This window comes from Linepithema humile, chromosome 1, assembly GCF_040581485.1.
Source record: "Linepithema humile isolate Giens D197 chromosome 1, Lhum_UNIL_v1.0, whole genome shotgun sequence".
Classification (NCBI taxonomy): Eukaryota; Metazoa; Arthropoda; class Insecta; order Hymenoptera; family Formicidae; genus Linepithema; species Linepithema humile.
Genome location: NC_090128.1, coordinates 32,168,573 through 32,636,718, shown reverse-complemented (window position 1 = coordinate 32,636,718; position 468,146 = coordinate 32,168,573). Strand labels below are relative to the sequence as shown.

Here is a 468,146-nt window from a genome sequence, read left to right as displayed (position 1 = left end):
GCCGGTATTCATAGTCCGTTCTTATATTTAAGATTGTCTTAAGCACGGACTTATATTCGCTCTCTTCGTCACACATAGATTGTGTCTGACGAAGAGAGCGAATATAAGTTCGTGCTTAAGACGATCTTGAATATAAGAACGGACTATGAATACCGCCCTTTGTGTCCAATATTTTCGGGACCAATCTTGACTTCTATGATTATGCCGTTGTTCTTCAGAATGCAAACTTAAGTGATTTCCTACAGATTCAGATGTAGACAAAACATTTGCATCGCAGATAATACATTGAGAAAATGATTCGTTTGAATACTTGAAATATATCCATAGCCAATTTAGTTTTCTTTCTTCTTCGCATTTCCAAATATTACTATGACATTTTTCTATATGTTTTTTGAAGTTTGAAGTATCTATACAACTAAATTTATTTCCGCAAAACATGCACTGTGCATTAAAATTCGGCATTTCTACATAATATTCCCACAGATTCTTTTTAGTTACAATAGTTAATGACTTAGACGTTGTGATCGTCCGAACTGATGATACGCGTTCTGATGAACCAACTGTGTCATGTGTTTTTTGCGTATTTTTCAATTTGTCCGAATGTCTCCTTTTTATATGACGATTCAAATTATTACATATAGTAAAAGTTAAGTTTTTGTGACAAATATTACACTCTACCTCAAAATCACTTCTTTGTGTCCAATATTTCTGTGGCCAATCTTGACGCATGTAATTCTGCCGTTGTTCATCAGAATGCAAACTTAAGTGATTTCCTACAGATTCAGATGTAGATAAAACATTTGCATTGCAGATAATGCATTGTGAATATAATTCGTTTAAATATTTAAAATATATGCATTGTTCATTTAATTTTCTCTCTTTTTCGTATTTCCGAACATTGCTATGACATTTTGCTAGATGCTTAATGAAGCTAAAAGAATTTATATAACTATATTTATTTTAGCAAAACATGCATCACAAATTCTTTGTGTCCAATATTTTCGGGACCAATTTTGACGTCTATGATTATGCCGTTGTTCTTCAGAATGCAAACTTAAATGATTTTCTACAGATTCAGATGTAGACAAAACATTTGCGTCGCAGATAATACATTGTGAATATAATTTGTTTGAATACTTGAAATTAATCCATGACTATTTTAGTTTTCTTTCTTTTTCGTATTTCCAAATTTTTCGATGCTTTCTTGCTATATGTGTTTTGAAGTTTGTATTTCTTATATAATTATATTCATTCTCGCAAAACTTGCACTGTGCTTGAAAATTCGGCAGTTTTATATAATATTGCCATATAGACTCTTTATTTTTACAACTTGCTGACATTATATCCATCTGAAATGGCTTAGCACGTCTAACTGAATATGATTCAAAAACCTTTCTGTTAAAAAATATAAAAAGGACGAAAGAAGGCGTATAATTTTCTATGTGAATGAAAATATTGATACGTCGGCCAAATCTAACTAACAATTTGCAAAACACGCGGTAACATCTTATGTCAAGTATGTAAGGTAATAACAGAGAAAGAATGTTACAGCATAATCTACATTTACACGAATATACGATTGTGTGAGAAATAATGCACAAACAATATTGCGTATGTAGCAAATAAATTATTAATTATTGGTTTAAGTTTTCTATTACATAATTCTATTCTTATTTGCTCAATAATAACAGTTTTTAATGCTTTACATTTAATCTTAAAACCTACCATTACAACGATTATTATTCAATATTTTATATGTTTGAATACGTTTGTTAAAACGCAATTTAATCGAGTTATTCGTCTACGTACAAAAATAATTTTGGATTCTTAGTAATGTGAGATACAGGATGGTTCAAAATAACTTGATGTCCTTGCAATGCCATATTCTTGAGCGAGTTCTGAGACGATTTTTCTTTTTACAAAATTTTGTTTGAAGCTTAGTTTTCGAGTTATAATTAAAATAGGAAAATAAAGTGAAGAAAATAGGTAGCAACTTACGAGTCCGTTGCAACGGACAGGTAGGGACGGTGCAATGCGTCATGAGACGATAGTAAACACTTGACAGTCTCATTATACGTTGCGCGTCCTTGCCTGCCCGTTGTACCGAACTCGTAAATTGCTACCTATTTTCAATTATGATTCGAAAACTAAGCTTCGGACAAAATTTTGTAAAAAGAAAAATCGTCTCAGAATTTGGTTCAGAATATGGCATTGCAAGAACATCAGGTTATTTTGAATCACCCTGCATATTGAGTGAAGGAAAGATTATGATAGGTTTCATGAGAGAAATCTCTTTTGAGTGTAATTTAACTGACCTTCTCAAGATGTGAACTATTAAAATATGCAACTAACAAGTAATTTTATTAAATGAGTCATATCAGCGCGCACTATTTGCGCTATTTACTTTTTAGTTACAAAGAATAATTTATTATAAAAAGATCTACGTCATTTGATTTTTCTTTTAAACGTAATAGACCACTAATCTAAATTACAAAACTACGTTACAGATTTGCTACATAAAATAATTTAGATTTAAAAATAATTATTGCAAGCTTTGAAGTTTCTATTCTTTAAAGCAAATTTTTAATGAAACATTTATGTAATTAATAATAACATTTTTAAACATTTAAAAATATTTGAAATAATAACCAAAATTAAATTACGTTAGGAATAATTAATAGTTATAATAACTAAAAATATTGTAACAATTATTTCAAATACGCTAAGTATCTAAAACATTTCATAAATATAATGTTACTCAATTGATGCAAAATGCCACGGGACTTACGCAAGAATGAACAATTCCTACAATATCCTACGTTTAAATAATAAAATGACATATTTTTTTATGATGAATTTATTTGTACATAATGATAAATGCCTCATGTATTACATAAAGATTTCTTGAAATAATTGTAACATTTTAAATAATTTTAAAATTTTAACATTTTTCAATTGATCTATTTGACCAACAATTAATATAATACATTTTAGAGATTTTTACAGATGTTATAATAATTAGTTTTATATAAAGTACAAAAAAGAACGAAAGTATATAAAAAAAAGATTATAAACATGAGAAAAAATATATAAAAAATTATATCAAAATTAAGTATTTTTAATAAAATAATAGTTTAAATTGTCGGTATTTTTCTCTTTACGGAGAAGTCAATGATTATTTCTTTAATTCGATTATTTCATTAAATCGTTTCAGAAAATAAAATTAAGAATAAAATACATAAATTTAGAACATACATACATAATGGAATTATAATTATAATTATAGTTATAATTTAATGTAATAATTATATTTATAATTTATATAATAATGTTTTTTATAAGACCTACATTTATAATCATATTCATAATTTTATAGACATAAAACAAATAATCATTCGTCATGGCTATATATGCTACTATTCTTGTATATATCTTTTAGTGACCTAAAATCGTCAAAATTAAAACTACCATTGTTGCAGATAGTAATACTATATAGACGCTGTTACCATCGATCCCATTGTCAACTTTTCAGAGGAAGAGAAATCTATATAGACAATTGTAATATTTACATAAAAATAAAAAATAAATTGTCTGGTTTTTGGTGATCATTATATCATATATTTTTAGTGAATTAAACACAATTTGAAATAAATAAAAACTTAATTATATTTACTAATAACAATAAAACTTACTGGCATTCTTTTATTCAGCTTAGTTGACTTGCCAAAAGATGTTCATCTTCAACATGATCATTAAAATGAGTTCTAACAGCAACAGTTATGCTTCTATGACAATTATTACACTCTACTTTGAAATCATGACTGGTCAAAATTAAAACTACCATTGTTGCAGATAGTAATACTATATAGACGCCGCTAACATCGATCCCATGTCAACTTTCAGAGGAAAAGAAATCTATATAGACAATTATAATATTCACATATAAATAAAAAATAAATTGTCTGATTTTTGGTGGAATTATTATATCATATATTTTTAATAAATTAAGTGCAATTTGGAATAAATAAAAAATTAAATATACTAATTAACAATAAAACTTACTGCCATTCTTTTATTCAACTTAGTTAGCTTGCCAAATAATGTTCGTCTTTAATATGGTCATTGAAATAAGTTCTGACAGCAACAAATGTGCTTCTGTGACAAATATTACACTCTACTTCGAAATCATGACTCTTACGTATGTACGTACTTCCACAAAAGCAATCCTGAAAAATGTTGTTTTTTAAATGCGAGCGTAAGTGATCTCCTAAACTTCCAGATAAAAATAAAACGTTCCTGTCATAAATAATGCATTTCAAGCAAATGAGTTGAAATATTTAAAATATATTCTTTGTGATTCATGTAAACTTACCAGAGTTTAAAAATACCAATATTTCTTCAAAATTAAAAATCTATTAGTGACATGCACACTGTTCCGTTTCAAGTTATAGAAAGCGTTCTAACAAATCAACTGTGTCGTGTGTCCTTGCGAATGTTTCAATTCAATGTTCCATTTTTATATGATAATCCAAATAACTTGGAAGAGAAAGAGATAATTTGTTGTTACAAATATCACACTCTACCTTAAAATTACTTCTTAGGGTCCAATATTTTTGTGGCCAATCTTGAAGTATATAATTCTGCAGTTGTTCATCAGAATGCAAACTTAAGTGATTTACTACAGATTCAGATGTAGTCAAAACATTTGCATCGCAAATAATACATTGCGAATATAATTCATTTAAATACTTGAAATATATCCATAGCAAATTTAGTTTTCTCTCTTCTTCACATTTCCAAATACTACTATGACATTTTGCTATATGTATTTTAAAGTCAGTAAAATTTATATAACTATATATATTTTTGCAAAACATGCACTGTGCATTAAAATCCGGCAGTTCTACATAATAGTCCCACAGATTCTTTTTAGTTACAATAGTTAATGACATAGACGTTGTGTCCGTTTGAAGTGATAAAACACGTTCTGGCAAACCAACTGTGTCATGTGTTTCTTTTGTCTTTTTCAATTTGTCCGAATGTCTCCTTCTTATATGAAGATCCAAATAATTACGTATAGAAAGAGTTAAGTTCTTGTGACAAATTTTACATTTTATCTCAAAATTACTTCTTTGTGTCCAATATTTTCGAGACCAATCTTGACTTCTATGATTATGCCGTTGTTCTTCAGGATGCAAACTTAAATGATTTTCTACAGATTCAGATGTAGACAAAACATTTGCGTCGCAGATAATACATTGTGAATATAATTTGTTTGAATACTTAAAATATATCCATTGCTTATTTAATTTTCTTTCTTCTTCGCATTTCCAAATGTTGTTATGATATTTTGCTATATGTGTTTTAAAGTCAGTAGAATTTATATAACTATATATATTTTTGCAAAACATGCACTGTGCATTAAAATCCGGCAGTTCTACATAATAGTCCCACAGATTCTTTTTAGTTACAATAGTTAATGACATAGACGTTGTGTCCGTTTGAAGTGATGAAACGCGTTCTAGCGAACCAACTGTGTCATGTGTTTCTTGCGTATTTTTCAATTTGTCCAAATGTCTCCTTCTTATATGAAGATCCAAATAATTACATATAGAAAGAGATAAGTTCTTGTAACAAATATTACACTCTACCTCAAAATCACTTCTTTGTGTCCAATATTTTCGGGTCCAATCTTGACGTCTATGATTATGTTGTTCTTCAGAATGCAAACTTAAATGATTTTCTACAGATTCAGATGTAGACAAAACATTTGCGTCGCAGATAATACATTGTGAATATAATTTGTTTGAATACTTGAAATATATCCATGGCCATTTTCCTTTTCTCTCTTTTTCGTATTTCCAAATTTTTCGATGCTTTCTTGCTATATGTGTTTCGAAGTTTGTGTTTTTTATATAATTATATTCATTTTTGCAAAACTGACACTGTGCCTGAAAATTCGGCAGTTTTTTATAATATTGCCATATAGACTTTTTAGTTTCACAGCTTGCTGACATTATGTCCATCTGAAATGATTGACCGCGTGTAACTGAATATGATACGAGAACCTCTCTGTCGAAAAATATAAAAGAGGACGAAGGCGTATTATTTTCCATTTGAATGTAAATATCGATACGTCGGCCAAATCTAACTAATAATTTTCACAACACGCGGTGACATCTCATGGCAAGATGTAAGATGATAACAGCGAAAGGATATCCTGTGTAGAAAATTATTAAGGATTTTCTTAAAAAACTGGATGCTCCGATAAGTACATATTAAGAATACACTAAAACCGGTTGCTTTACTATTAGATGATTTGGGCTTTATTAGAGTTTCATGAGGACGCCTTAACTGCATATATACATATTTTAATAGGGCTAACTTACTAGGACCCAAAAAGTATTTCTTAAGGATACAATATTTGAGAAAAATAAGGATTCAATATATTATATATGGTTAATATAGTTTTTTATATTTTATTTTTTATGTATAAAAATTGATTTTTAATAATTTTTTAATGTAATGTAAAAGTAGAACAAAATTTCTATAATAAATTGTTTCAGTGCACTTATAGTAATACTTGATTTTAATAAAATCTCGAGTATTAAGCCTTATAATATAATTAAAATATATTAATAATTCCTTTTGAGATAAGCATTATTGAATCCTTATTTTTCTCAAGTATTGTATCCTTAAGAAATACTTTTATAATATAAGATGGCTCTTCTGATATATGCAATTACATCGTAATAATACGTAATAATCATTATTACGATCGTAAAAGTTAATTAGTACCAGTGCTAGATAGTCATGCAAAGATCTATTAGCATTCAGTTGTTTTTGCAAAAGTAATATAAACATTAATTCATCTTGGAGTTTGAATTAATATTTATATTGATTTTAGAAATGCGATTAAATATTATATAGATGCATTTTTGTACTATCTAACGCTATTAACCCTTATGACTTTTATGAAAAAATATTTTGATCAGAATTCGATAGATCTTTGTCAAAATAAAATAAAATTTTGACAAATTAAGATATTTTAATCAGGAATCGATATATTTTCTTTCTTAAAAGGGCCTTATAAACCATTTGTTACATTTCCTTTTTGGTTTTTTTTATTTTATCTTAATAGGGCGCGATTAATATTAAAACCAATTAGCTAAGGTCTTATAAAAGCCTTATAAAACTTTCTACACGGGGCATTGTATTTTATATATACACAAATATACGATTATGTGAGAAATAATGCTCAAATAATATTGCTTATGTAACAAATAAATTATTAATTATTGGTTTAAGTTTTGTATTACAACATTCCATTCTTATTTGCTTAATAACAACAGTTTTTAATGCCATAAATTTAATATTATATACTAGTATTGAAAATAATATTAATTAATATTCTATATGTTCGAATTTTTTTGTTAAAACGCAATTTGATCGAGTTATTTGTCTGCGTACAAAAGTAATTTCGGCAATGCTTAATACTGTAGGATTGAGTGAAGACAATGATTATGATAGATTTCATGAGAGAAATCACTTTTAAATGCAATTTAACTGACCTTTTCAAGATATGAACTGTCAAAGTATGCAACTAACAAATAATTTTATTAAATCAGTCACATCAGCGCGCACTATTGCACTATTTACTTTTTTAGGTACAAAGAACTATTTGCTCCAACTAAGAATTGTTTGTTATAAATAGTTCAATGTCGTTTGCTTTTTATTTTAAATATAATAAACTACTAGTTCACTTAAATTACAAAATTTCGTTACAGATTTCCTACGTAAAATAATATATATTTAACATTAATTATCATATAAGGCTCTGGTGACTGTTAAATCAAATTAAATCAATAAGGAGCGTAAAGAGCCACAATGCTAGATTTTCGTGCAAAAGTTACGATATATTCGTTAAAAATGTTTACAAACGTTTCAGCTTGCCATCAGGCCTTCTTCAATGTACAAAATAAGATACAATAATATATAAAATTCGCTCGCAATGCTTAAATAATTAAAAGATGTAAAAGACGGTTTTGCAATCCTTTATCAACCATATTGTAGCTTGTTAATAAATTAGAAAGGACTGCAATAAGTGCAAAGAATACAAAAAACAGTTAAAATAAATACAATAAAATGAAGGTAAACATAAGAAAAGAGATAAACGTACTTGTATTAATTGCATGATAAAGAAGCGCTCGCCCAAGTAGAAGGAACGAGGTGAAAAAGTTAAGACCAGATGTCTTTACATGTTGAACTTGAATATCTTACAATTAGTGAATATATATTATGTAATAAATAATAACATCTTTGAACTTTTAAAAATATTTGAAATAAAATCAAAATTAAATTACGTTAGGAATTATTAATAATTATAAGAACTATAAATATATTGATAATTTTCATAAATACGCTAAGTATCTGTAACATTTTAAAAGTATAATGTTACACAAATAATGCAAAATGCCACGTGACTGACGAAAAAATAAAAAATTCCTATAATATCTTATTTCCATATAATAAAATGACACACTTCTTTATGATGAATTTATTTGTACATTATGATGAATTTCTCATGTAATACATAAACATTTTTTGAACACATTTTAACATTTTTCAATTGATCTATTTCACCGATAACTAATATAATACATTTCGGAGATTTTTACAGAAGTTACAATAATTTGTTTTATATAAAGTAAAAAAAAATAACGAAAGTATATAAAAAAATATGAACATGAGTAAAAATATATAAAAAATTATAAAAAATTAAATATTTAAAAAACATTATAGTATAAATTGGCGGTATTTCTCTCTTTACAGAAAAATCAATGACTATTTCATTAAATTGATTCAATAAATAAAATTAAGAATATAGTTTATAAATTTAAAACATACATATTGTAATTTATAATTACAGTTATAATTTATAAAAATGTTGTTTTCTATAAAACAGATTTATAATTATATTCATAATTTTATAAACATAAAAGAAATTATTACACGTCAAAGCTATATATGTCACTTTTCTTATATATATCATTTAGTGATATAAAATCGTCAAAATTAAAGCTACCATTATTGCAAGTAGTGATACTATCTAGACGCCGATAATAAAGTTCCCATTGTCAACTTTCGGGGAAGGACAAATCTATATAGACAATTGTTATATTTACATATTAATAAAAAATTAATTGTGTGGTTTTTGACGTGATCATTATATTGAATATTTTCATAAATTACACGCGATTTGAAATAAATAAAAAATTAATTACACCTACTAATAACAATTAAACTTATTGCCATTTTTTTACACAGTTTAGTTGGCTAGCCAAATGATGTTCATCTTGAATATGGTCATTGAAATGTGTTCTGACAGCAACAAATATGCTTCTGTGACAAATATTACACTCCACTTCAAGATCATGACTTTTGGTATATACGTACTGCCACATAAGCAATTCTGGAAAATACGTTTCTTTATAACGCAAGCGTAAGTTATCTCCTAAACTTCCAAACAAAAATAAAACGTTCCTGTCATAAATAATGCATTTCACGCCAATGAGCTGAAATATTTAAAATATGTTCTTTATGATGCGTGTAAACTTACCAGAGTTTAAAAATACCAATTTTCTTAAAAATTAAAAATTTATTAGTGACATGCACACTGTTCCGTTTCAAGTTATAACAAGCGTTCTAACGAATCAACTGTGTCGTGTGACCTTGCGAATTTTTCAATTCAATGTTCCATTTTTATATGATAATCCAGATGACTTGGAAGAGAAAGAGATAATTTGTTGTTACAAATATTACACTCTACCTCAAAATCATTTCTTAGGGTCCAATATTTTTGTGGCCAATCTTGAAGTATATAATTTTGCAGTTGTTCATCAGAATGCAAACTTAAGTGATTTACTACAGATTCAGATGTAGTCAAAACATTTGCATCGCAGATAATACATTGCGAATATAATTCATTTAAATACTTGAAATATATCCATAGCAAATTTAGTTTTCTCTCTTCTTCACATTTCCAAATACTACTATGACATTTTGCTATATGTATTTTAAAGTCAGTAAAATTTATATAACTATATATATTTTTGCAAAACATGCACTGTGCATTAAAATCCGGCAGTTCTACATAATAGTCCCACAGATTCTTTTTAGTTACAATAGTTAATGACATAGACGTTGTGTCCGTTTGAAATGATGAAACGCGTTCTGAGGAACGAACTGTGTCATGTGTTTCTTGCGTATCTTTCAATTTATCCGAATGTCTCCTTCTTATATGAAGATCCAAATAATTACATATAAAAAGAGTTAAGTTCTTGTGACAAATTTTACATTCTACCTCAAAATCAGTTCTTTGTGTCCAATATTTTCGGGACCAATTTTGATATCTCTGACTCGGCCGTTGTTCTTCAGAATGCAAACTTAAATGATTTTTGAAAGATTCAGATGTAGACAAAACATTTGCATCGCAGATAATACATTGTGAATATAATTCGTTTAAATACTTAAAATTTATCCATTGCTTATTTAATTTTCTTTTTTTTTCGCATTTCCAAATGTTGCTATGATATTTTGCTATATGTGTTTTAAAGTGAGTATCATTTATATAAATATATATATTTTCGCAAAACATGCACTGTGCATTAAAATTCGGCAGTTTTACATAATAATCCCATAGATTCTTTTTAGTTACAATAGTTAATGACATAGACGTTGTGTCCGTTTGAAGTGATAAAACGCGTTCTAGCGAACCAACTGTGTCATGTGTTTCTTTCGTATTTTTTAATTTGTCGGAATGTTTCTCTTTTATATGATAATTCAAAATACTTGCAGCAGAAAGAGATAATTGTTTGTTACAAATATTACATTCTACCTCAAAATCACTTCTTTGCGTCCAATATTTTCGGGACCAATGTTGACGTCTATGATTATGCCGTTGTTCTTCAGAATGCAAACTTAAGTGATTTTCTACAGATTCTGATGTAGACAAAATATTTGCATCGCAGATAATACATTGTGAATATAATTCGTTTGAATACTTAAAATATATCCATTGCTTATTAAGTTTTCTTTTTTTTTCGCATTTCCAAATATTACTATGACATTTTGCTATATGGGTTATAAAGTTAATAAAATTTATATAATTATATATATTTTCGCAAAACATGCACTGTGCATAAAAATTGGACAGTTCTACATAATATTCCCACAGATTCTTTTTTGTTACAACAGTTAATGACATAGTCGTTGTGTCCGTTTGAAGTGATAAAACACGTTCTGGCGAACCAACTGTGTCATGTGTTTCTTTCGTCTTTTTCAATTTGTCCGAATGTCTCCTTCTTATATGAAGATCCAAATTATTACGTATAGAAAGAGTTAAGTTCTTGTGACAAATATTACACTCTATCTCAAAATCACTTCTTTGTGTCCAATATTTTCGGGACCAATCTTGACGTCTATGATTATGCCGTTGTTCTTCAGAATGCAAACTTAAATGATTTTCTACAAATTCTGATGTAGACAAAACATTTGCATCGCAGATAATACATTGTGAATATAATTTGTTTGAATACTTGAAATTTATCCATGGCCATTTTAGTTTTCTCTCTTCTTCGTATTTCCAAATTTTTCGATGCTTTCTTGCTATATGTGTTTCGAAGTTTGTGTTTTTTATATAATTATATTCATTATTGCAAAACTGACACTGTGCCTGAAAATTCGGCAGTTTTTTATAATATTGCCATATAGACTTTTTAGTTTCACAGCTTGCTGACATTATGTCCATCTGAAATGATTGACCGCGTGTAACTGAATATGATACGAGAACCTCTCTGTCGAAAAATATAAAAGAGGACGAAGGCGTATTATTTTCCATTTGAATGTAAATATCGATACGTCGGCCAAATCTAACTAATAATTTTCACAACACGCGGTGACATCTCATGGCAAGATGTAAGATGATAACAGCGAAAGGATATCCTGTGTAGAAAATTATTAAGGATTTTCTTAAAAAACTGGATGCTCCGATAAGTACATATTAAGAATACACTAAAACCGGTTGCTTTACTATTAGATGATTTGGGCTTTATTAGAGTTTCATGAGGACGCCTTAACTGCATATATACATATTTTAATAAGGCTAACTTACTAGGACCCAAAAAGTATTTCTTAAGGATACAATATTTGAGAAAAATAAGAATTCAATAATGCTTATTAGGATTTTAAAAGGAATTATTAATATATTTTAATTATATTATAAGACTTAATACTCGAGATTTTATTAAAATCAAGTATTACTATAAGTGCACTGAAACAATTTATTATAGAAATTTTGTTCTATTTTTACATTACATTAGAAAATTATTAAAAATCAATTTTTATACATAAAAAATGAAATATAAAAAATGATATTAACCATATATAATATACTCATAAAAGAAAGTGTTTAAATTTAAAATATTAAAGTGTTTTATTTCTTGTCTTCATTTTTGAAACGCTCAAAAGTGTTTAATTTTTAAATGGACATGCGAAACGTTAAAAAGTGTTTAATTTTGAAAAGTGTTTTATTCGGAAACATATAAAGATGTTGTCGAATAAAACACTTTTTCGAATTTTAAAGTTTTAAAAAAAGCGCCAAAAACCGTTTATTTAATTTATTTAATTAATTTAATGTTTTAATTTAATTTTTTAACATATATAATGAAAAGGCTCATATGGTAACAATCAAGTAATATAATAGAAGTGCATTTAAGAGCCGTCGCAGGATGTTGGTGCAAAATTTTTAATTTTTCTTAAAGAAATTGATTAATTAGTCTACATGAGACTGCTAAATTGTACACCGATCTCAGATCGAGATACTTAAAGTGTACGAAAATTTGCATTATGTCCTACAGAATTGTTTATTTCCTAATCTATTGAAAGATAAATGTTAGAAGCGTGAGGTCTGAGTAGTTTAGTGGTCAGAACATTCGCCCGGCAAGCGGAAGACCCGGGTTCAATTTTCGGGTCCTTTAGCCACTCGCGCCTTGATATTTTTTCTTTCTTCCTTTTTTTGCAATAATTCCTATTAGTACATTACGATTCTTCATATGTGCGGACAAGGTACTTAAATTTTCGTACACTTTAAGTATCTCGTTCTGAGATCGGTGTACAATTTAACTGTCTCATGTAGACTGATTAATCAATTTCTTTAAAAAAAATTAAAGATTTTGCACTAACATCCTGCGGCGGCTCTTAAATGCTCTTCTATTATATTACTTAATTTTTCAAGTTTACAAACAACACATGAGATCCAAAATTTGGAAAACTTTTGATTATTGTATATAATTATATTGTATATTGTATATATATTGTATATAATTGTATATAATTTTGTTCAACAATTCTTTATCAAAGAAATCCAGCACCGTCTTGTAATTTGTTGGATAATGGCAGTCCCACGCATAATAACATTTCAACAAACAAAGAGTGGATTTGGCAGCAGTTGGATTGTCAATTTTTATTTTTATAATATTATCGGCACAAATAAAATTTGCTAAGTTTCCCTCTTTTTCGAAAAATTTTACTATTATGTCATAATGATAAAATCTTCAAACTTCAATTCTGGTCGTCCTTAGCAACGTCTCTCAATGCACTTCACAGTTCATCAGAATATAACGTCTTGAAAAAAACGTTTTACTTTAATAAACGTTTAATTTCAGTAAGGTGTTGTGTTTTTCGGCGTGTGGAGAAAGTAAACGTTTAATTATCATAGTAAAACACCTTTTTCCGTTTGAAGAAAAACAATAAACATTTTTGAACGTTTTCGAATATTTTAAACACCAGGTTATTTAGATTTAAAGCACTAAAATGTTTAAATTTGGAAAATCTTTCATTATTAAATGCTTGTTTTGAAAAAAAGTCTTAAATCAAAACGTATCCTCCAATTTACTTTTTAGAGTGTAATATAAGATGGCTCTTCTGATATATGCAATTACATCGTAATAATACGTAATAATCATAATTACGATCGTAAAAGTTAACTAGTACCAGTGCTAGATAGTCATGCGAAAATCTATTAGCATTCAGTTGCTTTTGCAAAAGTAATATAAACATTAATCCATCTTGAAGTTTGAATTAATATTTATATTGATTTTATAAATGCGATTGAATATTTATATAGATGCATTTTTGTACTATCTAACGCTATAAACTCTTATGACTTTTATGAAAAAATATTTTGATCAGGATTCGATAGATCTTCCTCAAAATAAAATAAAATTTTGACAAATTAAAATATTTTAATCGGGACTCGATATATTTTCCTTCTTAAAAGAGCCTTGTAAACCATGTGTTACATTTCCTTTTAGGTTCTTTTCATTTTACCTTAATAGGGCGCGATTAATATTAAAACCAATTAGCTAAAGCCTTATAAAAACCTTATAAAATTTTCTACACGGGGCATTGTATTCTATATATACTCGAATATACGATTATGTGAGAAATAATGCTCAAATAATATTGCCTATGTAACAAATAAATTATTAATTATTGGTTCAAGTTTCGTATTACAGCATTCCAATCTTATTTGCTTAATAACAACAGTTTTTAATGCCATAAATTTAATATTATAAACTAGTATTAAAAGTAATATTAATATTATTTAATATTCTATATGTTCAAATTTTTTTGTTAAAACGCAATTTGATCGAGTTATCAGTCTGCGAACAAAAGTAATTTTGACGTTGCTTAATACTGTAGGATTGAGTGAAGACAATAATTATGATAGATTTTATGAGAGAAATCACTTTTAAATGCCATTTAACTGACCTTCTCAAGATATGAACTGTTAAAGTATGCAACTAACAAATAATTTTATTAAATCAGTCACATCAGCGCGCACTATTGCACCATTTACTTTTTTAGGTACAAAGAACTATTTACTCCAACTAAAAATTGTTTGTTATAAAAGGATCAATGTCGTTTGCTTTTTATTTTAAATATAATAGACTACTAGTTTACTTAAATTACAAAATTACGTTACAGATTTTTTACGCAAAATAATATGTATTTAAAAAATAATTATTACATGCATTGAAATTTTTATTCTTTAAAGCAAATTTTTAATAAAACAATAATACAATTAATAATAACATCTTTAAACATTTAAAAATATTTGAAATAATAATAAAAATTAAATTACGTTAGGAAAAATTAATAATTATAAGAACTATAAATATTGTAACAATTATCTCAAATACATTAAGTATCTGTAACATTTCATAAGTATAATGTTACACAATTAATGCAAAATGCCACAAGACTGACGCAGAAATAAACAATTCCTACATAATTCTATCTTCAAATAAAAGAATGACATACTCTCTTATGATGAATTTATTTGTACATTGTGATGAATGATTCATGTATTACATAAACATTTCTTCAAATACATTTTAACATTTTTCAATTCATTTATTTCACCAATAATTAATAAAATACATTTCGGAGACTTTTACAGAAGTTACAATAATTCGTTTCATATAAAGTAAAAATAAAGTAAAAATAAAATGAAGTAAAAATAACGAAAGTGCATAAAACAATTTCAGCATGTGTGAAAATGTATAAGAAATTAAATAAAAATTTGAAAAAAAATATATTATAAATTGTCGGAATTTTTCTCTTTACAAAGAAATCAATAATTCTTTCATTAAATTGTTTCAGTAAATAAAATTAAGAATATAGTTTATAAATTAAAAACATATATATCGTAATTTATAATTATAGTTATAATTTATAAAAATGTTGTTTCCTATAAAACTTAGATTTATAATCATATTCATAATTTTAAAAACATAAAACAAATTATTATACGTCAGGGCTATATATGTCACTTTTCTTGTATATATCTTTTAGTGATATAAAATCGTCAAAATTAAAACTACCATTATTGCAACTAGTGATACTATTTAGACGCCGATAAAGTTCCCATTGTCAACTTTCGGGGAAGGACAAATCTATATAGACAATTGTAATATACAAATAAAAAATAAATTGATTTTTGGCGTCATAATTATATTGTATATTTTTAGTAAATTAAACGCAATTTGAAATAGATAAAAAATTAATTATACTTACTAATAACAATAAAACTTACTGCCATTTTTTTATTCAGCTTAGTTGACTTGCCAAATGATGTTCATCTTCAACATGATCATTAAAATGAGTTCTAACAGCAACAGTTATGCTTCTATGACAATTATTACACTCTACTTTGAAATCATGACTTTTGATATATACGTACTCCCATATTAGCAATTCTGAAAAATATGTTTTTTTTTTAATGCCAAAGTAAATAATCGTCTAAACCTTTAAATAAAAATAAAACGTTCTTATCATAAATATGCATTTCACGTCAATAAGTTGAAATATTTGAAATGTATTCTTAATAATCCATGCAAACTTACCAAAGTTTAAAAATGCCGATTGTTCTTCAAGGTTAAAAACCTTTCAGTGACATACCCACTGTTCCGTTTCAAGTGATGAAATGCGTTCTGATGAATCAACTGTGTCGTCTGTTCTTCCGTATTTTTCAATTCAATGTTCCATTTTTATATGATAATCCAAATGACTTGAAAGAGAAAGATATAATTTGTTGTTACAAATAACACACTCTACCTCAAAATTACTTCTAAGGGTCCAATATTTCTGTGGCCAATCTTGAAGTATATAATTCTGCAGTTGTTGTTCAGAATGCAAACGTAAGTAATTTATTACAAATTCAGATGTAGACAAAACATTTGCATCGCAGATAATACATTGCGAATATAATTCATTTTAATACTTGAAATATATCCATAGCCAATTTAGTTTTCTCTCTTCTTCGCATTTCCAAATATTGCTATGACATTTTGCTATATGTATTTTAAAGTCAGTAGAATTTATATAACTATATATATTTTCGCAAAGCACGCACTGTGCATAAAAATCCGGCAGTTCTATATAATATTCCCACAGATTTTTTTTAGTTACAATGATTAATGACATAGACGTTTTGTTCGTTTGAAGTGATAAAACACGTTCTGGCGAACCAATTGTGTCATGTGTTTCTTTCGTCTTTTTCAATTTGTTCGAATGTTTCGCTTTTATATGATAATTCAACGTCCATGCAATAGAAAGAGATAATTTCTTGAAACAAATATTACATTCTACCTCAAAATCACTTCTTTGTGTCCAATATTTTCGAGACCAATTTTGATATCTCTGACTCGGCCGTTGTTCTTCAGAATGCAAACTTAAGTGATTTCCAACAGATTCAGATGTGGACAAAACATTTGCATCGCAGATAATACATTGTGAATATAATTTGTCTGAATACTTGAAAAATATCCATTGCTTATTTAGTTTTCTTTCTTCTTCGCATTTCCAAATGTTACTATGACATTTTGCTACATGCGTTTTAACGTTTTTGTAATATGTATAACCACATTTAATTTCGCAAAACATGCATTGTGCTTTAAGATCCGGCAGTTTTACATAATATTCCCACAGATTTTTTTTAGTTACAATAGTTAATGACGTAGACGTTGTGTTCGTCCGAACTGATAATACGCGTTCTGATGAAGCAACTGTGTCATGTGTTTTTTGCGTATTTTTTAATTTGTTCGAATGTCTTCTCTTTATATGAAGATCCAAATAATCACGTATAGGAAGAGTTAAGTTCTTATGACAAATATTACACTCTATCTCAAAATCACTTCTTTGTGTCCAATATTTTCGGGACCAATCTTGACGTCTTTGATTATGCCGTTGTTCTTCAGAATGCAAACTTAAGTGATTTTCTACAGATTCAAATGTAGACAAAACATTTGCGTCGCAGATAATACATTGTGAATATAATTTGTTTGAATACTTGAAATTTATCCATTGCCATTTTAGTTTTCTCTTTTCTTCGTATTTCCAAATTTTTCGATGCTTTCTTGCTATATGTGTGTTGAAGTTTTTATTTTGTATATAATTATATTCATTTTCGCAAAACTTACACTGTGCTTGAAAATTCAGCAGTTTTATATAATATTGCCATATGTGCTTTTTAGTTACAATCATTGCTGACATTATGTTTATTTGATATGATTGAACGCGGTTAACTGAATATAATACAAGAACCTTTCTGCCGAAAAATATAAAAGAGGACGAAAGAAGGCGTATAATTTTTCACGTGAATGTAAATATTGATACGTCGGACAACATCTAACTAATAATTCTCAAAAGACGTGGTAACATCTCATATCAAGTGTGTAAGGTAATAACAGCGATAGAAGGTTACAGCGCATTCTGTATATACACGAATATACGATTGTGTGAAAAATAATGCACAAACAATATTGCCTATGTAGCAATAAATTATTAATTATTGGTTTAAATGTCTTATTACATCATTCTATTCTTATTTGCTCAATAATAACAGTTTTTAATGCTTTAAATTTAATCTTAAATACTACTATTAAAATGAATATTATTTAATATTCTATATGTTTGAATATTTTTGTTAAAACGCAATTTGAGTTATTCGTCTGCGTACAAATGTAATTTTGACGTTTATTTATAATGTAGGATATATTGAGTAAAGGCAAGGATTAAAATAGGTTTCATGAGGAAAATATCTTTTAAATGTAATTTAACTGACCTTCTCAAGATATGAACTGTTAATGTATGCAAGTAACAAATAATTTTATTAAACTAGACACACCAGCGTGCATTATTCGCGCCTTTTACTTTTTTAAGTACAAAGAACTATTTACTACACCCAAGAATTGTTTATTATAAAAGGATCAATGTCGTTTGGTTTCTCTTTTATTCAAATGTAATTTAACTACCAATCTTCTCAAGATATGAACCGTCAAGGTATTCAATGACAACCGCTCGAAATAACACACAATGCACATCGGGATAATCAATTAGTATCGTGGAAAAAAGGCAACAATAAAAATTTTTCATGTTTTTTTTAAAAATAGGAATTATAATTCAAATAAATGCTCGATATACTTGATATTGAATATTGAAAATGTAGTTTGCACAATTGTATTATTACAATTAAATAGTATTATTACAAGTAAATAATAGCGAGACGCAGTATGCTTAAGTGGAACTATTTGATTGATTAGTTTTTTGCAGCTACACATCTTGCACTTTCTTTCCTTTCTTTCTCTCTTTTTCTAACGCTTGATTATCTATTTCGTTTTGAACATATAAAAACTGTAACATAATAACTGTATCTTACCAAATAGAATTATTATCAAAAACTAAGGTTGATATTTTATTATTTTATGTCCTCATTTGTATCGACAAAACAGTTTTCTTTTCGTCTCTTTTATTATGTCATAAAGCACATTGATCGCTTTTATTTGGTTTCTATGTCAACCATTCCGCTGTGCGAAAGTAGCTATGTTGCATTCATTAGAACCGGTGTATTACGTCGCATTGCTGTTTACGCCAGCATGTGTATTATTAATGTTTTATCATAATAATTTCTCAAAATAGATATTTAACCATGATTTCCATTTTTCCACAGTTTATCTAAAAAATTCAAACTGTTCGTATCGGAAAACTTTGCTTTGCTTGTCTTACAGCTATTATATAATTTATTCGTTATCTATTATCTGTTCTCTAATGGTGCGAAAGAAGCTACATCGTCCAGAAATGCATACAACATACCTCTTAAAACCTGGACAAACTCTCGAAAATACTCGAAATGTGAGTACTTTTATATTATTCAAATGTGTTGAGCTTGTAAAACTCAATATAAAGATCGAATTTCTTGCGTCTTATTTGATGAAAAATTTAAACGTGCTTTTCGCAGACGTCCGAAAGAAATCGGGCATTAATATTGCCGAAGAACACTTTTCAGCGGTTTGTGGATTATACTACTGAAGAAGACAGGATAGCAGCAGAGCAAGAAAAGATGGCTGCGAAAATTGCAGCACTAAAAAAAGCAACTTATGAGAAAAGTAAAACATGGGATACTAAAATTGAAGTATGTTCGATTATTAATACAATAGAGTCAAATTTTGCAATTGTATATAAAAAATATTTTATTTCAAAGCAATACATACAATTATTGAACAAAACAAAAATAAAATATATTTATTTTTTATATAATTTCTAAAAGAATAAGATTAATAAATTTTTAGATAGGCATTTGTAAAATTTTTTCAAAGCTTATCCGACAGTTGAGACGAGAATGATTTGATAACAGAATATTAAGGCGAGGCGAAAGGAAGAATTATTGTCGAAGAGACAAAAGGCTGAGGAAGAGAGGAAGATGTTCGTGAAGGAAACAGCGGAGAAAAAGGCAATGGAGCGTGCGGAAGTGGTGCAACAGGCAAGAAAGTTGCTTCTACAGAAGAAACCTATGTGTCGGCAAATTAATCGCTCTCTCTTCGCCTCCGAGGTATTTTCTCACGAAACCAGTGTATACATAATTTCTAAGTCAGACCCACCATCAATTAAATTTAAAGTAAATAACCCAACCGTGATCTCATCAGTGTCTCAGAGAGCTGGATGAGCAAGTGGCGTTTCAAAAGACCATTAGAGAGATGGATAAAGAGCAGGATGCGGAATATGCTAATACGATTAAGACAAACGTTGCGAAATACGAAGAACAGAAGAAGCAGGAAGCAGAAGAACGAGCAAAGAAGATAAAGGATTACAAAACGGAATTACAGAAACAGTAAATTAATATTAATAAGAATATTAACATAAAAATGTGAGAATATGTGATTATAAATATTTATAGGAATAATAATGCGTAATATAAATATAGATATATTATTAATATATTTAAATTATTAAGATAATATTGTTGAGATAACTTTGTATTGATCAGGATCGAAGAGAACGAACGGAACAACAAGCTAAAAGTAAAAGAGGAATTGGAGACTGAAAAACAAAATCAAAGAAATATGACACGAAATATGCAACTTATGAAGGAGAAGGAAATGCAAGATGTATGCACTGAAATCCACCGAATATATTCTATCTTTATAAATTGTAACATATATTTTGTTTATAGATATTGAACAAAAAGAAGAAACTACAGCAATTTTTTAAGGAAGCGATAGAGGAGAAAAAACGATTCGAGCTGGAATTGAAGAATGACGAAGAATTCGAAGATCGAGCGTTGGAGATCTATCGGAAGGCTAAAGATCGAATACAGGAAATTCATAAATCAACAGTACTGCGAGAAAAGGAAGAAAAAATACGCCAAGCGCAGATTATAGGTTTGACGATGTTTCTGAAACAAATTTTGGTTACAGATTTACGTTTGAATAAATTCACAATAACTTTTTTTCAGCGGAACAATGTGGCGTGGTTGAGCATTCTTATGAGATTAAAGAGCGAGAAATATTTGAGAAAGCTGTGAAAGAGAAAGAAGAGATTGAAGCGGAAAAACAGAAAGCACAAAAGGAACGAGAGGAAACAATGCGTGCTCTCATGGAAGAGTATAAGCTTCAAGATGCAGCTGCAAGGATCAAACAAAGACAGGAAAAGAAGGATTTGAAAGCTTGGGAGATGATGCAGAGATTTAAGAAAGATGAGTATGACAAGCAAACCAATTTGGAGGAGCGTAAACGGCAATGGCAACAGAAACTGGAGTACGGAAAAGAACTGCGGAAAGATGCTGTAAGAATAGATTCTATTTCAAATAATTAAAGCTGGATATTTTTCAATACATATAATTTAATAAATAATACAAAATTATTTTGCATATTTTTAGATAAATTAAATTTTCCAGAATAACTACTTTTTTTATATTGGACCACACTTTTTTGACAACATTATTTTGTAGTTTCTACTTAAAACGTAATTTCTCAACTATTTTTTGTTTTGTATTTCAGATTTTGTAAACTTTTATAATATTTCTCTCAATTTGCATGTATAAAAAATTATTAATAAATTTTTTCACATTATCAGGAGGAGAAACAGATTGAAAGACAACGTGAAAAAGATTTCGAAATCGAAGCTATGAAAACCACAATCGAGAAGACTAATCAGAGGATTCTTCTTTACGCTGATGAAGTTTTAGAAGAATCGAAAGGCGTGAGGCCGCTTTATCCGATTATTAAAGCCATAAAAGTGCGTTTGAATACTTTTAACGTAAGAGTTTGCAATCTAGATATGCTAACAATTGTAAATATTGTCTCTGTTTGTAGAAGTGTAAAGAGGAAATGGGGTTAACACCATTAAGAAACGTCGAAGAGACTGTCAGAGTAGAGCGGCCGAAGAGAAAACACGGAGTCCGTCGTGTTGGCACAAAACCTGTTCCGGCCGAACAAATATATTACTTGTAGTAGCTGTCCGTAATTATTACGCGGTTTATATTTGTTCGTACACATTCTATCATTTGTCAAAATAATGTATTCAAATCACTTTCGCATTGTATCAACCTATCGTCCGTTTCTATCGTAACTCATATAAAGATCTTGTACGAACAAAGATAGCAATATTGCAAACAATTAATCAACTCGCGAAAGTTTGAGCACTCTCACAGTTTTTTATTGTTGCGATATATATACATCTAATATAAAATAGTTTCTTATAGAAACAGTGCACAACGTATATCAAATTCTTGTACTGGTAGAATAAATCAATTAAAAAATAGCAATTGATTTATTACTATATCTCTATTTTCTTACTTTCTTACTTATTTCAAAAAATTTATGAATAGAATAATAAATGCAATAATTAATCAATGTACTCTAATACTAATTAAAATCGATTTAAGAATCGATATTTTAATTTCATACCGCAAAACATTACGTTTTAACGGTTAACTTCCACAAAAATTAATAATTTATAAAAGTTTCGATACACGTGTATTTTATTGTTCTAGAAATATTTTTAATTTAACAAATAAAAATAAGAGCAAAAAATATTTTATTTATCTAACGTATGCCGAGTGATATAAAGAGTTGTTGAAAATGTTAAGAAAAAATGGAGAGCTGCAGGAGAAGAAGTTACAACCTATACCGCCGACAATCAATTTCTTACTTGGTGGACTTTCCGGGTAATTCGAACGATATCTTAAACTAAAAAAAAAATATACCGTCTTAAATATCTGCTTCAGAATGGCAGCAACTTGTGTGGTTCATCCGATGGACGTAATCAAGAATAGGATGCAAGTGCTCAAGGGCAAAGCATCGATTCTGGACACAATCAGCATCACATACAGCAAGGAAGGCATCTTGGCATTTTACAATGGATTGACAGCCGGTCTAGTGAGACAGGCCACGTACACGACCGTGCGACTCGGAATCTACAATCAGATGCATGAATTTTGGAGGTGAATCTCAACGACGTTGACAAAATGAAGAAATTTCAGAAAAGTGACTAAAAATATTCGGACAACGCAAAAATCTCAACAATGTGTGTGTCTGAGAGATATTTAAAAGACTGGAAAATATTTCTCTGAAATATCTTTGTGATAACTTCTAAATAGATATATCGGTCAAATAACTAAAGCAATTAAAGTAATTAAGGACGCTTGGCTGTAGTTTGAACAGAAATTGATTGTATTTGATGTACATTCTTAGACAAAACTACGTCGGTCCTCCTGCCTTTGCTATTCTGATGCTTATGGCTGGAAGTGCCGGTGCTATTGGAGCGTTTGTTGGGACACCAGCCGACCTTGCCCTCGTAAGAATGACAACAGATGGTAGATTACCCGTGGGTAGGTAATAAGATATGAAATTTATACATTGTAAATTGCATTCTCCCCAATTAATTAAGAATTAACTGATATGTCGTTCCATTAATATTTATAATATTTAGAGCAGCGGAGAAATTACAAAAACGTGTTTGACGCGTTCGTCAGGATCGTCAGAGAGGAGGGAATGTTCGCTTTATGGAGAGGAAGCTTGCCTACCGTAGGAAGAGCTATTGTTGTTAACATTTCGCAACTGGCGACTTACAGTCAAGTGAAGCTTTTGATTAAATCACGAAGTATGTGTAAGATTTCAGTATCTGTAACTTATGCGTACGTAATTTCTCCGAACATATTTTAACGCAAAAAAACTTTGGAAAAATTGCAAAGCTCTAAAGCGCGCGCATGTTCTTAGATATTTTTAGATGACATGCATATGTTACTTGGGAAATTATTCGTCAATTATTCTCGTAGCGAATGTCAAGGAGGGCATACTCTTGCACTTTTACGCATCGATGATATCAGGATTCCTCACCGCCTTTAATTCTATGCCCTTTGATGTCACCAAAACCAGGTTATCAGATTGATTTTAATATTTAAGATTTTTAAATTAATATTAACTTTCGTCAAAAGAATTCAGCAGGATTGCTATATGTCAACAGAATACAAAACATGAAGATCACTGGAAAACTTCCAGGTATGACCGCAGTTATGATGTCAATAGCAAAAAACGAGGGAATAGGATCTCTTTGGAAGGGCTTCTGGCCGACTTATTGCAGAATAGGTCCGCACACAGTACTGACTCTTATTATTAACGAGCAATTAATGAACTTATATAGATCATACATTCAATAATCAGTCAAATAATAAAAAAAATTTATCCGAATCAAAATTTATCTATAAATTTTATTTTCATAATTATCAAATAATCAACAAAGTTTGTGCGCTTTTACGTAAAGTTTATTATCAGCAAAACCACACAAACTTTAATGGCTGTTTGATATTATACTCGTAAGTTATACATAAATGTATAAAATTTCATATTTTAAAAATATATTTTTTAAGGAAATATTGTCTTGTACTAATGTAATTAAATTTTAGTTGCTAACAATAGCTTTATGCAATAGTTTGCCTATTTTTTTTTTTTTAATTTTAATATTGTAATATGCACTTAAGAAAATATTTGACATCACAAGTGTAAATTTTATTATCGAGAAAAAATTTTTAAATATATTTTATGAAGCTGATCGACACATACCATAGTGATTACAGTGTTAGGCGCTGCTCGGGAATAATACGGAAGGAAACCGCGCCATAGCGATGTTAAACCTTCCGTTTTAGTAATGTTAATGATTGTAGCGACAACGGTAGGTGATCTTGTGAATTGTTTCAAGTTTTGAATTCTGAAGGGATCACACATATTTAAAGATAAATCTCAATCATTTCATTTTTGATATTATTGTTTTACCTAGTTTTAGCAACGTCTATCGGAATCGAAGCAAAACATGTGACTATACCGGACATCATGGCAGCAGCAAATTGCAGTTGTATATCATTTTTTATGTATGCTGTCGTATTAAAAATATATGATATTTAATTATTATTAAAATTGTAATTAAATCATAGATACTAAGTCATTATTTATATTCTTCTCTTAATTTATCGAAATAATAAATCTAGCATTGCAAAATTTAACAACCTGTGTCTTCCAGCAACATCTTCGCTCTGGTATATGTACCTAGCTGTGTTCCATTGACGACCGCTGCCCTGCCCATCGTGGGCACTGCTCCTCGCCATAATCTGGTGAACCCCTCAGTCTTCCATACATTGACAATACCATGGATTGCATTCTTGTAATTTCTTTGTTTTTCTAACAATTAATTTTGCATCAAGCATACTATACGCTTGCAAGACATTTGTTTTTTTTTTTTTTTACTTTCTATTGCCCAAAAGCACTGAGAAATAAATATTAGTGGAAAAAAATATCTGTTGGCAGATATATGTATATTAGTGGACAAAAAATACCTGCTGGTAGATGTATATCAGCCACCATGCGAATCAATACCAGATCCGTAGGAGTACCAACAAAAGAGCCCATTACGCCAGCTACCATTCCGAGGCTAATCATCGTTGCATAATTTAAACGACCAAAATGTTGTCTATGGAAAGAAATTTTGTTGATATTGAAGACATGTAGATATTGAACGATTTGCATAATATAAATGAGGAAAAGTCAAAAAATAAAAAAGCTTTTTGATTTCCAAATTAATTGAAAATGTTTCTTTACTTTTTGACTTTTTTTGTATATTTAGCACAATTTAGCACTGCAAATTACGATTAATTTTTAAACATATGCTATTACTCTGCGATATCGAACAACGTGGTGTAAATTCCAAGTCTGCTAGTGGTGTAAGTCAGCTGACGAAGAAGACCCGCGCTCAGTCCTGTGTAAAAACCAAAAACTCCGCTCGTCCTGAATGTTTGGAGTACTGTGTTGCGTAAAGTATTTCGTGACACTTGCATGCGTATTTTAAGAACGTCCATAGGATGCGTTGGTACCTGAGCTGCCACTCTATTATTAGCCGAAATATGATTACAATCAATTTTAACCTAAAATATTTTTTTGAACATTTGCATCAAATAAATTATAAAATTTTTTTTACCCTGATATGGCACCGATTACAAAGTTGACGAATGGTGGCACTTTAGCGTCCGTGATCGATGCCGACATTAATGCATTCTCTTAACTAATATCTTGTAACGTTGTTTTTACAAAATATTTTAAAATATAATAATGCCACGGTAACCTGCTAACCATTTTCATATTTCTCCCGGATGTAGTAGCATGGTATCGATTCCAAAAATCCTTATTGTCGGCTTGGAGAATAATATAGACAATATTAAAAAATAATGATAAATAATTAATTTGTAAACAATAAGTTTAGTAATTATTAAGAAGAATAGAATTATTAAAAACTCATTTACAGTACGTGTATTCACTCACAACTCGTAATTTGATTGCGAGATTCAGTAATCGATATAGTAGAATCGATTCATCGACAGAGCGACTGCGTATCGATACGTCAGCTAAATGCCAGTGTGGAACTTTTTTCTGTCCATGAGTTGTGTACGAGTCTGACTGATATCAGTAATTTTGTAAGTGCATTTTGTCTTAGTGGTTGCAGACGCGGAATGCGACGTCTCAAGTGATACGAAGACGTGATTGCAAACACCGCTAGAAAAAGGGGCCGGCGATTCCGCTGAATCTATATATATTAAATGACATGCGGAGGTTATTAGTTTGTCACGACGTTTACACTTATATGTCGGCAAAATAACGTTCTATTATTATAACATGAACACTACATCAGAATACAATTGTGCATATAATGAAATAATTAGAACATTTGCAATTGCGCATGATTATCCATGTCAATTCCTTCTCGTGCTAAGCTACTGTCAAACTAAACGTCAACTGTATACTTTTGATTGTGTCACTTTCAAAATTAGGATAATTTTTGTGTTTACATTGCCATCAGAAATTCCAAGAATACTTTTAAGTTAACAAAATGTCAATTGCTTAATATTCTCTTGTGTTACTTTCATCGCATATTGATACATACATGTCTGTAAAAATAATGACATAACGTTGTGACAAAAAGAATAGATTTTATAAGTCGACATAGGAAGTCACTGTCTTTTACTTTCAGGTAATCGATAGAGGCAATGGGTACGACGCCGAGTCGCTATGAAGATCTCTCCAAAAATGTGCACCTGGAAAAATTCTGTGGGAAGCAGAGTATACCTGCGAATGATCCATTCTGGGAAACATTTCTATCATACAATATGCGACCACCCATTACAAGAAACGATCAAATAGAACTCGACTCTCGATTAGACTTATCGTGTCAACAGTTGCTTGTCAATAATTTGACTACAGGCAACTTTGGTACTCTGATACAAGTAGCTCTCTCATTCATTAATGAGCTCCTTGCACCTATTCAAAAGTAAGTCCATGTTGCTTCATTACAATATATATATTGTAATTATGTGATGGGATTCAAATCGTCTCAAGATATCTTGAGTTAAAAGCTGAAAATCGAAGAAGTCTCAAAACATCTTGCAAAACTGATTGAAAATCTTAAAAAATCTTGAATGCTATAATACATGTGTATATACATATATGTATATGTGTATGTTATGTGTTATATTATTCAAAATATTTAACACATTTAAGAGATTCAAGACTTTCAAGACTTTTTCAATTATAACAGTCTTGCAAGATCTTTTTATTCTTGGTCATTCTTGACTTGTTTAGAAATTTGCAAGTAAGAATCTTGAAATCTCATCATTAATTGTAATATCATATTAAATAATGTAATATGTATATTAAAAACTCTTGTCTTGTCTCTAAAGAACATATGTGACATTTAAATTGTATAACTTTACAAATTATATCGGCACTTACAGTGTAATATCAGCATGGCAGACATACAATTCTTTGTTTGCTGTGAGATGCATTTTGAAGTATCTTATTGAGACAGTGGGTGAGGAAGAAATGCTGAAACACATTGAGGCACCGCAAACAACAGCGACAAATGAAGCATTATCTTCTTTTAGATTGGAAGAATTCGTTGAAACATTGATAGAACTTATTACAGATGTACCTTTGTGGTGAGTGAAGGCAATACACGCATACAAGATTAATATATTTGTATCCATAAATTTTTTTAAATATTTTATATATATATATATACTATACATATATGTAGAAATATACCTATATTCTTTACAGCGACTTTACGTACCTTGTTCACTTGGAAGCAATTAATTGTTTACTCGTGTTGCTTTCGGTACAGTTGTTCTCACAAACTGCAGCCGAATACAGTACTGTGTATAGAATAGCAATGCACGCGCATTCAAGTCAGCATGCGCCTGCTGTAGTGTGCACACTGTTGCACAATTTTATCCAACAAGAACACGCTCCTCCGGGATTGCTGACGCAGCAACCTGGAGGTAGTATTGTATTCAGTATCGCTGGTAAATATAATAATATCACAAAACGTGAGCGGTCTGTTTTACAAGCGTTAATATGAAGCATTGTTTCAGCCGGACTGTGGAACGTAATAAGAATGGGCATAGGCAGTGGTTCGAAAAATATACAGATTGCACATAATGGCGCCGCTGAGGATGAAGAAAGAAAGCGCAACACGGAAACTCCGCTCGCTAGTCAATCTCTATTACTTTTATTGGTTCTGACGAATCATTGTACCGCTACAGAAAACCCATATAGAAATGCGCTTTTCTCTTTTATAGATATGCAAGGTGAGCATCGATCTTATTTAATTTAATTATTATTAATATCGTTGACAAATTATGTTAGATGTTGATTATAAAGGATTATAGTACGTATATATCACAGATTAGATAAATAATGATAATATATATTTTTACAGAAGATTATACTACGTCGCAAACGAAAGCAAGCGAAACTTTCAAATTTAATTTAAGCAAATTATATAATACTATTTGTAAGATACCAAATACAGACGAAGTCACGCTCCTCCTCTACATGCTGTTACACAGGAACTCGAGTGTAAAGCAGGACATAATGAGAAGACCTGACATACAGTTATTGGTAAGTGACTTAAAGGTAACTCAAAGAACATTTTTTTTTTTAGTAATTATACTTAAACATTAAAATGTTTGTTTATAGGTAACTCCAATATTACAAATATTATATCACGCACCAAACAATACGTCGCATCATATTTACATGTCTCTTATTATCCTTCTAATTTTAAGCGAAGATGAAACATTTAACAAAAGAATACATGAAATTGTAAGTTTTAAGACTTTATGTAATGCAATATAATGATTATAGTAACGATTAATAATTACAATATATCTTATTTTTCTTTTAAGATGCTCAAGGGTATAACATGGTATACTGAAAGATCCATAAGTGAAATATCGTTAGGCGGTCTTTTAATTCTTGTTGTAATTCGCACGATTCAATATAATATGTTTAAAATGCGGGTAAGTGTGATATTGTTTTTTACCTTGTGTATTGATTATTGAGTAGAGCTACGTATCTGCAAATTTATATTTTTTTTATTAGGACAAATATCTTCATACGAACTGTCTAGCAGCCTTGGCAAATATGTCTGCTCAATTCACATCGTTACATCCTTACGTCAGTCAGCGATTGCTAAGTCTATTTGAAACTCTTGCAAAAAAGCATGCACGGCTAGAAGCAAAGATTAGAACACAAGCACAAGCGACTTCTGCTAATAATACCAATGTTAATGTTAATTTATCTGATAACGTGACTAATGGAAACGCAACCGGTACCAATCAGTTCGCTAATGCAGATTTGGTAAATTTTTAATTATATAAATATATTGATTTGTTTTCAGCATTTATCAAGTAAAATATATTATTCCAGATTCAAGATTTAACCATACTTGAGGAAGTTCTGCGAATGGTGCTCGAAATTATAAATAGTTGTTTAACTCATAGACTTGCGCATAATCCGAACTTAATTTACACTCTTCTCTACAAGAAAGATGTCTTTCAACCGTTTAGAATGCATTCTGCTTTTCAAGATATAGTGCAAAATATTGATTCTGTAAGTTTTTATTTTTAAATAGTAAATAGAATACACGCACAATTTTATAGTTCAATATTTATAGACTTTAAGAATCGATAAGAATAATGATTGAACGTTTTTAAAATGTGATTTTTAGGTAATTAATTTTTTCTCTTATAAATTGGAACAAAAAGACCAATCGCAAATCGGTGTTAGTCAAGTATTAGCCACTATACAACAAGGAACTTCAGAATGGCCACGCGATCGTTTAAGAGTACGTAAAATTTGTTATGATCTATTTGAATTGTAAAAATGTTAATGTATTAATTAATGTATGTGTATAACTACATATATTTCCCGTTTATAGAAATTTCCTGAATTGAAATTTAAATATGTAGAAGAAGAACAACCAGAAGAATTCTTCATTCCTTATGTATGGAATGTCGTTTGTCAAGGGGCGTTATTACATTGGAATGCCGAACACATCAAATTGTTTTCTCCCAACAATGGCGAGCCAACAATCATCGTTTGCTGATATTGAGAAGAGGGGTGTATCCTACTATAAATATTCAAAGCGACAATGTAGGATAACATTTGAGACCATATGTTTATAACAAAGTTATAAAAAGCAGAAGTAATATTTCAGTTTCGATAGTGAAGGAAAATGGAAGTTTTAAGAACTGAAGTGAAAAGACAAGTGTATACAACAAAGAGGATATAGTATTTATTAATAACTATTGCATGAAGTAAGTCCCTTGTAATTAGAACATTCTTTGATTAGACTTTTCTATCTGGTCATATCACTTCTATGTATTATTGTTTAAATATTTATTATAGAATCGAGAACAAAAATATTTAAATGTTACTTTCTTATATTTTCATATTACACTTTATTTAATAAGATATAAGAGATATAAGAGATATATGTAGACGATCTTATATTTTTGAAAATTAGACTAACTTTTTTGTAGCTTTATGTTATTAATATACATGACATAATATATATTATATATCATTTATATCTTAATGTATATTATATAATCAATAATATATATTATGCCAAACTAAGTGCAATTATTGCACGTCGGTGGGACTGGTTAAAATTATTGCGATATTTTGCAATAATTTACGTTATTACTCTAATTTTATGTTGTTGAAGATACTTACTGATATGCATGAAAAAAATTACAATTCCTTAATAATATGATTTCTGAATGCCTGTACTTTTCAAAATTCCTTGCAGTATCATCTTCCTACCATCTTAGAACGATTTTCTTCAAAGAATGTAATCTTAAAGATAAATACATATACCGTTTTAAGGTACAAATGTAGAAACATGTAAAATTATCAAGATTTAGTGAGTTACCTCTCATAGCCTAATCATCGAGAGATAATGCAATATTATCTTATCGCACACACATGAGTAATGTCGAGTTATTAACATGTAATAGCAAATTCGGGAAATTGCCGCGGTGAGTTTAAGCATCACGTGTGTTACCCGTTTACATCGAGATTAATCTATTAAATACAAGTAGAAAATTTCTAAAAACATAAATTTATATATTATAATTAGAAGTTGAAATTTCCAGTGAAATTTGATTTTAATGGGCAAAACAGCTCAAACAAAGCGGAGAGCGAAAGTAACAATACAATTTTGTCGATTAGATATCGCATTTGCATGTATATTTATAAATAATTATCAAGATGCAAAAAGAAATATTGAGTTGCCACTTGTCTAATTGAAAGCATCGCAGCATAATATTAGTTCTACAATCGTTCGCGTTGTATATGTGCAAATAATTTTTATTTAATATGTATATCAAATAAAAAAAATTCTGACATTTATAAACACTTGATTTCGTTTCCTCGAATGCTCATTCAATATACACGTAGTGTAGTTACGCGGAAATGAAAGGGTCACGGATTATGGGACGGATGTGAAGGCAATGTAGGCGAGAATAAAAATAATTCAATGTCCATTTTTAACCGGCAGACCATTCCAAAATCCCATATCGCACAAGTGTAAGAATAATCTATTAAAAATATTCAAGATATATTTGATCTCGTTAAAATGTAAATCGTCATTCTCAAATCCGCGACGAAACTTGTGAACTACGGTGTCCTGCCGGTTACACAATGGTCAATTCGCACGTCGAATGTACATCTTTATTAAACAAATACAGTTGACGTCTTAATGTTATTTATAATGTCGTTATAGATAGTATTTCATTTTTCCTAGCCTGTGCAGCGTGTATATGCGGCCGCGCGTGATCTTGTGTCGTGTACATGTGTATAGTTATGCTATTGCTAATACTCCATTTTTTGTCTCTTGAACGATCTTTCAGTTTGCAGAGTTAACAAGGTAATTTGACGTTTCTGTGCGTCGCGGTGCAGACGCGCCGAGTAACTCAGTGTGTCACATTAAAATTAAAGACTCGTTTAAGTCATAAACATTGCCTTTAGCCATACGTCACGTTACGGCTTGAAATGTGTGTGCTTAGCATACAGATAGTATTTTTTTTATTTATTTATCCATAATAATTAAATTCCTTAACTGTACTATATTACTTAATCTTATTAGTTAACACACAATCAATCTGCGATGGGAGGGAATTTAGTCGGCACGTAATGATATTCCATTACTGCCTAGCTAATCAGTAATTGATTATTTCACTCATTACACCGTCGCCGTGCAATTTATCGTTTACTTTTTATTGTTAACGTTTGTAACGTTATTACGCGCCATTTCTTTGTGTTCTCTCCTTTTTTTTTCTTTAGAGCGTCGTTATATAACGAGAAATAATAACGAAGTTCTGGAGTGATTGCTCGATAATGAGAAATATAATATACTTTTCATTATACCCGTTTAATATACTGGCTTAGTCGCGCTTTCCAATATCAGAAATATGAGAGAACGAATCGCTCGCGAAAATATATATTCCGATCTCGGTTAACGAGCTTCGTACTTTCCATTTGGATTTGTTTCGCCGAAATCAATCAGTTACATCAATTACAATCGAACTGTTCGCGTAATTGCGTAACGTGCATCAATCAAAAATTCAAACAAATTTCATTAGCGAACGTTCCGGAGCTATCAGAGGGAAAATTTTTACCGCACCGCTAAATCTCTCGCTCTGTCTCTGAATAGCTGTAAGATGAATGTCTATCTTTTTACATTTCCATTCGCTGGCTCCAAAAGAGAAGACAAGCTCTGAAAGCGGGGGATCAGACGAATGGCACGAGCGTTCGCTCCGCGAAGCGTTATAATTTCTCGTTTTATACGCGCGCGTCTATACATGCACGGTTTCACATGTCGTCGCATCGAGATACGTCGGTGTGTCTGTGTAAAAGTCGATACGCGTCGGTGATGTGTAATATGCGCCCCGAAGAGAATGCCCCTCGCTTCGTCGGACAGACGAGTGGGGTTTTCCTTCGGAGATTCGGAAAATGTGATCCGGCGTGTGTTGCAGCCCCCGGCGGCTTTTCCGAGCGCTCTCCCATTCTTCTCGTAAAATCCAAAATATTCCTCTGACCGTTTTTAGGCAAAACGGCACGCGTATATGTAAGTGTATATAAGTGAGACGAGGGATGGGATAGGGAGAGTATGTATATTTATATACGTAAATATACATACGTACACCGGGGCGATACCTGTGCATATGTATACGTACACGCTCTAGCTGCCTACAAAATACACAATAATACATTACAAATTCTCATTACCTTTTTCCCTTCTCTTTCCTGCTCCCTTCTTTATATCATCATTTGCAAACAGCTTAGATATATTTTTTTTATGTATATATATTATATAATAGTATCATCTAGTTGGTTTTGTTCTGCATAGTTTTTTTTCCGTTTCCCATTAATCAATAATTAAGTACATCTCTAGAGTAGGTGCGCGCACCCGATTAGACTCGCGTGTTCCAAATCGCGTCTTTTCCGTCTTGTTGATTTCTTGATTATTGATCGAAAGAGACTTTTAATTTCCCAATGCTTCGCTCGGAATATCAAAAAGTGCCAGCAAACAGCTGATTGGGATATCCCTTATAAAGCAGTGTTTATTGATTGAATAAATTACGCCGCACTTGAATTTCAAATATCTCATCTTTTATATATAATTTAAATGTCATCTTTTTTCAAAACTTTATTTTGTTATATATGGGTGTTAATTTCAAAATCAGAATCAAAATGTTTATTCGAGGAATATATTTTTTAGATATTAAAGCAAGACTCATAAAGTATATTTTTTCTAGATGCTAAAACAACTCATAAACTCTGTGAGAATAACTTTTCAAATAAAAAATACAAAAATAGACGACAATGTCGAGATCAACGAAAAACTGTTTAAATAAGGGATCCCTCACGTGATTATCGAGCAGAATTACTTTTTGCAAGAGACCTTTTTCATTTCAACTTTTACGGGCTCTTTTGAGATCTCATCATATTCGACATCGTAATGCATTTAAAGATGTCATTACGATACCGTAATATACGATGATCGAGTATTGTTACAATGTATCGCGTGTATGACGATCAAACGAAATAGGAAATTCCATATGTCCCAAACTGTATAATTCACCATGCACTTACGAACGCTTGTGTGTTCGTAGATTAACGCATATATTAACGTGTGTGTGTACATTTACGTAAGCTAATTTAGACACACTCATAAAGGCCAGATCCTTTCTTCGACTCCGTTCGATTTTCCGGACACTTCCACATGGAGTGTTTAGTTGATTTCATTGATACTTTCCTGTCCTATGTGACGATGCAATTACGTCGTATAATTATGATCTTTATAAAATACGAGATTACATTACGATAAGATTCGCGCTTGCAATATAATAAATCGGCGTTAGGAAAAACGCTAAAAAGGAAAAACGGTACAAAAGCAAGCGTACACACCGGCATTTTACGTATATGTATAAGTGTATATGCGATCTGGTATTATCAGGAACAGATAAACGATCGACGATTTGTATATTTTTCTCTCTCTGTTTCAGAGTCATCGACCTCCGCTTTCTCGTTTAAGAACAATCCGAATTCTTCGCAAAGTATCTGCTTTCGCGCGAATCGGAGAAATGCGTAAGTGAGGGTATATCGTTCTAATCGGAACGGAGATAAGTTGAAAAAGAAAAAAATAAATCTATCCCTTGAGACGAGAAAGAAATTGCGTATTTTCTTTTTCTCTTTATACGGGCAAAGTGACGTATGTTTTCGCAACCGCGGATCGCCGTTGCGGGATGTTCGCTCATTGATGAAAGTTTTTTTCCCAAAAAACGTGTACCGACGAATACCTTATAAAAATGATATGATATGCTCGTTGGAAAAATAAATTGTTCATAGTTCTTTTTTTTTTTACTTCTCCCTATATGAATATAGATATATCCGTACGCGAGTTCTCCGGTACTAGGTGCCTCCGCCGAACGATTCGGTATAATTTCTAGATTTACGCAAAAACAGACATACACACACACACATACACACACACGGGGGGGAGGATCCGTTCATTACTTTGCGGCGAGTTGACGATACCGAATGCGCAGTCGTCGTGTCACCATTTCGACGAAAGAGAAAGAGAGAGAGTGCGAGAGAGAGTTAACGTACCCTGCGATGGGATCATTGCACGTATGGCGACGCGTTCTCCGACACGAGACCATCGACAGGCATTGTGCCGCGCCGATAGACTCGTGACGGCCCGCCGGACGACGGCGCGTCGCACCGAGCGGAAACGCTCCGCGAGCCGCCGGCGTGAGCGCGACGTCGCCCGGATGAACGCGTCCAATTCTTAACTCCTAACAGCCGTTTAACGATAAACGTCTAAAATACAATCGGAACTTTTCGCAATAGCGCATTTCGAGTACGCGGTGACGAGTCGAGATCGCATCAAAACAGCGATTGCAAAAGTTTACGATGGGAGCCGTCGCGCGGAGACAACGTGAAACTTTTACCGTTTATCGTATTCGAAAACTGCGCTATCGCGAAAGACTCTCGATAACGATACGTGAAAATACGGAACCCATCGACGTCGACGGGACACTGACGAAAAAACGCGGCCTGAGATACTCTATTAAAATATACGTACGAGCAGAGAATTCAACGTCAACTACTGCTGCTTAAAAAGGCACGTAAAAATCAGTTTTCTCTGTGAAAAGAGCGATTGCACAATACAACGCGTCTAGTGTCGGGGAAAAAAGCGAGAGAAGCACGCTCGATGGCTCCTCCAGCCGCTGCGCATTATTTTAGAATAATCGTCTGCTAGTTTGCGAGACAAACTCTCACCACAGAATAATGAATGGACGCCGTACATATGTGTATGTAGAGTATGTGCGTGTCGCGCGCACATAATCACTCACGGGCAGCCTGCTGCTTAATCCGTGAACACTTGTGGGAAAATCAGAGAAACTTCGGACAAAGGGAAAATGATCCACGTTAGAAGCCGATTCTTCACGTGTCAGATAACTTCAATTATAATTAGAAATGAATATTTATACCGGGCAAAATTACGTAACATATGAAGCATCCGCTCGCGTGTAGATTGTTCTCTTGCCAAATGTTGAATTTTTTTCCGAGTGTTCACAGACTAATGGGTCCCCGAGTATGCGTCGCTTTACGGCCGCTTCCGCATGTGTACGCGCGCACACACATATACGGATATGATGCTGTACCGATTATGTTAACGTCGAAGCACTATCATATAATGCGCGGCAATGTCCTTACTAACGTTTCCTTTTTTTTTTTTTTTTTTTAAATTTTTATCTTCTCTGTAGATCGACCAGGAAGAAACATCATACAAAAAAAAAAAAAAGGATCGAAGGCGAAACATCTCGACTTAAAAGTAGAAATGGAAAAATGGGCAAGTATCGTGTGGCCCAGGCTCAGCCCGTGCTATACCGAAGCAAGCAGCTTTTATCTACCACGCGCATTTTAGCCGCTGATTTCGTTTACATCAGCTCGTGTCCGTGAACGCTTTTGATCGAAATACGAAAGACACAATTATTGCGAGAGAATTTTATTCATGAGATCAAATGCGTGTGGGCCTTAGAGAATAACAGAGTTTAGCCGAGAAGACGAGGAAGAATAAGAGTCGGCTCAGCACTGTATTGCATTTAAAAACTATGCTACTGGGCCATCCTGCCTATAATTACAATAATAATAATAATAATATTAATAATAATAATAATAGTAATAGTAATAGTAATAATAATAACGAAAACAACTATCGATAAAGTAGCTATGATCGTAGCGTTAGTACAATAAAATAGCGATAACCGTAGAATAGAGTAAAAAGGAGGAGAGATAATTAGGAGTATAAAAGAAAAAAGTCCCCTTGTCCTAAATACTACCAATGATGAGTCAAGAATATAAATTAATAACTGTCGTGAATACTCCGTCGTCGGAAATATTCCCGGCGATGTTTAAGTATCTCTTGCGTGTGTATTTTTCGATTCTACCAAACATCAACGACGTGTGTTCGTAGGTAGAAAGAGTTTCAACTACTCGGTAAAGCGTCCCGCACTCTTACAGCTTTTCCTTGGCGCTCAAGACGAGTACTAACTGAATGCCGTTTTGTCGTTTCCTCTTTATTGTTTGTTTTTTTACTTTATTAATTATACCGACGTCGTCTACAAAGGGAAGGGGGACGGATGTAATACGATAACGCTCTCGCGCGATACATTTAGAGATAATAATCGTTTAGAGAATCGATCGAGCGGTGTGCGGAGCAGCTTAAGAATGTTAAAATTTTAATACACTATATTCTAAGATTCGAAAGTGTAGTAAATATTCTAATCTCTTAACGACGCGTCGTGATATCTGATGCGCGAGGAGGGAACCTCCTCGAGAAGTCGATCTGTCCGGTGCAAATCGCGTTCGACCAGAGACATCCGTAGACAATGATCCGAAACTCTATAGAACGAGCTCGCGAAACCGATGATAGCTTCTTCGCGGCATGCTTCCGAAACGTGTCCGTAATACGGGCGTATCGCGCGCATCCCGAGGAGAACGGTTATACGACGGAGCAATTTTGCGGAAGAAAGCGGCACGCGGCCAGTACTCCTCTCAATGCCACGCGAAGAAAAGGGGGATGTGTGAATGCTCAGTGTAGAGATAGTAATGTAATTTAAACGTCACGATGATCCCACTCCAGATCGTGCGGCGCATTGTGACTGCGATGTCGATCGTTGCTGAGGTCGCAGTCGTTCTCGCAGTCGGAGCTATCGAGATCGTCGTCCCGGAACGAGCCATCCTCGGAGTCGGAGCTGCCGGAGTCGTCCACGTCTTCGTCCCGCGGGCTCTGGTGGGGCTGTTCCTGCTCCGTCAACCTGTCCATCGGGTTCACGGTGATGGCGAGAGCCGAGTCGTCCCAGGCCATCTCGGTCTCGGCGGCGAGCTCGTCGCCGGCGGATCGTCGTCGCTTGGCCGCTCCGCGGACCCGCGCGGCGCCCACCACCGCCATTAGCAGCAAGAAGCCGATGCAGGCGGCGGCAACGATTGTCACGGCGTGGCTGTGGCCGGCGCTGGTGCTTTTGCTGCCTTCGCGAAGCGCGGCTGTGGCGTATTCGTCCGACACGTCGGCGTGGTGCTGCGAAAGCTGCGCGTGACCCGGTGCCGGCTCGATAATTCTGGCAATGGGCGGTTCACCGGGCGTCGTGTGCGGCGCGACGGTCGTCTTCTCCTTGGGATGGATCACGGCCAACGTCTGAACGTACTCGTTGCTGGCAAACCGACCGCTCAGTTCGGAGCAGGTAAGTTTGAAGACGCGATCGAGATAGTAAGCCGGCTTGCGGTTCGTATACATGATGAGACGGATGAGTTGCTGGTAGTTGTAGGGCGAGTCTGCGCCCGAGAGAACAACGCCGTCCCGGTCGACGCGGGCGGAGATGTCATGGAACGCCAATAGGGCGTCGCCGGGTAATCCCAGACTTTCGTGATCCGGATTGAGACTCGGATAAACGCTGACGGCGCAGGCGTCTAAACGAGCGGCTGAGCCGGCGGTGACGCGGGCGTCCGGAAACACGCGCACTCCCAGCCGGAAATCTGCGTATTCCCTGGCCACGTAACCGGTGCCGTTGACGGTGATGCCTGGTCTCGGTGGCGGTAGTACGGTGACGTAAGATTGCACAGTCGGCACCGGCAGAGGCGTGTTCTCACTGCCCTCGCAGACAATCGTCGTGTCGAGGCGGAAGTTACGGCGACCGGGCGTCGGGAAACGCCGGGTGTTGGAATAGCCGATGCGACGCAACAGTGTCTCCACGTTTGTGCGATTATCGCCGTCGATACGCACTTCGGTCATGTCGGAATTAGTCAGCAATTGAGTACCTGGTTGCAACAGGTCCATGGGCGGCACGTGGATGCCTTCCTGGCAGCGTCGTAGACACGAAAGCACTTCCGATTTCTCGTTTCGGCCGACCAGAACGGACAGACCGGCGAGGTAGCCGCGGAAGTGGTGTTTGGTCTTGTTCTCGGAGCCTTGCCAGCACGCGCCGACCACCAGGGTGGTGTTGACGCCCTTGGCCGGGTGTAAAGGCCAGTCGTCGATGACTTCGGGGTTCTTTTCGTCGGCGCGCCACTCCTCGCCGTCGACGAGCAGATTGACACGCGGGAAATCCACCTGGATCGCATAGTGATGCCATTTGTCATCGCACACCTGGCCGAGCTTCCAGCGCCATTCGGCGGCGCGGAAGATATTGGGATCGCCCTCAGAGAAGTCGCGTCGCAGCAGCAAAATCAATCTGCAGTTCCTTATGAACAGGGCGTAATGGTGTCTATTCATCTCTGTAATTGAAACGGCGTGGCGTTAGTTGCACCTTTCGCGACGTCGCCGCGCGTAATAAAGTGTCGAAACGCGCAACGGCATTAGAGGCGAAAAGAGAGAGAGAGAGAGAAATTTAATGCGAAAGGCGAGAGAGAGAGCTTGTAAAAGGACGAGAGAGGACGTTTATAACGGAGGATTACACGTCGTCTATGGAGACCGGTCGGTATTTAGAAAGATTTGTATTTCAAACCGGGTAGAGATAGGGTAGAATATTCGAGTTTAACTCTGCTCGCGCGGCAGAGCGAGCGCAACGACCTATATAATAAATGCGCGCGCGCGCGCGCGACCTGATTTCTTGCCAAAATTCATTCCGCGCAAGGATTAAGCCGCTTTGTTCGAAACTTGACGATAATACCCGGCGTTTCCGACCGGGAGTGAACGTGTATATTTTAACGCCTGAGCACGCGCACTCTCGGCCGCGCGTAATGTATTCTACTAACAACGATTATATTAACGAACACCGACGTGGAAACGACTGGTGTTCTTATCACGTGCCTAAAATGATTATTGTCTCTCTCAGATATTGGGAAATGGGAATTATAAAGTTTAGCTCTTTCCCCTGCCTCCTTACTGCAGAGTTGAGTATGGTAATTATAACAATATGGTAATCGTCAAGTACAATGTAACCGATGGTACAAAATTACTCTTTGAAATTTCGAAATTTTATAATGTCAGAGAATTATCTTTGTCATGAGAGAATTATTCTAATTAAATTATTACATTATCATAATTACTCTTATATTTTAATATAAGTTCATAAAATGTGTAATAAATCCAGAAAAGCCACATATTATAACGCGCGGAGCAGAATTAATATCATAATTAATCTCATTAATTATTTAACATTAATTACGTGAAAACTTACTGTGATCGTCAGCAGCGCATAAAATATGCTCCTTAACATGCGGATCCTGCCGCGGACGCGGTCGATGTTTGACCCAGACGCCGATGGTGAACTTCTGCGCCAGGCTGTGCTCCAGCACGTCGTTCGGCACGATCGCGGCCGAGTCCACGCCGTCGAACTCGAAGATCTCATCGGCCTCTCTGCCTTCATCCCTGGAGAGAGACGCCGTCCAGGAGGTCGTGGGTCCCGGTGTGGGCAGCAGGTCCACACTGTCCCGCGAGGCGCCGCATAACTTTCGCTGGCTGCGAACTCCGTAAGTGTCGCGGTCGCAACCTTTGCCGATGTGATCAGTGGCCAAAGTTAAGGTGGCGCGTACGTTGCGCAGAATGCAGGGGGCGTCGCAGAGATCGAGCCGCGCCGACGGTAGCAGAGGCTGCGAGCCTACTCCGGCGGCGTAGTCGACTCTCTCGGGGATACCCCGCCATCCGGGAGCGCATACGCGATTCACCTTGACCGTCACCATTGCCGGCGCCGACTGCTTCATGCCGCAGTCATAAGCGACCACGCTGAGAATGTAGTTATGCGAGCGCTCGTAGTCGAGGGGCTCGGTGTTGCGAATCGCGCCCTCGTTATCGATGATAAACGGCTGATCGGCAGTGAGGATCTCGTACTTGCAAACGTCGCCAAACTTCGGCGTGCAGTCCCGATCGGACGCCTCGACGCGGACCACTTCCTCGTAGAGGCGTCCCTCGTCCACGGTGCTGACGTAGGCCGGCTGCAGGAATTGCGGCGCGTACTCGTTGACGTCAACCACCGTAATATGAACCGTGGCACTGGAAATGAAATCGAAACGTGCATATGTATAGATCTCTTTCTGTCCTTTCTTACGGAGATAGCAATGCGTCGCAGTAACGTGCATGCTGCGTGACAAAGCCTAGAGCGCTAGATCCTTCAAATTCCTACGTGCTTCTCTCCGTTTATAAAGTTTTATTTTTATTTTTGCCTCATTGCACGTTTATTTTTAAAAATCTGCAAAGCTATATAATTTTCGAACAAACTCTGCGTTGAATTAAAATTGAAACTTTACAGTACAAACGCATCATCCTATAATGATCAGATTTTATTTATTTAAAAGCATAATTTCAGGATATAAAATTACAACTGAAAATTCACGCTACAATTCCACGAATCTATAAAAAATTTGAAACAGTTTATTATAAAAACTATTTTAATGATTTTCGAATTAAATTTTCAAATACTATAAACTGTTTCGCTATACATATACGCTTCATTAATTCGAAAAATCATTTTACATCATCTTTGTAATAGATTTCAACGTAATGATTTCTCGAATCAATGAAACTCTATACACTACAAAGCGGCGCGATGCCCACGCAGGAAACCATGTGTTTCAATGGTTGATCTAACAGTAAAATGCATTTATTCCATATGCCCGTCGGGGAGAGATTTAAAAGAATTACAGCCGAGCAAACGCTGTCGATATACTTAATATAAAACATTTATATGACAGTGTCGGCTTTGGAGCGGTATCGGAAATTTAATATGTGGCGTATAACGGAAAAGTCAATAAAGCGATACCGCAGAGACCGGTACGTACGGAGCGAAAGGATTGAATTTCGAGACTCAAAATTGTTTCATTGCCGAAAACACGTGCTCAAATAGTGCGACCGTGTTCGAGTTACATTCGGAATCTATTCGCGTTTGAAATTTTAGACGCGGCGGAATCAATGCGACGAAAATTTCTGCCTCTAAACGGAACAATATATAATCGGATAACGTGTCGCGCACGATAGCGACCTCGCTTAACTCTTCCTTATTAATGTCATAATAATACGTCGGATGGGTGGATACGTGGATATATCCTAATTAGAAATTACGACATGCATTATCGGCGCGGATAACGATTTCGACCACGCGATGGACCGGCCGATCGATATCGTGTAATTTCCATAACCGCCGCCGAAGTAAAATTTCGTTCAGAGACGCGTCATTTCCGACACATGAAAAATTCACCGCGAAATCTTTTATATAAAAGCATCGTGCATTGTGCACATATATACACACGAGATGTTTCACTATTGATCTGCCATTCGTTGGCGGCGATTCGGCGAGGTGAGAGAGAGATTCCGAGACGGTTGGGAACGAGGCGGACTAGTCGCGGCACTAGCTCTTCACAGTAAATTACCTTTGTGAAATTGACTTTCTGTTTACTCTAATTGTGCCGAAACGCCGCAACATTTATTATACCTGCTAAATAAATTATTACCAAACAACCTGTTTTTGCCAAGTGAAATTACAGATTTAATTTCATTGGTTATAATTAACTTTTGAATTTATAACATGATTTTTATATGTAATACAAATACAAATTACAAGTCCAATTACAATTGCAAATTTTTGCAATTGTCTGTGTAACAAAAATCAAAATCACCTGTTTCAACCATGTTTCATATTTCTACCTCTCTATACGTCATAATTTCCACCTTTCGCTTTGCTCGTATTTCATCGCATGTTACGATCGCGAATGCAGTAATGTTTTATTTCAAGAGACATGTGTAATATTTGTCGAGGCGAGAGATCGAGAGTGAACGCGAAAGCGGACGCGAGGGAATAGACGGCAGTTATCGCTTCAAGCGGGCGTAAAATCGCACAACCCCGTAATGAGAAAATTCGTGCACTCAAAGAGTCGGGAGTTATTTCCTCATTTAGTCGATACATTTAGCGAGGCGTACACGGTGCGCCAACGTGAGCTAGAAAAATTGGCATTGTATAAGACGCGACGCGCGATCCGATGACCCACATTCGCAAGATGACTTATTATGACTTTAACTGCAGATAAACACGGGGTAAGATGATACGTTTTCGATACAGTGCGATTTATGGAGTACGCCTCGTTCCAACTTGTTAAACATCAAAGATTAACGTGCAGCGATATAATGTGACAATAATGTCTAATAATAACATGTATAATGATGTACAAAATTTGTGTTTATATCATTAAACGTATATGCAATTTAAATTATAAACATAACAGAAATGCAGAAATTGATATAAAATATTTAACCTCTTTAGTTTGAAATATAATGGGATGATATTGTTATGCATTTCCTTGTATAATACAATCATGAATGGATTTCGTGGAATTTTTCTTTTAACATTAATACATCATGTGTCATCATTAAGAATGCAGGAATTCAGCATGTTATATGTTCAGAATTTAGAAAAAGTGAACTATATCTTAATAATTATATCTATGTATCATCTTATAATCTCTCTTATCTCTGAATACCTTTTAATGGAAGTTTCCTTCCACTTATCTGAGTGTGCACAGCAAAAAAAAAAAAGATAACTGCCTTGTATGAAGAGAAGATCCGAGGTAGAAGTGTAAATTTCTAGTTAGCTTATCTGAGTGCCGGGGGCATCACACGATAGAGAGAACTTCTTTCAGCGCCGAAGCAGTTGCGTGCTAAACCGAGCCGACTCTAGCGATTATAAACTCAGGTATAACTGCACCATACCGTTCATGCCGCTCTACTTTCGTTAAGTTTACTTTATTTCACAGAGTTTCCTTGAATAAACGCGTTTTACATTCGCGCGCTATTCGCGCCGTATAAAAATTCACGCAACTGCTTCAGAATGAATGTTGAGTAATGTTGATCCTTCACACACACACACACACACACACGCACCCATGTATACGCAGAACTCACTTTTCGGATTGCGCTCCGTTGCAGCCGACTGCGGCGATATCGAACTTGTAATTACGGCGCTTCTCGCAATTCAGGACCCGGAACGCTCGCAACTCGGCCATGCCTTTCTCCTTCAGGACGATCTCGAACGGCGCCTCGCCGTGATGCTTGTTCGCGATGCGGAAAGAGCAGACCTTCGTTCCCAGGGCGCGAATCTGCGGCGTGACCTCGACCAGAGTTTCATTCTCCTTGACCAGACCGTGATATCCGCTCTCGAGGCTCTCCAAATCCAGCCGTGGAGCTGCAAAAATACACATACATGAGATTAGTGACTAATCAGCACCGTCGACATCCCCTCGTTCCGCGTTCGAAATGAAAAAGGACCGCCTCTGGCGTTTCCGGTTTCGCTATTTCTAACGGAGTTGTGACAACCAAAGTTTCTCGCGTTTCTCGCGCTGGAACTTTCGGCTCGCTTTACGGTTTCGTTTTTCGTCGAGAAGACGAATAGCACGATTTCGCCAACTTTATCTCGAGAGACGGATGGCATCCGGAGCGGACCCCTCGTTAAACGCACGGAACGAAATCGGCATTAAGGTCAGTTCGCGCACGAATCTGCATATAATTGCATAAGCATATCATATTTCAGCCAATAAAATGCATTGCGTGTCCTGCTATGTAGTTGCGCTGATTATACGAGGCACTTCATCGCTCGAAAGGACACGTCAAACAGCTCTCGCGCTATATTTCTGCTGATGTAAATCTCTCGCAGATGTAGATTTCCAGCTTTCAGCAGGGCATTAAAAATTGAAAAATCACTTTAACATCGACTGGAAAATTTTGATTAACGTGCGTTGCAGAAAATATTGGTAAAATTCACCGTCGTATATAACAGCGAACTCTTTAATTAAAATGCTGAAAAATATTCGAGGTCCGCGCGGGCACGGAAAGAAAGGGAAGAATTTGAAATTCGATGGGGAAAATGGGTTAAGTGAAACAAAAGGGGCAGCAGCTCGTTAACTGGTTGTCAACTTCTTCAACGTACGAATAATGAGAAAAGCGTTAAACAACTGTAGCGTACGGACGAAGAGGAACGTTCGTTCTCGTTCGCGTCCGCAACGGTGGCTCATAATTACTCCCGTTAATTACTAACGCTGGCATTTTGAGCCAGTAGTCAACAACTAATATCCGCATTTCCCCGCATAACTTCTCGGCGACACGGTGTGACCTAGAACCACCGGATTACATTTAAAGGACAGATCCTGCGTCCGAATTGCAGTAGATTTTTCCTTGACAGAAATCCAAAGAAGCGGCGACAGTTTTAAAAATTGCAAATTAAACAAAAATTAAGAAATCAGAGCAGATAATAATTGTTTTACAATCATCATTTGACTTTCATGTATTTTCATTTCAATACAATTTTAATTTGAGAGATTTGTTAAAATTTCTAGTACTATAATCTGATATTTTTGTGAAAAAGAAAAATCAATTCTATATACATATTTTCCACAAAAGATCTATCTCTAAAATATTACATATAGGACTCGAAATATCTTGGAAAGGAATTTCCAGGGAAATTATTGCGACATTTATAGCGAAAATGGGAGAGCGAAAATTCGATTTGATGAAGTTCGCTCCGCTAAACCGACGAATTATCTGTTAACATCAGATTTCCATATTTTCGCGACTATAATTCGAAGGTAATGCGCGCATATTTTAAACGAGCGCCGAGTAATTATTTATGAGCGGTCGCTTTCGATCGCAGCATGAAAGTCAATTATGAAACGTATGCATAATGCGCTTTTACGATTATCTTGCAATTATAAGCGACATCGAACGTGTCAAAGCTGACATTTTACTTTATAAGAATCTGCCTACGGAATAAAATTATATATATCGCGCGTTCTTATAGTCATTATACAATATTTTACTGATAATACGAGTTTTGTACTGTCAATGTAAAAAACGATTTCTATGTCAAGGATGGCATGTAACATGTACAAACGATCCTCAGCAATTGATTATTATTCATTAGTGTAAAATAATAATTTATAATGAAAATAATTACAAAACGCAGGATTGCATAAAATATTTTTCTCATTAAAAAAACATCAGATTAAAATATTGTACAATAACCTAAATAAGCTACGAGCAAAAGCTGAGAAAAAAGCTTATACAGTAGATGATATCATTTAATTAATAATCGCGTCTCTCTTGCTGCGACGCTTGAAACCTGGTTGTCGCAATAGAATGCTCGTTTCAATAGATGGGATACCTAAATTTCACCAACTGATTATCATCGCGATCCGTTAATTAACTGTTTGTAAGCGAAATATACTTTGACGTACGCTATTCTATCAGAATATGAGGGCCGCTAAAATGCAATTCAATTAACGCGACACGCAAACGCGTTATATGGGACGCAGGGTTGCTGCGAGCTTCGAAAACTTTAAATATTGTGAATCACAATATCGCGGCACGTCGCTCGTGGAAGCGGCCCTTCTTCTAATCTTAGCGACGTGTGATCAGGAATAATTAACGATCGCGCTCTACGCGGGATGCATCCAAATATTTTTAACGCGCGTAACATGATCTGTCTCTCTCTCTTGAGACGATGGGTATATTAGATTCACATCACTTTACTTTCGTCAGGCTTTACCCGAAATCAGTCTAATTTTACCGCGACGGAGCTCCTCTTACACTAACGTGATTCACATCCCGTTTGTTATTCCGACAGGCATGACTAACACCGTCATTCGGTGAATGATCGTAATCCGAGCGATTGTTAGAGGGGTCCGAGTCCCCGTTCACGCGAAAAGTATATTTAATTAAAGAGGATAAAATTACATCAAGTTTTTGGAATATTTTGTCGTGCGCGTTAGACATAAATTTAGTGTGAAATATTAAATGCTGATAATTCTATGATTAAAATAACGCAAAAAGTTAGCGGTGTATATTTATACTTTAAAATGCAATTTGACAGTTATAATAATATTCCATATAACAATATGAAAAGTTAATATTTTTGTTCCAAGGTAAATATAAGAAAATAAAATGTAAAATGAAATATAAGATAAAAACAGATACAAATATAGGGAAAGAGAAAATAAACTATTATTGAAAAAGTATATCATGTGTACAATATGTAATATTTTATATTGTAATATAAAAAGATCGATCAATATTTTTCATCTAAGTAATATTATGTCGTCTATCATCGCGCATTGTTTGGTCTATCACCTCACATATTAACGTCATCCATCTTTTTGTTTATATCAGGTGCAGACGCGAGCCTGCAAAAAGCTGCAGTCGATCACTCTCCACGAAAAAAGGGAACCACATTAAGCGCAAACAAACAAAAAAAGAAACAGCGTCATTACATTTCTTTTCAACGATAGGCAACCTTGCATCGCGTCGAGACGCATCTGTATTTCGATCATTTTATTGCTGTGCCGCTTACGAATACGCGAATAAATTTCAGCGGTATCGCGAGATTTTGCATAACCCGGTTATTCTTGGCATTCGACGAATTTAGGCGGAATTGTTAACGCGAAATGCGAAACTGCAATCTTAGAATGGCATGGTATTTTATGCAAAATTAACTATTCGAGATAATTATTTCGGTACTGCATTAAGTCGGAAATATCAATGCAAAGTGATCCTTGATTTCCTCAATTTTGTAGACTTTTATACGAAAAACTGATTATTTGGAGCATTAGATATTTTGGATATATTCCACTGTGTCGACGATAAGAATTCAAGGCATTAACAACACTCCAAATTAATGCTATCACGAATTACTTTTAACGAAAACGCGGAAGATCTGAAAGAAGTCAAGGACTTCACTCCGAATATGTCCAGCGTCCCGACAGCTTTTTCATTACGTCACGCCAAAGGCCCTGTAAAACTCGTCGGTGGACATCAACAGATCCAAACGCAGTCGGTCCAAGCACGTTTGGGTCCTACCGACGGACTCCCCCACATTTTTCTCGGCCTCCTTCCATACTTAAAATTTCTCGCATTCCCGTCTCGAAGATGAAAGAAAAAACACTCTCGACGGCGGCAGGGGGTTAATAGCCGTCTTTCTTTTTCCTCGCCCGTTTCGCACGGCGGCGGCGGCGTCGGCGGCGTATCGACCGGGTTGGGCGCAGTGCGACCACGCTCAACTACGCTCGTCGTGCCGTGCAAACGCGAGAGACGTCGGAGCACAGGCATGCACGATCGAATGAAAACGCCATAACAGTTTCGGCGGGCCGCAGGTGCGACGAAACGACCGTCTGATCGCACCTGCGATGTGCCGTCGCAATCACCGCCGCGCCATCGTTCTCGATGACGGAAAAAGCAAACCGCCTCAATGCACGCAATATGCGACGAGCCGAGAGATCAGCGGAACGCGCTGCGTGTACGTATATACACACGCCTGGACGCTTGTCGCGCGAATCAGGTAAATGACGAATGTAGGGCACGGCACGGCGCGGCGCGAGACAGAAGACAAATAGAGAGAGAGCGAGAAAGAGAAGGAAAGCAGTAGACACGGGAGAAAGAGATATTTGAAATCACCTCCATGATCGTTTCCGTAAGAACTCGATGGTGGTGTCGACTCGAAGACCGCCGCGAAGCTCGCGTGGGTGAACCCGACGCAGAGGCACACCAGCAGGCCGCAGAACAGCATGCTCATCGTCGTCGTCTTCGTCCTCGCCTGCGGCAGCATATTTCCACCGCTGCGAATCACCATCCCGTCGCCCGACGTAATCGTCGTCCTCGCTGTTGTCGCGGTCGTCACGGGATCGTACTGCTTGTATCCGCGTGCGCGGCGTCGACTCTATATGCACACCTTATTCTCTACCGCGTCCCTTTGCGTCTTGTCACACTCCCGAAACTTCGGCGCTCTCTCGCCGCGCAATGTACTGTCGTCTGTCACTCGCGTGCGCACTCGATGAACACTACTACGCTTTTTAAAGGAGCATCGCCGCCTGACTCTGCACAGAACGGACTATCTCTCGCGCGCCACTCACACAATCGTGGAGTCAATATTTGAGCGGAATATCGATTCGCTGCCCGAGTCGGGAGGGAGAAAGAGAGATAGAGAGAGAAAGAGAGAAAAAGAGAAATATCAGTGCCGATTCTAGCCGCGTGCCCTGGCGCGGCGCTGCTGCCAGCACGCGATATCTTTAAACTCTGTTCACATTCGGAAGAAACTTTAAGATGCATTTACAGACCTGCATTTTTAGCCGCAGCAGGCGGTATTTTTTAAATGGACTACGGGCACGCGTACACACATTGTATAACATCATGTTTAGAAAATTGTTGGAAAGGTTGCAGCATAATTAATAAAGTTTTGATAGTAATATACTCGGATTTATGACATTAATACCATTTATTAACAGTTTTAAATATCACAAAAATGTCACCGCTGATACCGCTAACTTAATAAACTAAATCAATTAATGATTGAATACTTTATTATTTTGGATGTCCAACACATGAAAAATATAGATTTGATAAGAATAAAAATTTGAGTTAAAAGAAATATTTTGATATTCATAATATATTATAATATATTATTAAAATTTGTTTTTAATTTCCGGTTTTCCATCACTAGCTAGCAATACTGTATGATTATTTCTGTTATGCTCATTAATGAAAAAAATTGATTTAATTTTGAATAAATCAGTAAATTCCAATCTATTTTTTATCGGTGCCATCTTTTGAAATTCATCACTGGTGATATCCGATTTATCAATAACCTGCTTCTCCAATAAGCTAACTTCCTTTGGATACATTGTATCTCCGGGCAAAATAAATATCAATCCATCCTTCACACGTGTACACACCTATAAATATATTTATTATCTAATATTTTGCAATCATTTTTTTAAATTCTATGTAGAAAGATATATTTCACTTACCGGAAAATATTTTTGCACACCTTTTTTATTGCGTTTCATAGCCAGATCCAGCACAGTGTCTACATTCTTTATTTTATTTAACGTCGCAATTTCATAGCATTGCGGTGGTGGTAACTTAATGCTCGCCAAGGAAGAGAAGAAGTTTTCTGGCGTTACCCACTAAATTTGTTTTTAGCGATTAGTTCTTACGTAAGATACGCGTCATTATAAAAAATTATTGTCAAATATCTCACTTTTAAATCCTCTATTTCACTTGTTTCATACTCGGTATAAGGAATGGATGGCATACAAGCTAAGTAAAAGACAGTGTCAAAACGTTGTTTAGGTTCATACATCGTCGGCGACAACCAATTGTTCCATTCATATAATGCCCATAAATCCGGATAACATTCCAACTTTTCACAAAGTGTAAAAAATTCTGTGGCATTGTTGTGGACCTTATTTTGCCATGTTTGCAATTCATCTTTGGAGACTAAAAATTACATTATGGATTATATTCATTAAGAATTGAGATATTATATTGAGATTATAATTATAAAAAGTTTAATGCAATAATAACTTTACATATGTTCAAAGAAATAAGCTTACAATTTTAAATTCGTACAATTTAAAAGAAAACAGAGAAAGAGGAGAAATAGATTCTATTTTTAATCACCTATAACCGCTAGTTTTCCGTAAAAAAATTCAAGTCAAAGATGTAGAAAATATATTTGTGCAATAATCATGTAATTCGCGATTTAGTTATATCTATGTTATTATATCTAATTTCTTACTTGGCATATATTGAGCCCAATTAGAAGATATATGGCTGTCTTTTTTGTGTTTGCACATCAAAATTCCGCATTCCTCGAAAGTTTCGCGAATTGCTGTAATACGTAACGAGATCTCTTTGGGCAGCTCATTCTCTTTCGATCGAAAGATCGACGGTCTCTCCGCATTCTTTGGAATTAAAGATGCAAAACCATTGTCGAAACCAAAGGCGGCAAAAAAATCGTGCCATTTCATATCAGAATCAGCTGGATGTACGGTGCCACCCGGAAAGACGTATGATGAAGGAAAGGCATGCGATTTTTGATGACGTTTTAGAAATAGTAGATTGTAATTGTGCTGAAATCATGAATTTTCTATGTTCAAATAAATCGAGGGAAAATGCTTTTTGACAGATTCGCAATCGATCGTGTAAACCATACAATATATTATCCATTAATAACATATTGTATAGTTTATATATATATATATATATATATCGATTGGGTTTAATAAATGGAAATATTTATTGAAATACTGAAATAAATTGAAATAAATGAAAGATTTAAGCAAAAAGTTATACTCAATAATAAAATGTAAATTAGAAATGTTAAAATATATTCAGTTATGCATATGATTGGTTAGTGTAAGATATGTTGATTCTATACATAGTAGATATAATCCAAACTTTTTATCTTAACTTTTTTCTGAATCATTCTACAGCTATGCCACGAAATAAAGTGAAAAATGTTGATTGTACACAAGCTTTTTTCTTATGTTAGATGGAACGTAAAAAAAAAAAAACAAATATATATATATATATATATATATATATATATATGTATTATTTAATTCTCTATGTACTTACAATTGCAGGTGACACTGTGTGATTGTATTTTTCTCCATGTCGTGCTGCTAATATCAAACTCGCTGATTCTCGCCAAGCTTTCATCTTCGGAATTTTTCACACGCGATAGAAAGTATCGGCGACGAACTACTAATGGAAAAATGGAAAAATTTACTACTTGCCGAGATCTTTTACGGCTTATGACTAACTCGGCTAGCACGTGGTTTATTGGAGATTAGTTTTTAATTTTGTCAATTTATTATAAGAATTATCTTAAGAGGGTTTGAAATAAATATTTGACGAAATTAATCTATTTAAATTTTTACATTGTTAAATTGTTTAAACATTACATTGTTACGTAACACTCGTTTAGATATAAGTTTCGAAATTATGTAATCAACAAAAATTGAAAAAATAACTGGCCTTATAAGTCGCATAATAAATATATACTTTTATTTTCATTTTACAATAACAATACGATTCTACGACAATAAACGCACTTAGATGCGTGCTTTCGCTTGAGAACAAATTCTATTGGGAATCTGAATAGTTCCAGTTTGTGCAAGTCAATAACACATACACACGTAACTACGTTTTCTCCTTCGTGTTATTTTCCGTATTCTTCCCGGTTGTTGCGAGCATTAATTCGTATAACTGACACACTTGCTCGTCCCGCAGTTTCTCTAGATCCTCCTCCTTCAGATATTTCCCGAGTGGTTGTCCCGTGTGAGGACCCTTTAGCCCAAGCTGTTCAGCGAGAGAAACTGCGTAGTTCTGAGGGATTAATTAATTTTCGTCAATTACGCGTCGAGTTTTTGTAAAGCATGAATTATCTATGTGTCATAGATAACTTGTCAGCGCTGACGACATCAAACATAACCTGCAATTTCACTCGACGATCGACCACGCGTTTTTACTCACAGTCCATTCGTGGAGAAAGATGATCGCCTCGCTCTCCACGCATTTCTTGTGTCTTCTAAATTCATCGCGTACATAATTATTGCCTAACGGCTGAATTTCAGTCGGTAAACCACGGTGTAACCTTAAAATTGTCTTGTAAAGTAACCTAACGCGCTGCACATGTGTTCGAGAGGCCATGACTCATGGACATGATTGCACTTTTAGATATGATGACTTTTTGTTAAATAAACGCTTATCAATTTTATTGTTAGCCGTTTGATCTAATTGCGATCATCGTTATCTTGATTATCTCGTCTCAGCCATCGTGAGTATTCTGTATAGATTTTTGATATGAATAATTTCATGCTCTTTCTAAGAAAATTTTAATCAGCGGTAAATCTTCATTCTAAGAATCGATTTCAATTAACCAAATTATTGACTTTACAATTATCTGACTTGATGAAATTATATCTAGCAGAAATAATCGTACGTTGTAATGATTAATGATTTAGTCAATTAAACCGAATTTAAATATTTATAGAAGTTTAAAATCGATTTATGAATAATTTTTAAAATTTACTTAAAATTCTTTTTTTATTGTAAAACATTTAAATAGCATTACACGTGGCATTAACTTGACAGACAAAATAGCATATTGATGTATTATGTATGTATTCACAGGATGTGATAATATTGATAAATATTTTTGTAATATGTATTTTTTATTGGATGATACAATTTATTGGAAGTCGTTAAGCAATTTAAGTCCTTTTTATTTAAAAAAATATATTTTTTCTATAGAATATACATACAATATTTATATGTATTATACACACACATACATATATATATATATATATATATATATATATATATATACACATATACACATTAAATGCACAGAATAGTTCTTATTTAAAAGTGTTTAGAAGTTCTTAAATGCAAATATTTGAAAATGATTACATGACGAAAATATATGATATATAATAAGCGAATTATTGAAATTAATATCTATCTTAATTTATGCAAATTAAATATTCAATTTCAATTTCAAACGATATGAATTTTTGTGGTGAATTAGAGAATATCACTGGCTCTTAATTGGCATATCGTTAGTAGTATTCCTGAATTCTTGCTTAAATTAGTTATCCTCTGGAGGCCTGGTGTCTTGAATTTCCTATGGAATAAAATATTAAATTTGTGCTCATATAAATTTTTTATTTATATGAACAATCGATAATTAATTATTAATAATTTATTCCATAATAATTTATGAAATATGAAAACATAAGTTAATAGATACATTTTTTTATTGGCATAAATTAATTTTAAAAATTTTTCCACGGAAAAAAAGCTTTCGGGATATAAGTAGATAAATTTCTGATTTCTTACCCGATTCCTTTTTTCTCCATATTTGGACCAGAATGTGACCTTACACATAGACTTTTGTCCAGTTTGCTTATTGAAGACTGAGCATGTTGAGAACGGTGGCGAGTACAAGTGTAAGGAGACTGCAGGATTTGTCGCGCTCGGGTTTTCAACACGATGCAAACCCATCGAATCTTAAATGAAAATAAAAAAGATTGTACGTCAAAATTATATAAAAGAATTATATTACTCACAATTAATTTTATCTACAATTAAAATTTCGATATTTAAAATCTTTTGCCAAAAGGGTCAGTCTTAATGCATGCGCAATGAAGTAAATTGTAAAAAATTATAAAATAAAAAAAGGTTATAAAAGTTATTATCCATTAAATATGAAATGATGTATAAAACTTCTTACATATACATAATTTTAACAAATCATACCATTGATATAACAGATCTCATTCGTTTCAAGCGTATTCCTCTCAAGTTCTTTGAGCTCTTCCACATTTTCTTCTGCTTCAAAATTTGTGGGCCACGCATATCTCGTCTAAACAGCAATACATGTTATTATTGATTTTATATTGCAATATCCAGCTATATGATTAAATAAATTTCGATATGGTTCCAAAAATAGATATTATTTTTGAACGCTACTAAAAATAATTGTTTTCGTACCTCGCACAGTTTCCCTTGGAGGATTTTCATCACGCAGTGCGCATTAGCGTGATCATGTATAGCTGATCCATGACCTTCTCTCCAACATAGCACCATGAGATTGAACCTGCCATTCCCTTCGTCAACTAAATTCCTTGTATACCTGCGTACAAAGCAATATATTTTACACGTGGCATTTTCTCTTTAAGGATTTCTTTTATCTAATACTGTCTGACTCACACCCTCTGTTGTTCTTTCTGAATTCTATAGCTATTCATCGATCTTTTGAAAATCTCGAAACTATCGAAAATATTTTACACGTATTAAATAAATTCAGACACTTATTAAATAACATGATTAAATAGATTTAATTATTGATAATTGAAATAATAATAATCGATTTTGCTTCATTAAATTGACATGAATAATAAAATTAATTCATCTTAATTTAAGATATTATCTATCAAGTTAAATATTAATTAATGACATGACGGATTTAATAAAAGCGCATATATATTACGAATACTAATATATATTACGAAATCTCTTGCATCAGTTATAACGTTGGTACAAGTTTAGTAAAATAATTCACACATGCACCAATTAATATGTTTAGCTATAAGAAAAAAGAAACTAAAAGTTTAAGTTTATTTCATTTAAGAGTCATTGCCTTTCGAAAAATATTAGTTATACGATTTAAGCTGAATTACTACTAAAATGAAGAAAAACTACGTTCTATGAGTTTTTAATTATTATAAAGATTACGATTTTAGATCGTTATACAATTGAAGTACTTTTGCTGATTGTGAGTAAAATCGGGAAAACTCATATTTCTAACAAAAACAATGTAATTAAACTTAATTTTCGATTCTTTTATCTTGCTAATACAGCATTATAATAAATTTGTAGTGTGTATTTTGGTATTTGCCAACAACAGAACTTATCATCCTAAAAGACAGCACATTATTCACCGGGCATTAATATAAATTGAGCGCCAGGCACGATTTATGAATCAGTGATCTATAATTTCCGTATGCAACAAAGCGAATATAATTTAAAAGTTTCGATGTTTGATGCTTCACGCAGATGTGCATTTTTGCTTGTTTTTTTTTTACGGATATTTCGCCGGTGTACCAATGTTCTGAATCGCACAGAATTCGAACACGGAAAAGGGAAATGCATGGAATGTGTATATAACTGACTGACTATTCATCGGTTGATCGTTTTTATATGTTTATATATTGCTGCTTTAATTCAATATTGAGTGAAATAATTTTAAACGTAATGAGATTCAAAGATATTATAAATTAAATTATATTATATTATAAATTTACATTTTATATGTTGAATAATAAAAATTGACTTCAAATATAAAATCAAATTTCATTTTCAAATTTATTGATCAATTATTTACACTTTATTAATTTCTGATTTATCATTATTTTAGTAATGCATTATTTAACATTATAATTATATGAATTATTAAAATATATCTTCAAATCTTATCTCATAATATCTCACCGTAAAATTAGAATAGTGATCCACTGGACAATACGTCCAATATTAACACGGTTTGCCGATTTTCTTGTGAGCGTTTTCTACCGTGAATAGAATATTGGAAAAAATTTTGCGCTAAAAATTATTTTGTCGTTTGCCGCATCACATGAGTTTAAAAATAAAATAAAATTTTTGATTTGTGAAAAATAACGTTCTACTTTTTATTTATTTTTATCAAAATATTATACTTTTCTGTTTTTATATTACTAGTGTATAATTAATTTTTTAAATATATTTTAGTACATCAATAGTATATTATGGATTATATTTCATAATTCGAATTGCAACTTTACCTAACTCTAATTTTCGTGAAAAGCACTGAACAATACGGTATCTCGTTGAAATATGACGGTTGTTATGCTGAAAATGATTCATCTTCTACGAGCGGTTTTCGCTAGAGTGATTTCGGTAGAAGGGATATTTGCCTGCCACTCGGGTATTACGTTCTACTTTGTGTTGACAGCAAAACCGGTAAACGTGCCGCCGTAGTTCTCGTACTTTCCCGAGTCACGTGGAGATCTCGGCTGCTGCACACCGTAATTCCACCTATGTCCAAGGTGCTCGTTATCTCACGAACTCGTAAACTCATTTTCATTCCAATTTGCGGTCACTCGCCTAATCAAGATCCGTCAAGATAGTACCAATGTAGAAGTTTGTCGTCGACAATTAGTGATGTGCTAAAGTACATGTCGCTTTTGTGGGGTATGTATATATCTGTGATAGTGTAATATATGTATAATTAACCTGATACGGTAAATATTATATAACAATTAAAAGTTCATGAATTTCGCGAATTTCGAATTTCTCGAATCGTCTAATGATTACACGAAATAATGTAATTTTTATGTTTAATTAAACGCGCGTTTAATCCCCGAAAATATGAGTTGCATCACGCAGTTTGTTGCAATGTGTTTACGGCGATATCATTGTAACGCCTAATAATTCTTGAATATTCTGTCGCTCTTATCGCGCGAAATAAAGACACATCCGGAGATCGTGAGTAATAAATTAGTTAATCTGGTTACGAGAGTCATAATATATGCCGGCAAAACTAAAACCACATATACGCACAGATTAAAGGGTTATGCGAGTTTTCCTTCAGTTTGTAATTTATCTGTATGTATATATAATATATCTCAAACAACTCCGTGAGGTCACTAAAGAACTTGTTAATTAGTTAATTGCAAGCAATTTCACTTGAAGCATTCAAGTATTTTAATCACTTCGAAGACTTTCCATTTTCTCAGATATTTCCCGACATTGTTTATATTTCAACGCTTCTTTATAAACAAGACAGTATTTTTTCTTAGATTTGCGTCCACATGTTATGTTATCTACATATTTTTTACGTCAATAATGAGATCGTAAGACAATTTGAGCAATACGACTGAATACGATCGAGGGCGTATCTATGATGTATTTTTTCGTCCGACAATCATTAACTAGGGATCATCCGCTTCAAACAGGAACGTTAGCGGCGTTACGGGTCACTTCAATATAAGATTACTAAATTCTTTCCACGTTTTGCGCGAAGCATCGGAGAATGAGTTAGGAGGATGTGCGAGCGCGAGAACCGCCCGATAACCCATCCTGAACTCCGCTCTGCTCCGCTCGTGTTAATTTCGTTTCACAATTCTGTATGACGTTTATATGCGTTCTATTTTCACAACACACCTCGAATATATGGAGATCGATGAAAATATTTAGTCTCATCATTTAATTATTACGTATCAGCATGCATCTTTCACTGACGCATTTCCAGAGAATGTTTCTATTTTGGCATATCCTTAATTAACCATTACTTACATTTTAATGTTGTGTACAATAACACCGTAGTCAAATCGATAAATAACCAAAACATGTATATATATATATGTAGTAATTTCGTAAATTATTGAATTATGCTGCTATCTTTGATCAGATGTGTAAAATCTTATCAAATTGCAAATCTTGAAAACAGTATGATCTCATTCTTTTGTATACAACGTATTGGATGTTATTAAAGACTTTTTAACTCTTTCTGCGGAAAATATTTAATTAATTTAGGACATTTTTAATTGTGTGTATAATTGTATGTTATTGTCAAGTGTTTTCAATTTTATTTGTCTATATGTTGATAATTTATATATTTAATTATTTCATTATCTTAGGATTTCTAAATATATGCCCAATTGTTGTTTTCGAAGGAGAAACTCAGATTATTCTAAAATCTAAATGTAAAATTGGAAAGTCGAAAGATCAGAAAGAAAGAAAAGAAGAAAGAAAATAATAAAACATTTATATTGATATTCTATATATAGGTACTAGTAATCGTAACTCGTAAGATATTTCTTACATAATTTTATCTATTAATGAATATATAATAAAACACGTAAAATATATTTTATTAAATACTAAACACGCGTTATAAACATAATATATAAGTGAATGAATATCGATACCTGTATCTATCGAATTTGGCAAATTTCTTCCACTCTTGAGGATTGCTTTTGTAGTTCATCATCAGGTCTTGTACGTGATCGATATCCACGCGATCCGTTTTGAAAGCCTCGTGCAGCGCATCTATAAGTTCCTGGAGGGTGGAAACTTTCTCTTCTCGAAGTTTTTCCCCGTTTTCAGTGAGACACGACAATTTTGCACGAGTTACATTGGACAATTGATCCTGCTTGTTGCAAATCTCCATTTTTCAGCCACGGAGTATCGACACTTCGCGATTCGGTTCTCTATTCAACTGGCGAAAGTTTCTTTCAATTTCAACGAAACCACGAGGTACGATCAAAACAAGTAATATTTAATGTCAGAAAACTGAGAGCGTGCTACCTGATGTCTTCACTCGGCTATAGCCAGTACCGGTCTAATACAAGGCGGATACAGCATCTTGCATACAGTGTAAGGTGCTCCCTACTCCAACCGATCGTCAGAGCCACATTAAGATTTTGTGAATCTTTTGCTTTGTGACGTATTTTCTAATTATTTTCTATTAGAATATATTCTGCATTATTTGAAAGAAGTCATAAAAATGTAATAGTAATGATAAAATAAACATAATAAATTTAATTCTAATTTTTCTTATATACAAGAATAATTTTTTTTTCTTATTTTAGAACCGTACGTCACTCTATAATAATAATTTTTTATATTTAATTGCACGTTTTATCTCGTTAATATTCTTATAGTTTAGGAATATTTAAAATAATATATTTCTAAAAAATACTTTTAAAAAATGTATTACATTACATTTAAAAAATATCATAATACACTTCAAATAAAAAGAATAATATTTTTTGCTATGACAGGACCGTAGTTCGATTAATGTAAATTGCATTTTCGCTGTTGTTAATATATGTAATAATATCATTTATTTTAAATTGATATAAAAATTATAATTCTATTATTAATGTTTTATAATTACAAAGTAAATAAGTAACTTGATAGATAATAAATATTTTACATTGCTCAGGCTGTCAAATATCCGACAAATGATGATATCATTTTATTAATCAAACTTTGATGTTAATTATTATCGCATTATGTGACAATTATTAGAATGGTGTTAATTTGTTTTTCATTTTCGAATTTCGGGACTATATATTTTGTATCATATGTGAATTGCGTGCGCGTAAATATATATGAGAAACGTGTTGGGGAATTCTTATCTTATGACCTGAAAAAACGTAAATCTCTTGGTTAGTAGTAATCTGTATCATGTCAGAATATATTACGAAATTTAAACTGCACAAAAACATTTGAATCATTTTAAAATATTACACAATATAGAATGTTACACAATATTAATATCATACATAGAATATAGATTATCAGCAATTTATTTGTTGAAATATTTTGCACGAGTTACATTGGATAATTGATTCTGCTTGTTGCAAATCTCCATTTTTCATACATAGAATATAGACTATCAGCAATTTATTTGTTGAAATATTCTGTAGATAATAAATTGAGTATATTGTAGTAACTTGCAAGATCTAAAATTTCGATGAAAACATGTTTATGTCTCTTTCGATCAAATTTAAATGACTACTTGTGAGGAACTTCTTCTAGAATGCTTATATAAATTTAAATATAATGCTTATATAAATATAAATATAATATAAATATAATTGTAAGAGCAAGCATCGATGCTCAACGACAATAGAATCGTCTGCTGTAGAATTTTATTGCGAGCAGTACGAATTCCCGAAAAACCGTCTAAAGCGATTGATATTCAATCGCAAAACATATTGGCAACGATTTCCTTACGCGCGGTCCGATTCCTTTTAAATATTTTCTATTTAAGATCACAATATCAATAACTTCCAATAATAGTTTCCAGATAGCAAATTATTGTTAATCATAACATTAGCAATTTGAATATGAGAGAAATATATTAAGAAATTTTTACCGTGCAATTTTTACTAATTGTTTTGTTATCTGCAAAACCGAACACTATTTGCATTAGGAAAATACCATGCATCTGTTAAAACGGCATGAGAATAAAATTGAGAAATAGCAATCAAGATGTAAGCAGAAAATGCCAAATAATTTGTTAACGTTACATTGATTATTTATAATATATTCAGATATTTCTATCACTTTTCTTTTTTCATTGTAAACATATTTTAGAATCTCGAATTTACATGTGATATACCACTATATATTTGCTCGACGGTTTATTGATTGCGAGTGCAACTAAATAAACATCATTTACCTATTCGTATTTGCTTCTCGGATTGGTGTAATCCCTTCTCGCCTTCGCTTTCGTTCCGTATTATTTGTGAATCACTGCACCTGCACGGCCTCGGTTACCGGGCTACCTCACCGTAATGCAGCTACAGCAAAGAATGCAATAAAAAAGCAACAACGGAAAGTACGAGGGTCGGTACGGATATGTACGGACTTCATTGACAAGATAAAGCATCGTTAATATTCCGCTTTTAAATTACTCGCAAAAATCTCCCTCGTTCAAACAATATTAATAGCTAGTTTGAATACCAATAACACGACGTAAAAAAGTCTAATAAAATATAGTATTATATAATTTAATTTACTTACGTGCAAGGCAAACTCTTACAATAATAACACTTTGCTAACGGCCTCTTATAGTGTCTTAAAGGTCTGCTTTTTCTACATCTGCATGGTGACAATTTACAGACACAACCAATACGTCGACTTGGAATAATGTTTGTATGCTCATCCCTGGGGCTCGAAATACATCCGCAGTTATTCGGTGATTTGGTTTTAGGCGATTTCATTTTGTGTGATTTGCGTTTAGATGATTTGTCTATTTCAGGACACCTAATTAAAAATAGACATAAGAATTCCGCAAAGATTTAACGTGCTAATTAAGAAAAGCTGTAATAATTATTTATTATTGGAAATCATTGCTGGTGACAGATTTATTAAAAATATTTTTTTTAAATCCGAAAAATAAAACCGCAAAACATGAGAAAATAAAGAAAAGTAACTGTGAAAAGTAACACGAGTGAAAAAGTTGGCTAAACTTCTTTTAAAGCTCAAATAGTAAACTACAGAAACTGGAACTTTGTTGGACTCTTTATGGGATCAAAGACGCCTTACCTTAGAAATTCTCGGAGATCAACTTTTTCGATATTTGACTTTTTTCTATTTATCAAGATAAATTACGACACCAGAAAAATCTTTAGTGTTTTAGATAATCTTTAAGAAGGTTTCTTTAGGTGATCTTTTGACAACTACATACCTGAGGTAATCTTCGGCTCTCTTTTCTTTCTTTCTCTCATCTTGATCAACTCGCAACCCGCAGCAGCAGGGATTCTTCCAGCATCGTGTGCAGCATACAGACTCGCTCATCTTTTGCTGCAGTTCGTTCATCACGTCCAAGAAGATATTTAGCCGCTGATAAGGCAGCTCTTCAGGAGGCTGTCGTTTCGGCTTCTCACGGCAACGACATCCTTCGATGGAATCCGACCGTAAGTCTTTGAAATTTCTCGCGAAGTAGTACCTGATTTCCTTTCTCGGTTTCCAACTAGTGACCCGTATTGTTTGATTTTCATCCGGTTTTCTGGAAATCTGTTCACGATCGCAATCGTAACACTTGCAAATATCTGACGGCAATTCGGAACGCGTGCACTTTCCGATCGGTGCTCTGCATATGCATTTGTCTTGGGGATTATCGCAATACAGGCAAATCATTGCTTTCTTGCGACTGCAACCTTTCTTGATTATGTGGCATGCCAAAGCGGATGTGGTGCAATAATGATCTCTCGGTCTGCAACAGTTAATGCAATTTGCTGGTAGCTTACATCTGTCGAAATATTTCAGGAAATAAATCAAGGAAACGTTTAAAGAAATATGGATTTATATTAATTTATATATCAGTTACTAATTATAAAAAATATTTGCAAACTTTTAATTAATGAATATTTCTAATTTCACATTAGGGCAAGAAAATCGCACACACAGAAGATATTTTGAGAAAATATAAAATTGTATTTATTTCTGAAATTATTAATTAAAATATATTTCTAAATTTCTAATTAATGTGTATTCCTAATTTCTCTCTGTAAGAATATTTTATTGTGCCTTACTTGCATTTATCAACTATTTGAGGACAAGTGCTACGCGTTGTACAGCGTCTACATTTGCATTCTTCGTGAGGCTGGCAACGGAACGCAGTTCTTTTACACTCACATTCTTCCTTTGTTCCGCAACAATCTGTGTATATCCGTGAGCTGATTTTCGAAGATGATATACTACGAAATTTCGGTTTGTCAATTTTCACGCAACTTTTCAAATACTGTGCCGACGTGCAAGTGCATTGTGCTGTCAGTGAGCGGCAACGTGCACAGCAATCTTCCTTCTGTTTAAGTTCATTGTTCTTGCAAAGATAATTTTCGGGAGTGCTATTGCATTTTATGCATCTGGTAATTAAGCACGAATGGTCGTTTGTTGGAAAATCAGAAGGTCCATATTTGTAAGAAAGAATCTTTTTCGATTCATCTTCTAATTCCTTTCGGCAGGTTACGTAGGGCTTTACGCATTTGTCAAAACAGAAATCACATTTACAAGGGATGGATTTTTGTATTTCTTCTTTTATTTTTTCTCGCGGGTAAGGTGCATAAATTTGTGTTGTTTCGTTTACAATATCTTTTGAAACTATCTTTTCGTCTGCAACATCCTTCAGATTGTCAACAATAGCCTGTGGAGTGTCTTTGATCTCGGAAACACTTATTTGAGTCGTGACTATTTCTTCTGCTTTTACTTTTTCCGTAATTTCTGTAGGAATAGATACCTGTGGACATTCTTTCTCCTTTCTCCTTTCTTCTTGATCAACGTGTCCGTTTACAATAATTTCAGCAGGAACAGATTCTATTTCAGATTCTTGAAGTTTAGAATTAGCTGCTATCACAATCGATGGAGGATGTAATTTTTTTGTCGCGATAATACGCAGTAATTTAGGTCTTGAATGCATTGTTTGATCCATTGCGGAAATATCTACTTTTTCGTGTTTTTCAGGATCTATAACGTCAGTTCCTGGTGCGGTTGGTTTTGGTTTCACGGAACTTACAGCTATTGTCATTTTTTCTATAAATAAAATTCATACATTATAAACAGCTTTCACGATTTAAAAATCCGATAATATGCCAAACGGCCCAAGAGCTATCACTAGATATTGTATGCCAACAATTATATTTACAACATTGTTTTTGAAATACACATAGTTTCGGTAGATTATTCAATCATCCTTAGTATACAAAAATTTGATATTCTTAATACAATTAATTAACTATATAAAACGCAAAAATTGTCAAAGATAAAAACGTTAACGTTTCGTATATTATAGAATTAATGCAATATACTTTAAAACAGGTAATGACAATTTTTATTCATGCCGTCATATTAAAATATTGTTATTATATGCTACTTATTTATATTTTTATTTAAATATTGTAATTCAGAAAAAAATGTTGTAAAAGTTTTATGAAAGAAATTATAAAATCTTTGTAATAAAGTTTAATTAATTATTGAATTTTATTTTTTATTTGTTATTTAATTTATTTAATAATATATTGTCACTCTTATTCCAAAATCACGAATGTGCAATTTTGTTGCTTAGAGTTATCGCTATTTGAAAATTTAATTTGCTCCGAAAAATTACATTCTTGTTTTATTGTAGTAATTCTTTCAATTTATTCAAGCATTGACTTACTGTTGCTATCGCGTTCGCATTTCTGGCATAGAATCTTCGTCCAAAATTAGATTAAAAAATAATATTAGTGAAAAATTGAAAAATTAGCACATTTGTGGTTTTGATATAAAAGGGAAGATATCACATCTATGTCAAATTACCTTTTTTTCCGAACGGAGATTTTGTTAGTGTAGTCAGTTTTTTGTTAATTTCTGGCTGATTTTTTTTATTTATTTTATCTTCAATTTTAGAAACAATTTTTGCTTTTCCAATATCCTTTTCGATATCATCAATGATTAATTTTTCCGATTCTACTTTTTCTGTCTTTATTCTATCTTTAAGTAGCGCTTTATCACGTCTAATTACATTAATCACTTTTTTGAGCGATTGATGTAAAAGTGAATCTCTCGTTTTTCCTTCTATCAATTGTGTTTCTTTTGAAATATCTTGCGTCTCCTCTTTATCCTGCGACTTTTCTTGTGTTTTTTCCTCTGATTGATCATTTTTACTTGACGCTAAATCTTGCGTTCCGAGATTCCTCAATATCTTACCTGTTTGCTGAGAATAATTTTTTATTTGTCGATTGGACGACGATTGCATTCTTATCATTCTTTGTTGATCCGAAAGATTCTTCAATATTTCTTTCACATTGCGATTTGGGCGATTATAAAATTCCGCGCGTGGTAACGTAGAATAAATATTTTTTGATAATGGTTCAGGATTCCTTGTTGATTCCACAGTAGTTGGTACTTCCGGTTGATCATTCAAAACAGTTTCTTTCATTTCTTTTTCTTGCTTTACATCTTTGACAAACTTTTGTCCCGTAAAATTATTATGAGCGACATTGTCATACTTATTATCTGGTTGTACTACTCCTTTGGCATATCGAACATTCTCCTCTCGGTTATTTAACTTCGAACTACTTGTATTTTCCTCCACAAGTTTATCTTTCGCATCGTTTAAGAACACTCTTTTAACATTGTCTTGGTTAGTAAAGTTCGAGTAAGGAATCTTCTTACAAATTGTTTCCTCGGGGGCTTCTTTCGAGTCTGGAGGCGCCGCCTTGCAAACTGTTACTTCTTCCGCAGGTTCTTTCGGTTCGCCAAACATCGTCCTGCGAACTGCGATATCTCTTAGAGGCTCCTTAGCAGCCAACTCCTCGCGAACTCTCGTTACTTTCGGTTCTTTCGAATTTCCAAACGTTGTTGCGCATACAGTTGCGCTTCTGGGACATTCCGTGGAATCTTCGAACGTGTATTTATACGTTTGCGTTTCCTCGAAACGTTTTCCAACGGTGGTATCAGGCGATGTTTTGCATACAGTTGTGTTTTCGTTCAATTTGCAAGACGACATTCGAGAAGTATATATTTTTTCCGGACATTTGGCGTCGTCGCAAACATTTTCGGGAAGTTTTTTCTCGACGTTCATGCAGTGATCTTCTACAACGCTTTTGCACGCTTGCGTCTTCTTTAAATGTTTTTCACTGGCGAAACCGAACAACGTCCCGCATGCAGTTGCACTTTCGACTAATTTCTTGGAAGCTGTTTGATAAACAAATGCTTTTCCCGAACACTTTGCGTCATCGCGCACATTTTTGGGAAGTCTCTTCTCGATGTTCGTGCAGCGATCTTCTTCTTCCTCCGTGATGCAACTGCATGTGGACCACTGCCGAGCCACGTACTTTCTTTGACAACTTTCGGGAGGTTGCTGCGACAGCTTATATCCTATCTGTCTCTTCCAGATATTGTTACGATTTAGTACCGAGGCCTGCGGTTTTCCATTTCGATATTTGCAACTATCTGCGAAACATTCTTTGGGAACTTTAGCATACGTCACGCAATCTGTGTAAATCGATTTCGGTAACCACCTGCTACCATCGATCGCATCGCACTGGGCATATTCGCTGTCATTTCCGTATACGTCACTCCGATTGTTATTTTTGCGATAATTCCTTCGCTCTACATTGGTGCAAAGCGCGTTTGACAAGGAGACGTCGCTATCATTCAACCTGGCTCTTGTTTCCGAAGGATAAATGGTGGTCCAAGACTGCGGGCGCCTAGAATTGTTATATACGTTGAAACTGGAGCACTGAACTACGGAATCCGATGATTCCTGCCGAAGATCCGTGCTGAAGTTTCCATCCTCGCAACAGCGGCTGTCTCCAATCGAGATAGCGTCCTTGCAAACTGCGTCGTCGTCGTCGGCTTTGACGCCCATCTGTTCCTTGCTGGATTCGCTCGGCTCATTTCTACAAATCCTGCGCAATGTTCTATCGTTGCGAATGATGTTGTTTTCACTGCTATTGTTGTTCCTCTTTTCGTGGATAAAATTAGGTGATTGCTGCAATTTTTTCCGCTTTTCTCGTATGCTGTTTATTAGCTTGCATGACGATGCGCTGCTGGCACTGGCGCATCTTGAGTTTGATCGTTCGGTGATTGCATCAGAGCTTGTGTTCGTATAGGACTGAGGCTTTTTTGTTTTATTTATAAATATTAAATTAGAATTAATTATAAGACAAATATTAATAATTATTTTATACATAGAGAAATCTCACAACTCGTGATATTAATTTAAACATGACAAATTTTCAGTGAATTTTAGAACCAATTTTATTTCTTACCTGAAATAGACATTAATACTTTCTAAATTATAAATGATTGAAAGAGAGAAGAGATTTTTGCAAACTAAGCTTGAAGAAGTTAAAAAATGAAGAGGTCAAATAAAAATCCTAGATTCTTAAGTCAATTTTAAATAGATTTTAATTAAATAAAATTTTAATTAAAAATATAATTGCAAAAAATATGATATGGAAGATTGAAAATTATCTATAAATTAACGATTTTTTTCAATTTTCTTGCTAAAAAGTTGATTCTAAAAATTTGTCACAGATTTTATTAAATTCAAAGTTAATAATAAAAAAACTTTAAAGATAATGTGTGAGATATCTTGCATATAATTTATGATATATAAAAAGATAATTATAATATATTTGATTATTGTGTGTCTATATATGATAAGACAATTTAGTATAATTTTTTATTAATACTTATTGCTTCTGATTTATTTATTATTTGTGTTAATTTATTAATAAATATTTTTAAAATTTTATAATAATAATGATGAATATAGTAAAAATATTTTTAGAGTATTACAATATTTCATTCTTTTTTTCGTTACTTTTGATAAAAGAAAATAATTTAATTTACCTGACCATTTTTATTAGCCTCTGAACAAATATAAATATTGACGTTTCCGGTCATTCTGCGATTGTCAGCGGTCACTGGTTTATACACTGGTTTATTCGTTGGTTCCGAATGCTTTTTACTCTGTTTTTTATTATTAACTTTGTTTTTCACAGGTAATAACAACGCGTTCTCGGGATATGGATTTAAATTGTCATACACAGATAAAGCATTAAATTGTTGTGAAGCATGGTATGCTCTTTGTCGATTTGTGTAAGCATTGAGCATTTTTTTGCGATGGGCGATTTCATCCGCTACGCGGGATCGATACACACGAGACTTTCTTTCAGGTTTCTTCGAACATGGCACAATCATCTTTTTCTCCTCCTATTTCAAAGGAGTTTGTTTATTAATTTTTTTCTCGCTCATTAATTAATTTTTTTAGCGCAAGCAATAAGTTACAAAAATTTTAATTTATTTGTTTTTGCTTGGATTTATATTGCGTAAAAAATATGAAACAGTTACGGTATGACAAATTCTAAAATTGCATTGTGGATACTTGCATCCTAGGTACCATTGAACACTGTTTCACGATGGTTTGCACGGCGTCTTTAATAGAATTGTTGATCTCTTTGATAGAATTATTTATCTCTTTGTTGATCATCTCGCTCAGCTTTGCTGGACTGATTTCTTTGTCGCATGGGAGCAATTCCTTTTGCGCTGATATATTCGCACAAGTTTCTTTTTTGATCTTTCCCTTTTCGCATGTTTCTGAGGTGCACGCGGTATTCGCCTCCGGCGTTCTCTTGTCATTCTTATCCTTCTTTCTTCCCAATTCTTGTACCTTTATGATACCTTCTCTCTTTTCTTCAACCACACCAAGAATTGATGCTTTCAAAGCTTCTTTCCTTTCTTCTCCCAGTCTCGCTACTGGTTTCAATTGATCGGTGAAGACCGATGCATCGATCGTCAATGAGAGGGGAAAGTTTGTGGTCTTCACGTCGTGAGAGGCACAAGCAACATTTGTATTGTGCAAAAGTGTCCCTTGTGCGGGAGGTATCGTACATATATCTTGACTTAAGATCTTTAAATCTTCTGTCGTTTGAGGATCTACTGCTTTTTCATTCGTTTCGATTTTTGTCGTTAATCGTGTTTGACTTGACAAACTGCGTAACCCCATTATCATTTCTCATGATGCATATTTTCTTCGGCTTAACTGCTATTTAAATATATAACGTACAATTATTTCTACTCTATTATTTTTTTTTCCAATTTTGAAAAATACTAGACACTTTCACAGAACCGCGATCATTCATACTTGGAAATTTGACCTACGTGATTAAGTGTCACTATCGCGTACTGACATTGAATAACAGTATCTTACAACGAGAGAGAAAAAAAAATGGAATATCGAAACAAGCTATTTTCCTCCTTTTTATAGCATATCGGGCACCGCTTACCGCACTATTCAATCTTCGATATGGATTTTTCATTAAACCCCGGAATCTCACAATTTAATTATTTCATGAAAAATATTCAACATGGTCAGCACAAAAGATAGGAAAAATTGGAAATAGTATTCCCATTTGATTTCTGGAAATAAAACATTTTTTTTAATTATTAAAAGTCCTTAATTTGGCGTTATTAAAAAAACGCAATTTAAAAAAAAGATGTATTGTATCAATTCATAAGGGTTTCGATTTTTTTTGTTATTTTCTAATTTAACGGTATTTACAGAAAATAAATTGACCGATACGTTATTTACGTAGTTCGTTGATCGCATTTTTTACAATAATCTTTCATAATTTACGAGTGTTTGCAATGTATGTAAAAACCGTACGATTGTCCACTTTCTTTAAGGGCTGCATGAGTAGATCAATTTGTATGTTCAGTAACCTTGACGCATACCAATTGATTGAGCCAGAATTAATTAATCAATTGTTTGTCTGTAGTTTGAAATTTGATAAGAAATCTGTTGTTTGCTTCTGACTCGGATAGTCGTAGCAGTTGTTTTCAGCAGATACATCAGCAAGCTGCACATCGCTCGGTTATACACTTGAAATATTACTCTTGTGCATTACGAATGCGAGAAACAAATTCTTTAATAAAATATAAAATCTTTTACAAAGGCATATTTGTGCACGAGATCCGTATTTATTTATATTTATTTTATAATGCACTTTGCAAGAAGCATTTGACTATGTTATAAATTATTATCTGTTATTAAACCTTTTTTCATATTTCACAGAATGCTTTATTTTTATAATAAAGCTCTTTTATTAAATTTAGATTCTGTAAAACTTATTGATATTTGAAATAAAATTGCAAATTGATTTAATTGACCTTAATTGTTATAAAATATTTCTAAACAATAATAAAGTTTATAAAATTTCTTTATTAATACACTATAATACATTTATGTAATATCATTATTCTCCGTTTCATCAGCTGAAGTCGAAATATAAGATTGATGATGTTTGCAAGGATGTCCATAAATCGATGATGTTTCGCTAAGGGATTCGCTTTGAAATCTTCCTTTTGTTTTGTAGGTTGCATTGCGCTCTCTTTCCTGTTTATTATACGTAGGCTGAATACAAAAATTAATTAAACTATTATAATTACATTTTATTAGAGCACAAAATATTTATATGGCAAACAGTTGAAAAGTAAATTAATTTCAAACCTCTCTATGTTGCCAATATAAAGTAATTTGAACATTCTATAGTTAATAACGATAATACGCGCATATATAATCTGCTTTAACTTTCCTAATCCTAAACTTTCCTAATTTCTCGCGAATAACGCTTACGACTAAAGTTTGATTTACCTTAAACGTGTTGACAACTTTGTCAAATGCTGTAACTTCTCTACGATTTTCGTTTTTCGGAGGAAACAATTGTCTCAGGTCTTTGTGCTTGTCTGCGCGCTGCGATAATGATATTAGAGACTTTTCAGTCCCAATCACCTTGTTCCGAAATTCGCATACCACATCTTTAAAAGCTTGCGTTTCTTGATATGGAAGGGTATTCCCCTCAGTTAGCTTCGTGGAAACCTTGAAATATATCATATCAAGAATGAAAGATACGATATATCTCTTTAACCTTTCATTTATATTCTCACGGTGTGGGTGGCCACATGTACAATCACATTAAGATTATTTAATCTCTCCAATGATAAAAAATAACAAATTTAATATTTATAATTAAAAGAATGAAATAATACATTTTTTATTTAATTATTAAGTAAGAAGAGCGCAGTTGACAATGGTTAATTAATTTTTAACATTCTTAGAACTTTTCAGACTACTTTTTTTGCATATTTTTAAAGAATACAAAAACAGACAAGTTTTTTAAGTGTACGAATTTTAAATTAAATTCCTATATTAAAAATTAATTAATCTCTCTCATCGGCAATTGCATTTGTAGCTTTTATTAATCTATAATTCTGAATGATTGAATATCAGAAAAGTTTTTATTTGTTCGGATAATACGGCTATGCTATTTATATTAAATATAAAATGCAAATAATAAAATATTAGAATTTATTTTATTTTTAAATCAATTGGAAATATAAAAAGCAATGTTTTTACCGAAGTCTGTCCGCTGATAGATTCATGATCATCGCATAGAATAGAAGCACCACAGGATGCCCGATTTCTCGATTTGGCACTTAATAGAGAATTCTTCGTTCGAAAAGCGTTCAAAGCCATCCATCTTCTAGCTTCTCGTTCCTGTATTAATCTCATTCTATCATGCTCCTTCAGTTCTTCTATTAACCCCGGCGTTTGATAAGCAGGTAGATACTTTTTCAGCATAGGTATTTCTAGTCTTGTTTCACGCACATTAACATCGTATTTCTTTTTTCTTATTTGCTGTAGCTCTTTTCCTAAACTATAATAGTTACGAAAAAGTTTATAATTTTTATTTCAAAATTCGTAACATTTGTATTAATATCTTTGTACTCCATTGTTATTTATTTACATTAAATTATTCTGTTTAATTTAATATTATTACTAATAATATTTCATTGAATCTTTTTTCAGTACCTTATTTTTGTAGGATAAGATTGAACATCTGCATCATGTAAAACTTCAGTCATATAAGTATTCTTAATTTCTCCGTCACATCTGTAAGGATCGCGCGTGATGCGCTCGTCACATGGATTCAGATATTTCCGTTGATCCCAGTAATTAGAACTGCAGCAGTGAATAATTTGTTCAGGTGCTTTAAAACGCTGAACATTGCAAGACCAGACTTCTGGCTCGTTTGTAAACTTCAAAGCGCAAGCACCGTCTTGTCTTCGTTGAATAACTTCTCTGTCGCGAAGATTGCACTGAGTTTGACGGTTTTCATTTAATCCAGTGATTGATCTAAATGCGGGAGCAAATCTTCTTCTTCGAACATCATCAATCCGATTTGTATAAGAACCTTCTTCTTGTCGCGCACTGTGGAAACAGTAATGTAAAAAAGAATTATACATATAAAATGTTTTACAAACATTACCAAGAATATTCCTGAGTTTGTACATCGTGATCACGAGTCCTTTGCTGTTCTTTCTTTCTGCGATATTGCTTTTCTTTGATTAACGTTGCCTTATTACAAAGTTTTCTTTGCGGTGGACTAGTATCGGACTCACTGTGATAGTTAATTATAAGATACTTTAGAAAGTCATTAAATTATAATATAGTTATGTGTTAACAAATTAAATAGTTTTTATTAAAAACATTGTTTTTTCTACTCTACAATCAGCTTTACAACATTTAGATCCAAAACTGAAAAATCTATGCAACTTCTAAAAATTAACTTTAAATATTATTTCTTTATCTTATACCTTTTCTGATAACGGTTACATTTATTGATCCACTTTTCCCATCCTCTCTCTTCTTTTCTTTTTCTTTCTCTCTCCAAATTAGTTGCTTCAGAAATTCTGGCACTGGTATGAGGTGTCCTATCACTTTTCTTGTGCATTTTAAACTTTCGAATATTTGTCTGAATACTTTTCTCAGGTATTTCTTTAGATTTTCTAATTTTGCGCGCTCTGATGTGCCTATCTTTCTGCAGCATTTCAATGCCCTTTTTAAATTCTATGGATTCCGCCACCTTTCCATCGTCGATACGTGTTTCCGCTATTTCCGGTTGCTTCGTTAATTTTTCCTCGGTGGATTTTTCACGCCTTCTCGCTTGGTACGTGACGCCGTGCAACTCCAAACTAGCTAACGGGTCGTATAATTCAGTTTTATCACTTGCTCTTAAAGTCGATGTTGCCGCGTTTTCTTTCGCTTCCAATTTTTTAGATTGTTCTTTATTAATAGAGTATTTCTTCATATTCTTTTCCTCAGTGACATTTAACTTCAGAATTCCTTCATTGTTTTTTGTTAATGATTTCCTTCGATCATCTCCGATTGCAATTTTTTCTAAGGTTTTTTGTCGATCTGCTTCAATATCCGTCAATGTTTTTTTCGCAGAGACGATTTCCCCCGTCTCTTTTTCTGGAAATCAGGCAAGTACTCTATTTGATTGAATATTTTGCTCTTCCTCTCATGTAAAATATATAACAGCAGACTACTACCTTGATCGGATCTTCTCCAATTGACAGTTTGCAATCCTCTGTCTATTTCCGACATTTCCTCCGGTTCAAATATTTTGTCACTCTGTTCGGTGATGACATTTCTATCCGATTGGCAAATTTGGCTATCTTCTTTAACAACACAAGAGATTTGCGATGTACAAGAGCAGGAAATCTAGATAAATCCATTTTTTTATTAAAAATATGTTATATATTTTAATTTTTTAAAATAAATTTTATAATTGTAAGCAATTAATAATTAGGGAATTAAAACTGTTATAGAAATAAATAAAAAACTAAAAAAAATGTACATGATTGTCACTAGCAATGTTCCACTTGTCCGTCCTTTGACTGACGACAGATGTTTTGGTATCTAATAAAATATGGATGCGATCTTTCGAACACTTCCACTTTGGTTGCGAATCTTTGATCTCGTCCTCTTCGAAGTACGACGTATTCTTTGCAATCGGCTGCAAATATCTATAACATGACTTGCATGTTGTAACATAAATGTAACACGACTAGATTTGTGTATGACGACTTTATCTCTATATGATGTAACTGTTTTTAAAAAAACAAAGTATTTAAAAAATTTTTAAATTAAAATTTATAATAGAAAAGAATAATATTATTCAAACAATTTTTGTGCTTTTATATACTTTTAATGATTAATTTTATATCGATTACAAGATAAGTATAATTATAAATATTGCACACAAAATTAGTATTTTATGAAAAGAAATTTAAAATATCTTATTAAAGAGATACTTAATGAAAATAACCTAATATGTACTTTTATTTACAGTAATAATTTTTTAACCATAAAAAATTTTTCTTGTAAGATTTATGACAAATGTCAAACACTACAACATTTTATCTTTTATCACGAAACGCGTTTTTTAAAAGTTTGCTACGATTTTTTTCGAACTACGTGTATTAAAACTAAACCTGTATTTTTTACGCTAATGCTACTGTCGATGGTAAACGTTATTTTTCACAAAATGTAAGGTTGAGTTTAGATCACTCGAACAAAAATTGTAACAAAAGTTAAAAAACGTGTTGTAATAAGTAAAATGTTGTAATTTTTGATACTTGTTATAAATTTTACAAAAAAATTTTTTTATCGAGCCGCTGCTATGTAGAAAGTGTTTTTTTCGAGCTTAGAAGTATAAAGATAAAAATTTTTAGAGCACAAGTGTAAAAGTACAAGTTTTAAGCTTTAAAATGCTTTTTTAATTTTTTGTTTGCGATAATTTTTTGCTGAATTTCAATGATTTAAAAATAGCTTAATTTTGTGCGTTTGAAAAAATGTTCTTTATTTTTTGTGCAATAATGTATTAATTAGTAAAAATTTTTGCATTAAATCAACTGTATATACCTTGGTAATTTTTTCATTGCAAATTTCTTCTCGTGAGGATATTTCAGTTTTGCCTCAGCTCTGGCACGAGAATCTGGTTGACGGCAAATCGTCCTGCGTCGTGCACGATGCGAGTCATAATTCCTGCTATAAACATTAGCCTCGGAATCGTCATGATCTGGCGAGATTCGTAAACAATCTACTTGCCGATCTAGATGTGTCTTCAATAGTGCGCTTTGTTCATTTTTTTCGTCAGAAGAGGACGAAGAAGCAGAAGAAGAGTCTTCACGTTTCGCATCCTTTTTCATCGTACGGATTCGTCGATATGTACGAATAGGCGAGGCAAATTGATTTCCAGGAAGCATTCGAACTATTCTGTCTATGAGAGACGGTTTTCTCGTTCTCCATTCACCGTCGCTATTGGCCTTCTAAAAGAAAACGAAAATTCAATGTAAACGATCGGCGCGGAAATAATTACCTAAAAATAAAGTAGATACGTCAGGCGAGTGAAGTAGCGGAAAGTTATTTCGCTGCGTACCGTTGCCTTTCCGAGCCAAGGAATTTTCATGAGTGCTGCAAGGATTCTTCTTACGTGGCTCCGTTTCTTTTCTATGGCGGCGCCGTCCTTCAACAGTAATTCCTTGGAGCCGTCGTCCACCTCGATGTGAATTACCTCTTCCTCATCTAACTCCTCCGTCGGCCAGGACTCGGTGTCCGCTATGGACGTGGACGAGCTAGTATCGTCTTTGCGCGGGGAAGAATGGGATTTTCTTTTCAATCTGGTACGAAGTCTCCTACGAGCTCTCACGACGAAGCAAGACGTCGGATCCTCGCTGCTCGAGGTAATCTCCCTTGCCAATGAGTCGTTAAAAATCTGAATCAGATATTTCCTACTTTTGCAGTGATCGATATTGATTATTGAGGTCGGCTTGCTTTTTCTTTATTAGCGTAATTAAAATCTGAGCCTCTCCAAGCCTCTTAATTAAAGCGCCTCAAAGAAGATTTATTTTCTGTTTTTATTTAATGATAGATGTTATGTATAGAACATCTCTGAATTAGTTAACTGAAGTATATGCAATTATACTTTTTTATTAATTTGAAAAGAATTTGTTATCTGCTTTCTTAAAGTCAATATTGCAGAAAGTTTTTTATTCTTGAAAGTAAATCAAGATTTTTTTGATAAACAAAGGCAATATCTCACTTGAATCGTAACGTCTTCTCTTATTTTCTGCGCTTCGACATCTTTAAAGGGTGCTTTACAATGCTTGATTTCTCTCGTAATGATTTCCCGTGATGATTCATCCTGATAAGCTGCCACATGAATCAATTATTATTTTTGTCGCTAAGCTTAGGCGATTTGCGAAATAAATTACAAATTTAAGATATGCATTTGTAATGTAGAACAAAAGAAATTGTTGATGCACGTACTGTAACTATAAATCGAGTCGGAACTACTTTTATCAATATCATCATCCGTCTGCACAGCTTCATCTTTTTTTTTCACATCTATTCTTTCGACCTCTTCCTCTACCTTTTCCTCGAGTATTTTTTCCTCTTGCATTTTTCTTTCCTCTAACTCTTCCTCTGGCGTTCTTTCTTCCGGCATTTTTTCTTCCAATATTATTACTTCTGGTATTATTTCTTCCGCTATTTTTTCTACCTTTATTTCGTCTTCGGGTTCCTCTTTTACAACCGGTTTTTCTTTTCTAATTGTAGGTTCTAATTTTTCCATTGTAATTAATTGATCGTCCGACGAATCTCTAATTTAATTAAAAATAATTCATTTTTTTAATTGTAATAAAACAAATCATTTTTTAAGAATATTTCAATAAAAAGAAATTATATTATTTTTTAATATTTCAAAATAAAAATAAGAATAGTTTTAAATCTATATATTGTATAGATATTAGAATAATTTAAAAATGACTAATATCTTAATGCTTGTACAACCTTTATTCTCGTGTCTCGTAATATAATTTACAATCAAAACTTACCTTTCCTCACTCATATCGGACAAATCACCATATTCGATGGGCGATCGGCAAATCGTGCAGAGATTCTGCAAGTCTTCGAAGCATCGAATACAGAACAAACCGACACAACCAGGCGTGGCGCATTTAATGTGCGGTTCCTGATCAGGGCGTTCCGGAGCACCGCACAGAAGACACATGTTCTGCTTGCGAGGGAACAACTTGTTCAGAAACGGGCAGATCGCCAGGCATCGTTCTCTGAACGTGACTTTCTCGATCCTCTCGCCTTCAGTCATACCGAACTTGCGGCGCAACTGGCGCCGTGCGAATTTCAGAAAACTTCCTCTTGATCTGTACGAGTTCACCGAGTGGGTCACCGTTGACTAAACTCGATTTGTATGTACGTTGCGCAAGGTAAACGCGACCAAAGTAAGTGACAAGTTGCGCAATTAAGCAACCGTGGCAGAAGTCTCGGATTTATTTAAATGTGTTTATTTTCAAGCGTTTTTAAGAAAACTTTCTATATTTTTCACGCGCGGAAAAATTTCACCGGAATTTAATGCTTAATTAAGTATTAAAATGTATATTTAATGTAATTAACAAATTTTTTGAACTTTTCGATGATACTTTATGCAGGAAGCAGCATAAAATCCATCTCAGATAGAAAGTGCATATCTGATGCTAGTGCGTCAGTTAGTTCATTACTTAATTGAGAAGGCCCATTACCTAATTATGTGATTATACAGCCAAGCAGCTCTCTGCCTGGCTCTTTCCGGATGATATTTGCACATCACAACGTGTCGCAGTCGCAATCCGTAAGGCTCGAATATCGCCATAATCCAGCAGAAGACGATCAGTGTCGCGATCTGCGTGTACCTATCCAGATCCGGCGGTATAGGATCCGGCAGGCAGGGCATCAGATCGATCTCCGTATCCTTCGCGTGCGGCGTGAAGGCTTTCACGATGCTCCGGTACAGGTCGGCGAGATAGCCGTTGCCAGACACATAGACGCCCACGGAATTGGGTCGTTGGACCTAGAGAGATCGATATATACATGTTTCAGCAATATTACCTCTTTCATCGTGATTATTCCACGCGGTATATATCCGGCCGCTGACCGCCAATATTCCCACACACCGCGCGAATAACACAATCATGTTCTAAGCTAACGGAACATCCACTGCGATATCTCAATCTTTCAGATACACCTCAACTGTAATTCAATTCTTCAGATAAATTTGCAAATTTAGTTTTTACCATTGTCAAAAAAATTCTATCATTTACCATTGATCATAAAAAGTATGTAAGTAATTATTTAAAAACTTGACGTCTACGGGCAGCGTTCTAAGAATCGTAAGTAAAAATTTCGAGGCGCAAATTATTTTTCTTCATTATGTCGAGATACCTTCATTTCGATGCGTCCGTGATGTCTAATAGTGCTAAGGATCCAATAAAGACTATAATCCGCCACCATATGAATGCAGATCTTGAACGTTGTTAAACCCAGAAAGACGACGGATTTGGCGAGCTTCACTTTTTCAATCTTTATCAGCGTGACAGACGTTAGTGGGATGTATTGATTTCTTTCGCGTGGGTTTAACGGCAGAATGGTCTCCTTATCTTGACGTGTTCTTATGAGATCGATAGTGCGCAGATCGTCGGTCAGATATTGATTGTCGAAACGTTCGCTCGTTAGCCATTTGTGTCGATAATGCATGACTCTGGAAAATTCGATTCACCAAATGCTAGGCAGTACGTTATTAAAGTGGCAGTCTTAAATTTCACCTTAGCAGCATGAAGAAAATGAAGAAAGTGGTCATAAAGCTCATCCAATCGAAAACGGCTAAAAACTTATCGGTCCTCGAGCGCACCTCCGTAATAATGCTAGTCGATACATCTTCAAGGGTTTTAGTTTGGTTTGCCTCAAAGTGAAAAGAATGCGAGAATTTCACTTTAACGTAGAACATCGCTTTTATATGGCGAGTGAACCTTTTGATTTCTACATAAATGAGAAATATTGCACTTTACTTCCAAACAGGGAGTTTAACGAGATTACATTGATAAATTTAGTGACGTAATTTTATGATGTAAAATTTATGAGAAAATACTTAAAAAATTTTTCAAAGTTATAAATTTTGAAAATTTTGAAATTTGCAAAATTTCTTAAGATCTACGATATTGTAAATTTTTAAACGAGAACGGTACAGAGCTCAGCTTCGACGTACTCTTTCGTACAGCGTCGACTATAGTGTCAGCGGCGTAAGACACGAGCATGCAGATAAAGTCTAAGGGCTTCACTATGTAACACAAGGCGCCGACGATGTACGCCAAATTGCAAATCCCTCCGAAAAGAGGACCAAGCTTTGCCTTACAGTCAGCCACCGCGCCGTCGAAGACTCTCTGACATCTATCAAACGGTGTGCCCAGCTTTTTGTTGCACATATTTACAATACTGCCGAGCCATTGAAAAACTGATGTGATCACTCTCACTGAAAGATACGTCTTTAAAGTATCAAGTTCTGAAGAATCGATTATTCATGAAATCGAAGAACACGTTGACTCACGTATACTAAGAACGAGTCGTTTGATTGCCACGAGGGTCCGTCTAATCTTCTTCACAACTACTTTCACCGTCTTTATCACTTTCGATATCGCGTCTTTCAGAGCGTAGAACGGTTGTTTTATTAAATCAACCACGCTCTTCACGGCTTGCTTTAACTGCTCCTGCCGATGTATTTATGTGTGCGATTTACAATAATAACGACAGCTCGAAATAGCAGCAAATTGAAAGATAATATAATTAATTTCACGAATTAGAGAATTTACAACATGGATAAGTTACAGAGTCAATAACTCAAACATTCAAGCATTATCGATCGAACAAGCAGTGTAACAATGTATAGAATCAAGAACGTACGGATTCAAGGACATATCAATCTGCAAACATGTAGACATAAATGGAGTACTTACCTGTAAGAGCTTACCTGTCCACAGACTAAAGATTCCGAGAGAACACCGATGTTGTGCAAAATATTCTTTGTCGGTCCGGCGAGAGTTAAAATAAAGGCATAGGCCATCAAGGCCTGTCTGCCACGTTTAGAAAAGAATTGCGGCAACAATAAAAATACGGCACACCTGCGTAAGTGTTCGTAAACATTTTTTTAACAAAGAATGTGAAATTGATACGATAAAAACTTGAGATATGATTTTCATTTTTCCAGAATAGATTTCTCAAGATTTTTAATGCGCAACAATCTACTTAATTTGCATGAATGTCAGAATTTACGCAAAATTACCTTACGTGATAAGAAAACGCCAGCCCAAGCGCAAGAATTACTCCGAGTACCGAGCACAACATCGTGGCGGATGAGAGAGCAAAATTCAATTGAAACACAAAAAACACGAAGAACATATACGTAAGAAATATACCGCCTAAAAATCCAAACATGCTCTTCAGAATGTAATTCTCAAATGTGCCGTCTGTGCGAATAAGTCTCGCCTTTTTATAAATCCAAGTATGTCTTGCAGAGAAAATTATTCGACTCCAGAAATCTTTAACTCTCCTTCTGCATCTATGGAAACAGTTTAATTATAAAGAATAAAATGCTATAATAAAAAAGTAAAGTTTGTGCATTGCAAATATAAGGATGCTCTTAAACTTATCATATTTACATTCTTTTTCTAATAAATATAACATAATGCACATGAAAATTTAGAAAAATTGATATCGATTCTGAAAATTGATGGTGAACTCACTTTAGTCGCTTTCGTCGGAGACGTTGCTTCAAAGTGAGACGTGGCTTGGCACCTTCGGAGATCTCAATCGATCTTAATTTTTCATCTTCATAGCTCAACCTAGCCTTGTCAAGCTTCTTAGCTTTTAGCACCAATTGAAAAAACGCCATGATCTTATTCACTTACATTATTTAATTTTTTATGCTATTTAATACTGAATTTTTCATATATTTTTTATAAATTATATATTAATTATTAGCTTATATATTAATATAATTTTATTATAAGTAGAAACGTCACTGAACGTCATGATTTCGATATAAACTGAAGTATCGATTGTTCGCTGTTTTTATATTTTATTTTGATACTAAAAATCGATTATTTCTCATTTTCTTGGGATAATTCTTATATTATAATTATTTATTTTATAATGTTACAGAAATTACTATATAAAATTGTTTTGTTATATTATTTTATCTGTTTTGAGAAATCTTGACATTTATGCTATAAATTTTCAAATTTTTGCTAAAATTCTACACACAAAAGATTTTTTTGAAGGAATGTGTGTAATTCTTGTAGCGTTATTTGATAAAGCAGAGAGCGAGAGAGAGAGAGAGAGAAAGAGAGAGAGTCCCAAAGAGTTTCGTTATCAGCAAATAATTACAAATACCGGCGTCGGCAGCTTAACTGGCGATGATAAAAACTAAGTAGTACTTTATCAGTATACAATTAGGCAGTTACCTATGGCTAACTATTATCCATTGAGCAGTGTTTTATTTGTTGCCTGAAACGTTCTCTAACATTCCGCTCTACATGCGATATCGCTAGTGTTGGTCTTCGATCCTTTTAAGAGGACACGTGATGCCAGCAGTGCGCGTTAGAGCGAGATGTTCGATGTCGTTCGCACACCGTTGACGATGGTGGGCGTCGAGGTCGCCGGAGAGGGGTCGGCAATCCAAACCCGATAAGCCAGCTGGCGACGGTCGGCAGTGTCGCCGTTTACGTGAAGGTGTAACCTTCGCGAGAACCCGCTCTCGCCCGGTGGAGTCCGTGCCGGATCGCTTCCTGGAAGGTCGCAGCAGCCTGTTCTGAAAAATAAATCGCAAGCGCGAACTGGTATATAACATATCGCGGTGCAGAAAATCGAGACTCCCGCCAACTCACGAGGAGCACGCCGAAGAGAAGGAAATAAAGCGAAGGAACGAAAGAGAAGAAAAAAAGAAAAATAAACAACATGCCGTGAATCTGCCCCCTCCCCCTCCCCCTCCCCCCCTCGCGTGTGACAATGTGTACGATTCGACAAAGTCGACGGTGCTCATAGCGTGTGCGACTTTCGATCGCACGCGACTGATGTCGTAGACTTTTCGTCGCGTGTAAATTGTGTCGCGTCCGTGTGTGGCGTTGGTACCCTGTTGACCCAGCTTCTAACTGATCCAGGTACCGAACGCCAGGACCAAACACGATGACTACGAGGGAGCTCTACGTCAAGGTACGTTCATCAGGATATTTCTGGTACTAGAAATGCGCATCCCCGAGGAAGATGTCAGGGCTTTCCTGACGCAAATTCTCACGTAGTTTTGAAACCCCCCCGAGAGGAATCGACGTTTCACTTCAAGGGGATGTTCCGATTTAACTCAACGCGGAGCGCGATCGGAGAATTCTTTTATTCGTTCTGTATCGAATCTTCCAATCATTAAAAGATTATTTTTAATTAAAAATACGAGATATTAAAGAGACGTGTGTGAGAGAGGGAGAGAGAAAGAAGAGGAGAGGAGAGGATTACTCCATTTTTACAATTGTGAAAAAAATTCAAAATAAATGTGAAACGTAATTTTAGCTTCAAGTGCTTTAAATGAGTAAAAAGTTAATTCGGAATCTAGTAGTTCCTAAATTAAAGATGAAATCACTGTTTAAGATTTAATGTTAACCGAACGTGTTGTGTGTTATGATTTAAATGCAGAATTACTTGGACTATTCCGCTCATGTGTAGGACCTTGTAATCTCGTTTGATGTGATTCAACTGCATAAATCAATCAGGAACCGCGTTGAAAATGTCATACGATAGAAATTCCAGTTATGATATCGGCAGTGTGAATTTATGATTTGCGCGTGCGAAACCGTAATCCTACTGTTTTTTTTTTACTCGTACCTTGCAGCGTGCAAACCTTTGACATTTTGGAGTGAACGTATCTCGAAGTGTTATCAGGTATAGGAATAATTTTATTATTCAAGAGAGTTGTCATATACATATATCACAAATTTAGCATATTTGTTTATACATATACAGATGTTCCTTTGCGGATTATTTTTATTTTATAAGACTGGACTGAAAAGAAAAGTCTGTATCTCGCTATCATTTTATTTTCATTTGAATGACGGACGTTTCCAGTGTATTTAATTATGCTGACTATTATTCTCATCCACAAAGAGAATCTTTCTTTCGCTCTCTTCTCAGTGAATAAGTATTCTGCATTTTGATATAGAGCAATTCTGTCTTCATGAAAAACATTTGTTGAAAAATATGTCACTCTTTGTCTCAACTTGCTTTAGCGATTCTAATGGTTTTGATACAATTTAAACAAACAGATTCTTAAATCTGTAATTCGCACATAGCATTAAAGTCAAATTAAAGTCAAGCTTTACACGTTTTCGTGTGAGAATCAACAACACTGAATCAACAACCTGACATTGTATCTAAAGCGTTCTCGATTAAGTTTCATACGTTTCATTGTCAGTCTATATATATATTTTATAATTTAAGCGGTTTTTCTTCCGAAATTATTAACAACAAACAGATACTGATACTAACAATTTTTTCTCCAACAATCATTACATTTATTGCGATTTAACACTACAAAAATTTATAATCGGTGCATTGTTTTTAAAATACAGCATAATCTAAGAAAATTTACTTTTTATTTTCTTGTTTTTCTTTTAAGTAAAGATTAATAGAAGATTTTGTTTTAGATTATTTATAAGCTTTTGTAGACTTTTATTGACTGATCGAATTTTACGTCAGCGATGAAAGTAAATATTTTGCTTCCTGCATTACTAATGAAACTGACACGGGAGGTTAGAGCAATTCTCGGGCCTTCGGGACTTCTTTTCAAAATTGAAATCAATAACTACTAGCGGGAGAGCCTCCGTCGCCGGAGACCTAATTCTGCTTTATACCAGGTGGCACGACCAACTGTAAAAGCAGTAGTTTGTGTTTGAATCATCGCGATAATGCTTTTCGATAAGAATACAACGTACAATTATGGTAACTCTCAATATGTTTCAAGATATGTATATGCTTTAACTTCTTATATCAAAGAGAAGATGACTTGCTCTTAAAGCAATCTTTCATTTACGAGTCTTATGCAATTATTACAATTTTTTCACAAGTACGCTATCTTATAAGGCGGATCGAATTTTTTCTTTTGTTGTCGAAATTTTTTTTAATGCAAGATTTGTGACAAATTATTTTTTAGTTACATTAAAATATAAACTATTTATTTATTCATTTATTACATAAAAATATTACATAAGCATTATATAAGTAAATTGTTATTACATAAAAAGTGCTAAAATTGAAATAAATTAAATAGATAATTGAAACTAGTACAAAATAATTGACTCTCTTTGATAGAGTAATTGCGCCACATCTTTGGCCTATAATTCACAATCAGCTGTTAATGACAATTCGCCAATATGACAATAGTCGCACTTCCCGCACATTCGTGAATTACTGAGGCTGTTCCTTTAATATGTCACGGTCTCGCATCATCTGAATTGTTTGACGGAAAAATGATTGCAATAAATGCAGAAATTAATGTTGCTAAATGTAGAATAAATGACAATTTAAAAGTTTTACTATACTGAAATGCATTTTGATTAATCTTTCTGCGGTAATTATCTGTAAATCGGCGAGGAAATTATAAAAGGCAAAAGTATTATAGTGTACCTGAAGATTTATTACACGAGATGCCATCGAGTAATGAAGATCGAGATTAGAAAGCGGCAGTACGCTGCAGAGGCCTCTACCTTTGATTTATGCTATTCCCTTTAAGCCTGTGACGCTTCTCTCCGACGTTGGTGGTTGATTTATCGGTGTAGCCAGATGAGCGGCGAGGGTTGTCCGAGGTCGGGCGTCATGGTTTTTGTTATAACAGATTCCTCGTTCTTCACGGAGATTTGGGAAAAAGCGGTAGAAATAACGTCGACGCGGACGTTGTTCTTCGGTATATTTTTGCATCGATCTTGCTGATTTGAGTGGCGTTACGATTATGCGGGTCTTCGGAAACTTTTAAACCGTTAGGTATCGATCGCGGTATTCACGATAAAAACGAATATCTACCTGCAAAATAGAAAGAATTCTTTATTAATTAAGAAAATAATGATGGAAAATATGTTTTGCGTTTTGAAAAAAAATGTATTTTCTGTTTCTATAAAACAGAGAAAGAAAATCTTAGTATTTTAAGATAATGAGATACGAAGATTAAAGATATTCTAAAACTGTCGAATGTTTTTTTCAGATTCTGGCTAGTTTGGAATCTATTTTTTCTTATTGTTTATTATAATTAAGCTTAAAACTTTGATGTTTTTGTTAAACTTTAATTAATTTTGATATTATTTGACTCTCTGAAACTTAATCCACGAAAAACATTTTTTTTTAATTGCATATAACTTGAAAATGATTGATGTTTTGATACTTTCGTTAAAAAAATTTGACAAAAGAATTAAAATATATTCGGTGGTTTTGGAACACACTCTGTATATTTTTTTGTACTAACTTGGATATGAATATGCAAGATAATATACGGTGAATAGGGTTAGCGCAGGTTTAACCGCGACAGGGAGCAAAATTTCCACTTGTCAGAACATGAAACTTCGTAGAACCTTGATTTCTGACCCGAGAAATCTTGAGTACAATGACAGGGAGCGTGTGCAATTTTCTCGACGATTGTTTCAGCGTGAATCTTCTTTTTAAAGGGTTGTCCGGACTATTCAAAGACTATTCAAAGACTAAGCAAAGTGTATCTGCGACCGTGAGGAATCTCTCGAGTCTTACTGCGACGATAGTAAAGAGTGCAACGAGATCGCCTGGCGTCGAGACGTTTTGCTTTTCTGTTTCGCGAGAGAAAGGGATCTGCCGTTGGCCATAAGCTAGTTCGCAAATCGCGTTCCTCGAACTGATCACCCGACTAGCTATACCCAACGATTCTAGCTCACCTCTTAACATGAGAGCGCCTTCGTGACTCTCCACAGAGATACTAGATGACCCAAAATCGATTTTTACTTAAGAATGTAGACGCTGTACAATACTCGTCAAAAGTTGTTAAAATTTCAAAACAATTTATCTTTCAAGCTCAATTGAAGCATCAAATTGATTTAAATTATGTAAAAAGTTTTGATACTGCAGACTAACATTTAAATTCAGTATTTTTTCTAATTGACAGAAAACTTGAATATGAATACTCATTGAAATCAATTGCAAAAAAATAGAATAACGAATTTAAGTAAAAATAGAATAATGAATGTAAGTAAAATTTCACACGAATATTTACTTGACATTTTTAAATATTTATAAAAACTTTGGCGTACTTCTTATCAAACTTGCCAACGAGTGCTGCGATATGCAATATTCCACAAGAACTAACGCAAGCATTAACTTTTCAACTAAGAGAATTGTATCCAAGTCTTGCGCAGATATTCAGAAGAAATAATAAAACGATCTATGAAATTAAAAATATTTTTTTTAATCTCTTGAAGCGTCGTTAAATCTTGTTTTATAAAGATTGATGTATTACAAAGATTGCATTCTCACGGTCGCGGCCTTTCCTTCGCGGAAATTTAATGACTAAATATGTCTTTGTTGATTGGGACCGATTAATGAAGTCTTAATATGATATACGACGCGAGTGCGATAACTTTTTACATTGTATATACACTTTATGACGTCACGATCTATCAAGTTTCATTTTACACCGAAAAAAACTTGTCAGTATCTATTGCTGGAATGGAAGATATTTATCGCTGAAAATTAAAACATTGCAAAATACTTCATTTAATTCTAATTGAGCTTGTCTGTGATTGATTAGATATTTGTATTATTGTCGATATCATTGTGTGTATGCGGCGCTTATGTTGCATTGCGCGAATGTTGCTCGGCACCCTTTCTCTTAGGAGACCATTCTCCTTGTATTGATTACACGGCGGTGCGAACAGAAAGAACTTTAGTGTTTCGGGATCATCAAACCAAACTCTCTAATTTGTGCCAATTGCAACTGCGCACTGTTCTACTATCGATCATTGAGATTAACGCGTTTCGTCGCGTTGCCCGCCCGATAAGAGAAATTCACCATAATCGAGCGCGAATTCGTACGAGAAGTATTTCTTTTTCCCGCGAAGAGGTGTTTCTTGTGTTAAATAAAGCGTCACGTTTGGTCCTTGTGGCTGTTTCTCTCGATCCGCGAGATGAAAGCTTGCGGCGATATCCCACGAAAGCACTCGGCTTTACGAACACGCTCGCGCGCGCATAACTAGCAGCCGCACTCCTGAAGCGGAAAGTTGCGTTCTCACGGTTGCGACCTTTCCTTCGTGGAAATTCAATGACTAAATCTGTCTTTGTTTATCGGGATTGATTAATAAAATCTCAATAAGACATGACGCGAGTGCGATATTTATATTTGATATTATTGTTCATGATATCACGATTTATCAAATTTCATTTCATACCGAAGAAACTCTTATCACTGTTTCAAATTAAATGAAATCAAATGCATTAAAGCGTTTAATAATGTATTAACGATTTCTTGCAGCGTTTTATGCATGGATAGTCGGAATTAAGCGTGCAGTATCTTGTGACGTAAACCGTCGCATAGGATATATTTTAATTCCTGATTATAACTCATGCAATTTCGCGTGCACCAACGGAATGAAAAAAGAAAGTCATATAGCGCATATATTTATAATTTGATGTATTGCAATTTAATTTATAATTATATTTTAATTAGTATATTTTATTAGACATTTTATAATTATTATATTTTAATTAGTATATTTTAATAGACATTTTATAATTATTATATTTTAATTAGTATATTTTATTAGACATTTTATAATTATTATAATCCTTAATTATTTATGTTTATAATTGAGAGATACGAAGTGATATTCTGAAAAAATATTGTAAGGTGGGAATATAATTGTGTGGTTTTACTCTAATAAATAAATAATAATTTTCTATGTCAGGATAAGATGTATTTTAAAACTAACAAAATATATATGTATCGGAAAGAAAAGAGCAAACAGTTATTAGTGATAATTTCACGACTGATCAGCTTCGCTATTTGCAAACGACTTTGACTCTATTCTCATCGTCCATCTCTGTATTGTTTTTTTCACGAAATTACTCGGTCATGCTTGGACGCTTTAACGGGTCTCGTGTTATTTCTGTTATTCTTATGGTTTTATACCAAGTAGCTTACTATTTCTATATTTTATAGTGTATTAGAGATGCAAAAGACATGAGAATAAGCAATCGATCTTACTACTATATCGTTGATGACAATGACAGAGATGGATTCGAAGTTGTTTATCTCGTTCGTTAATAGACCTTGAGTTTTTTTATAACTGTTTCATACTTATGCTTTGTTTTTGCTTGACAGAATTACGTAATTCGGTTTTTCGTCTATTTTTAAGTTCTATTTTTTTTTAAATTTTTCAAAAATTGCTGTCGTTTTATGAATGTTGATGTTTGCGGATTGAACATATAATGAGTAGTTCAATTAGCTTTTTGCTAAAGAAATTCATGTCAGCGTGAATCATACTTTCTGGGACGGCCTCGTAGTGATAAGATTGTGACGCCCCTCTGATTGCTTTTACCTAAGTTTAAAACTACAAACGTGCGCGACGTGAACTTCAATTGCGAAACATCGACGGATTTCTCACTGCCATGTGCTGTGCGCGAACATCTCGAATCACTTATCTGATCAAATCTGACATAAAAGCGATAAAGAAAATGTGCATTGGAAGCAGAATAATTTATTGGTCGGACAAGCACTGACTTTTGCTACGCTGATATTTAGTAAAATCTGACACTTGTGATTCTATATTTTAGAAATGTATTATTTTTTTTATATTCAATTATTTATTAATACTAATAAACTGGTAAAAGTGTGATTATTTGTGTTCTGATCGTGAGTCTATACACAAATTTAATTTAATAGCGAGATTTCTCGGTAGTATTGTGGTTTCGTTGCTTATCATGTTACGTAGTATGGGAAGTGTCTTTTATAAACTACGTCGTATGTTTTTTTTTCTCATTTTTTGTCACATTGTTTCCTTATTCCGCGACGATATTGTTTTCTCATACTTTCCACTTTATTGCAACGACTTTTAGTAAACATAATATAAACAAAGCGATGCCTTCAGCTTAAATTTAATTACACCAACAGATTATTCATAACATTAAAAAGTTTTAATTAAAGTTTTAATTAACATTATATGCAAAATGTTACTTTAAAGTTGTTGTAACATTCCGATATTGAAAAAAGGCATGTAAAAATATTCTCGAGATAACGACAGCGATAAAAAAGCCTCACATGCGTGTGAGGCTCTCGAGCAAGTTTAACGGAAGCCTTAGGTCGGTGGTGAAGCTTGGCTCGACAACACGAGGGAAGGCTCCGTTGCTCGGTCAAAGGCGTCGGAACTGCTCAATGCATTTGCGTGACTTGCATTGAGTTTTGAAGAAAATACATTGCCAACATTTGATAGTCTTAGTGAAAATTGGAGCACTATCGATTGATGAAATTGCGAGCTGCGACAAAAGCGCGCGCTGCGATGAAAGCACGTTCTTTATCTATCTGCATATGTTTTATTTCTCTTTCTTGAGGAGGAAATAATTTATAATAAAATGTGAAGAAAAAAGTAACTGTATTCTTGAAATAAGAATTTTTTCTTTAATTGTAAATATTTTTTATATTGTCTTGAGAGAAAACATAAATCATTTCTCTATTCACGCTCTTATTTTCTTATATTTTAAATTCATTTTTAATCATTCATCATTATTGTGTTAGTCTAATCGTATATGGAACGTATATATTGACACAGCTGGCACATTGCGGTAGAAGGATAACGCAGTAAGTCAGTAGGCTCGCTTACGTTGCATCGCGAATTACGTAATTGTGTGCAAAATGCGCCGTAACTTTCTAAGGTGCGAACCCACGGATCACTTTTGTCTTCTGGACGTCTCTTCAATTGGGGGACCATGTGGGAACCCGGTAGAGAACCTCAGGTGTTTTGCTCCCCTTTCCGTGAGTCCACAATAGCAATTCCCGTTGTTGTTGCTGTTGCTGCTGCGTGCCGCGGATGTATAACATAGAAAGCATGGGAACAATTTCCTCGGTATGTCGCAACGAAACCAGAGAGCTAACCAACACGTACATTAATCGTTATAAAACCTTGAGCAATACGGAGATTCGCATAATCCGGACAAATGTGTTTTCTCGGATAGAGTCGCGAGGAAAAAGTAATTACAAAATGAGAACGAGATAAAAATAATTAACTTTCCATCTACCTGATCTAGCTAAAAATGTTTGTAGCTATACAAGAATTTATATTAGTAATAACACTGTTACATTCGCTGAAACCTGTATGTGAAGTCTTAGACTGTTCAAAAATACCTTGTGACTGATTGTTTATACTTTTATCTCTCTATTGCTTCTTCTCTTCGTGAACTCTTTCTGAAGTTCTGCTTTAGTGAAAGTTTCTTATGCAATTAGCTAATATACTATAATCAGCTTCTTAGAGAAGAAAAATCTTTGCACCATCGAAAGATTTATATTCATAACACTTTGATCGCCTAAATTATAATATAAATTTTGAAATGTATTTTTCTGTGTTTTTTTCATGTGTTTATTATATTTTATCATTTTACAATCAATATACTCTAAAAATCTTTTATGATCCAATTGAATGAAAGAAAAATCATATTCATATAAAAGAAATATTATTATCTCTTTAGATTATTATCTCATTAGATTATTATCTCTTTATATTACAAAGATTACTTATTGATTCCGTAATCAAGCGAAATGATTCACGCAAGCTCTATCATTTTATGATATAAATTGTTCTTAAAAAATCTCCGTTTTAGGAATAACATTGATACTGCATCGTCATTGATATTCCAATTTCGATAGCATAAGCATAAATATGTAATATGCTGCGATGTTTATCAACGTGACATGTTACACATTTTACAAGAATGCTTCGCATAAATACGAATATCTATATGCAACGTCGTACGTTTTATGAGTCAGGAAAGAAGAAACGTGTTAATGAAGACGAACTAAGCGATAAGAGGTTTAATTATACTCGCGCGAATTCGTGACAGTTGTGCTTTACCTGACCACATTTTTCTTTCTTTTCCGCCTGGTGAAACGGTATCTTGCGTAATTAATATCGCACACATTCACGGCTTACACTATGGGAGTGAAGTTCAGGGTCGCATATTTGCCGCCTTTCTAAATGCAGTTAATTGGCGTGCATGAAACGTTGATGAAATTATTATATGCGAAATGCATATTTTTAACGAGAAGGGAAAAAAATTGTCGCTCCTCTTGCGCAAAGATTTTCGCACGGTGTCGAAGCGATGTGATCGACACGACCGATTACCACCTTAATTAATAACAGCAATTAAAAGAGGGTAAAGCTCGTTATTATTGAAAATGCAACGTGGTGTGAATTCATGCATCCTGTCTGTCATTTTGCATGTTATTTTAGATGATCAGTATAAATTGCGATTGCGCATTGAAATTGCTTTAAACTGTGAAATTTAATTCCAAATTGCAATTTTTTATTGTAACAATCTCTGTGGCTTAAAGTTATCTGTGAATCTTAATTTTTTTTTTAATATAAAACGATTATTAACGTAACATACTAGACACTTGTGTAAAACATTTAATTACATTATGTTGACAACACTTTTTATGTAGAAATTGGATAATAGCAACAAGTGATTTTTATCTCGAGATAATTGTAAAAAAAAAAGAGCAGTCGATGTACGCGATAAATTATTGTGACTGCAAAGTTCAACGATTATGATTACGGGTCGTCGAAGTTATTCGTGGAATAATTCGGAATGTAGGACAGCGAAAGAGAAGTCGCGACTTTGCCAGAAAAACCATTTTACCGTTGCTTGACATTCTCTAAAATAGCACATTTGTAGTACAATCAAGTGATCCGGGCAATGCGTGAAATATGGTATTGTAGGGATCCTCGAAATGAATATGTAAGTTGGGTTTGGCGGAAACACCGTTATTCGGTTACGAAAGTCGCTCACGCTCATTCACAGAGAATATCAATCACGCGGAACTGTTTTCAATATTTATCTAAAAAAACCCAGAAGTCTACATGACATTATAAAATTACAATATTTTAATTTCTAAATTTTTTTACCGTTCTTATATTTGATTTAAATTTTAATTAATATAGAAAGAATATTAATATTTTGTTGCATTATATTCTAATATAATATAAATAATACCGATGATTTAATATAAATAAGTAAATAAAAAAATGGATTCGAACTTTGCGGCGGAGTCTCTTCGTGATGCAGGATGATTGTGTCTTGCACAGTTTATTATGTGGCCAACTTTGCGAAGAAATGGAAGGAATTATTGACTGGCTATTCTCTGATTAGAGAACACGTGCGCAATTAATGATAGACATTATATTAAATGCTAATGTTGAATCACTGTGAACACGGTGATTTCTACGGTGAAACGGTGCGTCTGCTACCGTACGTAAATGGTTATACGATAACATTGAAATAACGGCGAATTGGAGCATTCGACCAAATCGATACATTCTTATTGGCGACCTCGCGCACCGTTTGTGCACTCCAAAAGAAAAACTGGATCGTCTTTGCAATGCTTGAAAAGTAACTCGATTAATTTTTCATCAGCGCGTAGTATAAATAAATGCAATCAACCTCTGATCTTGTCTTCAGTGAACATTTGCAATGGAAATTTTATTCTGATTTTCGATGAAGTTTTTCGAAACAAATCCGTGCATTCTTTTAGTAAAAAGTATACTTTCAGCATCAATATTTTTTTCATGCGTATCGACTTTTTAAATAATTTTATAAACTCAGCGCAATTTTACATTAGTGAACGGGGATGCGCTCTAATTTTAGATCAACACAATAAAACCGATGGAACTTTGTTAACGCAAAAAATATGCCGATCGATTGTAGGGCGGCCGAGTATGGGTGCCGCATCCGGAGAAGGTGTGGGAGGGCGCCGTGCTCCTGGAGAACTACAAACAGAATCAGCCGACGTTGAGGGTGCACACGGAGGAGTCCAACCAGACGAGGACATTGGAAATCAAATCAGACGTGGATCTCCCGCCGCTCCGTAATCCCGACATCCTGATAGGGGAGAACAATCTCACGTCGTTGTCGTTTCTTCACGAGCCGGCCGTGCTTTACAATCTCCAGATTCGCTTCCAACGGCATTCCATCTACACCTATTGTGGCATCGTTTTGGTAGCCTTCAATCCGTACAACGAACTACCTATCTACGGTAATGACACGATATGGGCCTACAGGGGTCAGGCGATGGGCGACCTGGAACCCCACATATTCGCCGTGGCCGAGGAAGCCTACACGAAATTGGAGAGGTGACTAATCTTTTGTTGATATTTATCTATGGCTTACGCAATCGATGTGACTTTATACTTAATTAAAAGGCAAATCAGACGGTCTTCTCGTTGGATTCGAAATAGCAGGCTAATAAGTAATCGCTGAATCGAACAAACGATACGAAATAATAAAGTGATTTTAATGTAATATTGTATTTATATAAAATTGCGTATTATTAAATGCATGCTTTATAACTTACGATTTTAATTTTAATAAACTGATTCTGCAATTTGGAATCAATTTTCTTAGCTCTTGAAGAAGCTTAACATTTATTGCAACTTTTCAATTTTTCACAAATATTTTTGTAACATTAAGTTTCAAATTAAAATTCTATTAAAGGAAAATCCACTTGAAACAATTAAAAATATAATTCCGTTGTTTATTTAATCTCAGCTTGTATAATTCACAAACAATTCATTTATTTCGCTTAGATAAAGAAAAAATGAAGATATGTTTTAATTGAATAAATTTAATTAGATTAGTTTAAATTTAATTATATTTATTTAAACAAAGTTTGATCTCTTTCAATTTAGGGAGAATCATGACCAGTCGATTATCGTCTCCGGCGAGTCGGGCGCCGGCAAAACAGTCTCCGCGAAGTACACCATGCGATATTTTGCGACCGTCGGCGGTTCAGCAACGGAAACGCAGATCGAGAAGAAGGTTCTCGCCTCTTCGCCTATCATGGAGGCGATCGGCAACGCAAAGACCACCAGGAATGACAACTCTTCCCGATTTGGAAAATTCATCGAGATCCAGTTCAATAAAAACTACCATATCACCGGCGCTAGTATGAGAACGTACCTTTTGGAGAAATCGCGGGTGGTCTTCCAGATGAACGAGGAGCGCAATTACCACATATTCTATCAGATGTGCTCGGCGGCGCGACGTCTTCCGCAGCTTCACCTCTCCGACCAGGACGAGTTTCACTACCTGAATCAAGGGAACAATCCGAGAATTGACGGCGTAGATGACCTCGAGTACTTCGAGGAAACAATCAGCGCACTGACGATGCTTGGCTTCACGAGCAGGCAGCAAGACGACATGCTACGCATACTGGCGGCTATATTGCATCTGGGTAACGTGGATATAAAAAGCTGCGTGATGAAGAATGCGCAGGATAACGAGGTGGACACCGAGTCGTGTTACATCTCATCGTCAGATCGCCATTTACTGATAATATCCGAATTGCTGGGCGTCGAGGTGAACGCGATGCGGAAGTGGCTATGTCATCGCAAGATCGTGTCGACGCGCGAGGTCTTCCTGAAGCCGATGAACGTGGAGCAGGCGATTGGCGCGCGAGACGCCCTGGCCAAACATATCTACGCCGAACTATTCAACTGGATCGTCACCGGCATCAATGGCTCCTTGCAAACGCTCGCCAAAGCGCAGTGCTTCATTGGCGTGCTGGACATCTACGGCTTCGAGACGTTCGAGCTGAACTCGTTCGAGCAGTTTTGCATCAATTATGCGAACGAGAAGCTACAGCAGCAGTTCAATCAGCATGTGTTCAAGCTGGAGCAGGAGGAGTACCTGAAAGAAGATATTGAGTGGACGTTTATCGATTTCTACGACAATCAGCCGTGCATCGATCTGATCGAGACGAAGCTCGGCATCTTGGATCTTCTCGACGAGGAGTGCCGGATGCCGAAGGGCTCGGATGCCTCCTGGGCGGAGAAGCTGTACGCCAAGTGCGGTAAGTCGAAGCACTTTGAGAAACCGCGGTTCGGCACCACGGCCTTCCTCATTCACCATTTCGCCGATCTCGTGCAGTACGAGACTATGGGCTTCCTAGAGAAGAATCGCGACACTGTGATGGAGGAACAAGTGGACGTGCTGCGGAGTAGCGGAAACAAGTTGCTGAGAAAGTTGTTCTGCGACGAAGACCCGAAGCTGGCGGTGCCACACACCAGGGTGAAGGTATCCATGCAAAAAAGCGTGCCCGCGAATGCGTCCAATAAGCAGAACAAGAAAACGGTCGGCTCACAGTTTCGCGACTCGCTCAACATGCTGATGGCGACGCTGAACGCCACGACGCCGCATTACGTACGTTGCATCAAGCCGAACGACGCGAAGGAGGCGTTCGACTACAGTCCGGTGCGGGCGGTGCAACAGCTGCGCGCCTGCGGCGTTCTGGAGACCATACGGATCTCCGCCGCAGGCTTCCCGAGTCAGCGTACGTACGGCGACTTCTTCCAGAGGTACCGTTGCCTGTGTAGATTCAAGGAAATACGGCGGGATGATCTGAAGGAGACTTGCCGGCGCATTCTGGCCCGGTACATCAAAGACGAAGACAAGTTCAAGTTTGGCAAGACTAAGGTGCTCTTCCGGGCCGGTCAAGTGGCGTATTTGGAAAAATTACGGGCGGAGAAGCAGCGAGACGCCTGTATAATGATCCAGAAAACTGTACGCGGTATGATCCATCACAATAGGTACAGGAAGATACGCAGATCGATACTCGGTCTTCAGCGATACGGCAGGGGTTACATCGCACGGCAGAAGGCCGAAGCTGTGAGGCGAGAGAGGGCTGCAGTAAAGATTCAGGCATGGATAAAGGGCTGGGTGCAGAGGCAATGGTACTTACAGGTAGGATCAAAGTTTAATGTATTATTGTTATTTTTTCAAATAATAATAAGAACTGTTGCAGATGTTACTTATGATATGTTTAATTCTACATTTTCACTTGCAGGTGAAGCGAGCGATCCTCGGCATACAGACATATGGTAGGGGTAACATGGCGCGCACTAGATACAGGATAATGAGAGACAACGCCGCGGCGATAACGATTCAGAGATTCGCTCGAGGATGTCTTGTGAGAATGGCGTGCAAGAAGAGGCTCAGAAACATAATCATCGTGCAATCATGCATCAGGAAGCGACAGGCGAAGAAGATCTTCAGGCAGCTGAAGGCTGAAGCGAGGAGCGTAGAGCATGTCAAGTCGCTCAACAAAGGATTAGAAATGAAGATCATTAGATTGCAGCAAAAGATGGACGAAATGGTACTTGATGTTTTATTTGGCTCAAGCTTAGGTCTATAACTTGAAACATGTTTTTTTTTATTTTTTTATTTTTTTTTTTTTTTAAGAAACAAATGAAAAAAATACATCAATCAAAGTATTGGCCATCGTCAGATGTGACTTTTTCCCATCTTTCTGGCAATAAGCGAATCCCACGGCGAAAGAACGACTCATTTTTAGAGGCTATCCAGTCAGAGACCCATTTTTCGACGCTTTCATAAGAGTTGAAGTGTTCCTCAGCAAGTGCGTGTGCCATCGACCGAAACAAGTGATAGTCGGAAGGGGAACAGTCTGGTGAATAAGCCGCATGGGGTAGCACTTACCAGTAAAGTGCTTCCAATGTTTCCTAGACAGCCTTAGTGACGTTAGGTCGAGGTTGTCATGAAGCAAAATCACTTTATGCTGTCTTGTCTCATATTCTGGTCGTTTTTCGCGCAATGCTCGGCTCAAACGGATTATTTGTTGTTGGTAGAGATCCCCTGTGACTGTTTGACCAGGTTTCAGTATCTCATAATATACCACACTCTTCTGGTCCCACCAAATACAGAGCATAGCCTTCTTCCCATGAATATTGCGTTTTGGCGTCGATGTCGATGGTTGGCCTGGGTCGCAAATGGTTTTTCGGCGTTTGGGGTTATCGAAATAGATCCACTTTTCATCGCCAGTCACAATTTGATGCAAAAATCTCTTTCTTTTTTGCCTGGCAAGCAGCATTTCTGAGATGGTTTTTCGCCTTTCGACGTCTCTTTCTTTCAGTTCATATGGCACTTCCTTCCTTGTATACCTTTCCCATGGCTTTTAAACGCTTGGAAATGGCTGCTTGAGTAACATCCAACGTTTCTGCAAGTTGATTTTGTGTTTGACATGGATCTTCATCCACCAATGTTTGCAGTTCTGTATCTTCGAATTTTTTTTGCTGGCTTGGACGTTTTTTTATCATTCGTGTCAAAATCACCAAGTTTGAATCGTTGAAACCATTCATTGCAAGCTGTTTTTGATAGAGCAAGTTCCCTATAAGCTTCAATAAGCATTCGATGAGATTCAGCAGCAATTTTCTTCAAATTGAAACAAAAGCAAAGCTTCGCGCAAATGATGCTTATTTGGTTGAAATTCAGACATTTTCTTCGCAGTAAAAAACTATGTTGTTGTCACAAACACAAACTTTTATATACTGAATATTATTGACAGATGTGAAAACTATAAATGATGCCTTGTTCAGCCATTACAGTTGACGATTGTCAAAGTTACAGCTATTTATTGCTAGAAAACGGGTTTCAAGTTATAGACCTAAGCCTTATAAATTATTATAATTTTTTAATAGTATTTAGAATCTTTTATCATAATATTTGATAGACCTAGCATTTTAGAGTTTACATTTTTTTTACTGCAATGCATTAGAATCTTATATTTTAAATAAAGAAATGATCTAGAATGTTAATCAGCTGATACTGAAAGGTTGATTATTATAAAGAAATGTTTTAAGTTTTTACATTAATTAAATAATTAATTAATTTCTTTTATTGCCAATATTTGATAACTATATAGATGTAATTATTAACGTAAAAATCATTGAATTAAATGTGATGAAACAAAAATTTTAAATTTTATCTTAATTAGTTATATTTTTTTATATTTGATATTTTTAAAAGGCTAAATATTGCGTATATGTAGCGCAATATTATGTTTTAATATCTTAAAAAATCGCATTTTAAAAATACGCAAATTGTTTCAGGCAAAAGTAAATCAACACATGAAGATCTTTCAAAACGAGAATGTAGACCTGAAGTGCAAATTGGAAGGTTTGAAATCCGTGGATGTTGAGAATAAGAAATTGAACGCAGTAGTGCAGTACAAAGACAAGGAATTGAAAACAATGCAGGAAATTCTACAAAAGGAGAAAGACGAGAAGATGGATATATTACATGATAAAGAGAGAATTATTCTACAGAAGGACGAGGAAAACAAGAAGCTACAAGAGGAGAATAATAGATTGCGAAAAGAGCTCTCAATAGCGACCGCGAAGTTGAAGAGTAACCAACGCGGTGCCGAGGAAAATTTGAAATATCGACTTGAACAAGAGAAAGATCTCCTTCGACTGGAACAGGATCAGGATCGCGGAGCCTATCAGCGGCTACTCAAGGAATATCACGATTTGGAACAACACGCAGAGATCTTGGAACAGAAGCTGGCGTCGCAGGGACTGCCTGGACACTCGCGCTCCTTGAGCAACGCTTCCAGCGGCAGTGGCCACATCGTGTCCACGGAGCTTCAGCAAGATGATCAAAATGTCGTAAGTCGAGAAAGATATAAATATTATTGAATAAATAAAAAATATTGTTCATATAGAAAAATTAAAAGTTCATTAAAAGATTCATGAAAGCAGTTGTAATTCTAATAGATTAGAAGTACAATTCTTATTTCTTGATTTCTTGTTGCAGGATTTCGGTTATGGTTCTGTCAGATCTACAGCCTCTTCATCGACACCTTACTCGCGAGTCGAAACGATAGACTGGAATCAACAGCAGTCGGATAGTCCACCGGATAGAGAAGTTCAGTCGAACAAGTCGCCCTCGGAAGTAAATGGACCCGCACACGCACCCGTGGACATTGGTCTTGTTCTGAAGCTACAACAGAAACTGAAGGATGTCGAGAAAGAGAAAGGCAGACTGATCAGGATGGTCGAAGATCTGGAGCGCGATAGTAATGAAGAGTCCAATAGAACACAAGATTCGTTCAGGGTAAATAAAAGATTTTTATGTATTTTTTTATATTTTCTATGTAATTTCTATAAATTTTTTTTGTGTTTGAGATCATTTGAAAATATTTGTGAAAATATCACCTGTCGATTTTTGTGCGACGTGAGTCATGCAAAGCTGAGTCACACAAGCAGATGATAAGTGCTTTTTATTCAGTTCACTGTACTCTGTTGTCTTATCGCTATTATCACTAGATCAATGACAAGACCGATACAATGTGATTTGCTTGCAGCTCCAAGAACTAGAAATGGAGAATGCGCAGCTTAAGAAAAATTTGAGCTCGTTGAGGAAGACCGTGTCGTCGGCCAGTCCATCGTCCGCGCAGAAAAATCTCATGAGTAATTTACTATTGCAATTTATTATTTATTTTCGGTATTTTATCTTAATAAGCACTGGCTATACTGATTTCAGCGTAAGTTAATCAAATTAAATATTTTTCAGCATGATATAGATAAACACAAACTATATTTCTAATTTTTCTTTTTTGCTTTTTATCCTGTGCTAAACTTCTCTGATTTTTATTTTATAGTTCTCTAAATACTGCTTTCAATTGCTGTCTTCAGTATTAGTTTTAATGTTAAGCCTCAGCAATTATAACTGATATTTATTATAGTATATTATATTCTGTGCTTCTTATATACAGGATGATTCAAAACAACCTGATGTCCTCGCAATACCATATTCTTGAGCGAATTCTGAGACGATTTTTCTTTTTACAAAATTTTGTCCGGAGCTTAGTTTTCGAGTTGTAATTGAAAAGAGTTTGCCACTTGCGAGTCCGATACAACGGGCTGGCAGGGACAGTGCAATGCGTCATGAGATGATAGTCAACACTTGACTCATTATACGTTGCATGTCCTTGCCTGCCCGTTGTAGCGGACTCGTAAGTTGCTACCTATTTTCAATTATAATTCGAAAACTGAGCTTCGGACAAAATTTTGTAAAAGGAAAAATCGTCTCATAATTCGCTCAAAAATATGACATTGCAAGGACATCAGGTTGTTTTGAATCACTCTGTTTATTGTTATAAAGTTATCGATTTTTTAATTATCAATGTTATCTAATCTGCACGATAATCTTTCCACATTTTTTAAATGCTAAAAAATATTTCAAACATGTGAAAATCTTAAATTTCATAAAAATTTGAGACATGAATATAACGGTACAAAAATTATACGATTAAAAAGTTATAATTTTGTGAGGTATTTTAGATTGATTATTTATTTTTATGTGATTGTATAATTAAATTCTTTTCCTTTTTTATTATATAAGCTGCTATTTTCTAAAATCACTAATGCTGAATAAATATGCATAAAATGAAAAGCACAATAGGAATAAGAGACACAGAATAACATTAATTCAATGGGATTGCAGTACAATTCGAGGCGTTGCAAGAAGAATTGGAAAGGAGAAGAGAGGAGTGCATTCAACTGCATAGCGTGCTGGCCGATCATACACGCAGGATGAAGAACTTAGGCTCCAATTATGGTCGCGACGTTGATATCATAAACGAGGATGGCGAATTGGTACTCGCCTTTGAAGCGCAGAAGAAGATTAATAGGTAATATGAATTAAAATGCTTAACGAGACAAGTGCTACTATCAACAAAGTGCCATGTTTAACAACAATCTTTTGTGCATGCACTTCGATTTTCAGTAAACTTAAGACAAAGGCACCGAATGGAGAGTGAGTTGAGCAGATTCACGTGCGATCTATTTAAATGTTGTTGAACTGTTCAATCAAAAAAAAAAAAATTTTTATACAATTTCATAAATGTCTTGATATCATAAATGTCTTGATTTCATAAATGTCTTGAAGCATCAAGCAGTTTGAATTCACTCATTAATAGAAGTAAAACATTAGATTACCAGTATTAGGAATTACGTCAGTTTTCCACAGATCCCTAATGATTCGTTCGTTCTGGTCATCATCTCTCCAATCATAGTTTGATCGTTTCATAACTGCATTAGTAATAGGCATGATGTTATGCTTAGTTTTATTGAACAATTAACTATCTCTCTCTCTCTCTCTTAAGATTGAACAATTCAAGAGATTTCTCGTGATTATCAATAAGTGAAAAACCTGGGTGTTTTGTTTCCAAGGCAACTTGAGGATGAGCTGCAGGCGAAAGAAAGAGGTTGGCGATCGCAGAGAGACGAATGGCGAAGCGAGATAGACAGACTGCAGGAAGAAATAGAGAAGCAACAGAAGCTACTTTCTATTAATTTGAGTAAATCACCGCAGACCCAGGCGGAACTTTACATGCAACACGAGGTTGCTAGGCTAGCATCCGAAAATTTGGTATACATATTTTTATTGCTAATGTAATTTTCGTAAAATTCAATAATTATTAGTACAAAAAGAAATGTATATATACGAATATCTGATGTATGTGTTATAGGATCTTCAAGAAAAGTATGATAAAATAGCAGAAGAATGTAGACGCTACAAAAAGCAATGCAGAATTCTGGCAAAACGATTGAAGGATGCTGGCTGTAAGTATAATAACTATTTAAAGAGAGACGTTAAGCAGTTAGAATCAGTTGGTTTAGTGTTATAAATTACTTTATCTTAACGCTTTCAAAGATGAAGGAGAGGAGCGTCCTTATGTACTAAGAGGCGCCGGTGAGTGCGTGGTCTTGTCAGGTGTCGTCAATCATCTCATTGAACTATTTGAAAAATAGTTTTATATAAAGAAACAAGTTTTTAATTAAAAAGAAATACAAATTATTTTATAAAATAGAGAGTTATATATATAAGTTAAAATATACAAACTTTTTGGATGGTTCGTTACATCACGCAGACCATAACTCACCATCGCTTACATGTTGTGTCAAGCACGTGGCACAGTTTGACGTTTCCAGAAAAAATTTCAAGAAGTGCGTGAAAATTGCGCAGAATATAAGAATATTCTATTTTGCAGTGCCCAACGCGGTGGAAAACACAAACGGCTCCACCGTTGTTTCCAGTACTTGCGATGATGGAAGTAATATGCCTGCCATTCGCAAGAAAGAAAGAGATTATGAGGGAATGTTTGAGTTTAGGAAAGAAGAGATCAACATAATTATACGTCACCTTGTTATTGGTGAGTTTTAAATACTGCTTCTTGTATCATGTAAGAAGAAGTCAAACTGAAGCAGCGAATATTATGAATATATTTATTGAAAATATCAAATTCATCGATTATTCTTCGAGTTTCTTGTATTATTTTCTAAATTCTCATATCCACGCATATCTTTTCGTTTATGTTTCAAATTAATTTTCTGTGTAGAATTTAATTTGAAATTTCTAAGACTTATAATAGTTAAATAATTTTAAGCAAAACACGAGATTTACAAATCTACACATATTTAATATACTTTTCAGAATTGAAACCCCGAATAGCGGTGACGTTGCTGCCGGGCTTACCTGCCTATATTATCTTCATGTGCATCAGACATACTGATTATATCAACGATGACGACAAGGTGCGGTCGCTGTTAACAGAGTACTTAAACGCTCTTAAGCGCGTGTTGAAGAAACGCGACGATTTCGACTCCAGAGTACTCTGGCTGAGCAACACCTTGCGGCTGTTGCACAACATGAAACAATACTCTGGCGACAAACCATTCCAAATTGAAAACACGCCTAGACAGAACGAGCAATGTCTAAGGAACTTCGATCTGAGCGAGTACCGCAATGTGTTGAGTAACACAGCACACTGGATCTTTAACAACCTTGTCACGAATCTCAAAGAGAGAATCCAGGCGCTGACGGTGCCGGCCTTGCTAGAGCACGAGGCCATAGCCGTTCCGACCGACAAGTCTGGGCGGCCCAGGTCGTCATCCATGGGCGGCGAACCAGACTCCACACAGCAGAAACTGGACAAACTCCTCGGCGAGCTGACGTCGGTGCACAAGACCTTGCAGTATCACGGCGTGGATCCCGAGGTCGTGATGCAACTCTTCAAACAACTGTTTTACTTCATGTGCGCCAGCGCTCTAAATAATCTACTGCTAAGGAACGAGCTCTGTCGATGGACGAAGGGCATGCAAATAAGGTAAGATTATATTTTTGATTTTGCTTTTATTTGCTACTTAAAAAAATAAATAATTTTATACGAATAATTGAGTCGCAAAAGTATATGAATAAAAGAAAAGCAGATAGAAATTTATGATTGCACAAATTCTTGATCCTCAAAATCAAGAATATTTTATAATTCCCCGCTTATTGACAACTCTGACATTATGTCCTTATTTATTATACATAAATCCGGTCAAATAATAAGATCCTTATTCGAATTGCTTTTCAACTACACGCGCGGTATATTTCTTAAAATTATAATATTCTGTTTATTATTTAAGGTACAATATGAGTCATTTGGAGCAATGGAGCAGAGATCGACGATTAGAAACCGCATCAGAAGCACTGCAGCCCATCATACAAGCGTCGCAGCTTCTACAAGCGCGTAAGACGGACGAAGATGTTAATTCCGTCTGCGAAATGTGCAACAAGCTGACGGCTAACCAAATTGTGAAAATCCTAAATCTATACACACCCGCCGACGACTATGAGAGTCGCGTTCCTGTTTCATTTATTAAGAAAGTGCAGGACAAGCTGAAGGAGCGCGGCGAGAACAACGAACAAGTAAGTTTCAAGATAAACGTCCAGAAAAACACTATAATTGAGAAAATTCTATGTACGTAACACGTGGACCTTTTATTTTCAGCTGTTAATGGATCTAAAGCATTCCTATGCTGTAAGATTTCCGTTCAATCCATCAGATATTAGACTGGAAGACATCGAGATACCTGAGGTGCTTCGTTTACCCATGCTCAAAAAGGTGTAATAATCTCGATCATGGTAATCCTGATCCCCGCTCCATTGTATCAATTTTTAGTTAAAAATATCACTCGCGAATAACTGAAACTCGCCTAGCCCACTTGTTCGTACGAAAGTTAGCGGTATCGAGAATTCGGCTAAGTTAGGCGTAGACGCATCGAGAACGACTCATGGATATCACGTTTTATATAAGTTTCTTTTTTACTCGGGTAATTTGTAGATTTCACAATACGTCCTTATTCCGAATCGCACTCGCATTCAAAGTCAATTCTGTTGCGTAGATGAGTGATCGGATCCCGGTAAGTGAGAGAGAAACGATATTTTCGTTATTGTTATTGTACAGTGTTGCACGTTGAAATATAAAGGAGGCCTGAATACGAAGTTCTTACAAGGATTTTATATTTGAGATGTTTTATATTAATTAATATCAGAGTATCACTAATTTTAGAAAAGTAATAAGTAAATATAGCATTTGCTATACGTTGAATCGTCCACTTTGAATGAATTCTCCAACATTTTAAGTTATCGATATATTTATTATGAACGATACTAAAGAACGAGACTGAAGAAATGTAGTTTTAGAGATGCTATACACATTTTCGAATGTATTTAATTAGTTTTTTAATCGAAAGTTGTGAGTTTTCAAAAATACAAGTTAATTAATCTGGGAATTACATTCTTGTTCAATAAAGCAATTTCCAGAATACTTCAGAATGTAATATAATATATGAAAACAGTAATAATGTAACTCTTACATCCTTGTAAGAATTTCGTAAATTGAAAACTTGTTGAAGATGTAATTAATATATAAAAAGGAAACGCGCGTGAAAGAAAAGATATAATGTTATATTGGAATAGATTGTATATTTTGTGATACGAGAGAAAAGGAGAGAGCTATTATAAAGTTGGGTCTGATAATCGGACCGATAAAAGAATGAGAAAAAAAATGATGGTGACCGAAAGAAATCGGAGTATATATTATTGTTACATTCTAATTTATAAATATGTACTACATGCAATTGTATTTTGTGCCATTTTACAAGTAGATCGTAACGACATCCATTTATTACTTCGTTTGGTCTGCCATTGGTTTCGTGCATTACGAACACATTTCACAAAATGGTGTCTAAAGAGAGAAAGAATCCCTTTTCTCAAGAATGTTATAGACAGAATATATTTACACAATACACACCTGACTCGATGTGACATATTTATTTGTTCCTATAGTGAAAATAAAGCCGTTTGTGACAGTTCTCATCAATTTCTAACGGGTTTTCTTGCGCGAAAAGCGACATTGAAGTAGTCTTTTCATTGTATAAGTTATGTAAAAAAATCATTAGCAAAAAATTAGTTTCTGATTGTAATAATTGCATGCTTTATGTGCAATAAAAGTTTTTAATAGGTTCTTCAAGAAGATGGGTACCAGAAAACAAATACATTTGGATCAGATATTAAGCAAATATTATTCGCATACTAGTATACAAAAATCAGATAACATTGTATTACAATATCTTTTTATTATGTTAATTATAAGATTATAATAAATGGATGAAAACCAATGTTTAATTCAAAATTGGATTTCTTACAAATTGTGAATGCATAGCATATAGAAGCGCAATATAAATAAGAATACTATTTTTAGATGCATTCGCATTTTTCATCAATTTGTTACCTTATATATTATATAATAAAAAGATATTGTTAGCAGTGCTGTCAGTACTCGGATAGGTGAGTATTACCCGGGTCAATACCGAGTATTCGAAATATAATAATTACGTACATGTATTGCATTGTTAATTTTGTATTATAAATGAGTTGTATTATAAATTTTTGTTATTTTTTACGTGTGATACAATTATATGCGGTAATTTTGTATTAACAATGCAACATATGTATGCAATTATTATATTTCGAATATCCAAGACAATCGAATACTCAGATCTAAATGACAGCACTAATTGTTAGCACAATAAAATGTAGAATTATATATAAATATTAATAAGCAAGTGTAGCTTGCTTACGACATGTCACCAATGTCGCTCGGTGAACGTATATCGTCGATTTTCAAGATCATCTTGACTAGCTGGGTAGCCAACATGATCTGTTGCGTCTTGCTCGTCAGGGTTTCCATGACGTTCTGCGCCATCATATCTGCAACAAAATTTTGGAATAATTTCAACATATGTACAAGAGATACGATATGTATTGAAATCGATACGTACTTGCTGTGCCTCGGTTTAGGCAGTCAATACCGAGAGTGGGATTCTTCTCGGACAATTGGCGAGCCTTGACTTCCGCTATTGTGTCAACTGAAGAAAGGCCGGTATTTTCTGCTAGCGCCATAGGGACGCTTTCCAATGCTTCGGCAAAAGCACGGAAGGCGTATTGTTCCAGTGTGCCGATTTTATCAGCTTGCGCCGTGCATTCCAACGCGCAGGATATTTCTGGCGCGCCTCCACCGTACAGGATCTTCTTATCCTTGACTACATTGCGCACGGTACACAATGCGTCATGGATCGATCGCTTTGCCTCCTCAATGATCTGTACAAATTAAAGTCACGCGTATTCCATTATATTGTAATAAACCTTTGGAATTACTTGAAGAACGTAAATGCGAATGTTGCATTGCAAAAGATTTAGTCCGATAAAAGAATCGAACAGTACTTATAATTGCAATGCACTATTATTGCAAGGTGTCTGGTCAGTTATGTACATTAAAAATACTACTGAAATTCTCCTTGCGCGGAAATTATTTTTATCATAATTATTGTTGTACCATTTTGTTGCCACCGCGGATGAAGATCGTCACGGCGCGAGAATTCTTGCATTCCTCGATGACCAACATTCGGTCTTTTGTTGTGCCGAACGTTAATTCCCTGACGACACCAGCATGACCAAGCTTCTCCGGCGTTAACTCTTCGAAGCGAGGTACAATGCGTCCACCGGTTGCAATGGCGATTAGCTGGGAAGAAAATTTAATTCCTTCATAAACATATCTCGGATATAAAACACACAATACATGGCAAATGCTTGTGATTTCTTCAGATCTCATAATCTTTGGGTCATTGGAGCCACCGCGAGAGCCAGATCATTGACTAGCCAATTTTGAAAATATATATTTCTATTTTCCTCGTGAGCCAATATACATTAACTTGCGAAAAAACTTACAATACCGCCAAAATTGAAACAAGCCAGTTCTCCGAACTCTCACACCTCCTCCAGCGCTTTTTTTCATCATTAGAAAAAGTAATAATAAAACAATAAAATTAAATAAAATTAATAAAAAATTGGATTGAAACAAAGTTATGAAAATAACACTCACTTCGATTTCTGGGCCGCCAACCCATCTCACAGCCGGTAAACTGTTCTGCAGCAGCAGATGATTGGCTTCATCGTCAAAGCCCCATTGACAAATAGCCAGTGTCGTACCGGCATCCTTTATCTGTTTTATCATTTCCGTGAACTTCTCACGTTCGTAATCACGCAACGCTCTGTAATCATCGACCGATGTGACGTCCAACTTATGCTTGGTTTTGGGTTTTGGTGGCTCGAACGGACACGTAAGGATCGCCAGTTTCACATCCTCTAACCTCTGTAATATTGTGCGCATAAAAATTTAGTAACACTAACATTTGTTCATCATGAAATAAAAATCTAACTTGGACCATTTTGTCAACTTTACCTTTGGCATTTGAGGATGGCTGAAGTCCTTATCTACGACGACACCGCGTACCAAAACAGTATCTTCTAATCTACCACCGACTTTTCCTTCTATTTTGATCAATTCAAAGTTAACATCGCGAGTCTCAGGATCCATAACAGCCAGTACAGCTTGTACAGCAATTTCAGCCATCTGTCTGTGATACTTGTTAACGCTGTAAAATAAATCAAATATATAAGTAAAAACGGATTGTGAACAGCGTTTTCGAAAAAAACAAAATTGTTTTATTACATTTTTGAACCAAGTGAGGTCATAGCAATATCAATGTAAGGCTCCAAATTTTCTGGGGTTCCTTCAAAATCATACGTTATTGTCTTCAGATGGTCTGTAGCGCATTCAGCTGCTAATTCAAAACCATCAGCTATTCTGATTGGATGAATTCCTTTATCCAAAAGTTGTTCAGCTTGTTCCAAAAGCGCACCAGCTAGTACAACTACTCCAGTAGTACCATCACCAATTTCATCATCTTGAGATTTTGATAATTGGACCATCAGTTTGGCAATTTCATGGTCTACATCCATATTCTTCAGAATTGTAGCACCGTCATTGGTAACAGTGATATCTCCATCAGAGCTTACCATCAATTTGTCTAATCCTTTCGGTCCCAAAGATGTTCTAAGGATATTGGCTACATTGCGTGCTGCCATAATATGTGACTGCAATCAAAGTATTTCTTATGTAAAAAACAATTTTAACTTCTTATATATATTTAATTATATATCTTGTTTTTCATTTAATATATAAAATTAAATTTATCGATTTTATATAGTAAATTAAATTTATAAACTTAAAAATTTTTTTTTGAAATTTAAGTTAAAATATATAAAATCTAAAATCTTTATATTTATACAAGTAAAATCAATAATTTTATAGCGTTAACTCTTAAAGTGAACACATGGATCATTCGTGTCCACACACACAAGCCGTTTCTAACTTATCGATTTTCGAAAGAACCAAAATTTAATTAATTTTTTTTAAAATTTTTTCTTAAACTTTATGGTATAAAATCTTACTTTAGATTTTAAAGAATATGTTAACATTTTTTCAGAATTTTCCAGAATTTTGATCTTTTAGTGAAAAAATTAGCCAAGTGACCCATGTATTCAGTATTGCAGTGCCAAAAAAACGTGTTTACTTTAAGTGTTAATTTTTGTTTCTCATGATTTCAACAGAAACTGGATTACCTTATATGGTCACAAAAGATCACAGGATTACAAATACTTACAGGTATTATCCGCTTAAAATATTTATAGACTTTTATTCAAATCTCTATCTATATTATTTAAACTAAAAAAACAAAATTTCGAGAAATGAAAGAAAACTTGTTTTACAGAATTTAGCTGGAATTTTTCCTCTATTCATTGTTAAACTCTTGAAGCCGCCATTACTATTCTCACGTGGTTGATTTTTAATCGCAAAATCATCGAAAATATATCAGCAGAAGCGTTGATGTACATTAATCGTGACACAAGATTTATGAAGCAATCACCAAGAAAAAACGGGAAATATGATTCGAAATCTTTCATAACGATCTTACCTTGATCGCTTCGTGGCCGACGAGGCGTTGCTGTTTTTCTTGATTGCGAAGGATGAGGAACGGCCGGCCGTACTCATCAAATGCCACCGTTCCAGGTATCGCCGTCATTTTGAGAATGTATGATCAAAACAAACTGTTAGATCAATTATTGTTTCAAATCAAATCTTCAGTTTTCATGCAGCTTCTCCAGAATGTTCCACCGTTGTATCGTTGTTCTAACCACTCCAAACAGAACTGAACGCTATGACGACCGGAACGGAAAGACGCAGGCGCGCTAAATTCGTAGACTCGAGTCAGCTTGAGCCAATGTATACGAATATCTAGATGTAATACTTGATGAAAAATTCGACTTGTAAGTTCTGGGCATTGATCATGTAATTTTTCCCTAGGAATGGAAACGTGAAAAGTGAAAACTTTTATGTGAATTCGACAATTCTATTCGTCGAATTCACATAAATTTTTACTTTTCACATTTCCGCTCCTAAGAAAAAATTACATAATCAAATCCCTGGAAGTTTTAATCAATGGTATCCAGTAAGAAGTGTTATTTTCTAGGGGCAAATAATTTTATACAAGAAAGTTCTGAACACGTGTTGAATAGAACAAGAATTGTATATACGTAGTTCTTCTAGCAATGCATTCGAAGGACTGCGCTCAGTTGACGCGCGATTGTCTTTGAGAGTGGTTATGTTCGGAATCGCACTATGCATTTTTTTAGCTGTCACCGCGTCGCCGTGCGCGGCAGAGGAGAATGGTTCAAGAAAGATACCTTTCACAAGAGAGAAAGTACGTAATACATAATGCAGCATCTCTCATTACGTGCTCCTCTGCAGAAGAGGAAAGTTTTCTCGTTGTTTTTACCACTTGTCATCGCTGTCTTTCTCTTTAACTTATTGTCACGCTTCACTGACGCTTTTGAGTGTCATTATTACATTACATAATTACAGTATTATCATACACCCGGCTCGTTGACAAACGAACAAATCGCTACGCTTTCCGGCCTTACGAACATTACTCACATGAACGAAGTCTTAGACAACATATGCGTGGTGAGGATCGTTGGAACTCCTGAGCACGCAAGAGTGAGAGAGGTAAGGAGCAAGTAGGACAAAGTATCGCATTCAATTTCCCCGTTACAGAATTCGAAGAACTGATAATTTTAATGAGCTTGACAATGAACGGGACAGTATTTCCTGAATAATATTAACAATTTTAAGTTAAGTAAAGTATTTTAAACAACAAAACAGAAGTAAACTGAAAAGTTCAGTATATTGATCATTTATTTATATGATTTTTTAAATTAGTAAAAAAAAGTTATACTAAAAGTTCAGTTAAGAAAAGTTAATATACATATTTTTAATTATGTTATGAATTTAAATACATTTGCATTATTTTTATAAAATTCATATATTTATATAGTTATAATACAAGTAAAGATTAAAAGTGAAACTAATTTTCAATTTAAAAGTAAAATATGACATTTATAATATAGTTGAACATAAACATTATTGGATAAGGAAAGACTTAAAAAAAACTTCTATTATGATAATAAAAAATGTAATGTTCAAATGTCAGTTATAATCTATGATGTCACATCTAATCTAAGAATAACGCAAAAATGTATATCTTTATTGCAGTATATCAAGACTTCAATAAAAGATCTGGGTTGGACGATAGAATCAGATGTATTCCATGCTAATACGCCTATATTTGGTTCATTAGAGTTTGAAAACATAATAGCAAAATTGAATCCTAATGCAAAGAGATATTTAGCCTTAGCTTGCCATTTTGATTCAAAGTATACGAGAGAGAGGAATTTTGTTGGAGCCACAGACAGTGCTGTACCATGCACTCAACTGATTAATCTAGCTACTGTTATGAATAGATACTTACCTAAACAAGTGAGTCATGTACAGAATATAAGATAGATAGACATTATAAGATAGATAACTTGGAATCTTCATTAAATCATGTTTACATTTTCCAGGGAGATGTCAGTTTAATGCTCATTTTCTTTGATGGAGAAGAAGCATTTGAAGAATGGGGTCCAAATGATTCTATTTATGGTGCCAAGCATTTAGCCAATAAATGGCATAATAATAAGACTGCTCATGGCATTGGAAATTATATTTCTGAATTGGATAGAATAGTATGTACTTTGCTACTTTAAAGATGGATATATTACAAGAAATATTGATATTTCATATATAGTGTCTTAATTTAAGAAATATGGTACTATAATATCAAAATTATGAATGTTGTATAATAACTATGATATTCATTATTTGTGTTACAGGATATGTTGGTCCTTCTTGATTTACTAGGTGCACCCGATCCAAATTTCTACAATTATTTTAGGAATACAGAGAAATGGTACTCTTTATTAGTTAGCATTGAAAAGAAATTAGCTCAGATGAGAAAATTGGAATCGTATTCACTTGGTAAGCCAGAACAAAGGTATTTCCAACCGTATTCATTCGAATCTCATATCGAAGACGATCACATTCCGTTTTTAAGAAAAGGTAAGTGATGAATTATTTGACATATGAAAATTATTTTATGCATTCCATCTATTGTAAATTCTGTTTTTTCAGATGTGCCAATCTTACATATAATACCAAGTCCTTTTCCACCCTTTTGGCATGAACCAGGCGACAATCGACACAATATCGATTTAACAACTACAGAAAATATTAACAAGATTCTCAGGATATTTGTATCTTTTTATTTACAATTATCGACTATTTAACAAAAAAAATTATCATAAAGCGGATCAATTGAAATAAATGTTGAAAAATGACCGAATGAACAGAAATCTCTAATGATATGTATATATACTATGCATATATGTCTATAACATTATAAAACATAATATATATATATCTATTGAAGTTATAAAATATGTTTTTAATTTTAAATAGCTGAAATGTTTGAAAAATATTTTTCGTAAAACTATCCACATACCTTTTGTCAATTTTACATTGCGTCAGTTTTGCTATATAAATTTTTCTTATTGAAAAATATATATTTGTATAACTGTATTATATGTACACGTTAATTTATTATAAAAATGCGGCTGTATAGTACTATAAATAAGGCAAATTGTATATTTGTATAAATAATTAACAGATTTAAAATTATATTTTGTATATATACTCTGTTTCGAGCATGCTCTGCAAAATATACGTTTTGTATCTACAAATTGTATCTACTAATTTCCTCATAAATTCTAAAAAAATTTATTTAATACATTTAAGTCTCTGTCTAGTGTATTTCTCCAATGCGATACAATTTATAATCGTGCGTATTTTTTTTTACAAATCAAATATTAAAGAGCAATTTTGGAGTCGCGAAATTGTCGTGCAGGAAATTGCGGAAACTCGACTGCGTGACGTCCTGCTACATGCTTGGAATAAATATAATGTAAGCGTGTGTTTTATATTCACACCAATGTATGAATAAGTATCTGATATAGTTAAAAGTAATTAGCACTTGTACGTCACATTGAAAATTTAATATTAATGAAACACTGAATGTTATATATTTTATCTTAACACATTATTTCAGAGTGCTTGAAACAATTTTTATTACGATAATATGACATCATCATGATAAAAAGATATATGCATTTGCATTCTTTGTCTTATAAAAAGTTCCTCCGAATGTCATACATCGAATACCTTTTATCGCTTGTACGTGATGATTAATCATTGAAACATCGAAACATGGAGCGTTAGTAGATAAATGTCACGCAGTGACCATAAGTGAAGAGAATCAAAATAATTGTACGATTTCGTTAGCCACGGTTGGTAGTGGCGACTAGCGGCTCGAGGTCATTGTTCGTTCGGGCGCGCCCGCCGAGTGTTGTGCACTCGAGCGATGCCGAGCAGCGGCCGAGTGTAGCCGAACGTACGCGGCTCGAACTTCGGGCGAACTGGTAGGAAAAGCCGACGTGACACGACGTCGAGAGACGCGACGGCAAACGACGTGGAGTGATCGCGCGTCTCCGTGTGCTCGTGCGTTTTTCGATGGTTTTGTGTTTCATTGTGCATCGCACATCTCACACGGCGCTGCGAAGAATTTCGCGCCACCATCGTACCCGGATCGTCGTACTGACGCGCGATCCAGCGTCCCGTACCGAGATACTCCGGTGAGCGGAGTGTATTCGTAAGCGGTGATACGGTGAAGCGGCTGCCTGACACATCGCGATCTCTCGAGCGTATCGAGTCGCCGTGGGTGAAAGAGCGAAAGGAAGAGCGAGAGCGACTGCGACGGCAGTGTGGAATAGGAAAGGTGATACGGGAGGATTCGCCGCGACGTGAAGGAGACACAAGGGACCACTGACGTGTGCGGGCGGTGTATCGAAAAGAGAAAGAGAGAAAGCGCGCGCGCGCGCTACCAAGAAATACAGCGTACCAATCGAATAAATAACGGCGGCAGCGTAACCGCGCGGCCACCGGCATTCAACGACGTTCATTCAAGAATGCATTAATTACACGCGGTCGACAGTTAACCAACCGTGCGTTGTGGGTCTTGTCCCTGTGACGTGTTTGCGGAGGGATTCTCGAGAGAGAAGAGAGAGAGAGAGAGAAAGAAAGAGAGCGTATACAACGGCCGAGCCGGGCTAACGGCAAGTCGTGATGCTGAAGTTCATTAGGGGGAAGGGCCAGCAGCCTACGGCCGAGCGGCAGAGGTTGCAGAAGGACCTCTTCGCTTTTCGAAAGGTAAGAAAGAAAGCGAGAGTGAGAGGTAAAGAAGAGAGAGAGAGAGAGAGAGAGAGAGAGAGAGAGAGAGAGAGAGAGAGAGAGAGAGAGATTCTCGCACCCGGCAAAAAGATTCGTTCGCCCACACCCGGCGTGAAACGCACGTATGGGTGCGGATGAGTGTCCGAGGCTGTGTTGCCAGTTCAGTTTGATCAAAATGATTCCGAGCTGGCCATTCAACAGTTGGCCATTTTTGAATGAATCGCTCATATGATCACTCGCAGAATTTTTCAAATGACTCCTTCGAAGAGAACGTTGTTTTAAAATCTTATCAAGAATCACGTGTGCTTATCTGAAAAAAACGTTATCTATGATACAGATTTATTTTTGTTTTCCGATTTTGATCAAATAATTTTTTTTAAGCATTTTAAAAATATTTCCTATTTTTTCATACTTTTGTCAATCATTTAAATTTGTAGCTCTAAACTTTTACTACAACATTACTTCTACAGTTGTTAAAATTGTAAAAGAAACCCGGCAATCAGATATATGCATCTGCACAGTCAGCGTTTTATCGGTGCAACTTTAAAAATACAAAAAGTTGTAGCGAGTGCAAAGAATAAGATTACTCGTTTTATTTTAACAATCGTGAGAAGTGTTCGTGTAGCGTAAATTTTGCATTTTTGGCAATTTTGACCAGCGAACACAGCGGTGAGTCTCACGGCGCAGACAGGTTCGAGCGATTCGTTTCGCCGGGAATATCAAGTTACCGCCTGTACCAATGGTATCTTTTTATCGTCTGCCTGTTCTCCGCTCATTGCTCGTATACACGAGGTTTATTTCTCCGTTTCTGCGCAATAATTTCGATAATGCGGCACGAACTCGACATTCAAGTGCGAACGTACTTGCAACTAGTTTCCGCGATTGATTTACAATCCTTCAGTCAGTTTTTACTTGCAGTGTTTGCGCGAGTTCCTCAGTGCAGATTTTCTAGTCCGTTATACACAGCTTGCCATAACGGTTTGTTTATCAGTTTATCATCAGCTTTATGCTTTATGACACTCGAGAATTGCGCACAAAGTGTGATATACAGGATAAAACTTATCAAATTTTAGCTTAACAAGAAAGTTGCAGAAAATCTGTATTTGTCATGCTTTATTATTAGATTGCAATAATACATACAGATTGCGATATCTGTAATAATTCAGTTTAAAATTAAAATTTTATCAAACAAAATATGCTTTAAATTAAAAGATAAAAAATAACGTTCTATTCATTTATGACTCTGAAATTCGATTTGCGAAATATTGTTTATTTTCAATTAATTTTCGTTCACAAAAATTCTCTGAATTTCATGGAAAATAACGCTGCAAGTCTATTTTGTATCAATTCTACAATGTTTTTGTATTATCGTACTGCGTAATGGGACTATTTCGTGTCTGCATTATTACGTTGTTTGAATAAGCGTCATCGTTGTCGTAGCAACAAAGTGTCGTTTTGGCCGAAATTTGGCAGTCAAATAGAAGAGATAAGAGTTACATAAAAGGAATAGAAAATATAAAAAGTAGTACTTAATATAATTGACGCAATTAATAATTATTGCATGCGAGCAATTATTGCATTTTTCTTGTTTGAATTTTCAGTTTTTATATATATAATTCGTCTTAAAAACGTTTTTTTTTTTTTTTTAATATATTGCTACACATAGAAAACTTTTAATGAATTATTAACGTCTTATTCTTATTGTGCAAAATAATTCTACTTTGCGGTATACGATGAATTATTCTGCAAAGGCATTTTACATTTCAACTACAAATCCTTAACTGTAAAACGCATCTTCCGCTATGTGCAGACTTGTCGAAAGTCTCATAAAAGTCTGAAAATATATTTTGTATCACTTTCTGACGCCGATTATCTTGTCGAGATAAACGTGCGTTTATTCTGACGAAACATTGATCGGCGAATAACGATGTATTTGCGAAACTTCACTCAATAATGTTGCGAATGGTTAATCATGTGCAAAAGTATTTGCTTATCCGACCAGACATTGCATTGGTTCGTTAATTTGCGTTGTTTATTCGCGAACGTTGTTCGATTCAACCGCAAATATTCGTGCATTGATCGTGAACGGATGCGTGTTTAGTAGGCGGCTACGCTTCAAAGCCAGCAATATTATCTGACGTATTGGAACGTGTTTGGTTATTTATGAAATGCCACGAATTTCTGTCGCAAGCCAAGAAAGCAATGTAAAACATCGAAGAGATATTAATCAAAATTATAATATAAAATTTTAGTTAATTTTTTAAGTATTACAAAAAAACCAAGTTTTATAACTAAATTATTTTAAGAAATAAAGCAGCTATTTTCATAAATTTTTTTTCATTTTGTTGAAAAGAAAAAAATAATTATACAATTATACGCAGAAGACATTTTATTTGTCGCAGGAATAAGACATTTATCATTTGATCTAAAATTTATATCTTGATCTGTGTACTTTGTACGTACTTTTGTTATTAATAGCTAAGGTAATTATTTAAATTTCCATTCTATAATTACAACTACCATTAAGAGAAACAGTAACGTGTCGCGTCATTCAACTTCGATTAAATCGATTTCATGTAAAAAGCTGGAAAAAAAACATTTTTCTTTCCTTCATTGACAGTACAATAAACCTAGGACAGTCTTTATCCTCACATATTATGTTAATTAAAAGTAAGTAGTGTATATTTTGCTGTTAAAAATAAAACTAGTATAATTGCGCAGCACAGAACAAACTGTAAGAAGCAATTTTTTTGTAGGAACATTATTTAAATAATTCTAATCTCTTTTACCATTAAAATATTAAGATTTTTTTTTCAGTTTTAATTAAATCAAAAGTTATAAATATAGAATTAAAAATCGCAAAAATCATAGCTACTATATTGTATCAATCTCTTAATTCACCTAAATAAAATCGTCAACATCATTAAAATTCTTTTGATAAAAAGCAAAATATTTAAATATTTAAATATTTTGCTTTTTATTAAAATATTTAACGAAAGAATTAGTCAAAAATTTGATTTAATTTTTCTTAAGAGGAATTTGCTTCTACTTAACATGTTGCCTGTGGATAACATATTTCAGAAGCGACAAAAGAATGGCCATTAGCAGATACCGTTAGGTAACGATGAAGCAGACAACATTTGGCTGACAATAACCGTTCAAATGTTGCGCAATCGTGCTCTTTGTTGAACACGGCAGTGCATTTTTTTTTTATCGTGCTCTATTAGACGCACGATCGAACATGCCGCAGGATCAACGTATTTCACTAGATATACGATACACAAAAACTTCTGCGACGGATAATTTCCTGCCAATGGGTCCGTGTAATCTGCAGGAAACGTTGAATCCTCTTATCAGACGCGCAAGCGTTGGGAACGGCTTTTCAAGCGAGTTACATAGAGCTAACAAGTCAATATTGCACCTTTAGTGGAAAACAACATTACATGATCGTTGTTGAGTTAAAAAAATTAATAAACACTTCGTAAAGATAAGTTATATATTATTGAAGAAAAAGTGAAAAAGGCTACTTTTTTAATATTTACGGAATGAATAATAATGAATTGTAATATTCTAATCGGATCAAAATTTTGATTAAACAATCTATGATCTGCGATAGCGAAGTTGCGATAGAATTCTACTTACAATTCTGTCGCAAATTATAGATTATTTAAAGCAAGCTGTAGAAGTTTCAAAGTCGAGGTGCTTAAACTTTACTAATTTATGAATTCATAAAAGGTATTGGTACTTAATTTTTTATTAGAAGCGTTAAATGAGTATGCTAAGTTTTTCAGCAATAAAAATAACGCAATTATTTTTTATGCTGTTGTGTGATATGCATGTAATTTCAAAATCTTTAAAAAAATTTTTTTTTAATCTTTTTTTCTCTTTACTTATGTATTATTCACTGCATACATCGGTGCTTATGAAGTATAAATAGCGCATCTAATATATTGAAACAAGTAAAACAAAAGTATTGATACTTTGTAGCATTTCCAGCGTATATGTTTGACGCATCTGCGCGACGTGGTGACGCCGTAGTGTATTGTTAGTGTATTATCACGAAACCTTATAGCGATTTAATTCCCCGCACTGTGGATTCTCGAAAGAAGTTGCACAAAGTACACAAAGTGAAAATGTGCAAGTGAAAATTCAGGTCGCAGCAGAGCGACGGCGAACTCGTCGATAAACACAGTTTACACAGCTCGTAATGAGTCAGTATTTGCTGTTATTATTATTGATTTTCTTTGGATAATAATTGTGAGTTATAGTATTAAGAAAGTAGCATTTTGTATTTAGACTTATGTCATGGCAACATACAGAACCAACACAAAAAGTTTTTTTATTTTATGCATAACTATTTTATGGTTATTTTATGACTGTTTTATTCTATATTAAGTGATATTTACTGCAAGAAAAAGGAATATAGCACAAATTTTGTTAATATTAATAATAATTTGATAGGCATGCGATTAAATGTATGAATTGCTATATTATTGTTGCCGTGAGGAAAAAAAATAGTCCGAATATTAACACGCCGTGCCCCAATCAACAAGTTAATACGATACGATTCTTTGAGTACTCGACATATCTTGCCTACGCTTAATTTCTCGATAGCTCTCAAGCCCGAACAAGAAACTTCGATATATCGCGAAGAGAGATAGCGGATGATTCTATCGGCATTACGGCAAACAAACTACGATAAGATTTCTGAGTCGTCCTTTTCCTTTCATTAAACCGATATTGTATTTATCATACGATAAGTTTACGGAATGTTTTAATATTTAAATGCGTAACTTTTTAAATTAAAAGTAAATAATTCCGAGGAAAAGTTGACGAAAAATAATAAATAAAGGTAAAATCAGTTTTTTAAAAATAAGTTTGATGTATAAATGCATTACTACGAATCTACAACGATGGGCATTTGACGGTTCAATGACGTCGCGAAGCAAATACAGTTCAATTACCTTGGATGTTTGTCTGTATGTTCTTTTTCTGAGCATGCAAATGATTGGAATAGCGCTCGAGAGCAGCGGCACAAATAGTGTCCATTCATCGGTGTACGCTCGCGTTATTTAAGAAGAGAGAAAGAGAAAGAAAGAAGAGAGAAAGAGAAAGAGAAAACATCGTAGAAAGAGTACCGCTAAAAAGAAGAAATATCATTTTGCAAACGAGAAGAAACGTTTGCCAACAGTTCGCGTATTTTGCATGTTGCGGACGTGACGATCGTGAATCGTATTCCCATTTCACATTCAAGTTCGCAAATAGCTTGTCAATATCTCGCGACCGGTAGACAAAGTTGTTCCCACGTCTCCACTTATGAGTTGTATGTATGTATGTCGACATGCGGTGTTTAACTCTTGTATCGAAACGCCAAGGATAATGCCTATATGAAGTTAGCCCCCCATTTTTCGATTTTGAATATTTTTTTAGTTGTTCTAGGTTGTTCTACGTTTGTTCTATATTGTTCCAAAGTTATGAACAAAAAAATCGAAAAACATGACGGGAAAAGCAAAAAAACGATTTATTTTTGTGGCCACCCATTTTTTTTTAAATTCAAATTTTTTTGCTGTTCTGGGTTGTTCTAATTGTTCTAAACATTGTTCTAAAATATTAATCCCCCTAAAAAAGAATTTAAAAAGATATAGCAAAAAATAGCATTAAGCGTCCAAATAGTATTTTTACATTTATCGCTATTATTATATTATGTTTTGACACCAAATTACATATTTAAGCTAAAAACGAATAGAACAACCCAGAACAACTCTCAGTTTCACCAGAACAAACATATAAAAGGCACTTTACTCTTGAAGGTAGAGAATTATTTTGTCTTTTTCGACCGATAATGTTACATCAGCGACACTAAAACCTAGAACAATGAGAAATAGACACAGAACAATCCGGAACAACTCTCAGTTTTGTCAGAACAAACGTTTAAAGAGCACTTTACTCTTGAAGGTAGAGGATTATTTTGTCTTTTTCGACCGATAATGTTACACCAGCGACACTAAAACCTGGAACAATGAGAAATAGACACAGAACAATCCGGAACAACTCTCAGTTTTGTCAGAACAAACGTTTAAAGAGCACTTTACTCTTGAAGGTAGAGAATTATTTTGTCTTTTTCGACCGATAATGTTACACCAGCGACACTAAAACCTGGAACAATGAGAAATAGACACAGAACAATCCGGAACAACTCTCAGTTTTGTCAGAACAAACGTTTAAAGAGCACTTTACTCTTGAAGGTAGAGAATTATTTTGTCTTTTTCGACCGAGAATGTTACACCAGCGACACTAAAACCTGGAACAATGAGAAATAGACACAGAACAATCCGGAACAACTCTCAGTTTTGTCAGAACAAACGTTTAAAGAGCACTTTACTCTTGAAGGTAGAGAATTATTTTGTCTTTTTCGACCGATAATGTTACATCAGCGACACTAAAACCTAGAACAATGAGAAATAGACACAGAACAATCCGGAACAACTCTCAGTTTTGTCAGAACAAACGTTTAAAGAGCACTTTACTCTTGAAAATAGAGAATTATTTTGTCTTTTTCGACCGATAATGTTACATCAGCGATTAGTGTCGATTAGTGTTTTTTTTGAATTTTTTTATTTTTTTAAATATAAGAGTAAAGTGCTCCTTATACGTTTGTTCTGACAAAACTGAGAGTTGTTCCGGATTGTTCTGTGTCTATTTCTCATTGTTCTAGGTTTTAGTGTCGCTGATGTAACATTATCGGTCAAAAAAGACAAAATAATTCTCTACCTTCAAGAGTAAAGTGCTCTTTAAACGTTTGTTCTGACAAAACTGAGAGTTATTCCGGATTGTTCTGTGTCTATTTCTCATTGTTCTAGGTTTTAGTGTCGCTGATGTAACATTATCGGTCGAAAAAGACAAAATAATTCTCTACCTTCAAGAGTAAAGTGCCTTTTATATGTTTGTTCTGGTGAAACTGAGAGTTGTTCTGGGTTGTTCTATTCGTTTTTAGCTTAAATATGTAATTTGGTGTCAAAACATAATATAATAATAGCGATAAATGTAAAAATACTATTTGGACGCTTAATGCTATTTTTTGCTATATCTTTTTAAATTCTTTTTTAGGGGGATTAATATTTTAGAACAATGTTTAGAACAATTAGAACAATCCAGAACAGCAAAAAAATTTGAATTTAAAAAAAAATGGGTGGCCACAAAAATAAATCGTTTTTTTGCTTTTCCCGTCATGTTTTTCGATTTTTTTGTTCATAACTTTGGAACAATATAGAACAAACGTAGAACAACCTGGAACAACTAAAAAAATATTCAAAATCGAAAAATGGGGGGCTAACTTCATATAGGCAAGGATAATTTGATATATTTAAAGTTATGAAAATAAAATTTGAATTATTTCTCCTCAAATCTTTTAATTTTCTCTGAATACTTTACGTGTCAGAAAATATTGAATACATTTTTCTCACAATAAAACTTTTATTTTTTTTCTTTGTAATTTTTATAGCAGATTAATTTATAAAGATTTTAAACTTTGAGATTTTAAATTTGAGTCTATGAGGCTGTAGATACTTGAAAGAAACTAAGAAAAATGCTTCTTTGTTATATATACGAGCACCAAGATTTCGTCTTAATTCTTGTTAGGACGTATTTCTCGTAAAGATCGTGCTTGGTTGGCGATGCTTGCAGGTAGTGACACCTTTTCTTATGGAAATAGTTCTGAAGCCAAGGTCTCTGCAGGCTGTTCTAATCGCAATATTGTCGATCGGCAAGTCGAAGACAAGATCTTCGAGAAAACCGTCTTTAGAAAACGAATATTTACCAAGGAACGTTGGAAACTTGGAAACTCCCAGGTAGAAAAATGTTTCCTGTTCTGTGAATTTCTCCCACTTGTTCACGGATTACAGATTGTGACATCATATATTCAGTAAATTTGTGATCGATTTTTCCTCGGCAATCTTGCTTACGTGAAATCCTTATGTAGATTTGTATAAAATTTTTCTTTATTAATTTATAAATTATAATCTCGGTTTATTTGCAACCACATCTTTCCAAATATAAATATATATAATGTTTTAGACAAATTATGTATATTGAAAATGCCAAGTAAGATAAAATGCCAATAGCATCATTTGCCTTTAATTTTAATAAACTTTATCGAATTTTTTTTGGAAATGCTTTCTTTGTGTAACATTTTTGAGAATTATAATAGATTTTTTAGAAAAGAAATTGTATAAAGGAGTATTATCTGTTACATTCTTAACGTTTCGATACACACACATTATGTATCTTAGCAAATAACTTAATTAAGACACTGGAAAATGAAGGTTGCATGTATCAATAAGAAATTTTCATTAATTAACTGCATTCCATGCGATCAGTTAGCGGCAAGTTTTTTTTACCTTCTACGCTTATAACTGTTGGTGTCTTAATATTTAATTGAGGCGCAATCTTCTTTTCCAGAAGAAGAAAAAAACTCTTCGCATGATTATGTGGCTTATTTATTGCGTATTAATGCTAGTTAAGAATTCCAGATGTAATTTCCAGATGTAACTGTACCGCGCCACACAAGATTAAATAAGCAATTTCAAATGACACAAAAAATACGTTCAGAATCTCAAGCAATTATGTTTGAAGTGGCGAAAGTCCTGATACACTTTGCATATACATATATTCGTGCATCTACGTTTTAGTGAAAACGTATTAAGAATTTAGAGCTCTAAGATGCTTGTACTTCGTGATTCTTGCGCGAGTTATAATCGGCCGTGGGAAGAGACGGAAATAAACGGGAAGAGCGTGATCCACGCGAAAGCATTTAGCAGCACCGCGTAACAATATTTCATTGGCACCGCGTCGAGTCGGAACTTTATTAACCGCTGACTGCTTTTTGAAGACACGTTTACCGCAGTCGGGAGCATATATCGCGTGCGCTTTATATGCTGACGTACGCGTGTAGGTACGAACGCGCTTGATAAACCACGCTCGATTAACGGACACTGTCAAAATCTGACTCATCGCGAGAGAGCCGCGCGCTGACTAACTAGTCGCTACTTTTGCCCAAACTAATATTAATACCGTTAATATCCGTGCCAGGACGCTGTAACCGTTCTAAATTGTATTTCGAACGGAATAAATAGTCAAAGTAGACGTAAATAGAGAAAATAGACGGAGAATATAGTCACGGGATTTTGAAAGAAAATAAAAACTCCGAAGAAACATACTAATAGGATAATGAGCATTAATTGGATAATTGTATTGAATAGATGGAAATGGCTTTAAATCAACGTTTACACGATTAATGCGTAAAGCAGCCGCTTATTCTTCAAATTATCTCAATTAGCTTCGTAATGATACATTTCGTTTGATCGTGGCATTCATAACAATACTTCATAATTACGTAGATTTGATACGTAAAGTGATAATCGCGAAGAAAAAAGTCGGAAGAATCTGTACATCGGATAATTGATTGAAATTTAGCATCACTAATGGTTCACTTTCTTATTTCGTTGCAGACGGTGCAGCATGGTTTCCCGAACAAGCCGACCGCTCTCGCCTGGGATCCGAGTCTGCGGCTGATGATCATCGGCACGGCATCCGGCGCCATCAAGGTGTATCCTTTTGCTTTTCTTGCTCCTTGCCTTCGTCTATCTCGCTTTCTTTCCGTTTGGTATTTATAATCTGGTCTCGAGGCGAAACCGCTCGATGACGTCCGTATCGATCTATTAATCCTCGTAAAGCTTCATTCCTCAAGAAGGGAAAGGTGTGAGAAGTTTTGATTCATTGTTAAAATAACACACGTATGTATTATTCGTTATAAAAATTTAATTGTTATCAGTTTTATCGTCTGTTTCTTTTGCCGATAAAATTTTTCTTTAAGCGCGTATTATTGCCATTGATATCAGTCGGTTGTAAATGATATTTTTATGTTCTTATTGCTGCAATAGGAAAATCTGTTTCGTTGCGCCCGCGAACGATCGCTTAACAAAGGCTCCATAAATCAGCTGCAATGTATTTTATAAACTTGCTTACTGCGGCCAGAGTATTATTGGAGGCAGAGAGGATTATTGTAGGAACGTTAAATCATGTTTAGAGCATACGGCACACGGCGCTTATATATAACAGTTTTGCATTATGCGAGTGCAGTTATTTCTAATTGAAAGATTCAATCGCATCAGCGGTCTCTTTAATTTACTTTTCAGTGACTTACAAAATTTTATCTAACTTTATATTTCTCAAGTTCTTGGAAAACTAGGTCAGATCGCTGTCGCATTGTACTATTCAATTAAAAACAACTGCGTTTGCATAATGCAGAGTACAATCGAGATATTGATTGTTCGTGAAAGAAGTGCCTACGTAGTGTAGCTATGTTCGATTGAAATGTTCGATTTCAGAAGTATATTGACACTCTGATCAATGTTATTTCTTGTTCACTTCAGGAACAAGATCTTTCATAATTGTTTTACGATTAAAATTGCTGACAGTTGAATGATGAACATTTGGAGTTTTCGGTTAATAAATTCACTAAAAAGAGAGTCAGCGTGAATTTTGTTCGCGTAATATCGTGTTGCTCTCGTTTTCTGTCCTTCATGCGCGTGTAACGTGGTGAATTATCGATCCAACAAAAAGCTCATTTGCAATATTAATTGCAAGCTGCCCCAAGTCATATTATAGTTAAAATTTATCATCTTTTTGAAGTGATATGAATATAAATATGAAATAATGAATATTTAATGATAAATATGAATCGTCACGGCTTATCAATCGTTAAGTTAAATGAATCATACTGAATACCAAGTTTAGACTGTCTTTTTGATTTTTGTTTATAAAAGTATCGCGTTTTTTTAAATAATCTAGAGCTATATATAAATTTAAATGGTTTTGATTTTTGTCATCATGCTTAACTTGTAATTCAAAAAATTTTATCCTCTTTAAAAGTGTATGTGAGCAATTCATGAAGTTTTATGAATTCTTTTATCGCTTAATCGCTTCTTTTAACGACCTTTTTCTTAATAATATTGTATACACTATATGTGCATATTAACTTAATTTTTTAAAATGCTAATGACTTGTATTAAATCAAGGACATAGGGCAAAGGGCATGGTGACGATCATGGTGTTTCATGGAAATTACGCGTTTTTTTATTTCGTTGATGGTATTAAGCGGATTGTTAGATGTGACGAAACGATCAACACGTCAGCGAGTCGGCAATTTAATGCCGGTTTAATGCCGTAACTGTACGCGCACAGTCGACAGATGCTTTCAAGGACTACGTAATCGCCAGATAATCGTTATTATTTCGCAATAGGTATACGTATACTGATTATCTGCGCGACACACCTCGTCGTCGCATCGGGAGAATCTCCGGCTACGCGCAATCCGCGAGTACGGTACGCGATATCACGTTTTAATCCGACGTACAAGTGCACGCGTGCGGCTATATTTGAACCTTAATCACGAGCCTCTTGAACATTTTCTATAACTCGAGGCGGCTCAAAATGACGATACTTTATCTTTCCGCTTTTATCAAGGCAGTCTTCTACCTAACCGCTTAACTACGTGAAGAATTTTCTAAAAGATTATTGGAAAAATGGGCACAAAATTTCTGAATAAAGCGAGCAAGTCTTGTTCAAGAAAGCTATTGCCTTCGTAGAAAATATTGATCGAAACTAAAAAGTAGGTGACACCTCGTGCTAAATAAAATGCGCAATGCGAAACGGATGACAATTTTTTTATTCCGCTCGAATAAATATTTTTCCAAAAATTAAATTTACATTAAAGGGATAATCCACATAAAAATTAATTTTTTTAATTAAGATCAATTTTTCTAAATTTTTTAAAAAACAAATTAAATCAATGTTGGATTAAATCTTACAGTTGATTTTTAAAATTAGTAAATCAAACGCAAGTTAATTTTTTTCATAATTATTTGAAGTAGCGCGATTATGCAACTGTGTTCCATCATATGGCATCATTGACCAGCTCAATGGCATAAGTTATCGCATGATCCATCTAGAAACTTACTGCAAAATCCTTACTGCAGACTTATGCAGTTTATGCTTACGTATATTCAACAACCGCTTCCTCGAATGTAATCTTCACTGTCAGCATATTAAGTCGGTCAGATTCCAAATTCGGTGTCCGAACTCGTTTTATCACGTGCTTGGCGCGTGTCACATTTTCTGTGTCAGCGTGTTTTATATATTTATACAAATATTGTATATTATACGATCTTCTTTTGTTGGTATTCCTTAACTCAATCATCAGTTTTGGAAGGCCAGGCGTGGAATTTTACGGGCAACATTCTGTCGAAAGCGGTGAGAATGCCGTCACGAAGATCGTCGCACTGCCGAACGAGGTAAGATAATTAATGCCTTAATTATGACTGCTTTACTAGCTCCTTTCATTAGTAATTAATAATAAAAGCCTATTATATAGTGAATTGTCTGCATTCTTCCTTTGTCGAAAATTTCACAAAAGACGTGATTACGGTGCAAAATAAATTGCCACTTTTGGCATTCTATACTGGAAAATTAAATTTCAAATCTATTTGGAAGTATAAATTTGCAGTGTGACCAAATACATATAAAATTTATTCAACATCGATCTACTCAAGTTATATAACATTCGTACATATTGATCGTATTTATTTTTTGATTCAACAGATTTTAGCTAATTTAAGGAAATATATTCTTGATATCGATGAATAAAATAGTTTGTGATTCAAATTCGGAAAAATATTAAAATGTAAAATGTTTATAATATCAGGGAGATCATTTGTCCATTTAATGCATTTTTTATATTATTATTAGTGCAATTATGTGTCATGTTTTCTTTTTTTATTTTTACATTTGTATCTGCCCTCTTTTTTTATATGTGTTCTCTGTGTTCCACTTTACGTAGAAACTAACGTAGGCGCTAACTTTATGATAGTTAAGATCACACGCATCGCGGCGAGTAACGCGATACCGTGTTCCGCTTATACGGTTGCCGGCGGGTTGCATAATCCTGTACACTGTACAATGTGCTCACGCACGCGTGTACGGGATAAGCAATACACGGGTGCAACGACATTACAACGGTGCGTCGCAATTAATGCCACGGAATGCAATTAAACCGTGGCGTAAAATACAGGCGAAAAATTTTCTTCGCACTTCCGATTATTCAGATGTTTACCAGCGTGTGAACATTACGAGCGAGTTTGTAAACGATGCTGAGGTAAATATTGGATAGACCTGTTAAACGCACAAGTATAGATTTTTTGTGTAATGGAAAAATTGGTATATTTTTCGTATAAAGTATCAGTATTAATAAATTAATCTTGAATGATTTTGCATTTATAGAAAGATAATTTTAGAGCTTATAAGACTTAGTTATAATTTACAATTTGAGATATCGTTATAAATACATACTTATGTATTATCTTAGGTTGTAAATTAATTTAACGTATTTTAAAATTTATGATCCCTCATTGCGGCATTAAATTATATGATTGCAGTAAAAAAACAAGAACATTAATTAATAAAATTATTTTAATATATTTCTGATTAAGCATATTTTTCAATGTTTGAGGGATTTTTTAAATAAAAATTGATTATGCGTTTAAGAAGTTGTACTCAAGAGTCTAAGTTTCAAAAACTTGTTTAAATGGCAATTTATCGGAAAGTTAATAATAATTTATCAATGACTTGTTGATAACTTTTATTGAAAGCATATATCATTTTTCGCAGTATCGGAATCGCAGTATTAGAATCAGGTGTGGCCCGTTAATTGAATCGCATCTTTGTCCATACGATTGCACAATGATGTAAGCATGAACGTTTCGTTATCACGATAAGCAGTTTCGAGCAAATCTCGGGACTGATAAGATAGGAGCTGGCCTATGATAGAGATTTAACATTAGTTTTTGTCAAATTTCAGGTTTAACTTTTTCTTTGCTTTGGAAAATTTTTTAAAATTAAAATTTTAAAATAAATTGAGCTTTTCCGTATGTAATAATCAGAAACTTTACGTCAAACGGGAAAAATAACTGTTTGTAATACGATAAATAATCTCAATCTCAGGAATATTTACTCGTTCCAGAAAAAAAAGCTGTTAGATTGCAATATCGTAATATCAATAAAAGCAAATAACATGCAATATAATCTTTGATAAATGCGTTTAGAAAAGAGTAATATTTATTATTAAAAACTGTTATTAAAAACTGTTATTAAAAACTGTTATTAAAAACTGAGAAACAATTTTTTTTAATTATATAGATATATCTGTATTAAATTTGTTCAAATTAAATTGAAATACATATTCAAATTTAATAATTAATTTAAATATACACAAATTAATTACAATTATCACAATAATTAATTTAGATATAAATTTATTTCTTTGGATTTATTAATTACTTTGTATAAAAATTTCGCGTTAAATTTGTTTATCAAAATAGGGAATATAAATCTGTGAGTCACGTATGATTCAATATTCTAAATATAGCTATTGCTATCGAACATTCGTTTTTCACAAGCCACTAAATTTTTGGCGATTATAGACAAGCTTAGGCACCGAGTGCAAGTGAATTCGTTCGACCTTGCGTTCCCTGTGAGTTTTCACTTGATGCATTGCGAATGACGGCCATTGAATAAGAAGAATACGAAAGTTGACTCGTGAGAAGTCAAAGAATTGCGCAAGTATTTTGCTCGTATAATAATGATAATAGGAAAGGCCAGCAGCCGTCGTTAATCTTTATTGCGAGACGTTTTATTACTTCCTCTATATCAGGAGCTGATTTTTTAACGAGATAAAAACCGTTATTAAAACTTTTTGTTGAAGAAATATTAAGTAAGAATAAGATTTTATACGGGAAGAGCAAAAAAGTTTCGGGACATTTCTAACAGAAAAAAGATCCTCAAGAATTATATATAAAAAATATTTTTAAAAATATTTTATATATTGAAATGGATGCAACATGTGCGATATAACGCTACTTCATTCCGAGAGAAATTTTATGACTAATTTGGCGCGTCGTAACGTAAATTACAGGGTCGCGTGGTGTCCTTGTGCGACGACAATTCGCTGCATTTATGGGAAATCAATGAAAGTTCCGTGGTGGAAACAAAGTCGCTGTCGTTGGAGGGCAAATTGAAGAAGATCTCGGCGATGTGTCTCGAATCTAGCGGGGAACATCTGTTGCTGGGAACGGAAGGCGGCAATATTTATTTGCTAAATCTGAAAACTTTCGTCATGCCGGACAATATTATCTATCAGGATGTGGTGATGCAAAAGTAAGTGATTGGATTAGATATCATATGTTGTTTCCGAATTTGACCCAAATTTTTATTATCTTCTATATTTTGAATTGAATGTTAAAAAAATTGTGAAAAGCTTTGTCTATCATCAATTTTGTATAAAAAATTACCTACATTGTTTTAATTCTGTACAGGATAAACCACACTATACAAAATTTAAAAAGTTGAAAATAGCTTTAAAATTTTTAAGTAAATTATAATATTAATAAAAAAATATTACAATTATTTTAGTAGAATTAAAGTATTTTCTTTAATTACCTAAGACAAAGAAAGAGTCATTCCGCCAAAATTATGAAATTATTTTTGTTGCACAGCGTTCCAGAAGATTACAAGAAAAATCCAGGAGCCGTTGAAGCCATCGCTGAACAGCCAGGACATCCGGATAACATTTTGATCGGTTATAATCGAGGTTTGATGGTGCTGTGGAATAAAGCCACTCCGGGAGCTCAACAGGTAAGCGTATCTGTTTATACATCTACACGATTACTCTTTGGCAAATGCAATACTCACGCTTTATATGCTTCTCTCAAAACAATACACTGCTGTTTAACTCTGCTAGCCCGTTTACCTCCGATACACAATTTAATTCGAATGTATCTCTATATGCTTTAATATATTTTAATTGGATAAAATTTAATCTGTTTTTTTTTTTTAATTTTAAATACATATATAAAAGTGACATATATAAAAGACACATATAAAAGACTTGAAGATTATTACATTAAAACTAAAGATGGTATTAATTACTTTTTATCAAACTATATTTTTAATGCATATTCTTCTCTCTGTTTGAATGTTTTACTTTTTTTGTAGCCTGGAAGGTTCTTCTATTTAGAAAAATACATTTGAAATAAGTGATGAAATAATTTTCATTTTTCTAAAATAATAAAATATTAATTTTAAGAAATAAAGATGAGGATTAAAATGGAGTCGAATGGAACAGCAGAGTTAATTGTGAGATAGTATCGCTCGTTCTGATTGTCGTTTGTGTCTTTGGTGGTCTTTGGTGGAACGTGTACGCGCAGCTGATGGGTTTGTTTTCGCGTGCGCAGACATTCGTCTCCACGCAACAGCTGGAATCGGTCCACTGGATCTCCGAGAATCGCTTTGTCTCGTCACACAACGATGGTTCCTATTCATTTTGGAGCCCGGGCAGCGACGCCGTGCCGGAGCCGACGACGCTTTACGGACCGTTCCCATGCAAGGCCGTGAGCAAGATCCTCGTGTATCCCACCGCAGAGTAAGTCACTTAGAAGTCGAACGATATTTCTCTCATCGTTTTGCTCCACTTAACTGAACAAAACTTTGCGTTTTCCGTAGACAAGGCGAGCTTGTTCTATTCTCCGGCGGTATGCAACGCGCCAGCTACGGAGACCGGCACACAATCACCGTCATGACCAAGAATAAACATTTAGTCTTCGATTTCACCTCTAAGGTCATCGACTTTTTCACCGTGTTTCCTAAAGAGGAAGAGGAGAACAATGAGAACCCTATCGGCCCGGAAGTACTCATAGTGTTAGCCGAAGAAGAAGTGGTAGCTATCGATTTGACCAATCCCGATTGGAAGATGATGCCTCTGCCCTATTTAGTATCACTTCATGCGAGTGCGGTGAGTGTTCTGATATAAAAGCATCAGAAAACAACTAAGGTGTATAATAGATACAAGGTATAAATACAATTCTTTCTATATATCGTAGGTCACATGTTCTCAACATGTGCCCAGTGTTCCCGAAGAACTTTGGGAGGCAATTGTAGAAGCCGGCAAAGCCCAAACGGAGCATCTTTATTCGGACAAGCCGTGGCCTATTGACGGTGGCAATATTCTTTGCCAGAAACCGGCAAACCCCGACAAACCCAAGAGCAGAGAACTGCTGCTCACCGGGCACGAGGATGGCACCGTGAGATTCTGGAACGCGTCCGACGTTGCTCTTACATCTTTGTACAAATATAATTCGTCGATTCTGTTCACCGGCGAGCATCTGGACGTTCTCGAGCAGCCACCCGAGGACGATGAGGACGAGTGGCCGCCATTCAAGAAGGTGGGAATCTTTGATCCGTACTCTGACGATCCGCGACTTGCCGTGAAGAAGGTTCTGCTTTGCCCGTTGTCGTCCACTCTAGTGATCGCTGGTACAGCTGGTCACGTTATCACTGCCATCATCTCTTCGGAACCGGTTAATAAAGAAATAAAGGCCGTTACGATGAACATCGTCAACGATCGCGATGGATTTGTGTGGAAGGGCCACGATCATCTGCCGCCAAGAACGACGAGTATATCGTTCGCGGCCGGATTTCAACCGCAGAGCCTCCTTCAGCTGTATCCACCGGCCGCTGCCACGGCGTTAGCGTTGCACAGCGAATGGGGACTGCTCGCCGCCGGCACAGCGCATGGACTCGCGGTCTTCGATTACACTAGAGCGAAGGCCGTTAGCGTCAAATGTACGCTCAATCCAAACGGTACGTGAAATATTGGATTAATATGGAATAGTTTCGAACATAGGAAATGTAATTTTATGTATTGATATAAATTTTCTATTCCATTTTTATTTTAAGTTGTGTAGTGGATTATTTCAATTAGTATATCATGTATAAAAATATTCTAATATTTTACAGATCTTTCCGGTTCCGGCGACACGCCCATCTCTCGGCGAAAGTCGTTCAAGAAATCTCTTAGGGAATCTTTTAGGAGATTGAGAAAGGGACGCTCGCAACGTCGAACAAACGCCAGTAGTCCTACGCGAAATACCGCACCTGAAAAGAAGAAAGAGAAGTAAGTTTCACAATTCAATTAAAATAGAGGAAGATATGTAATTATTAATCTTTTAGTCCCAGTGTTGCTTCTTCACCGAGTGGCGATTTATCACCGCCGGTGGAATTGAAACCAGTGGAAAGACAGGTCGAAGCGAGACCTGTGGACGACGCTTTAGGATCTATGGTTCGATGCTTATACTTCGCCAGAAGTTACATTATTAGCCGTTAGTATCTTGTGATAAATATAAAGTCAGTAGCGTCGCAGCAAAAAATGACTTCAAATGTTTGTTTGCAGTACAAAACACAACACCTACACTTTGGGCGGGCACCAACAACGGCACAGTTTACGTCTTCACGCTGGCTGTACCGGCCGGCGTAAGAAGAACGGAAGAAGATGTCAACTGCACACTGGGCAAGGAGATACAACTGAAGCATCGAGCGCCTGTGATCGCGATCACAATTTTAGACGGATCCAGTGTGCCACTGCCAGAACCCTACGAAGCCGAGAAGGGCGTGACACCCGGGCCTGACATGACTTCCCCGCACAGAGTTGTAATCGCCAGCGAGGAACAGTTTAAAATTTTCAATCTTCCGTCCCTGAAGCCGTACTGCAAATACAAATTGACCGCTCACGAGGGATCCAGAGTGCGCAAAACGGGCTTCGCCAAGTTCTCGTGTTCGATCGAGCCGGCGGGTGTTCACGAAGAAACTTGCTTGCTCTGTCTGACGAATCTTGGTGATTGTTTAGTGCTGAGTATACCGGAACTGAGGAGACAGTTGAACGCTGCTGCAATCAAAAGGGAGGACATTAAGTCAGTATTTTTTTATATCTTGCATTTGATCTGTAAATTATGACCTTTAAGCTGACATTTCCCTTTTTTTCTTCAGCGGTATTTCTTCCTTAACGTTTACGAAAGCCGGAGAAGCGCTATATCTTCACTCGAGTTCGGAACTCCAACGAATTTCTCTATCAGCCGCGAAAATGACGAAGGCGCATTGCGCGCTCAATTTACCGCCGCACGCCAGAACATACACGGAAAATTCTAACGAGGTCGCGCAGGAGCAAGGTATTGTGGAAGGCGCGCCCGAAACCGAAGGAGAGACACAGGGAAGTCAGACACCGACAGCGGCAAACAGAATTATCACGGAAAACGGTGTAGTAAATGCCAGTGAGTATGCTGACTTTATGTACTTATGTAACTTTTTACACATATAATCCAAAGAGACAAATACATTTTTTTTACAATAGAATATACATCACCGGCTTCTGTGTTAGCGCGATTGCTACATATGTGTTAACCGCTTGATATATTATCACTTGCATATACTTGTGCTTGGCCACATGTTGTGATCCTAATGAAAACTCATCCATTACCGCTATTTGTGTATCACGTGTCAATAAATGAGAGATATTAGAGACGTTGTTGTTCGTAGTGTCGTTTAGTGTCGATTGTTGAACGCATGTCTTTTAGCTGGCGAAGAAGAGTCTCCAAAGGAGCCGTCGCTGCAACCGGCTACGAGTAGTATAGACGTAAACGGGGAAGATGATCGTCAGGATTTAAGTTCTATCGGCGACATTACGATCGACAGTGTTAAAGATCATTTGCTGTAAGTTCAGTTCATATCATTTAATGTTTTATTTAATTACGCTTAAAATTTGCTCATATGCGATACATTTTATTTTCTTTCAATTGTTAGTTTAATAATAGACCGTAATTTTTCGTTGTATCATTATAACATGTCTATAGTTTGATTTATATAATTAAATATATTGCATGGCTTTGTAATTTATTTCGCCGGGCGCGTTGACTAATGCGTACTCGACTTGCCATTTTTTTTGGCAGTAACAGTTCACTTTTTAGAAACGCGACGTCTTCCGAAGATCTCCACAATCGTTTGGCAGGATTGAAAATGGAGGTGACTTCACGAACTTCCGAGATATCCACGCAAAATCAATCGTTGGTGGTGAAAACGACCACTGTGGTTACACAAACTACGAATAGCACGACTGCAAACGGTGAAGTCGAAACGAATCAAGCGAACGAAACGCAGCACGTAAACAGTGAGTGAACTTGCAATCGATCTAGATTAAAATGATCTAACGAGGTCTAAAGTTATTAAAATTAAATTATTTTGATTACTAGAACGTCAGCTTGACAATTTCTAAAGAGATTAAGAATTTTTAGATGTATTTATAATTTAAAGTGTTTAAAGCGTGATTAATCGAATATTGGTTGCCAAATTTTACTAATTTTTTAAGCTCGTTAACTGACAGACTTGATGAATTATGATTTTCGCATTATCTTAAATTGTATATCTATTTTTATTTTCGTCTTTTTTAATGTTTCGACATGTTTTGTTCTACTTTTATGTTATTTGTATTGTTTTTTTTTTTTTTTATTGTTTTGGTTGTGGCATTTTTGTTTTATTGCGCAGGCACTACGGTAGAGCGAGAGATACTCAGCGGTATCGAGACAACAACGACACACGCTACAATCACTCTTCCCCCGAACGTCGAGGTCAGCAACGGCACTGAATCATATTATAATTAATTGGTGTCGGTCGTTACCTCGATACTAATCCCGTATTGACCCTACCGTTAGTACCCTGTCGTGTGCTATTAACAAATGGATCTCCCGCTACTAAGTGCATCAGCTTTTAATTTGTTTAATTTTATTTATTCGTTTCCCGCTGCTTCTCTCATGCGATATTCATTAACGGATTGATTAACTATACTGAAATAGATATAAGGCTTTTAATTACTAACTGTTTTTTAGACGCAACTACTGTTGCAACGACTGTTTAAAATGCAAATGCAACAATTTCTCGATAAACAAATTTTTAAATATTACAGATTAGTGCCGCGGATTTGGCTAACTTGGAAGTCACCACGACTACAGTGACCACTACTACAGAAAGATCCAAGGCGCCGTTGGCTAGACCAGAAGAGGTCGGTTCGTAGGCCTGTTTCCATATCGTTTCTCCATGCTGTCCATGCATCGATTACGAGCTCTGTATATACGGAGCCGTTAATAATTAGTTACTTTTACTTATTAGATAAACGTGTACACAGCGGCGATATAGCTAGGATTTATATATCGTAGATTTTTTAAGAAATCTAGATTTCTATATGCAACATTTTTTAGCATTAATCACACGAGCGACAAGTGATTAATTTTTAACATGATCCTTACGCATTTTATCGACATTTATCATTCGATTCTATCTGAAAGTATTTCGCACGAATAACTTTTGGAATTGGCAGAGAATCAATGATTTTTAACGAAAAAATAGGCCTACAAAGTACTTTATTTATTACATAAAGATATAAATTTTAATTGCGATTTTCTTTATACAAAATTTTTAAGATTTTAATTATTAATTATTAATTCATAAATTGAAATAAGGAACTTCAAGCAAAAGTACCGCATTAAAACATTGTTTTATAATGAGCTTAACAGATTTTTACCACAAGGATTGATTTATCATTTTATACGGTCGAGTTTAATGTTTGTTAATTTAATGACCAGCCTGGTGCATGTCAGTATAATCGTAGATTTTTAAAAAGATTATAGTGTTTACTAAGAAATAGGAACGATAATGATCAAACATCACAAATTGTGAACTATGGCAGCCTTAAAACTGTTACTTTATATATTTTTAATTATTAAAGACACGCGACTTAAGCCATCTGCAGTATTTGAGGTGTTTCGAGCGTTTCGTGAGTGTTTCGCGGACGGAAGTGCAGCCTGTGGTGCGATATAGAGATGCTTTGAGCAACAAAAAACATAGCTACTTAAGTAGAATTATATATTTTACGAACAAGAATAAGGAGATTAAGTGGCAAATTTAATGAAGGAATGTCTGTCGGATGGCCATGACAGGGAGAACGCGTTGAAAATATATTTTTTATCAATGTTGCTTAATCGTTAAGTTTCCTCTCTCTTCGCTTTATCGAAGAATGGCATAACCGAATTTTCGAAAAGATCCTCGAATACTCGGAAACGTTTGACTACAATACCGACATAGTTACTTTATTGTTGCATTTATTTGCAATCTTTTTTTTTTAGACAGGATAATTGCATGGATAGTCTAGCGACGGACGATTGCTACAAAATGTGTTTCTACTTTAGGAAATGATACTTTAGGAATTCTTATGAATATATTGCTGCGTATATCGTTTTTACATCGCACTGTCAGTAAGACTAATATTAACAAAAAAAACTTGTTTTTTTGGAAAAAATTTTAAAAGTTTATTGTTTTTTAAGTAAATCACAATAAATGGAAACTGCTTTTATGTTTTTCTATAAAAAAAAGTTTTTTTTTACATTTATAGTAGTAAAAATAATTATGAGAATAATGAATATATGATGAATATATATATATATATATATAATGAATATATGATGAATATATATATATATATTGATGAATATATATATATTCATTATTCTCATAATTATTTTTACTACTATAAATGTATAATAAATACTATATATAACATACTTCCAGTTACGATAACTTTGCTGATAGTGCGACATTGACATATTTCACAGCTTGTTTTCTTGCTACGTGGGAATACCGATTATACTGAATATCTTATAATTTTGATCTCAGTAGAATTCTCATGGGAATAATAGCTTGCACTATCTGAAAATTGTATTTTCTCTCAACATCTTGCGCTGATAATCTTACGATATTGCATAAAAGCAAATCCCAGCGAATCCGAAGTGCAACAGACTGAGAGGGAGGTTTCGTGTTCTCCTTACTAATCGCACTTTTTGCATTAACTTTTTTTCTAATAATACAAAAGATAAAAATTTCAATCAACGAATTTTAATTTTAAATATGTTGTATTGGCGATAATACTGATTATATCCTTGATGCGATGTGGGATCTTTGTAGATAAGTTTTAATCTCTTTTAGTTTGATAATTACATTTATTCACGATTTATTGATTTTATTTTATATTCTGAAGCATAATGTATTGTCATGCCTCGTTTTAAAAGAAAACAAAAAAGAAACATTTACATGATGCGAAGGAGATTTCAACTTACTAAACGCTAATTATTATTAAGCGTTATTGATAGTCCTTTATTTTATTGAATCGACGAGTTTGCTGAGAAACGTGCACTTATAAAACATTGTACATTGTTTTCTACTTTGATAAAGTAATGTATAGTGTACACAAAATGAAATCGATGAAACACTGCCCCTGAAACTTTCCTATCCGACACTGTTAAATATCAATTGTAACATGTCTTATATATTGAACGCCTATTACAAAGAAATATATAAGTAATTATTGATGTATTTTCTATTTCAAACCGTGCTATATTCATTTTCCTTCGTCATTTTCCACAATTGCCAATTTTAAATAATACAAATATTCGCGGCTTGCATCTGGTAAGTAACGTACTGCTTCAAATGACGTATTGTGTACATTAGCCAATAAAAGAATGTATTTTCTTGGGACAAATATGGCGTTAGACAAAGTTTCTAGAGAATGCATTCTTTTATTGGATATCAGACATCGGCAGTGAATCATCATGCGCACCTTGCTTCGGACCGCACAGCGCGAACGTTCGGATTGCTAATCACTCAATGCAACAAGGTGATAATAATAGGCTATAAATAATTTGTCCATGGATCTGTTGCGACACGAAATGCATTTCGTGCATCAAGAGGTAAGAAATTTGCTACATAAATTTGTTATTTTTAAAAGCGCAGCGTGCGGTAGATTTCTTATACGGTCGTATGCCTAACATGGCCTAAGTACGGGTTTTAGATATTCATGGATTCTTTAATGAATTTGATGCAGCCTAAAATAAAATTTGCAACAGGTGGAGCAACCTGCAATATTCTAGTTAGTAAGTACAATTATTTATTCATTATCTCAGATATGTATGTACATAATTGACACATACGCGTACACAATTACAAACGTGTAATAAAGTGTCTATAAATAACATAATAACCTGCCTATAATTTTATAATGTGATTTGGTCAAAATGTTTTTGCGTTTTATTTAATATACAATTTGTTGATCTAATAAGTAGTAACTAGCATCTTTTAAATAATTCAATTCTATATATTTACAATGTAAAATATACAATATTATAAATTTACTTTTATTAACACAGATATTTTAATTATGCACAATACGTGTGCACAATTTATATTGCACTTATTAAATTTTAGAAAATCAAGCCATAATTAGTAAGCATTTACAAGCGGCTAAAATGTCTAAAAAACGTTGCAGAGCTTGATACATATTTTCAATAGTTCGAAGCAGTTACAAGGCACGCAAAAGGCATATAAAAGTCATTGTTTTATAAAAGAGATATTTTTTATACTTTGAACTCACAAAGCCTTGATTGTGCGTATATTGCTGTGGCAATTTCTATAAAATGTTGATATGGAATATCGTGATCTTATAATATATTATTAAATAAAGTTCTTACATATTTTAACAAGAATTTATAAATTGAACAAGACTTATAAATTCATGAATTTTATCGTTTATCTTTTGAAGTATAGAAAATTATAAGTAGTATTATAAATTACATTTTAAACAAATCTTTCCTACAAGAATTTTTAAAATGTGATTATTGTGTGAAGTTGCACAAAATATGTATGTGTATAAATAAAAATATAAAATAAAATAAATATATTTGCAAGAAGTAAAAAGAATATTTTAGCAATTAAAAATTATACAACGGTGCACTTTTTTTCACGTTTAAAATTGATAGTACATGATGATGAAATCATGTTTTGTCATATGTCTTTCTTATCATCTTTTAAACTGTCTGGGCAAGAGGAAGATTTTCTAATTGACTTCAAATCAATATTCGAATTGTTAACATGTTCTTCTACTTTTCGATATTCTATTTGTTTCTTTTTCAGCAACGATCCTCCTGTAAAACCTAAAGAAAAAGATTTCCATTATTACATTGATAATTGTGTGCAATTAATTCAATGTTTAATTGGATATAACTTTATATATTATATTTATTGATATTTTCGTATTATAGGATTTACCTAAAATACCACAACTCAGAGCAGCAAGGCCACCAATTTTCATGCCAGCTAGCAAACCTATTGGTCCTCCAATGCATGTGCCTATCATAGCGCCTGCTATAGGGTAAGCAGCAACTTTATATTTTGAAGCCTGTTGTATGTATTTTGCACCTTTGTCCACATTTATCTGAGTTTCTTCAATATTTTCTTCGATATTATCCACCATTTCTTTCTGATCCTGTTTATAAAAAGATTTTCAGATATGTACAATGGTAATAAAGCTTATAAAATACTTCAAAAACTGATATACATATAAAGGAAAATTTAAAAAAATCTCTTTTACATTATATTTCCATATTATATAATGTATCAAAAATAAAATTATAAACTTACATGTACAACTTTATTGAATTCAACAAAAAGCTCATGTAATTGTTGTATTTCTCCTTGCAAATGGTTCCAGATAAACAGACATGTTTGCTGACGCTGCAAATCTTCCTGTTCTGCTTGCAACTGAACCTGGTTATCTTCAGGTAAGTCATTTGATTTTTGGTTTTCATTTTTAGATGGTATAAGTGTCGTTGAAAAATTTAGTTCCATTTCTGTAAATAACATTTATATCCATATTGAATTTTTAATCGAGAATTTTGCGTTTACCAGAGTTGAGAGGAAATGTTATGTATTATATTATGTATCTTACCTAAATATTCTTTAATTGCATTCATGATACTTTTTCTTGCATTTGTCGTCAATTTGTCAAATTTATCAATATCAACATCGAGAACTTGTGATCTGAGAGTGTCCATTTGATATAATAATTCCTTTAGTTGTTTGATAATCCGAGAGACATTTATATGCTCCTTTTTTACCCGATCCCAATCATGCTGATCTTGATACTGCACAAATATAAATTATTTTTGTGAAATATTTTCAAAATATGAGAAAGATACAAAAATTTGTAAGTGCTTACCTTTTTAATATTGTTCTTGTGTTGCTTTAACAAATCTACATGGTGTGGAATAGCAACGTTGAAATTATTAATTTGGATTTCCAAACGTCTAATAGGCTGTTTAATTGTGAGAGTCTCTGATAAGGCTGACATACTTTTAGCAATGTTCTTGAGTAATCAATTATAATTATATATTTTCTATTTCTATGATAAAAAAGCTTTAGTCAGTCGTAAAAAACAGTCTCAAAGTTCACTCTTTGGATTCAAATTTTGCTGTAATTTTTATATCAGTAGATTGTCAAAATTAGTTAACAATATGGTAATGCCATATTATTATTTCACTGAATTTGCGCACATTCTTTGTCCAAAATAAACGATCAGCTGTTGATGTGCCTGATCATCAGACCCTGATGTAAACATGCGCACAAAGGTGTAAAAAAAAACAAATCCTGTCGCCATCTATAGTCAATTTGCACATTTAAATTACCAACAAGTTTCATAGTGTCACCGTAAGAGGGTAGGTAATGTACTTTTAAGTGTGTATGTTTTAAAAACATTTAATATCTCACATATTTGCTCATTAAATATATAATCTATTCATCTTTATTTATAGATATATATATATATATATATATATATATATATATATATATATATAATACATCAATATTATATACTGTGTATATTTTTAAAAAGTATGATATAATAATAAGTAAAAATTATTTTTTATGATTAACGTAGTGCAGAAAATAGCTAAAAAAGTACTGCGCATACGCGGCTGTAAAAATTTGTTGGCAACATTAATTGCAATTTCGCGCGCTTTATCGCTAAAGTGAACGAGAAATATCTTCGCGATTACATGGGGATAAATATCAATAGTACCGAATAAAGTAACACGTCGTTCTAAAAGTAAGTAATCAATATGCGATAATGAATAGTGACCGAATGACAATCCGCAGTTCGAAATAGAATGTTCGATGTTTTGTTAATAACATAACCTCCATTACATTATGTTCCGAGCTTTGTCGATGAAGTCGCAGCGAAGTATTGTCGTAATTTCCGCAATTGTGTGCGTAGATAAATATCGGGAATGAATAGAGCGTCGTATGGGCGTTCTAATCGCGTTAATCGTGTGCGCGATAATGACCGCTGAATTACAATTGTAGTGTCGGTCGAAATCGTGCGTTTGATGTTTCGTCGATAACACAATTGGTGTCCACTATAATATATCCAAAATAATTATCGCGCGTTTTGCATCATTTTCTCGCCACATTGTGCACTGTGTAATCGAGCAATAAAAGTGTCATCGAACTATCGTACGGACAAATTAATTCAGGTACGTATACAATTATTAGAATATGAATGTTACTGTGATAATTAAACGAGCATTTATGTCAATATAGTTGCGTAATTAATTTACAATGTACTTTTAACGTGGCGAACGAAACCCTTCATAAATGCAGCTACACGATTCTAAAATCGAGATTGTTTAATGTAAATTTTATGTTTAGATATTTAAACGATCGTATAATGAAATAATTACATGCAATAATTACATAAAATAATTACATTAGACACACAATCTGATTACGAGATTCATTGTCATTCCGCCGCATATTTCGATACTTTATATATCGGAATGTGAAATTGTCTTTGATATTTTATGCATCTCTTTAAATTTTAGAAAATAGTATCGTACGCGAGATGCACAATCTATCTCCAGATACTCGCGATAGAGTATCAGGAAGGAGGCCGCGAAAAAATGCATGAGTTTCGCGAAAGTAGTTCATACGTCGATTTACCGTGCATTAGCTTTGACATATAATCCATTTCAGCGGATTGAAGATTCGACGTGAACAGCACTCTTGAAAAGCTCGCGTTCTTTTATTTTGCATCTGCCGAAAGTTATAGGCAGCACGCGCGCGACATATATACATACCGGGTGATCAATTATGCGCCAGCCCGCGCGATTCCAATGCTCGCGCGTCCGTGAGATCCCGATGAGTTTTACAAGGGTCGCCGAATGTACAATTTGGTATAAAGCCGGTGAGGCTTTTGGTAATGAAAAACCGATTGCGACCAAATAGGCTCCGGGCTGCTGGTGACGTGTAATCGAGTCTTCTCTTCTGCCGCTTCGTCGTACCCATCCCGCCCTGTCCCTTTTTGTCCCCCTTCTCTCACCTCCCCCTGCCCCTCATCGTTCCTATCCATCCATCTCACCCTTCCTCTATCCCTTGATTCCTCCCGTCCCTCGTGCTTCTTCCTCTTCTCGTGATTCCTCCGGCTTCCATTAGCCGCCATACGTCGTCTGTACACAGAGATCTGTTTTGTCCTGCTTTCGCGCGACCTTTTATTTCAAACTACCGCATTCAAATTACCGCCGGCTATCTGGATATTCGATCCTTTGACCTTTTGTCGCTGGACGTTTAGGAGCGCTTTTAACATCGCCCAGGATTTCCTCCGTTTCCTCTCTGTCCCCTCTGTTAGACTGTGGAGAGATTTTTTTTTTTACTTTGATTAAGTTTAATTATTTAATGACTATACCTGCCTTTTATGAATGGAATTTTATTCCGAAATATTTGATATTCTATCGCATATTTCTGGAAATAAATTGTGCATTTTACATATGATATCGCTTATTAAAATTTAAAAAGAGAGAATTACTCGTTTTTAGTGCTTATTTTTTTTACTAATACCGTATTTTTTGTAACATTATACCTGACAGTGTGTTACTTTTCATAGTTTATTTAGATCGGTGATTTTAGTGAAATAAAAACAATACAAAAATAAAATAGAAAATAATAAAAAATTGTAACAGTAGTTTTCGATTTATCATCAACAATTCTACGGTACATTTTAATCCCGCCGCTTTAAGTATTTTTTTTCGATTTATTTTTATTTCTTTAACTTGCATATGGATTATTTGTGATGCATACATTGCTAAAACATAAGAAAAATCTTTACATTGTTTTTATTAATGATATAAAAATTTATTATGCCGTCTTGTTTATCAATTATATTAAAATATAAATTACTGTAAAATTGCATATTAAAACGCAAACAAATTGTTATATAATTTTGCATAAAAAAGAAATTAAGATGTAGACGAAGTCGATTAAGACGAAGTAAGATGTTAAGTTTCTGGACATATCTATTCGAATTGACAAAGTCGGTTTGTGCATATCCAAGACATGTGAAATTAATTATACCTGATATCCGTGCTGGCTTTGTCTCCTCTCGTTTGTTAATTAGGGAATCCGAATCCGGAGTCTCTAAGGCGGAGGTTAGGTATAAATTCGGAAGTAGCATTATCTCGTAACAAAGTCACGTGCCTGGCATTCGAATGCAGTTGTATAGCTAGGAATGGTTGGAACCTATTTCCGTTTATTTGCTTGATCCTGCTTTTCCAAATATTTGCACAAAGTTTACATTTTTTTCATTATTAGCCAAGTGCAGAAATCTATACATACATGCAACTTGCAATTTTATAATTAAAGTTTATTCCAGTATAATAATAAATTTTAATCAATTTGATCTTAATTTATTTTTACGGACATTTTTGCAGAAATATAACGCACACTTGATTATCTGAACAAATTTATAGTTAAAAATTAACTTGAAAAGTATGAATGTAACATATCAATGTGTGAAACGTATCGATGTGTGTGGATACAGACTTATATCCTTCGCTACCTTTGGATCCGTTCCTAGTTAGAAACCTGCACCGATCTGATTGCAGACTACACACTGCATTCTAATGGGCAGCGCCTCCTTTTTCCTGTGTACACAGAGGCGTTGGCGTTACCTTCATCTTTTCTCCTCGATTCCACGTACATTCTCTGTTGCTAATTACTTTACCGAGAGTTCAATAGCATTGGTCGTGAACTGTGGAAACATTTCAATAGTTTTAGCTTCTCGTAACTTTATTCCGCACTTGTCTATGATAGAATGCAGATACATACTACAGATTTCAGAAGTATATAGAGTGCATCGTAGTAAATTGCACCGAATTTGCGTAATTGTTCGGTATCTCATGATATATATTATAAAGAGAAAAATACTCGAGAAATCGTAAGATACAATAATAATAGCAATTTATTAATTTTATAGAGATAGATATATATTAAAGCATACGCGAAATTATTTCGTACTGCCGGCGACAGCTTCACGAATAATTTAGTACACGGTACAGCTACATGGTGAGGCGTTAATGACGCGACATCCGGCTGGAGAGTAATAGCCCGTCCGAATTAATTCTCTCGGCTGTGCTTTTAGTAAAGTGGATTTTATTGCCGTCTTGCTCTCGCGGACGAAGTCGCCAAATTTTAGCTGCGTAACAGCGCCGTAGTTAAACATTGACCGTTTAACTAATTCTTGCCGCATACGTTCTACGCGGTAACGTTTTACCGACACATTCGTACGTATTCAAATATTTCTCAGTACGTGCCAGTATAATTTTACACTGCGTAACCGCGTCGATATTGCGGTCGTCGAATCGAATTCGCGTCCCGTTACATATACATGTTACCAATTAATTAAATAGAAATTTTTTTTATACCAAAACGCTCTGCGAAATGGCCGTAGGACAAGTTCGATAGTCCGTCATCACGAATTATCAATATCGAAAATTGTGTTCAATTTTTCGGCGCAGAAACTTCTAGCATTTCCGGTAACGAGTTTACCATTTTGGTACGAACGGCGATATTGTAAAATCCAACGTAGCAACGACCCGTGTTATCACTTGTGCCATTTGCACAAATTTCGCCATCTAAAATGGATTTTGCCTTCCATACGTGGAATTTGTGGAATAAAGCGTAGATGGTTTCACAGTTTATGAAATTTTTGATTGCAACGTTATCCCATCGATTATCGCATTGCCAGAGCATCACCTATACCGTGTTATTTTTTAATTCTCGAACTAATTTCTTTAGCGTTGCCCTATCACCATGGAATGCAATTGGCGCAATATATTTCGCGTTATATTTTACGATAAACTGTCCGGCTGTAAATGACGTTTCGTGTTGGAAACATTCTCCTTTTTTCACAATCGGATATGAATATTAACAAATATTGCCGATAGTAGATTTCTTTTCGGGACGAAGTCTTTCGTGCGATTTTCACCAAGCAAGACGGTTTCAACCGATACAGATTTAATGTTGTTTGCGACATGCGACTGATAGGCGCTTATTGAATATAGGGGTTGTATCGGCGGACAGCACCAATACTTTATGCGGGCGTTATTGAAATATTGCTATGAGAAGAAATATAACCGCGCGCGTTCTTCTAAATCTTCCTAATACCGAGCAAGATAATACTACTGTGAATTGTAAATCGGTTTTTGCTATGATTTATCATAATTTATTATTTAATAAAATTTTTCGATATTTGTGTTAAATGATTAATTATTTTATCTAGCTTTGGAAATAGAAATATATCTGTTTCCTATAGATTGTTGGTGATTAAATGCCTTGTTGGCAATATATTTTGTTATTGAAGAATATTGTATGCTGGAATAAAAGTTTCTTTTTGTCTATTCTCTCTTCTTAAAAATTATTACATAGAATATAATTTACATTTGAGAAATTGTAAATTAAAATACTTTTGTTTTGTTGAGTAGAAATTATCAGTACAATTTTACGCTTTATGATTTATTAAACATGTTAAATTATTATTAGAATATTGTGCATATATTTCCCTGATACTGACAGAATAGAACATAATTTGTCACATGCAGAATATAATAAGTAATTAATTATTTAAAAAATCGTGATATAAAATATAACTTTTTTTATAAAATATATAAAAACCACCATTTGTAATGTAAACTATATGATCATTAATTGTGTTAATGTTATTAAAAATTATACAATATCTATTTTTGCAAATTAACGTTTTAATATGTTCTAAAAATAATAAGAGTTTGATTTTTTGATTTTAGATAATTTTTCTCTAATTTTTCGTAAATTAAATATTTTTTCGGAATTAATTTAACACTTTTAGAAGAATTCTAAATAATATGAATTCTAAATAATATGAATATTCTAAGAATTATGAGTTTGGAGAATTATATTAAAATCAATGCTTATTGAAATGAAAATGTTATTGCGAATTTTCATATATTTAACATTTAATTCTCTAGGATTTTTAAAGAAAACTTTTTACTCTTTTTATCAGAAACTCTAGAACTTTTCAGGCAAAAACTAGAACTATTTATTATATTCTAAAAATAGGATGCTAATTTTACAGAGATCATATACACGATTTCGTTGGCTGCATCTGTCATAGTGCGAAATCGTTTATGAGTTGAAAAGAAATTGCTTTCCGCTGCTATCAAGTCCGTTCCTATATGCTTTATGCAGCACGCGCAACAAGCAAACAGCGAGGCATGACGGCCATAACATCGTTTTCGCGAAATTAAATTTAGCTGAACGGATGATTGTTGCGCGCTCGTTAGAAATTGTTTGCATGCGTGTCACGTACATGCTTTGCAACAATTTTTAATTATACATCAGTTAGCGACGATTTTATAAAATCTTTATCGTAAACAGCGGTCTATTTGATCGTCACATTTTTTATTTTTGCGACACTGTGGATGTTGTGTTACGTTAATTGTTGTATTGGAAAGAGTTGCTGCGTGTAACAATTTGTAGATTGTATTTTGTTTTTTGTAAATATTGAGTAAATATTCAAATATTAGCGAACGGCATCGTTGTAGCAATAAATAGGCGTCGTAAAGAGTTTAACAATGCCGTGTCGAGAAAGTTTCCCTATAAAAACTTTATGGAATCGTTAATTGCGCTTATTTTAGAGCAGTAAAAGGGAGAAAAGCCATGAGTAATTCATGAATTGAAATCAATGATCTTCATTGAGATCAGAAGCTTTCCAAGTATATTCATAGTTTGTTTAATACGTTTATTCTAACAATGAGTAAAATTTCTAAAGTGGAAATTGAAGCGTTTACAGATGGGAATTATAAATTATTATTTTATTGCAGTAATTAGAATAATAATAATTTTTTTTACAGTATTTGAATGCAAATTTTTCTCGATCGCATTTTTGAATTAATCGAATTTTTCATTAAGTTAGATTTAATTTACCTCAATTTTTTTGGATTGGCAACATTGAGAACAAAATATCAGATAAGCAAAAAAATTTGCGTGATTCTTTATATTACATTTAATATAAAAAATCGCACAAATTTTTTTGGTTGCCTAATAAAATAATTAATATTAAAAAAATATATAAATTGTCGGATAAAATAATTCAATAAATCATCATATATCAATCATTTATCAATAATCATTAATTTAAGATCTAAAAATTAGAATATAATTAGAATATAATTTTATCCTGTTGCAGTGTAAATGTATTTTTGTTTTACAGGTAATCTTTTGTGCCAGTGAATCGACAAAGTCGTTTTATTGTGATATAATATAGCGTGCGTCGCGAGTGTTGTTAATACCGGGAGTGCAGTGATAGTTTCGCGCGATTTTCGTATTTAGATATGTCGCGAGCAATGCGAGCAATCTGTGATCGCGTGTGAGTGCCATGAAGAAGCAGGACCTCTCAGAAGAGGAGGAGGCCAGGAGGTATCATGCAACGGCGGAGCAACTCTACGGTAAATAATTTATTTTAAAAATTGGAACTTTTCTTTTTTAGCGATGGTGAAGGAATTACTTTAATATAAGTGTGGAGAGTTGTCTTTCGTAGATAGTTCCGAAACAAGCACTCATCAATAATAGTGAGCATAGATACGTTTGTATTATGTGCTTAGCTGGATAAAAAAATTTATCCCTGAGATTTGTAATCCCTACCTTTTTCTCAAAACGGATAAACTTTCAGAAAAAGAGGCGGAAATAATTAAAGCATGTCATTGCGAAATCGTTTTATCTTGATGACGCGCGTAAAATGCGTTTTTCTCTAAAAGTCTCACAATCAGTATGATTGATTTACGCGCCGATTTTATAACCTCGCACGAACGCAACAGAAATCGAGCATGGCAAAAAATGAGTGGTCGTTTAAAAAAGTAGGCAACACAACATTGATCCATGGTGTAATCTATGAAAGATTCGTTGTATGCAATAGGAAAATAAATCAACATTGTGGCGACACGGTGTTTTCTACTGTAAACAAATCTCGGAAACAAAACGTACATGTATACAATTTTGTGAAATGCAGGAAATTTTATCTTAAGAGCTGCTATTTCGCTAATTTTTTCGATTTAATTATCTTACTATTTAAAATTCCAAAAAAGCATGAAAAATAAATTTTTGCAACAGGTTATTAATTAAATTCTTGATAAAATATATTGCAAATTTCTCTAAATTTTACTATACGTGTTCAAAATATTTCAGAAATTAGCAAAGTATGGCAATTGAATCAATAATATTACATCAGAATATTACATTAGAATTTTATTTCTCATAAAGAAACAAAGCTTTTATATAATTATAAAAATAAATTTTCTTATTTTATTTTATTTTTACTCTTATATCAGTGATTGAGATATTATGTTTTGTACATGTGAAAAGGAGAATAAAAGAACACTATGATATGTATTGAATTACATCCTACGTAAAAAATGTTCATAAATATTTGTTTTACGTAGCGTTATATTCATACTGCTTTAAATTACCGGATATTATTACCGTTTTCTTAATAATCTCTCACGATTCGCATTGCCTGCCGCGTAAACGATTAAAAAAACATTTATTCAAGCGTTGTCGGTAGATTATTGGAACGCCGCGACAGAATAATATCCGCTCGCTGCCGAGAGCACTTAGCTAGGCCGATCTTGCGCTGTTTATCGTGCTTCAAAAACAAATCCACGATAAAAATAGTCGGTCCGATCGGCTACGTAAAACTGAAACGCGTATCGGGGAACTGTCCGTAACAGCGGAAAATTCTCGTCGATGTTGCATCGGATGAACGAGATCCATGATCGATTATACACGATGCCCGTATTGCGAGATCATCGGAGTTCGAGAATCGTAGCGTGATTTTCTCCGAGTGAAATTAAGGCCTCGATACATTGCATGTGACTCGCGGATTTATCAGGAACTGGCGTGTCACGCCTGTGACGCTGTTAACGTCAACAAAATTAATTGAACAGCGAGAGAAGATAGAAAGAGGCAGAAATTACCAAATCGATAAGTCTGGCTTCCGTATTTTACTTTCTTCTCCATCTTTTTTTATTCAGAAGTTTATTTATCCAAACTAGAAATGTAGTTTCTTCATTTTTTTTTTTAATATCAAGAAAATATAATAAAATATTTTAATACTTTTGAAAGTAGTTATGATAATTTCTAAATACAATAAATAAAAAGAAATAATCATATAATTATAGATGTTGGATAGAATAATGAATATTTTATCGAGACGATTCTTCGATCATGAGATCTATTTATGTTAATTTATTTTAATAAATGCGCATTTATTCTCTTGCTAAATCAATGCAGTTATGAGCTGTGCTCTTGTATTTTGCTTTATCGATTTCTCCTCATGTACTCTCTGCGGAATCGTCTAGCTTATCAATGATAAGACAATTGCATTGAGTAAATAACAGTATGTAGCACGGCGTGTACGTTGACGGGGACGGGGATAGGTGGTGGTGTGGTCGCTCTGATGGTGTCTTGGAGATTCGATTACATGCTGCTTGCATCCAGACGTCGTATCAGTAACAGAGAGAGATAGTGACTGTGTTCCAATGTACGTTGAGATAACATCTCTTTATTGAAATATTTATGTAAACCATCTTTTCATCCAGAAAGGAGAATAGTTTTGAAAAATTTAATATTGAAATCTAAGAGCAAAAATATATTTTTGCAGTGTATCATATTGCTTGCAACGCAACATTCATCAAATTCTTGACAATCAACTCCGTATCAGGGGGGAGTAACACCGGTAGCGATATAACCGCAGTGCAAAAATATAGAATAAAAAATGCAATATATTTTGCCAGCATCCTATTTTTCGATCAGTCTCTCCACATCTGCTGTGGTGACAGATATAGTGATTTTTTTTTTTTTTTTCGATAAATGATGGGGCTACTTCCTCGCAAATACTTTTCTCTCTTAATCGGTCGGGAGGAAAGTAGCGAAAAGTTTCACTACTGCGCAGTGCGAAACGGGATTTTTCCATATATGTTAAGTGCCAGGTGGCGTCGCCGCTCGTTTTGTCTACAGAGAAACACGACAAGTCGGGAAAAATCCGAAGGGGGGCCGGTGCCCGATACTGGTAAGTTTCTTTCCGGGCGTCGAGCTAGCGCTGCTTCCTGTAAAAGGACGAGCGCTGCGCAACGAGGGAAGAGGACGCGAGAGGTAGCAGCCCCGACCGCGCGCGCGGCTTGTGAAATTATTTCCTCCGCGAACCGAGAAACTTTTATCCAATATCCACGGCAGCATCTGGCATCAAACGGCTCTGCGCGCGTGTCTCTATGGGGTTTCGGAAAATGTTCACTAACACAGAGTGAGAAAGGGAGGGTTAGGAGAGGATTGAGAGAGGGTAAACTGCATACCCCATTGGCCTCTAATTGAATCTTAAGGCGTCCACACGAATTCTGGACCTTGGCATGCGATGTGAAAGGCCACTTTGCACTTTGAGATAAATCTATGAATCCCATTATAACTAATCGATAATTATCATAGTCGTCACAGTTTTCTCGATCGCGGAAGACGAGTTTAATTCACCAAAGAGTGTTAGAAAGATAAAATTATTAAAAAATGTTTTAATTATTAGAGGATTTTGTTGGGAAGTCTTTAATAAAAAGTAGACATGCGCAAATAAAAACATAAAATAAAATATTTTTTACACTAATATCTAAAAGTTGTAAATTTCACATTTTTTACATGGAAGCAATTATAAAGATGAAAGTCCGACTAGCGTAGGTTTTATTCATAAAGTGTTATGTGGATATTCTATTCTATTTGAAATGGGAAAGTAATTATTTCCGGATTTGATATCTCTTGCGTCATCTGAAATATTGGAAATAAAAGTGAAGGTGACCTTCTTTCCGTTACCAGTGGAATATTTATTTTCCGTCTGATAATAGATTTTTCGCCCTTTACATATAGCAATATACATATACGTCCGAATATGCCGACCTAGTTCAGCTTGCGGAATTGTTGGCTCGCTTGCCGTGTAGGACAGTCGATTTATCTTTGATTAAAAAAAGTTAACCGAACTTTCTGATAGGTTTGATGCAACTGAATGGTCAATTTGTTTGATTTCCATTGTCGATACGTAGTTGCCATACCATGTTTATTGCTATATATGTAATTCTCTTTCTCTCGTTTTCTTGATACAGTTTTGCATGTTTAGCGATATTTTGTTACGATCACTTGTGCACACTTTCATAAATGTGTCATCATATAAGTTTATGTATTATAAATTTAATATCGAGAGAGATATATTTTGCAAATTTCAGGTAAAAAATCTAGGTAATAAATCTTGCAGATTGCATGTCATCGTAAAAAAGTGGAAAGACTCTCGTGTCAATCGTTTGTCGTACATACATGATGTATATAGTAATAATATTGTTTATAGCATAATAAGCACTTGTCGTTTTTATGACATATTAAGAATTATTGTCAATTTTTACAATAAGGCCATGCGAGAGTCTTTTATGATGCACTACACCGCAAAAAGAGTGATGTCATTCTAAATTTTTACTGCCGTTTTCTACGAGGGCGTATATAGGAAAAACGACAATATTGCATTAAATTTTGCGACTGTCATAGAAAGTAGTGGGATCAAATGGAATGGCACTTTGTCGTGCATCTTAATTGGCTCCTCCTCGCTTCTAACGAAGTAGTAGGATTTAATTTATGTAGCGAGGGAACGCGCGCGAATGGAACAATGCTTTAAACTCATAATGACACTCCGCTTGCACTCGCAACTACGTTTCTTATGGGCAATAATTCATAGACAGACTTTTAGGAAGTAACACGAAACACATTTTAAATTGAAACACGATGTAAAATTCAGTTAATCTCTTAGCTGCAAGCTTACGAATTTAACATACATTGCATTAAGGCGCACGCAACAGGGCGGCCGCTTTAAGCCCTTAAGTTTTTCCGCACGCTACCAGCCGCAATCTGCGGACGAAGGGACCTTTTTGCCGCGACGCCCTTAACAGCAAACGACAAAAAAGGTCTGTTCGTATCACGTAATAATATCGCGCCCGCCTCACTTCTCGCCATTGGCCCTGTCCCTTTTGTCCCTCGATGAAACTGCGGTAGCCCGAAGGTACGCGGCACAATATGAAGCTTTATTTCTTCTTCATATATATATATATGAAGAGGAGCCGCGCGCGAGCTTTATTAGCTCGTCGTGTATTTTGGTGCGTTGCCCTCCGTCAACCCACTTTAGCGGCGAATCGAGAAGGACGAGGGACGAGTTCTTTCCTTCTTTTTTTTTATATGAAACAAAAATTGCAGTGTCGATTTTTATTCCACGGTAGTCGTCCGCGCACGAGATAGATGAACGAAAAAACAATATCGTATTGTTGCCAAAACGGACGTAGCCGGTCCTACGGATACATACATGTCCCTAAAATAGCATTTCCTCAGTTTCAAAAGAATGAATTATTGCCGGAAATTGTTATAGCCGCAACATTCGTGAGTCGTGTGATGGAGAAACTCATTCCTAACTACGCACAGTCGCGCGTTATTTTCACATAACAAAGAAAATGTTTTTCTCGAAATTATTCAATAATAACTCTGGTTGTTTGTGTGGATTTATTTTTTACGAATCGCGTATGCTTTAAATGATATTTTAATCCTGAAAGTGATTACACTGCATTACTACTGTTTTAGTGAAAATTCTTTATTAAAAAGACCGTTGTTGTTAAATTAATATTTATTTTGATGCGCGAATGGGATTATTTTGTCATCTGTTTACATGTGATTCTGATATCCTATGCGATCCGCGCCCTGTAGTCAGATCCTATCTATTTCACAAGCTTCTCATCTTGAATGTACGTGGGTAGGATTTGGCTTGTCGTCCTATCACTTGGCCGAATCCTTCGAGCTAGTTACATAGAGAAACGGGATATATATGCTGAATACGTCTTGCAATGCCTACCAATTGGAATTTGCCATCTGTTGGTGCCTATGCTGTTTCAATATATGCGGCGTATTGATTTTCCACCATATAGTATCTAAAATGTAATAGCGAAGAATTAGTAAAACTTGATTAATTTAATCGAGATATAGAGATATTTCTATAATGTGTTTATTTTATATTTATTGTTCTGTTTATTGATATTGTATTTAATACATATAATTATACGAGTTTTGCTAGGATAGCAATTGCTAATTTCAATGCCAATTGTTTGTTGGTTAAAATCAATATTATTCTAGTTTAAGTAACTTGAAATGTAATTTTGTAACATATCATAATCTCATTATTGTAACAAATTAAATGGCAAATTTCAGTAATGTGATATTAATAATTAATATATTATTCACATGAATAATAACTTTTTGGATCATTATTGATCGAAATTGATCCGCAATTTAGAAGGCTTTTTTCGCGACGTACTTTTGCTAGAAGAAATTACGTAATTTTTGCACGTAGTGATACTTGTCGATTATTTCTCATACGGTCGAGGATTCCTCGATAAAAAACCTGATAAGTAAGGCAACGGGAAACTGAGGACGCCGTTATAAATCCTGTCGCACGGTAGAAGCCGTAAAGGTACGAAGAATGGAGAAACAGAGAGCCAGCGGAGGAAAGAAAAGGGCCAAGGTAGGGAAGGGTAGGGCGAAGGGGAGAGAAAGAGCCGAGATAAATGCGGAAGCGAGTTCGCCGTAAAACCGGTCGAGAAATAAAAAGGTCGTTCCTCGGCTCGTGGCCCAGATCGTTTTGCAATGGGGATTACCTACGGCACGTCATATAAAATGGCCGAAGCCATCCCTCACGCGTATTTCCAACGTACCCTGAAATCGTTCCTTACCTCGAAGAACGAGAGAAAGATGTGACTCCGCCTACTCAGATCCTACGGCGGTATTATCTGGTAAACGACTAAATGCCCTAATAAAGTTATCATCGACGACGCTATTTAATTTAGCGCATGCGAGACATTTACGAATTTACTCGATTGTGTACACTCTATTAATTAATTGGAGAAATGGATAATGTATATAATTGTCGACGCTAATCACGAATACCTTCCATGGCTGTTATTCTCGTTAATTACGCAATTAGATTTTTATTGGGATTGCGGCGCTATATGTACATTTTATTGAAATCGAAGCAATTTAGTTTCAATTGCGACAATGTAATCAGTGGTTTATTTACTAATAATGCTATGATAAAACAGTTATTGCGCAGTTAAAGCAATTACTAATTAATATCTAGTAATAGCGAGCATTGTGCGCGCGGATTGAAAACGATTCCCCGTAGTTGAAATCTATCCAACTTTAATTTGGAGAAAAGTGAAAATGTTCTTTCAGAAATATATTATACATGAAGAATTGATTTGTTATTTATATCTAACTATTTTATCTATTTGACAGACACAGAAAAAATATATTTCCACATCAAAATATTAATGACATCAAATAAAATTATGTAAATATTTGTGAATTACGATTTTTTTAGAAAAAAATCTGAAAAAAAAATTATTTAACAAAACGCTCTTAAGCAACAAATGCATATTCTACAATATTGATTTGTATTTATTAGTTTGTATTTAGTGGTATATGTAATTTACACTAATTTGATAAACGAGTCTTCCTCGAACACCAAACGCGGTATAACACTATAAGGCAGAATGCACACCAGGACGTAAACGCGAACTATTGCTTTCCAGATTAGGCTTGGATGCACGTTCGCCTCCTTAGTGTCAAACTACCTAATCTAATGCAGCGGCGGTTTCCTTAGAGGATTCATGAAACTGAAGTTCACCTTACCGCTCCGGTAATTATTGCCTGTGGCAATATAAAGCGGAGCACGTATTGTTACGGTTATAGACTGCGTCTATGCATATTAGCCGTGACGTATCGCAGAAGTCGCGTTGATACGGTGCCTGCTAAGTTTGAAAGCATTTCGCTGTTTTGTACGATTTAATGTCATTAATGCGCAGATGATATATGACTCGCACCCGAATTAATGATCACCGAAAACTCAGACTTTCGAAATGTTTAAATCAATCATGCGTATATTGGGATTGCATAGATAATTTCGACATTGGTGGCGTTACATTATGTTGGATAAAGTTACGCACACATTATTACAATACTTTGTCTATTTACTAATTTTAATTATTAATATTGAACGAATTATTTTCTACTGTAGTATATGTTTGATTAATAAATATTTTATGGCCTGTTTCAGATGGAGGATCATTTTCCAGTCTTCTTTCTTCGGTATCTTATTGGAAGTTAACTTATCCGCCGCCAGCGTATACGGTAAGTTTTCTGCAATCTTGGCTAATAATCTCTGACAGTCTAATATGCTACTGCATTGCCATTGTAAGCTGTAAAATGTTACATAGTGGGATGCAGCATTGCGTTTTATAATGCTGTATTTAACAAATTATTTTACTTCGAAATTTGTATAGTTATGGCCAAAGTATTCGGTCATAAATAATGTTTTCTTACGCCTTAAATGCACAATTAGTATTTTATTCCAGCCATTTTATCAAATTTGATGCTTTTAGTGAATCTAATAAAAATTGCATATTGATCATTAGAAATCAATTATAGACTTTACGCAATCGATGGAAAGTTTTATCTTTACATATTTGAATTTTTTCCTTTGAGTTAGATACTTTTTATTCTATTTAGAAAATGATGTACGATGGATTACCGTCTACTCGGTTCGTATTTGATGATCGATATTGGTTTTATGCTTGTAATACTTCGTAATGCGCATATCAACGTTTGTAAACGATGGCGCGACACTACATGGCAAATTTATTATGCAATAATTCATAATTGGTCCCAGTAAAACATTCACATGTCAGAACGATTATAAATATCGCTTTGCATGCTTCATGCATATGCATTATCCTCTTAAGTATAATATAGATGTTTAGAACTATAAATAAAACTGCATCATCAAATTTGCTGAAATATAACTAGTTTCTAATTAGCAAGGTATTGTGTACTGATCTCTCTCATCGTATGTTTCAAATTTTTTGCTTTTATGCTTATTTAAACCTATACATTTTATTTTTATATAAATATGAGAATGTCCCAGAAAAATCGGATATTTTTTTAACGATAAATTTTTGGGCTAATTTGAAGTTTATTTTTTCTTGGCAAAGATATCGGGAAAGATCATCATTTAATCATCGACTTTTTAATTTTATTAAGTAATGGAAACTTTTTAAAAATATCTTTACCTAAAAACAAGTTGAAGAATGTAGATTTATTATATCCATTCGATATTCTGAAATGTAGCAAAAATTTCTGCAAAAAGTTTGTTTCCTTAATTATCTGTAACTCGAAAATTATTTACTCGAAATTTCTGCTAAAAGAATCAATTCTAAAAATCTGTCATTAAGAAAACACATTGAGTTTTTTTAAGATTTTATATGAATTTATTATATTAAGGATTTTACATAAACTGATTACTCCATTTGACCGCGTTTCGATGTATTGCGAATGCGAGAGAGAAATATAATTGGCGTTGAGGGGAATGTGATTGTATTATAATTTCATATATAATTGTATATAATTTCAATTGCAATTGGCAAGCTTTAGAACGCTTTATCCCGTTGTTGATCCACGTACTTACCGCAAACGCGCAATACTTTCTGCGAATGCCGCGGTAAAGCTAGCGCGTCCTTCCATCGACCGATACGATAAGCGTGAGGTAAGTGGCGCTCTCCGTAGAAGCTTCGAAATTAATTCCAGGGAAGAACCCCTTCGTCGTTGCTCGTCCTTACCGCGCTCGCCCCGCAGCCTTCCGCAAACACACGAGGGTGGTCTGACGGATATAGCCCGGGCTAAACTAACCTGGTCTAACCCAACCTAACGCAAAGCACCGAGGTTGTCCCTCTCACCGCGTGCAAGGTGCAGCCTACCGTCTATCTGAAGCTGCCACGAACCACCAGGAACGAGATATCAGCCGGGGAACAATTCCAATCAATTTGAGGCGGATGTATTCGTCCGACCCCGGCCCCCACCAATCCCCTCGCACTGGTTGCTCGCGAGCCGACCGATATGACGAGAGCGAGTACATCCAAGAGGCCCCCACAAGGTATACGTACTGTATACATATAATCGACCACGAATCGGGATGCCATCGGAACAATCGGATTTGTCGTTGGTCGCACGGCCTCGTGGAAGATCCCTCGGATAGTTAACCGTTTTGTTGACCGCAGAAGTACGAGGGGTATAGACATATGCACGGTCCGACGGTAGGTTGGGAAGCTGCCGGATTAAGTTGGAAACTTTGGTAGGACTTTGAGTGTTTTCGTATTCAAAGACGGTATTGGCCCAGATATGAGATTCTGATATCTCATATTTTCAATTTATTGCCGTCTGGATATTCCGCTTAGCATCAACAATTGCGTCTTTTACATGCCGTTCGATTCGTATCTTACGTTTACAATAATTATTTGAAACAATTTAAATCTTGTAGTTCTTTACTCTAATTGGAAAAGCATTGACGTTTCTCCCGTGTCTCTCATTATATATTTATATAATTTATTTAATATGGATTAGTTTTTCAATTAATTATTTTTGTATTACGAGTAGGAATATAAATTAGCAATTTGATTATAAACTTTCTTTCGATATTATTCGGATTATAATTGTAAAATAAAGTAATATTAAAAAGAAATAAAGTTCATGTAGCTATTACATTTGATGTAGGTGAGATTTTACCATGCAAGCGATAGACAAGTATTATTTGAGTCATTTGTCGGTGAATGAAACGCTTGTCGACCGCGCGGGTGTAAGACAGGTTGAGGAAACGATATGCGCATACACGCTCGTAAATCACGATGTTTAACGTCCATCTGGTTGGTGCCGTTAAAGTAGTCGCGTACTGGGCGATAAAATATTTACGTCCCGCGTCGCGGAGTCGCAGCGTTATCGCGGTGAGCTTTCCAAATTGACGTTCGATCCGAGCGGGATCGAGCAAAAAGTTAGCATCGTTTGCGAGTCACCGCGCGTATCCCTATGTTTCTCGATGCGCTCGTGCCAAGCCGCCGCAGACACGCGCACCGACGGCATTTTCGCACCACCGCGCTGAAGTTTTCATGCTGCAACGGCTTTTTCCCGGAACCTCGAAATCTTGTACACCGTGCAGCTGTATGCGTTACGATAGCCACGTGCTGCACACCAGTGCAGAGGCAGTCTTTAATTCAAGGAAACACGTGCCCGGTGTGTAAAGCCCGAGACCATTATGCGGCTTGTGAAGTACGAGGGAGCAGCGAAGAGGGAAAGGAAGGATTGTAGCGCGGCACTTGCCACCGAGTAAAATTCTACGCCGACGACGGCGACGGTGACGGTGTACTCGGTTCCGATCCGATCGCGCAATGACTTCGATTTTCGATACTCGGGGCTTCTTTGTACGCCGCGTTGGAATAAGAGCCGACTGTGAATTTACAAATATACGAGTGGTAGCGAGTAAGAAGAAAGGATTACGGGTCAAACGGGAGCGGAGGTCTCGGAGATAGAGAAGAACGTTAGGTATAAGCCAAGAGGGGACTTAAATAATCAATCGCTCCCACGGAAGGCTGTTGGTCGTAGGTAAAAGCCTATAGGGCCGGTCCTTGGACCAAGTGTTTGCGCACGCTTTCCACCTTTCCTTCGCTTCGTTTTCTCTCTCCTTTCTTCGAGATCGTCCCTCTTTCTGCTCTTTAATACCATTCCCTTTCTCTATCTCGGTCCGACACCTACCACTAGACGCGTCTTCGCCGCGTTCACATTCTACTTCAGAAGAGCGCTGCGCGCACACAGACAGACCTCCGAAGTTGAGTTTTATGGGCGAGAAGGTCGACTTACTTGGTTTATGAGAGTGACCCTACCACCTACTATCTTTCGTGAATTCTACTCGATCGTCGTGGCCGACAGGATCCACGAAGGACGAGGACCTAGTTTCTTAACGGTTTGGTGGTTTTATTGAATTTTCTTCGAAAAATTCGATAATCTGCTTTTCGTTCATGCTCGCGTTTGCTTCTTCTCTTTTATTGAACGTGCGAAAATCTATATGCGCTCACACACACACACACACACACACACACACACACGCGCGCGCGCGCGCGCGCACAAGAAGTATCGATATCCGTCGTTTTTATGCTTAGTGAGCAAAAATCAATTTTTACTTACTGCTACTATAATTATTCGTATTTTTGAAGCGTAGGTGGATTTTTATACTATACTTTTTAAAAATTTCTTTATAAATAAATTAACTTAAGAAAATTATTGCTGATAATTGCGTTAAATTTCACGATCAAAATACAAAATTATTGTTGTTACAATTATTATTGTACGCTTTGTCAGATTTACACGGCTTGAAGAATCCTCTCTGGTGTAAAAAGTTCAAGGGTGAGCTTTTAAGATCTGCTTAATGTTTGGTTAATGCGGCACAGAACTGTCTCTACTGTCGCAATTAGGAATCAGCAGTGGATGCTGCGCGGCACTAAATGCCATTTGTGTTATGCGCGCGAATTGGACACGGTTCTAAACCGGCGATTAGAGATTTCAATTCGTACGCTACGTTCGCGCCGTTCGTTAGGAACGGAATTAACGCGCGCGACGTAATCGCGAGGAGGGCGAAAGGCTCGTCCGGCGGGACAACGAAAGGGACAAAGATGCCGCCGGAGGATGGGTTAATTCTGCGCGTGGGTTAATTTGGAAAACGTGCTTCCTGGATTGTTGCTATGGAAATGAGAACGTTCGTCCTCACGTTTCCCTTATTCTCCGAGTACGACTTAATCTCGAAGAGGAAGAGAAAGAGAGAGAGACAGAGAGAAACGTAGATCGCGGTGGTGGCGGTGAGAGGAGGATGACAATAAAGCGTGCAAGCGTAGCGCGCGGAGGCAATAGCAAAGATCTGTGAGAAACGAAGGGCGTGATGGAAGGGTGAGGAGGCAAACCGAATGGAAGAGCAAGGAGTTTAGGAGAGGAAACAACTGCTATCCGGACTAGATGATACAGAAGAGGAGGACGAGAAACGAGGGAATAACGTCACGTACACTGCGCGCTAAGAGCACGTTCTTCACCCGTTCCGGGTTGCTCTGGGTGTATTAATCCTCGCGCGAGAAAAAGAAGCTCTCCTGTAGTTTTCGCGCTCGGATCTCGCACAGCGGAACGTAGCGCAGACTTTTGATAATCTTCGATGCGGTGTTATTGCTGCGCCGGCGAATAAAGTAATATTTCCGCTAACGCTCGTAACGCCATGTACCCTTCAATTACGCCCGTAGAATTTTTATTAGCACGTTCGTGTCTACATTACGCAATGATGCCACCGCCACTTCCTCGCGCATCTTGCGCCTATTTAAGCTTAAATATGACGATCGCGTATTCCCGGGTAGATTTTCTTCATTCGGAGACATCTTGAAAAACGTAGCTGTCAAATACACGGTAGAATCAATCTTTTTTTAAACGCGTCCTTCGCGTAATTATATATAAAGCCTCAAAATGAATAATTGCTATTATTAAAGTAAAGTGAATACGTGAAATAAATGTATTAATGAATATAATTTGGCTGAATTTAACCAAAAATCTTCACAATCGAGTGATCTTTGTTTGTCATTGATTCACAAAGATGCCGACTAACACATTGTACGTTATCGAATTTAATCTACTCGGTTATCGCTCACTAGGTGATAATACCGTATTTTTCGGAATGTAAAATCTCCACGCATTTTTATCTTATCATTATGATATATGGAGCAACTGCGCTTTTATGATGACTGTACGACGGACTGTACGACGAGAATTAAATTGTTGCACGTTTATCGCGATTTATCTGCATGCGCAAAAAAATTCAGGTGAACATCGGTACGAAACTGCCGCGGTCGAGATCACGCTTGTTATATATAGGTATCTATGTGCAGTGTATCAGCCACTAAAAACTGCGGTACTTGATGTTTACACGCGGATCAGACCGGATTCGCTGTATTGCCGCACTTATGCAGTCTTATTTACGTGCGTTGTACGATACGCTATCCCGTTATCCCGTGCGTGATATACCACGAGACGAGGGGTGCGTTTCCTCGCATAATTCTTACCGTTTAGAGTGACAAATAGCCGCGCGGCGTCCTGCGTGTCCGGACGACGATAAGATGGGCCGAAATTTAAGGGGAAACTCATGGCGCCGTCTTAAAGGTTAGACATAAAGAATTGCGCGCGGAATTAGCATTGTAAAATAAATTTATACGCATAACTTTTAATGGGCTATCTTAGTAGCTTATTTGTATAATTGAGTCCATTTGGCTAATAAGACGCGTGATATAAATAAATTATTCTAATAAAAAGAAGAATTATTTATTACTGATATTTATTACTTACATTTATTACTTGCTTACTATTATTCATTTTTTTTTAGAAAAGAGAGCAGATATAAATTTTTTAAATACGTTTAATTTTTTATCAAAGAAATTGGTAATCCCGATATTCTATTCTAACACATATATCTTCTATACGTAACTCTATACGTTATTATTTTCATATTTGTCCATCATATTGGGCGTCAAATATTTAAGTTTATAATTCAAAATAAAATAAATCTAGATTTGTTTTTGCCTTTTTTATCAACGCATTCGACGAGATACGCCAAAGTATATTTCTGGAATCGAGAGTGACGTAAACCCGAGATGGCTTTTCTATCCTGCAACGGAGCTTATCGCCAATATTATTGCCTCCCGAAACGTCGTGAATACACTGTGTAAATAAATATCAGTACGCGACGGTAAAAAATACTTCTCGACCCGGCCATAAAGCCGATCGCTCGTCGGTCAGAACTGATCGTAAATGCAATAGAACTGCAGCAGCGACCGCTTCAAATTTGATAGAGAAAGTTTGTCATACGTCACCTTCGCATAGCGTGTGCGAGCGCTGAATTTTGAGATCGCGTTTCGGTTATCTTTTCGTGAATCATAATTACCACCGGACTAACAAGAAGAGAATCGAGATAAAACTTAACTGCTAATGTATGTATAATATAATCGCTCCGCTAGAGCTCCGCTAATCATAATTCTAATAACCTGCGTTAAACGGCGCACGCGTGCAGGATACTTAAGGAGCTGAATTTATTCGACGTATCGATTATGTAAATACTCTTTTTTTTTCATTAATATTCTTCGCTGTCATCAATATTCTACACGTCATTAGCATTTTTTTTCTATATTGATTCGGAACATCGATATGGACGTCGCACGACTGCGGATTGCGAAATGTATTATTCCACGTTGTCATACGCGGTCGAATGTTTAATCAAGATGTTAAAAAAACAGACGAGCAATTGAATTCATCACTAATACATCGCAAACCAACGGCAAAGGTTTATACAGCGCGGCTCGGCATTTGTTATGAAAACCGGACCGATGAGTTTATTAATAGATGATCAGCTTCCTACGTTTCAGGGGGAAAATCTATTAACAGTCGCGCAGCGCTAATGCATTCTCGTCGTTTATATGCATTCCGCGCTATTAGCGAGGTTTATCCTGCATCGTGCATTAAAACGCGTTGAATAACCTTGAAGATAAATCGTTTTCGCGTCTGTGTGCGGATATGCGTCTCCAATTTCGCGTGTAATTCTGCTTCTCGCGTTCAAATCACTTACTAGTTACGCACTTAGCCGTGCGAGTAATCTGATTTGTTGTACTCCGGCTACAGCGAACTCTGCGAACAAGCACTCGTTACCCGATGCTGATGATCATAGATTACTGGCTGAGCACACTCGCGTCGATTTCAGTTTGCGCGCACGGGCCATCGAAAAGCACTTTATATATCGCCGTCTTCCTCCCTCTCTCTCTTTCTCTTTCTCTCTCTCTCTCGCGCTACGTACACATGTGCGAATACGTGTCCGCCGACTGAGTTTGGAATTTCAACGCTCTCGTAACCTACTCTACAAATACTACAGAGCGACCCGTTGGAGGAGAGATAAAGCGATTGTTACCTTGTGTATGCTAAATAATCGTGTTGCCTCGTACGCGTCAATCAAACATCCAATCGGCGTCAAAGGTGTCGCGCAAAAGTTAAACGCGATTCGTTTAACGAATAAACAATCGTATCGCGCAAAAAGCGGAACGCGATCGGCCGGCGCGAAATCGCTTTATCCGCCGGCGCGGCGGTCGCGCGCAACGCGAATTTATCGCGCGTTCTTCACGGTGGAACACGCGCGATATAATTTCCTTCGCGCGCGCGAAAATATTGGCGCCCCGCGTTAGCGCGTCTGGCGCTGACTTCCGGCGTGACGTTAAATAAATTATCGATCTGTGATCGCAAAATTATATGAGGTAATCATTAATGGGCTTGCAATAGCACGTTGCTCGCAATCACGTACGAGTTTCATTGTTTACGGAGCACAATCATCGCGCGGCATTAATTAATGCGTCGACGGCATACATACACGATTAGCATTATTAATGCAGAATGGCTGTGCATGGTGCGCAATAAACGATTGTCTAGGTCGTAATGCAGGATTCCCGAATCGCGCAATACAAACTTTATCGTCGTGCGTTATGGCCGTGCGGTATATATGGGACGGGAGTCGCGACGCCAGCGAAAATTTAGGGATTTACATAGAGCGCGCAAAAACTACCTGCGCCTCACCCGCGTGGGAGTCAAAGCGCAGTCAAAGAAGGTTAATTAATCGAGCTGCTTTTTGCATCGCCGTACAGTTATATATTGCGGGAAATCCATTCGCGACACTGCATTAGGGCGATTATTCACGAGAGATACGGGTCCGGCGCGTGTGTAATCTCTTCCGTAACCAACGATAAAAAGAGTTTTGCGCGAGAACATATTTCATGTTAATATCGTTATATTCATAGCAGCGGCACGATGATGCAAATAAACTATTAATAGATGTCTTGAAAGTTAAAAAACTTTCCAGCTATAAATTTCTCTTAATTTATAGCATCCCAAGTTTGATTGATCGCGTTGCGTTTTCGCGTGAGATGAAGAAAATTATGGCATGTGTGTAAATCTACGTTTACCTGTCAACGTCGCACGTGCGACATCGATAAATTATTAATGCCTTTAGCTGTCCGGGTTCTACAGATTTAGAGGTTACGAAAGAAGAGAAGAATTTCCGACAATCAATCAACGAATACTAATATAATCACTGATGCCATACCTTAGCCGATCTAAAGATTCCTACCTTCTGACGGGAAGGCCGTTCATTTTTTTTTTCACATCGAAACCGTTCCAATAATCTCATTAATTTCCATTACGGATATTGCAATGGCTTTATGCTCGTGTCGTTGCAACTCTCTCGCTCTCCCTTCCCTCTGGCAGTTTAACTCTTGTCGAATTAATCGTGAAAAAGGTATCTCTTCCGTATCCTCCCCCCGCATTCTCCTATCGCTGTTCTTTCTCTTCCTTCATCATTATCTCACTCATTTCCTGTTCTCTTCGTCTGCGCTTTTTCACGGTCCCGTATCTCGTCGCGCGTCGAATAAGCGGAGAAATATAATGTAGGTACAATGTTTTTTAATTTAATTAACGCGCCTCCGCTTCGTGTCATCCTGCGAGCCTGTTGCCCACCTCGCGCGCCACCGTACGTTACGAACGATTATCGTGTCTCATAAAGAGATTAACGCTTGGAGCTTTTTTTCTCCCGCTTCCGCGTAACATGCCTCCGATACGCAGGCGTCCCGTCTCGTATAATGGAAAATATTGAATCGTGAAGAAGAGCGAGCGCGTTGGGGAGATCACGATAAACCACGAGTCTATTTAAAACTTTAGTTAATAATTGACGGCACAGAAGGCTATTTTTACCAGTTATGAATGAGAAGACGTTTCATACTCTAGCAATGTAGTTTTCATTTTTTTTAACTTATTTATTTAGGAATATTTGGTTTTCGATTGCTGTTGAAATTGTGTGAGACGAAATATTAATAGTGGCGCAAATTTTACGATTAAACGTTTCATGAAAATGATCGGGGAGATCTTTCTCCTCCTCTTGCGAACGGTTGTTATATAGCTTCTAAATTAATTTTATTATTATGTATTAACCATCAACTCCATTACACATCCAATATTTGGTTATTCGCAGTGCGTAGATCATCATTGCCGGGTGAAACGCTAAATTTTGATTCGATGCAGTCAATTGCATTACTAATCGCAGTTTGATCGCAATAATTCGCATGCTATTTAGTAACTCTTTACAACACACACACACACACACACACACACACACACACACACACACACACGCGCGCGCGCGCGCGCGCGCGCGCGCGTATGTGCGACAGGCGGTGATGCAAACGGGCTTAAAGCGTGGTCGGTTGATAATTCGTCTGCGATATTCTCCGTTTGTCGTAGCTCACCGGCGAAGAATGAAATTTCGTGCATCACTCTGGCCCACTTTATTACTCATTTACATGCACGAGGGCGAAACGATGCGAGCGTCGCGTGAGCGCGCACGGCGACGTAGTGGTTACGTGCAAAGGGGTCCCTCAACCGGGGGAGGGTCGACCATCGGGGGGTAACGGCAGTCATTTTTAACCCTTTATGCAGGGAGGGTCGAGATTAAAGGGCAGATTTGCCGCTCGATTTGCCGGGAGAGTCTCTATCGACTACAACGAGGACGAGGAGGACCACTTCCAGTTCATCGGTGAACAAATTTCGAGCTTTTCCCTCTTCACGATGAAACCGGAATCTGAAAAGGGAATACGATCGTTGCCTCACTCGGGGTAAGAGCTAATGAGGACAGAGAGCATCGTGTTTGAAGCTCTTAACGTTTCTTCTGCCATATATAAGTATAAAGTTTGATAATAGATGCAAGCAAGGATATTCGAGAGCTGGATATTCGAGATCTTTGATGCTCGTGACGAGATAATTAATATTGATATATACAAATAAACCTAATAATAAAAGAAATTATATTGTTACAAAATTATTGGAAAAAATATTAGAATGTGAACGGCACGGAATATATTCTTTGTGGAAAATATATATATTATAACAAATAATGATTTTCCAGTTAGAGTGAGAACTAAACTACATCTTAAAAAATGAAGTACGAAATAGTGCTTAGAAAAAGAATAGAAAATGCCAGAGTGCAACGTGTCGAGGGTTTTAGCCGGTAAGAAGATTGGCAGCCAAAGCTCGGTCATCGACTTTTAAGGGTAAATACGTAAATCTGCAGCTTGGTAGTCTGGGATGGTTGGGTAGGCAATGAGACTGGCAACGGGATAGACAAAAGTGGATAGAAGATTCTTAACGGAGGAACCTTGACTCAAGGAAACGAGCTCTCCGCAATTTGATTGGCTCCGTGCGGCATCGTGCATATTAAGTCGGCGTTATTTGAATGTCAAAAGTGCCTTAGTTGGTGATTCCGTTTCTGGCTGGATATACGTGCGAGGGGCATTCGAGAGAAGAGAACGGGGGAATATTCTGAAATAACGCTTCAAAGGTGAATGCAATTTCGGAAGGTAGAAGTTTCGTCGTATTCGATTGCTTGTCACGAATGTAAGGATTGCGATGTTTGTTTGCAAAGTGTAGAATCATTTCCAAACTCGTATAATTTGGAAAATGTTACAAATATATGAAAAGTAGATAGCGAAAGCGATAAATTTCTGATAGAATTATTCTTCGTTGAGCTCTTAAATTCAACCGGCGATATCAAAATTTTATCGCATCGTATCTTCCGGTGGGTTTGCGGTACTTTTCATTCCGCGATTCGTCGAAACGTTAGGAATGTTTTTTAATAAGTAGGTCATGATGATTGAAAATGTCGCGCATGTTCTACGATGAGGAATGTTCAATCCCATACTACATGTCATTCCGTGGTGGGGAATCAGCGAGCCACTTCGGAAATAGAAATCTCATCTATTGGAAACCAGCCGCGCACCGCAGGATACTATATCTCCCCACTCCGGGATTAATTAAGGCACTCTCCGCTGGTACCACAGGTACCACAGGCACTCCTGGTAGGCAAATCAATCGATCAGGTCTACCACCTTGCCACCTCATCCCAGAACCAATCAATTCACGCTCCGGAGCGGTTTTCTATTCTGAGCGATCCTTGATTAAGAATCATCTCTCCGCCATTAACCGGCTTCTTCCGGGAAAACGGTGCTGTCCGTCGCTATCAACGCGTAAATGGCTTGAGTACACTCGACGGCAAGAAAGAATTCAAGTACCATTAAATAAACAACGTGCGCCTAACGTCGGCGGGACATTGCTCTCTGAGATACATTTGCAACATTAAGCGCCTCAAGATACTCGTTATAACGTTTCGGTAGCACCTCGGCTTCTTTAGATCCTCTTCCAGACGACACTTTTGGTCGAATAAACTACGGCTTTACGTAAACACTGCTTTAAAGCTGCCATTCGCATTTATGTCCAGAAGCACGTCTCTCTTCACGCGTGCACGTAAACACGTAGTACTACGTTGCAGCAAAGGACGGGCAATCGGAGTTAGGACGGAAGGACGAGGAAGGCAGAAGGCGACAATGTCGCCGGAGCTTCACGGCGCGGCCACAAATTCCTTACTCTCGGTACGGTTTAAGGCTTAAGGGTTTCCATGGTGAAAGGGCGAGGAGTTACCGTCCCGAGATCGTGACCCATGGTTATCATGCCAGTAGAACCATGGCTGTAGAAACGTTATTATGACACATCGCCGGGGCAAGCGGCGCTCTCCAGGTTTTTGCCTTTCGTCGGGGGCAGAAATTGCGGAGGATTTAGTTTTTCGTACCCGCGCTAAATTTAGATTTATTACCGTTATACGTTCGCGAGCAAGCGCGAACACAGTGTTTACGTCTGTTTACGGTGTGCATTAACCTGCCGGCTGTTTGGATTACTGTCAAGCAATTCTTATCTATTCCGCTCTAATTACAATGCTATATTAAATTTTTATAAAACGCACGTGCTTCGAGATTGTTGCAAAAATTGTAGAAAGGATAAGAATCCGGTGTAATTATCATTATTAATGCTATATATAATTGTGTTTTTCAAATGTTTATCTTTTATCGCGCATTGCAAGAATTCTTGATTTTAAATTGAATTAAAAATTGATATGTTAAGCACAAATGCAATTGCAATATTGAATATAGCGCTTGCCGCTCTCGGTGACAGTTATCTAATTATATCTTTAATATCCTGAAAGGGGCAGTTTTCCCAATATTGCTTTCCGATTAATTCCGGCTGTCTAAGTTACCCCATTTTTTCATCTCCTCTAACGAACTCAATATCGACTGATGGTTTTCGTTAGTCCTCGTTCGACACACGCCTACCGGAGAGTAAAAAAAAAAAAAAAAAAAGGAAAGAACAAGAAGGGAACGGGAGAAGATCGATAAATAATCCTTATCGCGCGGACTTATGACTTACGAATGAATTACCCAGTCACCCTTCGGAGTTATCTGTCCCATATATCATCGGAGACATTCTTGGTTCGCCCGGTAGATGCTGCTATGCGCGGTCCTGCAGCCGTTTTCCCCATCATCCCTCGCTATTTATCAGGCAGGTTCCTTCGTCGCGACGCGCTCCGAGAAGTTCGTTAACTTTTTCCTTCGACGCGTCACGTGCCCACGGACGAGGGTGTGCGAGAGGGTATTAATAAAAACGTGTCGCGTCTCCATCCGGGCACCGATGTAACCCCCTCCTTCTCCCTCCCTTCCCACCGTATCTCGCCCTGTCGCTACTTCCCCATCCTGATCTGCCGCTACACCCCTTACCTGTACCTGTTCTCCAACCACTGCTTCTTTTTTCCACGGCAACGCGGAGCGATAGCAGAAAAAAAATTTCGATATCCTGGCGGGGAGTACAAATTACTCGGACCGGTAATGAAATGTAAATAACTTATCGGCGACGCGAGCAATTTGTCACGTATATCGTAATTGCGTTGGATGAGCGAAATACACGAGATGCGCGTTGCGTTACCGTGATTACGTTTCTGTGGCAAATTTCGATTAGTTCGGGATGTATTTGCGTCTTCCTTCGGACGAATAGATGCGATATGGAAATGGATTTTTTTTTCACATGTACGTTTAACCGTTTGACAATAAAGTGAGTAGAAATTAATTTTGCAAATTGGATTGCATTGAAAAACTTTTTTCTCTTTAAATTCTTTAAGTAATTTTTTTTTTAATTGCATTGAATGTTTTTATTTCAATTTTTTTTTCCAAAAAGCAATATTTGGACTATGGCAAAATGCAATTAATATGAAAAATAAAATCGTATTTTCAAGTGCTAAGCTGATCGTTGCTAAATCGATTAAAAGGATGACGTTTCGGACGGATGGCTAATGTTCAGAATTAGTAAAATATATGAAATGAAATGAACAGAGAGTGTCGGCATCTTAAAAATATGTTACGATGTGCGCATTAACAGTTCCGTAAGATAAATCATTTAGCTTTCATTCCGTTTGGTAAAACGCCGAGCATCAGGATAAAGAGAGCATTGTGTTCGAATAATTTGATAAAAGTTTGTGTCGGCGCCTCACGATTGGCGACTGGGCCGAGGAATGCTAACGTTAATTATAAATCCCAACGGTGTAACGATAACGAGGACAGAGTGAGTGAGAGAGAAACGGATAGACGCGGAGCGAACGTGCTGGAGGGAGCGCGAGAGTTGGCGGGAGGAAAAAAAGACGAAAGTCCGTGGGAATAGTTCCAAATGGGAGCCATTAATTTTACTCATCCGCCTCGCGGCAACTCGGCGCGTAATAACGAACGTGAAACGATATGAGAAAAGTTGAGATACCTGTCCGCCCATGCCAGCCCTTCCCTATCCGCGCCGTCCGACGCGCCGCAAACCCCATCCCTCGAGTGGTTAATGCAAAATCGCGTTTACGGAGCAATTTGTTTTTTTCTTTTTCTTTTTTTTCAGCGCGGTCGCTGTACAACCGCGGTCGCGAATTTATGATATTCTAAGTGCTTCCCCCCTTCGCCATGCCTTTCGTTCGGGCCGACGACGGCGGCGGGCCTGCCTGGTTTACGCCGCTGTTTACCGTTAATCACGAGGTATCTCATTAATTTTTTAATGTCCCGTCGGAAAGTGCGAAAGTACATTTATCTCCAAATTTTCTGATTCTGAATATTTTAAATAGCTTTTATTTAGCGATCCGTTAGCCGCTCTTGTGTCTACCTAGAAGACTTCGTATACGCACAACAGCGTTGCATTGTGTCGGTGACTGAATCTTCATTAAGCGCATTTTCGCGGTCAACGCGATTAATGTTCTGATAAAGTTCTTGATTGGTGACCCACTAATCAGATATAATTAACATCTATTGAAGATCTTAACGATCCAAAGTTGCCCGGTTTTACCAGCATTTATAAGTCGTTAGTAAATGTGTAAGAAGCTTAGTAACGGAGGACAAAGTCTCGTTTTATGGCTTCGTGTACTTTTAGTGGCAAGAGTATGTCTTCAAGGATACCGCTATCAAAGTTCGTAATCGTTGCTACGCCAGCATAAAAGGCGGAAAATTTTCTAAGGATTCAATGTGGCTCCAAAAACCTCGTTCAAGTAACACAGTATACCAAGTTTGAAGTCGTGAATGTGAGCGGTGGCTTTCGGGATGTTCGCGCCACTTATTCGGTTAGTCAATTTGTGTAATGAAGCAGCGAGACCGCACCCGCCGAGGACCAATTACTATGCGAAAAGGTCACGGAGCCATACTTGGTCCTTACTTAAAACCGCATCGAGCCATCATCTTGCGCAGCGAGAAATCGCCGATAACGTAATTGCGTCATTCGAGGACGCGAGAACAGGACTAGTCGATGTTTCATCGAGGGCGTTGTTATGGCAGCAAATGTTGCCACGGATACTGCTGGACAAAGGCAAAGCTCCACGGGGTGGACCTTTTCTCGATTTGAAAGGAAGGACTTTCGAAGTCCTTCAGACGAGACGTCAAGTGCCTGTCGGACACGTAGGACTCACGTTTGTGACAAACAGTGCAGATTTAATCGGTCGGAAGTTGTTAAAATGTTTTGTAGTGTAAGTGTGAATCATAAACTTTTGTATAGGTTGCGCGCACTTTTTATATTTGATTATACTTTTCGTGAATTAAATTTTTACGTTTTTACGAACAGCATGTATAAAATTAGACGTTGATTGAGTTAATTCACTTACGCATATATGTGTATCGAATACGAGTAGAATCGTAACAAAACGCTCGAAGTATTCCGCTAAGCGATTGTTAATTCATTATTGCTATAATTGCGATCATACATAACTAGTCAAACTATTGTGACGGTAATTGTTCTTGGGGATATAAATTTGCGGCGCTGCAATGTTAGTTCGTGTATGTTGAAATAGAAACGACACGCGACGATCTGAGAATGTAGAAGCTTATACGCATGACGGAGGGGAGGAGGAAGGGCAGCTTTCGAATGCAAGTATTGTGCATTTTATCAATGACTTCCGAGATATATTGTCCCTTGGATGAGTGACGTTGCATTGTGCGCTGCGCCAGCGGGGAAGTTGCTGATTGAAAATCGTATGCACGTAGCGCGCCTTACCCGCGGAGGCCGCGGCGAATGAACGCGCGAGAAAATGCACTTCTATTGATTCTAACAAAATTGAACTCCGTGAAAGCACTTGGTGTTAAACCGCGCGACCGGGTCGTATTATGCAAACGATTTGAGATAAGAACGCGGCAAGTCGAGATAAACAGGAAAATTGCCGCGGTCCTAATTAACTCGGAATTGAACGGTATCTCTCTCATCCCGCCTTGCAGTTGATAGAGTTAACGGAACCGTAATCGGCGGGTCTTTGTATACGGGCGCGGATGTAACTCCTCGAAAATGGTAAGGATGCATTTTTCTCAGCGGGATGTTTCTCGGAGCCTTAAGTTGTAGACTTATCCGGTAACAGCTACCCTTTGTTCGGGTCGAGTGCCCTTTGGCTAAGGAGAAACGACGAGAAGTTGTCGGCGACAGGCTGCTGCTTGTTATTGACAATATCGGACGAGTCATTTTAAACTTAGTCTCTTACAGTTAATATAAAATTAATTAGAAGTCTGTGAGTAGTATACACAGAATTAATTGTACGTCGCGAAAAGAATCTTCCGGAGGTCTTCGCCGAACTTTAATGTCACTACATCTCCATATTCAACTCGTGTAATCGTCATTAATAATTTACATATAACGATTCCCCTCAAAGCTCCAAAATGGATAATCGCGCATTCGTGCATTTTGAACGAATTGTGAATATTCAGAGTGAATTGCACCTTGTGCATTTCCCTCCTTTAATCTGAAGCTGCATTGGCTCTCTAATAATTTTTGGCCGACATCGGGTCGCCGTGAATAACAAACACGCTTAATGAGAAGGCGAGATTAGAACCGTACTATCTCTATCGATCGCCGCATTGTCGTGGGGTGAATTTCGAATTCAGCTCAGAGGTGCCAAACGGTTTCGTATTCACCCCACGATGCGCCGCGAGTGTGGGAGGTAGAAGGACAGCTCGAGATGGAGAATGTTGAAAAAGGGTGGGACAGACGCGACGCGGGGGGATGGATAGTTAGATGGAAGCGTCGAAACCTCTGACAAACACGATGTTTGCGACGCAAATATTTCCGCCATGCGGACTCTTTGAGTCGGCTGCCGTTAATGCAGAACGATCGGTGCGCGAAATTTGAATTCAAAGTTGAGATATACGTCGGCACGGCTTTTATTCGATTTGCATCGGAACGCAAGCGTACGAAACATCTCGCGATTCCCGTGTGACTTGAATCGTAGGCGTGACCTGGTATCGCGAGAATCTAAAATACAAAGAAAGAAGTACACGTGAGACTCTATTCGATTTGTTTCAAAGAAGTCATGCAATTACGGTTTGATGTATCTGACTTACGTTCGAATCGCTAAATATTTGGACAAGTGCACATTTTGCTAAAATGTGCACTTCCTCGTTTTTTAAGTTTAATTTGGAATATGTGCTTAAATACATACGTTAACTTGCTCCGTGAAACGTTTAATTCTTCTGAAATAACATTCCAAATTTAAGAAACAAACGACTCGCGTCTGTAGTCGTGTACATTTTATGCCTTTGAGACAGCCGGAGGTAAATTTTTGTCAATCCAACCTTTTCGTGTTGTTTGATGCATAAGTTGAGCGTTACGTTCGAGGGCGCAAACAGCAATCTGTCGTCGCAGGGGACTATCGCGCACGTACGACGTAAATGATTTGTAAAATAATATCGTGCCGGCTCTCGTATCGGTCACGGGTCCCTCATCTCGCTTCTTAGGAGGAGTAAAACGCGACCGGGCCGCTCCGTAAACGCGCGAGAATGTCGAAAAAGGGGTTGACGAGTGTTTCCCTAGTGAGCTAAAGCCGACGACGATGTCTGCTCAGGGCTGGCACCGCCGTCCCCTACTTTCCATTCTTCCCTTGTTGTTCCATTCCCCGGAAGATCAGCGGCGGGCTTATTGCCTCATGAATATGTATAGGAGAGATCGCTCTCAGGGCTGTAGCGCGCGGTGGATGCCCGGTCGTTAGACGCACCAACGAATACTGGCTCGGGAACGTGGCGCAAGGCGAGTCTCGAGGGGATGGGAATGACCGCGAACGAGGCACCGAGGAATTAACGAGTCACCGGTCGGCTGAAATTATACGCAGGGATAAACAGAGGGTTCTGGAAACAGGTGGAAGCGCCGGCGAAAGGCTCGGCGCTCCGGAATGCAGATCGTGAAAACAGCCGCGCGGTAAGCAAAACTAACTACGGGCTTGCACGGTCTTCTTGTTTCCCTTTTTTTTATTTTTTAGCGGCGAAGTAATCAGCCGAAGAGGTATTTTGACGGCGGCGGAAATACATGGGTACGCTGTCGTTGGGGTATTTAGCGTTAATTACGGGCACTAGGCTATTTAAATCATCACCGTCTTGCATTAATTCTATGTTTGTACAATGTGACATTTATCATTATTTTAATTCTTGAATTATCGTGAGAAAAAGTATTCTGTTTATATATTTTGTAATTATTAATTGTAGATAGTGTTACATAAATTTTTTAGAGCGCGCAATATGTTCTTATTGAGATAAAAAGACACAGTGCTTTAATAATTCAAGACAGCTGGACAAATATACAAAGAATCGAAAACGATGTAGTAAACTAAAGTTGACGTTGATTTATCAAACGGGATCGAGAGTCACGTCGGAGCATCGTGTATTCTACATTTTTTTATTTACTCTTTTCATTAGAATATTGAGGAGGAAACGATTCTTCTATGTTGTGTCTTATAAAATGCGTCCGATACAGGAAACTCAACAATGGGCGCTGAGACGCTCGCGACAATCATTAAACGTCTGGGAGATACTTTACAGGAAACTATCGAAATGAAGTACCGACACCATTCGTCGATGCTTCAGTCGATGGAAAAAGTTCGATATGATTTCAGTAGTTATTCCTTTTCACGTCAGAACGAGACTTTCAGCAATTTATAGTCGTTTCATTTGTTCAAAGGAAATCGTTGCAATATGTATATTTGATGCAGAGATAAACAGCATCTCGTTATTTTTTCAGAAATTAATTTAAACTTTTAAAACAAAACGCTAATTTTTTAATATCTTGTTAATCTTTAAATGCTAATAAATATCTAATATTAATAAGTTATTTTTGAACCTATTTTGTATTTTTTGTTGCACATCTGTAAATAATAATTAATTGGAAAATGTGCTAATTTAGCAGATGTTACCAAATGAATTAAAATTATTTTAATATTGTAACTTGTTTTTATGCACATAGTTTAGATGAAAATTCCTTCTTAGTATTTATTTATTAATGTGTTAGAGATATTTATTAATATTGTAAAACCTGCTCAGTAATATTAGTGAAATAATCATTTTCACATTTTATATGTTTTATTTGCCTATCGTTTTGAATAATTGAGATTGATGAACGAAGACATGGAATTGACGTCATAAGAATGCCGAACTAGCTATTTCACGTTTATACATTAGCTCGGTAGTCTGGAGAAAGAACGTCGATACCGTCCGTTATCGTTTATTGCTTCGGAAACGAACTTGAATGCCGCCTCTCTATGTTCTCAGCTATTCTTCGATAGATACTTTAAACTTCCGAATAAGCTTCCAAATAACTTCCTCCAGACGAACTCTCGTGGAGATGAACTCTTTGTAAAGCTGTCACAGGACTCTTCGTTCTCGTCAAGTGGTATCAGGGTTATTTTCGAAAATCAAGAATCGATCTGCTGCAGATGCGATTTTATTCGCATGATATCTTGATTTTGTTACTAATATTTGTCGTTGTTGTATCAAGATTTTTGATAATACTCTATAAATTTGAAATTATTTTGTTACAGCAATAATGACTGTAAACAACTGATTTTTTACGACTTAAGTTTTTAGAATGGATATAAATTAAACAGTTTAATTAAAGAATATATTATCAAATATTGATGCCGTACGGTTAAAATCATGGATGAATTTCATAGATTATTGACGCACGCGCGATTAAATATTCGTTCAATTAAAGAATGCAAATATTTGAAGAAATATTTATCTATTTATCGCAACGAGATAAATAGATAAATACGGTTTAAGTGAATTTTGACAATACAATATATTATGTACATTGTGCGGCTACAAGAAAAAGAAATACACGAAATTGTGGCAATACAAAGTGATGCGTGTAATCACAGCGTCGTTGAGAAATGATCGAGTAGTAGGAACATCTGGTGCTTTGAAGCGGAAAAAGGGCAAATCTTTTCTCATTTTTCTCATCCCTATCTGGGACGGTGCACTTTCCAGTTAGAGTTTTCTGTGAAAATTGTAGATTTTTCAGTTTCTTTTCGCATAAGATACATATAGATTTTTGAGAAATATAAGAATAATTAAGCGGATGCACACAAGAAGTTCGCGACTTTCGCGATGCAACTTTGCAGCGACTTCCTTGAATTTCGCGTCTGCATTTGTGTCCTACATATTACGCAAACAGTTTTCTGAGCGGAACCGGTAATGGAGAACTTCACGATGGACTCGCTCTTAAGCTTCTGAGTTTTTGCTCGGCAAAGTCGCCGCACTTCAGTCGCGTCTTATCGCGCCGGCAGCAACTACTTCAACTCGGAGATGAAGTGGGTCAACGAGTGAGAATTTTCAAAATTTTCTTCTACGCTCCTCTTCTGTCTTATTTGTCACCGTTAGATTTTAAAAGCCCTCAATCGCGCCGTCATAGTTTTCGAGTTATCGCAAGCCGGATGTTGGTGCAAACGCGCGGACGGCTGATTTCGCATTTTCCGCACGCGGAACTACTTGGATGACCCGTTCGGAATTTTCAAAATGGTCTGGCAGCCGGGTTGTTTGCATCTCGTTTGCACCTGGCAAAGAAGAAAGTTTCGAAAATTCTCGGCGGGCACCCGCTTCGCTCCAGATCCGAAGAAGTTTTTTCGATAACTCGAAAATTATGGGCGCCCAATGGTCGTTTCTTCACATCTGGCCGACGGAAACGACGTGTAAAGCCAACTTTCGTAGAATCGAAGATTTTAGACAGAAGTCGAGCCGTTATATGTTTTCACAAAAGCTAACCGAATCGGTGTGAATACATAATGTATACATACTCTATACGTGTATATGCATATAATAAAATAAATTTTCTGAAAATGAGATTGTTTTGATAAAGAGTTAATTTTGAGATTAATTTTTTATAAATAATTTACAAGGACGATTACAGTCTTAAAAATGTCACCTTTTGCAGCAAATGTTTGTATAAAAGTTTTTCTATGTTAGATAATCAACTTTTAGTTTGTTGAAATTTATTTTCTTCGATATTTAATACGTGCAATTTATAGTTGCGTATATTGTAAGAAAAGAAAGCTATAGGGTTAACAATACAGATTGGTATATGTAATCACGATCCGTTGAAAAATAGCTAAGCGGCAGAAGCATATGGCGCTCCGAATCGAAGAACACAGCTTTTCTCTACCTTTCTTTTTGATTTCCTCGTCAGCTGGCGCGGAGTATAATAATATTTTTGGTTCGAAGGTCGTTACTTCTTAAATCGTGTGCCCGAACATTTCTGATATCTCAAGAAATACGCTCGCTCTTCGCCGACTTCAAAGTACTCCGCGGAATAAGGAGTAAAATATTTCAGAAATCTAAAATATACTGATATATGAACATTACATTTTATATAGATCAAATAATTGCTTTTTAAATATAGTTTGTTTGACAAACATAGATTTATTGAGAATATTTTGCGAATTAAATCTTGGATTAAAATTTTATTCAAGTTTAGTTGAAATTAATTAAGAAATAATATTTATCTCTAAAATTTATTTAGTAAAAAAAAAAATTGCTTAATTTTTAATGTGACATAATTCTGTAATGTAACATGTCTATTTTTGTTGAAGGATATAAGCTTAAAAAGCAATTTAAAATCAAGAAATGATATGCAACTTCTGACATGATACTATTTAAAACACTTCTTATCTGAAAACTGACCTTCTCCAGCATATCTTTTCTCATTCCTCATACGTTTGACAAGTGGCCGCGACTAACATAGTCGAACCTCGTTATGTAATTTGTCGCTTATAAAAAAAAGACATGAATCCGTGGATAGTAAGTGCAAAACGATGCGCGTAATCACGGCAACGTTGAGAAATGGTCGACTAGCAGTAGCATCTGGCGGGGTGAGATGGGGAGGGGGGGGGGGGGAAATGCTTCTTCCTCTGGTTTTCTTGTTGATTTCCTCGTCGTCCCGCGTGAACAAGAATAATGCTCTCGGCCTGGTACTGGACTCGGTACCAGATGCCGGCTCACGAAGATCGATACACGCTGTTGTTATTGCGTCCGGAAACGGGTATCGTTTATCCGCGAAGAAGAGGGGCGGAGGGGAGGGGGGCGGGTGGCTCCCATTTCGAGTCTCGAGATTTGAGATTACCGACGTAACCGATCTGAGATGGCGACGTTGTCCGTAGAAAGGATAAATTCTCCAGCGCGATGCGATACGGTTAAATTCGAAGATCAGTCGTTCCGCGATCTTTCATCTCATTGTCAGCATTTTTTGCCGCGACGAAGATAGAAATCGCGTATGTGATATGCGACGCTACGAAGCTTTTCCTTTCTGTTATCTCTCGCTTACATTAAATACGATCTCACAAAACTTGAATTGTCAATCGGCAATTTGACAATCAAAGTCGACATTTTCGTTTTATTGCTTGCAGTGTAATTAACGCGCAAGTGAGATGTGTGTCAAAGTTAATTTTCTGAAGTATCTCAAATTATTTTTCGATATTGAAGCACAAATTTCTGATGGTCATAAGTTGAGATATTCGTGTTGTATATTTTGACAATAAAATCCTCCTCTACGTAGCGGGATAGGTCTCTGGAAGTCGTCTTCCGGAATCTCCGGGATTTCGAAATATCCTGATATTCCGCCCGATGTCTCGCGGAAGAGATTGGTTCAGAGACGGTACGCAGAAGCCAATGTGATTGTACGTGGATACAGAAGGGATTGCGGCAGGTCACGTCGCGCTTCACTTAAAACAAGTAAAGGCCGTGGCAAAACCGTAGGACGGAGCCACTGGGTAAACGGATAAACCTAAGCCGAAGGATCTCTGTCCTCGTCCATGATGCGTCTGGCCTATACGTGCTCGACGTTCAGGACATACTTGCAACGAAAAATGGTCGCCGTTTTCTATGAAATATTCTCTTTTACAATTGTGATACGTGTACAAAAACTTTTAATATAGCGCTTTGCTGTCTTAGAAGAAAATTAATGGATTGTTCACATAACACGTACACGGCGTGACAATACCTTCCGCAAATAACCGATCGATACCGTGGCAGTCGTTATAAAAAATATTTTTTAGTTAATAAAGTAGAAAATTTCAATTTTTTTGATGTTTCGATTAAAATTCTAAATAATTTTATTCCCGAGAATATATAAATTGCAACCTGCAGAACGCAGGTTTGTTGTACTCTGGCTCGCTACAGATGGACTTCGTAAATGATTGAATCGCGTATTCATCTGAGCATTCGCCCCCGAATAAACGTGCTCAGGACTGTGAATCGGACTCAAATGAATCGCCGCCGAGCCGTTCGATCTGATCCGCTCACTGTCGGTACGTCAAAGTGAGCATGTGATCAGATTGCAACTGCAATATTTTTTTATTCATGGTTCTGTTTTGATTCAATGCTCACGCGAATTCAAAAAACGAGACTCGAATGAGCACCACACGAGCACTGATCCGCTCGGATGCTTTTGCAAGCTTTGTTCGTTTTCTATCATTATGCTCGAAATTTTCTTGTATTGCGATCTCAATCATTTTCCACAAATGTTATGGAGAATTCTTTATTGTCGCGATTTCAACAAGTTTTTGTAAACCTCAAATTAAATGCTCGTTAAAACAGTGTACAAACAGCATATAATTCTTTTTGCTCAGCCGAAGTCAATCGATAATGCCCGGACAATTCAAAGTCTCTATTGATTGCCTCGCGTAAACGTATCATCGAAACATTATAATATTCCTGCATATATTTCACTTCGAGTAGCAAGTACTTATAATATTATCGTAGTTTACAAATATTTTCATTATATGCAAATATTAGAGATATGCACGCATACGTTTATATTATCACTTGTTTTTTTTTGCGACTTTGCGTACTTTTCTTGCTCCCACTCCAAGAGATGGAATCAATTAGATCATTGTAATCGCTTGTTATATTGTGGTCTTACATGTGCTAGCGACACAGTTGGTTCGCACCGAACCATCGATATGATGCGATTGCTTTGACCCACCACTCATTTAATTGCAGCAGTTACGCAATTAAACGTTTTCTCAAGTGTGTTTTACGGCGAATTATTTTTTTTGGCGGCTACGAAGAAAAGGCAGAAGAGAGAAGATATATACGTAAGTACACATCATTGTTGATGTTGTTAATCGAAATGCCATTTCCACAAATTTACAGCTAAATTTAACGTCGACTGCGATTGTAGACGTTCATGATTACGTTTTTTACGTGCTTGAAATTATTTTTGGCTCGGTAGTTATTAGTGGCATGTCAACCGCGAGCTACGTCGTACTTGCAGACAGGCAATTATGAATCGTTGGCTTGGTAAAACCGCGGTCGTTACCGGCGCTGGATCCGGCATGGGCGAAGCAATTACATGTGCTCTTCTGCGAAACGGAGTAAACGTGGGTGCTCTGGATATCCGGAAAGAAAGATTGACGGAGCTCGATGAGAAATGTAAGCGAAATCGTACTTCGGGTAAACTATTTCCCATATGCTGCGACGTAACTGTCGAGTGTGAAATTAATAAGGCATTCTCGACGATCGAGACGTTGGGCAATGTGGACATCATGGTCAATTGTGCTGGCATCATTGATTATTCGCGCATAATTGGTACGTTACGTTTGTGCTAAATAAGTATTATATTTACACGCTTTTATTTACAACAGGCCTAAAATCCTTTTTTCGCGATAAACTGCAAAACTATTTCGGTAAATTTAATCAAATTTGTCTTGTCAAACTACATTTAACTATCTGAGATAATAAACGATACGTTTTATCTCAAAATTACGCAATTAATCGGTTTGAAAATAATTTGTAATAAATTGTATGTTTATGCACGAGATAGCTATCATTAAAAAAAAATAAGAGTATGACGTGTCTTAATACGATATCTTTGTACGTTTATTGTTTTAGACTTTTTTTTTGGAAAAGTTCTGAAATTGATTAAATTCTCGCGTAATTGAATTTCTAATCCAGTTTCAATAGCGGAGTGCTATTAAAATCGCTCAAACACAGAGAAGTCTTTTAGCGTGGAAGATATTATCGCGGAAAAAGAAGGGGGCTCTTATACTTTTATATGCACAATGTGCAGTTTGCGATGGCAGGTGTCTTGTGCTTTTATCGATAGTGGAAAGCTTTAGTTTTTCTTATCGTTGACGCACTTTGAACAATTCCATAAACTTACACTTGCAGAAAGTGATAGGAAAATGTTCGAAAAGCTGCTAAATACTAATGTGCTCGCGTATGCTGTGACTATGAACAAGGCCGTGAGCTCGATGCGCAAGCGAAACGTCGAAGGGCACATTTTCAATATCACCAGGTATTGTTATTTATTTGAGTCGTTCATTAACTACATTGACGAGTTCCATGACAACTTTTCGAATAAATAAGTTATTTGCGAAACGAGCGCTTTTTTTCTACACTAAAGAGAAAGGAGAGAATTAAAAAATAAAAATATTTACTAATAATTTAATGAGATAATTTGACACAAACAGTTTTGATGTGTAGTGTTTTAGCTCACTTGAATCCTATACAAGGTATGTCAGATAAAGATGGTTGCAACGGATATAATTTGTATCCTGCTAGTAAGTACGCCGCTCGCATTATGACTACCGCAGTACGACGAGAGATAGCAGCCGTTCAGGCTCCTATTCGAGTTACAGTAAGTTGCGATCATTCGAATCCATTTTCACTTTTTACCTGGTTTGCTACAGTTATGAACGACAAGAGTTTGTATTTGTTATATTTATATTTAACAATTGTTATCAATACTAAATATACATCTGTTATTCTATCTGAATAATAAAATTTAATTTATATACATGTGTATTAATAATTATGCGTGATATATGTACATAAAAAATTGAAGATTCCTACGACTTTTAATTACTTGTCTTTTCAGAACATCAGCCCTGGTGCAGTGAGAACTAACATAATTAAGGACATGGAAGAATTTCATGATTTGTTCGATAGAATACGGTGTATTGAACCAGAAGATGTGGCGAATGCGCTCGTTTATGTTCTTGGAACACGACCAGAAGTTCAGGTTTAAATTATTGCTAACACATTTTCTTTCCACAATATAAAAGTATAGCAAAACCATTGTGCGCGTTGTGTAATTTTCAGATTACGGAGCTTACCATCCAACCTACCTTGGAAATAATATGAACATTTTCAACAAGATGCCCATCTTAGCGCATCAACAACTTTACGAGAAACTTGTGTTAATAATGGAGTAAGAAACTTAGGATCGTGAACTAAGTTTACGCATACGTTTTGGATTGCATGGAAATAAAATTTTCACATCTAATTTGTTCATAATATTCTTTCCTCTTAACGCAGTACTTGTGTGGATATACTTTTTAATATATATAAGTACAATGACATTGCAGAAATATTTTTGCACAATGTAAGATAAGTTATTATCTACTTGGTGCATTCTGTTATCAGAAAACAAATTCATATATGAGTATCGGGTTTATCACGCAATGCCACGTGCTTGTGTGCCTTGTATTCGTGTCGCTTTAAAAAGACATACTCGAAATTGAAATTTGTGACAAATTTTGCTTATCGCGTCGCAACGTTATCGGCAATATGTTCATGTGTAATCGTTCCATTCAAATTTCGACGAAATGGCTGCTATATGCAACCGGCGGTTACACTCTACTTGGCGCATGACAAATACAGCGATGTCATTTGGCATTTACGCGAATAATCGAAACGCACGTTTCCTATATATCGCCGGGCGCTCGTGCGTATGCGTGCTTCTAAACACGAACTTCCGACGATGATAACAGCTCACATTGTACCGAGCTCAACTGTCAACCGGGGAGGCATTCGAGTGCGAGCGATAGTTAAGGTGTCAAACAACTTCTGTCGCGTTTCGAGCAGTTCGAGGGAGGGAAACGCGTCGCGTTATCAGTCGCGAGAGGAAAATCGATTTACTCGACATGAATCGAATGTTTCTGTTAAAATCTAAGTGTATTTCAAATTTCAGCTTTGCGATTAAATCTCTTGCAGCATTATAGAGAGATCTATGACACTCATTGAAAGGCTGCCTAAGATGCAGTGCATTCTAAATCTTGTCGCTCTCTCTCTCTCTTTTATAATTCTGCGATAAAATATTATATTGATAATATTAAACTCATATATAATTGAAATGTATAATGTGCAATCTAATATTTCGTTGAAAGACGTTTGAAAACTGTGTTGACATTTCGATTTTTGTTTATTTTTTATATAGCGATGCTTAATAATCTATATTTGATATTAATTGATATTAAAATAATGGAATTGTTATTCCGTTGTATAAAGTTTTAAATTAAATTTTTTTAGCATAAAAAATGAGATACCGGTTGTTTAAGTTATGCTTAAATTGTGCGCTTTTACCTTGCTTGCCACGGTACAATTAATAACACGGAGTCATGCAAAGAATCCGTCGTTTATATTCTTCGTTTTTAGGTGCTCTTAGCTGTTACATTAAGGAAAGGTGGGGATAAGAAGCAAGACGTAAAGCGCGGAAGGACGGCGGGGCGATGATCGATAGAGACGTACTCGGCGCTTCATAGGGCTGTCTGTATGGGCCGGTATTTAGGAATTTATATTAAAATATGTAAATCTATCGGCGCGGGCATATTTGAAAACAGATAAATTATGCCGGCCGTGTATTGCGTTCCCGCGGTAAAATATCGACAGCGTGCGGGAAGGGGTTGAGGCTGACAGCGGAAGCGGAGTTCCTCGCATAATGGCACGTTCTGTCGACCAGCAGAAATGCGATTTATGACGATCATTGTGTAACGATCATAAATTATTTCATTATTTACGTAGGGCGCTTACGCAGCCGGCAGCAGCGGCCGCGCCAATGTTTTTCCGCGCTTTTCGCATCTTCCTCAAATAGTAACACACCTGATGCTTCAAAATTCTGCCGCTTGGTCAGTCTACATTCTATTGTCAGACATTTGTTCGCATGACATAAATTAGAAGCTAAACCAATTGGAAATTACGAGATTTGTTTTAATTAATGTGGAGATTTTAAATATTCACTTTTTTTTGTTGTTGTAAAACCTGACTCGATTCTGCATTCATTACGCGTATGCTATTGCATTGTATTGCCTCCGAAACTTCGACTAGTTGCCTGAATTCCTGAATTTACAAGAGCTACTAAATGTTAAGGAACAAACATTCTGATTTAACTTCCTTAAATGCATCCGTAACTGTTTCCGACAGGGTACACACTCATCTTCTCTTCTCTACTGATACTTCCGTACGCTAACAATTGTTTGACCGCATTTCTCTCTCTCTCTCTCTCTCTCCCTCTATTCTTGCATTTCAATAAGTCTTAGTGTACAATATTTCGAGTACATTCTCCATGAATCTAAACAATTGATGAATATACACGCACGACTGTTTTCTCGGATATCTCGTGTACACAACATTTTCTACCTTTTTATTTATTGACTAAAGATCTAAAAGATAAATTTTTACTGTAAGAGGCTATGGATGTCTTTGGATTCGATTCGAATATAAGTATAAGAATAAATTATTCATGCGAGATACAGCTTGCAAGTACTTGCAAATTCAACATATAATTCATGCATAGTTTGTATGCATTGTGTTTCTATTTGACGACGCGATGACGGTGTATCTACTTTTAAGAAAAGAAAGAACCGATATACAGAAATTAAAATAATTCCGTAGTAGCTGATTTGAAAGAAGATAATTTAAGTTCTTGTACAACAAACTAAAGAAATATACCTATTTTTCCGAAATTTATTTAACACAAACTAAGGTTTTGTGATTGGGGACTAAAACATTGAGTTGATTGCGGGGTTTCGACTTACATTATTAAAACGGGTACGCGAAGTGGAAGGCGGAACGTGGCACGCAGCTGGATACAACGACAACGAGGAGCCGGTCGGGTCGCTAAGGGTTCGCGAGACGGGTTCGGGGTGCCTGGATAGGTTCGTTAGCGGAACACTGGCAGTGCAAACATGCCCGCTTAAACCGGCTGCGTACGTGCGCCAATGCGGTGTCAGATTTGGAGTGGTTCGCGGTGACGGCGTGCACGTGACGTGTCGGAACGAAACGCGCGGCGCCGCGCGCCTTCGCCAGCAACGGAGAGGACGATCGTTCGGTATTGGCCCGTGCCGCGGTACCGTACGCTGGACTGAATATCGAACGAGCTCGTCTGTTGACTTATTAAAAGCTGGCTGAAATTGGAGCGAAGGTAGAAAATTTGATTCTCGGGATTTCGGCCGATTTCCGCGTTCACCGCGCTGATGCGGTAGTGACCTCAATTATTCCACCGCGAATGAAAGCCATTTTCCCGGAGTAACTATATTGCGCGGTTTTGAGTGCATTCGGGCATATTTCTGATAGAGATAGGCGACAGTGAAATTTTCACGTTGGTGAGTCACTAGTTCAAGGTTTTGGATGTCGTAGACGGAAGAAAATAAGAAGTCGGGGCAGATTGAAATACTCTGTTTTCAAAAATCTCACATAAATATACAATATTTTTTATATCTGATCGAATAAAGTGTGATATTTGAAAAGATATGTTCTACTTTACGTATATTTTATAATCGTATACGATGCATTTTAATATCATGCGTGTAAGCTGGAACATCGCAACTGCATACGGTCACGACGCGTATCCTGCTCGGCGATTGGTTTAAGTAATAATCTAAACCGTGCGCGTTATCTCGTCGGTCGTTTCGCCAACCCTCCGAAATCTGCACGCGACCTCGGCCGCCGCCTCCTTCCTTACCACCGCCGCCACCACTGTCGTATACCCCCTTCTCGCTTAATCCGCAGTTGCGAAACTGCGAAGCGGAGAAGTTACGGAATAGTTTCCTCTCTCGCTCGGCGAGTATGAATTTAATCGTGCCGGCGTTTCGAGTCCGCGCGATGCACGCCAAATTCGACGCGATTCGCGCGCATAATGCGACACTGAAGCAAGAACCAAGGCGGGGCCATTTGTATAATGCGGATAATAAGTCGGAGAGCGACAACCGGCGGTTTTAACTCGCGCCCTGTCGGAACTTTGATTTTCCGCGCCGTATTACAAGGGGCGTATCCCGGGAATGAATATTACGGAATATTACGGACGGCGCTTCCTTGTCGAGCGCGCGCGAGAATCTTTCGCCTGTAAATCCACTCATTCCATCCCGTCCGCATCCCGGGGACATTCATGAGGGAAAAAGATGCGCATAATGTTATCAACGCATTCCCGACATGGTCGCGCGTAGTTTAATCCACTGCGACGCTGATCCCTACGGTACACGATGAATTCCGTCCTTCGCCGTGGCGGTTGCGAGTAATATTGAGAGAGAACGAGGCTAAAACGAGAAGTCTGAAGGATTATTTGAATAATGTAGATAAGCTTACCCCGCTTGTTGAAAATACGGAAACAAGAAAGATCGCGATTTCGCTCGGTGGGAGAAAATGCGCGCGCGAGCGCGCCGCGGTTTTAGTTTGTTAAGAAAATACTGTTTATCGTGGAAACAAGGGATTTGCCAATTTGTCGAAATATTAAATGGAGAGGATTTGCTTTGCGAAATATGTTACTTTAATTAACGTATAATGAACGTTTGTATTGTTAAATATGTGTTTCTGTGCGCCGTCTGTGTATAGTCAAATTTTTGTTAAGAAAATATAGTTATCGAATTCAAAAGCTTGATTGTGTCGTATAACAAATTTTATTAAATGCTCTATATATGCGTATTTGTACGCGCGTATTTATTTGTATATTTTATATTATCACTTTGCTGTCAAAAGCGCATTTATTTGCAGCACAAAATGAATATACGATAATATTGAACGTAAATCTCCGAATATGAACAGTTCGATGGACCCGTGGAATTGAAAAGAACCATTAATAATGACGATACGCTGTGTCAATTATTCCGTATTTGTATACTTCGGGAAGCTTCGTTGCTTAAGCGAACAGCCGCGCGTGCCGTTTTCGAAGTCGATGAATAAACCGGCGACATTAAGCATTAGGCAGCGTCAAATCTATCGAGCGCAGTATATTCACGACGCGCATTGTGGAAATCAGTATTATCTCGTTTCATTTGCGAATAGCGCAGGCAGAAATTGCATTGTTAGTCAGCAAGCAGCGGTTTATATACTCTCTTATGCAGTAACGAAGATTATTCGAATTAATACTATGCGAACGAATGGCTGATTGGATGATCTGTTCACGCGGATTCGTACGATTTAATTCTGGCGATAATTTCTGAGAATAATTCAGGCATTCCATATCGCATAAATAAGCGACGTGTTTCAATCATGCGGTCATTATTCCGATTGTGATAAAGTGATAGAGTCAAATTTAATAAAAATTCGTTAATTACGTTATCGTCTTATCGTTGACCACGCTATGTAATATTTATATATGTATAGTGATTTTGTCTATTATTTTAATTAGTTTTGTGATCAAAATAACTTGATGAATCTCTTATAATTTTTCACGATAAATTCAGAAATATTATATGGACTTATAAATTGTGATCAGATCTCATTTTATATGCAGTTTCTTCGTCACTCACGTGGAAAACTTGTGCTTCTCGCAATCACTTTTGCTTCTTGTAACATATTTTGCGCTTTGAATTTCTTGTTTAATTTATCCCTAAGTTACAAATAAATAAATAATTACAGATAGGTAATTTTTCTTTTATGTGTTATGAGACATCAAATTCCAAATTACTATACAACTACATTATTATTATTCATCATTGACTATTTAATCGTTTACATGTTACGTATTTGAATGCAAGAATAATCGGCGGCAACTCTAAACGATATCCCATGAAAGGAAAGCTACAGCGCGGAACGTAAATTGCCATATAAGAAATATAACTGTGCAGGTAAAGCATCCGCAATTAAATGGAAACAAAGCGAACGCATAAGCCCGTACCTTCAGATTGCCTATGATAACGCTCCATCAACATGTTTAAACGAAGAGGGTTATTACCAGCGAGCTATCGTTATTGCCGCAAACGACTCGCTGTGCCCTCCCGCTTACTTCATATTCAGTCGTTCGCGTAGGTGGACGACAACGAGAGATGACACCGTTAACGACACCGCGCGAGCGTCTTCTCCATAGGGTGCGCTTAACTCCCGGCACTCGCTGCCGTCGGAATCGTTGTTACGACGAGGAGAGTCCGCGCGGCGTAACGACGCCGGTTTAAACGATATATCAAGTCGCCGGTTGCGCGGCGCGTGTGTCGGGGCATTATCGTCGTCATTATGGCCATTATCGCGGAACGATAGCATCCATCCCGCTCCTTCCCACGTTTTCACGTGTTCAGTCGCCATCAGGCCTCGACTCGGTCGCGAAAATCAAGTTATGCCGAGCGCTTTGTTGATGAATCGCGACGTATGGCGTCTGGACAAGTCTGTCTGTCTGTTTCTACTTGATACGATCCATCTCTTGGGAAACAGCCTTGCGGTTTTCTTATTGATCGATTCAAAACGTTGCTATTCCATTGTTTTTGCATAAATGTTTTTTTGCTTTTTGGATTATTTTAAAAAAGTTGTGTCTTATGTATCTTTGCATATAAAGTCGAATAGGCACGTTAGCATTTTTCAATCAATTAATATTTCTTAATTATTTATATATTTTACTAAAAAATTTTTTTACAAATTTAATTAAATTTAATTGTTAGTCCAAGTTGTTAGTGCGTTATGAATCAGAAAGGGTTTACATTTATCTAGAGGACCGTTTGCTTCTGTGAATAAATGAAAGCTTCGTTTCGCTTTGCATGCAGCACTGTATATTGATCCTTAATCACATCTGGAGAGTATTTTCCGAGTACAAATTATACACGTATACGTATCGTAGCGTTGCTATTCTTCGTTTTCTCATTACCGAAGCGTGTATCCTTATAGAAAAGACGTCCTTGCGAACTTGGAGAAAAGATCTCGGGCTCCCCGGAGGTTGAATGAGGTTGACATATTGAAAAGGGACGATGCTCTTTCTCGTAAACCAAACGAACGCTCGATCTCTGTCGACTTAACGAGACAACGAGCGTCGTGTTATCTTTTGCGAACGATGTAAGCGCGTTTGCCTCTGAATTGACTCTTTTCGACGTTTGCGAAGAACTTTTCCCTCGGTCGAAGTAGCGTAAATGATTAATTTGTCGCTTTGCTCGAATTTTCTATGAATTCCTAAAATTTTTATATTTATATGTTTCTTTATATGTATAGAAGTTTCTAAAGAAAGAAGATCTTTTTTATGAATTGCATAAAAATTTATTCTATCTGTGATTTGTTAATATTTAACAATTTTTATTCCATACCTCGATATTTTATTTTATAAATTTTGATTTAATTTTTATCAAATCTTTGAGAGATCCTCAATGTAGCTGCAAGTTTAAACATAACATGCTTTAAATGCAGAAGGAATCGCATTCGCTCAAGAGCGATCGCTCGAAACGACATTGAATTGCTTTGGAATCTTCAGGTTTCTAAACAGGAATATTAATGTCGATTTAGTCCAAATTCGTGTCCTGCCATTGCGTTCCGCCGCCGGCAGTTTAAACGCGGAATGCGATCGGAAATTTCGGCATACGTGTGAGGACGAGAACGAGGCGCTCGAGACGAAGCTTTCGCGGCTCGCCTGCTGACTCTGCCGCGCGTCTTATCCGCACAGCAATCCAAACTTCGCTAAGTCAATAGCGGCGACCCTCCACGGATGAGAGGCTTCTGCGTCGTGCTCTTCGATTAGTTTCGTTCCAGAGTCCCGGTACTACCGCTGCGGGAACTTACGAGTCGTCACGACCGAGTGGTTTGTCTTTCTTCGACTTCACCGACGGCTTCCCTTCCTTTACTTCGCCCTTTTATACCTCCCCTCGTCGCTGTGCCCGTTCACGAAGAAAATAAAAAGATCTTGCCTCTGTCGGTGGTTAAAAACATCGTAATGGCGAAAAGTGCTCCGTCGCGGTGCATCGACATTGTTGCTAGATTTTGCGGCGGATCGTGACATTTGTCCCTTACAGTCCATGGAACTCGCGTGCACAGTATATATATACGTTTTCTATTTATTCAGACATACTTTTATTTATTCATATATATGTAGGGACTTGGTAGAAACGACAGCGAAATAATTAATAAAAGTATAAGTATATTTTAGAATAATTACAAGGATGTGTTCACTAGCCGACGGACGAACGAGAACTCTCTCCGTGGCTCGCATCGGCGGTCAGCCTCATGTTTTTCGCTAAGTCATTTAGCTCGTCTTTCGTATCGAGAGGCGTTTATTGTTTATCAACTGCCTTATATCCCCTACTGAAAAAAATCACGTGATAAAATCAAGTGATAAAATTACATAACAAAATCACGTAATTAATGACTAAGTAAATCACGTAATGAAATGTTCCAAATCAGTACATGATTTTTGAAAATTACATGGTTTGAAAAATCACGTAATGTTAGAAAATCATGTGATTTTATAGCAATCATATTTTAAAGAGCTGAATGATAGAAATAGAAAAACGAAAAAATATACAATTTTGATTTAGATATGTTTATTAATTTTGCATGTAGTAATGGAATTACATTATGTAGTCTCGATAAATGTAGCAATAAAATTACATTGTGATATCTTAATTATATGAAAACATTTTTTTTTAATAAAACATTTTGCATATAAAAACTAAAAACATACAAAAAATTCAGGCGTTTAAGCCAGAATTGCGTGTATTCTCTATTGAAAATACCCGTTAAATTGTTTAATTGCATAATTAATAACGTTATTTTCAAGAGTTTTCATCAGTTTTCATCAGTTAAATCGCATAACGAAATCATGTAATTTTATCACGAAGAATTTAGAAACATTTTATTAAATAACAAAAAGGCCTCCCCGCGTCCTGTGAGCAGGAACTCTAAAGGCCGTATTAGATTACGCATTGAAAATTTAGATTAAAGATTGAAGATTGGGAATTTGATCAATCGGGAAGAAGCAAACAAATATTGCTTCTTCTTGATTAGTCCCAATCTTCAATCTTTAATCTTAATCTTCAATCCGCAATCTGATACGGGCTAAAGGCATTTTTAATGTATTCGCGAGAATGTAGCGATGTGTGCTTTCCGCACTTATAAACTCAATATTTTTATCTTGTCACGCACATCCTCGTAACGTATTTTTTGTTTTACTACGTAACTAGTTTTTGTTTTACGTTTTTGTACGTCGTTTTGATAAAAACAATAATTCTTTTGGAACTTATTTTTTTATTTTGGGAACTTAAAATTTAAGAAATATATAATGTGTGTTATTAATTAATAATATTATTAAAGAAGATTAATTAAAATTTAAGTATTTAAGAAACATACAACTTAAATATAAGTTGAAAATTATTAAAATTATTTTAAATCTGTATTTATAAGTTAATTCAATAACGATAATTATTAGAATAATTTCTAAAACAATAACAAAAATTTTAATTCCTTTTTTTTTAGATTAAAATGATGCACTTGAGGTACGGTATCTCAATACCGTATATAACATGGAAAGAAATAAAGAAGTTGAAAAGACCTTCTTTATTTGTTAGACAATTGAGCCGAGCACTTTGGGGAGTGCACAAATTGATGAATAGAGCTGTGTTGTTGGAAAGAAGTAAAAATAGATTGCCCAACCGATCCCCAAGAAAGCCACTAACACCGGTAAAAAAAGCTGTTTTAAAAAGTATGTATAACAGAAAAAATAATCACTTTGTAAAGAATTAGTTATTATTGGATTATTTTATTAATATCACTATTAAAGCTAAATCATTTTATGATGTTATAAACAAATGGCGATAATTTAAGTAACAGATTACATGTTTGGAGGCCTTTTTGTTATTTTTATGCAATTAAACAATTTAACGGGTATTTTCAATAGAGAATACACGCAATTCTGGCTTAAACGCCTGAATTTTTTGTATGTTTTTAGTTTTTATATGCAAAATGTTTTATTAAAAAAAAATGTTTTCATATAATTAAGATATCACAATGTAATTTTATTGCTACATTTATCGAGACTACATAATGTAATTCCATTACTACATGCAAAATTAATAAACATATCTAAATCAAAATTGTATATTTTTTCGTTTTTCTATTTCTATCATTCAGCTCTTTAAAATATGATTGCTATAAAATCACATGATTTTCTAACATTACGTGATTTTTCAAACCATGTAATTTTCAAAAATCATGTACTGATTTGGAACATTTCATTACGTGATTTACTTAGTCATTAATTACGTGATTTTGTTATGTAATTTTATCACTTGATTTTATCACGTGATATTTTTCAGTAGGGTCGGCTAATGTTTTGAAACGCCGATGTCTCGCTCGACCTAACCGTCTCGTTTTCTAACATTCGCAAATGTGATATTTTACTTCTACATATAAAAGTTGAAGCTTGTAGCATCAGTCTTGGCAATCAAAAGTACGATTGTATAATAATAATCCCCTTTAGACAATTCAGCGTCGTCTTTCAAAGGTCTCAGTCGAAGTTGTAAAGTTTGTTTTACTCGGCTACCCTCTACACGTTTGATGATTAAAGACGTGACGTGACTGAAGCGACTAGATGCATGAAAGAACAAAAGGGAATACATGGTCTACATAGAAGATGCAAGTTTCTTAAGGGGATGCTGGAGTTACCGGCCGGACATTATATTTTTTCGAACAAGAATATCTTTTTATTGGTTGCATAGAATTGTAAATCCTTTTGCAGGAGTAAAGTGTACACAAAAGCGGAATTCGGGCTGCTCGACTTTATTTGGAAAAAAAGAATTAATAACAAAATTTGTTTCTATTTATTAATTTCTATTCTGCTCTTAGGATAACATATTGTATAGAGCTATCTATTTTCGTTTTTTATAAAAGTTTAACAGTTTTAAGACGCTGAATAAGAGCAGCCCGAATTGCGGACTGCAGAATAGAATGTTATGGAACCATTAAAATTGGGCTGAAAAGTCTAATGTAAAAAATATTCTTGTCCGACTATTTTTACATACGTGTGCGTCCAATATCGGTATAACAGATGAAAAAATAACAGAAGATTAGTTCCAGGATAATATCAGAGAGGCGCTATACAATAATATACGAATATATACACGCACCACACATACGCATACACAATACATTCATACTTAGATTATGACTTATGCCGATAATATCACTCTAATTTTTAGTTCCATCGAAATGATGACGCTTTTGCGTCGGAGTTCGTCAGGCACTCCAGCATCCTCTTAAGCGCGGAATGCCGAATGTCTTTTGAGATTTCTTGCGCGTGAGATAAAGGAGGAAAGTCGATGCAACGAAGTTAGTCGTGTAAGGGGTTTGTAGACCGAACTCCTTCACACCGCTGATTGCAGTCCGCGTCACAAAGACCCACGACGAGAGATAAATGCTGTTGGCTGTCTCTTTACAGGTCCCTACTCATTAACGGCGACGATAAGTTTAACGACTCCGCCTCGGTGTTTCTTCAGCCAAGTCTTTAAGAACTGCACACGTAATTTCAAATGCCTGCCGGAGCTTTTACAACAAAGTCGTTGTAAAAGAGCTTTGTAAAAGAAGTTCCACGCAGCGAGACGTTTTATAATTGCTTGTGTTGGATATTCAAGTCGATCTCTCGCGAAATTCATTTATTTTATTTTTCACGAACCAACCGTGAAAATATTAAGAGATTACGTTCCACTGCTATAAACTTGGGGTTTGATAAAAATAAATATATTGTTATATTATGATAAATCTGATGCATTATCAGCGTTATAGATCGTATTAAGCGATAACAATTTGTCATACTTTATTTTTATTGAATAATTTTAGCTCTTTATTAAGCATTGTAGATGGGCAAATTACTTTTTCGCAGTTTGAATACAATTTGGCTAGTATGTTGGCATACTAATGGCTTTCTTTCTAAAATTTCGTCATTTATTTCGTCATGCGATTAATGTGTTTAATCTTTGTCAATGATACTGACCAGCAATCGTTAGGCTGTTTGTATAAGAAGGAAATTGGACTTTAATTCATTAGCGGGTACGTTAAACCGTTTTTGCTGAAACTCTGTTATCTACTCACGCTATCCGGATTTAATTGCATATGATTAAGCGGCGCTTTATCCCCTTTTGCGCATCGGATGTGTTTATGCACTTGTAACAACGTTTAATCTCATTACGATGTTAAAAGTGGCGCGTGTTTTACGTTCGCTAAACGATACTGACTCCGCAGTCAGTGCGGTAATTGGAAAGCGATGATTTAACCAGTAATTCAATCACGCTTCAAAGGTTGGAATATCTGTTATTTTATTGTGCCGAGAAAAAGAGAGTTAAGCTTTATAGTGATTTGCATGCGCGATCAATGAGCGTTTCGTGGAGTTATTCTACCTGTGCAAAATTAGTAAATCCATAGAATCGCATATTTATTTTCCACAAATTGAACATATTTTGCTCACAATTAGAGTTTATTAATTACTCGATGAAGCATGTGATAATTTTAACAGTAATATAATACGTGTGCTAAATTTATTATGTAGAATAATATACCAGTAAAAGACATGTTTGGTATTATTAAATAATGTAATATAATAATGCCAAAGTTATATAGTTGATAAAAAATTGTATATATATATTTGACAGCCGTAATTGATTAAATAGTTGAAACATTATAACATTTAAATAGTTCAAAATTATAAATTCATTACAATATACCTTGTGTGTTAAATAAAAATTATTAAATAAATAGTGCAATGCAATTCTTGATAGAAACTCAAATTAAGACAAATCAATAGTCGTATTTTTTTTCTTTTTTTTTTTTTACCAAAAACTTTTCTGCATCTCATGTAAATTGAGCGATTGCCAGATTACGCGGAAGAGAAGAGCAAAGCGACAAAGGTACCATCTCTTTCCCCCCCCCCCCCCCTATACACCTTTGCTGTATTCGGATATAGCAATAAGAAAACTTTTGCGGACGGAGCGGCGCGCATATGTCGGGGGAACAAAAGCTATGCATAGATTTACATCGCGGACGCCGCGCTTCGATTCACCCCGTGGCAAGGAGCTTTATGGTCGTCCCGGTACTCCCGGAGGCTCAACCGCACCGATTTGTCGGAACTGTACGTCGGGAAACCGTCGAATCTTCGGGGACGCGCGAATTATTATTCGGGAACATCGATCGTTTCGACGGTTGCACTACCTGCCTGGTCAAACTTTAAAAATCAAAAAAGGTTCTCTATCTTTGAAATGCAAAAACGGAAAATATAGTAAAGCTACAATAAAATGAAAAATTCATCTATTATAAATCGCAAATTATTAATGACATGCAAATAAAAAAAAATGTGAATAAAAATAGAGACGTTTAAATATGCTTGGTACAATTTGAACATAAAGTTTTTCTAAAAAATATATGATGTGTAGGAAATATTCAACTTGAATATGTACATAATTCTAAAATTTATAACGATTTATATCTAAAAGAAAATACTTGTTGAAATAATATATATTTGCATTTGCGTTTTTTATTGTGTATAATTAGTTATTATTACTTTAAACTTAATTGACTTTTTGGATTGTTGTGAAAATAACTAATTTATCGTATCCATTCAAGGTACTTAAAAGATTGAGCTGTGTGCTTCGAATCACGAGTTTTTCTTCGTGCATTCAGAGACTATCGCAGAAACCTTATTGAAATGCAAATTTTGTTACAGATGTCTATAGTTGTGCAGTATCACACCGACGCACTGTAGCTACAGTGCGCATATTTCGCAGCCACAGTGATACTGCGAAAGTTCCGCGTGGCACAGTTACGCAGGCATTTGTCGACAATCATCTATCTGTGGCATTCAGTCACGCAAGCCTACTGTTTTCTGCTGTTTCGCATCATCGCGCCGATTTTTGTATCGATTTTACGCCGTGACAGGTGTATTTTTCGAATTCTTGCGCAAAAACCGCATAGCCTCGCTTCGTTCTATGCAACATGACTTCGTTAAAACGAAACACCGTCCGATTGTATCGAGTCGAATTTTCGTTCATGAGAACGCGTTGAATTTTTTTTTCTGACTCACTTTGATCTCCTCCGATGCTATCGCGTGTAGGCCATGTGTTTTAGATTACGAGCAAATTCGATATCGTTTCCATTTGCGCCATTTAACCGCGATTATTGTTATTCGATATCTCAGCGTATAATTGAAATATTATGTTCGGTGCTTCGTATGCATGATCGCGTAAATATGTGTACGCCAATGTTTGTCCGTTGTTGTGGTCTTTGACTACGCTCGACGTGCATTGATCGGAAGAGAAGACGTAATAATGCATCCGTGAACATAGAGAGAGAAAAAAAAACACTCGTTCGGCATTGTGGTATGGAACAACACAGCGTCCGATAATGATACACTGAAAGCGATGCTCTGTTTGGAAAGACAGTTTCCACGCTTATTTTTGCCTCAGCGTGAAAACCGTTTGCAAAACATTCGCGGGGGAAGAACGAGCTCGCGCGTCGATGGCGAAAGAACGAGCGAGGAAAATAATTTATTCCGGGCGAGAGCGAGAGCGCTCGTCTTCGGCTCGCTCGTAGGCGGCGTTGTGGCGTGCGATCTTAAATGAAAATGATTTCCCTGGGGAGAGGAAAAGCTGGGAAGGGCCACGCGAATGAACAGACCGAGGAAGGGAGAACGTCTTAGGTTAACCCCCAGGCCCCGAAAGAACCGCATCCACTTTGCTGTTCATCTCTCTTTGAAAATACGGGAGCAATATAAACTCTTACGAATTAATGCTATTCTACTTGCGGTTACCGCGAAACGAACTCACGCCCTCCCCCTCTCCCCCCCTCGTCTCTTGATGGAAGATTCTGATGGACGTTGGCTTCAAGTCTCATCTTAAAGAAATTGCTTCTGTAGCTCGTCTATGGACTCGAAATAATTCAGACAACAAAGGCAATGCTAATCATCACGCAACAAAAGAACATTTCAGATATACACAATTTGCTTTCTATGACGTGTCATTTTTTTTGCAATTGTATTAAATACAATAGATTTTGAAAGTTACGCTTTGTAAAAAAAGAGAAAAGATAATGTGAAAAACTTCAATTTTAATAATGAAACATTGATGATAGTAATAAATTTTGATAATAAAAAAGTCAGTGGTATAAAATAATTAACGTCTAAAATGCATGATTGCGTTACATAGCTTAATGTTTAAAGCGCTTTATTTGACGGATGGAATCACACATAGGTTACCAGTGGAAAACTTTCCGATCCTCGCGGCTAAGCCGAGATAGGGAACGTTTCCCGACGATGTACCGAAAATTCAGACTGATTCGTCTCTGCCACTGAAGTGAGAGAGAGAGAGAAAGAGAGGAAAATGGCGAGAAGAAGCGAGAGGGAGACTGAGAAGAGACAGAGAAGAGAGGGATACGGGGAAGTTTGCGGAGTAAGCGGGTGAGTGACGGGGTAGGTAGTGCCGGTAGAAGGTGTGGTGGAGGGGAAGGAAAGGGAGAGCGGAGGAGCTGCCTCTCTCGGGGCCTATTTGTAAATCAGTTCCCGGTTGCTGGATCCTGATAAACGTCCTCGTTACGGGAAAACGTGCCGGCGACGCGATTATTTAACATCGCGACGCCAGCAAGCAAGCGACCGGCCTCCCTCCCGCCCCTCGAAACATTTGTCTCTCGGTGCCCCTTCGCGCCTCGTCCACACCCGGAACACCGGAGGATGCACCGGATGCCGCCCCCGTCGCTATATATGCGGCCCTATCTAAATTGCAAATATTCCGCCGCGAAATCACGATCGAGAGCGAAGACGGGCGAAGACGCGGCTACGATGGCGCAAAGTGTTTCGCTCGAGAAAGATGTAAAGTTTGATGGAGCGCGCTTGAATGAATACCAAATTAAGGTATCGTTAAATCGTTCGGCGAAATTGCCGGTTGCGTGTGTCGGGAGAGAACGAGCGGGGAAAGAGTACGGGGTGTCGATAATAATAATAATAATAATAGTAATGAAAGGTGGAGGCACGGCGGGACCAGCAGTGCGGTAGATAATGCAACCGTGCTTTAAATAAACGGTGAAACCGACAGCGGTGGGAAATTGCATTAAGCGCGGATTTGGATGACATCACGTAATAAAAATCAATCTGCACGTCAATCTGTGCAATTTGACGTAGATTAATATGGATGATATTAGAAATGTATTCTCACGATTTATTCTCGATAATATAATTATTATTTCATTAATGTTATGATTCAAAAGAATTATAAAAACCCCGTCTTGTAAATATTATTTTGACTTATGTATGAAAAAAAGATTTAAATGTCTCTCGCTTATGTATTAAAGAAGATTAAAATGTTTGTAGATGCAGATAGCAATGGCAATTATATTGCAAGGCAAATATTTGTATACATACATTCTCGTAGTCGAAGATTCTGTCGAGCTAGTCCTAAATACACACGTCGCGAAAGAATCGGCTGTCGTTTCACGTTTCGGCTGTAAAATTTCAAGTCTATCTGTACACCATCAAAAGTTGCACGCAGTTAAACGCTGGCTCTCTCGTGTCGACTCCAAACAGTTCTATAATTTTGCGACCTCTAACATAAATGCGAATATAAATCACAACACAATTATATCCGAGACTCTGGAAACTCGCATTTATTCGTCGGAAATGCTCTTTGGAGTTTTTAACATTTGCCCGACTTTTATACCTTTACAAGCTGCTTATATGTCGCGTTTGCAGATGGTTCGTCGAGAAGAGGCTCTGTTACGCATGTAAAGTACGCGATGTTAGCCCGTAATGGTCACGAGATGGGCTTTCCTCTCCGCATTGCCATAAAAAATCCGCGGATTATCTGACTGTACTTGGGTCTGTCGCGTCTTACGTTCGAGCACTTCCTCCTCGAAATTTTGGCAGCATCCATATTTACCCGTTAGCTCGGCGCGGCACTAAAAGTGCACCGTTTCAGGAAGAAGATCGATCGAGGGGAACACCAACATTGTCGCCGTCGCGGACCTCGTAATGGAATGTTGTTGACGTGACGTTGACGACGACGTTGAAGGATCGAAGGAGAAATTTTCCTCCTCCGGTCCGAGCGACGTCGCTGTCGATCAAGCAATTAGCCTTCCTACTCTCGCACCCTCTCTACAAACTCGTTTTGAATAGATTGTAATTATCATTAAAAAGATGCGCAAGTAATATGAATATTTTTATACTCGAAGTTAATATGAAAATGACTTTACAGAAATTAAAATACTTTGCTATAAAATTAGTAACTTAAAATGATTGATATAGCACATCTTTTTTTTTATAATTAAAAGTTATTGTCATGAATTTATGTTTTATATTACATTTTAAGGTTTTAATCCTGTAATTTATTTGTTAATAATGTGGATCGAATGTGTAGTATAATCAAATTTGTATATTATATTTTTCTCTTCGTCTAACGTAATTTAAAGATTTGAAATATGTACATTTTAGTCCAAAGATTTTGTATATGTAGAAGAAGATTGCTACGTGGAAATATAAAAATTGCATATCATACACTTTACATCATCTTATTGTATGTATGTTCTGCTAAGAAAAGATTATAAGTAAATAGCAGCAATTCGTCACTGACAGCTTCTGCAGAATTTGTCTGTAATGTATCTGACGGTGGCAATAAAGTAATCTTGTGCGAACGTCATTCCGTGTTTTTCTTGAAAACTTATCTGGTAGACAGCGACGTTGAAAGATCTCGAGAAGAGGTGATGCAATTTTGTTTGGGAATATTGATTATCATATTAAAGAATTGCAATATGATATTAAAGATCGTGCGATTTTGTCGATTGTTTGACAAGAACTGATAGCTTTAGGACATTCGATCAACTTCACTCGTAATTGTCAAATGATAAATGAGAGAAGTTTTACTTTTTCTTAGACATTCAATACTACCGTTATACTCAACTATGATTAATGTCTGCTCGATCTTTATGTCAAGTTGTTCACAGAAAAATTCAAGTACTTTGGCTTGAAATACAAAAGAAGACTGGTGAATATTTTGTCAATATTCGCATAATCGATATGATTTGAATAATATTTTATCCATTTTTGAAATATTTTTGTGAAATCATAAATTAATTGTGCATGTTTCATTTCATATATGTATTTTATCACAACTTCACCGTTCTAATAATTACGTATAATTTTGTGTTTTTCAGAATGACGACGACCGCGTGCATCGATTGCGACGAATCAAAGGCCGTTAGCAGACTCGGTAAGTACGTTAAAATCCATAAATCACAATCGTGGAGTGCTCGACGGATTATTATATCGCCATTGTTGAATAATAGTGACGTGATCGCATTAGTTGAAAGCAAAGGGACAATGTGAAGCGTTATTTGACAATGGCTCAGTGGTTGTTGGCGTTCTCGGAAAAAGTGATGGAAATTGGCGCGAATGCGTAAGTGTCAACATAGGGCAATTTGCTCGGCGGATCAACTAAAAATTCTACGCTTTGCAGCATTGAAATTTCATTCAATAGCGGAGATACAATACTTCGTGTTTGAGCAAGCTTTAACAACACGCGTTCCAACCGCGCCGCTCCGACGAATTTACGTTCAGTATTTACAGCGCAGAAAATATTTGCGGAAATGTTTATTATCGACCTGTAATAACTTTAATAACGCAGATATTTACGAGGTTTTATTATCGATTTCTGCTGTTGCAACATGCTATTGCAATGTACTATTAAATATCGCGGCCAAAGATCTTCCTCACGGCCGATAATCAAAAATACGTAACGGTTAAAAACACGCGCGGTAGCAGTTTAATATTCAAAAATAACTTCACTCTTGCATTTAATCACGAAATAATTTTATTCTTGAATTTCGGAAATAAAGTATTAATTGATTAAGCACGTCCACGAGAGAAAAAACTTTAAGAAAGATTAATAAAGTCTTCTATTGAAGAAAACGTTCGCGTTCGCGAGAATCGATATTCGGAGCAAGTCGGTCGTGCGAGATAAAATGGTTACTTTAGTAACTATGAAAGGGTGAAAAGGCGCGGAAGAGAGGCAAAGGAGATTCGGGGCACCATGAGCGCCGAGGTGCTCTATGCAATTATTCGGTTCATTTAATTCTCGGAACGCCGACTGAGTAATGCTCGCGTTGCAGCGAGAACGACGGTGACGACGTGAAGGTGTGTTGGTGTGTGTGTGTGTGTGTGTCTCGTACTCTGCTGTAAGTAAATTCCTGCTGCACGAAAGTGGGAGGAAAGGGGAAAGGAGTATCGAGAGTATCTCGCGCACGATAGTAGCTTCGGGTAGCACTCGATAGCGTTTGAAAGCACGTAGGTAAGCATTTATCTCGAAATATCCTATTTATCTTGGTGCGGAGGACGCAGCCCGCGTCCCTTATTTCGGCAATTTGGTCACGTCTGACCAGTCCAGCGTTTCGACGAAAACCTGTAATTTCGATTTCTTCCCAAGATTCTACCCTCCTTTCTGTCAGCTTCTTCTTTTCCTCGCGATCACCATCTTATCCTCCCTTTCCCCCTTTGATCCTCTCTGCCGCACGACAGGCTCTCTGTGCGTCTACCATTTTCCCTCCGCCGTCCGCCGTTTCTCGCGCGCCAGCCATCTTTTCTTCCGTGGCTTCTTCCGCGTTGCACCCCGCGCGCGCGATGCACTGAATTTAAAAACTTGCGTACATACGACGACGACGACGACGACGACGACGTCGACGACGCTTGAACCGGCAAATAAAAGTCGGCAGCACGAGGTAGGAGGTGGATGCGCCGGCGGCTTCCACGTACAGGCAAATCGATTTAGCCCTTGACGAGCCCTGTTACTCTTTGCTCTTTCCCTCGACTTCAATCGCCCGCGTTCTCTATGTACACTCGCGAAGATAAACGGGCACGGAATTGCGCGATCTTCCGGTTGTGTTGGCCCGGGAAACTTGGAAAAGAAGATGATTTCGTTTGTATCGCAATCGGGGAATCGAGTTATAAAACTCGTATATTTCTCGGCTGCTTGCCATTTAAATTGTTTAACACGATTTGATGCAATCGAAAGTATCGGATCAGCGCTCTGGCATTGATTGTCTAATTTTTTTCTCTCTCGATTTTAACCACTCGCATGGAAAGTATGCGTACCATTTATTCTTGTGCAGATAAATACAGGTGTTAATATATAGTTACTTGTTATAACTGTAGAAAAATTAATAATAACTCTAGAACATAACAATTTTACAAAGTTTTATATTGCATTGAATTTCGCACAAAAATTTATTAGCCGATATCATTCGTACTAGTGTCACATCCAATTGTGCGTTATTTGCCATAGGCTAAACGATTTCGGGCGGTATCGTGCGCAATTTTACAATATTACAAAGGAGTGGAACGCAAAGCTTTGTGAAAAAAATTAAACGCTGTTGCTTTGATCAAGCAATTTGCACAGATGATCTCGGACCTGTCACTGGCCTGTTACACTTGAAAGGGTCATCTGGATAACATCGATTGCGCGATACGAGTGTAACAATTTAACTAGCAATGCGTGCGTCGTGTGTGTAACGCGTTACGTGCGAATCTATAGTCCATGCAGAAGAGTTTCGACAGCGGCCGAATCAATATTTACGCGTTTGACGTGTTATACGCACCGTATGCCGGCAGGCGTGTACGGATTTCAACGAAGTCATCCATTGTGTGAAAACCAAGCTGGATAACTTCACTTCGCGATGGCACTCGCGCGCTCTACGTCGATCATATTTCATTACGTCAGTTTCCCCTCGCCTCTCTTCGTCTCGCCAACCAGTTTTCGGTGTTATTGACCGTCTACGCGCGTGTACCGAACATCCGCGGAAGTTATGCCTCGCGGCGTCGCGAAGTTTCGAGTAGTACGAATCAATGTTTCGAACGTCCATTACCTGAGACTGTAACGTCTTACCATATACATACGAGTTGATAATACCCGATCAACTTTGTTGGCGGAGGAATAAAAAGGAGAGTCGTTGAAAAACGAATACGCGTACAGATGATAAAACATTGTACGAAATCTTATGTACGAATATATATTTCGTCCGAAAATTTTATCAATCTTTATATATCTACGTATATGAATTTATACGCGTATAAATTATTAATGTTTTGAAAAATATGCAGTTGAAATCTGCGTTTTATTATGCAAATATGTAGCTTTAATTCCATTGAAATCTAAATATCTTGCAAAATGTGTAGTAAATTGTGTGTGGCTTTTTTACGGCATGATTTCTATTTATAAATGCATTTTATATTACGCGAAGCAAAATCGTTAAATTCAATGCTCGTGTTCGAAATATTTTGTGGCATGGATACTAATTCTAAACTTCGTATAAAATTTACGAAAATTTTATATGCAGCTTTAAATTAATTTTATATTATGATATTATGCTTCAGCTATAGAGAGCGCGCATATCGCGTCGTCGTAAACAACCAAACAATTCCCTACGCGCGTCAAGAATTTCGATTCTAGGTCACGACGATGGTGACTGTTTTGATTTTTTGTGACCTACGCTGGCGTGTGCGCGGCGTACGCGCGCTATGTTTGTTCGCTATTACCTAGCTATCATTAGCACGGCGGCACACGAAGAGAGCGGACGACAGAGAAAATTACTCCGTATCGTTTCGTTATTACGTTTCCAATTGTGAACGCGACAAATATTAAAGGATTATCCTTTACGTATTTACTAAATTATAATTTGCGCGATTAATAACTTCCCGCGATTGAAGATTCGGGTATTTTATTCCGCAGATAAATATCTTGAATTTTAACTCGCTTATTTAATTAAGTAGTAAATATTTAACTAGATATTTGTAATACAAAATAATAAAATGATATAAATATGTGTTGCATGCTAATCAGCTTTTGAGCATTAAAGATTCGGATATTTCATTCCGCGAATATTTATTTTTAATTTTAACTTGAATATTTTACTCATTTACGTAGTAAATGTTTAATTATTTGTAATATAATATAGGAAAATGCTATTAACGTTTCTAAATGCGAACGTGTTTTATTTTGCAATTGCTGAAAGAGCGAATAGCTTACAAAAATAATTTAGATGTAACATAGTCGGTTACATTAACTGCGCATTTTCGATTTCCTTCCGTCGTTATTGCCTGCTACGAGTATCGAACGATTCATAAGTCCATGCAATCGTGCTTTCTGAGATATTTCTTTGTCACTTTATGACAAAATTCGCGTCGGGAGTGTCGAACAAAGTCGTCGTGCGATAATTTCGCGAGTGTTGTGCTATGGAGCAGCCATCGATGGACCGCTGAGAGGAGGAGGAGGTCCGGGGGGCAACAAGCATCGGCGGAGCAACTTTAAAGGTAAATAATTTATCATTGATTTATTATTTGTTATTTGCTCGAGATATATTAATTGCTTATTTTGCAACGGTAGCGTTTTCCACCATTGTATAATACACTTTATATGTATAAGATTTGAGACATTTAGAATATTTAAATCGATTTTTTGGTAATTATGCAATTTTTTATCAAATATCCGATTAAAGAGTCGAGAAGAATTTAATATGCGCGGTAATAATTTGTAGAATAATAATTATTTTAGCTACTGCTATAATTTATGGTTTATTAATTATGTTTTTATGTTACAGATCATTATATGTATAATACAACAACTCCGCTTTTGCGCATCGTGTATTGGTGAGTCAAAATAAAATTATTTATATGATCCAATATTGTCCAAATAAAATCTAAATTAACATTTTTTGCCGCTTTAATGTCAACAGCGACAGCTTTAATACATATTTTATTTGGACGACTCGTATATTTTAATATTGAAGTAATGAATCTATGAATGTAATGTCAGATATATGCTCTCGGATTAAATAGTTCCCGGATTAAAATGATCTAAACCCGATTCTATATATTTTAATCAACAAAAATAACTGCGTTTATGTACGTATATTACGCGTTTATAGAAACCACAATATTCTACAGATCAATCAATATTTTTAAAGCAATATTTTGGAACTTTGTTCCGACTTGTTCGATATTTTGTGGATGAGGCAATTAGCCATATCAAACAACTTGACGTGTTTCGGGGCAGTACCGATCCTTCGGTCCAACAGACCACCGGTCAACAGCGGCCAGAATTTGTTGTAACAGTGACGAGGGTCAACGTAGTTAAATAATCGACGTGAAACAAGTGCCGTCGACGCTTTATACTTAGTTTGCCATTGTTTATAATTGTTTTCAACCTACGGCGTTACGGCAAAAAGTACAAGCAAGGCTTAAAGCAGCTTATTGTGCGTGAATTCAAACAGAAGCCCGCGAACGACTAAGTTTTTAACTCCAAAGTTTTTCGTAGAACGCTTGCTTGTATCTATTTACTAGTACCACTACACGCATGCGTTTTAGACATGCAACTACAAAAGCATATCCATTTCCCGACATTGCCATTGCGGATGCACGATATACGAATATTATCTTATTATTCTTGTTGCTGTAGCATTCATAAATGTTTAACGAATATTATTATTTTATTCTGTGAACAGCTCGTGGACTTTTAAAGCAATTACAATTTTTGATATTTTATTCAATTATATACATTGCAGATTGTTCTAAATTTATAATATGACAGATTTGTGCAGTGTAATTGCGCATATAATTAAGTGATTAAATTCATAATATGCATAATTATAACTCATTTTTAACAAGAACTTATCTTGCAACGACGAATCCGTTAATCTTTTCTTATCAAAATTTGCTTTTACGCGTTGAATTTCAAAAGAATACTTACGATTATCTTCCGCGCAAAATGCGCAGTAAACGATGAAACGTGCTGAAGGAGAGCGTATAATAAAATCGTCTGTCAAGTAGGAGATAAATTCTGACCGATGCGGCAACGCCGCCAATCAACGATACTGTCGATCAATCATCGAGTTTGGGTAGTCATTAATTAAAAGCGGAATTTGCACGAATGAACCGGCAATGAACACTTGACCGGTCGAGCAGTCTCGCGGAACACCATCCCCGATCGGTTTGAAGTGATTCTCCACCCCCCATCCGACCTTCCCCTTCCGCGTACGAACGAGAGGGTCGTTCGAGGGTAGTTAGAAGGGTATCCGGAGGAAGGGGTTGAAATTCACCTAGCATCACGGGGCACCTCCATGACGGCCCCCCTTTCGGGAGTAGAGCGGTCCGAAAACGTGGTGTCCATCAGTCCTGCAATTTCGATGGCGGCTCACGGCCCTGTAATTTGATCAATTAACGCCGGCTCCGATGCACCGGAGGGGAGGGAGGGATAGCGGTGGCTAGGTTGTGGAAGGGTGATTGCATCGGCTGGCCGTGGAATACCTGGCCGCCGCGGAATGATGTGGTTCCACTAACCCGCGATTACGATCGGTGATCGCGACCTGATCGCGCGCGTCGGCAATCTCGAGAACCCCCCCCCCTCCCCCTCCTCTCCCCTCCTCCCTCTTTCCATCCCGCAAGCGGCGAAGAATTGTTATTTAAGAGATTAAGCGGAGAATCATCGTGTACCTCGTTAGGGAAGCACGAAGGTGGTGGAGAGTTGCTAGGAAACGCGAACGGGACGCGAAGCGGGTGCGTCGAATCCGATTTGAGGGTTGCACGTTGCGCGCGTAGTAATTACTTAAGCGCGTTGCAGTGTAGGAAATCGGCGCGCCATGTATACGTGGAAATTGCATTTCGCAGTACGTCACGCGAAAATTCTTTACGTCGGCATATGTCAATTTTGCGAGCGAAGCGGGTATTGTACTTGAAAGTGTACTCCGGATACACGATTGACTAATGGATCGACTGATTCATAAAACTCGGGCTTTGCGGTTTAATGCTTGCATGATTTAATCCGTCCGGCGTCACGGTAGATAGCGAGGCACTATTGACATTTGTCACGGCCCGAATTCTGCCTTTATTCGTTTGATATCAATGTTTTGGTATATATCGAATATTGAAGTTCTCATATTCAATAAATGTTAATTTGAATCGCTTATATCGATGCTTACGCAACGTGATCATGCCGCAATTAATTTACCAACAAGCTACACTCATTCAATTAATTATTTGAGACGTACTATATACTTTGCTGCATTATTCAGTTAGAAATGGCGAATAACACACATTGTCAATATTTTGCTGAAAATAAATTAACTTCGTCATCGTCTCTCGATAGATTTCGTTACAGATTGTTCGATATTAGAGTTATAGAGTTAAAATTTAAAGTTTTCGTATAGTATATTTAATTCAAAATATTGAGACTTGTGAATTTACGGTTAGTAAACCAAATGTAGATCAATTAGAAATCTCATCTGCTTGTTTGAAAGCAATCAAGCTTGAGCTACGAGCGATAATCCAAGGTTAGATTGAGCGTGATGCAAGGTAATGCAAGTGATCTGTAACGTTCTGGTTTGGGTATTGCGCACAACGCGCATATTACTGTCTCGTCGTTAGCAGGACCTATATGACGTCATTAGAACGAAGTGCTGTTTAGCGGGCAGTTAACACATAATTATAACGTGCAAGCGCACCACAATGGTTTATTTATGGCAATGTCGCTTGTTACTTGTGTGTATGAACCTACATGTGATTTCCGCTTACACCTATTAGCGATTTACGTAAATGGCTTCGTGCTTTGCAAGCTTGTAGTACGCGGCTGAAAGACGTACTACACGCAAATAACATTATGCATATATTGAAAAGTCTCTAACATAAGATACAAAAGTAAATAGTAAAAACATTAAAAAAAGTTTTGCTCCAGAAAAAATTGGATTAAATAAAATTACTTATTTTGAACAAGTGTTAAAATTATCAAATGCAATACATGTAATGATTGTTAGGCACGTACTTAAAAAGAAACATTATCAAATATCACAGATGTTCTCAAATATATATATATATATATATATATATATATATATATTCTGCTCTGTTCTTTAATTTTTATCGTATAGAAATTTTCGCTTTTCTTTCGGACAATTTCAGTGTTTCAGTTTATTATTTTTCGCGAAAACACATGCTGTAGGGACATAGTTGTGATACTAGCTATTGTCGACGATGATCGCACTTGGCGTGTTTCAATGCCGAAAGAATCCGATCGCGCCGACGTCGAGCGAAACGCCGTTAAATTATCGTTTACGATATTAGCCGCCGCATTATCACTTGGCGTTTCTCGCGCTTCGTCGCACAGATCGAAAACCGATAACCGGTCTGGATATAGCGGCGCGGTGCTATTCAGCGCCACGACGCCTAGCGTCGCCGCCGGATTAAAGGAGCTGTCCGCGTCTCCCTCCCGTCCATCCCCTCGCAGCAGCTTACCGATCTCTTCTCGCGATTTTGCGCCGCCTCTTGGTAAATGCATCCGATGCTACTGGCGCGTCTCAAGCGTCTCGATATTATAAAACCATTAACATCGCGGATAACGAGCTACAGCGGCGGCGAGACAGCGCCGAATATTACGGTTCTTGTCACGTCTGTTTGCGCCCAACTGCGCGCGGATATTCTTGGAAATATTTATGCCGTGGACACGTGAAATTCGCCACGAAGAGATCCGGATTCGCTGGATTATTCACTGATATCGTATGCAGAGGCGCATGTTTTTGCCGCTGCCAGTCGCTCCAGCATTTTCAAGAAGCGACGTTTACATCGATTTCGATTTTTTTTTGCGGAATGGATAATATTGGAGTAGAATGAACTATTTGATCAAGCTAATGCTTCTGTGTAGTGTAAGGTTGCTTGTCTTTTCCAACTTATAACTTGCGAAATAAAAGGCTTTTGATAATTAAGATGCGCCATTGAACAACGTGATAAATAATGAAAAACTACGAATGCGGGAAATTATGGAGACACGCACAACTCAAATTACCAGAGAGAGAGTACGTCCGGTACTATCTGTCTGTGATGTAAATGGTCCTTTATTCGTTTCTTACACTGCAGTGCGCGAGGACCGGTGCGAGGTAGGTACTATCTAAATTAAAAATACATGAGATCCCGTCTCGTGCTTGCCGGTGACTTTTTCTACTCCGCGGGAGCGTCTTAATTACTAACCGAAGCTGCGAGAGCGACGAAGAGAATACAGAGTACCCACGAAGAAAAGAGAGACTCGATAAGTGCTACCAGAAAAGAGCGAAGTCGCGGAGGGGGTCGTCGGGGATGAAGAAGAGAGAGAGAGAGAAAGAGAGAGAGAGTAGGGATGTCTCGAGTAGGGCCTTTCTGCGAAAGGAGGGCGCTTTTTCAAGGGGTGAAAAAGAGTGGCAGTACACTCTGGGAGAGGAACACGCCGGCAGTTTGCTGCGGCTGCCGCTAGCGAAGGGAACGCGGAAGTGTTAATTAACTACTCATTCCGTCGCCGTCAGGGACATTCGAGAGGGAAGAAGGCTCAACTTAAGTTGGCCACTCCGCAATCATTTTGCCGCTCGTTGAAACGCTCATAAGATAGCGTGTTGATGATACACCAGTGGAAGGGAAGGGCACAGCGAAGTTTTTAAAGTTAAGCACCAACGGCGCGTACGCGCAACTTCCGCCGTCGGTTCCTCTTACGCTTTCCTTCCGCGGAAGTGCTCCCTCGAGCGCGATGTAGCGTACATGGGCTCGGGAAAACGCGATGCGGCTTTCCCGCGAATTACTGACGAGTTCAAGCGTGCTGCGTTAAATTAAAGCGCAAACTAGTTGCACGGCCCATTTCATCATCTTTCGTGCTACACTTGAATCGGCCGCTTAAGAAAAGCGGCAAAATAATAAAAAAATAATTTATTTATTTATTTTTTTTTTAAATGAAGGTATAAGCTCAAGCACATTTTATTGCATAAATTAGAACTATGATTTTTATAGTAGTGAAAATCTATTCTATAATAATCATATAATTTATTTACTTGAATATTCTAAAACTTATTAATTTAATAGTTACATTATTTCTCATTTTTTATTGTAAAATAAGTATGAAAATATAGAATAATATTAGTATACAATAAATACTGCGTAATTTATGTAATATATGAGACAGAATTGATCGTGTAATCACAAGGGACGAAGCGTAAAGCCGGAACAGAGAAGGTCCGTTGAAACAATCAGGAGAGGATTGAGAGATAATCGTAGATTACCGTAGAACTACTGAACCGGCACAACGAATTGGTGCGTCCCCCGTATTTCATCTCTCCTGGTTTAATCGATCGTACACCTACGAGCTCGCCGAATAATTCCTGTCGCAAGCAGAATAGGTAAACCTGGAATTTATTACGTGTCCGTTGCACCCCTACTCGCGAGAAGTCGGGAATCGGGGTTTCAGCCGCTCTGCGAAACCGGCGCGCGATCACCCAATGGTCGAATAACAAAATGAGAACTTTTAACTCTGGTGATAGACTGAAAAAGGTGCGCCATCGGCTCAATTCTTGCATTTTAATGCGGAAATTTTGTTGCTCTCTCAATAATTGTAGATTTTACCACCTTTGATATGCAAATTTTTTATCTTCTATAAATATTTTTCTAGTATTTTCGACGCGTCAGTCGCTATGTTTGCACAACGTCGAAAAACAGAATGTGCGCGCGTGTGCGTGTCCTAATATCGGAAAACGCGGTAATAAAATCGCGAAATATCGCGCGCGCATGACATAATTAAAATTTACATTGGGTATAAATTTACTAATTAACGACGACCGACGAAACGCTGATAGATATGTGTGCGAAGTTACGTATTAATTTACATTCCGAAGAGGCGCATTTCAAAGGGTTTGCGTTCCCATGAAAGCTTGGTGCAAATTAATTACATAATTGTAGAGAAATGATTTAATGAGTTGCTCGCACATAGCGCGGTAAGTCGGTGGATTCTGATTTCATGGAACTCACGTAACGATCGATACGGCGGTGCACGAAAATCCACTAAGGATCGAGACTATTGCCTGGCACGTAACCGACGGTATTTGCACCAGAACTCATAGTTTCGTCTCCTTTTGCTAACGAACCGCCATGGCAAGAGGCTCGAGTTGTAATCCCGACACCGTGAAACGGGTTTCCCTGCGGCACCTTAATACAACCGGGGCAATCTTTTTGTTTCTCTTACTGATTAGTGATTTGACGACGATTGTGCTTCGAATACGTCATTAAAGCAAGATCTGAATTTGAAATTACACGAGGTAAATTTTATAAATAATAAAATTTCTTTAAATCTTGTCAATGTTTTCCCCACCCGCACGTTGTATATTCTTTCATTTTATTATAAAAATTTATAAATATTATGGATGGATCCTTGAAATAACATAAATTCCAACTTCTATGCATTGTTTATTATTATAGTTGGATATAATACTCATTGCATGTTACATAGACATCAAAAAATATCTTGTATAAAAAACAAGATATAAGATGAAAATTTATTTTGTAATATTTTTTTATCCTTGAAGAGAAATTATTATTTTTTAAATGTGTTTTAAAAAATCTGTTATAATAATGCTTGCAAATGGTTGCAATTGCGTAATCTTTTTGCTTGCTCTTGTAATTTTTGCCGTAAACTTTACATATTACGTGACCGTATCGATTACGTAACTTTTTGAAACCTGCGGAACGTAATGTCAACGTTCTTCGGCGATAAGAGAAGGCAAGGAGGCGGGTTGTCGCTAACGATCCAATACAAAGCCGTAACTAGAGTGGATGTCACCCCTGCCGCTGTAGTACACCTCTCGGCCCTTTCGTGAAAGGGAGGTTCGGTAAGAGGCGAGACTGAACGAGGAAGGGAGAGAGAGAGAGAGAGAGAGAGAGAGAGAGAGAGAGAGAGAGAGAGAGAGAGAGAGAGAGAGAGACACACACACACACACACACACACACACACACACACACCGGTTCGCCACCCACAATTCCGCTTGCGGGCACTGTAATTTGCTGTATGCATGCATCCAGAGATGGATAGACACGGCCGGGCAGCCGAGCAGGTCCGGGAGATCTATGGATTTATGCAAATGCAGGCAGTTAGAGTCCCGAGCAGCCTCCGTCGTTGAATAATGCGTTGATAAGATAGGAGACCAGCGCTCATATGCCGCTACCTACCCTACCATCCGCCATTGATTTGTCACCCTTCTGCTCCGAGATCCACCTTCACAATCTCTCCCCGACCTCCTTACCTTCGCGACGGAGCCCCTCCGTGGTCTGTGCAGCCTTTACTAGCGATCATTAGCAATTCCGCGTGAAGAACTTGCGTCTTTACATACTGCTGCACGACGTTCTTGTCCTTCTAATTGCGATATTATTAGTTAAACGAATATTTCAAAAAAATTCCTTCTTTTTTTTATTTTAATCATCATTCTTCCCCCGCGCGTTATTTTTAAACGCTGTCTGTATTACAGACTGGAAAAATATTGGCATTTTGCAGTGACATAACTGAACGGAATAGTGATTGGAGATGGGGAAATGCCGATCCAATTTTGTCATTATTACTGGAAGTTTCTCAATTTGTCGTAATCTGCAAAATTCATAAAATATCTTCATGGCTGGATGAAAACTAAATCAATAACTGCAGCAGAAAGACATTTGCTTTTAGTTTATTATTGAAATTTAATCTCTTTTTTTTTTGGCTTGTTTTATATCCTTTTTTCCGATTCCTTTTTCAATTTTGTATTAATAATTGCTATAATGGATATTTATCCAAGTTTCTGATATAATCAATTTAATATGTCAATTTATTCTTATTAATTTGTATTTATTTTTTGCCTTTGATATATTTTATCACAAATTATGATGCTTATAATAAATACAATGCTTAAATATAACTTAAATTAATTCTCTCTAATTTTTGCTCATTTTTAACGATATTTGTAGAATAGAATTTTTTATTATTCTGATATTGAGTCTAATATTCTTATTTACAACGTAAAGTTTCAAATTACGTTGTAATGAAGTAACAGTGAAGAACCAATTAAAAATACTAACATATCCAATATATGACATTGTGTTTCCATCACAAGTCGGATTTTTAGGAAAATGTGCGGACCAAACGAGATGGGGGTCGGAAAACGATAACAACGATAAATAAGCGAACATTGCATGCCGGTTCGTATCTACCCTCCGCCAAAATCTACGCTAGCCGGTGTCATGTCACGAACGGCAAACATTGCTATGAAATTATGATTTTGAACCACGCAAATTACGCTATACATAGATATGGACATATTGATTAAAAATACAGTCAATTGGCGCAAAGGTTTGAACCTCTATATTACGTATTGATTCTCACTCTCTCTCTGATCTCGTTTATTATTAATTAGTTTGATCATTTTAACAAATATAATACAATTATCTTTTGCAAGTCTTATGACAATTTCTGTAGTTATACTAAATTGATTAGTGAACATTTATATTGTATGTTTATTATTTGATAAAAGAATATACGATGTAAAAAATGTACAAAAATTTTATAATTACAACTTACTCATACATAGAGAAAATTTTATATCAAAAATTACTATGTATGGCAGTAACCGCGGATCGAAAATTTTTACTATGTATTTTCACATGTGAAAAACATAGTAAAAGTTTTTATAATTCCTTCATGGTCCGCAGCTATTACCATACATAGTAATTTTGGATATAAAATTTTCTCCGTGTACATATAAATCACTTTTGTATAATAATTAATTTTCTGCCGATGTATGCGTCTAGTTTTAATCATTTTTATTCATATCAATTGTACCAGTATTTTATTGATACCAGTATCAATTTATTTTTACTAATTGTAAGTAATCTCTCTTGAAAGATAATATGTAGAAAATTTTTATCTTGTCCACTCTTCATGATCATCCATTATGATTATCGCGAAACACTAATTTATTATTCAAACATGGTCAAGACCGTTCCCGCATTGTAATATTCAAGGAGTTTTTCTTCACGAGAGATTCTAGATTAAATCACTTTTAACGATCCGGTCATAATTCGCGAAGAGCGCGGAACGTGCATCGTACATCGTGTGCATCGTATTTCAATTACGCAATCCACTGACGCCATAAGATGAACCAAGATTCCCGAGCTAAGCGTGCGTATCATCCGTGATGAATGCAACCCGTTGGAAGCTGTAAAGCTACGTTCACACTTTATCACACATACGATGATACGTGGCTATACGTAACACTGTCACGCGCTTACAGTGTGATATTGATAACAGAACTTTTGTTTATGTGTGCATTATTATTGTTATTCAACTCGTGTTGTGAGTGTGCTGGGATACCTGAATTTAGATGTGAACGCGGTTTAATACTTACGCAAATGTGTGGCTTGCAATTGCGACGTCAATGTACGAACGCAAACGCATGCAATGTTGCATGTATGGTTGCTGAAGGTGCCGTGTAGTGTTTCGATACGAACGTTCGTTGGTTGGATAAAAGGGGTTAAGCTAAGTGGCAAATAAAGGGTAGCGATGACATTCGAGAGGTCTCTCGTTTTTCTTGGTACCCTCCTGGCTCGTCAAGGTGGAGAGATCCCTCTATAGGTTTTTGGAAATGGAGGGTCGTCGCAAAAGGATACTTCGCGCGGCAGAAACGTTTTCATTGGGCGCGATGATGACGGGGGATGAAACAGAACGTATATGTACGCGTAAGAAATAAAATAAAACTCTTTTGACTAGCATGCAGTGTGCCGGAAATTTGGACTCTCCCTCGATTTCCGCCGCGTTCACAGAGTATTCGCCTGACTATATCCGCGAAACTTGTAATACTAGTCCGATGGTAGTTGATTTTCCTTTGCGATCGAATTCTGAATTATTTAGGCTTTGAGGATTAATCGTTTGCGAAAATGTTTTGCGAAACGTTCGCGTATATTGCGCTAAAAGATATTTTTACATGTAAATTCAAAGGGAATCAAAGTTCTGTTTTGCGTATAAAATATCTTTTTTAATATTTATTTAATTACTTGTTTGAATATTTGTTTAATTATTTCATTTTATCATAAATTTTTTGTAATTTATAATACGCTTCCGATTCTTTGTAAAACCGAAAGTTTCCACCTCGTTTGATAGGATTATTTATTAGGATGTAAAATATCGAGTAAGTATGATGAATGTTTTATCTTGATATTACATCCGACTCCAATTTCGATTCTATCATTGATCAGGTCCCGCATTCCACGGCACGGACCAACTTAATCCGGCGTTAGACTATCCTCGAAATCCTCCTTGTCTCGCGGTCGGCGCTTTAACTTTCGAGTGGCGCATCCGGTAGTGTGCGCCGCTGTTTGCAGGCGATCGGGAAATGCAGGTCGGATAATTCGGCGCGATTGGCCCTTGTAAAGCCGGGTCTGCGAGCTCGGATCCAATTAACGGCGGTGGTTTGTTGCCGAGCGTACAGTTGATTGAACTGGCGAGTCGGCCGAGGACATCCGCCCTACCTCGCGTTCCCCGTGCCCTCTTTACGATATATACTTTACGTGTGCCAGTGGTAAACGTCGGCTGCCACGGTACGTACTTAACCGGCAAAGGCCGTAAAGTACTCGAAAACTAGGAGAGCACACGACCACCGGGCGCTCTCTCGTGATTCTCCATCCTTCTTCCTCCTCACGTCTTCTTCCTTTCGCTTCTTTTGTGATCCCACCCTTCTTCAGGGCTAAACCCAATCCACCTTCGGCGGGACGTTAATTCTGTCTCGTTGTCGGTAGGATGGTTTCGATTCCGCGATGTTGCTGATTGCGTGCTTTCCACGCCGACCTCTGTATAGTTCGTGATGGGTGGTTCTCGGTTTTTTTTCCCCGTGTAATCCTGATAGAGATGATTTGGTAAGATTGATACGATTTAGTTGCCGCGGCAATTTCGCGTTGCGATATATGAAATGCGAAAAAGTTTGAAATTTATATAAATGTTTTTAAATTTGAAAACGACTTTATGGCGAACAATGTTAGGCAAATGAACGCGATTCAATAATTTCGAGGTTTTTCATGATTTTTAATGGTTTCTGAATTTGTTGCAAAGAATTATAATGTAGTTAAAAATTAACGCTACTTTTTAAGGAACATCAGAGTAAATGCACCTTTTCAGCAGATACATAAAATTTTTAAATTATTAAGCAAGTTATTAAATTATTAAGTACCGTCAAGCAAATGATGGCCAAAATCAAACATAGTCGAAGTATTGGCAAAAGCGTCAACGAGAATCGCGAAAGTTAACTTTAATGGAAAAAAAAAAATAAAGTGTCTTAGTTCCGTCGGGCTGCTCGAAGCTCTCGAAGTTATGTCAAATATAGACAAAATGGAGGAATGGCGAATAGCACGAACACGACAACGATATTGAAAATATCTGGCTGAATTGGAAATCAATACATGGTCGAGAGACAGACAGACAGACGGATGGAGGTGATAGTACTTTCGTGCGTTTCCGGGGTTCAAATCACATATTTCGTCAAAAGTGTCGGTCGACTTGCGTCGACGGGGACGCGGCGGGGTAAGGCGATCGGAAACGGACTGCCACTCTCTTCCATCGTTTTTCGTCTAATAACCAACTGCTCCATAATGCATGAGACAAAAATGCTGAAGTTTCTCCGGTTGTTCGAGGGTCATTTCTCTCGTCTATGATCTCGGCGTGTAGGTGAATATCAGCGGTTCGTTCGCGCGATCTCACCTTTGCGATCGATTGCTTCATTCGAGTCGGCATTACGTTCATCCGCGGCAATTTACATAGAAATATTCGCGCCGATTCGACTTAAGTGCGACACGATTTTCAAATAGAAATTTGAACTTTTCACGGAACCTGACGCGAACAGGGAGTGAAATTTCACAACTTGAGCACCGGATGAAATGATATTTTGTGACTAAACTTACGCCTGTTCACAACCATTCACAATTCGAATGAAAAGAAATGAAATTTTTTTCCCCTGTTTCTTTGAAAGATTCGTATACACGAGTGGATTTTTTTTTCTCTTGCGTTCCTTTTGCTTGCTTGGTCATTCATTCTGAACTTAATTCGATTCCGAGAGCGAGGGTAAACAATACTTGAGGAACTGTGCGTTTGAACGTTCAAATTTGTGCTGTTTTTCTCTCTCACCGGCATTGTCTGCACTCTCACGGCGCCTTGTGCTTCATTGTTAACTATTCCTATCCGTTTGCTCTTGAAACGGTAGCCTTTCAGATCTTAATGAAGGTCTCTTTTATCTTTCTCTCTTGCCTCCTAGCATCGAACGATGGTTGAGTTGTTGCGCTGTGCTATCTTCTTTTTTTTCTATAAAGTAACGTTTGGTACGCTTTTCTCGCGTTTTCGCAATCCTTGCGGACGTTGCAAACCAGCGTCGGCGACTAATCATGACGTATCTAATTGCGTTGGTCAGCAATCGGATAAGCGCCTTACGGTAATGCGCTTACCACGTGAGATTTCGACACGGCCTACGGCGCGACGACCATTATAGAAATTATAGCGCCGTGTTTGCCGAACAGGTGGTCACGTATGAAAGCCACCGCAAGCATTGGAAATGCAACGGCGTACCGGTGAAAATCTCGTTGTGAGGATCAGAATTGAGGACGCTAACTTTCCTTCGCACACGTATAAATGGTAATTACGCGATTTCTTTGACGTTTCTGTTTTCATTAAATTTTAGTTTAAAATTATTATATGAATAATATATCACTGTTAATATTTGTACGGGATGATAGAATTCGTATGAGATGAAAAGGACGTTGCGCAAATATTTTATATTTTCTTTACATATAACTTATGTAAATTTGTAAAAGATAAATATTGCAGCCGGTGATTTGCATAATTTGTGTGTCACAACTGTATCGCGAGATCCGAGTGATGCGGATATCAAAAGGCCAAATGAATGAGTTATGAGCCTGTACGGCACAGGTATTACAATGCTCGCACTTAATTGGCACGCAGATAATATGACGGTTCAACCAAGTGAATTATGGTTCCGAGTACTCGTACAATCGCGCATATGTAAATGCGTCCGTACTCGCCGCTGTTGGCAGGAGGTGGTGAATGATTGTTATCGGGAAAGCCCGCGCGTACGTTTTGCCACTCTCGTGTGCGAATCCGTGTTTTTCTCTTTTTCTCTCTCCCTCCTCCCTCCCCCCTCCTCCCCCTCTCTGTCTCTTACTCTTGTAGCGGATTACAACGGCCGTGGAATATAATTTCGTAAAATGGCCCTATCTCGAATCGATATCTGAGAGATGGATGCTCGACCATGTACTTATCTCCAAACTTGTGTTTGCTCGCGGCTTAACTACTCGGCGGAAGTCGGAAGAGAGCGTTTAACCCTCATCGCGCTATGATACATTCGTCGTGCCAGTTCTGTCCATAAAGCGTAACTCGCGTGGAACACTCTTGCCGATGGCATCGGAACTTTCCAACTGTGGGCTTCATCCACTCTCCATCTGGCTTACGTATTCATATTTGTAATGAATTTCATGTGTAACTTGATTGTATGCTGACCCTTTATGACGTGCCGTTACTGCCTGCGAATTGTATTAGACCGAAGTTTCAGTTACATCCTTCGCTGTAAATAATAGTGCCTTGCCGAAATTATGAAATATGTTTATAATCGAATATATTCGGGTTCAAATTACGTAATTTAATGTTCATGAATAATTCATCGGTCAAGATTATTCTTTATTTTAATTATTATCAGATAGCATGTGTGTCGGTATTTGCATATTACATTATTATTCAACACAGAATACTATAAGCATTCATCCGTCCGCTTTATTGAGAATTTTATCATATTTATTTTATTCGCTGCAATTGCAATTATTCAAATTATACTAGCGACGGCTCGCGACTTCGAGTTTTGGGCAGGGTTTATGCCAGCTTTTGCCATTCATCAATTCTGGGGGGGAGGGGGATTGTTTTGTTGTAGCTCGAAGGCGTTTCTTTTGACGAAAGTTTTTAGAGATTCAAAAACTGGTTTATAGCGCAAACTTTAATACGCCGCCGCCAACGATTCTGAATCCGCGATTCGGCAGCGTTACCGATCATGGATTGCATGCAGCGACGGACGCACGTACGCCCGTCCATGCCGAGAGCGCATGTATATTCACTACGCTAAGCATACCGTATGACAGAGTATACAATCTACACGAGTTCTTTCGTACGTTTATCTACGTACGTTTTGCCGAAAGGGGAAACGTGCACCGCAGTCCGCTGCATACATGAAAATGCAAACGTGTCTAGCCACGGTAGAGTGCATCGAGTTTTAAAGCACGATGTGCGCTTTGTCGACTTCTCGCTGCACGCTGCATGCGTTTTTCTACGCTTCCCCCCATTGCTGCTTTCTTATCCGGCGGTCTCCCGTGCTTTCTTTTCTTTTGTCTACGACGCACCGTACCGCGCACAATGCATCGCTTGCAACGCTCATTCCCCGCGCGACGGTATATACGCGAATCGAATGAGCAGTGATGTATATCCGTTCGCAAAGTTTGCTCAAATTTACGTTACTTCCGCCTGCATTCATAGCTTTTGCCTATTTTCCAATACTCCATATTTTTTATGTCCCTGTATTACACATGCAAATTGACATACCGCCGAAGTTATGCAAAGTGCTGCGTGCGCGGGATTAGAATCGTGCCGATTCGGAACAGTTCGTTAAGGGACGTCTAATTGAAACGTATGCAAATTGCTGAGGGTGCCGCGAGTCTAGTACTTGGAATAAGTACTTTCTGCCATTTGACCTTCCGACGTTCTCGCTTTTGCCGCCAAGTTTTAACCGGGCTTTTAATGCCTACACTTTCCGACCGTTGTATTCATAATTCGAGAAACAATCTGCCAAGTGCGTAATTCGATGAAGTAGTTACACAATCGTGATGGTTTCTTGTAAAAATATTAATTGCATCAATTAAAGAACACTTTTAATTTAGAAATACTCTTTAACGCATTCGAAATTATTAGTTTAATCTTCCAAAATTCCATTATCTTTTGTCGCTTCAATAATTTTCAACGATTTTAAATTATATATTACATATTCAATATTGGCCGCAAAGCAGATAATTTTCAGTTGTGTATGACATTAAAATATAACAAGTTTTTATTTATTAAATACATTGACATATATTGTAATTAATTAAAATAATTCTGGAATATTCTTGCAGCGATTGAATACTTTTTATTTCTTTCTTTTATTTTTATTAGTGAGTTTATGGCAACTAAAAGCAACATGCACTATACCGATATCGTTTTCTCATTGAACCCAGCGTAGCGATACTTGTATGTCTCTCTCTTTCTCTTTCTCTCGTCCCTTCGAGTTGGCTTCGACGGCAAGAGAATCTCACGAAGCAAAAATACGCTGTGTCATGCGGCCGATAGAAATGCGTTTCTTCGTCGAGTCGGTCTCGCCCGATGTACGTCTCTTCGGATAAGCGCGAGCCGCGAAAACTCGCGACGGTTTTATCGCGCCCGGCCGTCCTCGATTTTAATCCGTCCCGTCGCGTTATCGTTATCGCTCTCAATTTGGAACGTTGCGTCGTGCCGCGGCCCGCTATCGCCGTCTTTTCCTCTCTGCGGAAAGCGCTTCCCCTGCCCTTCACTCTTTTTTTCTCGCGTGATGCGGAAGGGCGAGCCAAACAGCGCGAGGTATCGATCGGGAGCAGCTTCTTCAACTTCCGGTTGTCACGGCGATGTGCCGTCAGTCGGGCGAGAGGGATGACAAGAAAGAAAAACGCGGTGGTGAGAGGATGCGGGGGGGTTGAAGCGAGAGTTGAAGGGCTAAGAGAGCGTAAATGTGGGTAGGCAAGAAGAAAAGAAACGATCGCGGAGCGTCTTGGACGAGTGGGCACGTTTTGCCAAACCCATCCCCAACCCCTGCTGCACCCCGACGACCGCATCCACCAACTTCTCACGTCCGTTCAACCCTTTTTAGCACTCGCGGCGACCGCTCCACTTCCATCTCGAGGGGCCGCGCGAACGCGTACTCGCCACGTCGTTACAGCGGTATATAAGTTTTGAGATTTATATCGGTTTATGTTGGATTAAGGCTTTTCTCCGGAGTTGTGCGACGTGGCCACTTTCGTTCACAATTGTCGCGCGCCCGTTGCAACATAATTTTCCGATGTGGTCCGCTTTACTCGCCGTCGCAGCTCTCGAACGTCGGCAATTGTAGTAAAACAGATTAATTACTTTAACACGAGAGAGTTTCAACGTGTCTATGAAAAACCATTTCGCTAATATAAATTTTAGTACAATATAAGTGCGCGTAGCAAGGATCGCTGACTTTTCATTTGCATAATGGAATAGTAGAATTCGCACGATAAATTGGAGCTGTTTCATTTGTCGATTGAGATATTCCGCACGGTTCTCGAAAGATATTTATAGAATTCTTTCTGCTACGATCCTTTATATTTAAATGATAAAAGTTAAATACATTATGAACAATTATTTGTAAGGATCAATTTTTTATTTACAAGATTACTTACCGTTTTTCTGCATTTTTTTTACTTTTTACAGAGTATTCACAAAGTAAATTATGCAAGAAGATATACCATTAAAATTTTACAAAGAATTTGTACTGCAAAACTAGTTGATTGTTTTCGCAAGTATATTTGAATCATGAATATTATAAGTATTATATATACGAATCCCTTTCACAAAGATCGGAATTTTTAATTTGAATAAAATTATTTTATCACTTATTTTCCGAAAATATTCTAAATGGAGAAACGATTTTAAATTTCTTTTATACGACTTATAAAGCTGTGCGATATCTAATCACATGGAAAAGAACGATAGCAAACTGGGACAAACATTGATTTGATTCTGACCTCTTGATTAAATTCGGTGTCAGATTCAGGCAAATAAGCCCTTCCGGAATTTAAACTGACCCGTCATGTGGTCTTTCTTTGCTTTGGTCCTGCCATCTCTTCTTTGTTCATTCATCCACGCTTTCTCATTTTTCCTTTGTTTTCGGATCTGAGAAGCACATATATCCGCTGACTTTTCCGATAATTGAGAATGTTTCGGCGAATTCTACCATATAATAATCTTTTGTCGGCACACGTCACGAGAATTTGCGGACCAAATGTGAATCGATTCTTTTTTTTTTTTACAAAAGAACTTTGCAAATCAGCAGTTTTACTATCAAACACAAATACAAAGTAGAATTTATATCGTAACGTTATATAGCGCGTATGTTAAAAAAGATTTAGAATTGCAATTTGATTGCAAAAGCTTTTGCGATGGCATTTTAACGCGCTACATTTTTCTCGTGATAGAAGGTTCCAAGTGTAATTCGTGCAAAACGAAAGCGCCGCTCCGTCTGCCGATTTCGCGCCGACTTTTTTCGTTTTTCCTCTCCCGGAGTTGGAATGACGCACGACACTCTTTGATTTCTCGCCCGACACGTTTCACGTCTTTTCCACTTTCTCTGTTCCGTTCTCTCTCTCGCTATCTCGCTTGGCGATAACCAGCGCCGCCTTTCACGTAATGACGGGCGAGTAAAACAATCATTAATCTGATCTGCCCCTCTCTTTCGCGTTTGTCCCTTTCGTTCGTTTTGTGGGCGCGCAGGGACGAACATTAATTATCGGAAAAAGGTACGGCAAAAACATTGAGCTCACGTGAGCTTACATCTCGCCGCAGCAAGCTCGAAAGTCCGGCGTAAAGCGAGAAAAACCTGCTTTTCCAACAGTCATTTGGAATCCTCTCCGTATACGCGTATGTAGTTCAGGTATCGATCCGATCGATTGTAACGATAATCCCGAACCATGTAACGCGCGCATATATGTACCGCGCGCGGACGCGCAATCGTTTCGTCGATAGGCGTTCTATTAATTTTAATTCGCGAACGAAATCCGCGAATGCGCGCGGCGTCGTTACATTGGAATTCTTTGGGCCGCCCGCTGCGAGAAAATATTTAATTCGTTTTACGCGCACAATGGGATGCGGAGTGCAGCGTATACAAGCGATATCGAATTCCACTAGCGCGGCGGTTCCGGAGGAAGATCTATTTTTAGACGCGAGGCGAGCGAAACCGCGTTTTTCTCGCATTCCCGACCGCCTCCTCCCTTCCGCGTCCCTCCGCCGCGCTCGGTTCCCTGTACTAACGCGGAGATGCATCGCGATCGGTGCTCGTTTTTTAGAGATATCTTAGACTCGATAACGGAAAACCTTGTTACACTCTCAACGTTCGACCGTATATCTAGTCCCCGTTTCTCTGCTCCACAACTCAGACGTGTCACCGGGGGGCTAACGACAATTCCCGTATTCTTCGACCGTTCGACAATGCGTCCTCCGCACTTATTCAAGCTTTTCTGATCGATTTTCGCCGGGATCGCACAAAAGCCAGCCTCGTAAATTCCCGGTCGACAAGCGAGCGGCGCGATGAGTTTTCGATAAGCCTCATTCTGTAATTTCAATCGTCGTACATACGAATTAATTACGCCGCGCGTAATTTTTGACGTACATGAAATGAATGGTTCGCGAAATTTAGTTCCGCTGTAATGCATTACTATATTAAACGGCACGTCATATGCGAAATTCTACGCGTTACATAAACGAATTATTTTAAACAATTTTGCCTACAAGTTGGTGGAATTGTTAACAAAATCAAATGCTTTATTACACATTTTACACGTACTTTTGTTCAAAAAATCTGAGTATTAATGAATCTATGCCAGTTTTTTTATATATTTTATATTACTAACTTTTTCTATACATACATATACTCTATCACTATATTATAGATATCATCCGCAATGCGGAAAACTATTTGTCGCATATCAATCTCTGAGAAAAATTAACTTTTATTCTAAGTCTTATCAATGTACAAACTTTTATAGTTTTGGAAGACTAATTGTAAGATGTAAGTTATCTTTACAGATAAAATTTTTTTTTTATTATATTCGAATTATGAAAAATGTGACGAGTTCACGGACCTTAACATATCTTTCCGACAGTATCACATTTTTAATAGCTCTATTTGATGTGATTGTATAACAAAGCCAGCATTGTTACGACTTTCAACTCTTTTTCACTAATTTGAGTGATTTTTCTCTTATTAACGCGACGCTGTACCGGCCGTCGTCGATCGCATTCTCTCGTCTCGGTGCGCCGAAGGTGTTTAAGCTGAACGGCGCTCAACTTTTAAATTATTACTCGGTTACCGAGGTTTTATTGCGCCAATAATAAAAGCGGGCGATATCGTGACCTGCTCCGTTGGCCTTTCCGCCTTTCTCCCCTCGCGTTCTTCTCCAATATGTGTGTGATGTTTTGTTATAGCAGTGAAATATAGTGGTTACTTATACTCGGCATGTCGCCCACATCTACCCACGTCTTTAACGCTCGCACTGAAACACGTACGAGACCGCCGTGCAATACGGGATTTTGTTGTACCGCGATCTCATATGATAAAGAACCGTTAACATTTTCATTTTCCACGTTTACCTTGTTTTTTTCCCTTTCTTATCGCTGTGTTATTTTACACCGTGTAACATCCTTGTGAATAGGCGTTATGTGTCCTTTTATGTGGAACGAAGGAAGTAGCTGTGACGCGCGTACATGGAGAAAACTTTATATAAAAAATTACTGTGTACGCGGCTACTGCCATATCGTAGTAATTTTTGATATAAAATTTTCTCCCTGTAAGGGCGATTCTCATTATTTCGGTTTACGGGTGGTAATGAATTGTTTTATAGTAAGTTGTCGGATGACGATTGTAGCGTTTGATGAGAAAACAACGCGCTCTCGCGTCCTTTATTACGCGTCCAAATATATCTTACATAACGCTATATTGTACACGGATTAAATGTGATACCGTAAAACGATACAAAATAATTCTAATTCTAACATTCATAATAATTTCTAATCTTTGCATTATCGAGTGATGAAAAATGTATTATGTATTATTCTATTTTATATATAAATTTCTATATGATATATTATATATAATATAATATAATTAATATATATTATATATTATTACATTATAATACATTGTAATAAGTATATATTATATTAAACAAATATAAAGCTACAAACAAAAAGATAACAACGTACAAAAGAACTGTGCATATGTTACATCACATTGATATAAGTGTTATTACTACGTTGAATGTACTTTCTCCGCATATTTGTTTGTCGAAACAATTACACAATTTACGTATAGACACTCATATCTGCATGACAAATGTATTCAATTATCTTTCTAAAGACAGAGAGAATTCTGTCGTAGCTTTAAGACTATGTATTACAATTAATATTGTGTATGTGTGTGTATTGCAGTTTGAAAAAATATTATTATGATTTTAATCACATGCAATCACAAGATGATCTTTGCTATTAATGATAAAACTAGATATTAGCGAAATGAGTAAGATTATTTGGATCTAGTGAATTAGCTTAATGACGCACTAATCACTTAATACATTTTTATTATTAGATATTCTGCATTCTGTTAAGAGTATAATACGAGTATAATACGAATCTTTACTTTTTTTACTTATTAAATTGTTGAATTACCATTATAAAGCCAATCAACGTAATTATGAACACGCCTGCTGCCCAGATTATCCTACAACAAGTAAAAATCGCTAAAACAAAAAAAAATTTATTATAGCATTGGAGTCAAATTGATATCTTTTTATATGTAACTTTCTAAATTCAATATTTAATGCATCAATAAGATTTGTCTTGTAACTATTATATCAAAAGTAATCGTCAAAAATATCTTATTTGAATGTAACAGAATTGTTTATGTTACATAATTATTGAAGTAATGATTAATTTTTCAAAAGTTTTAAAATTGAATAAAATATTCTTTTTAGTTGCTTTCCAAAAATGAAGTTAATATCGTTATTGTTTATCTTTTACGTTTAAATGTCAATATCTAACTGATGTTTATAATTCACCTGAACTTACGCTTCTCTCCTCTCGAGCCTGTTACTGTCACTGTATTGGTGAGAGCACTTGTGCTCGTAGTTTGAATTTGTTGATTCGGTACTGTCGTGTACATTGTGTCGTAAGCTGGCTGGACATGCGAATAAAAATTATTCGATTGCGGATGTGGATAACTAGGCATCTGCGAATATTCTTGATTGTATGATGTTATGTGGTCAGCCGAATTGTGTCTCGGTTGTTGCATCGCCTCTGCGTATGACGGCGGTGCCGAATTGTGCGGCGAATGTATAGTATAAATATTTGATCCGTGATGCATGATTGCTGAATTATCACGTCAAGATATAGCTTCAGAATCTGAAAAGAAAAGAAAATATATCAATATCCTCTTGAAAGAAAAAAATAGATACTTAAAGTACATTGGATTAATAGTGCGATCAGTATAATGCGCGAATATATGTAATATAATAGTAAAAATACTTATAATTTTATTTAGAGAGAATTTTATTTACACGCATATTTGATATATGACCAAGATTTCTAATATAATATCATAATAACTATATAAATACATTTTGTTTAATTGCATCAAAGTGCGTAAGATCACGTTTAAATTAAAAGTTTTATAAATTTTAAAATTGATAGAGGTGCGTTTTTATGTAATTATCGATAAATTTAAAATTATATATGTGTTATACTTTAATTTATTATTTAGAATTATTAATATACGTATCCCATTTATTCTCTTATTAAAATATGTTTCTTTGAAACGAATGGCTTTTTCTTCAAACATATTATCGTTAATAATATTGAACATATTCAGTGTGGTTGTGAATAAAAAAGTACTTAGAATATTTCTTGCGATAGTATATTTAATTGAGATATTTCAATGCCAAAACTCTCTCTCTCTCTCTCTCTCTCTCTCTCTCTCTCTCTCTCTCTCTCTGTGATTATCTTTATATAGATATATTATATGTATATAGCAGATATGTATCATTAATTTTTTGTTATTATTTCCTGTTTATATTGATATCATTAACTGGAAGCATTATATTTTGTTACAATGAAATGTATGTATCTCATCGATAATCTGTGATGATTTAATTTTGTCTATCATGCAAATTTGATTTCTGTCATAGAGTTCTAAATTAGATCTTAAATATAATTAAATGAAGAAATGAAATAAGGCTTTTTTGGCCAAAGATTTAATTTACAGAAAGTGTTACTGGAGATGAAAACAGTAATACAGATTAAAAATTTTGTATTCAAATTTTCTACAAAAATTTTTCACAAAGATTTAATAGCGATATATACACAGGTTATATGCAGTTATTTTTTATTTTTATTTATCTTATTGAGATTATATACTCCAAATTTTATTTATCTTTTATCTTGGAATTCATTTTTCACATTACGAAAAATTGATAACTCATTGACGATAACATGTTTCAGGAAAAAAATTGTCCGTTTGAAAGAAACAAATTTTATAATTGATAAGGAATGAAAAAAATGTATATATAGGTACTAATTTCAAATAATACTTGTTTTGTAATTTATTTAACTTTTGATATAACTCTGATTTCATATATCTTATGTGGATGAGTGATAACGAATGAAACACATATAAATATAAATATAGAAAATTTTGTTTTTATACCTTATATATTGTTGATTTTTATAAAGACGATAACGTTACTGATTCTTTGTAATGTGCAAACTTATGTAGCCAGGCATATATATTTCATACATTGCCTGCAAAACCACAATAATTACGAAAATTTTACACTTTTACATATTTTGGCTTTTTTACAATTTAATTATTTTTTCAATGTTGCACGTCCTCAAAATGTTTGAGTAAAAGTCAAGTGCTTGTTAGTGGTTTCAGTTAGCAAGGCGATTACATATCAACGTTCTAAAGATAACTTAAGCGTCATATTCATTATCAGCCTTTACGGACAAATCACTTTTTTCTTGCGCAATTTTAAATTTTATTCAACAAATACTATTTGTCAATACAATTGATACAAACATTGCTTTAATATCAATTTTTCGAATTGTTTACAATTTACTATTATGTAATTCACCAATTTACAAGTTTTTATAAAGGTTTCAAAATATTTAAACACGTGCACATATTTATTAAATATACGATTATTTATAATCAATCAATATTATGCACATAACAGTTTAAATAGCTTGTGTGAAATAGGTGAAAATAAAATTTTTCTATTTACCAGTTATTAAAATATACACAAATATATATGGAATTAGTTATTAAGCGAGAAAACTCATACAAAATTTAGATAGTTTTAATTTAAAACAAATTGTATCACAGCATCTAATCTCCAATTTCCAAACAAAAAAACACAGTTCTTAGTTATCAATGATATAGCTTTGTGCTATTGATGAGTTGTCACTGTCAAGCACCACGCACGTGTCAGTCTGTGAGCAGTTGTATTAACGTTATTACCAGCAGTTACCAGTATTATCACTCCCACTTCTGAAAGAAATATTGAAAGAGCGGGAAGTTTAACTGCGTGTCAGCAATATTCCGTATAATTGAGAGAAATTAAGTTATGTCCTAACTTGTAGTATTATATCAATCTATAATTTGCATAGCAAAATATTAAACAATGTAAGACCAGAAATTAATGTTGAAAACATATTTATATTTTTAATATGTTACTATTTTCATATACGTCCCAATTGTTTGCCTTAAAAAAATTATTTTAATTTATGCAATTTTATATTTACATCAAATGATCGAAGACAAATCTTGGTAATGTCAATCTTCGTATACATTAAGTTAGAAGCTCCGTTCGTCATTGTCGTAGGATGATTTAAAAGTTGAAGTCTTGTTTGCTAATTCATTTGCGGTTGCTGTGACTTTTTTTAGCGACGACGCGTCCTTGTCATCCTTTTCAGCTTCTATCGCCTTGTGCAGAGCATGTGCGAGTTTTGGATGTTGTATTAGGAAATACACAATTCCAATAATTACGCCAGTAATAATGAGAATTACTACTCCAATGATACAGTATGTTATACAGGTTTCTGAAAAACAACAAAAAAATTATGTTAGATAGAATATATTGCAATGTGCATGTATATATAAAGTAATGTACAATACATAATGAGCTGTATTATGGCGCATTACAATATATTCTGTCTAATTGTAAGTTATGAATAGCAATTATATATATATATAGAATTGCTATTCATAATTAAATCCACGTGAGAGTTACATAAAAGGATTATTCTTTATCGATATTTCCGCATACTGACCAATGCGGGTATCTTTTGCTTCAGCTGATGTATTTTTCTCGTTAATCTTGCTGTCGTCGTTATTTTCGTTAATGCTATAACCTACAATATCATTCAAGGCCAGTTTATAAGATGGGTTATAAGCTGCTTGAGTTACGTAAGGATTATCACAAGATTGTCCAGAAGACGATGGATAGACGAAATCGATGGGTGTTGGCTGTTGTAGTAGAAAAAGCTCTGTGCTTCCTTCGTCACATTCATTTTTCTGCATTATCTTTTTTGAATATACTTGTTCTTTTGGCGACGAAGTCATCTCTGCATATAATCAGACATGCGTGTGCATTTTCCAATATGATAGAAAAAAAATATAGAGGCATTGTACATTTATGTAAAATCATATTTAAAAAAATTTTTTATTTTTACTATTTTCATTATTGTATTGATTTTTCTTTTATATTTATTGATACAAAGCAATTAGCGGCAATTAGCAAAATAATTTATGTATTATTGTGATGAAGGAAGAAGATGATTAAATGAAATTTTGTTAGATAAAATAAAAGAGATGGAAAGAATAAGTTGCCACATGTTGGAATCAAACAAGCATTATTATTAAAGCCGTATTCATTTTTTGAACCTGGTTTGCCTTGAACATTGGTTTGCCTTGCCGTCTCTATAGCGGAAATTTATTTTCATTTCATCAAATCGCTATCCGATCGAGTCATACTCTCACGTAAAGCATCGCGATGTCGATATCGGGGAAAAAAGTCTCGCGAGCGATATGTGATGCGTTCGTATTTTATCGAGTGTCGACTTTCGGCTTTAAAGCTTCGCGTACGCGATAGCTGCTGCGACGCTACGCGAGGGAACCGTGTTTATGGATTAGTCGGAGCCAAGTGATCTCAGTGATTCTCAATCGGTGCGGCAATAACACGAGTATATCCCGTTGCCAAAAAGTTCACGCGTACGAGACGCATGTGGCGCGAGAGAATCGAAAAGGTCGGCGGATAGAAAGAAGAGCAGGTCGCGAGAGGGGAAAAATGGGTCGGCGCCGGGGTTTAATCAATGGTTTCGGCGCCATCCGGGCGTGTCTGTGAAAAAAAAATGCACGGGCCGTTTGTATAACGATGCAAAATTCGAATTGTCATTCGATTCATAGTAGTGCGTTCGTCGAACGCACCCTCTCTCATCCCCGTCACGATTTCTTGCCGATACACGTTGCGTCGCTACATTTCGTCTCCCATTCGTCGTCCCTTCCGCTCACGCACGTCGTTTTATCGCTCGTCTCTACTTTTCCCAGCTTTTTGTTTCTTTCTTTCGAATGACGTCGTTGTGGCGCGCCACCCCGCGAGTCACCCTGGCGCCGAATGTGACACTCGTCGCTCACACTCGTCAATGTTTGGAAGAACGATGAAAAAAAAGTTACGTACGTGATGTCGTGTCATCAACCGAATTTAACTTCTACCTATGCCGGCAAATAAAAGTGTACGAAAAAGGCCGAATGTATGTGCTTGATCATTTGTCGTGACGAAAGAATTGATGACAAGCATAGGAATTGCGTTATGTCTGAAGTACTTCCGATTTAACTTAACAAATTACTGCGACTAATTGCCATTTTATTCGCCGTGAATAATACTTCAAAATTAAAGTATCAGATATACTTCGGATTGATTTCGTACAAGAGAGTAATTTAAAGAAAAATGAATATTTTTGCTAATAACTATTGTTGAAAAGGTCTTATATAATATAATTTCTATTAATGGATAAATGAGTATATTTAAAATAATAAGAATATCAATAAAATAATAATGCATGTGCTTATTAATATCAATTATAGCAAACTACATTCTTTTTATAAAACTTTATAACATTAATGACTCACATATTACAGACGTCAATACCAATTGAATTATTAAGAACTTATAAAAACCAGGCATATTTGAATAATTATTTTCTCATAGTCATCTATGTTAATGTACTTTATAAACATTTGTTTTAAATGATTCTGTTTTTTATTAAAAAATATCATGAATAATAAAACATTTTTTATGAATTTTGCTATAATTTATAAGTGGAGGCAAAATAATTAAATTCACATTTTGTCATGGCGATTTACGTGACACGGAAAATGTCATATGTAACTCCCGTATGTGTAACACGGTAATATACGATCTTAAAACGTCAGAGATTGTGCTTCCGTGAGACTTCGGCGTCTAACGTGTCGCACCGGAAAATGTACTCAGACAGGCTGTCGAACGCTAAGGCACTGAATTCATGCCACATAATTTCCGGGTGTGAAGGTGGTTTCTGTCAGCGAGGAAGCAAAATGGCAATGTGACATCCACGGTAATTCGCTACAGCCATATCATCGTGTACACAACGTTGTCGTGATATCGAACGTACAATTAATGACAAATTTTCTCAAAAGAAAGAGAAGCTAGGCAAACACAATAAAATAGCTAGACATTATAGCTATAAGGCGTTGAGATTATAATCAAGGTTTTAAAAAAAGAGTGTAAAGTTGAATGATCACAGTTTGCGAGATCAAGAACATCGTAATAATAGTTTGCCGCCTGCTTTTTTTAAAACTTTTTATACAACAAATTACGTCACAACAAATTATTCTTCGTTAAGAAAGAGTCTTCATTTCCTTTCAATTGCAAACATTACTCGTAAGATTAGACTCTAAATTAAAAATATTGTTTGAAGAATAAATAAATCTTATATTCATATAATAATAATATATATTATATATATTATTAAATTATCTAGTAAATGTGCATACACTGACCTTCTGCATTGTAGATACTTATATTCTTCTTACATCTCTTTATGAAGTTAAATTTATGCATTATGAATCATTCTTTACATATTTATCTTTACTATGTACGTGTCATTAATATTAAATGATCAGTGATTGTATCTTGGACATGCGCAATGCAATAGCGAAGAATTCCGATCTGTGCAAGCAACTTATACCGCTCAGCTATTCTTGTTTTAGATATCAATTTTTTTGGTATTGAAGTATCGTGCTTCTTAAACTGTTTCATAATATAAATACATTACAAATTATAAAAAAATAATATAATTTGGATTAATAACACAATTTAGTAAAGTATTTTGTTAAAATAAAACAACATATAAAAATTGCGATTGCACAAGTGAGCAATGAATGGAATATAGTAATGCCAACATTTGTTATTGAATTAGCGTTATGTTTTCTTCGTGTTAGCCTGTTTTTATGAAATGCAAAATAGGAAATTCACATTTTAGCAGTCACAGTCGCTTCAATATATTATTTTTAATGCTATTTGAGAATTTTTTTACCACGAAAATAGTGAGGTCACGTTTCAGCAGTCACGGTCGTTTAACTCTTGCGATTCGTTATTTAAATCATAATTTCAAAACACGTCTTTCCATCTGTTTTACGTGTACTATGAAATACATGCAAATCAGAGCGTTCACGGACGCGCAAATTCCATCAAGCTCTTCCGCGTTTATCTCGCGGGATGTTTGCGCATGGAAAGCCGTCATCTGCCAACTTAGCGATTTCTACTTGCTGCTACGCGGTTAGATTCGCCGATCCATAAAACTGAAATACCATCAAGGCTAGAATCGAGAATGCACAGAACAGGCATGAACAAACGCTGTTGCCGGGTTTTGTCCAGTAAAAACACATTTCACATCCAGCCACATGTAATAATTGGATTCAGTGATATTAACGAATGTACGACAATTAAATGCTATTGTAGAATGTACAGATTTATATTTGTAATTTTTGCATTTATTTTATATAAATATAAAGTTTTTTTTTTTTTTAACACTGAAACTTCAACTTGAGTCAGTCCAAAGACGCGAAGTCACGATAAGCACAATTCATAAAGAAAATTTATGAATTCTTGCGTCTGATTGCTGATAATTGCCGAAGAACACTTAATCGCATGCATCGAGATCAATGAATAATGTTTTTTTTTATATTTGACGTCACGAGCGAAGAGTAATGAGCGCGACTTTGAAAGGATGAATATGTACAACACTGGCCGTTACTTCGTTCTTACAAATAAGACACACATATGGAGTCGTTTCATTAGACTAGTCTGATGAAGGTCGCATAAATAACCGCACATGCGCAAGCATCTACGCGAACCACTTTGAACGCCTCACAGAACGATGAGAATAGTGACGCAACAGTCGTAAAGAACTATTGATAGGCTACTTTATACTGATGGTGGTGGTTATGGAATCAAAACATTTTTTGGATTAACTATTGCTTTATCATAAACGTAAGATTATCTAACTTTACCATAAACCGATACTATTTTACCATAAAACTTTCTACATATTATATGTTTTACATAAAAAAATTTTTTTTAAAATGCTTGAAAAGCCGTATAAGTTAATTATCATTATTATTAGTTATAAATGTCAAGCAAATTGAAAAAAATTTGTTTTTGAGAGAAATTGTTTATTTATTGTAAAAATTGGTGGTGGCGGTATGATGATATCACGATGCTGAACAGTTGAAAGCACAGAGAACGTCAATCGGAGTTTTTCCCGGATTGCTATGGATTTCGCCGGGATCAGTTTCTGGAATTGCAAAATTGTACAAATGTGTATTTAATTTAATATCAACTACGGTTCCTCGCTGAAAAAATAAATATATCACGTATAACGAATACGTCTGCGGATATTAGAAAAAACATCCTTCTGATCGATATGGGCGCATGTGATCGCGCGATTTTAAATTTGTGTATCTAAATATTGATGTATACGCATCATGGAAAAATATTTAGAAACTGGATAAAACATGCACGAATTATTAATGGAAAGGTAATCTAAAGTATCTACATATTCAGCAATGCGTAAAATATATTACACCGTCATATCATGACTTTCGTTTATATGCGTTACACAATTAGAGCACAGCTGTTCTGGAAATCCGGTTAACTTTTTCTCGGTCGATGATGCAATATTTTTTTTTTGATAATTAACATACATTATTTTTAGAAACTATGGTTAATGATTCAGCTTTGAGCATTTCTTGTTGTATATTATACTACGCAGCGAAGTGTTAACATCAGATTTAATTTAATATATTAGCAGGAGACAAAGCGTATCTTTCAGCCACTGACGATCACAACTGTAACTGTAAGTTGATTGGTGTGCTCATTTCTTGCATTACCCGCATTCTCTCTTCTTAGAACTTTGCTCTTTTACTTAATTGTAGCGCGACCCACATTTTACGAGCTTAGCGCGGTAGCTTCTTGATTAGTAAGAACCTTTTTTGTCTGCATAAATATTAAGATTATAATCATGATATTTTTATAATGTAACAAAACTGACTAATTGTAAATTAAAATAAGTCTTATCTCTCAAATACTTTAATTGTTTTTTGAGTAAAGAGTATTTGAGAATAATTAGTGCATTGCAAAATATAAATAATCATCAAAAAAGCATAAACAATTTTAATTTTTTACGTTTTTTATATTATAATATAAACATGAAGTTTATATAAGTATAAATATGAATAAGTATAAATTAACACATATAATTTCTATTTTTTGTTAGTTTAATGATGTCATTGAGGTCTTGAGAATATTTTAAGAAATGTCGACTTGTTTATCTCTATTTTTTTTTTATGGCCTTCTTGCATGAACTTTGCACTTATCACGCTTTTTGTTACGTGCTCGAACTCGTATACAATTTTCAGTTTCAATATTTTTCGGATAAAATTCACGTACCGGTGGCGTCGGCGTTTCCTGACATTATCCAGGAACAAATGGACTTTTAAATTGCAGCCACGGGTCCCACCTGTAGTCGGCGCGCGACTGTTGCAATGGCCGCCGATAACAGATGCAACGACGCGCTCGTGCCGGTTCGCGACAAATTCATGCCATTATATCTTTGTGTTTGCTTCGACGCGCACACCGCACGTATCTCGCACTTTGCTCTCGCCGTAATTACGGTACCACGACGCTTAATTCTCGTCGAAAGCTACTGGCAATGGGCATACTCCCACAAAGTAATCACCACAATTGATCCTCCGTTATCTGCATATTTTTGAGCTAATCAGCAAAATTACGTACAAAAGTAGATTTAGCAGCAAAAAAACTTCAAATATAACCGTTTAATATTTAAAATTTTTCATTAAAATTACACTGGCCGACATGGTTTTTGCTGTTTAAATATAATATACCATTTTCGATGTATTTTTTCACGCTGAACACAAATCTTGTCACGAAATTGTTCTATTACGTCAGGTTTTTGAGAAAAAGTGAAGTTAAAAGTGTCAAAATTGACGTTTTTTGGCATATTTATGATTTTTTCGCTAATAAAGTAAATTTTATTTTTTATTTTTGTTTACGTCATCTTAAAGTACCAACTTTTATCTTTAAACTCGATTTTTTGAAACTCCGTACGATTTTTTTTCGCTGAGTTAACCTCTCCACTGTCAGACGAAGATGAACATTTTGTGCCAAAAATGTAGTTGGAAAACAAAATTTCAGAACTGGATGATGATTTTTCAATATGAAGAGTTTTGAGGTCACTGAATTCGAATCTGAAATAAGATTTTCAAAATTTAAAATAGCCGATCCAATATAATGGACCAAAATTTGTAAAAATACAAACACAGCGGAGAGGTTAACACATTTCTTCACTTAACAGCGGAGAGGTTAATTCGGCGAAAAAAAATCGTATGGAGTGTAAAAAAAATCGAGTTTAAAGGTAAAAGTTGCCACTTTAAGATAGCGTGAACGAAAGTAAAAAATAAAATTTACTTTACCAGCGAAAAAATTATAAAAATGTTAAAAAACGTCACTTTTGACATTTTTAACCACACTTTTCTCAAAAACCTGAAGTGATAGAACAATTTTGTGGCCGGATTTGTGTTCAACGTAAAAAAATACATCGAAAATGGTATATTATATTTAAACAGCAGACAAAAAGTCTAAAAATATCGACCTGTGTTATTTATTATAGTTATCGCGGTTTTTTGAAAATACTATCACATTTATATAAAATTCTAAAAAGTTGGCAAAATTTTTTTGGTGAGGACAGAGTAAAATAACATGTTAATTTTATTGTACTGTTTTATTATAACATAAAAAGTAACATCCAAAATAATTTTTTAGTTTGGAATCAACCAATTGGGTAGATTTTATGTTGTTTTATTCTAGTTTTTACACATTCTATTCAAGAAAAAATTTTTGTCAAAATTTATCAATAAAAGAATAATTTTTTTGTATAACGATGTTTATATGTACTTATTTAGGAATTACATTATCGTATTTCTTGCGGCTGTGTCGACACTGCTATCATTTAAATTATTAATTGTCCGGCCGGGCTCGTTGTGAGAAGACGCTCTTTCGCCAGTTAGAAAACTTCAAGATCCACACAAACGGGAACAACAGCCAACGACAGAGTTCCGAAGAAGTTTCGTCGTCTCAGAAAGCGCCGCGACAAATTCGTCCCGCGGCCGCGTTTTCGTATTTACTTCGTGCACCGCTCTTTGTCCCCGCGTAATTACGTTCCGCGGGAGCTTAACGCCCGACAATTACTCGGCGGTCGTCGTTAATTTCCCTCGAAATAAAAGGCGACGACCACTACGGCGGTGACGTCGCCATGAAGCGCAATACCGGGTGGCAGTCGAGCGACGATACCAATCTTGCGATTTCCATCAAAAACAAAGACGATCCGTTCTCGCCGGGCTGCCATGGGTAACAGCTCCTCAGAAGCAAGAGAAGGTTTGTCTATGTCGCGACCCGCCGACACGACCACTAGCTCAAATTCCCCGCGGCTGATTATTTTCCGAGCGCCCAAGTCGTGTCGAAGTTAGCGAGCGTCGCGGAATTGCCTGCTTTTATCGCGGGAGACAGTTCATCCACTCTTAAGCCAAATCTAATCTGCCCGTACAGTCCGGAACGTCGGGTTTGTGTACCTGGGCCGCAACTTCGCAAAATTGCTACAGAATGTGCGAGTGCAGGCTTCCGTTTCTCGCCCTTTGTAGCTAAACAGTTTGTTCGTTCGTTCGTTTGTTCGTTTCGCGACGGTTGTAGCGCTCGCCCGTACCAAGAGCGCTGCAAAGTTGTTAGTTGCGAAGAATGGAAATCGATGATGAGGGATTTTGGCGCAGAACGCACCGCGACGACAATCCATTTCTAAGCGAAAAAATAGATTTATTTGTCCCGTGGTTTTATTTGTTGCGGATCTAGTAATACGCTTCAGAAACGCCGCTAAACGAGAAAATCTTCAGTTTTAAATAAACTCTATGCTAAAAAGAGCTTTATGCTCAAACAACTCCATTTTGATAAAATTGATAAAATTAATAAACCTGTTTATTTTAGCTGATGAATTATATACTCTTTACTAGCAAATGTATATTAGAGCATTTTCAAAACGACCTGAGATAATATTTTTAATTACAAAGTGTACGCTTTTGCGAAGTACCTAATTGGTTAATTTACGGAGCGTATAGCTCCTTCCTCTAGTCGACTCGTCATCGTTTCCGGTTTATGTTCCCCGAATATGGTCGGTTCATCGTGTATGCGCGCAGGCACGACGTCAAACTTTAATAGGTACGTTCTGCGCGCTGGACGGTCGCAGGACACGCCGCACGTATACACGTGAGAAGTTATATATACGGTGCGTAGGGAAAGAAGGGAGGATACGAATGAGCCACGAGAGCAGTTTCATGCAGGCGAAGTAGTCGTAGCGTCTCGGTAGTAACCTACCTTTATGACCGACATTCCTGGAAAGTGCGTTTTCCCTCTTTCCCGCTGCACTACCACCCACGTCCCGTAAAGGCGAGAGAGATCGTTTTGGAAGTCACCCTGAGATTAAGGGCTACCTTCATAATCATAATTTTAATGACACACTGTATGATAAACCGTCGGCGATATAGGCTGACTTGTGCTTAATAACAAGGGCTCTTCGGTGGTTTACGGCTTTCGTTACTTTTGAACACATCTCTATTAGCTACTGTAATTATTATAATTAATATTACTCCGTTATGGTGTTATCACGCGGTTTATTTTAGTCGAATTTTCATGCTGCTTATAAAGTTGCTACGTTCTTTATAACAATGACAAGTTGGATTTTTTTGGTCAATGGAAATTGTCCTTACTTGACTCGCGACAGAAAATTCACGCTACGTTCAATTATCTGCAATGGGTCAGTTATTCACCGTTGCCACCTTAGCATATTGCGAAAGTGTGATGTCACATTCCGTAGTCGACGGTTTACGACGCGACTGTGTCTCCGGAAATAAAACGTACGAGAATAGCACCTGGTCTCAAGAAATTGTCGCGTCGTTCACCGGCATAGGTCGAGTCTTATCGAATCCGCGAGAAATCACGGCAGGCTCATTCCGACGATCGTAAAACGACCAGGTCGACGAACGAGCGTTGTGTAAATTCCGGTGGAATCGTTTTGCTGGTGGAGGACACGCAAAACACGTAATCGCAGATAACACGTATCCGCGAAGTGTGCACCGTTCGTATCGCGCGAACCGCATGCCAGGCACGATTCGCGAAATAAGCTTTTATGAATACTATCGCTATCTCGTGTCAACGTGAGATCAAATTACGCATGCTGTGCTGGAAATAAAAACACGTCCCGATTGCATTCCACCTTATGTCAAAGTCAACTGTGAATATTCGGTTAAGTATTCAAGGTGTGTTATTCATCGTAAGCATAATTGTCTGATTATAAGATATGATGACAATACTAAGGCGATATAAAGACATATCTGCTATATTTTGTCATATAAATTTAATGGAATATTCCAAAGAATGCAAACGCTAGTACGACGCGATAAATACATTTAAATTAAGTCTAACTAAAGTAAGCACAAAAAAGTCATTTCAATATTCTGAGAAGTGACTGTTTATGTGTTGCTTACTTATTTATCGTTCACGATAATTATTGAATCAATTGTCAATTTACGTCAAATAGGTAATTGCCAGTGATTTAAATATTATTGATCACATTTCTAAGTTTTCTTCCGGGTATTTGATGTTAATTGGTGATTATGACGCAGAGTAACTCTATTATATGTAAATTATTGTAAAGACTTGAAATTTTGTAAAAATTTTATTTTTAAATGTTTTATTTTGTTGTCACGCGCTACGCATGTTTCAGAATATAACTGTTTTTAATTGCATCAACATCTTGATCAGTATATAATTTATTGCACGAAAGGCTTTACAGCGACGCAAAGTTTGCAGCGTCCGTTGCTCGTTTATTTATGCAATACTATTTGTATAATAGGAGTTTTCATTACGGAGTTTACATTAAGGTCATTCGCTAAACCGGCCATTAACCTTAACCTATTTCTTATTCAACCTTAACACGAATTAAACTTATTCAGTGATTTCATGTTGTTTGGTACACGAATAAGTAACAAATTGAAAATTATATTTTGCAATATAAAGTTTCATCATTATCATTGATTGTTTATCATATTACGTAAAGTTAATTACTGTACTGAGAATGACAATAGTGATAATCGATTTACAAACATACGCGATTCATGTTGAATGTTTAACATTGAATTTGACAATTTAGCTATTTATTCAACTTTTGACGGTATGACTTAATTATTGTTATTGAAACTTGTGTGTGTCTGTTAGGACTACTTAAACACAAATGGACTTTCTAATTTATCGATCTTTGATCCGTGAGATCATTCAGTCCTTTTACACGAAAGCTAACGTGCTTATAACCTTCAACGCCTACGGTCATTGGAAATTTTTCGCGGTCATCGGGAGTTCTCCGCGATCTTACGGAATCAGTACGGCTAGTCACGTGTTTGCCCCCTCATCGTGTCCGTATCACTCACCGATTGGTCTGTGGATTGTAGTTTCGCTGCGTGTTGTGTGCGCCGTTCGTTCAGTTGTCTCAAACGCCATCATCGCGACGCGTCTCCTTATTATCGGTTTCCGATCGGCATACGTGCGTGCGTACATGCGTGAGTGTACACATTCGCACGACAAGTGTATCGTCGTGATTGTCAGTCGTATCACGGACGCACGCAAAACTCGCGACGTTCTCGTCGTTCAGTCGTCGCTCGAACCGCATAGTATAGAGAAATGTTGAAGAACGCTGGAAAAGGTATGCGCGCACGATAGATTTACCGTAAAATTTTTATCTAGTGCATTTTGTCGGGTACGTTTGATATTTTGACGTCCGAGAGAAGCAAACCGGTTCGCCGTGTTCGCGATTTGTCTCGATTGCGTAAATTTCGATTTTCGTAATTTTTACGATCTTCGCATGTAACAGTCGAATCTTGAGTGACATCGTGTGTGCGATATTGTGCAATAAGATTCCGTAGAATTGTTAAAAGTTACTGTTTTTACTGTGGAGTTTTTTAAAACGTCTGGCTTATGAGAGAAATATTGTTAAATATAAGGTGAAGTAGTGAGAAGATTCTGCACATCAAATATGAGAAATTTTATTATATAAACTATCTGTGTTATATTATATATTCCCGTTTAAAAGATATTAAAATTTATTTTCTAGTTTTCACATTGTTTATTTTGACGGTGTCAATTTTATGCTCTGATATCTAGAAAGAGAATTTTCATTGAATCAATCTAATAATTCTTTGCTAACCAATAGATATACATCAAAACATTTTTATGCAAATGTTACGTATGCAAATATACCGTTCTTGTCTTATACTAGAAATCAATATTATTTAATCGCGAGTAGATTGCATTACGAATCGCACAAAATGGAAAGCGGCCGGTGCGTTTGGTGAAACGCGCATTTAAAGTGGACGCATATGCTTGACGCAACGCGAGGCGCGGGAATTCGGCACACGTTACTACTTACGAGTGTGCACGGTGCACGGTAATAGAAAGTGTTTCTTCAGCGCCACTGCGCTTTAGCGGTGTGAAGGTAATACATCGGTTGCTGACTCCCAAGGACTTGATATCTACATGTAACGTTCAATAACCGGCGTCAGCGTTTAAATACCAAAAAGTCGCAATTTGAAAACTTTTGTATTACTTACTATACTTTTTTTCGTATTTATTAGCCGTTTATCGTTGTAAAAAATTATTGTATAATTTCGCGCTAAATATATTCTTTATCTCATTGTCAGAGTAGTCTGATGGCAAACCATGTAATGCGTACGGAAAGAACTTTTACTGAAGGATCTAAAAATTGTACTAAATACAGATCTGAAAATTTTGCTGAATGATCAAAATTTATCAATATAAAAATTTATTAGTCTTTTTCATATTACTGTAGAAAGTTTCGAGCGTTGATAATTTTTAAGTGCTATTGATAAATTTTAAATGTAATTTAGTTCAATGAAATTTATTTTCAGTATCTGTATCTGACCTAATTTTTAAATTTTTGAGCAAAAGTATTCTTTTCGTGTACCAAAAGCGCTACGAAATGATTGTCAAAAACATTCTCTCTCTCTTTCTCCTTTTCTCTCTCTTTTCTTTGCGCGTTCATAATCAAGCAATGATGCGGATGATAAATATGATGATAAAAATTTCAGAAAAAAATTAATGTTTTTTTTTTTAAGTTTACGTATTCAAATTATCTTAATGTGTATATATGAATTTCAAAACAAAAATTTAGCAATAGAAGCTCTTGTGTTGCGTATTTACTAAATCGTCTAATTGTCCTTCGTGAATGAAAGTAGTTTCAAGGCATTTGGTGGTTATACATGCAATGTATGTGCTCATGCAACGGATATACAAAGTTATACTCGTACGATATCAAATACTAAGATCGCATAATAAACTTACGACTAGTCGTATCCGTCTAAAACAAGGAAGTCGTGCATCGACTGGAACAAAAAGAATATAAAACTGAATTATGGTTGTCGTAGTGTTGTTGTTTGTATCATGTTTCACGAGATTATGACTTACGTCACACACGCATTTGTAATCAGAAAAATATTTGAGCCATCAATAATTTAAATTTTGTCGACGTAATGCTGTGCTATTGGTGTATGTCGTAAGTTAAAGTTAATCTTGTAATTTACATATAGCGTGCATGCGATTATCTTTCGAGCGGCCCGTGTTTTACATTTTGTCGCGTGAGACTTACAAAAGATAGCTTTAAAAATATTTAAAAACAGCTATAAATATCTAAAAAAAATATCTATAAACAGCATTAAAAAAAATTCTTTAGCAAATTAGAAAAATATATTATTTGATATAATTTTTATTCACGACAGTGTTTGTTCAAACTGATGAGCATAAATTAACATATAAAAATCTTTCTATAGGTTTCTTTAGCCGAATGCTGTACTCTACGATTGCTGTGTCTTAATCGATTCATAAAATTTTACATTTTGTCGTGAGATTTACAAATGATAGCATTAAAAATATTTAAAAATATCTATAAATAGCATTAAAAAAAGTCCTTTAGCAAACTAGAAAAATATATTATTCAATACAGTGCTTACTCGCGTCTGTGTTTGTCCAAACTGATTAGCATAAATAAACATTTAAAAATCTTTGTATAGGCTGTCTTTAGTTGAGTGCTGTACTCTACGAATGCTGTGTCTAAATCGATTGACAAAATTTATTATGCGACTTATAAGATTATTTTTGCAATTATTTTACATTCTATATGAGTATAGTATTCATTTTTTAAACAGTAAAACTTAATGATGTAAGCAATATAAATTTTTGTTTGGGTATGTTCAGTTTTATTTCAGCAAACTTTCATTCACTTTGGAACAATTGAATAGAGATTAGAAAAATGTCGTGAAAGATGCGTATGTTTTGATTTAAATTGCAGATGTCCCGGCAAGTCCGGAAACTGAGCAATTGTTAGCGGATACACACCATGACACGTCAAATCCATGCATGAGACTACAATCTGGCACGCGATGTCAAGGTGACATCTCGTCGTCAAGGCTGATGTCTCAGGATAAATTTCCGAGATTAGATCGTAACACACAGATCGGAGAAGCCTCAAGCGATCTGATTGCCGTGATAGCGTCGCCTTCGATTATCGTAAACGATAATCAAGATAATGACGATCCGCCGCCTTACACTGCAATTCCGCCGCCTTACAGCGCAGTCACGCCGCCAAATCACGTCGGCTGGCCATATGGACTTTTTTCATTCAGCGATTTGTACTCCCCGGATAGGGAAACTTGCAGAGTGGAAATTCCTTTGACACCTTTTCAAGCTTCCCTTCCAGCTACGGCTTTCCATCTCGAGGAGATTGACGGCCAGCACGCGTCACACCCGATGCCCTTAACGCCTTACAGGTTCAAATTCGATTCCTACATGCCGAGAGCAAAATCGCTCTCAGACAATGAGATTGCGGAGAAAGTCGACGATACGAAATCACGAAGTGAGCATCTCGTTGAAACAATTTTTTATACCACGCATCTTTCAGTGAAATCTATTTACTATATAATTCTAAAATTTTACACAATTAAAATACGTATAATTTTTTTTGTCTTTATTTTGTCAGCATTTTCGTCGTATCTCCGTAGCATCAATTTGTATAACTTCAAAATGCATACGACGATGCGCGTAGAAGAAACAGAAACTGAACAACAAACTGTTATTTTGTCTACGCTACTGCTTATATTAAAATATAAGTAGATATCTTTTGGATTTTAATTCTTGCACTGATAATAAACAAGAGGCATAATTTTTAAATGATGCTTTAACTTTATCGTAGTTCAAGCACAAGTTCAATTACATCATCGATAGATTAAGTTTAATTTAAATATAATTAACAATATCTATTTGAAATTATTTAGCATCATGTCTGTTAAAAATTGCTGAAAGATGGACAAAGGAGAATCTAAGATAAATAACTTTTAACAGGATATGGTGCTATCCTTGCTGCAGCGGCTGTCATCATCTTTCTCATGGCTTTGTCCTTGATGGTTCGCTTTGTCATGGAGAGGACTTGGCGAAAATAGCGTATCGATAGGACCAGTAATTATTTTGGGAATGCTCACCAATAAATTATGACTTATTTGAATGATTATTAATTAACAGATCTGTGATTAGACTTTAGCATAATGTAGTTTTTATGCAAGACAGATTTTTTAGATATTATATTATTTTGACATTTACTTGAACATTTATTCTGCATTTATTTGAATTTATTTTATTATTACTTATATTTATAAGATAATAATTTTTTATTGCATTTATCTATAATTTATCTGTTGATCCATAATTCTTTTATAATTGATTTGTCAATTCATTTTCTAATATTATAGTTTTAATATTCATAGCACAATTAGTTATCTCTTCAAGATAATTTAACGATTACAGTTGAATTATTTTTATTCAAATTTCAGCGATGCCATATTAATTTATATATAAATATTATAATAAAATATGACTTATCTTTTTCATAAATTAAGGAAATAAGCGAATATCATTTTTTTTATGAATGTGTATCGTACGATTGTTAATCTCACTCTATTTTAATATTAGAGAAGGCAAGTAGCAAAGATTATCACAGTTAATCCAGCTTTGTAAAATTAATAGTTCTTTTGTCTTTTATTGCGTAGTAACATGCACGCTATTTATTAGAAGATAAAAGATGTAAACATAAGCATATCGTCATACTTATTTTAAATAATTGAAAATGCATTGATTGATTGTGCGCAACGAATGATTTTACTATATCAAAATGCGTAGAAGTATCAAGAATAATAGTATTTTTAAAATAAAGAATGCATGTTAAATGCGATAGAATATATGTGTTACGTTATTAATAATATCAAGTATTTTTTTATATGTTCGCTACGTATTTTGTATCATATTAAATATGTCACTAAATATTGAGAGCATTTTAACAGCCGTCATAATGCTTGACAGTGTTAATTAAGAATAATATGGGCCTCTCTTCGGCGTTTGTCAGAATGCTATTATAATTCTAATTATGCTTAACAGTTTTGTTAAACCGTTGTTATTCTGATAATGTCAATTTTGAGCTTGCATTTGAAATGGTGTCCACATCCCTCATTGTCAGACTAATTTCCGAGCAATGCGCCGCGGGGGAAATTAAGTGGTAAAATAATTCACTAATAAAATGCAGTATTTTTTTTACTTGCGGAGAAAATTATCCATATATATGCGTGGTTATAGAAGAGCTCTCGATTAATTAGTGGGTGGCCACTGGAATATTTTTCAGATCTTTTATCAATATGAAAAGCATAATTTTCTATGCATATTGATTTCAGACGTATATTATTCGAAGTGGGCAATTAATATTTTTTGAAAGTAAAATTTCTGTTGTTTAAAAAAAGAATTACTGATATTATTATGAATTTTTAAATTTATCTCTTTCTGTCTCTCACGTTTTCTATTTATTAATCTAATTTATAAATCTTTAATTAATTGAAATGACATTGGCAACGTTGTAGGAAGTTCATAATTATTTGTCAAGCCTGTTATCCATTTAGCGTAGAAACTTCGACGCTTATTGGCCCGATGGGACGCCGATGACGAAGTAGTGGAAGACCGGGTCGAAGGAGTAGACAACGTCGTGGTGGAGAAGTAGGTAGTTGAGCAATAAAGTTAAGAAAGGGAAGGGTAAATGGCGGCGCTCATCGTGTACTGATTAAAAATACAGACTTGTATCTCTTGAGAATAGGTGATCAGAAAAGTCTGGATATATCCTGTGAGACGTGAAAGTTGCTAGCTAAATTCTCAGGATGAGAGTGAGGTAAAGCCGGTAAGATCATAAGTAAACTTTTAGTGTAATCAAAGTTCCGAACAATAGATACGTATTCGAAGGTATCGGAAAATATCCGCGAATATATTTTTAACGTATTTCACGCGTCTGTAAAACTAAAAGACACAGCTGTGTTTACGCAAAATTGTCGGACATATGTTTTGCCGAAACCTTCATTAATTTGAGCATTTGCAATTTAAATTGAGGTTCTTCTTTCGGCCAGCACTTAAATATGTAAACGACCCCACACGCATCTCGATGTACGTTAAGACGAAAAATTGCACGCGCATACAATTTTTCCAACGCTTTGAAGTACGGGTTTCTTGTTGAGAATATATGACAATAAAAGGGCCTCATAAAACAAAAGGGCGAGGTCGATTTTCCTCGGCCAGTGGTTTGCGCAAAAGCCGAAGAGGATCAAAGATGATAGAAGCTTAATGCAAGAGAAGAGAAGCCTCAAGGACGAAAAGCAACGCAGGCTATAAAGCCAGACAAGTTAGCGACCAGAGCAGCGTGGAAAACGAAGGGTTGGAGGACTGATGAAAAATACAAAAATTTCCTCCCTTGAAAGGGTAAAAGGGGATGGCGGCGGGTTCGTGCCAGGAAAACGACGTCAGGATACTCGAAGCCGGGAGGTCCGCGAACGAGGGTAAGGTGTTTGTCAACGGTTGCCGGTAGTTAATTACTTTACATGAAAGGAACTTCCAGCCGTTTCGCCACTCGAGGCAAGCTCGGTCCCCGCGTGCCATCAACCTCGTCTCCCACTCTCCCTCTCTCCTTCCCTCCCTCTTTTCCTCTCCGCTTCTTCTTTACGGACCTGAGTGCTATTCCGCCGCGCCCCTCATCTTCCTGTCACCTGTAAGAGTTTACGAGTATCTAATCCGGCAGACGGGTCGTACTTGCTCTGCAAACGAGGCTCCCTTCACCATTCTCGTAGACCTCGATAAAGGGGGTGGTGGCACGCGGAAATCTTCGTTGAGAAATGTAGCACGTCACGCTTCGTTTGATCTCGATTATTACGAAAAGAAAATAGTGCGCGTTGCGACTTTTAATGACATAACTAGAAATTTTTTATTAGAACATGTAACCACTCGTTAGGTTGTTTTGATGCATTTCTGACGTTTTTTTACAATGTTCAGAGGTTGACAATTATTTTCTTCATGCGTTTGTATCTCAAGCTCCACTCACAATCAGTAATGAGAAATTCAGAAATACATGATATGCAAAATGCTCTATTTGATCAAAGTCTAATGATAAATGTTTTATTTCAACTTGTGAAATTGGATTTTTATTAATGAAAATGTTAAAAACTACAAATTTCATATATTTAAATTAGAAAATGTATACACAAGTAGTATACTTTAATCAATACGTATTGCACAGATAATCAAATCATACCAAACCATGTTTTTCTTTGTCATGTGTCTTGAGCTATTTTATAAAAGCGCACTGAATATTAACATTTTATCTGAGAAATGTACAAAAATAATACACATATTTTAGGGGCATATGTTGAAATATTTTTGTGAAGAACGAGACGACAAAATAAAAGATTAAAAAAAAAGAACGAAAGAACCAGAGTCTTCTCTAAGCATTACCGTGATTGCACGTGCGAAGCAGAGTTCATAAACTATTACTGCACTCCCTCCGGCAACCGTATGCCGCGCATCACCTTTAAGATTTCACCTTCTTGGATTTACATATATACTCCTTGATCATAGCATACATACATATGTTTGCGTTTGTCGATAAATGCTTGCGTCTCATCTATTAAAATTATCCTCCTACAGGATTTATTTCGCTTCTCGGATCAAATCTGCGTTTGTAAGATGAAAGGGACGAGATATACAATTACGTGCAGCACTTCTTATGAAAGCGTTTCCAGCGTTGTCTTACGTGTATACGTAACCGACTTTCTACATCTTGTACGCGGAAGTTAACAGGTTTTCTCGAGATTGAAAGCAATGGCCAAGTTTCCTAAACACAATTGATTATTTTACAATATTTTACAATGATTTTTATTTGCGAGCGTTATATGTATATGTTTAAAATTAATAAAAATTAATACAAATTTTTGTAATATGGTAAAAAAAATATATCGTCGGTTTGATTGAAAAATTATATTAACATTAATCGATAATTTGAACTATGTAAATAATTTTTAATTTTTAACATAATATATTTTTTAGAGAATTTCTCTAATAATAATTAAATTATAAAAAGATATCTTTTGTCAGTTACTATTGTTTCAGTATTAATTTGCTTTTACGTACTTTACGTAAAATATTTTAATATTATGTAAGGCAACCAAAAATAATAATTATATAATATAATATAATTTACAAAAGATTCTTAGATGATAGTATTTTAAGAATGAATATCGCGATATATACAATGTGCGTATATGTTTTCAAAGAGTAAAGCATTGTTGCGGTTTCTTACTCGCTCTCGCAATAGAAATAGTAGCGCAGCGTGGAAGCGCGAGATATATCATTCATATACACCCGAATCTCATATCGGCTTCTGATCCTCCGGCTATGATGGCTTTTGAAGGGCCACTTCCTTCCCGCGCCTCATCCCCCGCGCCCTCAGCCGGGACCGCTCTGTTTATTGTTACGTCGCATTTATGCATGAACCCTCGCGATTCCATTGTCACGAACACATGACGAACTACGTTCGGGCGGGAGGGCGCGCTTCGTGCTTTCGGGGCGGAAGTCGGTGGCGGCGTAAATGGAAGGTGGGGTTATTGGGCCAAAGCGGAAATCGATGACACGGCTCTGTCTTGCTGGCAGCGCGCGACCTTCCCGTCGGCTCTCGAAAGCCAGATTACCGTTTCTCTCGTGTTTTTAATTACACGCTCGTTGCCCAAACGTTCAGCGGGTTATTTAACTCGTTCCCTCTTACTCGTTGCTCGCACTTTCGGTATCAAACACGTCCCTTGCAATAAACTGTTCTACGAAAACAAACCGAGTACAGGATTGAGCAATACAAATAAACATCCCTCTTTTATTTACTGTTATGGAATTTTTGTTATAATTAAGAAATTTGTAATTACAATTTTCTGCAAAGTTTTATTAATATTTTGTAGGATAAATAATTAAAAATATTATTTAACCAACGTATGGGTCAGCAATATTTGATTGACAGGAATTGAAGAAGTGACATTGGCCAACTATTTATCAGAATTACATCTGGAGACTGTAATCTCCTGTGGAGGGCGGATCAGAAGGTCGGATTCTGTGCAAGGTCGGAAACGCGAGTTAGATCATTGATGCCTGCGGGGAGGGTTAAATGGGTGAGGAAGCTCTTCGACGAGGTCGTTCCGGCCGAGTCTGATGCGTCTTGACTCGAATCCCGACGTTATCGCGACAATTGAATGGGTCGGGCCCTCCTTGCTTTGGCGCTCTTGCTGCGCGGTCACGATAAGCCTTAGAAACAGCCTTTAATGGTTTCCCTTGCGATTGCTGGTATCTATATCCGCGATTCAAGTCTCTGTCGTCCTTACCGCACCTCTTCCCATTTCGTCGTCGCTGCTACTACTTTTGCACGCATCTACCAGCTCGGCAAGGAACCGTCGATGGTTCTTTCTGCAATGTGATTTTATATCGTATAATGTTACGAGCGTGTTTTCAAATCGCATGACGACGCTCGAGATAGTAGATGTATCTTATTATTCTTGATGAAGTCTGGCATTTTTATGGATCTTTATTAATTTTTTTTTATTTTTTACTGGCTGATATAATCCACAATTTATTTAAAATATCTTGTGCAAAATTAAAAAAAGAGAGTATTAATATTTACAAAGAACAACAACATTATTTTTTTCTGTCAAAGAGAAACATTTTTAGTTTTTTAAGATTATATTGTTTGAAAAAATAACTTTTTAAATTTATAACATTTGTGTTCCGGTGAACATTTTGTCGTTTTCATTAAAAAGTCACGTTTATCGGATATAACTTTACTCAAACGCGTTATAGCGCGCTTATATCGCCACCCCATATTGCACGTGATCTGCACAATCGGATTAGAATTCGGTGCAGGAGACCTCGATCGGCAAACTAAACTGAGTTAAGCTCAGTATTAGAAGCCAAGCCTCGTTTATTAATTCAAACCGAAGTTAACCGCCTGTGTTTCTCCTCGCGAACTCGAGGAAAACCGCTGGTGTGCGACGTTACACTGGGAAGGCTACTACATGGTTATACCGAAGTTAATCCTTGCAAACACGATGCTACCATCAATATCGATAACGTGTACACGGCATACTCTCTGAGGGGATCTTGAGTAATTATCGCATCTTTAAGAATTATTCAATGGGAAACGTCTGGAATAACAGATTAAAAAATAAGTTAATAAAGTTCAAAACTTTGATGTGGAAATATTTCAACTCAAAGAAGTTGTTCAACATCAAGATTTTTAATTACGCCAAACACATTAGATACAATTAATTTATAGATAATTTGATAAAACGGTACTCGGGCGAAATAAATTAAAAAAATATTTCAGTATAATGTTAAAGAACAAGTAATTTCTGTTCCGAGTTGTGAAGAAAAGTTTTTCTGGTACTCGAAGGATTATTCAAGATATATGTAGTCGATATGTAGTACCAAACTTTGATGCGCGCGTGATTCGTGTCCGCTCGACTGTGTTCTTATCGCGCGACGTTTCTTTCTGTGGCATATGCCAGTAATTCCAGTGAAAGAGTTTCCATTCGATCGCACACTTTCTAAACAAGATTTTGCGAGATCATACGCCCAGGGAATACCGTCGCAGTCCGGAATCAACCTCGTTACTGGAACTTCCTCGTCCGACGGACGATGCACGGCGGTCCCGGGACTGCGGGTCGAAGGAGGCTCGCAAGAGTGCAGCCTTAACTCCGTTGATTCGGCGGTAGATGAAGGGGAAAAGGGGACGAGACCGAGCCTGCGGGCGGTTGGTTTTTGGAGTGATAGACCGCGGGATGAAGTGTGCAGGCGTGTAACGCCAGCGGAAAGGGAGTTTGCATAGCGGAAGTGCCCTCCAATCGATTCATCGAAAACACCTAACCCTCTTGGGTGCCTCCTCGACATCTCTCGCGGGGGAGGATTTGTAGAGAGGCCTGTGAACTGTCTCTCCGCGCGATCGCGATGAAGGCGGCGGAACAGGAGAGGAGATCGCGCGGAATGCCAGACGCATCGCCAATAGAAAATACCGCCCTCCCGTCCGACCACTTTTCCTCCCCCCTTTTCTGCGCCCCGCATCTACGAACACGTCCTACGAATAACACGCGGAGGAAAAGGAAATAGGAGAAATGAAATTGCTCCGTGCACTCGCAACCGTCCGTCTCGTTCCGCGCCCCCGCCCGCTCGCGCCGGCGAGTATTGAATATTCAAAACTTTCCTCGCGGAAGAAACTTTCGTATCCTCTTTGGCGATGCGCGCCGGCAGGGTCTGGCTCGGTTTCTTCCACGATTTGTGGCTTGCCGCGGTAGTTTGGCGAGGCGATTTTCCCGCTGAGGATCCCCCGATTTTTCAAGGCATCCGCAATCCCCGGCGAGATAACGCAACCGACGCTCCATTTGCGGAAGCGACATTGCCAGCTTGGAAATAGGAAATTGAGGTCTTTATTGTGTTTTTAGTTTTTTAAAATTATTCCGAGCATCACATTTATTACGATTGTCACTTTTAATTAATTTACCGTACCGCGCTGTTTACCTCGCGATTCGTCATTTTATCTTTATCGCGCTTCATACATCTATAAAAAGCTCAGTAGACATTGTATTCTCTCGAATGTGGTTAACTTGGAGCATAAAAGCCTGAGCGCATCACTATCAAACTTTGATCAATTAAACGACGTCGCTCGAAGCGACATTCAAGCGATTCTCCGTAATTAGAGCAACGTTAATTTTCAATCATAACTTTGCGCGCGTCTTTCATCGAAACTTTGTGCCACTGCCGTCCAAGGAGCCGTAATATTTTTATAATACTTCGCAAATTATTTCCCGGGACCATCCGCCGGCCGTTATTAGTTAATGGAAAAGGTGGACGCGGAAAAAGGAGGACTCTGCTGTGCTGAAATGTGATTAAGTCTTTTTCGCGCGGCGTGAGAGAGATAATTCTCCCTTTCCCGCTCTCTTGGCCCTTTCTCATTTCACTTCGGTCACAATATTGACCTCTTCCATCTGCTCCAGGCGCAAGACTGATCTAATTATTCCGCGGCCGGGATCGCGCTGGGATATTGAAAGGAAATATAGCGTAAGAGCGAGCGTTTAAAGCAAGATAATGGCTGACCAAAAGACTAATGACGAGCTGCCGGGCATTAGCTTGAAATGAAGGAAGGAATGCAGGGGTGTTTTGAATTCAGCAACGATGATGACAGCGACGTCTGATAAAGTTAATTAAAAAAATATTATCAGAAATATTTTTTTTAATTACGTACTTTATCGAAACAAAGTCTTATTACAAATGTTATATACATTTTTTTATACAATTATTAACTTTAAAAAATTGATTTAAGATATTTTTCAATACACATTTCGTGTAGAATTTGTTTTTTTTTTTCTACGAAAAAAATTGTGTCAATAAACAGTATTTTTGTAACTATATCTGACGGATTCCTTCAACTTGGAAATCTTTCATCGGTGTGAAAAAAGTTGAAGTTAAAAGTTTGTGTAATGGAAAACTCGATACACTATCTGGAAAAGAGTTGAAGTCCTATCTGTCGGCACGTCCGTTGCGATGCTACATTACGATGTTGTATCCGATATACACAGCTCTCGATTGACTCGTCTCGCGAATTCGCGGCGAAATCGATTAGCAAACAGTCGACGAGCGTGGAATGTCGCTAAGCATATATGGAGGCAGTTCTGGTGATAATGTAATTTCAGCGCTGTAATAGCACCGCGGAATATATTTGGCGCGTATACATCGGGAACGTCAAATGCGTCGTCTTTACATAGACAGCTGCTCGCAATACTGCAGTGCGCATAATTAAATTGCACACGTCTCGTAATAACACGATGCAAATATCGCACAGACGGTTTTCGATTACGAATTAAAATATCGTCGACGTAATGCCTCTAGGTATAAATTATGCGACGGAATTATTTCGTGATGCGACGCGGTTTGTGTCTTAAGTTCGTACAGCCATCATCGCGCGTTAACGTTGAGGAGAAACTTCCCGTCGCGGTCGTTTGAAGCACTCTGTCACAATACGTGACGTGTCGTAAATTTATCGCAATCGAATTACACACAAGCAAGACATCAAACAATCATCTGGCCATTAATTTCATGCGTAAGCGCCTTATTCGCGGTTCTGGTGTCTTCAAGCGAATTATATGAGTTAGCACGGTGTTGCGACCGTCCGTTTCGTATCGCGTTTACGTCTACGGGAAATCTACTTTGCGCCCAAGCGAAAAGCCGGCCCGAAGCGATGCGTAAATGTACGTGCAACTAATTGTAAGGACTCTGTCAGACGTCACGGCGCACAGTGGGGCCAAACGACATTTCGTGTTTCAAAAAAGGCTACAGTCTCGAAATGTTAACCGATTTCGATGCTTTTTTTTTTAAATGAAAGCTAACAAAATTTGCAATAACTTTGTGGAGGTAGATTTTTATTTTTTGTTTTTTTTTTATTATTAAATTACACATAAAACAATTAAATTTGTAAAATATAATGACTGAACAGCAAGTAACTCTTCAACAGTAAATATTTTCTGTAACTTAACATCGGGCACTGATATAGTTGAAATTAAACATTCAAATCCTGATTTAGGAACCATAAAGTTTGACCTAACTTCACAAAATGTTACCTTAACAAATAAAATTGATATGATAAAAATAATATAAAATTTTAATAAATTAGTAAATTAGTGAATTAATTAAAAGTAACACTAAATTATTATTATAAATTCGTAACGAATGGAAGCATTTTCCAATTCCAATAGATGCGGAAGCTCAAAACTTGTTGCTTGACGAACAATAGTTATTTAATAAGTACGAATTTATAATAATAATTTAGTGTTACTTTTAATTAATTCACTAATTTACTAATTTATTAAAATTTTATATTATTTTTATCATATCAATTTTATTTGTTAAGGTAACATTTTGTGAAGTTAGGTCAAACTTTATGGTTCCTAAATCAGGATTTGAATGTTTAATTTCAACTATATCAGTGCCCGATGTTAAGTTACAGAAAATATTTACTGTTGAAGAGTTACTTGCTGTTCAGTCATTATATTTTACAAATTTAATTGTTTTATGTGTAATTTAATAATAAAAAAAAACAAAAAACAAAAATCTACCTCCACAAAGTTATTGCAAATTTTGTTAGCTTTCATTTAAAAAAAAAAGCATCGAAATCGGTTAACATTTCGAGACTGTAGCCTTTTTTGAAACACGAAATGTCGTTTGGCCCCACTGTGCGGCGGCGGGATGCCCCCGCAGGAATCGCTTCGCTCGTGCGAGACTGTACGAAACGATGCCGCGAGCCAGGCGCTGTCTACGGACGATATTTACTCGTATTCGGGGCGGCTCGTCACTTAGGAACACATTCCTTCCATCAAAGAGACGCGCGTCTGCTCGATGCATTATGTTAACACAGAGATGTGGCGGTACGCAGGTATCTCGATGCGGTGTCGCGTTTACATAGGCGCGCGCGCGGCAATCGGCACGGACCGACCGACGCTTTCGTCTCGCCCGAGGTATGCCTGTATAATTACTCTTCGCGTCAGAACGCCTCTGTTACTCTCTCCGTCGCTCTCTCTCTCTCTCTCTCTCTCTCTCTCTCTCTCTCTCTCTCTCTCTCTCTCTCTCTCTCTCTCTCTCTCTCTCTCTCTCTTTTTCTCCCTCGCTCCCTCCCTCCTTTTCTCTCTCTCTCTCTCTCTCTCTCTCTCTTTCCCACAGTCTCTCTTCGACGCGCTTGCAACCGCGATCCCGCAAACTGCTTAATCAACTGCGCTCTGATCGCGCGAAATGAGCGACGTCGCGACGTCGGAAATGTTGGCTTTGCGCGATGGATGTTTTCGTTATGTCTACGGAATACACGGACATCGAGGCACAACGCAGTGACTTTGACTTGCCGTCATTATGCTTCTTCGCGATAGCGAGGGCTTACGTTAATTATCTAATGTTACATGTCTGTGTGCAAAATGTAAGAAAATACAATAGTTTAATTTTCAAGTGCACGAACATATTTGTATTTCCTTAGAAAATTTGCTGTAGTATTTTACAGTCCAATTTCTCTCCCGAGTGTAAACATACCAAAATGATGCTGTGCTAAGTTAAACGTTTCATCCTCATCAATTCAGGATTCGTAATGAACACACTTATCTCGCTCTAAATGTTTGAGTTACATAGTGCTCGCATTCCTCGGCAGAAACGTCGAGATTATTTAAACTTCCCCGGCACATGCGGCGGTATGCATATAAGCAGTCGACTCGCAAATTGAGTAGGTTGTGACTTCTGACGGCGAAATACGTTTGTTCGGATGAGCGGTGCACCCTGGTTACGCGACCCCAGCCGGGGTCGCGTCCCTCGCCCCTCGTCTCGCCACCATTGCGACGGGCGCCTTTGCCTCGGCGAGCGTCTTCTCAGACTCTCACGGAAGTCGAGGCAGCTGGGCGCGAAATACGATAAACTCTTGCGAATCCCCGCGAGTGACGGCGTCGAAAAATATTTACTCCCCGAACGCGCCCGTCGGGCGTCCCACACCTCCCGCCGACGTAAGCCTTTGCCGCACCGACCCATCCCGAACTCCTTTCGACCGCCTTTCCCAACTCACTCCCGAAAAGGCTCCTATCCTTCCGCCTTCCTCTTCGGTTCGGCAAGAACTCGTTTATTCGCGGGCCAAAGGTATTTACATAAATCAGCCAAGCAATCTCTTTTTATATTTCGCGAAAGTATGGCGTGAATATACACGACGGCCCGTATGTACGTAAATATTCGTGTATGCAGCCCTTCCAGCATCGTCGGCCTTTTCCACCTACGCGTTTCCTCCTCCTTATCCCCGAATGTCTCGAAAGACGTCGATGCGTCCGTGTGTATATTGTACCGCACATACGCGCGCTTTCCGGATGTAATTTTTGTCATTTCTGACAGATAAGCGGGTCACCGTAAAATTTCTTTTTACTTTTTTCGCACTTACGGAAACTCATGAGTTTCTCATGAAGGGTGAATACGAGATATGGTCTGATGCTTTTGTCCCTACGCGAATTTTACATACGAGCGTTTTATGCTCTTTCGAGAGTCCCCTCGCGCGATGATGGAACGACATTGTTGTCAATGAATTCACGGCTAGTTTATGTGAATCATTATGATCGAAAGGGATGACGTGTTTTACAAATTTCACTGGTGCGACGGTGTATGTATAATACATGTTCCGGTACGATTACTAGCCTTCCGTGAAATTATTCTTTTTTATCAATAATTGAGAATATTTTAGAATTTATCTTAGAATCGAACTTAATTTTAATAATCATACAAAATATTTAAATGAGATTCATTGAGATATGATAATTATAAAATTATTTGTGTCAGAAGCTTATTTTAAGTTGTCAAACAGAAATATGTCACTTGTTGCAAAATTAAAAAACATAAAAAAATCTGTATTTTATTATAATTTATGATACTTTTATATTATATTAATCTAATCAAAAGATATTTTGGATAACACAGATTTCTATTAGCTACTTTTAAAATTATTTTACTTATCTGTTTGCAAAATTTTTGTCACATTTCTAAAATAAAAGATGTACAACAGATATATAATTATCATTTAATATATTCATGGCGGGGGGTCCTATCGCATAATTCACTGTTAAGAGGATGCTGGAGTTCTGTTTTACCACATGAATGCTGTATTTTTCCTGACTTTTTTCTAACAAATACAGCTTTTTTCTGCCTGCATAGAATTAAAAATCCTTTTGCAGGATTAAAGAGCACACAAAAAGGGAATTTGCGTTGGTCGAAAAAATTCGGAAAAATAAAGTTATTTATAACATTAATTTTTATTGACATACTCTTAGGATAACATGTCTTTTAGAGCTATCAATTTTAGCTTTTTATAAAAGTTTAACGATTTTAATACACCGAATAAGAGCAGCGCGAATTGCGCACTGCATAATAAAATGTTATGGAACCATTAAAATTGAGCTGAAAAGTCTAATGTAAAAAATATTCTTGTCCGACTATTTTTACATACGTGTGCGTCCAATATCGGTATAACAGATGAAAAAATAACAGAAGATTAGTTCCAGGATAATATCAGAGAGGCGCTATACAATAATATGCGAATATATACACGCACCACACATACGCATACACAATACATTCATACTTAGATTATGATTTATGCCGATAATATCACTCTCATTTTTAGTTTCATCGAAATGATGGCGCTTTCGCGTCGGAGTTCGTCAGGCACTCCAGCATCCTCTTAATATTTTCAAAATCACATCCGCCCGCACGAGTATCATATAAGCTGTGAGAGGGACAAAATGCTTACGGTTAATAAAATCGAGTTCGAGTGTGATAGGGTGAATTCACGGCTGGCTTTGATGTTGCTTCAGTTGGTGGCAGCATGATTCCGAATGAGGATCCGGGTCGATGTTCGTTGAAATATTAATTAATTGACGAAAGACAAACGTAGGCGCGGTTGTCGTTCGATTATTTTCAGTCTGGTTGACCCACGAGGGAAAACTAGACAGCCATAAGAGATATGAAAAAGAATATTATATATAGAGATAGTAGTATTACACGATAATTAATCAAACGAAATTCGCAAGGCGCGCGAAATTGTTTTTTTTTTGTGTTTCTTTTTCGGCACTCCGAAAAAATTTAACGTGCGATTCCTCTTAGTGATTAATTATTCTAAATCTTCTTGCACTAATATTAAATGACTTCTGTCATTGAAATTCTTTCGAAATATTTTTCCTAAGGAACAAAATGTATAAAACATATTTTAAATAAGAACTAGTTCTCTTAATAAACCAAAATTCTTTTTCTTTAGAAATTAATACTATAACTTTAAAAAAATGTTTTTAAATAAATACATAAATAATAAAAATGTAGAATATCTAGACGCGAATATACTAAAGAATGTATAATTTTATTTTTATATAGAATAAGAATTTTATAATGCAAAACATGTTTTAAGCTTTTTAAATAAAAGTTAAAAACGGATAAATATCTGTCGAAAAAATGTCTAAGTAACTAAGAATGTGCCTTTTGAACAAAGGCGTACTTTTAGCATTTTTTGGAACATAGGAATTCCTATCTTACTTTTATATCCAGCTGACTTGTGCTTCACTTCTTATTTCTTACCTCTTACATTTTTCGCTCGAAGTCGGCAAAGTATTTCGCCTGTATCGATACTTTTTGCTCGTCGCACAAAAGTCAAAGAGGGTTTCAAAGACGACTTGGGAGAAAAGAAGAGGGAGGTTTTGGTGTGGCAAAGACGCTACTTGTTTCGAGAGCTAGTTTACGTTAAAAGAGCTAAAGGTGGTAGTTGACAGCCAATGGCAAACGATACGTACACTTGTATCAGTTAGTTGCAATGAGGGTCTTCGGTGATACTCAGTTATCGGTAGTATCGATTTCTTATCTCACATACACAAGTTGTTTGCCTTTATGCATCCGATCTATCTTAATTCCTGTAAATACTCTCTGACATCCAATTTGACTATGATAAAAAATCAGTCGAATGTAAAATATATGCTTATAAGCTGACAATCCTCTTTGCCGTGCCGCGGGTTTGAGAAGAATCGATGGATAAAGCAGAACCGAGCACTCGCATAGATAACATTGCGCCAACAAACTGAATTTGCGCTGATTCGCACGTCTTAACCGCGATTCCGATCTAGATCTTCGATATCTCGTAGATGAAGAATCCCAAAATCGTCTTAGATGTTTGATAAGCAGCTAGTTATTATCCGGAATGCGATTTTCACGTCCAGTATCCAAATCGTTTCAGCCGCGGACCGATGGCGCAAAGCCGGATTATCCGCCGTCTGGGTGGATCGCTCTGAGGATGCTACTCTCTGTTGACGTTCGGATCAAATTTATATAGACCGTGACGAGTCTCACAGCCAATTCCGAGAATATTCAACGGGGCTTGCTTTAACTTTCGGATTGTGTTTTGGAAATGAGAGCAGCGAATAACATAGTGTTCAATATTTGGAATTATTTGGGAGACACAAACACCCACAATCGAGTTGTTTAGTATTTCAACACTTGGTTACAACTGCGGAACTTATAAATAATACTGGAATGAGAATAATGAATTCTATTTTTTTAGTAGAAATTAATGCTTTTAAATATTTCTTAAGGAAACTGTTGAGATCCTAGTTTAAAATTTAGAAACAACTTTTGTAAAAGTCAGCTTTACGCTAATTAAGAAAGCGATTATCGTGCAACAGGGGATTAACGAATTTCGAACCTGGGAAAACCTGGGAGATAATCAAGCAAAACGGTATTCAGTCGCCTTTCCAACTCAAATAAAGTTAAAGTCCTCAAGCGAGTCGCAGATGCGCTTCTTCTTCTTCCGTCTATATCTTTAGCTGCGTTGTCTTCTTCAATGAAAGTCTGCCCGATGGAAAGACGGAGGAACGAACGAAACTGAATAATCGCGTTACGACTTCAGCGTTAGGAGTTCGGAACGATCTAGATGTTTGCAGGATTTATTGAGGCGATGTACATCGATGAGAATGACTACCATACCTCATTGTAACAATTTAGATTGATGGAATATTAAATTTTGAGTTTCTTTCAACGCAGACATCATTAACGTTCATTGCATTATTCATTTTGATAAAAATGTAAAACACATATTTTTTATCATAACAAATTATTAAGTCAATATTTTTCTACTAGTGATAGAGTTTTTAGCAATCAAACTTCAAAAAGTATTCAAAAAGAAGGGAAAATAATGCTTCTGAATAAACTTAATAATTGGTTGTAAATTGATATCATGTGATGGATAAATAAAGATCGCGGGTTGAGAAGAAGAAAACAATTTTGGACAGTATTTTTCTTCCTCAGAAATGAGATCTCTCTCTGCGACAAAACTTTTTACAATCCATAAGCCTGAACCTATCGTCGGGCTCCTTAAATTCGTTTGTCTTCATGAAAGCGCGTTTCTTTTATTGCCGCTCCTGTCTTAGCCGCTCTCCCTACTGGTTTCTAACCCTTCGCTCAAGACTCTCATCTGTCTCCCTTTTCACGGTTGCACTGCGGCAAAATGAAGACGCCGATTCGAGCGGGCCGACGCCACACGAATGCCGCAGATTACCGTGAAAAATGGCCGACCAAAATTGCCTCGTGTCTTCTTAATGCTTCTCACGCTAATTACCTCAGAGTGGTCCTGCTCTTTCATTGTTCTCGCTGTTTTTACGTCGGCGGGGGCTCAGGAAGAACCCGGGGTTCTTTTTATGATTTAATTTCGAGCGATACACCTTTTCTCGGTGGGAAGAAATTTTCCGGCTGCCACGTATTGTTTCGCCCGCAATAAAGAAGAGCGCGAATATAAGAATCCGACAACAACGGAGTAGATTCTTAAGTGAAATTAGTATAACACGAAGCTGAGTTAATCTCTCGTGCGTTATTCATCGTGCACTCGCGGAGCGTGGATTAAATCCAACGTCTCTTATCTCGCCTTAAATGCAATCATCGCGCTTGACTCTTTTGCATTTATATTTAAAAAGAAAGAACGTAATATTAGAAACTAAAGACATGGCGTACGTAAAGGAAAGTACTTATGTTTATAATAATGAAATTTTCCTTTCTTTTACCTTTGCTATACGATTTGCTTTATTTTCACTTCCTCATCACGAAATCTCAAAACTTTCCGATTCGCCGGATTATCGCGGAACGTTACGTCATTCCCGCCATGTTTCAGCACAATGATTACACCACGGACGTTTGGCTCTTGAAGCTCTCCGAGCAGCAGGATCCATTCCGCTTTCGCATGCACGCACAGCGGGTCTGCATTATTGCGGCTTATCCGGTATTACGCTTATGTGACGCCAGTAACATCGCAGCCTTAAGCGTGCACGATGTATCGAACACGGAATTACCCCATGAATTCGCCCCATCTCCCTCTCTCCACTCCCATGGAAATTCTGTACACAATGCTCCGAAGGCCTCCATCTACCATCCTACCGTCACTCTTGCCGGTAACTTCATATCAAGACGTAGATAAATATTTTTTTATTATATTTCATCGGCTGTTTATCGAGATGCTACCTCCTCAAATATCTTCTGCTTTCATCGGCACTTATTCCATTGCAATCCGTATTTTTTCTACTCGTGTTTGTTTGATATAAGAATTTCTTTGAGATAACATTTGTTATTCCCGACTTGTGATAGTTTTGGAACTTATGCTCATACATAGTCGATAAATGTATCACGAAACTCTCTTTCCCACAATCTCTTTCCTAATCAATCTTGTGTTGTTTTCAATCAAGTGCTCTACACGTTATTTCACATTTAGTTACTTGTTTCTCTATTCGATTTTTATTTTTACTTTTTTGCCTTATTATTATTTGCTGTTTTACTAAGTGTTAAGTCCTGGGTCTTCTCTCGAAAATTTTTTATTAAAATAGACGTACCAACCCTCTCCCCCTCCCCCCTTTCTTTTCCCCTGACAGACCGAAGAAACTTGAAGACGATGTCACGATATTTCGCTGACTTTTATCGTCGCATTCTAGTGCTCGTTCCAAGAAGCACGCATGAAATTCATTTATTCACTCGGAGTCGTTGAGAAGGGTCACTTGGAGACGTGATCGAGTTGATGTGTTTATTAGAATCATTATTCGCCGCATGAAAAGCAATCGAAGAGAATCATTGAAATATTGAAAATGTATTTGATTTCCTTTCGTATAGTCTATTTAAAATACCAATACGTTTAAAAACCCGAAAAAATTTGATTAATTTAATAAGCACATATGGCAATTGAAATTAACATGCATTTTTGTTATCGAATATTGAGTATTGAAAATTTTCAATCTAAAATATTAATGCAGTCTATTCTATTTAGCTTTTTTTGTGCTGCTGTTTCAAATTTATTTATTCATTTTTTTTTTTAATTTACTTCTCTATTAATTAAAAGAACAAATTTGATGTTAGAGTCTAAAAAAAGTAGAATAAAATTTCATAGAATTTTTCAGTTTCAAAAAATTATAATAGATATTAGATCTTTTCAGATAAAAATTGTGTGGAGAATTAATATGCTTTTTATCTTTTATCAGTCTGATATAACTGTTAAAAAAATGAATAGTTTTTTTATTAATGATATTTTGAAATAAAATCAGTCAAAACGTTGTTTTATTTTATATTATATGAATTTTATATTCTGACGGTGTTATTATTTCAGATAATTTCCAAATTTTGTTTACTTTCGGCAACATATAAATGTTAATTACATTCTTGCGCATCTTTAACGCAATGAAAAGTCTTTCATTGATATTTTTGTCGTCAAGCACTGGGTGTGTCTTACACACTTCAAAAACTCGATGCATGTGATGCTTATTAATCAGCAAACACTGAGTTGAATCTCATATCGTTATCGACAACAGTCGTTGTCTGCATCTCAGTAACTGGTTAATGATATAATCTCGTTATGTAACGACGTGATGCGCTTGCGAATTCGAACGGACCGACGTAGACAGCAACTCTGCTGATTGCGAACATACTTCTCGCATTCTAACAGCACTCCGTACTTTCTCCGACGTTCTCTTGGCAACTCACCCCCCCGTTTTTTATCTTTCTCTTACCCCGTCGTCTTTCTTCTCACATATCCTCGCGTTCGCCAGTCGACACACGTGTGTTGGACGGTAAAGCCTGCTTCATAACAGACTTTTTCTCTCTAGTTCAGTTTCTTACAGAAATAAGCTATCGTTTTCCAAAATTATACAATAATTTTTTAACATCAGATTTAATTATATATAAAAAAAAAATATGAATTTTTTTTTAAATTTGTAACAAATAGTTTAACATATTAAATAGTAATTTATGAAATAATTATAATGTTCTGCGTTTTGCATATTGAAATAATATAAAATATTATTTTACTTTATTTTTAAGATTTCTATATATCTAAAAACAACTGCATTTAAATGTTGTTATTTAGAATCCCTGAAGTTGTAAATTTTTTGCTGTCGTTTTTTATCAGTAATTAGCTGCGCTAAGCATTATCAAAAATATGCTGTGTAATTCAGAGAGTTCTTTCCAAAGAACAGACGCGCATTCTTAATTGCTGACTTTGCGACTGAGGATACCGTGCTCTTTTTTTAGGACTTTGAAGAAGCGCTTTTCATTGTTTGAGCGCGCATCTTTCGTGAGTTTAATGAGTCTCACGGTCGTCGTATTTCTCGGATGCATCTCAAGCAGCGGAGGAAGCTACCGTAAGAAAAAAAATTGATTGTTTATTATTGGACTTTTACGATCTCTTAATTGCAATTTCGTGACGCGGATTCGCAACGATAGTTTATCATCAATCGCGTTATTAATCGCTACAACGTAGCGTCGTAATCTAGGAAAGATCGGAAACAATTGTTTCGCGGTTGAACGTGTACGCGCAACAAGTCGCGTCCGATAAGTCATAGCCAGAGAGCGGGAGAGTGTCTATGTCGTTCCCGGTAATAAACATATCTGTATCGAGATATCGTGCACGTACGTGTGAACGACTACGACCACACCCGCGTTGGAGAGCGTGTGATATAGAATTTCCAATATTGGATACACACACGCGCTGTGTGTGAAGGCGGATGATAGCTATCGCGACATCTTCGTCATGCGATCGATGGTGCAATAATTGGCATCTTTTGTCTTTCAAGGCGTGTAAATTGTGCGCGTGTTTCACTTACGATTAATATATTACCAATTAATTAATTAATTGTTAGTAAAGAAGTGGAGTTTTTGTAGTGGTACCATTTTTCTGTCTAAATAATTTTTGTTTGTATTATCTTATGTTCTCGCAAAACTTTGTGGCTGATTATAAGCGCTCCCTCTTCATTGGACTATTTTATAGAGTCGACGTGATAAAATATACAAATATTTGCATTTGGAGTGAATGTTCATACGGCCATTTTCCGAACGAAAACTCGCGTACTTCTTGTGTTTGTTCACTTGAGAACGGGTGGACGGAAACGAGGGATAATGAGATCAGCAAGTGAGACGAGGAGGCAGGCAGGATACCAAGATCCAGGGTGAACAAAAAGAGCGGGAAAAATGATACTTTTCATGCCGGAAAATAAAATGAGTCATTCAATGAAGTAGTCGTCGTGTCGGCGTAATGAGTCGAGGTAAAAGCGGGGTTAGAGACTGCAGTCCCGCGCCTTCTTCCCTTCGTCCCTCTCCTCGTGTAGTGGCCGTTCTGCTCTCAGACTTTCTTTCTTTCTCCACATCTAGCAAATAGATGGGATAAACTGCGCTCTTGGCACTTGACTTTTAAACCTGCTAGGCGGATCTGTCCAACTATACTTACTTTTAAATGTCTTCCCTGTCTGGAGTGGGATTTCAGCAGCGACGACGACGATCACGGCGCTCGTTCACGACGCCGCGCTGACGATGCGGGTAACGACGTGACGCGACGTCTCATGGATTAGGCCGTTTGAAATTTACGAGCTGTCGATTATATGACACCCGTGCAATCACGTCGGATGGACAATACGTTTCTGCGAACGATCTGTAAATTCGTCGCGATTTCTGCGATTATACGGCAGATAATGTTTTCTCATAGAGTAAGGATTGCAGACGGGAAAGAGATAAGGCAATTTAGCAACAGAACAGTAAAGACGTGTACTCTATTCTTTCGGGAGTATCTTTATAATTAGACAAAACACAAATAAGAAACATATAGCAAAACACAAATGCTGTAAGAAATATATTGCATCATAAGAAACGATGAGCTCTGAATTGAAAGATTTATGTGATTAATTTATGTGATTCACCCGTGAATACGCTTATACATGTATGAAACCAGCGAGAATTGGCGAATGTACGCGTGACGAGATAACTTTATCCAGCGGGCCGATTCGCGATTCGCAACACGTTACCGTGACGTGATGGACGCTTAAAGAACTTCATTGTTCCGCGCGCTTGGTCCACGGGCAAGGTAGGATTTAATAATGTTGAGAGTCAAGCTAGACGTTGTGTACACATCGGGATTGGTACATACAGCTTTCGGGCGTCTTCAATATCTGAGCAGCTACGGCATTGTCTAGGGCGGCGACGCGGCCCCGCTCACTGTGCTTTATAACTGCCTCGTCTGATGACGATGACGAGCATTATGCAACGGATAATGGCCCTACTGGCTGCCGTACGCGTCCAAAGAAAGCACGCTTCGCAGGCAACCTCGTTTTCCCATTTATTTGGAACTCGCAAAAATTTGTTTTTGTTTCATGGCGCGTTTTTCGTCTATCATATCTATAGAATCGTCGAATCGATTTTTGAACATTTCTTTGTAATTAATAGAAGATTTGAAATTAATGTGTTTTATCGCAGAATATTTACGATGATGTCTCTAATGATTTTTAACAAGTTGGCATAGAAATGTGTAACTTTTATTTGCGTGTACCGCTAAAAGTAAAAAAAAAAAAATTATGGTAATTAATATAATCAATTTTATAGACTGCGATTAATTATAATCATTGCGTAAATGGCAATTGAAAGTATTATTAAGTTAGAACGTACGTAAAAAAATGGTTTATTTTTTCCAGTCGATTTTTGCGAGCATCATAATTTCTCCGGTTTGGGATTTTGCCTGAGCTAAGTCGGACATGTGATTTTTAGGCGTATAGTATAACGGCAATATTTGATAAAAAAAAAAAAAAAATGAGAAAGCGCGACAGATGGGCGAAGGAATGCTCATGTCCTCGTCGTTCTCGACGCTATGGCATTCAGGAGCCGAGAGTCGGCCGGGCCGACGAGTACAAGTCCTATTCCAATTCCAGCAAGTTAATTGGAATTGTTTGCTGCAGACACCGCGAGCCGCTTGCCCTCGCGCCCTTCTGAATCCTATACTTCGAACCAGCACCTTCCTTTGTCCCCGGTCTTCTCCCTGGCTGCTGCCATCCTGACTTCAGCACGCAACTCACACTAGCGCGACATCGCCGCGTTCATGCAGTTTCTGACATCTTGAGAGGAATTAATTTCTATCATCCATGAACTTGGTAAACTCGCTCGAGGTCTTCCGTAAAAGTGCTTGCCGCTGTTTTTACAACTCCTCGAACGATCTTACTGTTGGAAAAAGGCGTAACATCTTTGTCGTATTTGTGATAAAAACCGTTCGATTGGTTATAGCACGATAAACGATCTATAATTATTATCGCGTGTAATCATATTTTTACAAACAAAACTTGGTTCGGAAATTGATGCTTATGCACCTACTATCTATTACCGTTTTGATAATAATCGCTAAAAAATATCGTTATCACAAATATGGATTTCACGTAATCGATAAGATATAACATTTTAGCCTCAAAATGGATTATGTATATTTAAACAGATACTTATATTACATCCTCTTAAAATATCGCGATTGTAGAATTGATTCTTCTAGTCCTCAGAACAGATATCACACTTATCCGCTGAAACCCGGTGATGAATTATTCGTTCATATTAGGCAAATGACACGAATTGGCGATTCTGAATAAAAAAAAGGAAGCAATGAATTCTGCATATATCGCCCGCTTTTGCACTTCCTATTTCAAAATTTATAGTACTAGTGCTATCGCGTTCTTATAAATGTAATCTTATTAATAAAATTAAAATAGAAGTGAAATCGATTTATGTGTCGTTTAGTATACTTGCAATTATAATAACAAGTACATATTGTTTTATTCTATTTTTTAAATTTAGTAAATATAAATTTTTCAAGAATTTCAAAGCAAATATGCTTTTTCTATATTCAGAAAATATGTCGGTAAAATATTGTTTTTTTATATTTTATGGTACAATATAGAAATCTTAAAGCTAATATATGTAGGTAGATCGGTAGAACACGATGGAAAATGATTGTTTTTTTTAGCACTCATTTATTTCATTATTCATGTAGTGAGAAGCAAATGATATAAGTAATTCATTTATGAGCCAATGAATTTATTGTTAATTATAAAGAAGTAATTATTGAATTTGAAAACTCTTATATTTCGTTATTACATCAGCGTGTAATAGTGTTTAGGTTGCAAGTCATAAATGTTCAGAATGATGCGAGCATCATATCAGGGAATTTAATACCAAATATTCTAGAGGCAAGTTTTGTCAATCCCTCGAGTTCCAATCCCTTTTCTCTGGTCTTCATGAGGGCATCTTTGTAAGTTGGATGGTTGTACAAATTTGTGACGATTTCCTGCATCTCCGGGGAAGACATTTTTGCAATGAACTCAGCGAAGACCTCGGAGTTCATCATCTTTTCCTTGTAAAGAGCGTCGATTTTGTCCAAAGGTAATACAGCATACAAATCCTCGAGCATTCCCTTCATTCCATCGCCGATTTTTTGCAGTCCAGCTTTGTGTGTCAGGAGGCTTTCTATTTTAGGAGGCACATACTCCTCCATACCGATGGACCTGTGGAACTGCTGAATAGCTTCGATGACGTTGACACCAGCTTTTTGCACAAATACTACTAACGCTTGATGTTCTTTAAGCGCTTCGATAGAGCGTATTAAAGTATGAAACTCGGGTGTGAACATGTATATGTAAGCGTTTTTAACTTGTTCGTCTTCGTTTATATATTGCAGTATTATATCAAGGAATTGCTGCACCGGAACTAGCGCCAGAAAGTCCATCAGCTCTTCTTGTACCGTTTTAGGAGGCCTGTCCGGTACAGTGATGCCGAGAACGAGATACATGATATTCGCTACAACTCGCGTGTTCACTCCGCTCCTTTTGAGGCCCGCCAGAACCAATTGGACGGACTTTTTGTAGTAAAATTTATTAACAAATCGCTGGAAGTTGTCGGATTTGAGTTCGTTGATGAAATTGACGAAGGCTTTTGAGTGACGCATCTTGTTCACGTACGTGGAAATGAAGTCGTCATAATTGAACAGAGCCTTGATGTCTTTGAAAAATCCGGCGAGTCCACCAGTCCTCTTCGTGGTAATAGAGTACGTATCAGCAGGTGGTACGAGTTCCTTTATATTAAGAGCTCTGTTAACCTCGTTTATCACTTCGTAGATTTTGACACCCTCCTTCTGCATATAATTGAGAAGATTCAAAAGTTCAGGAACAGACTGGAATTCTATCCACAGATTTCTGATTAAAGATGGATCTTTTCGGAGATAGTCAGCAATAGCTTTTACTTCATGATCGTGTTCTATGTAATCCACAATGACTTCGGCAATTTCTGTTACGGGGATCAAATCCAAAAAGTCTTGGATATCTTCGTGAAGGGGACCTTTGCCGAAATCGGGAAATTGGTGGGCTTGGCCCAGGCCAAAGATGGCCAGGACGGTGACTAGCGCAAATACAAGTTTCATCTGTAAATATAACATATTTACATGTGCCAAATTAGTATAAATTAGATAAATATAAATATGATATATCAAAAAAGTATTATTTTGTAAAATATATTTTTTTATTCTTTATTTTTCGATTTTTCCTCTATTTGCCATTGATTTGTACAGAATATTTACAAATATATTGTAACCTGAATGAAAAAGATAATAATCATACTTAACTGAATTAAATTATATTGTATATTGCCTATATATTGTTTATTCTTTGCTTATTTTTTTAATAGACTTTAAGAGACAATAAAAATAATTTTTAAGCAAACTTATAAAAGCATACAAAGAAACTTTTTTTACTCACCGTGATGGCTGAATGTGCATTGAGGTCTATAAAACATTTCAGCTGATTTATATACTAGTAGCATCACGCTATATGAAGAGATAGATAATTTGATAAGATCACAATTATAGATTGAGAGATATTGATTTACGAAAAAGTTAAGAATCATTTATTCAATCAATTCAATCTTTACGATTATCTTATTAATGTGACACATATTTATTTCAATTATAATATTATCAATGTGTTATAAATATAGTGACGTAATTTGTGCAAATCTGATTTATTATTACTGATGAATTTATAGTAACATATGGTAAATTTTGATTTGAATAATTTCTAACAATAAGTATAACAGATAAAATGTTAATATCATTTCTTATTATTCAACATGTACAGGTAGAATTCTACATCATCAAATAATGATTTATCAATATGATAAGTAAAATAATAAGGTTTTGATAATAAGTTGTATTGTCATTTATTCATTTATTCATTTATTTTGTCAAATATCTTCAAATTTCTAGGCATAGAGAAGACATGTAAATTCATTATTTACTTTATCTATATGCATCTTGTCTTTAAAGTAATGCATTTTTATGCATTACTTTTAAATTTTATTTTTAATAAATTTTTTGTTTCTTATATAGCTTTTTTATATGCACAATAGCAAGTTTTATATATTTTACTTTCTTAATTAATTAATTATTTAAAAAAATTTTAAATTAATTACTTTTAAAGCTTAACGAAAAGCCAAACTTAATAAGAAATTCTAAACATAACTGTGAAAATCTATAAAAAGAATGTTAGAAAGAAAGGTACTAGTAAGTTCTAGAATCTTGACCAATTTTTCTTTAATTACAAATTACTTTTAACTAGTTGTCTTATCTCGTAGATTTGTTCGATTTTGAAAGTCTGATAATTATGTTATCTATTAATCTGTATTTTTAAATCATTAATTACAATTTATTTTTAAAATAATATTCTTTATTTATTTATATAATTGTTAGTTATGCAACAATTATTTTAAAAAATACAAAAATGTAAATTCTATTATCAAAAATATTATTTTAATTTACAAAAATAATTTAATTTATTTGCAACAATATCATATTTTTTGTTATTAGAAAGGATATAAAATTACAAAATGTCAAATAGCTATTTATAAAAATAATAACGTGAAAAATTTTGATAATAAAATGCAGTAATTTGTCGCTTATACTAAATAACAAGAATATTTTTACTATAAATTTTACTATTTTAAATTACTTTTTATATTAAAAGTATACAATAAAACTTGCTTAAGTACATGTAACACTAGATTAAATGATAAAAGTTTTATAGAAATTAAATTTAGCGATATACAATATTTTAAGTAAAAAAATACATATAAATAGAAGAGACAAACAATTACGATATTTCATTTTGATATGGTTGTTATGTTTATCTTATCAACTTAACATTACATTTTTTCAACAACAGTATTTGATCACAATCTTATCTAATTTTTTAAAGTGGTTTTTTTAAAAATCGTGATGTTCTCGGTATATAAGTTCTCGGTATACGCACAATTACGTACTGATGTCAGTGCTTTCAGCTATCACAGTAAGTAAAAGAGAAAGTAGATTTTTTTGAAAATTAATTTTATTAAATAATTTATACAAAACTGTTGCTCGTGATTTCAATTATAGTTTTTATGATTAATCTAGAACAAATTGTTTCCTAATAAAAATGTGATTAAATTAATTAAATAATATTTTTCATAATAACAGAGAATATCTTAGTTAAAATAATCATTATGTTACTCTTTTGTCATTTATGTTAAATTACAAATAAATTGTAAAACCGATATATTTTTTTATATATAATATTATATACATTAAAAAATATATTACAATATTTAATAATCGTTTTTTATATAAGAGTATGTTATGTGTACAGATGAAATTTATATTGGCGTTGTTTGCCGTCTTGGCCATTATCGGTCTAGGCAAAGCTCATCAGTTTCCAGATTTCGGTAAAGGTCCTCTTCATGAGGACATCCAAGACCTTTTCGATTTAATTCCTGCATCACAAATTCAAGAAGTTGTGCTAGATTACATGGAAAACGATCCTGAAGTACAAGAAGCTGTCAACTATCTTTTAACTTCGACTATACTTCAAGAATTGCTAGAGGGTGTCGAGGCCATTCCCGAATTTATCAATTTGTTGAACTATTTGCAAAAGGAAGGTATCGAAATTTACGAAGTAATAAATGAACTTAACAGATATCTCGGAATCAAGGAACTCGAACCACCTTCACGTTCGGCTTCCGGTATCCTGAGGACTGGTGGAATTTCTGGACTTTTTGAAGACATCAAAGCATTATTTAATTACGAAGCTATCATTCGCATCTACGTTCGGAAACTGAAAACCTCTTCAGCTTTCACCGGCTTGATCAGTCAGCTCCAGTCTAAAAACTTCCAGCAACTGGTTAACAAACTTTACGACATTAAGGCTTACGAGACCCTTCTGAATGGCCTCAAGAGCAGCGGAGTGAACACGCAAATTGTGTCGGATGTCCAGTATATTGTTCTCGGTGTCATTACACCGAACGATCCAGATCTTTCTCACGCTGAGCGCGCAATGGGGGATGAGCTTCAGCACTTTGGAATCTTATTCCGAAAGAAATATTTGTTGCAGTAGTGTCAAAACAGACGGAAATTTATAGAACACTTTTTTGTACAGCCTTACACTCGAATTCCATATCTTGCACAACGTCGAAGGTCTAAAGAATATCAAATCGTAATGTATCCAGAGAAGAATTAAATGTTATCAATTATATTCAGTTTTTATATAATCGGTCATTGATATAAATCAACTAAAATTTTGTGCTATCTACAATAGACAGCATTTTTTAATCTAAAGTTGGTGTACAAAAAATCGGCGAAGAAAAGCGATATAGAGATCTTTATACTACCGTTGAATAAAATTGATGCTTTCTACAAGAAGAAGCTGCAGAATTCCAAAGTCTTCGCTGATTTTATCGTGGAGTTAAAGTCCTCGAACTTGCAGAAAAATCACCGTTCTGTATGCCAATAAGACTTGTAAGAAGTTCATCACGAGAATCGGAGAACATGGATTGGAACTTCAAAAAGTGACAAAATTTATTAGTAGAATATTTGATTTTAAATTCTCATATTAGAATCGGATTTATATTTTTATATTTATGTAATGTAAAATTATTACATATTTGTATGTAATTTTTATGTATGGATATTTTTTGTAATTTGATGACCAATTGCAATTTGATATTTTTGCCGTTGCACGTTGATGTAATAATGAAACATAACCCAATAAACACGAATTGATATAAGATACGTATAATAATCCATAGAACTATACGTACTATACGGTGTAAGAAACGTATGAAATAAATCTATATAATCAGTGGACATGTCCGCAATCCATCCCATTTTATCTACGTATATATAAATGGATTTATAAACATATTTATGAAACGTATTTTTAACGTATTTATAAACGTATTTATATAAACATGCTATACAGTATAAGAAACGTATAAATTAAACGTGTATAATTGATGGACATGTCCCTAACTAATCCCATTTTATATATGTATTTATAAACGTATTTATAAACGTAAGGTTAACATTTTACACACACACACATTCGCGCGTGCGTGTATGTGTAGGCTAATAAAATTTAAAAATTACATTAATAAAGTATATAATTTGTTATAAGAAGATTTATTATAAGAATACTATAAAAATAAGAAATTCACATACAGTTTTAATATGAATTATAAAAAGTAGGTTGGTTTTCTTATTAAATAGATTAAAAAATGATGATTAATTTTCTATTAAATAAAATATGAAAAATACATAAGAGATCATGAAAATAATTAAATATTTTTCTTAGTAATAGAATAACTTAACCGATTATTTGCTAACTTCAACCAGTCCTTTACAGCGCTTTCAATAATCTTATCTCCCGTATATGGCCCACTTATCTCATTGAAGGCTAGTTTGGCACTTGCTAAGAAAATGATAAATATATTTACATATTTTTTATTTAATTGGATAAGAAACTTTTGTTGAGAAAATTAATAATAGTTATATATATACCGTAAATAACGCTCATAAGTCTTTTTCCTTTAAAAGCAATCTTTTTCCGTCCAGCCCAATTAAAGTGCGTTGCTAATTTGTTCGTTAATAGAAATCGTAACATGCTCATCACACAACAACGTTGATTTTCACCACCGATTGACACTAGTCTTGTACGCTGTAATGAAAAGAAGAAATAAATAAATATATATATATATATATATATATATATATATATACTTTATAATTTTTAATATAAAATATATATGTGATTATACAAGAAAAGTTAATATGCATTTAATATATATTGTAATATATATTTTATAGCAAAGTTCTCCAACCTTCGTAGACAAAAAGCGAAGTCGCGAATATATAATTATTAAAACACAACTGTCCACAATGCACATGTTCATGGCACATGTTCATTTTTAAACATTTCCTAAACGTATATAAAACATATATGAAACGCGCGTATCATTTCTAGGTTAGAGATCCTTGATTTATAATTTATAGCATTTCTATTGTGTATATTTATATAAAATAATTACTTTATTGGGTACTTACATTTATTGCAATTGATACTAGTTTGGGCAGACTTAATTGTTATTTCAACGGACCACATAAACTAGACAAGAGCGAATTACGGCTGGTATAACTGAGAGTTAAGTTGCCGTGATGATAAAACAAATGCGACACTATTGAAAGCTAGAAAGAAACACACCCATAAACAAAAGTCACTCAGCGCAAGCGCATAGGAACGTGATTCACGCGGAACCGTGTTCCCGCGTCTTCGCTCGTTTTTTATTATAACTGCTTTTTTTACTATATATATATATATTTACTATATATATATACAGTAAAAATTGTAATAAATGAACGGGATAAAGGGAATTTTTTAACAATTAGTATTGCGCGTATAAAAATCGTTTATTATTATACTTAATCTATTATATTAAATTATTAAGTATTAAAACCGTTTAAAGAAAATATATTTATTGCAATTTTTTTATGTATTCTATTATACAATGTAAGAAATATATTTATTATTTGTAGAGCTAGATTAATTTGAAATGTTAAAAAAATATATAATAATTACGCTTTTTAACGTATAGTATTATATGTTAAAAGAATCGTTATTATATACTTATACTAATAAAAAATGTTTTAAAATCGTATATTTATTACAATTTTTTAACGTATATTATTGAGCAGTATAAGAACCGTTTATGACTTACATCTATACTAATTGAAAACGTTTAAGAAATGTTTATATTACGAATTTTTAAACGTATACTATTATACGGTATAAGAATCGTTTATCATTTATACCTATACCAATTCTAAACTGTTGATATGTATATTATACTATATTTATACCAATAAGTGTTTATTGGGAAGAATCTTTGCGTTCAATAATTATTTTTTGATAATCTATATATTTTATTTTATAATAAACTAATAATTTTATTTGTTTCTTTTTCTGTGATGTAAATAAAATAATGAAGAATTAAATATGAATTAAATGTAAAAATCAAGCACTTTTTATAAATATCTCTTATTTACCTCTTGTCTTAATTCTTATCTGTAGAAATATTGTAATATAAGATAGATATTAGCGAGAGGTATATTTTGATCGAAGAAATAAATAGAACGTTTATCATACATGCAAACGCGAGACTCGTTGAAGCGTCCGGGCATGAGTGGTTTTCATGCAAAAGGCAATACAGAGACGGACGACGAGAACAGAGCCGGAGTCATCTACGAACAATGCAACTGACCGGTCATGAAATTATTCTTGATAACTGTTCGCTTTTTATACTTACATATTTTGTTAGTTTTATTAAATGTATTTTATTCTGACACAAAAATTATTATTTATTTATTTAGGAAAACCATACATTTACTGTTTTATTTTCCGTCTTTTAAACTGTAACATAGTAGATTTTCCACAACTCGATAACTTTTCTTTTCAATTACTTTTCTTTCACATGTACTTTCGTAAAAGTAGCTTTCTGCTTCTTGACGTTACAACAGAATAACTTTCAGCGAATTTACTGACAGTGTATTTACTACAGAAAGGTTTAGATAAGAGAGAAAGAAAATATGTTTTATTACTATATTTCCTAATTATAAGATTTGTTAACAACTTTGTTAACAAATCTTATAATTTTGCAAAATCTATGGATGATCAAATATTAATTAGTATTTAAATATTCAAACTTACTTTGATAAAATACGGGACAAAGGGAAAAGATATTTACATGAAGAAAGAAATATAATAATGTTTAAGCTTCTTATTTATTGTATCATAAGTATTACATAGCCGAGTGGTCTATAATACAATATTTACAAGATTGTGTTTTTTAAAAAATTGCTATTTATATATTTAATACTAAGAAAAGAAAGAAATATTTACTTTTCAATGTAGCGCGTTGACGTCCATCTTAGAACAAACACTCGTCAGGAGAGGGAATAAAGACGCCGAGGAGACGCTCTATCAAGTTCTTGACGAGTATGAGATCAATGCCGGCATTCTTAGCGTGTTTCAGGAGATCCAGGAATGCCGTGTTACAGTAAACCTGATTTATGATTTTTTGGAAATTTTCGGACTGCAGTTGCTTTATGAAATTGATGAATACCGGAGAGTTTTGCATTTTTTCTTCGTAAAGCGCGTCGATCTTATCATTAGGTAGGATGGCTAAGATGTCATCGACATATCCACGAATTCCACCGGTAATCTGTTTCCCGGCGAAGTTGCGGGTGAAAGGTAGGATTCCGAGCCAGCTGTTTAATTTGTCCACCATCTGGTAAATGTCAAGACCGGCGTTATAGATATATTCCATCAAATCTTTCACCTCGGGCAAATTTTCGACTTCTTTTACTAGCTGTTTGAACTCTTCACTCTTGAAGTACTCGATCATAGCCTTAAACTCTGCATCTTCATTATAGTATTGTACAGTTATTGCAGCTATTTCATCTTGAGGCATAATATCCAAAAAGTCCTGGAGCTCCTTTGCAAGCTCGCCTCTGCCGACGTTAGGGAATCTGTATGCGGTGGTTGTTGCCACGAGGGCCAACAGTGCCAATGCGAATTTCATCTGCGAAAGTAAATTTTGCTTATTGTTAGATTATTGACGCATTTGAATGTACATTGCACTTATACTTTGCATTATTATATTATAGCACACAGATTGCGATATGATTCTGATAAGCTAGTGAACTGGCTACAAAATCGCAAATGGAACTAGCTACATATCGCAAACTGATTTTTTCAACCATATTACGTTTTCACTTTCTAGTGTTAAATATGTAAATAGTACTTTTATGTTTTAATGAAAGCAGATTTTTAATATAACATTTATGATGTTTATATTAATAAATATTAGTTAAACATTTACTAATCTGATTTATGTAAAATTTTTCATGCAAATAGCAAATATTATTCAATTTTATCATATACGTCTGATTAAATTCTATTGCGATATATTGATTTATTTGAAATACAAATAAATTGTTATTTCAATGATCAACCGAGTAATTAATAAGATAGATTTTGAAAATTTATTTGATATTAGCAATATATGTAAATAAATAAAAACATGTCGATTGAACAAAAATACATTTTTTATACAAAGCTATATAATTCTAATTTACTTCAAAATATTTGAAAGAAAGTTAAATGACTAAATTAATAAAATAATTATGACTTGCAAAAGAATTATAAATATTAATTTAAACGTTGCTTTTTAATAAGCTGTTGTATAAAATTACGTCACTTTTCCACTCAAATTTTCTAAAATTATTTCGTGTTTTATAATCATGCGGCTCATAAATATTCTGCTTAATTATTTTGCACCTGTAATTATTATAAAAAAATAATTTTATTTATTATTAAAATAGCCAAGAGGTAAAATTTTTATATTATTACAAAATTCTTGCTATGTATATTTTAGAATTAAAATTTGTATCTAAATTTTTAATTTACGTGCTTGTCGATACTCACTTTTGGAAGATTGCTGTGACAATACCTTTACTTGCGATTCAGAGAAGTATGCTTTGCATATCCTTACGCCGGCTTATATACACACGAAATTAACCCTTCTTTGTTCAATTTCTGATAAGATTATGCAGATAATATGGATACGCAAAGATGTGATTTGAATATGCATACACATACGAATGCGTGATTTGAATATACATACACATGTTTAAAGTTATGCTTATAATTATATAAGAATACAGATCATGTACAGATGATTACCGATAATTGCACGAGTCGAATAATTATTGTATGATGATAAGAACACTCGGTAAAATATGATGTTCCAGAAAATCATAACTAATGCTCCACGTATTTGATAATTTGGTTACGCATTTGGTAACAAAATCAAAATTTTGATATTTTTTATACTATCTTAATTTTATAGTAAAGTATTTAGAACTCCAAAATTGTTGAAAAATATTTAATTATTAATTTTAATAGAAACGATTATTGAAGTGAGTGAAAACTAACGATGCGTTAAAGTAATTTTTTGAAAGAGTATTAAATATTAACTTTTAGAATATCTAATATTCTTGATATATTAATAATAGTATACACATGTAAATTATCTAAGAAGTAGATATGCAAAATTTTCCAACTTTCAAAATTAAACAAACTTATTCTTTATTATTCATTAAAGAAATCTATCTAGAAGTAAAAAATTTTTTCAACATGAATAATTCTATATTATTTATTTTAATGATTAAAAAATATAAATAGATTAAGATATTATATTTTATATATTTTTTTTAATATAACATTGAACAATATTTTTATTATATAAAGATTACGAAAAAATGTGAATCAAACCGGTTTATCTAAATCAGTTAATCCATCTTTACGAAGTTCAATTGATAAGTGCAGGTGACAGTTTATCGAGAAAAATCAATCATTTCTTGTTATTATTTATTAATATGCAATCAATAAGTTTTTTTTATCACAAATATGTGATAAAAATTTCCAATGCGTCACACTGTTGTTAAAATAAAGAATTTCTAATGAATTTCTTTCCTGATTAATATTAATAAAATAGTATCAAATTTTCGATAAAATATTAAGTCTTGTCTAAAAATGTTTCATTTTAAAGTCAGGATTAAAATATTTTTTTTGTAAAAGTTTAATTCAATTCTTTAAAAAAAAAAAAGTAAAGTATAGAAAAAAATTACAAAGGGTGACATTTTGTAAAAAAAGTATAATGCATGTAACTGTAGATCTACAATATCAAAGACTATTTTTAGGTCTTAGGTTTTCTATTATGAAACTATGTGTATATATATGAGATCTTATCTTCATCTTGCGTTTAATCTATCAAAATTTAATTTATCTTACATTAAATCTATTAAAAGTGGATTCAAACTCGACCCATGTTATAATCCCGAAACATTCTTTAATATATCAAGTTTGAAAAGTCATTTTTTGAAGCAATATTGTAGTTTTCAAAGATGAATCGACTTTTCGAGCTTGCTCATAGAAGGATCTCGAGCATCACCGTTGCGTCTTCGTTAGCGCGCTAAAAGTTTCACCGATCATAAGAGAAAGCGGCCCATGCACCGTGTGCTACGAATGACTCTGAGTGCTCGCACCTATTCGATAAATAAGAAAATACAATGTTAGTGCAGGTGGCGCTAAACTTTTAAAAGAAAACTAAAGAATACCAGAGTCGGTATCTTCCGGCAGCTCCTCTCGCGCTGGAGCCGAAAAGAAATACCTAGTCGCGGGATAGGTACGTACAAGCGCGAAGAAAGCAAAATTGCCGGAGCGGAGCGGGACGGAAGAGGGAGGGAGAGTTGCCGACGGTGCTTCTCTAATTAAAATTGTTACAATTTAATAAGCCTCGGAACTCACCATTGGCGCGTCGTAATGGGAAGTCGTGAGAAGAATAAGTGAGACAGAGCGAAACGAGCGAGAGACTTCTAGGGAGGGGAATAAAGGGAGATCCGGACGCTTAAACGAGCGTCTTGGGGATGTGGAAGAAGAAAGAGACTGCGCGAGGGTGAGAAAAGACAAGGTGGGAGGAGGCGCGGAGGTGTAGAGAAGAAATCGTCTTCGCGATCTCTTAACTTTGCCACTCAATATGGAGCACGATCTATACCTTCCAACGCACTCCTCTTTACGATATGGCTTTTGTAAAAGGTTTAACGTAATTTTATGCTTCTGCTTCTTTCCTTTCTTTCTCGTCTTTTTTTTTCATACAAATATGTAATAATCAGATATAAAGGATGCTGATGAAAAAGATAAGGGTTGACGTTCAACGTGTAACAAATTTCATATTAAAGAAGAGAAAAACTATGCAAAACATTTTTGTGAAATAAAATGCAAGGATTTTTACATTTTTAATTTCTCCGGTTTTGCGCCTTACTCAAATATTTTTCTTGACGGGAATGTGTAGATTGTCTCTCTTATATTACGCTGGTCTCTTAATTAAAAAGAATTAATAATACATAATAGAAATTAGATCTTAACTTTTTTTTGTGATAAATCATACCGAGTTGATATCAAAATCAATTTCTGCTCTGTGAAGACACCTGCCGGGCAGATTTTAATTTTTTTTTAAGTTTAAAAAAAAACTTTGCGATCTTCTGTATCGCGCATTGCACTAGGTTTAATTGGCAGCGGCGGTAACATCGGCTTCATAATTGTACTTTGGAGAATCCCCGTTTCCTCCAAAGTTCCACCTGCGCACAGGGTTTGCAACGGCGAGCCATATCAAATTATTTTCTCCTGCTGGCCAGAAAACTTTTGCCCGATATTATGGCGGCATGTGGCGGTAACAGCCTGCCGTGCCGGTCCTATCGTTACCAACGTAACGGCCTCGAGGATTTTCACAGTAAAACAAGAAGAAGCAACTAAGAAAATGTGTTCGGAATTGCATTAAGGCGGCTTGCCACCGGGTAGAATCTCACGAATAATTCCGATACTCCGGTCGTTGTTGCATCGGTACGCAATAACGAATGCGAAACACGTATATAAAAATGTGCTTAAAAATTCCAAACTACGAAGATACTACGAAGCATGATTATATAGTTACGTAGTAACGTTTAGTGTCGGCCATTACTTTGTGGTCGCTCATAGAAGGTCCATTAAAGTTTTGACAAAAACCCTTCGCATAATTTTTCACATCTGTAATTAATGTATTTATCAATAATATAAAACTTGAATGATTAGTCTTGACGAATTATAATAATTTTATTATTATTATTTTACTCACTAACAATTTAGAGTTAAGTAGGAACGGTATTTAATTATAATGTATATACGCGATATGACCTTTCATCATCATTAAAGCGTAATGAAGATTTATTTGTCGTCAGCGATAAAAATATCGAGGCACAAATGAATCATTTGTGCACCTGCCACATGAAATGTTATTTGTGAATATAAAAATAGATGTAGCGGCAGATAATATTTCGATTGCAAATTCAATCGTTGGATGATAAATATTACGTATTACATTTCTGCTATTGAACTGTCAATTCTATTTATACACATCACGAGAGCCACAATCACTCTTACACAATGCACAGTTTTTTATAATATAGAAAATAATTCTAAAATGATAGCATCTTTATTATTCCGCAGTTATAAAATTCGCAAACAATTAAAATTTTTTAAAATATTAGATTCAATGCGACGCCTGTATTGCTCTTTTTATTTATATTATTTATTCGAAACTAGATTAATATAGTATTCAACGATAGGAAATTTTTCGTTATACAAATGAAGCTAGAATTAATAACGAGATTATCTGATTAAAAGCCAAAGTTCGAAGTTCATTAGTTATGTTTATCGATCGCCTTGTCAATCAAACATTTACTCCGTATCTCCGTGAATCATTAATTGACAGCTTAAATCCGTTTAAGAACGTGAGAGCAAATTTCAATATAAAAACATTATCGATTTTTACTGATATGCGTCAGCGTGAAATCAGATGCAATAAATCTCGATGAGTATCATTCGCGCATTTATTGCTAAACGCGTACTTTTTTAATTTTCCGCTGCAAAGAAAACGCGAACGGGAACGATCGATTTCCGAACGAATGAGAAGGAGCACCAATAGGTGTCAGACGAGGGGATACAGAAGCGGGCGAAAAAATTTGTGTTTTACGACACGTTAACCGACGGCTACACCACACGCTGGGAATTGGTGACCGACTAAGCTCGGCCAATCAGAAGTCTCTCGTGTTTGATGGCGGAAAAAAAGGCCGAGTGGCCGCCGACGGTGCGGGGAGCAAAGCGTTCTTTTACTCTCTTTAGTGTTACGTTCGTGTTACGTTGCCTTTCAGAAAGCGCGCGGACAAAGAAGGACTCCAGGACGATTCTATGGTGGCGGCGAAGCGGAGAGGCTGCCCGCTGGAAAGTGGCGGAAAAGGTGGCCGTAACAAATCCTCCGCAAGTAATCGAGGTCGTGCCTCGGCAAGGTTTTACTCTCGAACACTTAACTCTATTGCGATTGGATTCTCTTGGCTGCCTGGTAGCACGCTCTCCACCTCGCTGCCCGTCCCGCCCGTTTCGTTTTCCCGCTTCTGCCCCATCCGGCGCGCCCGCCGCCCCCTTTGTCTCTTTCTGTACTGCTCCTCGGCCACCTATATCGCGGAGCACCTCGGTGGTTTCTTACACGCGGAAACCTTATTACAGGCGACACGATAAAATACCCCGGGGACGAAGGAGACCCGTTGCTCGAGTGCCGGCACCACTATGAACTCTGACAGGGTGCAGTAGGATAGCACGATACAACGAGGATTGTGCCCCGAGCAGTAATGGGAACTTTTAAAGATTGCACGTGAGAAAGATATATTTGGGAATACGGGAGAGAGCTGGAGTTCTCGTAGGAATAGTATTGTATCGGACAGTGAGGCATCGCTACGAAACAACGGTATGGAATACTTTCCGCATGCATGACAATTTTATTTTTAAATCCCTCGTGCACCAAATGGAAAGCATAAATAACGAATTTTATTTACTGTTTTATAAATGAAATACATAGTTTCACCGACAAACATATACAGGCCATGAACGACAAAACTTTTTACAAATATTATTTTTTAAACATTTCAATATTTCGTGACATTGGAAAAATCGCTTATAATTTCGTTCAATTTATATTTAATTAAAAAATTAAGACGCAGATTGTTATTAAGATCTTTGAATTGACACAAGTAACTGATGGAGGAAAAGTAATTAAAACCATAAATGGCATGATGCGATATATTTTATTATCAAAAAGTCACTATGCTATTTTATTTATAAATTGGCAAATAAAAAAATCAGTGACATCAGACGCATCAAAGTTATTATAATCTTGGAAGTTTGCGCTTATCTCAGAATGACAAGCGACAGTGAAATCTTAGCGGTCGGCGTGGAAAATGTGACTTTTGCACCGCAGAGACGCAAAATCGTCGGGGCGAGGAGCGGTAAAGAACCGTACGAGTTAGCAACCCTGGTGGACGCGCACGAGTTCGCTTGTATTTCAATGTCGGGACATCCGACCAGGCCGACGAGTGATGTGGTCTGCTACCCTCGTACATCCGGCCGTCGCCAAACACTGCCGTGTGCGCTCGCCCTCCCGTATGTTTGCGCGGGTTCAACTTTCCTCCGCGCTATGGGCCTGACTGTCACGAGGTGACCGCCTAACGCACGACCCTTCAGCCCGTGACGCGCAAACCCGTCATTGCGGGTTACATAGTAATACACCTGCATGCGCACTACGAAAAATGTGCTGCGCGAGCGAGGAGAAAGCTAGGAAACGCAAAGCCGTTAGACAAAGTTTGTTAACAACGTCGTTCTCGTGTAGCTTTATGATACAGCTCTTGTGTAAATAGATTTAAAGCTTCAGGACGGGCTGCGCACAATAGAAATAGTTTACCGACAAAACTATTTTATTACACATTTCTTGCACGCAAGTTAAATAAAATTTATATGCAATATTATATTTCTTAAATATTAATTTTTTTTAAATTTAACTTAATCTATCAAAAATAATCGTGGAAAAGGGAGTCTTATATCGATAAATCTTTTCGTAAAATTGTTTAGTAGCTTGACAATCGCAGATTCATAATAATTACCTACCACTTGCCTTTATTTTACATTCACATAGCACATTAAGCATAAAGTGTAGGTGTACACATCGAATACATATTTGAGAGTTATGCCAATCTTCGCGCGGTAGTATCGTAATGCGAACTGTATGTGACAGTACTAAACCTTATCAAATATTATTTCAGGAAATTCAGTTTAATAACAATTTTACGCGACAATTAATAATACACGGTATTATTGAAAATTTCGATAGTGTAAACGATTATGCAGGTAAATTATTCAATCACTCGCTCGCATTAATTGGATGCTCGGCACGTTGAAATATTTGTTAATATCTCTCATCAAATAAATTATTCCAAAATATAAATTTTATATTTTTAAATAATATCGGTTATGACTGCGCTACATTATATATACCAATTGTTTCATTATCAGTTTATTATAACTTATTATAAACTTTGTTATTATTATTATACAATTACGCGGTGAAGCGAATATTCAAACATCTCTTGATTATTATCATACATTTCGTAAGCTATTTAACAAATATATCAAACTGATGAAATTCTGCATTATTTATTTTAGAACTCACTACAGCATTTATCATGGCAGAAATTAAATGATATAGTGATGTGAATCTGGAAATATACAAATTTAACATACCCTTTTCATACACAATCATTTTAACATAACACTAGTTTTTGAACAATCTTACATCTTTTCTATAAAACCATAAAAGGCAATTTAAGAAAAACAATTCTACATTAAGCATATTTATTAACCTTCTTTGCATTTGTCACAATAAGAAAAATGAGTTCTGCTTAATGGCTTATATGATAATTTTAGGATTGAACAGAAAAGACTGCAGTTTAGACCGTTTAGTAAACAAAGATTAAGTCTTGATGTAGAGTGTTGTTAACAAACATCCGATTGTACCTGACCAGTGTCCATAAGATGTAAGGTGATAATATCATAATATCCGGTGTTAAGACTAGATTATCGATGTGCCTTTGCGTCATCTACGTGTAGCTACGTGAAGCCCCGATAACGAGCAAACTTTCGGCCCCGGCCACTCGAGCAAAGTAATTATGCTCGTATTCCTCGTCGAGTTACATTAATTAATGTCGGCTGCAAGGCGAGACTGTGACTTGCGAGGTAGGAATATCCTTGAGAAGAACCTTTGTAAAGTAGACACGTGTGTTTATACTTGCCATCAATAAGATGAAATACGTACTCAAGATAATGCCGAAAGCGGATCGCTTCAAATCTACACATCTTTCATAACAATAAACTTTTCAGCTGAATTGTTACAATAATGTATTCCTCGGTTATTAATTTTATTTTATGCGAAATATAGATTCTTTATTCGGAGACGATAATTTTGATAAATGTAAAGAAATATAGAGAAGCTATGGAGAAGCTATGCGAAATTATAAATTATTTGTATGCATATTATATTTACGCATATTTATATCAACAATTTAAAAATTTTTATCTGAGTTTACAAAATAATTTCAAAGATTAAATCAATTTATTATTTTATTGCTCATATCTTAGAGATATATCTCGTATTTATCAATTTTTGTTCAATGAATAAAATACAAAAATATATATGTTTGGATCGACCTTTGCATTTAATTTTTTTCTATTGCATTTAATCTGAATGATAACTGTATCATTTTATCGCGTTCTCTATTATTATATTGTTTATTAAGACTTACTGATCGGGAAATATAAATTATTGATATTGTAATTTTAACTGATATATAGACAGAATTTCAAATATATGATATTTTACAGATTTATTGTTACATAATATATTCCAAATTATATTAAATTATATAAATATAGTATACAACATATATACACAATGATCTAAATTTAGAGGCGTCTTTTATATATTCTGGATGCGCGCAGCAAATGCAAATAAGTAATGCAAGTAATGCAGTTTAAATTGAAAGTTGATATTGTAAGCATCTTCACAGTTTAATGGGATCCAGTTTGCTGTATACTGATCTTAGATGCCACTTCCTCTCCGCAAGACGATCAACATCGCGACGTCCCTTAGGTCATCTATGAAATCACATTTCACCTCAATACACCCTGCTCTACAGGAGCAATTTTCTCGAGAGCAAACAAGCCCACCTTCTCGCATGCATTAAACTTTGAACAGCTCTGCAAGAAGGCAACATGGCTATAGGCACCCCTTGCGTATAAGTCTCGAGGTCTTCTGACAACTTGAGCGACAAAATGAAATTTCAATCGATCCGGCAACTGCCGAATGCAGCAGGATTTTTCGAAACTCGTTCTTCCGGCGAGAAGTTCTCCGTATCGCTTGATAAATTTCTCACAAGAAAATTATTTATATTTAGTCCTTAAAAATGTAAAACGAAGCTGTGAGCAAACTTCTGTCTCGTGACAAGCTATGTACAGATAGGTGTCAATAGAGATATCACTATTTGCAACAATTTTCCAACTTTTCAAATTAAATACCTTAGCGCATTTGAGCCGTAAATTAAAATTCTGTCAAAGTGAAATCTGTTTTTAATTGAACGCAAATAGCGAAATAAGATTAAATAGAATTCATTTTGAAGTTTTCAAAACTTAAATTGCGGGAAATTTTTCATTCCCCGAGCTTTTATAATTTAAACCGTGAATGGCTGTTATGACGCAATTAAATAGCAACTTAAACGCTGAAAAGTTACTTAAACACATTATAATTCTTAATGCTGTATATGTATTTGCGGACTTGTAGGCGACTTAATCCCGTTAGCCCTGGTTCTGAAATTACTGGTGCAAGACCGTAATTCTTGTTCGGTCCAGTGTGGCGTATACCTTTAACGCCGGCCCCACGAGGGTCAGACCGGCATTGTTTCGACCGGCGCAGTTTATCTGCATGGAACCACATGTTATTGTTGTGTACTTTGCCCCGCGGACGCACACACCGTCCGCTCGTATCCCGTGATATAATAACCGGCAACGGCAATGCTTTAATCCGGGGGCTGGCGGTGGGGTACAAAAGGTGTGAGCCACGGAAGTAAGCTGATTAGGAAGGCGAGGCCCTCGTCTTCTCGCCTCTTGAATCAGCCCTTCCTCTCTTTCTTCGTCCCGTTCCTATCCTACCCTATTCTACTCTTCTCTCTCTCTCTCTCTCTCTCTCTCTCTCTCTCTCTCTCTCTCTCTCTTGCTTTATCTCTATTTCCGTTCTTGTTTCTGTTTCTTCCCTTCCTCGCGCAACATGATCCGAACCACGCGTACAAACGGTCAGGAGTCGCCCTTCTCTTCATTCTGGTCCTCCACCTTACACTTTCCCGACATTCGCGCGGGATGCTAGGGATGGTTGCGCGGCGACGATATATCACAGCATTATACCTGTCGGTTACGCTCGGTAGGACGGGAATAAAGTAATTTATAAAGACGGCCGAGACACTTTCATGCCATCCAGCGTCGCCGTCGACGCCCGATGCTTTTCTGCGGATTCATCGCCATGGCGCTGAGCACGCCGCCTGCATCTCTAACGAGGTACACGCGACGTGGAAAGATTACGATAGTCTTTCAATAGAGCCGCGCCGAGATCCTTCTAATACGCATCAATTAAGCGCGAGTAATAGAACCTTCGGCAGACGCTTTACGTGATGTAACCTGCAGCATCTCCGATAAGATGGAGATGAAATTGCACGCGTGAATACGCTATCTAATTAACTCTTTTTTTGTATGCAAACTTTTTGATTAATTAGTTATCAATGTTTCCTAACATAAATTTTGATGAGCATTATTTTAAAAAATTTTTCCACATTATACGTATATATTAAATTATTTCAGTAACCAAAAATAATTGATATCCTGTGAGTAAAATTCTATTTAAAATAAATAAAGAACAAATTAGTTTTTTGCGCAAGCTCGCTCTATTGTTTTACTGTATTTTCATAAAATTCCACACACTTTTACATATTATGTCCTGTTTGCAAATTTTCTTTGTATTAAAAATGGATGTATTATTACTATTTTTATTTTTTTTTATATAAAAGATATTACAATTTCAAAAATACAACGACAAGTATATAACGAGTGGAGACGAATATTCTGTCGTTTTGCGCGTAGGAAGAGAAAAAGTCATCTCGTAAATAAACTACGCGGAGGTAAATGTACACGCATTTTAAAATCCTACACACTGGCTGAGCGTACAACACCGGCTTGAAACAATACACGACGTGGAAACATGCACGAAGACAAATATTTGCTTTCCATTTCATACGTTTTACCCCGAATATGCTGTTGTTATTTTAAATTCTTTAAAGACAAGTTCTTTTTACTCGTTACAAGCTGCGACGATTGAATATTATTTCAATGCGATTGTAAGATATATTTTTACACACTTCGATACGAAACGCGTACGCCATTTGCAGTATTATCGAATTCACTAATTTTTTAATTTATCGACGCATATCTCTTTCAACTCCATTCGTGTCTACAGTTGCTTCGATAAAAGAGAGGCGGCAAGATGTGGAAAATCGTTTTCAAGATTAATTAAAATTAACAAGCCTTCTGTTTTGCTAATCAAAACGCAGAGTTTCGTCGAGAAACGATGGTGGCTTTTGCGAGCTGTTTTAGAACTTAATGCTTGAATACGAAATTTATCAAACTCGAAACTTCGAAGTCTGAATTCGCATGCAAACGCGCTGCGAATGCATCCGACGCTTCTTATTACAGCGACTAGGGAGACAATCCATTTAATCGCTGCATACAAACTGAATAATCCACTTGATCTACTGAATGCAAACTGCAAATGCTTGCTGCAATAAACTTACGTCGCAAACGCGAAAGGAAACTAGTACGTGCCTGCCCGCAGTAATGTGACAAATCTTCTTAGTTCTTATTCCGCATCTTCTAGTTTAATTTTATTTATTTCTATCCCGAGCATGACTTTTGACTGGTCAAATATTTACGATTCCCGATGGACGGCAGCGCGAGCGTGCTTCATCCTTTTCACTTCTTGCAAAAATCAACGGGAATTCTCAAAGGAGGAAGCCTTCTTCGAACAACAATGGCTACATCGTCTGCGGCGGTGTAAGAACAGTACACGCCCTGATATGTCAGTCTAATGGCCGGAGCACAGACTTTTGCATAAAGCATAACGCATAAGCATAAGGAAATTGATTGGTCCATTTCCTTATGCATTTGCTTATGCTTATATATAGACCAATCAATTTCCTTATGCTTATGCGTTATGCTTTATGTAAAAGTCTGTGCTCCGGCCTTAATTCTCAAACTAGAGCTCTATTTCTCTGCATAAAAATGATATCCCTAAGAACAAGTAGCGCGCATTCTGTTCCGGTTTTATCAAATTTCTCGATAATAATCTTCGAGATGTTGAATATTTCATCAGAAACTTATTCACAAAATCTCTATGATGTTCCACGCGAACTGCAGAGCTCGGCAATGCCCTGTGCAATCGTTAGCAAGGACTACGCCGGTTACTATTTTAGACGTAGGAAAGCGCACACGTGCTCAGGAAGACAGTAAGATTTTAATCTCTCGTTTTACGTGCGAAGATCACGGGGAAGGAGTGATGGTAGAAGGATTAATCTCGGGAAGAAATTTACGCGGCGCGCGCGAGCTGCTTTTTAAATTCGCCACGCCGGCAGTCGCGGTAACTCTACGCCAGCACGTGATAAGGATAACGACAACGATAATCCCGCCGGTATCTTCGAGTATAAATGCGCGTGTGCCTTACGAGAGAGCCTTGTCGGTGAGTCGTTTCATTTCGCTGCGCTGTCTATCGCCGTCGCGGCGTCTTGAAATCCAAAACCAGCGTCTGTCTCGCGACGTAATGCTATTCGCGACATGCGAATGCAGCTGACATAATGATGGCGCGCCAAATAAGTATGGTAATGTCTCGACAAACAAGTTTGCGGAATGCGCCGCGACGCGACGCGCCGCTACGTCCCGTTTAGGGGAACTTAGCGAAATAATTACGTCGTTTCGCGTGCGTCGGCTTCGCACCGTCGCACGTGGCTGCCTCGCGAAATTTGCCACCGTATAAAATATGATAATTCCGCGAAACGCAGTTTGCAGTTGTTGCGAATTGGCCCGTAATACGCTCCGCCAAATTAAAATTATCGGAACCGACAATCACGCGAAACCTATTTCGCGCGAGTGTACGACGCGCCAAATTCAATAACGGCGAATTGTCGATTCTAGCCGCGAACTCGCTTACGCAAACACGATCTTTTTCGCTTATTTAGAACGTGGACGTTTGTATATCATCTGTAACTCGCACACGTTGTATTTCGAGTATATATCGTATCTCCCTGGCATGTAAACGGCCACCAGAATTTCCCGCAGAAAACTCCGTGGATGCTTGAACTTGAGAAACTTCAAACCAATCGTAAAACTCTTCTGCGAAGGATGTGCAAACAAGACATTTGCTTCAGGATTGAAATCCCTCAGAATCGTCCAATTTAATAGTTTTTGGACACTTGAAAAGATTTAAAACTATTGGTGTTTTTCAAGTGTACTTGATAGATACATTTTAACAAGAATCCTGCAAAAACAAATTGTATAAAACGTTAGCCACGTTGAGAAAAATATCAAAAGACAAAATTACAAAATTAAAGATAAGAACAATAAATTCGAAGGGGATTTCTTTATCGGTTAGCAAGTAAAATAAAATCGCCCTTCTAATGTCCTTACGTAAGAGTTATGTGAAACGAGTTCGACAGCAAAACTAACTGTTCCCCTTACTTTTCAAATATATGTTTCACGAACAGATCGTTTCAGAGCGCAGCCATGAAAATTTGATAAGAAGATTCCGCACGAAGTGAGGAAAGACATTAGATTAGAGCCAGCGGGCGTAATAAAATTTCCCATGCGATGTCTCGCGTGTGTACAGATCACGTCAAATCAGCACAATATCGTCGGACTCGTGTACCATTTTAAATATCCAATAAGATTCTATAAGGGCTACTTCGCCGTCCGTGTGTGTGCGTGAACAAGATGTCATTTTGTCAGACTACTGGAACGAAGTAAATAACATCATATTGCGCAAGTCTTTTGCTCGTCTCGTGTCTCGTGCAAAATCCGAATTCCCCTCCTCTAACGTCGGCATATCTTTCTCCCCCCCCCCTCCCCCATCCCGCATTCCCTCGCGATATTTTCCATCCGATTCGTTTCATGGAAATACAATAACAGCGAGGGTGGCGATAAATCTGTAAATAGTTTGGCGTAGTTTGCCGGGCGCAGTTTCGCAGAAACGCGCGGGACACTGGTCGTGAATCCCGGTCCTTTCTGGATCCAGCCGCGGTGCCTCATCGATCCGGCGGCTCCGTGAAATTTATCGTCCCGCTCATTTTCTCTACTCTCCGCATTTTTCATTCCTCTTCCGTCGTAAGGTACGTTCCTTTCCGCCGTTCGTACGGAAATACAATAACGCATGGTGCCTTACAGCGGAGCTTTATCGTCGGTAAAGCCAGTTGTAAACGGACATATTAACCGTTTATACCGGCGGCATCGAGTGTCGGAGAGAAATGTCGTGCCATAACTGTCAGATCTAAACGCACTTTCAGTTTAGAGTAGCAACATCGCTACTTATTTTCCGCGGAACTTTTACGGGCGGGTACGTATCGATGGCCCCTGGAGATACCCGACGTCGGGCTCTCGCGAACGTAATTCACGAACTACACACTGCGAGTCGTACGTATTGCTTTATCGCTTATTCTCGACGTCTCGGTGCGACATTGGGTCTGCGTGTGCTGAAGACTGACAGAATTATACATCATATTATCTAGTTTCTGCTGGTCGTAGTGGAAATGTCTGTTCCGCGACATATCGCGCGACTTAGCTGATGGTACATGCCGCATTGTTTTAGTTCTCGTCTATTTAACACTAAAACCTATATTTTTGACATCGTTTCGGTAGAAACGAGAAATTTTTTAACTCTATGCCTGTCAATGTTCAATTTATTGGACTTCTAAATCAAACTGTTACAGTTCTATTATTTTCCAACAAAATATTACTTATATTTAAAAAGAAGAGTATATATTATTAGCAAATTTTAACAAAATTTCGCCGAATTTTAGGTTTACATTAGCGAATTTTTAATTGGCGGTTAAAGAATAAAAAATTCGAGATAAAAGATCGGCGGAATAGTGTAGTGCTATTTATTCAATAAATTCAATACGTATGTGAAATATTCCAGGATTACACACTAAAACTGAAAATTTGATAGATAAAGTAATTTTTGGTTTTATTCATTTCAAACGCTTACACTCAAAAAAATATTTCGCTGATGTAGTTAGATTTCTAGATATCGCAACAAGAATGTCGCTATTTTTCGTATCTGTGAAAACATTGTTTGTCACATATAGAATTTATAGCAGTAATGTTCTAGCAATAGCTTCTGAAAAATTTTGGTACCATTGCTAAATGTTATTCATGGCATGATCTAACACGTGATTGATCTTATATAGATAGGCGCTTTAGAGAAACTTTCTTTTTAAAGTTCACAAACAATACAGATATATATTCTGTTTCTGTCATCTAAACTGATTAAGTAATTACATATGCAATATCACAACAGTTGCTAATCATTTATCTGTTTTAGTTAATTTTTTACACCTAAAAAATTTTAGCTATTATTGCAAGATCATTTTTTTGAGTGTAGAGAAATATGAAATATGTATATAAGAGAGAAATTGAAAGAGACAAAATAAATATTTGATTAAAAATCTCGAATGTACGTAATACTCGGACAACGGGAGTTTTGACATTTGACATTAATATTAGTGAGGTGTGTGACACCGGGAGGATCTAACACGATTAACAAATTGCAAACTAGCTAATCGGTTTAGCTGGCAACGTTTTCATTGCGCGGATTTGTAGTGACTCGGACCCGATAACGGAGACGTTCGTGTATGTTGACGAATCTGTAAATACACGTGTGTTATGCAAATTGAGGTAGCTGGACCTCTACACGCGAAGTACACGCATACGCGCGTACACATACGTACACCCGCACGATGTAGCGGCAGACGTTATAAGCCGAGACTGGAATAAGCATGTAAAGTAGATGCTGCGAACAGGTGACACGTTCGCCTCGTCCCGTTGACATGCTCGAATGTTCCGAGTGGATGGCGGAACACGCGATACGCGGAAACGTGACGTGCTCGTTGATGGACTAAAATATGATCTATGCTCTAGCGCTCCCTTCTTTTTCACCTCTCCGCTTCGCTCCCGTGCTCTTTCCGTCGTTATTTTCGCGGTCGGGCGAAGCGTGAAATAAAGTTAACGACGTTGGCAAGTGGATTACACGGCAATTCGTGATTGAAAGATTCCAAGTGAGAACATATTCTTCGACACGGATACACTGCAAACACAAGTTCGCGTGGAAAGAAATTTTTTATTTCATTTTTTCATGTGGATTCGTTATCTCGAGTATAAATGCGAGTTCATTTTACTAACGGAAAACGGAAAAAATTACAAACCGAGATACAAATTGAGAAACTTTGAGGTATATGCGTCGGAGGGTTGCTCACCGACCGTAATATTTTCTTATTCTTCTGAAGCATCGTGGCAAGAAAAAGTAAACGGAACGTGACCAAAGTCTTTTCAAGTAATTGGCTTCCGTAACCATTCGCGAGACACGTAATTTGAGAAAGAAATATTCCTTCGACGATCTCCAGTTTTCTTTCGTTTCTTAAAGAGACTTGCTTTCTTTCTCTCTCTCTTTCTCTCTCTCCCTCTCTCTCTCTTTATCTCTCTCTCTTTTCTTTCCGCTTTCAACTCTGAACGTTGTGGCTGAGCGGAGATTATCTTTTCCTTGATTATCATTTCCCTGTGTTTCTTCATTGCATTGCCGAGTGGGAGTATTTAGAGGGAATGGTCAAAGGGAATGATATTAATATTAAATGTTGATTAATCGTTTCGCGATTTGTGCAAGGAATTATTTAAAAGGTCTGTTTTATCGCATTAAGAGGTTCGTGTGTCGAATGTCGAGAATGTCGAATCCCATTTAAAGGATTTTGCAAAAGATGCATAAGCTAGGATTTTCTGTATTCCAATTTGCGTGAGCACACTTTTAAATCTTTGGAATTATCTAATTAGGATTTCAAAGTGTTCCAGCTCAAGTTGTCTCGTTTGAAAGCTTCCTTCCTTTCTCAAAATAATCAATGCGAAAAAGAAATATCTTGGACAATTCTTCGCAAAGTAAAACAAAATAAATATATTTTTATTGTTTATTTTATTATATATATATATATATATATATATATATATATATTGTAATGCAGAAATAATATTTTATGCGTTTTTTTGATGAAATAAATAGTGCTTTCGTAACATCCTCTTTTAAATAAATTTTGCGTAAAAAGCGTGATAGCAATGTTTACAATAAAAATATGAGAAATAAATCTAAAATCGATTTAAAAGATAAGAATTCAGATACATATGTACAAAATTAAATGATCGAAATACGCGAGTGCTCGCTGGTGCGGAACACTTTTGATAAGAACATGGAGTTTAAACGGCCGTATCTAAGCCCTGCTGTCGAGATTTGCAATTTATGTTGTGTTCTTTCACGCGGAAATTCGCCGTAATGAGACGCTGAAGAATTTATCACGAGAAACCGTGAAAAGAGCGTCGGTGCATGAAATGCTCTTTTCATTTTACGCCACGTACTCACCGGAATTGCCACTCTGTTTTTCAATGAAACCTGTCCCGCGCGCACCCGTTTGCCCTCTCTCTCTCTCCCCCCCCCTCCCCCCCCCCCGACACATACACTCGCAGGAGCGCTTCCTTGCACTTCGCGGTGTGTAATGGACTAACAATAAGTAACCCCGTGCAGAAAGCAAGTCGGAAGAAATCTGGACTGTTTGCACGTATTGTTGTTGTTGCCCGATCGTTGTCTCCGACCGTTCTCCGTTTATTTTTGCCCGCGCAATTAAAGAAAAAGCAACGTCGTTTCTTGAGACGTCGTTGCGAGAGGCATGACGAGGGAATTTCACCTCGTCCGCCATTCGTTTAATTACGAGATTACAAAATTACGGCATGCGCTAGATTACGCGCTCCTCTTCTGAAGAAATATCGCGCGCAGCCGGAGGGAAAAAGTAATTCTATCGCGAGGCTCGACGCGAATATTGCTTCGACAAGTTTCGACGCTTGTTACGTATTAACCTTTTTGCAATGCGATTTCCCGTTTTTCAAGGCAGCGAAGCAATAAACGGGACCCGACTGAGCATAATTAATACCCCGCCCCGTCGGCCAAGGATCAGGAAGCGAACTTTCGAAAGCAACCGACTGGTAGGGGCAGCTCTCTCGGTTGCATTATTAATCGGCGTGTCTCAACGAGAACGAGGCACCGGGAAACGAGTCGTGAGATGCGCCAGGGATTAAAGAGTTGCTAATATCGCGCTAATTGCTCGCTGAACAAGTCGCAGACAGTGCGAGCAAAGAAGCCCGCCGGCGGTATTAGCGAGAGATAAGAAATTCATAGAGCTTGTATCAAAGGCGCTACACGATTTTGCGCTTGGAGCCGGATGCGTCGTTTCCGTGAGATAAACTCGATTGAAAAAAGTTTGCTATCTTGTCATAAATGCAACTGAAAGCAGCTGAATCAAAGAGCATCTCCAAAAACTTGAATATATATATATATATATTTATACGTTCACCTAAATATTCTGCATAATATGCTTGTTAAAATAAGCGGGTTGCATGCGATAAGTGAATCAAATATTGCGAGAGAGATTTGTCGTTTTCGATAATAGCTGGATGGAAAATCCAATTATTTATTTTATTGTTAATTAACTGATATTGAATTATTTGATACTGTGTAGCTACTTAAGTTCTGCAAAATCGATAACTTCCTTTATTCAATTTTATCGTTTTGTTGCAAGCAGTCGAAACTATGTATAGAACAGTTTTATTTTTCAAATAACATATTTTACAATAAATTAAAAAAATTAAACTACGAATGCGTTAAATATTTAGATCGCATAAATAATTTTGACTGTAAAATTATTTATGACAATTCTTTCATTTGCAATACCAATATAACATTTCGAATATAACATCGTATTCTTTAAAGATCATTTTGTTATAGAATAAAAAATAATGTTATTTATTGATATTTTCTCTCTACTTACAAATCTTATGATTGATCGATAAACGCCACTCTTTTGATGGCTTCTTGACAGTTGGATCAAATATTCGGGATATCCGCTGGAGAGACGACGGAAACTCCGATAAAGCCAGCTTACTAAAGTTTTTTACAATAGGAGAAAATATTGTCTAGCCGGCCATATATCGATTTCCATTCGGCGCTCGTTTTGCAAAAAGCGAGAAATCCGCTATGATGTACTTTTTTTTTTATTTGTATAATGTTGAAACTCGTAAACAAAGAATCATTATGCATCGACTTTTCGCGAACATATACGCCCGCTTGTCGCGAGCGGAATTGAAAATTACCCAAAATGACCAACACGGAATCGTATTCGATGTTGATTTAGCAATCTGGCTTTACAACACAAACACTGACTATCTCTATTTGCTTATGATAAAATCTACTTACTGAGAATATGTAAACAATCTATCTTTTTGTCATTGTATTTCATATTTTTTATTTTTTGTCATGAATATTTCTAAGAAATTATGCTTTATTTTATTAATGAAATAATGAAACTTTATAATCTCACATTTAAATTTTTACATTTAATTCAGAAATAATTTTATGATTCTGATCATAACTTAAATTGAATCTTTTCTAATTCTTATGATTCTGATTATAACTTAAATTGAATCCTTTCTAATTCTTATGATTCTGATTACAACTTAAATTGACTCCTTTCTAATTCTTAATTTGACTAAAAATTACAAAAAAAATTTTGCACATCTAATAATAGTAAAAGAGTGGAAAAATCAATTAAATTACAATTAAAGACACTGATAAATCTTGATTTAAATTAAAGTATTCAATCATTATCAGAGTTAAAATCATATATACTTTCATGTTAAGTATTTTATTAATTGTCAGCAATAAATACTTCTAGAAGCAATAGCTAATAAATCAGTAAAATTGCATGAAAATTCGAGTATATAACAATGTCAATCCGGATTCTTCAAGTTTAGCGGGAAATTCGCTATACTTGAAATCTTCGTCGATGTCTCAGACGAATCTTCCGAGTCTCCGGGCGCGTTTCAATAGAATTCCACGATAAACGATTAGGACGCAGTACTGTCGATCGTTGCATCGAAGACTTATCTTGCTTGTTAGACGTAAATGGATATATCTCGTCCTCGTAGAGGGGAGTCCGGGAAGATTCGATTGTATCCGGGGGCAAAATAAAAAGCGAGTCTTGTTTGGTCTTGCTCTCCGCCCCGGCGCGTCCCCGGTCTCTCTTTAACGAACTTTCTTACGTCCTCTCTGTTTGCGCGCGCTTATTTAATTTCTCAACGCTCGTCCAATCGCCGCGCTGCAGCCACGTAGGAATTGAAACCAGGGTGGCGGGCGAGAGGAGGGAAGTGCACGGGCTCTCTCGATCTGACGGTAATTCAATTTCGTCGAACGTCGAGCAAAATACATTGTCTTCGGACGGTTACCTCGTCGACTATGGAAGTATTATATCTCGGGCTCGAGAGCTTACCTTGTTTCCGTATCTGTCCCTTCCCTCCGCACCATAATTCTCATCAACGGTCCCACGTACTTCTCGCTGATGTGCGCCGACTTCTGCAACAAGAGGAACCACGATCCTTCCTCCAAATTACGTGTTGAATCGAACGGGGTACTTGGTACAGAAAATACGATTTTTATGATAGAATATAGAAGCAGTATTTCTATAATATTTTAGAAAAAAAGGAAAAATTACATTATTATTAGCAAGCGAGTGCTGCATTGCTCGGAACTTTTAAGGATCTTGCTTTATTACAAGGCTTTATATTAATGATCACAAATGCTTCAAAATAAATTCGCAGCTGCGTTTTCGCGCTCCCGGTTTCAATATCCTGCATTCGAATATTCCATAAAGCTCACTTACAGAGTAAGCTTTATATCTTTTTATCGGCTGTGCGATTTATTCCGATTCGAGAATGATTCAGAATACCGGCACGACACAGATATGAATAAATATAGGCAGTCCCAGGAGTTTTCCTTGATTCTTTTCCATTTTGGAGAGGATTACGCAAATACATACGATTTCGTGGTAGAAATCACAAGAAGGAAAGAAAGAAAGGGAGATACGTTATCTTCCATATCCGATATAGAATCTACGCGAGCCGAGAATCGCACAGAGGTTGCATCGTATAATCGAATCTCTATCCATTACATGAGATATTGTAGATTACAGATAATGATAGATTACGGTCTTGATCGCGGTTATGTGGTATCGCTAAGATACCGTAATACATACCGTGCCGCAATATACTGTGCAACATTGTTGGCGCTAAACGTTAATTAAACAGATTCACCTCTCGGAGAATATTGCACGGTATATTCCGCAGATAAAAAGTGCCATTTTATCAAACTTTTGAGATACGAAGAAAATTTTCGCCGGTTCCTTCGAGATATCGGCGTCTTGCACAACAACCGCGCTTTCCTCGAATGCCGCGCGGAATTTGGTGAAAGGGAGGGGACCAAGGGGTTACCGCGGCCATTTGTCATCGTCAGCGTCGCGGCGCCTTGACACCCGACAGTGAACACTGCTAAACCAATTAAAACTATGTCGTCCTCGAGGAGTGGCAGATCTCTCGTCGAAGTGTACGAGAGAGTGAGAAAGACGGCGCGAGTGTAGGGGGGGGGGGGAGAGAAAGAGCGGCGGATGAGGGAGGACGGGAGAAGGGCGGAAAGTTCAACTCACGAAACGAGGGTTGAGGAAAGAGGAAACGGAAGCATAAACCAGTCCGCTCGAGCGTCGCGCGCGAGGGTGGGCACCCCTTCGCCTGTCGTCCGACGTCACTCTCTAAATTATGCTCGACCCAATAATTTATACCACCGACGGCTAAAACGCCTGGCTGCATTACGGACGTGTCGCGCGATACCGCTAATACACGCAATTGCGATGTTCTCGTTGCGAATAAACGCAATTCGGCCGCTTTTGTTTCCGTCATATTTGGAATTTACGCCCGCCACGAAAGTAACGTTCGAAAACAGCGAGCTTCTCAGTTTCGCGCGGTGTTTTTTGACATCCGTCCCGTCGTCAGCTTCGTCCACCCTTCTCATAGCGCGAAGTCGTAAAAAGTAAATTCCAGAAATGTTTCGTCGTTCTAGCGGGAAAATAAATATTCGACTTTTTCGTTAAGTGCACTCTCGCAAAACGCGCGATCGGAACTTTTTCCGTCGTCCGTGTCCCGCCATTTGTTACCGCTAACTGCGCAGAACCGGCGCAAACACGCAAATGTTCTTCTCTTTTACCTTCCTCCCCCTTTCCGTCGCGCATATGCACTTTCTCTCCCTTTTCTCTTTCGTTCAACCATCGGTTAAACTTCGTTCCCGCCTCCGTCTGCCGATGTAAACAACTGAAGTTCCGGCGTTTTTCGCGCGCGCCGCCCGCATAAACCACGCGGAACGCCACATAATTCGCCCGAGTCCCGCGCGCCTCCACGCCCCGCAGGTTGGATGCACGTTGCACGTTGCCGCGGTATCCGTGTAAACGCCCGAAGTTCCCGGCATTGTTACGTGTACGAGTATAAACTCGAAGATTCACCGCATAATTTGCTGTGCACCATATATGCGTGCCTTCCCTAGGCATGCATTTTCTCTGCCTCTGCAACCTCCGGCCCTATCTCCCTTCTCGCCCTCTTCTGCCCTTGGTTTTCCCCAGTGTTCGTCAGCACTGCTCGCACCTGTCGCTAATATCTAACATCGCCGCGCGAAAATACCGAAATGAGATTCGCAATTTTGTGTTTTGTGCACACGCGTCTATCTTGCGCATGCATTCCGACTATCTTCTGTTCGTAACCACTAGTTGCATCCTGTGCAGGAGAACTCGGATGTAAACTACTCAAGTTCTAGGCTTCTGCTTGTGTGCGCGTTCAACGGAAACCGTAGCGTGCACTTTGAGATTCTTAATCTTTTTCAATCCAAGCCAATTTTGAGAAATTGGTCAAGTTAAATTAGTTTGTAGCTGTCAATATTACCAGCGTGTTGCTAACGAATTAACACCTTCGTCAAAGTATAGTTGAGTAAAATTAGTTCAGTGAGATTAGTCAAAATGTAGTTTGCAAACTATGATTACAGACTTATTTCGAAGAATTTTGAATGTAAAGAAATAAATTGCAATTAAATTACGTGAATAGTTGAAAAGCTGCTTTTTGCTCTAAAATAAATATTTGTGGTTTGTATAGCGGTATTTCATTCCGACTTGCATTCGAATTTAAAGTTAAATTAAGTTAACCTCTTCTCCTTTTACATGATTTACATAGCAAGAAAGCAAGATTACAGAGATGAAATAATTATCTCGTGTTTAACCTTATATGCTCTCCGGTTTCATTAAATCCACTTTTGTTTCTAGAAATATATTTGTATGATTGAATAAGAGATTACAATTTATGTCATGTTACATGTGAACTTTTTTGCAATACAAAATATTCTAAAATTTACAAGACTTCTTATTTGATCATTATTAAAATAATTCAGGAATAAATATGCAAATGGCGATTTTATAATATTAATTATTTTCTTGAAAGTATATTTTTACGGATGGGCCAATAAATAAATAGATATTTTAATGTTGAGAAATATATCATTTGTACAGTTCACTCGCATTCAATTTGAAACATTCGTGAAATTTATTAATACAACCGTAGCATTTTGCGTGTGATTGCCGTAATATGATCGCTAATGTACCGTTAAGTGGATTTACAAACGTACGCTCTGTCATCACAGTAGGCACGCGGAGAATGCTTTATAGTGTATAGGTTGTGGAGAGTGAATTTTGATTTATTTACTGGCCATATAGAGTCATCGTCCAAAATCTCGAAATACTCGAACTAAATGACGACAATTCGTACAGAGGTCTGCAATCTCGTATAAATTCAAATAGTCGCGCTGTAATATGATTTGGGTGCGCAGTATATTCGTGTCGGCGGAGTTTCGCTACTGTTCCTCATATTTTCCATCATTACTATATGAAAACGCATATAGTATACATTGTGTATTAGCGCGCTTGATGTGGAAAGTTAACAATGTAGTTAATTTAAAATGTATCTACAAATGTAATTATACTTAATGCAGGTACGAGAATTGAAGTAACATATAATTCGATTGAAACAGTACGAGCGTAAAAATATATAAAATTGTGTGTTACGTAAAAATATTTTTTTGCTACATTAATCCTATAACTCAATAATATGCAAGTAATAAATGTAAAGTATGCTCTACAAAAAAATAAAAATTTTTTTAAAAATATCGTATATAATACAGAAAAATCAACACAAATTCTCATAAAAATTCCTATATTGTATATTTCAGCAGTGGAATCACATCGAACGATGCATATAAGCAATTAAGATATAAGATTGTGCGAAGATATCACTTCGTAGACAAAATGGTTGGGATAAGAATCAAGGCAACACGTGGCAACCACAGAGAGAAGGGTATATCTGCGCTTTTATTCATTGAACGCGCACCGATCAACCCTCGTTGTTGCGGTTTTAAATCTCAAATCCCCGAGGGCAACCCACCACGCCTGAGTGACATCTGATGTCCGAATTCCACAACAACCGCTTTCCTCCTAAAGTTTCGCTGGTGAAGCGATACAAACTCCGGCGAACGTGAGGCGGAGTGTCGCTCGATACGATGTCGGACACGCGTGTAAAATCAAGGGTACCATCCATGTAATAGCGCTGACTCGCTCTCGCAATTTCGCTGCTTTGTGCAACGTTTAGATATGACAATTTTTTACAGCAGAATAATTTCCAGAAATTCTATCTCACAAGTTTATTTATGCACCTGTTATATTTCCTCATGTTTTGCTTGCTGACTGTGGCGTGCTCTCGCTTAATATTCATTTCTAATTTTGCAATTCCGGTTACTTATGTATTGCCGTCTCGCAAGCAATTCCACCGGGATGTAATAAATACGCCATCTCTCTCGCTCGCTTCTCATCTCTCTGTCTTTGCTTCATACTCGGGCTTCCTTTTTCTCGTTTCTCTCCTCTCTAGCCTGCGCCACCAGTTGCGCACTCGTAAACTGGAACTTACCATAAATGAACGAAATTCCTAAAGGCGCAGATTTTGCATGTTTATTATCATATAATCATAACTGGTTGTCAAATTTGTCAATATTAGTAATTAACGTACAAGATATATAATTGAACGACGTTTAACATCACTACAAAGATGCATTTATCACTTGAATTATATATATATATATATGATGCATTAAATACTAAAAAGTAACGCGATATACAAAAGCTTGTGTAGAATTTTATAAGCATGACAAATAAATGTTAACGTTTTCGCGTAGTTTTACCATTAGCAAAGTGCTCTATTTTTGCTCTTCAGAATTGTACTTATTAATTTGAGAGATTTCTTATTTTATATTTTTTTTACCAAACGATGTTTTTCTCTCAGCTTAATTCATTTACAGCAAAGATTCTTCTCTTAGAAATTATTTTATTTATTACAGCGCAACGAAAAGTCTTGTTAAATGAAACGACTGTAATATAAAAAGAAAAACCTGAAAAGTGATATAAAAGGAAAAGTCTGAAAGTATAGCAAGAATAATCCGATTAAAGCTGCAACGGAGTAAATATTTGACATAATCAGCGAGTTCTCCGGCGTTTAAATTAAAAATCAGAATTCTTTATTTTGCACATACTGCGTCAATCGATAGAGAAGAACGTCGCTAATAAGAGCATAGCGAGGAAATTGCGTGCGCGACGGTTGCCGACCCCGAGGAGACAGCGATCTCCCGCGTATTTTCTAACTTCTTCGTCCACTTTTTCTCGTACCGCGGTTTCCGTTCGGGGAGCAATGCGAGCGTTGCTGCGCTATGGCGCCGAATGAAAGCAGGAGGCACGCGTCGTGTGGTGGTAGAAATTCAATTTCCCGTCTATGCCGGACGTCGATGCTTTTGGGAAAACAACTGTCAGCCAATGCGGTGGCGAACGAAACGAAAGGTCTGAGGCTATTTACCGGACTGTTTCACGGCGGCTCCGCCTGTGGAAAATGCCGATTGCATGAAAGACCGGCGCTTTGTGGGGTTGCCCTTCCATTTCCAAGAAAGCCCTAGACATTCCTCAAGAAAAACACGACAAACACGCGGCGAACGTTATCGTAAAGACGGCAATGAACGAATCTGAACAAGCACAAACATACATTAACGAATAAATGTGAATATGGACAAATTGAATACGGAAAAGCGCATGAATAGATAGAAAGGGATTCATTCAATATTTATCGATATTCCAGCTGTCGAATATAGATCTTTTTTGTTTAAAGAATAAGTTTAACAGAGTACTGCTGTGATAAAAAAAATAGAAAAATAATTAAGTGCTAGTTAAATATTTTTATATAAATTGAAAAAAGGGAGGAAAAGGCAAAAACATCGATAATAGATAATTAAACTCTTAAAAGGCATAATTCTGTTTTCTTCAGATTTATTCTTAATCCTTTAAGTACATTGAATAAATAAATTCTCGCGAGTTGAATAATATTTATGGATGAGTAAATATTTTATAATGATTAGGTCTTCCTATATTTTAAAAACCACCGTTTTATATTTTGCATAAAATAAATATACACATACATATATATATGCGTTTTATGATAAAATATAGATATTGCGAAACACAAAATCCGTGTTTGACGCATGTCTGTATATCAATTTTTTATTATAGCATTTTAAATGTCCAGCACGCGCACCATTTATGAATGAACATACGCACGTGTAACTTGTGTAAACTCCGCTATTACATTTCTACGATCAGCTGATCGACAGTAATAAATAAAATGCGTCGCGTTTTCTCGACTATCTGTGCCTTAAATTAGGATTTCGAAATATAATTAAATATCACAAGCTGATGTAAGTGTCAATAATTTCGTGCAAAAAAATCGCAATTAATTGAAACAAATTTTGTGTGAATGCTGAGACTCTAGTACATTTAATAAGTCGAGGTATTAATTACAAAAATAAATAAATTTTGATACGCAGTATAATAACGGGACTATTGTTGACAACATTGCAAAATTAATAGATTTAATTAATACAATATATTATATCTAAATATCTCAATTTAAAGAAACCAATAATTCTTACGATAAAACGCTTTATACATATGCAGATATATAAATTAAGTAATTTAGATCAGAACAAAAAATATATCGAGTATCATCGAAGTATTGAGCGAAAAAACAAACGGTTATTCAAGAACGATTCTCTTTTTCTTCGAGGGCATAAGAGTTACGATCACATAAGCCCCTCTGCCTCCACGGATGATCGATCGGCGGTCGTTCAAGTCTTGCCAGACGAAATGACACGGACGAGCGGGTGTCGCGCGCGATCGGTTGGCGGGGAGGGGTTGATGGAAATTGTGGCATGCCGTTTATTCGGTGGCGAACGAGGCGAATCGAAGTGAGGGATAACGTCGACGCGTTTACGCGCTTTCGTGTTTCCGCCGCAATATCCTGGAGCCCACTGGATCCCGATAATCCGTGAGTGCGAAATAGCCGATTTGCACGTTTCGTGCTGATTGAGCGGGTGTGTACTTTAACGGTATTACACGCACGATTCGCGAACACGACGCGCGATTAGTAATAAATTTGATTCTACTTCGGGAACATCGGCGACGCTGAGCGCAAGGGAGGGAGAGATTTTCGTATCGCCGAGACGGCTGGAATTGTTGCGCGACGTAATGAAAGGTAAATACATGTACCTTTTGGCGGTGACAAGTTGCCGGGGCTCGCGTAGTCCTGGGAGTCGTGTGTTTTCAGTGTAATCGCGCGCCACGCGGCAGTCATAAATCCGAATTAGTTCGCTCGGGAATTGCTCGAGATAGTTAAGCCTTGAAAGATACCGATAACTACGAACTTTTGTGGCAATCTGTTTGAAAGACTAGAAGACCCACTCCGGCTGCTGGTGCGCGTTAGTTACAACAACCGCCGAAGCTGTAGCTCATAAGCTCTAACTTCGGTAAGTGCTAGATATAAATTACTACTTAGTTAGTCGTGATTTATACGCTCAACCAGAAGTTGCATATTGCGTACGTGCGGCGTGAACACTGCTCACATACCAAACACGTTCTGGCTCGTAAAGTTCCCCTGTTCAATTTTCGCATGCTCGATCGTAGTCAAAACCGAGAAGTGAAAAGCCGAAATAATTTTACATTTCGAAGCTGGAAACAATGTTAATTGTTATATTTTAATTCAAACAACAATGCAAATCATAATAATTACCATAAACGAATGCTTTTTATTCAGCACAGAAAATTTGTTTAATAAAATATACTAGATTAAAATTATATTTTTTATAATTATTATATTCAACATCTTTTTATTTTATTGCAAGTAGTGAATACCGTTGACGTCTCAAGATTCTCAGGTTTCAAGCAAGTCTGAGTGTCTTTAATAATAAATGTAATTGCTTTGTTTAATATGCAACGTAGTTTGCGTTGCAAAATGCAGTAAAATTTTATTTAAAATTTGAATGCAATATAATGTAGGAATATACAACTGGTATAATAATGTACGATTTATTGTAATTTAATATAAAATCGGTAAAGCAATTTTATTGAGATGCATTCAATTTTAACTTACGATTTATCATGATTTATTATCTACATAGTGCACGGCGTTTTCGAAGCAAACGTAAAATGTACGATTTTTCTTCTTCCATCCACTCGTACAAAGGCACTTTCGTGGGACAGCTTCGTTCAACGCGATGCCATCGACACGGTCCGCAAACGAAACGGAACGATTCGGACCTTGCGCTTATCGGCTTTCTATGTCTCTCGCTGCGAGACCCCGAGCGAGAGAAATCGCCGTTCGATGTATACGGGAACTGTAGAGAATTAATTGCCGAATTAAGACCGGGCGAGTCGTGCGCCGATCGATCGCGTTAATGGAATTCGTAACTTCCGCGCGCCAGAGTGCCGACGAAGGACTGCACGTGGGATATTGACTAACGATGATTTCCATGCAATCGGGAAGTACATTAAAATCAACTATGTTTGATAGCTTGATTATTCCGTGGTTGCTTGCAGATATAACGACGACTCGCCAAAAAGCGCACAATAGATTTTCATCGCAATGCAATATTATATTAATAATTGTAAATAACAGTAATTGAAAATTTTTCAAATATTAATTTCAAAAGTTTCAATTTTTAAGCAAAATAAACTGTATAGAAATCTCGCAGATTTTTTGCGTTAAAAAGTATTACGTTCTAATTATGATTTAATGAAACATGTGTCATGTATATGTAATTATATATGAAAATAATGAATTAATATTATGCTATAATTTATAATTTACATTACAAATTAGAATCTGCATATTAATAATATTTTTTAAAAATTTTTGATAAACGATTATAACACAATGATATGCTTCTAATCGCTATCTGTGCTAAAATATGGTTCTCATTAATAATTGATGTATATGTCGGTACACTATTTTCACACCATCTTCAAATATAAAGTTAGCGTTATAATAAGATAATATTTGACGAGACACGAGAGAGTCCTCTCCTCTAAATAATCTTGACTCGAGGAGGCTTACATTGACGACAGGAAACCGCCGTCTTGCGGACAGTAATCCAGGCTTTGCAAGTCAAATCGTGAAAATGGATTTTCGGCAAGGATCAGGAACCATGGAGAATCGTCCAGACCAGCGGCATTCACTACTTGCAAATTCCAAGATGCCGCGAAGTTAAACTACTTAAATGTTTAGTTTCGCGAAGTGAAGTTGGTTTGGTAAAATGCCGCTCCGAAAGATTACAGAAATTTTCTAAGAGTCAGCTGCAATACGAGTCAGCAGTAAAGATTTTAAAATATTTACATTTTAATGCGCGGAATAAATGCATGTCGCGACTCTCGTGCATGATTTAAATTAATGATCTTGAATCGGTCGAACTGTTGTATATATTTTGTAATCCACATTCTATATTTGATGAACAGTTGTTATTTGGCTATCGTCTCGTTACGGGGCTTACAAGTGAAAATTATCCACTTAGTGCAATATCTTGTCAAATCCCTTATCTCCTAATTAATGTAGTCGCAGGATATAATTACAGACGAGCGTCTGAGCGCGCAACGTTGATGGTAGTTTATTAACTCTTTGTTAAAACCTCAATGGCGAAAGGAGTAATTTATATTCCGGGGTGAAGATAATTAATCGTAAGTGCAGCGTCGACGAAAAAAAAAGACTCCTTATTCTGACGTGCTTTGTTCCGCGAACTTCTTAACCGGCGCGGGTAAGAAAAATTTGCAAAACTTAAGTCGATCGCTAAATAAGCAAGATTGTTGGCAAGATCTTGGCTCTTTCCTTGGCTTCCTCGTGGTTTTCCTTAATTAAGGATTCTACTCATTACCATTGCGGCAAACCTCGCCGTCCCCTTTCCTTCGTAAGTGGACGAGATGGGGTTAGCAAGAAAAAGGAAGAATTTTCATTCTCCAGATTATGGTTTTTTTTTTTCAACAAATTAGAGCCGGATGGAAACTCGTATCCAGGAAGAGACGGTGACGCACATGAGCCTCATCTCGACGCGTTCCAACGCGACAAATTACCGCCACGTCAAAAGAAAAAAAAAAAAAAATAAATAATGAAAGAAGAATAAAATCATTGCGTTTAAACAAAGTTTAGATAAACGTACAAAATATAAGATGTGCGTGCGAACGAAAGAGTGATCGCAAGTATTAATCGCGAATCTTTTGTCTTCCTTCGTCAATTAGAAACAGAAGTAGAAATTGAAGCAATTAATAATTTGTATTAAAGAATTCTAAGTTTTTTTTTATATTATTGAAATACTTCTCTAATATTGGAAATATATAATTCCAACAATTAATTTTCTCGCATTTGTTCACATTATGAATCTGCTAATGAATCTTTAGTACAGGACTAGAAGAATACGAGGGCAGATAAGAGAAATAAAGCGTGTCTTTGAGAAAGTAGAAGTTTGTCGACGATAACGAGCCGTGGTCTTTGAGATTCTGTCGTTAGGGTGAGATTGATAATTTCGCTGCCATGAAAATGTGAGCAAACGCGAAGACACTTCCTGCCTTGAGGTGAAAGGCAGAAAAATAAGAGTAGATCAGCGTGCAAGCAGCGAATTTCTCCGAGACACGAGAGATCCTCGAAAGTACCGGAGCAACGCTCACTCTCTCCCACGCGCCCTTTCCCTTCTTTGCTCTTTCTCTCCTTCCACCCGGAGAGAAACGGTAATCAATACATGCGTCTACTCTTCCACTACCTTTCCACCCTCTCGCCGCCTTCTCCGTGCGCCATCGTCTTTGTCTTGAAGTACCCCACTAAACTTCTCGCCACGCATTTACGTTCATTATGACGTCGCCAGGTACATCTTTTAGGATTGTCGTTTTTTATTGATGAACTAGTCCATTTGCGGATGTGTTCTGCGAAGTGCACGCGTACCGAAAAAGTCTTCGCGAAGCTTCCTGCTCGGAGAAAAGGGGTGCGATTCAAGTTTATGCGTCCTGAAACTTATGAGGCGTTCGTCTAATTGTGTGTTGAATCACACAGAATCATTCTGTCGTGACACGGTGAATACGATTTTCGAATTGCTTTTTGTTTTTTAGATCGCTCACAAGCTTTCATTCGAGATTATTGATATGAATGAAAATGTTGATGAGAAACAGAGAAACGGGAATATTTATACAAGTTGAGAGTTTTATATAAGCTAAATAATGGAAAAGTTTATTTAAGCGTCTTGCAATTATTAATATCAACTAATTTTGTAGTGTAAAGCTGGTTACATCTTGCCTATGCGGAGTTATTAATAACAGACTGCTAAATTTACTATCGTTCAATATTGATACGCTTTGCAGGAATTTAATCGCGGAAGAGATCCGCGTAGTTTGGGGAAAAATTTTATCGATATTCGCTTCATAAGGAAGTCGCGCCGCCGGTAATAATACTCGATGATAAACAATGCCGCCTTGTATCCTGTAGCTGATAAAATTTTAATTACAGCAGCGTGCATGTATTCGGTAGATTATGAACCTTAATGCGATTAAAAGTTGCCCGGAATAAACGGGACGCGGTATAATAATTATCTCTGTTAAGGTGCAGTTATACAACGCTGATAATTATTATTAAGTAGTTGAAGTTATATTGCCGTCGATAAATCAATTTCAAGTTACGATGCGTCGAGACGTTGCATTATTTAGGCACATTAGTTTCGCATCTAATTAACTTTGCGAAGCTCTAAGTAACATCCGCGAAGTCCACGAAGTGCGAATTTCTCTTCCACCATCTTAGAGCGGCCGTCTTTTTATCGCGTTTCCCCGCAGTTTTTAAGTTGAGCCATTAGCGGAAGAGCTTCTCCAGAGAATCTGATTAAATAGTAGCGTAATTGCTAAAAATCAGGGATATTTTTGCCAACATGGCCGCCCTTTGAAGACTAATGGGAACGACAACTTGCGAAAAGTAAAGTTAGATCGGCCAGTTTTAAAAATTGATGCGATGTACACGACAGTATACACACTGGTTTTACATGCGTACATATCGCGCAGCGAAGTTAAACTTTGATTAGAGAGATGGACTACAATTTCGTTTGCTTATTGCGGAAGTGCTCGCGCTTTATATTGATATTTCTCCTACAAGACCTCTTAACGGTAAACAGAAGCAACCCCTTTTGCAAGAAGTGATGCTTCCGGGCCTACGGAGCAAAAAAGTCGGCAACTTGAGAAGCGGGAAAACTCACCCACTTTCCATAAATCATCGCTCGTTCTCTCTGAGAGTGAAATAAAAAAAAATAAACCGAAAATAAACATTTAACTTGCTTGCTGTGTGTGATGTTAACATAGACATCTATTAATCATAAAATAACTTTTACGTTATTTACATTGCGGACCATAAAAAATCGTCAATTTACGAAGAATTTGCTTACGAATTGATATTTTTAACTTAATTGATATGAAATAAGGTAATTAAAACTTTTAAACGAGGCAACAAGTTTTAATGGAAGAATAAATAATTGTCGTAATTCAATAATTATCTAACGATTCCTTCAAAATTCTCCTTTACTTATCGCGTTTTCATTATTTTATTATATTCTATTTATTTGGCGTGTGTACAATCTACCTGGAATTCTTCAAATATGGAAATATGTACAGAGGAAAAGTTGCTATTTCTCTGTTAAAAACAATGCAGACTCTCAAGCGTAGCACACGAAAAACCTTCTTCTCCCCTTTTTCGCGACGGCTCAACCACGCAGTGTTATAATTTACGAGGGGCGAATCTGCCGAGGACATACACAAATACGAGACGGATGACACTGATGTTCGGGGGCATTAACTTCTGCCTACGCTCGAAAAGGGGCGAAGGACACGCGCGCAGCGATAACGCTCGCGAATAACAAATTAGATATCGTCGTGGGTTAAGGAGGCCGGAAATCTTTCGCTAACGACTTTAGACCCTCCCGCGAAGAGAGAGAGAGAGAGAGAGAAAGCAAATGAGAGATTTGCATTTACATTGGTGTAGTCGCTCATAAATATAATAACGCCGGAAGAGCGAGGCGTGTGCGCGTCGCGTGGTGTTTTAAGAGTGCATTTGTCGCTGATCACTCAAGAGGCGGATGTTGAAATAAGAAATATTATACGCACCACGATTTATCGTATGTAAATCCAAAATGTATAGTGACAAGTAATGATGATGAAAATATTGACATTGAGTAATATTAATTACAAGAAATATTTAAAAATGCATTTTGTTTTCTCGTACTTGTTAAAATACTTCCAAACTAACGGCAAAAGCAGAAAATTCCTCTTAGCTTATTCACTACTAAAAAGTCTAGCGTAATAGCGAATATATTGCAAGATGTACATATTATAAGATATATGTAAATAATATGTAATATGCGGCTCAATGAAAATAAATGACGGGAACTAGATATAATTTTTGGATATTAGGTGAAATTTACGCATCTAAAGTAAAATGTTCAGAGATCGGAAGAGCAGTCCAGCCGCCATGAGTGAATAATGCTGGAACGCGAGATCGCATCGGGAGGGCACGAAGTTAATTCCAGACGAGGAGGACGAAAATTTCGCCGGCAGAACGCGTCGGTACGATTACACCTTCGCAAGATCATCGTTCACGACGACGCGCTTTTAGCCGTAGTGGGTAGTTAGGCTCGTATTACATTTACGCGACGTGCCGCATTAATTTATTATCCCGTAGTCGCGTTAGCCGTGGCTATGCCGGTGCTCCCGTTACAGGCACTAAGGTAATTATAACTCAACTCCCGACACGCGAAACTATGCAAAGCCAATCTAAGCCCTGTACCGATCCGCGTCCTGCACCGCCCCTCCTCCGTTTTCTCCTGTTCCTCGTATCTGCTCCTTCCTCCCTCCACCGTTTCCTTCGGTGCCATCCCTCAGTCTTTCCGTAAGCTTCCCTTCCGTCGTAAACCGACGTCTTAGATAACGAAGATCGGTGTCGTGTGATGGATCGGCGCCACCTTCCCATTAAATTGTGTCCTGCTCCGGCCGGGCGTGCAGACGAAGAATAGCTCGTGTTCCAGCGAGCCGCGACACGACGCACGCGTACTTTTCGTGGGTCTACGGTTTCATTACGCTGAGACTTCAAAGCAGAAGTGATGGATATCGCCTTGTCCGTGAAATCGGCGCGTGGATTGATGGACGACAGTGAACTTTAACTTCTAACGAAAAAAATAAAATAAAATGAGTATTGCTGTTCAGCGGCGAAACCATGTAACTTTCAAGTCAGGAAAATTTTATTTTAAAGCAAAAAGCTTTTATAGCAAAGTCGTCATATTGCATATTTAAAGAGAGAAAGAGAGAATTTTCTTATTCTTAATAAAAATACTGTTAGCACATTTTTTAAATACGATGAAACTAAAGGTTTGGCAATTAATTCTAACAAAATATTGCAAGATCCATTTTATAGATAATTACAGAATTATTCAGATATAATTTTTAGCATACATACGCTCATATTTATCTGAATAGTGACTAGGTTACGCGTGACAATATTCACACGCGAGCAAATCATTAATGAGCGTTACGCCCTGACCATGGAAAGAAATTGCGCGTGCGATTTTCTGTGGGAAAAAAAAAAAGAAGAACGAGGAACTACAAATCGCCGCGACACCGGCGTTAACGTTCGGGGTCGCGCGCCCCGGCAAGCAACGACGGTAACGACCCTCTTAAAGCGGCGTGAAAGTTCGTTTGTCTGATACTTCCGATACATTAAGCCGCGGATTTGTGACTCCGGCGCGGAATTCGGATTAGCAAAATTGCATTTTACGGCTCGCGGACGCATTCCGGGGTACATAAATTTGCCGCGAGACTACGCGCGTCCTCGCTCTTCCCCCGCGTCGTAGATCGATTCCTCGCTGCGCATCGCGCGAAGAACCGCATGCCTCGCTATCGTTTCGTATTTTGCCCAGCGCTTTACGACCGGTGCATAAGTATCCCGATCGAATCTCTATCACGTTCGCGAACGTCCACGGGAGAACTCATGTCGATGACGTGTGACAAGTCGCTGCTCCGGCGATGGAAAATTTTGGTGTAAGTTTATGGAAACGATAAATCTTTAAGGGGATGCTGGAGTTACCGGCCGGACATTATATTTTTTCGAACAAGAATATCTTTTTATTGGTTGCATAGAATTGTAAATCCTTTTGCAGGAGTAAAGTGTACACAAAAACGGAATTCGGGCTGCTCGACTTTATTTGGAAAAAAAAGAATTAATAACAAAATTTGTTTCTATTCATTAATTTCTGTTCTGCTCTTAGGATAACATATTGTATAGAGCTATCTATTTTCGTTTTTTTATAAAAGTTTAACAGTTTTAAGACGCTGAATAAGAGCAGCCCGAATTGCGGACTGCAGAATAGAATGTTATGGAACCATTAAAATTGGGCTGAAAAGTTTAATGTAAAAAATATTCTTGTCCGACTATTTTTACATACGTGTGCGTCCAATATCGGTATAACAGATGAAAAAATAACAGAAGATTAGTTCCAAGATAATATCAGAGAGGCGCTATACAATAATATGCGAATATATACACGCACCACACATACGCATACACAATACATTCATACTTAGATTATGACTTATGCCGATAATATCACTCTAATTTTTAGTTCCATCGAAATGATGGCGCTTTCGCGTCGGAGTTCGTCAGGCACTCCAGCATCCTCTTAAGTCTATACGTTGGAATATTCAAGATGGATACCGAACTCGCGCTTAACTTGAGAATGCATTCGGCCCTTTGTATAATAGGTACATTTTGAAGTAATGATTGAAGAGGGAAGAGAAAGAAAAGTTATACATACGATAATCGAGTTGTAAAGTGTCCTCAGTAGATACAGACATTCGTCAAAAGATATGGTCAGACGGACAGAATTCGTCTACACAATTTTATTCGCAAATTGATTAATTATTAATGTTATTAGAATATTAAAGTATGTGAGTACTTGTACATATTTAGCGTCTATTCAAATTTAATGACTTATATAATATTACAGTTCAAATTTCTAAATTGTGATCTCTTTCTTCGTAGTGCATTTATAACAAATTCCATTACCTACTAATATAGAGCAACTAACATTTTGCGGAAATTTAAATGATTATCTCAATCGAGAATTCTCTGATTATGTACACTGTGCTGGCAATGAGCGCAGAGATGCAGCTGTAAACAACCGAATAACAAGAGATCGATTCTATAATCCTGCATGAAGTGAAATATAACTCAACGCATTAGCTGCAAGCTATCAAGCGCAGCCGAACCCGCTTGACCCGTAAAGCCGTTTGATGTTGCAAATGCAGCGCAATAAAGCCGCCGGCGACGCCGAGAAGCGAGGCTTGATGAAACTTAATTCCGCCTCTCATACATCCGACGATTTTATATTTGCGTGAACGTTGGCATGTTTTATTCAAGGGCGACGATGTTACGTGCCATCTTCCGAGTCTTCGTCTTCCCTCGCCGGTTGGCGGGTAATGCGGATTGCCCTTTCATTCGGAGCTAAAATTTATAGAGGTCCCCGCGGCGTTCCCTTAAGAGAGATTTTAAAAATTCAAAAATTCCTCTTCTCGCGCGCTCGCGCGCGCAACCGTATTAAATTACGCGCGGGCTCGCTCGCGCGCGCCGCTAGCCGGTCCGCGTGGTAGCGCGTCGGCGAGAAATTGAATTATGATGCGTTAAATACGGCGAAAATTAATTAGCTTACGATTTATCTCTCCGTGCATGGAATCGTTGAGCGACTCTAAATCATCAATGATTTAGATTCCTCAGCTTTCGCACGCCAATGCTAGCTTATATTTGATGTATTCAAGCGAGAACCAATCGCATATGCGATTAAAATAGTCTGCAAGAGGCAACAGCGGCGTAAGTCACTTTATATTAAGAGAAATATCCCTCTTGCAATTATAGTACGCTCGACTCTTTAATTTAAAAGGATATACTTACCCTACCTATCTCTTTCTTATAAACGCGAGGAAATTAGACTTGCGGGTAATTTCGATTCGCGTCACGTGTGCGCCCGTCCACTTAAGAATCATTAATGAACTGTCCGTTGGGGAGGAAATTGCGCGTAAGATGCGCTCAAAGACACGGACTTACGAGCTCGATCTGTCTGCCGATATATACTTTATGCGGGCGCGCGCGCCCGACCATAGTTCACTCGGTTCCGAACGATGTAATATCGACAGGCGAGCGTTGTATATCGGGACAGGATTTTCCGTGCCGGCGACGTTATCGACCTAAGGTGCGATATAACGGCGCCACGATATGGCCGCCGTATGTTTTGTCCTGCTCGCGTAACCGGCGAGTGTTCAGCGTGCCGCGGGAGCAGTTCGTTGGATTTTTTATACGGTCCGACCGCCGTAGCCCTGCATTATAGAGGCCCTGCGGGCGCCTCACTGGGAATTATATTAAGGGAAAGACAGCGGAGATGCTATCCCGAGGGAAGCTTCGCGGCGCAGCGAGGCAAGACTTCCTGGAACGTGGAGTCTTCCCGTCTTCCCATCGCGGATCCATCGAACTCGGCTCGCGAAAATTATGCCTGTGCATGCGCCGGAAGAGGTATTAGTCTTCCTACGTGCGCCGTTTCCCTCCAGCGCCATTATAACGATAGAAACGTGCCGTGTTATTCAGCTCGTTTTTCTTGTATCTATATCCAATCGGAAATCTTCGAGGGTTCACTTCGAAAATAAGTTTTAATACCGATGAACAAAAAATCTTTTTTTCGGTCATTTTAAGCGTAATTTAACAGAACTGAATTTAAGGGTTTCTCATTTTAGAAGGAGATTTAAAGCTCGGAGTTAAACAGTGTTACTAAAAAAAATATAGCACCTAATATTTTCGCTACGCACAAATAAATCCCGAATTGTTCAAGCGATCCGTAAATAAATGGAGGTACACGGAGGATCTCGGACATCTCTACACAGATAAAAGAGAGAGAGAGAGAGAGAGAAGGAGAGGGAGAGGGAGAGAGAAAGAGCGATACACCGGTTTACGAACGTCTGATTTCGCATCCTGGAACGGATGGCGACAATATTTTCTAGAGCGACGAAGTGCCAGGAGCAAGAGGTGCCGCATATATACGTAGCGGTGTGTGTATACACATCCGGGCCAGAGACGCTGCCAAGCAAGGGAGGGAATCGCGGGAAAGGATCACGTATAGCGAATGCCAGGCGAGAAAGGGAGAGAGAGAGAGAGAGAGAAGGATGCGCGTCGAAACGGGAGAGCGAGAACGAAGGGCGCACGGCAACGGAGGCGCGAGGATTCTCGAGGAGGTGCAAAGGGGGACTGGAGGAAAACGCGGTTTTCAAAAGGGGCGGGGTAACGCCGAGGGTAGCGAGGGTCACGTTCCGTGGAAGTAACTTGGCCGGCAAAGCCTTCGGGGCTATCAAACTTTCGGCTTGATACATCGAGCCGTGGCAACTTCGCCTTCCCACGTTGCGTTCACTCCTCTCTACGTCCGATCCTGCAACTTTCACTCTCCCTCCACCCCCCCTCCCCTCTCTCTCTCTCTCTCTCTCTCTCTCTCTCTCTTTTCCCTTTCTGTTTCCGCTCTTTTTTTCCGGATAGCGACTGATCAGACCCCCATTGTGATTCGTCGGACTTCTCCGGTACCGACTCTATTTGCGGTGGGCGTTAATACGGCAGATGGGTATTGCCGAAGGGCCAAGGCTCGCCTATCTCGTATCTCATTCCTCGAAATGATCAAGGAATGTACGAACGAGAAGTTCCGCGTAGTTTTATTGGCGGCCGTTTATTGGACGCCGACGAAAGAACGCGAATCGTTGCGTCGGTATAACACATCGATGGGACCTGTCGAGCGAGATGAAAGGTTCATCTGAGAGATTGATCGACGTGGATCTCGATACTCTTTGAGAAAAATTTTGCGCAGGGAGCGATGAAAACGCAGCGCTGCTGCTGTGACGTGTGATGTTTGATGCTCGCGTACATGCGCGCGTGTAAACAAGCCACATTAATTTCGGATTGAATAGAAAATTTAATTCTCTGTGAAAAGAAAATTCCGATCAGTTTCAAAATATCTCTTGAAAAAAGTAATCGTTACAAAACTTTGCGGAGTGGTACATCGCGATTCGGAACGCCTAGAATTATCACTGCGAGAAACTCGCTTGTTAACGTGTACATCACTGACAGGCGCCACTCACGTTTGATCATAGTCAGGTTTGTTCTACTTAACGTTTAAACTACTGTATATCAGACAATCGAGGAACGATGCGCGAGTTATCGAATAGATACAATCATGCTTTACACATACAAAGATACTTACATCTTCTCTACACTGGGAAATGTTTGAAGTGCAAGTTGCTTGCGTAAATTGTTAGACGAAGGCTCCTGCGATTAAGAGATGTCTTTAGATGCTTTGACGCATGCAGCAAGAAGATAAACGATACGAGACGGAAAAAGTAATTAAATAACTTAAGTGCATACAACGCGAAAGGGGAGGTGTATACGTAATCTTTCAAGGAATCCGCGAAGTGGGGAAGGAAAGGACCAGACGCAGCCGGTTGTTAGGCATAAGTGGACACGGCATTCAAGATAAAATACGAGCCTCGCAGTCGGCAACGCGGGTTGGAGCCGTGAGGGCGGTCTATTAGATTATGGGTGGTCGAACAACAAGATTGCGGACGAAGGGGAAAGAGGTCCATTAGTTTCGCCGACCGTATCTTGCGTCGTGTAACTGGGTTAACAATTTGGCGCTCTCGTTCATTGCTTGTCGACCATCTTTCCCGAAAATGCTGAGCAAAGGGATCGGCATTGCGGATGTTTATGACCAGAGCTCAACAAATTATGCAAAACCCTCTTCGTCATATAAAAAAGAAATAGAAAGATGTTTCCCTTTCTCTCTAGAAAACGATTTTTATCTCTCCATTTTTTTTTCTTGTAAACGATATACCTATATTAATGCTTCATTCATGATACAAGTAATAAAAGAAACATTCTATTTTTTTTTTCTAGTCGATAGTTACTCGCTGCATTAGCACGCTGGTGATATCTGCGCACTGCGTGACTTTTTTATACGCTTGATATAGTTTCTATCGATCCGACATCGAGACATATTGAAATGTCAAGAATTCGTATAGCTTCCTCTTTGCAGCCACTATTTATTGCAATATAATGCCGCTATAACAATAGCGCACATATGTACACGTGGCCGCATTGAATTTGACAGAAATTGAAGCCAACTAAATTTATATTTTTTACCGTCGAGATAAAATATAATAGAACTTTTTTTTATACTCTTGTCCACAAATTCCAAGATAAAATAACTTATACAAGACAAAGTCGTGATCGAAATTACATTTGTGTTTGTATTGTAAGATACTATGTGGTTTCGATTTTCATTCGCAAACAATTGATGCACAACACAAAATAGAGGATAACAATTCGGCTCGTGCCGTTGCTGTCGGCTACTCTCTCAGGTCTGTTGTTTATCTTTCGACTGTACATTGAGGTATCTTTGGTTGTTTGGTTGGAAGCGCAAAACGCGGGCGTATGTTTTTTATGACACAAGACAAAAGTATAAGCGGCAGCGGGTTCTGTATTATCGATAATGTACTTTTAAAGACACCAGGCTTTTGCTTGAAAAATCAGCTGCGCTTCAACGTCCTCAGATAAATATTACGAGCAGAGTAAATGAGTCTGCCATAATCGTAATGAGTGTAAAAAGGCGTGTAAAAATTAGTTGCACACTTGTCAATTAATTTGTAATTAATTATTATCGCCATCGTTTTTTATATCATACGATCGCATGTCACCACGCTTCAATCATCTCCGGACAACCGGGAGTTTTTTGATAGTCAGAAAAATTTATCCTGGATTATCTCCAATAGTATCTCGTCGATGTCGGGGTGGCGCAAAAAGACAGCAAGAAAGAAAATGTCGTTTACTCCCTGACTACGACAATATCTCCAAGCGAATACTCGTCTGACTCGTGATTCAAGCACGCGGTAGCATGGATTTAGCGGGCTCACAGGCCGACTCCGTTCGACGCGGGTACGCGAACGAGAAAAGAAAATATCGGGTATCAAATAACTGCATACTAGGTGCGCTCATACCCGGCAGAATTAAATTCCAGTGAGACACTGAGAGCGCGCTGACTTTCCGGGGAGAGCGTCGCACGCAAGGGATAGGTCTGCTATTACACTCCGACGGGCGATGCGACGTAGGCAGGCGGCTGTTTTTTCACCCTGGTCGCCTGCGAGTTTGTGGCATCCGACACCCACTTCCTCTTGATCTTCAGGATCCCACTTCCCTACCCATTCGTTTCCCCTATCGATCCGAAAGACAATTTGAAAAGTGGAAAGAGCGTTGGACATTATTTGCTCGCTGGAAAACTATTAATGTACAAACTGTTTGCTGATGAATAATTAAAGTAAAAAGATACAGACGATATAATATCAAGTATTTATACAAACGTATAGATTGAAATATAAAATAAATTAACATTAATAATAAAAATTATGGTTCAAGGTATTTGATTTTATTTTTAAATATATATTTATGTTTAAATACAAATTTTACAAGAAGATCGCTATTATTTAGTGAATCACTGTTATCTAGAATCACTAGTGATTCTTAGTGCAAATTTTATTCTATTTTTTACGATTAAAAAAGTCATGTTAATTTATACTAGAAGTACAAAATTATAAATTTAGCTTACATAAGAGTTTAACGTAAGCTCTGGAAAGCTATGTCTCGCAAGCAAACGATCAATTCGCGGTTTCTTCAATCTAGTGCCAGAAGATACCATTGTGACCCTTTTAAGTCCTTCCTCGACCATTCTCTGTATCCTGTACGAGCGGCAGTTCTTTAGTTTCAGGGTATCCGGATCGGCTGAAGTGCCTCGGATTAAGCGGATCCGGCTCACCACGCGAAAGGTACTCTCTCTCTCTCCCCTTCCTTACAGGAAGGAAGACGTTTAAGGGTTTTACCTCTTTGCCAGGCACTCGCAATAATTTTCTTACAGTCCGCTAGCCCGTCCGGTTCCTACGTTCTTGGCGGGGATACACTCCGAAAATTTTCCAGCAATTCCGCTGACTGCCGTTAGATACGCTCACGATTTCGCCAAGACAGAGACAAATGTAATCGCTGCATGCCCGCGCAAAGAGTAGCTACATATAATTTTTGTTCTTTTCTTTTTTTTTAACGTAAAATCATGTGCATACTACGTCATACTTTTATCAATCTCGACCACGTTTCGAGCGGCATGCACCAAATAATAACAGAAAAGAAATGATTTCAATTGTAATTAACTCATCATGTAATCAAATTTTCGACATTAATGATGCAAAATGCATTGCTTAGGAACATATTAAACTGTTACGTTTGAGTAAGTCAAATTTAATGCATTAATAATCTGACGCTTTATATGCTACTTTATCAGACGCACAATGACCCTTTAGAATTCAACACTGCCTGTACGAAAACACACGAAACATCGATCATATGAAACAATGTGGTGCCGGCATGTATGTTAACCGCGTTAATACCGCACAAACAAGTTGTTTTCACATACGCCGTTTGCGGAACAAAAGGGCCCCGGCGATTCATGCAGAATATTCTGAGCGGTATACAAGACCATATTACAGTGTGCCGCGTGTACATCCGGACAGAATTGGCTCGCTACGCCAAGAACGTGTTTCGTAGTTGGCGTATTTCGCCGTGGCGTGGAATGCATCGCTTCCGCAGCAAGTGCGGTCCGCTGTTTCGTTACAGTTCGCTTGCAGGTGAAGTATTCATCCTCATCCGTGAGCTGCGTCACGTATCCTTCGCGAACGGCGGGAGGGGAGGAAAGGACCGACCGACCCTAATCCTAGAAAAGAAACGAAGCGAAAAAGGGGTTGGACCACGTATCCTCGGAAGAGCGGAGCGACAATGCTTCAGTTTTTATAATACCTATCCCCCGCACCGAAAGCGTTTCTCTCAAAATAAATGCCTTCCTTTTCAGATTCACCCTCGGATAGCTCGTAACAAACAATGCCGCTTGAGAGATTAATTGCGAATGTTGTGATGCTCTTTGCATAAAACAGGACAATTCAATAGCTTATTTTCTTACCGACGCTTCAGAAATAAACATGTAGTTTAATGTAGCGTAATAATGTATCGTAACAAAAGTTTAATCCTAGAAAATACGCTATTTCTCTCGATATTTTCTGAAAGATAAATATTTCTTTCGAAACAAACATCTCGATAGTTTAGAAATGAGCAATTAACATTTCTGAGTAAATAATTTTTTTCAATTAAAAATAAAAATAAAAATTTGTCAAATAATCCACTATTGAGCGATAAAATTTATGTCGTCATTTCACAGTCGTAAAAATTATGTCGACATTTCATTAATTGCGCTTATTTAAAATAGATGAAATTATACTTTCCGCGTTATTTTACATTCAATTTAAGATGAAAAAGTCCTGATACAAAATCTAGCATTGTTACTCACATATTCAGATCACATTACGCGACGAAAGAACTGAATATTAAAATAAGAAACGCGCTGAACGTCCTAATGGTCACCATTACAATTTGGAAGCACTTTTATATCTCCGGAACGTTTCCGCGGTGTTATTGCTCCATGCTGTAGGAGCGTGTCGCTTCGAAACGAATGACCCTTTTGCTCGCAAAACTTGATATATCCTCCGTCGCTCCTGGATCGTACCGATGGACGAGGGCCAACGGAAACAAACGGGCTGCGAGAAGAGAAAAAAATAAAGGATAAGGAAGAGTAAGGACAGTAAAACGTCCGTTTATGGGCCGATCGGATGAAAAGCCCAGTGAATGCCCCCGTTATATTTCGCCCGGAATAGCTTCGTATCTGGGTGTACGCTGAGACGCTCGTAGGAAAAGGGCACATTATAATTTCCCATAAAACGCTTTACGATGACAAAACGCCGTGAACGTCTTCCTGCCACGGCCATTGGAGAGTTATAGTGTTAGGGACGATTTCGCACACAGTAAAACCGGCCAACTCGCGCCGCACATGTGTAACGTATGAATAACAGCCTTCGTCTCTTTTCCGTTCCGACTGCGAGAACGTAATTTGAAACTTAATTTGAAAATGACTCGCTTCATTATTAGCAGCTACTTGATAACATAAAGCGACATAGAGCTTCATTGAACATATTTGTCAATCAATTAAAATTTATACGTTCCGCGTTTGCAAGGTCAAAATGAAAAGAGGGAGGCGTTATTATAAATGACGATTGGCAAGATTCTCAAATTTTACTGAAAAAACTCAAACGATACATTATTGAAGATTGATTCGATGAAAAAAATATCACAATATTGAATACTTACTTGTCCTGCGCGTCCCTTTCCGGAACCAAACACACGCGCTGACATCTGCGAGAGAAACCACAGCAACAATTTATCGGAGACGTCGGCGGTTTCGAAAGAACGTGGACGCTACTGAAGACGAGGGGACGAAAAGAAGAAGACGAGACGAATGATCGTTCTTTGTTTTTGTTTTTTTTCATTTTTTTCAACAGGAACGTACGTTTATTTTGCACTGAGCAGAAATACAAGCTATTCATGAAAGATGAGGTTACAGCGGCCGCAAGCCCCCCGCCCCTTTCCTCTCCACCCCCGCCATTCCGCCCTTCGCGCGCATTCACAGAGTCCCTTTCGCTTGCCATCGCACCGCAACGCCTTCTCCCTCTCCTCCCGTCCTCCCCCCCCCCTCCCTCCCTCCGCCACCCCGCACGAATCTCACCCTGCTTGAACCTCCCACGACCAACATCACAAATCATTCCCCCGATCCCGCATTCCTTCCCTCACCACCGCCCGAATGTAGAGCAAGATAATAATTATACATGTACATATAATTACATTTGTGCATTATTATAATTTAATATACATAGATGATATATATATTATATCTTAGAAAATAAATATATATATATGTATATATATATATTTATATATATTTCAATATCGCGTTTACTCCATCTTCGTGTAATTCTCCTTAAAAAATAACGATATTTAGAGTACGCTACGGTGTAATATAAGAGCCACCAAGAGAGGAAAGAAAAGAATGAAGAGGAATAAAGTGCTGCGAGGCGGGCCCGAGCCGCTCATTTTCCTCTCTCTCTTTCTCTCTCTCTCTCTCTCGTTCACGCGCGCATTGTATCATGCAGCCTCTTTCTCTCTCTCTCTTTCTCTCTTACTCTTTCTCTCACGCATAGATATATATATACTTTCCCGCCTTTTAATTCATCCAATTTCTCATTCACCCGCGCTATTTCGCTCCTTCGCTTTCACCCTCGCGCACGTTTCTTCTCTCTGTCGTTAACGTTCCTTTCATCCTCTCTTTCTCTCTTTCACCCGAAACACTCATTCGTGAACTGGCTCTCTTTGTCTTGTCGTCTACCCCGCTTGGATACAGCCATTTTCGCGCGATTTCGAGACGGGCAGACGGTTTCCCGGACAATTTTTGCGCGTCGCGTCTTACAAGACAAACGGATCGAAACGGTGGCGATAACGCTGAGTCAAAGGGTAGCTAATGCATAAGCGCGCGTTAATTAGCGTACATTAATTAGTAGACTCTGTACGATTATGAGCGGTCGTGTATCAATGAGGGGCGATGACTCTCCTAACTGAGACGACAGCACGGGTAAAGTAAAGGCTTTGCGAAAGCTTTGCTGAAATTTAGCGATTTTACTTGCGTATTTTCTGCAACATCCCTCCGACGACGTTCGAGTGCAAAACACCGAGTATTCCGCGTTGGCGAACATCGCGAACGACCCACGCACGCGTATTTTCTGCGCGTAGTTTCAATCGCGCTACGGTACCAATTACGAACAAATTAATCGCTCTATCGATAATATTAGCGGATGGGCCGGCCCCTGGCGCTAATTCGTGCCTAATAGTAGGAAAGCCCAGGCTCGACTCGGGCAATTTCACGTTCAATATCGAATCAACCCTCGTCCAAAGCAACCCGGGACGACGCTAAGCGCAGCGGCGCGAATTGAACAGCTCGACCCGCGTAAAATCGAGGAGTTCGCAGTTTGCCAAGTCGAGTGCATTTCGACGACGTTCGTTTTGGCGAGCGCGTATGTCCCGTCGGCGGATCATTTCGTACGGACGACATGCAGGACATAAGCGCTCTTCAGGAGGACTCTTGAAAGCAAGCTCACTCAAGCACGATGAGAAATTCGTTTATTAATGAATTATTTACAAAGCGCGGCCGGCCCGGTCGCTCCGATAGCCGAAGAAGAAGCGTGCGCTTTTCGACAACGCAAAAATCTCTAGGCGGACAACAATTATAAATCGACGAAAACGTCGGCACGCTCGCGCCAGTGAGGGACGTCTTGGGTAACATTCGTTGAGCCGATCCCTCAGCGAAACGTACAATCTCCTCCATCGAAGCTGCACGCGCGGCAATTTCGGGACGAGGTTCCGCGCGGGGGAGAGAGAGGATATGGTCTCTGAAAATAATAAAAATAAAATCACCATCCTCGCGCCATCGCCGGAAGTCCGAAATCGCCGCGGAGCATCACATCTCGTGAAGATATTTGTTCTCTCGTTAAATTCGCGCTTGTTTAAAAATACGCATACGCGAAGATCGGCACTGATCGACATCGCTCACTCCGCGACGCGCCTACGTCGATCATTTAGCGATTCGTGCATACATCAAATTAAAGATTTCATCGCAAATGTAGACAAGAGGCACGCTCGTCGGTGGCGCGGAGCTGTTCCCCTTCTCTACGCTTAATTACATAAAATATAATTAGTTAACCAATCAATCATATGTGTACATAACACTATGCGTAAATAATCTACGTGCTAAACATTTAAACTTAGACACGGCATCTTCTGCTTTTGTACAATCGACAATAGAAAAAGAAAGAACAATGTGGCGGTAGTACCATATAATAATAATAATAATAATATTAATAATAATGATAATAACATTAATAATATTAACTGTAGCGTTCATTAATATAAAGATAATATATATAATAAAGACTCTGCGTAGTAAATAATTTATGTAAAAATTCTGGCGAACACTAAGAAATCGCACATAGTTTGATTCTCGCGTCATTCAGATTTCTAAACACATATGGGCGCACGCACACGCACACAAACGTTATACACACATATGCAAGCAGTTACATACAATTGGCTGTACTTCTCTCGTTTTTGTACATCTTTTACGCTTGTAACATTCGCGTTACATTCGCACTTTCGCATTCGCATTTCGCACACATTCCTCTTTCATCGCGTACAACTCTCTCGCCAGACAGTTTAGCAAATCTTTGCCAAAGCTTCGCTAGCGCTCGCTAATCTTTCGTTCGCATCGCTTCCCTGCTCTCTCTCTCTCTCTCTCTCTCTCTCTCTCTCTCTCTCTCTCTCTCTCTCTCTCTCTTTTTCTGTAGACAAGTGCGAAAACAACTTAACGAACCAAAGAAGAAGGAGGGAAAAAGCGACGCTCGGCGTACGCAGGACGAGCTCGTTTGTATCCCAGAAGACCTTTGACTTTGAACGCGGCATATCTTTCAGTAGCGGGCAGAGCGGATAAGGATCGATAAAACTCGCCAATTTAACGGCAGACAATCCTGGGGCTGAAGGAAAGCGAGAAATTCAACAAACACGAAGCAATTTAGCGCAGCCGAACGACTCGATTTTTATTCTCGCTGGCACTCCCGCGGCACACGCGCGTCGGCGCGAAAACGTCGCGAAACGACTCGGAAAGAGGAATAAAAAAAAAAAAAAAAAAAGAATCAAGTCTCTATGCACATCGCGAAACTACTCGCCTTTCGGGCTCGACTGGCATTACTCTCGAGGGCGCAAATGGTCGCATCCTACGCGGCATCTCCTACGCGTTTTTTTTTTCTCTCACACTCGATCGAGAATCGATCAGTCCTGACTTTGAAGAATTCGTCGGAGCAATCACGCGTCGCATCTCGTGCCCTTTGCCCGTGAACATTTGATAGGACCGTTCCCGTAAATACTAGTTAAAGTTAAACTGGTATTCTACTATCTGCCTCCTTCCCAATTGTAGACAAAGACGGAGAATCAGTTAATTCCTATTTAATTCTGAAATCAGTTAAACTTCCATTAACTTTAACGAATATTTATGGCCACAGCTGGTGGAAAATTCGGAAATTCGGACGAGCTGCGCTCGCGCTGATTCCCTTTTAAGCTCGTATGCACACTCTCGCCCCTCTGTTACATTTTTAGTTTTTTTTTTCTCTTTTTTTTTACACTCTCGCCAGGACATACTTTTCCGAATTGGCGAACCGGTTTTTTTTTCTTTTTTTTTTCTTTTTTTTAAATCGGCAAGTAGGCCTGCGCATAGCGCGATTAGGCGGGAGCGGTGCGTGTTTCTGCGAAAAGTTCTTTCTGTTTTCCTCACTCTTTCGTCCACGAGGCGTTCGCTTGTTTTACAGCGGGACGTTCAATGGAGCTCGACGCTTTCGTCTTTCTTCTCTCTCCCTTTCTTTTTCTATCTCTCATCTTTCTTTACGTCTTTTTTTTTTCTAACTACCAACCATAATCCTAACGGAGTACTCTAATATATAATATACATTTACATATATATATATATATATATATATTTATATATATAATAGCCGATACAAATATCACATGTGATCACCTACTGCGCTCGTTACACGAGCTCGCTACACCTTGTACAAAACGTCGAGTCTTCGAAGTAAACCAGCGCGTCTTTTGGAAGTCGCAGTAAGTTGTTATAGTTTCAACTTTCGGAAAGATCCCTTCCTCTCTTACGTTTTACCTTTTTTTTTAAATTTTTTTTTATTTTTTTTATTTTCAATCTCTTTTACGTAGTTTGCGTTTTTGTCGTCGAGGACAATCAGGTTCCTAGAATCGTATACATTTTTCGCGTTTGTTCTCGTTTAGTTCGGCGGTGTTGCGCGCGACTATCGATTCACCATCGCTGATACGTCCAACACTCGCTTCGTAGCACGAGGGTCGCTAAAATTACTAAATTTAAAAAACATGTACAATCACATCCCGTCGGATAGGATTTGGTAGACAGACTCGAGCTCCCGCGCGTGCTGCCGCACGGTATTATGCACGGCCACGTAGTGGCATCCTCTTGCAATTGATACGTACGAACGACTCGTGGCGCGAAGCGTGTTTACGCAGTGCCGTTAAAGAGGTACGAGAGCGGATATTTTCCGATAGAGGAAGTGGGAAGCAGCCGAAAAGTCCCTCCATCAGCTTTCGGTGGACAGCCCCAAGAAATGTAGTGCGGAACGTTGTTTGTTTTCAACAAAGGTGATCGATAACCACCTGATTTTTCGAAGATGACGATAATGGGACGTTTGCGTAGAGCGAAAAATGTAGAAATCTCACGTAGAAAGTCATTCATTGATATTGAACGCACGTGATTTTTCTTTTTTTAAATAGCTTTACAAGCGCGTAATTGCTCACAATGCTTTTCGTTGTCATATTTCTTATATACTGATAGATAAATGCAGCAGAAAAACGATACAGGTGCGTAATATATGCAGACGGTCATCGTCCACTTCGACGCGAATAAATAGCAGTTGCATAAGAAGAACAGGAAAAAAGCAGGTAAAAGAGAAAAAAAAACGAAATGGCGAGACGGCGAGAGAAAGGAGCGACGACTGCGTAAGCGCGTTCTTTGTTACAATTACGTATCTCAGCGGCAAAAAAAGCTGCGATCACAAGAATTGCTATCGCTTCACATCTCGCATTCGTTTTCTTCTGCACTTTCTCTCTCTCTTTCTCTCTTTCTCTCTCTCGTTCACTCGAATTTTTTTTGTTCGTTTTATCTAGTACAAAATACTCGCTTAAAGATTTTTTCCACGTCTCTCCGCGCTCAAGGGGGATCACACGTAATAAATCACATTATTATAATACGTTAATATGCACAGTTATATAAATAGAAATGTATACGCAACGAGGTACAGAATTCTGGAAAAATGATTTTCGCCGACTTCCACTTGCCCCTGACTTTTCCGCAACGTTTCATTCTCTCCTTCTCTCACGCGTTCTTTCTTTACGCTCGACTCTTTCGCTCCCTCAAAAATATCTTTCGCACTTTTTCTCTCACTCTGCCTCTCGTTACGTGCGCACTCTTCTCATGTCTTGTTTCATGTCTCATTTTTTTACGTACATACACGAAGAAACGTCAATATAATCATCGACAGTAAAGTCCCGGCTAAAACATAGAACGCCGTCGCATGCCTGTATAAAATCCCTAAAAATGCTATCCTACCATGAATTGTGTTGTTGGATGACATTAGTGACTGTGCGATGACTGTCTGTTGGCTCGTTTTTTTTTTCTTTTTTTTTTTTTTTTCATTTTCTTGGCTTTCGTTTTCCAGCTCGACACGTTGACGCGAGGAAAGTTTCACCCCCGACAGAACGCCGTTCGTCCGTCATTGAAGCCGCGTCGTTTTTCGCTGCGCAAGTATTAGGAATTCAATCGGAAACCGAAGAGACTCGCGACGATCGGGGAGCGACCGCACAAGCGAGGCTCGAGAGTCGAGTGTTGATCGAAACTTATTTCTGTCCTTTTAGGCCCCGAGATAAATCGTCTGCCTATTAGTAAATGTGTCTACTCTGATCGATTGTGTCTTGTGAGATGTTGTTTTTTTTTTTTTTTTTTTTTTCCAAAGGAACGCATCTACACGTATACGCCACTTCTCCTATTCGAATCGACTTTCAACTTCTCCCACCATCCCCCCATTTGTCCTTTGCCCCCGCTTTCTTTTTTCCGGTTTCAGATTAAAATTGGAACACTCGGGTGTTCTCTCTCGACTGTTTGTAAATTCTGTCTTAATTTCGGGCCCCGGGTTGTGTTATGTCTGCATTTGCGTTTGACGGCTTGTAGAAATATAGGTATGTTAGTACCACAGTTTAGAAAATGCTCCAGAATTGCAAGTCGCACCTGTTCCCGAGTACTTCAACGAGTGCCTATGTCGTGCACAAGTGTGTGTGTGTGTGTGTGTGTGTGTGTGTGTGTGTGTATGTGTGTGTTTAAAGTGTACGTGAATCATGTATATGAAATAGAGACACGGAGAAGGACGGACGCTTCTTAATACACTGCGCCCTTGATTTTGTTTATTTAACTCGTTGCACGATTTTTACAAGTCTTTAAATGCCAAAGGTCACTTTTTAAAAATATAAGTTATATCATCTTTGTTTTTTTTCTCATTAATCTTTCGCTCTCACGCGTGTTGTCTTTCTTTCTTTCTCTCGCTCTCTTTCTCTCTTATCTTTTTCTCATCCACTTTCACTCCCGGTTCATTCGCATATTGCCACTTATGCTTCCGTATTCACTTTCATCATTCCCCGTTTTCTCATAATTTCTTTCTCGTTTTCTTTTTCTCCCTCTCAATCTCTCTTTCTTTTTCTCTCCCTCTCTCGCTGTTCTTTTTAAGTCTTTCCTCATAAAATCCTTGTATCATTAGTGTAGTACTCATTTTTTTCTTCATTATCTATTTAATTCTTCTCTAGCGAGGAAAATTCCTCAAAAATAATATTAGTTCTATCAGTTCGGTTATCAGTATCGTTTTGAATACGTATTTGGCAATACACGACGTTCGCAATGCATATGCGAAACAGAGAATAATCGATCTCATTTTACAAATTCACTCTTTCTAAAAAACGTATAGAAACTCTATGACAAAAAAAATATATATATATACAATTTTTTACGAAAAAAAAGATTTATCTTACAAAAAAGTTGCAGCAGCACTCTAATACATCGGAAGATGATCCTACTTTGTGGCTCATCTGATTGAAAGGCAGTTTTGGTATAATTTTCACCTGTTAAACTATCCACTCGGATGAGCCACAAGTATAACTCCCCCCAGACTAGACAGGACAACAAGAACGAATAATAAACAAAAGAATACATACAGAATACTGGAAATAATAGAGTAATATTGCAGACGTCTTGGATTGCAGCAAATCGATAATTAATACTTCTTTTTTCTTGTAACTTTATAATAATAGCATCAAATTCTTTTCCTTTCCACTCGTGTGGGATTAAGTGCTTCGAAATTTACGTGATTATAGCTATTTAGCGTCGCGCTCATCGCAGTTCCCTGTTGCCGCGAGTATTTGTTATTTATCCTTAACATTATTATTAAAAGAGGGCTCTTCACGCTTCTCTTTCAACCTGCATTCCGTTCGCAATTTATTTATTTTGCGCGAGGGGGGGGGGGGCGTTTACTATATAAATTTCGCAAAGTTCAATTGATGTTGCCCGTTTTCTTTCGTTAATCTTCGATTCGTTTCTTCTGCTTTCTTCTATGCAAAGCTAATCTAACACGAGTTGCGCCACGTTTTTTTCACATTTGCTCCTGCGTTATCACTCTCACTCTTTGACTCGCACTCTTCCTTTCTTTTAAAGTGTAATTTACAGTTACTATACAACATGACTGAAAATACCTTAGACCACGATAATACAATTATAATCGTACTATTTTTTAATTTTTTTTTAATTACCACTTAATTTTATGTTTTATCTTTTTATTCCTCAGTATTCATCTCGTTTCTCTTGTACGCGAGTATCATAAAACACTTATGTTCACTTATCATACCTCGAACGACGATACTGCTTCTCCTAAAGTTTCTTAGAGTTTTTCTTAGATACTTACATCTCTATCTATGTATAACCATCTACCTACATATATATATGTATATCTATACACACGCATATATATATATATACTTTTTTATTTATTTATATATATATATATATATATATATATGTGCATAAAATTCTCTCTCTCTATGTTTCAAGCACTCTTGGGCGCACACGCTCTATTCTCCGTTCGCCGATCTATTTGTCTGTCTATCTAAGTGCCTATCTAACGATTTAGCTATCCATCTACCTATCTAAACGTCTAGCTATTTTTTTTTTATTCAAAGTATCCACGCTTTCTCTTCCGGTTTCTCAATCAATTCGCGAATTGCACGCGAATTGTCATCCACCGATCCCGTGTCAAGACAACGTGCTCGCGTCGTTTCGCTTAACGATATATATCTACAGAGCTCGTTGATCGCCTCAATTAGAAATGCCGGAAACGTTTGTCGTCCTGACGACAAGGACTGTTTTGCCGAAACAGAACAGACCCTTCTGCGATATCGAAACTCGTCACCCCCAGTTCCATCACTACACGCCTAAATACAAACTAGTGTAGAGATGCACGAGAGCGAATTATACCTGCGTGGTGGACTCTGACTCTAACAAGGATCGTAGTAGCGACCATTATTCTCCACAGTTACTTTCGTTCCGGCGGCCGGCATAAAATTTAACGAGAGGCCGTCGAGATCAGAGACGGGATCTTTCGCGCGGTCATTCCTTCTTCTCTTGTACTACGCGTACTTTTAATTACATCTCGCCCGTCGGAAAAAAGAAGATGTCGGGGGTGGGGGTGGGGAGGGGATGTCGCGAACGCGACGACGACCACGGTATCCGAATATGGCTATCAAAAAGACGTTTGGCTTCATGGCCGTTATATCCTAAGATTGTAAATGCTACATATATATATTTATTTATTCGTAATTAATCGTGAACATGGTAACAAATAATGAAACATTGAAAAAATTGCACAATATACAAACTCAGTGTTCCGCTCGTCTCCTCCCTTGGATTCCCGACCTATACCAGGTTTGGAATATATTCGTGGAAAAAAATGCATACACGCACACACACAGACACCCAAGTACGTATACACGCACGCATCGACGCCCCACGCATACGTAAAACACAGCCGCACACGCATGCAATCGCACGAACTGTCGCCCCGACCCTTCGCCGGCCGGGCACAGTAGGTACGGTATCTTTAGGTTCTACGTGCGTATCAATTAATTTATTTGGCCACTGAACATTTAAAATTTAGTTATTTTCATTCCTCGTCTCCTTGGCTATTTCGCCTCTTACGTCAGGTAAAGTTAGTCTTCTCGAAGTTTTTTTACCTTCTTACCTCGTTTTGATGAATAACGCGCTGCAACGGTCTCGATTTCTTTCGTACTTTTTTTTCTCGATATCGTTGCTGGAATACTTTGTTGCCCTGTTGCGCGCGATACCTTAAATATCGTAATATCAGGATCGATGATAAGCGAGGAGACAATCTCCCGCCGATGATCGTACGCTGTTGATCAACGCGTTCGCGGATACAAATATGATAAAAAGTCGGCCATCCGCCGTCGGTTATGTGCAAGGCAGGGTATCGTCCGCGAAACGCTCGACTGCGTGAAAAGTGCACGAAAGTCTTATGTGAATTATATTGCCCGTATATATTTCCTTATCTACATTGTTTCAATGAGCGCACATGACGAGAATATTAAAAAATATATTTATATTATTTGTATTCTGTTGAGTTTTTCGTGATGATCGTCTCGACAAACGACTCCCTTACTCGCACACATTCCGAGTCACGCTGCAGCCGAAGCAGATCGCGAGGGGAAAAAGCCGTCTACACTTTCCACAAGCATGCAAAGTTCGGAAAAAACTTTCGTAAAGATAAATAAAGCGCAGTGTTAACCATAACGATCGAGTAATAATTATCTGAAAGCCGGAGTGCGAATTGGCATTGAATAAAAATCAGTTCTAAGTAGCGAAGCAAAACGCGATCGGATCTCGCGCGTCTGTAAAGCTTCTTTGCGATCGGACTATGCATAAGAAGCGCGGCAGAGTCGGCGGCGACCCGCGTTGTAATTCGCACTGTAAATTCGGGATTAGCAGTCGGCGCGGCAAATCTCGTTGCCGTCAAAACTGGTCGAAATCACGTATTCAATTACCACGCGTCGCGTTCCGACTCTCCCGCTGCGTGAGAGCGCGAGTCCGGACGCGTCGAGAGATTCGCCGGGTGGGTCCGTGAGTGCCGCGCGTGTGATTTTTAGCCGCGAGTGGCCCCGCGGAACTCCCGAGGAAAAGCAAGAGAAAGGAAATAACGTTTGGCACCGACAGTCTGCATTATTGTCCTCGCGAAATCTACATTTTTTGTCTCTCTAGTTTTTAGCGTGCGCGCGACGCCGCTCGCGACACCCAGCGTATCTCGACGCGGTGAACGCGACACGACCGTCGACCCTCGACCGTTTTGGAAAAGGTGAACCGATTTGTGGTAACAGCGTAGAAGCGCATTTTCGATGTTACAATTCAATCGCGAACGAGTACCAGCTACGCGCGCTACGACGACGATTTGAGGATCGGCGAAAACTTTAGGCTTTCTCCGGTCAGCTTCTCGTTTGCGAAGACCTCCGGTTGCGAAGTCGCAGCTTGAAATCTTCGACGGTAGCGCTGATCTTAGAATGTAACGAATTGGCAGTGATTGACGTTTCTCGTGCGAGACTTCTCGGGCGACTTTTTCGTTTATGCTCCCTTTACCCGGAGGCTTCTCTCTACTTTACACCGGCTGCAGTCTCGCTGCTGGACCATTACTGACCGTCAATGTTTCCGCCTCCTCAAACTCGCACGACTTAGCGGGATCGAAGATCTTTTCGCGCTTTCTCAGCTCCTCAAAGACGAACGTCGCTGATCACTCTTCTAATTTTTGCACCTTTCGCAATTTCGAAGAAATATACATCATTTCAAATGTGTAATTTTTTGGGGATTTTGACAAAGTGCTTTTCTTTAGCTTATCACGTCATTCGATGATTTGTCGAGCTTCCTTTCGTTTCGTCTTCACAGATTGTTTTAAACGCGAATTTAATCTTCGATCGCCTTCAGACGGCGTTTCGCTATTCATCGATCTCCTTCCACAGCGATCTTTGACGACGAGTTTCCGTTAATAACGGAAGTCTAGCGTCTCGTTGCAATCACCTGATTACAGCCGCTCCCGTAGAATTCGCGTTGATATTCGTTTATCAAGTGTGGACATTCGATGGTCGATTTCTTTTCACTTGCGGCATGCTGTCAGGCGATCCGTAAAGATGTTAGATCGCGTGAACCCTCCGCGCAGATGTCCCCGCGATCTTCACGAGGAAAGAATCCCGGCGGTCCCGATCGCGGAGTGTGACGCGCGACTGGGACCGTCCACGGAGACGATTGATTACACGTGTCTCTTCATGTGGAGAGCTAGATGGTCGCTGCGGGAGAAGCATCGTTCGCAATGCCTGCACTTGAACGGCTTCGCGCCGGTGTGCTTGCGGTAATGACGCGTCAACTCGTCCGAACGCGCGAATCGCCACTCGCAGCCCTCCCAGCTGCATTTATACGGTTTCTCTCCTGAAACAGAACAAAGGGGAAAACCACATTAGCGGATCTGGCGACGTTTAATCATCCGATGGTTGTGGAGACAATCGTGGCGGATTAAGTATCGACCATGTTTTCGACACGTTGCTGTAAAATTCTAATCGCTGCCAGACGTGTTTCAATATTCACGATTAACAAACAGATGTGATTGTTAATAAAATATTTGTAGACAATAAATAAAATTATATATTGATTAAAATAAATTTTAAAAATAATATTTAATAATGTTAAATGTTTAACAGACTTTCTTTTTAGATATCGAAAAACTGATGTTAGAGAAATTGAAGTACATCGGCAAAAAAGATGTGTTAAGTTTGTATTTTAAATATCGTTAATTTTTATAAAATAAATTATAAATTCTTATAAATCACTTTTTTATATAAGATTATAGATTACTATGCGCCATTCCAAACTCTAATGTTTATTCCCTATAATTGCGCTCGCTTAGTTTCGACAAGCCATTGTCAATCAGTAGTCAGTTTCAGCAGAGTCTAATGCTTGATAATGCCCGCTTGCACAGAGATAAGCGTAACCGCGGAGTATACCGGTCGCCTACTTGAGAAAGCTCGTTCGTTCAATGTTATGATGTCGGCACCGAGGGGCTTCCTTGATCGCGGGATAGTAAACGTAACGCGATAGGCATAAGCTCATAGAGCAAACCTGATTCAATAGATTTCCACGAGATGATACGAGGATTGGACGTTATTATCCTCCTAAACAGGCTATCAAAGACAATGAGTAGTATCTAACGTCGTTAACTGCGACGATGCGCCGGCGACGGGCATTTGTGTCCGACTGCCGGCGCAATAACAACGACATGCTGCGCGCGCGGGCGACAAGGTACAAATCCCCGCGTTGCAAATCCGCGGTAATCCTCCGGGGATTGTCGCGCGGCGATTGAATCTGATTTAAAAACCCATATAACCCCGAAAAATCCGGACAATACCGCTCGTCCATCGGGCCCTGATTCGCGACACGCGTGAAACATTAGAATCCGCAAAAAAAACAAAAGAGAAAAATGAAAAGAAAAAAAAAAACATATATGCGACGTTGAGACAGCGCGCGGTTCTTGCTCATCAGACGAAATGAGAGGGGGAGAGAGAGAGAGAGACCGTTATTAAGCTACTAAATAATCCATTTGGTAATATAGAAGGCGGCTGACGTTGATTAGGCCACGGCGGAGAAGAGACAATGCGGGGTCACCACCTGTGGCGCACGATGTTAGCAAGATTAACAAGCTGAGGGAGTTTGCAGCGCGGAAAGAGAAGCGGGCTGCGGTGGGGGTTGTTGAATCGGAAGCCGCGGGAACGACTGCGAACCCCATATTCGCCGCTGAATCGCGGCTCGTCAAGGGGTGGTTAATGTTGCGCCGCCCTCGCTGACGTATCGCGACTCATTGACCTCGCAATAACAAACGATTCCCTTCTTCTCCCTCCGTGCGCCGTAATGCAGACCCTACAGCGTATCGTTTTCTTTCGTTTGATCTTTCATGTGTGCTTATAAATTATAAACCCTTGTTCTCTTGGTTCGCGCTCGATTTTACAATCCGAACTCTTTTGTAAATCGATTGAAAAACAAATCTCGCCACCTACGCCACCTACGCTTCGAAAGAGTTTAAAGTCGAGTTTTAAAAACGTTTGCAAAGAAACGTGATAATTTTGAAATTAAGTTAGAAAACCGCTACGACGATATACACAATTCTCGGCCTAGCACTTGTGGATTCGGTGCGCCGACTAGTGGCAACTGTTACGAGCCCTTATGCTTGTCGTTCCGAAAGGGTTAATAAATTTTAAGGGATAATGATAAATTATGGCTGGCGCGAAAGAAAAAGCTACAAGCGAGCTTTGTCCCCTTGATTTAGACTTTCGGAGTGTCCGTGCAGACATGTCTCTTGTCGCGATCTAGATACGTCCGTTGTAAAGCACTTTGAGCTCGCACTGAAATACGATCTTCTATTATTTTTGTCAAGGTACAAAATTTATCGGGCATATCCGACTGCATCTAGGAACTGATGCGCGAGTATATTTCATAACACCGCCGTCGAGATAAAAGTAATACAAATGCGTGTATAAAACCCCGGAGAGGAACGTTTAACACGTCGCCCTCCCGCGGCTTTCATAAATCCGAAAAAGAGGCGGAATCCTCAGCTCCACAAAGTGCTGTTTTTAGATTGCCGTGTCTGTTTGCAAGTTCGCGTAGGAGGTTGTAATTTAAATGTAGCGTTTTCTCTCGTTTATATAAACGCGCCGCATCTAGAAAAGTACATGTAACAGATTGCATCATGAGATTGTATTAATCTCGGTCGCTGCTAACGAAGATACTGCGATCGATGCCTTTATTAAACAAAAAAAGTATATATTTTGGAAATATTTTTAACAATTTTTCACAACAAACGAGGCAATTAGGAATGTCACAATCACAGCATCTCCTAATATATAATTCGTGTAATATTTAATATTATTCTTCAGCTGGCTAATTTCGTGATGGAAACATTCTAAAAAAATATAAAGCACATGGTACATGTGCATATTCATTTATAAAGTTATTATCTTCTATTGCAACAATAAATATAAACTCATTTTAGACTGCAAAGATACGCATAATCATAAGCTCCCGTTTTCAGTAAAATCGCGGCGAACATTTCCAAAAAAAAAAAAAAAAAAAAAAAAAAAAAAAAAAAAAAAAAAACCAGATACAAATAGTGATTCAATATTTAAGAAGTACATACTTTTTTTCCATTACACAATCACAATGACTGGTGCAACTGACGTTTTCCCGAAACGATATTCACTGCCCGAAAGGAGGGGACGTAGGAAAAAAATTTATATCGCGTTTCGGTCTCTACCAAAGTTGTTCCGCGGCGGGTTACTAGCGGGATCCCCTCTTTCCCACCGAGTTTCTCATCCCCGAGTAGAAGGTGACGACGACAAATCCAGCCGGGACGTGGCGACGCATAACCAAATCCGTCCACCTCTCCCTCCACTCCCCCATCTGCACTCAACCTCCCCCGACTGGCTGCTTCCGGCGTCTCCGCCAACGACACCCGACGTTCTAGGAGGCCGCGACTCCTCGGAAAATACGGCACACGTACTTGACGTACCTCACACCGTTCAACCATCCCACTCCTCTCATCCTTTGCGTTTCGAGAAAACCAACCCCCAGAATATCCCCCATCCGCTCGCCCCGTCGCCGCTCTGCCCTCCGCAACCAGCCAGAGAAATGGCGACACGAATGCGCCTCGGCCCCTTTCGCGAGGGCGGGAATTGCGGACTCGCGTCGGGAAGGAAATTCCGGGAGCGATAAGGATAAACCGCGACGGAGTGGAAGGTGCCGGCGGCGCGTGTATTACAAGTGACCTGGCTGGCGGAGAGAAAAATTGTCGTCGAGACTCCACGGACTATTGGATCGCCGCGGTATTTCCGAGAGAAGAATACTTGTAAGTTTCGCGAGCTGTCGACGCGCGTGTGCAACGCCTCGAGGAAATGTCTTGCAATTCTCAATTCACATCGAGCTCAAACATTGTCTATGTATGGAATAGGTACATATTTACTGTTATTGTATATATTCTCCGATAAATGAGGAGGGAGCTGTTATCATTTCACCTATTTAGTTTATATAAAGTGATTAGTCGAAATTAACTACGCGTAACAAACTACGAGTTAATAGAATTCATATATGCTCCGGGCGCCCATACACGTCATTGAAAATATACTCCCGGTAAGAGAATTGTTATCGCAACTTTTAGAATCACGAAGAAGGTACAGTAATTCTGACAAAAAAGCTCGTCTCGAACAAAAAGTCACCAAGAATCAAGAGGGGGGGTTAAGCGCGAACATGAGGTACGTAGGAACGCGCACATTCGCCGGAGGTAACGCAATTTTTCCAAAATCTCCGGCACAGCGCCACGCGCGCGCGTAGTGTTCGATTCTACGAGCAAATTAAATTTTGCGTAGCCATGGTGACCGTGTGGCGTAACGTTTTACACAACCACAGGCGTTATCGCGAACGCGTGCCCCGGTCCGGTTTCGACGCGCATGAGCATATCACGGCGCGGGGCTGTCCGCGTCGGGGTACACGCGAACGACATGTATGTGCAACGGGCATTGCGCATTTTATCGCCGCATAATGGCCTCCCAGTGGGTTCGTTACCACCTATGTAATAAAGCCATATTAAACAAGATGGCTTAACGCGTTAACTCCCCTTTCCCCTCCTCAGGCCCATCCCATTTGTCCCCTTCTCATCCCTTTCGTACGCGCCGACAACGAACGTTGCTAATTGATGTGGTACGGAAAACCGCTCGTACCCTCGCCTTCGTGTCGCTCTAGGCATTCTTAAACGCGCACCGGAATGCATTTACTTTCCAGACTTTTTCTTTTCGCACCTCTCGTCACATCAATGTTGTAAAAATAAATTTTGAAAAATGTATTCTTGCAATAAAAAAAAAAAAAAAATAGAACATTGAACGCAGATTATTGCTTACGTTTTATTTGAACAATGTGTATTTCGTATTTAATTTTTTAATCGTTATATGCATTTTATTCAATCTGAAAAAGAATATACAAAAACTTTTCAAATGTAAATTATGTTAAATGATAATTAACTTTCGCATAATTTCGTGACGTCAAAAATACGTAATTTATATTGCATTAACATAATTGCAATAACAATTAATTTTTAATGCGAGTTGAGGCAAACAATACAGGGTACAATTACTTTCGATATTATTACAGCAGCTATTCCGTTAGGGCCGGCTTTTGTCGAGGTATATTCCCGTGCAGTGTTAAGCGTTAAGTCATTAATTTACGCTGGCATATAATAGATTTAGACGCGTTGTGATTTCAGCCGTTTGCACGCCACGTAATACATGAACGTTGCGAAACTAATGCGATTAGTTTATACTTCGTGCGAAACGCATAATATATTAGACATTGTTTGCCATGAATATTGCGCAAAATAACGCAGAGCTTCGATCGGCGAAGTACATCAGGAACCCAACGAAATGGAATATAATGCAATTATGATCAGCCCTTGAAGAGGTCGTTTCGTTCCATTTTGACAAGTGGATCTCGCATGCGATACAAGCGAAATCGTTATTGCGTAGAGAACAATGCACGCTCTGTGTAATCCGCGTTTTATTATCGCATAATGATCCACCCGTTGTCGGGCGGTGCTTTATCGTTACTGCGTAATAGAGCGATATTAAACAAGACGACGACTTAATTCCGTTAAAACGCTCTCGACGCATTCCTTTTCATCACATTTCCCCATTTTTTTCATCTGTCAGAGGGATATAAATGCGTCCGTGTACCCTTGGTCCTTAATAACTATTTACTCATGGTTTTGACAATTTATACTCCAATGATCATCGCCAAGATAAATGAAGTTTATTCGCTGTTTCTTCATTCATAAATATTTCATCACACGTGAAATTAATATGCAAATGCAAATTTGATTTAACCTTTGTTTTATACCACTTATTATTAACAGTTGAGGATTTGTTTTCAACAATCTTTGGGTGTACGAAAGTTTCAAAGGTACGACACTTGAATTGTTAGGCCGAGCACGTTACTTCTCCGCTCCCAATAAACATTATCTCGCCGAGAAAGGGTTGTCACGCAAAAATATCGGCTTTTACCTTTGCATGTAAACGAGTCGGAATACCGAATCGTCCTAAGGTTAAAAACGCTGCACGCTCGCGTGCTCGTGAATAACGAAGTTAGCGTCGTTGTCGCGCGCCTTATACGGTATGCCGGAGCGTCCTTTCCGGCGGAAGGGCGATTTTTCTATGTCCTCCCTCTGCCAAGGACGACGACGACGTTACACCGGCGGGGGTCCGGGCGGCGGGTCGGTATTGCGTCGATATGTCAGTCCGTCCTGGCAACGTGTGCTCGTCGTCTTTGCATTTTATTAAGTCCGCCGCCGGCGAGGATGTATAGGGTACCTTCCGTCATGTCGCCGAGGGATAGGACAACCGGAATTTATGGGCGAGGATTCCGCCTCCGAGTCCGCCTTTTACATCCGAGGACATTTTGCGCGAAAACGTTTCGGCGAATAGCGCGCGTCTAATACCGGAGGCCATCGCGAGCACCCGCGTGACGGATCGCTCGAGGGACGGCCGACTCGAGATTTTTCCTCGAGGGTCCTGGAAAACCCACCAAGTCGCGACAAGCGTTACTTTCCCGCAATGTTCATCATCGGTGACTTCGTTGAGAAATACACGCGAACATTCCGCTACTCGCAAGCGCTTCGTAAGAGATCGCCGACTGCCAATCGATAAATCGCAGAGACATCATTCCGAAGCCAGGTATTAGTGTATCGAATTTCGGTATCATAAAATAACTTACATTTCATCAATTGATTCTGAAGTATATAAATGTAGAGATGAACAGCGGATTACGACATGTTGCGTAATATCACGATTCCTTTTCAGAGTTTGGTATGAAACAAATTTGTTGCGTATGTGTACGCTTCAATGTGTTTTTGCTACAAAAATAGCAGAATTTAAATATTTACTATATTTTGGAATTATCATGGCAACATCCCGAGTCGAAATTTAGCACCTATATTGAACCTTAATCTTTTATTTTGAGGTAGGCATAAGAGAGTCAAAGTAGATGTTATGCATTGTATCGTATGTATATAATAGCACCTACTTTGGCGCTACAATATGTCCAAAATTTCCTTTTTTCCTGCTAAAGCTTCAAAGTAGGGTTTAGTTAAAACCCTCCGTTGACCCGCTTTAGACCCTGAAAATATATAGATTCCTTTTTGCCAGCACTACTTTTATGATATTATCAAGAAATTCTAATGATTGCAAATGTTCACAATAAAGAAAAATACTAACTATAATTTTGATTAACGATAATTTTTAATAGCATACAATTTAAAAATATCATTAATTAATACCATTTAGTTGAATTTTATTATCTTTTAAAAATTTGTAATTATTAGAAATTTCTTGATAATATCAAAATATAATATCAAAATTCAACTATTGAGTATTAATTTCTAATATTTTAAAAAATTCTATGTTATTAAAAATTATCATCAATTAAAATTATATAGTTAGTAATTTTTTTTATTATTGTGAAGATTTTTGCAATCATTAGAATTTGTTGATAATATCATAAAACTAGTGCTGAAAATCCATATACCTTTGTGATTATATTAAAAATATTAAATTAAGATATTAAATATAAAATAAGATACTAAAAACATTACATAATATTTATTGAATTAAATATTATTTATTAAGTATATGTAATACATATAGTTAAGAGTATATTATAAGGTATAGTTAACATGCGTTAAAACAAGTTCAGACAGAAATATTTATACAGAAAAAGGTCCAAATTAAGACTGAAATGTTTGATAATATTGTATCACTTAATAAAGCAATAATCAAAATACAACCACATTATGCATATTGCTCGTATAGTTTTTCATTCTTATTTGAATTTTAACGAGTACATCTAAAATAGTTAACATTTAATAAAAAAATTAATTTAAAAAAATTTTTTTGCGCTGAATCTTTTTTAGATATCATATCACTATTTTGAAGAAGGAAACAGAAAGGTATCAATATTAATAAAAGTTGGAAATGCAACAAATTAAATATTTTTCTTTATGATTAAATATTATAATAACTTTTATAGGTCGAATTTATCTAGTATATATATATATACTAGATAAAAGTTCGAGGTTTAATGGAGGAGTTCTCGCAGTAATACAATCTATTTTGTGAGGCTCTATAGGTTTAAAGTAGTATTTCAACATCAAATTATAGGAGATCAAGTTTTAAAAGAGGAGTTCTAGGTTCTAATTCCGTAAAAATAGGTTCATATAGGCTGTATGAGCATTAAAAGAGACGCTAAATTTCGACTCGGGATATCTCTCGCGTTTTACCGATTCGACGAGCAAACTTTGAACAAGTAAATTTTCCATTTTGAATTTTAGTTTTAAAGAAAAATACGTCGAAAACTTATCTTTTTAGAACGAGACGGCCGTCACCGCGAGTAAGAAAGAAAGAGGAACGTTTTCTTCGGAGAAATATCGTACGCTATAAAAGAGGAAATGCAAGGTATCTCTTTTACAAAAAGATTTTGCTTCATGCCCCCTGGGAAGAGAGATACGATTCTCTGGCACTGCCATAGTACTCGTACTTTACATTAGTCGCTTTTATGCATCTCGAATTTCGCGTGCAATCTGAGGAATTCGTTGTAGTGACGCGTATCAAATTACGAGACGTATTGCACCTGTCCCTTTTTCGCATACCGAATTTCGATGTACCACGCGGGGTTTTTTTTGCGACACAAGGCAAGGAGAGAAACCCCCTGCGTTGTCGGAATGAAAGAAAACGGTGGAAGTAAGAAAGAGAGGGATTTCCTTTCAAGAAATATCGTGCGCTATAAAAGGGAAGATACGCTTGTACCTTTATTCACAAAAAGATTTTCATTGCCCCCGTCGGCGAGGGAGATGAGATTTTCTGATAGCGCGGCGTTGCCTTGCATATTCAAAGATGTCTCCCGCGCGAATCCTTCGGTCTTTAATAGCGCGGAGCGCGGCATTTGCAAAAATCCGATCGAAACGTAATCGCGAGAGTGCCCGCTCAAACGGCGCAAACAAAGAAAATTCTGTAACGCCGATTTTTCAACAGCCATCGCTGGGAACAATGCCGGCCTGCTTTGAGAGCGCAAGGGATAACGGTCAATTTTTCACCGGGGGAGACGCGCAGTGGATTTCTCCGCGATTAGAGTGCCAAATTCTGGTTTACGTCCAAAAATACTTGGCAGAGAGAGATTTCTTGTTGCGAGCGCATTTAATATATCAGAGACCATCCTACAGAACCGCGCGTGATAGATCGTTCGAGGGACGGCCCGGCTAGACGTCCTCGTCGTAAGAAAGGGTCCTCCGCGAGGAACAGTGCAGTTATCCTCTGCCTACACTAGCGCGAGGGGGTGGCGTTTTATTTTTTTCGACATTCTGCTTTGGGGAGGTCGGTCCGGGATTCCTCTCTCGAGGATCGCGTGGGGTCCAAGAAAATTTTACAAAGCGCGATATCGCTTCATGCTCAGTTTTGAGCAGGCGGATTTTGCGACGTTCTTCTTGCCGGTACGAGATAGCGCGCCATAGAAATGATGAATGAGATATTTCTTCCGGAAGTATCGCACTGTGAAAATGGCTATACGATCGTTCACAGGAAACAAGTGACGCAAAAAAATGTTGAAACTTATATATCAAAGATCGATCGTTTATTCTTTATTTTTTTCATTATTTTAAACCATGCAAGATAATTTATGTATTAAATTGGTTTTCATATAATTTTTTGGTTTTTTTTTCTGAATTATGTAACAATAACTTTTGGATTACGTTATTGGCATCAATAATATAATAATAAAATAATAAACGATAAAAACTAACAAAAGAATGAAAGATATGAAAAGTATCGTCGGAGAAGTGTGACATAAAAGCTTTACATAAAAGTCGTGTGAGTTCTTCGGAGTCTCACCTTTCAAACTGCATCTCTATGATGCATGAATGGAAGATTTTCATCGCATGTCGCGAAACTGCCGGATGCGATTCGCATTTCGCGTGTTGTGAAGTGCGGTTTCGCTGTCAACCGAAGCGAGAACTTTGACGACGTTTCCAATTGTTTGCGGTACACAACCCCCGTCGCGGCAGACGGATCTAACTTTGGCGCGATCATGTGTTTCGAACAGTGCCCGAGGTGCGAATCGATGTGTACTATATATGCGCGCGTACTACATGATCGCTTCGGGGTAAACGCGTTACGCTATACGCTACGCTAACTTCAGCATAAATAATACGTAAGTAATGGAAATTATTGGGAAAATAATCTGCGCGATTTGTCAAACTTTGCGGTATAATTGAACGCGCTGTCTACATTGTCGATATCTTCGAAAGCAGCTTTCCCCAATTCCGCTAAGATATTCAATATTGTGTAAATTTGAACATAAGGTAAAAATCCTGGCATCTTGAACACTCCACATGTTTGCAATAAAAGAATTCCTATTCTTTTGTCGGTGCGGTGCGCGCGATTGAGATATTCGCCAGAAAGTTTCCGCAACTTGAATGAATTTCGCGAAATAAATTTTTCTGCAAAACCGTTCTACCGATATTGAGCTTTTCAAAGAATCGTGAAGCTTTTCAAAGAATCGCGGAGCGTTCTGCCGCTATTGGTACTCGGATTACACACAATAAGTAATCGATTAGCTTCCGGCATATAGCCCATAACGCCCCGCCGATCGCGATCTGCGGTGAAGTACAACCTGATATAAAATAAACGACTTCCCTCGCGCAATTAACCGTGCTAAATTTCCAAGGGGCGGAGTAAGGGGCTCGCGATTGCGAGCCGGTCGCGATTTCCCAAGCTACGAAAATCAATGGTCGCTGTGTATCGCGTCGGAGTACCGCGGCATGCTCGTAACGTCTAAGATTTAATGTCGACGGGACACAGAAAAGGGGGGGGGGAGGTGAAGGGGAGGGGCAGAGGCAGATCGCTCGCAGCCACAGGCGCCTGCGGTCTCTCGCAAGGGGAAGCTCGGGAGATGCAGCTGAGACTTTGAGCTTGCGGTTTAAACGTAAGAGGAGACGTGTTCAATCGCGCAGATGCACTTGGCTCGCGGGAGTACGACGACGGGAATGGCGACGACAACGATAACGACACGACGACGACGACGACGACGACGACGACGACGACGACGACGACGACGACGACGACGACGACGACGACGACGACGACGACGACGACGACGACGACGACGACGACGACGACGACGACGACGACGACGACGACGACGACGACGACGACGACGACGACGACGACGACGACGACGACGACGACGAAGAAGAAGGCGGGCGGCCGCCGAGTTCAGTTTCTCGAGCCATTATTTACGAATCGCATTACCGCGATGCACACCGCGATCCCAGAAACTTTTAGTAATGGAGTACGGGCCGACGGCGTCCCGCGAAAACGCTCGTCTTGCCAAATCAATGTACCGACAAATTTCGGATTATCGTTGCGACGCGTGGCACCGGCCTCGGTGTGTCTGCGGCGAAAAATAACAGGCTCGTTTATATACGAGATGCACCGTCAACGCGTAGATCATGCAGCGAAGAAGGTATCGTCCGATATAGCCGTATAAACAGGTCAAATGAAGTCAATGCGTGCATTACACCCATCAATAACTGCTTCGAAATTACTTTTATTTAGATTTATGCAAACGAGAAGATTTGCACGCATCAATAATCAGATACACGTTTCATTGCTTTTATGCGGGAAGCAATGGTGTTTTTATTGCTTTTATAAATAAAGTAATAGCTTTTATAAGTGGGGCACTTGTGACTAAGATAAATATACTTTAATGGCTGGTTTATGCTTCGATCTTAATCTTAATCTTAGTCTTAGTCTTAACTTAATCTTAAGGACTCGTTTATGCTTCCCTGGAAATTCGGACTACGCATGTGCAAATGTAACAAAACCTAACCATTAATTTATTTTTATAATTTGGATTTTTTTTATTCCAAACAACATCGAATTGTTGGACACATTCAATTAAATCAGCATCACTCATTTTTGTATTTTACAAGAATCGAAAACCATTATTTCGCGCGATTTCGTGCTGCGTCGGACGTCAGACTTACCTCATTGGCCCGGCCTTAGGACATTAGGGACTAAAGTTAAAAGATGGGATCTTTCCAAGATTAAGATTAAGACTAAGATTAAGACTAGGGAAGTATAAACGCCCTTATGGCATTCTACGTTATCAACTCTTAAGATTAAGATTAAGACCGAAGCATAAACCGGCCATAAGTATCTGAAATATTGATAAAATACAAACGAGACAAGGAAGCGATAGCGATACAAAATTGATTGTGGAAGAAATTAATACATTTCCCGCGGAGACTCAAGGAAGTCGTTCCTCCATTTTGCAAATTTATTTCTTGCTTCATCGCAATGTTTCAGCGGGGTGATTGCGTTGCTCGCTTTCTTTCGCGCTTCGGACCATTCACCGGGTATAAATCACGAATATCCGTTTGCGCGGAAATGCGCAGAATTTATGGTTAATTCGATTATACCGCCCTCCCGGGGGCGCGAGATACCCCCGGAGCCCTATTGTTCGCAGATACACCGAACGCGTCTAAGGAAATGCAGAAGTAATGTATATAAGCAGACTGTTTTCGACAGCGAGCGCGCGGATTCATCGTCGCGAGCTACGTTGATAAATAAGTTCGCGGAGCCGCGCCGCCGCTCGTACCATTCTTCGTTTGATTTAAGATCGTGGAAAGTTGTACATTTCTAAAGCGCTCTCATGCTAAATTATTATACTTTGGCTGACCTACTTCGATACCCGTACGTAACCTCGCTTCTCCTTTTCTCGACCGCAACTGCCTCCCGCATTCCCCGATTCGTTAAAACAAGCTTCCGATCGCACAAAAATATATACATATACGCGTGTAACATCGTGCATGTACAAATATATACAATGCGTATCATCATTTTCGAATCATTTATATGCCCATTTAAACTGCTTTCCATTAAAATTTATTTTGTTAATATTTGACAAAAGTACAAGTGTTTTGTTTATCGATAAATATAGTGTGTTTAAACACTCCACATTGATTAGCAAAAACTTTTCCGATAGAAATATTTTTCCACTTTTGTGAAATGAAGAATGCTAATGTTTCATTTCCCGTAGTCACACGCGATCGTGGTTATCGAGTGAACATAAAGAAGGTATAAAACCGCTCTTTGTTAAGTTTCTCCATACATGTTGACGATCCACTTTCCGGAACGAAGTGAAGGACTGTTAAGTATCTCGGTCGAAGCGATCGGACTCTCGCATCGTCCGAAGGATCAAAGTCCTGTCCGCGGCGCGCGACGCGAGAACAATGACGTTCGGAATGGAATTCCAGAACGGAAAGTCCCTGTAATTGGAAATCTCTCTCTTCCTACCCTCTTCCATCCCTCTTTTCTCTCGCCGTTATACACAGCCAATGTGAGGCTGCAGGAACGGCGATCGATAGTTCCTTGACACCCGTGGGAAAATCGGATGCGAGAGAGAGCCCTGCGAGACTCCCGCAGCGAGAAAGGACCCGGCTCGGACAGGAATCTAATACGCGAGAAGGATAAGCACGATGAAAAAGAAGAATTAGTCTGGTTTTATTCCCGGTGAAGACACCGCAGAGACACGACAAAGAGTTTATCCGCGAACTTTTCTTCCGCTATTATCATTCTCATACCCCCTTTCTCTTTCTCTCTCTCTCCTCCCCCCCGGTTTTACCTTTACGATTTATAATTAACGTAATTACGGAGTTTTTTTCTCATCACGCATTACACAAATTCCACGTAAATCTGCCTGCGCTGTGAGTGACGGTGAAAAATCGCGGCCGTCCGCGAAAAGCATTCGCGAACGTTGCGCTCTGCTCGAATTAGCCTCTTTGCAGAAAACCGAAATCCGTTAAACGTTTTAATTAACTCGTGGATTTGGAACGATGCGATTTACACCGGTCGGTGAGAAGCCGCGTTTTGCGTCGCCGGCCGCGGCAAAAATACAAAATTATGACGGAATGCTGGGCTTGTGAAATATTTTACCGATTTTTTTCAGAACTAAAGTCCATTGTTCTAAATAAGCTTCGCATCCCCCAAAAAGACATCAAGATTTAATGAATTGATAGACTCATTAGAAATTTTACCACAAACGAGCATACTGTTCAGTAACATTTGATCGATTCGTTGGAACAGAATTAGCAACCGTAGACTACGACTCTAATTGTTAAACTGTCTAATCGAATCGCGGAGTCGGCGCCTAAATCCGTCGTCCTCGAGAATAACATGATTCGCCTGACATAGACGGATCATGTTATTCTCTCTTCATGTCGTCTCTCCTCGTCGTCTTCAAGATCAGACTAAGCAGAGGTAGTGATTTCTTCCGGTCCTACGTAATATCTACATATCGGAAGGTCTTCCTGACGAGAAACTTTGCCGATGGAATTCGTAACGAACCTTCACGTCGTTGCCGTCGTCGTCTTCGTCGACTTCGCGATCGACGACTTACTTCGTTTCGTGTCCCGCTACCGCGAGGTCCTGTCCGCAGGGTAATTAGATTCTGTCGAGTGAGATCAAAGTCTACCGCCATTTCCATCCCTGCGGAAAGCTCCGAAGTTTCTCGGCGCGGTCGTTTTTTTCCTGACGGCAAACTCTCAGAGAGCAGGAACTTTTTCGACGAGATCGCGACGGAAATCTCCTCATGCGGCGGGCGGATATAATCAATAAGTACGGAAAATAGTTGCACGATTGTTTCTGTCATAATGTTTTACGAGATGCGCGAGATCGGGAAACTTGCATATTTTTCCAGTTTTGTACTCCTTTTTTCCATACATCTTCCGTTTCTTAGATAAAAACAATATTGAATAATTATGCATCGTCAAGTCTATTAAAATTGCTGTTCGATGAAAATTAATACTAGTAGTCACATTTGTCTCCATAGAATCGAGAAATATTCTTTAGAAAAATAACGAAACTTTAACGATTATAGTTTATCTCTCCCTCTATAATAGTCTTAATTGCGGATAAGAACAGCGTTTTTGCTCATTCTGTGAACACAGTGAATAAATACGAGAAAAGGCAAAAATCTGAAGAAAACGTGGAAACCGAGAAACATCTCACAAGAGGCAAATACGTTCGATATTGGCGTTTGATACTATAAAATACGTCGAGACGGAGGAGAAAGGAGCCGGGTGAACCGATATCCGAGAGCTCGATGCGCTTTTACACCTTTTTCAAGTGTCTCGAGATAAACGTTGTACGGCGGTGCCGTCGTACATGTCGCGGTCGTCCGTCGTCTGGCGCAGCCGTTTCGCCGACAGGGGGATTCTTGTGTCAGGACGAATTCATAACAGAGTCATAATTGCGGGACGGGTCCCGCAGTATGCATAATCCCGTAGTTAGCAGTTCTGCTTAACGATCCGCGAGAAGCAATCCCGACGTACCTGCCACGGCGCAGGATGGAGGCATCCCGGCCAACCCGTCCCTTATTACCTCCCTCGTCTCGCTCATTCCCTCGCCATCTCCGTAGCGCGGAGACCGTACCTAAACTACACACACACACATACACGTGCGAGAAAACACGTACGTAGGACGCGCGAGGACGCACGTACCGTAGGGTATCGTACGTACGACTGGCGAAACCGTAGAGGGCCTGAGTGTGACGCGACAAAAACCGTGGATAAAGAGCGAAGAGCAAAGAACGAGGGGAGGGGAGGGAGATGGGAACGAGTTGTGCATTCGCGTTGGAAGGAGAGAGAGAGAGAGAGAGAGAGAGAGAGAGAGAGAGAGAGAGAGAGAGAGAGAGAGAGAGAGAGAGAGGGCGAAAGAGACGAAGCGAACAGGAGAGTTCGTTAATTACAGTCTCTCTGCCTGCCACCGCTCACCGCAGGCGACCGCGAAAAGGATCGAGGAGGGGGGGAGAAGGGCGCTAGGACCCACGGTAATATCGCGTTCGGACAGAAACTGTGCACTGTCAACGTGGATCACGGAAGTTGCAAGAAAGAAGCGGACATTGCCGCTCTTTACGGTGCAGGAAAACTTTACTTGTTTCGTCGAAATAGAAGAGTTTTAACGACCGACCGAGAATGACTTTTCTTGTCTCATAAATTAGTAAAGATATCGAGTGTCTGATGCAACGCGATATCACAAAACGTAAACAAATTTAGTGAAATATAATTGTACGAACAGAATATTTTTAAAAAAATTTTGAAATCATAATTTTTATAACTCGTTCGATGCGTAAATTAAAAATCTGTTGAAGTTCTACAATATTTTAATCGGTGAGAAATTTGGAACAATACAAAAGCATTAAATCGGTCGGAAAGATAAATAGAAGTATAAATGATCGAATTCAAATGAAACAAGTTAATGAGTTCAATTTGCACATCGTATGTTACATGCGCATTTCGTTTTTTGAAAGAGTTTATCTATACAAAGGGCAGAAAAATGGTAGCAGACGACAATAGTCAATTAGAGCAACGCGCGCGATGTCGGGCGGATGTTTTGATTTCATCGGAGATAAATGCGTCAGAGTGTGCGCGAATGAGCGCCACATTTGTCAGCTTCGTTTCATCAGCGGAGATACCATCTCGCGAACGCGACGACGCGAATAACGAAGCGCCTCTAATTCGGCGCCCGTAATTAATTATACACCGTTGTTCCCCGTAGCGCGTGTGCCGAGCGGCGGTTCGAAAAATTTGTCATAACTCGCGCTGACACGTCCGTGAAACGCTTCCCGTCCGCGTATTCATTATTGCAACACGTGTAACGCGTCGTAATCATAGTTCGACTCAACCACTCCTGCGATTATTTCGGTTCACGTGGTTTGTCGCAACTGACTGTTGGATTACTTCCGCACCAGTGGCGGGTCTCGACCGACTAATTTATCGACAGATCCAATCCACGTCGGCGTCAGATCAGCTACTATCGTTGCTGCTACTACTACTATCACGACTGACATTACATCAATTCACTCACCCGTGTGCGTCCTTTGATGGGCTTTGAGATGCGAGCTCTTGGTGTACACCTTCTTGCATCCGGGGAATTGGCATTTGTGTATTCTGCGCTTCGTGTCGGGCGGACTGTGCTCGTTGCTCCTCGCGTGGTGCCTGTTGGCCACGGTGTTCCCGGCCGCAGGTGCGCCCGCGTGTGCGTGTTGCGTGCTGGCGACCGCGGGGAAGCCGTTCGCCGTGACGGAGATCAGTCTGCAAAAACGCGATTTTCTTCCTCTCATTGGCCGCATTAGCCTCGTTATAATTAGTCGGTTGCGCGCCGTCGAAGCGCGACGGACACGCCGGGCACCGTTTCATCCGTGAAACGGGCCGCGTGTGTGTGTCACGGTTCACCGTCCCGACAAGTTTTTCACGCGCGCAAGACAGCTAGGTGGTGTGATCGCATGAATGGCGAGCGATCGGCGCACGTTTCGCGCTTTGAAAGAAATAGCGAGCGAATCGTGAAGAGCGCAATTCCGGTGACGGGTTAATGATAGATCGCGAGAGCGAATTGTTTTAGGTTTCTTGCACGAAGCAGCGGGGAGTTTACGACGAGTTCAGAAGCTACATCCCGACAATGTCGACTTTTTTTAACAAGCCCGTGTCTTTATTTTTTTTCGCGAATTCCGTAGAAAATTGCCGGGAACGAATTGGATGAGATAAACCGAGCCGGAAAGTACGGCCACTTTGTGTCGGAGAACTCCAGTTACCGTTAATCAAGATAATTTCCGAGCGAGACGGCACATCCGTCTTTCGTAGGGCAAGTATCGCGTTAGCCATTGCCTCTTTCAATTCCAAAGGCAATTAAGTCTTCATCAGACAAGAATAGCAGTAACGAGAGAACGTCAAAGAGGAATCGCTGACCCGTAAGAAGCGGACCGCTTCTTCCGCTGATCTTCATCGCGCATCAACGCGTGGCGTACGCGTGATCGTTCGCTCGGCAAATAGGTACGCGAAATTTTACGACACTCACCTTGCGACACCTTGCACATTGCCAGTGGTAACCCTGACAATGGCGCTCCTGCCGCCTGTGCCGTGAAGGTTGAGGTTGTGCACGTCGAGCGTTGAACTCCCGCTCGACGAGTGACTGGAGTTGGAATGACCTTGACCCGACCCAGGACTCGACGGTGGCGTAAGAATTTGACCTTCGCTTTCGCACCCACTATCTTCTTCCTCCTCGATCTCCTGCAGCGGCAAAATCGCACGCATTATGTAACGATAACGGGATCGATGCGCGGTCCGTGGCTGGAAATCGTATTGAACCTTGATGGATCGCAACGCAAACAAATAAACCGCGGCGAGAGTCGAGTGAAGTGATCTCGCGAGCTCGTATATACAGCTTCGTTGTGCCAATGCAACACCACGCGTTATATTGAATCATCAATAAAAATTCGCCATTTTGAAATGCTTGAAAGTTTTGGTTTTTGTAAAAAAAATTAATATTGATTTAACTTCAAATAATATAATTTAAATAAATCGATACAGCAATAATTTTCTGGAATAATCAAATTAAATAATTTTTAAATTGAAAGACTCCGCTAGATTTATCGAATATTTCATTAAATAAAACAAAAATATGTCTCTATTTTGAATAAATATTTATTCACGATAATTCACTTTCTGATTGGACGAAAATTTTTAAAGCTACCGTTAGTTGTAAAGGAAATATAAGTCAAAATCGGCAAGAATGTGCAACTTACTTCATGTTCCTCATCCTCTTCAAGATCCTCGCTTGGTTCCTTTTTGAGAATGAGTGCCGTGCAGGAAAGGGATGGTGAGCTGTCCCAAGACAGCGCCGAACACGCCGAACTTGCCGAGGACATCGACAAGGTATCGAGGTGACGGTCGAGGAGATCCCTATCGCGACCATTATCATTATGATCGCCGGGACTGAATTTGATGTCGTCCAAACAAAGGGGATCCCTCTCGTCTGACGACGTCGTCACCTAATTTGCAAAGGAAAAACAGTCTTGGCTTCTTAACACGCTCGTAAGATTGAAAAATGAATTGTGTTGAGATGTATAGAAAGAGAGAATAAAAAAAAAATATATATAGAGCGACGATATAAAAATGACGTTTAAGTTTGAACGAAAAGATTTGAAGATAATTTGTTGATAGCAAGATTAATTATCTGTAAACAATGCCTAGTTACATACCTCCATTTTGATTGGGGCGTCGAATTGTGCGCTCGTTCCGGTGGACGTTGTCCACGTGATCGATGGCGCCCTGAAGAGGTTCCAGGGCGCTGTGTCCAGTTCTGTGGGGAGTTTTTTGTACGATTGCAGCTTCGGCTCGTCCTTCAGGTACCTCTCCATCTCGTAGCATGTCTGAAAGAAGAGACAAGAGGGCTTGTTAGGAGTCTGAAGCGACTTAAATATCTCGCCGGCACTCACGATGAAGCGACGATAATAGGCGCTACTGTGGTTTAAATTTGACGGCCGCGAAAGAAGAAAATAGATCGGATGATATATATCGCTTCAACAGATAATGAGACAATTTTTTCAAATTTCCGCGTAGAACACTTTGCACTACGTAAATTTGCAGAAATTTTACAGAGTCATAAAAATATCGTTACAGATTTTTTTCTAGGATGATGTAATCTGACAAGTTTATATAAATCGCTGAAACGTTGAAATTTTCACACAATGCCGTTTTATCGAAATGTTACACCCAAAAATAATAAACGTGGAAAAGCCGCGGGCGAGTTACAAACTGTGCAATACAGAATCAAAACACGAAACATTCTTGTAATATCTCTGACCTGCTCGCAAAGCAACAAGCACCCGCGGCGATCGCGGGTCCGCAGATGCTGCGGGAATTATCTATAGAAGCCAAGCATCTCATATGTGGAAAGTGCATTGCCGTCAACGCAACTACTCGCGAGTTTGCAAAGTTGACGCTCTCCCGTAGGCTGTGCCAGTTTGGTACAGTTCCTTGGAGAGAGAGTACAAAGTTATGCTACTCACTGTGAGGAATTATGCACCAACTATACCCCCACAAATGAGATTATAGCACCCCATTCTGGCTAAGTCTTCTCCGGGTCCCCCGGCTTGTCGGTCTTTCCTTTGAACGCGCGGCGAATAATCGTCAAATAATGACTGCGCCAAATTTCGATTATGAGAAGTGTCATGTGCGCAAGTTTTAAGCACTCTAGTAACGCGTAATGCGAAATAATCTGCCTCTACAAGAATTCTATTTGTGTAAAAATCGATAAAGACCGTCTCTCTCTCTCTCTCCGCTTCAATATTGCAATATTGTTTCACATTGTTTTTATTTAATTTAATGAAATTTTTCATAATTATTTATTACACTCAAAGAAGGGAAAAAATACAACTATTACACAAAAACAGAAAATATTGAAAAATATCTTATGTTTAATATATAAAAATTTTTATTTTTATATTTTTTTATCTTTTTTAATAATATGTAAATAATTTCAATTTTTTATTTTTCAACTTTTTCCTGTAGTTTTTTCAATATCCAGTATACTATTTGTGCAGTTAATAATATCTATTTATTTCTGCGATTCGCTTCGTAATGTATTATTTTTCTGTTATTATTGCTGTTTATCTCGACACTGCGGTATCGCTATCGAGATCTGTTTTTTAGCAAGTTTCCGCGATCATCGGAAATGATACTAATTATTGGAAATGGTGCGATATTCTGCGAAAGTGAATTATGCCGGCGTCGAACAGCCATATTATTCTTCTTTCCGCCTGCGAGCTACAGATGATAGCTACAGATGATAGCTGACGCAAGCATTCTTTGTGCAATTCGGTATCTTCCTTCGGGCATTGTCTGCCAATTTATTATTCGCCCTAACGGTTACCATCACGAGCGACGTTTTGTCTGCTGCCGTTACAAATAAAGCTATTCGCCTTCTATAAAGCTACTTTAAGAACTTTTGTTATATGCCGACACTGATAGCGATATAATATAGTGTATTGAGAAATATGTTCCTAATGTCATAATATTCATGTTTCAATAAACAATCACTTTATAGCAATTATTCAAATTACGGTATACAATCATTCCTTTTTTAAGAATCGAATATTAACAATAAAGCGTTTACAGTCTGTAAAAGTAAAAGTGGCAATTTAAAATAATGCCCTAAGGAAACCACCGTTTGTACCAAACGAATCAAGTTTTAAGAGCGCAGTCATAAAATTAAAAGCGACGGCTCGGTCATCTTTAATATCGTCATTTAGGGAAAAAGTACGTTTAAAATCAAACAACGAGGAAGAAGTCAAGTCTATTTTCCCGTCTGACAAAAATTCTTCGGCAACTGAAAAAAATGGCTCCGCCGAAGTTCGAGGGCTGCATCTAATGCCGGCGGTCCCTTCTGCGAGAAAAATAATCGCCGCCGGGCTCTTTCATTATTCACGATTAAAGTTCGTCCAGGGGCACCGTGGGTACGACTAACGGCGTTAATATAACTTGGAAAGGAATTTTATCACTCGCTTAGGGACCGTTTCTCCGGGGCTTGCTCCGGCATCAACTGAACTTTACTAATCCTGACCTCCGAAGCGCAGCTTCTATGTAGACGCGGGCGATCTATCCCGTCAAGCTAATCTATCCGAAAATTTTCGAAAGAGAAAAGCAACGTTAGTCGTTGCAAGTAAAACGATATTAACGCGATATTAAAGCCGCACGATATTCGATTAACTTCGCAAAGAGCATGAATATTTAATATTTCAGCAATTAAAAATAAGATAATTTGAAAATATTAATATAACGCGAGCGAGGGAATAAAACAAAGAGAAAATAATTGATAAAAAAAATACATAATTTCGTTAACGTCTCGTTACGTCGCTGTCGATAACCTGTCGCTGCTAATTTTGAACGATTTTACAGCACGAAAATTTGTATTGCGAATGCATTTACGAGACTACCGTACGGCTCGCGTTTTGGGGAAAGTAGAGGGAGGGTGAATTTTCGGTAGTTTCCAGATTATTCCAGGGAAGGTAAATTGGTTGGCGGAAGATATTTTGATTTCCTTTTGTTTCCCCGCGCTGTGTAACTGCGGCCTCTCGCTACCGTTACGCTGCGCGAAGGAATTGCTGGGAAAAATACCGCGAGCTTTCCGGTTAAGCGTATAGTCGCGGCTTTACGACTTCGCGGAGTCGAGCCAAAGCGTCCTTTCACCGTTTGCTTCCGCGTTAAATTCAAAATTGCGTAATAATTTACAATTTCACAACGGGATCTGCCTGTCCGTCGCGGTCAATCGCAGCGGGCGTATTAACGTTTTCCGTTGAACCGCGCCGTAAGCATCTGAATTGCGAAATTTCCCATTGCTCTTTTTCGCGATGAGATCAAAAGTCATTCGCTCATTCGTACAAATGAATTTATAGAATCGTCCGCCACGCTCCTCGTCACGCCGTGGAATTTTGCCAGCGAATTTATACGGTTTAAGAGCTTGTTCTTTTATTTCGCGACTGTCTCCGACACGAGATCACCCCGTTGCTCCATCTTGTCATACACACAAGCACGTTTTCCATTAATATAATTTAATTATTCGACGCTGCGACAGCCGAGCGTATATGTGTGTTGTTTGATATCGAGAAGCAAGTGTAGATGATCCCAAAGTTATGTCACCAATTTCTTCGGGCGAGACCAGATAATATTTCTCCCGCGGGACCTAAGCAAACACTCCAGGGAGTGCGAATTTTTTTACGATGTTTACTTTCTTTTAGCTGACGAAGGGATCGCTGGGAGGGCAATAAAAAAATTCCGCGGATCGATAGGCCGAACGCTCGATGAAAAAGGACGGTGAGAGGAGACCGTCCCGCCATTATGTTCTTATAGGTAAACCAGTGAGCCATTCGCAGCGGATTTATGAGGTTCCAGCAATTCCACTGCACCGCGGCATCCGTGGAAAACATTCTCACTTTTCGAACATCAAGCATCATGCCAGATATTAAAGCGCGATTATTCAGATATTTTAAGCGCGATTCGCAGAATTTGCAATCTTATATGCATTATCTCAGAGCTCTAACAAATATCCAAGTCATAAATATCGCCGTATAAAAAGATAATGTTTGCTTTGTTTAAATTTATTAAAGTTTAATCATTTAAAATAATTACATCTCGCGTATTACAATTATATGCATATTAAAAACGATATAATTATAATACAAATTATACAATTCTCATCGAAATAGCCGTTAATAGAAGTCCGGTTGTAGCATAAATATATTTATTATTATGCTAGTAATTTAAACTCGATGGAAAATATTAAATTTCATACTACGCTCAAACGTTAAAGAGTGATATTGAAAGAAAATGTTGGTGCGCGAAACTGCTATGGCTTCGCTGGAAACACAATTCGATTTTCTGACGACCTACGTACAATTACGTTTCATTCGGTATCGCTTAATGTTGTGATATCAAAGAACATTTGTGGATTTTTACTTGCCGCGGAACCGCCGGAACTCTCTGGATTCGACCAACGAGGTCGTATCTGGAAGAGAGAACATCTTCGTCGGACGAGCGTGGAAACAGTTCGGAGATAATGGTCACTCCCTACGACCGATAAGACTGTTCTTAATGATAACGGCGTCATTTCGGAATTCGCATGGGATAGAACTCGATTCGTCGGTGGACTATCGCATCGGACAAACAGAAAGAAGGAAAGAAAGGGGGGGGGGGAAAGAGAGAAAGGAAAATCGACTAGATTATTGTCATCCCATTGAGTGGAGGGAGAAATCTGAAGAGAACTGAACGGACAAAGAGGACATTGAGAGCCTTCATCCTAGATTCTCAAAATCTCTTATCGTGGGCCGCTCGTAGATTCCCAAAAAAGCCGGACTCTTCTCTCCAGAATCCACCCCCTCCCCCAAATGTAGTTTACGTAAACTTAAATCCAGCGTTATTCACTTCGTGGAGACGCTTCGACGGTAACGAGGCCCGGGACCCGCTGGAGCTGGCGGTAACAGTAAAATAAAGCGTTCTCGAGAAGCCGTGCGTTTGAAGCGGCCAAAGACTCGAGAACGCAGCTGGCGAAGGAGTTGGCGGTAGAAAATATTATGAGAGGAGAGAAGAGTGACGGGCGGAAAAGAGGAACCCTCTCTCTCTCGAGGAGGAGGAGGATTATCTTCCGTCCGTCGGTGGAATTTCGCGCGGCGGACTCACCTTTTCCTTCCCTCCCCCTCGCGCGTTTTTCAGTCCGCGCCACGCGCACCATCGCCGCGGACGTGAAGTTTCGCAGTAATTCCACGGGATCTGTCATTAACAGAGTCTGCGCGGTTCGCTCGAGAGCGAATGAATGATAACCGGAGTTCTCTCGCGGCCGCTACTCGTTCGAGCTCGCGCGCACATGAGCGAGCGACCGTCGATGCATTTCAGCCCTCCCGCCAGGAAGGCCACCACCGGTGGCGGTCTGCCAGGTCGTTAAAGAGATCCCTGCGACTTTAAGGGCGCCGTAAACCCGCGAATTTATCTCGTCTTTTCCTCCTACTTTTCCATCCTCCGCGCGCGTCTCTCTCTCTCTCTCTCTCTCTTTCTCTCCTGCTCTGGTTTCAGCCTCCCTCGCCTCGTCCTCGTCGAGTGGCGAAATTTGGAAAGAAGCGCGCGGTCGCTCGCTTCCGTCCCTACTCTATCCTTCCTTTAATCGACCTCCACCGCTTTCACCCTCCATCTTTTTCGAGTGGTAGTGGAAAGAAGGGGGCGGCGATCAGGTGCTTTCTATGGATATCGAGGCGGGCTCTTGGCCCCGCGGACTGATTAAATGGAGTGTACCGTATCTTAATCTCATGCCGTACGCGCGCTCTCGTCCTGCGTCGGAGATACGAAAGCTCGGGAGCGACGGCGCGCCGGGACCAGCGCAAGGATTTACGATCCCGGCCCTTCAGGCGTTTGAATTGCTATCTCGATTTTGTGGAGCCGAGAAAAGTATCGAATGGCGGGACACAGTGCCAGCTTTTATATCGCGGATCGTTGTCCCCCGTTCTATCAGCGCTCTAGACCGAAATGTGTATTGTTTCACGTAACATTTGCAAGACATTTTGCTGAGGAAGTACCGAGAAACACGATAATAATCTCTTATCGCGTATACTTTATCCACGGAGAAACAAATTGTATCCATAGTAGAACTATGTCAACATGAAGTATTTACGCAAAACCTGGCTTACTCAATAACGCTAAAAGATATAAAGTTTACTTGCAATTAATGCACTTTATATTGGATATTTTTTTAAAGAATTTTTCATTAGTTTCAATTTTGATTTAAGTGATTATCTTTTTATAAAAATATAAAGCATCTGTTAAATGAAGATTATTAGTCGAGAGTAATAAATCTATTAATCTGCTAAATTATACAATGTTATTGCAATGTTCAGTGTATTAATCTTGTTACATAAAATTTTTGCAAAATTTCATCAATTTAAAGAAACACTTACAAAATATTAATTCACGTGTGACAAGCCGATTTATACAGATTTCTTTTCTGTGTCCAAATTTTTCTCGATTTCCCGTAAATATTCATAAATTATTGATAAATTCTGTAAATTTTGAATCTTGATATATCTCTAGAATGTTAGTGATGAAATCTACCTCGGGCGAGATATCGATCGATGAACAGCGTCTGGCCGGGATCCACCGAGGAAATCCCGACGAGGCGACATTCAAGGGAATGGCATTTAGAACGCGAGATCGCGGAGGAATACCATCCGGGCTGATCGTGTTTCGAGGCTTATGGTTTTCCTCCGCCATGCCGGTTGTCCACTCGAAAACGCAACTTGGAACGCCGTTATAGCGAAGACGATATCCCGGGGTCAGGGTTAACGACGCTAACAAGCCACGGCTGAGTGACTTACGACTAATTCAGCATCTCTCCTTTCTCCCCTCTCCACCCTCGTGTCTCGTGATGATTGTCGGACAGATGGATAAGGAAAGAGAAAGAGAAGGAAAAAGAAAGAGAGAGAGAGAGAGAGAGAGAAAAAGAGTGAAATGGAGACCGGCAGAAAGAGCGAGCAGCTCTCTTGTCCGACCAATAGAACGCAATGCGGGCTGGCTAGGCTCGTTAAAGGTGCAGTCGTACAAACGGCAAGACGCCTGCAATTGTTTGTTATTGTTGTGACGTCACCTCGTTAAGAGCGCCCTCGTACTTCTAAGCTTGTTAACCAGTAATTTGTTACAGCCGCAGTCTGCGGTAAGGAAATAAGGGAGAAGGAGCGGAAGTGTGCGCACCCCAACTAGCAAATGATTTCCGAGTGTGCATTGCAATTCTTCTTAAAGAAGATATGCGAATTGATCGTGCGATTTTGACAATATCGCGCAAGACTACAAAAAATATACATGACTCGTGGTTAATAGCAATAAATATCTATTAACAATTTAAACAATTGGAGATAAACTCGAGACAACAAGTAAGGACATCGTGGAATAGAAAATAAGATAATTGGCTTACACAATACGGAACAATGGTAAATCAGTTTGCAGAAGTAGGCAGCACAGCTCGCTTGAGCGGTAGGAAATTTGTCTACAGGGCTCGTTCCATTACAACATTGGGTGTAATAGCAGCTAAGCAAACAGCCGATTTTTATTAGTCTCCGCAGTTCCTTTGTGAGAGGAGAGAGGCTTATCGTCGAGGAGGAATCCTCTTGCGCTGCGCGCGCTCGCCTCCTCATTGGCCCTTCGTCCTTTCCTCCGTTCCTCGGCCTTCAAAGCCAGCCAGCCAGCCAGCCAGCCAGCCAACCAGCCAACCAGCCAGCCAGCCAGCCAGCCAGCCAGCCAGCGGCAACCCTCGACGAAGATTCGGAACACGAGAGGGATCACTGCCAAGGATCATAGGGTTCAAATTCCTGGAAGAACCGCAAACTAACTGGCGTACAGTCGATACCAAAAAGGTATTCGGCCTCGAGCCAGCGCGCGCGGGGCATCATACGCGGTCCTGCCGAAACACATATACAGAGGCATCATCGATCGAGACGCACGTTGCGTAACCATTTTGGTCTCATACCACCACCGAGATGATTCTCCTGAAGACGTCGTTACCGCCGTAGGTCGCAATCTTCTCCGCTTTCGAGCAAATCGAGCAAAAACTCGCCCTCGACGTCGACGCCGTCGTTCCTCGGGATCGCTCGCATTCCTCGAGATTTCTTCGTGGTAGCCCATCTCTCCCCGTTCGTTCCACCGCGCGAGCCATTTTCCGCACTTTTTTTTCTCCACCCCGGACCGTTTCCTCGCTCCTATTTAATCGTTACGACGTTTCCGTGAACGCGCACGTGTCTGCAAGCATCACTAATTTCACAGCAATGTTGTCAAATATAACGAATGGCAGTTTAATCAATCGTTAAAAAGAATTATTGTGGCGTAGTATACATAAATGTATTTTTAGTTCTTCAATTTTGATTCTGTATAAAAAAAATATATAGCCATTTATAATAGAATAAATCGTATTGAAAGAAATGTGATTTTTCATATCAACGAAAAAATTGCTAAAAATATTTTATCAAAAATAATATTTGTACACATAATTGTAATCTTCGCTTATCGCTTGTCACATGTATTAACAGAATGTGAAATACCATTAATAGCATACAAATTGTTCATATTTTACAACGGACAGTGCACGTATTTCACATATCGTAAAAAGGTAAAAAATAATATATTCCCGTAAAACGGAATCCCGGAAAATGCGTCGAATTATTTATAACGAAATAGCGTCGCACCGAACCGTCTCGTATAAATCTCAACGATTTTAATTCGTTCAACGATATCGACTGAAACGTCAAAGCTGGTAGATGCCGATGATACACACCGTAATGACAGGTGACATTGATGAGCGACCGAATGGCCGCTCGAAATTTACACGAAGCAATTATTCGCGAGAGAAATAAAATCTTCGATTGAGAAAAAAAGGCGAAACCAAATAAACGGATATGTCGATAACACGTGTATCCCCGACGTTTCCTTCGCCGTGCTAAATTTAATCGCTGCTGGACAACGCTATCACGATACGAATCTCCGCACTAGCAGATCTTCCGTCAAGTCAGTGAGAGGGTTAATTGATCGCGTGCTAACATGGACGTAATAGACGTTCGGTGACCCATAAAGACCTATAAATCCTTCCGTTATAAAATAAAGAAATGTCTAATAAAAGCAAACATAAGCCGCCCAAGCGTGATGAACTTGATCCTTCCATGCGTGCCAATCAGGTTGTTCACACGTTCTTGCACAAATACGTCAGTAAAACACGATGGATTTTTTGAAAGAACTTGTTCAGCAAAATTTTGGATTGACGATTCATTACGCACAAAATACACAAAATACACAAAATACATAAATAAAGGAATTTTTTGTATCTACAAATATGTCAGACAAAGCTTGTTTGACTTTAAAAATTATTTGCATTTTCTACAACATTGGACTATCTTGCACAATGTGATGCAATGTGGTGCAAAATTTCGTAATTCTACTATATATTAATATAACTTTACGAATAATTTACAGATTTCACTCACAACATCGTGAATAATGTTTTATAGCAAAATATTGATTGAGAAGTAGTAAAAAATAGATTAGATTCTTCATTTCATTGCGCATTTCTCGGCTAGATATCTTGGAAAACAAGGTACTATGTGACAAACGCGTTAGCGAACGACGAAGAAAAAGCGATATGGCGGATGTTAGAGCGGGGTGAAACGCGTCGATGGGCTTTGCCCGCCGTGAAATATGTATCCGCCGTGTCCGCTCAGTGGAGTGGCGGAGTAGTTCGAGCCTTCTATTCGCGATAAATGGCGAGGATGAGTGGACGGAGGTGTCAATACGTCATCCCGTGCATCTACCGCATCACAGCTGACGAACGGACGAAGAGACACAACGCGGAATGCGGAAGGAACGAAGGTGATCACGGAAGAAAGCCAGAGAAAGGAATAAGTGACGAAAGATTCGGAGAGGAAACGCGCAATGAATCTTTAAAACAAATAGTGCGTAAATTCGGATGTACGCGAATACGTAAATAAAGATCGAAATAACTCGGATTTTACATATTAAACTATGTGATATAACAAAATAACGGTGTCTAAATTAAGCTTATAATGTGAATTTGTTCAGAATAAAAATAAAAAATGACGTTTTATGCGAAGAATAAAAATCCTGTTGTTAGTTGGCAAAACAAGGTGTGGTTCATAATTCAGCATTCGTTATTCTTTCCCTTCAATAATTTCGCGTTTTCCGGCTTAAAGTTTTCTCGACGAAGATTATTATTGAGAGCACGATTTCTTCGTTTCCCGCTCTTTCCTCTCCGATGCTCTCTGTTGATTCGTCCGATTAGCTGCTTCCTAGAGTCGCTGTATTCGCGTGCGGTTCTGCCTATTTCAGTCTTCGTAAATCTAGGTAATGAGGCGTAACGAAATGCAAAGCGCTATCTGACGAACTGTAAATGCTGGGAACTGACGATTGGTTCTGATCTCGTCTTGTATTCACCGTAAATTCATTCGTTTAAATCCCCACATTGCATTTGCTCTGTGGAATATCTAATTTCCTGTGTCCTTATCTTTATGATGAATTCTAAATCGACGATGTTGAAGAAACGATTTAAAAAATAGCTGTGAACATGTGTATGAGAAAAACAATTTCACATCACGCGAAAGAAAGCTCCATAAGTAAATATTATAGTTGAAATTTAAACGCTGGACGTTTCGAGACATTAATTATTTATACTAATATATATTATCTGAAATTATACAATTTATATTAAAATAACATTTTTCGTAGAATAATGAAGGTAAACATTTCTCTGTCTTCTTATCAAATTTTAGTTTCATTATTTTATTAACATTTTCGCTGCATTTAAACCAATTTATCTGAGTTTCGTTTAATTTAGAGTGAATATCTTTTTATATTTAAATCGTTTACGTTTTGTATCCATCGGAGATCAAATTGTAATTTTAAATGTAGATGCATTGATTTTCAAACTTTGCTTCCTCACAAATTACATTCACCACATTTACGCGCAATTAATGGCACGTCCGTTCACTCGCCGAAGTTTCCCCGTCTAATCCTTACGCCTCTTTACGCTCTTTTATCGCGTAGCCTTCAATTAGAAACAATAACGCGTCGGGCGCGGTACGCGCGCGCGTCGCCGTGAAATTTAATTCCCCGTCTCACAAAGTCGACGTATTCCGTTCTTCGCTTCTTAGGCAGCGGAGAATATTAATCCGCCGTAAGGCGCGCCGCGAGAAAGAGAGAGAGTTAACGTCCCGACGGTTCCTTGTAAAAATCGTTATTCCGCGTCGTTGAGTCACGAGGATCCCGAGGAGGCCCCGGTAGCGTCGGCGGCGGCAGACATTATTAAATTACATTTAGAAGCGGCGCGGAGAAAGGCAGTGTGCGAGCGGTGGTGAAGGAAGAGACGAGGAAAAGTGATGGAGAGACGGTGCAACTGGAAAGGGGGGGGGGGCAGGGGGATGAAAAGGGGGGGTCGCGGGGGTATGCGGTCGCGGCTGTATATATTAATTTGGCGCCGACAATACATATTCAAGTTGGAATTCATACGCTGTCAGAGGCAGCGCGCTCGGTCGAGTGAATAGACAGACATTATGGATGTCGTACGGAAGCGGGAGAGTACCGGAGGGGCGACGGGGACGCGCGCGGCGTTACGAGAAACCCACGGGTTTCACGGGTGCGCTTCGCGCTCATACGACCGCAGAGGAGCCTGAGTGCGAGACACCAATCGGTGGAGGGAAAGAGGTAGAACACATACACATAAAGGTGGGTGGGTGGGTGGGTGGGAGGCACGCGGGGGGGAGGCTGATAGAGTGAACGGCAAGGTGGGTAGGCGGAGGGCCCGCGTCGCACGTTCCACGGCGACGTGACATCCTATTCGGGAACATGGGCTGCATGTAACGAGCGATTCCGAAACTTCTCTTCCGCCGTCCATCGGAGGAGAGCCGTTCGATCTCAAGAGATTCTATACGTCCGCCATACGTGCGTACCCACCCGATCGCACGAGATTCGGTCTATCGCCAAAGATTCGTCGTGACAATCGCGCCGAAGGCAGCGGATGAGAATGAATGTCCACGAGTTGGCATTGAGGAAGCACGTACTTGCGAGCATCTGATCTATAAAGTTTCCGGAATAAAGGAAAAGTCCGATTAAAATATAGTTTCTGCTGTAAAACAAGTTTAAAACGGATATAATTGCTCGTGAAATTAACTTTTCATCGAATGGGCGAGTGGAGAATATTTTAAAATTCCAATCAAGAGATAGAAACTTTACATTTCTATAAACGAGATTGCACGTAATCCAAGCCATCGGGCCTTAATACGTAGAACGATTGTTAGTCAAATCGGCAAAATAGTAAAAATAACTTCTATCAGTTTTTAGAACGCGTTAAGCAAAGTAATGTAAAGTCCATAAATTTTTATAGTAATTACATCAAAAGGAGCGGATCTTAGTAGCTTCTCAGCAAGTTTCCACGGATTACCATAAGACTTTTTGGCGGAAGATATCGATGGCAATAAAATTAGGGAACTTGCAGCTAAGCCAAAAATTGGATAATCAACAGGATAAATAAGTGTTGCATCAGCATAACGGAGTTTATTCGAGCGCTGAAATTCATCTATCGCGCGCGGCAGCGTGTACATAGCGAGGCGCGGCGTAAGTGGATTCTAATTTATTTCAATTACACCGCTAATGCGGGCCGCCATTTTGTAATTTAATGACGTTCTACTTTCGATGCGTTCGCGATCGACTGTAATGCAAATCTCATTACCGCTATGGAAGGAGGATAATGTTACGGGACCGTATATGCAGACAGTCGTTAGCAATTGCTATAACGCAGCGGCGGAGAGAGAGAGAGGACTATAATGCGCGGTGTGCGCGGACTTCACGAAGATGTGATATCTGATGTCGACGTGGGTGGCAGGATGCTGCATTTTTTTTCTCATAAGAGCACAAAATCCGCTCTCGCCCTCTTATTGCCGTCGAAAAAGATTCTATCAATTTAATACTCGCAGAATCGCAAAAAACGATCGTTCATTTAATGAGTCTTGTAAAAAATTGCAGGGCAAAGTACACTTCATTAAAAAGCATATATAATTAGCGCTATTCTGTATTGCATCATCGATTTCTTGTTATCTTAATTACTCAAAAGTGTTAAAATAAAAAAAAAAGCAATAAAATTCTAACAAATCTTCAAGAATATATCCAGCTAGCGTGAAGACTCTTACACTCGTTTATCCTGTTCATAAATTTCATCTCGCTTTTCTTACCACGTCCTTATTACTTTCGTAAATTTTGATCGACGATTCGGGGACAAATCGAATCGCGCGAGCGACGAACCCCCGTCGATCGGGGTGAATTCGGTCTGAGCAGCGAAAACGGGGCTAAGCGGACTCGGCCGAGCAGAAGGAAAGAAGCCGCGCGCTGGGCCCAGGGCCAACGTATATAGGGCGAAGTCGCGGATGTACGAGCGCGTAAATCACCGGTGGCGGCAACGGGGAGGAGGAAAACTTCGGGACCGTTGTATAGCGGGCGGGCGACGAAGCCGGAGGCCATAACTTTAAGCCGCTCGACTTGCTCGACGACGACGACGACGACGACGACGACGATGGCGACGTTGGCGAGGATGCCGACGGCGACGAAGAAGCCGCGCATCGGAGTCGTGTGCGCGGCCGACTTTCCGGGATTTCGGTGTTCCATTTATAGGGTAGAGCGTGCGAGATGCGCGGACCGGCGGCACTCTCGCCAGGAGCGATTGTTTTGCACGGGCCAAAACTGGGGAATACGTTACAACTCGCCTTAACTGAATACGGAACGCGAGCTAGGAGAGTGAAGGGAGAGGGGAAAACGTTTTTCCCCCCCACGACGCCGGGCAAGAAGGAAAATTGCCGCGGTCGCGCAATTTGTCGCGAGCGCATTGTCACAGTTCCATGTTGTACCTGCTCATGAATGCAATATATGTAATCTCTCGGTGTAATAAATTTATTTGCACATCTCTCACGTACCACGCGACCGGAATGAAATACGAGCCGCAAGCTCCATGAAAGTTATTTAAATAAAATAAAGAAATTTATAAATTGCCTTGTAAAATTAAATAATCAATTGCAAAAAAATTATGCATATGTTATACATAAATATTTTCCGCTGGTGTTTGAAATAAAATAATTTTTTTTTTTTTGTATTCTCAGTGAATATTTTTGATGTATTTTATTAGTTTTTCCAAATGCGTTCCTCAAAGCGTAATTTTACTTATCGTAAAAATTCTTACACGACAAAGGATTAAAATTTCCGTCTGGAATCTTGAAGTGATCACAATGTGATATGCGTGATTCACTTTCTGCGCACACGCCGTTTATGGGATGCGCGCGTGAAAGTATGTCTTACCAGATGCCATCGTCCAAGATGATTATTTCACGACACTAACGTAACCGTAGACTTTCATTCTCGAGGCAACCTTTTATTATCGCGCGACGTGGCGCATGAACCTTTTATAGAACCATGCATCGCCGCTCGCATACACGAGTATGCATATATACGTTCATCATCCCCATTACTCTTGCTGTTGATGGACTGCGCCAAATATGGCTCGTTTTTGCGGAGTTTATTGAATAAGGCACTTTAAAATTTTTCATAAAATATGTATGAAATTAAGGGGAGCCGTATTTCCAGTTATGATAAAAACGTGTTTATTTTACACTTTTAATAAAAAGCACTTTATAAAAATGAAATTTCCACCCAGTATGATTCAGTACACATGCATAATGATTTGTCAAGCGACAGATATTCTTTTTTGCACGCCTCCGAAATCTTTTTCGGCTATTTGTAACTCAATCAAAATTAATCGATACTTGGACTTTGTGTAACGAGAAGTGACGCAATGCATTGATCAGTAGCCCGTTGGAAAGCGTGGGATCGGGATAACCTTGACCGGCCCTTTGAAAGGAAATCGATCTTTCTCGAAAGCGTTTCGAGAACGCAATCTCGTCGTGTAGACGTCGCGACTGTATGTCGATGCGACATGAAAACCGGAGAGGCGAGTACTAAAAGCAGCGCAATTAACGAGAGCGGATTTTAACGAATCACCGTGGCGTGCCGTACATATTTCACGCTGAAATCCAGCAGGATAATTTTAATTAAAATATGGTCGCGCTTGGCTTTTGCCAATCAGTAACTTAGTAGAAAGATGAATCAGACACGACACGAAATAATGAAATCATTGATTTTCTCCATTTGGCAAAATGAAAAAGTAGAACGTAATACATATATTTGAAGGGAAATATTGTAATATTTTCCATGCAAATTAATAATATTATAAATACAGCTAAATTTCGCGTCATGTAATTCAAATTTGATATCACCGCGCAGACTAAATTAACATTATATTAATGACGTCCATAATATTATTGATGTTCCAATTATCCGCGGACGGAATTTCGCATGGCGCTTTTAAACTGCAGAAGCTTGAGAATGGCGAGCATTTATCTCGCTTGCCCATCGAGACACCCTTTTAAAGTTTCCGCGGAATATCTTAATGAAGTGGTATTAAATTCTAAATGATAGAACCATTAATCACGCCGCCCCTTCATACTTTATTGGCTCCTCATATCTTTCCATTCTATCACACACGAGACGAAATATGCCATGGACTCGGACCGTTGCATAATTTACCGCGGAACGCATTCAGGAAACATGCCCGGCCGATCTCGTGCCAAAGAAAAAAATTGTTCCCGGTAAGTCGACAGCTAGCTGTCGAAGATAAACCGAGTGAATAAATCTTGCCGACCGAACAACGCAACGTAACGCACTGGCGCAGCCATAGCCGTTGAAGCCATAGCGTTTAAACGACACGGTCGCGGCATTTTTCCGCGGGTAATTTATTTCATTAAAAAGTTCAGCGTGATAACTTAAAGTTTCAACGTTTCGGCATCCTTCTCGGCGGCCGCCTCTCTTTGTTTCACGCGGTGGCTTTTGCCGGCTCGTTAACGACTCGGTTAACCCGCGCGCGTTTCGCCTCTCTACGCGTCTCGCTCTCTCTCTCTCTCTCTCCCTGTCTCTGTCTATCCTCTTTTCAGACCGATGCATAATTCAAGCGAGCTCTACGGTCGCCCGTAAGGCAAAACGCGTATACCAATCGATCCCTCGACCGTGTCCGTACGCTCGTACGCCAGCCTCTAACGCTCAGCGGTACCCATTAATGGTGATTTGTCGACCGAACGGTGCGAGTCACGCTGCCCGATACTTTTGCGCGCTTCCACCGTTCCGCGAGGAAATCGCCGCGCGCGGTGCGAAGCTGGAATTCCGCCGTAACGTAACTGTGACTTTCCGATATGATCTTTCCCACGTCCGGTCTGCTGCCGAGCGCCGGATGAAAATAGGCGCCGGGATATCGTGTCAAATATTTCTCAATAAACTCTGTTTTTTTTTTTGCGTGGATATTAATATACTGCATCTCAACGGATGCTAACAATTAGGAAATTTAATTTCAATTATAATCTGAAACTCCGGGAATAAATGAGAATAATTTAATTATACAATGTTTATACTATAATTGTCTACAAATACCAGGATATTAAGTGCACCGAGATTTGCAAGACTCGCTAATATCCAATATCGGATAATCGATAAAGATATATCGAATAATTTAATTATAGAACTATATCACTGCGACGATTATCTCCTCTTTTCTTGGATCTTCAACTCGCCCGTCGAACCATTGCATTTTTATCCTCGACACAGCGAAAAAATTCCAATCTTATCCCAGGCCTAATGCTCTCGATAAATTTTTTTTTTACAGTGCATATACTCGACACTCTCGAGGGTCCTCCGAGCGAGGTACGTCCTGGGCGGATCTGATGTCCCCTAGTCCACGGTCTGAACAGGTTCAGGAGAGAGGTAACAAGGGATTCGAGGACGAGGCACGATGAGGAAGAGCACAAGGACCGGGGGAAGGCAGAAGGGGTAAGGGAGGGGACTGACTTTGTTGTTCGCAGGTTTACACGGCCAATCTCGCTTTGATGTCCCTCCCCCCTCGATTCCCGGATCCCCTTCGACCTTCCGAGCAGCCACGCAACCCCCTTACGACGAGCGATACGTACTGTGCGCTATATGTGTCATGTACAGATACGTGTATGATGCGCGCATACATTCCTATACGCCCGTCCGTATACGCAGATTATGCGTGCGAGAGATTGTGCGTGTTCCATTCTGTAATTTCAAGTCTAAGGGCGCATAATTATGGTTGGTGGTCTCCCTATCTGGAGATTAATATTATTTATAGGATAATAAATACGCGAAAGACAATCAGGATTCTGTATATCAAGAACAGTGCAAAGAAAAAAAAATCAATTATGTTTGTTTTTAATTTCGAATAAATTAGTCATACGATGTGCAATTTTATACGTAAGATTTTTCACAATCATGGCAATTAAAGCTCCATTTGTATTATAATAATTACAAGTCCATATACAGCTGTTTCAATTATAGAAAGTTAATTAAATAATAATGTTAGCAAAGATACTTTGAGTTAATACACAGTCGAATTACAACATTCTTCCCGACTTGGCTTCGAAAGTAAGCCGACACTGAAATTCTTGATTAATTGATTGACTCTACATTGAAATCCTGCGGCTCCACGCCGTTATTTCAGATCTTAACATATCTCGTCTCGCGCATCGTATACCAAATCGGTCGTTTTGATCGCAATCACGAGCGCAGCTTATAAATTCAGTTAGCAGTCGGTCGGTCCAATGTTGTTTGTGGCACGCAATCGAGAGGAGAGCTCAAGGATTCAAGACGCTGAAGATGAAGGTAATTTCTCCGGACGGTTCTTTAGTTTGCGTGCCTGGAACCGAACACCTGCGACCTCGTATCGTCCAATCTTGGCCAGTGTCCCGGTATAAAGCCGACCAATCGCAACTTATCCATCCCGTTTGAGAACGCGGCTCTTCAGGTTCCGCCGGGCGCGCGGCAACTATCGGGCATTTATCTCTTCTTTTCGCGGGAGTGTCACATCGAATATGCATATTTTACGTTGCAAAAGATTGAGCGGCGAGACGAATGAGATTTTGTAATAATCAGCGGATTAAAATATTCAAAAATCCCAAGAATAACCTTTCTTTATTTTGCAGAATTCTTTACGATACTATATTGAAAATTAATGTTCAAAAAAATTTTCAAGTATTTTAAGAAGAAAGAAATACTATTATTCTTAACTTTTAATGAATAATTTATTTATTTAATTTTGTCGTTTTATTTTATTTTTTCACATGAATTGATAATTATATAACATCAAAGTTCTCACATTAAGCAAATCTAAAGATAGAGCGCAAAACTGAAAGTTTTTGTCGTGAATGCATCGCATAAATTTTGCATAAGCTTTCCTCTCGACTGTGAAGTCACGCGTGCTCGTAACATATTAATATATTACAAAAACTTACAACGTTCAGACTCGCATCAATCATTGCATAGTTATCATCAATGCCGATGAAAAACCATGGTCCTTCACATTTAGCTTCCCGCACGATCTGATGGGCGACGTGTTACAAAATAACACCAGGTTTATGCGTTGCGCCGATACATCGTAGCGGCAATAAAGTGTGCGCGCGTGACCGGAAAGCCGCTATGCCGCACCGTAATCTTGCAAACGGTAAGTTGCGAAACGGGCGTAATCGCGCGTTCCCGCGCGCATATCTCCGTTCGCGCTTATTTATCAACAATTCCACGTTAATTCGGGAATTTATGCGGCACTGACCGGCGCACAAGCCCGATTCTCAAGATTCCCTTCAAGTTTACGCGACCACGCGTTAACAGACCGGTTTCATCGTCCCCTTTTAGTTTGTCTCGCTGATATATGCCTCTTTTTATGACCGAAGAAAACTTGATCTTTGACGCAAAGAGAATATATGAGGAGAGCCTTCGCTATCACAGCGCACATCGACAGCTAAAAAAGGAAAATGAAAATCATGAAAATTGAGGACACAGTAAAATTAAAGTCGATATTCATATTACGCAGTTACCCATAAATTTAAAAAATTTAATCGAATGAGATACTTATAAATAGAGATACTTAAATCAATCTTTAGTTAATTTTCTTTCGTTCGGATATCTATGTTGTACATGTAAAAATATCCCACGTCAATTTTGATGTTTTGACGGCTACAAATAAATGCAGAAATTAGTTTTGCGTCTATAGCGTGAAAATAATTGAATTCATTCACACAAGTGAATTAACACTCTCAGAGTTATCTCGGATATAAGACTCCGCTATCTTTGAGCGCACTTTGAATAGGGGAGGATTATGTTACGCGCGCGACGATACGATGTACAACGTAATTTCTTAGTGGCCAGGGCTAAAACTTGATCAGAGCTAAAAACAAGAATACGACGAGACTCGCACACGTATACACATGGCACACACACACACACACACACACACATGTACTCCGAGAATCGTGGCGTCTCCTCTTCACTTGTTGCGCCTTACGCGAACACTAGGAAGTCATTTCATTCGCGGCGACGTTCCGCGAGCGCGAATTAATTGTCGACGTTAAATTGTATCGTTCTTAAACCGTCGCTATCGCGGAAGCCTGAGACGGTTCATTAAGACAACTCGTAAAACGTCACTCTAATTTTCTACGCCAAAGATTAGATAGCTCTAGTGCTCATTGACGATAGCTAATTACTTTAGCGATATCTATCTCGGCTATTGAACCTGTAATACTGGGAAAAGCATTTTGCTTTGCTAACATACATTTATCAGCATGATTTTTTAACACGCATATATATATATATATATATATATATATATATATGTGATAATTATTTTCTTTTAAAATACAATATTCGCTTTATAAATATAAAAAGTATAATTGAATCATATGAAAAAATCGCTCTATCGTATAGTGCAAAATTTAAATTTTATCTGCAAAATATTAACTTTATATTTTATTCAGATGAAATAATTACATCTTTATATATATTATTTTATTTCCATTATTATAGTTATATCTTTTATTTCAAATGTTTACGCAAATATTTATAAATTTTGCAAAATTCTCGCTGCGGATCGAAGGAACGTAGCTAATGATTTCCATCCCGAGACACGATCTCATTATTTTCATTATGGCGTGAGCCGCGTAAGGCTTGGTGCGATACGTCCATATACGTAATATGCTCGCCGTGCGTCGTCAACGAGGATCACCACGGTCCATAAAGATTTTTATGGCGACATCCCGTGTGCGGTATCAAGCGGTCGGTTTGCTTGCCGGCCCTGACCGCAACTCCTCGTTCCGCGCGGTAATACGACCGAAGGTCGCCGACACTCGTAAAATTCGATGAACACCGTTGCAGCGTTGAGAGGACGCAGGGAAGATAATAACGTCGTCCGATATATGCCTTGTATGCGCAATTATGCAGCTCGATTAATTAACACTACATCGAGTTATTATGCGGCTTGACAGAGCGATTAAGACCGACGTATTAAATACATGACGGACACGTAGCTGGTTTCTGCGCGACTAAAAATCTGCAACGATAACGCGTGTATGTCAAAGATGTAATTATAGAGATATCATGAGCAAATTAATGTATCGGTTAAGATAGTATCGTTATAGAAAATAGAATTACTCGAGGCAGTCCGGAAAAGAATCTTCGTAATTATTAGAGTTGGAACGAGAAATTAGGATAAGCTATAACATCAACAAATAATACCTAATTATGCAAGGTCTCGTCCGGATGGATATAATTGTAGTAGCGTTCCGCTGCGCTATCCTCAACAGGTTTTGAAGACAAATTCAAAAAGGGCGCCACCTGCCTGCACTCAGGCTGCGCCCCGTTGTCTTGACGATCATCATTGTTTTCCTGTTGTGCGATTCCTCAACTCGTACTTTTTTCTTAGTTCTCAATAGTGTGATTTCTTGCTTTTTCAGAGATGGGAAAGACGTCTCACAGATCCAGAAAGAGAAGGAGGTCACCGTCTGCAGATAAGATTGCGGGTTTGGAGGAAAAAATGTCACGCCTAATTGACATCCTCTCACAAAGTGAGGTTAGGGCACCCCGTCGCCCCTCCCCGCAACAATCTATTGTCTCTGCGTCCCCGCAGATGATTCAAGGGTCACGCATTCTTTCGAGATCTAACTCGGATATCAGTCTCGAGGCACCCCTGGTGCCAGCGGACCCATCAGGTGTGTATGAATACTGCTGGATCTGTATTTGCGAAATACAGACGGCATGACGACACAACCTGCGTTCCTAGACAGTCTCATCAACTTCGTACGTCTATTGCAGTGGTAAGTGATGCAGGTGAGGAGGAGTTACCCCCCGCAGGCCCTGAGCATGGTTTGCTTCAGCCTAGCTCACTCCCGGATATCTCTGTCTCCGGCGAGGTCACCGCCGACTCTCTGGCCAAACAATTGTTTGGAGAGCGAGACATTGAGAAAGTTTCTGTCTGGAACGAGATGGTAACCCAGACGTGGCAGGATCTCGCGCGTTCTGGCCTAGTCACGGATCAACGTGAACTACTTTTTAAAAAATACTCTCCCCCAGAAACAGCGGCGTTTCTCAAAGCCCCCGCATTAAATCAAGAATGCAGTGTGGCTCTCAAAGGGAATTCTGTTATCAAGAGGGATGATTTTGCCCGCAAAAATCAAGAACAGCTTGGCAGAGCCCTTTGCGCCCTTGGCGAGGCTATTTCAGATTTTCTCTGCCCGACCAATCAATCATCTCTCACCCCGGAGGTCCGTTCAGCAGTGGCTAAAGTTAACGATGGTGCCAAAATCCTGGCTGACCTTTTCCATCGATTGTCTAAATCTAGACGGGCACAAATCATGCCCGCGCTTAACCTCGCAGCCAAGGACACGGCGAATGCTATCCCTTCGGATGAACTCCTCTTCGGAACCTCCTTCGGAGATCAAATAAAGAAGGTTGCAGCAATGCAGAAATCATCTAAGGAAATCATCAGAGCCCCGTTGCAGATATCCAGACGGCTTCAGCAGCCGATCTCTCAGCCAGTACGTGCAGCGCCGTCTAGTTCGGGAAATGCCCGAGCCCCTGTGCCTCGCTCGAGGACGGCATCCAGGAGGCCAGGGGCGAGCACAAATCGCCGTCCGTACTATCCCAGGTCTCATTCGAGGTCGAGGAGACACTAGTCAACGCTGAGGTAATTGTGGGCGGCAGATTGGCCCGTTTTCGACCCCAATGGGAAACAATTACTTCGAATTCAAGGATTTTACAAGCCATTTCGGGGTATAGGCTACCCTTCATCCAGCAACCACCCTCTCAGACTAGAGAACCTTCTGTTCTCTTAACCTACCTCGAGGAGCAGCGCTGTTCCCAGGAGATTGCCAGACTTTTAACTAAGGGAGCAATAGAGCCGACTGTGGACTGCGAGGGTCAATATTTGTCCTCTTTTTTCCTAATTGAAAAACCCTCTGGAGGTTACAGATTTATACTCAACCTGAAGGGCTTCAATCGGTTTATTCATGCACCGCATTTCAAGATGGAGGACTGGAAGACTGTAATTCGCCTCATTTCTCCAGGTGATTATCTTGCCTCCATTGATCTGGAGGACGCGTACCTCCTCGTTCCGGTACACCAGAACGATAGGAAATTCCTTCGCTTTCGTTTTCTTGGTCAACTCTACCAATTTCGTGTCCTACCCTTTGGCCTGGCGTCGGCTCCTTACATCTTTACTAAAATTTTAAGGCCAGTCGCATATTTCCTCAGGGTTAAGGGCTTCTCTTCGGTGATCTATCTGGACGATTTTCTCCTCATAGCACCATCGTATAATCAATGCCGAAAGAATATCAGAGCAACTAGGCAGTTACTGTTATCTTTAGGTTTTCTCATAAACGTACGCAAGAGCGTTTTCAGCCCAACAAGATCTTGTCGCTTCCTTGGATTTCTTTTTGATACAACATCTTTTACAGTCTCCATCCCCCCTGACAGAAGGGAAAAATTATTCCAGAGGACCTGGGATATTCTTACCAGGGACAGTTGTAAAATTCGCTATTTAGCCAGTTTTATAGGCTCTTTGATTTCAGTTTGCCCAGCCGTTCAGTACGGCATGCTACACACAAAAATTTTAGAAAGGGTGAAATTTTTGGCCCTTACGTCCGCAGGAGGCGACTTCGAGGCCCAAATGTCTCTTCCTTCATTGATCAGGGAGGATCTCCACTGGTGGAAGAACATTTTTGCGGACAAATCTCAAGAGAATCCCATCAGATCAGGTCTCTTCACCCTTGAGATCTTCTCTGACGCCTCCCTCACAGGATGGGGTGCTGTATGTAGCGAGGGGGGACGTTCGCATGGATTTTGGTCACCAGAAGAGAAGCAGTTCCATATTAATTATCTGGAACTTCTAGCCGTTTTCCACGCTCTTCGGTGTTTTGCGGCGCAGCTTTCAAACTCCAGCATTCTTCTCAGAGTAGATAACTCTACAGCTTTGTCTTACATCAATCGCATGGGCTCCATAAGATTTCCACTTTTATCCAGTTTAGCTAGGGAAATTTGGACTTGGTGTGCAGACCGGAATATCTTTATCTATGCTGCTTACATTCCTTCAGCCCAAAATTGCGAGGCAGATGCCGAGTCTAGGGTAATCTCCGAGGGGACTGAATGGACTTTAGAAAATCGATTTTTTACTATAATCAATCGTCGTTTCGGGCAGTTCGATATCGACTTATTTGCATCATCTATCAATAACAAATGCTCTAGATTTGTCTCTTGGCTTCCAGATCCTCTCGCAGAGGCAGTTGACGCCTTTTCGTTACACTGGGGTGATTTTTATTTCTATGCATTTCCCCCTTTTATCTTGATTTTAAAGGTTCTACGCAAAATTATCTCCGACGAAGCTGAGGGGGTGATTGTCGTGCCGTGGTGGCCAGCCCAACCATGGTTCCCTTTATTTAATCGCATTAGGGTCAGTCGTCCTATCTGCTTCAAACCCAACATTAATATGTTGTCATCTCCTTTCAGGCAATTTCACCCAGCCTGGGACAGGATTACCCTGGTTGCCGCGAAGCTATCCGGCAGGCCTTTGCCTACAGAGGAACCCCATCCCAGGCAATAGCTACAATGCTTGCTTCTCTTTCCGAGGCTACTATAGCCCAATATGCAAAGCCTATCAAGCTTTGGTGGAATTTCTGCAAAGAAAAGGACATTATCTGTTTCACTCCGTCAGTACCGGTCTTCTTGGATTTTTTATCATCCCAGCTTTTAGGGGTAGGATCCTACGCCACCCTAAACTCATACCGTTCAGCTATATCGCTGATTTCGACGAATGAGGTAGGCTCTCACCCTCTCGTTAAGAGATTCTTTCGAGGAGTTGCGGCCTTGAAACCTCAACGCCCTCGCTACGACTACGTCTGGGATCCAGCTCCAGTTCTTAACTATCTGGCCTCTCTATATCCCCACGAAAGCCTTTCTCTAGAATGTTTATCTAGAAAGCTCATCACACTTCTTGCTCTCACTACCGCGCAGAGGATGCAGACGCTTGCAGCCATCCAGATCTCTAATATTCATTTCGCAGACTCCTTAATCATTAAAATCCCTTCGCGTTTAAAGACCTCGGGAATCGGCAGATCTCAGCCTTTGCTCTCATTTAGGCCCTTCCAAAGTAGGCCAGAGCTCTGTATTTTTTCTCTGTTGAAGTTTTATCTGCAATTCACATCCGCCTTGCGCAGTGAAAGCTGTACAGCTCTTTTCATTTCTCTTCGGACCCCGCATAGGCCTGTGACAGCTCAGACATTAGCTCGCTGGGTTAAGGAGTTGCTAGGCTCAGCCGGAATTGATACTAGTATCTTTTCCGCACACTCTACTCGTCACGCTTCAACTTCCCTCGCCGCTAGTAGAGGTGTTAGTGTGGACGAGATCAGGCGTACGGCTGGCTGGAGCAGTTCCTCGGACATCTTTGCTCGCTTTTATAATCGCCCGCTTCTTAAGGGCGCTTCGTTTCAGGACACAGTCTTGAGTAGTACTTAAGGTCTTTTAAATTTTACGGCATATGCATTTTTTATTTGTGAAACATCTATACTTGTACGCAACCTTTGCATTTATTCTTACTTATATATGGTCAGTTTAATCCAAATAAACAATGTTTTATTTTGCATCGTACGGAATCTACAACAAATCTGTGCTTTGAATATCTACAATTATATCCATCCGGACGAGACCTTGCATAATTTAATAATCGAACGAGCTTACCGTGAAGTTCGATTGTAATTATGCTGTCTCGTCCGGATGGAGAATCCCTCCCCCCCTTTTTTCTTTTTGTTCTATCCCATTTTCTCCAGATTTGTTGACTTTGAACTAATGATGATCGTCAAGACAACGGGGCGCAGCCTGAGTGCAGGCAGGTGGCGCCCTTTTTGAATTTGTCTTCAAAACCTGTTGAGGATAGCGCAGCGGAACGCTACTACAATTATATCCATCCGGACGAGACAGCATAATTACAATCGAACTTCACGGTAAGCTCGTTCGATTATTAAATTATGATTAGTAATTACAGTAATTATTTTGCTAAAGTACAGTACAAATTTTATAAGTGCAGATTTTAGATTAATAAAAAATTTATAAATTTGTATTTTTAACATTAATATATTAATTAAGCAGGACTGCTTATTGAATCATTATTCTAGTAAAAATATCGCAGTAGTGTTACGGCAACTTATACACGTCCTATCATAAAAAGAGAGGATTTCTTATATATTAAAGAAATATTACGCCATTGAGGAACAAGCGAGTAATGAATTACACCGAAAGTTGTCTAATAAGTCTAGCTTATTCGTGCATAATCGTGCAATTAGTTTGATTGCCCGGAGGTAAAGTTTTTTAATAAAGTAGTCGCTCGCCAAGTTTTGCAAGGCAAATACGTTACGGAAACGCGCCTGCGTCGTGCGAGTTAGTTACGTAAGAAGATCTCGCACCATAAAGATTTTTACGGATGCATCTTACGTGTTTCGCTACAGTTCCCCGATGCTCGTTTGGTTGGCGACCCTGACCGCAACTTACGTGATAATACGCTCCAGCGTCGCGAAAGATCATAAACTCCGATTAACATCGTAGAACATTAAATCGGAGCAAAAGAAGACAACACGGGGTGAAATAAAGTCAGAGGTACGTGGATCGTGCGATAGGATAATTTGTGCTTTATCGTTCAACTTTATTAAGTAAGCAAGCTTTGAATATAAGACGCCCGCATAAGTCGTTTAATAGGACGAGTTCCCGCTAACAAATATAATCGGTGATCGCAAAAATTACTTTAAGATGATAGCAATCGATACCTCGACATGTTCTCCAAAAGTGTTACTTGTAATTGCGAGATTAAATTTTTCAAAAATACAGCTGAGACTTGACAATATTTTAAAGCAATAATTTTTCTCCGCAAAATTTTATTTTGTTAATCCTCAAGTCTTGCAGAATCATCTCCCGGTTTGTAATTTTATCATTCTATACGTGGAACATTTCCCCTTAAACCCACTACTGTAATCCGGTGCGAACTGCCGCACATAGAGTAACAATGCGGGATACGTAAACTTTCGCGCGTAATAGTCGAATTTGCACATAAATCGACGGTGGACGTACGTCATGCTCGCGGACGCCGCGCGATTTATCCCGCTTACGGGCAATTATTTACGCGCTTACACGAGGCGACGCGGCGCGAGCTTTCCGGACAGAAATTAATTTCGCGATAAAAATCTGCGCGACTCGTAAAAATTTTTACGGATTATTCTTGTGGCGGCCGTCCGTTTGTCTGTTCCGCAACGGTGTGTCCTCCGCTATAATACGACTGCAAACCGCGAGCGATCGTAAAGGTCGATATACACCGTCAGAGCTTAACAAACAGAGAGGAAGAAACCAGAAGTCTTAAGAAAGGAAAATAAATGGACACGTGGCAAAAGAAGAAAAAGAGAGAAGATGATAGTCAATATCAGGAGACATTTACGCCTAATTATTCAATTTAATTAACTACCGGTATTAAACACCTTGGCTTTTACGGCCGGCGATGAGCGCATAGCAGCTGGGAATGCTTCTCGCGCGATCAAAGATCAGCTGTGGTTGCAACTTCCGCTTTTATGGCGAAACTTTGGCTTTCGTTGGAACCATCGTAGTGCGGCGCGTCCACCTGACTCTGTCTCGTCATGCACAAAGTTTACGGGATACTTTCAAAAAGGTTGCATAGAACTGCAGATTTGATAGTTCCGACAAATTTAATTTCGACTCTATGCATTCGCATAGATTTCAATTGGACAACAGAACATAAATGTGAATTTTAATTATGATAATAAGAAATGTTAAAAGTGCAAAAATAGCGAAAAAGATTTTTGAATTAAATTTTTATGGAGAAAAAAGAACTGTCGATTTATTGGAGGATACGATTTTAAAATAGATAAATTTTATGAAACATTTACACTCCCTTTTTCGGTATAATGAAAGACAAGATTGTACAATTGCACAAACAATAGAATATTCACACGATCAAAACTTTAAGCAAACTACCGCGCATAAGCATTGTGTAATGTTAGAATTTGGAATTGTGTTTGGAAATGTAGTTTGGGAATGTGCAATCTCTTGAAGCTTCTACTAAATATAAATTAAAGAGTTATGTAAATTGTTGTGAATTTAATGTCTTGTAATAATGACTTCCGAGTACACTGAAAGACGCAATTGCATTACACAGCAGTAAATTAAGAACTTATAAAATAATTGCAGAAATAACGTAGTAAGTTATTTCATCAAATTTTATATTATAATTAAAGCTAAATATAACTCTAAAAGATACTTATTTATTTTTCTCGTCATTTAGAATTGTTGTATGCGGAGAATTTATGTGCATCTTAAAAAGATAATGGCAGACACTTGTTAATAATTGATAGCATGCAGTTTTATTCAAACTGTCGAAGGACATCGTGCAACGCAATGCGAATAAATAAACGTCTCGGATTCGTGTAATAATCGATGTAACACAATGCCGTTAACGCGAATATGTCAAGCGTCGGATCGTGTTATTAAAAATGCGCGAACATTACGGGCCTCGTTAACGCGTGAAAAAGAAGAAGTGTATCGTGTGTCGTTGTTCGCGGCGCGATTGTTTTCGCGTCCTTTTCGCCGTCGAGCAGTTCTGAAATTTTTTATGTTGTGCGCGCGCGTAAATCCCGGCGAATTTAATACTCGTCTTAACGTCCGCGAGCGGTATGCAGATTTACGACGGCAATTTATTACACATTTTAAAGCCGATAACGCGGAAAATGCGCGGGAGGGGAGGGCACTTTCGAAGGAAGGTGAGCTCGCTCCCCCACAGCGAGCAAATCGCGAAAGATCGAAAGCGGATTATCGCGTTAGATCCTGCTATCTCAATCCGCACGCGAAGATGTTCGATCGATCGGCGGGGAAATCGCGTCTCCGATGATTGGTGTGCCAACGGGAAAAAAAAAAAGAAGCACGACGTATAAAGCGGAAAGAGAAATTCGCGGACGATATCGCGGAATCGACGATTCAAAATCCCGTAACGGGGCGATGAGGTGAGATGGCGACAGAGAGAGAAAGAGAGAGAGGGGAAGGGGGGGGGGCGAAGTCGCGTATTAAAATCGGCATAAAACGTTATTATCCGGCTGCGTAATTCCGCGGTACCTGATGGTAAGCCCCGGCGAGAGAAGCGGCGGCGGCGGCGGCGGACTCACAGTCGCCGGCATGGAAACTTCAAGTGAGAGGGCGGATTCCGCACCGGAGTTTGAGATAATGCACTACCCCACCCCCCTCACTTCCTTTCCTCTCGACTGGCCTCGGCGATTTGCCCCGCGCTCGCCTCCTCCGTCGCCGTGTTCCCTGTCCCGTGCCACCTAGGACCCAAGAGCGAAGAATTCGATATCAAATTCTTTTAAGGAGAACCCGCACATCGGGCAAGGGCCGGAGGACGCGGCGAGGAGAGTAAGAAGATATTGCTGCATTCCTACGGTACATAATGAGCAGTGAAATTTCGAGAAGATCACCGTCAGCGGTCCCGCCATTGGCCGCAGGAATTATATATCCCTCGAAAAGCCAACGTTGGCGTCAAGAGAATTCAGATTTTAGAAGTAGTCGGAGGAATATTTCACGTCGATCAAAGGCAAGGGATGCATTGACAATGTGATAAAAATTTCTCATGTCGCAGCCTTCATAATTTACACCGCATGTTGCAAAGATCTCTCGTGCTTTCACGCGAGCAGAAATAAAATGCAAGAGCCGGAAACATCTAGTGACGACGAGAGATAAGAGATTTTTACGTCACTCGTAACGGCGCCTTAACTCTCGGCGTTTACAAGTGCAGAAGAGCGACGAAAGATGACTCCTAACATCGTTGTTCGCGAGGAACGGATGAATTGTCGATTCTCGACGAATGTAAAGTCGAATGGCCGAGTCGTTTATGGACGCGGCATAAACAGTTAAATATCGAGGCGATGAGACCATGTAATAAAAATGCTACGTTGATCCGGAGAGATAAAAGCGAACGTGGACAAGAGACAACGGCGACCAGAAGAGCTGCGAAAACGACGGCGATTGAAGTGACAGCATATAGCGGCGTGCCTCCATCCGGACGGCCTTGAACGTCTGCCGACTCTTCTGCTTTCCGGCAAAATTAATCGAAGCTGCAGAACTCGGTCGTAAATCATACGCGTTTTAACTCCACCCACCGGCCGAATGATCTAACACCTGGCACGTAAAGAGCTCCCCCAGCTGGTGAGGTCGTAAACCGTCTTCCGGAACACAAACTGCTACCAGCGGGATAGGCACTATCTCCCAATGCTTGCTGGAACGCCGTAAACCATTCCACCGGTGAGCGTCTTTAAGACTTTGTGCGGCTTCCTCTTCCCGGCGCGAAAAGACACGGTATCGGATCTTAATCGCGGTTTAAAGCTTCTTGTTTCACATGCGAGATAAAACGAGGACAAAGTCTTTCCAATGGAAACGTTTATTCATGCGAGATAAGAGACAAAGAGAATAATTAACTCGACATTCAATTATCATTTAATCAATTGTAAAAAAACCCGAACAAAAGAGTTTTGCATGAATTTTACTTTAAAATATTTTGGTATCTTTTTTCCATACGCGATTCATTTTTAATAACGCCATATTTTAATCAGAAAGAATGTTATTTATTTATTAAATTTTTTTTAAATCTAGTTTAAAGAAAATTTGATATTTTGAATAAAACTCCAATTTAGTTTGCATGATCTCGATTTAACGTATGCAATGTATTATGTACAATGCAATAATACTATGTACTGTAAAATCCTATTAACTGTACACGAAAATAGATACATGAATCGGATTCAATAATAATTTATAAATCATTTAATGTAGTGATCTTATATGAATTTCGCGATATAATTACATTTCTCTCATTACAATTTATTACATCTTAACCATATTATAAATTATTATTCTTTCAAGTTATTTAAAATAATATCATATATATAAATAATAAAATAACTCGAGCAAAATTTTTCATCTATGCGAGATACAATACGAAATAATATTTTTACTTTTTATACACGGAACAGCAAAGTATACTCGTAAATTATTATCGATTTATGTGCATAAATATTAGGCACAACTTTAACTGATTCAATTCATCCTTACCACAATCATTGTCGATTGTCGTTGTTCCATTTATGTCCAAAGTCGGCCGCCGGATGTACAAGGACACAGATAAGTTTCTTCCGTAAGTACGCACGTAGCTCCCGGCGGTATGCATTATGCATGCCGCACCGGTCGCCGTTGATTGCGATTCGTACCGGGGTTACTACCGGTTTTACTTCCGCACGAAAAATTAGTATATTTTTAACGCATCGCCGAGCAAGACCGTCGCAGTCAGCTCGCGCACCTCGCCTCGTCCAAGAGACGAAAGTTTCGTTACGCGTTCATGATTTTTTTTTACTTACCACTAATCCCAAGATTCTGCATGATCTGTTATTGTATAAAAGTTTCAAAGAGTTTTGCCATTACCTGCAACAGAAAGAGAATTATTTGTTAATACAAAATATTCAATGACAAAAAGAATCGTATCGCTACATCATTAAAATTTTTGCGTTAAAAGCTCTTTGCATGCCGATATTGGTAGCATCGAGGAAAGAATTATAGATGTTATTTTAATATTGTTTATAATATAGAACAATATTAAAAATATTTTCCCTAATATTTTTTACATAAATACATAAATATTATTTTTTAAAATAGTAGTTTTTTCTGAGAATTTTGTTTTCAACACTTAAAGCCTTTCAACAAATACGAAATCTTAATACTAGAACGATCGAAAACATAAGCTTAATTTTTAAATAGAGAAAAAGCAAGATAACTAATTGCATCAACATCGTATTATCTCTTTGTCCATAAGAAAGATAACACCACAATCTGGAAAGTAATGGCAAATCGCTATCCCGAGTTAATTAAACCAGACTGTTAGTGCAACTCAATCCTGGCATTAATGTACATAATAGAAGCGCGCTGCATTTCACTTGATCGCCCAATCTATTCGAGTCTCATCACGTTGTTTAAACGCAAGCTTAATTCTAGCGAGGCGATATGCGTACGGCCGGGCGTCTTTCATTACTTCAAGCAGACCGGCAGCCGTTTCGACGCAATCGACTGTAATTCTTGTGCAATTATTTGTTCTATCTGTTAACGCCGCGGATATACGCGCCTCGATGTCTGCACGTTGCCGGCGTACAGACCGCGTAATAATTCATCTCGAACTTTTCATCGCCGAAGAATCGTGTGGAAAACGGGCGGAAGGTGGCGAACCAAGGAAGGGAAATTTTGCCTCGCAATCATCGATTTCAATGCATTTAATATGCAGCGATTTATGCAACTTCAATTATGTTTGCTCGCCGAGGCCACTTGCCGGTGTCTCGTTGTTTACCAAAACCGTTTCCGTATTCGCGTTTCGTTCGCGCCGCACCTCCCCCCCCCCTCCCCGTTTTTTGTCTCGGACATCCTCCCTCTCGCACCCGCAACAACGCCGTTTATACCTTTGCGCGAACTCCGTCTACCTCTCCCATCTTTCCTCCCCTTCCCATCTTTCGCTCTCCTCGTTCTTCTCCGTCCCTTTCGGTTTCTCGCTTCAGCTCTTACGTTTATTTCATTCCGCACCTCCTCCAACCCTCCTCTCTCACGGTAACTCTGCAGCCACCCTCGCGCCGTCGACATCAACAAACATCTTGATTATACCGTAAAAGCCGCCTCGACTACGAGTCCTGACTAGAAGCTGGAAGACTCGCCCATCGGAGCCGCCGAGAGGTTCCGCTCTTCTTCTTCTTCCCCTCCCCCCCCTGTCTCTTAACTTTGCCCTCGAGCGTCGCCCCCTTTCCCGCCCCACGGCCGCCCTTCCTATTCGCCCGCCTCTATCTCCCTCAACCTTCGTAACGATGAGAGCATACGAACACTGGGAGCCGCCTGGTAGTCTGGTAGTATTTGCATGCGAAATTAATGCCTTTCTATTTCGGTCCGAATTAAATGCAAGTTTGCATAAAGAAACGGCGATTTATTCGTTTATTCTTCTGGGGGCGAACGGAAAGGGGCGAAGGCGGCGGCCGTGGCGAGAAGAGGCGAGGAGCCTCTAGCAGCGGCCCTCTATCCATCCGAATCGAGTCCTCCAAACCCTCGTCGCAATCAGAACGAACGGCACAGTCGTTCCTCTTGCCTTTCTTCTCTCCGACCGCGCTTCTCTCCTGCCGTTTTCTTTCCCCTCCTCCCCCTCCCCCCCGGGAGGGAAACGGGGGGAAGGGAAGAAAGTAAAGAGACTCGAGGGCGCGGACGTGCGGCACCTGCCCGCGTTTATATCATTTTACTCCGAGCATCCCCCCACCCCTCCCCCCCAAACGGGCTGGCGACGATCAAACGACTTTGTAAACGACGTTGAATTCTCTTTCTCATTACACTTCGGCATCGGCTAATTCCTTGTGTCGAAATCGCGTCGATACATCATTCAAATACGCGATAGACTTTTTCATCGTAGAAATAAATTGAGAAATTGTGAAAAATATTTGAAGACGCGATTGAAAAAGGGCAATGAGAGCAGATTTTCCATTGACAGATCGCGAGCAGATTGATGGATTATTCATTTTTGTCGTTGCGAAAAGTATAGAACAATTTAAATAACAAAATATAAAATCGAGAAATTACAATACACAAGTCGTAAATTGTTTTATAATTCACACAGACATTGATTCTTAAAGCAGCATTGATTTTCGATTAATTTTGACGGCGGTGATTTTCCAAATCGCAAAAAAATCAATTTTTTCTCGAGAATTCCTCGTCAATAAAACGACATTATGACTGGCACATCGTTTTCCTCTTAAATCATGTGTTTCGTTACGTCGTTAAAGTGTCACAGGTGGACGTTTTATGAGTTTAATAAAAATTAGAACAGTATCAGTAGAGATACAGAGAAAGAGGGCAACGCTGATGGTGGATGGCGGTCGTTGAGCGTTGCATGCATGCGAGCAGAAAACGACCTGCGAGCACACCTAAGCGCACCTACTGGCAATATATTACAATCTTGTTACTTTTGTTTCGTTTTCCGTCGTTAGCGCGCGTACATGCATACACACACTGACACGAGATGGCCCATTTAAGTTAACGATGTGCGGAAGGACAACTTTTTTCCTTTAAATCGCTACGGAAAAGAGAAACAGTTTCGTAATGAAGTGTAGAATAATAGTGCGAATTCTAAAATTTCGCAATAATCTCTGCAACTTGATATCTAAAGTCTACTATGAGAAACGCGTTAAAAATTTAATTAATTTATCGAGAAATTACATTGCTTATTAAATATAGATTAGCATTTCCACGAAAATATATAAAACACATGCCTTTGTATAAATTATCCTTTTTAAAATATGAGGCATCTATTTTTCATTAAAACAGCTCACTTTTCCAACTGTAAAAGGCATTTCCCCGATTGGATGTTTTACAATTTTTTGAACAAGTCATAATATTTTACAGCGCTATAAACTTTTACAAGTGTCGTATTTTTTTTTTTTTTTCTTTTTTTACCTACATTCTCGATAATCGATAATCGACGGAAGAGAGTAGCGGAGAAAAGCAAGAGTAGAGGAGATAGACTGCCATATAAATCGCGCTATACGGCGTTTAGAAAGGTGAATATTTCGTAGAGCAAACACCGATAAGACCGCTCTCGTCCGTTACGTTCGTCGGAAACACTTTCCATTCGCTTTTCTCGACGTGACCTATCTCTGCTCGTAATATCGTTACGGTTACTTATCATCCTTAATGCATGCTTGGCACACACCGCCGTATGCAGGGTAACTATTCAGACAAAGGATAGTCCAGGAATGTCCCGTGCACGTGTGCGAAGCTCTGATGAAAATCATTTCACGAAAATTCATTAAAACCATTGAGAGCACCTTTATTCTTGATAAATTTACTTAATTCGTGGTAGGATTAAACAAAGAGTCTTAGCTGTTAAAACAAAGAAATTGGTTTTGGCGTTCATATGAACGTCCCCAGCAGTTAATCGTCTCCGCGAATTACATTTCACGAGTTCAAAAGAATTTTATAGTTATTCTTGCCGAAGGCGCCACGGGGAGCGATAATGGCAAAACTTGGAGAAGATTCTTAAGCCAACTGCATCTTACATACTTCATATACGAAGGTAGCCCGTTAAGCAATTTATTTATATTAACCTCTGGGTGGCCGGAAATTTTATGGAAAATGCAGTCCTAAATTAATGTTAAAATTAATGTTCATTGTTTCAAAGTTTTATGACTTGGCATATCGATTTCAGATAAATTAAAAGGAATCGAGGGACATTAATTCTTCGTCAAAGTGAATTTTTTATCTGCAAATTAGTGTTTTAAAAAATTTTTTTTTTAAGTATTACTTGTCATACAAAATTGATAATCTATCAATTCTCCTATTGAAATAATAAATGTATAATCTATTTTTCTAACAAGAATCAAGATGTATAATCAAAGCGTATACAAAAATTTCTTTTATCATAGCAATTCAATTCTGCAAAACCCTTGAACATTTTCTTCATCTATCTTTTAGAAATAGAAATAGAAATCGTTTATCTCGCTCAAGTAACTTAAATTTTAATAATTTCGCCCCGGTCGATAAACTGCCTATACAGCGTGTACCTCGACGCACCAAATTGCAAAAATACAAGACAAACATTCTGTCGGCGTATGTCCAATAGTGCTCGTAACCCACGGTCGTTATCGTCGCAGTTACGCATTGCGCTCTGCGCGGCGTAACGACGGATTTTTATTACCGCATGTGCGCCATCGTTACGTAATAACGTGTCGTCGTTTGCAGAAATTATCGCTGCAACGGATATTCAAAAGACTACGGCAAAAATCAGAATAAACCAATAAAGTCATTTCGCGCCGTTTTTAATTAATTTATTGTGATTTAACTGCGTATTATTTTCGCGCGTATTTTTGTCAAGATCACTGAGATTGAAGCTGTGTTTCAACAGCGCAATCTGATAAATCATACCTGATTCTGATACAATAAAGAACGTAGCTTATGCCATTACGAGTCGATAAAAATTTAGGCGCTAGTTAAATATTTTTAATGTAAAAATTATTGATTACAATTTCTGTAGGTGCTTGTGATAATCATTATCGTTTATGTTATGTATGTAAAGACGGTTCGTGAGCTCCAATTAAATCCGAAGATTATTATATATTAATAATAATAAGATATATATAATAGATATATATAAGATATATATAATAATAAGATTATTATATATATATATATTATGCGCTTTTCTCCGACCGTAAAGCACTTGTATAGAGTACGGCTTATCTCGTCATACCGAATTGTGCATCATTGTAACGCTCGCGTGGAGATCCCTCGCGTGTGTCGCGTGATCGGCGCGTATATGAAAAAACACGAGCGAGAGTCTCGGCTTCCTCGTATTCGTGCGTGGAACAGCCGATACTCGCACTGAGCGTATAAGTGCGTGTAAATGCAGGTGGATCGCAGGCGCTATTCGCGTGCACAAACTACGAATCTATTTACGGTAACGTACGGTCGGCTACTATTCCAGCTTCGTCCAGAAGTTGCTCGCCGGGTTTATTTACAGACACGGCTAATCGTTGCCTGGAATTTTATCACTACGGCTTGTTCTTCAGCCAAGTCTACGGAAACGAGCTTTAAACATTTATGACGCAGGTGCGCCTGGTGAAGAGCGTATAGAGGCGAGCGTGTAGAATCTCGCAACTCTTGTTTAGTTTGGAACTCAATTATGATGTCGGACATAACGCTCGAGACGAGAATGCAAACGAGAATTTGAGGTTTCGACATCATAACTCTTGCATCGAGGAGTCAAATGTCGATCCAAAATATATTACGTTTTCTTCCGGAAATTCGCCTTCGATTTTTTCAACAATTACGGTATTATATATTGAATATCATTTTAGGCGCTGAGCGATGATGATATTTGTCGACTCGCTCGTTTACAGGCGACTAATTAATAAGCATTAATTCTCGACGGCACACTGTCTCAGCGGAGTTACGGCGGATCTGTGTCTTATACCTCATTTGGCCGTGATATCCGTGTCGTCGGGATGTGTGCAGGTATGCATGACGCACAAACGTACACATCTGGCGGGCCGATATATGCGCATATGCAAACCGTACGCTGTATCAATACCTATATTCTGTCAACCACACGTACAGGTACCACAAGCGCAGCTGTAAATGCACGTCTGGCAGCGATGATCCGATAGCGTTCGCTATTCATGAGAGCCTTATTAGCGGTAACGGACGTGCGTGTACGCATTAAGACACATATTTGGCAAGTCGTTAGCGACGTCTGTGCGAGATCCACGAACGGTATTGACACGCGTGCCATATCGAATTCGATGTCCTTCGATGCCGAAGGAATCAATTTACGCATGTGTGCGATGACGTACACGCGAGACGCGTTAATCGAAGTGTTACAAAAGGAATACCGGAATTATAAAGGACTGTTTGTTGAAAAAAATAACATTAATATATTCAGTCTACAGGATTGTTACTATATATATTTCTTAATATGTCAGTATTTATTGTATATTTATATATCATTTAAAAATCTTTCTTAAATTCTCTAACAGGATCGCACGATCTGATAGAAGTAATATATTTTTAATTTTATAACATTTTAGTATCATAATTTTTAATATCACAATTAGTATCATTCTCAATTTTATAACATTTTGAAAAAATTTAATGATTTAATTGCATCCATATAGGAAACGAGATCCGGATAGTATGCATATGGTAATTGCATGTTTTTTTTCCGACATGCGTATAGATTCTGTAAAATGTGCAAAACACAGAAATCCCGCTGTAACGGGCATCGTGCTATAAGTAGCCAGCGTGTGCGCATCCTTCGGTGTGCGAAGCACAGCTGTGTCGATACGTAAAGGTCCGTTTATACATATCCGTACCGTATCCGTACCGTGTCCGTACCGTACACGTTCGTGCACGGATGCTAGATTCGATTCCATATGATTAAATGTAAGTATTTACACTATTCCGTATCCGTGCCGTCTGTGTCCGTACCGGCACCGCAGATATCGTTGGCGACGATATTTTCACGGACCGGACGGCACTGAACGTGTCGGTACTGACAAATGTAAATAGGCTTCAGTGTAGCATTCAGATTTTTGAGTCTCATTTTGTATCAATCTGCGATATTGAGAGCATTCTTTTAAAATAAAGAAATGGATTATGATAGAATTATTTCAACAAAATTGATAGAATTAGTGCAACAACACATCGAATTATACGACCTTTCCCATCCAAAATATCTTGATGGAATTTATAAAGAAAAACTGTGGCAGAGTATTTCTCAAGAACTTGACCAACCAGGTAATTTTACTCATGATAAATATTATTTTACAAATAAATTTTTATATTCATTAAACATCATTTTATTTGAAGAAAAAATACACAATTCTCTTCAAAAATTTATACATATGTAGGAACGTGTTTTCGCTAGCCGGTTCTCTCCATCTTGTATATTGTTTTCGTATTTTATTATCAATTAAATTGAGTAACACATTAAAAGCATGTTCTGACATTCTAAAATATTGATAAAATTTAGTTGCATCATCAAAAAATTCTTTATATGTAAAATGTAAAAAATTCATCTTTTGTTTTTCGTTTTGTCCATGCTTTATGAACCCATAAAATCCGTTTTTTTTTTTTTTTTAAGATTTCTTTTCGTCTAAAATTAATGCTATTACCGCTAATTCGTTTATCGATAGCTTTGCCATGTTCACAGTTCAGATGTATGTCTCAAGACTGATGTTTCAAAATATTCACGGATGCGAGCCGGATATGTGTAAATACTCATATCGAATCTTGCCGGTACGGTACGGACACGGTACGGATACGGTACGGATATGTATAAACGGACCTTAACACAGCGGCGCGGCCGGCGTACTCTCTGCGCGCGGCCGTAGACCGCTATCGCAGTGGCCCATAAAGTTCGAATGGAATTGGAATACAGTGCCGACCAATGTCACTCGTGTTACGTGGCCCGTTGCCGCGGCGCGCGTACAACTTCATTAAAGTGCCCTAACGCCCGGGCCGGGCTCGCGTTTCGAGACGATATAATGCCGCAACGCGCGTGCCTATGCGACACGGAAATGCGATTGCAACGGCGGAAAATGCCGTCGGCGCGACCTGTGATTTGGCGCGTTCCATTACTCCGTTTCCCGCCGCGACGCAGCAAATTCGTCGTAAGCAACTTTAATGAAGTCCACGGAATATAGCGACATATAAAAGTGAAGAAACACTGTGCACTTTAAATATACATATTCGGTAATCGAATACCGAATTGGCGAGAAAAGATGATATAAAAGCTTGCAAAAAACTTATTTCTTAAAAAAGAAAAAAAAAACCAGACTTTGTACGAGCATAATATAAAATACGTAAAAAAAATTTATATAATTATGAATTTTTTATGAGCAAACTAATTGTTATCCTACCATCAAACGTATTTATTTTTTATATTTGTTATATATTTTAAAAGGGGCAAATATATGTTATACCACGCTTTTAAATTGAATCTTCTTCGAAAGGACGAGCTTTTATTTGCACTTTGGAACAAACGAGCTACATGCTGGATCTGTTTTTTCAATGTTTATCGTAGTCTGTGGTCTGCTTGTAGCACCCTTATCGCGCTCGTTGCCTTTAACGTACGGCACTTTATCGCTAGTCATTGTTAAATAATCGCCGGACTGTTGCGAGGCGATTGGGTCGTTATGCGCTCGCATACCTATTCCGGCAAAGCACGCCAGTTACAATGCGCCGGCAAGCGTTGCAATTTGCAACGCGGCTGTAATCGAAAGCTCGTCCTAAGAAGACGAATGCTCGCAATGCTAGTCGGGTCAGAGTGATCCTGATGCTACGATTGACCCACATTGATCATCCGCAGTGTCCTTGGACGGACCGCGGATAACGAACAGACTCCGGAATTCCACCGAGACGCACGTTAACAGTGGCAGCGTTCAGGAGTGTTCCGCTCAGAAGAGCGACGCGTCGATATCGCGACGATTTATGATCCGTGACGGATCGCGAAACCTGCTCGCTGAATAGACACGTCGAACGTCGGGGACGCGGCGATCGAGACTCGCTATCGATTCAGCGTTTTCGCATCGTTTCATTTCACGGTTTCGTTTTGCATTCACGGCCGCGTCACGTAGGAACGCGCGAGATATCTGTTTCAATGTAACTTTCCTGTGCGCACTACGACATTCCGATAATTTCGTTTTACAAAAATATATCGATGTTTTTAAATGACAATAACATTCTCACATCTGGCTTTCGCGTGCCATTTCCTATTTTTTGTTTCTCATTACAAAGTCATCGCGCGTAATGTTCACTTAATTTTCATTTAGAACGGACTTTAATTAAGAACACTGTGTCAATCGCGACATCGCAATCGAGGAGGAATGCGAGTGTAAAAAGTGTGACGCGTTTACACGGGAATATATAGGCGATTCAATGCCGTGAGTTCTCACGAGTGGATCAGGGCCGCATACGGCGCATCACAATGAACCCTGATCAATGAATCAGGAATGTATACACGCTGCTTGATATGCACAGGCCAAGCACTCATTTACACGATCTTGTGTGCTAACGATCGCGCGAGGGAACTGTGCCAAGAAAGTAATCGCCGGCGGAATATAAAAATCGCTTTTTAATTATCTAGAATAAGAAACTTAATTAAACTTAATAAAGATTTAAAATTGCATCGAGTAAAATGGAACTCGCATCTGTAAGCTAAAAGACGTCTCGAATAAACGGTACGATCGATGTAACGCGCGCGCGTGTACACAACTTATCCAAAATAGAAAAGAAAAGTTGGCGGAGCAAATTGCGCGCGAGCATCGATACACGATTTTGGAAGCAAAAAGATTCGAGCTGAAGTAACCAAAACAATAAACAAACCTCGGTTGCAGAAATAACCAAGATTGAAAAAATGGATATACGGTCGGTCGTACGTGCGATTTAAAGCGACAACAAATCTCATTAGGGACTCGCCCGCCGTGGAAATAGTCGGAGACCATGGATCGCAAATCTGCTTTATCGCTTCACGAGCGGCAAATTAATCCTCGAGGGGTGGCATCGAGCGTTGGATATATTCAGTTCCGCGGAGGGTTTGAATAAAAAGGATTTATTTTTGCACCGCCCGCCGTATTCGAGCAGCGGCCGCGTTTCTCTTCCTTTACACCGACGGGTCCGCGCCGGTACCAAATCCTTCTCCTTCTTCATATCCTTCTCTTTCACGAGCCACCCCTCGTATATATATATTTTTTTTTCATCCGCCTCGCCCCTCTCCCGTTCGCGCGAATGCGCGGTTCCGTTCCGAAACAAATCCGACCAATTCGGGCGCAACCGCTCCGCATTCGAAGAAAGAACTCGTTATCGAATCAGCTATTATAGTATGGGATCCTTCTTCTATCTACCTTCCCTCCGATAGCCGCACATACATCGATGCATTCTGCATGCGTGTGCACCGTTGGTGAAATTCGTTTGGCGGCGTATACCTCGACCCCTCGCCGACCTTCGATCGGCGAAACGAAATCCAAGTTCCGATCGAAAGCTCTTATCTGACCGCACGTGCCTTTCTCTTCTTCGCTATCGCTTCCGTTCCCGCGAACCTTCTGTGAGCTCTCTGTGAGTAAATGATCATGTCCGAAATCCGGTCTGATGTAACATATCCTTCGTGTGTAGAGGAAAGAAAGTAGAATTTTTAAATTGTTTCGCCGAAATACGGATTACATGGATTCCTAACAATAATGTTATCTATTATTACAATGTTATCTATGATTACAAATGGCATTTTTATTTCGTGTTATTTCTAAAATTAAATATTTCAACAATAATACGCAAATAACATTCCTCGTGTATTAAAGGAAATCGAGAAAAATTAGATTGCAAAAAATGATTCCATTTTTTATTAATTTGTATTATAATATTTATTGGAATTTAAAAGATTTTTAAAAAAATACCATCTATGTATTAATGTAGATATTTTGTAGCACAATCTAAAAAATATTTTTGCGTATTATTTATAAAGTTTTAACAAAGTCTACGTATCTCCATTATATTGTCACATTATTTTTTCGCAAATATATGATATGCCACGGAAAGAATAGCAGAGTAGAAGCTTATGTCATCATTGAACGATCGTTTAATCGACTTGTTACGCCGTGCCCGTGACTCAAAGATCTCGTCGCGGGCCAACGCAGGATTCGGGATCCGTCGTGTAGGGCCAAGGGGGTTGATCCAAGGGAGATAATTATTGAACGATGTTCAATGAGAAATAAAATATCTTTATTCACTTAGCACTCGCGTACACTTTATTTAACGGCTTCCTCACAGTCGTTACGATCGCGTAAGATACAAACTCGGAGTTCGCGATACCGACGTGCAGCTCGTGCTTAGATCAAACTTAAAAACCCGTGGTGACGATCGAGTCACCTTCTTTTATACAGATCAGTATCAAGGTTAGCAACGTCTGCTTTCCGTGAATGCTGATCTACTTCGCTTGTTTGTGAGGCAATCCGCCGATCGTTTCCTCATGCGGTTAACGCCTCAGCGTTTAATTATAATCGATTGTTACTTGTCTAAAGAATAGCATTGGTCAATATCTTTGTTAATTTTAAATACCTTATTCGTTAAAATATCTCGTTGTAGTCTTTCGACACAACATCCTTCCCCCCGTTAGAAAAAAAAACAAAGGTACGGAGTTTTCGCATCTCTTATAAGTTTATGTTTTTAATTTTTTATTTCTTTTCTTAATTAACACTATAATTACGCCTATTGTTATGCTTATTATAATAATTATGACGGCTACTGAACTTGTGACCATAGGATATATAAACGTTGGTTTATTAAATTGTATCGTCTCACTGTCTTTTAGTTCGTTATAAATATCTTTTGCCTTTTCTCCTAATTTCATAAGTTCACTAGGATTTTGAATAATTTTCTTTAATTTTATCGGCCGTATTATTATTTCATTGTCTTTCTTTGTGGCCGTCTCTTTTATTAATGTTAAATTAAATTGCGGTAAAAAGGCTTGAATGCTTGTATCCCGCATTTTCGAAAAGGCTTTAATGGTCATGTCCGTCGTAATTATTTTACAATTTTTTGTTAATATTATTCTACCCGTGCGACTTATTACTACTTGTACATTTTCACGATTCTCGCATTGTATCGTTATTTCCTGTTCTTTATTCGCGGAGTATAGCCACGCGTTTTTCGTGTTTAGAGCAATCCAAATCGTTTGATTCGATCTTATGAATCTTATGTCGCACGTGTTTTTCTTAGCCAGCTTCGCATATAATTGCACTTCGCACAGTGCTCTCTGATTTATGTTATATACTGGACTATTTGACTTACAAATATACTGTTTTCCGATTATTTTACATTTATCTACATTTTGTTCGGATAGAGTTACATAGGAAGCTAGTTCTAGATTGACAGCTATTATATGCTGGTTCTAATTTTTTCAATCTTCAACAACTTGCATGTATCCTTAAATACTTCGCTGAGAAAATTTGTTCCTTGGTCAGTCAGGATTTTTTCAGGGATTCCATATTCCAAAACGATTTTTGTCACGAATTCTCGCGCTATCGTGCTTGCCTCCTGATTATTTATAGGCATTGCCTTACTGATTTTCGTTAGATGATCTTGGAAAGTTAATATGTACTTGTTTCCGCTTTCCGTTTCTGTCATTGGCCCTACTATATCCAATGCGCATTTTTCAAACGGTTTATCCGGTGTATCTGTGAGAATCATGGGTGCTTTATTCCTTATCTTTAGTTTATTCTTTTGACAATATTCGCATTTTGCGATGTATTTCTCGACGTCTTTCGTCAATCCTTTCCAATTATGCGTTAATCGTATGCGCTTGATAGTGCGCTGGATTCCTTGATGCCCGCCGATCGGTGCATCGTGATATTCATATAATATTTGTTGTTTCTCTCTCTCTGTATATATCTGTTTCGACAAAATAAAGTAATAAAATCATAATTAATAATATTCTTGGTAAATTTTCTTAAATTCATCGAGAACGGTCGGTGTGAAAAGTCGAATCACTAGCAAGCATTATTTGTAAATGTTATCGCGCTAAATTCAATAAACATCGTTCTCGCGTATTTATTTGCGCGCTTTTTTTGTTGTTTTCGCGCCGACTTCGAGTTCGCATTACAAAGGACTCAGATGTCCTCTATATTTATATGTATACTCTCGCTTGATCTGTACTTGAGATATCATAAATCTATCGAAACTGTTCCCCCTCCTTATATCTGTTTTGTCAAAATTCACGGCTTGCCGTCTGCAGACGGGAGCAGTCGCCTCTCAGCGTTCGAACGAAATAAATCAATTTACACGAAAAGTTCTCCTCTAATCACCTTCCTATCTCGGGATATTTCGACGTCGCCAGTGCCGGAATTTCGCGTATCTCTCTAAACAATATCTTTCTTTCTTCCTTCTTATCTTCCTCTTCTTCTTCTTCCTCTTCTTCGCTTTCTCTCTCTCCGTCGCCGTGTGTATGCCGTGCGCGACGTTGCGACTTAATGCGTCAGCATTTGTATTGCTCTTCCCGGCCTTATGTACGATCTCATAGTCGTATTCTTCTAATTTTAATCTCCATCGAATTAATCGTGAGCCTGGGTCGGTTACATTAAATAACCATACTAGTGGTTTATGGTCGGTTATGATCTTGAACTTTGTACCATATATATACGGACGAAAATGTTTGACCGCCCATACTATCGCCAGTAATTCTTTTTCGGTCGTATTATAATTTTGTTCCGCCTTTGAGAGAAGTCGGCTAGCGTACGCTATTGGACGATGTTGTCCTATTTTTCCTTGAGATAATATTGCGCCTATTGCAAAATCAGATGCGTCTGTCGTGACTATAAATTCATTATTAAAATCAGGGTAATTTAATACCGGTGCAGTAATTAACTTGCTTTTTAGATTTTTGAACGCGTTTTCTTGCTCTTGCGTCCATTCAAATTTTACTCCTTTTTTTGTCAGTTTAGTGAGAGGTTTCACTATTTTAGAAAAATTTTCTATGAATTTTCGATAATATCCGGCTAATCCAATGAATGACTGTATATCTTTTACTTTTTTCGGTGTTGGAAAATTTTTTACCGCTTGGATCTTTCCAGGGTCAGGTTTAATGCCTCCTTCTGTTATTATGTGGCCTAAGTAAACTACTTCTTTTCGAAGAAATTCACACTTGTCCGGCTGTAATTTTAAATTATTTTCGCAAATTCTGTCGAATACTTCTGTTAAGCGGCGATTATGGTCTTCTAGACTAGTGCCGTAAATGACAATATCGTCTAAATATACTAGACATCGTAAACCTTGAATTCCGGCCAATATTGTATTCATTAATCTTTGAAATGTCGCTGGAGCATTTTTAAGTCCGAACGGCATTCGGTTGAACTCGTAGTGTCCATACGGCGTCGAAAATGCTGTTTTTTCTCTGTCTTTTTCCGCCATTGGAATTTGATGGTAACCAGATGCCAAATCTAACGTTGTAAAATATTTTGAATTTCCCAACTGATCTAATATGTCAGTAATGTTTGGTAACGGGAAAGAATCTCCGATCGTTAAGTCGTTCAGTTTTCTAAAATCTACGACAACTCGTAATTTGGCTTTTCCTGATGCATCTGGTTTTTTAGGCACTACTAAAAGTGGCGCGTTCCACTGACTCGAACTTGGCCTTATTATTTTGTTATTTAGCATTTCTGTCACTTGTCGGCTCACCTCCTCCTTATGTTTTTCCGGCAGCCGATAAAGTCTCGTATTCGCGGGCGCTGCTCCGGCTCGCGTGGCGATCTCATGTTTCATCGCCTGTGTGCTAGACAGTGGTTCTCCGTCGAGATGAAAAATATCGCAATAATTTTCGCTTATTTCCAGTATTGCTTTTTTCTCTTCTTCATTCAAATGGTCTATTCTTAAAAGATTTTTGACCTTGTTTTCACGTGACCTTGGAGTTGTTTCTTCCTTAACAGTTCCAATCGTGTGTACTTCCTCTTTTAGTTCCTCGAATTTTTCAATGTTCACGAAGGGCGTTTGAAAGTCTATTTCCTTGTCCGTGGTATTAATGACACTAACCGGACAACAGTAGTCCTCTGCTTCCACTATGCAACTACCGATGATCACCCCTGGTTGTGTTTCCATTGCATGCACTATTCCCAGCGCATTTTTGCTTGTTGATGCTTTAATTATTGTCTCGCTTCTGGGAGTTAGTTTTATGTTGTTATGCTGAAATAGTTTGAATGTCGTTCCCTCGACCGTCAATTTCTTTACGGGATAGTCCCATTTCGTGACGTATTTGTTTAAAAAGTCCGCTCCTAGAATACCTTCGTATCCTATCGGAAAGTCGTCTTTTACTACATGCATTTTATGCATTATTGTTTTATCTTTTAATGTTATATGCGCTTTTATCACGCCTAACGTGTCAGCTTTCTGTCCCGTGGCACCGACTAATGTTACCGTTTCGTCATATACGGGTGTTTCTTCTAATAGACTTTTTATTTTAATCAGAGTTAGTGTAGCTCCAGTATCCACAAGCATTGTTGCGTGTTCGTTTTTCGCTTCCACTATTGGTAACGCGATTAAATCTAGATTTGCGTGTATTTTAGCTGTCTTATCTGTATGTGCTAACAACGCTTTTATGGGCCGTGTCTTTTTCTTGTTTGCTGCGTCATCTTCTTCGTCGTTGTCGGCTTTCTTTGCCTTATTCTCTTTAACTGTTTTATGTTGCGCGTTCTCTTTCGCATTCCCTTTTTCGGGTCGACCGTTTAATTGCCAGCACTCCTCCTAAAAGTGTCCGGGCTTTTTGCAATATTTGCAATATTTTTCTAATGCGTTTACTCTGTGTCCGTCAGCCTTCGGTAAACTGAATCGGTTCGTAAAACGACTTGTACGGCACTCACGCCCGATATGCCCCCATTTTCCGCACTTTGCACATTGCGGTGTCTTTTCCCGCGCTTTATTCGTGGTTTTATAATAGGCATTATATTTATTTAACGCTGGGCTTGGTCCTTGTAATTTTTCCTCAGCCGTTGCCACAGCAATAGCCTCTTGTAGCGTTCCGTAGTTCCTTGCGCGTACAATAGTTTTAATATTATCTTGTAATCCTATCTGGAAATTTTGTAACGCCAAGTTTTGTACGGTGTTTTTAATAGTGTTTTTCTCCATAATCGTGTGAGTTTTTCCCTCTATCATTGATTCATAGAGTCTCATAGCGAGTTGGTCCACTCTCGAACCAAAGTTTTGAGCACTTTCACCTTGTTTTTGCTTCAGGGTATTAAACTCTAATTGTAGGTGCGTAACACTCTTATGTGTAGTATAACCCCTTTCTATTTCCTGTTTTAATTGGGCGAACGATTGAATATTTCTCGTTTGGAAATCAAGTAAGATTTTCCCTTTCAGTTTTGTGCACAGTATAGCCTTGAGTAATTGTAGCTCCTCTGTTGGATCTATGCTTTCCATCGCGTAGGTACTAGCACTTAAAAACTCCTGTATTCTATTTGGTGCTGTCTCGTCGATTTCCGGTATTAGGCTTCGGGCTTCTTTCAACTGCATATAATTGTTAGAATGGGTTGGCCTATTCCTTACGTCAGCGGGGCCTTGGCCGTACGATACGTTTACTTCTGGTGCGTTCATCGCTCCACGTGACGCGTTATTTAGTTCACGGTTACTAGTTGATCCTTGTTGCTGCCCTTGTATACCGTATATTTGTGCGTTAAATCGTTCGTGCAAGTTAAGTATCTGTTGGTGTAAATGTTCTTGCAGCACTTGCGTTTGCGCTCGCATCTCGTTTATCGCGTCTGCTAGCACTCCGATCTGTGTCTCTATTAAATTCTCTTGTATGTCGTTTGTGGCATTGGTCACATTCCCGTCTATGTTGATCTGTCGCCACGGAGGCTCTCCGTCCTCAATTCGTGCGGTTACGTCGTTTGACGGTTGTGCCATTGTTATTTCGTTGTTTAATTCTCGCGGATCAAAGATACTACTATCGTACGTAGTCGATGCAGTCTCAGTGCGCTCCGATATTCTACTCAATGGCCTCGTGGGTGTAGGCCTATCCTGGCGCGAATCCTCGCTTACTCCGGATATTAAGCTGTTATCTAATTCGCGGAAAGAATATTCTCGCGTTGTTTCAACGTTTTCGTCGACGTTCGCGACGCTTTCGTCTCTATCGTTTACTACGAATTCTCGCGGTGTTTCGCGCGTTTCCCTCTCGGGGTTACTCAAGGTGTTTATTGCGCGTCGTCCTTGGTCGCTTAACAACCAGGATTGATTCGGTTGTATAAACTGGGGTCGTTTTGACTCGGATTACCGCCTAGCCAATATGGAAAACCGTGTCCTTCGCGTCTTTCGGACATTCGCTCTTATTTTACTAATGTGTCTTTATTTCGACTTACATTAATACGCTCGCTCGCATGGTGTTGCGTTGCTCGCTGCCCAGTGCTTCGCGGTGAGGTAGGTCACGTTCCGTTCTCGCTGTGCAGTGATCCTTGCTCGGATTTCGCTGACTTTGCTTGGTCGTTGTGCTCCGTCGGACTTTCTCAGCTGCTTATTGCTCGAACTGCCTTGACTGGACCGCTTCCTCGAGGAGATTTTATTTTCTTTTCTTGCTTTCACTTTTCGCACTTCTAGTTTCCGTGTTATTTTCGGCCACGCTGTTCCCTTGGGTTGATCGTCTTGGTCCTGCTGCCGTGCCCAGGCCACCAGGGTGTCCACCAACAACCGGACTACGGTGAAGAAGACGGATCCCACCGCTGCCACCAAAATTGTTACGCCGTGCCCGTGACTCAAAGATCTCGTCGCGGGCCAACGCAGGATTCGGGATCCGTCGTGTAGGGCCAAGGGGGTTGATCCAAGGAAGATAATTATTGAACGATGTTCAATGAGAAATAAAATATCTTTATTCACTTAGCACTCGCGTACACTTTATTTAACGGCTTCCTCACAGTCGTTACGATCGCGTAAGATACAAACTCGGAGTTCGCGATACCGACGTGCAGCTCGTGCTTAGATCAAACTTAAAAACCCGTGGTGACGATCGAGTCACCTTCTTTTATACAGATCAGTATCAAGGTTAGCAACGTCTGCTTTCCGTGAATGCTGATCTACTTCGCTTGTTTGTGAGGCAATCCGCCGATCGTTTCCTCATGCGGTTAACGCCTCAGCGTTTAATTATAATCGATTGTTACTTGTCTAAAGAATAGCATTGGTCAATATCTTTGTTAATTTTAAATACCTTATTCGTCTTTCTAAGAACGTGCTTCGAGTTGAAAGTTTTATTTGCTAATTCTTTAAACAATAGCGTTGCTAAATTAAAATATCTCGTTGTAGTCTTTCGACACACAACAGACTCCTCTGTTTTGTAGCAGTAAGAATAATTCAAATAATTCTTCACTGTGGTTTCGTATAATAAAATATTTATTATTACTGATATATGTATATGACTTTGTGTACTGATACGAGCTAGCTGAGAGCTTAGAACAGAATAATAACTGAACGTGTTCGTTCGATCTCATATATATATAGCGTGATAGGATTTTTATGTCACGATTGGGGACAATATCCTCTTCTGATTGGCAGTTGTAAGTTGCTAGATCTACACCGCAACCAATAGAATCATAGACGGTGGAATAACATAAAAATATAAATAGTGCCGCTCAGACAAACAACTAGCTCGCGTTAAATCAGCGGATCTCTTTGATCCTCGTATTATCGTTTTTAATAAGTGAGTGGATGCGCGCAAGGGACGTATACGGCGGTGAATCCTTATGCTACACCACACCCTCCGAGCTGCGATTTCCGGTCGGGATGGTCGGCCCGACAATCAGAGCCGGCAAACGTTAATTTAACGCCACGCTTTCGGGAAATCCGTTTTTGCGAATCCCGCACTTGGGTTAATTGCTAGAGCAGAGGCCGCCGGGTTAGCAGGTGCGGGGTAAGCGAAAACGGAGGCTGAATGAAATCGCTATCGGAACGTAGAAAAGGCAGAATGACATCCTTACTATTAGTATGCGATAACACTATGCGTATCAGATATGTCGCGTTCTTTACGCTACCCTATGCATTTGGCTGACTCGGGTTTAGCTTCGAAGTTTGATAATAGCGCCCCATCACAATAAATCGCCTCGTCTATTTCATACTAGATTTTCACATTAGCAGGAACGTTTATCAAGCTACTTTGACGTGATTATGATTAACGATGATTAATCATCACGGTTCTCACGTTGCCTCTTGCCTTTCGTCGCAGGGTATTGTTTACGAGCTCATTTCCCGTCGTTAAGGATATAAATCTCTAGAGTTTACGCGGTCAAAGGATAATATAATTATTCATAATATTGCTTATATTTGAGGAGTTGTACGATATTACTGTAAAAAATATTTGTTTCTGAAATGTATAAAAGACGTGAATTGTTATCGCGATCTATTAATATATCGGTATCAGTGCAGAATCACAATCAAATATAGAAACTCTGTTGACATTTTATGTGAAGTGTGATTTGCAATTTATCGCAAATCTTAAGATTAATATATAACATATTTTTATCATTATATTATTGTTTATGTTCCACCGTTTCATATATTGCTCCAAAATAATTGGAAATATTTGGGAGCCAACATTATTATAAATAATAATTGTAAATAATAATGTTGGAAAAATTTAACAAAAATATAAGTAATTTAAATGTACATTTTACAATAAATTAATATTACATCACAATATTTATATAAAAATATATTAATCTTAAGATTTGCGATAAATTGCAAATCACACTTCACATAAAATGTCAACAGAGTTTCTATATTTGATTGTGATTCTGCACTGATACCGATATATTAATAGATCGCGATAACAATTCAAGACGTATTTTGAGTCAGCTTGATCCTATCGTGCGCACAAATCGGCACGGAGCGTGTTAACCATAATTACAGACGCGGAGAAAGTGCGTTATCTTCTGGCTAGGGAAATTATGTAAAGGGTGCACGCGCACCCGATGCGACCGCGTGCAGATTAGGTCAGGCCGATAAACGAGTCCATTGTCTCACGATCGCGAAAAAGATACCGTCCGTCGGCGCCGAAAGAGAGCCTTGTGTACTGACCATGAGTTTCCACGGATATTCACGCAGATTATTATCGTCGTTACGATTAACGATAATTGTGCTGTCTTCAAAACACGATTCTAAAGAGTACCACAGGTGGAAACAATTTCGCAGTAATCTCATTACAAGCTGCTCGCCAGCTGTTGTATCTTAGCGTGACGCGATCCTTAGATAATTTGCGGACAAAGCAGCCGTATAAAGGTTAATATATGATATCCGCATAATACAAGCCATCTTTGATTCATATTATAGGAATATATGTACTGATCTGGGTATCCGTTATAGATTTTTTCACAAAAAATGAATTAAAATTATTTTAAAAATTAACTAGCGCACATTAAACAAATAAATAGCGCGCTTGTGTGTGTCTAGTATTTAAAAAAAAGAAATAGTGTAGAATGTTGAAATATCTTGCGCTGTGATTTTTCTTTATTGGATTGAGGTCTAAGTCTCTATTGACCGATCGATTTACCGTACCTAATTGCACCGCGTTGGCAGCGTAAGCAAGTTTTTTTTTTTAAATTGTTTTAAGTCAGGAGATCGTTAAAAAAATATACGTCGATCTCGTTATCAGTCGTAACGATATACATTCGCACTGAGGGTACACACGATCGATCGATTATGTGCCCTCGCCACGGAGATCGACGCCCGCGATATGCCCGGTGGCTTTTAACGAACTGTCGTTAGCCCTTATCGCACGATCTGAAGTGCCGGTCCGCAATCTTCCTTTATCGCGATGAAAATTCATTTAAACGACAGACGCGATTACTCTGCGACTCCACACCGCTATTGTCGAGTTACCGGCGCAAGTCAGGTATTAAATCTGCTTGAGACAGAACAATGATTCTAATACATTTTTTTAGTCCTTGCTCATCTCGAGAATTCCATATCAAGAGACACGGTAGTGTCTCGCGCCAAGTTCACGCGCAGCGCAAGACCGACCGTGTATCTTTACGCGAGCCCGAAAGTTGAGACAAGCCGAGATTATCTCAATAACGGCTGGGCCGGTTGATAGTAAGCTCAATCGATAGCGCATACCCGAATTATATAAGAAAAGTATGCTTGCTTTTACTGTAGGTGCTGTAAAAAAAAAAGTTATAAGAGTCTAAAGTCGAAATGTTGAAATAATTATCTTTCCTAGGATGTTCCGCTAAAATGTCCCGTTTCCGATTTCTGACGTTAGGTGCGCTGATGGCGCTGAGAAGCCGCGCGGCGCGCGCTTACTATTTGACATTTTTACATAACTTTCAGTGTTAAAAGAAAAAAGTAATAATAGTGAATTCGGTCACTCGCACTACATTGCTCTGTTACTTTGGTGCACACTCGAGACTGCTTACATTAATCCAGAGCAGTGTAGTGCAAGTGACCAAATTTGTTAGAAATTCGTATTAAGTAAAATAAGTGTATGTGATATGTTGGTGAATGTGAATGTCTTATATATACTATACTATATACATATACTATATATATACTATACTATATACTATATACTATACTATACTATATACTCTTATATATACTATATATATTTAAAAAAATAAATACATAAATAAAAAAACAAAAAATTAAAATAAAAAAATATAAAAAATTTAATCAAAATAAAAAAATATTTATTATAAAACGCAAAAAAACTTGGCGCTGCTACACCACAAAGTATTATAAAGCAATGAAATTAACATATAGTTTAGTGTAGCAGCGCCAAGTTTTTTTGCGTTTTATAATAAATATTTTTTTATATTTGATTAAATTTTTTATATTTTTTTATTTTTATTTTTTGTTTTTTTATTTATGTTTTTATTTTTTAAAATATATATAGTATATATAATATAGTATATATAAAATATGGTAAAATATAGTATATAATGTAGTTAATTATATATACGACAGCTTTATGTATAAGAGTTTTATAAAAGAGTTTTATAGAAATAGTGTACAACTTTTTTCATAGTTCTTTAGTGATTTGTCGAGAAATCCACTGAACATCATTTCATCTGAAATACACTTTATCTTTAGTGCATTACGCCGCGATAATGCGAGTACGAGCCTAAGCGTCAGTTTCACGACAAGTAGCCAATTATTCAGACTCGATAAACGCGTTATGAAACGTGAATTGCGCTGAATCGCATCAGAGTAATATCAGTTCAAACGTCTCTCTTGGATTTTTTGTCGATAAAAAGCGCGATGTAATATTTATAGGCATGACAGCCACTCTATTTCCGACTCCGTTCTTTTCAGTTAAAAATAACTATATTTCTATTTCGAAGTGTTTCGCGGATACGAGAGAGATATTTACTACGGTTTTATTACTTGAGAAATTACAGGACTGTTGCGCGTCCAATAAATCACGATATAAAATGGCCGTAGATTCGCTACAAAGAATCAAAGATTCCTATCATCGGAGATATTCAAGAAATTTGCGACAACGCCATTCCATTTGCGCGTCGCTAAAACATGACAAAGCGCGATAGAGATCATCACTTTTGGATTATTATTGTCGCGATACAATTGGCACTCTTTCAGATACGGAAAACTTTCATGGGTTATTGCAGATTCAAATCGAAAACGAGAGATGTGACATTATCTTCGACGATAAATTACGTTACAAATTAAGTTACATAATATCTGAAATAATTATCTGTTTCGTTACTGTACAATCTCTCATTACAATTACTCAGATAATTAAAAATAACTAACACAACTAAAGTACAATCTTACCTTAATCTTTGCTTTATCAAAATGAAAAGATAAAAGAGTCTTTTGTAATTATGTGTGGCAGAAAGGGTGAATTTTTTTGTACTTTATCCATAAAATTTTATTTTTATCACGAGGCGTCAAATATCGCTGGCTTTACACTGTCATTCTATTGACAGCTTCTGTTTTATCAAAGATCTGGTTTATTTTAAATCTAAGACAAACGAAAATCTTATTATAGAAAGGCGCGATGTAAACGAGTCGTCCTTTTCAAGCTCTCCGGCGCAGCTTGTGGCTAACCATTCCGCGATCCTTCCCACATACCCATAAGCCCTTAACCGCTCGCTGCCTGTCTCTTCGGCCAGTCCGAAGGCAGGAAAAACGCGCCAGGCGGAATTTCCCGGCGCGATTTGACGTCCCTTTTATCGGGGCGATGGAGTCAATCGGTCTCATTCAACGGATCCCTCTTTTTTGCCCGAGGGAACGGAACGGGAGCGAGGAGGCACGGGGGTTGTGGACAGAAAAAGATGGGGTGAGGCGGTATCGAAAGACGGGGGGGGGGGTTAAGGCGCAGGCCCGATGTCAGCGGATTCACCCTTCGCGCCCTCCGATCCTCGTCCTTGCATTGCCGGCAGATCGTGCCTCCGGCCAATCCGAAATTACATTAAGTCCGTCCCGATGCGTCCAGTCAAAACTCCAATTTAAAAGTTCCTGCCAGACACTCTTCCCTCTTTCTCTCTTTCACCCGCCATCTCCGCTTTTTCTCGCTCCCTTCAGGCAGCCGGAATTAGAAATGCCAAAAATAGTTCTTCATCGACCGCCGACTAATTCCGCCGTGCCGCGCGCGCACGCACGTTCCACCCCCCTTCCTTCGAGTGCGCGTTCGTGTGCATTGTTCCTCTGTGTACGTGTGTTGCAATCGGCGAGCGAACGAGCGAGCGAGCGAGCGAGCTTCCGCACAGCTGGATCGAGGGGGCAGATCGAGGAACTCTGCGATTGGCCGTTACGTCGCGGCCGCATTATTGGCGCATTCCGCTCCATGACAGGTTGCTCCGGGGCGAGAGAGCTTCGGGAGGATGAAAGCTTCCCGGACAGGCAGCCCCCCCCCTTCCCGCCGTCTGAAAGCTCGCCGGAACTTTTTCGATCAATTAATGAGATCGCCGCACCGGAACGAGAGAGATGTTTTGAGTTGCGTTCGGACCGCGCCGCATTCTCTCCTCCGGGCGAGATTATAGCAGATTTCCGTGACTTAACCCGCGGGACTAGCCAGTCGATATTTCCACTCAACGGGCAAGCGCGGTCGATGAGAGGCGAACGCGACAATTGGCCGCGCGCTTAACTGATAAAACTGGCGCGCGTACACTCCGCTCGCGAAAGTTATTTCTGATCCCGGTGATTTCGCCGGCCAGATATCTCGCGGGGATGTAAAATTAAATCCTGTTTCAGGGAGAGAGACGCGGGATCGATATTCGATTAGTCCTGGATCGGATAAGACTTTATAATTGGTTCGCGCACTCAACAGATGAAATCCACCTTCGTCCCCCAAAAGGCCCGGTTCGCAATTACTACGATAAATTTTTACCCGCTAAAGCCATTTCACATACCTCCGTCGCGTCTTTAATTTCATGAATTTTACGCGTAATCTATCACGCTTTCCAGAAAAAAAAGATGTTACTTAGAATACAAGAGTTAGATAGTAGCTCTATAAATACATTCCAATTAACGTAACTTGCTACATCGACAATGAAGCTGTACAAAATACAGGAAGTATGTTATATCATTTGCAACTCGAGTTGCTGTTTACGGCAAGAACGACAAGGAACACACGTCAGCGAATACATCGGCGCATTCCTGCGCTCGTCAGTTCTTGCGTGAGCTTAACTGCCGCCGACAAGAGAGCAAAGGATCATTTCCCGACCCCCGTCAGGACCCGGCAAGAAACGCGAGCATCTTGTGCGCGAGAATAAGGAATAGCCGCTCGAAATAGACGCGACGAGAAGCGCGGCGATAAATCAGAAAAGCGTCGTCCGCGCCGCGGGCAACACTAATGCCCGATTAATCCCGCGGTAGCGAGAACACGGCCTCGAGACATCGGCGTGGAATATAAAATATGTAAGAAGTTTTCCTGCGACCGACGACGAAAAAAAAAAGCGAGGGGAAAGAAAATACGGAGTCAAGTCGAAGGACGTCGAAGAGTTTGGCGGAGCTCGGCTCCGAGGACGAGAAACGTGCTGCGGAAAAGTAAAAGAAGAGAGACGGAAAAAGAGAAAGAGAGGGAGAGAGAAGAACTTGAAGTCCGTTGTTTTCTCCACAAACAAAAATCCCACATCGAAATGAGTTTAAAATCGCCGAGTAATCCGTGGCCGACCCTCGAAGCCCTCTCCTCCGCGTCGGCAAGCAGCCCTAAACTTTTGCGGGACGCTCGGGGGCGGACAAAGACGACACAGCCGGATCCGGCAATGGTATATATGTCGTGTCGCGGAAATGTCGTTAGGAATACTTTTCTATCGCGAAGAGGAGAAACCCCATTAAAATCTGCGAGTGGAATAAGAGACGACAAAACTTTTCACGACGACAAGATGCAAGGCTGCCGAAGCCTGCCGACGCGCATCCGTTGCCGCGATGATCATTCGCGCCGTTTGGAATTTAGGAATTCCCTCGAATCTTGTCGACGCGAGTTTACATCATAGTGCTCATAACTGGCTTCTGGAAATCTGCATAAAGATCGGGCTCGTTTCCCGATGCCGAAGAGAGATTCGCAGTATTGTTCGCATTTGTTGATTTGTTTCAAACTTTGTTATCGGCGATGGAAAAATCAGATCGCATCGGATAGTTTGGAATACGGAGAGCGATCGCGAAACTCTGTTTGAAGAGAAAGAGAGAGAGAGAGAGAGAGAGAGAGAGAGAGAGAGAGAGAGAGAGAGAGAGAGAGAGAGAGAAAGAGAGAGCTTACAAATTCCGCGAACACCGGGCAATAATTATTTCTTACGAAAATAGACGGGCTAACGGACGCGCGGCGCGGCGGCGGTTTCAAAACTTCGACATCGCGCACCCAGGTGGAAAGCATTCTTGCGAGCGGTTTCCCGGAACTGTAAAGTACAGCTATCGAGGTTGTGCGGTAGCGATCAACCGCTGCCACGCCAAAGATCAACGGTCTTGCGGAACGAACGTGGTGAACGGGTAATGAAGACGAAGGTGCAAAGGTCCATCACAACCAGCGGGATATTAGATTATCGGCTGTATTAGACGTCGATCGACGAAGGGATTACTTTTTCCGCCTCTATCCGCGGGGCTTCCGCGGTCGCTCCGATAATCGGATTGTTCTTTGCGCGCTAGCAGAGAAATCTTCTAGGCGTAACCGGATGCGACTGTGTGGATGCGAACGTCAAACCTCATTCGACGGTCGATGCCTTTTCGTAGACAAGCGATAATTGGATATCGCTGACAAGATGGTGAAGCGTGTGATCGAAACAAATTTAAAATATGGCTGCTTCTGACCCTTTTAACGGTCGTCGTCAAGAGATTATGTTACAAAATTGACTTAACTGTTAACATTAGATATCACGTATGCATATATAAACGTTCAACTGTTCTTACCTACTTCGCGGACGCTCACAACGTTGGCATGTGATCAACGTATTTTTAAGAAAAACCCAGATATTTTCTACTTCAACGTTTTGGCTCTGAACTAACTTCTTCTCCAGAAATAAAATACTGGCGCCAAGATGTCTACATTGGAAAGTTTTATATCCATATTAAAAATAGTTTTACGCCGTTCCACATGCACACACTCTATGACGATACAAATCATATGTATATTTGTACATTTTTTATAACAAGAAAGCAGTTTTATTTTTTGTCAAGTTATAAATTTATTTTGAGAAACTCGTTACATGCAACGTGGGATGCGCAAGATGAAAAAACATGGCGCACTACGAGGCGAGTGTATTTCGGCAATATTATCACCGCATGAATACGAATCAGAATTTTCTCCCTGTTTTTTTTTCTGAATTTAAGATGCGGCATTACGTTTTATGGTGAGCAAGTCATCTTTAGCTTAACGCTTGAATAACAAATTGAGTTGTGTTTATAGAAAATTGTGCGAAACTTGTGTGATATTTGAAAAAAGAAAAATATTCTCAAATTATTTTCAAAATTCAACACAAACTTGTTTAAATTCGCATTTCTGCGGTTTCGAAGCTTAGAATCGACAAACAATTATGGCGCGATCTAAATACATAAATACTACGCCGTGAAACGTAAAAATTATAAATTACACGACTGCTTTCTTTACATAAGGCAGACGTATTTGCGCAGATGCATACCAATGATTTGTCGAGCTAGCGCGCAAAAACAACCGGCACTTCAGCTGTGTCTACTATCGCGACGCCGCATCCTTTACTTATCTTCGCAGCATCTGTCCGTTGTAATTTGTCATTTCCCAGCTGCGTTCCGGCGAACGAGCGAATTTACTGTAAGGTATCGCTCGCGTGAGTGCATGTTTGCACCCTCGTTGTCTCACGCACGATTTATAATGTAAACTCGCTTTCTGCTGAATTCCTATTTAATATATATTTGAACAATTCGCGCCATGTATGCTCTCTGCGATAGAACGGTCTGACCTGTTCCGTATCAAAAGCACACAAGAAGTCTACACCATTTATCATATCCTGCGTTAACCTTAGAATTAATGTAATTAACAGTCGCGAGTTAAAAGAGGGTTAAACGTTGGAAGATAATAAAGTTGGAAGATAATAAAGTTTATGGCTTAAAGATAAGTTAGCTGTTACTAAATGGTTTACGTAAAATAAAATGCATCCCAATAGAAATGATTAGAAAATTGTTAAAATCCACTTTTCAAGCGCTTCGTGCAGCGCAGCATGTCCGTGAAAGGCAGTTTTCCACCCCACACACACACGCAAGTTATTATTATCCGTAAGAGATCTACCCGACAGGAATGTTCGCTGGGTCAACCTATTAATCCTGGAGCAGCGACCGCGGCAACGATTCGGCGGAACGCTTCAACGCTCGGCTTCCTCCTTCTTCCCCTTCTCCGTCCGTATTAAGCTTGTCCGTCGTAAATGAGGTATAGCCACCGCGCAAGGATATTTCCCGGATCAAGTGATTGACCTTGAAACAACACAACAAGGCTACGGCGCCGCTTGCGGAATCGAACGAGGCGCGTGGTCGGCGAAGCCTCACGGAAGAGGAGGAAGAACCCGCAGCGCCGATCGGAGAAGCGGTAGGCAGGGCCGGCGGCGAGACGTTGAAGAGGGTCGAAGTCGTACCCGTATCTCCGAGGGAGATCGATCGTGGCCCCCAGGAATCTTAATGGAGCCCGGGATTACCGGCCTCGCGGACGTGAGGGGTGAGACGGGAGACCTTCTCCGGGCAAACAAACGTAATTGCACGCGAATCTGCCCTCGCCCTCCGGCGCGCGCGCGCTCACACTCGGCTTACACGGTGATCGCCTTGCTGCGCGCCTCGCTTTCTCTTCGCCGGGCGCCATTACGGTGACTATGATTTAATCGACGTGGCGACGTAAAATTATTATCGGCAGCACAGGTGGGCAACGGTATCGTGAGATCGCTAGGCACGCGGTGAGAAACGCGCGCGCGCGCGCGCGCGCACACACACATGTTTAGAATTTTTTATCATTTTACCGTAGCTTCATTTATCGGACAGAAATATAAACGACTCCTTCAGAAATATAGCTGATAATAATTGCTGATAAGAACTGTAAAATAAGTAAAGCATGCAATCGTGAAGCGTTTTCTAAATTAAAATTAATTTCATTATATCATAAATTGTATCGTACATTTTACTGCTAAGCAATTTTTAAAATGCGACATCGCATCGCATCACATTCAGAAGAAGAAAAATATTTGTTCAGAACAAGCATGAGTTATGCGGTATCTCACGCAATTTCTCTCGGCAGATACGCATCATATATAAGAATACTTATCGAAAGTGCACAGTCTGTCATCTGTCGCACGTTTAAGCGACACTGATGGTGCCATGTTGGTGGCACGTTATTCTGTCCTGTATTTATGACGCCTCCAAGTAACGCAGTCAATGTCTGCCGCAAGAATCATGGACGCAAATGCAGCGGGGAGATTAATCACACGATAACATGACTCCCGTATGACAAAACTGCCAATCCTTATTCTTCTCCCTTTCTGTCGCATCTTTGACATCGATGAGCACTAAAAGGTGCTGCAACATTCAGGATTGACAGCTTTGGACTTTATGCAGATGCAATTCATATCAATGCAATTAAAATATAAATGACAAATGAAAATTATTACGCCGTTCTTTTGTATGCTTGATCTAAATATGCGAGAAGACAGTAATCATTTCCACTCGCCGCGCAGCATCGGTTTTATATTTATCGATAGTTCGTAATGCGACGCGCAATTATTTACAGAATCGCTGGTTCGCGTATAATTCACAGGATCTTCGGCGACACGAAATCGGGCGGGTTCGCAGCGTGCAAACGCAGCGCGACGTGTTTGCCTATTTGGGATTAAAGCAGGAAGCCCGTGTGGCACGGGGGACGAGAAACGCAGCTGCATTCTAAGGGCCGTTAATGATATTCGCAGGTGACACATCTAATTCAGTGACTGTGCAGGCCGGAAGCTGGATGTGATGCCGGCGCGGCGCGCTGTCATCGCGCACAATGAGGATAAACGAGAACAAACGGTGAGCGAGGTGAGAGGGCATGTTTGCATTTTCATGTCGTTGCCAGCGGCAGGAAATACGCGAAATTACAGCGCGTACTAGCTTGATAGTATGGCCCGCGCATTTACTTCCGCGAGCAAGCGCGCGCGCGCGCGCGAGCGAGCGAGCTCGATGGGGGCAGTTTTTGAAGCAAATTAGTTAATTACGATGGTAATGCATGGAAAGTACTTCTCGTTCTTGTTTCGCAGGCGCGGCGCAACCAACACGGATAATTAATTAAATCTGTGACGTTTACATCAAAGCGGAGAGATGATAAGTTTTTGCGAGCTCGCTTATGTTAGTCAGCGAAGACAAGAATAAACGGCAGTTCGAATATCGGAGCACACAATGTAAGGTGATTAGCAAAACGTTGAATCGAGACAATTGCCACATAACTGCGACGATTGTTGCCACAATCACAGATATTCATCGGCGGCGTTCCAGAAAAGAATTTTCCGGAAGATAACATTAATCTAACTTTTGTAACAGCAATCATGGCACTCGAGTCTTTTATTCGCATTTACAAAGGAAGAATCGCGAACGGGGAAACGTACTTTTGCCGAGAGAAAGCACAAGGTCGCGATGAATACAGAGTAGCTGGATCGTTTCGCGCGACCTACTTGTGATCCTTCGTAATCGCAACCAGCTATTCGATATCTTGTTTCTTTTGTATTGAAGCATGACTCGCGGGAAAGAACGGTCAAGATCGAGCCAGACAAGTATTTTGCAGCTTTCATCGATTCCGAAATTTTGGCGAGGTCCGATAATAAATTCCACTTTTTCTTCTCGTCAGCGTATCGCTGACTTTGTTTTCGGCGGAGTTACGTAAACTTCGGAAACGGGCGAGTTTTCAAAAGCTGACGAGCAACGAGAAAAATCCCGGGACGTCGAGCGGCAGAATGGACAGATAGATGAGCGCGAAGCGGTAATATTAAACATCGATATCCAAAGTGTATCCCGAGAGATGCGCGAAGCGAAGTTCCTTCCTACAAGATCGTTCGCGAACAACTGTGAAGTCGCGATCGAGGAGCGGCCACGGATATTCCAAGTCATCTTATTCCACGAGGAATATTTTTATGCGTTGGAAACGCGGGCCGGGCGTCGCGTCGTGAATTTTCAGAAGGACGAGGGCGAACGAATAGCGCCTCGTGCAAAAGCGTCCAACGTGACACGGGTAAAATATCCGCGCTCAACGAGTTTTCAGGCTTTTTCAATCCTTCTCTTTTGCCTGCCTGCCCGGGAGAAGTGAAAGAGGATAAAAAGCATGGGAAGCATCGCCGGCTCGTGGGTACGATGAATGGTCCGCGATGTGCGTACGTTCCGCGCACGAGCTTATTTTAATTCGTCCGTTAGAGAGCTGCCAGCGGGAAAGGAATCGGACACGGTGACGCGAGAGCGTTCGCGCATAACGCATTCGTCGTGCTATGCTTGGTCCTTGGCTCTAACGCTGCGAAACCCGTTCTCAATTATGCGGTGAATGTCGGCGCATCGCCTTTGCACATACGTCCGCGTCAGTTCTATGGTTTATTGTAGATCCAGATACCGCATTTTTGCACAATAAATGGACGATAAATGGAATATGAAAAGCTTTTAATTTTTTATACAATTATTGCAAACTCAAGACTATCACGATAAACAAAATATAAAACTATCATTGCTATAATCACTTTACATTTCATTTTGAGTGACTTTATCGTGACACATCAGTAAGCAGCGAGACGTTCGCATCGATCGTGAATCGAGATCACGCATCCGGGCGCTACCGAGAGCTTTTGCTCGCATGATAAATATCACCCGGAGGTCGGCGTTAGCGCTGCGGCGAGAGAGATCGTTTTCTTGCACTTTATGACGACGAACAAAGCACGCCCGAAGCGAAATAATAACACGCTGCTGCGTGCGCGGTACTTCCGCGAGGGAACTTTGTACGTAGGTGACGATGCGTCGCCCACGCGATTACGACAGCATGGTCCGTGCTTTTATGACGACGATCGTTATCACAGAGATTGTTGCGCCCTTGAAAACGATGTAATATAAAAATGAGACATTTAAAGATAAGTAGCGCTTTTTTCTTTTTGCGATTATCGCTCGCAGAACTTTGAAAACATGATTGTGTTTTGCTATCATAAAAGATGCATCTTGTCATCATTTAACTTTATAGTGAAAATTTTCTGCTAAAAGAATATTTTCAAATTTTATAATAAATTATATTGTTTACGGAAGAAAAAAATTCATAAATAATAAATAATTTGAAAATATAATCGGATGTTCCGTTCTAAAATTATTAAAAAATTCATCAAACACAGTACGTAACTTAAAGTAAACTTTCTGCTATATTATTCTACTTTTTTTTCATTCTTCTACTTTACATTTTTCACCGCTTTAACTGAATAACTTTCCTCCACCATTCTTTTCCGTAGTCTTTCACGTCAGTAATACATTTGCGGCTAATGTAAATTTAAAAGTCAACCCTTCACCTCGTCTTCGCGATAGAAATTCATCGCTCGGTTAGTCCTTCACTTTCATTAAGAATGATTAAACTGGCGTCCTTCGGTAAAAATAGAACACTCGTTTAACGTGCCCGAGAATTTTCTGAAAGAATGACAAAGACCGTTTAAAAAATAAGCGACGTAAACTCACTCGTCTTCCATCGCCTTGAAACTGTGTTTCGCAGAATCTGAAAAAAACATTTTTCTCGCGAATGAGTTACAACGTTCTCTTTTATGATCGTTCTTGCCTACATAAATGAACAAAACGTTTTTCATATGCAAAACTTTACAACCGCGTTATAATATTAAATCTCTTCTCTATAAAGTACTTCTCTTTTTATTTCTTCAACTGTTCCCATCAAAAATTCATTTCAATAACATTAAAAAAAGTAAAATAAAATTGTTTCTAATTTTATTTTTTCGTAAACTACAACATGACATTTTAAATGATTAGAAATAAAGTTTTTACATGATTTAAATGATTAAAGGAAATGTTTTACCACAACGGCGGCGTATAATATTGTGAAAATAAAAATCCATTCATAATTAGTTTGATATTTTTTTAATACCACAAAATTATTAATTCATACTTCACAGAATATCGCGCCCTGTGTACTTATTAAAAACTCTTCGTTATGCAAACGATCATCGCGCGTTTAAAGCGCAACGAAAATAATTTTCATATGTTGGCACGCTCTCTTTTCCTTGGCGGTTCTTTTCACAAGAAATAACGAGTGCCCTGTGAAAAGACCGACCAAGGAAAGCTTCGTGTATGACCGTGTGTACGCACCTACCGTGATGGTAACTGGTGATCAAAGGCTTGAAAGGGGCCGCGTGTTTTCTCGAATTAGGCCGTGAATGCTCGGCAGTCTACTTTGATTAGGAAGTTGCTGAAGAAAGGGCAGCTTGTTGCGCCCGTCTACCGTTCTTGGCCTCGCAGACATTTCTCTCGACACATTTAGTCATACGAACAATGCGACGAAAAAAATAAATCATTACTATACAATGATTTTTTTAGCCAATTCTTTTTATTTCAATGAATATTTTAAATCTTAGATCCACTTCTTGCTATACATATGTAGAAAAATTTTGATATACATAATTAAAGAATTAATTTAATATATATTCCAAATATCTAATAGGAGTTTTTAATTGCGCAACGCTAAAATCATAAGAAAAGAAACCTCTCATAAATCGAGAATGAAACGTAAAAGCCGTGGAAAAATGAGTATATTCCGTTCAAGAGAACTTCGATCACTCGCTTGCTTTCGTTTTCCCTCGAACAAGCTATCGATGATAGAGATACAGAAATAGAAGTACGCATTGGTATTTCCAAACGAGGACTCTAGGAGAGAGAGATAAGGGAGACACGACGATGTTGATGAGGCCCTACACATCCTCGAAAAGCCTGTAATCTGTCGCCATGGCGACCGGGCAAAGTCTCTCCGCGTCTTTCCTCCTGAATTATTTACGGACATCGTCTAAGGGAGGACGGTGTCACGACTCGAGGGAAAATTCCGGTTGACCCGAATCAGAATCGAAGACAACGAAACGAAAGTCGCTCGTTGTCGCCCTTTGATGGCAAAATCGGAAAAAAAAAAAAAAATAATAGGAAATTTTGAAAGACGATTAACCGACGTTTAATTAGTCTTATCCAGTCACATTTATTACGCGAAAATATCACAGCTGATGCTTTTGGAAAAATCAACAATTTTTACAAAAATTTTAATTACACAAATGTAATCTGCATATTAATTACAATAAAACAGATTCATTAACTATTCCATTTTCCTTTGGTCTCCGCAGTCAAAATTAATACCGAGCACAAAACTCATTATCTTTGCGTCCTGAATATAAAGTGTATAATGTAAAATTGATCGCCTAACAAACTTTCGTCAAAGTTAACAGCTGCTCTTTAAATGAGGCTGTGGCGCAAAGTCTGAAAAAGGCCGAACTATTGAAAAATTGCCCGGTCCACTGGGTCACATTACTGCCCCAGTGCTTCGTCAACATCTCTCTCTCTCTCTCTCTCTCTCTCTCTCTCTCTCTCTCTCTCTCTCTCTCTCTCTCTCTCTCTCTCTCTCTCTCTCTCTCTCTCTCTCTCTCTCTCTCTCTCTCTCTCTCTCTCTCTCTCTCTCTCTCTCTCTCTCTCTCTCTCTCTCTCTCTCTCTCTCTCTCTCTCTCTCTCTCTCTCTCTCTCTCTCTCTCTCTCTCTCTCTCTCTCTCTCTCTCTCTCTCTCTCTCTCTCTCTCTCTCTCTCTCTCTCTCTCTCTCTCTCTCTCTCTCTCTCTCTCTCTCTCTCTCTCTCTCTCTCTCTCTCTCTCTCTCTCTCTCTCTCTCTCTCTCTCTCTCTCTCTCTCTCTCTCTCTCTCTCTCTCTCTCTCTCTCTCTCTCTCTCTCTCTCTCTCTCTCTCTCTCTCTCTCTCTCTCTCTCTCTCTCTCTCTCTCTCTCTCTCTCTCTCTCTCTCTCTCTCTCTCTCTCACGTTGCATGCAGTTAAACGATTTTCTCTTTTCGTCTGCGCGATGTAAGCTGCGAACAGTCGATTCAGTTTTAGCGAGACGGACGAGATTGTGGCAAACAGAATTTACTGTTGCGTCCTCCGCTGAATGTCGCCTACGAGGCTGACACGAGGGAATCGCATTTTACCAAGTGACGTTCGCTCTACCGGAAGCAGCCCCGGCTGTATTATTGTAATTGATTCCTACGGTAGTCATACGAGAAGAAGACCGTTGCGAAGCCGCTGAAGCAACCGGGAGGCGGGAAGAGAATAAGTCGATTATCGAGCCTCGGTCGATAAGGCACAGGAGCACGTTCGGTGCGCTCGGGCAGATTTACGTCGGCCTCGATAAACCTTCGAGATTAAGAGTGTCGGCTTCGTTCTTTCTCCCGTCTTACTCCTTCTTCCTTCTCCCTCCCGCTCATCTCCCGTTGTCCTGTTCGCTTCCACGCTCTCTTTTCCGCTTTTTTTCCCCGCCGCGCTGATCCGCTCTCGGCGGGAGCTTTGTTTCGAAGTCCACGAAGCGCGTTCCCTCGTGATGAAACCATATATACGATAGATACGCATCAGACGGCATTACGAAAACATTACGGGATGATCGACTCCGTATCCCGCTTCCTGTTATCCTGCGTCGGAAAGCTCGTAAGTCCGAAAAAAAACTGGCGCTCGGTCATCCGGTCGATGCGCGGACTCGACAGTTTCTATGGACCGGATAGGTCGATGTCGAGAAGCGGAGACAGATTTGCAATCGTCTCTTCAGATGAAAAAAAAACGAGAAATCGATAGTTGCAATCTGGAGATATATAATTTTTAAAAAAGTTTTATGATTTTTGAAATATTTCGAGCTGTGATAAAAAATTAATATTCTAGAAATTATCTTTAAAATTTTTAAGAATTAATAAAAAATTGTTTTCTCTTAAGTTAAAAAAAACATTTGTTAATTTATTACACAAACAATATTAAAATTATAAATTCATAATAAATTGAAGAGAAAATTTACAAGCGATATAAAAAGAATAGTGGACGTTAATAATACTCGATAATTAAACTTAAGAAGATAAACGTGATGGATTAATTCTCTCAGAAATGAAAAATGCGACAATGATGGAGGGAGGCGGCGGTCGATGTGTGTCGGTCAGTCGGCGCGTTTTAAAAATAACACCGAAACGCTGCAATTTAATATCCACTTGAAAAACGACGCGCTCGAAGTCCCGCAGTAAACGAAAATGTTTTCGATATTTCCAGCAGCGATAAAAGCGATTGACAGAAATCAAGTACCCTTCAATATCCAGCGCCATATGATCGTGGAAAGTATTGCGCGGGGTATAAAGGCCTGCAATTAGAGAAGTTGCAGGGTACGCGCGTGTGTGAGTTCATCGCACTGCAATCCAAATAATGGTGTACCAACGCAATGCGTTTTTCAAGTACTCTGACACTCGTTTCAAACGGGCATTTAAAAAATATATATTTTCCAGAAGTCGTCCAGCCGCTAGCGCGAAAAAAATGCGAACGTTTTAGAGTACGCGCGCGCGCGCGCGCGCGTGTGTGTGTGTGTGTGTGTGTGTGTGTGTGTGTGTGTGTAAAGCGTAAATTAATATCTTCGCATATAACAAGAAGTTTATCCTTTTTATAAATAATATTTCAAAGGTTTAACAGTAACACTTTTAATTACATTTAATTACAAAATTAATATTTATTTTTATTGTAATTTATAAAAACTTGTGAGATATATTATACAATTTTTTTCGTTTACATTATAGAATTTTTTTTTAACGTTTTTGAACCTGTAACTAAAAAAATAATTATAATTATATTGTTGCATGTATAAATACATCAGAGTTTCTAGCAACATTTGCCAGCGAGTCACGCGAAGTATTTACGTTTGCTCGTATTCTTCTTGAGAAAAGACTTCTATAATGATGTATGGCTGCATAACGGAGCTCGCAGCAGACGGAAATCGAGGAAAGCAGTTTAATCGATCGATATCAGACAACGACTCCCTAATTTCTTCGGTCGTTGTGCGCTCGCGGTTAGGTCGTTGTTCTCCGTGTCTGGCTAATGAAGTCTCCAGGCTTTCACGCTAACTATCAGCGCAGTGTCTCTCGGGGATGTTCAAGGTAATGTCTCTCGGATGGTATCTTTAAATAGAAGCGTCCCTTATACCCCCCCCCCCCCTCTACGAATATACGGTGGTTGATGCAAAAAGCCGCACGTAAAGAGACACCGGGGAAATATTCGCGGACAAAAATATGAAAAGATTTTTGCAAATTATTTCATGAATAAATTAAAAATCGATACAGGAAGTTAATTGAAATTTATTATTGAAATACAAAAGTTATCTAACTTGAGTAAAATGTTTTGTTTTAAGCAACATGCAGTGTCCTAAAACGTATATATATATAATTAGATTTTCAAATTAAATTTATAAGAAATATGTCTGATTTTGAATCATATATGATTTGAAAATAACTTGCCACAATCGATTATTGTGCAATCTCGATTAATCGCATCCGCCAGAGACAAGCTCATAAAAAGACGACAGAGTCATAACACGATTATACGACGCGACGTTTATTCAAAGATAATTCGGTATCGGATTTCACACATCGACAAAGACAGCACCGCTGAATTTCTTCCCCTGTATATCGGGAGATGAGCTGCCGCTACGCGTACCGCTGCAGCGAATTTCAGGCAAATGCGGCGCCGCCTAAAAAAAGCTCCCTCACCAGCACGTGTCCGTCGGGAATGCACCTCGGCCGAGGTCGAGGTCGCCGAAGACAAGGATAGCCCTCTGCGCCGCGGCGTTGCTGGTGCCTGTCGGTAACGAACGACGTCGTAACGACGTCGTTATGGAGATATATATACAGACGTCTTGGCCCCGGCTCGAGTTCACCTTCCTTCCCCCTTTCCAGCTAGAAAATGGCTATAGCGCACCGCCATGGGGGCATAACGGGGTTGCGGCTTCATAAGTCGACTCCTTGCATACCTAGCCCACCACCTATTCTCCTTCGTTCGGACTCATCCAGCGCTCGTGGGCGCGGTCGTCTAGGTCGCTCTACACCGTGAACCGACCCTAAAGAGTCGCCCCATTAACGCGATTTATGACCGCCTGGAGTCCGAAATAAAATATCTATTCGCTGTACGGCGCACCCTCCTGTGCACGCGGTTAACTTCGTCATAGCCACGGGGTAACGTCGCGAGTCAACTAAACTTCGCTCAAAAGGTTCATTATTAGCCTTTTCGAATTTTTTACCTTTAATTAAATGTATATGATTAATTAAAAAATTGATGTGTAGACTCGTTTGTAATTACTTTCCGAATTTCTTAGAAATGCTTCAAATTTATTTTCAATAATTGTATAAACTATTAAAATCTTAACAAATATGTGTAATTTCGAAAAGAAGCAAAATTTTCTCCCCAAAATTGTACGTTTATATCTATCGTCGTAACGGAAAACGATTCTGCCATTGATAACATAGACGATACGGATATGGATGAAAGTTCGAGCGGAGAGAGTAAATGTCAAAAGAGGGGAAAAGTGTACATATATACCACTCGCAAAGTGCACTTCTTTCAAGATACGGTTCTCCGAGAGTTCGGCAAATAACTTGCTTTCCGCCGAGCGTTAGCGATCGCTCCAGTCTCTCAGTAGCTGTTTCTGTTGATAACAAACTTACTCAAACTAGGAAAGATAGAAACACCTTCAAACCGTGAGTCATAGCTTTGCGCAGGTAACCATGGGGACTCTTTCTCGGAAGGGGAGCGGTTTACGAGCCGTATGTACGTGAACTTTCTCGTTTCCACCGGACTAGAGAATTCACACCCGACTTTATGTCCACCTTTCACGTAATGCACACGCGCCATTTATATCGACATATGAGTGAGCTACAAAAAAACGGTAAGAAATCCCGTATTAAGACTGAATCATATTTCTATATTTTTACGAAAAGAATTTCTTAAAGTATCATACTTTGCAATTTAAGTTCTAATTTATATAAAATTTATTTATCTTAAAAAAATAGTAATAATATAACATCACAGAGGTAAGACATTTTTTTGGACGTCCTTAAAACGTCAGAAATAAGACATCTTTCCGGACGTCCTAAAAATGTCTTTTTTAAGACGAATATTTTATAGGTAGCAAAAAATTATATTTTTTGTATATGTGTGTGTATTATAATTGACAAAAAAAAATTGGCAGAAATTTTTCAACATTTAAGAAAACAAATCTCCACTTGCGCGCACACACATCTCTTCTCTAACACTATAAGATATAAACAGATTGTCATCAAACAAGCTCAAAGCTCGTATAGACTTACTGTGATTATATGATAACTAAGAAACGACGAAAAGGATTTACGACAAAGGCAGCTGTTAATGCTGCGACAGTCAAATATTACACGCGAGCATATTCAATTAACGTTTCAAATTACGTAAGACACATGAGTTAAGACATTAAAGCTAGCCGGCGATATAAATAATTTCGAGTTCAGCGTGGCTATTGTACGGAATTACAGTACGGTCTCCATATAGCAACACGCCTTAGAGACACTTTACTTTAGAGACGCCGGCGCGGGTTGTCTCTGCGAAACAGCGAATTTCCATCCGTGAAATTGAAATTCGGCTATCCGCGTAAGGTGTAACACTAAGGTCCATCTTCCTTCTATCAGCGGGTCCACCGGATCGTGACAGGGAGGTTAAGGCGGCTGCATCACGATCCGCACAAAAGCGAACGCGACTCGCCATCCTCGCCCCTCGTCCCCCCCGCGCCATTGAGGCCCCCCTTTCGCGTTGCAGTTCCGCGATCCAAACCGCCAAATGCAATTTCATCGACTGCGTCGTCGGTCGACGGCGCGGCCTTTCAACGAGCCGTTCGACAATGCCTTTAATCAACAATAATTCTGTACACATCGAAGGGGTTCGGCGCGGGTCAGTCGGGGACGAATCGGGAGCGAGTCTCGCGTACTGGCAGACGTCGGGGTTAGCAGCCGCCACGATCGAGTTCCGCGTTACGTTTTCTCTCCGTTCCCCGCGGACCACTGCACCCCGGGACTCTCCGTCGCCGGAAATCGTCCACTGGAAAATTAACACTGTCGGGATTTTCGTCGGGATACGTCGCCCCCTGCGATACACCTACGACGCTCATTCCACGCCCGGAGTCGCGTCACAGCCGGCTATCTAGCACGCCGTAGCCGCTGAATTAATCTCTTATTTTCTCGCCATAATACGATTATCTTCTGATTGATCCCGTTTGATTCCCCCCCGTGCATCTCTCTAATGTGCACGCGTGCACCGTCGGACATGCAAACGCCACAATACAGAAGCCGTCGCGAACTGTCGGAGATTATTATCATGAGAATAAGTCGCTGATTTCAGGAACGGTCAACGCGAGAGGGATGCGTTTGCATTCGATATAATAGTTCGCAGAGACTCTTTTTTAAATTATCGAGCTACGTGCGGGCGATGCGAAAGAATTGGAAAATCAAAACAAGAGAAGTATTATTGCGACACTGTGAGCATATAAAGTGTATATTGAAAATTGAACGGAGAATCTAAATAATATTAAATGACAATAAATTTTTATATCTGTTTTAAATAAATTATTTAATGCATTAATTATTTAACACAAAAAAGAGAAACTGCTATTACGCTTTCTAATTGCTCACTAATTGCCGTAACGTATTATTAAATATTTGTGTCATCAAATTGATTATACAGAACAATTTGCCTCGAGCCACTCTAAAAATATGGCGAATTACTTTTATCATTTCACATATAGATTAAAAACAAAATCTCTATTACTGCCGCAGGTCAACGATAAATTCCCAGCTGCCGACCCGCTCATTTCGCTCCTGTTTACTCCTGGTTCTCATATCTCCCCCCCTGGTAGGCATTGTTTATTCAGCCTCCGGAAGAGACTGACAAGCGTCGAATGGTACGCGGCGAATTACGACGAAGGGCGATAAACGTAATGTCGCACGTGCTACTGTTTACTGGAGGGTAGAAATAGCGATTCTGACAGAAAGAAGCCAGTAACGTTCATTTCGGCAGTATTTCGGGAACAAAAATGTTTCCGAAATACTTGTTCCTTTTTTGGTATTGTTTGTTCGATTTGCTGCAATTATACACGTATGCTGTTTAACTACAAATAAAAGCGTATGTCGGAAACCATTATTAATGCCAAATTTTTAAAATATACACCAATTTTTAAAATATATATGTCAACAAAATGCATAAAATTATATAATTTTTAGCTTTTTTCCACACGCCAAATAATATTTTTAGTTATTCTTTATATAAATGTAAAAATTAAAAGTCATAAAATAATGTTATACTGTCTATTTTGGAAACAAAAATTCAAAAACTGTAATAATTAAAAAAGTTTCTTTGTATTTTTGATTTCGATTGCAGTATATCACTGTCCGTAACATAAAGTGTTTATCGACCATTTATCGCAACACCGGTTTCGAAACAGTACCTAAATATTCCACGACGGATATAACTTACTTCGCCTATAGCAGCATTTTACTCGTGCGGATATAAATTCGGCACGGAAGTTTGCAAGCGATGTAAAATATCGTTGGTTTTCGCGTATAAGTGCACAAAAGTGCGCTCGGTCCCCTCGGTGGTGCATTAATCAGAAAGAGCGGCGGCAACCACTTCGAGACACGATACGCGTTCCACGAAGTCCCGAGACAACACGCAAACTCCCGCAAGGGCGAATTCGATGAACCAACTAAACTGGTTAGTCGTGCTAAATAATTTCGCGCGCTTCGATAAGACGCCGCACGGCAAGCCAGGAAACTCGTGTGCAAACTCGTTGCGCAACGTAGGTGCGATAAGACGAGAAAATCACGAAGCCACGTGACCGTTACGAGGTATAATTATGACATTTCCTGCAGTCCAACTGCATCTCGGCGCTGTGTGTGTATAATGAAGTAATGAATATGTAAATGTTTATGGAATTTTTACGAAACGCATTTTCGACAATACTCGAGATCAAAGTTGAAATAATTTTAGTCGAAATTAGCGTAACATTATAGTTTGCAGCTCGCATTTATACAATTCGTTTCGTTTTATTTAATTATTTTTTTAAACTTGTATTTTTTTATGTAGACAGCAAGGTTATAAACGAATGCTATTTTTATCGTTGCTTTATTCGATCGACGAGATAGAAAAGTTCACCGGTAAAAGAAAGTTTGAAGACACGCGGCAATATTGCGAATCAATCACGAGGTCAATAAGAGAAACGTAGGTGAAGAGAGAAAGAGAGAGCGAGTACTCTTTGGCGCAAAAGTCGCCTGGTGAACCAGAATTTCGAAGGCTTCGCGTGAAAACAAGATTTAGCCGGACTACGACGTTTCGAAATTAGTTCACCCGGAAAGTCAACATAAGGTACCTCGTTTGCGGCGGTTCGTTACGGAATCTAATCGAGAACGAATCCGACCGCCATGTGGCTTCCACTCTGATCGCAAAACATAGCCGGTACCTATTACAATATTCTATACCGTGTTAACATTTGTTAAATGTTTAATTATCGAGAAAATATGACAAATAAATTAAAATTAAATTATTAAGCAAGAATAATTTAATTACTCTCAATTTTTGCAATACTTTTACGTAATTAAAATTGTCAAAAAAAATTGCATTATTTATAAATTTCCCCTTTTATTCGCAAATATTATCGAAATATCAAATTTGGAAATGGAATGCATAGGTGTAGTCATACAATATCCAGAATAGAGGAATAGTACACAGGATGACACTTCATCAGTCCTAGACATGTCTAAAACTTTTCCCCAGACTTCGCTTCTCTGGCCGGAAGTGGTGCTTTACTAGACTCTGTCCAGGTATGACCACAAACAAACGCGAACAACAACGGTGGTCGGACGGCATCCACCTCGTCTGACAGGTCAACGAAGATCGCGCGAGAGGCGGAGGCGAGAGCGAGGAGAAGGTGGCAGTGTATACACCGGGGGGTCAGAGGGTAGGAGGAGGGACCAGACGTCGTACACAAGGGAAATAACATGCTTCGTCAACAGCGGTGCTGTAACTAATGGATATTCCGACGGCGCGCGGTGGAGAAACTGATGATCCACCCCCGCGAGCGAATAAGCAAGCTCGCCGCCGCTCCCGAAGCGGTCTGACGCGCGCTACATCAACGACGTCGTGCTCGGCTGAAATTCGCGAGCAACAACGTCGAGGATGGACGAGAGAAAGAGGCGGAGGCAATCACTGCGGCCGATAGATAGGGCGCGCATAGGTGTATCGCAAAATTGCTTCGAAATATGCGCACAGCGGCGCGACTAATGGAATATTCCGCCGGTCCGAGAAAGGCACATAAATATCCGCATGCGAGTAAATACCAGCAGTTGATATCGAGGCGTGAATTCAATCCGATTTTATTAGCCCGCTCGGCGAAAAAGTCGGGCGTGCGTGAAATACGTTAAAACTATCAACGCCGGTGAACGCGGTGAAAACGATTTGTCGGGCGCGCAGAGTTTTGCGCCCGAATCCGATGAGGGAATTATAATAAAGCGTTTTTCATCGGAGTCCGCTAATTTTGCAATATGAGCGGTTTTACAAGCCACTCGTTATTCACATCCGCTTGTTCGTGGCCTGGAATACCGTAATGACGCAATAAAGCTGTAACATTCGAAATTACATTTCGAATTTGTCACAATTCTGCTAATCAACATTGCATCAATATTATATTTAATCGACTAATATTCCGTCAATACTAATCATCGCAATATTTTTTAATCAACACATTTTCCGATATAATTAATAGCTTTTTTACTAGAATCTTTTACCGCTCTAGTCCTCCTAAATATGCGCGCATTTTTCACTCGGAGATCTTTCACGTCTGTAGACGAAGATCTGGGGAAGAATCTTCTCCTAAACTTCGTGGGAAGTTTTATTTGTCCTGTCCGCGGATGCAGAAATTTTCGACACGTTAGCAATCGCGTTCACGCTGTCGGGATTCGCGGAAGTGAATGACGAAGTAAAACGAGCGAAGAATTCTCCAAGTATTTATTCGTGCTAACAATCGGTGGAAACCGACTGAGAAAAGGATCGGTTTCGTTCATCGGTTACATTCCGAATGTATTCGAGCAAACTTATGCAGGAAGTCGGCTTGTAACGAGCTCGCTATTATTTAACTTTCCGCAAAGAAAAACACGTATCTGACGGAGCACCAGTCTCTCGATTATTTTCGCTGGAAGTGCCACTTTTGCGCTTGGAAAGACGCATAATTAGCTGAATGAATGATATCTCGTTAATCAGCACCCAATTAATACCGCTTCTCTACGGGAAAAAAAACTCATGACGAAGTCTTTTATGTCTACCAAACGGTAGCGGAAAACTGAGCGTATGAAATTTATGCACAATTAAGAAATAAAAACGTAGCAAATTCATGGAAAATTTGGATGGAAAGCAGTAATCGTTGCTATCATTCAAAAATCGTGCAACGTCTTTAGTTATTATCGAACTGTCACGATCGAACGGAAGGTCTTATAATCCTTAAGCTGTTCAACTTCAATTTCTATTTCAATCGCTTTATTTCTCTTTACGTGAGAAGCAATTGCGGTAGTAATATATTTCTTCGTAAGAATATAGCGATAAGACGCGTGGATTTCAGCGGGCGATCGATCACCTAAATTACGAGAGTAAGGATGGCCGGTCTGCTCGGCGCCAGATCTCCTGCGATCGGCAGGTAGATAATGCTGGGTACACACGCGATTCCATCGATTCTACATTCGCACAATGGCAGGGGCCAGCGTAGAGACTACCACGGTAGAGACTGGGGTGGGAAAAAAGAGACGAGCCATTCACGTTTGCTGATGAGAACAAGCAGCCTCGTAAGGGCAGAAAAGTAAAAGTCTGCGGTTTCCACTCACAATAGGCGAAATGAATGATTCTCAGCGTTTTAATTCTCGAATAATAGCTTCGCGACGCAATCACTCTGCCACGGATGCTACTATTTCCTAATATTTCTCTGTCCGTATTTAAATTTTTAGAAAATAAATGGTATAAATAATTTTGAAAAATAAAACAAGCAAGTCGCACGAGACTTACATTAAAAAATAGGAATTACAATCTTAGAAATCTTGCAAATTGCATTTTAAGCTCGCGCAGGTTTTAAGAAAACGTTGCATTCGCATAATTGAAAATGCAAACATTAAAATTCTAAAAATATCATCAATGTCAATAAAACGGTGTTGTATTAAGTTTATGTTATAAAAAAGATGTTTAAAATATAAATGTAAGAAACATTTGTATCTGTCTAGGGATCTATCTATCTTCAATGTCGTTCCTATGAAGGATCGCTTCGCCCCAGCCGGACAGAGAAATTTTGCGAAAAGATATACGGGTTTCCTATCGGACAAAAATGAATGGAACGGGACGCAATTTATAACAATGTAAGCATACACGCGACGATCGATTCCGAAATAGTATAGCCTCCGATACCGTTTCAAGGTATGAAGACATAAAACAAAAGGTATAAAATAGCTATTCGCAAACGCGACATAACCGTATCGGTATATTTAGAAAAACAATAATTTATTGGATGTAGTTTTGCAAAAAGTTGTTTTTTTTATCACCGCGGCCTATATTCCGCAGTTCTCAATTTTCTTTTGTGCGCGAATAGCCATGTTAATTCTACATTTAAGCAATACATGTAAAGATATTTCAGAATAATTTGCTTTTCAGTTTGATTAAATTTGATTTAAATGATATTAAAAGAGCAGAGATTTGTTGAATTATTCATATTATTAATTAATCTTATACAAGATAACAATCTAATCAATAAATAGATGTGCCGGACAAATTTACATATATAATATATATTTTATAAACTTATTGAGTATTTAACTGCATTATTTGTAATGGAAAATTCTTTATTATTTAAATGACAATTCGCATCCGCGTGTTGAAAGATATTTAACCAGATATTATTGACCAATCGCTTTATCTCTATTCCAACCATGCTGACAAGTAATGATAACGGAATGATGAATAAATCGCGTGAAGGCGAAACAATTCCGATCAGAATGATGAACAGGATAAGCGGCCGAACGCAATTTACCAGGAAATATGATTCTTCCCCAGCGATATTACAGAAAAAATTTATTTCATCAATTATTTTTGCGCCTTTAATCCCGCATGAAATGTTGAATCGCCATATACGATGCAGTAGAACGATGCGTCGTAACGATGCAGTACACTCGAACGAGTCTCGTAGCGGAGTTGCATGACCTACCGCAATGTGATATAACTCTCACCATAACGGTCATATCCCATAACGTACAATCCACAGACGGATCTCGTTAATGAGAGCGACAACCCCGTATAAACATGTTCCGCATAAAACTCTTTCCCGTTCGATGCGTTGCGGATGGTTGCCGCGCGGCTTGCGCTCGGGGCGCCGCCGCTATGAGTGCGGTAAATCTTGAAAAATGTCGCCGATTTGTCCAGCGGGTTAAGCGCGATCGTTCCCTGAAACGAGCCCGAGTCGTGACAGCGACTTAACGGCCACGCCGTGGCGGAAACGCGACGATCGATCGTCCGCAGACTTATGACTTTCCATTTCTTACGCCCGATGCGATTGGAGAACCGAGCTCGAATGTTTATCGGCCGGCGGTGACGTTGAAGAATTGAAAGAAAGGGTGCGACGGGGGAATGTGTGGGAGGAGTGAGCGCCCGAAGGGGCCGTCTCGTGGAACTCGATGGAAAGATCCCTTTCATCGCCGCTCTGGCTTTTTAATCCCGCATCCGTACGTTCCGAGATAGCGCCGGGAAAAGATGCGAACGCGAGACCCGGAATTATGCGTTATAAATCTTGGTCTGTGAATTATCGTCGTTGTTCAACGAAGACACTGGGGCCGCTGATGTATGCGGAAAAAAATCGAGCATCTTAATTGTCTCGGTTATTCGAGAAAAAAAGTAATCATAATAAAAGCCCGCGACCGGATAAATGATATGTACCATAATATTAACTCATGTTTCATTATTCTGCATCGAAGATTAAATTTTCGATGTGAGAAACCTGGCTCAAAATTGCTCCAAGAACAATATGAAAAATTATTGCGTCAATTATCTATCAAGTTTTCTTTTGTAAAATATCACATACGAAGATCTTCCTTATATTTAAATTATAATTCTACGGTGCTTGTCTAACTCGCTTGGAAGTGATTCTTAGCAGCAAACTCGTGTACATTAAATATCAGATTCAATCTCATTGCGCAGAAAAGAAATCTAACAGTTAGTTTAGTAATGAGAAAAATAAAGGGTGAAATCCTGACAGTTACTTAAGCTCCAAGAAACTCGTAACATAGCACAGTCAAGCATTATTAACCGAAGCAAGCGAACTGGCAACTTCGTGATGGGATTTCGAAGCTTACCTGGCGAGACAAGGGGATGGTTCTACACCTAGTCTCTGCGTAAGGAACAGCCCGTAAGACCTGGCGTAGGAGTGGTGGATGACATCACATCCGGTAGCACCAACACGTCAGCGAAGGATTTAGCCAACGCCACGTTCGCCAATGAAACTATACAAGTCTCGCACACTAATAAAATCGGAACTTCCAATCTACATCGGTCTACTTGAATTCCATTTCGCTAGATATAATAATTAATTCCACAATATATGTAAATATAAGCTAATTTCGGTATCGCCACAATTTTTCAGACAAATTGTCATAATGAAAAGTATTGTTAGAGTATTCTTTTGAAAGCAATTTTGAAAGCAGTTTTGAAAAAATCTTTTGGGCAACGGTTTTAATCAAGTTTTTTTAATTATAATACGCGAAAGAATTTTCCATCTGTGTAGTTATTAGTTCCATAATGCTATTTCATATGACAAACACAAATATTTGTCGCTTATACAAATGTCAGATAATTAAAATAATCAAATTTCTGTACAAGATAAAACCGAGTTATTTAATCTCCACCATGTTATTAATCTCGAGAGGGTAAAATATAGAAGATATATTAGGCTTTCGTTAATCAGCTCTATTATGGGTTTAAACATGGGAACCCTCATCACAGTGAGTTATCCTTAGATATAGCCTCAACTATAGATGCTACGAGTTTGTGTGGACCTATTAAATCTAATCTGAAACTCTCTAGAGCTTCTACAGTTGTATATTGTTGTTTGACCTGGAAATATAATAAATGCTACAGAACTTCTGCATGTAAGCCCTAACAAGGCTCTATTTTCTCTAATAAAAAAATTAAATATACATAATTTCTGCACATAACATTTTATAATGTGTAATTGGCAATAAAATTTACAAAACTTCATCGATGAAAAGTTATATTGCCTCTCTATTTCTCGTATTCCGCATTGATTCTGCTGGAACATATTCTCGCGTATATAATAATTATGATAATACATCCTGAGCAAAGATTAGACACGACGAACATTTCACGCGCAATTTACAACTAATAACTCAAATACATCCTGAATTGCGTCGTGCGCCGGAAGCTCTTTGCCTTCAAAGTTTAAGCTAAAACGGAAGATACGGATTTAGCGGGATCTCTTGAACCTGTAATCCGTAGCCCTCTGTTCCTAAGACGATAGCGATTCCGGGTCTCTTGACCTGGAAATTCATCCTCGTCTAGCTCGCGCGGGAGGGAATTTCCGAATCCTCCTACCAGCGCCATCGACGCAACCTTGTGGACCTCCGAAATACCGACCACAGCAAGATCGGAGAACGAAAAGGAGAAGGAATTCGCGTGGCACTTGGCACTTCGTCTTCTATTCCGTCGCGCAGAAAAGCGAGATCGTCCAAGAACAAAAGCGAGGGAACAAGATCGGAAGACGTACTTTTGGTCATTCCGATCGCCCACTATCGGAGGAAAAGAGACAGGAATGTTCGACACATCGTGCGAGTTTGCACGGAACCGCCTTTAAAGATTCCTTCGGGCGCGCGCGTGTTCGCTCAAATTATCAGATCGGTGTGAAGTCACTCGGAACTTCGCACCGATCGATGAAGAAACGTAACAGATTGTAACAGATTGCGTTCTTTGAAGTCGTCGAGAAGAGTATAACACCCCACATATTACTCGGGAATCGTGAAAACAAATCGATATTTAAAGAGAAAAATGTTACTGTTACTGAAAGAATAACAATTAATAAAATTATGCACACATTCAATTGTAATGTTTTGTTAACAAAAAAGAAAATACTCAATAGAAAGCCAATCCGTTGCTTATTTTGGAAAATACAATATTTAAAATCATTGTTCTGTTTTTCGCGAGATCTTGCGTCGTATAATTCATTCTGTTATTATTTTCCCAGAATATATTCGTCAGTTTTTCTTTTGTGGAGAAATAAAATGCCAATTAAAAATACGCATGGAAAATGCTTTATGTCGCAAAATAACGCGTTCCACGATCTATAATGCAGACGATGTAGTTTCTCCGACTGGAGAGAGAGAGAGACTCCACAGCATATCGTGGCTATGTTTAACCCGATGTCAATTTCCAGACGTGGCAGTGGATGTAGCTACCGCTCGAATGTAGCCAGATGTACGTAATGGCAGCATTTCTGCGGAAATGGTGGTGCATAGCTCGTGAGCGGCGCGTCTCGGCAAGCATTAGGGCTCCTGTTGCTGGCCAAAGATGGTTATGCGAAAGACGTATTGCGCACCGAACAAGGAATCTAGTCGCAGTATAATTTTAATTAGAATGTCGTTAACAGATATTTGCTGGTTACAACGTTGTGGTAGTAGGTTACATTAAAAATATGTTTAGTACGTATATTTGGGTGAAAATGTTAGCTGCAATGTTATTTTAAATGTGCATAGCAAACTTAAGCTGCATATAAAAAACACAAGACAAAGAAAAAATTTTTAACTAAACGCAAGTGTAAAGAACAAGAGAAAAGAGAAAGATAAATTAAAAAATAAAAGTATAAAAAACAAAACAAAAATTAAAAAACAGAAAGGAACGCATAAAATGCGACATGGTTCCTGCAGAGACACAAAACTGCAATTTCTAATACGTTGTGATGTAACCTTAATGCACATCAAATTCAAGATCGAAGAAGAAAAATTCGCCGCACGGCAAAAATCCATGATGCAAGTGACGATAAGCCGACGCGAAATTCCGACGGATCCGCGAAAATGGGAATCCGGACCGTGTCAATTACCCGCGCGCTTATAAAATATTTGCTCGTCCGCGGAATCTCGACGCGCGGACACGGCCGACACCAATCAAGCTGGCTGGACGCCGGCGTCCATCCGTCAGCGGTGGATAATCCACAGGCCACAAAGCTTCATCGTTTCCGACCCTACCCCGCGTCGCCGCCATGAAAAATGCATCGCGGGGTGAGTGCATACGACGCGATGACGCGGCACGACGTGCACCGGGCCGTGGTTGGCCCAACGACCGTGTCGGAAATATGCGATCCGGTGCGTGTACGCAAACAGCTGATTGAAATTACGTTCGGGCGGGTCCGGGCCGCCCGTTGCACTCGTGTTTTCCCGCCGTTTCCTCGTCGGAAAGAGCGATATCGCACGTTTCGTGGAAAAGTTCGTGGGGAAAAGCGGTGAGGATTTCCTAGGAAATAAGCGGGCGAAAAAGGAATGCGTCGTACAAGGGAAAAGTGCAATTTCGCGTGCACGCGAGAGCTTGTTCTGCAAATGACAATCTCTAACATTCCCTTTTATTTCAAGTACAAATTAAATTAAACACAACGCAAACAAATTAATTTTGGGGAAAAAGGACCAACAAGATGACTTATCTCGATTGCACAACAGTGATACTCGCTATTGGATGATTAAAAATCATAGTGTATCGCACAAACAATTTTCGAGCGATATCATAAAAAAATCAGCTAGATATATTATATATACATATACTATTAGTTTGAAATGTTTTACGAGAATAGCGATTTATGTCAGCAAAATAAAATTAATATATCAGTTTTCGCAAACAATTATTTTAACGCGACATAAAATGATATAAAATTATTTACTATAAATATTATATCTATCTGTAATTTTTTTCCTTCATACATATATTGATAACCACTTTTAAAACCACATTATTTTTGTGCCATTTATTTTTATTTAACAATTAAACTTGACAAATCTGAAACATTCTTCAAGCAGGAGTCGATCTTGATACCTCAACTTATCTCCGCAAGTCGCGGTCAACCAGCCTGCTCAGGCAATATTACGACTGATAGACCGGCTATCGCATTACCGTAAATATCGGCGAGATTCAGGCGCTTTCACTGTGGTTCGCGGCAAATTGTAACGTAGGACGGGAGTTCGCGGTCGTCTGGAACTTACGAGTGTCGGGGATTACGATGCGGTTCCACGAGTATGTCGCCAGACCGTGGGAGGGGTAGGCAGAAGAAGGAAGAGAGAGACTGCGTCCGAGGTTGTGCAAAGAGGAGTGTACACGGGGGGAGGGGGGGGGGGAGGATTCGCTCGAGTGTGCGGGCGCGAAGACCGCGCTCCGGTATTATTTACGGGGCAACTTGCAAAGTGAGAAAAATTACGCCGGCTAGCGCCGGTTTCGCGGGGAGTACGCTGGTTTATGCCACAGGCCCGTGCGGTTCCGTGGGCCAGAGGGTGGACGGTGTTTACGAGTTTTTCAGCCGGGTTACGTACTTCGCTCGTTCTCCACGACGAATAATCTCGACCGCGTGTAAACGCGAAAAGACTTTCTCCTTTATCGTCCTCAGTCAGAGATTTCACGTGTTAAATGGGATGTTCGCGGAGGAAGAAAAAATAGAATTTTCAGAATACTTTAATTTGAGAAAATGTACAATTCATATGTACTCTGCGGAGTCGACAGTTTGAAAATTTAAAGTAACTAGATGTGGTGATTTTCATTGTATTTCACGTGAGATAATTTTTCGCAAAAATATTTTTAATTGTATCACACACACACACACACACACACACACACACACACACACACACACACACACACACACACACACACACACACACACACACACACACACACAATTTAGCCATATTTAATTATAAATGTTTTTATGACATCAGAATAAAGTTTTAAATAAACAATTTCGTGTTTTGCTATTAAAATAGCGAACAAATAAAACTCGAGTACTATAGCATGTTGACAAAAAAAGCGAAACTGTTATATTCCATTTAAATTCTTGATTTTACATTTACAAAAATCATGAAATACCCTACAATGCGATTGTTGTTTTACGCTGTGAAACTCAATCGAATAAACAGCAGCGCTACATTTCTACATGTCGATTAATACGTATGACCTGCAACGCCGACTGCGCGAATGCAGAAAGGTTTTGTCACTGCTAAAATAACGGAGATGGGAGCAGGTCGACACCACTCGATGATGCAGAATTGTTTAAACTCGTTACATCCGTTATTACTATCATTAGCGCTGCTCGGCGTGCGGCGTTCACAGTGTCGCTTCGTATACGCAGAGACAAAGTCACAGACTGTTCCTGTAATTATGCGAGCTTAACGAGGATAATAAGAAGAAAATAGTCTGCGGAGTGAAAACACTCGATGCTTTTGCAAGATTTTACGAAAATTCCCGTTGCATTAAATTCTTCCCAAAGCGTAAACGAACCGCGCGATATAAATATAGCGTTGACTCGCTTTCGATTCCGATAATGCGCCGTGGCATTAATGTCAATTAAAGCCCAATAAAAACAAAAGCTGGTGCAGATGCTTGTGACACGAGTGATCGGGCGACTTTTATAATACCTTCGCATTGCGTGCACCAATGATATATCACGTCCATGAATTTTATGCATATTTATACGATAAATATAATATAAACGAAGTCGCGAGTTAGCCAAATTATTGAAAATATCACGCGATGAATATTTTCCTGGAAAAAAAATACGCTGCGACGGCTGCGTTCCCCTCCTGGCCGATCCTGTTGGATTTCAGCCCCTCCCCCCCGCGCGCGCGCGCGCGCTTTAATTAATCGTAGCCGGTGGAACAACGGAAGAGGAGGGAACGAGAGTGAACGAAGGGCAGAAGAGAGAGGGGAAAAAAACTATACTTTTGCCCGGTTATTTGGAGCCGGGATCGATGTATCCGGTAATTCGAGCCGGATCTCATTGCTCGTGCCAAAATTCTCGAGCGCCGGCTCGAGAGAGGAGTAAAACGCGAGTCGGCAGCGGCGGCGGCAGTACGATTAAAGCGTCGTTAGCATCGATTAGCTTCGTAAAGCTTCCACGGCGAGCGAGCCCCGTCGTGCTTTTTCACGGCGCAAACCCGACGAGTGTTTTTCCCGGCGCGCAGTCTCCCGGAAAGGGATCCCTTAGCGTTCCCCGGCCATGCCGTGTCGCGCATACATGCATACAACACTGCGACTGCAAGATAAACAAATCGAAAATCGATTCCCCGGGTCATTTGGTATTATTGCAGTGCGCGGTGGCGTTCCGGTGATTTTATGTGAAATCCAAGCGTTCTCGTTCGGGATTTCGACGTATATCGTCGCGCAATTTTGCCGTTCGTCCTCTTTCCGCGCGAGCAGCAATAAGATATAATATTGAAATTGATACTTTAGCAATTAACAAAATAAATATCAATAAATTGAAAATTATCACAAATATAACGCTGTTGGATTGAAACGCTTTGGACTCGTTGGGCTTCATCCAAGGCAATTTCTGCCGCGAACACGCATGTCGAATAGCCGCACACTTGTAAACAGAGAAAGAGAGAGAAAGCAGAATAATTCGTTGGGTGCGCCTAGTCATGCTGCGATCTTTAACGCAATTAAGAACCGCACGAGATTGTAGCTTTTAGCTAAATAGACCAATGGAGAGGAAAACGAGGTAGCAAGTATTGTGTACGTTTATACGAGTCGAGAAAGTAATTTATAGATACTCATTCGCCCTAGAATGGACCCGAGGAATGCTGTTTTCTCATGCAGAAACTCCCTAATGAGCGTAATGCCGAAAATTGTACAAAAAAGTTAACGAATTTTCTGTATAATGATCAAATGCATGAATAATTAAATCCAATATTTTTCAAAACTTAATCCGTTCTCAAATATTTCGAACACAAAAATATAGAAAATTATTAATTCATGCAAAACACACACATAATTTTAAAATGCCGACAAATTTCACATATTCCTATTTTATGAAACGCGAAATGCTTAAATAAATCTGACGCGTGCATAACGAGCTTCAAAGTTTACAATAAAAGAAGAAGCTTAGGATATTTTTAATTTTTTCCGCGTATTTACCGCGAGACTATAAACACGCAGTCAGTTTCTGTAGTAGCGTTATGTAGGGCGTTCAATGCCCGGCGTAGAAAAGGTTGCGATCTAACGAGGTCAGTTCCTCGTTTTTAATCTGAATAATCCGAGCGCGCCCTAAGAGCGGAGGGCTGATCGGCATGAACGGAGCGTCGTCGCAGGGTATCCGTGGTTTATTTTCCGATGCTGTGGGCGGCATCAAAGGGCCACGCAACTAACTCTCGCACAAACGTGTGCGTTCATCCGCGCGCACGCCGGTGGCAGGCGCGCATCCGTGGCGGTTTAACGAGGCACGAAGTTTCTCGCCATTACGCCGAGATAAGGAGTTTTTGCTCGCCTCTTTTGCCGGGGTGACAGGGTTAACGGGAGTCAGGGAAACAAATTGCAGAACCGCCAAAAAGTAACAACAAACCCCCGCGAACTTTGGCTTCGCGCACTGAGAGTGGAAATTACGCCGTCGTGCTACTCCTTTTAGATGCCCGCTTTTGTGCGGGACCAGGTTTCTGATGCCGGAGGAGGGGGATCTCGTAAGATCGATCGATATTTTAGCTACCGGTGCTGCCGCCGTTGCTCTTACGTCGTTTTTGCGAAAAAATTCTGTAGGTGCAATGATTTATGAACCCGCCCCGTCACGAAGGTACGGAAAAGTTTCGGTATCAGAGAAAGAGCGAACGACGTTACTTGTTTTTTTTCCTCCCCCTTCTTTTTATTTTATAGTATGCCATTACGTGATATTTTCACAGTTTTACACGCTACATCGATGTCCCTATATTTCGACGAGATGAATACCTTTGAAGCCATCGATATGAAATACGACGGAAGGAAGGCGGCAAAAAGCGCACGTTATAAAATAAATTATACCACCCGTACCGCAGGCGGTAATTACAGACACTCGGAAACGACGTGCCCCGCAATTATTAAATCAACGATCATTACAGCGCGTTTGTTAATTACGAAGTAGGATTCGTACGAATTCTTAGCCCTTCGTGCCTTTTCGTGATCTCGAAACAAGCCGCAGCCGTTATTAGGCAGTCGTTCAATTAAAGTGTTACATGCCATTTTCGCTTATTCCATTACATGGAGTTTAATAAAATGCGTCAACATTACGCGTATTTTTATTTTCGTGGGAATACGTTACATTCCGTAGCGGAAAGAATGAAATACGCTACTAATTTTATCACACACACAAAGACAAAAAACATGATGAAATAATAGAGCTGCACAATGCATTATGCTTTTAATAAAAAAAAATTACTCCTGCTAGCTTCATAAAAGAATTTCATAATTCAACTCCCGATTTAATGTCGAAAATCTCCTGTTTGCGATATCTCAAAAAGACATAAATACGACAAAACACATTTATACGATTTGAGGTAACTTCTTTTTTAAAATGTAATCGCAAAAATTAATTCTTACAAATTGCCGTTTATTATCATCAGAGATGCAATATATACAGGATATATGAAGGAGTAGTACAGCGAGACTAGTTTCGCATTTCGCTACACCAGTTTCTATCTCGAGCGAGTTATTTATGCGCATTTCATTCCCGAACCGTGAATCTGAGAATACAAGTACTCGCATTAAAGTCCGCTACGCAATAATCCCTGGGAAAGGGTTTCGCGTCTACGTGTCTACGCAAAAAGTACCCGGCGGGAAAGCGATTTCGCAAGCAACGCTATATTGCATTGCCACGGCATCGACACAAAGTACACGAGGAACGAGGAGGAGCGCGTTAACGTAAAGAGGAACCGCTCCGGGGGAACAACCGCTGCGAAACGTATCGCGGCGGCGGGATGAATTTCTGTTCCTTTGAGAAGGGTTGCCGCCCCCGAGAGAGTCAGCGCGCCACCCCGGGTCGTACAATCTCACTCGCGTGTTCACGATCACGCTTGTGATACGCACGCGACGGAGATACCGACGACCATCGCGGGACAGCTTACCGAGGACGCAGGAGAAGGGTGGGAGGGGCTGTTCGCGTGCTTAATTTCGGGGTGGAATCGCGTCCGAGATTGCGCTGGCTCAGTGCTCGGCGCCGGCCAAACATGTTCCATTAAGTCGAGACGCAATTAGAAATAAAGGTGGCTGCCGGGATACCTGCTAGAATGTTCCCCGCTACGGCCGTTGTCTCGGTGACGCTTTTCTCTCCCTCGCTCTCTCTCCCTCCCCCTCTTCTCTCTCTCTTCATCGCCGCCGCTATGGAACCCGCAGACGTGTAACCACCTACCTGAAACGCCCGCCGGGCCAACCCGACGAACGACGCTGCGGGAAATAGCGCGGGGAAATATTCAGCTCGGTGCAAATCGTCCGCTCTTACCTGTAACACGCACAAGAGAGAATTCCATTAAGTCGCGCGCTACATCCGTGCTTTACAAGCGGAAATTGAGAAGGACGAGAATCCAGATACAATGGGAATTCTTTCGCGCTTCTTAATCGTCGGAAATATGAGGCGGTAATAACGGAACGAGATAACGGGAATGTATAGATCGGTGGCTGTTTCAATACCTTCGACAACGAATGCCAGATGCTTGGTGGCATAGAGAAATAATGAGATTTATTTAATATCGAGATACGTACTGTGATATTTTACGATAATAAACACGATGAACTGGCGATGCTTGGAGAGCATTCTTGGAATATTATATACGAGCTCGTAATGTAATAAAATAAATCTTAAGTGTACAACTGCAGATTTAATCTATCGCATTTATCTACACGCATATCTATTGTGTCCATCTATCGACATACATATTCTCAGCTTCGGGTATCTGTTAAAAATTATTATTTATTACACAGTTCTAACAAGTCTTTAGCATCAAAGATTGATGCGCTGTTAAACGAAAAATAATAAAAGCAGTTGTAAAAAACACAATTTCACCGCTTACTCTTGATAATCTCTTGTCACTTTTATTCCATTTACGTATAACCTAATTATTGAGTACGCTAACGTTTCATATATATATATATATATATATATATCCGTGATTTCACAGACTGTCATGCATAGACTGATCGTAATCAATCTCCACGAGATGATTAACATGAAAGAACTCGCTCTTCAAAGAGAAAACCATCTCAAAGTGCTAATTAATATCGATCAAGTAAAAAAAGACGATGATCGCATAACGTCGGCGCCAGACTATTGGATCGTTTATTAATTAATTGGCGATCGAGAGCAATATAGACCCTCGTTTAGCGAATCGAAGGCAACAACACGTGAAGTAATTATTATTTTGGTCAGCGATCCGTGACAGTATGCTAGCAGAAAGACAAAGAAAGGGAGAGAAAACGGAGAATTTCATATCCGAGAGAGTGTTCGGTGTTTGATAGGGGTGCCGCATTTACCTTCCGGTCTCACGCACAGGCTTACGGTCCAAGGGGATGTATTCGCATTAACTCTCATTTCTGTCACATTATATCCGTGTCTGCATTTTCCTGTGCTATCTATACTTTTTACGACAAATTTTCTCTGTTCTAGTAAAAAATGGTTTTAATCCTAGAAACGCTAAAGTGTATTTTATTTTGTGCTTTAATGAGAAGAGACTCTGCGAAAAGAGAAAGAGAGAGGGGAGGGAGGGCAGAGAGAAAAAGAGAGAAGGACACAACATAACTTTTACATCAAATATTGCATTTGCAACAAACATTTTTATCGCTCTTCTCAAAGGGATATTTTCCACAACGATTATGTTTTTCGCGTTTTTAAATTACATAAAATGAACGGAATATTTAATTATGTGCTTCTACATCCTCTCCACTCTCATGATATTGCTAGGGCTAAGCGTAACTTCATTTCTAACTATATTACGGAACGTAGGAAAAACGGGGTCAAAGCGCGCGGCTCGTGGTAAATAAAGGCCGGCAAACTTTTCCGATAAAGCGAGGGTTAAAAGCCCGTGCTGAACTTTTATCCTCGCGCATTTTCCGGCTGACGCGCCGTGTCGCTCTCGGAAGACAAATATTTTTGCATCGAGCATTTCCGTAATCAATGCGTGAAGCCCAGTGCTACGCATCTGTTTTAATTGATATCGATTTCTGTAGGTCCCCCGACTCGTCGATGCGGGATGCAATCGATTGCATCTTGATATTTTACACAATAACATTTTAAACATAAAAAAAAATAACGTTATATCTTTTTTTTATAACACTTTCTGGAAGAGTGACAGGCACGTAATGCCAGCATTACGACATCGTAAAAGATATCGATATACATATTACACATAGCCGTAGATGAAGCCATATACGTATATATTATGCAATAAATATACGCAAAAAACGTCAATAAATTCGTTGTTTCACAAAAGAGTTCAATAGAAAGAGAACGTGCATTTCGTCAAGATTGCTTTCACAGAACGGTATAGAAATGATATTTGACTATTGTACAGCATAAATCATTTCAAATTGCCTTTCGAACATGAACAAGCTACCTACGGTTTCCGTTCAATCGTACAACAGGAGACAAGACTCGTTTCACGAGACTAGCCCCGTCGCGGACGTTAGAAGGTTTATCTCTCCGCTGAGCAGACGCAGCCAGACGAATGTCTGGTAGTAGGAGAATACATCTGTGTGTCTCTCAGGACATTCATATGCATATCCGTGTGTACGCGTGTGAGCATCACGAGAGAGACCCATAATCGTCCTCCGAGCATTCTCCGGTTCATTCATGCGCCTCGAGTTGTAGTAGGCGGTTCGCCAGTAAACGAGACGCACCTAATATCAATCATGCAAAGGTCATCACGCAAATGTCTTATCAATATTTCTGCATCTGTGAATCAGACGGGAGATCGAAAATTATCGATTGTAATACATCTATATTTTTATTATACACATTACAGAATGAATTCGATCGAGTGTAAACATTCCGTGTACAATTATGTAAAGTTTATAATTCTTCATAAGAACGCTATATGAATTTACATACTGCAATTTTTAATTAAACAAGAACTAGGGTTTTATGTTATTTTGTATCAAATTTCAATTTATCGTTCATTATTTTAAACTTTGGCAAAAACTTCCTAAAAAGATAAATTTGTTTTTCACCTATAGATTTACAGCTCTTGTATATCTACATTTAACTTTACAAGTTGCCAATATTTCACCGCAATTCGCGAATCGACCGAATCGCTCGCCCGTTGTGAACGGATTGTAGTTACTCAAAAGCGCCGCCGCAAATTGCGTTTATCGAATTCGTTACTGCGATTAGGTTGCATCGGGTGGCGATGCGAATAGCCCTTCTCCCCGCAAGATTGACGCCCTACGCTTGGTGCTTTTAAACGAAGGGCGGACAAAATATGGCGTCATTGCATGCCGGGTTGCGCGGCGGGCGCACGCAGCACGAGATAGTAGAATTGGCAGGAAATTGCGAATTGTCGGCGTGAGCAGGCTGCCGCGGCTCTTGGTGGCCGTTACGTTTCGGAGGCACGAAATAATCCGACCTGTAAATTGAAACCGGTCGCCGGCAGTTTGAGCGCTACCGACCACCGATGACCGGTCGCGCGCCAGCTGACGAACGGCGAAAATTCACCTGGAAAAATAGCTTGATGGTGCGAATAGAGGAGATGGGGGTGGACGAGAAAAACCCGCTTTTACGACATAGTACCCGGCCGGGAATACAAACCGCTTTTTTTTTTTTTTTTTTGCAGTGCGACACGGAAACGCGCTTGCGTCGATGCAAAAAGCTTGCATGCGCGCACTTTCTCTGACGAAATCGCGCGAATCAAATCTCGATTTGAAATCTCATTTGGCGACGATGTTTTCTAATGATTCTCCGCGAATAGAATAACAAATAGTGATAAAAAGCTGCACGCCATTTCGAAGTTTCTTTTTTCATTGCTCTTATGTATTGTTTTGATACAGCAATATATCAATGAGTGACCAAATCGCTATTTTCGGTTAATACAAGATATTGTGCTTCGAATTGCATAAAAAGGAATGTAAAGAAAGCATTATATCAATATATAATTTTATAATATATAATAGAAGCAATTAAATAAAAAGAAAAAAAGATAAATCACATGTCACAATAGTTAAATTATAAATCAAGTGTCTAAAATGTAAAGTTAATCAACGAAGAATTGTAGAACTCCTCAGAGAGCATCCGAAACTCTTATTATTATTTTTTTCCGAATTTTGAAAAAGTAGGGCTAACTTCACGTAAGTGAATTGTGTATCTCTATAGCAATTTCTAACCACGGGTACAATTCACTTCTACAAAATACAATCATACAACACACTAGCTCTGGGGGGTAATGCCAAAGCAGGGCGAAACGGGGGTCCCCGTGGTATCGTACACGCGCGTTGGTCGCGCGTGTGCGATTATTTACCTTTAATTAGAAGCCTCGGCCTATTGCTCGGCACACTAAGCCCAGAGACACCGACCAGTTGCTTTGCGAATGTACATGTACCTTTGCCACACGCATTTGCAGTCGTAATAAATTTCTGTAATGGCGACAACAACCCATTGTATCTGAACTGTTTCCTGTAGTTGTTAAATGCAGCGAAACTGTGTCAGGTACCATCGTGAAGAAAATTTTCTTCGCGTGTATGCGTGCTTTTTAGTGTTTTTTAATAAGCCTTACATAAACATAAAGATATTGATTTCTAATAATAAAGTTGCTATTTAAAATGTCCTATTTTAAATTTTCATATTTTGTTTTCAGAATGAATATTTACAATAATTTGCGCAACAATTATTTAAAAAATTTGATACACTTTGATAGATTTAACAAAAAAAAAAAAAAAAAAAAAAAGCACTCTTAAATACCTTTCTTTCAACGTGAAGTATGCGCGCGTTAATTAAAACAGAGGCGTCGTACATCAGGCGCTTATAGCGAGAGATTAAATTACCGCATCGAGCCGTATCCGGAAGCGTGCCAGCTCTCAAGCGGCGTTAAAGGAAACTTCCCAGTCCGGTGATTCTATTCGCAGCGAGATCGATATCGAGAAAAGTCGTTGGAGAGCCGTTTTACGGCTCGCTCGCCTGCTGGCTGGCGTTGAGCGACTACCAAAGATCCGCGAGAGGTAAGGACTTTTCGATGCCCGCAACAGCATCCGTATATATGCGCACATACATACATAAAAGCATCGAGAGAGAGTGCAAAGCTGCAATGCGGTGCACAATGCACGAACCTGTCGCCTTAAACTGCCGGAAACGTTTGAATTCGATGGACCGACGCGAGCATGAGTTTCACTCTGTCGAAACTCCTGTTCTGAACACACGACGATGCAGATATATTGCGAATAATTAATAGTTAAAAAAAAAAGTGTACCTAATCTTACGATTTATTTATCGAATTCCCATAAATATTATTTAGTATGTAATTCCGTTATAATGTAGAATACTATAAAGTTACAGAATGCCATTCTATGAAATAAAAATGTTTCGATATCAAGCATAGAGAGATCGGTTTGCGGAAATCAATAAATAGAGAGCCACTTAACTTTAGATAAAAAATTGATATATCCTGCATCGAGAGAAATAAAAATTTTTATCGCGAATTTAATCGGCTGACAGCACTGCTTATAAAATAACAAGTTTATACGCTCTCGTCGCAACATATGGAGATTAATTTTCTATTTAGTGACGCGAAAGCGTGAAACCGATAAATCGAGCGGACGCACCGATAGGTTCTCCTCTTCTGCTCTTACGGATATTAAACTAAAAAACAATTAGCAAAAAACATAAATCAGCATCGTGATATATATTTTTTTTTTTTTTTCTTTATTATAAGCCGTGTCGGGGCGTCGCGTCGCTCTGCGCCATCGTAGAGAAACCGCGAGCGTGTCAGTAGGCGAGAGCCGACATAAATCTTGGCGTGCTCCCTTCTGAGAAATAAACCTTCCGCTCTTTTCTTCTCGCGTCGCGACAGCATGGCCGGCGAGGCGACCCTGTTTCCGTGGCGGGTGGTAGATGAAAGTTTTCCTTTGTGCCCGTGGCATGTCACGTTGGTCATTTCGGAACACGAAGGTGGTTCGGAGATGGCGACGGGCGGTACACGAAGGGTGAGTGAGCGATGACGGGGGTGGCAGAAGGGTGACTCTCCCGCACATATTCTGAATCCCGAAGGAGCCTAGTCGCGCAAACACGCTTGCCGGAAGCTGAGGAAAATGAGAGACCGCCGCGTTGGTACTCCGCCTCTCTTTCTATCTCTTTCGCTATCGTACGAGACAAGGCTTTCTCGCGCGCGAGAGACGAAACTTCCGAGGGCCGAGGAACGTGCATGTCACGAACAAACGTGGAAAAAAATTTACGAGCCTGATTCACCGCATGGGCGATAACTCCGGCTGTCGCACATAGGTAGGTTTCAATAGAGCGAGATTTCCGCTCGTGGATGTCGCACCGCGATTGCGAATTCCACGAAGAGTGTGATTCTTGCATTATATTGCACTTCCTCTTTCCATCTGTTGTGTGTCTTTCTCTCTCAAAGCTCGCTGAATCTCCGAAGCTATTTTCTTCATTAAATAAATACCAACAAAAAAATGTTGATTATAGATAAAATATAATTAGCATATTAAAGCAGTAGCAAAAATATTTAAAGAGTCAGACACAATGTACTAACTAATTACATTTTCTTTCGTAAACAAAATTTAATTAATTACATTTTTAACTTGTATATTCTGAAATAACATTATTTTCCATGTCTGAATTCAGTACGCTTAATCTAAAATAAACCTTTTTTTAGTTTGTATCATTATTTCTAATATTAGTTTTTGAAAATACTATGAAAGCGATAGAGACGAAAGGATGATAAAGTCAACCTATGTCGTGTTTAGTCAACTGGAATGGACCCTTTTACAAGTCTGTGTATCCTATCCGAAGGTTTGCGTCTCTCACTCAGCGAGAGAAAAAAGGACGAATAAGGAAAAAACTGGAAAGAGGCACCGTGAAGGATGAAAGCTGGAGAGATAAGCCAACAGACGGTAAGCTGCGAGGCAAAGAATCTCCTCTTCTCTGATTAAACAAAACAACTGTTGGGCGCAGCTGGCTCCTATGGCTTCCGATGCGCAATGCAGAGTTGAGCGGAATTATACGATAAAATCTTTCAAAGGTAGGTCACTCGGTACATTTGAGTGTAATTACCAGAATGTAATCTGATCTATCAATTAATATTACGCAAATGGCATCATCAAATACGTGCTACAAATAATAATGATAAATATTCTCACAAATTTTCGCAGTAATTCAACTGTACGCATAAAATGCAATTAGCTAGCAGTAAAAAATTTTTTTACTTTATTTGTATCAAATGTATATGCAATTCCAGATTAATTATAAAATCTACGACGAGAAAAAGCCGCAATTAAAAATTTAAAAACTGAGAAAATAAAAAATAAGTGAAACCTAAAAATGTAGAACGCAAGTTACACGCGAATCTGAAAGTATTCATTTGCATAGACACCGGTAATAGGCGGTTCAAGAGGCGTTTAAATAAAACGTGCAAAGACAAAGCAGAATTACGTACATGAGCGTAATGAAATAATTGTATGTCCACGATACTTAATTATGATGATAGCAATGCGACGAGAAAGGTGATGGTCCACGTGCAGTTTTAACTGTTGCGTGACGTCGCGTAGTTTTAATTAACGCTACGTTGTAGCATCATACCAAAGGTGCTTATTAACCATGCCGTTGCAATCGCGTTGGCACTTGCCTCGACAATATGGCTACATTAGCTCGCTGCGCTTGTTGGATCCTACGCAATCCGGAAATACAGGAGTAATATGCGCGTGCAACCGTCCACGATTATAGTCGAGCTTTTCTCTCAAGAAAATTGCATTCCATTAGGAATTTAGAATATGTAATAATTATCACAAAAAAAACGGCGCATTCGCCGTTTAATTTTCAATGTATTTTCAAGCAATATTACGTTTTACGACTCATATTATTTAACAAATAAAACAATATTTGTTTGTAAACAAACTTGCAAAAACAATTTATGCATTTTAGTAAATTACTAAAATACGTAAATGTTCTAAATACGTAAATACGTAAATCTATTAATTAGTTTAGTAATCTATCCACTAAATCACTAAAATTTAGTGATCATAGCTGGATTGAATATAACAATCGTACAGTAAGAGATCATATACGATATGTCTCAATGACGATAGAGTTGTCATGATGTCACGTTCGCGATGTCAAACAGATTGATCGACACAATAGCTAAAATAACAGTTTTGTAATTTCTCTTCTTTTTCATGACGGAAAAAAATTGAACGGAATCGTTGGAATGCATTAATCCGTTTTGCAGTTATGTAGCGTCGCCGTGGTTGTTATTTCGCAATGTTTCCCCGAGGCTCGCTGAGCGACGCTGTCGAACGCGCAGGAAACATTTCCGCATTTTATTGGAGAAACGTCGTGCGCGTTTAACGCACCTATCGCGTTTTTAACAATGCGAGCCGCAAATCGCGGTAAAGAAATCTTTCTGAAATTGGCCGTTGACGTCGCGGTTTGTATTGCAAGTTTGTATTGCAATTTTCTAACAAATATCTCTCTCGTGAAATGAGTTTACAATAAGCTCATGTCGCAATCAATATTGCATCACATCGCAGATGTAAATGATACATTTGTTGATGTGTTAAAAAAAAATTTATTATTTGACAGATGTGTATTAATGATGTCAAATACATATGTTCATTACTTTAACAACGTCAATTATCCATCCGTTTGTACGAGAATTGCTGTCAGCGCGCAAAATAAAGATTATTTTATTAGGAAAATTTTATTATACGTATGATTATCAATTATACGTATATTAATCAACAAATAATCTATGTGGTTTAGATATTCTTGATATCGAAAAAATCATCTCGGCAATTAATGGAATCCATTAATGGGATCCGAATGTACAGCATATGGCTGTAGAGAGATTTACCGTGTATGTTATTTCGGTCTAACAAGGGCGAATGTGCGATAATAATAGAATTTAGACACACGTCGCAATTCGAGGCATTGCAGAAACGCTCTTGCGGTAATCGCAGCGCACCGGCGTGCACGCGTCCTGCTGTTTTAACAGAGTGAACACGGTGTGGTCGGCCGAGGCTCGCCGCAGGGGATTGCTAGCCCGTCAGCCCCGTCATGGGGTTTGTGTCCCGGTACGCGAGGTGCACCCCGGCGCGGCCGACGTGTGCAGCCGGAGACACGTAGGAAAGCCAAGAGGCTCGAAGGAAAGACCGCGGGGAGAGTCTCGTAACGCGAGCGATATATATACAAACCCGCGTGTATACGCGAGATATGAGGGACCACCAAGGGCGCGCACCTCCATTTGGCCGGTTCGCCGGCCGACCGTTATGGTTGCGCCGGATAATGTATCTGGATTCATGCCTCCCACGGATTTCCTTCCTATCAACGTGCCGTTTTATACGAAGGATCGCTTCGTAAAATCCGTAAAGAGCGTCGATGCGCGTTACAATATCTATCGAACACGTGTAATATGGTGATCTTTCGTTTTTGGGAAATAAAAATGTTTTTTTTTTTAATTAAAAAAAAAATGTGGAACAGACAATGTAATTACATTAATTGCTAGATAATCAGTGTAATAATACGATTATACATTTTTACGTAAAATCCGAAATTTGATCGCTAATCAAAGCACGCTCACGAATTTAATTTCAAACCGATGACATAGCTATTGAAATATGTAAATATATGGATTAAAGTGGACGAAATTGTACATTTTACGCAAAAAAATTTTTTTAACCCTTTCTTTACACATTCTACAGAGTGTTATTTTGTTAAGTTTTCTGATATATCTATTTTTCTGCAAATTTCCGAACAACTTGGCAACTATTTTATATCAAATACGCGTTGATTGACATTGGACATGAAATGGTTAAGTCAATTAGCTTTCGTATCGCTCGAATTTTCAATCAGTATTGTTTCAATTTTTATTAGAAATCAGTTTATATCGTAGCTTATCCATCTCACGGGCTCTCAAAGATACCCAAGAGACACAATGAAAAATCACGACGATCGGAAAATACTCGAGAAAATATATAATCCGCGAGATATAAAAATGGCACGCGGCGGAAGAGCGAGACGGATATTATTGCCGCTGCACTTCTCCCGTGCGATCGAACGACTCGTCAACAGGGGAATATGGACGGCAATGCGATCGGCGTCACCATTAAAATGCAACAGCGTGTTCGAATCCGGTTGCGGACAGTGCGCCGCGTTGTCGGCGATAAAACGCTCGAAATTCCTGACTCATTAAACGATGCGCGGCACGACAAACAAGAGGCACTCGATGCGCCGTTCGGACTAGAATTCACGCCGGTACGCCGGGCGCTTGTCGTGCCCCGACTCGGATTGTTTGGCAATCGCAAATACCGCGCTAAAATATGAACGATACCGGGGCTGTGAATTGTCGACGGCGACGGGCGAGCGGCGAGTTCTGTCATTGATTCTGGAAGCGAGCCGCGGCGCGCGATCGCGATAGCGCGAGAGAGCGGAGAAACGGTTCGGGTCGCCCGAACAAATTGATCCGACGCAACCGGCGAAGGCGAAGCGGAAGCTGAATGGAAATCCGCGAAAAACGCGCCTGCCGATCGGCGAGATTGGATTGGCGAACGTATACGACGCGTACGTGCGCACCGCGTATACGTCGGGCGAAATGAAAACTCGAGAGTTATACCGGCTGCGTTCTCCTCTGATGACTGTTTCATCTTCTTTTGTAGCCGCCGGAGCCAACTCGCCTCGTTCGTTCTCTCGCTCACAAACGCGGAAATTCGTATTTTCCACGCAAGATTGGCAAATTTCGAGTATTTTACGATCAACACAGAAATTTTTGGCCTTTTTATAAAGTAAAGAAGAACCCGTGGAAATTTGTCATAAAGAGAAAGCAATATTCGATCGTATATAAAATGAGACAAAAGTGGCGAGAATACGCGATGCTTCAAATCCTTTTAATATTTTTACTTTACGGCAAGAATAATGTAGATATATATTAAAATTTAACGGATACCTTGAATAAGTTCTCGCTGTTTTTTTTGTTAAAAAAAAACATTAATTTAAAATATAAGGCTTACAATAACTTTACTCAAAGTATTGTCCATCATTAGAGACCACTTTCTCCCATCTTTCTGGCAGTAATTGAATAATCCCCCGTCGAAAAAACGATTCATCTTTTGACGCAATCCATGAATCGACCCATTTTTCGGTTTCTTCGAAAGAATGGAAGCGCTGCTCGCTCAAACCATGCGCCATCGACCGAAACAAGTGGTAATCCGAGGGGGCTATGTCCGGTGAATACGGCGGGTGAGGTAGAACTTCCCATTGAAGCGTTTCCAGGTAAGTTTTGACTGGTTTTGCCACATGTGGCCGAGCATTGTCATGTAACAAAATGACTTTGTCGTGTCTCTGCCCGTATAGTGGCCGCTTTTCTTTTAGAGCTCGACTCAAACGCATCATCTGAAGTCGATAGCGAGCTCCCGTGATAGTTTCATTAGGTTTAAGCAGCTCATAATAAATTACGCCCTGCTGATCCCACCAAATGCAGAGCAGAAGTTTCGAACCATGGATATTCGGCTTTGCCGACGATGTTGATGCATGGCCGGGCTTACCCCACGATTTTCTACGCTTAGGATTATCGTAGTGTATCCACTTTTCATCTCCAGTGATGATACGGTGCAGAAAACCTTTTCTTTTATGCCGTTGAAGCAGCAATTCATACATGAGAAAACGTCGTTCAACGTCTCTCGGCTTCAACTCATACGGCACCCAATGTCCTTGCTTTTGGATCATTCCTAACGCTTTTAAACGTTTTGAAACTGTTGACGCATCTACTTGCAATGTTTTCCCGAGCTCTACTAGCGTCTGACATGGATCTAGATCAAGCAATGCCTCCAATTCTTCGTCTTCAAACTTTGTCGGTGCTCCAGAACGTTCTTTATCTTCAAGGTCAAAGTCATTATTTTTAAAGCGCCTAAACCAGTCTCTGCATGTCGTATTCGACAGAGCATTGTCACCATATCTTTCAACAAGAATTCTGTGTGCTTCAGCTGCAGATTTCTTTTGAATAAAGCAGTGCAATAAAATTCCCCGCAAAAACACTTTATTTGGCACAAAAGTAGACATTTTCGCAATAGGTAATTAAACACGTGGTTGACACTGTGGTAAACTGTATCTACTAGAATTTGAGGTTACATATAGTACTACTTAGCTGATGCGTTTCCGTACGAAATTCCATGCACAGAGTGCCGCTACGCCATCTTTTAAGAAACAGCGAGAACTTATTCAAGGACCTAATACATATATACATATATGTATAAAATTTCAACGCCGTCGGAATCTAAAACAAATCGAGCTTTATATAAAAGCCTGGCACTCATGTGAAATATCTATCTACACTCACCCGAAAAAAAAGCGGTACACTGAAAATGTGGGAAAAATTCATCAAATTTCAACTGACGATAACTTCGTAAATAATAAAGATAGAAAGTTCTATAAAATATGGAAATGAAGCTAAAAATCTCTACTTTAAGAATCAATTTATTTCAATGTTGCAAAATAAATTTATTGAAAATGGCGGATGACAAAGCGCGAGCATGCAAAATTGAAAAATAATGGTTCGAGTTTGCGACGGTGCACGGTATAAACAAAAAATTGTAGCTTATTGGGATCAAAAGCGTACGAAAGTACAGAGTCTCCTCTTTAAAATGCTTTTTTATGCATCTCGATACGATGATTTTTCGCCGAGAGATTCGCATTTGAAGAAAAAGGCAGATTCTTACTTCAAATGCGAATCTCTCAGCGAAAAATCATCGTATCGAGATGCATAAAAAAGCATTTTAAAGAGGAGACTCTGTACTTTCGTACGCTTTTGATCCCAATAAGCTACAATTTTTTGTTTATACCGTGCACCGTCGCAAACTCGAACCATTATTTTTCAATCAATTGTTTTGCATCCGAAGGAGATGTCTGCAGATCTTTTGTGATTTCTTCGCCCTGACTTTTTGTTTATGCTCGACCGCACATTGCGAGAAGAGTGCTTGATTTCTCTTGATCTTTTTCTTTCGAGACGCGTTACTTATTCGTACGACTTCGTCAAAGTAAACAATAATTAATCTTTTCGCATTGAAATTATTGGTCAATTATGGCGACGATAAGTCCTGAAAAAGCTGCTCAAGTTGTAGCGTTAATTGAAGATGGGAGAAGTCGAAGGTACGTTGCTGAGGCACTTGATTTATCAGTGTCAATCGTGCAACGTGCTTATGCTAGGTACTTGGAGACTAATTCTGTCCAAAGAAGACCTGGTTCGGGACGTCCTCGTTGTACGAATGAAAACGATGACCGATTTATTGTTTTAAATTCATTAAGAGACAGACATCGAACGGCTGTTCAAATTCGAAACAATTTAAGAGATGTCCGCGAATGTAATGTATCCGTTGACACTATTCGAAACAGATTAGCGGAACACGGTCTTTTTCCGCGCAGGCCAGCAAATGTACCTTCGCTTATGCGTCGCCATCGCGTAACTCGACTCAATTTTGCTGTCGAGCATGCAGGCTGGACATATGCAGAATGGAGTACCGTTCTTTTTAGCGACGAATCTCGTTTTTGTCTGTATTCTTCAGACGGACGAGAACGAGTATACCGTCGCGTTGGAGAACGATTTGCAGACTGTACTGTAAGTGAGAGGCCTAGAAGTAAGAATCTGCCTTTTTCTTCAAATGCGAATCTCTCGGCGAAAAATCATCGTATCGAGATGCATAAAAAAGCATTTTAAAGAGGAGACTCTGTACTTTCGTACGCTTTTGATCCCAATAAGCTACAATTTTTTGTTTATACCGTGCACCGTCGCAAACTCGAACCATTATTTTTCAATTTTGCATGCTCGCGCTTTGTCATCCGCCATTTTCAATAAATTTATTTTGCAACATTGAAATAAATTGATTCTTAAAGTAGAGATTTTTAGCTTCATTTCCATATTTTATAGAACTTTCTATCTTTATTATTTACGAAGTTATCGTCAGTTGAAATTTGATGAATTTTTCCCACATTTTCAGTGTACCGCTTTTTTTTCGGGTGAGTGTATATTAAATGTCAAACGATACTTCGCTCGTGTTTCAAAATTACGCTCAAGTTTTAGACAAAAATTCGAAATGTTTTAAATTGTCTTTGCAGTTGCAATTTTTTATCAAAATTAGTTTCTTTTATAATACATATTAAAAGAGAGTTGAATTATATGATTAATTATTATTAAGAGTTTTTACAATAATTTGTAAAAACGGATTCTTCTTAACAAAAGATTTAAAGCGAATAAGAGATTCGCCTACACCACTGCGTCGCTTGAAATAAAAACTGAGGAATTATATACCGCCGTGCTCTTCTCTGATGACTATTTCATTCTCTTTCGTGGCGCGTCGCGCCCCAAGTTTGCGAGCTCGGCGTTCCTTTGACCCGAAACTTCGGGAGAAGCAGGAATCCTCGAGATCGTGTTCTTCCCGTGAAAATAGAGGATCCTTAGCATACCGAAAGCGGGTGTTATTATTTAAGAGGCTGCTCTTCCCGCACGGCTCAGATTTGAATATTTCGTTAAGTCCTTCTTTCGACTCTTGCCAGCTTGCGTGCAATAGCGCTCCAAGTTGTTGAAACAGGCTTAGAGAATTGCAAGGAAAAGGTGTAATATTTGTATATCATGATACACCTTTCTTCTCGTTCCTGATTCTTGCTATGCGTTTCATTCAGTCTCGTTTTAATCTTTATCTCCTTTATTGTTCCATTCGCATATACAATATCGCAATAATATTGATCTTTTCCTTTATTTTATCTGCGCCAATCAGGTATTCAACAGAGAATAAGAAGAAATTATGAAACATAGTATCTTAATATACTGAAGCGAAATAATTTTACTCGTTCAAATTTTGTGCTATATTAGAAAATATTTTTCAGCGAGATTCATATAATGTCTAAAATTTTCTATATATGATAAAATATAATACATATTGAGAAATTAATATATTAATAAACTGATATTATTATCAATAAAATTAATTAATATTAATATAACAAAAATATATTTATGCAAAAAACCGCAGAAACACAGCCAACAATTAATGAATTACTCGTATTATATTATATTATGTACATTCGTAACAATTAATTGCATAACACGATAATAACTCAATTATTTCGAAGTAGAAAAATCGTTTTCGTAACAGTCGCTCGCGGTCGTTTCGCTAAACCGTCCAATTTAGAGGTGATATCAGTCGTTCTTCGCCGCACGTATGTACCTGCCATTAGGCAGGCAATAACGCCGGTTGGCCAGCACGGAAGCGAGCTATTGAGGCCGTCGTCGGCTTACTAGCCGGCCGGCCCGGTCGCCTGCAGTCCGCTTGCAGCCACGATTACGCCTAAGTGTGCATTCGCTCCCTCGCCATCGTCGTTCGGCCACCCGCCCCACCACCCCGCCACTGCCGTCACCACGTCGCTAAACGTCGCGACGTGCTGTTGTCGATGTTAGCGTCGCCGTCATTGTATCCACATTGCGTCGCTGATCGCAACAATTGCGACGTGCACGTGTATGCGCGAATGCGGTTACAGCGTTTAGGCACGCCGAGGGAAACGCGGCCGAATGGAGAGAAAGAGAGAGAGAGAGAGAGAGAGAGAGAGAGAGAGAGAGAGAGAGAGAGACGGGATTGTGGCGAAAATTCCAACGAGAAGGAGAGAGCGAGCGGAGAGTGTAGTCGACGAATGTTTCCAGCGTATATTTCGCCACGCGAGGGTGAGAGAAAATGGGGGAAGAGAGAGGAGAGGTGAAGGGCTCTACGGGCCCCTATACACCCCGCAGACCTACCTCAACTCTCGCGCTGCCTCTTCAGCCACCATCCCTTTTCATTCGCCATCTCTTTCTCTCCTCCTCGCCCGGCCGCGCAGTATAAATAGATGAGTTTGAACGAGACTGTGAAAGCTTGCGGTCTCGTTTCGAATAATTGGATTTGCCTCGAACGGGACCGAGAGACGCCAGTAGTTCGCACGGGCGCACGTGTACGAGAGGCTATGCGAACATATTGGTATATCTCGGCCGTTTTCGTGTGTCTTGCTTCGGCCGACACACATGTCTCTCTCTCTCTCTCTCTCTCTCTCTCTCTCTCTCTCTCTCTCTCTCTCTCTCTCTCTCTCTCTCTCTCTCTCTCTCTCTCTCTCTCTCTCTCTCTCTCTCTCTCTCTCTCTCTCTCTCTCTCTCTCTCTCTCTCTCTCTCTCTCTCTCTCTCTCTCTCTCTCTCTCTCTCTCTCTCCCTCTTTCTCTCTCATTCTTCTCGTTTCTCTTTATACCATACGTCACACTCTTTTCTCTCAATTGCTGAAACGTGGCCGTGTCATGGACGAGTGCGTTATTCGCGCGCTCGAATAATAATCGACAGCGAGGAGAGAAATAAACGCGGGGAGGGATTGATATGAGGATTAAAAAGCACGGTAAAGTATGCCGTTGTATTTAGTCGTTGCAAAAATCGTCCCGGATTTACATCGCTGCGAACCGGTTGAGCCATCAAACGTTAAACGAATCTGCTTTAATAAAACTCTTTTGACAAAACAATCGCAACTTGCTTCCTCAAAAAATTGTCGATCAAATGAAAGAAGAATAACAATTGAGAACGACGAATCCATTTTGCTTTCATATTATTTCACGTGCTCAATGTAACCGATTGTTAATGCAGATTATCACGCGCTTGCCCGTTGCGTTTGCCTGCTTGCTCGATTATTGCACTTTCCAATAATATTTCCATGGAAACGATGAAATGGCGAAAGCGCGAATCCCTGCGGTTATAAACTGTAACTACTGCAGATGATCGAAATCGTTACAGTGGACAAATTGTCCATGCGCATTTAGGAATCGGTTGTTTTAGCATTAAGCGACGATTGTACCTGACAGCGCTCTCGCGTAGAAACGCCAGCGCGTTTACGCTCGACATTAATTAGAGAATTAATTCGCAAGTCGCGGATTGTTCGGACGGATTAATCATTCAGTTGACATACGCGCGCTCCGAGGGAAATCCAACGACTTTAACGAGTGCTCGTGCTATGCGGGAACAATTACACTTAGTGCCTGGATTGCGAAGCATTCGTGCGGCACGAAAATCCGTCTGAAATTGGAAGGTAAATTTCGATAGTCGCTCCTTCGCGTATATTTCCACGACTGAAACGGTATCGCACGCGACGAATTCATTTTTTATCCACAATAGGACTAGTTGGATTTCTCTACACCTTCATTTCTTGTTGCGTTCCCTTTCGTAGATAATCAAATACGACAGCCCCTCTTTTTCTCCCTCTCTCTCTCTCTCTCTCTCTCTCTCTCTCTCTCTCTCTCTCTCTCTCTCTCTCTCTCTCTCTCTCTCTCTCTCTCTCTCTCTGTCTCCCTCTCGTAATTTCTATCCTCTCCGTTCTTAACCCCCAGTGCGCACCCTCACGATTCGATGGACTCCGGGTGAGTCATAATATTCGTTTGCATGCTTGCGTGTTGCGTATCCACCCTCGGGGACACGCGTCGTGCAGAAACGTGGAATGAAAAAAAATACGTGCGTGCAGTCGCAGCTGACTAAGTCCACGAAGGCGAGAACGGTAACGTTATCGTCACGAAAGATCTCGGAGATTGCTCCGCGCAGCGGCGCGAAAGCAGTGTCCTTAGTTGACGCACCCGTATTTTTCCCGAGCGCGAAAGTAGATAAATCAACAGACGGAATATAATCTCGAGATTTGATCACAGACGTAACAAAGTGCGAAAGTTGGAAAACGATTTGCTCGAGAACTCAATCGGAAATTCTGTAATGAAGGAAAAAGATTGTCTGAAATTGTTATTAAACTTTTCTGTCGAGAAAGTGGCTATGTGAGAGATTTATTCCCATTTCTTTAGATAATCCAATAAGAAAAGCTAATTGTATATCGAATTCATGCGCGCTTCATTCGATATAGAGTCAGTAATTTTTGTAAATTATTTCTTTAATTTGTTACGTTTCTACAATGTTCTGCATCGATATTGAATGGCGCCAAATTCTGACAATTTCTAAACTTCTTCACATTAAATATTAAAATCAGAATGACATTTATTATTTTTAAACAAAATATTAATGTATTATCATAATACAATAAAGAAACATGTCATCCGTTGCTATGTCGCTGCTTCATCATGCTATACTATTCCATTCATCATACCTTTGGAATATCCTGTATACACGCGATATTGGATTCGATCAGAACGAAGACGAGAGAGGGGTTATCGATGAAACTTGTTCAATCACTCGTTTGCATAATGCTTATCGACGATTGCGACTGATAAGGCTCATTGCATACATTGCGGAGTGAAGACGGACGAAAAGCAGCGCGAAAGGGAGAGACGCGGGAATGTAAATTGAGATGAGCGATAAGCGATGAGGAGAAAAAGTTTCGCGCAAGCTGAACGTCCATAGCAAATTTTTCTTTTCGAGGATTCATTCGCGCATAGAAACTTTGTGTTGATTATGGAAATGAGAAAAATCGCACCAAATGACGGGATGTTTTCTCGGGAACGAATACTTTTCATTTAGGATGTAGCTAGAGATTGCGTCTATTATGCAGCAGATCAAGAGACACGGTAGTGTCTCGCGCCAAGTTCACGCGTAGCGCATAAAACGCAAAGCGACATGACGCGAGACCGACCGTGTATCTTTACGCGAGACCGAAAGTTGAGACGAGCCGAGATTATCGGATCTCAATAATGACTGGGCCGATTGATTTCAAAGTAGGCTCAATCGATAGCGCGTACCCGAATTATGTTATTAAAGTGTGCTTGTTTTTGCTGTGCGTGGTGTACATAAAAAGATATTAATTTTTAAAGTTGAAAAGTCTAAATTTTCATCTATTTTCATGTCAGTCGTCGTCGACGGATGTACGGCTGAAGCGTACAGTTTGGAATTTTTGGCGTTAGGTGCGCTGATGGCGGTGATAGATATAGTGGCGGTGTATTCAATTCAATGTCAACAAGACACACACGATGTCTCGCCTCGCGCTATTATTTTATTATATTTAATCAAGTATGTATATATGTATGATGAAAATATATATACTAGAATAAGTAATAATATGAAAATAAATCTTGATGTTATAAGTGAAAGGTTATGAGTGAATTGTGTTTGTGATTTCGCTTCTTCGCAACATCGTTTTGATATTTTGATTGCGTTAAACTTTAATCAGTAAACTTTGGATCCTACGGAGATCATACATTTTCTATAAATTCAAAGCTATAATACAATTGTTTATTTTTAACTGTTATTTATTGAAAACGTATGATTTCCGTAGGATCCAAAGAGAGAATTGAGAGAAAATATCTGTTAATGACAACGACACTTGTAACTTGTGGTATGTAATGTAATTTCAAATAAGTTTAGAAAAATACAAAGTATTTATTATCTATTTATTCAAATTATAATTTGCTTTTCTGTGATAAATTACAATTTTGTTTACAGAAGCAATACCATATTCTGCTAGCAACAACGGGATAATGGTTTCAAAAGAGCGACCAGAGATTGATTTAAATGCTATTAGAAAACAAATATTTGATTATGATAAATCAAATGTCTTAGATACATTAATGCATCAATATGAAAACAAATTGCCTAATTTAAATATATACGTAATACGGCAATGTTTAGGAGATTTTTTTTCAAAAAGCGTTAAACGAGATGCATGTGAATTTCTTACAGCTCTTTGTACAAAATATAATTATATAAAAAGTTTAATCGAGCATCAAGTCACTTCTGTTAAACGATGCAAAAGTTGTAATAATACAACGACTATTGTTAAAAATAATATCCTTCTCTTTCAATTCCTGTAAATAAATAAAAGAAAAAAAATTTAGATCTTAATAAATTATTTAATGCAACGTTTTCTCATTATCAATTACAGAACGAATCATGCAAAAATTGCACAGGAAATGACATATTATGTAAAAGTGAATTTACATTAATCGGAGATATAATGGTCATTCATTTAATATCAGTTCAAGACGGTATACAATCAAAAACAGATAAATTTACTTTGCGTGCTGTCCCAACAACTAAAATAAACATTGTTGGACAATTCTACAAAGTAATGAGTGCTATATTCCATCATGGATCATGTATCGAAAAAGGTCACTACACAAGTATATGTAGAGAAGCAATATCTAACACTTGAATTGAAGCTGACGATGCGCAAATTAGAAATAGACAATGGCCTAGAGGCGCTAAAGATATCTGTATTATTTTCTTACAGAAGATTGATAAGTAATTGTTGATATTTCTTGTTGAATTGAAATTGATGATTAAATTAGAAAAACGCAATGGGGGGGGGGGCCTTAAAACGATATAACTTTTATATAATTTTGTATTTATTTTTATAACATAATCAATCAAAGAAGACCGTCGTATCTTGCATACTGAAAATACGACGGGGGTGGTGGTGGGCTCTTTGCAGCAAAATCTAATTAATATTGTATTAGATAAACTTTTCAAAGAAAGCTGATTATTTTTAAAAAAACAAGTGATATCTAGAAAAAATTACCTTTTTAAAAAAAGGTAAAAAAATGGCGCCAAGTACACGTCCTTTTAAAAAAAAACCTGTCCTATATTAAAATAAATTTTTCAAAAAAAGCTGATTATTTAAAAAAAAACAAGTGATATCTAGGAAAAATTACCTTTTTAAAAAAAGGTAAAAAAATGGCGCCAAGTACACGTCCTTTCAAAAAAACCTGTCCTATATTAAAAAACCTATAAAAAAAATGTCGAATATGTTAAAAACCTTTCCAAAAAAATGTCGTATATATTAGTAAAAACCTTTCAAAAAAACTGTCTTATATATTAACCCTTTCAAAAAAACCTATCCTACATTAAAAAAATTTTTCAAAAAAAAAATGTTATAAATATTTAAACTTTTCAAAAAAAGCTAACTACAAATATGAAAAATACAAAATATGAAACTTTTTACAAAAAAATGTGATATCAGAAAATGACGCCAAGTAGGACTAAAGAACTATGGAAAAAGTTGTAAACTATTTTTATAAAGACTCTTGTATATAAAGCTGTCATATATATTAATGTTAAATAACTAAATATTTAATTTACTTCTTTGATTGGAGTGTAGATTTTATCCTAAATAGTTTAAACCAATCGGAGAAGCAGATTTAGTTTTCTGATTAATATTAGATAACTTTTGTTTAGTACGCGTACCAAATATTTAATCTACTTCTTTGATTGGTGTACATTTTACCCTAAACAGTTTAAACCAATCGGAGAAGCAGATTTAGTTCTGGTTAACGTTAGATAGCTTAAACCAATCGGAGAAGCAGATTTAGTTCTGGTTATATATACACTGCTGCTTTGCTCAATTTTTACAAACAAAAAAAAAAATCGATGGAAGTTCTTTTCATATCGCGGATAAATCAAAATAAACGCAGTGCGCGTAAATTAAATTGACAATTTTGCCGTTATAAGATACGGAAAGCAATATTTTATAACAAAGACAACATTCTAAAACAACAAACAAAAAAAAAAAAAAAACCAGTTAAGAGAACACATTTACGTGTCCGCGTAGGAGAAGATAAAGAAGGGCGATAAAACGACGACAGTGTCTATACTTGTACATTTCACCTGTATCATTCCCACAAATCACGGACGAGTGCTTTTACCATCATCCGACGCGACATAGGACGAGAGACGTAGAAAACCAGTTCGTCACAGGGCAAAAGCGAACGAATTCGATGCAGCTGCGCGCCACTAATTAAAAATCGTAGTTATCACAGCTCGTGTGTGATCTCGCGGAGAATCGGCGCGAAAAGGGGGAAGGGGGCCAGTAGAGCAGTCGATTTGATTATCCGATAATAATTAATTGCTCGTTACGTCGCGCGATACGGTGCAATTAATCACTGTCGATGGCTTTTCATTTTTCCCGTCCGCATACATTTGTCTCTTTTTTTCTTCCCTCATCTATTTTCCCTATCTGTCCCTCGTACTTTCTCCCTCTTCTTTCTACTCTACTTCCTTGATTAGCTTCCCAACTGCCTTTCTCTTCTCGCGCGTGTGCTTTCTTTTTTTTCTTTTTAGCCGAGTTGGTTAGCTAGCTGGTCCGTGGTCGCACTCTATCATGCGAGGTTCATTAGATTAGACGTATTACGGCCGCGTGGGTGACCATGTGCCATCAAATTGCGAACACGACCCGCCGTATTCTGCTGTGCAAAGTACGTTTCAAGAGGAGGGAACAGTCGAGAAGGAGAGAGCGAGAGAGAGAGAGAGAGAGAGAAGAGAAGAGAAAGAGCGCGAAAGGGTAGAAAATAGACGGCTGGCGAGACGACGGTTCGATGAGATAAATAAATAATCGATCCAAACTATAGCATTGTAATGACGGACAACCAAAGTCAATAGATAATGGATTTCACGGATTAACTGGAAATGTAGACTGGTTAAAGTGTTTTCGCGTTTATCCGAACATTAATAATGGATTGTCATCAATAATTTTCGAGTCCAAAAATTCACTGCATCTGAGCAGTCAAAGTATACTACATAAAATCAATGGAAATAGCAGTAAATCGCCATAATAGTGTCGCAAAACATTATAAAGCACCGTTTTGCGTCGACGTTGTCTTCGATTTTCACCGATCGTATAAAGATCGTTCGCGAAAATAGCGCGCAAAGACGAGACGAGACGCTAACTCCCGAGACCGAACATATAAAATCAAAATGTTTGACAACGTCGTTCGCATCAGCGACGCGCATACTCGTGCCCGCACATACATATGTATATGTGATCCACGGTCGTGCAGGAGAATACGGAAGGGTGCAGGATACGCACGGGGATCGAAATGCGAGGGATGAGTCGGCGGCCAATCATCGGCATATGCCACGGCATGGAGTTCATAAGTGACGTGCCAGCGCTGTCGATCCGGGGCATACTCGATATATCGGGTCCACGAGGTGGCACCGAGGATCGCTTAATATGCAGAATAGAATTGGGGGATGTATACGGTGGTGCCGATATGGTTCCCCGCTCCAGATTGCGAGACGCGCGCAAAGCATCTCAGATGACTTGATATAAATTGGAAAGAAAAAAACTTTTTTTCCTTGAAAATAATTATTCCTTTTATCCCACAATTAGTCGAGAGATTAAAATCATTTCAAAATTAAAATCAGAATTTAGTTGCATTATTAGCGTGCTGTGAAAATGTTTGCAAAAAATTTCTAATTATTTCTAAAAATGTAATTAAAATAACGTAAAAAGAAAGTCAACGATTCCTAAAAAAATTCAGTATGTGGACTTCGACATGAAACTAAACATTACTCGCAAAAGTGCCGACTTTGTAATTTAAAATGCGAGTGAACAATAATTTATTCCACTCCTGCACATATATATAATGATAATCTTCAAGCTTTACATTATCCAAATGTAAAGTTATAATCTAAATGCATGCAGCTTGATGCGCTGAAAATTACGCATAAAGTTCCGAAATAAAGACCGACGAATTCGCACCACCGGCGCGCATCTGCATGAGTATAAATATATTCCGATTTGTCTCTTTTTGAAGAACAGTTATACAACTTGCCTTTGTGTCTGTGTTTACCGTCGGGAGGCCACGCCAGACACCGCGAGAGCCGGAGGTAAAATGTTTTATATTTGGTCGGCACCCTGGAGGCTAGGGGCGCCAGAGCCGCGCAATTGCGCACACATATGCACACGGGGGAAGGAGCGGGAGACAAAGAGATAGACGGGGAACGACCAGGCAGGGACTAGCGAGTGAAAAACACCTGGAGGTACGGCCGACCACAGTGTTCTCGGAATACTAATGCCCGCGCCGATCCCGCGGGTGCTGTTCCCGTGGCATATTGCCGATCGTGAGGAATCTACGAAGTGTGGAGGAGCCCCCTCGCCGTCGAGGAATACCGTCATTCCGGATTCGCGAATGATAACGAGCCCGGCATTACGATTCACATAACGTAGACGTGTTCGCGAGGAAGATATTACGTTCCTGCGCGCGCCATCGTCGAAAGTTGGTATGCGAAACGGGCTGCGAAAAAAATCACGCAGATGTCTGAAGACTTGGAAATACTACGAAGACGGCATCGAATATCGGCGAATTAAAGACGAAAATTCATCGCGATGGAAATAAATGCCGTTCGCGGTGAGTTTATCGATCTAGTCGAACTAATTGCTTGCGGTAAATTAGGAGGAGAGAGAAAAGAGGACCCGAGAAACACCGCACGGAAATGGGATAATTACTTAATAATTAATAACTTGTTGCGCAATTAATTACGCGTTGTAGTTTTAAGAGAAATTCGACTACGATGATTTGCCACGTCTGGAAGCGTTATCAATTATAGCTGCCTGTTAATTTATTTCCGAGGCGACCATGCGGCAATTATCGGCTCGCATTCTGAACGGATTAAAATCAGATATAACAAACATGCGTTGTGTGCAACGTGAAATCGATGATGATGCGATATCGATGCGACTATGCATTTAATTCTTCGGTTTGCGCAAAAGTGTAAATTTACACAAGAAATGTCGTAATTATACTACAGATATAATCATACACGAGCGTGTTTAAATGGCTTAATTTCGCAAGACGTGCATTACTTTGCGCTGTAAGTTAATACTGCTATTTTGTGCGGTATTTCAGCACCACTTAGCCTACACTGACAAAGGTCGCTCGTGTAAATTGCTTACATCTCACCGGAATTGCAAATGCATCGGTAACACATTTATCTACGCGACTACACCACTACGTAAAATCCATGCGAAATGGGTGGAATATATTTTATCCCCGTATGCAAAAGCTGTAAAATCAACCTCTGCGAATTTAGCCTCACTTTTTTTAAATTGGAAAAAAATAATAAGAGCTCTGGATGTCCATCGAAAAGTTTTAGATTCCACTTTTATTTTTTTTTTTTTTTCAAATTTTAAAAAAGAAATAACTTCAAAGAGGTATAAAATCATTCTGCGTGTCGTGAGGTTTCGATGCAAATAATATACACCCACTTTTTAAGTTTCGTATTCGTAAAAGTTTATTCAATTTCACTATATGTTCATCGAAGTACGTTTTATTATGTAAATTATCGCGCAGCTCGACAACGCCTGGGGGGCTCTCCCTGAGTCGGCTACCAAAATTACTGCACACGACAACGCCTAGGGTATTATTCCTGAGTCGTATGCCTTTAATATATGCTTGTCTATCGGTCACTGAATTCTCGCTTACAATCAATCTATCGTCTATTCGCTACAGAGGCCACTGAGTTATTGAGCTCAAGAGGAGATTTTTCCGTTGTCAACATCAAATCCCCACCATGGCATAAAATAATCTCATTGGTGCGGTTAAATCTTAAAGGATATCACGGCGAAACAAATAACACCAAAAAACATTACGTTAGCTACTTATCGAAGATTTCTATCGAGCCCTGATCTATGCCGAAAGCTTCTTTAACTCAGCGGCAGCCCTTTGCGCTAACATTAGAGGGACCGATATACATGTGTAGTATATTTTGTAGATTCATCATATGTGTATATATATATATTTTTTATGTGTGGACGCATAGGTCGTGCACGACTGTCGCTTTCGTTACACTGCGCATTCTCAATAAATTACAAAATTACGTTTACACAAAAGGTGAAAAAATTTTGTAATTTATTGAGAATGCGCAGAATGATTTTATACCTCTTTTATTTTTTTTTTTTTCAAATTTTAAAAAAGAAATAACTTCAAAGAGGTATAAAATCATTCTGCGCATTCTCAATAAATTACAAAATTTTTTCACCTTTTGTGTAAACGTAATTTTCGCAATCACATGCAATAACCTCTCATTCAAATAAATATTTCTACTAATTTGGACTACACAAACTATTTTCAATTTTGCGATTATATAATCGCTTGCTTTACAAGAATGCAGAAAACTTGCGTTTGTAAAGTGCACTGCACAATATGCTTACACAAGACGCAAAGTTCTCGAAGCTTTCAGAGCAGTTCCTTTGAGACAAGACTGAAGTATCGCCGCGCTGCATAAAATATGTATATACAATTGTATTTCGCTAACGAACGTCCCTTGCCTAACATCGTGGCTAATAGGCTGCGACGCGAACCATTTCAAATAGATGCACTTGGACGCGAAGCAGCAGTTGCGGCAATTGCGATTACGATACAACAACATGAGCTGAAATTTCCGCAATTATACCACGTCTAATTCGTGTTCTCGATCGAGGCTCATTAAGAGATTACTCTGAAGTATATTCGTACCTGTACAAAATACGGCTTATGAAGGGCTTAGTGGGCTATGCGATTTTAATTATCGCTAAAACCGCAGTTATCGTCTCGTTGTTGAAATTATTCCACGGTGACTTAACATGTTCATCCGGTAATACCGGCTTCCGATGATGTGGAGACGAATATTTGGTTTAATTTGTCGCTTCTTTACGCCTGTAGATACGTATCAATAATTTCCTTAATTGCGACTTTTATAGAAAATAAAATTTGTTGACTAATTTCACATCGTATATAAAACGATTCACAAGATAAATGGAAACACAATAAATTAGAGTGATATATAATGTCATCTTTCAAAATGATAAAAAGTTTATCAAGTAATTCAATTTCAATGTAGAATTTTTATAATTTCGCTTTTTAGGATAATTAAATATTGATCGTGACAATCTTCGAAAAATATAGGAAACATTCCGATTTTATCAGTGTAAAAACTTATTGTTATAAATGTGATGACATTTATAAATATGTAACTATGAAATAGAAGAAAGAGTTTAACTGGAACGCTAAGCAGATTTGCAATGGAACGCGTTGCTGTAAAAGATCTCGGGAATTTATTTGCATTGCTAAAACTTGCAGCTCAGTTGCGTCGCAAATGTGCGTTAAACGTATGCCACGCATATGTTTCGCACGTCTCAATGATGGCGCCTTCAGGAACTACACCCGGAAGTAAAAGCAATCTCAACATATATGCTTAGAGTTGCACATGTTAAACGGCTTCCACATTTCGCGTGCTTAAAACAAAACTCATGTTCTAAGATATTTAGATAGATAAATTGATTAAATAATGTCATTAAATAATGTCAAGTAAAATTTCAAAATGATACAAATCTATAAAAGTATAATATCAGTTGCGGTAATTATAGAAAAACTAAATCACATACATTATGCTCTGTAAAATTTGTTTAACTATAGATCTGTGGAACTATAAAACTTAACTATAAACCACAAAGAAATACCTAAAAATTTATTATATTCCAACATCATTCTTATACTTTACATTACTTCAATACTTGGGAAACTTTCGTGTATAAATATTCCTATCTCCTTCTTTTTACCAATTCAACTATCAGAGACTAAAAGAGATTAGAGAGAAATTCCTCTAAGTTGAAATTAAGATTTGATCTATTAAATTAGACAAGAATGCATGCCACTTCACGAAACGGTTCTTGTAACTACCGTCGGGAAAGTAATACGTTCAGCGATGAGCATAGATCACGAAGTTTCGCCGACAGCGGTGCCTTCATCGGCGATTCCTCCACCGGTGTCCCAGTGCCGTCTGCGAATGAAATACCGGACGGCGAGAGTGCGCGGAAACGAGCGAGGCGATATCCTGATAATATCAGCGACGAGGGGGACGAGAAGAAGAATAAGGGCACTTCGCTCTAATGCGAGAAATAAGAGATCAAAGCAGGCGAGAAAGAATCAGAGACGCGGGACCGAAAGAGCTGGAGAGTTGCCCGGAGAGAGGACGGACGGGAGAGAAGCGAGCGAGCTTACGAGGAACCCTGGCAGTTAGCCAAGTCGCTCGGGTTCGCGCTGGGTGAAAATTATTCGAGATATGAATTTACGGTCGGCGCAGGGTTGCGGGACGAAAGAAGAACGGCGTGGAAGAGAGGCGGGCCGAGAGGGTGCAGCGGATAGCGGTCGAGTCCCCGGGCCAGATAAGGCAAGAGAGTCGCGGTCGGACTTAATAAACTTAGAAACCCGAGCGGCGAACCTACCTACCTATCGCCCGAAATTCCACCCCTCGACCGTCGCCGCAGTCAGTCCTGCATCGCTGCACCCTCATCTTATGGCCTTCAGCCTGACAACCCTCTCACGGCTCTCAAATTACCCAGGCGTCGAGTTTCGCAGACCACGGTTTTTCGAAGCTGCGTAGTCCTCTCGATACTTCCTCTCTCTCTTTCTCTCGAGTCGATTTTTCCCGGGAATCGACAAATGTGCCGAACAAAAATCACTGGTCGCTCGTAAAGATCGCGCGACTCGACGCCCGACATTCGAGAATGATCCTTTTACGGGACTGAAAAAGAATCTCTCGCGGAGCGAGAAAAATCGCTGTCGGAGCAATGGAGTGCTACAAGGACTCATATTAGATCTATATTTTCTTGAAATAAAGCCATTACGTGGAAACATTTTAACGGATGTATCCGCGTGATCGGAACAGACGGGAAAGAAGAGAACAACGAGGTCTTTAAGATAAACGAGATTCGCAAGAGATCGTGGAAAAGATAGACTCACTCAGAGCGAGAAGATGAAATTAACATTTCATTTTTTTAACAAAAAAATAAATTATCGTGGTTGTAATCTTATTATTTTGGATAAATTTATTATAAAAGAAAATATATTAATACTAAAAAAATATTTTCAATGAAGGTTTAACAATTCAGGAATAGAATGCATTATTATTCGCAGCGGTGATATATAAAACGCCGCGATAAATCGTCCCACAATCTAAAAAATTAGAGTTTGTCTTCCGCCTGCGAGAGCTACCTACGGACATTTCTCCGAACGAGAACGCACGCCGCCTCTCCTGAAATCTTAATGAGGGCTTGTCTGCTGTCGAGTAGAACGTCAGCCGGAAGAGCCCGTATTCCCGGAAATTAAGGAAGTCCCCCAAACGTCGCGTATCACGAGTTAAGTAACTTCTTGAGCGTACCAGAACCTGCACAACGGTACTCATATAAACGCACGCCATAAACGAGAGAACGAAGGTCCGCGTACTATTCAAGCTTCTGAAAATTTGAGCTCGTATTTAAATTACATCTCCTTGCACTTGATCGCAAGTCTTGACTCTATTTTAAATTCTTAAAGCATGTCATGTGCAGCGCGGTATCTTAAAAAATTTCAAGCGCTTTAGAATCAAGAAATGAAAAATTCCGTAATAATCAGCGTGATTATCTTGAAAATAAAAACAAGGTAACATTAAATTGTAAAGCAATGAATGTGATCGACAGACTCGTTGCAATTTTATGTGGCTAATTGTGAATAATTTTATACCTCAATATTTTATAGAGAATAATGTTTATTGTCGCGAAGAGTGGTAATATTTATTCGTGAATATTTCAAATAATTTTTATTATACTTACCAGTATAAAATATTTACTGTTTCATCATTTATAACTGACGTGCGAAATGGTCAGAATTATATATACAATACGGACAACACGTCAACAAATGACGTAATAAATTGAAGATGGAGAGTTGCGGTGACTCCGATGAAAGGACGGACGGATCGAAGTACCAGTGTTTGATTCAGGGAGTTCGTACTTTGTTCGAGAGAAGCAGAACTTAGAAGGGTCGGGGTAATGAAGTATGCATGCCTCGTGCGATTGGAGCGACGCGTTCGACGCGTTTGCATTCGACCGACGTGCCGGGATGTCGCGTGTACGGTGTGCACAACCGGGAACTGATCAAAGTTTTCTCGATATGCTAGGATCCGGAATTAGTTATTTATACGGCGCGACGAAAAGAGAAAGAAATGACGAAAACCGGCAAGACCGCCTCCGACTTTTGATGTAAAACATGTCTCTTCCCGAATCCGCCGAGTTTCGCCGAGGGATAAACAGAAGCCGCGGAACAGAAACCGCGTGCAACGAAACGAAGGATTAAATTGAATTGCAATGCGCCTTATCGTTCGTCAGTTAAGTCTCAATTAAAATCCAGAAAGTGTGTAAAAAAAATTTTTTTTCAACAAAACAGATTTAACCATCTAATAATTATTCTTTTAAATAATAATTTTATACTTTTTAAATAAATTAAATAGATCGACTTCTACAGATCGAAACAACATTCATAACGCAAGTTACGGAAATTCACAAATAACTCCTATTATCTCTGGACTCGTGTGCTCGAAATTCAGTAGTTTCAGTCTGAATAGGAACCGGTGGTACACATACGTTATTACGCGAAAGAGACACAGCGCTAGGGGCTTCGTGGTATCATTGCCACTTGCCGCTTTCACTTGCTCAAGCGACAAAATGAGAGAGAAAATGAGAAATATCGCGGAATAGGTTATGAAGCGGACGTTGCGGGGATGAAGGAAGGAGATGGCAAACGCACGGGAACCGTGTAACATTGTTTCGCGCTACTTTGTTACGTGGTTTCTGTTTGCCGGCGTGAGGAAGAGTAGGGGCCGCCACGCCGGCAATCTACATCGGGCACAATAACGCTGTTCGGCTGACGCTCGCAACACGTGCAATTGGAAAACGCGCTCAAGCCGAACAATAGCTGACAAAAACACCTTTGCGCGCAAACGTTGTCGCGAGGGTGTGCACCTGCGAGTCAGGAAGAGCGGTGACAAGGGAGAACGAGATCGCGGAAGAACTGCGATTTTTCACCGCTCCTACTTTTCGCATGCGGCGATGTTTTCGTCCTGTCGCGATAAAGCGCGCGTGTTTTTGCGGAAAAAAAACACGCGCGTTTTAAAACGTCAGTCGGAAATCGTCACTGTTAATAGCGCGGAAGGAAACGTTACAACCATTTACGCGCTGTACTGCGTTGCCTTGCGCGCGAGAAAGTTTCAACCACTCGTCACGAATAAGTGTTTATTTTCGTTGGGGATGAGTGGAATTAAAAAATCAAGCGCGAGCAACCAAATGGAATCAAACGGAAATGCTTCGTCAAATATTACGTTCGTGCGCAAACTTGTTACGAGTTGCCCAGCGATGGAAGGATATAAATTTGCGAATAGTACTTGCTAGTATGTTTCGCTAAAGTTAATTATACGATATTCGGGCTAGAATTGAAATATGACCATTTTCATTAAAAACTCTATCTGCAAAATGTTAAAAGAGCAAAGATTAAACTTTGCAACGCGGTTATGTAGCGCAAATCGAAGGTATAAATTCTCATT

General features: G+C 38.1%; 22 protein-coding genes and 6 long non-coding RNA genes across 47 annotated transcripts in view; 11 read left to right on the top strand and 17 right to left on the bottom strand.

Annotated features, from left to right (window-relative positions):
- Positions 1 to 3,459: 3,459 nt before the first annotated feature.
- Positions 3,460 to 5,564, bottom strand: LOC136999266 (uncharacterized). The gene is made up of 3 exons (XR_010889616.1): positions 4,373 to 5,564; positions 4,063 to 4,226; positions 3,460 to 3,544 (listed from the first exon to the last, which is right to left on the bottom strand). It is a non-coding gene; the product is annotated as an uncharacterized lncRNA (long non-coding RNA).
- Positions 5,565 to 7,288: 1,724 nt separating this feature from the next.
- On the bottom strand, positions 7,289 to 11,974 carry LOC105679445 (uncharacterized). Its single transcript, XR_010887798.1, has 3 exons — positions 9,620 to 11,974; positions 9,291 to 9,472; positions 7,289 to 9,160 (listed from the first exon to the last, which is right to left on the bottom strand). It is a non-coding gene; the product is annotated as an uncharacterized lncRNA (long non-coding RNA).
- Positions 11,975 to 15,383: 3,409 nt separating this feature from the next.
- LOC136996972 (uncharacterized) lies at positions 15,384 to 18,217 on the bottom strand. Its single transcript, XR_010887799.1, has 3 exons — positions 16,470 to 18,217; positions 16,160 to 16,322; positions 15,384 to 16,019 (listed from the first exon to the last, which is right to left on the bottom strand). It is a non-coding gene; the product is annotated as an uncharacterized lncRNA (long non-coding RNA).
- A 1,195-nt stretch (positions 18,218 to 19,412) lies between these two features.
- On the top strand, positions 19,413 to 22,833 carry LOC105679449 (meiosis-specific nuclear structural protein 1-like). The gene is made up of 9 exons (XM_012379483.2): positions 19,413 to 19,755; positions 19,862 to 20,035; positions 20,258 to 20,452; positions 20,547 to 20,731; positions 20,888 to 21,008; positions 21,074 to 21,281; positions 21,356 to 21,684; positions 21,976 to 22,137; positions 22,215 to 22,833. The coding sequence occupies exons 1-9, from the start codon at positions 19,672 to 19,674 to the stop codon at positions 22,350 to 22,352; spliced, it is 1,596 nt and encodes a 531-aa protein (XP_012234906.2). The 5' UTR covers positions 19,413 to 19,671; the 3' UTR covers positions 22,353 to 22,833.
- Positions 22,834 to 22,836: 3 nt separating this feature from the next.
- LOC136996971 (mitochondrial 2-oxoglutarate/malate carrier protein-like) lies at positions 22,837 to 24,663 on the top strand. The gene is made up of 6 exons (XM_067346995.1): positions 22,837 to 23,068; positions 23,129 to 23,344; positions 23,595 to 23,731; positions 23,833 to 24,003; positions 24,179 to 24,278; positions 24,367 to 24,663. Exons 1-6 carry the CDS (start codon positions 22,983 to 22,985, stop codon positions 24,557 to 24,559), a joined length of 903 nt encoding a protein of 300 aa, XP_067203096.1. The 5' UTR covers positions 22,837 to 22,982; the 3' UTR covers positions 24,560 to 24,663.
- A 121-nt stretch (positions 24,664 to 24,784) lies between these two features.
- On the bottom strand, positions 24,785 to 26,588 carry LOC105679450 (mitochondrial 2-oxoglutarate/malate carrier protein-like). The gene is made up of 6 exons (XM_012379485.2): positions 26,368 to 26,588; positions 26,067 to 26,276; positions 25,730 to 25,863; positions 25,404 to 25,574; positions 25,173 to 25,272; positions 24,785 to 25,107 (listed from the first exon to the last, which is right to left on the bottom strand). Exons 1-6 carry the CDS (start codon positions 26,433 to 26,435, stop codon positions 24,912 to 24,914), a joined length of 879 nt encoding a protein of 292 aa, XP_012234908.2. The 5' UTR covers positions 26,436 to 26,588; the 3' UTR covers positions 24,785 to 24,911.
- A 179-nt stretch (positions 26,589 to 26,767) lies between these two features.
- Positions 26,768 to 32,145, top strand: LOC105679448 (dymeclin). Of its 2 annotated transcripts, none has more exons than XM_012379480.2 (12): positions 26,768 to 26,860; positions 27,415 to 27,711; positions 28,175 to 28,378; positions 28,500 to 28,744; positions 28,814 to 29,029; positions 29,161 to 29,342; positions 29,421 to 29,546; positions 29,630 to 29,743; positions 29,826 to 30,083; positions 30,153 to 30,335; positions 30,454 to 30,570; positions 30,664 to 32,145. In XM_012379480.2, exons 2-12 carry the CDS (start codon positions 27,431 to 27,433, stop codon positions 30,829 to 30,831), a joined length of 2,094 nt encoding a protein of 697 aa, XP_012234903.1. In that variant the 5' UTR covers positions 26,768 to 26,860; positions 27,415 to 27,430; the 3' UTR covers positions 30,832 to 32,145. The 2 variants fall into 2 exon arrangements, with proteins under 2 accessions (XP_012234903.1, XP_012234904.1); XM_012379481.2 differs by having other exon boundaries at positions 26,844 to 26,996.
- A 303-nt stretch (positions 32,146 to 32,448) lies between these two features.
- Positions 32,449 to 49,788, bottom strand: Cals (calsyntenin-1). Its single transcript, XM_012379479.2, has 4 exons — positions 49,225 to 49,788; positions 44,689 to 44,968; positions 40,979 to 41,790; positions 32,449 to 40,073 (listed from the first exon to the last, which is right to left on the bottom strand). The coding sequence occupies exons 1-4, from the start codon at positions 49,397 to 49,399 to the stop codon at positions 38,419 to 38,421; spliced, it is 2,922 nt and encodes a 973-aa protein (XP_012234902.1). The 5' UTR covers positions 49,400 to 49,788; the 3' UTR covers positions 32,449 to 38,418.
- A 234-nt stretch (positions 49,789 to 50,022) lies between these two features.
- LOC105679456 (succinate dehydrogenase assembly factor 3, mitochondrial-like) lies at positions 50,023 to 53,393 on the bottom strand. 7 transcript variants are annotated; one of them, XM_067346993.1, is made up of 7 exons: positions 53,048 to 53,189; positions 52,748 to 52,941; positions 52,189 to 52,317; positions 51,347 to 51,680; positions 50,807 to 51,045; positions 50,574 to 50,732; positions 50,023 to 50,498 (listed from the first exon to the last, which is right to left on the bottom strand). In XM_067346993.1, exons 3-7 carry the CDS (start codon positions 52,270 to 52,272, stop codon positions 50,229 to 50,231), a joined length of 1,086 nt encoding a protein of 361 aa, XP_067203094.1. In that variant the 5' UTR covers positions 52,273 to 52,317; positions 52,748 to 52,941; positions 53,048 to 53,189; the 3' UTR covers positions 50,023 to 50,228. The 7 variants fall into 7 exon arrangements, with proteins under 7 accessions (XP_067203094.1, XP_012234919.1, XP_012234920.1 ...); XM_012379496.2 differs by lacking the exon at positions 53,048 to 53,189 and having other exon boundaries at positions 52,748 to 53,036; XM_012379497.2 differs by lacking the exon at positions 53,048 to 53,189 and having other exon boundaries at positions 52,189 to 52,314; positions 52,748 to 53,036.
- A 552-nt stretch (positions 53,394 to 53,945) lies between these two features.
- Positions 53,946 to 59,486, bottom strand: LOC105679458 (cysteine dioxygenase type 1). Its single transcript, XM_012379503.2, has 5 exons — positions 59,091 to 59,486; positions 55,114 to 55,255; positions 54,880 to 54,985; positions 54,460 to 54,629; positions 53,946 to 54,244 (listed from the first exon to the last, which is right to left on the bottom strand). The coding sequence occupies exons 1-5, from the start codon at positions 59,330 to 59,332 to the stop codon at positions 54,209 to 54,211; spliced, it is 696 nt and encodes a 231-aa protein (XP_012234926.1). The 5' UTR covers positions 59,333 to 59,486; the 3' UTR covers positions 53,946 to 54,208.
- A 156-nt stretch (positions 59,487 to 59,642) lies between these two features.
- On the bottom strand, positions 59,643 to 67,269 carry LOC105679446 (axoneme-associated protein mst101(2)-like). The gene is made up of 5 exons (XM_067346989.1): positions 64,975 to 67,269; positions 63,213 to 64,209; positions 62,366 to 62,893; positions 61,699 to 61,941; positions 59,643 to 61,475 (listed from the first exon to the last, which is right to left on the bottom strand). The coding sequence occupies exons 1-5, from the start codon at positions 67,028 to 67,030 to the stop codon at positions 61,457 to 61,459; spliced, it is 3,843 nt and encodes a 1,280-aa protein (XP_067203090.1). The 5' UTR covers positions 67,031 to 67,269; the 3' UTR covers positions 59,643 to 61,456.
- Positions 67,270 to 70,370: 3,101 nt separating this feature from the next.
- LOC105679441 (trichohyalin-like) lies at positions 70,371 to 81,363 on the bottom strand. Of its 2 annotated transcripts, XM_067346988.1 has the most exons (21): positions 80,644 to 81,363; positions 80,184 to 80,459; positions 79,872 to 80,022; positions 79,452 to 79,611; positions 79,113 to 79,376; positions 78,673 to 78,886; positions 78,293 to 78,608; positions 77,614 to 77,921; positions 76,912 to 77,238; positions 76,346 to 76,677; positions 76,119 to 76,228; positions 75,456 to 75,791; positions 74,939 to 75,345; positions 73,872 to 74,040; positions 73,564 to 73,735; positions 72,826 to 73,483; positions 72,498 to 72,629; positions 72,041 to 72,439; positions 71,585 to 71,885; positions 70,823 to 71,047; positions 70,371 to 70,582 (listed from the first exon to the last, which is right to left on the bottom strand). In XM_067346988.1, the coding sequence occupies exons 1-21, from the start codon at positions 80,790 to 80,792 to the stop codon at positions 70,412 to 70,414; spliced, it is 5,577 nt and encodes a 1,858-aa protein (XP_067203089.1). In that variant the 5' UTR covers positions 80,793 to 81,363; the 3' UTR covers positions 70,371 to 70,411. The 2 variants fall into 2 exon arrangements, with proteins under 2 accessions (XP_067203089.1, XP_067203088.1); XM_067346987.1 differs by lacking the exons at positions 79,872 to 80,022; positions 80,184 to 80,459; positions 80,644 to 81,363 and having other exon boundaries at positions 70,371 to 70,564; positions 79,452 to 79,674.
- A 568-nt stretch (positions 81,364 to 81,931) lies between these two features.
- didum (dilute class unconventional myosin) lies at positions 81,932 to 105,167 on the top strand. 2 transcript variants are annotated; one of them, XM_067346986.1, is made up of 15 exons: positions 81,932 to 82,111; positions 92,867 to 93,291; positions 93,847 to 95,899; positions 96,003 to 96,311; positions 98,062 to 98,619; positions 98,768 to 99,067; positions 99,318 to 99,423; positions 100,460 to 100,646; positions 100,742 to 100,771; positions 101,188 to 101,386; positions 101,487 to 101,580; positions 102,009 to 102,170; positions 102,452 to 103,124; positions 103,429 to 103,711; positions 103,794 to 105,167. In XM_067346986.1, the coding sequence occupies exons 1-15, from the start codon at positions 82,085 to 82,087 to the stop codon at positions 103,911 to 103,913; spliced, it is 5,526 nt and encodes a 1,841-aa protein (XP_067203087.1). In that variant the 5' UTR covers positions 81,932 to 82,084; the 3' UTR covers positions 103,914 to 105,167. The 2 variants fall into 2 exon arrangements, with proteins under 2 accessions (XP_067203087.1, XP_012234909.1); XM_012379486.2 differs by lacking the exon at positions 100,742 to 100,771 and having other exon boundaries at positions 81,933 to 82,111.
- A 183-nt stretch (positions 105,168 to 105,350) lies between these two features.
- CCT5 (chaperonin containing TCP1 subunit 5) lies at positions 105,351 to 109,449 on the bottom strand. Its single transcript, XM_012379487.2, has 7 exons — positions 109,165 to 109,449; positions 107,859 to 108,283; positions 107,589 to 107,781; positions 107,229 to 107,498; positions 106,683 to 106,868; positions 106,129 to 106,447; positions 105,351 to 106,057 (listed from the first exon to the last, which is right to left on the bottom strand). The coding sequence occupies exons 1-7, from the start codon at positions 109,270 to 109,272 to the stop codon at positions 105,924 to 105,926; spliced, it is 1,635 nt and encodes a 544-aa protein (XP_012234910.1). The 5' UTR covers positions 109,273 to 109,449; the 3' UTR covers positions 105,351 to 105,923.
- A 210-nt stretch (positions 109,450 to 109,659) lies between these two features.
- On the top strand, positions 109,660 to 112,366 carry LOC105679453 (glutaminyl-peptide cyclotransferase-like). Its single transcript, XM_012379488.2, has 6 exons — positions 109,660 to 109,950; positions 110,112 to 110,255; positions 110,802 to 111,065; positions 111,152 to 111,313; positions 111,461 to 111,686; positions 111,759 to 112,366. The coding sequence occupies exons 1-6, from the start codon at positions 109,852 to 109,854 to the stop codon at positions 111,911 to 111,913; spliced, it is 1,050 nt and encodes a 349-aa protein (XP_012234911.1). The 5' UTR covers positions 109,660 to 109,851; the 3' UTR covers positions 111,914 to 112,366.
- Positions 112,367 to 113,082: 716 nt separating this feature from the next.
- On the top strand, positions 113,083 to 137,264 carry l(2)gl (LLGL domain-containing protein l(2)gl). Of its 7 annotated transcripts, none has more exons than XM_067346991.1 (16): positions 113,083 to 113,888; positions 123,416 to 123,513; positions 126,169 to 126,259; positions 128,935 to 129,176; positions 129,515 to 129,653; positions 130,253 to 130,440; positions 130,521 to 130,809; positions 130,898 to 131,657; positions 131,814 to 131,970; positions 132,027 to 132,175; positions 132,247 to 132,763; positions 132,840 to 133,120; positions 133,424 to 133,559; positions 133,814 to 134,013; positions 134,388 to 134,470; positions 134,806 to 137,264. In XM_067346991.1, exons 1-16 carry the CDS (start codon positions 113,805 to 113,807, stop codon positions 134,911 to 134,913), a joined length of 3,522 nt encoding a protein of 1,173 aa, XP_067203092.1. In that variant the 5' UTR covers positions 113,083 to 113,804; the 3' UTR covers positions 134,914 to 137,264. The 7 variants fall into 7 exon arrangements, with proteins under 7 accessions (XP_067203092.1, XP_012234916.1, XP_012234915.1 ...); XM_012379493.2 differs by having other exon boundaries at positions 133,796 to 134,013; XM_012379492.2 differs by having other exon boundaries at positions 130,226 to 130,440.
- A 548-nt stretch (positions 137,265 to 137,812) lies between these two features.
- Syx17 (syntaxin 17) lies at positions 137,813 to 140,350 on the bottom strand. The gene is made up of 5 exons (XM_012379489.2): positions 139,942 to 140,350; positions 139,672 to 139,867; positions 139,365 to 139,573; positions 138,993 to 139,209; positions 137,813 to 138,877 (listed from the first exon to the last, which is right to left on the bottom strand). The coding sequence occupies exons 1-5, from the start codon at positions 140,071 to 140,073 to the stop codon at positions 138,729 to 138,731; spliced, it is 903 nt and encodes a 300-aa protein (XP_012234912.1). The 5' UTR covers positions 140,074 to 140,350; the 3' UTR covers positions 137,813 to 138,728.
- A 6,973-nt stretch (positions 140,351 to 147,323) lies between these two features.
- On the top strand, positions 147,324 to 368,304 carry LOC136999427 (uncharacterized). Its single transcript, XR_010889803.1, has 4 exons — positions 147,324 to 147,538; positions 155,260 to 155,333; positions 199,904 to 199,959; positions 367,547 to 368,304. It is a non-coding gene; the product is annotated as an uncharacterized lncRNA (long non-coding RNA).
- LOC105679444 (farnesol dehydrogenase) lies at positions 179,685 to 182,051 on the top strand. Of its 2 annotated transcripts, none has more exons than XM_012379477.2 (6): positions 179,685 to 179,859; positions 180,039 to 180,352; positions 180,935 to 181,061; positions 181,250 to 181,403; positions 181,644 to 181,787; positions 181,868 to 182,051. In XM_012379477.2, the coding sequence occupies exons 2-6, from the start codon at positions 180,049 to 180,051 to the stop codon at positions 181,907 to 181,909; spliced, it is 771 nt and encodes a 256-aa protein (XP_012234900.1). In that variant the 5' UTR covers positions 179,685 to 179,859; positions 180,039 to 180,048; the 3' UTR covers positions 181,910 to 182,051. The 2 variants fall into 2 exon arrangements, with proteins under 2 accessions (XP_012234900.1, XP_012234899.1); XM_012379476.2 differs by having other exon boundaries at positions 179,997 to 180,352.
- Positions 225,695 to 232,787, bottom strand: LOC105678060 (uncharacterized). Of its 3 annotated transcripts, XM_067348191.1 has the most exons (7): positions 232,063 to 232,787; positions 231,527 to 231,776; positions 228,760 to 229,053; positions 228,232 to 228,528; positions 227,712 to 227,977; positions 227,135 to 227,229; positions 225,790 to 225,834 (listed from the first exon to the last, which is right to left on the bottom strand). In XM_067348191.1, the coding sequence occupies exons 2-4, from the start codon at positions 231,585 to 231,587 to the stop codon at positions 228,284 to 228,286; spliced, it is 600 nt and encodes a 199-aa protein (XP_067204292.1). In that variant the 5' UTR covers positions 231,588 to 231,776; positions 232,063 to 232,787; the 3' UTR covers positions 225,790 to 225,834; positions 227,135 to 227,229; positions 227,712 to 227,977; positions 228,232 to 228,283. The 3 variants fall into 3 exon arrangements, with proteins under 3 accessions (XP_067204293.1, XP_067204292.1, XP_012232486.1); XM_012377063.2 differs by lacking the exon at positions 227,712 to 227,977 and having other exon boundaries at positions 225,807 to 225,834; XM_067348192.1 differs by lacking the exons at positions 227,135 to 227,229; positions 227,712 to 227,977 and having other exon boundaries at positions 225,695 to 225,834.
- Positions 239,576 to 244,442, top strand: LOC105678059 (uncharacterized). Of its 2 annotated transcripts, none has more exons than XM_012377058.2 (3): positions 239,576 to 239,847; positions 242,506 to 243,069; positions 243,193 to 243,479. In XM_012377058.2, exons 1-3 carry the CDS (start codon positions 239,826 to 239,828, stop codon positions 243,324 to 243,326), a joined length of 720 nt encoding a protein of 239 aa, XP_012232481.1. In that variant the 5' UTR covers positions 239,576 to 239,825; the 3' UTR covers positions 243,327 to 243,479. The 2 variants fall into 2 exon arrangements, with proteins under 2 accessions (XP_012232481.1, XP_012232482.1); XM_012377059.2 differs by lacking the exon at positions 243,193 to 243,479 and adding an exon at positions 243,555 to 244,442 and having other exon boundaries at positions 239,599 to 239,847.
- On the bottom strand, positions 266,415 to 268,291 carry LOC105678036 (uncharacterized). Its single transcript, XM_012377009.2, has 2 exons — positions 268,211 to 268,291; positions 266,415 to 267,876 (listed from the first exon to the last, which is right to left on the bottom strand). The coding sequence occupies exon 2, from the start codon at positions 267,874 to 267,876 to the stop codon at positions 266,599 to 266,601; it is 1,278 nt and encodes a 425-aa protein (XP_012232432.2). The 5' UTR covers positions 268,211 to 268,291; the 3' UTR covers positions 266,415 to 266,598.
- On the top strand, positions 269,737 to 271,623 carry LOC105678058 (protein G12). Its single transcript, XM_012377057.2, has 2 exons — positions 269,737 to 269,794; positions 270,131 to 271,623. The coding sequence occupies exons 1-2, from the start codon at positions 269,771 to 269,773 to the stop codon at positions 270,872 to 270,874; spliced, it is 768 nt and encodes a 255-aa protein (XP_012232480.1). The 5' UTR covers positions 269,737 to 269,770; the 3' UTR covers positions 270,875 to 271,623.
- Positions 271,744 to 273,018, bottom strand: LOC105678061 (uncharacterized). Its single transcript, XR_001101658.2, has 3 exons — positions 272,860 to 273,018; positions 272,317 to 272,473; positions 271,744 to 272,227 (listed from the first exon to the last, which is right to left on the bottom strand). It is a non-coding gene; the product is annotated as an uncharacterized lncRNA (long non-coding RNA).
- LOC137000435 (protein G12-like) lies at positions 273,827 to 276,133 on the bottom strand. The gene has a single exon (XM_067357112.1). The coding sequence runs from the start codon at positions 275,391 to 275,393 to the stop codon at positions 274,740 to 274,742; it is 654 nt and encodes a 217-aa protein (XP_067213213.1). The 5' UTR covers positions 275,394 to 276,133; the 3' UTR covers positions 273,827 to 274,739.
- LOC105678057 (Krueppel-like factor 6) lies at positions 322,179 to 351,166 on the bottom strand. The gene is made up of 5 exons (XM_012377055.2): positions 350,964 to 351,166; positions 350,508 to 350,753; positions 349,781 to 349,992; positions 348,794 to 349,020; positions 322,179 to 332,219 (listed from the first exon to the last, which is right to left on the bottom strand). Exons 1-5 carry the CDS (start codon positions 351,120 to 351,122, stop codon positions 332,044 to 332,046), a joined length of 1,020 nt encoding a protein of 339 aa, XP_012232478.2. The 5' UTR covers positions 351,123 to 351,166; the 3' UTR covers positions 322,179 to 332,043.
- Positions 368,305 to 371,851: 3,547 nt separating the features above from the next.
- Positions 371,852 to 374,818, top strand: LOC105678035 (uncharacterized). Its single transcript, XM_067348071.1, has 5 exons — positions 371,852 to 371,933; positions 372,037 to 372,758; positions 372,827 to 373,286; positions 373,869 to 374,265; positions 374,725 to 374,818. Exons 1-5 carry the CDS (start codon positions 371,852 to 371,854, stop codon positions 374,816 to 374,818), a joined length of 1,755 nt encoding a protein of 584 aa, XP_067204172.1.
- A 57,877-nt stretch (positions 374,819 to 432,695) lies between these two features.
- The window catches only part of LOC136997244 (uncharacterized), a 240,932-nt gene continuing 205,481 nt past the window's right edge, over positions 432,696 to 468,146 (bottom strand). Inside the window, exon 2 of the long non-coding RNA XR_010888061.1 lies at positions 432,696 to 437,361. This is a non-coding gene — a long non-coding RNA (uncharacterized lncRNA). The remainder of the gene's footprint in view (positions 437,362 to 468,146) is intronic.

Coding starts and splice junctions, on each gene's coding strand:
- LOC105678036 (XM_012377009.2), bottom strand. CDS start 267,876: ATGAAACTTGTATTTGCGCTAGTCACCGTCCTGGCCATCTTTGGCCTG.
- LOC105679458 (XM_012379503.2), bottom strand. CDS start 59,332: ATGGAGATTTGCAACAAGCAGGATCAATTGTCCAATGTAACTCGTGCA. Junction 55,256..59,090: donor GCCAAATTCGATAGATACAG/GTATCGATATTC, acceptor CTTTGTACGCAG/GTATACAAGGAATTTAGTTG. Junction 54,986..55,113: donor TCCAAGGGAAACTGTGCGAG/GTACGAAAACAA, acceptor ATTGCTGTTTAG/ACGAGATATGCGTGGCCCAC.
- LOC105678059 (XM_012377058.2), top strand. CDS start 239,826: ATGTTGAAGAACGCTGGAAAAG. Junction 239,848..242,505: donor GTTGAAGAACGCTGGAAAAG/GTATGCGCGCAC, acceptor TTTAAATTGCAG/ATGTCCCGGCAAGTCCGGAA. Junction 243,070..243,192: donor CGACGATACGAAATCACGAA/GTGAGCATCTCG, acceptor TTATTTTGTCAG/CATTTTCGTCGTATCTCCGT.
- LOC105679446 (XM_067346989.1), bottom strand. CDS start 67,030: ATGGGCGTCAAAGCCGACGACGACGACGCAGTTTGCAAGGACGCTATC. Junction 62,894..63,212: donor CAAATAGTTGATAAATGCAA/GTAAGGCACAAT, acceptor TAACTGTTGCAG/ACCGAGAGATCATTATTGCA. Junction 61,942..62,365: donor AGAGCCGAAGATTACCTCAG/GTATGTAGTTGT, acceptor ATTTTTAATTAG/GTGTCCTGAAATAGACAAAT.
- LOC137000435 (XM_067357112.1), bottom strand. CDS start 275,393: ATGAAATTCGCATTGGCACTGTTGGCCCTCGTGGCAACAACCACCGCA.
- Syx17 (XM_012379489.2), bottom strand. CDS start 140,073: ATGTCAGCCTTATCAGAGACTCTCACAATTAAACAGCCTATTAGACGT. Junction 139,574..139,671: donor TGCAATTAAAGAATATTTAG/GTAAGATACATA, acceptor TGTTATTTACAG/AAATGGAACTAAATTTTTCA. Junction 139,210..139,364: donor AATTCAATAAAGTTGTACAT/GTAAGTTTATAA, acceptor TTTTATAAACAG/GATCAGAAAGAAATGGTGGA.
- CCT5 (XM_012379487.2), bottom strand. CDS start 109,272: ATGACGGCGATACCTGGAACGGTGGCATTTGATGAGTACGGCCGGCCG. Junction 107,499..107,588: donor GCCATCCTCAAATGCCAAAG/GTAAAGTTGACA, acceptor ACAATATTACAG/AGGTTAGAGGATGTGAAACT. Junction 106,869..107,228: donor TTGGCGGCCCAGAAATCGAA/GTGAGTGTTATT, acceptor TTTTCTTCCCAG/CTAATCGCCATTGCAACCGG.
- LOC105679456 (XM_067346993.1), bottom strand. CDS start 52,272: ATGAAAGCTTGGCGAGAATCAGCGAGTTTGATATTAGCAGCACGACAT. Junction 51,681..52,188: donor ACACAGTGTCACCTGCAATT/GTAAGTACATAG, acceptor TCATGATTTCAG/CACAATTACAATCTACTATT. Junction 50,499..50,573: donor GTGTGCAAAAATATTTTCCG/GTAAGTGAAATA, acceptor ATATATTTATAG/GTGTGTACACGTGTGAAGGA.
- LOC105678060 (XM_067348192.1), bottom strand. CDS start 231,587: ATGCATAAATTTAACTTCATAAAGAGATGTAAGAAGAATATAAGTATC. Junction 229,054..231,526: donor AAGTATCTACAATGCAGAAG/GTCAGTGTATGC, acceptor GATTATATGCAG/AGATGACTTCGTCGCCAAAA. Junction 228,529..228,759: donor AGCAAAAGATACCCGCATTG/GTCAGTATGCGG, acceptor GTTGTTTTTCAG/AAACCTGTATAACATACTGT.
- LOC105678058 (XM_012377057.2), top strand. CDS start 269,771: ATGTCAGTGCTTTCAGCTATCACA. Junction 269,795..270,130: donor CAGTGCTTTCAGCTATCACA/GTAAGTAAAAGA, acceptor TTATGTGTACAG/ATGAAATTTATATTGGCGTT.
- LOC105678057 (XM_012377055.2), bottom strand. CDS start 351,122: ATGGAGAGGTACCTGAAGGACGAGCCGAAGCTGCAATCGTACAAAAAA. Junction 350,754..350,963: donor ACGCCCCAATCAAAATGGAG/GTATGTAACTAG, acceptor TTTGCAAATTAG/GTGACGACGTCGTCAGACGA. Junction 332,220..348,793: donor CCATCAAAGGACGCACACGG/GTGAGTGAATTG, acceptor GTTCTGTTTCAG/GAGAGAAACCGTATAAATGC.
- LOC105679448 (XM_012379480.2), top strand. CDS start 27,431: ATGGGTACGACGCCGAGTCGCTATGAAGATCTCTCCAAAAATGTGCAC. Junction 28,379..28,499: donor ATTACAGATGTACCTTTGTG/GTGAGTGAAGGC, acceptor TATTCTTTACAG/CGACTTTACGTACCTTGTTC. Junction 29,744..29,825: donor ATAATATGTTTAAAATGCGG/GTAAGTGTGATA, acceptor TTTTTTTATTAG/GACAAATATCTTCATACGAA.
- LOC136996971 (XM_067346995.1), top strand. CDS start 22,983: ATGTTAAGAAAAAATGGAGAGCTGCAGGAGAAGAAGTTACAACCTATA. Junction 23,732..23,832: donor AGATGGTAGATTACCCGTGG/GTAGGTAATAAG, acceptor TATAATATTTAG/AGCAGCGGAGAAATTACAAA. Junction 24,279..24,366: donor TTTGATGTCACCAAAACCAG/GTTATCAGATTG, acceptor ATATGTCAACAG/AATACAAAACATGAAGATCA.
- LOC105679444 (XM_012379477.2), top strand. CDS start 180,049: ATGAATCGTTGGCTTGGTAAAACCGCGGTCGTTACCGGCGCTGGATCC. Junction 181,062..181,249: donor CACATTTTCAATATCACCAG/GTATTGTTATTT, acceptor TTTGATGTGTAG/TGTTTTAGCTCACTTGAATC. Junction 181,404..181,643: donor AGGCTCCTATTCGAGTTACA/GTAAGTTGCGAT, acceptor TTGTCTTTTCAG/AACATCAGCCCTGGTGCAGT.
- LOC105679450 (XM_012379485.2), bottom strand. CDS start 26,435: ATGTCGGCATCGATCACGGACGCTAAAGTGCCACCATTCGTCAACTTT. Junction 25,273..25,403: donor GATGTTGCTGGAAGACACAG/GTTGTTAAATTT, acceptor TTAATACGACAG/CATACATAAAAAATGATATA. Junction 25,108..25,172: donor ATAGACGTTGCTAAAACTAG/GTAAAACAATAA, acceptor TGATCCCTTCAG/AATTCAAAACTTGAAACAAT.
- didum (XM_067346986.1), top strand. CDS start 82,085: ATGACTACGAGGGAGCTCTACGTCAAG. Junction 99,068..99,317: donor GAACACAAGATTCGTTCAGG/GTAAATAAAAGA, acceptor ATTTGCTTGCAG/CTCCAAGAACTAGAAATGGA. Junction 101,387..101,486: donor GGCTAGCATCCGAAAATTTG/GTATACATATTT, acceptor TATGTGTTATAG/GATCTTCAAGAAAAGTATGA.
- LOC105679449 (XM_012379483.2), top strand. CDS start 19,672: ATGGTGCGAAAGAAGCTACATCGTCCAGAAATGCATACAACATACCTC. Junction 20,453..20,546: donor GCTCTCTCTTCGCCTCCGAG/GTATTTTCTCAC, acceptor TGATCTCATCAG/TGTCTCAGAGAGCTGGATGA. Junction 21,282..21,355: donor ACGCCAAGCGCAGATTATAG/GTTTGACGATGT, acceptor ACTTTTTTTCAG/CGGAACAATGTGGCGTGGTT.
- Cals (XM_012379479.2), bottom strand. CDS start 49,399: ATGGTGATTCGCAGCGGTGGAAATATGCTGCCGCAGGCGAGGACGAAG. Junction 44,969..49,224: donor TTACGGAAACGATCATGGAG/GTGATTTCAAAT, acceptor GTATTTTTGCAG/CTCCACGGCTGGATTTGGAG. Junction 41,791..44,688: donor AACGGAGCGCAATCCGAAAA/GTGAGTTCTGCG, acceptor TTTCATTTCCAG/TGCCACGGTTCATATTACGG.
- LOC105679441 (XM_067346988.1), bottom strand. CDS start 80,792: ATGGCGTTTTTTCAATTGGTGCTAAAAGCTAAGAAGCTTGACAAGGCT. Junction 80,023..80,183: donor GCGTTTTCTTATCACGTAAG/GTAATTTTGCGT, acceptor ACACTTACGCAG/GTGTGCCGTATTTTTATTGT. Junction 75,346..75,455: donor CTTGGCTCGGAAAGGCAACG/GTACGCAGCGAA, acceptor GTTTTCTTTTAG/AAGGCCAATAGCGACGGTGA.
- LOC105679453 (XM_012379488.2), top strand. CDS start 109,852: ATGTTCGGAATCGCACTATGCATTTTTTTAGCTGTCACCGCGTCGCCG. Junction 110,256..110,801: donor AGCACGCAAGAGTGAGAGAG/GTAAGGAGCAAG, acceptor TCTTTATTGCAG/TATATCAAGACTTCAATAAA. Junction 111,687..111,758: donor CATTCCGTTTTTAAGAAAAG/GTAAGTGATGAA, acceptor CTGTTTTTTCAG/ATGTGCCAATCTTACATATA.
- LOC105678035 (XM_067348071.1), top strand. CDS start 371,852: ATGATTCAAGGGTCACGCATTCTTTCGAGATCTAACTCGGATATCAGT. Junction 372,759..372,826: donor AGCAGCCGATCTCTCAGCCA/GTACGTGCAGCG, acceptor GACGGCATCCAG/GAGGCCAGGGGCGAGCACAA. Junction 374,266..374,724: donor GCTAGGGAAATTTGGACTTG/GTGTGCAGACCG, acceptor ATCTCCTTTCAG/GCAATTTCACCCAGCCTGGG.